This window comes from Diceros bicornis, chromosome 13, assembly GCF_020826845.1.
Source record: "Diceros bicornis minor isolate mBicDic1 chromosome 13, mDicBic1.mat.cur, whole genome shotgun sequence".
NCBI classification, from domain to species: Eukaryota; Metazoa; Chordata; class Mammalia; order Perissodactyla; family Rhinocerotidae; genus Diceros; species Diceros bicornis.
Window position 1 is genome coordinate 6,465,895 of NC_080752.1, and position 547,124 is coordinate 7,013,018.

The 547,124-nt window shown below is 47.9% G+C and overlaps 10 protein-coding genes and 1 pseudogene across 33 annotated transcripts; 9 read left to right on the forward strand and 2 right to left on the reverse strand.

Moving 5' to 3' along the window:
• Positions 1 to 410: 410 nt before the first annotated feature.
• On the forward strand, positions 411 to 79,134 carry PTPRF (protein tyrosine phosphatase receptor type F). Of its 2 annotated transcripts, XM_058552160.1 has the most exons (33): positions 411 to 488; positions 7,273 to 7,408; positions 15,584 to 15,729; positions 15,891 to 16,032; positions 27,617 to 27,805; positions 36,649 to 36,759; positions 46,484 to 46,753; positions 48,541 to 49,122; positions 49,378 to 49,514; positions 50,002 to 50,146; positions 53,966 to 54,271; positions 54,925 to 55,118; positions 58,288 to 58,314; positions 59,647 to 59,764; positions 59,843 to 60,421; positions 61,082 to 61,179; positions 61,359 to 61,612; positions 61,697 to 61,790; positions 62,346 to 62,561; positions 62,869 to 63,023; positions 65,629 to 65,744; positions 70,291 to 70,388; positions 73,291 to 73,414; positions 73,583 to 73,758; positions 74,440 to 74,559; positions 74,862 to 75,016; positions 75,110 to 75,395; positions 75,498 to 75,676; positions 75,889 to 76,015; positions 76,243 to 76,368; positions 76,633 to 76,787; positions 76,876 to 77,011; positions 77,443 to 79,134. In XM_058552160.1, the coding sequence occupies exons 2-33, from the start codon at positions 7,318 to 7,320 to the stop codon at positions 77,509 to 77,511; spliced, it is 5,721 nt and encodes a 1,906-aa protein (XP_058408143.1). In that variant the 5' UTR covers positions 411 to 488; positions 7,273 to 7,317; the 3' UTR covers positions 77,512 to 79,134. The 2 variants fall into 2 exon arrangements, with proteins under 2 accessions (XP_058408143.1, XP_058408145.1); XM_058552162.1 differs by lacking the exon at positions 58,288 to 58,314.
• Positions 79,135 to 101,597: 22,463 nt separating this feature from the next.
• Positions 101,598 to 143,820, forward strand: KDM4A (lysine demethylase 4A). Of its 3 annotated transcripts, none has more exons than XM_058552164.1 (22): positions 101,598 to 101,689; positions 103,984 to 104,159; positions 105,124 to 105,299; positions 108,070 to 108,184; positions 109,410 to 109,603; positions 111,963 to 112,012; positions 112,760 to 112,863; positions 113,263 to 113,400; positions 114,352 to 114,596; positions 115,349 to 115,548; positions 116,630 to 117,003; positions 125,157 to 125,277; positions 129,671 to 129,852; positions 131,708 to 131,912; positions 132,387 to 132,463; positions 133,181 to 133,236; positions 134,941 to 135,049; positions 135,389 to 135,574; positions 138,782 to 138,952; positions 142,605 to 142,724; positions 143,003 to 143,095; positions 143,226 to 143,820. In XM_058552164.1, the coding sequence occupies exons 2-22, from the start codon at positions 104,022 to 104,024 to the stop codon at positions 143,364 to 143,366; spliced, it is 3,195 nt and encodes a 1,064-aa protein (XP_058408147.1). In that variant the 5' UTR covers positions 101,598 to 101,689; positions 103,984 to 104,021; the 3' UTR covers positions 143,367 to 143,820. The 3 variants fall into 3 exon arrangements, with proteins under 3 accessions (XP_058408147.1, XP_058408146.1, XP_058408148.1); XM_058552163.1 differs by having other exon boundaries at positions 101,640 to 101,720; XM_058552165.1 differs by lacking the exon at positions 101,598 to 101,689 and adding an exon at positions 101,962 to 101,984.
• Positions 143,821 to 146,736: 2,916 nt separating this feature from the next.
• ST3GAL3 (ST3 beta-galactoside alpha-2,3-sialyltransferase 3) lies at positions 146,737 to 370,375 on the forward strand. Of its 4 annotated transcripts, XM_058552166.1 has the most exons (13): positions 146,737 to 146,812; positions 177,818 to 177,962; positions 235,147 to 235,194; positions 254,851 to 254,893; positions 291,548 to 291,640; positions 341,093 to 341,187; positions 344,691 to 344,754; positions 345,650 to 345,745; positions 346,011 to 346,197; positions 359,913 to 359,963; positions 363,602 to 363,748; positions 363,947 to 364,093; positions 369,301 to 370,375. In XM_058552166.1, the coding sequence occupies exons 2-13, from the start codon at positions 177,848 to 177,850 to the stop codon at positions 369,388 to 369,390; spliced, it is 1,176 nt and encodes a 391-aa protein (XP_058408149.1). In that variant the 5' UTR covers positions 146,737 to 146,812; positions 177,818 to 177,847; the 3' UTR covers positions 369,391 to 370,375. The 4 variants fall into 4 exon arrangements, with proteins under 4 accessions (XP_058408149.1, XP_058408150.1, XP_058408152.1 ...); XM_058552167.1 differs by lacking the exon at positions 235,147 to 235,194; XM_058552168.1 differs by lacking the exon at positions 359,913 to 359,963 and having other exon boundaries at positions 146,739 to 146,812.
• Positions 370,376 to 373,177: 2,802 nt separating this feature from the next.
• ARTN (artemin) lies at positions 373,178 to 376,811 on the forward strand. 4 transcript variants are annotated; one of them, XM_058552172.1, is made up of 5 exons: positions 373,178 to 373,566; positions 373,681 to 373,930; positions 375,096 to 375,339; positions 375,683 to 375,821; positions 375,898 to 376,811. In XM_058552172.1, exons 3-5 carry the CDS (start codon positions 375,280 to 375,282, stop codon positions 376,365 to 376,367), a joined length of 669 nt encoding a protein of 222 aa, XP_058408155.1. In that variant the 5' UTR covers positions 373,178 to 373,566; positions 373,681 to 373,930; positions 375,096 to 375,279; the 3' UTR covers positions 376,368 to 376,811. The 4 variants fall into 4 exon arrangements, with proteins under 4 accessions (XP_058408155.1, XP_058408153.1, XP_058408156.1 ...); XM_058552170.1 differs by lacking the exon at positions 373,178 to 373,566 and having other exon boundaries at positions 373,582 to 373,930; XM_058552173.1 differs by lacking the exon at positions 373,178 to 373,566 and having other exon boundaries at positions 373,582 to 373,930; positions 375,272 to 375,339.
• Positions 376,812 to 386,303: 9,492 nt separating this feature from the next.
• IPO13 (importin 13) lies at positions 386,304 to 406,598 on the forward strand. Its single transcript, XM_058552175.1, has 20 exons — positions 386,304 to 387,181; positions 388,904 to 389,640; positions 394,957 to 395,097; positions 395,207 to 395,348; positions 395,457 to 395,623; positions 395,832 to 395,952; positions 396,039 to 396,186; positions 396,630 to 396,811; positions 396,895 to 396,921; positions 397,106 to 397,240; positions 397,430 to 397,573; positions 398,894 to 398,974; positions 399,743 to 399,880; positions 400,075 to 400,171; positions 403,144 to 403,196; positions 405,429 to 405,495; positions 405,584 to 405,642; positions 405,796 to 405,885; positions 406,160 to 406,341; positions 406,433 to 406,598. Exons 1-20 carry the CDS (start codon positions 387,098 to 387,100, stop codon positions 406,527 to 406,529), a joined length of 2,892 nt encoding a protein of 963 aa, XP_058408158.1. The 5' UTR covers positions 386,304 to 387,097; the 3' UTR covers positions 406,530 to 406,598.
• A 2,321-nt stretch (positions 406,599 to 408,919) lies between these two features.
• Positions 408,920 to 412,891, forward strand: DPH2 (diphthamide biosynthesis 2). Its single transcript, XM_058552176.1, has 6 exons — positions 408,920 to 409,270; positions 409,486 to 409,598; positions 409,853 to 410,076; positions 410,276 to 410,959; positions 411,044 to 411,220; positions 411,302 to 412,891. Exons 1-6 carry the CDS (start codon positions 409,124 to 409,126, stop codon positions 411,424 to 411,426), a joined length of 1,470 nt encoding a protein of 489 aa, XP_058408159.1. The 5' UTR covers positions 408,920 to 409,123; the 3' UTR covers positions 411,427 to 412,891.
• Positions 412,892 to 413,933: 1,042 nt separating this feature from the next.
• ATP6V0B (ATPase H+ transporting V0 subunit b) lies at positions 413,934 to 417,539 on the forward strand. Its single transcript, XM_058552177.1, has 8 exons — positions 413,934 to 414,072; positions 415,052 to 415,100; positions 415,351 to 415,434; positions 415,564 to 415,641; positions 415,847 to 415,916; positions 416,047 to 416,098; positions 416,310 to 416,500; positions 417,234 to 417,539. Exons 1-8 carry the CDS (start codon positions 414,006 to 414,008, stop codon positions 417,258 to 417,260), a joined length of 618 nt encoding a protein of 205 aa, XP_058408160.1. The 5' UTR covers positions 413,934 to 414,005; the 3' UTR covers positions 417,261 to 417,539.
• Positions 417,540 to 418,603: 1,064 nt separating this feature from the next.
• B4GALT2 (beta-1,4-galactosyltransferase 2) lies at positions 418,604 to 428,811 on the forward strand. Of its 5 annotated transcripts, none has more exons than XM_058552181.1 (8): positions 418,604 to 418,751; positions 419,580 to 419,891; positions 420,434 to 420,789; positions 421,006 to 421,241; positions 424,233 to 424,423; positions 424,614 to 424,736; positions 424,850 to 424,954; positions 427,559 to 428,811. In XM_058552181.1, exons 3-8 carry the CDS (start codon positions 420,486 to 420,488, stop codon positions 427,707 to 427,709), a joined length of 1,110 nt encoding a protein of 369 aa, XP_058408164.1. In that variant the 5' UTR covers positions 418,604 to 418,751; positions 419,580 to 419,891; positions 420,434 to 420,485; the 3' UTR covers positions 427,710 to 428,811. The 5 variants fall into 5 exon arrangements, with proteins under 5 accessions (XP_058408164.1, XP_058408165.1, XP_058408166.1 ...); XM_058552183.1 differs by lacking the exons at positions 418,604 to 418,751; positions 419,580 to 419,891 and adding exons at positions 418,763 to 418,856; positions 420,284 to 420,320; XM_058552179.1 differs by lacking the exon at positions 418,604 to 418,751 and adding an exon at positions 420,284 to 420,320 and having other exon boundaries at positions 418,864 to 419,891.
• Positions 428,812 to 429,174: 363 nt separating this feature from the next.
• On the forward strand, positions 429,175 to 432,751 carry CCDC24 (coiled-coil domain containing 24). Of its 5 annotated transcripts, none has more exons than XM_058552193.1 (8): positions 429,175 to 429,334; positions 429,561 to 429,736; positions 429,877 to 429,993; positions 430,706 to 430,783; positions 431,324 to 431,378; positions 431,856 to 431,925; positions 432,022 to 432,100; positions 432,182 to 432,751. In XM_058552193.1, the coding sequence occupies exons 1-8, from the start codon at positions 429,209 to 429,211 to the stop codon at positions 432,417 to 432,419; spliced, it is 939 nt and encodes a 312-aa protein (XP_058408176.1). In that variant the 5' UTR covers positions 429,175 to 429,208; the 3' UTR covers positions 432,420 to 432,751. The 5 variants fall into 5 exon arrangements, with proteins under 5 accessions (XP_058408176.1, XP_058408177.1, XP_058408174.1 ...); XM_058552194.1 differs by having other exon boundaries at positions 430,709 to 430,783; XM_058552191.1 differs by having other exon boundaries at positions 431,856 to 432,100.
• A 33-nt stretch (positions 432,752 to 432,784) lies between these two features.
• On the reverse strand, positions 432,785 to 465,147 carry SLC6A9 (solute carrier family 6 member 9). 7 transcript variants are annotated; one of them, XM_058552189.1, is made up of 14 exons: positions 465,090 to 465,147; positions 459,240 to 459,355; positions 446,651 to 446,807; positions 445,937 to 446,068; positions 445,330 to 445,600; positions 438,737 to 438,869; positions 438,387 to 438,521; positions 438,190 to 438,293; positions 437,605 to 437,842; positions 437,382 to 437,516; positions 437,174 to 437,273; positions 436,983 to 437,083; positions 434,073 to 434,243; positions 432,785 to 433,963 (listed from the first exon to the last, which is right to left on the reverse strand). In XM_058552189.1, exons 2-14 carry the CDS (start codon positions 459,267 to 459,269, stop codon positions 433,769 to 433,771), a joined length of 1,902 nt encoding a protein of 633 aa, XP_058408172.1. In that variant the 5' UTR covers positions 459,270 to 459,355; positions 465,090 to 465,147; the 3' UTR covers positions 432,785 to 433,768. The 7 variants fall into 7 exon arrangements, with proteins under 7 accessions (XP_058408172.1, XP_058408173.1, XP_058408167.1 ...); XM_058552190.1 differs by lacking the exon at positions 465,090 to 465,147 and adding an exon at positions 464,883 to 465,062; XM_058552186.1 differs by lacking the exons at positions 432,785 to 433,963; positions 465,090 to 465,147 and adding an exon at positions 434,520 to 434,566 and having other exon boundaries at positions 434,159 to 434,243; positions 459,240 to 459,335.
• On the reverse strand, positions 442,120 to 442,219 carry LOC131413262 (U6 spliceosomal RNA; annotated as a pseudogene).
• Positions 465,148 to 547,124: the final 81,977 nt, after the last annotated feature.

Consider the following 547,124-nt stretch of genomic DNA (forward strand, 5'->3'; position numbering starts at 1 on the left):
GGCTATATGCTGGGTGTCTGGAAGAAAGCCCGGCACATAGTAGGTACTCAGGAGTACCAGTGAGTGAGTGAGGGAAGAGATGGGCGGCTCTTCAAGAAGTGAAGTGGCTCTTACACCAGGCTCTGTCTGCTTTTCCATTCACCGTGTTTCTGTAGAAAAGACTGTTCCTGTCGACTGTAGGTTGTGATAGAAGGAGCAAGGTACCCACAGGATCTGGGGTACATCCCTCGTCTCTTTGAGGTCCACTTCTCCTCCTTTCTTTCTTTCTTTTTACTAAATGGAGATCATCCTGCGTGAACAGTTCTGTAACGTGCTTTTTTTGTCCTGCATAAACAGCATATTTTGAATGTCTTTCTGTGTCAGTACATACTCTGCTGTGACGAAATTCTTGGTGTTTTCCTCTCTCTCCAGGAAGGAGCAGAGGCCCTGGTGCCCAGCCCTCAGTGCTGGTTGTCCAAGAGTGACTGGTGTGAGCAAGCAAAGACCTGGTGAGTGTGCCCCAAAGTGTGCTAGGGGCAGGGGTGCAGAGGGGTCCCGTGGGCCAAGCTGAGCAGCTTGTATTTTGACCCCGGCTGGTGGAGAGCCATGGGAGGCTTGTCACTAGGGGCATGACGTGATCCTGTGTGCATGCAGCTGAGAGATGATGGAGGCCTAGACCAGGAAGGTGGTGATGGAGGTGGAGAGAAGGGATTCGAGTGCTATTTAGGGAGGTGGAGTAGACAGGACACGGTGAAGGATTGAATGTGGGGCGTGAGGGAGGGGAGGTGTCAAGGATGGTGCCTGGGTTTCTGGCCGGAATGGATGATGGCGGTGGGTGGGGAATGATATCTAGCTCGTCAGCTGCTGTAGGTGTGAAATAGGCTTCCGGGTGACATCCTGGGACTTACACCAGGATCTGTCTGCTTTTCCATTCACCGTGTTTCTGTAGAAAAGACTTCCCATCAACTGTAGGTTGTGGTAGAAGGAGCAGGGTACCCACAGGATCTAGGGCACATCCATCCTTGTCTCTTTGAGGTCCACTTCTCCTTTCTTTCTTTCTGCTAGAAGCACAAGCGAGTAGGTTGGAGTTGCAGGGAACGAGGTTGGAGAGTTAGGCTGGAATCAGAGCATGATGGGCCTTGGATGTCAGGCTGAAGACTCTAGACTTTTTCCTGAGGGTGATATGGAGGCATTGAAGGTGCTTAAACAGAGGAGCAACATCCATGTGTTCACATATCCATTTGCCCATCCATTCATCTATTCAGGAAACATTATCTTCATGTCCACTGTGGAATAGGTAGCAAACAAAGTGTGCTTGAGGGACGTGATCAAATTTGCCTTTTTGTAGCTAAACGGGGGCATTGGTTTGTGTGTAGAATGGATTGGAGGGAGGGACCAGAGGCAAGAAGCCCACTAAAGAGGTGGGTGTGATGAAGTCTTACTAACATGGTGGTGGTTGGGACGGAAGAGACAGGGCAGATTCAGACTTACTGACCAGTTGGGTGTGTGGGATGAGGAAAAGGGAGAATTTGAGGAGGACTGGTTGGCGTGGGTGACCAGGTCGATGGTGGTGCTGTCACTGAGATGGGGACCTGGAGGAGGGGCAGCACTGGGGTGGATGAGTTCTGGTTGGGCCATCCTCTGAAGGATCCCTGAGGGCAGAGCCCATGACCGTCTTGTTCATCGCCTTGCCTCCTGGCTCAGGGCCCAGGAGGGCTCACTGAACAGTTCTGCACGGACAGCTGAATGGAGAGGGCCGTGGAAGAGATGGGTCTGGCCTAGGCAGGTGAAGGAAATACGCATATATTGGGTATCTGCTAGTGGCCAGACCCCGTGCGTGGTGAGGTGGGCATTGGCGTTATTTAGAAGGTGCAGCAGGAAGGGCCGTGTCACAGGTTGGAAAGGTCAGATGGGGCGAGTGGGTGTGGGAATACCATGTGTCCCTTCACCTGTCCATCCTCAGAGGATGGGTCTGACCTACCTGGGAGCCCAGTCTCACCAGAAAAGGTGTCTGAAAGTGGAGCCCTCTGTCCTCTGGAGAGGCCACTTGCTGATGGTGTGTCTCACGGGGTGGGGTGAGCTGTGCCGTGAAGCCCAGCTTCTGGAGGCAAGGCGGACTTGGACGGGGAGGGGAAGATGCTCTGAGATCCCGAGGCCCAGGGACAGCCAGGCTGAGGCCTCCTTGGGGACAGGGCTCAGGGTGCTCATAGGGGACTGGGTGCTGGGGCAGGGGCCAGGGCAGGCCCTAGGTCACATCAGCAAAAGATCTTGCTGTCTGCCTCAGGGTTTCTCAACCTCAGTCCTGTTGACATTTTGTAGCAGATGATCCTTTTTTGTGGGGGGCTGGCCTGTTATTATAGCATGTCTGGCAGCGTCACTTGTTTCTTCCCAGTAGAGGCCACTAGCACCTGCCCCTGCCCCTGCCCTTGATAAATGTCTCCAGACATTTCCTAATGTCCCACGGGGGGAAGAATCACCCTGGATTGAGACCCACTGCTCTACACCACCTCTTGCTGCCTTCACTATGCTATGCAAATCTGGAAAACTGGGGAGGGTCACTCAGAGAAGGTTCATAGTGATGGCCCACTGTGCTGAGTTCTGAGGAGCAAGCAGGTGGCTGGGGGTGGGAGAAAGGCACTCTTCCCAACAGAGAAGAGCAAGTACAGAGGTCTGGGTCAGCCACGCTGGTGAGCATTAACCCGAGGGAGGAAGGAGGCTGGAGGGCTGGGGGCAGAGGGGTTCCAGCTGTGGGAAGGTGTCACCGCTGGTCCCCTTGGTCTTCTGCCCCTGGAGCTATGCCTCTGCTGGACCTTGTGCCACCCCCAGAGACTCTGGGACGCTCCTCCTAATCTCCCCCTCCACTCCCAGGGGAGACTGAGAAGCTGAGGGCTGTGAGAGGGCGGGGGCCCAGCAGCGGGAGGGCAGGCGGCTCCCAGACTCTGGCCCATGGGCTGGGAGAGGGAAGGCAGCGGCTGCCGGCCACCTCCCGGGGCTGGGGTCACGGCTGAGCCTCTGATTTATTCCTGTCATAATCTGGCGGTTGGTTTGGTGAGAGTTGGAAACATGTTGGTTTTCCCTTCCCAAGTGTAACAAGGCCTCTTTCCGCCTCCGCGGCTGCTGCTGCAGTGCCACGCGGTGAACTGTCCAGGACGTGACAAAAGGGCTCGGTTAGCCGCTCACCGGTTAGAAGAGGAATGGCTCCTGCTCTCCTTGCCCTCGGGCTCCTCTTGCCCAAGCGCTGGCCTCTCCTCTTGGCCAGTCGCTCCGTGGGGCCCTGGATACCCCTCTTTCTGCTGATGTCCATTCTGGGACCCCAGCCTCCTGGGAGCCAGGGTCCTGGCCTGGGGAGAAGAGGGAGAGGAGGCTGTAGGAACAGGTGGTATTTGGAGACTAATTAATATTTATGAATAATGACACGTGCCCAAGGGAAACAAATTAATCTGTGTTTGCATATTCATGAGGAGGACTCAGAACGATCCCAGCTGTTCTTCAGCCGGGGATACCCCCCATCTCTGGCGTCACACCGTCTCTCCAGGCCCCCCACTGAGGCTGGCAGGGGTGGTGAGGTTTGGGCCGCATGGAGGTGACATGGCCTCTGTGTAACATGCATTTCCATGACGTTTGTGTTTGAATCCTGGGGCTTGGTGTGGTTTCTGCTCCTTCCTTTTCCCTCAAAGTGGTGATTCTCAGGCTCTTTGATTTCACAAACCAGTACAATTTCCAAAAGTACTTGGGGGCCAGACATGGCTTGGCAATTTTTTATTTTGCCAAGTAAGGACATTATAAAAAATAACTGCTATCTGCTATCACTATCATTTCATACAAGAAAGGACATTTTAACACCAAGGACAAAATCTGAGAATAAAGGACAGCTCTTCCCAAGAAAGGGCAGTTGGCAGCTTTACACTGATATAGCAAAGAAAAAGATATATTAAAACCATTCTGAATGTAGAAAAATTGCGTCTGATTATATTCTACAATATCATACAGTATGGAATTGTTTTCCTGCCCAAGTATGTCAGTTTGGTAGAAGCGATGGTCCACAGTGCAATTCAGAGACGAGCTTGAGTGTGCAAGTGTTCAGGCCTTGTTTTCATCTCAGTTGTTGAAAGCCTGTACTCACCCAGCCATGCTGGCGGAAGTGGACGCTCTGCTCTTGGCACTGTGGCGCTAGATTCAGAAGGTTCTTGGCGATACCAGCAAGGCTGGTCGTTCCTCCCTGTTCCTCTCCCACCTTCTCCCACAGGTGACTGAGCACTCTGGGGTGGGGGTGAGGCCAAGGTCTAGATCAGGCCAGGCCAGGGGATCCAGGACTTGGACGAGGGGGCCCTTAAGCTAGGAGTGGCCTGTACTGCTTGACACTGGGGTGGGGTTTGTGCCCCGAGTCTGGGGCAGGAGGTGGCTTGCTCATGCCAGGAGCTGGTGAGGGACAGGCTCTGGCTCAGACAGCTGTGTGGTTGCCGGAGTAGTTCCCTGAGAATGTGTCCGTGTGTGTGTCCCTTGAGTCTCTGCGTTCCTCTGGGTAGCTATGTCCCTGTGTCCATGGACTGCTGGGAAAAGCTCTCTGGGGAGGGAATGTCTTTGTTTTCAACTTCTCCACCTTTGTCTGTCCTACTTTCTGCTTCTGAACATTGTCCTGAGCACCCTAGACCTGATACACAGGGGTCCTGGGAGTCCCCAAATAAAGGCCACTAGTTTTTGTCACATTGGGGGTGGGGTTACCAGAGGCCCAGGTCTCTGACACCCACAGCCAGAATCTCATCCAAGATTGTACCCCATGATGTCTGTTCTGGAGTTATGCCCCCATGGTGGCTGTACCAGGGCCTCACACCCCTTTAATGTCAGTACCAGAGACTGATGCCTCATGATGTCTGTAACAGGGGGTTACACCTCTGTGCCAGTGTCCAGGGTAGCTAACCCCTATAATGTCTGTCAGGCAGCTGCATCCCCATGACGTCTGTCCCCTCTGTCTACACTCACACGAGGTCTGAACCAGATGGCTACACCTCCATGCTGTCTCCACCTGGCAGTTACACTGCTATGATGACTGTACCCAGGCCGCTACAGGGGAGTCGGCCTCTGTGATAATTGTCCTGGGGAGTTCCATCCCGTGATGACTGTGTGCTGTACCTCCGTAATGCCTCTTGTGTATAGCTTCATCCCCTGTATGTCCGTACCAGGGACATGTTGCCCCCGTGATGTGTGTTCCTGAGGGTTGTGCCCCGATGATGTCTGCACTGGGGATTCACACCCAAAATGCTTGTACCTGGGAGTGAAACTTGTATGAATGTTGTATTATTGCCTGTCCTAGGCCCCTCTCGCCCTGTGCTTTGGTGCAGCACACCACCGAGCTATAAACCTGTGATACCTGTACCAGGGGCCACAGGATGGTTGTATCAGGGGACGCTCCCTCTGTGACAGCCGGCCAGGCAGTTCCCCACCCGATGACTGCTGGGAGGTTGAATTCTGTTGGTTGCTCTGCTGCACCACAGCGCCATGATGACCAAGCCCAGATGGGGCCTGAATGATATGTGACCTCCTTCTCAAATTGGTCATACAAGGCAGCATTGTGGGAACTCCCTCTCTCCTGGTCTCACCACCTGACTTCCGTGATCCCTGGGCGGAACCCCAGGCGTGTGTAAATGGGGCTGGATGCTCAGAATGCCCCTGTGTCTTTCTTGCTTTTGCTGCTCAGCTCCTGTCTCAGACTTTGGGCAAGATCTTGGGATGAGGGACACCTCCCACCCTTTTCCCTTTATGTTCAGTCCCCGCCCCTCTTCACAGTCCTGCCTGCTTTGTCCCAGCACCTTTTCTCACCTACTGCCCTCTGATCTTATGACCTTTGACAGTTGAGACTAGGGTTCAAGTTCCAGGAAGGAGCAGAGCCATCTTTGAGCCCTGCCCCTTCGTGTTCACCAGCCCTGTCACCTCCTTGCAAATTCTCTTACCATTGTGGGTCAGCTGGCACCTGGGTCTGATCACGACTCTCCCACCAGAGTCCATGGGTGCCACTGCGGGGCCCTATGGTGTGTTCACCGTCACTCACTCCCCTCCATGCCCTGTTGTGTTTTCAGAGCATTAATGAGGGACTTATGTGCCACCTTCCTGCCCAGAACAAGGTGTGAACAGAGCTGGTAGGCACTGGTGCAGATCCCCTCGGTGGGGGGACATGGAAGAGAGACTCTCAGGAGCTCACCATCAGGGGGCTGGGAGTGATGGCAGTGTATCTGTACTATATGGTGTGGCCCTGCTGAAGGCTCCACACAGGTGCCTGGCAGAGTGGGGAGGGCACACCTGGCTGAGGAGCCTGTGAACAAAGGCCTGGAGGCATTCAGCCAATCCTGAACACGGTCTTCCCCATGCATGTGTTCCTGTCTCAGCCCGGACGCTGGTTTTGAGCACGTAGCTCCCTGAAGTTTGCCCCCCCTCCCACCCTTGATCTGCACTGGGCTGCTGGGACAGGGGCAGAGGAGGTGTGGGGTAGAATCTTAGGATCCAGCACCTCATTCCTGGCCATAGGGCCATAGGGCCTCCCTGTGGTTTCCCTTGGGAGCGGGAAGGTGCCATGGGAATTGGGTAGGATGAGGGTGGCCAGGTGAGGCAGCTGCAGCTTGTCAAGAGTGCATCCTGGCGAGCCCGGACAGGTTGTGGCTTTGGCTTCAAGCCTCCGCTACCTGCACATCCTGTCTGCCGCTAACAAGTCTGCTCTGGGGCCTGTGCTCAGCATGCGGGGTCTGGCCCCCTGCCTCCTCCCTCCGTGCTGGGGAGAGGAGGGATGGCAGGATGCTCCAGGGACTCTGGAGTCCCTGGCCTGCGTGGATTTGTTAGCTTGTCTCTGCTCACCATCTCTGTCTTGTTTTGTTTGGTCTCTCTGTCTGCACCTGTCTCTGTCTTCTCTGTGTCTCTCTGACCCTCGCCCCTTATGGAGGCGAGTTGGAAACTCAAGGTCTGGGATAGAACATCCCCGTACATCCTCTGGTCTCGGTAGCCCCCTGCCCCCCTACTCAGGTTTAGAGAACGACCTGAAGGCCTGTTGTACTCTCTCTCCACAGTATGACTGTTGGGTTATCCTTGGGGTCACTAGGGGATCAGTGAGGAGCCTGGGTGGTCACAGGCATCGGAAGGTCTGGGTGGTCATTGCATAGTCCAAGGGTGGGGGTCTGTTGAGCTAGGCTAGATGGTCACTGAGGATGAGCACGGGTCTGGGTGGTAAGGGCCAGGAGGTGGCATGGGTGGGCAATAGGGACACTGGTGCATACTAGCTAACTGGCTCTGCCCTTCTGTCTCTCACAGGTTAATTGTCCTGGGCTGTGGCTGGCTGTGGTGCTGGAGCCCTGGATGGCCCCCGAGCCAGCCCCAGGGAGGACGATGGTGCCCCTTGTGCCCACACTTGTGATGCTTGGCTTGGTGGCAGGCGCCCATGGCGACAGTAAGTTTGACCCCTCGAGATGCAGGATCTCCCAGGTCAAAAGGTGGCTAGGACTCTGGGACAGGACAGGACCAGCTACTAGGAGAGACAGGATGGCTAGATACCCCTCCAGACCTTCTTCTGTCTTAGAGAGACGCCCCCCAATTGGAGAGCCCCCTAACAAGCAGTACCCCAGCCTCACACCACCTTAAGGCACTGCAGAGTGGGCCATGTCTAAGCGTGACCCTGTTTTATGGGGCAGAGGCGAGACATGTCTGGGATTCATGTGGTCATGGATGATGGGCTCAGGTGTGTGCCGTGTCTGCCACTGCAGATCTGGGCAGAAGGCACAGTGTGAGCCACGTTGAAGGCTGGTGTGGGAATGCGGGGAGGCACACAGGAATGTGTATGGACATGTGAATGGGATGCTAGATGTGTCCACAGGTCCGGGGAGGGCTCAGAAGTGGGATCCACCATAGCCCTTCCCCTGGGCTATACCCTCAGATCCAGGTGTGGGGACACTGGGGGCACCCCCTCCCCCAGCCTGGGGAACCGTGGAAGATTGCACTTGGCCAGGAGGAAGCCAGGCTCCAGCGTCCCTCTGTGTGTTTTGGGGGGAGGTGGGATTGTTCCCTGCCCAGATCCAACTCCGAACTTTGGTCCCTTTCCTGCTGCCCTTCCCCCTGCCTGGCACTAGGAGACTGGCCGCAGCCGCCCTGTCGCCATGGTTACCACTGCTTGGTTACTGGCGGGAGGCGGGGCACAGGGCAGATTCAGCCAATCTGCACGCTGAGGGGGAGGGGTGAGGTCGGAGCCAAGGTCTCGGGGGAAGGGGCCGTTCCCAGCCTGTCCGGAGCCCAGAGGTGGCCAAGAGCCAACCCAGGGGTCAGCCTGCGGGTCAGCAGGCCATAGGGCTTCCCCCACCCCGCTCTCCAAGTCTCTGGATGCAATTCTCTCTCCTCGCCCCACCCAGGCCCTTTCCCCTAATGGCTCATTAATTATTCAGGACTAGATCCTGGAGGGGGTGGGACTGGAGCGCCCCGCCCTTTGTCCTCCGAGGCTGAGCCCTGGTGGGGGCTAGTAGGGTGAGGGGATGGGGAGGGCATTCCTCCGGGGGCGGGGCGTAGGGGTGAGGGGTATTGCGAGCATGGAGGTGCCGGCTTGAGAGGGCTGGGCAAGCAGGAGCCGGGTGGGGTTAGGGGTGGGGGTGATCCCCAGGCCTGGTTGGGGCTGCTGGGAGAGCGTGAGCCTGCAGGAGCAGGTTGAGGTAGCAGTCCTCTGGTGTGACTCTGGCCTCCGCAGGGAGGCGAAGGCTTGTCGGGAGTCAGATGTGGTCACTAGCCCTTGGACACTGAAGTACTACTCTTGCTCCCCACCTTCACCCCAGACATTCTCAGGGCCTTCAGACAGGAGCTTGAGGGCAGAGGGAGGACTGCCCGCCTGCGCTTTAGGACAACACACCCTCGGAGAATAACTGCCTTCCCCTCCTACTTCAGACCCAACATGCCCTGACCCGCACCCTCACTCTCATCCCGCCAGACCTGCTCCTCTTCCTGTGCTGTCTCTCCTGGTGAATGGCATTACCAGCCACCCAGCCACCCAACTCAGAAACTTGGGCTTCTCCCAGGCTCTTCCCACTCTCATACCCCACATCTAATCCATCACAAGTTCTGTTGCTTCTACCTTTTAAATGTCTTTGGAGTGCATCCGCTTATCTTTCCACTGCCTCGCCTAAGCCGCCCTCAGCGCTGTTTGTGCAGCAGCCCCTGATGGCTTCCCTGCCTCCAGTCTCTTCCCTCATAACCCAGTCTCCATTCCAGAGTAAGTCATGTTGCAGAATGAAGGCCTGATCATGTCACCCCCCAATTTAAAATCCCTCACTCTCCTCCTGTGTTGCCTTCAGGATCAAGCCAAGGGGCCTCAGCCCTTCTCCAGGCCCTGCATTATCAAGCCTCTGCCAGCCTCATCCTGCACTCTGCCCCCCACCCCACACCCCCGCCATGCTGCTTTCTCTCAGTTGCTCACATGCTCCCCAGGCCTCTGTTCCTTCTGTTTCCTCTGCTTGGAACACTCTTCCCCGTCCCCTTCACCTGAGCAGTTCCTTCAGGAGCCTGGGTCATGTGCTGCTCCTCTGTGCTCCATTCCTACTGCATGGTTGTGACTGTCTGCTTGGGGTCTGTCTGTCCCTTCAGACTGGGAGTGCTGAGGGGTCAGAACGTTGTCCAGCGCGGGGCCTGGAGTATGGTAGATGAGTGGGTGGAGGGGTAGAGTCAGACGTGGACCCCCAGTAGGACTTGGGGGGCAGGGTGGAACAGTTTTTAGAGCACAGTCCAGGAATCTCCATGCTGGTCCATTAAGGACCAGAGCCCATAGACCAGGGTCTTGAAGATGGGAACTAGCTGGAGACGCCCAAATAGGTGAGTTGGGCTCTGCTCCCAGGCAGAGCGCTGTGGTGGAGGGGTCTGGGGGGCGCGCTGTGGCGACCTGGCCCTGGGAGGCAGGGTCTGTCTTACAGGCCTGCCTTATGCTGCACACGCTTGTTTGGATCCGTCCCCTCCAGTGGCCAGGCTTGGGCTGAGCATGGGAGACTTCTAGCTGGGGCGAGCGGCCAGACATGGACAGAGCTGCTGCAAAAGGTAGAGCAGGCGCTCCAGAGAATTGACGACCAGAGTGGTGAAGCGCGGAGCGGACAAACGTGTTTCTGTAGGCCTCTTAACGAGACAAGTGAATGGGGCCCTGGCCTCTGAGGGGAGTGGAGGGAAGTGGGTGGAGAAGCCGCTGGCGAGAGTTAGCCCAGAGGCCCCGGAGTCCATGCCGAGTCAGCTCTCTGGTGACCTGGGCATGTGGGGTTTCAGGTGGCTCCCCCAGCCCAGGGCTTTGTGGCTTCTCAGGGGGGAGGCTTGTGGGGCCAGAGGTGGCCCTGAGCAGGAACAGGTCTCTGCTGATCTAATGTGCCTGTCAGGTGCTAAGTGGGAAGAATCCACACAGGCCCACCTTCAGAACCTGCAGTGTGGGTTACTACAGTGTGTGCTGTGTTGGGGACAGCACAGAGATAGTGACCTAAGCATCTTGGGAAGAGGCTTGGGAGGCTTCCTGGAAAAGGGGAGCCCTGAAGTATGAGTGAGCATTTGTTAATGGGGGGTGTTGCATAATGAGATGAGATTGTGGAGAAGCAGCAGGAACAAGCTGGCCTTTTCCATGGAGCTCATAGGAGAGCCACAGAGAGAACCATCCCCCGTTTGTCCCCAGACAGCATGGGACAGAGGCCAGGATGCAGGACCAGGTGACCAGCTGTGAGTGGGGCCCTGGTTATGGCCCAGTTACTTGGAGTCATAGAAGCCCAGAGCAGGATGCCTGACGGCTGGAGGGGTAGGGGTAGGATGGGAGCTCCAGATACTGGGGCGGGGGCAAGGGCATGAGGGGCTGAGGATGTGTCTGTCGTATCATCCCCCCAGCCCCCGTGGAGCTGCACACAGTTCCCTCCCCCTCATCCTTACAGGTAGACAGGACGGGTGATCGGTCTGGACTCTGCCCTCTGGGAACTCTGGCAGGTTGCTTTTTCTCTCCAGGCCTGTTTCGCTATTGCACAATGAGGGCAGTCACTCCTACCTGGAAGGGTTAACTGAGGTCACGTGTTCAAGGCACCTGGCACCTAGTATGTGCTCCCCCTATCCGAGGCCGTGACCTGGGGCTCCCCGTGTGTCCCCTGGGAGTCCAGCGTTGTCTCTGAGGGGGTTCCCCTCTCGGGGGCACCAGGAGCAGTCACAGGAGCCAATGAGTCCCCAGCTTATTAGGCAGTTCAGGGCCTGGGAAAGCCGCCTCTCCAGGAGCTCCCTCCCCTGCCTCACCGTCCCTAGCTGCTGGCGTCTGCTCTCTGCTTCCGTGTGCTGCCTGTGTACCTGTGTAAGTGCACTCTGCAGGGAAGGCACAAAATAGCGGGCATTCTACCCGTGGAGGAGCCTCCGAGGTGGCCCAGTTTGGCTGTCCCCTGGGCTGGACCCTGGGAGGTGTGTGCATGCCCCCCAGAGGCCAGTCACTTGTTTCCTTTCTTGGCCCACTCCTTCCCACTTTGCAGTGGCTCAGCAGCCTGTGCGGCTGGAGAGTGTCCCAGGGCGCTGCTGCCCAAAGGACTGTGTGGCCATGCCCTCCGTGGTGTGGGGGAGGGGGCAGGCGGGGAGAGGAAGTGGAGCCACATTCTGGTGGCACAGAAGGCCCCTTCTGGCACACGGTCTCGGAAGTTCTGTTCAAACCCTCACTGAACACCAGCTCTGGGTCAGCCCCGGGCAGAGTGGTCAAGTCGCCTGGTTTTGTCTACCTGCCTGGGGATGTGATCAGTGCTGGGATGGGAAACCCAAGGGCTGCAGGATGAAGAGCATGCTTCCCCAAGCTGGGGGTGGGGCACATGAGGGGCATGTGCACGAGCAGGGAGGTGCCGAGGGGTCTGGCCTATGGAGCAGGTGTGAGGGCACCGGGGCCCCAGCTGTGTTCCAGCACAGTGCGTGGCCCAGGGCAGGCACCTGCTCTTGTTTGAAAGAGTCAAGAAAGGGGAGCCTGGACAGGTTAGCAGGAGCGGGTGTGGGGAGGGGAGCGTGGAGACAGACGTCAGTACAGGGTTTGTAGCTGGGGAGAGACGTGGCCAGATTCACGCTCCTCAGAGGTCCTCCTGGTGAACAAAAGGGGCGAGGGCTTGGGACGAGGAGGAGCGGGGATTTTGGCTCCGGTGCCCTGCGAGGTGCCCTCGGGTACGGGAGGGGGAGGGTTGAGGGAAGTAGAGGGCGAGGCCTGGCTGAGGGAGGGCTGCCCCCGGGCTGCACCGGCTTGGGCAGCGCTGCCAGTCTTACCAGTGTCTGGAGGGCAGGCGGGCAGGGCGCTGGCCCCGCTCCAGCCTCCACACGGTGCCCAGCCCTTTCCCCTTCTCGCCGCCCTCTCTGACCGGTGCCCAGCCCTTTCCCCTTCTCGCCGCCCTCTCTGACCGGTGCCCAGCCCTTTCCCCTTCTCGCCGCCCTCTCTGACCGCCCTCTCTGACCGGTACCTGGCTCCCCCCAGCTTCTGGGTCTTTGTTTGGTGCGGAAGCCCCGCCCCCAGGCGCTCTGCCGGCCATTCCGGTTCAGCAGGTTCCAGCCCCTGGTTTGGTTTCTGCTGCAGACACGTTGAGGCAGGAGCCCGAGGAGGGTTTCTGCCCCAGGCCTCCCTGGGTGTGTGAGGGGCCGCAGTCTCCGTCCTCCTCAGGCGTTCCGTTGTCGGGTCACTCCTTCGCTCGTTCGGCACCCGTGTGCAGGAACTGGGTCAGCCCTGGGATGGGGCAGGAAGCAAGGCAGCCATGGCGTCTGCCCAGCCCGGCGTTATCGTTCTAGGTAGGGCAGCAGCTACAAGTCAAATACTCCCCAATGTGGAAAAAGTCATAACCTCACACATGTACATAACAAACTGTGAGCAGTGCTGTGAGAGAGGGGAGGGAGTTACCCGAGAGCTTCAAACCAGGAACTGGGCCAGTGGACGTGGGGACAACAACAGGGGGACCAAGGAAGGCTTTCTGAGGAAGTGATGTTTAAATTGAGATCAGAAAGGTAAATAGGACTTAGTGGGTAAAGAAGTCGGCTAAGAAAAGGTTCCTGGCAGAAGGAACAGCTTATGCAAAGGCCCTGAGGCCTCAGGGAACATTGCTTATCCAGAGGATGGGAAGTCAGGGCTCTGGTGGGGAAAGTGGCTGGAGTCAGACCTAGCAGGGCTCTGTCCACTACAATAGCAGTTTAAATTTTGCTTTGAGAGCAGTGGGAGGCCTTTGGAGGGTTTTGATCAGGGGAGAGGGATTGTCAGTTCACTCTGGCTGCTGAATAAAGAATAGACTGGAGGGAGCAAGACAAGGCAGGTGGAGTGTCCAATCAAGGGAAGGTGGTATCTGGACTAAGGTGGTGGCAATGCAGGAGGAGAGCAGGAGCTGCTGCCTGGAGGTCCTCAGATTTGGGGGAGGGGTGCACAGTGTGGGGGGGGATGGGCAGGAGATGCCCCCAGAGGAGCCTGAGTGGACAGAGTCCTCTGAGAGGACCTGTCTGAAAGGACCAGCAACCAGGGAGAGGGTCTGCAGAGAGCTGCAGCCTGCGAGAGTCCAGAGCCTCCTTCAGAGGCGGGCAGAGGAAGGGTGAGGCAAACTGAGGCTTCCAGAACCTTTGTGTTGTCCCCCTGCCACTCTGGCCCCCACCGTGTTTGCGTGTTTCCCCACCAAAGCTGCCCCCGGCTCCTCTGAGCTAGTGGCCCTGCCCTCTAAGAGCAGTCAGGTGGGTCCCCGAGTTTCCCTCTATGACTTGTCCGTTATTTAACCTCTGAGCCTCCATTTCCCCATCTCTAAAATGGGGATGATAAGACTGCCTCCCTCATGGGATTGTTTTAAGACTGATAGTGCAAATGAGGGTGATGGTCACCCTCACGCAAGGCTCGCCACCTGTCGAGCCTGTGCACGCGGTTTACAGACATCATCACATTTCGTCTGCACAGACCCCTGAGTCACTAGCACCATTTTGCAGATGAGAAAACAGAGGCTCAGAGATGGTGAGTGACTTGCTTAATAATTACACAAAACCTCCAGAGCCTCCTGGGCCCTGAGGTGCTTGGTAAGCTGGTTCCCTCCCTGCAAGCCTTAGCCCTCCAACTCTCTGTACCTGCAGCTGTCACTCCTGACCCTGGTGGTCCCCCTGGACCCTCCCCTCCTTGTGGACTCTGCCATCTGCTGTCCCTCCTCTCTACACTGGATCGGCACCCTCTCTGCTGGCTCCTTCCCATCAGCATTTAAACATTGTTTTTCATCATAGAAAAAAAATGTGAAAACCTCCCTCCAACCTTCATCCCCTCTAGGTCCCTCTTTTCTGTATCTTCCCCTTCAGAGCCAGTCTTCTGTAAATAGTCACTGTACTTTTCTCTCCACTTCTTCGCGTCCCACTCGCTCCTTGACCTTCTGTGGTCTGGCTTTGGCCTCTGCCACAGCACTGACCCTGCTCTTGACAAGGCCCCAACAGTACTGTGTGATCTGTTTTGTACTAGCTGTTTTGGAGTCAAACAGGCTTGAATTCAAGTCTCATTGGCTGTGTGACTTTGGGCAAGTGACTTGACCTCTCTGAGCCTGTAAACCAGGGATAATAATGATGAAAGACTAAATGAGATAAAGTACCTGGTGCAGAGTGGCTTAGCGAAGGATTGTTGTCACTGCACACACACGTTTCTATGCCAGGGACCAGGTCGGGCCTAGGCTCATCGGCGCCAAGCAGGTGGTCTGAAAGGTCATTTCTCACAGTATCAGCCTTCCTGGAGCTGTTTGTTGGCCTGATTAATAGGAAATAGATCCGCTGTCAGGATTAACGACGCGGTGCTGCGTCTTAATGGAAGCAGGTTTCTCTGGTCTTGTGACCCTGGTTGGTGGGATTCGTAGGGACAGGTACTCCAGGTTGGCCCTGGTGTGTGTATCAGGGTGTCGTGGGCGTGGCATTGCAGTGTCAGAGCCCCCTCCTTCCTCCCCCTCCTCCACTTCTCTGTGGGCACCTTGGGGAGACGTCCAGGCCGTCAGAGGCAATAACCAAGTCAGTGGGGGTGGGGTGGGGGCAGATTTACAGGAAAGCGTTCACCTGGGAAGATGTCCAGAGACGCTTAGGAGGTGGAATGTCTACGCCTTTGGGACTGCTGGTATGTGGGGCCGGGGGAGAGCAGGAGTCAGGGTTTCTGGCTTGAGCCTTGGGGTCGATGGCGGTCCCATCACCAGATGGAGAGCAGTGGGGGAGGGACAAGTCTGGGGGAGAAGCTGGGGCTCTTCCCAGCAGCTCTCAGCCTGCCTTTGTCCCAGAGCTTGGAACTGATGGGGGGATGGGAGACAGAAGAGGGTAGCGGTTGAAGCAGGGACTCCAGACTCAGAATGCCTGGGTTCAAATCCCGGCTCTGCCACTAGCCAGCTATGTCATGTTGGGCAAATCCCTTGACCTCTCTGAGCCTTGATTATCTTCTCTGTAAGCAGAGGTAATTACAGCCTTGCCTCATATGCTTACAGCTCATTGAATAGTGCCAGGCCTATGGCAAGCACTATATAAGGGTAGGCGTTGCTATTATTGTTTTCTCTAGAGTTCTTTCTTGCCCCTGCCCCGTGACTGCCACCTGTAGTGTTGGCCATGTCTGTAGTGACCATGCCATCGTGACTTGCTGTCTCCATCTCTCCAGGCAAACCTGTCTTCATTAAGGTCCCTGAGGACCAGACTGGGCTGTCAGGAGGGGTGGCCTCCTTTGTGTGCCAAGCCACAGGAGAGCCCAAGCCACGCATCACATGGATGAAGAAGGGGAAGAAAGTCAGCTCCCAGCGCTTCGAGGTACGTCCTTGGGTAGGAAGGGGCAGGCAGGGTTCAGGGGCTGCCTACTCCAGGGTCTGGTCCTACATCCTCTCCCCTGTGTCTCCTCCTGGGGGGCCTTTTGGAGGTGGGAGGAGGGCTGACCCCAAGCAGGCTGTGACCACCTGTCTGTCCTCTGGCAGGTGATTGAGTTTGACGACGGGGCAGGGTCAGTGCTGCGGATCCAGCCATTGCGGGTGCAGCGGGACGAAGCCATCTATGAGTGCACGGCCACCAACAGTCTGGGAGAGATCAACACTAGTGCCAAGCTCTCAGTGCTCGAAGGTACGTGCCAGGGAGGGACACAACACGGTGGGTAGACTGATGTGTGGGAAGAGCCAGCCAGCCCTGTTCCTGCCATGGGCTGGTGTGTGTTTGGCAGAAAGGAGACTTGGTCATCCTGGGGTCAGCAAAGGTCAGTGGTGGACAGGGATGGTCACTGGATCTGGCCTGGATGGTTTGGCTTGTGCTGAGGCCAGCTGTGTGCCTGGTGTCTCTGTATTCTGCTGAGCTCGGGTCGGGTCTGGGGTCTGACTTTAGGCGTGGGGCTGCAGCTGTGTGTTGTTTGGGTTACGTGGCTTGTGGAGCTGATTTTCATGTGGAACCTGGCAGTAGGCTTCAGAGAGGTGTGTTCCTTGTTGCCCTGAAGAGCAAGGGCCCTAGGCTGGGGGCTGGGGCTCTGTGTGGATTTCAGTGTCTTCTCACTTGATGGCTCTTCCATTCAAGTCCAGAGGGTCATCTGACCTGGGCCCTGTGCTGGAGACCTCAGCCGAGGGTTTTGGGGGGCTCAGAGGAGAAGGGAGCTGTGGTCTGAGTCCTGAGGACAAGCAGGAGTTGGGATGGGGGCTTCAGCAGAACAAACAGCATTAGCGTGTGCCAAGGCCCAAAGGCAGGAGAGAAGGGAGCTTTCAGGGAACTCAAGTAGTTGAGTTTGGTGTTGGGGGCGGGCGGAGCTGGAGGGCACAGAAAGAAGACGGGAAGAACCAGTCAGCATGAGCCTGGAGAGGCTGGAGGGCAGATCACACAGGACCAGGCAGGGAAAGGAGCACTTTGCTGGGGACATAGGAAGCCAGAAAGGGGTGGGGGTGATGATGGATTCATCAGTCTGAATGTGTCTGTGTGTATTTTCAAAATAGAACGTTGATTGTTGCTTTTTTTTTAATTGCGGTAACTATACCTATTCACTGTTGAAAATTTGATAAGTATAAAATAGCATATAGGGAAAAAATAAAAGTCATCTGTTATCTCTACTATTAGTATTTGGTTTTTTCCTCGTATTCCGTTTACTGTGCATGCATTATATATGTAACAAAAGTAGGATCACATTCTGCCTAACAATTTGTACACTGCTTTTTAAAAAAAACATATCGTGAACATCTTCCTCGCCATTAACTATTCTTCTGCGTCATTATTTTTAATGGCTGTGGGTAGGTGTCACGTGGAAGTGCCCTAATTTATTTAGCCATTCCCTTATTGTTGGACACATATGTTGTTCCCAGTTTTTTGCTTTTATAAATAAAGTGCTGTACACATCCTTGCAGATAAGATGGGTTTACCTTCCTGATGATTTCCTTATTCTAGATTCATGAAAGTGGAGTTGCTGGATCAAAGGGCACGTGCATTTTTAAGCCTTTCACTATTTCCAGAAGACTGTGTCAGTTTACACTCCTGCCAAGCAGGGCATAAGAGGGCCTCTTGTCTGCACATCCTCACCAGCAGTGGGAATTATCATTGAAAAAATATCTTTGCCAAGTTAATAAGCAAAAAATGACATCTCAATTTAATTTGCATTTCTTTGATTACAAAAGCAGTTGAACATCTTTTCACATTGGCTGTTTTTACACCGTGGCTTTATGTGTTCACACATGCATCCGTTCAGGAACTCCTTTTTTTTTTTTTTTAATAATTTCATTTATTTATTTTTTCCTCCCAAAGCCCCAGTAGATAGTTGTATGTCATAGCTGCACATCCTTCTAGTTGCTGTATGTGGGACGTGGCCTCAGCATGGCTGGAGAAGCGGTGCGTCGGTGCGCGCCTGGGATCCGAACCCGGGCCGCCAGCCGCGGAGCGCACGCGCTTAACCGCTAAGCCACGGGGCCGGCCCGTTCAGGAACTCCTTTGCATCTTTGTGTCTCCTGTGAGACAGGGGTGGCGGGCTCCAGCGTGGAGGGCCAGTGGAGGGCAGTAATTAAAAGCAAAGGCTCTGGACCATTATTCTCTCACCTTGTGACCTTGGGCCAGAGACCGTGCCTCTGAGCCTCATTTGCTTCATCTGTAAGCAGAGATGTAATACCTACAGCCCAAGCTGATTTGGAGGATTAGATGTAATGTGGTTAAGCACTTCGCAGGATTCCAGTGTGAATGGGAGCTGCTGTCGGGCTGGAAGCTGCATTTCCTGAGGCGCAGGCGTGAATGTGAGTTGGCAGTACACGGCTTCCGTGCTGCCTGGCATCATCTGGGTGGTGCGTTCTACTCGTGGTCCCACTCCCATGGGGGAAAGGACTTACCTGTGGAGTGGGAGCCCAGAGGACAGGCCCTGGGCCAGGATCACTGATTGCTGAGTGCTCTCGGGCTCCTCCTTGCCACCCCTGACCTCAGTTTCCCCACTTATGACCTGGGAACAAGTATTTCAGCTCTGCCCGCCCCCCCCGCCCCGTTGATATCTGCCCCAGCAGGGAGCCATCTGCCCTGCCCTGGCATTTGAGAGGTGACTGAAGGGCCAGACTGTGGCTTCTGTCCCAGAGGGCATCTTCTCGGGCTCTCAGATTGGGGAAAGAGGGCCTCCTTGTTAGTGTTGAAAGAGAAGTACCACCAAAGCCCCTGTGGTCCAGCCCTGGCACTCTCTCCATGTCCTCTGTGGGCACTCTCCTACCCCCTCCACTGCCCTGGGAAGCTTGTCTTTTAAAGGATTGAGGAGGATGAGGATGGTCTTTCAGGGCCTGAGGTGAGGAGGATTCAGACTTGCAGGGGTCTCCACCTGGAGGGGCCTTCTTGGATGAGGGATTCTCTAGCAGGGGTCTGGGGTGTGTTTGTGCTTCTGGGGTGTGGGAGGTGTCTGATGAGGTTGGAGAGAGTGTGGGGCAGGTCCCTGCCCTGCTCATGCTCGCTGCCCGGTTGAGGTGGAGCTGTGGGCCTGAACGAGCCCCTCCCCCGCTGAAGCGGTGCCCGGAAAACAAAATGCTGACTTACCGTGTTGCTCCGTGTAACCTTGACAGGCTCTGGGCTTGGCAAAAAGGAGTGGAGGGGGAGCCTCAAAGGTGCCAGGGGGCGGGGCCAGAGGAAGGCAACCCAGACTGTGCCCATCCCCGCCCTGCCCTCCTGTGCTGGCCAGGAAAGCTGGGTGTGTAAGGTCTGGGTGGAAGGATGGTTGGACTGGAGCTGTGGGCTGGGGCCGGAGGAGAGCCAGGGCCATTCCTGGGGGGCCATCATGGGGTCTCAGGAGGGCTGGGGAGAGGATGGAGCTGGTTTGGGGGCTGGGAACAGGAGTTGAGTCCCGTACCCCTGTCGCACACTGCACATATGCCGCAATGCACAGGTGCACGCCCAGGCTCACCGCGGGCTGGGCTCTTCAGGGGAGTGCTGAGGACTGCCTGGGCACCCTCTTCAGGTGAGGGTCGGTGTACCCCCAAAAGGAAGCCCAGGCCTGCAAGTCCCAGCCCATGCCCCCTGCCCTCCTTTGTTCCACCACGCCCAGCCTGTCTCTCACTCAGCTCCCACTGCAGCCTCTGGGAGCACCCAATGCTGCTCCTTCATCATGGCCTTTGCACCCAGCTCTCTGGGCAGGACTGCCACTCCCGGCGAGCCCCAGCTACCCTGTGATAGCCAGCCTTCTGCCTCACTGCCTCTCCCCGCCCCAGGCTGGATACAGGATGAGGGTGCCCAGCACAAGCTAGCTGGGGGTGAGCCCATCATGGGCTCTGCTGAGAGAGGAGCGCAGGGCCCGCCGCCCAGCGTTCCTGTCTGAGTGGTAATTGAAGCCATTAGCGCGCCAGCCTCTCCCTCGCCGGGTAATGGCAGGAAAAGCTCTTCTCGCTCTGCACTCTTGAGGCGGCGGCGGAATCACTCCCCCTCCAACCCGCCGCTGCCACCACTGAGACGGGGAATCTGACATTTTCCCTCGGAGGGAGGGGAGGGGCGGGGTGGGAAACAGGCCTTGCTTCTTGGCCTTTCCCTCCAGGAGGTGGGGGGAGTGGGGGTCTTGGAGCTCAGTCTGGAGCTCATGGCTTCACCTGGGCCACTGGGTTCCAGACCAGGCAGGACAGTGGTCAGGAAAGCCCCGGAGGAGGCCAGACAGCAGAGGTGTGGGCAGGGCCCTGGTGACTTGGACAGGCTCTGGAAGGGCCGAGGAGGAGGAGGGAGAGGAAGAGGAGGAAAAAGGCTGAGGAGCCGGGATGAGCTGTTTCTGACTTTGTCCTGAGAGACTAGCTCTGAGGGCTCCAAGTGCAGTCGGCAGCGTTTGCCTGTGGTCATGGACACAGCAGATGATGTGCACCCTGTGTGTGGTGTGGGTGCCCTGTACTCTGTGTGAAGTGTGGTGCGGTGTGTACAGCGGGTGTGTGCCTTACGGGCTGTGTATGCAGCAGGGGTGTGCAGCAGACTCTGTGTGTGCGTGCAGCAGGCAGTGGGGGGGGTGTACAGAGCAGGTGGTGTACGTCAGGCAGTGTGTGTATGTGTGCATTAGAGAGTGTGTATGTGGGTGTGGTGTGTACAGCAGGTGGTGGGCACCTTATGGGCTGTGTGTACAGCACGGTGGTGTGCGGCAAGCAGCCTGAGCTAGCGTGTGGGGTCAGTCTGGTGCTGTGGGAGGTCAGAGATACTGTGTCTGAGCTCTTTGTCTCTGGGACCCCACAGGATCCCTGCTCAGAGCTGTTGGTCAGCGGGACAACTGGACAGAGATGAACGTGGGACAGAGTAGTCTCTTATCAGTGCCTATGATGGCCCCTCAGCTGTTCCTCTGCAGCCAGGCCAGGAGGGTGGGTGCACCAGATAGGGATCCTGCCCAGACCTTGGGACCCTTCCCCTCCCTCCCCTCCCCCCACCAAGCCCAGGCTCTTTTCACCTGTTCCCACCCGGCCTCGATGTCTGCTGACGGACAAGAGGTGGCAGTGGCCGAAACCCAGGCAGTGGACAGGGGAGGAAGGGAGAATGGGTTACAAGCAGTTTAGAAAGAGTGGAGGCCTGCCTGGCTATCTGTGGGACTGGGGAGGCCGGAGACTTGGGGTTACTGGCTCTGGGGCAGGTAGATGGTGGTACTGTTTTCTAAGATTCAGGTATGGGAGGAGGACCAGGTAAGGGGCAAGATGAAGAGCCCAGTTCGAAATCTGCTGTACCAGGTGTGTGCGTGCATCCAGGGGAGGTGTCGGGGCCTTGTTCAGATCGCCTGGCACTCCAAGGGACCTGTGGAGGTAGAGTCTCAAAGGTCAAGAAATTGCACATCTGGGCCCAGGGCCAAGAGGGGAGGAAGAGGGGCTGGATGGAGCCCAGTCGCTGACTCGTGTTAGGCGGGGAGATTGCATAGGAACCTGGTCAGGAGGTGCCTGAGAGGGAGGAGGGAAGCCGGGAGTTGGGAGCGAGGCCGTGGCATTCCCGTGGAAGTCAAGAGACGAGCGTGTGGGGGCCGGCCCTGTGGCTTAGCGGTTAAGTGTGCGCGCTCCGCTACTGGTGGCCCGGGTTCGGATCCCGGGCGCGCACCCACCGCTTCTCCGGCCATGCTGAGGCCACGTCCCACATACAGCAACTAGAAGGATGTGCAACTATGACGTACAACTATCTACTGGGGCTTTGGGGGAAAAAAAGGAGGAGGATTGGCAATAGATGTTAGCTCAGAGCCGGTCTTCCTCACAAAAAAAAAAAAGAAGAAGAGCGTGTGAAGGAGGAGGGAGTGGCCGTCAGGGTGGGGTGCTGTCGAGGGGTCAGGCAGATGAGCGCTGGGAAGTGTCCTTTGGATTTAGCTCCTTGGAGTCATGGTCGACCTTGGTGAGCACTGGCAGGAAGCAGTGGGGGTGGCAGCTGGGCTAGAGGGGGGCCTGAGCAGTAAGTGTGAGGCTGTCAGCAGTCTGGAGTGACTGGGCCTGAACCTAGGGGGTAAATGCATCAGAAGAATCTTCCTGGAGTAAGACTGAAGTGAGGGAACCCCAGGAGGAGAGTCCAGCATGGGCCAGGGTCTGGAAGCTGGAGTGTGTGTAGGGTGTGCGCCCCGGTGGCCCCCAGCCTCACCAACCCGGTTGAGTAGTGCGGTGTGAGGCGCCAGGGAAGCCCTGGGCGGTGGGGCCGGTGGGGGGGCACCGAGAGAGTGGGAGGCCAGGGCCTGCTCTCCGCTCTCGCTGCTGCTCTCACTGCCGCCAAGCCCCAAACAGCTCAGATTCAAAAACAAAACAGGCTTTTAAGATGCCAAGTTTGATGAAATCAGAGTGCTGGAAGAGGTGGGAGTTTTCTCTTAGAAAAAGCTGAAAATCGAGACCGAGAGCTGTGAAGGGAGATGGGCCCAAGGCTCCCCAGGCCTCCCTTACTGCCTGGAAGCCTGGGGGCGGGGCGGGGCTCTCTGGGAGAGTGTGGGAGCCTGCAGGTGTGGGGAGGCCTTCTGACTTGCCAAGGGGTGTCTGGCCCCTGGCTCCTGGCTCCTGAGGATGGAGCTGCCTCAGGTACAGGGCCTGCGGTGGCCTTGGTCTCCTTAGAGTGCTCGAGGGCTGGGGGAATGGCAGCCCCGCCGCCCGCAAGGTTCCTTCATGTGTCTACACGTCTTTGTGTTTCCCTGTCTCTGTCCCTGCATGTGTCTCCAGGTGCACGTGTCTCATATGTGTATCTCTGACTGCATGTCTCCACACGTGTGTTCCCGCGTCTCTGCGTGCACCGCCTCTGGATCTGCCCGCATGAGTGTTTCCACAGGTGCTTGTCGCTGCAGGTGCCCGTCCACATGCACATGTAGGTTTCTATGTTTGCGCCTGTCTCCTTCTCCATATCTGTCTCTGTGGGTCCCTGGCTGTGCATGTTTCTAGGTGTCTGTGTGTTCAGAGACAGGGTGAGACCAGGCCCAACACTCACGCACAGGGGAGGGGGTCAGGCTTACCTACGGGGCTGCCCCGGGGAGCCTGTGTATGTGCGTGCTGGTGTGTGCCTGCACGTGCAGAGACGCTGTGAAGCTGGGTGAACATGGGTGAGAAGGTCGTGCTGACAGACGGTGCTGCCCACCCCAGACCCCGCAAGGCGTCTCCATCTGTTGGCTTCCCTGGCGCAGCCCCCTCCCTCTGGCCCAGACTCCGCCTCAGGCATCCCGGGCTGAGCTGGACAGAGAGACCTGTGTGTGCTTTGTAGGGGCTGTCAGCAGCCTTCCTCCCCCAGTCGTTGCAGCCAGCCTAAGCCGATCCCCTGTCCACCCCTACCCTAGCCTTATCTATCAGGACCCCAACATTTGCCTTAGCTCCAACCAGATTCACCTTCCTGCTGTCCCTCCACCCTCCCACAGCCTTTACCCAGGGAGTCCCTCCCCCTCCTAGAAAGCTCCCCTGCCTCCCATGCTCAAGTGTTTCCTACTCTTGCATCTCTCTCCTCCTCCAGGAAGCCACCAAGATAGCAGATGAGCTGTGGAGTTGAACCGATCCAGCTCTACTGCTGCTGTGGGACCTCAGCCAAACTCCTGCCCCTCTCTGAGCCTTAGGTTCCCAACCCAAACCGCCCTCTCTCCCCACACACACCCTGTCATTTTCCTCTGCCCAGTGGGGACAGCAGGGAATGGTTCGCGTCTCCCCGCTGCAGTATCTCAAGACTGGTGCAGTTTGGTGTAGGAGCCATTCACGCGCATGTGCGCACCCACCACAGGTACAGAGATCTGTGCAGGCGACCCTCGGGAATATGTGTGACCCTACATGTCCATGCAGGCTCAGTCCACAAACAGCTGTACAAACTCGGGCTCCCTGGCACCTCTGAAGCCCCCAAAGCCCCCATGGGCTTTTCTTCCCTTCCTGGGGACGCTCTTATCAGAGGATGGAGGAGCCTCCGCCCTATGGGGACAGACACTACGGATGTCTGGCGCTGAGGCTGCGAGGCAGGTGTGGGGGCACCTCCCCGCCCTGTGCTCAGCACGCTGGGGACCCCCCAGCTACGCGTCGGTTGAGCGGGAAGGAAGCCTAAGACGGAGGGTTCCTTGGAGCTGAGGGTCCTGGGACGGGGGGCGGCGGCTCCACCCAGGCGGGGGTGGGGCGGCCGCGCTCGGACAGCGGATGCGCGCCTCATGGACACGGGGATGGGGACGCGCAGCCCTTCCGCCACGGCGCCGCCTCTCCGCCATTGCCATGGTTACCGGGTGGGCTGGGGGGGAGGGGCCCTTTCTCCCCTCGCGCCGCAGCCCCTCAGCCGGCAGGACAGGTGTTGAGGGACCTCGGCCTGACCAGCCCATTTGGATGTTGCAGCGTGGGTGCGTGCCCGCGGCTGGCCACGTGTGGTGGAGAGTCGGTTCATTTTGCAATAAATAAAAACGCTGCGGCTGTGTGCAGGGGTCTGCGGCGGAGGGCGTGGCGTGGGGGCGGGATGGTGGCCCTGCTCCCCCAAGGCCGCCCCTCACATCCGCCCGCCCCGCCCATGCTTCCATAGCGGAGCCCGGGCCCAACCCTGCCGGGCGTGGGGTCCCACCACCTGGTCTTATCCCAGCCCCCCTTGTGGTGTAGCTGTGTGACCTTGGGCAGATGTCGAGATCTCTCTAAGCCCCTATTTGCTCATACACCTCAGGGTTTTGGTAAAGATTAAATTATTTGGGGCCGGCCCCGTGGCTTAGCGGTTAAGTGCTCGCGCTCTGCTGCTGGCGGCCCGCGTTCGGTCCCGGGCGCGCACCAACGCACCGCTTCTCCGGCCATGCTGAGGCCGTGTCCCACATACAGCAACTAGAAGGATGTGCAGCTATGACATACAGCTATCTACTGGGGCTTTGGGGGGGAAAAATAAATAAATAAAATTATAAAAAAAAAAAGATTAAATCATTTGGTGAAGCATTTTAGCTCAGTAGCTGGAACGTAGTAAATGCTCCATAAATGTAATCTTTTATCCCTCGTATCTGGACCTCTCTTTTCTGATTGTTGATGGTTTTGAGTGATCATGTGACGCCAGCCTGAGGAATTTGCCCTGGTCTTCAGGCTGAGTGGTTCAGGCTGTAGTGGACCTGGACCCAGCTCCTGCAGGTACTGGGGAGGGGGTGAAGGGGATAAACGCACTGGTCTGGAATCAGTGTACACCAGCATGCCCAGTGCTCAGCTGGGCCAGGCACACGGCGGCAGCAGTAAGTGGCTGCTGTCCTTGGCTCCATTTGAATGTGCTGGGGGCCCCCGAGTGAGCACAGAAGGCCGAGAGAGCAGCAGGTCACTCCTAAGGGCTGGAGTCCTCCTGTGAGACACGCTTCTCCTCCCAAGGTGCAGGACTGCAGCCTTCGGAGTTCTGCCTGGAAGCCTCGTTGGCACAAGGGACTGGCTTTTGGGTCCCGCTGTTTTATGGACAGCTCTTCACACGCCAGTTTTAGGCTCTGGCGGCGATGCCTGAGGGATGATCTGAGCCAAGGATGGAGCCATTGAGGGTACAATAATTGAGGGAGGAAAATTAATTGTCCTTAATTTGGCGTAAATCCCAAAGACCTTCCCCGTGTTAGGAATTCAGAGTAGATTCCCAGGACCCAGGGCTGCAGATGTCTGTGTGTCTTCCCTTCTGCTTGATCAGTGCCTTATGGGCAGAGATCAGGGCCTGCTGACTCCTGGGCCCTAACTCTGGCAGGCCCTGCCCCCTGCCCCCTCCATTGCCCAGGAGGGCTGAGCAGGTAGGGTTGAGGTCTGGGAAGAACTAGACTGGTGCCCTGGTGGGCTGAGACGGTCCTAGTGGTCCTGAGTGTCCCCCAGCTGTTGGGGAGAGCAGTGAGGGTGGACGGGGAGCCCTGCCTGGGCTCCTGTGAAAGCAAGTGGCAGCAGAGCCAAGGGAAGCTGTTTCCCTGCCTCGTGCATCCCCAGCCCTGCTTCATTTCCATCCTCCCTGTTCTCACCACCATTTAACATTTTCCTGATTTAAGAATCAGAGCTGAAAGTCAGGATGCTGTGGGATCGTATTTGCAGCCAAGGAGATGCTGGGTTCACATCTGGAATTGATAGGGCTGCACGTGGGGACGCTACTACCGGGAGAGGCTGATGAGGCGAGGTGGTGCCAGGAGTCCTACTGTCCCCCAGCCCAAGACCCCCTCTTCTGATGGGCCACAGTCCCTTTGGGCTGCTTCTGGCAGCTGGAGCCTTGGCAGAGCCCCCCCAGGATCTAGCAGCAGATAGAGGGATATCTTGTCCTTGCCTGTTGGGGCTCCCCCAGCTTCCTCTCCTGCTCCCTGCTGCCCAGTCAGTCCCCCTGGGTCTCTCAGAGTCTCCGGGGAGGGCAGCCCTGCCAGCTTTTACTTTCTTTTCTTCTGAGGATGCCACACGCCTTTCCCTGGCATAGGAGCCTGACCACAGCGAATGTCCGCACAAACTCATTTTCTGCTGGGTCTGTGGGAGGGTGGTCGAAGCAGTGCTCGTCTCCAGGTCTCCCTCACCATGGAGCCCCGCGCCCCTGGCAGGAGACTGACAAGGGACAGTGTTCCCCTTCCCCCATGGGGTGCGCCTGGCATCCACACTGGTGGAGAGGCTCTGCCAAGTTCTCAAACACTGCAGTTTGCTCCTGAGAGGAAAGTCTCGCGCTAGCTCAGGACAGGAAAGGGGGTCCCAGGACCTAGTCTTGGTACCCGTCTACCCCAGTAGCTTGGCCCTTGCTGGTTTATGATAATAACATCAGCTCGTATTCATTGGTGTGGGTTCTTTATTAGATGCTCCCCAGCACCTCACGTGCATTAGCAGAGATAGTCCTCACGGTGGCTGTACAAGGTGGGCACTTGAACCCTGTTTGCAGATAAACACGGAGACTCGGAGAGGGTTAGTAATGCACCCAGGTCACAGAGCTAGTTAGTGGAGGTGGGAGCCCCACAAGGTCTGCACACTGCCTGTGCTCCAGGGTGGGGAGTGGGCTGTCCCAGCTGTTCAGGGCTGACACAGGTGTCCGAGTGCAGTGGGGGTGGGGTGTGCTGTGATGGCTGTTCTTGTTGTTCCCATGGAAGTGACTCCTCCGTGAGCTGGGAGAAGGCAGCCAGGGAGGAGTTTTGCCTCCCCTCATCAACTTTTGGTGTCCGCATAGAGCATTTTTGTCTCCTTAGCCTCCGCATGCTCAAACACGGTCCCCAGACCTGACCGTGGCCTCCAGGGTCAGGGCTGCAGTAGAGTATGGGTCAGGGTCAGGGCTGGAGATGAAGGTGTGTCATTGGTAGGGCAGGAGGTGCCCAGAGTCCCGGCTGGAACCCAGGCTGTGACGTGGGCGCTGCCATGCGGTGGAGCTGAAGGCTGGACGCAGGCAGTGGAGGGGACACTGCACGTGCAGACAAGGGAGTGGAGGCTGGACGGCGTGGGGAGCCTTCGAGCTGAGCGGTGGCTGTTGATACCGCCACATGAGCTGTCGCCCCCATGGCCCAGCATCCGTGTGGCACTTTGTGCTGTGAACAGCAGGGCATCGATTCTCATTTTCCCAGCCAGATAAGTGCTGACGTCTTCAGTTTGAGGCATTGCTTCTCAGACCTTGATGCTCCTTGATGGAGCAGGGTGGGCCCCACTGCAGCCCCCCGGTCTTGTGAAGGGCAGGCCTGGGCAGTGGGCCTCAGGACTCTGGCTCCTCACATCAGGGCAGGCTTCATGCTTAGAAGTCAGGGATCGAGGAGAGAAGTCTTGAGGCTCCCAGCCATCCTTTGAGTCAGGGGAAGCTGCCTGCAGCAGGGGGTCCTAGCGGGCAGGCAGTGCTGGCCCTAATGTGCACATTTGTTCTTTGTCTGCAGAGGAACAGCTGCCCCCTGGGTTCCCCTCCATCGACATGGGGCCACAGCTGAAGGTGGTGGAGAAGGCACGCACGGCCACCATGTTGTGTGCAGCAGGCGGGAATCCAGACCCGGAGATCTCTTGGTTCAAGGACTTCCTCCCTGTGGACCCTGCCACAAGCAACGGACGCATTAAGCAGCTGCGTTCAGGTGAGCAGAGGGCAAAGGTCAGGGGGCCACGCAGACTTCAGGAAGGGTGTCCGGCCAGCCCCCAGCACAGCCTTCCCATTTGGGCCTGGGTGCCTAGGAGCCACAGAGGCCTCAGCCTGGGGCTGACCCTCCAGGGCTGAGCAGAGGGCACCCAGTGGGTGGGCTGGATCTTGCTATAGGCCCACCTGGCCCGAGAGGTAGAGAGCTTGGCAGTGAGCGCTAGTCATTGGGGATTCTTTTACCTTCCCGGATTGTTGGAGTCCAGACTTTGGGCCAGCCCTGTTCCTTGCAGCATCAGTGTCATGCCCAGCCTGGTGTTGGGCTCTGTGGAGTTACTCTGTGGTGTTCATCCCTGTAGCCTGGGCTGAGAGGGGGCCTGGATGATGCTTCTCTTTGCTTCTCCGGACAGCAGGGAAAGAGACTCAAGATGCCTGATTCATCAGGCTTCAAAAGGCTGGACCTCAAAGGCTTGGAGCTAGGGGGACTTGTTATTGTCCCTTGGCCACCAGGGCCACCTGTCTCCTCTGGATGTCTCAGTCGAGCCAGCTTGGAGCCCTGGGAGCAAGGATGCCGTCATGACCAGGCGGGAGGTGTCGCCCTCTTGATCGATCTGCCTGTGAGACCCCCGCCAGGATAATTGATTCAGTTTTTGCGGGACCAGAGCAGGTGGGAAAGGAGGCTCAGAATCATCTTAGCCGCATTCTGCATCTGCCGCTAGCATGGGCAGGACCTATAGACCTTGGTCCAGAAGCCCTTCTGCTAGCTGTGGGATGGTGGGCTTGGGCAGAATGGCCAGTGCCGTCCAGGGCCCCTGCTGCCCATCAGCCGTGATGTCAGCACCGAAAAGGAGGACATGACTCTGCCCCTTTCAGGGCACTGCAGGCTTCAGAGGCACCTCTGCCACTCCCTGGGGTACCAGCCCCTCCCCACCAACTCCTGCCTGGTGGATGCCGCATGGTGCTCAGGGGAGGAGGGAGAGATGAGCCGCCCAGCAGGGGCAGGATTCTGGCCCCAACCACAGCCGCCTGAGACAGCCTACAAAGTGTTAGCTCATTTAATTTAATTAAAACTCAACAAGATGGAGGCAGCTGTAGCGCAGTTAATTAAAACAGCCATAATCAAGGCAGGAAACGGTCCGGGAGCGTTTGTGGCGCTGCCCAGTGGCCAGCACAGTTCGGCTCCTCTGCGTTTCCCACAGTCCCCCAGGCAGGCTCCTCGAGCCGCCAGATGGTCACCCCCTGAACGGCACTGACTGTCCGTGGGGCAGTTCTGGGAAGCACACTGTCTTGTGTATTCATGCATCAAGTATTGATGTAGTGCTTGCTGTGTGCCAGACCCTGTGCTGCCCGTCCACTGCCCCGTGGGTCAGCTCCCACCCAGTGCTCCACTGGTACTGCTTGGGCCTTGCCCCCTGGTCCTCTCAGCAGCAGCTGACACCCTCCCACCTTTTCCACCGCTCCCTCCCACGTCTCCCTGGCTTCCCTCTTACGTCTGTCTGCCCTCAGCCTCTTCTTCCTCAGCTCATCCCTCCAGCTGGGGAGCCTGTGAGCCCTGCCCTTGTCTCGTGCCCTTGTCCCATGGACGGAGCCTTTCTCCAGGCCAGCTCACCCACTCTGACAACTTGAGGTACCATCTCCACACCTGCAACTCCCAGTCCTGTCTCTCCAAACCAAACATCTCACCTGAGCTCTAGACTAAGAAATGTTTCTGCCTTCTGGGTGTCACTCTGACCGTGATGAGTGGTGATCTCCTTCCCAAACAGCTGTGCCCTTCTGCTGACCCTCTCTCTGTGAGCGGCAGCGCCCCCAACCTGAAAACTGGGACACACCCCAATCCTCCTCCAATAAGGAAGCACCAGGACCTCTTGATTTGTCACCACATGGCTCTCAGGTTGGTCCCCTTCTCTCCTTGCACTGCCTCGGCTGTATCCCAGTCACCAAAGTCTGCTCTTCCTGCTCCCGGGTTCTCCCTTGAATCCATGCGCCAGCAGCTGTTGTGTCCCTCTGTGCTCTGACAACCTCACTGCCTGCACAGTCAGGCGTGTGCTCCTGAACGCGGCTCACAGAACCCTCTCAATCTTCCCCTGCTCATGCCTCCAGCTTTATCTCGTCGGGTCCCGGCCGCACCACTTACTGGCTCAGCGGGCTTGGTTAAGTTATTTAACTTCTTTGAGCTGCAGTTTTGTTCTCTTTAAAGAGGAGCGACAATAAGAAGCAAGTGAGACAATGGCAGGCAGAGCTTTAGTTTACGGCCTGGCTGTGGCGAGGGCTCTGTGAACAGGGCTCTTGTTCCCTCTGGTTGCTCCCCACTTGCCTGGAGCCCCTGTGACCCCTCGTGGCCCTCCGCTCACATCCACATACACTGGAATGTGGAACCTCCCCTTTCTCTGTCTCAGCAAGGCCTCCTCCTACAGGACTCCTCCCACTTCACCTTGTCACCGTCTGGCTCCAGCTCTGCTCACTTGGGTTGAACACTCCTTGCAGGGAGGGCCTCGGTCTGACTCTCCTGTGCTGCACCCCCCCCCACCCCGTGCCCAGCCCAAGCCCAGCTACAGGACAGGTGTCTCTGTGCCTTTGTTGATGAATGATTTCCAGAATGTGACCTTTGGGCCCTGTCCCTGCAGGCTGATGTCCACTCGTCCTGCTTCCCAGGTCCAAGGAAGACCTCCCTGTTTGACCTTTCCTGCCCCCTGGAAGCTGTGACCTGAGGGTGGTGGGCACAGGGTCCAGCACCTGGGATGGAGCCAGATGGCACCTGAAGGGCCTTAATCGTCCCACCTCTGCAGTAACAGACAGAACTCCCTCCCTGTCACTGCCTGACCCTGGCCTCTGACCCTTGACCCCAGTGGCTGCTGCCCCTATGCTGTTACTACTTAGAAGGTTGCTGGGGCTGCTCCATGCACGCTTGACAGGGACACCCCTGATGGAGTGGAATCAGGCCCCGAGCACTTGGCTGTTTATGAGGACTTCCCGGTTTCCACATTACCACCAGTTTACAAAGTGCTCTCCTGCCTCTGGTTGCACTTGATTCTCCTGCAACCCTGAGAAGTTGGACAGGCTGTGATGATCATGCCCACTTACAGCTGAGCTAAGGGGGTTACCTGGGGGTCACACGTGGAGATCCAGGGCTGGGGAGCTCCCCTCTGAGGTCACCCCGGGGCCTTCTAGGATCACATGTGCTCAGCCTGGGGCCAGGGGAACAGCTGGACCCTGCGAGGGCTCCAGGGCTCCACAGTTGCGTCCTCTCCAGACCTCAGGACCTCCCTGACTGGTATCCAGAACTCCTCAGGCACCTGTGGCCCGAGCCACAGCGCATGTCACCAGGGCCTGGCCCTGGGCCAGGAGCTGAATGGGAGGGCAGCTGGGGCGTGTGCTGCCGAGGCATGAGCTCTTCTCCGCAGGCACTTTCCTCGCTCAAGTGACATGACCTGCTGCCACGGCAGGAGCCTCCTGGAGAGTTTGAGCTTGAGACCCAGAGTGGGCCCTAGAGGAATAGGGACAAGCTTGGAGAGAGTGGAAGTCGAGTCAGGAGCAGGCCCCACCCCTGGAGCAGCGAGAGGGGACTGACCTGCAAGGGGGCGCTCAGAGCCACTGCTGGGCCTGGGAGGCGCTGTTGTTCACCTGCTCTGCCAAGCCTGGACAGGGCGCATGGGAGACTGCCCGCGCTCAGCTCAGCTCTGTGGCCCGAGTTTGCGAGCTGCCGTCCCTGTCACCATTGAGGACAACCTAACACACCATGTCCACGTGCTCACCCAGAGCGTGGTCTCCTTCTACACCCCCGACACCTGAGCCAAATGAGCCAAGACCGCGGGGCCTCGAGCAGAGGTGCTGGAGGAGGCCTGCTGGCCCTAGCCGATGGGACCCGGAGGGAAGTGCAGAGCAGTCTCCAAGGTGGGCCTGAGGCCTGCAGCCCCCCAGTCTGCTGGCTGGCCCCAGCTCCAACTAGAAGAGCCTGTCGCCCCCACTGTGCGCCCCGCATCAGCCAGGCCTGCCAGGAGGGCATGCTGTCGGTGCATGGTCACAGTTTCCCTTTGGCCTGAGCAGACAGGCACCTCTCAGGGGCAGTGCTGCCTCCCGGGTCCCCTCCAGCCTCCCGCGCCCGCCTGTGGAGTGGGAAGGCAGATTCCTCCATCAGTCTGTTGGGGAGGTGGCTGTTCCGAGAGATCAGGGACTTATCATCCAGCAGATTAGGTTTTGGAAGAGCTGAAGCCAGAAGCTAGGAGTCTCAGACCTGGACCATTGACATTGCCATCCCCTCCCAGGTCAGGCCTGGGTTGTAGGAGTAAATCAGCGCTTGTCACCTTTTTGGTCTCAGGACCTCTGATTGTAAATATCAGAGGACCTCAAAGAGCTTCTGTTCACGTGGGGTTTATCTATCAGTATTTACTGAATTAGATATGAAGTCTGAGAAGATTTTAAGTATTTATTAATCCACTTTAAAATAATTTAAAAACCTATTACACGTTAACATAAATGACATTTTTTTAATGAAAAATAATTATATTTTCTAAAACAAAAACATTCAGTGAGAAGAGTGACATTGTTTTACGCTTTTACACGTCTCTTTAATTTTGGGTTTAATAGGAGACAGCTAGAATTTCATATCGGCTTCTGTTCCACGATATAGAGCCTCTGGAAAACTCCACTGTGTATTCATGAGAGAAAGAGTGAAAAGGGCAAATAACTTCTTACTCTTATGAAAATAGTTTTGACCTTGTGGACCCCCTGAAAGGGTCTCAGTGACGCTACAGGTCCCTGGACCGTGCTTGGAGGGTCACTGTGAGGACGGTTCTTCCCAGGCGTCTCTGCGCACCCCTCCTACACACAGCCCAGGGCCAGCATCTGCCTTTGCCTCCTGTCCAGCCTCTGTGTCTGCAGGAGGCAGCCTAGTCCAGAGGGAAGGCTGTGAGCCAGACCTGGGTAGTTCCTGCTACCGCACTTACAAGCTATGACCTTGGACTTTGGGCAAGTCACTTAATGTTCCTCAGCCTCTGTTTCCTTGTTCTTACATGGAGATGGATAATTCCTTCTAGGCAGCTGTCGTCAGGTTCAATGTGATAGTGATCAGGGTTTGTGTCTTGGCACACTTCCCTCCTCCAGCAGTGGGCAGGCAGTGCTGGGCCTGGGTGTGCCTACAGGCTCCTCCCTCCTCTGCAGGAGGCAGTGGTGGAAGATGGGGCCTGAGCACGGCCTCAGAGGAGGCACCTGACGGGAAGGGAGCCTTTTCAGGCCTCATAATAGCCCTGCACCAGGCATTTGGAGGATGAGCATCTGGCCCTCTCTGCTACTCATCCTCAGGGTCACAGAGCACTGAACAGGCAAGGGGTGGGCACTGGCCTCTGGCTTTTGCCAGTCAGGTTGGGGGGAAGCTCAGTAGTCACCTAGGTTTTAGCAGGGTTGAGCGGGCTTTACAGGGAGTCTGTCACTGGGTTATGAGTTCACCCCGTTCCCACAGTGGGGCTGGACTGGTGTGTTTGTTCGAGGGAGACCTGGTCTGGTGGTAGCCCATGGCAAGCCCTCTCTTTAGCCCTTTCTTCTGTCTGCTTACCCACCCTGGTTTGTTTTGGTAAGTGTTTTGTTTTGAAATGCTACCCTGCTGTGGAATTTGGGTAGCCCTGTGGGATGGGGTTGCCCCCTCTCTTGTTCACCTCTCCGCTGCATTGGCCCCAGGCACCTGGGTCTGTAGGAACCCTGACTCCACCTTGTTGATTCCCGGCACCCCCAGCCGTGCTGACCCCACCCCACTCTCCTCCTCAGAGCAGTGCCAGTGACCTGGGGGACACAGCTTCACCCACACTCAGCCTGGCACTTGCACACACATCACCTACGTAGGCCTAACTCTGTGTATTTAAGGCCCTTTCTCGTGTTTTATCTTATCTGATTTGGCTTTTTGTGGCTTTCCTTCCTTTTGTACTAATGCTTCTCTCTGATCTTATTTGCATTCACATTACCTCGCCAGGTGGTTCACCAATCAGAGGTAAGAATGCTGTCCGTGCATCTCGCCACGCCACGCCACTTGCCGCCACCACCACTTCATCCCGTCCAGTCCGTCACCTCCCCCATCCCCATCTTGACCTCTCCAGCTCCTCATCTCCAGCTCCGGTCCCCTCGACTCCACTGGCCACTACACACATCCAGTCTTGGTCATTCCCTCCTGTGGACTCATCCATTGCAAGTCTGGATTGTGGAGATACTCGCCAGCCCTACTGCCCACGCCTTCTAGGCCAGCCCCACAGAAGGGACCTTGTCGGCTCCCACAGTGAAGCCACGCCCTGGTTCCCAAGGTTGGCCACAGATGGAGTCTTCCCATGAGGTGGGGGAGCATGACCAAGCCCTGCCTTTCCTCTGGAGCCCCTCCTTTGTCTTGGGGCCCTCAAGTATTATTGGTCTTCCCTTTAACATCCTAACACAATGGTAGAATGAGAATCACCCCGTAAATTCCTCGGCCCAGCAGATACTCAGAGGGACATGCAGTTAAGACTTTAGCGTAGATGCTGGGGTGACAACAGAGACGAGCAAGATCCTGCGTAACTAGGTCACCTGACCTGTCAGCCCCCGGCGGAGTTCACGCAGCACGGCCTGCGGCCTTGGGGCTCAGAGCCCAGACTCTGGACTCAGACACCCGGGTTCAGGTGTGACCACCTGCATGACCTTCAGGAAATCCATCATCTCTCAGAAGTCTGTTTCCTCTTTAAATTGGGGCCAGGGCACCACCTCATGGGGCCATGAGAACTAGAGGAGAGGATGAGGATGTGGGCAGTGTCTGGCACAGAGCAGATACCCTGTAAAATGGTTGCTTCTGTAGTTTTTATTTGCATCTTTTTTGTGTGTACATTTTAGTTACATTTTTCTCTCCACCTCTCTCAGTGTTCTTGGGCATGTCTAGACCCTCAGAGGCCAGGGCCAGGGTGGTCTCAGGACAGAAGTTGGGGCTGGGAGGAGCAGCTGCCTCCCTGTGGGGCGTCCTGTCCATCACCCCTTGAGGGCAGGACTCGCTGTCCGGATTCCCCTGCCCCTCCTCCCAGCCCACAGTGGTTCTTGATGCCCTGGCTGCTGGGTCTTGGTGTTGCTTCTCCATTTGGGGGTTTCTGTGTGCACATAGGCTCAGGGTCTGTGCTGGGTCCCCTGGCTAGTCCTAGCTCTCAGCACAGGGGAGCCTCGTCCCCCAGCAGGGGTCTCACCCAAGCCCTACTTCCTGTTCGCCCTGTGGCACTAGCCATCAGGTCTCCCCTTACCCCCCAGCTGAGCTGACCTTAGAGCAGCCCCCGCCCAGCCAGGGGCCTGATGCCCCAGCTTCAGTGCACATTTTCTGTAACAACGTTCATCCATCCCATAAGCATGACCCGTTGGGTGCCTTTCGGGGCTGTTCTCTCAGGATTTGAGTATTTGGCATGTGCCCAGGCCCTCACGCTCCCTGGTGCCCGGTGGGGAGGGCCGAGGCCAGGGCCACAGAGCAGGCCAGCCCTTTGTCCTTCTGCACTGGGGCCAAGCCTGGGCAGCCCTTTCCCCCACCTCCAGCTCCCAGGCCCCTGGGTCTTCACAGCTGCTCTGGGTTTGGGTGGTGGAAGAGGGATGTCAGGCTGTGAGGGGGCTGCAGCTCAGACTGGTAGTGGTCCTACCCCGGGGCCTGGGCCATGAGAAAGCAGCTTGGAACTCTTCCTGTGGTTCCTGTCCCATCTAGTCCAGTGGGGTCTAGCAGGTTCTGTCTGTGTCCTGTGTGGGGGTGACCGTCAGCCAGCCTGTACCCTGGGGGCGGTGGGGGCTGTTAGGGTCACTCCCGCTGTTCTGTGCAGACAGTGGTTTTCTGTCAGGTTGTGTCCTGTGGGGATATTAACTGTCCGTTGGACCGTCCTGTGTGGGTGTGATCATCTGTCAGCTTGTTCCAGGGAGGGCCTGTTGCCTGTGCCTCGGGGTATTCTTGTCACAGACAGCTTGCCCAGTGTGTTCTCACCAGCAGTGTTTTCAAGTGTTTATTGCCAGGGCTGGGGGGTGGCCAAGTAGAGTGGTTTCACCCCCACCCCCACCCCGGCCCCATCTTGGGCTCCCCCACCCGGACATGCCAGGACTGGCCCCCAGCCCAAGTTTCCTCCACCTTCTATGAGGGTCCTTTTCAGCTGCCCACCCAATCCTGGCTCCTGTCTGTCTGTGGCCAGAGCAGCTCCTCATTGCGCTGGCCCGAGTGGGAGCTACAGCCTCCATTAGCTTCCTGAATTATGCAGGAGCCACGGTGGGTCGAAGCACTTTAGCAGGCCCAGGCTGAGGAGAGGAGCTGGAATGGGTGGGGCTGGCGGGGTGGGGGTGGGGGAAGGGATGATGGCTGCTGTGAGCCGAGGCTGCTGGGCACCAGGGCCCCAGAGCAAGCCCCTTCCCTCCTCTGGGGTTCTGGTGGGCAGCAGATTCTCAGGCTCTTGTCAGATGAGGGCATGGTATGCTTGCGAATCCCAGGCCAGCAGGTCTGCAGGCTGCTCCCGCCCACGCCTGGCTCTGCTCTGCCCTGCAGGGCCAGTAGGGCCGGGAGCACTCATGGGAATGCTCATTGGCAGACAGGCTCCAGTACTCGCCAGAGCAAGATGGCCACTCAGTGGAGTCTGAGGGTGGTGTAGAGCCCCTGGCCAAGCCGACAAGCCCAGCAGGACTGCAAGTTGGGGTGGGCTTGTGCTCCAGAGTTTGACCCTTGGTTCCAGCCAGGAGGCCACTGGGCTTTTCAGGGGGAGCTTCCTGGAAGCAGCACTGCTGCTGGGGTGTGGCCCCAGTGTCTGCACCATCTGATCAACACAAGCCACAAACGCTGTCGAGACCCCTCCCCGTGTTCCAGGCCTGACCTCTGTCTTTGTGTCCCCTCAGGTGCCTTGCAGATTGAGAGCAGCGAGGAGTCGGACCAAGGGAAGTATGAGTGTGTGGCGACCAACTCTGCAGGCACACGCTACTCGGCTCCCGCCAACCTGTATGTGCGAGGTAAGGACTCGGGCAGTGCCCAGCCCTGTCTCTACGGAGCTGAGCTGCCCCTGCTGGGCATGCTGCCTGGAGCCCTTGGTGTGGACACATGAGGGGCTGCTATGGGCCCAGTCTCTCTTCCTTCTTGCTCTTTCTGCAGCAGCCATAGTGGCAGCAACAGCTCCCACTGGGCAGGTTCCTAACGTCCGCCACTACTTTGCTTTCCTCCTCGCAGGCCCTTTGGGAAGCAGCCACCCTTGGGAGCATTTGTATCTCTTATAGGTCCTGCCACGTGGGCCCAGAGCCGCATAGGAGTCTAGAGCAGACTTCTCATTGTATATCTATGTGTGTTTGTGCACGAGCAGGCACATGCTTTTGTGTAGATGTGTGCATACCTGCCTGGCCTTCCTTGAGTCTATCCTGCCTACTCCAGCAAGCTGGGCTCCAGGTCAGGCGAGGCTCCCTCTGGCCAGGTCTACTTGGGGCCTTCCTGGAGGAGGAGCCAGTCAGTACCCTTGTAGAGAGGGTCTGTGCTCTGTCACCAGCCAGGACTCTTGTGTAGAGGGTCAGGCTGAGGCCGCTGTGAGCAGGCACTGGTGAGCAGCTACCGTGTTTCAGGTGTTTCTTGCTGGGACGAAGTGGATTGTGCACTTTCACAAGTCCAGGTACCCAGCAGAGAGGGCCCAGGGACTGTTTTGGAGTGTCCAGTTTCTGCTATGCCCACAGCCCAGGGGTGACCGAAGCTGGCACCCTGTCTCTTCCTGAGAATATGCTAGGTCTGGTGTGCATGGTGCCCAGGAGTGGCCTTGGAGCCCCTGCTAGCCCCTACCGTCCCCTCACTTAGCCCTCTTGTACAGATGGGTGTCATTAAAAGTGAAACCGTCTCCACTTGGGGGATTTGTAAAGGAAAGTGGATGTGGCTTCCTTACAGCAATGATTTCATCACGCTGAATGCTTTGTGCAGCTTTGCGAGGGGTGTCGTCCACCTGTCTGCCCAAGGCCAAACACGAGGTGGGGCTATGTCAGGGGCCTGTCGCACTCTTTGGGTCCACTTGATCAGAGAGGGTTAGGCAGAGAGAATTAGGCCATCAACCATGTACTTATTGAGGGGCTGCTCTGTGTCAGGGCACAGGTTCCCAAGAGGCCGCGGGCTGCCAGCCCGTTTTGTGATAGGCAAATTGTGTTTCAGAGACAGTGGACAGTGCTTCTTTGGAGTTGGGGGCATGGGATGGGAGGTCCCCACTGGCCCCCTTGTCAGGTGTCCTGCTCGTCGAGGCTCACCTGAGTGGACCCGGGGCCTGTCTTAAAGAACAGCACCTTGGGGCCGGCCCCGTGGCTTAGCGGTTAAGTGCGCGAGCTCCGCTACTGGCAGCCCGGGTTCAGAACCCCCGGGCGTGCACTGACGCACCGCTTCTCCAGCCATGCTGAGGCATGTCCCACATACAGCAACTAGAAGGATGTGCAGCTATGACATACAACTATCTACTGGGGCTTTGGGGAGAAAAAGGAGGAGGATTGGCAATAGATGTTAGCTCAGGGCCGGTCTTCCTCAGCAAAAAGAGGAGGATTGGCATGGATGTTAGCTCAGGGCTGATCTTCCTCACCAAAAAAAAAAAACAAAAGAACAGCATCTGGACAGGGAGGCCCAGGAGCCCGAGAGCCACCCAAATGGCCAAGATGAGTGGAGCTGTCAACTGCACAGCCTTCCCCTCACGCTGCTGCAGGCAGAGCTTCTGACAGGCGCACAGGGGCCTGACGCGTCCTCTCTGAGAGAAGAACGGCTGGAATGACCCTTCTCAAGGACCTGCCTCTGGACCGTTCCAAATGCTGTGCGGTGTTGACCAACACTTCTTCCAGAAGATCATAGGGTCGAGAGAGCGGAGGTCCTGGGCCTCAGCAGAAAAGGCATTGGCTGTGTGTTTCTGTACCCAGGAGAGGAGAGGCCCCGCAAGCCACTGTGAACTCCATGCAAGCAGCACAGGCATGGTCATGTGGGCACATTTCCTGGGGCAGAGCTGCAGGAGGCGCACTGAAGCAGGAGAAAGCCCAGACCCAAGGGGGATGGACCCTGCATTGTCATCTTGGCTGGGCAGTGTTCTCCGAAGTCACCATGCTGGCCTCAGACCTGAGGCAGGGCAGTGGGTCTTTGGAGCTGAGCTGAGCTCAGCTGCTGTAGCAGGCAGCTCGGGCACTGACTAGGAAGCTCTTACCTCCAGCCCCTTGGAGCCCTCCTGTCTGGGGGGCCCCCTCTGTCCACACATGACCCTGACTGGCTCCTGCCATGGCCCATCCCCCACTCCCACTAGGTCTTCCTGAATCGCCTTCCTGGCTCATTCCCACAGACCTTTTGGGCAGGGAATGTGGGGTTTTCTTTAGTTCTAGCCCCACTTGCCAGGGACCCTAAAACAGGCTGTTCCAACCAGGCTTCAGTGGTCTCTCCCTCTCTCTGTCACACACACATGTTCCTGTGGACCCTGGTGTCTAAGGGCCAATCCTGAGTCTCTGTCCCCCGGCCCGACCTGAACCTGCACCTGCCCTGCTTTGCCGAGAGCGACTTGCCCTAAAGCCACAGGGCAGGCCCTACTGTCTGGACTTGCAGACACCTGGAAAGCCCTGCTCCTAGGACCCTTGCCTCTGATGTCCCCACCCGTCTTCATCTCAGTCCTGGCAAAGCCCTTGCCTTCTGCCCCCAGCAGTGCTGAGGGTCCATCAGCCCAGCTCCTCTGGGACAGCCTCTGCTGTGCTGGCCACCAGCTCTGTGTCTAGAACCCTGCTTGTAGGTGGGCTGCCCAGGGAGAAACCCCCAGTGCTGGCTTGCCTGCTGGCCTATGTTCACCTGTCTTCCAGCAGAGCAAGGCTTCCTTCCGGAGCAGGTGCCTGTGACCCTCCAGGCCGGTGGAAGGCCCCCACTGGGCTCCAGCTCAGGACCTAAGCCTCAGCCTCCTGGTCGTGTGGACCCTAGCCCAGGGTTTCTCAACCTATAGACATTTGGGGTCAAATAACTCTTAGTTGTGTGGGGCTGTCCTGTGCATTGCAGGATGTTTAGCAGCACCCCTGGCCCACTAGATGCCAGTAGCACCCCCTCGTCACGACAACCCAAAATGTCTCCAGACGTTGCCCAGTGTCACCTGGGGGAATGCCCCCAGTTGAGAACCGTTACTCTGGATGGACGGCCTCCCACTGGCATCCATCTCCATCCATCTCGGACTCTCTTCTCCTACCGTGTCTGCTGAGCCCAAGGCCATGTCTCCTTTGCGGATTTGGCTTCGGTGTCGACCTCACATCGTCCTCTTTCCCCAGACTCTCAGGGCTCCCACTGTCTCTCTGAGGCCCTGCAGTTGCTACATTTAATGGGTAGTGTGTATAAAGCTCCTGGCAGGGCCCTGTGCATGCAGGAAGTGCTTGGGCGTCAGTAGCCACTGCCACTGTCAGGAGTGCTGTTGGGGAATGCATCATCCAGTTACGTCTGACGTTGCTCACACTTGCCCGCAGCTCCACCCACAGTCCAGCAGGCCCAGGCATGCTGGGTGGACCAGCCTCTCTCCGTCACCCTCAGACTCCCTCCCTGAGTGACTCACTCTCTCCTTCTGTCCACAGTGTCTCTCTCCTCCAGCTCTCAGGATGCACAGCTGCCAGGGCCAGGGTGGGGCCACGCCCTCCATGGAGCCCAGCGTACCTGCCGCCAACCTTCCCCCTTCTCTACAGGGAGCTGGCCGCTGGGCCACAGCTTCTAAATGGGGCAGTGTCTCCACGACCTTTCTCCCCACAGGTGCCCCTACCAGCTCTTCACCCTGCAGCGCTATGCAGTGTGGGGCTTCCTCAAGGTGGCGGGATTCTAGCAGCTTTGTGTGCCTGGTGGGTTTGTGGGCTGGGTGGGCCCTGACCCCAGAGCCTAACTCACTGGGTCTGTCCGAGCTGTGGGGTGAGCGTGAGGCATGGGGGCCTGCCTGTGCCCCACTTCCACCCCTTCCTGTCCCGCCCTTGGCATCCCGGCACCTGCCGACGGGATCCAGCCCTGTCCACCGTGTCCTCCATGAGTCCTGAGTCTTCTGTAGCGGCGTGGTCCGCGCGCACCTGCGTGCACGTGCGTGTGCGTGGGGCACAGGAGTCTTGTCTCGTTTCCATGCTGTGTGGGCAGGTGAAGGTTGGCCTGTTTTTACTCTCTCTGTGTTTCTCCTTGTCTTTTTTTTATTCCCTCCTCATCCTCATCGCACTCTGCCATCAACCCAAACTCTCATCTCTCAGATCAGCGAGAAGGTTGGTCCTTTTCACTTCTTACCCATCTACAGTCCGCCCACCGATGCGATGCTCCTGTCAGTAGGGACCAGCGGGCTCGGTCAGCTCCCTCGGGCTCACTCCGCCAGGCCTGCCCGCCAGTCGGGCACTGCTCCTAATTGTTTGGGCCGGCAGGCGGGCAGGACCGGGGGTGGGTGGGCAGGCCCCCTCCCCTGCATGTTTCTGCTGCTTGGGGCCCTAATGCACCACGTGTTTGCATGTCCTCTTAGATGAGCTCCTCTGCTCGGGTGGTCGGGTGGGCATGGTGCATGGCATGACACCGTGCCCCACCTTTGTACCAGGCCAGGCCAGCTGTCTGTTCCAGGTGGAGCGCAGGAGTGGTTGGCGGGGCTGTAAGAGCTGTAGTTCTTCATGCGCATCAGTGGGGCCTTCCACAACCCCCCACTCACCTAAACTCCACGTTCGCCCAAGCTCGGCTGAAACCACTGGGAATACAGACAGAAAAGATGAATCTAGAATGAGCCTCTCCCTCAAGATTCCACAGCGTAGGACAAAGTCCTGCAGGGTCTGCCCTGACCTTGAGGATCCCACCAAGACTCGACAGGGCAGTCAGCCCGGGTCTGCTTCACAGAGCTTGGTGTTCATGGCACAGATGGATGGCATCGTCTTGGCTCACTGAGAAAGTCTCTTATGCTCTTGTCTTTTCCCTCTTGGCCAGATCCAAATGAAGGTCTTCCCGCCTGCCCCAGGTGCCTCTGCCCGAGCCTCCCCGCCGTCTCCCGTTTGCTCAGCCCTGTGCTGGGTTCCGGGCATTCAGACCCGAGGAGCTCACACCTGACTGAAAAGTCAACTGCAACTTATTGAGGCCCCCACCCAGCCACAGGTGGAGAAGGGCTTCCTGGAGACTCTGCTGCAGCCCATTCCAGAGCAGTAGCACAAGGGGCTCAGCCCTGCCCTCAGGCCAGACTCCTACCTGCAGTCCTCCGGCCAGCAGCAGGGGCTAGCAGTCATTCTTATGTCACATGGTCTGTGTGGTCGAGGAGACTCACCTATCCACTGGGCTTTGGTCTGAGCCCCAGGGAGCAGACCCAGGCCACCTGTCCCCTCTGCATCATCTCTGTGGCTTGAGTTTCCTCCACGAGGGAGAGGGAGCCAGTCAGGAGGAGCGCTGTGGCCTCAGCTCAGATGTCAGCCCCGAGCATCCCTCCATGTGCACTCGTGAGCTCTGGGGCATTTCACTGACACCATTTCGCTGACCGGACGGATCTGCAGGGGCATTCAGAAAACAGCCATCAGCAGAGACAGCCCAGCCCCTGCACCTCCTCCCCCACCCTTCTGGTCCCTTGTCCCTTCTCTTTCTCCCCCTCCGTGGTCCCACCAAAAATAAGCATGTACACAAATATTTAACGGGAAGGCAGAAATGAGTTTCTAAATATTCTTGGGGGATTTGCTGGGCTGGTAATTTGTTTGGCACTGATAATTACATCTTACGTTTTTCCAGCTTTACTTAAAACTGTGTGCTGAGTGCGCTGGTATTTAATTACTGCTCTGTGGCAGCCAGAAGGTTATTTATTAAAGAGTTATTTTATCTTGATACAGTGGATCCTGCCCCTTATCCCCTCCTTAATGTTGTGTTATTTTCATCAGAGAAATTTCCTCAAGTGAATGCAGATTGCGGGGCTGCCTCCCCCTGCGATTAGGCTGTCACTCCTCTGAATGCTGATGCCTCCGGGCGCTGCGCCGCCCTATTATAGGGGGTTGTCAGTGCAAATAATTAGACTTAAAAGTTACAGCTGAAATGTAATCCAGAAATGGCAAAGCCCTGTTTTGGAAATTGTCTATAAAACATCAGCGCTGAGGATGCACAGGCAACGGTAATAGACCGGCATTGTTGGAGCCCAAGATTAGACCCTAAGTGCATTTTCCCGGCTCTGGTTTTTCCTTCCCTGCTGTTGCTTCTGTCAATAGACCGAGTCCAGGGCGAGTCCTGCCCCTTTTGGAGGCCTTGTGTCTGACAGCGGGAGGAACGACAGTGGGGCTGCTGCAGTGAGGCACCAGCCACTCCTGGTTGTTGGGATGGGGGTCGCCATCCGTGCAGGTCCATGAGGCCGAGTCCACTGGCTGTCTCTCCCCTCTCTTGCCCCCACCCTCCCTCTAGGCATGCCCTAACCTCCTGCACACTGCAGGAGGAGGAGTCTGAGCTGCAGGAAACCACTTTCCAGGACTCCTTGGGCGTGACTGGTGCCCCGTGTTCTTGTGAAAGCATCATGGGTGGTATACACAGGAGTCTCTGGGCTTGAGGACCTTGCCTGGTGCTAGCGATGACCCTGAGTGTCACATCTGGCCTCAAACTAATCCTTAGCCCCTGGAGTTCTCCATTCCACTCACGTCTAGGTGGGGAAAAATAAAAACAGAACTACTCTCAGTGTTAGTTCCTGAAGGCCCCCCATTTCCTGACAGTGGAATAGAAGACCTTGTCTTCCAGGGGCTCTTTGGGGTGAAGACCAGTCAACACTCTGCACGGCCTAGGTTGAGACCCAGGGTTTACTGGCCAAGGATGTACTTCCTTTTCCTGGGGCTCTTTGTTCTCCTGTCCAGGGACCTGATCAGGCCCCAAGATTCCACCACTGAACAGGGTTGAGCTTGCATCCGTGACCTCTCTCCTGGCACAGGCTCCCCAAATCCCATGCTTATGCCGACTAGAGAATATCTTCTGCCAGCCTCGGCTAACCCAGAAGCCAAGAAGCTCCACAAGCTTCTCCCTAGAGCCTCATGGGTCTCTTTTCTCAGCCTTGTTAGCCAGGGCTCAGAAGAGCGTGAGCTTGTCATCACACAGACCTACTCCAAGTACATATATAAACTCAGGCGTGTTGCATACAGTATCAGTCTAAGTAAGCTCCCTTGTCTGTGGTTGGGAGGTGATAGCATCTGTAGCATGGAAACCTTCAGCACACAGTAGGTGCGCGAGTGATTTTCCTTCCTCAAACTCATTTTGATGCCCATGAACAGGGAGGAGGTGGGGCAGCTGCTGGCTGAGCGGAGAGGCGAGGAGAGACTTGGTCAGTTAAGGCTGCTCCTCTGTGCCTTTCTGCTCGAGCCGGGGCTGTGCTAGACTCTCTCTTCCTCGGCAGGCCTGGGCCTGGTCCGCAAACAGACCTGCATGCCTGTACCTCTCCTTCCACGGTCCAGCTCTCAGGCCCAGCTCTGGAGCCCAGGGAGTACCAGCACCACCAGGCTGGGCAACACTTCTGTCCGTGCCTCCTGGCCTCCTTGAGCCATTTGGGGCAAGTGCTCAAAGGGGGCTGTTTGTCGTGGCTGCCTCTTGCCAACCATGCCCCAGGATCCACCTGTTCTCTGCCACACACAATTGCTTTATCTATGATGTGCTGTTGTCATTTGGTGTGAAGTCCCAGCTTTCAGACGTCACAGAAACCCACTTATATCAGCTTAAACAAAACAAGGAAACTCGTGTCTTACCAAACTAAAAAATGTAGAAGTAGATTTGGTGTCGGGCAGGGCTGGATCCAGAATTTGAACAGTTTGTTCAGGCATTTATCTGTTTCTTAGCTCTGCTCTCCTCAGTTGACTTCTTTGTTCTCAAGCAGATTCTCTCATGTGTTGTGAAAGGTGGTCCCCAGTCCCCCTAAGGCTAGCCACTGCAGTAGGGAAAATCACTGTTGTAGTAGTTTTTGCAAGAGTCCAAAGCCTATATGTCTCATTAGCCAGGTCTGGGTCCTGGCCCATGTAGCAGGAATGGGAGGAGGCGTGGTTCCCCTAAAGAAAATGAGGATGCCAGTTCTAGAAGGCAGAACACTGAATGTCCATGAGGCACACTGAGACCCCAGGTGAGCCTGGGGACGCAGAGGGAGGTAGACCCAGCCCGTGATGCTATCACGCCTGCTTGCTCTTGGGACTGCCCGTGTTTTGGTTCTGTCTGGAGTGAGGCGGTGAGGATGGAGTTGAAGCAGTAAGGTGGGGTCCTGCGGTCTGGGCTGGGGAACCATGCAGGAGTTTTCACAGGGAAGCATTGTGAGCAGATTTGTGCCAGCTGTTTGTGGAGGGCCAGTCATGGGAGCTGGGGCCCAGAGGACAAGGCAGGAGGGACAGTGAAGAACCCGAGGCAACAATCTGAGGAAAGACGCTGGTGGCTTAGACTTTGGTGGTGGATTTAGAGAGAAATTAGTGGGTTTGAAGGATATTTTAGGCAGTGCGTTGACAGGACCTGGTGATTTGCTAGATGTCTGGTCTCAGCTGCAGCTTGACCCCCGTGTAGTGAAGTCAGATGTTGGACTGGGTGGTCTCTGCAGTTGCTTCCAGCTCAGATTCTGTGGTTTTGGACCATGCGAGCAGCAGAGTCTAGAACGTATAGTGGAGGGGCTCTGATGTGGCACTACGGTCCTTTGCATGCCCGGGCTTCCTGGCAAGGGTCCTCGGAGACCCGCGCTCTTGGTGGTACCCTCTGGTCACTTAGCCTCACTGCCTGCCTTCTACAGCTCACAAAGGACACCCCCCAGCCCACCAGCTGCATGACCTGTCTGCATGCCACGCATGCCTGCCCATGGCTAGGTCTTGCCTCCTTCCATCCCTTTGCATGTTCTGAATATCTGTGCCAAGCTTGCAACTTTTGGGGGTGGGTTCCAGGCTGCACCTTGGACTGAGAAGCTCAGAACAGCTCCTGACCTGGGCGGCCCCAGGCTGGAGGTCGTGGCCAGGCACAGCCACCCTCCCTGTTGAGACCCTTGTTCATTGGCACGGAAAGCCATCTGTTTGGCGCCTTCATCATGTTAACTGCCATCGTCATGCCCATCCTGCCCGCGGACCACGTCCCTGGCCTGCCCCAGCCCTTTGCCCCTGCCCAGCCCATCCTAAGAGGCGGCCCCTCCTCTTGGGTTCCCAGGCTGTGCCTTGAGCATGGCTGAGGTCCCGGCAGGTGGTCATGCCACTGCCCTCATCTCTCACCCTCCAGTCATGGCCTAGAGGTGGAGGCAGTGACTCCAGAGAAGGTGGCCGTGTCACTCCCGGACTGACCTTCTGCCCTGCCCCAGCCATGCTCTGAGGACCCTCCACCCTGGGGTGCCTGGGCTTCTGGTGCCCCAGCTGACCCCTCTGGAGACCGTTGGGGGTGGGGGGGACAGGCACTGGAAGGCGACCTGGGACGTTGCCCTTACGAGGCCTGGAGCGTAGACAGTGTAGACGTGAGGCCTGGACCTTGCACTGAGTCCCTCTCTGACCCTGGGCAAACAGGGCTTCTCTGGGCCTCAGTTTCCTAGGCTGTAAAATGTGAGCTTGGTTGCGGATCTCTCGTGTTCCGGTCCCTGAGTGTGGGGCTACTTCTAGCCCAGAAGTGGGGTGGGAGGTGGTAAACTGGGGCCCAGGGACTCCGTCCTTCCTGTCTCTGAGGGGGGTTTGGCTCTGAGAAGATGGGGCTTCCTGGATGAGGGGCCCCTGCCCTTCCATCCTCCCGTGTGCACTGCCCGGCCTGTGAGTGCCTCTCTCCCTCCTCCCACAGTGCGCCGTGTGGCCCCTCGTTTCTCCATCCCTCCCAGCAGCCAGGAGGTGATGCCGGGCGGCAGTGTGAACCTGACGTGCGTCGCAGTGGGCGCACCCATGCCCTACGTGAAGTGGATGATGGGGGCTGAGGAGCTCACCAAGGAAGACGAGATGCCAGTCGGCCGCAACGTGCTGGAGCTCAGCAATGTCGTGCGCTCCGCCAACTACACCTGCGTGGCCATCTCCTCACTGGGCATGATTGAGGCCACTGCCCAGGTCACAGTGAAAGGTGAGTGCCACAGGCGTGCCTGCCATGGCCTGTGGCCTGCCCTGGCGCCTGCGGCTGGTGAACAGGGATACTGTGAGGACAGGCAAGGCCTAGGGGGAGTTGCTCTCTCCTGGGTGCCCAGGCCCTCAGTGGGGGAGGGAGGGGTTTCTGTCGTTAATAGTGTTACTATAATAGCTGATAGGTACTGAGTTCCTGGGGGCAGACCCCGTGCTGGTAAGCACAGACGACTTTGTTCAGTCTCGGTGTTAACCTGGGAGGTAGATGCTCTTGTCATCCCCATTTTATGAGTGAGGAAACTGAGGTGCGGGGTCACACAGAAGAAAATGACAGTGCAGGGACTTACGCGCCCCCGAGGCACTACATAGCAGTAGACCCTCGGGTTTACCAGCCTCCCCGCTAGAAGGATGTAATGAGATAGTAGCCATAGGGGTCATGAGTTCTCTACCGGAGCCTCGGGACAGGCACAGGTACATAGACTCCTCTGGGCTCCCCACTTCCCCTCTCACCTCCTCCGGTCAGTCCTCTGTCCTGCAACTTGAATGATCTTTTTAAAATGTCAAGCAGGATCATGTCACTCTCTTTTAAGAAAGGGAGAAACGCCTTCCGGTGGCTTCCCATTGCTTTTAGGGCCCTCACTGAGGCCTCCCTCACTCCCCATGCACCAGCTACACGGATACTTCTGTTTTGCGCTGCCCACCCAGCCCTTGCCATCACTGGCTCCATCTCACTATCCAGGTCTCAGCTCTGAGGACTTCCCTGATCACCCAGCCAAGGAGATTCCCTGGATTTTTCCCCATCTCAGCACCCTGCTTTTTGCTGTCCTTGCACAGACCAGAATCATGTTTATCGACTCATTGCTTCTCTCTCACACTGGAATGTAAACTCCATGAGAGCAGGGGTGTGACTGTCTGTGTGACATTGTGTTCTCAGCCCTGGCATAGAGCTAGCGCTTGGTAGGCACTCAATAATTATTTGATGAATGATTGGCTGTGGACCTAGGACTTCTCCACCTTCGATTTGAGCCAAGCCACAGGGTCCGTGGGGCCAGCAGCCCCATCACTCTTTCTAAAATCCAGGGGCCTAGGGCCGGCCCCGTGGCGTAGCGGTTAAGTGCGCGCCCTTCGCTGCTGGTGGCCCGGGTTCGGATCCTGGGTGCGCACCAGTGCACCGCTTGTCAGGCCATGCTGTGGTGGTGTCCCATATAAAGTAGAGGAAGATGGGCACGGATGTTAGCCCAGGGCCAGTCTTCCTCAGCAAACAGAGGAGGGTTGGCATGGATGTTAGCTCAGAGCTGATCTTCCTCACAAATACATACATACATAAATAAATAAATAAATAGAATAAAGTAAAAAGTAAAGTAAAATAAAATAAAATCCAGGGACCTTCCCTTAGAAAATACCAATCCCTTCCTGCTCCCATCACACATACTCGCCAGCATGGGGGCGCAGACACCTGCAGAGGCAGATCTCTGCTACCCAGCCTGTGTGCTTTCCGTCTGCATGGGGCCTGGGCAGGCCATGGCACCTCTGGGTCTGTTGCTAGTGAGGATCCAGTGAGTTCTAGAAGTGACGTGGGTAGACACTAGGTGACCCAAGGCCCTTGGGGGCACCAACAGGCCTGGTCACCATCCCCCACTAGGTTCCCTCAGAGGTCACCGTGAGCTTTCCAGCCTGTTCTTCAAGGTGGGCTGTGGGGTCAACCACGTTCTGGTTGGATGACCCCAAGGGCAGGGTTGTCTCCTGGAGTCGTGACCTCGGACAGCCCTGAGCCTTCCACTTTGTCCCCAGCTCTGCCAAAGCCTCCGATTGACCTTGTGGTGACAGAGACAACTGCCACCAGTGTCACCCTGACATGGGACTCTGGGAACTCGGAGCCTGTGTCCTACTACGGCATCCAGTACCGTGCAGCGGGTTTGGAGGGCCCCTTCCAGGAGGTGGACGGCGTGGCCACCACCCGCTACAGCATTGGTGGCCTCAGTCCTTTCTCGGAGTACGCCTTCCGCGTGCTGGCGGTGAACAGCATCGGGCGAGGGCCGCCCAGTGAGGCAGTGCGGGCGCGCACCGGGGAGCAGGCGCCCTCCAGCCCACCACGCCGCGTGCAGGCACGCATGCTGAGCGCCAGCACCATGCTGGTGCAGTGGGAGCCTCCTGAGGAGCCCAATGGCCTGGTGCGGGGCTACCGAGTCTACTATACTCCTGACTCCCGCCGCCCTCTGAGCGCCTGGCACAAGCATAACACAGACGCGGGGCTCCTCACCACCGTGGGCAGCCTGCTGCCCGGCATCACCTACAGTCTGCGCGTACTGGCCTTCACCGCCGTGGGTGACGGCCCACCCAGCCCCACCATCCAGGTCAAGACGCAGCAGGGAGGTAGGTGCAGGTGGCATGCTGGCTGGACAGCCGCGGCAGGGCTGGGGCGGGCCAGGCTGTGGCAGTGCCTCCCCCTCAGGCCGTGAGCTTGGGAGCGCTGGGAGGATGAAGGCCTGTCTTCCACAGACATGTAGTCACTTGGGATGCAGGACAAAGGTGTGGGGGTGAGGATCTGCCGTCCCCTGCCGCCTCTCCCCGGGTGCCTCTGGCCTCTAGAGGGTCTGGTGAGGCTGACGGCACCTGGGGCTGTTGCAGTGCCTGCCCAGCCCGCGGACTTCCAGGCCGAGGCAGAGTCAGACACCAGGATCCAGCTCTCATGGCTGCTGCCCCCGCAGGAGCGGATCATCAAGTATGAGCTGGTGTACTGGGCTGCAGAGGACGAAGGCCAGCAGGTGAGTGCCCAGCAGGGACGGAAGGGAGGAGGGCTTGTCCTGATGCCTAAGGGTCTGTGGTGGGCTCACCCAGGCAGGCTTTTCTACATTTGTGTGGTCGTGTGGGCACAGCCCCTAGGGTTCTTCTTGGCTTTGCAGCTCACATGGCCTGTATGGTTCTGTAGGCTTTGTCACCTCTGTGCCAGGGGCAGAGTCCGTAGGTGTATCCTTGGGTGTCCCAGGCCCTGTGGTTTATGTGGCAGCAGCAGAACCCTAAAGTTCCCCTGGGACCCTGTATCCCAGATGTTCCATGGCCCTGTGGTCTGTGAGGCACCTGTGGCAAAGGTTGGGCCATGCGTCTCTTGTGTGGTCCAGGTGGCCATGTGGCATGGATCCAGCTCTGGAGCCACAGTGGGTCTAGAGGGGTCAGTTGCAGCCCCTGTTGGGGAATAGCCTCTGAGTGACCTTTCAGGTCAGAGCAGTCAGTGAGTGCTCCCTGCTTTTCCAGCACAAGGTGACCTTCGACCCCACCTCCTCCTACACCCTAGAGGACCTGAAGCCTGACACACTATACCGCTTCCAGCTGGCTGCCCGCTCCGAGATGGGGGTGGGTGTCTTCACCGCCACCATTGAGGCCCGCACGGCACAGTCCAGTAAGTATCTCCTGAGGCCACTGCCTGCTACAGCTGGGCTGGGACACAGACACACACACCTTTCCTCCTTGACCAGGCAGCTGGTCAGGTCTGCTGGGCCCTAGACTGGATTCTAGTCTGGGCTCTCGGTCTGGACTCCAAGAGAGGGACAGGTAAGTGCCCACTAGTCTGTGTCCAGACAGCTGCTGCCCTCACTGCTCCCTGCCCGACTCCTGCCCCTCCCCCACGCACCCCCCTCCCCCATCCAGGTAAGTGCTGTGTCTGTCACTCATCTCCTTCTTCCCTCCCACCCTGTGCTGGTCACAATTGCTGACTGGGCCGTCTTCAGTGGTGGAACCACCATGCTCGCCATGTCCCACACCTGCTTTGGTGGCCGTCCTTCCTACTGTATCCCCACTTCTCATCTCCCATATCACGCATATTCCCTGCCTCCTGCCCCCCACCATGAGAAGTATGTGTGGGCCGTGTAATCACACTGAGCCAACTGCACATGGGGACACGTCTGTGAGAGTGACACTCTGTGACTGAGCATGTCCACGTGCCTGCATTGGGACTACACGGCCATCCGTGTGTGGGACCATCTGCGAAGCCATCTGTGTGACACCTTTGTGGCGTTGTGTGTTACTGAATTTCTGCATGTGAGTCTCTGATGCTGTGAGCGTGTGTATGCCCACGTCTGACCGCCTGGCCCTGCAGCACCTGTACATGTGTGCAGTGAGTGTCTCGTGTGCCCCTGTGATTGGATCTGTAAGGCTGTTCTTAGGATTGGGACTCAGTGAGTGTGTCTCTGGGTGAGTGACCTGTGACCCAGTCTCTGGGCCTCTGTAGCAGCTCTCCCGATGACAGACCCTGAGACCACAGGGTGTCTGGTCACACAGCCACAGCAGGCCACTGTCCATGAGGTTCTATGTGATAACAGGGCTGTGGGTATGTGGCTGGATGGGATCTTGGCATCGAGACAATGAGCACATGTGATGACCTTAAATACAGCAGAGTCTGTGAGGCAGTCCCTGTGACATGGGCCATTGTCCTCATGCCCTAGCATATGCCAGTGACATCAGGAGGCCTGTCTGTGTGTGCCCCTGATGTTCATAGACTCATTCTACAACCATCTACTGTGCTCTTGCTGGGTGCCAGGCCCCGTGCACAGTGCAGGGCGGGCATCACAACCCTGACGTGCCCTCAGCTTGTGGGGATCCTAGTCTAGTGGGGCAGACAGCCATTAAACCCACAATTATCCAAATGAGCTTTTAATTACATTTGTGTAAAGTGCTGGGGAGGAGGCAAACAGTGGAGAGATGATGGGACAGGAGCCATATCTGGTCTGAGGGATTGAGGAGGGCCTCTTTGGGTGACACGGAGGCCTCAGGCAGAGGTCAGCTTGTGCAAAGGCCCTGGAGTGGGAAGGCAGTTGGTTGTGGGCAGGGGCGAACAGCGGGCCAGAGTGCCTGGAGCAGTTGCCAGATCCCTGCAGTCAGGGCCTCCGGGCCAGAGGACAGGCAGGAGGGCTGACAGGCTGCTGTGTGAGGATGCGCAGGGCAGCCCTACGGGACGCCAGAGACCAGATAGGAGGATTTGCAGCAGTCCAGGCAAAGATGGTGGCTCAGATGAGATGGCAGTGGTGGATTTGAGAGCTGTCTGGGAGGCCGACTAGCCAGGACTTGGTGACAGATGAGGTGTGGGGGGCTGAGGGAGAGGGAAGCAGCAGGTGAATCTTGTTTCTGGTGTGTAGACCTGGGAGGAAGGCGGTGCCGCTCCCTAGAGTATGACAGGAAACAGAGGCGGGCACCCAGGCTCGGGACGCTGTGTGCCATCCCGATGGTGACACCTGGCAGGCTGCCGGAGTCCAGGGCCTGAGCTGGAGGTGGAGGACCCTGAGAATGATGCCCACGGATGGGAGGAAACCCAGGAGAGGGGAGTGTCTTGGAGGTTGGAAGAAGAGAGTTTCAAGCAGACCAGATGCTGCTGCTGAGTGGTGAGGGCCCGAGGAACGCAAGAGTGTCGTTGGATCTAGTAACGTGGACGAGTGGACCTGGACAGGAGTTTTGAGACTGAAGTTGATTGGATTTCACGAGGCGCGTGTGGAAGGTGAGGAAGTGGAGACAGAGGACTCAGAGGCTAGGAGTTTTGCTGGGAGGGAGGGGACCACTGTGGCTGGGATGGGGGTGCTGGGGACAGGATCTGTCTTTTCTGATGGGAAAATCTTGAGTATGTTTAAATGCAATTGGGAACGAGTCAGTAGGGAGAAGCAGAAAACATGGAGAAAAGAAGGATAATTCGAGGCTCAGGAGGTGCGGGAAGAAGGCAGAGCACAGTGGTGGGAGAGATTGGCCTTGGACAGGAGGGCACATCTCTCTGTTCTTGGAGAGGAAGGAGAGAATCAATGCAAATAGGTTGGTTGGTGAGTTGGGTAGCAAGAGGTGGAGGGAGCTGCTGTTGGGAGTCTTCGGTTTTCTCTGCAAAGCAGGAGACAGGATCATGTGCTGAGAGGAAGGGAGGCGACGGGAGCTGGAGGTTTGAGGAGCAGGGAGGAGGTTGAAGGCATTCTGTGTAACGTGGCCGAGCGAGCTAGGCAGAGAAAGAGACCAGCAGGCAACATGGAGGGCCCAGGTGAGGCCATGGGGGGTGTTCAGAGGGTGGTAGCCTGCCTGGCCAGGTGACTGGTCTCTACCTGCCCCAGTGCTGCCTTGGAGCAGGCGGAGAGTTGGGTCCGCTCAGAGCTTGGTGCAAGCTGGGCAACAGCGTGAATGAGGCGGCGGCGAGGGAGTTGGGGATATTGGTAAGAGTGGTGAGATGGTGGACTTTGGTGTCTGAGCTGAACATGGAGGGCCGTAAGGATGGTAGGTCGGTGGTTGGAGGTCCCCAGGGGGTGAAGAGCAGGCGCAGTGCTGGGGGCCTTGAGCAGCTGAGCTGGGACAAGGGTGAGGGTCTGTGAGGGGATGTTGGAGGCCAGTTTGGGAGGTAGGGCCGTCCCCACTGGTGGCATTATCTAGGCATGATCATAGCAGTGCAGGGGAGGAGAAAGCCTTGGAGGTGAGGGGCTCAGGGGCCACTGGGTTGAGGGGGCTGCTGGTCACCCAGGCGGGGGTGGCAGCAGAACTCAAGATGGTGAGGAAGCCCATGGAATGGCAGCAGAATCCTCAGCAGGAATAGGGGGACCTGGGAACGAGGGGGACACAGACCTGCCTCCTAACCCCGAAGGAACCTGTTGAGTGAGAGCACCTCTCCCGGGTACTTTTCTCCAAGCTATCCCGGGGCCAGTGGCCTCCAGTCTGGTTCCCTGAGGCTCAGGCCCAGATACCCCATCCAGGCAGGCAGAGGCCAAGGCAGCCTTGCACCAGAAGAGCCAGTGGGGCCACTTGTCCTGAGAAGAGAAGAGCTGTGGGCACAGCAGCTGGAGAATTTCTCCTTGTGTGATCATGTGTGTGACTGGGGGGTGGCAGTGGGGGTGACATGGTGCCGTGCTTGTGTGTATCTGATCCCACGTGTGTTTTGTGCAAGACAGCATATGTCTTGTGTGTGTGAGGCACTGTGTCAGGGCCCCGTATATGTCAGAGATACCGTATGTGTGTGGGAGACTGTGTGTGTGTGTGTGTGTGTGTGTGTGTGTGTGTGTGTGTGTGTGTGTGTGTGTGTGTTCCAGAGGGAGCGGGCTGTGGCGGCAGCGGCGGTAGCCTGCCTGGATGGCCCTGGGATAGCCCTTCTGAGCCCTTCTGTACTTGGGGAGCAGCCTGCCTGGGTGAGTGTCCCGTCCTCTGTGACTGGTCGCTGAGCTTGTGACCCCTCCATCTGCCTGCTTCCCCCATTTGTCTTCCCCAGCCCCCTCCGCCCCTCCCCAGAAGGTGACGTGCGTGAGCGTGGGCTCCACCACAGTCCGGGTAAGTTGGGTCCCGCCGCCAGCTGACAGCCGCAACGGCGTCATCACCCAGTACTCGGTGGCCTACGAGGCGGTGGACGGCGAGGACCTCGGGCGGCATGTGGTGGACGGCATCAGCCGCGAGCACTCCAGCTGGGACCTGGTGGGCCTGGAGAAGTGGACGGAGTACCGGGTGTGGGTGCGGGCGCACACAGACGTGGGCCCCGGCCCCGAGAGCAGCCCGGTGCTGGTGCGCACCGATGAGGACGGTAGGCGGCAGCGCCAAGGGGAGGAGTGGGAGGGGAGTCACCCCACTCAGACACCACCTGCCTCGCACTCCAGGGCCTTTGCCTCCCGTAAGCCCAGAGGGACTCGTCTTCCTCGTGTAGGCTTAATGGCCCAGACTGGGGAGATCTAGCTGTGGGACAGTCTGTGCCTAAATCCCAGCCTTTGAGAGTGTCTCCAAGGCAGCTGGAGCCTTAAGAGGCTAAGGCAGAAGCAGCAGCCCCACCTAAGATTTGGGAGGTCGAGACTGGGAAGAGTGGTGCAAGAGACACTCAAAACAGAATCAGTGAGACTCTGCCTTGGCTAGACTTGGGCATGATCTGGGGGCCTAGGAGGAGACAGGACAGGTTGTGCTGACTTTAGGGTGGTTGAAGGCCTGGTGCCCCACCTCTCCCCTCCGTACCAAGTGAGGTAGCTCTGGGCCAGAGGGGTCAGCAGTGCCGGTCCTGGGCTCTTCCCTCTGCCAGGCAGAGGGAACCTTCCATGTTCCTTTCCAGGGACAGACAGTCTAAGGAAACCACATCAGGGCCTTTCCTGGGGCAGTGGGGGGCAAAAGCAAGGCCCTGGAGCGTGCTGTGCCCACCTGAGCCGGGCTTCACACCACCAGGCCTAACTTCCTCCTCTCCCTGGCCCCCAGTGCCCAGCGGGCCACCGCGGAAGGTGGAGGTGGAGCCGCTGAACTCCACTGCTGTGCGTGTCTCCTGGAAGCTGCCCGTCTCCAGCAAGCAGCACGGCCAGATCCGCGGCTACCAGGTCACCTATGTGCGGCTGGAGAATGGCGAGCCCCGTGGGCCCCCCATCATCCAAGATGTCATGCTGGCCGAGGCCCAGGTTCGCCACTGGGAGGTGGAGGGGTGGGACGGTGGGTGAGACCAGCACACCCTGCTTCCTCCTTGGAGCCCAGGTTTGCTCCCCTTCCCTGCCTGCCCTCAGAGGGACTGTCACACGGAGACATCCTGCTGCGTCGGGCTTGGGAGGCACTGAGACCGAAGTTAGGGCCAGGTTCCAGGAATACTCCCTCCTCTGTCTTGGGTCTGCCTGAGCTGTGCCAAGCCAGGCCCTGCCAGCAACATCTGCCCTGGTGACAGTCCCAGTGTGGCAGTCACCTCTGTGGTTCAGCCGCCAGCACTACCAGTGAGGAGCTCTGTCTGCGCAGACCCAGGCCTCCATTGTCACCCCCTGCCCAGGCTTCAGTACCCCAAGCCCTCCTTTGTGGTTTGCAGGAAACACATTCACTGTCAGTTAGGCTGTGCCTCCTCAACAGAGCTGGGCTGCACAGCCACTCCTCCCACAGCCAGGGCAAGGAGAGACTCCTGGGCTGTTGCCTGCCCCCACTTGGCTCTTGGCAGTTGCAGAGTTCTGTGAAGGGCCAAGCTGGGGTGTTGCTCTGCGCCTGCCCCCCAGGAGGATGGCTCAGCCCCTGATGTTACTTTCAAGGTCTGGGCCAGCCAACCTTAAATCTCCCTCTGTGTGCTTCTGTCCTCCAAGGACGGTGATTCTGCCTGTGAGCTTGGGGTGAGGTCCCTGGGGTTTGAGCACTGGTTTGCTATTCAGATGAAGAACCTGGGATACTGGGAGGTTATGTGAGTGCTCCAGAATTTTCCAGTAAGTGGATATCTGAGCTTAGATAAGAAGCCAAGTCTCTGGACTCCTGGGCAGGGGCTATAATTGCTATTGCGAATTCTTCCCAAAATATTCTGCTGATAAATCATGATACCTGGTGTGGTCTGCTCTGAAGGTCTCCCTATCCAGAATCAGGGCCTTGGGGGGATCCATAGGAGGTAGCACTGAGCCAGCCCTAGGAGGAGCCCAGATTCCCTCCAGAACCCACACACCCTCCCCATCCAGCTTTTCACCCCTACCTGGGCTGGGATCTGAGGTACAAGCACGTACCCCATGTTCTGCATGCTGTGCTTAGGGGTGGACTCAGCCACACAAAGGCAGGGCCTTTGTGCCTCTGGCTGGGCTCAGCACTCTGAAGCAAAATTCCTTTCTGCCCAGAGGTTCCATCTTCCTCCTCTCAGCCTGCCCAGTGCTGAAAAAATGGGGTGGAGGAGGTGGGTGTACCCGCCTGCATTCCTGGGCCAGGTCGAGGGCTCCTCGTGGGGGCTCAGCAGACACACCCACCCAGAAACATCCCAGGAATGGGCTCCCTACTGCCCCCCTCATCCTAGGGGGCAGCAGCACAGCTGCAGCCAGGGGAGTTCCAGAGGAACCACTTAGGGTGCCCCCTTCTGGTCCCGGGTGGTTTGAAGAGAGCTGGGCCAATAGGATGAGGGACACGGCCCTCTTGGCCTCAGACATCCTGTGATGGGGGGTAAACACGAGCCCAGGCTCCAGGGAAGCTGATTGCAGATGGAGGGCCTGCCCGTGCAGCCCCTTGGGACTGGGTCATTCTGCTCCAGGGTGGCAGGAGAGCAGATGGGGCCTGGTCCCCAGCCTGGCCACAGGGCCCAGCTGTCCCCTGAGCGCCCTGTCAAGGACACCACAGCCTGTCCTTCTTCACCAGCAGCACCATCTGCTCAGCCCAGGGCCCACATCAGCTCTGACAGGACCGTGGGGTACGTGCCCCCGACGTGTGTAGCCAGACCTGTCTCCTGTTAAGTGTGTCTCCTTAGGTTTGCCTCCCTCACAGCCTCTGACTGCATCTCCCCCTGTTCTGCCCCTGTCTCGTTGTCTCTGTTCCTCCTTCCTCTCTGTGTTCCTGTCTCTCCCTCCACTGATGGTGTTTTCATCTGTCTCATTCTCTCCTCTCCTCTCTCCTTTGCTCTGCTGCCTTCCATCCTCTCCCTCCATTTTGTTTCACCCACTTTGTCTTTCTCTTCTCCTCTCTCACTCTGCCTGCGACACAGGAGAGGTGCCCTGTGAGGACCTCTGTGCCCGGGCCTGGCTTGGGCAGCACGGGTCTCCCCCCTGGCAAGGAACCTAGAGCAGAGGTGGGTCCAGCCCCACTCTAGAAAGTGGCCTTGGCTGGTAGGGATCTGTCGATGGGCTCCTCCCATATTCAGTCCCATGGTCCTTGCAAGGACTTTCCAACAGAGCTTCCCAGAACAGGAGGACCTGAGGCCGGTAGACAGAGACCAGACCAGCACTATAAGGGTGGTTGGGCCAGAGGACCCCCTGGTGCCTCTATCTTGGAGGTGTCGTGGACCATCTCCCTGTTCTGTCGGGGACACTGGCCAACCCCCAGCCCTCCAGTGCCACAGGACCACAGAATGGAGACCTCATTCGCTGCACATGTCCAACTAGTACACCTGCATGCACTATGGCCTAAAGAATGGTGTACCAAGAAGTAGTCACACTGTCAGCCCTGAAACAGACCTTCCTACCTTGAGGAGATCTCTGGCACCCCAGGAAGGACACGGGGTCTGAGTGCTTCCCCTGAGCCTGTGGGGCAGGACCCAGGCTCCAAGCGTGGCACTCACACCTTCACCTTGCTGGCCAGCCTGCCCGCCCGGCACCCCCCGCCCCCCCCCTGCCATGCAGCTCTTGCTGTTCCTGGGACACCACGCCTTCCTGGGGAACTGTATAATCTGTCATCCCAACCGGGATACTTTTGAGAGTGAAAGGCGACATCATGGATAATCATACCCTGACAGCCAGCAGAGGCCAGCACTGTCCAGGCAAACCAGGGTGTACAGTCAACCCCTTTACCCCTCAGTGTCTACCCTCTGCCTGAACTGTCAAGCCCACCCCCCATATCTGGTGGTCTCTCCCTCCAAGCACCTCCAGGTGGTGCGCTCTGATCCCTCAGTGTCAGGGAGCCCTCCCCCGTCGGGCTGTCTGCCCCCCAGGTCTCCCTCCCCTCAGCCCTGCCACACACATCTGGGCTCCGAGAGGCAGGGGCTGGGATCTTCGGATGGGGAGTGGTGCTGGAGTGCTCCCCACATGGGCACTTCAGCGGCCCACCCCCTTCACCTGCCCCCTGCTCCAGCCAGGCCCCCTCTGGGCCAGAGTCCTTCACATCCTGTCTCCCTTTCTCTCCCTCTCCTGCGGTCAGTGGCGGCCAGAGGAGTCCGAGGACTATGTAAGTAGCAGGTGTGCGAGCGCGGGCAAGACGTGGTTGGGCTGGGCTCGTGGGACACGCCCCTCCCCTGCCTTTCCTCTCAGCCTGAGCCACCAAGATCCACAGGGCACCAGCCGCATCCAGAGAAAATTGGCGTTTAGATGCGAGCACGGAGCTGAGCCGCAATTGGCACTTCCTCTAATCCTTCCTTCTCGCCTGTCGAGTAGCAATTTTAGGCTACCGTTTGGAATCGACCAGGGCCTGGCCCCTGCTCTGGCCAGACAGGGATGGAGTTAAATCCAATCCTGATCGTTAGGCCTTATTGATCCCTGCTGTGAAAAATCACCTGCTTCTGGGCCCAGGCTGGGTGAGGAATCTGGGGAGCCGGGTTCTAGTATTGGTGCATTCTGGAGCCCCAACCCTGGGAGACCTTCCAGCTGGGGCAGGAGGGGGCCTCTGAGGGGTTGGTGGCAGCTGCAGTGGCCCCACCTGAGGCTCAGAGCTGGAGGGACACCAGGGTTGGTGGTGACAGCTCTGTTCCCACTGGACAGTGGTCCCCTCCCTTCTTCTCACTCTTCCCTCTGTGTTGCGTGGCTTGGCCTCCCGTGGTGTTTCTCCGCATGTCCGGAAATGATGCCTTGGCTAGAGATCGGTGCGTGGGCAGGGCCTGCCAAGGCTGGGGGACACTGCCCTGGCTGACTTATCAGATATCACCGGGGACAGTGGAGAAGTGCATTCCCCAGAGTGGGGCTTCCCTGTCCTCCTGTCTCTCCTCCCTGTCTCAGGAGGTATTGCAGAACATAAGGTGTTCACACAGCCAGTACCTAGATGGGGGTCAGGTGGGGTCCTGCTGGGTAGCACTTTGGCCCACCCCTCCACCCCCCTCTGGGTGCGTGTGTGCACACACGTGCCTTAGTACCTGCAGGTGGCCCTCCATCTGTTTACACAGGAGGAGCTGTGGGCTTCATGCATGTGCGTGCCAAGAGCTGTGCAAGGTGCTCCATGCATGCGAGCTCTGTGCCCTCTGTGTTGTGTGTACACAGACCTCACAAGGTGTCATTCATAGTACAATGGAGTGAAGGAACAGCGTGGCCCTTTGTTCTTGTCTGAAAGGAAGAATGAGCTGTCTCCCCCAGACGTGTGGCTCCTGGGACGGGCGAGCTCCTCCTGGGCGCATGTCCCACCTGCCTGCCCTGCCTCCAGCAGAGTCCAGTATTGCACAGCCACCATCCCAGGACCGCTGGCCTTGTGTGCCCTGGGGACCTTCCCCCGACTAAGGTCCTGAGGTGGCTGGCATGGTCTGGCCTCTCCTTGCTCTCCTGTGATGGGAATGGGTCTCTCCTCCTCCCTTAGGAAACCGTCATCAGTGGCCTAACCCCAGAGACCACCTACTCCATTACTGTTGCCGCCTACACCACCAAGGGGGATGGGGCCCGCAGCAAACCCAAAATTGTCACGACGACCGGGGCAGGTGAGTGAGGGGTCAGGACAGAGCCGAGGGTGGGGCAGAAAGGAGGGCAGTGCCAGAGCCCGGTGCGTGGTTGTTCAGTCCCAGGCCGGCCCGCCATGATGGTCAGCACCACGGCCATGCACACCGCTCTGCTCCAGTGGCACCCGCCCAAGGAGCTGCCTGGCGAGCTCCTGGGCTACCGGCTGCAGTACCGCCGGGCCGATGAGGCAAGACCCAACACCATAGACTTTGGCAAGGACGACCAGCACTTTACGGTCACCGGCCTGCACAAGGGTGCCACCTACATCTTCCGGCTTGCTGCCAAGAACCGGGCCGGCATAGGTGAGGAGTTCGAGAAGGAGATCACAACCCCTGAGGATGCGCCCAGCGGCTTCCCCCAAAACCTGCGTGTGCTGGGGCTGACCTCCTCCACCACGGAGCTGACCTGGGACCCCCCAGTGCTGGCGGAGAGGAACGGGCGCATCACCAGCTACACTGTGGTGTACCGCGACATCAACAGCCAGCAGGAGCTGCAGAACGTCACTGCCGACACCTGCCTTGCACTCTCCGGCCTGAAGCCGGACACCACTTACGACGTCAGGGTCCGCGCACGCACCAGCAAAGGCGCCGGCCCACTCAGCCCCAGCATCCAGGCCCGGACCATGCCTGTGGAGCAAGGTGTGTGCTGTGGGCACGTGGCTGCGCCTGGGGAGCTCTGCTCTCCCTGACCCACTGACCGACGGCAACTGTGCTCCACCAGCCGCTGCTGTGTGACCCTCCAGTCTCATGACTGTGACCACTAACCTCTAGCAAACGGGTGCCACGTTCTCCGTGTGCGACCCCTGACCTCTGCTGTCCTTGACCTGATTTCTGCCGTGTGACTCTTCAATCTCCTGTGACCTTGACCTACTGATCTCTTTTGACTGCCTCACTTTTCTCGGGTGTGCGACGCTAATCTCTTGGGGCCACGACCTACTGACCTCTAGTGAACATGTTCCACTACGCTCTGGCGTGCAGCCACATGCCTCTCATGACCGGGTCCCACTGACCTCTGGGCACTCTGACCTGGTGTCTCTGAGCTCCAGCACTTCCGGAGATCCTGACCAGGGGTCCTGTGGCAGCTGCTCTGGCCCGGTGCTCACCGTGACAACGAGCTTGGGCTGAGAGCTGAACGTGTGCGATTTGAAGAGGGGTGGGAGTGGGGCTACCTGGTTCTCTGCAGCCATTCCTAACCCCCGACCCCTGACCAGTGTCTCTTCCTGGCACAGAAGCCCCTCAGGCCCGTTCACCCCACCCCAGTTATGTGGCCAGAGGTGACTCCCTCCTTATGTTCTGCAGTGTTCGCCAAGAACTTCCGTGTGGCAGCCGCAATGAAGACATCTGTGCTGCTCAGCTGGGAGGTCCCTGACTCCTACAAGTCAGCTGTGCCCTTCAAGGTGGGTGAGGGCACGGCCGGCAGAGCCCAGCACACATGCAGGCCTGCTGCGGGCATCATTCCAGTCCCGTTTGTGGGTGTTTGTGACACAGGATCCTGGTTAGATGTGTGTGCATGCTCGTGGGAGGCCTGTGATGGGGAGCCTCACCCAAGTGCACTCCCTGCCCCCGTCCCCTGCAGATTCTGTACAATGGGCAGAGCGTGGAGGTGGACGGGCACTCGATGCGGAAGCTGATCGCAGACCTACAGCCAAACACGGAGTACTCGTTCGTGCTGATGAACCGTGGCAGCAGCGCAGGGGGCCTGCAGCACCTCGTGTCTATCCGCACAGCCCCTGACCTTCTACCACACAAGCCGCTGCCTGCCTCTGCCTACATGGAGGACGGCCGCTTCACCCTCTCCATGCCCCACGTGCAGGACCTCTCACTCGTCAGGTGTGCAGACGAGGCCTCGGGAGGTGGGCAGGGCTGGCGACACGAGCATGGTGATGACAGCTGATTCCCGCTCTGCCCGCCCAGGTGGTTCTACATCGTGGTGGTGCCCATCGACCGTGTGGGCGGGAGCATGCTGGCCCCGAGATGGAACACACCCGAGGAGCTGGAGCTGGACGAGGTGTCTGGGGCAGGACAGGGTGGCACTAATGACAGCCCCTTACTGGTTGGCTGTGGCCCCAGTGACTCTCCCACAGTAGCATCACTCTGGCTGCTCTGGCTAGCAGCCTGCCCCTCTCTGAGGAGAGGGAGTCTGGGATGGCTCTCTGGGAGTTTCCAGAGAACTCCTGAGGGCTTACAGAGGATCTCCTGGGGTGGGAAGAAGCAGAGTTGTCTAGAGGCTCCTGAGCCGTGTAGACTTTGGAGAGTCTTGAGGTCTAGAGGCCACAGAGGGCCTGAGTGGCACCCCCAGGGCCTTTGGCATCCCGAGTCCTCTTCTCTCAGCGGTGTGGAACCAGGCCCATCTGATTGGGGTGAAAGGCAGGTACCCAGAGGTGGGTACCTGTTCTTACTGGGCTGGCAGGGAGGAAGCAAGGCTGTGTCTGGGGTCTGGCATCATTCTGCGGGTACAGTGGGCCAAGCCCAGCTCGGGCCCCTGACAGGGAAGGTGAGCCTCCTCTCAGCCCAGGGGTGTGTGCTCCGAGGCTGCTGTGACTCCTGTGCTTTGCTCTGTCAGCTCCTGGAGGCCATCGAGCAGGGCGGTGGGGAGCGGCGGCGACGGCGGCAGGCAGAGCGGCTGAAGCCGTATGTGGCTGCACAGGTGGAGATGCTCCCCGAGACCTTCACCCTGGGAGACAAGAAGAGCTACCGGGGCTTCTACAACCGGCCCCTGTCTCCAGACCTGAGCTACCAGTGCTTTGTGCTCGCCGCCCTGAAGGAGCCCGTGGACCAGGTCTGCCTGAGCCCCCTGGGCTCTCAGCACCCCAGGCCTGACCCGAGACCAGGCCAGTTTCAAACACCAGATCTTAGGCCAGGGGCAGCCCCAGAGATCCCAGACCTGCATTAGGGATCTTAAGACACCAGCCCCTACGACCCAGTCAGCTGACCAGGCTCAGGTCAGTCTCTTAGGGTCTGGGAGACCAGGCCCACCCAGCCCAGCATAACCCGGCCCCAGAGCCCTTTTTCCAGGTTTGCTGGGCGGAGGGTGGGGGATCTCACGCTGAGCTCACTGTCCCTGCTCTTCCTTCACTGGGCCGCAGAAGCGCTATGCCTCCAGCCCCTACTCCGACGAGATCGTGGTCCAGGTGACACCCGCCCAGCAGCAGGAGGAGCCAGAGATGCTGTGGGTGACGGGTCCCGTCCTGGCAGTCATCCTCATCATCCTCATTGTCATCGCCATTCTCCTGTTCAAGAGGTGAGTTCTGCGTTCAGGGCTCCAGAGGACGGCCACCTGCCCCTGGACTCTCAGGCCCTCCCTGGGCGTGGTGCATGCGTGCATGGGGCAGCCACACTGGCCTGCACCCCGGGCCCAGTGGGAAGCCAGGAAAAGCAGAGGCAGTATGTGTGCACGTGTGTGTGTTAGCCTAGGTGTCATGAGCAGCTAAAGCTTCACAGAGAGCTGGTTCACGTGCTTCCCCGGCGTGTCTGTCTATCTGTCTCTGTGTTTCGATGGATGTGAACATGTCTGTCTCTCAGCTTCAAGAGACCACCCTCTCCTGGTCTCCTGTCTTCAGCACTTCCTCTGCCACCATTCCTAGATGACTCCCCAGGCTCGCTCTCCTGCCTAGGCCTAGAGAGGTCCACCCCCAGCTGCAGGCCCACATGCGCACAGACCTTCACCTGGCAGATGTTCATCGAGCCCCTGCTGTGACTGGAGCATCCACAGCTGCCCCAGACTCAGTGTGTCTTGAACCCTCCCTGCAGCCCTCCTCCTCATGGTCCCTATCACAAGGGTCTGGCCCATCCACCCTCTTTACCAACCGAAAACCTGGGTGTCACCGTCACCCTTCCTCCTCCCTTGCTCTTCACGGTCTCCCGTGAGTCCTATTGTGAATGTCGCTGGATCTGCTCCTCCTCTCTCTCTCGGTGGGCTCCCCAAAGATAGTGCATGTGCAGGCGTAGCTGGGGCCCTGGCACACAGCACCCCTCAGTTCTCTCTCGGGTAGTTGCAACCACCTGCTCTTGGAGTCTCCCCTTCCTGTCCATCCATCTCCCAGCCTGGGAGCTATTTCCAAAGACTTTACTTTGTCACCCTCAGTATAAAACTTTTTAGTGGCTCCCAAGGTAAAGCCGGACTTCTGTAACCTGACAATCAGATGCCTGGCTGGCCTGGCCCCTGGCTCACTCCCGACGTCGTCACGCTGAACTAGTGCAAGTCCCCGGCCGGCTCTAGCAGTGCCCTCCACTCTGCAGTTTTCCTGCTCCCTGCCCACCCAGCAGCTGCCGTCTCTTCCTTCAAGGCTACTTTCCAGGCTCTGGTGCCCACAAGGCTCTCTCGGCCCCCACCTCTTCCCCACACCGTCCCCCAACTGCCCCAGTGATGCTTCATTGGGCACATCGCTGGGCCTGCGTTTCCAGCACCCAGCACAAGGCTGAGCCCACAAGGCATCAGTGAACGCCTGTCAGTGAGCGCGTGCTGGTCCGTATGTCTGAACACATCGCCACGTATGAGTTCCTGTGCCCCATCTCTCCCCAGGCCCCACCCCTGACCCCTGAGCTGGATGCAGTGCCTCCTTCCTCCCAGGGTGAATAGAGTCAGGCTCGCTGGTCCAGGCCATGGAGACCTGTGGGTGGGGAACGTGAGGAGTGTCCCACACACCCACTCATCCTCCTTCCCACTCTTGTGTGGGGCCTGGTGTCTGCAGGAGAGGTTTCCCTCCCTGTAAGTGCCATGTGGGTACCATAGATAGTTCCCCCCTGTCACCAGAGGACCTGAGTGCTTGGTGGAAACAGTGACCATTCCTTTCTTCTATCCTTGCCTGTCTTTCGGGACCTAGTAAACAAGAAAGGTAGGAGTCCTTCCTTCTCTCTTCACACACCTCCCCCTTCACTTCTTATCCCTGTACACAGTTCTGGCCCAGCAGGGAGGGGCAGTGCTTCGACCGGAAGCCTCCTGGTGTGTGGCTGTCCCGTCGGCTCAGCAGGCCCCGAGGTGGGCTCTGTCACTCTCTGGACTTGTACCTGCACAGGGGATGCCTGCTCCAGGGCGCAGGCATAGCGCAAACTTCCAGTACTTCCCCTGCGTGCACAGACTGACTCTGAGCTCGCCAGAGCCTTCCACCAGGCTCCCAGTTCTGAGATTACCTGCGTGCTGCAGGGGACAGAGTCTTGTGTTTGTGCAAAGAGCACTGGCTGCTGGGCAGTGGGGAAGTGTGTGCTGCTACACACTCATGCACACTCACACTAGTTCTTCCTCTCCAAACACACCCATGTCCACCAAGCAGAAGTGGCCCCTGGATGCTTATCAGCAGCTGGACCCCATAGTCTGTCTCTGACCCTGTCCTTGTAGACAGGGGAGCTAAGGCCAGCGAGGGGGGACTCTGCCTGGCTCGGGTGATACCTTCCTTGTCCCTCCCCTGCCGCGGGGGGCATTGACCGTGACACCCAGAGCCTGACGCCTGGGGCCCAGCTCTTTGTGATGTTGGCGTGTCTTATGTGTCGTTTGCATGTTTATTCCTGATGGCTCCTGCTGCCTCAGCTGTGGCGGCCTTGGGGACAGCAGCCACTCCCCGGGAGTGCCCTCTGTCAGAAGGAGCCACCAGCCTCCGCAACCCCCTTCCTCCCTGGCTGCACTGGCCCTCTGTCCACTCCCCACTCCTGCTGTCTCCCCCCCACACCCATGTTTTCCATGTTGAAGCTGCTCTGTCCCTGGCTTCTCCATGCTCAGAGACCCCAAGAGGGGGTGGGGCGGTGGGGGGGACAGAGCTGTGGACTCAGGAGCTCTGTGGCAGCTAGCCATACCGTGCGTCCTTGTCTTCCATCTGGACCTCGGGTTCTTACCAACCGTCCTGCCTCTTCAGGAAAAGGACCCACTCCCCGTCGTCTAAGGATGAGCAGTCAATTGGGCTGAAGGACTCCTTGCTGGCCCACTCCTCCGATCCCGTGGAGATGCGGAGGCTCAACTACCAGACCCCAGGTAGGGCTGCTCCCCCAGCCCAGCACTGCAGGTCCCTGGGGTCTCCTCCAAGGGGCCCTGGCCTTGTGCCCCCATTTCCTGTTCCTGGTCCTCCTCTTTGCCCTCCTCCCTGTACCCGTCCACTTTGCTGAAGTGACTGAGGAGCTCCTATATCCAGCAGCTGGACAGGCGCCCCAGGGCCCAGGAGCCTCTCAGAGGAGGCCCAGCTGCTTAGCCTCTGCCTCGTCTTTGGTCAAGGCTTCTGGATATGGGCTAAAGACCCTCACAGAGCCCACGTCCCAGGTATGGGTGGCTAGCATCTGTGCCTGCACCATGGTCCCTCCACATGACACAGGGGTGTGTTGGTGGGAAACGCCGCATCAGACACTTGTGGTGGGATGGGGCACCCACATCTGACCCTTCCTGGAGGCTAGCCCCAGACTTACCTTGCGAGCACAGGGACCCCACACAGGGCTTGGTGCCTGCCCTTCCTTCTCCAGCCACTCTCACGTGGCTGTCTGGCTAGCCGTCCCTTCTACCTGAAGTGTCACTTACTCCCCATGCCCCAGCCGACACAGCTCAGACCTCTCCCCTGGGTAAAGCCTCCCAGCCCTCTCCAGCCCCTACACAGGCCTAGTTGTTCCTTCTCAGCTCCTGGAAGCTCTCTGCTTCTTCCATCATGACACCTGTTATTTTGGGCTAGAAGTGCATTGATGTAGTCTGAGCTCTGTGGAGCCAGGAACTTTGTCTTGTTCATCTGCCATCTCTTGGATTGTACACATGGTGGATTCTTATCGAATGCCTGGGAAATAAACACACAGTGGAATGAATGAGTGAACTAACACATGCACACAGGGTTTGTGTATATATGAGCTAGTTATTACTGCATATTAAATTACCCCAAAATCAAATGGCTTAAAACAGTAGTTAATGTATTATCGCTCACAGTTTTTGTGAGTCAGAAATTCAGACAGGAGCACAGCAGGAACAGCTTGTCTGTTCCAGAATGTCTGGGCCCTCAGATGGAAGACTTGAAGGCTGGGAGCTAGAATCATTTAAAGCAAATGGGTCGGCAAACTATGGCCCGTGGCCAGATGCAGCCACCACCTGTTTTTTCACATAGAGTTTTATTGGGACACAGCCATGCTCATTCATTTGTGTATTGTCTCTGGCTATTTTCATAGTACCAGGGCAGAGTTAACTAGATACAATAGATACCATATGTCCACAAAGCAAAAAATATTTACTTTCTGGCCTTTTATGGAAACGTTTGCCAACCCCTGAATTCTGAAGATTGATTCATTAACGTCTAGGAGTTGATGCTAGAGTCAGCTATGAGCCCACCTGGGGTTGTCAGCTGTGACTACCACATGAGGCCTCTTCATGTGGCCTGGGCTCCCTCACAACATGGTGACTAAGTTCCAAGAGTACGTGTCCTGAGAGAGAGAGCCAGGCAGACCTAGCAGGCTGTTGCAACCTGGCATGATCATATCTGTGAGGAAGCAAAGCACCAGGGTGCTGGGGGCCTGGAGGGCCAAGAAGCCTCCTCCAAGAAGGGATGCCGAGCCCCTCTGGACTAATTCCAGAGCATTCGTTAGTTGAACAAAGAGGGGGTGGGAGGTAGCTCCTTTCGGTGGAAGTAGCACCTGCAGAGGTGGCTCAGGGGCGTTGAGTGTTGTGCGCCATTGGAGTTGGGGTATTGAGAGCCCCAAGACAAGACCAGAGGGTTAGGCGGGGATCCAGTCACAGAGGAACCTGAGTGCCAGGGGTTTCACTTCACCTTGAGGGCACCAGGAAGGCACTAAAGGTTTTCAGCAGGGGAGCAGCACGGTCAGAATTGTGCTGTAGAAATACCGCTCTGGCTGCTGTGTGGAGGACAGATTGGAGAGGGAGAAACTGGGGAAGGAGACTGCTTAGAAGGCCACGGAGTAAGTGAAGGATGCTGAGGACCTGGACGTGGGGGGTGGCCGTGGGGGTGGAGGGAAGGGCAGACTCAAGAAGCATGGAGGGGGCACGGACAGCCGGGCTTGGGCTTGCTTCCACATGGGTGAGGAAGCTGGGGGCCACGGGGGGTGCAGGCAGCAGTCAGGTCTGTGGGTTTGGACCTCCATGCCAAAACCACAGGCGTGGAAGGTGCCGAGGAGCATGCAGTGGTCCCAGCCCAAGAACAGGTGGGCTCTCCCAGTAGACAGGAAGAAGAGAGGGGCGGAAGAACAGCCAGGGAAGAAGGTGAAATGTTGAGGAAAGATGAGTGCAGGGTAGCCAAAAGGGTTAGGAAGGAGCAGCGCGTGCGCACAATAGAGAGAGAGAGAGAACAGGAGTGTAGCGAGCTCGGCCGAGAGGGCTGCGTGCCAGGGGGATTCGGGGATTTAGAGGAGCAGGAAGACCATTGGATTCAGTAGTTGGCACCTTGGAGAGAGCGTGGTGGCTGAGTTTTAGTGGGTTGAGGAGCAGTGAGTGGGGAATGAGCAAGTGGAGAAAGCCTTTCAGAGACCAGGTGTGAAGGATCAGATGGACAGGACCACAGCGAGAGAGGAGAGAGACGTGTGGGATCGAAAAAGGATTTTTCTTTCTTCCAACATGGAAATTGTTTATGGACAGTAGTCGTTTGCACGAGCATTTGAGATGCAGGGGTGGGGGTGCTGACCTGCTAGACAAGAACACTTAGCCTGGGGACAGGGTGTGAGGACGCCTCTCTGAGCTCTAGGCCAGGAGACAATGGGAGGCAGGTGAAGTCGGTGTAACACGTTGCTGGAGTTCTCAGCTAAAGACCGGTTTTCTCCAGGATGAGAAGTGTTGAGAGCAAGGTCATGAGAGAAGCTGTGGCATGGCTGTGGGTGCAGAACAGGTGGGCCCGGGAGGATTGCTGAGCAGCGTGAGGGCCCAGGAATGGCTCCAAAATCTCTGTGGCTGCAGGGACCCCAGGGAAATGGCAGGGATCTGAGAGGACCCTGGGAGGGATGAAGAATAGGAAGTCTGCTGTGGAGAAGCACGGGGCGCAGGAGGCTGTAGCCCAGGTCAGGCCGTTGGAAGTGGCCCCGTGAGGATCACCAGAGGTGTGGAGACGGAGGAACCGAGGCTACTGGCAGGGAGAGGCTTCCCTGTGGACACGGGTGGGCGGTCCCCAGGGTGCTGGCAGCACTCGGTGTGTTGAGTGAACCAGGGACGAGAAGGGACAACAGGAGGGTCAGCAGGGGTGGCGGCACTCTCCACGGCTGAGGGTTTCCTTCGTATTTTTTTAGTTCAGTAAACATTTTTTTTCTCCTGTTGATTTAATTTTTATTCTGAAAATTTTTCAAACCCACAGAAAAGCTGGAGGAGTCATACAGTCCTCATCTGCATATTCTCTTGCACTTTTGTTTCTTGCCGTACGCACCTCCTCTCTCCGTACAAAAGCGTGCTTTCCTTTTTCCAAATCATCCAAAAATAGCCAAGGTCAATTTTGATACCAGAGGGGGTTGATTTGGACTTAGAATTTAGTCATGAAAAGAGGCCCACCGAGGGCCCCAGGGGTCGGAAGCACTGGGCTCTGGGTGGGAGCCGTGGGGGGACTTGCCCCACAGCCCAAGGCCCCTCACTGCCCCGTCGGCCCCCGCGCCCCAGCCCCCTCAGCCCCTCACCGTGTCTGACAGCGAGGTACCCAGAGAAGGTTAACAGGCCTTCCTCTGCTGCCCTGTTGTTTTTTGTCTGTTTTCTCTGCAGGTTCCAGTGTCCCCAGTTGCCCGAATATCTCAAGTTAGTTTTCCAAGTTCCCATGTTTGGGGGCTACTCTGGCTTCTGTGTCTGTTTCCTCTACTTTCTCTCACCTCTTCGCCTCCCTTCTTTCTTGGATTCTTCCCTCCCCTTTCCTCTTTCTTCTCCTCATGTTTTTCCTCCTCCATCCTCCCCTCTCCCCAACTTGCCTCTGTCCTGCTTTCCCTCCCGCTGGCCCCATCTCTCTCTCTCTGTCTCTCTCGCCCCCAGTCTCAGTCTGGCCCCGCTCTGGGTGCCCTTCCCATCTCCTTGTCTCCACATCTCCCCCCTCGTGTCTGCTGCTCTCTCCGTGTTCTTCCACGTCACTCTGCCACGTCTCCGTGCTTCGTGACCACCCCATCCACACGCTCCGTGCAGGGCCTATGATGTCACTGAGTCTCCCATGGTGACTGGCGCCAGTGAGGGGCAGGAGGGCTGTCCACAGGCAGGGCCCTTGGGCGGGTGTGAAGGCTGAAGAAACCCACAGCCCCATCCTGTCAGCCGTCCCCGACCTGGGCTTCCAGCCCCAGCCAGGGAGAAAGGAAGCCTCTTGTCCCTCTTGAGAACCCACCAGGGAGGGCCCTGGTGCCCCTGCTCAGCGCCGTGTCACACAGACATGCTCACGGCACACACACTTTCCTCTCTGTCCTCTCCCCCCTCCAGCCGCTGTGTGCTCTGCCATCCCTGTCGCCGCATGTGCCGCTGTCTCCATGCCAACAGTGCCAAGTGCTCCATGGTCACACGTGTTCACATACGTGCGTTGGGGTTGTCTTCACCACCCTGCTCAGGCCTCATGCTAACTCTGCCTCTGTGTGCTGTGTGCCCCCTCCCCCAGGCATGCGAGACCACCCGCCCATCCCCATCACTGACCTGGCGGACAACATCGAGCGCCTCAGAGCCAACGATGGCCTCAAGTTCTCTCAGGAGTATGAGGTGAGGCGCCTGCCCACCACCATGTGCCTGGCCTGAGCCTAGCCCCATGCCAGCTCCCATCCCGCCTCAGGGCCCAACTGTGTGTGTGGGGGTGGGGGTGCTCCAGGCTTCCCTGGAACACAGGTGGGAGGGGTCAGCATGGCGCCTGACCAAGGCCCTTTCACGCATCCCGGGTCTGGACACGCAGACACCTGCCCAGATGCTAACAGAGGCAGACAGCAGGTCACGTACACACACAGAGATCAATAATAACAGCTGACATTTTCAAGATCTTACTGCAGGCCGGCACCGGGCTAGGCACTTGGCATGCATCGTCTCCTTCAGTCTTCCCCCTGTGCAATGGGTACTGTTACCATCCCATGTTCTAGATGAGGAAGCTGAGGCTCAGAGAGGGGAAGTGACTTGACCAAGGTCACACAGCTGATGAGTAGTGGAGCCAGGATTCAAACCCAGGCCTCCTGACAGCCGGTGCTCTGCACATGCGGGTGCTCCCAGCTGTGCTCAGAGCACACAGATCACAGAGACGGGGAGTCGGGGACTCGGGGCTTGCTGCTCAGGCTGCACACACCCCTGCTCAGGGTCCCCCATGTGCTCACTTCACTCTGCCCTTGACTCCTGCATGCCGGGGGCTCAGACTTCAGAGCACTGCTCCCTTGGCCTGGGGTCTGAGGGCTTCCAGCCCTCCCAGCTGGGGAGAGGCTTTGCTGAAGAAGGAGGTGATAAAGGAGAGCCCCACTCACTCTAAGGAGCACAGACGGAGGAGTGCCTCGGCCCCTGCTCTTTGCCCAGCTCCCGGTGGAGGGCTGGCACAGGATTCACCCTTGATCAGTGGTGGATGATAGCTGATGGACGGACTGGCTCAGCCCAACCTGGGAGTTTGCTCCACTTCTGGTCAGATGTCCGCCCTTAGCTGTGCGTGGCATCCTAGGGTACCAAGACCCCCCTCCCAGGGGCTGTGGGTCAGGTTTCTGCAGAGGAGGTTGAGCTTGGCAGGCAAATTGATGAACACGTCTGCTGCAGGGAGGGTGTGCTGCCTCTCCCTGTAGAGCATCCCCCGGGGCCCTGCTTTGCATAAGGCTGAGCTGTGAGGGTAGCAAAGTGGGTGAGTTGGGCTCCTTGCCTTCAGTCGTCTATCTGGCAGGGAAGGCCATCCATGGTCTTCTGCCCACACTCATCCAGTCCCGTGTCCCACACCTGCCCTTCCTACTGACGAGGCTCTGCACCTCACTGTCTGGGCTCACAGCGTTCTCCCTTCCACCTTCTTCCCGCTTCTCTCCTCCAGTCTGAGCTTTCCTTATAAGACCCTCCTCCTCCAGGAAGCCTTCTCTGGCCACCCCAGCCTGCCGTGGGCTTTCCCTCAGCCAGGATCCCATAGCTGTGTTACCTTTAACGGTCAGTCATTCATTCATTGCGCATTGTTGAGCACTTACCATGTGTCAGTCCCTGTGCAGGGTGCCGGAGGTATGGAGACAGACGACCTCAGGGAGCTCAGTCAGTGAGGAGCCAGGTGCAGTCAGGTGATCACCAGTGGATATGACAGTTGCCCTAGTGTGAAGTAGGACACACGTGGGGAGAAGGTAGGCCGACAGCACCAAAGTAGGCTGATGGGTGGGGTGTGCTGAGGGGTCTCACGGAAGCAGCACGTGCTGTCCTGTGGTAAGTCACAGACTGGCGACAAAACACGGAGGCCGTCGTGTGCTCCGCTGAGAACTCAAGGCTGTATCCGTCCATAAGAGGAGGGTATGACAGGACCTGTTTCACCGGAGGATTAGATGAGGGAACACGTGCAGATGCTTAGAACAGTGCCGGGCACATGTTCTCACCGAGACTCAGCTGTTGTTCTTATCATCTGAGGCGGTGAGAGCCATGGAAGGTGTTGAATCAGGAAGTCGATAATCAGATCTGCATTTCATAAGGATTGTTCTGGCTGCAGGACACAGTGCGTCAGAGTGGGGCAAAAGCGAAGAGGCAGGGAGATGCCCACGTCTGAGTTGGGGTGGCTTGGCTGAGGCCAGTGGCAGCAAGTTGGAGAGAGCCAGGGTGGGGGCGCACCAGGACGTGGTGACTGCTGGGATGGGGCACAGAGGAGTTGTGAGGATGCCTTGTGAGTTCTGGCTGGGGTTTTGGGTAAACGGGTGATAGTGCCTTTCACCGAGATGGAGTCGCAGCAGCAGAGCTAGTTTTGGAGGGGAAGCTGAGGAACTCAGCTTGGCCAGGGTTGGGATTGAAGGACCTATGAGGCCTCCAGGTGGGGATGTCAGGAGTCTGCTGGCTCTACAGATGGGAGCGCAGGGGAGACCCTGGGCTGCAGCTGGGGTTATGGGCAGTTCCAGCATGCGGATGGAAGATCCTGCAAGCAAATGAGGGCCCCCAGGAAACGGTTGTAGAGTGCCAAGAGGGCCCAGAATGAACCCTGAGAGAGCACTGTGTCCTGCCCATGGGAAGGGCAGGCGGAAGGAGAGGAGACAGAGAAGGAGCAGCCAGAGAGGTAGAAGAGAGCTGGACAAGGTGGGGCGGCGGGTGTCCAGAGCCCTCAGCAGTGTCGGGTACCACACAGCTGGCTGCCATCGCTTCGTCCTGCTTTCCACTCATTTCGTTAGTTGGGAACAGGGCTTCAGGGACTTACCCCACCCTCACCCTATCCCTGGCCACTCTGCTGGGCAAAGGGGGTTTGGTACCATGGTCAGAGGTGTCTTTGGTCCATCACCTTCCTGACATCACCTCAGTGGTGGCCTCTGAGCTCCATGCTGGGGGAGCTGGTGCCCACCATAGGATACAGGGGCTGGCTGTGGCATAGGGCAAAGGCAGGATGTGGGTACCACCTGGAAGTCTGAGTCCCCCTGAGGACAGTAGGTGGACCTCAGCTCTTACCCCACCCCCCTGCCCTCTCCATTCCCTGCAGTCCATCGACCCTGGTCAGCAGTTCACATGGGAGAATTCAAACCTGGAGGTGAACAAGCCCAAGAACCGCTACGCAAATGTCATCGCCTACGACCACTCTCGAGTCATCCTCACCTCCATCGATGGTGAGGCGGGGGGCCCCCCTCCCAACCCCTTGCTTTCCTCCTCCTTGCTGCTGGGGTGACATTTCATCCTACAGAAGAGGCCCACGCATCCCAGGGGTGCACCAAGGAACGGTGGGCTGGGCTGGGGGCCCTGGGGTAATGTTCTCCCGTGTCCCTTCCTGTCCATAGGTGTCCCAGGGAGCGACTACATCAATGCCAACTACATCGATGGCTACCGCAAGCAGAATGCCTACATTGCCACACAAGGCCCGCTACCCGAGACCATGGGCGATTTCTGGCGGATGGTGTGGGAACAGCGCACAGCCTCTGTGGTCATGATGACGCGGCTGGAGGAGAAGTCCCGGGTAGGACTGTGCAGGGCCCTGCTAGGAGGTGGGGTGGGAAATACTCAGCCACCAGGTGACTGCAGGCATCTTTTTCTGTCCCTGTGGGAAGAAACTTCTCAAGGGATCCCCAAGTGCTGTTGTTGTCCTGGAGTGTTATCATGTTCCCCAGCTGCTGGGTGTTCCTGGATGTGGCCTGTTCCCCAGATGCTAGTGAGTTCTTAGGATGTTAATATGTTGCACCAGATACTGTCATTTTCCAGGAATGTTAATGTGTTTCCTAGTTGCCTGCATGTTTCTGGGATGTTCACATGTTCTCCAGATGCTGGAGTGTTCCTGGGCCTTAACACATCTCCTAAGTTAATTAGTGAAAAGAGCTGCTGTTATCTGCTTTTATACCACAAAGCATTGACTGGAACATAAAATTTACAGAGCTTGAAAATGGTGCATAAACATTATGGGTAAATTTGGTAGAAAATGTGCCTGGTGCAATCTGGCCATGAATAAATAATTTTCAGTTCTGGTCCGAGAACCCACTGTGGCTGGTGAGGGTGGCATGATGGATCTGAGAGTCCGGGGCTGGGGGCTTGCAGCCAGGTAGGCTAGACCTTCCACTCTGCTTCTGCCCTGGGGCCCGTGCCCATCTGAACCTTTGGGCACCTCCAGACACCCTTGTACCCTGCCCTGCTTATCCCTCTGCAGGTGAAGTGTGATCAGTACTGGCCAGCCCGTGGCACTGAGACCTATGGCCTTATTCAGGTGACCCTACTGGACACAGTGGAGCTGGCCACTTATACTGTGCGCACCTTTGCGCTCCACAGGGTATGACCCTGCCCCAGTGCTTGTCCCCACCCCGGTCCCTGTAAGGACAGTGGTGTGAGCATGGTGTGCTGTCGGGTGCAGGGGGGAGCAGGAACTCACTGTGGGGGTCAGGGTCTCGCAGGTGTGTGAATGCTTTTTGACGGCTGGTGGCATGAGTGGAGTGAATGGGAACAGCATGGTGAGCTCCTCCAGGCTGCCCCTTGTGGCTTAGGAGTTCTGTGCGAGAGCGATGGGTGTGGCCCCAGTGGCGGGTCACCCTGCCCTGAGGCTGTCACACTGTCTCTCCCCGCTTTCCTCCCCAGAGTGGCTCCAGTGAGAAGCGGGAACTGCGCCAGTTCCAGTTCATGGCCTGGCCAGACCATGGGGTTCCCGAGTACCCAACCCCCACCCTGGCCTTCCTGCGGCGGGTCAAGGCCTGCAACCCGCTAGATGCAGGGCCCATGGTGGTGCACTGCAGGTGAGGGGCTGGAGCGCCACCACAGGGGTGGGGTGGGAGGTGGGGTGGGAGGTGGGGTGGGCCTCTGCCCCGAGCTGAGCCCGTGTCCTGCAGCGCGGGCGTGGGCCGCACGGGCTGCTTCATCGTCATTGATGCCATGCTGGAGCGGATGAAGCATGAGAAGACAGTCGACATCTACGGCCACGTGACATGCATGCGATCACAGCGGAACTACATGGTGCAGACAGAAGACCAGTATGTGTTCATCCACGAGGCGCTGCTCGAGGCCGCCACGTGTGGACACACAGAGGTGCCCGCCCGCAACCTCTATGCCCACATCCAGAAGCTGGGCCAAGTGCCTCCTGGGGAGAGTGTTACCGCCATGGAGCTCGAGTTCAAGGTGGGCTCAGGGGTAGGCCTGCCAGGCTCCAGGGGCCTGGATGGGGTCATGGGGATGATCTCCCCAGGAAGCCAGGCTTGACCAGCCCCTCCCTCTTGCTAGTTGCTGGCCAGCTCTAAGGCCCACACATCCCGCTTCATCAGCGCCAACCTGCCCTGCAACAAGTTTAAGAACCGCCTGGTGAACATCATGCCCTATGAATTGACCCGAGTGTGTCTGCAGCCCATCCGTGGCGTAGAGGGCTCTGACTACATCAATGCCAGCTTCCTGGATGGCTATAGGTCAGCACACTTGTGACTGCCCACCACGCTTGCGGGTACCTGGGCCTACACCTGGCTGGTTGGGGCGCAACAGATTAGGGCCAACCCAGAAGACCAGAGTGGGCTTCCTGGAGGAAGGGTGATCTGAGCAATGCCCCAAGGGACTCGGCAGTCTTGGGGAGACTCTGGGGACAGCAGCATCTCCAACATGGCCAGTCTTATGTCCACCCCAGACAACAGAAAGCCTACATAGCCACACAAGGGCCTCTGGCAGAGAGCACCGAGGACTTCTGGCGCATGCTGTGGGAGCACAACTCCACAATCATCGTCATGCTGACCAGGCTTCGGGAGATGGGCAGGGTGAGGCGCGCCCCCCTGCCCCCCCCCGCCAGGGCCCTTCTCATACCTGGAGCACCCCAGCCACCCCTTCACTGCTCACTCCTTTCACACCCAGCCTCCCGTCAGCATAGCCTCAGACCCCCATTATCACCACCTGAGGCAGCCTGCCCCAGAACCCTCTGAAACCTGGAGCTCGCATGCCCCATTCCTCCCCACCTGATCATGGGGGCCGGGCTGTTTGTCCACAGGAGAAATGCCACCAGTACTGGCCAGCAGAGCGCTCTGCTCGCTACCAGTACTTTGTTGTTGACCCGATGGCTGAGTATAACATGCCCCAGTATATCCTGCGTGAGTTCAAGGTCACAGACGCCCGGGTGAGTGGGGACAGGGGAGTGTGTTTGCAGGAAGCGTGTCTGTAACACTGCCTGAGCACACGTGGGGTGGGGGCTGCCCTGGCTCAAGCTATAGGAATCTGAGGTGGGGGTGTGGGTGTGGGGGAGTGAGCATATCTCCCAGGGTGGCTTTGGGGGCGATGACTCCACGGGTGCTTACCTGTGTCATTGTACTACCCGCCTGCCCTGCTGGGGCTGCACCCTGAGGCACACACACTCACCCTGTCACCTGCCCGCCTCTCCTAGGATGGGCAGTCGAGGACAATCCGGCAGTTCCAGTTCACAGACTGGCCGGAGCAGGGCGTGCCCAAGACGGGTGAGGGCTTCATCGACTTCATTGGGCAGGTGCACAAGACCAAGGAGCAGTTCGGACAGGACGGGCCCATCACGGTGCACTGCAGGTGGGGCTGACCCCATGGAGGGCTGGGGCGGGTGGGGGTCTGCAGGCCTGGTGGGCAGGACCCCTGACCCAGTGCTGTCCCTGAGCAGTGCTGGCGTGGGCCGCACCGGGGTGTTCATCACTCTGAGCATCGTCCTGGAGCGGATGCGCTACGAGGGCGTGGTGGACATGTTCCAGACCGTGAAGACGCTGCGCACACAGCGCCCGGCCATGGTGCAGACGGAGGTACGCGGGCCGGCTGGCTGGTGCACAGGCTGGTTCCTCACAGACCCGTGCCGCCACCATTTACCGTTGCCTGCTGTGCCTGAGGTGCTGGGGTAGGATGAGCAGGGTGTGCTCCTCCCTCGGCAGCTCTGCACTGAGCACCAGTGGTGTGCCTGGCTCCCGGCTCGGGTGGGACGTGGCAGTTCTTACGGGGTGCGCAGGCTGGGGCGTGCTGGGGGGGAGGCAGGTAGATGTGGGTGGTGGGGAAGGGGGAGAGATGAGCCTTCAGAGGTTCTTTCAGGCTCTCTGGACACTGCCTGGGACTGATGTCAGGGTCTAGCACCTGCTCCTGGCCAGCAGAGGCTAACCCCATGGCTGCAGTGTGATGCCCTCGGCAATGTGTTGGGGGTGTCTGCTGGCACCACCCACCCTGACCAGCCGCTGTCCCACAGGACCAGTACCAGCTGTGCTACCGCGCGGCCCTGGAGTACCTCGGCAGCTTTGACCACTATGCAACGTAACTACCGTTCCCCTCTCCTCTGCCGCCCCCATCTGGGGGCTCCGGAGGGGACCCAGCTCCTCTGAGCCATACCGGCCATCGTCCAGCCCTCCTGCACAGATGCGGTTGCTAGCAGAGCACAGCCCACTGGGATCACAGCGTTTCAGGAACATTGCCACACCAGACAGAGAGGCCAGAACGCCCCTGGGCGAGGAGGTGGCGCCGGCAGGCAGGCGCGTGGCCATCTTTGTCCACCAGGCCCCCTCGGAGCCCCTTCGAGCTCTGTGTCCTGCTGCCGCATTTCTCATGCTTCTTCTCATGGGGTGGGGGTGGGGCAAAGCCTCCTTTTTTATACATTAAGTGGGGTAGATGGAGAGATTTGAGCTTCTTCCCTCTGATATTTCTTTTTCGCAAATTCTTAACTGCAGAATGGCCCTCTGTGGGGGTTGGGATGTGGTTTTCTTTTTTGAGTTCACTCTGGATCCTTTTTTTGTATGACTTACGCTGAAGGATGGAACATGCCTCCCTTGTGTGTGTGGCGCTGGGGCCACCAGCTTGCACGGAGGCATTGCTGATCCGGCTGCTCTTCCAGCCCTTCAGACAAGATCCTGTTTCAGCCAAATGCAGGGAAACACAATTTTTTTTTCTAAGTTTTGTTTTGTTTTTCCTGAAGAGCCTTATTTTCAGCCCCACAGACAGTGGTGGGCGGGGGGAGCAGGGACACACTCATCCCCGGGCGTCTGTTCCCTGTGTTCAGCACTCACAGCCCAGAACCACAGGCGTGTCTGGTGGAGCCTGGCAAGGCGTTCCTCATCACCATCGTGTTTGCAAAGGTTAAAAAAAGCAAAGACAAAAAACAAAAACAAACAAAAAAATCAAAAAAAAAAATACCACAAGAAAAAAAAAAAGAGTCATCCCCTGGCCTCTGCTTCAACCCCTGAGAGGGGAGGTGGCTCCATGCGCCCATGGTCCCCGGGAGCCGCAGGGCGTCACTTCTGCCCCCAGCGTTGTGGTATGGCGGGTGTTGGTAGGCTGTGGGTCTGGCCACGTGGCCAAGGTGGTTGGCACAGGGCAGGTTGTATGCCACACCCCGCACTCCTCAGGGCCAGGCAGGGGCGCCCTAGCCTTCCAGGCCCAGGCCACTGGGCCTGGGAGCATGTGTCTGTCCTCAGAGCAGGGGCCAGGTGATTTCCCTCCCTGGTTTGCAGCTGTTTTCAAAGCCCCTGAGCATCGCTCTGTTCCACTCCTTTAAGATGCCCTCGTAAACCAATGTGGCAAGACTACTGGACTTCTCTCAATGGTACTATAATCAATTCTTATTATCTTGGCTTGCTGAGGGGCAGGGAGAGGGCCTCTTCCTCTGGGCAACACTATCTAGGTAGGTAAGTGGGGGCGGGGAAGGGTGCATAGCAGTTTTAGCCAAGGGACGTGAAGCCCACGTCCCCAGATCTAGCTAGGCTCAGTGAGGATCAACAATCCAGGGTTGGTAACGTTGGATGAGACATTCATTTTTACCTTGTGGATGCTAGTGCTGTAGAGTTCACTGTTGTACACAGTCTGTTTTCTATTTGTTAAGAAAACTACAGCATCATTGCATAATTCTTGATGGTAATAAATTTGAATAATCAGATTTCTTACAAACTGGGCCTCTGTCTCAGCTCTTTCTGGAACTAGAGTCTGGGCTCTGTAAGTTAGTATCCAGGGGTAGGTTCTGAGATTTGCTGCTCCTGAGGAGACAGTGAGGTTGTCCTGAGTATTTGTGAAAGACGGGCTCCCGGCATGGTGCCCACTTTCAGAAAGAAGCAGTTAGTTACAAACTCTGAAGGCTGAGCCACCAGGGGCCAGGCCTGAGCCACCAGTGTGTGTAAAGAGCACCTCACATGGGTGCTCCCTGGGCTGGGAGCATACCCTTTGCCCCTCCTCACCCTTAGGATGTTCTGGGTCGCCACATCAGGGGGTACTGGGACTCCCCTGTCCGGGAGCCATACTCCCCCTCTCCCATCACCTCCCCCTCTCCCATCACCTCCTCCTCCTCCCCTGCTATGAGGAGAGGGGTGGCACTGTGGCAGTGGAGGCCATGACAGTATAGAAGTTGGTTAGTGAGGACTTTTGTAATTCTTGCAGTGTGGATACTGGACACTTTGGTCATCTGGCCAGACTGTAGAGTGTCTTGACAAGCCCAACACAGAGGTGCTGTGGGTGCACCAATGCAGCACCTCCTGACCCCACAGAGGGGTCAGGGAAGGCTTCTTGGAGGAGGTGACATAAGCTGGATTCTGAGTGTTTCATAGGATTGGTAGTGGTTAGTTTAAAAAGGTGGGAAAAGCATTTCTTACGGATAGAGCAACTTGTAGAAAGGCTGGGAAGCATGAACCAGACCAACAAATGTGAGAAACTACAAGGAGCGTAGCATGACTGGGATAGTGAGACATTGGGGTAGGAAGGCGGTGGAAGCAGGAAGGGGTCTGATTTGGTTGTGAAAGGGATGCAGGTGTCCCTGGCAGGTGAAGTGTGTCTGTCACATCCTGTGCCACTTCCATCTCGGTCCTCACCGTACCCCAGTGTGGGCATTGTCTCCTCAGGGCTGTGAGGGACCAGGGCCTGGGACCATGGGTCTTCTTGGTTTCCCAGCACCTGGTTCAGTGCGTGGCATGTCTATTTGCTCAGGAAAACAACACCTTCATTGCGTTGTTCTTTTTTTTTTTTTTTTTTTTGTTGAGGAAGATCAGCCCTGAGCTAACATCTGCCAATCCTCCTCTTTGTGCTGAGGAAGACTGGCCCTGGGCTAACATCTGTGCCCATCTTCCTCCACTTTATATGGGATGCAGCCACAGCATGGCCTGACAAGCGGTGCATTGGTGTGCGCCCGGGATCCGAACCTGGGCTGTCGCAGCAGAGCACGCACACTTAACCGCTTGTGCCACTGGGCTGGCCCCATATTGCATTATTCTTGATGGTATTAAATTTGAATGATTGTTTGCTAGATAAAAGAATGAGCCTTGAAACATTTTCAAGTGAGGGGTAAATATCAGATTGTCACTTGAGGAACAAGAGCATAAGAACTGCCCCAGCTGCTCTGCACAGTGCTTTATGGACGTGATCCCTAGGCCTTGGAATACCCCACAGAGCAGATCCTCTTCCCTCCACTTCAGAGAAGACTGAGGCTGACGTGGATTAACTTGTCAAAAGACCACAGGGCAGGTAAACCAGCCAGAGCTGGGACCCACACCCGGTCCTGTTTGCTGCAGAGTCCCTGCCCTTTCTATCGCCTGTTGTCAGCCCCCCGCCCCACCTCCAAACCCACTCCTCCTCCAGGGCCTGCCATCCACCCGGTTTCCCAATCAGGCAGCTCTTCCTCGCCCCCACGTGGAACTAATCTCCCAACTCTGCCCATTTGGCCTCCTCCCTCTCACCTGTTGGATTCTCTGCATGTCCGCAGCTTGTCCTAGGCTGCCCTCTCCTGCCTGGACTGCTGCCGTGCCTTCTACCTGCTCTCCCTGCCCCAGCCAACCCATTCTCAGCACAGCAGCCAGAGTGGGGCAGTCGTGACCATGTCACTGTCCTGACAAGACCTGCCACGCCCTCATAGCCCCAACTCCACAGTTTCCGAGGCTGCGGGGCCTAGCCTCTACTGCCTCATCTTTCCTCCTCGCCCCTGGCCCCTGTTCTCCAGCCATGACGCAGTCTGCTAAGTTTTGTGCCTACCTCATCATTCTCTCAGCTCCATACCTTCCCACCAGCTATTCTGGAGCATTGTCTCCTACCTCTCTAGTTGGCTAACTCCTGCTCATTTGGTCTCTGCTAAAATATTTCCTTCCAAAGCCATCCTTAATCATCCTAAATGAGCTTAGGTGATCCTGCTGTGCAAGTAATTTGAAATCTATTTTTTCATATAATCCTCACAACAGTGTATGGGGTGGGTCCTATTATGCTCATTTTCTAGATGAGAAAATTAGGTCTCATCCACTTATTCAACAAATACTTGAAGTTATTCATCAAATACTTGAAGAGCATTTGCTATGTGTTAGGCACATCAATGAACTGAGCAAAGACTTCCACCCTTATGGTGTTTATGCTCTAGTAGTAGAAAATGATGCATATGAAAAATAAACAATGTCTAGTTGGTTAGAAAGTGATAAGTGCCATGAGGGAGGGGAGTTAGAATAGGAGGGATCAGGCACAATTATTAATTAGGGTGGTCAGAGGAGATCTCATTGAAAAGATGGGATTTGAGGAAAGACTTGAAGCTGGTGAGGGATTTTGCCTAAACATCTTCAAGATGAGCATCTGGGCAGAGGGAGCACCTGAAGCAAAGGCCTGGGGTGGGAATGTGCCTGATGTGTTGACGCTGGTGTCGCCGTGACACCATGAGCAAGGGGTGAGAGTAGTGGGCGATAGGTTAGAGAGGAATTGGGGGCCAGCTCCTCGGCCATTGGGAGGACTTTGGCAGAAATTTAGGGGTGGTGAGAAGTGGCCAGGTATTGGTTATATCTTGGAGGCGGAACTACGAGGATTTGCTTATTTACTGGGCGAGAGAAAGGGGAGTCAAGGGCGACCCCACAGTTGTGGTCTGAGCAACTGGAAGGATCAAGTTGCGTTGATTGAGACCAGAGAAGGCTGTACATAAGGGCTGAATAACCTGTTCGAGGCTCCCAATTGGAAGTTGGTGGAGCTGATGTCACTCCCAGGCCTGCCTGACTCCAGGCCCTTGCCACACTGCTCCCTGCCTATAGCTAGCAACAGTCAGATGCATCGAGAAGAAAATATTTGGAAGGAAATAACACCAAGAGTTGTGAGCTTGGGTGATTTTATTCTTTGTAATTTTCCAAATTTTCTGTAAAGAATTAATATTACTTTAACTTTTAAAAACACAAACTTTTAAAATTGTATGACTAATACTTTTTTATTTTTAAAAACAAAATCTTCCAAATAGGATAGAAATGTAAAATGGTCAAGTCCCCATTCTTCTATCCCTGCCCCCCAACTCCCTGGGGGGAGTCTGTCTCCTTCTGGGCATTTTCTATGAATATACAGACATGTATATAAATTTTTTTATACAACTAGAATCATATTATTCATATCTTTCTGCCAGTTTCCCTTTTCATTTAAGTATACTGTGGACTTCTTTCCTTGTCAGCACCTCATTTTTTTAAACTGCTACATACTCTTCTGTTACAGATGCGCCATGACTTTTTAAATGGTTATCAACATTTTTATTAAAGAAAAAATGGGTGCACATGATAAAATAGTTAAAAATAATTCAAACAGTCTAGAAGGATACAAAACAAAAGATGAGCTTTCTTCCCTCCCCTCCCCAACTCCAGCATTATTCCCCAGAGCTTCTGATCTTAGTTCTTCGGGTGGTGAGCATCCTATCTTCACATTCTAAGTTGTGAGGCTGGCCCTGTGGTGTAGTGGCTGAGTTTGGTGCGTTCTGCTTCAGCGGCCCGGGGTTCATGTGTTCGGATCTTGGGCACAGACCTACACCACTTGTCAGCCATACTGTGGCAGCAACCCACATATAAAACAGAGGAAGATTGTCACAGATGTTAGCTCAGGGCTGATCTTCCTCAGCAAAAAAACGAGGAAGACTAGAACAGATGTTAGCATAGGGTTAATCTTCCTCAGCAAAAAAAAAAAGAGATGCGTCTTTAGTAGACAGCACCTGGTGACTCCTCACTACACGAGGGATTTAGTCAATTTCTGTGACCTCCCACCTGGTCCTCCTGATTTTATTAGATATATTATTACTTTTACTTCTTTTGAGGCCCTCATGACTTTAAACAATATATTTAAACATCTATTTCTTGATTTCTCACCTCAGGCAATGTGTACTGATTACCGTCTCTGAAGAATGAGGAAATTAGCTCACTTTCCTTGATTTCTCCTCCTTCCTCCCCCAACTACCATTTTTTGTTATTTCACGTTGTCAAGGTTTATACTATTTTCTGTTCTATTAGTATAATTCTTTAATTCTAAAAACTGGAAACTAATAAACAGCATTTTAATTGTACGTTTATGAAAAATCTTTCCAGCATCAATTTCAAATAAGTCTTTTTCTGATTTTTGTCTTAGTTTCCTTCATATCTGGATCACACTCGATGGCCGCTGTTCCTTCCTCAGCCTGTTAGTCTTTTTCCTTACTTGGGTGGAGTACTCCCTTGTGAAATTTTTTCACATAGGGTTATAAATTTTCTGATTCTTGTATGTCTGAAAATATCCTTATTTTACACTCACTCTCAGTTTTAACTTTGCCTGGTATGGGCTTCTTTATAAAGAAACTTTTCCCCAGAAACTCCAAGATCCTGTGTCCAGTCCTGTATTAACCAGTTGTTGACAGAGGAGGTATGGCAATTGTTGAGGCTCTGCTAACAGGTCTCTCTGTCAGATTACCCTGACATCTGCCCCGTCATCCACTGATTTTTTATGTGTAGACTCTGAGCTTAAAACCTGTCCAGGTTTCTCTTGGGGAGAATGACCCCTGACTCAGGACTTGGGCTGTGGTTTTCCTCAGCTCTGATTTCTCCATCAGTTGGATTCCATCTGCTTACTATCTCTTGGAATTCTTATTTTTAAAAATACTCGGGTGTATGGTTAATGTGAGTATCTAAATTGGGTTTTTTTCGGCCAAATAATTACTTGTTAGACCACCTTTCTCCCTGCACTGATTTGCAGTGCCTCCTTTTTATCACATATGAAGTTACTATACTAAGTACAGAGTCTACTTCTGGGCCTTGAGTCTGTTTCATTCGTCTGTCTGGCTAGTCTAAGCCAAAACTACTCCTTTAACTTTTGTGGCTTTGTTTTATTACCTGACACAGCTGGTCGCCCATCATCTTTTTATTTTTTTTTGTGCTGTTCCCTGTTTTTCTTCCAACTGGACATTAGATGATTTCTGGAAAATTTCCCTCCCTTGATTTTGGTTGCAGATTTTATTGTACTTCAGTAGAACTGACAACAACGTATCTCAAGACTGTGTGTTAACATAAAAGAAAGAAAAGCTGGTTGAACTCTAAATGAAGCCTAAAATTTGGGATCAAAGGAAAGCTGTGCTCATCAAAAGTAAGCTGAAACGGAGGAAACGTTTTCTGCCGTATGCAGCCATCCCGGTGTCCAGAGTGAGAACTGTAATGTGACTCAAGGATGCTGCATGCAGCCTCTCAGCATCCCCACTGTCGCCAGCCTGGCACCTTAGACCTGTCATGCTCTTCTTCAACACTCGGCTCATCTCTCCTTGAACTCTTTACCCCAGACTTATTTAAACACTTGTAGTTTCTTAAGCACACCACGCTAAACATCTGTAACAATCAAAGGGTTAAATCCAAAGCTTGTTTCAAATCAATAGGAACAGAAATAAACACCCTAATTGGAAAATGGGCATGACAGGCAATTTACAAAAGAAGAGACACAAATTCCAATAAAAATAAGGAAGATAGCTTCACGATTAATCAAAGAAATGAAAATTGAAACAACAATGAGGTACTAAGGTTTGACTATCAAATTGGCAAAAGTTACGTGTTACTACGCTGTGGGGAGCGGGCACTCATATCGTAGTGGGGATGTAAGCTGGCTCTGCCTTTTGGAGGAATATTTGCAATACGTATTAAAAGCCTTAAAATATGCTTTACCTTTGACTCAGCAACACACATTTAGGAATTTATATAAAGGAAACACAAATATTTTTTAAATCTTTGGGCAAAGATTCACTGCAGCATCATTCATAATACTGAAATGTTGGAAACAACCCAAAATACACACACCGTCTACAAGCATGCTCACATGAATTTGGAGACCACCAGCATCTGCATCACCTGGGAGCATTTTAGAAACAGAACCTCAGGCCCCACCCCAGACCTACGGAATCAGAATTTGTATTTTGCCAGTTCCTTAGGAATTGGATGAGCATTAAAGGGTGGTGCTCCCTATTTTAAATGCATTTTCTAGTTTTTCTACCTCTGACATGCACTTTTTTCATAAGAATGTGTCAGTGGAAGAAACACACCTGCTGTGGTTGCACCCGCCCAGATGTCCTTCGTGGCACACCTCATCCAAGACCAGGCCCTCTAGGAATCCTGCCTCAGTCCCTCCTCCCCTACCCTCAACCAGACAGCCTCACAGCCAGCCAGCTGTGTGGTGGGTCCAGTAACCATAGCACTGGGCTGAAATTCTTGCTTCTTCAGCTGTTAACAGACTAAAATAAGAAAAAAATACCAAAGAAATTCTCCCGGCTGCAGTGCGGAAATGAAATGCAAATTGACATTATAGTTATGGTTTGTTTCATATCTCTCCACTGGACTGTGAACTTTTTTTTTTATAATTTTATTTATTTACTTTTCCCCCCCAAAAGCACCAGGAGATGTCATAGCTGCACATCCTTCTAGTTGCTGTATGTGGGACGTGGCCTCAGCATGGCCGCAGAAGCGGTGGGTGCGTGCCCGGGATCCGAACCCAGGCCGCCAGCAGCGGAGCGCGTGCACTTAACCGCTAAGCCACGGGGCCGGCCCCTGAGCTGTGAACTTCTTGAAGGCAAGGACTATGTCTCACTTACCTCCCAGTTTAGGCTGGCCCAAAGTAGGGACTCAGTGAATGCTTGCTAAGTGGATGAAAGAGGAGGTGTTTGACCTGGCCCTGAGGCAAGAAGTAAATCTGATTGTCAGGAGGAATTATGGTTGCGGCTGCCTAAACTCTACTCCTCAAAATCACCACTCCTAGCTCCTCTGAGGAGGCTTTTCCCTTTGCTCCCACCCTGAGCACACACCCTAGTCAGCTCCAAGAGGGACTTCCCATCCCCCACCCACCTCAACTAAGAAGGGCCCTGCATCCCCCACACCAATGGTAGGAAGGGCTCAAAGGGAGATTTACCAGCAACAATATTTTTGAAATAAATAAGGGTCACCCTGGACCTGGACTGGACTCTGACCTGGGGGAAGGTTTTTGGCCCCCAGAACTGTGGTACTCCTCAGTCTCCCCCCAAAGACCCTGTGTGCCAGACCCCTTTCCAGGGATGGCCCTTTCCAGCCTCCTCTCTGGCACATTTTCAGGGCATTCTCTGCAGTTACTCCTGTCTGAGCTCCTATGTGGTCCTAAAGATTTAAATCCAACAAACACCGTACACACCTATTACATGCTATCAAAATACCTGTTAGCATTACTAAGCACTTCAATGTGCCAAGCACTTTACCTGCATTGTTAAAATGTAATTCCCCCAACAGCTCTGTATAATAGCTTCTGTTATCTCCTTTTGCAGCTGAAGACTAAGATTCAGAGAGGTCAAGCAAGTCACCCTAAGTCAGACAGCTAGAAAGGGAACAGAACCTAGATTTGAACCTGGATCTGTGTGACCCCAGAGCCTGAATGCTTAACTACCATACAAACTGCAATCCACGTGGCTTCATTTATCCATTCTTTCCACAAATAGTATTCCAGGAATGTTTATTGAGCGCTTACAATGAACCAGGCATTGTACAAGGTGATGGGATTCAATGGCAGAAAAACAAAGTCCCTCCTCTTAGAGGCTTAGTCTGGTGGGAAGCAGACATCAGTCACAGAAATCTCACACGCATGTATAATTACCAACTCTCTGGATGCTCTCTGGGAAAAGCGCCTGACGCAGTGAGAGCAGCATAGGACAGCAGGACCCAGACTCACGTGGGAGTCAGAGGGGCTCCTGCAGGAAGTGGTCTTTCATAAAGGCCCTGTGGCAGGAGGCAGCACAGCTCCTTAGGGAGTGTTTTAGAAAAACAGAACAAAGGCCAGCATGGCCAGAGCCCAGCAAGCAAGGGAAGAGTGGTGCAGGATGGGGTGGAGAGTAGATGGCCCACATCAGTCAGGGCCTAGTAGGCCAGGGCAAGGGACTCGGGGTTCACAGTGAGGGCACAGGAAGCTTTTTAAGGGTTTTCAGTAGAGCGCTGAATTCAGATTTGCTTTTTAGAAAGATCACCCTGGCTGCTGTTTGGAGACCAGACTGGAAGAGGCAATGGGTGCCGCGGTCCAGGTGAAAGGTGATGTGGCTTGAGTGGGATGGTAGCAACAGGAGGGAAGGAGCACAGGATTCAGGATACAGTTCCAAAAGCAAGGCCAAAAGATTGGATGTGGGCTGCAAGAGAGAAGAGTGGAGAGTGCTGCGGACCCCGGGATGAGTGCTAGTGCCTCCGCTGCGATGGGAGCACTGCGGAAGGAGGACGTTAGCGGAGAATCAAGAGTTTGCTGTTGTTGAGTTTGAGGTGCTGTGATCATCCAAGTGGAGGGAGAGAGCTGTCCTCATCTCTATATCCCCAGAGTCAGCACAAAATAGATGCTTATTAAAAAATCTTTAAATAAAAGCATGCACAGATGGGTAGAGTTTGAGTCAAGTCTGAAAGAATGGATGCGATTTGGCCTTAAGATGAAGACATTTTGGTGCCTAAGCTCAAAACAAAACAAAAACCAAACAGAACAGTTGGAGGAAGCAAGGAGAAAGGAGTGACTGATGCAGCAGTGGCCAGGGGGCGCCTGTTGCGGCTGCTCACCAAGGCCTTTTGCGCCTCTGCCTGTAACACTGAGCCATCCTCTGCAGAGCGGGAGAATAAATCAGAGCTAGAAAGAAAAATATTTTTGTTAAGAGGAGGAATCCAGGGTGTATTTGTGAGTATGTGTGTGTCTGCCTCTAAGTATTTCGATACTGAGATATTTCATAGGCTAGAAGGCCCTGGTCTTTCCAACTGACCTTGTCTGCAGGGCTGCATTAAGGTGCAATTCTCTTTCTATTGACATGGATGGAACTGCTGCAGAAGCCTCCGCAGTGAACCGGGCTGAGCAGGGCAGGCTGTGTCAGCGTGCTCCCGGTGCTTATGGATCATGGCTGCTTTTCTGGGCAGCTGGTGTCAGGCCCTTTGCCCAGAGGCCCCCCAAAGCTCCAGAGAAAACTGTTCCCATTCAGCAGCCAGTGCCCACAGGCAGGGGTGGAACGTGACTGCCCCAGAGGTGAAGGCCAAAGGCATCTTGAATACACAGACAGTCCCTCCTGGTTGTTGACTCATTCCGTTCATCGTTCCTTCCTTTATTCAGCAAATATCCTGAGGTCCATTGTGCTTTTCAAGTTACTCAATCACCCTACATCCAGTTTCCTCAGCTATAAAACGGGGACAGTAAGAAGCCTTCTTCAAAAGTTCATTGTGAGGACAAAATGAAGGAATATCATTTGTTCACTCAACAAATGTTTAGTGAGCACGTAAAAAATGTCAGGGCTGTCCTAAGTGCTGAGGATGCTGGTGAATAAAACACAGATCCCTGCCCTCAGGGAACAGACATTATAATGAGGAGAGTTAAACTGTAGAAAGATAAATAAAGGAGTCAGGGGTGGTCAGGGAAGGCTTCACTGAGGAGGTGACATGGCAGCAAGGTCCTGAAGGAGGTGAGGGAGCAAGCCATCAGATGTGGGGGAATAGGGAACTGGAGGGGTGAGCTAGGGGAGGAGTTCCACCAGGATAGCGGTGGGGGAAGACTGTAGGCCATTATAAAGACCTGGCTTCTCTCCAGAATGAGATGGAAGTCATTTGATGGTTTTAAGAGGAGGAGTAACATGATCTGGCTTCTAGTGTTAAAGAGTCACTGTCTGCTGTGTTGAGGAGATTGCAGGGTATAAGGGCAGAAGCAGAGAGAATGATCCTGATCAGGCTGCAGACAATGGTGGCTTGGGTCAGGGTGGTGGCAGTGGTGGTGGAGGAAGTGCTGGACTCTGGATATATTTTGGAGGCAGAGCAGAACTATATAAATGTTAATGTCAATGCTTTAAAAGCACAATTCATAAAAGAAAAACATTGATAAATCAGACTTCATCAAAATTAAAAACTCTTGCACTTCAAAAGACATTATTAAAATGAAAAGACAAGCCACAGAATGAGAAAATATTTACAAAGCCTATATCTGATAAAGGACTTGTATCTAGAATATATAAAGAACTCTGACAACTCAATATTAAGACAAACAACTCAATTAAAAAATTGACAGGGAGGAGAGTGACGTCAGCATCATGGCGGAGTGAGCTTTCCCGTGAATTCTTCCCCCACAAAATACAACAAAAGTAACAGCCACAGACCAACAACGGAATCCCAGACAGTCAAAAGCTGGAGCAGAGGGATCCACACTGCCGCACATCTGAGAGCGGAACGTGCTGGGCCCCCGGAGGAAGTGGGGAGAGGTAAGGAGAACTCCGCTCCCTCCCCATCAGATCAGCGATCCGGTCCGCGCGGCTCCCAGAGAGGGGGGAGGGGCGGCCCTCGGCGGGGAAACTGTAGCTCTTCGGGCTCTCTCAGCCAGTGGGAAACTCCCGCACAGAGGGCTCAGAGAAGCCACAGGGCTACCATCAACATCTGAGCAACCCAGAGAGCGGATAAAGAGGGGCAAACGAGAAGCCTCCCACGTCAGGGACCCAGAGGGCAAAAGAGAGAGCTCCCCCCTCCCCGCAACCCGGAGTCTGCAGCTCGACCAGATCTAGCGGTCCGAGGCAGACCTGAATAAACTGGACTGGACCCGTGGATCGCAGTGGGGAAAAGAAACAAAACAAAACAAAACAAAACTGCGGATCGCAGCAGAAAAACTGGGGCAGAGCGCAGGGGGCTTAGACTACACAGCCCTTTACCACCACACAGTGGCGGCAGGTGGAAATTGCAACCAGAGACTTCCAGGATGAGGAAAATCAAAACCAACACAGGAACCACAATGCAAAAATATATGAAATCACCAGACCAGAAACAAAATGACAAGCACCCAGAAATCAACCCCGAAGACACAGAAATCCATAAACTAAATGACAGAGATTTCAAAATAGCTATCATAAAAACACTCAACGAAATACGAGACAACACAGACAAACAATTAAATGAGATTAGGAGTTTCTTCACAAAAGAGATTGAAATCATAAAGAAAAACCTATCAGGGCTGATGGAGATGAAGAACACAATGGAGGAGATAAAGGAGAATCTGGAATCTTTAAAGAACAGAGCTGAAAATATGGAGGAAAGAATTAGTACTTTAGAGGATAGGAATACAGATATACTCCAGATGGAAGAAGAGAGAGAACTAAGACTAAAAAGAAATGAAGAAAGACTCCGAGAAATATCGGACTCTATCAGAAAATGTAACATAAGAATTATAGGTATTCCTGAGGGAGAGGAGAGGGAAAGAAGAACAGAGAGCCTATTCAAGGAAATAATAGCTGAAAATTTCCCAAATCTGGGGAAGGAGCAGGAAATACCAGTAAGTGAAGCCAACAGGACGCCTATATATATTAACAGACAAAGGCCTTCACCACGACACCTAGTGGTAAGGCTAGCCAGGGTCAACGACAAAGAAACAATACTAAGGGCAGCTAGACAAAAACAAAAAATAACGTACAAAGGAACTCCCATCAGGCTCTCAGCGGATTTCTCAACAGAAACTTTTCAGGCTAGAAGAGACTGGAATGATATATTCAAAATACTAAAAGACAAAAACTTTCAGCCAAGAATACTCTATCCAGCAAAAATATCCTTCAAATATGATGGAGAAATAGTAACTCTCCCAGATAAACAAAAGCTAAGGGAGTTCATGGCCACGAGACCGCCACTACAAGAAATACTCAAGAAGGCCCTCAGGCCTGAAAACAAGAAGAGAAAGGGAACACAAAGCTTGGAGTAAGGAGAAAAGTAGGTAGACAAAATCAGAGAAATAGTAGATCTTTACCGGAATAGGTTAGCAACCACTTAAATACTAAACTCAAAGATCAAAGGAAGAAATTCACCAAAAATAAATTTAACCTCATCACTGTAAACACACAGCCACAACACAAGATAGAATAAGGTATAACAAGAGCAACTTAGAAGGGGAAGAGGAAAGTGACTGAATTGACTTAGTATAAGGAAATAGGAGGCTATCAGATAATGGACTATCTCATACAGAAGATTTTTCGCCCAAACCTCAAGGTAACCACTAAACAAATAATCAAATTAAAACCACATATGATAAACAAAGAGAAAACTAGGAGAATCATAAGACAGAACAACCAAACTGAATTGGCAGTCCAAAACAAATGGGACAAGAAACAAAGGAAATGCAAAAGAACCAGAAAATAAGTGACAAAACAGCAACATTCAACCCTCATATTTCAATAATTACCCTAAATGTAAATGGATTGAACTCTCCAATCAAAAGATACAGAGTGGCAGGATGGATTAAAAAGCAAGACCCAACAATATGCTGCCTTCAGGAAACACATCTTAGCACTAAAGACAAGCACAGGCTCAGAGTGAAAGGATGGAAGACAATACTCCAAGCTAATGGCAAACAAAAGAAAGCAGGTGTTGCCATACTCATATCAGACAAAGTAGACTTCAAGATAAAACAGGTTAAGAAAGACAAAGAAGGGAAATATATAATGATAAAAGGGACACTCCATCAAGAAGACATATCACTTATAAATATATATGCACCCAACATAGGAGCACCAATGTACATAAAACAACTATTAACAAACCTAAAAGGAGAAATCAACAACAACACAATAATAGTAGGGGATCTTAACACCCCACTTACAGCAATGGATAGATCATCCAGACAAAAAGTTAATAAAGAAATATTAGACTTAAATGAAAAACTGGGCGAGATGGACCTAGTAGACATATACAGAGCACTCCACCCAAAAACAGCTGACTACACATTCTTCTCAAGTGCGCATGGAACATTCTCTAGGATAGACCATATGTTGGGAAACAAAGCAAGCCTCAATAAATTTAAGAAGATTGAAATCATAACAAGCATCTTTTCAGACCATAAGGCTATGAAACTGGAAATGAACCAGGAAAAAAAAACTGGGAAAATGACAAAAATGTGGAGATTAAACAACATGCTACTGAACAACCAATGGATCATTGATGAAATTAAAGGAGAAATCAAAAACTATCTGGAAACAAACGAAAATGATAACATGCCATATCAAACCATATGGGACGCAGCAAAAGCGGTCCTGAGAGGGAAACTCATAGCGATATAAGCCCACCTTAACAAACAAGAAAAAGCCCTAATAGGCAACCTTAAATTACACCTAACAGAACTAGAAAAAGAAGAACAAACAAAGCCCAAAGCCAGCAGAAGGAGAGAAATAATAAAAATCAGAGCAGAAATAAATGATATTGAGACCAAAAAAACAGTAGAAAGGATTAATGAAACAAAGAGTTGGTTCTTCGAGAAGATAAACAAAATAGACAAACCCTTAGCCAGGCTAACTAAGAAAAAAAGAGAAAAGGCTCAAGTAAATAAAATTAGAAATGAAAGAGGAGAAATTACAACGGATACCATGGAAATACAGAGGATTATAAGAGAATACTATGAGAAATTATATGCCAACAAATTGGACAATCTAGAAGAAACGGATAAATTCTTAGACTTATACAACCTCCCAAAATTGAACCAAGAAGAAATGGAGAATCTGAATAGACCAATCACAAGTAAAGAGATTGAAATAGTAATCAAAAACCTCCCAAAAAATAAAAGTCCAGGACCAGATGGCTTCTCCAGTGAATTTTACCAAACATTCAAAGAAGATTTAATACCCATCCTCCTCAAACTATTCCAAAAAATAGAGGAAGATGGAACACTTCCTGAATCATTCTATGAGGCCAACATCACCCTGATACCGAAACCAGACAAAGACAATACAAAGAAAGAAAATTACAGGCCAATATCGCTGATGAACATTGATGCAAAAATCCTCAACAAAATATTGGCAAACTGAATACAGCAATACATTAAAAAGATCATACACCATGATCAAGTGGGATTTATACCAGAGACGCAGGGATGGTTCAACATCCGCAAATCAATCAACGTGATACATCACATCAACAAAACAAAGAATAAAAACCACATGATCATCTCAATAGACGCAGAGAAGGCATTTGACAAGATACAACATCCATTTATGATAAAAACTCTCAATAAAATGGGAATAGAAGGAAAGTACCTCAACATAATAAAGGCCATATATGACAAACCCACAGCTAACATCATACTCAACGGGGAAAGACTGAAAGCCATTCCTCTGAGAACAGGAACGAGGCAGGGCTGCCCACTCTCACCACTCCTGTTCAACATAGTACTGGAGGTTTTGGCCAGAGCAATTAGGCAAGAAAAAGGAATAAAAGGAATCCAAATAGGTAACGAAGAAGTGAAACTCTCACTATTTGCAGATGACATGATTGTATATATAGAAAACCCTAAAGAATCTGTTGGAAAACTGTTAGAAACAATCAACAACTACAGCAAAGTTGCAGGGTACAAAATCAATCTACAAAAATCAGTTGCATTTCTATATGCTAATAATGAACTAACAGAAAGAGAGCTCAAAAAGATAATACCATTTACAATTGCATCAAAAAGAATAAAATACCTAGGAATAAATCTTACCAAGGAGGTGAAGGACCTATACAATGAGAACTACAAGACATTATTGAGGGAAATCTACGATGACATAAAGAAATGGAAAGATATCCCATGCACGTGGATTGGAAGAATAAACATAGTTAAAATGTCTATATTACCTAAAGCAATCTACAGATTCAATGCAATCCCAATCAGAATCCCAATGACATTCTTCACAGAAATAGAAAAAAGAATACTAAAATTTATATGGGGCAACAAAAGACCCCGAATAGCTAAAGAAATCCTAAAGAAAAAGAACAAAGCAGGAGGCATCACAATTCCTGACTTCAAAACATACTACAAAGCAATAGTAATCAAAACAGCATGGTACTGGTACAAAAACAGACACACAGATCAATGGAACAGAATTGAAAGCCCAGAAATAAAACCACACATATACGGACAGCTAATTTTCGACAAAGGTGCTAAGGACATGCAATGGAGAAAGGAAAGTCTCTTCAATAAATGGTGTTGGGAAAACTGGACATCCACATGCAAAAGAATGAAAGTGGACCATGTGCTATCGCCATTCACAAAAATTAACTCAAAATGGATCAAAGACCTGAAGGTGAGACCTGAAACTATAAAACTCATAGAAGAAAATATAGGCAACACACTATTTGACATTGGGTTTAAAGGAATCTTTTCGGATGACATGCCTACCCAGACTAGGGAAACTAAAGAAAAAATAAACAAGTGGGACTTTATCAGACTAAAGAGCTTTTATAAGACAAATGAAATCAGAATCAAGATGAACAAACAACCAACCAGCTGGGAGAGAATATTTGCAAAACATACATCTGACAAGGGGTTGATCTCCATAATATATAAAGAACTCACACAATTGAACAACAAAAAAACAAACAACCCGATCAAAAAATGGGCAGAGGAAATGAACAGACACTTCTCCAAGGAAGATATACAGATGGCCAATAGGCACATGAAAAGATGCTCAACATCACTAATCATCAGGGAAATGCAAATCAAAACAACACTAAGATACCACCTCACGCCCGTTAGAATGGCTATAATCACCAAGACAAAAAACAACAAATGTTGGAGAGGATGTGGAGAAACAGGAACCCTCATACACAGCTGGTGGGAATGCAAATTGGTGCAGCCTCTATGGAAAACGGTATGGAGATTCCTCAAAGAATTAAAAATAGAGATGCCCTCTGATCCAGCCATCCCACTACTGGGAATCTATCCAACGCACCTGAAATCAACAATCTAAAGAGGCTTATGCACCCCTATGTTCATTGCAGCATTATTCACCATAGCCAAGAAGTGGAAGCAACCTAAGTGTCCCTCGACTGACGATTGGATTAAGAAAATGTGGTATATATATACAATGGAATACTACTCAGCCATAAAAAAAGACAAAATCGTCCCATTTGCAACAACATGGATGGGCCTGGAGCGTATTATGTTAAGTGAAATAAGCCAGAAAGAGAAAGACAAACACTGTATGATCTCACTCATATGTGGAATATAAACCAACACATGGACAGAGAAAACTGGACTGTGGTTACCCGGGAAGTGGGGGTGGGGGGTGGGCACAAGGGGTGAAGGGAGTCATATATGGGGTGATGGACAAACAAAAATGTACAACCCAAAATTTCACAATGTTAGAAACCATTAAAATATCAATAAAAATCAAAAAAAAAAAAAAAAATTGACAGGGCCGGCCCCGTGGCTTAGCGGTTAAGTGCGCGCGCTCCGCTGCTGGCGGCCCGGGTTCGGATCCCGGGCGCGCACGGACACACCGCTTCTCCGGCCATGCTGAGGCCGTGTCCCACATACAGCAACTAGAAGGATGTGCAGCTATGACATACAACTATCTACTGGGGCTTTGGGGGAAATAAATAAATAAAAATCTTTAAAAAAAAAATTTCACAAAAGATTTGAATAGATATTTCACCAAAGAGGATATATGAACAGCTAATAAGCATATAAAAAGATGCTCAACATCATTAGTCATTAGAGAAATGCAAGTTAAAACCTCAATGAGATACCACTTCACACCCACTAGAATGGCTATAATCAGAAAGATAGACAATAACAAATGTTGGCAAGGATGTGGAGAAAATGGGAACCCTCATATATTGTTGATGGGAATGTAAAATGGTACAGCCACTTTGGAAAACAGTTTGGCAGTTTCTTACAAAGATAAACATAAATTGACGACATGACACAGAAATTCCTCTCCTAATTATCTACCCAAGAGAAATGAAAACATACATTCACACAAAGACTTGCACATAAATGTTGATAGAAGCTCTATTCTTGGGCCGGCCCCGTGGCTTAGCGGTTAAGTGCGCGCGCTCCGCTGCTGGCGGCCCGGGTTCGGATCCCAGGCGCGCACCGACACACCGCTTCTCCGGCCATGCTGAGGCCGCGTCCCACATACAGCAACTAGAAGGATGTGCAACTATGACATACAACTATCTACTGGGGCTTTGGGGGGAAAAATAAATAAATAAATAAATTGTTAAAAAAAAAAAGAAGCCCTACTCATAATAGCCAAAAAGTGGAAACAACCCAAATGTCAATCAATACTACAAAGAGATACTATTCAACATTAAAAAGGAAGAAATACTGATGCATGCTACAACATGGATGAATCTCAAACAAAACAAAACAAAAAAAACATGCTAAGTGACAAAAGCCAGACACAAAAGACCACATATTGTATGGTTCTATTTATATGAAATGTCCAGAAAAGGCAGATCTGTGTAGACAGAAAGTAGATCAACAGTTGCCTGGGGCTGGGAGTGGGGACAGAGAGATTGTAACTGGGCACAAGCGATCTTATTGAGGGGGTAGATTTTATTGAGGTGATGGAAATGTTCTAAAACCGGATTGGGTGATGGTTGCCTGACTTGGTCAATTTTTAAATAATCTTTTTTTTTTTTTTTTTTTTTGTGAGGAAGATCAGCCCTGAGCTAACATCCATGCCAATCCTCCTCTTTTTGCTGAGGAAGACTGGCCCTGAGCTAACCTCTATTGCTGATCCTCCTCCTTTTTCTCCCCAAAGCCCCAGTAGATAGTTGTATGTCATAGCTGCACATCCTTCTAGTTGCTGTATGTGGGATGCGGCCTCAGCATAGCTGGAGAAGCGGTGCGTTGGTGTGCGCCCGGGATCCCAACCCGGGCCGCCAGTAGTGGACCACACGCACTTAATCGCTAAGCCACGGGGCTGGCCTCTAAAAATATCATTAAATTATACCCTTGAAATAGGCAGATTATATGGTATGCAAATTATATCTCAATAAAGTTGTTTTTATAAAAAGAAAAATGTTGATGACAACGTCAACAATCTTTGTGTATATAAAGCACTTAGCATAGTGTTTGGACATCGTAAGTGCTCAAATATAGTTAACTTTTTAAGCTAATAATATTGCCATTATTATTAGTGATGTAATGCTTACTATGTGCTAGGCGTTGTGCTGGGAGCTGGATAAAGGGAAGCTCCAGGGAAGAATCCTTGAGGTAGGACCATGGCAGGAACTGGATGCCATGATGACAGAGTTTCACGTCCAAATCCTACCGCCATTGCTAGCAAGTCCCTCTAAAAGGTGGGCAGATTCTGGGAGACGTTTTGCTGAGTCTGATACGAGGAACAGATGCTGCTGATACTGTCCCTTTTCTCCTCATCCCTGTGAATGTGGGCATGATGTCTGGGGCTGCAGCATTCACCTTACAACCGTGAGGTGCACATGTGAGGGCCAAACCCAGGTTGTGCGGCATGATGGAAAAAGATGGAAGGAGCCTGTGTCTTTGGTGCCTTTGTTGAGCACTGACCCAATGCCAATAAATGTCCCCCTTCAGACTTCTTATTACATGAGAAAAATAAGCTTATATTTGTTTCAGCCACTGTTGCTAGGGTTTTCTATCTCTGGCAATGGAACACATTCCTAAATACTACCGATAAGACCTAAGTGATACTCTTAAGAGACTTTTGCCTAGTGGAGGAAGATGCATATGTAATCAAACCTATGCACTTGTAAAACACTTACCTTGTGGAACTCCGTCTGGGGTGAGGTAATGGACCGCATCAAGGAGTCCGTAGTTGCATACTGGTTTCTGGCTTAGGTGACTGGGTGGATGCTGTCTCAATAATTGAGATAGGAAAAACCTAGAAGGTGGAGTTCACATGTGGGGCAAAAAGATTAGTTCTTTACTGGGCATGTGGGTTTTAGGTACTTTGGAGGACATGAAGGGGGAGGGATCCAGAGATAGGAGGATTTATAGATCCAACTCCGGGGAGAAGATTGTGCTGGAGTATAGAATGGATGTCATCAGTGTGTGCATATGAATGAAGTTTAAGAGTGAAAGTATATTGAGCTCTCATTTCAGGCTTTATGCGAAGTGCTTTGTATCAGTACCATCATCATCACCATCATCACCCTCCATCAACACAGCTAACAGTTACTGACCACTCATTACATGTCAATTCAACTTTTAAGTGCTTTACCTGCATTATCTCATTCAGTTCTTACAACCAAAACAGGGAAGTACTATTCCAATTTTAGTTATGAGATAACTGCGGATTAGAGAAATTAATTGCCCTCAAGTCATACTGCTAGTGGGTTGTGAAACCTGAAACACCTAAGGAGAGTTTGTAGAATGAAAGAAGAGGGCAAAGGACAGAGAGCCATGAGGACATCAACATGTTTTTTTTTCCTTTTTTTTTTTTAATTAAAATTAGGGGGCGGGCCCAGTGTCATAATGGTTAAGTTTATACGCTCCGCTTTGGCGTTCTGGGGTTCACCAGTTCAGGTCCCAGGTGCGGACCTATGCACCACTTATCAAGCTATGCTGTGGCAGCATCCCACATATAAAGTAGAGGAAGAAGAAGGGGCGGGCCTGGTGGCCAGCGGTTAAGTGAGCGTGCTCCACTTTGGCAGCCCGGCCAGGGTTCCCAGGTTCGTATCCCAGGCACGCACTGACGCACAGCAGCGACGCACCGCTCGTCACGCCAGACCGTGGCGGCGTCCCATATAAAGTAGAGGAAGATGGGCACAGATGTTAGCCCAGGGCCAATCTTCCTCAGCAAAAAAAGAGGAGGATTGGCAACACATGTTAGCTCAGGGCTGATCTTCCTCACCAAAAAAAACCCAAAAAAACCCCAAAAACCCAGAAACAAAGTAGAGGAAGATGGGCACGGATGTCAGCCCAGGGCCAATCTTCCTCAGCAAAAAGAGGAGGAGTAGCAACAGATGTTAGCTCAGGGCTAATCTTCCTCAGCAAAAAATAAAAATAAATTAATTCGTAATTTAATTTTAAACATACAATAAATATTATGCACAACTTACATGCTCATTGAATTTTTTTTTTTTTTTTTTTTTGGTAAGGAAGATCAGCCCTCAGCTAACATCCATGCCAATCCCCTCTTTTTGCTGAGGAAGACTGGCCCTGGGCTAACATCTGTGCCCATCTTCCTCCACTTTATATGGGATGCCGCTACAGCATGGCCTGACAAGCGGTGCACTGGTGCGCGCCTGGGATCTGAACCCGGGCCGCCAGCAGCAGAGTGCGTGCACTTAACTGCTACGCCACGGGGCCGGCCCCTCAATGAATTTTTACAATGTGAACACACCAGTGTAATAGCTACCATCCAGATTAAGAAACAGAACACTACCAACACCCCAGAAGCAGTCCTTATGCTGCCTCTGCCTCCCATCATTCCCTGTCCCCTACCCAAAGGTAACCACAACTTTGACCTCTTTCACCATAGATTAGTTTTGTTTTCAACATCAACATTTAAAGGGTGGGAAAGGAAAGATGAGCTTAAAAAGGTGACTGAGATAAACTGGTCAGAGAAATGGGAGGACATCAAGAGAACTTGACCTAGGCTCCACTATCACATGTACACATTAATTGGAAGCCAGTGATACAAAGTAGCAGCTATCTGGGAAAATCCTCTTTGGCAGCAATGGGAAATGTAGCAAGATCACATTCCTGGAGTAGTTGGTACTGACAGCAGTGCTGGTAACTGTATCCACGTCCAGGCAGTGAAGTCGTGAGGCGAGCTGCAGCATCTTGTGCTTGGCGGCAGCAGCAAGGACAGTGGTGGATGAATTCTATGGCATGATTTGGCATGGTTTTCCTCATTACATATCCTGCAAGTTGAATTCTTCAGACTCATAGCAATTTTGTGAGCCACTCAATATAAGCTATTATCTAATATATTACCTTACTAAAGGTCAAGAGAGAAAAACCTTATAATTATTGCGAAAGACTATGGTTGTCTACCCAACGGTCATTCCCTTGTCTTTTCTGAAACAGAAATCTGCTGGGTTTTGGGGGATGGGGTGGGGGGAGCATGTGCCCATCCCCAGGGGATAAATCCTGATTGGTCTACGTCCATACCATTCTATGTAACACCATCCTTTTTGCCAACACATATTAACTCTCATGTTCAAAACACTCCTGCAAGGCAAGTATTATTTTTTCCATTTTACTGATGGGAAAACCTAGGCTCAGAGGAGCGACTGGTGTTGAAGACATCTGACTCCATAACTCTTTCCAGTGCACTACACCATTACTCACTTATGGGTAATTTTGTACACTTTTTTTTTATTTTTTCCCCCAAAGCCCCAGTAGATAGTTGTATGACATAGCTGCACATCCTTCTAGTTGCTGTATGTGGGACGTGGCCTCAGCATGGCCGGAGAAGCGGCGCGTCGGTGCGCACCCGGGATCCGAACCCCGGCCGCCAGCAGCGGAGCGCGCGCACTTAACTGCTAGGCCACAGGCCGGCCCTGTACACTTTTTATGACTGGTTGTGGGTAGTCTACTTTTCTATTTGACCTATCAGTGTCCTGTATGCCTCCTTCCCCATCACCCTTGATAATCCAAGAGTTCCTTAAGGTGACTCACTACCTCTCAGGAACCGCTCCTAATGACTTCTAGGAACCCCCTCACCCTCTAGAAGTGGGTCTAATGACTCCCCGGATCTCCTCTCCCCGCCCCAAGAGCTGCTCCTAATGACCCCTAAATCCCCGCTCACTGAGGAACTGCTGTTTAACGACCCTAAGGACATCCCCCCTTAGGACCCGTCCTAATGACCCTCAGAGCTCCTTCCCCTTCAGGAACAGCTCCTTTCAAGAAATGTCCCGGTTTGCTGGCGAGTGAGGGGGTTCCCAGAACACAGGACTTTTAGTTTTAAAAACCGAAACAGTCCCGGGCAAACCGTGACAAGTTGGTCAGCTTATCAGGAACTCTTGACCGGGGAAGCTGCCCCTAAGGGCCCCCAGCGCACTTCCACCTTAGGCCAGGGCCCTACTCACCCCAAAAAGACTGTGCCCCAGCCTTTCGTCAGAAACCTCGTACAATAACCTCATCGCCCTTACCCTCGCCGGCCATCCCATTTCCAGGCACTCGCCTCTTTCAATCCTGATTAGCTATGGGCAGCCAGAAGCCCGCTTATGATTGGCCACTTCCGTGATTCAGCCGAGATGCTCAGTGGCCGCGGTCCCGAGTGGTACAGCATTTCCTCCTGGCAACAGCCCGAGCCGGCGCTCATAGGCTGAGAAGATTGATGTGCCCGGACTTCGGGGCGGTTTTAGCGCGTGCTCATTGGCTGTTGGAGGCTGATAGCGGCCCTCGGATTGGTTGAGTCTGTGGGCGCTATGCGGCTGCGCAGAGGCCGACTTGCGAGGAGGCGGGGCTTCGCCCTTAGCCGGGTGGAAAAGCAGTAGGATCGGCTAGTGGTGACAGCAGAAGCCGGGCCTTAGCCTTGCCGGGGCGGTGGGGTTTAGGTGAGAACCATAGAGTTTTGGAATCCTTTAGGTTTGTTGCTGCTATGGCCGTGACCGTGAGCTCCGGTGGGGGAGGGGCAGATGGGAGGAGCCTTCGGCGTGAGTGATAGGCATGGCCCTCAGCCAACGGGAGCAGGAGGTTCTAAAATGGGTCCTGACATTGGTCCTTTCCAATCTCTTATGGCCAATGGACGTCGGGAAGGGGGGCGGGTGTACTGGACCTTATTTTCTTCTTCCTGCGGCCGGGACCCACTCGCCTAGGCGGCGGGGCCGGGAGGAGCCCCGTGTGTCTGCGGTGAGGTTCGGGGGCCTTGGGAGTGGGGGGCTACCTTGGGAGCGATACCCGCGGGAGCGGCTGCGAGGGGCGGGGGTGGGAGCTCGAAGGGGCTGTTAGCAATAGCTACATTTATTGAGTGGTTAAGCACCGGGCCTAGTGCTTAGCGTTTCGCTTGCATCATCTGAGTTAATCACAGCAACCCTGCAGGGCAGGGAGGTCGGGATCCCCATATCACAGGTGGGGAAACTGAGACTCGGGCAATTCACACAGCCAAGGTCACACAGCTAATAAATGGCAGAGACCGGGTATGTATTCAGAGTTGTTTTGACTCCGGAGCCCGTGGTCTTAAACCACTAGGCTTTGTTGCTGGATGGGGGAAGGAAGGTGTCCGGGAACAGGAGGTTTCCCCAGGGAGTAGATTGGGGGAAGGGAATCCTAGGGTTGAAGAAAGGGAATGAGCAACCGAGGTGAGGACGAGGAAATCAGTTACTCACCAGTTACTGAGTGCCTACTTTGTGCCAGGCATTGTTCTAGGTTCTAGGCATACAAAAATGAATAAGGCCAGAGGCGAATGAAGCCCAATTAGGGGCTTCCAAGGCCCAGGTGAACACTCCCACTGTGTTCATCTGATTATATGTTTTTGTAAAATTTAGAAAAATAAGATATTTTGTATTCTTTTTTTTAAAAAAGAGGGTACTCAAAATTGAATAAGCTTCCAATTCCCTCACGCTTGAGTCTGCCCTTCCAAAGGATTTAGTCTAGGTGGAGATTATGATGTCGGCAGCGTAGTGTAATGGAAGGAGCACTAGTAGTGCATTACACGACTGTGGGCAAATTTCCTGGTATGTAAAGCAGAGATAACAGTATACCTGCCATGCAAAGTTTTGGCAAGGTGCATGAAAAGCGCGTGGCCAGGAACATGCTATTTTCGGTGAAGTGGAAGCCTGAGAGATGCGGATAGTGGTGCTGTTTTCTTTCCTACCTTATACAGTTTTGCTCCATGCTGCCTTCCCAGTCTGCTACTAGATTGCTGGTAGGTTGGAGGCAGTTTTCTCTTTTCTGAGCTCTCCAGCTCTCAAGGGGACTCTTGGAGGTGAACTGGCCTGGCTTTGGGGCCCAGATTGGGGGAATTCAGTAGAGGAAAGGACATACGGTTTTTGCTTCTAAACTGGCTCCTTTTAGCTGGTATGCTTGGTTCTTATTCAGTTGAAATAGTCTATTGTGTTACCAGACAATGGGGATGCACCCATTTAGCTGAAGGCCTCTTCTAAAAACAAAGTGTTTATACTTCACCCTCTCCAGTCAGTCAGGAAGTTTGCCCTGGATTGCCAGTTTATTGCCTGTTTCAGTTTTCTCCTTGGAGTTCTGGGTACAGTGCCATTGAATTAGTCTGTAGCTTGACTTCATGAGGTACTGCTGAGACTGCCTTTTGGTTTAGCCGTGAGAACAATTTCGCTTGAGGGTTTTAAAAATCATGGCTCATGCTACTAATATCAGAGTACTTATTAACCCTTAAACTGTGTAATCTTGTAGCCAAGTAACTTTTCTTAGGGAGTCTAGAATCCTGTTTTAAAGCTGTGCCCTAGAAGGGAGTCCGTAGGTTGCTTTGTAAAATCTGGTTGTAGTATATTATGTTTAATACTCTGAGAAGCAATTAGCAAGGTGTGAATAGGGAGCAACTTGAAAAGATAAGGGTAAAATATGGGCAGGGCAGCTGTATTGTTAGATAGGGCCAACAACCAAATAATTAGTTTCCCTTTGTTAGCTGAAACAGTGTCTCCAATTAAATGAGATATGAATACATGAAATTTTGGTACATCAGGTTCTTTTGAACAGAGCCTTTCCTATCTGTATTTCTTGTTCATTTAAATAACTTATCTAGAGGCAGATTCCAGGTATGAGGATTTAATGCTGCTTCAGAACTTCTACATCATCTACTATTTTCAGCACTGACATTCCCAGCATTTAGCTTTAGTTACATTTTATATAATTTTATGTTCTTAATGTGTTTCTTCAGATTGCTCTCTGACCAAGTGACCTCAAAAAAGAGGGAAAATGGCTTCTGAATCTGAAACCCTGAATCCTAGTGCTCGAATAATGACTTTTTATCCAACCATGGAGGAGTTCCGGAATTTCAGCCGATACATTGCCTACATTGAATCTCAAGGAGCTCATCGGGCTGGGCTTGCCAAGGTGAGGGGTGGGACCATTCAGCAGGGCTGTTGTGACAGAGGGTAGCAGTAAGACTTTTCCTAAATGAAGGGTGGAAGCACTGAACCTTACTGAAAGCCAGGCAGGGTGATCAGTTAAGTGTATGCTGTCCTATTTGCAAGTTAATTCCTTTCGTTAACATCTGAAGCATCTCTCTTTTAGGTGGGAGGAGAACTGCTTGGGATCTTGAAAAGGAAGGTGAAGAGCCAGTGTCTCAGGGTCAGCTGCTGTGGTGCTTCCATCCTCGTGGTGGGGATGGAGGCTGTAGTGTTTTGTTTTGTTTTTTAAATCTTTTACACATGTTGATTTTTTTTTTTTACTATTTGTACAAGAGTTGTGATTTTATTCTCTTTTTATTTTCTTATTTTTCTTTTTGCTGAGGAAGACTGGCCCTGGGCTAACATCCGTGCCCATCTTCCTCTACTTTATATGGGACGCCGCCACAGCATGGCCTGACAAGCAGAGCGTCAGTGCGCTCCCAGGATCCGAACCTGCGAACCCTGAGCCACAGAAGCAGAGCCCGCGCACTTAACCGCTCCGCCACCGGGCCTGCCCGGCTTTAGTATTTTCATCTGTGACCAAGTGCTTATGCCATCCAGCTTCTCTTGTTTTCCTTTCGGTCTCAGCCAGCACTCTGATAGTAATTTGGCTTCCCATGTGGACTTTCTGTTAGATTGCGAGAGAATCATCTCTTCAGCCTCCTCTCTTGATGCCCAGATAAGATACGAGGCTGAGAACAAGTCTTACTCACCTGAGGTCATTGCAACTAGGCAGCTAGTCGGTGGCAGAACTGGATCAGTGTGACTTGCTGAGTCTGGGTGAACGTGGTTCAATCAAGTAACTTGGGTAAAATTGACTGTGAGGTTGGATAGCAGCCTACACGCTTCTGCACGCTGCCTGGCTTGCCGTTTCTGATCTGTCTCTTTGTTTCTTGTGTTTCTTACAGGTTGTTCCTCCAAAGGAGTGGAAGCCACGAGTGTCCTATGATGATATTGATGATCTGGTCATTCCTGCTCCCATCCAACAGCTGGTGACTGGGCAGTCTGGCCTCTTTACTCAGTACAACATACAGAAGAAAGCCATGACTGTTCGAGAGTTCCGCAAGATAGCCAACAGTGATAAGTGAGTGGAAACACGTTTCTTCCTTTTACCTGTCACAGCGTCTAGTACCTAACGTCTCGTCCTCACAGCTGTCTCCAAAACCACACTGTCCTACTGAAGAACAGTTTCCCACCTCTATCTTCTGTCTCCCTTTCTGACCTTTCTATTTTCATTTCCTCCTCTCAGTACTGTGTCACAGTCTAAATTTGTCCATATTCTTACGTAAAGTAATCCCATTGTTTTTCCATCAAAAGTAGAATCATTTTCTGACTCTGATAAGTTGCAAAGGAGAAGGTTGGAGTTGGTTCAAAAGGAGCTTTCGCCAGATGTATTGATACCACTTGCTTCTCAGAAAGTGGCCTTAGCAGTTTACATTAATCTCTTCCTTCTGTCTTTAATCATCCTCAGACTCCTCACTACCCATCAAGCTGCTATCTCGTTTCCTTTTTGACATTAACAAAGTGTGGATAAACTACCAAGCTGGTTGCTGTTCTCTATCACTCCATTCTTCCTCATCTGTACCTGCTTGTCTCTGTTAGAAGTGTCTTTTGTTTAGGCCTGCTGTTTTCAGTTGTCTTTCTCTGCTGTTTTTAATACTCAGCTCTCATTTGACTTCAGGTTTACAGAGCGTGAATTTCATGTTTCCCTCATCGGCTCTGACTGCTCCTTCTTAATCCTCTTCCTTGGATCTTCTCCCTTGCCATGTTACTCCTTAATTCTGAGTTTCCACAAGGGATTCCTCCCTTTTCCCTTGCTGTTTTTTCTGAGCCGTTTTGATCTACACACGTCTTGATTTCAGCCAGTCAGACATGCTGTGTCTTCCCTGTGAATGAGCCCGGAGCTGGATCTTGAGCTTGTCAGTCTTCACTTTTGGGGGCGTGACTTCATGCACTTTATCATCTCTTGCTCTCACGTCAGATCTCACTCTTTATTTCTATGCTTTGCCTTCTTTTCCTTTGACTTATCACAATTCTAAATGTAGTTTTCCAGTTTTATCGACAGCTGTTAAAACATCTATAGTGCTGGCCAACCTGCTGCCTGATGAGAGAATTTATGTAAAAGCATGTTGAAGAAGTGTGACTTGCTCTGCAGCTGAAAGGCTGTGTCGGCTTTTATGTCTGGTTTCTAGCTATGCACTGGGCCAACTACACCTGCTTGCTGTTTCACATGGGGTTCCACCAGGGGCCTCAGCCTCCTGCGTCAGTCTTCTCTTCTTGTCAGCAGATGGTAGGCCTTTTCTTTTTTCAGGGTACTTCATTTCCTTTTAAATTAACCAGTCATATGTCTTAGCCTTTCATCTGAAATACAACAAATTCTTACGCTTGATTTCTGTCTGCATGGTCACCAGCTTTAAGAAAACTCAGTAGGTAAAAATCTAAATTTATAAAGCAGACCAGTTGGAGGTAGAAGTGTTATATTTATCTTTCAAGGGGAACTCGAGAGTTCTAAACTATATTATTCATTAAGTTGACATTAAAATGTAAGGCAGTATTTAAAGTAAGATTTTTTTACTCATCCTATTATCTCCACACAATTTCATTTTGGTCTTCGCTTCCACTCTTTATCCATTCATAATATTCTTTGCCATTTTACTTACAGGTATCCATTAGTTTTTCCGCTTAATATATGTTTTCAAATACCTATACACATTACTCTTTTTAAATTGCTGCCTAATAATTTTTACACATTACTCTTTTTAAATTGCTGCCTAATAATTTTTAAGTGGTTTGAATTTTTTTAAAGTTTTTCTTTTTTTTGGAGTAAGTTCTCAGTATGTGATTATTGAGCTAAAGAGTATAGGTGTTTTTAATGGCTTTATATATTGATATGATAGACATAGTATATGCATGTGTATATATATGTATATACATACATATATGTATATATTGCCCTAAATAGAATGTTTGATGTGCAAAAATCTATTTTTATATTTTTAAGAATATATTTTTAGGCACGATTATTTGTTGAGTGTTGCCCACTGTATAGGGTGCTGGGAATGGAGCAGTGACAATACAGATGAGTCCTCCTGTTGCTGCTTCCTTGACACTAGTGCAGGGAAGTGAATGCTATTCCAGGGCCTCAGCTTTTCTTTCTTTTTTTTTTTTTTTTCGTGAGGAAGATCAGCCCTGAGCTAACATCCATGCTAATCCTCCTCTTTTTGCTGAGGAAGACCGGCTCTGAGCTAACATCTATTGCCAATCCTCCTCCTTTTTTTTCCCCCCAAAGCCCCAGTAGATAGTTGTATGTCATAGTTGGACATCCTTCTAGTTGCTGTATGTGGGACGCAGCCTCAGCATGGCCAGAGAAGCGTTGCGTCGGTGCGCACCCGGGATCCGAACCTGGGCCGCCAGTAGCGGAGTGCGTGCACTTAACCGCTAAGCCATGGGGTCGGCCCCCTCAGCTTTTCATATACTGGCGAGTTTGGGTTGTCTGGGGATATACAAGGATTTGTGGTTCTTGGTTCTCACAAGTTTCTCCCTGGGTGGCCAGGCCACTCCTGACTCCAGCAGGGTATAGATTTAGTAGCGTCTCTTGAAAGAGTTGAGGAAATCATGCTTCTTAAGGAAAATGGGCTGACATCTGCATGTACATTACCTTCCTGGGGCCCTGAGCTTATGGAAGGGATATTGAGGGTATTCCTTTGTATTGGAGCTTTGAAGGCCAGGGTTAGTCCCTGTTCATTTGAAATGTCTTGCCTTCCCTGGAACAGGGGGTTGTGTCCTGTGCTGTTGATAATGCCTGAGGAATTTAGTCCCTTGTAAGCAGTTAACACTTTTTTTCCTTTTGAAAGGTACTGTACCCCACGCTATAGTGAGTTTGAAGAGCTGGAGCGGAAGTACTGGAAAAACCTCACATTCAATCCCCCAATCTATGGTGCCGATGTGAACGGCACTCTCTATGAAAAGGTGAGACTCACTGAGAACGCTAACATTTTTGTAATTTTGTAATGTCATACCGTTGTTATATGCCCTGCACTTAGTCGGCGCCTACAGCTGCTTGCTGAATGGGTGGATGAATGGAGGAGTGACCCACCACCAGCTGATGTGCAGTGCTCACCTGATTGTGGGTGTTTTTACGTGTGACTGCATTTTGTTTCTCCCCCTCTCCATGTGAATTGGGTGATGTGGTGTTCTTTGCAAGGGCTGTCAGAATAGTCTGTGGGTGGTAACTGATGAGTTCGTAAAAGGGTCGGATCACAGTAAATGAAATGGTGGCGAGAGGCAGTATAGTTTCTGCAGAAAAAGATCACTGACTCATCTAATGAAAGGGGCATATGTCTAAGAGGAGAAATGTATTGAGAGTTTCAGAACCTTCAGACAAGATTATGTAGCAAAAGCTGTTTTAACAAATTGCATCAGCTTGGGATGTAGTGCTTTTTGGCATAAAGAACTGCTTTAGATATGGTACAAGGAAGGACTATTTGGGACTGTTTTTGAATGATTAAAAAATCTGGAGCCGGCCCCGTGGCGTAGCAGTTAAGTGCGCACTCCACTGCTGGCAGCCTGGGTTCGGATCCCACCGAGGCACCGCTTGTCAGGCCATGCTGTGGCAGCGTCCCATATAAGAGTGGAGGAAGGTGGGCACGGATGTTAGCCCAGGGCCAGTCTTCCTCAGCAAAAAGAGGAGGATTGGCATGGATGTTAGCTCAGGGCTGATCTTCCTCACAAAAAAAAAAATTCTGTAGGGCGTTTGCAGAATTAATCACTCAGCTTAAATTTAATGTTTTTTTAAATTGTTAGAAGGAGTTGAAAAAGTGGATTCCAAGTTTGTTGATGATGGTTTTTTTGGGTGGTCAGAAGTGAAGCTTATAGACATGAATGGCAGGAAGATATTCTAAGGGTCTGGGATGAGGAGGTACAAAAACAGGGCATAATAATCCAGAATGTGCTTATAGGAGGCGGGCTCCTAGCTGATCATTACAACTCAGGGAAAGGATTTGGGTGACTTTTGTAGACTTTTTACTAAAGAAAAGACTTTTTACTGCCCAGTGGAAATTGGGGCTAGTTTTGACAATATTCCACATCTTTGTTAGAGATGACAGCTCACTTGTGACCTCCTCAGTGGTTTGTAGGTTCAGAGCCTCAGTTGACATTCAGTGTAACTTGCCCTGGACTGTCATTTCCTTTGTAGCATGTTGATGAGTGGAATATTGGCCGGCTGAAAACAATCCTGGACTTGGTGGAAAAGGAGAGTGGGATCACCATTGAGGGTGTGAACACCCCATACCTGTACTTCGGCATGTGGAAGACGTCCTTTGCCTGGCACACCGAAGACATGGACCTATACAGCATCAATTACCTGCATTTCGGAGAACCTAAGTCCTGGTAAAGTCAGCCTGCGGTTGGCACTGGGGCTTCTCATACAGAGCAGGGCTTCTCAGCTTTGATGGAAATGCCTTGGGGTCTTGTTAAAATGCAGGTTCTGGTTTGGTAGGCTTGGGGTGGGACTGGCATTTTACATTTTAAACAGACTTTGAAGTGATGACACGCTGGGGGAAGCTCTGGTGCTCAGACTACGTTTTGAGGAGCAAGGTTATAGAGGGGAGGGCAGTTCGTTCCATTGTATGAAGCATGAGTTGGTTGAGATACTGAGAACCATGGAGGCTCTTCCAGGCTACCCCACTGCTTTCTAATTTCTTTTTTTTTTAAAGAAGGAGCTACCTCTTTTTTTTTTTTTTTTAAACTTTATTTATTTATTTCCCCCCCCAAAGCCCCCGTAGATAGTTGTACGTCTTAGTTGCACATCCTTCTAGTTGCTGTATGTGGGACGCGGCCTCAGCATGGCTGGAGAAGCGGTGCGTCGGTGCGCGCCAGGGATCCGAGCCCTGGCCACCAGTAGCAGAGGGCACGCACTCAACTGCTAAGCCACGGGGCTGGCCCTCTAATTTCTTTTTCTGAACAGGCCTGAGGCATTTCTTAGAGGCAGACTTCCAAGAGTGGAGTCACTCCTTCAGATGGTAGAAAGTTTTCTTTTCCCCATGGAAAAAATATTTGGTGAGCAGCAGTGTCTGCTTAACCCAAGAGGGGATGCAAGGCTGCTCCACAGATCTTCTTGCTCTCTAGGAGGCTCTGTCTCACTGGGGAGACAGATTTATTCTCCCTTCTCTCTCTGTGCTGATCCATCTCTCAGTCTCCGCATTTTAGTGAAGGTGCTATATTCAACAACAGTGACTAAGACAGATGAGGTACCTACCCTCACACAGATAGGAGACTGGTCAGGAGATAGAAAGTAGAAAGTGTGAGAAAATAATACAATGTGAGAAAAGCTCTGATGGAGACTGTAGGTCTACATGGGAAAGAGTACATGAGGGGTGGGGCGGGGATTAGAGAAGGCTTCCTTGGAAGAGGTGACAACTAAGCTGAGGCCTGACAAATGGGTGGGCTGATGGTGGGTTCAGGGGAGGGAGACTGATTGACGTGTCCAGGTGGTGGGAACAACATGTGCAAAGATCCTAAATTAAGAGAGATCATGAGGTCTTTAGTTACTAAAGGAAGTCCATTGTGGTTTGGGTGCTGTGCACAAGGATGGAAGTGAGTGAGAAGGCCAGAGGGGACACCGTGGGCTGGGTCGTGGGGAGTTGTGGAAACTGTATCCATCTTCATTTCCTTTTCCAGCATCTTCAGCCGCATCCTTTCTCAGGGGTTTTCCTTTCTTCTTTCAAATGCTTTCTAGTTTCTAATCTTATGGGGAACAACCTTTTGAGCCTGTGATTACCCCTTAGCTACTGTCCCATTTCCTTCTTTAGATGGCTAGACTTCTAGAATCTGTAAATGTAGCTTTGGTGTCTTTGCTATGTTTACTCCAAAGTTCTCTGAAATTGGGTTTCCCTTCTCATGTCAAAAGAAGGTTTTCTGGTTATTACATACACTCTTGAGGTCATCTGAAGTGGGACCTCCAGAGACGACTGTGCAAGGTTGCCTGATGGATCCCAAAATCCTTTAGGTGACAAACGTTTTCCTCAACTCGTCTGTTTTGTTTCGTAATGAAGCTGTTTGGGATGGGAAGTTTTTGTTGTGGGATAATCTTTAGAATTGATTAGAAAGGTTAAATAGGCTTACTGTGAGTTTCAGAATATAAAGTTTTGCAAAAGTTATAAACAGTCTTACGTGTTTTTCTTTTTTCTTTCATTTTTATGAAGAGCAATTCCTGTGGTGTCTAGATACTCTACCAGGTGGAGCAGTAGTTATTGGGTAATCAGTGTCGCTGTTAAGGAGATGAAGGGAAAGTGGGCTTATCAGTAGATATGGAGTCAGCTCTCTAAGTGTCTAATCCGTTTTCATCTTGTTTTCCATTCTTTCTCTGTCCTATTCTGCTTAGGCCTTTCAGGCTCTGCCAGGAGCACTTTAAAGCTATCTTCCTCCTTTTTTTTGTTTTATTTTATTGCATGAACGACATTATAAAGGAGAGTAACATTGAGTGCATACTATAAATCCTGACTCATGGTAAATATTCAGTAAATGTTAAATGAATGAATATGAAAGAAAAATTCATTCTTACTTCTATGTGGGCGCCCCACCTCTCTGCCCAAACAGCCTAGTATTTCATTTCTCCAGATTCCTTTCTAGTCTTTGTGGTTGAGAAGTTGAAAAATCTGATATTTCAAGCTGTTTTGAGAGTGGACACGAGCCCCGTAGCCCCTGTGCTGTCCTCTGCTCAGCGTGCAATGCTTTCATGTGATTGCAGGTACTCCGTTCCCCCCGAGCACGGAAAGCGGTTGGAGCGCCTCGCCAAAGGTACTGTGTGTCTCCCACGGCTGGGTCAGACCCTCCTACGAGCCGCACTCATCGCTCTGTAATGTCTGTTCTCTGTGCTCAGATTCTTACGTGCCCTTTCTCAGGCCTGCAGGTGGGGGGTGAGCCAGCCTACCAGATCGGTTATCCTAGCAGAGCAACTAAAATCAGAGCCTCTCCCCACTGTGTCCCGGGAAGGGACTTAATAATTCCTCTGAGACTGTCTTTGCCTCAGTTTTATCAAGCATGGGTTTTATTTGACCAGGGATAGTATACCAGTCATAGTAGGTCTGGTTCTTCTGTCAAAAACCCAAATATTAAAGTCCAAATTAAATTATTTTATGCTTTGGTTCTTTAAGTGGACTTCGATAGATTTATACCTCTGTTGAGCTTATTTCAAGGGAGCTCGAGTAGTCTGTGCTGTAGATGTGTTAAAACGTTGAGGATGCAGCTGAAGGGAGAAAGATCCTCAATGGTTTCAAAGCTCTTTATGAGAACAAGAGGCAGCTTGGGGGATCTCAGTTCCCCGAACAGAATTTGATTACCCATGCAACAGCCTACCCGAGAGAGAGCCCAGAGGCTCACTGTAGAGTCTTAGAATTGGGCTGAAGCTAGAAGGATCCGTGGAGATCATCTAGGTGATTCATCGTCCCTATTGTCCAGATGAGAGGCACATGTGCGAAGTGACGCTGGGGTTACAGAGCTCGTCTGGAGCAGGATGTTAACCAGTGCCTATTTTCAATTAAACAGGCTTTTTCCCAGGGAGTGCTCAAAGCTGCGAGGCTTTTCTGCGCCATAAGATGACTTTGATTTCCCCTTTGATGCTGAAGAAGTATGGAATTCCCTTTGACAAGGTGAGCTGATGTTACATACGGAAGCCATTAGGCTTACCCGGAAACCACCCTTTCTGGTCAGTTGCACAGGAGCTTTATTCTAGTTCATCCCTCTGTACCAGGTGAGGTCCAGAGCTAACCCGTGTAACCCTTTGATCCAAGGGTATTACAGGTGGGGTTACTGTATCTTCCTGATACCAGAGGAGAGTCAAATCTCCATGAGAGGTATTAACTTGGGAGAATGGTTAATTATATTCATGGCGTCTGATATGTTAGGGCTTTGCATTTTACAGAAGACACTCAGACCCCAGTGGTTTTATGACTTGTCGTTGGTTGCTCAGCTGTGGCAGAGGGCGCTGAGTCCCAGTGCTGTAGACTTCTCCCTCTCGATGCAGCTGCTTCAAGTCTGCTCTTGTTCAGGTGACTCAGGAGGCTGGAGAATTCATGATCACTTTCCCTTATGGTTACCATGCCGGCTTTAATCACGGTTTCAACTGTGCGGAGTCTACCAACTTTGCTACCCGGCGGTGGATAGAGTATGGCAAACAGGCCGTGCTGGTGAGTCAGCCTGATTTCTCTCTGTAACACCACGACTGAAAATGTCTGAGCAAGTTCTTGTTAGATACACTGGCTGGCAGTTAGAACATTTTTTTGAAGTGCTGGAATTCAGAAACAGTGCTTGGGAATGTGCAATAGTGCCAACATCTTGTGTTCATAAAGAATGTTTAAAAATTTGTTCAGGGGCCGGGCCGGTGGCGTAGCAGTTAAGTTCACGTGTCCCGCTTTGGTGGCCTGGGGTTCACCTATTTGGATCCTGGGTGTGGACTTACCGCTCATCAAGCCGTGCTGAGGCGGGGTCCCACGTAGGAGAGCTACAACTCTACCACTATGATACACAACTATGTGCTGGGGCTTTAGGGAGAAAAAAGAAAGAAAAAGAGGAAGATTGGCAATAGATGTTAGCGCAGGGCCGATCTTCCTCAAAAAAAATTTTTCTCAGATTTGGGACATATAAAGTGAAGTTTCCATGCTTAAGTCTATTAGGCATTAAAACCATACCCATACACATTGATATTTCTTGCTTTAGCCACTCGGGATTTCTCTGTTGAGAAGTTCTTAGGGGCTTACTTTTACTTCAGGGAAGCAGCAGGGCTGGCCCTTTGAGCAGGAGTAGACTTGCGTGTATGGCCATGGCTTGGATAGACATCAAAGGGAAGGTGGGCGTTCCCCATGCAGGTCTAGGCGCAGGGCTGCGTCTCCTAGGGTGCTCCATGCCCTGGTTAGTGCCCGGGTGACTCACCCCACCATGCGTTCTCTGCCCTTTTTTCCCTGCTTCCCTCCATGTTTGAAGGCTCTGCAAGGGCACTGTGCCTTCGGCCTGTGAACCCAAACAGTGGGGCTTTAACCTGTCTGTGTCTTTTTCCACTTAGAGGGAGGAGATGAGGTGTGGGGGTCAGGCGGAGGCAGTTAACGTGTGCTCACCTGGAGCTCTTCGGTTCCTTGTGACAGTGCTCCTGTAGAAAGGACATGGTGAAGATCTCCATGGACGTGTTTGTGAGGAAGTTCCAGCCAGAAAGGTACAAACTTTGGAAAGCTGGGAAGGACAGCACAGTTATCGACCACACACTGCCCACGCCAGAAGCCGCCGAGTTTCTTGAGAGTGAACTGCCCCCAAGAGCCATGAACGAGGAAGAATGTCCAGAGGAGGACATGGAAGAGGTCGAGGATGGAGAGGAGGGTGCCCTGAAAAGAAGGTGACCCAGCAGCCTCTGGACCCAGCTGTTGGAGGGAGGGATGTGTGGGCAGCTCCCCATTACCTGCTGAGAGGCTGTTTCTAAGTGGGGTGTTTGAGCCACAGCTGGGGGAATTTTCTTCTTGGTAAAACTCCAGGATCTCTGAGTAAGGGCAGTGAGGCCCTTCCTTGTGGCTCTTACCCAGGAACAATAGCACCTCTCAGTGGGCCTGTAGTCTGTTGGAGTGAGGGTCACGTATGTGTGAGGGCATGGCTCCCTCTGAGCCAGAGAAGTCACATTTTCTCATTGTCTTATGAGAGATTTCCCTTTAAAAGTAGGGTGTGGTGGCGGGAAGGAGACTCCCAAGGGCAGGGGAGGGTGTGACGGAAGCTGGCCAGTGTCGTCGGCGTCTGAGCCAGAGGGTCTGTCCTCTGAGGAGAGTGTATCCTGGGCCGTGTGGGGAAGAAAGGAGGACATGTAGGGGGTACCTGCTGTGTGCCAGGTGCTCTGCCAGGCACTCTGCACACCTGTTCTTCAGCCTCACATCAGATCTGTGAGGGGGGTGGTGATGCCTCTTATTTTCCATTTGATGGAATGGGGTCCAAGAGCTGAAGTCCCTTGTCTCAGGGCCCACAAATAAGAGGTGGCACTGAGTGTGACCAGGCCTGACAGGCTCTGGCCACTCGTTTTGGGGTGTGTGTGGTGTGTGTGGATGTGTTGGTGTAAGTGGATGTATTTGTGGGCTCTTAAAAGGTTTGCCCTCGTCCTTGCAGCCTAGCCAAGCACCGTATAGGGACGAAGAGGCACCGTGTTTGTCTTGAAATACCACAGGAGGTGAGTCAGAGCGAGCTCTTCCCCAAGGAGGAGCTGAGTTCTGGACAGTACGACCTGACGGAGTGCCAGGCTGCCCTCGCCCCCGTGAGGCCCACCCATAGCTCTGTGCGGCAAGTCGAGGATGGTCTCACCTTCCCAGGTTAGTTGGTTATGGCATTTTTTCCCACGACCGTAACTAATACTATTCTGTGTTAGATGCCGTGTTGAGTGCAGGGTCACAGATACAAAAAAGGGGAGAGACAGATCTTTGAGCAGATAGCGTCATTGGACTGTGAGAAGGGCTTTGGTTAGGGACCCACAGGGCAGACGAGGGACGTAAGGGAAGGTCCCCTCTGCCTGGTGAGGGGTCAGGGAAACACGAAGGTTTTGGTGAAGTGACGATAAATCAGCTCTTATAAGACAGGTAGGAATTTTCCAGGCAGACAGAGAGAGTTGGGGGACATAGAAAGGGCATCCCTGAGGGGAGTAGCAGGGCAAAGACATGGCGGTGGGAAATGACACGAGCTATTTAAGTGGGAGTGATTTCCTGTAATTTGAATGTAGGGTGGGAAGGGTAGGAGACAGGCATGTGACCAGGAGATGAGGCTAGAGAAGTGGGCGCGAGGTGATCTGGGGCCTGCTGGCCATCTTCGAGTTTGCTCACTTGGAGGCTGAGGAGCCACTTATATTTTAGAAAGGGAGTGGTGTGGTCAGATACCGAGTTAGAGCCGTTCACTCGGATGGTTGTTGAGGGTGGGTTTGTTGGGGAGGGACTGTATCAGTCTTGAAGAATCTCTGCATGGACAGTACCTTGGCATGTCTGCTGAGAGCCAGCACTGTGGACTTGGACCCTGGGGCCGGGCTGCCTTCTGTCTAGCAGATTTTCTAGCCTGGGGTCACCAGGTCTCTGCTCAGCTCAGGCCTTCATTTCCTGCAGGAGACTTCTGAGGAAGTGGCAGCTGCCACTTACTGAGTGTCTGCTCTGTGCCACTCTATACTCCCATCATATACACAGCAATCATATTTAAGAACCCTGGAGAATTACAGAGGATGAAACTGGAGGCCCAGAGAGGCTAAGCAGTTAGCCCCAGGTCACACAGTGAGCCTGTAGGTGACAGAGCCAGAATCTGAAGCCAGGCCTCACTTGCTGCCCACGTTTTTTGTGCTTTGCTACTCTGCCTTCACCAGGTTCAGATGTGCAGGAAGAGGTTGGCTCCATCCAGTGTGTGTGTGTATTTCAGATTATTCTGACTCCAGTGAAGTCAAATTTGAAGAGCTTAAAAATGTCAAACTAGAAGAGGAAGATGAAGAGGATGAGGAGGAACCAGAAGCAGCTGCCTTGGACCTTTCTGTGAATCCTGCTTCTATAGGGGGACACCTTGTCTTCGGTCCCAAAAAGAAATCATCTTCCAGCCTGGGCTCCAGTTCTTCACAGGATTCTATATCTTCCGATTCAGAAACCAGTGAGCCTCTGTCCTGCCGAGCCCAAGGGCAAACGGGAGTTCTCACCGTGCACAGCTATGCCAGAGGGGATGGCAGGGTTGCCGTGGGAGAGCTGTGCATGAGGAAGAAAGGGAGCGCCCTAAGAGGTGTGAGCGAGCAGGAGCTGGCAGAGGTATGGGCTCTGGGCAGTGACCGGGGGCAGGAGCGGCCCTGGAAGGGATCCTATGGAGGGGAAGTGGTTCTGGAGGGTGGGGTGCTGCGGGGTCCAGGATGGCGCGAGAGACCCTCGGGATGGGCCTCCCATCTGCAGTTGTGTCAAGCAGAAAGCCAGGTGACATTGGCCTTCTTCCAGCTTGTTCTTTGCTGGGAGTTCTTTTGTCTCTGTGTGACTCTTGATCTGAAAAATAGTAGCCTTAGTGACAGTGGCGGGTCTTCAGCCAAGCTGGATGCATCCTCTGACCCTCCTTGCCTTACAGGCATGAGGGTTAAAGTTCGCGGTGGTTGCAGCCCAGATGGTTGAGGGTTGGGATGAGAAGGCCTTTCTAACCTAAAATTCAAGGGTGTTTTTGACTGCCCTGTAGACTCCCATGAGAATTCTCCCCCCGCCCCCCACCCCCAAACATTCTTCATCTTCTGGTCTAACACTGTTGATTGAGCATCCTTTTGGAGACCAGGATGAATTCCCAGGATGTTTATTCAGGCTTCTCCCTAGAACATATGCCATCACCAAAGGCTATGTTTCTGTTTGTTTTCTGTAAAAGGCTCTTGGTGAGTCTGTATCTGGGGTATAGCAGAGCCCTGGTGGATGCAGCCAGACCCACGCCTGCCCAGTGACCTGCTCTTACCCCCAGCCTCACGGCTTTTGTGGGTCAAGTTACATCCTGGGGTGGGGATGGCGTGGCATCACCTGCAGATCAAGTTGGTACAGAAAGTCCTCCTTGTTCCCATTCCCTTACCGTTCCTTAGAAAGACTTATCTTTTAAAAGATTTCATTATGAAAAATCTCTGAAGTATGTATATACAGAGTACTCTGGTGAGCCCCCGGTGGAGACTCGTCATTTCTGTGTAATTATGAACATGGGCACATTGGCTTTATTTTTTTCTTTGGCTGAAGTGGTAACACTTAGTCCATGTTAAAATTCCTCTAGTTTTCCCAGTAGGACCTTTCTATGGTTGGTTTGTCCCCTTGTCTTTTATACCTGTGTGACCTTCCTCTCTGCCTTCTCTGAATCTGGGGGCTCAGCTTCTGCAGGCTCCTCTTCCGTGTGACTGTCGCTCCCGCCGTCTCGCGGGGGTGCAGGCTCAGGCGCTGGCGTCCTGGATGTTTTCTTCTGGTTGCCCCTGAGGGCTGCTCTGCCCGCCCTCTAATGGCGGCTTCTACAAGAAAGGGTTTTTCAGCTTGGAAACCAGAATCCCTTATAACTCTCCGCATTGCCACATGGGAGCCGTTCTTCCTTTATGAAGCTCTTGTGTCCTCTCGTTCATCCTGCTGTCACGCTGCAGGTCACACTGTCCTCTTGCAGTGTCCTCCTGACTTTCTTTCCTCCAGTTGCGGTCACAACCACAGAAGCAGCTAATAATAGCAAGGACTTACTATATACTAAATACTTGGTATGCATTGTTCAAACTATATAACACTGCTAAATTCTTACCACACAGTCACGTTTTTTGTGGGGGTTTTTTTTGGTGGGAGGAGCCAATAAATGACACCCATCTTTTTTCCTCCCACATTAGGAACCAGTTAAGTAATAGATACTGGAGTCAGGTGGAGCTCAGAATGTCGCTTTATTACCAGTGAAAATGGTTGAAGAGAGTGGCTTTTGACCTGTGGCCAAACGGCCCTGCCTGCTCATTTACCCTCAGACAGATGACCTAGCTGGTCGTCACGGGCAGTCCTGGGCGACACAGGCCCCTGTGGCAGCAGAGCGTTTCCCACTCTCCTTCCACGTGGTGTGGACGCAGACCAGAGTGCACGCCCTCTGCAAAAGGCGGATCCCAGCTGAGTGAAGCTCACTGGCATCCGAGAATTGGGGAGAAAAGCCAGGAATCCCTCCAAGTGGAAATGTGCTGAGAGACGAGAAGGAGGCTTCTTTCTAACATGCCTCTCCCATCCAGTCCCCTGCTTAAAAACTCTTGAGTCCTCTCTGTCTCCTTTTTATTTCTGTATGGACTTCTCAGCTGCAGCCTGATGGTAATACCCTTCTCCACTCATCACCAACCAGCTCTCCCCGACCCCGGCCATTGACTTACTCAAGACACCGTGTCAGTTGGTCTTGAGGTTGTCCAGGGAAGGGTGTTTTAAGCTCTGCACTGATGTTTTAGAAGACCGCTTTGGAAGCAGTATAAGAAGGAGGCAAAATTAGAAACAGCAGAGGTTCTCTTGAAGGTGGAATTATGGATGATTTTTACTTCCTACATTTATATATTGTTTGAATCGTTTTCATGATTAACATGTTATTTTTATAATCAAATACTGCTACTTCAGGAAAGGAGGGAGAAAAGATTGGCAACAGAGAAATCAATTTGGAACCTGTTCCTGTAGTCTGAAAGAGAGGTCGTGAGGCCCTGAGCTGCGTGGTGGTGATAGGGATGGGGAGCAGGAGGTGGACTTGAGAGCTGCCTAGAAGGTAGGAGCACAGGACAGGGAGACTGGCTGTGGGGTGAGTAAGAGGACAGTGCAGGAGTTGACTTGGGATTCTGCCTTGAGTTATTGGATGGATGGGACTGCGTCCGTGGAGGATGGAGGTTACAAGAGAAGTGAAGGGTGTTTGAGTGCGGCTCAGGAGGTGAGTTCAGTTTGGGGCATGCTGAGTGTGACCTGCTTGTGACGTAGGCTACGGAGATGTGTGTACACAGACCTGAAGCTCAGGAGGGGTCTGTAGGTGTGGGAATCACCAGGATATGGGTGGGCTCACTTGTGGAGTGGGAAGAACAGTTTTCACTGTGTGGGTGGAGGTAGAGGGCCTAGGAAAGAGGAGGAGGATGGGAAGAGCAGCCAGAGGTTTTGGGGAACTAGGAGAGGGTAGTGTGTCCGGAGTCAGGGGAGTAGAAGGATTGAAGGCAGTGGGAACCGTGGCCGCCTGTGCCTGGGTTGGAGGACAGGAGCCTACGCAGTGAGGGAGGCTGGAGATGGTGAGGGCAAGGGGAGTGACTGGATCCTGGAGGTCTGAGCAGGAGGGAGGGAGTGGGGACTCCAGCACAGGTGGGCACAGGGAGGGGATGGCTGCAGATGAGTTTGTTTTTAATTGTAAAATATACATGACATAAAATGTATCATTTTGGGGCCGGCCCCGTGGCTTGGCGGTTAAGTGCGCACGCTCCGCTGCTGGCGGCCGGGGTTCGGATCCCGGGCGCGCACCAACGCACCGCTTCTCCGGCCATGCTGAGGCCGCATCCCACATACAGCAACTAGAAGGATGTGCAACTATGACATACAACTATCTACTGGGGCTTTGGGGGGAAAAAAAATAAAAAAAAATCTATCATTTTAACCATTTTTAGTGTATAGTTCAGTGGCCTGAAGTGCACGTACGTTGTGTAGCCGTCACCAGGCTGCAGACGGTTTTGAGGTGGGAGGAGACATGGAGTTGTCTCCACTGGTCTCCTGGAGCAGTCAGATACCTACCTCTGCTTGTTGGAGCCCAGCTCTTTGCCAAAGCCATTCCTGGAAACCGTTCATTGCTTCCCGTCTACCTCCCTTTCTCCTTTGAAACCCTACAATGGTTTGCTCCTTTTTTTAAATTTATTTATTTATTGATTGATTGATTGATTGATTGTGAGGAAGATAGCTCTGAGCTAACCTCCGTGCTAATCCTCCTCTTTTTTTTTTGCTGAGGAAGACCGGCCCTGAGCTAACATCTGTTGCCAATCCTCCTCCTTTTTTTCGCTTTTTCTCCCCAAAGCCCCAGTAGATAGTTGTATGTCATAGTTGCACATCCTTCTAGTTGCTGTATGTGGGATGCGGCCTCAGCACTGCCGGAGAAGCCGTGCGTCGGTGCGCACTGGGATCCAAACCCGGGCCGCCAGTAGCGGAGTGTGCGCACTTAACCGCTAAGCCACAGGGCCGGCCCTGGTTTGCTTCTTTTTTGTGACGCTCTGTCTTGGTCTCAGTGCAGTTGTCATAGGCTGATGAGGAAGATAAACTTTTAGAAGCCAGGCCCTGTGCCACATTCCGCCTTGCTTCTTGAGGCACCAGTTTGCTCCCCAGGGCCTGGGCCATGAGCCTTCTATAAAGGAGTGAATGGAAGTGTAGTTGGAGTAGGAAGCTGACCTCAGGATTAATTGACAGGGTGCAGTGGAGGACTGACAGTCAAGGCTTGGGGCAGAAGCTGAACCACTTTGCTTGTCCCGAGAGAGGTCTAATAGCATTGTGTCTATGTTTGGAAACAGCTGGGTTTCTAAGAGCACTCTTGTGTCCCCCGTGCCCCTGCCTCCCACTTGAAACATCCCCCAGGGTGTAATTTGGGCCTCCTGCTATTCAGTTTATGTGCCACTGTCTTATGTCAAGAGCCTTGGTAAATTGCCCTGGTTGACTGACTGCTGAAGCACCAGAGCCGTAGAGTTTTCGTTTAGACTGAGGCTGCAGACTGAACCACAACCATGTGTCTGCTGCAGAAGTTCTTGTTAGTTTAAGTGGCTTTGAAAAAGTGAGTTCTCAAAATAAGAAGAGAGAACAATTGGTTGTTCTTTGTATAGAACAAGCCCCATCGGGAACATTGACCTTGACCCTGGGTCCCCAAAGTTAGAAGGGGGAACAGAGAACTTGGGAGCCATGAGCTCCAGTTGCGGGCAGGGGCCTGGGAGACGTTATATGCTCTCTCACCCCATCCTCACACAGAGCCCTCGGGGAGCAGCACTCATTACCCCATTTTGCTAGTGGACTGCTACATGCCTGGCCTCACACAGCCCATTGGTTGAACTGAGGTTTGAACGCAGCCCTCTGTGTTATGTACTGAGGGAATTTAGAAATTGGGGCACATTGCAGGGAAAGGCAGCACCGTGAGGAAGGGTGTGGATGCCCTGTAGCAGGAGGAGCATTTAGCCAGAAGGTGAGAAAATGTGGAAGGATATTCAAATATTTGTGGAGAGCTAACTGCTTTGGTCAGGGGCAGCATGACGGTAGTGGGGAGGGCACAGACTTCAGGCTCGGACTTATCTCCCTCTGGCTGCATCCTTGAGGTTAGAGACCGTGTGGCACCTGTCTACATTGCCACAGGGCCAAGCATGGATACTGGATGCGTATGTGGGCGTGTGGGAGGCCCTCTGAATAAGCAGATGACGATGAAGGCGCCCTCCTCCTTTCCCAGGGCCGCGTCCTGGCCTTCTTGATCATGACCCGTCTGGTTCCTCCAGTCCTTGGACCTATACAGTGATCTCTCGGCGGCTCCTACCCCAAATTCATTTTCTATTTCTGCTTTAACAAGTTATCACAAACTTAGAGACTTAATACAAATTTCTTATCTTCCAGTTCTTCAGTTCAGAAGTCTGAACTGGGCCTCACTGGGCTAAAGTCAAAGTGTCTGCAAGGCTGGGGACCTTCCTGGAGGCTCTAGGGAGAGTCCATTTCCTTGTCCTTTCCGGCTTCTGTAGGCCGCCCACGTTCTGTGGCCTGTGGCCCTTTTCTTCCATCTGCAAAGGCAGCAACATCCAGCCAAGTCTTTCTCGCCTCGCGTCACTTTGACACTGACTCTTCTCCCTCTTCCATTATTAGGCACTGTTAGATTACGAGGCCTGCCCAGATAATCCAGGATAATCTAGCTATTTTAAGGTCATCTGATTAGCAATCTTGGTAATCCTTTGTCATGTTAACATAACGTATTCACAGGGATTAGGACTGGACATCTTTGGGGGACCATTATTCTGTCTACCACACATGCTAATATCCTCCTTTCACAACTTTCTTTCCTCTCTGCCTATGAAACCATACTCACATAGGCCCTGTCCTAAAATACACTTGGAGGAGATTTCCTTCTCAAGCTGTGATCTCATTCCTTCCCTTAATCTTCTCAAAAACAGTCTCTGTGATGTATTCACTCCTTAGCTCTTTACTCTCTGTCTACTGGAACTTAACTCTAAAAAACAGTCCTGACTCCTCCCAGTTGCTGAGTCTGTTGGCCACTTCCTGCTCAGCTCTCTGTGATCTTTGGCCCTGTACATTTCCCCCTCCTTGTAGCCCTCCCCTCCTTGCATTCTATACTCCTCTTACCTCTGCTTCCAAATCTCCTTTTCTCTCTTCCTCCTGTCCTGGAAGGCTTGGTCTCCAGTCAATTTATCTTCCACCGATAATCTCATCCACTTCCGCGATTTTAATTCTGAACCCCATGCAGAGGATTCTCAGATCTACAGCTCTTGCTCTGACCTCTCTTCTGAATGCCCAGGCTGAATTTCTTATTGCTTCCCTGGGGCAAACGAAGGACCCACAGATACGATACAGGTTGTGTGAACCGCACACAGTATGTTTAAGTTGGCTTACTACCCCCCACTTTATCCACACGAGTCCTCTTAAATCCTTCTCCTGTTGGTGATCCAGGCTAGAAATCACCACCAGCTCTGATTCCTTTACTTTGGGAGCCTTCCTAGTCAGCCACATCGCAGGTTTAGGCCTGTTGTCTAGGTGGTCTTCAAAGTGGGGGAGTCAAGAAGATGATTGGGGTGTAGGAATAAAATAATGGAACTTGATTTTTATCTTAATCCTTTTACAGTCTATTTTTGTTTTAAAATGTGCATAAGTATATTAGTGTATGTAATGCATTAGTAAGTATACTTATGTTGGGCTGCATGTTCCTAAATGTTTATTTCCATGATAACGCTATCAAAAAATTTGATGAGTATGGGTTTTCCATTTTGTCTTAGCGAAAGAACCCTTTCTTTAAGTGAAATCTTACTCATTTAAAAAATGTAAATCTGTTTGGGTTGGAATGGGTGGGAGCCTAGAACCCTGCTGCTCACTCGAATGAGGCTCTTGAGGGGCCTTCTTGATGTACGATTTGGAAAACACTGATTTAGACTATTGGTGTGGTTCAGATCTGATGAAAAGTCAGTGATTGTGGAAGTGTTCATGAGCATCAGAGATCAAAGGTCCCTGACATCCTCACTCCCCCACCAGGTTCGTGCATGCTGCGGTCCACATCCCTCACTCTGGTAGGCAGGGATCACAGCCGTTCATCCATTTCTCCGCACCTTCTTCCTCTTCTGGGCAGGCCTTTGCACTCAGTAGAGTCTCAGTAGATGTTTGTTGAGTGGGTGGGCAGGTGGACACTGAAACTTGTGGGTTAAATTTACGTTTGGAAGAACAGGCTCTTTTCTGCCTGGACATGGCCTGCTCGGGATTTGGTTTTTCTTGACGTCCCGAGTGTCGTCCTTCAGTTCTGGGGCCCTGTGTAGTTGCGTGAGGAGTCTCCAGGCCTGGTGTTCCTTCTCTGAAGTGGCACTGCAGTGCTGCCTCTTCACTGAAGCACCTGAAGGGGTTGGGTTTTGTCACAATTGCAAAGTGGCCCCTTTCCAGGCCTCCTTTCCTCGCTTAATGGGTTTTGCTAATGTGATGTCTCTTAATGTCAGTATAACCAACTTGTAAGTATGTTGATTAGAAAGAAACTCTTAGGTAGCGTTACTCATTCAATCCTGTACGTCTTAAACCTAATTACGTTTGCTCTGACATTATGTAAATGCAGCGTTAAATCAGCCTTTCCCTTAGCAGCTCGGCCAGAGTTTTGGATGTGCTCTCTGTCCTGGCTAATGTTCTCCCCTGGGAAGAGGAAACGATCTGAGGAAGGAATGGTATCAGCTAGAGCTGAGGTCTCGACAGTGCATGCGGAGAAGTTGGCCTGTTTTCCTTTTAAAGGGTCAGCTACTCCTCACCCCTTTGGATGTCCTCTAGCCTTTCCAACGTGATGGCCCAGTTGCCTGGCACTTTGTAACAGGTGTTGCTGGCCTTCTGGTCCAAGGAGAAGGACACCTGGGCTTCTCTCCGGCTCTCAGATGCAGTTTCATGACTGAGCTTAAGGGAGGGGGCCTGGCTCTGCTTTAGAGCTGGAGTAAGTTTACTTTTAGTACATTTGTTTCAGGCTGCTTCTGAGAAGGCCAGGGCCCATGCTTACTAGGCACAAACTTTGCCTTAAAATGTTTACATAATCCTAGTTTAGACTATTTTGCATGGCACTGTCACTTTGGCTTTTTTTTGAGACAGGTGTTTTCTGTGTTTGCTTTTATATTTCTTTGTGTCTTTCTGTGCCCGCCCTTTCCCTTGGTTTTCATTGTAAGACTGACCTCTGCTGTGTCCCTAAATGGAGGGAAGACCAATCTGATTTCCTCTGATGGTTTGCCCAGGTTGCAGATGAGTACGTGTTTTCCCTGGAGGAGAGTAAGAAGTCCAAGGGCCGCCGTCAGCCCTTAAGCAAGCTGCCCCGCCATCACCCGCTCGTGCTGCAGGATTGCGTCAGCGATGATGGTGAGTGTTGTCTTCTCTCCTCCCCGGGAGCCAAGTAGCTCACCACATTAGGACTTGCTCTGGCAGGGCATTGGAAGGCCAGGCTGTGGGCCAGGGGTAGGCCTGTGGCTTAGCTGTTGTCCCAGATGCTCCATGAAGAGGGCAGGATTTCATTTGCTATCTAATTTATAATCAGATTTCATTATATGTTTGAGTATCTTGGACTGAACCTAATACAGGATAATTGCATGCAGGTTCTTTCCTTTCTTCTAGAAGGTACAACGCTGATTTTTCAGGATAGCCAATTCTGTCAATGGTGCCAAGGCCTGTGCTGAATGTGTGGCTGCAAAGATAATTAAGATATGTGTGTGCCCTCGAGAAGCTCCCGGGTTAGTGGGGCAAGCTGACAGATCTAAAGAAAGGAGATGCTAATCCAGGCAGAAGGAACAGCTTGTATAACCTTGGAGAAGAGAAACAGGAAGATATATTCAGAGGAACCAGCTCAGTGTGGCTGGAGTTAAGAGGCCAGGGCACAGGGAGTGATGGGTGGGGTAGGAGAAGTGAGGTGGTTGTGAGGACTTTTTCTCTTAGGCATTCAAGAGCCTTTGAAGTGTTTTAAGCAGAGGAGTGACCTGGTCACATTTACATTAGAAAGATCGCTCCTAGTGATTGTGTCTTGGGAAAGGCTTTGAGAGGAGTAGATGACCTTTTGTCATGGTCTCCATGAGATAGGAGGGTCTGAACTAGGGTGGTGGTGGTAGAGATGGGGTGGGGATGTAGTGGAGATGTTGGGAAGATAAAGTTAGCTGGATGTGGCAATTGGGTGTGGAGCTGGGAGGGTGGTAGGGAAGGGAGAAGCGTGAGCTGAGTGCCTCGCTGGTTTCTAGCTTCCATTGGGTTTTGGAACCTGTGTTCAGTGTCTATGGAGGATGTAGACTTGGGGTTGTGTGCAGGTGGTATTTGATATCTTTATTGGAGTAAATGAGGCCACTTGGGGAGAGAGTGCAGTGGGGAGTGAGCAGAGGCTGGGGTTAGGAGGACAGAGGAAGAAGAGGAGCCTGGGAAGGAGACAGAAGGAGTAGGCAGGGATGTGGAGGAGAAGGAGGAAAGTGTCATTGAAGCTCAGGGAGTGATTGCCACCAGCAGAGCATGGTCTCCTGTGCTGCCTGGAGCCCAGAGATGCAGTAAGATTAGCCAGATGAACCTCTGTAGTGACCAGGTCCTTGTTACTCTTGACTGATGCCAGGCCTTGTCCTCTCCTGTGCTATCCTTCCTGGCGCTGATGGCCGGATGGGAAGGTCCAGGGTCTCATCAGCCTTTCTTCTGCTCCACAAGCCCCACATTCCCTTTCTGATCTCGTGTCAGTGCCCATCTCGACTGTTTTCTGTGGTAGAAGGGTCGTGATAAGCTGACTGGAGAAAGTCTCTTGAGATCCTGTAGTCAGAAGTAGACCAGTCCCTGAGTCAGAGTCTTAGGAAGTCCTCTGTGGTCTTCCTCTAGCCCAAGAAGGGGCTTCAGCTTCTCTGGGTAGCAGCAGCCCCACTTCATGATTTCCCCCAATGCTCTAAAGCAACAGAGGTTGTAGAAAACTGGAAAAGCAGAAGAAGTTATAAAGACGACAACAAAATTACCCTGCAGAGGTGACCACTGTGAACATTTTAATGTGTTAATCTTCCTGACTTTTCTAGTCAGATGTTAAATTGTGTCCATGTATGTCTTTTTGTAATAATGTATTTGAGTTTATAATATACAGCCCCCAATTTTTTATGATAAAAAAACTTCAAATGTTGAAAAGTTGAAAGAACAAAACTGCGCACACTGCCTGCATTCAAGAGCTGTTAGCACTTTGCCGTACTTGCTTTCTATCTCTCCAGACATGTTGTTCGTACATACTGCAAACATATTTGCTGAAAGTCAGTTGTAGTCATCAAGTCACTGCACTTCGAGTACACCGATAGGCATCTCCTAGGAAGGACTGTCTCCTGTATAAACACTACACACCTAGGAAAAAAGCAGTAATTCCGTAATACCCTCTAATTTTCGGCTCATATTCATTTTTCCCTGCTTATCCCAAAAATGTGTTTTATAGTTTTTTTCTTTGAAACCAGTATAAACGAAACTAGGGTCACACATTTGAAAGTTTGTTTCTTCAGTATCTTTTAGTCTAGTGTGCCCCTCCTGCCACTTAAAAGTGTTTTTTCAATTAAGGCATAACATTCAGTGAAATGAACACATCTTAACTGTACAGCTCAATGAAGCTTTACATATGTAAATTATAAAAGTTTGATTCCTGCAGTTTTCACTTAACATAGTGAACATTTTTCCTCGTCATTCCATATTTGCAATGGAATGATTTTGGCCACTTAGGATTTTGTGAATGGAACAGATGTCGGTGTGTGAATTTTTCTGTTGTGATTGTGAGGCTGTCTGTTTCTGTTTCTTCTGTCCTATCCTGGTCACTCTTGTTTTGGCCAAGAGGCAGAAAATATCTGTGCTTTGGCTCTGGCACTGTGGTTCCTGGCTGGGCCTGATCAGTGGAGCCCGTAGAGGTTGATATTAATTATCTGCATTGGCGTCATTACACTACAGTACCTTTCACCGAGGTCACACGCATGGCAGCTGCCAGATGCGTTTTGATTAAACATGACCATGGGGCCGGCCCCGTGGCTTGGCGGTTAAGTGCGCGCGTTCTGCTGCTGGTGGCCCGGGTTCGGATCCCGGGCGTGCACCGAGGCACCGCTTCTCCGGCCATGCTGAGGCCGAGTCCCACATACAGCAACTAGAAGGCTGTGCAGCTATGACATACAACTATCTACTGGGGCTTTGGGGGGAAAAAATTAAATAAATAAAATCTTTTTAAAAAAAAAATAAATAAATAAACATGACCATGAAGGTGGGGTAGATAACTATTTATCTGCACTGAGCACTGAGCTGGAGTTGCTAGAAATGAACAGATAGATGGGCACCTAGTGCAAGTACATACCAGAGCGCTCCTTAGGCTCCTCTGCATAGATCTCCAGGGCCTCTTGGAAAGCACTTCTGTCTGGGAACACGCAAGAAGATCATTGATTGCTGAGGCCCACTTGTAGCTAGATGCGGTGATCCCATGAGATGCCTCATGTGGTGGGCTTGGCACAGAGCCAGCCTCCTGTCGAATGCTCCATTCTTGGGCTTTTGGACACACTTGACAAAGAAGGACATCCCAATGGTAACTTCTCATGCTTCCCTCACGTGGGGGAGCATCTGGAGAAACACTTCAGACATCAGTTTATTTTGATGTTTGCTGCTACTTGTACCAAAGATTGCCCTCATTCACCCATAATCTTAGAGTGACGGGGGTTCCCTTACCTCCTGGATCTTGTTTCTGCTGGGACTAGTGGGCTACGCCCCTCTCTCCCTGCATTAGGGGGAACTGGAAAGTGCACGCCTTTATCACTTCCATCGTGTTTTGTGAGGAATTTTTGTTTTCCATTCAGTAATGTCTCCCTTTCTTTCAAGAAGGTGCACCCAGAGGGGATTTTCCTTCCCCAAGCAGTGCTGAGGCCTGGTAAATTACATGCTTTGCTCTCTAGAGTAACGAAGAGATACAAAAGGAAATAAAAAGACACCAGGGGTCTGTGAAGGACCAGATAATATGTATTTCAGGCTTCATAGGCCTTATGTCTCTGTCACATATTCTTCATATGTCCCTAGCCCTTTAAAAATGTAAAAACAATTCTTAGCTTCCTGAGCTGCCTGGATGTGGCCCGTGGGCTGCTGTGTGCCAGCCTCTGTCTGGACTCCAGGTGTTAACATCCTGTAGCCGGAAGAGGGTTCATCTTGGACACACTCTGCCTTCCTCTGAGCCAGAGCCAGGATGGTCAGTGAGCCCTGTCCAGAAAAGGCAGATAGCCCACTTACCTTTCCAGAGACAGCTGGAAAATTCTGACTAAGGGCCATGGTGTAAAAACCTTTAAGCCTTGCCATTTCTGTTATTTTTCTTCCTGTTTCCCTTGAGTGCAACTAAAGAGAAAACTCTAAAAGGTAAGGACTCAACATGCTGACATACTGGGGGCAGCAAGTAACGTGGTTTCTGGCGAGATGGTGTTTCACTCTGCTGCCCTTGGGCAGAGGGGTTGAATGCTGGCAGCTGTTAGGGGAGAGGAGAGCAGGCTGAACTCCTGGTCAAGAAGGAAGAGTAGAGACCATGAATCAGTCTGGCCGGAGAAAGGGCTGCTGGCAGGACTGCCCACAACATCATCCAAGTATTGAAGGAGTCTACTGAAGATCCCTCCTACCCTTCGCCTTTATTACTTGTCGGGCCTTGGGCTTAGTCCAAACCTGGGACCAACAGTGCAGCCAAGCTCATCACTCTCCAGGCAGAGCCACACATGTGCAGGGCTGGCACTGACTCGCCTGCTGCTTCCTTCTCTAGAGACGTCTGAACAGCTGACCACCGAGGAGGAGGCTGAGGAGACAGAGGCCTGGGCCAAGCCCCTGAGCCAGCTGTGGCAGAACCGACCCCCGAACTTTGAGGCCGAAAAGGAATTCAATGAGACCATGGCCCAGCAGGCTCCTCACTGTGCCGTCTGTATGATCTTTCAGACTTACCATCAGGTGAGCCTGCTCCATCCCCTCTGTTACCCAGGACCAGCAGTCAGAGGGAAGCTGGGTTTAACTGTGGGCACACAGCTTGTCACAGTGTGTACCGTGGCTACACTGTCTTGGGAAAGGCATGTTTTTCTAATGTTCTCTGCCCTGTCCATGTACTGGTCAGGCTTTGCCAGGCAGATGACTGAGCAGTGTGAGTTTGCACTTGAGAGTGCTTTGGAGAAGAGCCGAGGCTGTGCCTTAGGCTCTGGGGGATTCCCTCCTCCCCTTGGCACTCGGGGTTTGCAGAGGAATCTGCTCTTTTGTTACCGTTCTAGTCAGTAGTTATTCCTTCCAGGTGGTTTATAGTCCTGGCCAGTCAGTCTGGAAGACTGTGAATTTCTTTACTACAGTCTGAACTTCAGATGAAAAGCCAGATCCACCAGTGTTATCTCTTTCCTTCCTCACAGTGGGTATTGGCAGCAGTCAGAGGAACTAGGGTGGGGTAGGAGCTGAGGGCCTGAGGGAGGGAGGGGGTGGGAAAGTATGGGAGCTGAGCTCAGCTGTGCCCCTCCCGCTCCTAGGGCATTTGATGGCCTCACCATCATGGTCTGGCTCCAGCTCTAGGAGGCCAGGAAGGCATCCACAGCAGCATGTGCCAGATGACCACCTCAGTCTCAGCTGGGACCTGCCCAAGGTGGCAGTAGATAACCAGTCCCCTGTGGTGGTTTAAGTGGCATGGCTGCTGCTGATCCTGGCAGGGCCCCAGCTTCGTGCCTGCCAAAGAATGGAACCTCAGACCAACGCAGTTTGGATTAGTAACTCATTACTTCTTTTCCATTGATAAAAAGCAAAACTAAAGCACTATAGGGCCGGCCCCGTGGCTTGGCAGTTAAGTGCACGCGCTCCGCTGTTGGCGGCCCGGGTTCGGATCCCGGGTGCACACCGACACCGCCTCTCTGGCCATGCTGAGGCCGCGTCCCACATACAGCAACTAGAAGGATGTGCAACTATGACATACAACTATCTACTGGGGCTTTGGGGGGATAAAAAAGGAGGATTGGCAATATATGTTAGCTCAGAGCTGGTCTTCCTCAGCAAAAAAGAGGAGGATTAGCACGGATGTTAGCTCAGGGCTGATCTTCCTCACAAAAAAAAAAAAAAAGAACTATATGTGCCCTTGCCTGTGAGGGCAGCAAATGGCCTGGTTGTCCTGCCAGCAGATCTGCTGAGTGGGGCTCAGTTTCATGAGTGACATAGTCTTGGGGACTGACATGTTTCTGGACCCATCCTTGGAGTGGGGGTGATGGTGTCATCCAGCAGTAGAGCCAGCAGATGTTTGCAGTCAGGATATTTGCCAAGGAAAGTATGTGGACGTAATGTTTCTCCTGAAGGGGCCCCAAGCCAGGGATCGCAGGAGGGGCTCCAGCCATGTGACAGTGCTTGCAGTTCCAGTGACCTGCTGACATGGACCACAAGAGGATATCAGTGCTGGCCCTTTAGGAGCACCTGCTCTGGGTGCTCTCCCTGGGTGGGGCCACCATGCTGTGCAGCCCAGAGGGGACCCCACATGGCAGCCTTGCTAATGTCTTGGTGCATTTTATTACCACTTGGCTTGGGAAGATTGAAATCCCAGTTGCCTCTTACCTTGCTCCCTCTTCTCAGTTGTCCCCTCGGGGCCTTTGGTGCTGCTGTGAGAAATTGAATTGGAGTCATTAGAGGTAACTTCAGTTAGCAGCTCTGCAATAATGGCTGTGCACCTGGGAGGGAGCTGGAGCCATAGTCCTATCAGTAAGAGAGCCAGCTTTCCGCTGATGGAGCAGGTGGAAAGCTGAGAACACAGGCACATGTTCACTGAGGTGTGCCCTTGCTCTCTCTGTAGGTTGAGTTTGGAGGCCTTAGTCAGAACTGTGGAGATGCTCCAGATTTGGCCCCCCAGAAGCAGAGGACCAAGCCATTGATTCCAGAAATGTGCTTCACCTCGACTGGCTGCAGCACAGACATCAACTTGTCCACCCCTTACCTTGAGGAGGATGGCACCAGCATTCTAGTGTCCTGCAAGAAGTGCAGCGTCCGGGTCCACGCCAGTGAGTGCCTTCCACTGTCCTCTGCATCCTGTCCCGGGGGCCTGGGCCTTCTCACTGCAACTCCTTGCCCCTGTTGGCCTCCCTCCCACCTCCTAGAGGCCTCCTCAGTCTCCCAATGTGAAGACTGCTTCTCTGTTCTTGGGGGTTGTTGCTGATTGAGTCTGAGTCTCCTGTGACTCCAGGGTCCACCCTTGCACAGTCAACTCTGTGCTGGCCTCTTGGTTGCAGATACCAGGAAGGGGATGAGTCCCTGCTACCCACTAGGTGTTTGTACCAGTGAATCTATGGTTTCTGACTTTTTGGGACTTTGGGCCATACTGTATGGCTGCACCCTGAGGGCCCTGACTCTAGAATTCAGGGGTTTCTGTAAGATTTGGTTGTAGCTTTGGGACGTAGCACATGGAAAAGAGTTGCAAATCTACATTCTGACTCTGGCTTCTGGGTTTAATTTGCTCCTCTCGGTGTCCCTGTTAGGTTGCTATGGGGTCCCCCCTGCAAAGGCTTCTGAAGACTGGATGTGTTCTCGGTGTTCAGCCAATGCCCTGGAGGAGGTGAGTATGTCCACACCGTTACTGTCTTCCCGGTGAGACTTGGAGTTCGCTCAGGGCCAGACTGTCTCATGCGGACTTTATGCCCCAGTAGTCCGATAGGGCCTGGTAGCAGTGACACCAGAGTGCGCACTCTCAGGATAAATCCCCATGGATCTCAGAATAAACCCCCATGGCAGTGAGAGTGGTTGCTGCCCACCTGTGGCGGGGCGTGAATAGAGTCTGGAAGCTGTTTTTGTTCCATTGTGTCTGGACCAAGTAGAGGTCCTCCTGTGGACAAACCATAACCCCCTTTAAAGAGCTTAGCCGTTGGGTTGGAGCATCAGAATGGGGCTCAGATGGTTCATCTTACAGCTTTCTCTTCATCTCCCCTGCCTCCTGAATCTGGCTGTCCTCCACATAGGGAGCAGTCAGAGTTCTGTAATGCCTCTAGTTTGAGCAGAGTATCATTCATGACTTTGCTTACAGTTATTATTAACAGTAACAGCGAAGAGGATTGTGTTAAGTCAAGCGAGTGCTTGGTGCACTTTGGTGCCGAGTGGCTTCCCCGTTTTCCTACAGGGCAGTCCTGGTTACAGGAGCTGCGTAGGCAAAGCCCCACATGCCATTAGGCTGCTTTCTTATGTGGAGGCTACAATTGCCCAAAGGAAGTTGAGGGAATAGAAGATTGGATGTTAATGACTTGGTGGTAACCACTTTCCTCCCCTCCGTTCTTGGCAGGACTGCTGTTTGTGCTCATTACGAGGAGGAGCCCTACAGAGAGCCAATGATGACAGGTGAGTGTTCTGGGCAGTGCCTCAGCACTCTCAGTTCAGAAGCAGCGTGCAGAGGCACTGCGAGGGCTGTGGCTGTTCATCAAAATGACTGATGAGGATTTGGGAAGCACATTGTTTGGAGCTGGGATAGCCTCTCCAAGACGAATTAAAAAATGGGATGCCAAGGGGAGCCAAGGAGTCCCAGACCTTCCTAACTCCACCTTTCTCTCTGAGGCAGAGATGTAAGTATCGTCCTCCTTTTGGAGGCGCTCAGATGGACTCACGAGGGTATGAAGATCCTGTGCAGATGATGCAGGGGCTTTGTGGGCAGGAAGTGAGGACACTTGCCTTGTTACAGCTGGGGCTGGTGCAGAAGAGGCCATGGCCATGGGCTAGCGAGCACTTTTCCACAGGCAGACTCTCCCTGGCTCAGACATCCTCAAGGAGGCAAGTTGGACAGCTTCCTTGAGGAGAGCCCAGCCAAGTCTACCCACTGTTGAATCAAATTGACAGAAGTTTTGGGCATCTTAGCCCAGAGCTGTACTTCTCAGCTGTCAGGCAGCTCATTTTTACCAAGCTGAATCTCTGTGCTTCGTCTTGTGCTTACTCAGTCTGAGGTAGAAATGTCAGGTGAATAAGGTTTTTGCCCTGGAAGAGCTGGCTGTCTAGGAGATAGTGTGCACAGGTCAGTGGGCAACCAGTGATCAATGTCCTGCTTCTGGCTAAAATCCTGTGGGAACTTGGAGCACACATACTGTCCCGCCGCCTGCCTCGTGGGAATCCCCTTCCTGCTGTTCCAGGTAGATGTCTGTTCTGCTTGCTGCGTCCACTCTTTTAAAGGCATTTGCTGCCATTACTTGAGGTCATTGTGTTCCTCACAACTGTGAGATAGCGCTGTTAAGGTTCTTCCTTATTTGGAGTGGAAATGGCTCTGCTTGAGCCTCCCACCTTTACCTTATAATCCTTGTTCTGCCCTGCAGGGCCATGTAAAACAAATCTGTTCCCACTCTCCTGGAACAGTCCCACCAGTACTGCAGACGGCTTCCCTGGAGCCCCAACACTCTTTATTGTAGGTTTTCACCTGGGCTAGTTTTAAGAGCATTCGCCATCTTAGTTGTTCCCATCTTGGTGCATGTCAGTTTCCCCAAATGCCCAGAGCTTACTTTAACTCTCCAAGGATGTCTGTTGATCAGACCTGTCAGAGTAAATGGGGTTGGGTCCAGACCTTAAAGAGTGAGCCTGCTGTGGGTGAAGGGAGCAGAAGGGAGAGGTCATTTCAGCCCAAGGGAAAGGTTGGGGCAAAGGCCCAGCGGGGCGAGCTGTGATTACTGGCAGATTGGGGCACAGTTGGAGATATTTTAGGAAGCACCCAGGTCCTGTGGTGAAAGAGGGCTGTATAGAGCTCTGCAGCTTATTCTCGCTCCCTGGAATCTGCCACACTCAATTAGCTGTGGCTCTGCTCATTTTGCAACAGATTGTGAGTGAGTTAGTGTTGTAAGAAGCGCAACCCTGTGCTGACCCAGGGCAGTGTGGTGGGGACATGTTTCCACATACTCAGTGCGGAGACACTTCTGGTTCTTACCTCGCCGGGTCCCAGGAACTTGTGGTGGAAGTCAGTGGTCATGTTGGGTAAGGGAGGAAGCACTGTCGGCAGGCCCATGTTAGATGAGAAGGCCTCAGGGCCTTGGAGCCAGAGGTGATTGAGTTGTCTTTGCCTTTTGGCAGGTGGGTCCACGTCTCATGTGCTGTGGCAATTCTGGAAGCCAGGTTTGTCAACATTGCGGAAAGAAGTCCAGTGGATGTGAGCAAAATTCCCCTGCCCCGCTTCAAACTGGTAAGGAAGAAGAGATGGGCTTGTAGACTCTGCATCATCACCCGGTTTATAGGTCTCTGGGTGGAGAAGAACACAGCATTTCTGGGGGCACTCTCTGCCTGGCCCAGAGGCCATCCTGTACTGCTAGGTTTTGGTCAGAGTTTGTGATTCTCACCCTGCAATTACAACTACTTAATGAGGAGGACACCTGTAATCAGACAAGAGATTAAAAGAGGGTGTGTGCCCTCGTGTTTTGGGAAGGGCGTTAGTTCTTGCTGGTTTGGCATTTGGGTGGGGAACTGTAGAATAGACTGTACTATTAGTTCCTGGAATCATTGGCTTGCTTCCCCTGTGTTATAGAAATGTGTCTTCTGTAAGAAGCGGAGGAAAAGAACTGCTGGCTGCTGTGTGCAGTGTTCTCATGGCCGTTGCCCAACTGCCTTCCATGTGAGCTGTGCCCAGGCTGCAGGAGTGATGATGCAGCCAGACGACTGGCCTTTTGTCGTCTTCATTACCTGCTTTCGGCATAAGATTCCTAATTTGGAGGTGAGGGAGGGTGCCATTCTAGAATTCTCTTGACAGTTTCCAGGGTCATTTTCTCTGCAGGCTGTCCATTTGTTATGTTAGCAAATATTTCCTCAAGCATGATGTTTTATGGAGAGAGCTAATGAGGAAGGGATTAAGAGATGACCCTTGTCCATCTCTACTTCCTGCCTTGTACTCCTAATCCAGTGACCAGACTGCTTGTGGTTGATTCCTTTTGATTATCTGTTTACTTCTTTACCTTTCCTCAAGGATAACCTCCTTGAGGGTCCATATCTTATTAATCTGAGTGTCCCTATTACTTACCACAGTGTCAGGGATGTAGCGGAAGCTCTGTAAATGCGAGCTGATGGGGAGAGCTCCCAACAGTTAGCCGTGAAGTGCCACACAGGGAGGTTTTTGTACTTCTCTAAATGGTGAAGCTCAGCGAAAGATACATGTGATTTTAGCTAGAGGAGTCGTGAAAGGGTTTGAGTAGAAGGTGACATTTGAAGTGGGTCTTAATAAGTAGGAATTGTGACAGGAGGGCATTCGAAGCTTCAGAAACAGAATGAGCAAGTCTCAGAAGAGTGAACATGTACAACAAGTTCTGGGAACGTGGTGGGGGATGATATTTCAAAGGCAAGTGGTGCCAGCTGGTGAAGGCCCTGGACTGCCATAGTTAGGAGTTTGACTTCTCTTCCATCAGATAAGGAGAACTTTTCCAATGTTATGATTTTGAGCTATACTTTTCAATAGTTACTCTGGTGGTTATTTGAAGAAAGGATTGAAGGAATAAGAATTTGAGGCAGGCCGTGGCTTAGTGGTTAAGTGCCCGCGCTCTGCTGCTGGCAGCCCGGGCTCGGATCCCGGGCGCGCACCGACACGCCGCTTCTCCGGCCATGCTGAGGCCGCGTCCCACATACAGCAACTAGAAGGATGTGCAGCTATGTCATACAACTATCTACTGGGGCTTTGGGGAAAAAAAAGGAGGAGGATTGGCAATAGGTGTTAGCTCAGAGCCGGTCTTCCTCAGCAAAAAGAGGAGGATTGGCATGGATGTTAGCTCAGGGCTGATCTTCCTCACAAAAAAAAAAAAAAAAGAATTTGAGGCAGGGAGACCAGTTAGCCTAGGAGAGAAGTGAGGTCTGACATGGGAACACATGGGCAGAGCCTTAGGGTCACATCCAACTCTGGAACCCTACAATGGGTGGAGTTGACAGAGTTTGTTGACCGCCATGGGGAGAGGGGATGGAGAGAGAAGGAGAGGAGGAGGAAGGGTCGAGGGAGTATGAATTTAAGATGACTCACGTTACTCCTGTGGAAGATGGAAAGGATGCTAATATGATGATATTAACTGTGATCAGGAACTGAGATGGAGCAGGGCTGTTCTGCAGGGGAAAGGAGGAGAGTGAAAAAGAGGAAAGGACGCGTGGACTCTGAGGTTGCTGGAGAATTCTGACTGAGTCACCAGCAGACAGCTGGATTAACTATAAGGGTAAAGATTGGGATATTATCAGCATTTAACAGAATAGTTAAATCCAATTCCCATTAGGAACTGGACTCTGGAGATTCCGAATATAAGGAGCAAGGTGGCAGAGCATGAGCCAGTGAAAGCAGCTGAGAAAGTGGAGAGAGAAGTAGGACACGACAGTCCAGCAAGTGCAGGGCCTCAAGAGGGCCACATGCGATAGGGGAGGGAGGTCTGGTGTAATGGGCATTGGGTACCCCAAACTGGGGAGTGTCCATGGAGTAGCCAGGTTGGAAGCCAGACTGTTGGGGGAGACTGCTGTCAGTGAGTTACAGTCTAATAGAAGAGAAGGTGCTAAAGGCTTGTCAACAGCGTGGTAAATACAGTAATAAAAGGAAGCACACGACAGAGCACCAGTCCAGAGGACAAACTTTTCTACTCTGCCATTTGAGATCATGGTAAAGGCCTTGTTGGCTGACTGGATTCTCTTTTTTCCTGAGCATGAGAGGCATCGAGGGTAGGTTAGGAGTTTAGGAAGATGGGAGAAAAGTCAATGTGAGAAGGAGACTCTGGAGGAGTAAAAGCTTGAGGTAGGAGAGTCCCGGCTCTTGACAGGGAAATAGGAGTTTTGTTACGAAACAGGAGAGTGATTCTGTGGTTATCATTAGCACTCCACATCCTAAATTGGCAGCTGTAGACTGCCAATGCTATGAGGAAATGGGGGTACTGTTGAGTATTTCTTTCACTAAGTCATTCTTCACATATTTTGGGGGCATCTGCTACATGTCAGGCACAGGTTAGGTGCTGGAGTAGACCAGTGAACAAGACCAATCGGTCCCTGCCCTCCTGCTGCTGATAGCGTAGTTGAAAGATACATAGGAAACAAGTAAACACACAGTATGTCAGATGGGAGAAGCATGGCGGATAAAAAGAAAGCAGGATAAGGAAACGGAAGAGGAGGCAGTAAGGAATGGTGTCAGTGAGTTGACACTGGATGTGAAAGAGCTGGCATGCAGATAACTGGGGAACAGCAATTCAGGTAGAGGGAACAACAGTGCATAGACACTGAGGTGGGAACATGCTTGGCACGCATGCTCAGAACAGCAAGGAGGCCAGCATGCTGGAGCGCAGTGCTGGGGCAGTTTAGGGAGAGTAGTTGGACGTGAGGCCACCAGGTGCTCTGTGGTCCCGTTTGCGTCAAGGGCAGTTCAGAATGAGAAGAAGGGTGAGGTGAGGGCCCCTGTAATGGGGAGCCAATATCGTATGCAGCTGAGGACATCCAGGGAACCTCGGTCTTTGTGCCCTAGCCCTGAGGGTAGAGCTAGTGCCAAGACCTGTGTGGAGCATTGTCTGGGGGCCCTGGGCCTCAGATCACCTGTTGAGTGTATATTTTGATGTGTGTCTAAGCTGTGTGCACTAGTAGATGCTATTTGGTCGGTTCTTGGCAGCAATCGGGAAGTCACAAGAGTCTGTTTTGGGATTTCAGGGTAAGACAGTATGGCCTGAGGACCAGTTGTGGACTGGGAACTAGGGAGCAGCTTCATTTATGGAGGAAAATATGACAGTGGGTTCTTCCAGTGTCCTGGCTAGGGTGTGGATATCTGGAAAGTCCTGTTTCAACTCCCATCTCTTATTCCTTTTTCACTTTTCCATTCTCATGCTTATCTTTCCCTGGTAAAGAGGAACCAGTTGGTTCTGGTCCCCATTTGCCAGGCCTGTCAACTCAGTGTGGGAGTAACCCAAGCCTCTGTTTCTTCCAGCGTGCCAAGGGAGCCTTGCAGAGCATCACTGCGGGCCAGAAGGTCATTAGCAAGCACAAGAATGGGCGCTTCTATCAGTGTGAGGTGGTCAGGCTCACCACTGAGACCTTCTATGAAGTCAACTTTGATGACGGCTCCTTCAGTGACAATCTCTACCCTGAGGACATAGTGGTAACATCTGTAGGGAGCTTCTGGGGCAGTTTGGGATAGGGGTATTTCTAGGTCTGGCTGCAGACTGGCTGTGGGCCTGCTGCCTTTTCTAGGCAGGCCCACGGTCCCATCAGTCAGTCCCCAAACAGAAAGAAGCATTTGTACTGGTCTTTCTGTGCAAAGAAAATTGTGTGCTGCTAGGGTACCCTGCTTCCTCTAGAAGCTCTTAGGAATCGGGGTTTTTTGCAGTTCTTTGAAACATGCTTTTATTTCGGTCTCAACTACCCTCGAAGGCATTCTACTGCATTGGAGGAGCCCGGCTTTGGAATCAGGCCAATGTGCTAGTACCAGCTCCACTGCTTAGTAGCTATGTGATTTTGGGAGTATTATCCAACTCTCTTTTCTACCATGCCCTCTTAGTAGATATATGGACTTAGTAGATATATGTGATTCTTTACAGTTGAAGGCTTTGGGGCTGAGTAGCAACTGCTTGGACACCCCTGGCCTGCTTATGTGATCAACACCTGAGATGCTGGAGGCCCTGCCTACACCCAATCCTAGGTTTTCTGGCCCAGTACTCAGGACTTAGTTCAGGTTTCCCCTTCCCCGCCCCCCACCGGCTTTTCACATGTTAGACTAAGCACCAAGGTAGTAGCATGAAGCTACTTCATCCGCTAACAAATCAAATCAGGTATTTCCCATGTTTGTACCACATTAGCAACATAGTTGCTAAAAGCACATTCATTAGTTGTAAGGTAGACTTAGATCGCAGTAAAGATGATGTCAGTAGTATTCATGGCAGTAGAATAGCTATGATTTATTAAGCTCTTCCAGTATAGCAGGCACCATGCTAAGTGCTTAACGTCAGGTATCTCTGTCACTTCTCTTACTAACTCTGAGAAGTAGGGGGTATTATCTCTAACTTATTTCTAGAACAATGATCTCAAGACTCTTCTAGAAGTTACTGAGGACCCCAAAGAGCTTGTGTTTTTGTGGGTTATGTCTGTCAATATTTACTCTATTAGAAATTTAAGGCCGGCCCCGTGGCTTAGCGGTTAAGTGCGCGCGCTCCGCTACTGGCGGCCTGGGTTTGGATCCCAGGCGCGCACCGACGCACGGCTTCTCCGGCCATGCTGAGGAGGCGTCCCACATACAGCAACTAGAAGGATGTGCAGCTATGACATACAACTATCTACTGGGGCTTTGGGGAGAAAAAGGGGGAAAAAAAGGAGGAGGATTGGCAATAGATGTTAGCTCAGGGCCAGTCTTCCTCAGCAAAAAGAGGAGGATTGGCATGGATGTTAGCTCAGGGCTTCCTCGCAAAAAAAAAAAAAATTTCAGTTTAAATTTCTTTTTTTTTATTTGAAATAATCCATTTTTTTATGGAAAAAACTTTTCATTTTAAATTTTATTTATTTTCCCCCCAAAGCCCCAGTAGATAGTTGTATGTCATAGCTGCACATGCTTCTAGTTGCTGTATGTGGGACGCAGCCCCAGCATGGCCGGAGAAGCGGTGGGTCGGTGCGCGCCTGGGATCCGAACCCGGGCCGCCAGCAGCGGAGCGCGCGCACTTAACCACTAAGCCACAGGGCGGGCCCCCACTTTTCATTTTAAAACAAAAAATATTAGTGGGAAGAATGCCATTTTTCTACGATTTCCAAGTCTCTTTAATGGTACATACTCATTCAGTCTGTTGCAATATATTGTTTGGTTAAAGTATATGAAGAAAATTCAGCCTCACACAGATATGTGATTAGAAAAGGGAGGAGTATTTTAATAGCCTTTCAGATAATTGTGGTTTTTCTTATTTGATACTACACCAAAAGTCAACAAGTGATATTTTCTTAAAAGTTAGTTGCGGTGTAGAATCTGAAAGCAGATCAGTCAACTTTGCATACTCTGTTACGTTAAAATCTACTGGTCTGTCTTGCATTGAGAATGGATCGTCCACCTGTGCATGATTTTGTAACATCATACATATTGGTGCAATGGGCTATGCAGATCTTCCAAATGTTGTTAAATTTTATTATATAATATCAAAAAATTACATTCATTCATATCACTAATCTCAGATTAAATTTTGGGAAGCTTCAAGCTCATAGTGGTGATATAACTTTGCTGAAATGCTAATTTTATCTTGAAAGCTTAGATTTTATTATTGGCAGTACTGTCAGTTATTTCCCTTGAAGTGACAGGGTCACTTCATTCCTTTTCAAGATGTCGGCCAGTACCCAAGTTTAAATAACCATAGTTTGTCTGTCAGTCATTTTTTCAAATAAAGCTGGTATTCCATGAAAAAAGCAGCTACTTCAGCTCACAACTCAAACATTGACACGGTGCTTTTCCTCTAGACAACCACCATACTTCAGTATGCAGCAAAAGTGTCTTTTGAGTACTTACATATGTTCTCAAGGATGAAGGTTTAACAAAATTAATAATTTTTCCTGCATCAAAGGGCATTGTTATGTGAAACCAGGTTTTTTTTCTTTTTTCTTTTTCCCCCTAAATTATGAATGCACAGTGGTGAAGAATGCTATAACAACTAGTAGAGCTTACGGCCACTGCCTTGATTAGTGCTGAGGTGTCAGCAGCTTCACCTGTTATAGGTTTTACACCATCACTGCAAATGTCAACACAGTGAAAGAGGCTCGTCACGTTTTAATATTACTATGAAAATAGTCACAGCCTCACATGCTCCCTACCAGCGACTCGGGAACTCCCCTGAAGTTTACGGACCACACTTTGAGAACCACTGTTAGAGGAGGTGAAATTGAATCTCAGAAATTAAGTGATTTATCAAGGATCGCATGTTTGGTTAGTTACAGCTTCCACCTCGGATTTTTTTTTGGCTGTACTGTCTGCTTAATTGTTGAGTTCCTGCACAATATAGTTATTGAGTACCTACTCAATAATGGATTGGCAACATGGTATAGAACCATTTTAATCAGTCAGTGAATTGACAGTATGGAACCCTTCTAACTCTTGTCATTAGTGGGATTATAAGAGCAGTTGTGAATATCCACATCCTTTTTTGCCCCTGCCCTACCTCATGTGTACTTTTTAGGCCATGTCCCCAAGGACCTTCTCCCAGGTCTGCCCATCAGACCTTCCAGCCAACATGCTCATACACCGACCCCCCCCCCCCCCCCCACTTACCCAAGCCCTCTGCTGGGAATGCAGTGAGGACTCCACTTACCCTTAGGGTAACCCCTTCTGGAAGGAGTAAAAGTTCTCAAGTTTCTTGCCAAGTCCCATGGTAGGTGATCTTTTCTTTTCTTACCTTTCCTGTTAAGAATACATTCTTAAAATAGATGAGGACAGTTCTAGTATTTCTTCATGGCAGAGCCCTGTCCCCTGTCCTTAGACAGACAGTTAAAGGAATGTGAGAAGGACTCTTGACCCTGGCACTTGTCTTCTCTGTTTATTTAGTTTACTAAGTTTACCATGGCTACTCTTTTCTGTCACCTAGAAGCAGCAGGAGGCAGAGATGTGGGGTAGACTTTGACTTAGCAGGCAGGTCTTTAACTATGGTGTCTTTCAGCCCAGGGAGAGCCTGCCTTGCTTGGATGTCTGAGCAGGAATTTGTCCTGGTTCATTCTTCCTTGAGGTAAATGGTGGTTACCACTCTGCTTAGGTGGACCTTCCTTTCACTTCTCTCTTACTGTTCCCTCAGAGTCAGGACTGTCTCCAGTTGGGTCCTCCTGCTGAAGGGGAAGTGGTCCAAGTGAGATGGACAGACGGCCAAGTCTATGGAGCCAAGTTCGTGGCCTCCCACCCCATCCAGATGTATCAGGTAGCCAAAGGTTTTTGCTGGGGCTTGGGGTACTAGACGAATTCAGTGTTTCCTCTTGGGTCCCAGGCAAGTCTTTTCTTGGGAGAGCTACGGGGTCAGTAACCCTTTCAGAGCTAGGGGCTGCCCTGTGTCCAGTCTTCTGGGTATGGCCTCAGACATGGCAGTCCTTACTTCAGTGTTCTAATCCTTCCTGTGACTGCAGTAAATTGCCACTGTGTGTGGTGGACAAGGGAGAGAGTCAGGGATATCTTAGCCAAAGGCCTTTATTTCCTTGGTAGGTGGAGTTTGAGGATGGCTCACAGCTTGTGGTTAAGAGGGATGATGTGTACACGCTGGATGAAGAGCTTCCCAAGAGAGTCAAGTCTAGACTGGTGAGTGTGTTTTCTGTGTGCCCTGGCTTCCTGTCTGGGAGGGAGGAACAAGGCTGGGATGTGTCCCTTTGGTTTTTTCTGGGGGTGGTTGGCCACACAGTGCTCACTTGGCTTGCCTATTCTTCTGTAGTCGGTAGCCTCAGACATGCGCTTCAACGAGATTTTCACGGAGAAAGAAGTTAAGCAGGAAAAGAAACGGCAGCGAGTTATCAACTCAAGATACCGGGAAGATTACATCGAGCCTGCACTATACCGGGCCATCATGGAGTAGGTGCTTCCAGGGACCAAGAGATTCCTAGCCACCAAGGCGAGAGCACTCTGGGGTTCCACAGCACAGCAGACACTTGGAACTCTGAAGTCTCTGAAAATGAAGTTGTAAAATGAACGAGAATGAAATAGCCAACCCCGTCATCTTCTCACCCCACCCTCATCGCATTCCGCTGTAGTGAAAGGACAAGCCGTTCTTGGACACAAGGCAGCACCGCTGATCTCCCTGCTGAGGGGCTGAGCACTGGAATGCTGTGGCTGCATTGGCCCCAGTTCATAATGGGGTCGCCTGTGCTGGCTGGGCTGGTGGCCCTGTTCCTGGCCTAGGACTTAGCGTCCTAACGATCACCTGCACCAACTAGGCAGAGGTGCTGGTGCTTTCCCTCTCCCCCCTTTTGTATTTATGTGTGTGCGTGTGCGTGTGCGTATGTATGTTTGGTCTGGACCAGCTTCTGCCAGCCCCTGGCCTTTACTCTCTTCTTTGCCTGTCCGGAAAAGAAAATGTGAAATTCTGCCCTCAGCTGAGCTGAGTAAGGGCCCCTGGGGGTTGGCTGGAGATGGGTGTGGCATCTGTCTGTCCCTGGAACTGCCTCAAGGGAGTGCTGGCAAAGCTGCAGTATTGAGATGCTAAGGAGTGAGTTCTGTCCTCTCTTGAGGGGGAACATGGGTGTGTGCCCATATCACTCTAGGCACAGAGCCCCTGTGGCCCAGTGTTAGAGGGTGTGAGTGGGGAATATGCCGAGGGGGATCTTAATCATGGAAGCAGGCAGGGCCTGGTGGGTGATTCTGTCAACAGAAAATTACAATCATGCAGGGGCTGGGAGGGTTAAGATGAACTGGGGCCACTGAAGGCCAGGGGCAGGTTTAAAGATGCACCTGGTCTGGGGATGGGAGGGAGCTGATTTGGGAGGGAGGGTGGGACTGGAGGGCAACACTGAAGGGGTTAAACAGGTTTTTGCTCCTCTTGAATTTGTTTGCCTGGGCCCAGGATTGGAGGGCTTCACACCTATACCCTGTGTATACAAGAATCAGATTTCTAATACTTGCCCGTTTTTTGTTACATATGAACGCTATAAACCAAATTATTTTGAAAACCGGTGCATCACCTTGTCCTTAGCAATAAAAAGTGTTGAGCAGAGGATTGGCTGTGTCTGCCCCCAGGAGCCCGAGTGGCCCAGGGTCAGGCCGAGGGCATATCTTGAGCCGTAGGCTCTGGAGCAGGGCCATGTATTTTAAGAAGACTCAGTAAGGCAAGATCTAGGAAGCCATCCTAAAGAGATGGGTTCCTTGTCCAGTTCTCGTCCTGTGGCTCTGTATTAGGCCAAGCATGCGGGGGTATGGGGGGCAGAGGCACCTCTGGCCACAAGCACCTCTTTTTGCTTTCCCTGCCTTAGCGATGGGAAGGAGGAGGTACTAGAGGAAGGAGCAGACCACTTGAGCGCCTGTAGAGCTGAGTTTGATCTCACTCCTGTCCCACTTGATTGTTGGCACTGGAGTGGTCTGAGTTCATGCCACCATCTGTGTTCCATATAAATTGTGGAACCAGCTTGAAAGGAGGGAATACATTTTAGGTGCTTGAAGAGCAAGGGACTTGACCCCCAGTGATATCCCAGTCCTGAAGCTGCTCTAGGCTGCCCGTGTTGGTGAGAAGCTCCCCAGGAGGAAGACCCAGTCCCTTTCCTGGTGGGTTCCTGAGGTCCAGATGGACAAGGATAGAGCAGCAGCAGGGCAGGAGGGGCCAGTGAATAGGTGCAGGACTTGGGCACAGCAGAGCTGCTCCAGCTGGCCCTTGGACGGCCAGGCACTTGGTTTCTTGGCCCTCTCTAAGGTTTGGGTCAGCTCAGCAACTCAGTTCTTTGTGTCCTGGGACTTGGGAGGTGGCTGCTACCTGGCGTCTGATTGAGGGGGAAGGGAGGAGCAGCATGTTTCAAAGATATTTTCTATGCCAGCTCCCTCCTGGGGCCAAGAACAGGAGCTTGACTTGTTTGTCCAGCACCCACGGATTCCCAGGGGAGACTGGGCGAGCCTGGCCTAATGGACTCGTGAGCCCTGGAAGCACACATCTTTGGAGGGAAGGAACACTTCCCCAGACCTCCCTACCTCTCACTGACCCCACCTGCTGAAGGACCTGCAGGGCTGGGGTTCCTGGTCCAACCCCAGCAGAGTTCTCACTCAACAGCTGACTGTTTTGCTAGAAACTCCGCACTTTTTATTTTGGTCAATATAACCCTAGGGAAACACAAGTTTAAAGAGGTGATGACACTTTCTCAAATCACGCAGAACAGGCCGTTCTCCCTCCCTGCCTGCCAGTGCAGTCAGGCCCAGGCCTCTGAGGACTGACTCCGGGGAAGCCCGCCAGCCTGTCTGATGCAGGCTCCTCCCACAAGCCTTCCGGCCCGGGCACACTGCCCTCCTTGAGTTAGGAGGCGTCTTCAGGTTGGCAACCAAGGCTCGCAGCCTGGCAGTTACTCCTCCCTTCCGTTAATCTCATAGGAGGAATTCCGTTTTAAATTGTGCCGCAGGCGAATGCCCGGGCCCGGCTGCGGAAATGAGGGAGTAGGGAAGAAGAGAGCTGGGACCTCCGGAGCTGCAAAGACGGGACGCGGAGGAGTGGTCCCGTGCCAGGACTAAGCATTTTCTGCGAGGCTCTGGAGTTGGTAATACAGAAGAGCAGCCAGGGACTCCCGTCTCCCCTTACCCTACAGGATTGGGCAGGGTCGCCCAGCCCGTGGCGGTTCCAAGCCTTGGGACTCGGGGCGGACTGGCGGCGCTCAGCCTGGCTCCGGGCGGATGCCTGCGTCCCTGGCGTGGAATGACCGTGGCCACCCCGCCCCCCGCCCGGGCGAGGAAACAGGCTCTGGAGGGGCTGGGTCATCCCGGCGGACCGCAAGCCCTGTGGCCGTCAGACGTCGAGTTTCCCAACGTGCGCCCTCGGGCATGAGGCTGGGGGAAGATGCCTCCAGGCAGCAGACGCGCTCCGGAGAGCCGAGGCGAGGACACTGCGCCGAACCTACAGGCCCGACCCGCTCGATCGGCGACCAGCCCCGCACCGTCCGCAGCTCCAGAGCTCGCGGGCGGGCCGGGAAACTCGGGGTGCCCGTGCCTATTGGGCCGCTCTGGGCTTGCGCCCGCCCGCTGCCTGCAGCGCCGCTCTGCACTGGTCGGCCCGGCGCCCCGCCCGGCTTCCGCGCGCCGATTGGCCGCGGGGGCCTGATCCCCCGCGAGGGCGCCGAGGCGGAGCTCCGGATTGGTGGTCCCGCCGTTCCCGGGTCGCGCCGCGCGCTCCGCCCGCCGCTGCGTCCCCACTATGGCGGCGCCCATGCAGCCCACCGCGTTGTGGGCGCCCGCCGGGGTACCCCGCGGCTGCCGCCGTCACCTGCGCCGTCGCCTCCGCCTTGCCGCCCGCGTGGGGCTGGGCGCCGCTGCCCCGCTGCCGCCCTCTCCGCTGCGGTAAGGGCCCGTCCTGCGCGCGTCGGGGCGCGGCCACCTCCGCGGCTAACGGCGGCCGCGCCGCGCCGCCCCTCCCCTCCCTTCCCCCGCCGCTGCGGTCCCCGGGTCCGGGCGGGGCGCGGAGCCCGCGCGCTCGTGCTGGGGAAGCTTCCTTAGCGTCGGGGCACGGCCCAGCCGTCTCCGAGTGATGAAGTCCGACTCGGACTGGGGGCTCGGGATGGGAGCCCGGCCCCTGGACGACCTCGTCTGGGCAGGAGCTGCCCGGCTTGGGGGAGAGGACGGCTGTGCCTGGCCGAGCGGTCTGAGGTCACCTGCGTGCGAGAGCCCGCAGCGCTGCGCACCTTGGCGCAGAGGAAGGATGTGGTCAGGCGGGCCTCCGCTGTGGGAAGGGGAAGGAAAAGTCAGGCAAAGCCTGAGCGGGAATCAGCAGCGTTCGGGTAGCGGTTGTCATTGCTTACTGCCCTACCCGCAGCCAGATGTTCCGGGGGCCCGAGTCAGTTTGATTGACAAAGTACGCTTCTCCTGCTGCTTTTCCTTCTGGCTCGTCTCCCCGTTGTTTACTCGGTGAACTTGCTTGCAAGAGGAGGTGTCTTAGTGATGAGAGCAGGTTTGGTTAGGATGGTGTCCCACGAATATTTTGGATTCCTTTTCACAGCGGTGCCCATTTTTATGATTCCTCAATCAACCTCATTTCTGTTTGTGTTCTCTCGCATGTGAAGAAGGAGTGAAACGTGTGAACTGAATCACTGTAATTAATTGAGAGAAGGACCAATGATGGCAACTGTTATTTTGTAAGAAAATACATGGTTCTCTGTGGGTATAGTTTGAATTATCTATACTATAGCTAGCTGAACGTGAAGGTGGGAAAAAGCACTTACGATGTTCCTAGAAGTAAAATAGTCCTTATGGAAAATTAGGTTATTTCCAAGTCAGAGTCACCTTGGAGTGATGATCATTGAACTATTTGTTATACCTTCAAGTTTTTTGTTGTTAGTTCATGGACTTGTACAGCAGAGCGGAACCCTGCCCGGTCTTCTTACCCCATCCTCTCGTCTTCCCCCAGTGTGTCAGACAATGCTCTGCTGCTGTTCGCAGGGTTTTCATGGCCAATTTTTTCAGAAGTGGGTGGCCAGGTCCTTCTTCCTCGTCTCTCTTAGTCTGGAAGCTCCACTAAAACCTGTCCACCATGGGTGACCCCGCTGGTATTTGAAATACCGGTGGCATAGCTTTCAGTAGCACAGCAACGTGCAGCCGCCACAGTACGACAACCGACAGACAGGTTGTGTGGTTCCCTGACTGGGAAAGGAACCCCAGCCCACAGCAGTGAAAGCACCAAATCTTAACCACTGGACCACCAGGGCTGGCTATACCTTCAAGTCAAAAGAATTAAAAGGAAGCTGGCACAAAAATTTATGAGCAAATGATATTTTCAAGTAATCTCTTAAGGCAGTGCAGCTCCTAAGATTAAAGATTCTTAACTCAGGAATATTTTGAAGTATTAAGTGATGAGTCTCCCCATTTCACATGTCTAAATGTCTAATAAGAGTAAATTATTACTGAGGAAATAAGATGTGCATATTTTTAGAGACTGATTGACTTCGGATTGTCAATAAAGTATCTATTGAGTACATATTGTGTGCAAGGCTGTGTGACTATAGGGAACTCAAGACCCGTGATGTATGCGACTTGTTGTGATGGGCCTGTGAGAGAGTTGTGGGAAGAACGGGCACGCAGGGAAATAACTAACGATGTGGTCTCTAGAATTCCAAGACAGTAGATACTATGAGAATTGGGGCAGAAGAGAAGTGCTTGTGTTTGAGGAGGGTTTCACAGGGGAGCTGAGGCTTGAGTTGAGCCCTGAATGGGCAGGCCTGGTGGATGAAGAGGCTGAGGAGTGAGGAAATGAGGAAGCAAGGATGGCAGACGCGCGCTTTCCAGGACACTCGCCCTGGAACCTCGGGGTGGCTCCAGGGGTTCTTGTTGGAAAAAGTGGAGGGAAGGTTGTACAAAGAGGTAGGTCGATGGCATCAAATCAAGAAGTCACTTCGTCCCAGGTGGAGCAAAGGATAAGTAAGTAATAGTATCTGCTTCAGATGGAGCTGGAGCTAGCCCGTAGAAGAATACACAGTAACACTTGGTTTACCCTTGTCCCTTTTCTGATTAACCTCGGCTGTTTGGAATAACAGTCTTCTCAGCTACCAGGATCTCACCTCAAGATTCATTCTTGCCTTCTGTCTTTCCTCTCCCTGTGTTCAGTGGGTTGCCAGGTCTTGTCAACACTATCTCCACACTACTTCTGGCATCTGCTTCTTTCCGTTTCTACTGTCACCACACTGATTTGGGGCCATTGATACCATTCCCTTGAATTACTACAGAAATCCCCCAACAATTTTTTCTTTCCTCCCATCTACCCTGTGTACTGCCATCACTTCCAGGTATCTCACTTCCCCAGCCAAGACTTTTTTTTTTTGTGGTGAGCAAGATTAGCCCTGAGCTAACATCTGTTGCCAGTCCTCCTCGTCTGGCTGAGGAAGATTGGCCCTGAGCTAACATCTGTGCCCATCTGCCTCTATCTTATGTGGGATGCTGCCACAGCATGGCTTGACAAATGGTCTGTGCCTAGTATCCGAACCTGCGAACCGCGGGCTGCCAAAGCAGAGCACATGAACTTAACCACTACGCCACCGGGCCGGGCCCCCCCAACCCCAAGCCAAGACTTTTGATGGCTCCTCACTGAATTAAGTACAGACCAGCCTGGCTGGGGCAGTATGGGTAAACTCATTTCTTGCCATTCCCTTAGATTTTATCGTATTTTTCAGGTCAGTGGAACTATTTGCTCTTTGTGCTTTGCTGTTTGTGCTCCATATCTTTGCTCATAGTGCTTTTTCTATCTTAAATAACCCCCTTGAATCTCTAATTGTTGGTTCTTAGCCATGTTCTGTTTCATATGGAACTTCCTTCGTGAAACTTCTCTGCACTTTCCTCCCTATCTAGATGGGATTTGTCTCTCCTTTAAACCATTATAACACTAGAGTCTGCCTTTTTGCCACAATACCCAACTTGAGACTGAAGCTTTTTCAAGACGTGGACTGTCTTCTTCATCATCTAGCACAGTGTTTTGCACGTACTAGATATAAGGCAAATATATTTTATATTGAACATAGCTTTGAACCAGGATGGATGCCAAGAAAATTCTTTGTGCAACCAAAATGTTCATCAGAAAATCTGTAAATAAAGTTACTTACATGAGAGAATTCCTTACTGAGAGGTCTGGTATGTTGGTCTGGATAGCTCGGATTAGGCTACATTAACAAAAGCCCTCAAGGCTTCAGTAGCTTAACAGAACACAAGTTGACTTCTCATTCATGCCATGTGTCCAGCATGAGTATACAGGGAACTCTCCTCCTCACAGTGACTCAGGGACTCAGGCTGATGGAAAGTCCATCTTAACATAGTGTTTCCATGATCATTTTGATCAAGTGAAAGACATTGGTCAAGGGACACTGGCTGTTAAAGTTTCTGTCCCAAAGTGGCACATGTCATTCTCACTCAACATTTCGTTGGCTAAAGCAGGTCACATGGCTATGCCTAACTTTAAAGAAGGGCAGGGAATTGCCATGTTAGCATGTGCCTGGAAAGCAGAGAGGCAGAAATAATTGGTTGCCAGCACTGATGACTCCTACATCTTCTGTGAGTGTCACCGCCCATAGAGGATTAGAGGTAGCCAAATCAGACGGGCTGCTAGAGACAGGCATATTGACAGTAGCAAGAAATAATAGCTCTGACTCTGCCTCGGATGGGGGTGGATTGGAAAGTCAGAACTCCATTACAAGCAGTGTAATAGCTCACATGCCAAGGCTGCTGATACCAGAGCAATCTGTTATATCCTGGTTGTAGCACAGTCATTCCTAAGGGCATCACTGTTTTACAGCACCCTCAGTAAGGAACACAGGAATGGTCCTGAGGCATCCCCCAAAAAGTTAAATTATATTCAAAATGTTCAATTTAAGAAGCCAGGAAGCGTTTAATAACTTGAGGTACATTTTCACTCAAATGGTTAAAATAAAAAGGAATCTTAGTTCAACCTTATTGGTTTAATTGAGGTTATCAAACTTTGGTATTTGGGGAGGAGATTTCACTTTATACCAAGAATAGAAACATCAGGTGCTGGTTGGAGCCCTGGTTCAGGGGACAGAAGATCGGAGTTTACATCTTGGCTTTGCCACTAACGAATTGTCTGCCGTTGAGCAAGTGTCTTATTCTTGAGCCTGGGTTTCCTCATCGGTGAAATGCACAGGGCAGTTATGAGGGTTAAATGAGTTAGTTTATGTAAAGTGCTTTGCACAGTACCTGGTTCATAGTGAGCACTCATGATCGTGATCAGCAGCAGCAGCAGGATTTGAAGAAACATTGAGAAATCAGGTAAGGAAACCCTAAGGATGTAGGTAGAAGGATTCCCCCAGATTTTCCTACGTTTTTTCCCTTTCCTGGATAGCATTCCTGCCACACCTTTCTTATCTTCACATTTATCGTATTTTATTTTACTTAAATATGTACAGTCTGTGTCTCCCACTAGACGAGGTGCTCTAGTCATCCCATGAGTATTTACTGACCATGAGCTCTGTGCCAGGCTCTGTGCCAGGTCATGGCATTATAAATATGAAAGGTATGTCCCTGGCCTCAAAGAGCCTGCAGTCTGCTAGGACCAGAAGCCAGTAAACCCGCAGTTAGAATACATTATGACAAGGGCTGTGTTTGAGGGTCTTGTGAGATCTCCTAAAAGGGGACCTGATGTCACACTGAGAATATAAATAGTGGTTTTCCAGAAGAGTTCACACCTAATTTAAGTATTGAAGAATCACTAGTTATTAGCTGGATGGATGTGGGTTTAAAAGGCTTTTCAAACAGGAAACAATATGTGCAGTGGCCTAGAAACACGAGAGAGTGTGGCTATATCCTGAAGACGCTTGAATGGCAGGAGAAGAGGGTATGTTTGGGGAGTGCGTGGAGGCTGCAAAAGTCAGATTGTGAAGGCTTTGTGAGTTCAGGAGTTAAAGCTTTATCCTGCAGATGGGTAGGAGCCACTGAAGGATTCAAAGGTGGGAAATGACTTTCTCAGCTTTGCCTTTTAGGAGGATGACTGCGTGTGGAAGAGGCAGAGTAGCGAATATCCTATTTCCCTGACATGGGAAGTTCTGAGGTTTGCAGCCATAGTACCGTGCCGGCTATACCGGAGTCACAAAACATTTATGTCTGAGGAGAGATGAGAATGAGATGAGACTGGAGGGAAGGATACCGGTTAGGCTGTTGTAGTAACATGAGGGACATGTCCATGTCCTTCCTCGGGGTAGAGGAGAGGACCATACACAAGAGCAGACCAGGATTTCAGTTGTGGCTTCACCAGTTTCTGCCGTGTGACCTTGGGAAGGCTTCAGAACCTCTTGTGTCTTCTTGGTTTTCAAATTTGTAAAATGGGGGTAAAAGTCCCTAGCTTGCAAGGTTGCTTTGAGGATTCGAGCAAATAGACGTAGAAGGCCTGGTCCTATGCTATTAGCTACATAAAGGACCTCTTAAAATAAAAATAATAGTTTTAGGATTCCTAATGTTTCGTATATTACCTGATTCATGGTAGGTGATCATTAGCCTTAAATCCCATAACCTAGAGATAACCACTGCCAACATTGTGGTTTTGTTTATAGTCTTAAGTGATTGGCGATGCTGGTCTGGGAGTGTGAGGCGTGAAGGAATTAGTCTAAGATCAAGACAGGAGAGTTGATATGAGTATCATACCAACTTGAAACATTCTTTAAATGCCAACAAATTATATATGGCTATTCAGCTGTTCTCAGCCCTCACTCCGCAGTGACACACGCACGTGTGCATACACGCTTGCCGCTGATACTGTTACAATGTGCTCAAGGCGCAGGCTGCTAAAATGTATGTGCTTTTCCTTCACTCTGTCATCGCTGTTGTTGACTGCTTCCCCCTGAAATTTTGCTCCTCCTCAGTCTTCTGAACATGTTTTTAAAGATGATAATGGGGGTTTAATTCAAATTTGTTCTCTATGGTTCCTCCGTGATTATCCTGGCTGGCAGGAGTTCCTCCCCTCTGAACTCCTGTACGACTTAATTTGTGTTATTCTGATTAAATGTCATCTATGCCCTTGTCTTATTGTCTATATGTCAGTAAATTTCCCTTTTCTTTGATGTCAGTTTTTCTTACAAAATAATGGAAAGATGGCATGTTTGTGTATTTTTAACATGACATAAAAACCCATTGAAACTTTTTGTTTGAAATATGTCAGACAGGCGCTGGCCCGGTGGCGTAGTGGTTAAGTTTGTGCACTCTGCTTAGGCGGCCCAGGGTTCACAGATTCGGATCCCAGGTGCGGACCGACGCACCGCTCATCAAGGCATACTGTGGTAGCATCCCACATAGAAAATAGAGGCGGATGGGCACAGATCCTTAGCTGAAGGCCACTCTTCCTCAGCAAGAAGAGGAATATTGGCAACAGACCTTAGCTCAGGGCCAGTCTTCCTCACTAACAAAAAAAAAAAAAGAAAGAAATATGTCAGGTTAGAAAATTCTGTTACTAATTTTTTAAAGTATATAGCAGTGGGCCGGCCCCGTGGCTTAGCGGTTAAGTGCGCGCGCTCCGCTGCTGGCGGCCCGGGTTCGGATCCCGGGCGCGCACCGACGCACTGCTTCTCCAGCAATGCTGAGGCCGCGTCCCACACACAGCAACTAGAAGGATGTGCAGCTATGACGTACAACTATCTACTGGGGCTTTGGGGGAAAAAATAAAATTAAAAAAAAAAAATTTAGGGCCGGCCCCGTGGCTCAGCGGTTAAGTGCACGTGCTCCGCTGCTGGCGGCCTGGGTTCGGATCCCGGGCGCACACGGACGCACAGCTTCTCTGGCCATGCTGAGGCCGCGTCCCACATACAGCAACTAGAAGGATGTGCAGCTATGACATACAACAATCTGCTGGGGCTTTGGGGGGAAAAATAAATAAATAAAATCTTTAAAAAAAAAAATTTAAAGTATATAGCAGTGATTCTCAGACTTTTTGGTCTCAGGGCCCCTTTATAAGTTTGAAAATTAGTGAAGATCCCAAAGAACTTCCATCTTGGTGAGTTTTGTCTGTTGATATTTAACATATTAAAAATTACTGAGAAAATTTTAAATCACAAGACGCACATTCCATTAGCCTTGAGGACGATGGTGTCATCACATGTCATCATATGTTGTACAGCCTCTGGAAAACTGCTGGACCCTTGTGAGAGAATGAGAGTGAACAAGGCAAATAATGTCTGAGAGTTATTGTGAAAATGGTTTTAAACTCATGGATCCACTGAAAGGGTCTTGGAGACCCCTAAGGGTCCTTGGACCACAGTTTGAGAACTGCTGCATACAGATATGAGAGTTTTTGTAAGTGACACTTTCAAATATTTTTGACAACAAAATAAGGATGGAAACACTGCCAAACGTCTGTTTTCCAAATGCACTCAACAGTTTCTTTTACAAAAGAACTAGTTTCCAGCTTTCAAGACATCTCCTTTACCTTGAAAGGACAGATGTGCATATTTTTGGAATATCTGCTAGATACCTACTGCTAACAGACATTTGTCATAAAAAAAAGGTCAGCAAACTTGAGACACTAGTATTTTTGTGAAAGAAAAATATACAAGTTCTAGAAATCTTATACATACTTGGCCAGATGATAACCAGAGAACTTTGAAGTATGAGAGTTTCATGGTTACTCACCATCTGATTGTCAAGTTTAGTTATGATCCTGTTTAAAAGATCCAATTTTTCTGAGGTTAACTCCATTGATGTTATTTTGTAATGCATAATTTGCAGTGCATCACTAAGTGAATGAATAAGTGATAACACCACTGCTCCCCCATGCTGTGGAACTTGCACACTTCTGGAGGATTCTTCCTGAACTTCGTGTGCCACAAGACATCTGACATAGGGATTGAATGAGAAGACCAGTGTCAGTTGAAATTATCAGAAAAGTTTACAAATAGGAGTTGTGGTATTTTTTTTTTTTTGATACTTTGGTGAATCATTTTGAATACCATTTGAGATGTACATCTTCTTTTTGAAGGGAAATGGCCTGGGCTCTTACATTAGCCTCTTCTTGTTCTTGGCCTAGCCTTCTCCAGGCTGTCCTCCATATTGCTGTACAGGTGATCTTTCTAAAATACAGATCTGACTATGTCATTTCTCTACTTAATCCCTTCAGTAGTTCTCCGTTGCCAATGTGATAAACTTCAGACTCTTTAGCATGGCATCTAAGGCCTCTCCTATCCTTTTACTGTTTCAACTTCTTCACTGAAGCTTTTCCTGTATCTCGTAGACAGTTATTAATTTCCACCATCTCATGATATCTGTACCTGTTTATACTTGCCCTGCGTGCATCACATTGCTCTTGAGTGCAGGGGCCACACTGTGGTCCTCCTGCTTTTACTCGGGTGTGTAATAATTGCTTATGCCTGGACTGATAAGATGGCATAGCTTCCAGTATAGTCCAGCATAGTTATTCTGGGATATTATATTTCTTTCCTTGCTTATTTTTTTTAGATACGGGCAGATAAACAATGTGGAACTACTACATAGGCCTCAGACATTTAAAGTCTCAGAGAAATAATAGCAGTGAAAAGGAACATTTATCTCATATTTTCTAATGACATATTTTACTCATAGAAGAACAGAACAATATGATGATACCCATCGCTAAATCTTAATATGCCATATTGCTTCAGTTTTTGTTTTTGTTTTTTCAAAGAAATAGACCATTACGTTTCCCACAAATGCCTCCTATGTATTTTTCCCATCTCCTCCCTCTTTCACCAGAGAAAACAGTATCTTGAATTTAAAGTCTTTTTATTCCCATACATGTTTTATACTTCTGCTGCCTATTGTGTGTCCATATACCATACGTAGCAGGGGTCGGCAGACTGGCCAGCTGGTTTTATTGGAACACAGCCACGCCCATGTTTAAGTATTATTATTGACCGCTCTCATGCTCCAGTTTTCTGTTTCCAGTTTTCTAGATGTATTGCCATCTCCCAGCTACCTTCCTTGTATCTCAGTTGGCCCAGGTGAAGGAAGTTCATCTTATCAAACATTCCAGTTGAATTTTCTCAAGACTGATTGCATTCAGCATTTTTAATCTTCCACATAGAAGTAACCTTTTCCAAATAAAAAATTATGTTTGGAACCTTGTCCTCCAAACACCATTAGAACAAATAAGCAAAATCCCAATAAAACCAAACCTTAATAGCTCCTATTCAGAAAGGTTTTTCTTTTTCTGATAGAAACAAAGATGAACTAAAACATACAAAACTGCAAGTTTTGTTCCCTTGGATTTTTACCCCCGTCCCCTAGGCTTTTTCTCAGCCAGTTCTTTTTTTTTTTTTAATTAATTTATTTATTTATCTATTTTTCCCCCAAAGCCCCAGTAGATAGTTGTATGTCACAGTTGCACATCCTTCTAGTTGCTGTATGTAGGACACGGCCTCAGCATGGCCAGAGAAGCGGTGCACCAGTGCGCGCCCGGGATCCGAACCCGGGCCGCCAGCAGCGGAGCGCGTGCACTTAACCTCTAAGCCACAGGGCCGGCTCTTCTCAGCTACTTCTAAAGGAGGCATCTGACCAGGGACAAAATACTTTTCAGCTTTCCTCTTCTGTCTTCTCTTTTTAAAACCTTGGCAGATATCTTTTTTTTTTTTTTTTTTATGTGAGGAACATCAGCCCTGAGCTAACATCCGTGCCAATCTTCCTCCACTTTATGTGGGACGCCGCCACAGCATGGCCTGACAAGCAGTGTGTCGGTGTGCGCCCAGGATCCAAACCCGGGCCGCCAGCAGCGGAGTGCGTGCACTTAACCACTATGCCACGGGGCTGGCCCAAACCTTGGTAGATATCTAATTTCTACTTTGAAAGTCACTAACTGCCACGTTACAGGAGTCTGGGTCCAGTCAGGAGAGAGAAACCGCGTGGTACTTTGTGCAGGTAAAGTTTAATGTAAGAATTATTAACTGTAACAGGGAATTAGAATAACATGAGATTAGCTAATAAGAGGTAAAGAAATAAGCATGTGGAAAGATGCTCAACATCATTAGCCATTGGGGGAATGCAAAGCAAAACCACGAGATACTTGCCTTGAGCCCAGCTCTCTCTAATTCTCCATTTTTGCATATCTTTTTTGTTCCATTTGCTCAGTTCATATCCAGTAGGATGACTTTAATCAAAAAGACAGATAGGGCCGGCCCTGTGGCTTAGCAGTTAAGTGCGCGCGCTCCACTACTGGCGGCCTGGGTTCGGATCCTGGGCGCGCACCGATGCACTGCTTCTCCGGCCGTGCTGAGGTGCATCCCACATACAGCAACTAGAAGGATGTGCAGCTATGACATACAGCTATCTACTGGGGCTTTGGGGAAGAGAAAAAGGAGGAGGATTGGCAATAGATGTTAGCTCAGAGCCGGTCTTCCTCAGCAAAAAGAGGATTAGCACGGATGTTAGCTCAGGGGTAAAAAAAAAAAAAAGATAATAACAAGTGATGGCACAGGTGTGGAGAAATCAGAACTCACATACAGTGCTGGTGGGAATGTAAAGTAGTACAGCTGCTTTGGAAGATAGTCTGGTGTTTCCTCAAACAGTTAAACATAGAGTTACCATATGACACAGGTATATTTCACTCCTAGGTATACACCCAAGTCCATTCCTAGATATATACCCAAAAGAAATTAAAACTTATGTCCATAAAAAACTTGTACATGAATGTTCAGAGCAGCATTATTCAGACCAAATGTGGAAAAAACCCAACGTCCATCAACTGACAAATAGATAAATAAAATGTGGTGTGTTCATATAATGGAATGTTATTTGGCAATAAAAAGAAATGAAGAATGCTACAACATGCTTGGACCTTGAAAATATTATGCTAAGTGAAAGAAGCCTGTTACGAAGGACCACGTTGTATGATTCCGTTTATATGAAATGTCTATAGACATTTGCCTCTTCTATAGAATGGAAAGTAGATTAGTGATTGCTTAGGGCTAGGAGAATGGGAGGTTTGAGGGAGGGTGACAGATGTGGAGTGTTAGGTATCGTTTGGGGGTAATGGAAATGTTCTAAAATTGATTGTGGTGATGTTTGCACAACTCTGTGAAAATGCTAAAAGCCACTGAAATGTATACTTTGGGTGAATTGTATGGTATGTGAATGATATCTCAATAAAGCTGTTAAAACGAAGTAAAGAGGGGAAGTGATGTCAGCATCATAGTGGAATGAGTTGTTCCCTTTGTCTCTCCCCTCTAAGTGATAACCAGTAGGACATCCACTGACCAACAAAGGACTCTCTGCACAGCACAGCAGAACTCCTGAGAGATCCATACATCTATACATCTGAAGGTGGGTGGACTGGACCTCCTGGAGACAGTGGAACCAGGGGAGCAGTGGTGGCAGCTGCCAACACCAGAGGTTTCAGGATCTGCAGCCGTGCCTGTGACCAGAGGCCCCAGGAACTGTGATGACACCTGCAAATGGAGGCCCCAGGAACCCAGGCAGCCCATGCTCCTAGAGGCGTCGGGAACCACTGCCAGGCCCGTGACCAGAGGCTCTGGGAACTGCGCCGATACCTGTGACCCCACCCCTTCCCTGTCCCCTGGTGGCGGAGCCTTAGACCCCAGCGCTCCCAGCAGCGGGGGGCTGCATCCAAGACACCAGTATCCCCGGCAGCAGTAGCAGTGCCCATGACCTGAGGTTCCAGGAATTGAGCTGGCACCCTAGACCAGAGGCTGCAGGAACTGCAGCGGTCTAGCGAGTCAGCCCCTCCCCCTCCCCCAGCACTGATGGGTGCCACCCACAACCTGAGGCTGCAGGAACTGCAGCGGTGCCCACAACCCAGCCCTCTTCCTCTCCCTAGTGGTGATGCCTTTGATACTGGAGCTTCCAGCAGCGGGGGCTGCATACGAGACCCCGGGCCCCGGGCAGTGGCAGCGGTGCCCGTGACCTGAGGTAACAGGAACCACACCAGTGCCTGAGGCCAGAGGCTTCACAGGAGCCCTGGCAGGACTCATGACCCGGGTACCCCTCCCCTGTGGTTGTGGTGGTGTTGCCCATGACCTTGGCCCATCTGGCAGTGGCGGTGACACCAGTGAACCCAGCACCTCTGGCAGCGGCAGTGCCAACACCCCCAGAAAAACCAGGAACAGCAGCGCAGGAGGCACATGTGGCAGGAGTGCCTGAGCCCATGGAGAGCCCACAGAGAGCCAGGTATCAGTGACAGCAGAGCCCACGACCCCAGTCCCCCCCAGCTACAGTAGCACCCACAACTTTGGCCCCCCACCTGTAGCAGTGGCACCTGCAGACCCAGCAAACCTGGATGTGGCAGAGGTGCCCATGACCCCAGCTCCCACTCCCCACAGTGGGGGAGCCAGGTGACCACGGAAGTAACAGAGGTGCTCCCCAGCCCTGTGACTGGTGGTGACACCTGTGACTGCAGTGACTTCATAAGCAGCAAGGCGCCAGCAGCCTTGGAGGCACAAATAGCACAGGAAGGGCACTGATGACACCTCTAGCAGAGGCAGTGGAGGGTGGAAAGTACAGGCTCTTAAATACAACCAGAAGCTGCTCAGAATCAAAGTAAGCAAAGCTTTATCCAAATAAGAAAAGTGTTTGCTACCACAAATGCACTGGCAGAGGAACAACTCATTAAGTGCCATGAAGAACCAAAGTAAAACAGTAGCACAGAAAGAAAGTGACAATTCTCCAGAAACCAAACTTGAAGTCACAGAAGATTGTGATCCAACTGACAAAGAATTCAAAATAGCTGTCATAAAGAAACTCATTGAGTTAACAAGAAACGCAGAAAGACAGTTCAATGAACTCAGGAATAAAATTAATGAACAGGAGTTCTTCACCAAGGACATTGAAACCCTAAAAAAAAAACAAACAGAAATTCTGGAGCTGAAGAACACAATAAATGAGATGAAGCATAAAGTAGAAAGCATTGGAAATAGAGCAGACGATCTGAAAGACAGAATTAGTGAACTTGAAGATAGAAATCTGGAAATGATTCAGGTAGAAGAGGAGAGAAAACTAAGATTTAAAAAAAATGAAGTAGCTCTATGAGAACTATCTGACTCCATTAGAAAAGGAAACAAAAGGATAATGGGTATCCGAGAAGGAAAAGAGAGGGAGAAGGGAGCAGAGAGCTTATTTAGAGAAATAATAGCTGAGAACTTCCCAAACCTGAGGAAGGAACTGGATATACAAGTACATGAAGCTAATAGAACTCCTAATTATTTCACTGCAAAAAGACCTTATCCAAGGCACATTATATTAAAACTGTCAAAAGTCAATGGCCAAGAAAGAATATTAAGGGCAGCCAGAGAGCAGAAAATGATAACCTACAAAAGAACCCCCATTAGGCTATCAGCGAATTTCTCAACAGAAGCTCTACAGGCTAGAGAAGGATGTATTCAAAATATTGAAAGATAAAAACTATCAGCCAAGAATACTCTATCCAGCAAAGTTATCTTTCAAATGTGAAGGAGAAATAAAGGCTTTCCCAGACAAACAAAAGCTGAAGGGGTTCATTACCGCTAGACCTGCCTTATAGGACATCTTGAAAAGAGCTCTCCTACCTGAAACAAAAAGACAAAGGTATACAAAGCTTTACAAAGGTGATTGACAGATAGAATCAGAAAATTGCAACTCTATACCAGAATGGGTTGGTAAACACTTAATTATAACATAAAGGATAAAGGGAAAGAAACATTAAAAGTAACTATAACTACTTCAGTTTGGTAACAAACTCACAGTACAAAAAGCCATAATTTATAACGAAAAAAACATAGAAGGGGAAGAGGAAAAGGACGGAACCTGCATAGGCTAATTAAGATGCTATCCGCAGAAAAACGACTGTCTTATCTATGAGATCTTTTATACAAACCTCATGGTAACCACAAAACAAAAATTCAGCAGTCACAAAACATAAAAAAAAGAGGAAACTGAGAAAGACATCACAGGAAACCACCAAACTAAAATGGCAGGCAGAAACACAAGGAAAAAGAAACAATGGAAATATAGAACAACCAGAAAACAAAAGATAAAATGGAAATATTAAGCTCTCAAATATCAATAATCACCCTAAATGTAAAGGGATTGAATTCACCAATCAAAAGACACAGAGTGGCTGGATGGATTAAAAAACAAGACCCAACAATATGCTGCCTCCAGGAGACTTGTCTCAGCTTGGCTCAGAGTGAAGGGATGGAAGATGATACTGCAAGCAAATGGCAGTCAAAAGAAAGTGAATATAGCCATACTTATATCAGACAATAGATTTCAAGCCAAAAAAAGATAACAAGACAAAGATGGACATTATATAATGATAAAGGGGACAGTCCACCAAGAAGACATAACATTTATTAATATATATGCACCTAACAAAGGAGCATCAAAGTATATAAAGCAACTATTAACAGACCTAAAGGGACAAATTGACAGCAACACAATAATAGTAGGGGACTTGAACACCCCACTTACATCAATGGATATATCATCCAGACAGAGTCAACAAGGAAACAGTGGCCTTAAATGAAACACTAGACCAGATGGACTTAATGGATTTATAGAGAACATTCCATCCAAAAGCAGCAGAATACACATTCTTCTCAAGTGCACATGGAACATTCTCAAAGATAGACCATACGTTGGGAAACAGACAAGTCTCAATAAATTTAAGAAGATTTAAATCAAATTCGGGCTGGCCCGGTGGTGCAGCGGTTAAGTGCGTGCACTCCACTTCAGCGGCCCGGGGTTTGCAGGTTCGGATCACGGGCACGCATTGACACACCGCTTGTCAAGCCAAGCTGTGGCTTGGACGCTGTGGCGGCATCCCATGTAAAGTAGAGGAAGATGGGCACGGATGTTAGCCCAGGGCCAGTCTGCCTCAGCAAAAAAGAGGAGGATTGGCATTGAATATTAGCTCAGGGATTATCTTTCTCACCAAAAAAAAAAAAAAGACGAAATCAAATCAAGCATCGTTTCTGACTACAATGGTATGAAACCAGAAATCAACTACAAGAAGAAAGCTGGAAAAGTCGCAAATAGGTGGACACTAAACAACGAACTACTGAAAAACTATTGGATCAATGAAGAAATCAAAGGAGAAATAAAATAATACCTGGAGACAAATGAAAATGAAAACACAACATACCAAAATCTATGGGGCAAAGCAAAAGTGGTACTAAGAAGGAAGTTCATAGCACTACAGGCCTACCTTGAGAAACAAAAAAATCTTAAATAATCTAACACTACACCAAAAAAACTAGAAAAAGAAGAACAAACCAAGCCCAAAGTCAGTAGAAGGAAGGAAATAATAAAAATAAGAGTGGAAATAAAATAGAGACTGAAAAGATCAATTAAACTAAGGGCTGGGTCTTTGAAAAGATCAATTAAACTAAGGGCTGGGTCTTTGAAAAGATAAAATTGACAAACCCTTAGCCAGACTCACTAAAAAAAAAGATAGAGAAGGCTCGAATAAATAAAATCAGAAATGAAAGAGGAGAAATCACAATGGATACCACAGAAATACAAAGGATTATAGGAGAATACTATGAAAAGCTGCACGCCAACAAATTGGATAACCTAGAGGAAATGGATAAATTGTCAGAATCATACAACCTCCCAAAACTAAATCAAGAAGAAATAGAGAATCAGAATAGACCAGTCACTAGTAAAGAGATTGAAACAGTAATTAAAAACCTCCGCCAAAATAGAAGTCCAAACCAGACGGCTTCTCTGGTGAATTCTACCAAACATTCAAATATTTAATACCTGTCCTTTTCAAACTTCCAAAAAATTGAAGACGAGAGGACGCTTCCCAACTCATTTTACAAGACCAACATCACTCTGATACGAAACCAGACAAGGACACCACAAAAAAGGAAAAATTACAGGCTAATATCGCTGATGAACATAGATGCAAAAATCCTCAACAAAATATTAGCAATTGGTTACAACAATACATTAAAAGGAACACACACCACGATCAAGTGGGATTTATTGCAGGGATGCAGGGATAGTTCAACATCTACAACTCAATCACTGTGATAACACCACATTAACAAAATGAGGAATAAAAATCACGTGGTCATCTCTGTAGATACAGAGAAAGCATTTGACAAGATTCAACATCCATTTATGATAAAAACTCAATAAAATGGGTATAGAAGGAAAGTACCTCAACATGATAAAGCCATATATGATAAACCCACAGCTAACATTGTACTCAACAGGGAAAAACTGAAAGCCATTCCTCTGAGAACAGGAACAAGACAAGGGTGCCCACTCTCACCACTCTCATTCAACATAGTATTGGAAGTCCTAGCCAGAGTGATTAGGCAAGAAAAAGAAATAAATGGTATCCAAATTGGAAAGGAAGAAGTAAAACTGTTACTATTTGCAGATGACATGATTTTATATATAGAAAACCCCAAAGAATCTACCAAAAAAAAAACCTATTAGAAATAATTAACAAATACAGTAAAGTTGCAGGGTACAAAATCAACAGAAAAATCAGTTGCATTTCTGTGCTCCAAGAACAAACTAGCAGAAAGAGATATCAAGAATACAATTCCATTTACAATTGCAACAAAATGAATAAAATGCCTAGGAATAAATTTAACCAAGGAGGTGAAAGATATGTACAGTGAAAACTATAAGACATTATTGGAAGAAATTGAAGAAGATATGAAGATGTGGAAAGATATTCTGTACTCACGGATTGGAAGAATAGACGTAGTTAAAATGTCCATATTACCTAAAGCAGTCTACAGATTCAGTGCAATCTCTATCAGAATCCCAATGACATTTTTCATGGAAATAGAACAAAGAATCCTAAAATTTACATGGAACAACAGAAGACTCCGAATAGCCAAAGCAATGTTGCGAAAAAAGAACAAAGCTGCAGGCATCACACTCCCTGACTTCAAAATATACTACAAAGCTATAGTAATCAAAACAGCATGGTATTGGCCGAAAAACAGACACGCAGATCAATGGAACAGAATTGAGAGCCCAGAAATAAACCCACACATCTATGGACTGCTAATTTTCAACATAGGAGCTAAGAACATAGAATGGAGAAAAGAAAGTCTCTTCAATAAATGATACTGGGAAAACTGGACAGCCACATATAAAAGAATGAAAGTAGATCATTATCTTATACCATACACAAAAATTAACTCAAAATGGATTAAAGACTGGAATGTAAGATCTGAAACCATAAAATTCTTAGAAGAAAACATAGGTAGTGTGCTCTATGACGTCAGTCTTAGTAGTACCTTTTGAATATCATGTCTCCTCAGGCAAGGGAAACAAAAGAAAAAATAAACAAATGAGACTACATCAGACAAAAGCTTCTGCACAGCAAAGGTGAAACCATCAACAAAATAAAAAGACAACCTACCAACTGGGAGAAGATATTTGCAAATCATATATCTGATAAGGGGTTAATATCCAAAATATATGAAGAACTCATACATCTCAGCAACGACAAAAAACAAACAACCTAATGAAAAGATGGGCAGAGGATCTGAACAGACATTTTTCCAAAGAAGATGTACAGATGGCCATTAGGCACATGAAAAGATATTCATCATCACTAATTAATAGGGAAATGCAAATCAAAATACAAATGAGATATCATCTCACACTATCAGCATGGCTATTAAAAAGGCAAGAAATAATGAGTGTTGGAGAGGATGTGGAGGAAAGGGAACCCTCATACACTGCTGTTGGGAATGTAAATTGATGCAACTGCTATGGAAAACAGTATAGAGATTCCTCAAAAAATTAAAAATAGAACACCATGTGATCCAGCTATTCCACTTCTGGGTGTTTATCCAAAGAACGTGAAAACACTAATTCAAAAAGATGTGTGCACCCCTATGTTCACTGCAGCATTATTCACAATAGCCAAGACTTGGAAGCAATCTAAGTTCCCGTCAACAAATGAATGGATAAAGATGATGTGGTACACACACAGACACACACACACACACACACACACACACAATGGAATACTAAGCCATCAAAAAAGATGAAATATTGCCATTTGTGACAATGTGGATGGACCCTGAGGATATTATGCTAAGCAAAATACATCAGACAGAGAAAGACAGTTATTGCATGATTTTACTCATATGTGGAAGATAAACACACAAACACACACATTGATACAGAGAACAGATTGGTGGTTACCGGAAGGGAAGGGTGTGGGGAGGGCAAGAAGGGTTGGCACGTGTGTGTGGTGCTAGACGGTAACTAGACTTTTGGTGATGAACACAAGACAGTCTATACAGAAGCTGAAATGTAATGATGTACACCTGAAATTTATATAATGTTATAAACCAATGTTACCTGAATAAAAAAATCTTTTTTAAAAGGAGTAAAGAGAACTCTAAAGAATATAGAAATAGCAGATATAAGGAGTAGCTGCTACCCCAGGGCTGAGATGGAGTGCTCATTGAAGGGCTCCCCCAACCTATCCCACTCCTGCCACAGGCTGAGATCCAGACTGTGGTGTAGTGGACATGACCATGGCTCACTGGATTGCAGATGAGTCACTGTGATGCTGCATGGTAGAATTTGCTGGAAACCTGCCCTCTAGGGTGCTGGAGGAAGCTGTTTACAGAGGTGTCTCGCCAGAAGCACTCTACTCCAAAACTGCCCAAGAGAGGTGCTCAGGGAAGCTGTTGGCTGCTGCTCATTGCTGACTGCTGGGCACTGCAAAAACCATGTGTACTACAGAAGCCTACGAGGAGGATGACACTGGAGCACTCTGGAATCCAGAAGCAAACCCCTTTCCTCCTGCAGTGGCTCTCCAGCACCTTCTACTGACAAAGCTTGACATCTTGCCAACTGGCAAAAGAAAAATATTTAAAGGGCCCAGATCTGTTTTCACAGAGCAAGCAAATGGGATGAATTTGGAGCTGAGAGGCCATAAATCTATAACTCACGCAGTGGGTAATCTGGACCTGAGCATGCCCTTAGCTTTTTAAATCCCTTTGGAGATCTTCAGGTTATCCTTGCCACTTTGGCTGTTGTGGTCTGGAGAAGCCAGGACACTGTATCTTTGGGTCAACTTGCCCTCAGCCCAGCTCTCTCTAATTATCCATTTTTGCATATCTCTTTTTTGTTCCATTTGCTTGGTTGTCTTTTGCAGACATCAGTTATGCTTATGCTGGATCTCCTGTGACTGCTATTGCTAAGTGTTCTTGTTTTGTTGTCTGGGTTTGTTTTGGTAATCCTTTTAAACTTTTTGTTCTTTCTTATTTTATCTTGCTCATTTTTTATCAGTCATGGCCTTCATGACTTTTATTGTATTTTCAGCAGTGTCCACTTTGTTCTCTTTCATTGAGACTTTTGATTTTGTGATGGTGTTATTTTTCTTTCACTTAGTTTCTGAGTGCTAATTTTATTTTATTTAAAAATTTTTGTTTTACTGTTTTTTTCCCTGAGTGCTCCCTTTAATTTTTGCTCTTAGTTAGCTCTTGTTTTATAGAGCCATTTGGGAGAGGGTGGTGTGGGAAGAATCTTTGTTAATGATCTTTATCTGTTCTGTGGCAAAATTTTTTCTGTTGTGTGGTCTTCACTTCCACATGCTTCCCCCACCCTGCCCCGTTTCTTTCTTTCGCTTTTGTTGCGGTATCTTTGTTTAGATCCTGTGCTGGTTCCTTTTTATTATTGTTCTGATATACTGTGTTGCCTCTTCACGTGAAAAAAGTTATATGACTGAAGCCAGATCATTTGGATTTGAATCTTGGCTCTGCTGTTTACTAGCTCTATGATCTTAAACAAGATAATTTAATCTCTCTGTGCCTCAGTTTCTTCTCTATGTAATGGGAATGATAACCTCATGGGATTACAGTTATGCACCAGATAACGACATTTCAGTCAAGGACAGACTGCATATATGACGGTGGTCCCATAAGATTAGTACCATATAACCTAGGCTATACCTCTAGGTTTGTGCAAGTGCACTCTGTGATGCTTGCACAACAACAGAATCACCTAACGACGCGTTTCTCAGAACATATCCCCTGTTAAGTGATGCATGACTGTACTGAGAAGATCAGTGAGTTCAATTGTACAAAGCTCTTAGAACTATGGTTGCTCCACAGTAAGTGCTGTATGAATATTAGCAATATTAATTATTTTCTCCCTCACTTGCAATTAGAAAATGCACAATTCTTCTGCATAGAATAATTGAATATATTGCATATTAATTAACTTACTTAAATCTGCTTAGTCATGCATAAAGTCTGACTAGGAGGTGTGCATTCAGCAAAAAATATCTTGAAAAGTTGGTGAGCTTTTCAGTAACTTGTTTGAGAAGCTGGATAATAAATAGTACATAATGACTTCTAATTAGCTAGGCTCAAAAGTATTCACAGGAGACATGCTCTAGAAATACTTTCTGGGTTTTGTTGTGAGTAATTTTGTCACAATTGAGTTCATATCCATTATGGCTAATATTTGAAGATCAGCAAAATTCTGACATTTCAGACAAAATTGTTGCAAGGTATAGTTCAGAAAATAACTTTTGTAGGATATTTTAGAAATGACAGGAGTTTGGTGCAGTTTGTTTCCGTGAGTTCAGTTTTTATATAATCTTCTTTTTATGGCTAATTAAAATAACCTAGCTTTATGTACCTTATATACCTTTTGTACTTTTTTTTGAGCTTGCTATAACTGACTGAATATTGGGTCAGTGAACAGATAGTTTTTGAGTACCTACCGGGGATACAGTGGTGAACAAAATAGACATGTTCCCTGCCTAGATCAGCCAGAATATAAATGTTAAACAAATTACTGTGAATACTCATAAGATCATAAGTGCACTATGTAATGGGACGGGGATATACAGGTGCCATGGGAATTTACAATAAGGAGCCCTAACCGAAAGTGTGGAGACAAGATAAGACTTCCCTGTGGAATTAACTGTTCAGCTGAGACTTTAGGATGAGTGGGAGTTGGCTGGATGAAGAGAGCAGGTCAAGAAGCCTTCAGTCTGGTGTTGGGAGAGAACATAGTGAGTTCAGAACACTGAAAGACATTCACTGTTGCAGACACAGGTGGGGTGGTGAGAGATCTGGGAGGAGAGATGGGCAATGGCCAGGTCATGCAGGGTCTTACAGGCCTTGTACGGGATTTGGGACTTGACCCTAAGGATAGTGGGAAGTTTACAGAATTTAAGCCTGGGAGTGAAATAAGTTCACACTGGCTGCTATGTGGAGAAGGAATTGGAGAGGATCAAGAACGGATATGGGAGGCCTTTTAGGAGGCTGTTGTAGTAGTCCAAGGAAAAGATTATAGTGACTTGAAATAGGATGATGGCAGTGAAGATGGAGGAATGGATGAATTCAAGAAATATTTAAGAGTAAAATTCTTGGGACTTGATGATCGAAGTGGAGGGTGAGTGAGAAGGAGGGCAGTGTCGGGGATAATTCCCAGGTTTCTGCTAAGAACACTTGTGAAAGTGTTGCCTTTTATTGAGGCAGTGAACACTGGAGAAAGAGGAAGTTTATAGGGAAGTCTGAGGCATCTGAAGCATCTAGAAGATGATATAGAGTGGGAAGTTAAATACATAGACATGGAACTTAAGAGGTGTCTAGACAGAATATGGAAAGTTGGGGATAGTGAGCATACTGTTGGTAAATGAAGTCACAGAAGTGGATGAGAGTGCCTTAGGGATATTTGTGGAATGAGAGTATAAGAAAGCCTCAGACAGTATCCCAAGCTTCCCTCCACATACATTATGCCTATGCGTGTATATATATATATGTATATATATACACACACACACAAGTTATTATATCTTTAGTATATATTTTTGGAATGTGTACAAATTATATTAATTTTGTGTAGAGTTAGGGCATGTAAGTAGAAATATGTTTATTTAATCTTTAAACAAACACTTCCTGAGTGTTGCTAGGAACTAGGTGCTATGCTGTTAAATGCTGACAATTCATAGACCTAAGTTATAGATTCTGCTTTCAAATTACATGCTGATTCTTTGCAGAGACAGAAAAATAGACAAGATGTTTTATAAATGCTGTGATAGAAGTAAGCATGGGATATTAGACAGACAGCCATAGTGTAGGGCTATGATTAAGGAAAGCTTCCTGAAGGAGGTAAGACTTGAACAGGGTCCTAAAAGATGAGTTGGCATTGCTAGGCAAATGAGGCAGAGAAAGGGCTCTTACCACCAGGCTGTACTACCTCTCATAGTTTTAGATGCTGTAGAAAGGTTAAGTATGATTAAGGAAAGCTTCCTGAAGGAGGTAAGACTTGAACAGGGTCCTAAAAGATGAGTTGGCATTGCTAGGCAAAGGAGGCAGAGAAAGGGCTCTTACCACCAGGCTGTACCACCTCTCATAGTTTTAGATGCTGTAGAAAGGTTAAGTCATGGGAGGATTGTAGTGTCCGGTGAATTTGGCAGGTAAGAGGTCACAACTTATTGACTGACAGGTAGGATTGGGAGCCATATCAGATTGTGGTAGTTTGAAGAATGAGTGGGGAGTGAGAAGTCAGACGAACTCCTCTAGGGCAAAGTCTGAGTTTGATTGTCTTAATGTCCCCTGTGCCTCGCATAATCCCTGGCACTTCCTGTTTGTTGCATTAGCTTTGGACAGAAGAGAGACACCTCCTTCTCTGAGATCAGGTGAATGCAGGAGGGAGGATGAGTCCAGATGGCTGCACTCCCTCTGCATGCCGAAGGGAGCTCACTGCGAGCATCGGCAGCTCTTGATCTGCGTGCTTTTTTGTGGCTGCACAGGGAGTGTGCTCTCACAGCCGGAAACCTCTCAGCATTAATCTACTGTTAGTGATTTATGTTTTACACTCGTTTTTCTTATTTTTTTTTATAGTTGAGTATACGATGTTTGTATCTTAACTTTTTTCATTCGATACTGTATCATAAGCATTTCCCTGTGTCATTAAAATTTTTTCATAAACAGCATTTTAAGTGGCTGCATAATCTCCTTTGGATATTTATTTGAACATTTATTTGAGCATTTAGTTTAAAGATCTTTCTTTTTTAAGTTTTCATTTTGAAATAATTTCAGACTTAAAGTTGCAAAAATATTACAAAGAACTCCCACGTATCCTTCAGCTAGCTTATGGTGGTGTGGTGTCTACCACATTTCTCCTTTGTAAAGGTACTCTTTTCCCCTCTGTAATCAATAAGAATCTTATGGGGAGATACTTTAAGCTATATAATATCCCATTTCTCAGAACTTTTACCCATTAATTTTGGCATCCTTTGATGTTTCTTAGCTGAATTATTACTAAAATGGTTGCTAACTGGTGATTTTCCTTTTTTTTTAAGTTTGAGCAACATTAAATTTTTATTAAGATGTAATTGACATACAACATTATGTTAGATTCAGGTGTACAATGTAATGATTCGATATTTGTATGTGTTGTGACATGATCACCACAATAAGTCTAGTTGACATCCATCACCATGTGTAGTTACAGAATATTTTTTTCTTGTGATGAGAACTTTTAAGATTTACTCTCTTAGTAATTTTCAAATATGCAATACAGTATTTTAACTATAGTTACCGTGCTGTACATTACATCCCTAGGACTTATTTATTTTATAACTGGAAGTTTATACCTTTTGACCCTCTTCACACATTTTGCCCACCCTCCACCCACCGCCTCTGGCAACCACCAGTCTGTTCTCTGTATCTGAGAGCTCATATTTGTCTTTCTCTGTCTGACTTATTTCACTTAGCATAATGCCCTCAAGGTCCATCCATACTGTCGCAAATGGCAAGATTTCCTTCTTTTTTATGGCTGAATAATATTCCATATATATTTATACCAAATCTTCTTTATCCATTCATCTGTTGATGCACACTTAGGTTGTTTCCATACCTTGGCTGTTGTAAATAATCTGTAATGAACATGGGGTGCATGTATCTTTTCCAGTTAGTGTTTTCATTTTCTTTAGATAAATACCGAGAAGTGGGATTGCTGGATCACGTGGTAGTTCTATTTTTAATATTTTTGAGGAACTTCCATACTGTTTTCCATAATGGCTGCACCAGTTTACAATCCCACCAACAGTGCACAAGGGTTCCCTTTTCTCCACATCCTCACCAGCGCTTATCTCTTATCTTGTTGATAACAGCCATTCTAACAGGTATGAGGTGATGTCTCACTGTGGTTTTGATTTGCACTATCCCGGATTAGATGGCCATTTTCTCATTACATTGTTCTTTCTCCATTCATCAGTTGACATTCCACTTTAAGGGAGAGTTTTCCCCTCTCCTCATTTATTAGATTCTTATATAATGGGTTATAATCTGTTATTATCATCTTTATCTTGATGCTGAGTTTTTCCAGGTCTGGCCAATAGGAGCCCCTCAAGCTAGCTGCTTTTTCCTTTTGGTGTGTCCTCAGTCTTGAAGTGTTTTCCTGCTGTCAGGCACAGCAGGATGGCACAGGCTTATTTTGTCTGTTCCCTGCCCCAGTCTGGAGTCAGCCGCTCTTCCAGGGATCCCTTGTTCCTGCTGTTGGTGGACGACATTTAAAGATAAAGGTCTAGGTGCAAGGTGTACTCATTGCTATTGGAGTATGCTGCCAGGCCCTGCCACTAGACAGAGCTAGGGAGTATATGCATATGTACACACAAAGGCACTTGCACACTGTCCACATTGGTATTTTTGTGTCTTTATATATGGAAAACCATCAGTTCACACCGATAGCTTCAATTCCAGTACAACCGAAAAGATTTATTTGAGTTTTTCCCTTTCCATATTTGCAACTCTCTTCTCCATCATTGAGACATCTGCCTCCCATTAGCCTTAATATGGATACTTAGACCTGGCACGATGGCCTGATGCCCCTCTCCATCTCTGCACTCCAGGTATATAAGCCTACCTTGATTGGCCTCTAAAGCCTAATGGCTTTTAGATTAAATTGTTCAGAAAGGAAGAGAGGGAGAGAGCTCATTTCTTTTTATGTCTGCGTAATCCTCCATTTTGTGGATATACCATAGTTTATTGTCGCTGTCGAAGGACATTGGGAATACTTTCAGGCCTAGTCTCTTATAATACCAATAGTGCTGCACTAAATAGCCATGTGTATAAGTCTTCTGGTAATTTTTTCAGTGTATCTAGTTTCTTAGAAGTGAGGTTATTGGGTTAAATGTAAAAGCATGTGTGATTTTGTCAGATATTGCCACATCCCTCCCACCACCAGCAGTGTGTGAGTGCCTGTTTTTTCCCCACAGCTCACCACTGAATGTGTTGTCCAGCTTTTGTTCTACCGGGGAGTTTGAAATTTCATCTCTTTCAGAATCTTGAGGTGTTCTCCTTGTCTTGGAGGTTTGGCTTATTGTCAGTTCTTCTTTGCTTCTTTGCGCGTCATCACTTTTGGAAGTCACTTTCCTGTGGGGTGTCTGTTCTGCCTCTTCATTAGAGGACCCTTTTCCTTAATGGAAAAGACAAATGCAAGAGGCGGCCAGTTCAGCCTTCTCGCTGCCGCGTTTGTTGACTGACTGCCGTTGTGTGTCTGCCAGAGCCGTAGGTTGTAGTCACTGTGTGGCTGTGGCAGTTCAGATGTCATATCTGCATTCAGGACAGAAAGAAGGAGGAGGGGCTGGGGCCAGCCACTGCAGCCCCCTCCTAAAAGGAAAGGAAAAGCTTTCCCAGAACCGCCTACCTTTTGTAGGCAGGCTGCTTATACCTTAAATTTTCCGTTGGTTTCAGTGGGAGCATTGGACAGGATACATAGTCCTGTGTGCTGCTAGAAATGCAAGTCTCCAATTTCTAATTTACTGTGAAAACTTGGTACATTTATTACTTGCATAAATATAAAAATTAAAAATAAATAGATTGTGAAAAACATTCCCTCCAAACCCACTTTTCAGAGATAACTATTGTCAACAGCTTGGTGCATATTCTTTTAAGTATATACTTAATACTTAACATTAATTTTAAACATTGCTATCGTCCTTGTTTATCACCAATATGTGGCCGTGGTTACGTACATATAGGTTACTATTCTACCACTAGATTTTTTTCACTTAGCAGTACATTCTAGATATTTTTCCATATCAAGATATGCAGATGTGCCTCTAACTGTACATCATTTACAGTTAGAACATGTACATCATGTTCTATGCTTGTTATTCTCCTGCCCTGGTCGATCTGTTATCCACCTTCTTTCCTCTGTGTGCTAATGGCCGACCTCTGCAAACTGCATCTTCTGGGCTTCCTTGCCCTCTGGCTTCCAGTTGGGATCAGCTGATAAGAGGCATGACGGGGATCAGAGGGCGAGTGGTGAGAGAAGTCAGAGTATTTATTATCCCCCTCTGCCCCTTGCCATGGCTCTAGTAGCCACTGTGTTCCTCTGTGGCTGCTGCTCCTGTTGGCTGGCCTCCAGTAGCAGCCTTCTGTCTCTTTGCCCCTTTAGCCCCAGGGTAGGAGTAGCCTCCGGCTACTCACACAGGTACAAAAAATCCTTTGTGTGTGCTGTCTGTTTCCTGCCAAGACCCCAACTGATACAGATGTCCTTGTGTAGACGTACCATAATTTATTTGTCTGGTTCCCTATTGATGGATATTTGAATTGTTTCTAGTATTTTGCACCATAATTTATTTGTCTGGTTCCCTATTGATGGATATTTGAATTGTTTCTAGTATTTTGCTCTTCTAATCAGTGTTGCTAATAAAAATTCATGTACATATCTTTTAAAATATTTGTTGGAGTGTTGCTTTAGGAAAAAGTCATAGAAATAGAAATGTTGGGTCAAGGTGTATGAATGTTATAAATTTCAATAGATACTTCCAAAATGTTCCTGTTAGAGTCTACCAATTTACATTTCTACAATGTATTTGTTGATTTTTTTTTTTTTTTAACTTGAACAACCTCTCATTTTCTGTGAGGTCATTTTTTTTGTGTGTGAGGAAGATCAGCTCTGAGCTAACATCCGTGCTAATCCTCCTCTTTTTGCTGAGGAAGACCGGCTCTGAGCTAGCATCTATTGCCAGTCTTCCTCCTTTTTTTCCCCAAAGCCCCAGTAGATAGTTGTGTCATAGTTGCACATCCTTCTAATTGTTGTATGTGAGACGCGGCCTCAGCATGGCCGGAGAAGTGGTGCGTCGGTGGGCGCCCGGGATCCGAATCCGGGCTGCCAGCAGTGGAGCGCGTGTCCTTAACCACTAAGCCACGGGGCTGGCCCCCCTGGTTTTTTTAATATTAAAAAATTATAGAGGCAATACTTATGACTTTTAACAAATAAACTTAATTCAGAAGTGTATAAAGGGGAAAGTTCTCATCATTCCATCCTATTTCCTAGAGGTAACCACATCAACAGTTAGCTATGTATCCTATCATACCTTTTTTCTTTTTAAATTTGTACACTTAGGGGCTGGCCCGGTGGTGCAAGCGGTTAAGTGTGCGCGCTCCTCTGTGGCGGCCCGGGGTTTGCTGGTTTGGATCCCGGGTGCACACCGACGCACTGCTTGGCAAGCCATGCTGTGGCGGCGTCCCATATAAAGTGGAGGAAGATAGGCACAGATGTTAGCCCAGGGCCAGTCTTCCTCAGCAAAAAAAAAAAAAAAAAAAAAAAGAGCAGGATTGGCAGATGTTAGCACAGGGCTGATTTCACACACAAAAAAAAATTTGTACACTTATCAGAGTAAATTCGTATATATATACGTAAATAAGTAAATTCATTCATACATATGTGTGCGTGTCTGTCTATTGAGAAAGCTCATTTCTAGACTCTTTTCTTTCCATTGATCTATTTGTCTTTTCCTGTGCCAGTACGCATCTACCTCAATAATTCTAGCTTTGAGTTGGTTTTGATATCTGGCAAATCCTCATCTCATTTTTTTTTCATTTAAAAAAATTTTTGGTTCTTCTTGGACATGAAGTCTTCAGATTAACTTTAGATCCACGTTCAAAAACATGGGGGCCGGCCTGTGGCTTAGTGGTTAAGTGTGCACGTTCCGCTACTGGCGGCCCTGGTTCGGACCGCAGGCGCGCACCAACGCAGCACTTCTCTGGCCATGTTGAGGCCATGTCCCACATACAGCAACTAGAAGGATATGCAACTATGACATACAACTATCTACTGGGGCTTTGGGGGGAAAAAAAAAGAAAAAAAGGAGGAGGATTGGCAATAGATGTTAGCTCAGAGCCGGTCTTCCTCAGCAAAAAGAGGAGGATTAGCACGGATGTTAGCTCAGGGCTGATCTTCCTCACAAAAAAAAAAAATAATAAATAAAATAAAATAAATAAAACCTATTAAAAAAAAAGTAACATGATGAGTTTTGCCTGGAGTTAGACTGACTTTACAGAGAACAGAGATTTCAGGAGGACTGACACATTTCCAGTGTTGGATCTTGCTATGTCTCTTTATTTATTTGGATCTTTTATGTCCTTTGGTGAAAATCTTGCCCATTTCTTCCTAAGTTTATTTTTACATATTTTATAGATTTTGTTACCATCATCAATGGAATTTTTCCCCTTACGTTTTCTAATTGGTTATTGCTGATATAGTTTTTAAGAAGCTTTTGATTTTTGTAAATTAATCTTTTAATCACCTACTTTATTAACTTCCTAGTAGTTCTAATGGTTTTTCATTTAATTTCTCTTGGTTTTTCTAGATGGACAATTATATTTTCTGCAAACAATAACTTTTTATCACTTCATTTGTAATATTTATACATAATTTCTTTCTCTTAAGTTATTTTGTGGCTAACATACCTGAGTGGAGGTGGGGAGGGGTGATCCTGGGACGTCGTCTTGGCTGTTATGTTCAAGGTGGGTATCAAAGAATGTGCAGCAGGTAAAATAGCAAGGTGATGGAGACTGTATTCCAGCCAGGTCATGAGGGGAGAAGCAACAAGGCAATGTCCAGTGGTGGGAAGAAGAATGGCTAGAGTATAGGACACAGACGAGGCTGGGAGAAGCAAGAGATGGGTTGGAGAGTCAACAGGGGCACAATCAAAAGCTGCTGGGCTTCAGGGAGCAATTACTTTATTCTCAAGCAATTGAGAATTTAATGAAAGGTGTTTTAAGTGGAATGGCCCCCTAAAGATGCCCACATCCTAATCCCTGAAATCTGTAAATGTGTTACCTGACATGGGAAAAGGGACTATGCAAATGAAATTAAGATTATGGACCTTAAAACAGGGAGATTATCACAGCCACTATGGAGAAGAGTATGGAGGTTCCTCAAAAAATTAAAACCTGAACTACCATATGATTCAACAATTCTACTTCTGGGTATGTATCCAAAGGAAACGAAAACGCTAACTCAGAAAGGTATCTGCACCCCCATGTTCATTGCAGCATTATTTACAATAGCCAAGACATGGAAACAACTCAAGTATTCACCAACAAGTGAATGGATAAAGAAAATGTGAATATATATATATGTTCACAGTGCAATACAATTCAGCCGTAAAAGAGAAGAAAATCCTGCCATTTGCAACAACATAGATGGACCTAGAAGGCATTATGCTAAGTGAAATAAATTAGACAGAGAAAGACAAATACTGTATGATCTCACTTATATGTGGAATCTAAAAAAAATCGTCCTCATAGATAGAACACATTGGTGATTGCCAGAGGCAGGGGCTGTGGAGTGGGTGAAATGGATGAAATGCTCGAAAGATACAGACTTCCAGTTATAAAATAAATAAGTCATAGGGATATAATGTACAGCATTATGTACAGCAGTGTAATGTAATTGCAGTAATATAGTGTAATGGTGACTATAGTTACTAATACTGTATGCTATATTTGAAAGTTGCTAAGAGAGTAGATCTTGGAAGTTCTCATCAAAACAAAATTTGTAACTCTGATGATGGATATTGACTAGATTTGTTTTCGTGATTATTTTGTAATATATACATATATTGAATCATTGTATTGTACACCTGAAACTAGTGTAATGTTATATGTCAATTATACCTCAATACAAAAAAATAGGTAGATTATCCTTGATTATTCAGGTCGGCCCAATCTAATCATATGAACCTAAAAAGCAAAGTTTCTGTGGCTGGAAGCAGAAGTAAGAATTGGTAGAAGGGGAGGTTGGGGAGATTCAAAGAGTGAGAGGGACTTAACCCACAATGGCTAAGGGGGGCCACATGGAAAGTGTGAGAAGGAATACAGGAGCAAAGATTGTCTGATAACCACCAAGGAAAGGAGACCTCAGCCTGACAGCTTCAAGGAACTGAGTTAGGCCAACAGCCTGAAGGACCTTGGAGCAGATTCATCTCCAGAGTCTAGAAAGGAGTACAGCCCTGCTCAGCCCTTGGTGTTGGCCTTGTGAGACCCAACGCCGAGTACCCAGCTGAGCACACTGTTCCTGGACTGTGGCCTACAGAGCTCTGAAATAATAAATTTCAGTTGTTTTAAGCTGCTAAGTTTGTGGCACTTTGTTACAGCAGCAGTAGAAAACTAATACACAGGGGTTTAAGCAGGGAAGTCATGGCAGATTTTGTGTTATTAACAGACTACTCACTGTGCTGTGCAGAAAATGGATTTGGGAGAGTGCAAATTTTGAGGCAAGGAAACTTGTTTGTGGGAATACAGTGGTGGCATGGACTAGAGTAGTAATGGTTGGACGGAGATTTGATTTGGGATTTATTGGGGAGGTTGGAATTGCCAGAATTTGGTCGTTGATTGGATGTCGAGAATGAGAGAGAGGAAGGACACAAGGATGACTGCTGATTTCTGTCTTGGATGCTGAGTGACTGGTGAAGCTGTTCTCTTGAGACAGATGAGCAGGTTGGAGGACACTGTGTCATGAACTCAGCGGTAATTCTAGGTTGTTCTTCATTTGGAAATTCTCTCTATAAATACGTATTATTTTAAGATAGAGTATATCAATAAGATGATTGCTTTATCTTTTAAGACCTAAATTTTTTCTTTTTTTTTTTAGGTCATGTAGGAAATCATAAATCATGTGAAGATGGGACTCTTGGTATTTGTACGCAATCTGCTACTAGCCCTCTGCCTTTTTCTGGTACTGGGATTTTTGTACTACTCTGCGTGGAAGCTACATTTCCTCCAGTGGGAGGACTCCAGTAAGTACAGTCACTTCAGCCTAGCCCAGGAAAAGCCTGTTGCAGATCAGTTCTTGGGTCTTCATGTGGCTGTAGTGCTCTCCTATTCTTCAGAGATGGGCAGTGAGAGTAAACTGAACATTTCTGAGGCCTGGGCTTAGAAATTGCCTACCACTTCTGTTGCTGTAGGTTGAGAACGCTGATGTTTTTTAAAAACTGCATGCCATGGCAAATCCTTTTATGAATGCAGTGAAAATGTGCAGTTCTTCAATAAAACCCCAAACTATACCAGTACTTTCAGTTCTTGAATGTTGTCTTTTTAATTACTGTAGTGTATTGCTGCTCCCATTTGCTATTTGTCGCCATAGGGCTTGGAATTGAAGTTGGTTTTCTTCTGCCCTTAAAACATTCATCTTTATTTTTTCCTTGAATTTCAATGTAATATTGCCATTGTTTTGTTTTCCCTAAAGGAACTTTGTCTACTTAGTCTTTTTAGCCCTTGCTGCTACTGAACTTGTAGTCTTTTTCGCCCTTGCTGCTACTGAACTTGTACCTGAATAGAACATGGCTTTTTTCTGCTAGCAGTAACTCCTGATGGCTTTCTTCCATTGGTACCTTAGGTCTCCTGTGTTACGTGTGTTCTCCACATGGCCGCCTGAGCCCCTCTGACTTGGTTTCGATTTACCCAGTGTTGCCTGAGTTTTGGTTTAGGCTTGCAGTTGAGGGCTTGCATTGAGTGGCACCAGCTTTATGCATTCTCTTCTTGGCTGTAGCTTGAAGTATCACACAGTGAGCATAAGTAGTTTTCTTTTTGATTCTTTGGTCTAATGGCTATTGGAGATTGGTACAGGAAATATTGGGTGGTCTCCCCTGATTCCCAGTGAGCATGTCTTCTCTAAAGTAGTTTTATTTTTATGAACATCTACTGGATACCAATGAGGAATTCACTTGAGAGTAGACTCAGTCTCTAGGTGTGAGGTTAAAATGAGTTAGAATGAGTTGAAAGAGGCAACTGGTCTACTGTTGTATTGAGACCTTAACATGGGACCTGTTTTTCATGTGGCCCAAACTACTGAAGCAGTTTCAAGCCAATTTTTAAAATACAGTATTCAAAAAGAGGAGGATTGGCGTGGGTGTTAGCTCAGGGCTGATCTTCCTCACACACATACAAAAAAATAAATAAAATAAAATATAGTATTATATCTTTAATTTGTTGTTTTATATGGAACATTTAAGTGCCTCTTAAATTCTTAGCTTATAATTATCACTAATTACTTTGTGTTTCTGGAATTTACTTAAATTTCTCTGTACCAATTTACTTTTAAAATCAAGGAGACTACCTAGGATAAAGAGTGTTTATGTCAGTGCAATGCAGAGTTCTGTAGTTAGAGGCATTGTCTGTATCCATAATGGGTAGATTCATCTGTATCCATACAATAGATGGAAATATGTGTAAGGGTTGGGGTCTCTTTTTCTGTTAAGAGCTGTAGAAGACGCAACCAAGGGTTAGATAATATTTTTCTAGAGAAGTTGAGGAGGACATTAACTTTATGGAAGACTTATTGTGTGTCAGGTTTTAGGCTAGACAATTTACAACTTTAATTTAATTTAATTCTTAACTACAACCATGTGAAGATGCTATTATTATCATCCCCATTTTCCAGTTGAACAAACCGAACTGTTTAGTTTTTAAATTTTGTTTGTTTATTGCAGTAACATTGGTTTATAACATTGTATAAATTTCAGGTGTAGATCATTATACTTCTATTTCTGCATAGCTTACATCATATTCTCCACCCAAAGACTAATTATAATCCATCACCACACACATGTGCCTAATCATCCCTTTTGCCTTCCTCCCTCCTTCAAGTACCATATGATCTCACTCATAAGTGGAAGAGAACAACAACAACAAACAAACACATAGAGATGGAGATTGGATTGGTGGTTACCAGAGAGGAAGGGGGGAGGGTGAAATGTTTAGTTTAATTAATTTACCAAAGTTACACAGTACAAGGAATGGGAGGTGGGTAAATGGAATTTTACTGTTGTAAGGTTATTACATTTTGAAAAGGAAATAAGAAGTGGGAAGAAGGAATACTGTGTATAAAGTGAGGGAAAGGTTAAGTAATAAATATGCAATGTCAGAAGTGAAGAGGTATTATAATGATTCTGAATAGACTCTGATAAGTTCAGGATGTGTATTCCCTAGTAGAACTCCTTAGTAGAATAACTACTAAGAAAAGTAACAAAAAGAAGTATATATCTAAGAAGCCAATAGAAGAAATAAAATGGAACACTAAAAAAGTATTCAGTTAATCCCAAAGAAAGCAGGAAAACAGCAATATAAGAACAAAAGAGAAGGGGGAAATGGAAAACAAATGGTAAGATATATTATAATTATATTTAAATGTGCATAGATTAAAACTCCAATTAAAGGCAGAAATTGTCAGAATGGTTATAAAAATCATGATCTAACTGTGTCCTCATATAAGAGACATATATTTTAAATTTAAAGACAGATTCAAAGTAGAAGGATGGAAAATATATCTTATGTAAACAATAGGCATAAGAAAGCTTGCATAGCTGTATTAATTTCAGCAAATTATACTTCAAAACAGAGTATTACAAGAGATTAGAGAGGGTCATTACATAATGATGAAAAGAGAAATTCACCAGGAAGACAGATATAAATGGGTATTTACCTAATAAGAGAGTATCAAACTTTATTAAGCAAAAACTGATAAAACTAAAGGGAGAAAGAGACAAATTCACAATTATATTCAAATATATTAATACCCCTCTCTCAGTAATTAATAAAACAAGTTAAAAATCTTCAAGGATGTAGATCTAAGCAACACTTAACTACCTTCACCTAATTGACATTTATAGAACACTATACCCAATAACGGCAGAAAGCACATTCTTTTCCAGTGTACACATAATGTTCATTGAGACTGATCCTGGGCCATAAAATGTCTCAATTTAAAAAGGTTGAAATCTTACAGAATATATTCTACGACTATGATGGAATTAAATTTGAAATCAATCACAATAAGACGATGAGAACTGGAGTAGGCAGACTGGCTTGTAGGCCAAATCCAGCCTGCTGCCTATTTTTGTAAATAAAGTTTTATCAGAACACAACCATGTCTGTTATTTACATATTGTTTATTGCTGCTTTTATGCTACAGTGGCAACATTGAATAGTTGCGACAGAGACTGTCTGGCCTACAAAGCCTAAAATATTTATTATCTGGCCTTTACAGAAAGAGTTTGCTGACTCCTCAAAGATTTGAGTATTAAACAACAAGCTCTTAACTAACCCACAGATTAAAGGAGAAACCACAAGAGAAAATAGAAAATATTTCAAGCTGGGTGACAGTGAAAATACTATATCTTAAAATTTGTTGTGTGCAGCAAGAACAATGCTTAGAGTAAAATTTATAGCTTTAAATGACTACATCAGAAAAGAATGTCTTAAAAACAGTGATCTAGGGGCCAGCCCGGTGGCGCAAGCAGTTAAGTGTGCGCGCTCCGCTGTGGCGGCCCGGGGTTCACCGGTTCGGATCCCGGGCACGCACCGATGCCCTGCTTGTCAGGCCATGCTGTGGCAGCGTCCCATATAAAGTGGAGGAAGATGGGCATGGATGTTAGCCCATGGCCAATCTTCCTCAGCAAAAAGAGGAGGATTGGCAGATGTTAATTCAGGGCTGATCTTCCTCACACACACACAAAAAAAACAGTGATCTATGTTTCCACCTTAAAAGGCTAAAAAAAGAAGGTCAAATTTAACCCAGAGTAAGTAGAAGAAATGATAGAGGTGAACAGAAATCAATGAAATGGAAAACAAACAATAGAGAAAATTAACAAAACCAATATTGGGTTCTTTGAAAAAGTTAATTGATAAATGCCTACCAAGAATAATCATGGATGATACCAAAAGCGCAGGTAACAAAAGAAAAAATAGACAAATTCTGATTCATCAAAACTAAAACTTTTGTGCATGAAAGGACACTATCAACAGAGTGAAAAGGCAACCTACAGAAGGGGAGAAAATACTTGCAAATCATATCTGGTAAAGGATTAATATCCAAAATATGTAAAGAACTCCTGTAACTCAACAACAACAAAAAACCTGATTCAAAAATTGGCAAAGGACTTGCATAGACACTTCTCCAAAGGAGATATACAAATGGCCAAAAAACACGTGAAAAGATGCTCAACATCACTAATAGGGCAATGCAAATCCAATCCATAGTGACACACCACTTCACACCCATTAGGATGGCTGTTATCACAAAACAGAAAATAACAAGTGTTGGCAGGGAGTAGAGAGATTGGAACTCTCATTCATTGCTGTTGGAAACGTAAAATTGTGCAACTGCTGTGGAAAATGGTATGGTGATTTCTCAAAAAATTAAAAATAGAATTACCATGTGATCCAACAAGGAGTGAAAGCAGGGACTTAAACAAATATTTGTACACCCATACTCATAGCAATATTACCAAGTGTCCATCAGTGGATGAACAGATAAACAAAATGGGTATATACATACAATGGAATATTATTCAGCCTTAAAAAGGAAATAAATTTTGATGCAGGCTACATGGATGCTAAATGAAGTAAGCCAATCACTAAAAGACAAATATTGTGTGATTCCATTTATATGATGTTCCTAGAGTAGTAAAATTCATAGAGACAGAAAGTAGAATGGTGGTTGCCAGGGACTAGAGGAAATGGGGAGTCAGCTTTTAATGGGTACAGAGTTTTAGTTGGGAAAGACGAAAGTTCTGGAGATGGACAGTGATGGATTCATAGCAGTGTGAATATACTTAATATCATAGAACTGTACACTTAAAATGGTTAAAATGGTTAGTTTTATGTTATGTATATTTTACTACAATAAATAAATATTTTTAATAAAGAAATAAGAGGAAACACAATGTATCGGTATTAGGAAGAGAAATGGCAATATTACTACAGATCCTACACACGTTAAAAGGGTAATAAGGGAATATTATGACCAATTTTATGCTATTAAAATTGACAGTTTAAGTGAAATGGACAAATTCCTTGGAAAACACAACTTACCAAAACTGACTCAAGAGGAAATAGAAAATCTGAGTAGCCTCGTATCTTTAAAGAACTTGACTTTGGGCCGGCGCCATGGCTTAGTGGTTAAGTGCGCGCACTCCGCTGCTGGTGGCCCGGGTTCGGATTCTGGGTGCGCACCAACGCACTGCTTCTCCGGCCATGCTGAGGCCGCGTCCCACATACAGCAACTAGAAGGATGTGCAGCTATGACGTACAACTATCTACTGGGGCTTTGGGGGAAAAAATAAATAAATTAAATTATAAAAAATAAATAAATAAATAAAGAACTTGACTTCATAATCAGAAAGCTTCAGGCCCAGATGATTTCACTGGTGAATTCTAAAAACATTCAAGTAAGGATTTAATACCAGTTTTATACAAACTCTCTCTGAAAATAGAGGAAGAAATACTTCTCAACTCATTTTATGAGAACAGCTCAATCTAAACGAAAACATGACACATACATTACCAAAAGATAAGATTACAGATCAGTATCCCTCATGAGCATGCAAAAGTTCTCATGCAAAAATCCTCAGCAAAGTATTAGCAAATTAATTCTGGCAATATATGATAAGGATAATACAAGATGACTGAGGACTTCAAGATTGGTTCATCGTTTGAAAATCAATCAGTGTAATCACCAAATTAGCAGAATAAGAATTCACACTGCTATGCATCCATCACCAGCATCCATCTCTAGAACTTTTCATCTTTCCCAACTAAAACTCTGTACCCATTAAAAGTTGACTCCCCGTTCCCCATTTCCTCTAGTCTCTGGCAACCACCATTCTCCTTTCTGTCTTACATATCTTAATCATTGCAGAAAAAACATTTGACAAAATTCAAAACCCACTCATATAAAAACTTTCAGCAAACTAGGAACAGAAAGAAACTTCAATCTGATAAAGGCTATCTGAAAAGTTTACAGCTAGCATCATATGTAATGGAGAAAGACATGTTTTCCCCCTAAGATTGGGGGAAAAAGGAAGGATGTCCACTCTCATCACTTTTATTCATTATTTTACCAGAGGTCCTATTCAGTGAAATAAGGCAAGTAAAGGAAATAAAAGAGAGACTGATGAGGAAGAAGTAAAACTGTATGTGTACAAAAATCCTAATGAATCCACCAAAAGGAAAAACAAAAACAAGCCAAAACAGCTCTTGTAACTAAGTGATCTCACAAGGTTACAGAATACAGGGTCAATATATAAAATTCAGTTGTATTTCTATATACTAGAAGCACACAATTGGAAAATAAAGTGAAACCATGTTATTTGTAGTAGCATCAAAAATAAAATACTTAGGAAAAAATCTGAACATGGGCAAGACCTCTGTGGCAAAAACACTGCTGAGAGAAATTAAAGAAGATCTAAATAAATGGAGAGATTTCCCATGTATTCAGAGACTCAGTGTTGTTAAGATGCCCATGTTTTCAAAATTGATGTAGAGATTCAATGCAATCCTAATTAAACCCCCTGCAGGCTCTTTTATTTCTCTTGTGGAAATCAACAGCTGATTCTAAAATTTATGCAAAGGATCTAGACTGGCCAAAATTATTTTGGAAAATAAAAATTGGAGGACTTACACTACCTCATTTCTAGTCTTAGTTCAGGAGAATGTGATGTTGGCTAAAGATCAGTGGAATAGAATAGAGTCCAGAAATAGACCTATGTCTATGTAGTCAAGTGAATTTTGATAAAAGTGACAACAAAGTTCAACAGGGTAAGGATAGTCTATTTGTTAAATGATTCTAAAATAACTAGATATTCATGTAGAAAAAAGAGCCATAATCACTCACACCATATACCATAATCAATTTGAAGTAGATCATAGACCTAAATGTAAAAGCTAAAACTGTAAAACTTCTAGAAGTAAACATAGGAGAAAATCATCATACTATTGGGACTAGGCAGAAGAGTTTTAGACAGGACACAAAAAGCGTTAACCATAAAAGAAATATCGATAAATTGGACTCATCAAACATAAAACCTTCTGCTCTTCAAATTGCTTCATCACAACAATGAAAAAGCAAACCACAGACTGGGAAAAATATTCACAACAATATTTTGGACAAAGGACTTGGATCCAGAATATATAAAGATCTCTTAAAACTTAACAATAAGAAAGCAAACAACTTAGTTAAGAAATTGGCAAAAGACTTGACAGACATTTCACAAAAAAAATACAAATGACCAATAAGCATCTCACAAGATAGTCATCATTAGGCATGAGGTAAATGCAAATTAAAATGTCAGTGAGATGCCACCTCACACCCAATTAGAATGACTAAAATTAAAGAGATTGGCAGTTCCTAGTGTTGGCAAAGACGTGGAGCAACACCTTTGTTGTTAGATGGAAGGTAAAATAGTGCAGTTACTGTGGAAAAACAGTTTGGCAGTTGCTTATAAAGTTAAGCATACATTTAGTCCATGACTCAGCAACTCTACTCATAGATATTTACTCAAGAGAAATAAAATTTATGTCTAGAAAAAGACTTGTAAACAAATGTTCATGGCAGCTTTATTAATAATAGCCAAGTACTGGGAACAGCCCAGATGTTCCTCAGTAGGAGAATGGGTAAACAAAAGGAGGTATAGTCGTACTGTGGGACATTGCTTAGCAATAGAAGGGAAACAAACTGCTGACTTGTGTGACAACATGGATCAATCCTGCAGACATGCTGCGTGAAAGAAGCCAGATAACAAAAGAGTAAATACATATTGTACGCCATGCTGTGGCAGGCGTCCCACATATAAGAAGTAGAGGAAGACAGGCACGGATGTTAGCCCAGGGCCCATCTTCCTCAGCAAAAAGAGGACGATTGGCAGCAGATGTTAGCTCAGGGCTAATCTTCCTCAAAAAAAAAAAAAAAAGATTTGTACAGTTAAATATGTGAATTTTATTTTTATGTAAATTATTACCTCACTGATGTCAAATAAAGGAAAAAAAGTAAAGAAATGGAGGATTTACCCTACCAGGTATTAAAATTTGTTATAAAGCTACAGTAATTAAAGCTATCATACTAGCATAGGAAGCAATCAATAGATCTGTTATGTTGAGTACAGGAACATATATATGTATGTGGAAGTTAAGTATTGATAAATGTGATATTTCAGATCTAAGGGGAAAGGATGAGCTGTTTTATTTAGTTTTGAGACTATTACCTATTTTATTTAGAAAAATTTGTTAGGTCGCTTTCACATACCTTACACGAAAATAAATTCCAGATAGATTAAAGATTTAATTGTAAAAAACTAAAATACTAGAAGAAAATAAAGAATATAACGTTGGGGTTGAGAAGGATTTTATTAGCATGACAGCAAGGTCAGAAGCCACACAATAAAAAATTTAAACTTTTATTATCTTTCATGTAAAACTTTTGTATGGAGAAAAAAATTTTAAGCAAAGTTAAAAGACAACAAATCATGAAAAATATTTTCAGTAAAGATGATAGCTAAAGAGATGATATTCTTAATATATATAAAGAGCTCATATAAGTTGTTTGAAAAAAATGAACACTTCACTTGAAAAATTGATGAAATGCATTAACAGATAGTTGCACAGAAGGGAAATTATAAATTGCTAGAGACCATATTTTAAATATTTATTCTCACTAATATTTAAAGAAGTGCAAAGTATAAAATAACAATTACATTACTGTTACCTTCCGTATTGGCAAAGATTTTAAAATGATAATGCCCTAAAAGATCTGAACAGACGTATTTCCAAAGAAGATATACAGATGGCCAACAGGCACATGAAAAGATGTTTAACATCATTAACTATCAGGGAAATGCAAATCAAAACTACAATGAGAGATCACCTCACGCCCGTCAGAATGGCTATAATTAACAAGACAAGAAATAACAAGTATTGCAGAGGAGGTGGAGAAACGAGAACTCTCATACACTGCTGGTGAAAGTGCAAACTGGTGCAGCCACTGTGGAAAACAGTATGGAGATTCCTCAAAAAATTAAGAATAGAACTACCATATGATCCAGCTATTCCACTCCTGGATATCTATCCAAAGAACATGAAAACACAAATGCATAAAGATATATGCACGCCTATGTTCATTGCAGCATTATACACAATAGCCAAGACTTGGAAGCAACCTAAGTGCCCACCAGGGGACGAATGGATAAAGAAGATGTGGTATATATACACAATGGAATACTACTCAGCCATAAAAAAAGATGAAATTTTGCCGTTTGCAACAACACGGACGGACCTTGAGAGTATTATGCTAAGCAAAATAAATCAGAGGGAGAAAGTCAAATACCCTATGATCTCACTCATAAATAGAAGATAAAAACAACAAACAAACACATAGAGACAGAGATTGGATTGGTGGTTACCAGAGGGTGAAGAGGGGAGGGAGGAGGGCAAAAGGGGTAATTAGGCACATGTGTGTGGTGATGGATTGTAATTAGTATTTGGGTGGTGAACATGATGTAATCTACACAGAAATAGAATTAGAATGATGTACACCTGAAATTTATATAATGTTATAAACCAGTTACCTCAGTAAAAATAAAAAAATTAAATAAAACATACTCTTACTATACAATCCAGCAGTTGCACCCGTTGGTATTTACCCAAATAAGCTGAAAAATGTTCACACAAAAACCTGCATCCAGATGTTTATAGCAGCTTTATTAATAATTGCCAAAACTTGGAAGCAACCAAGATGTCCTTCAGTAAGTGAATGGATAAATAAACTGAGGTACATCCAGACAATGGAATGTTATTCAGTGCTAAAAAGAAATGAGCTATCAAGCCATGAAAAGATATGGAGGGGGGCTGCCTGGTGGCATAGCGGTTAAGTTTGCGCGCTCTGCTTTGGCAGCCCGGGGTTCACAGGTTCCGATCCCAGGCGTGGACCTACACACCACTTGTCAAGCCATGCTGTGGCAGCATCCCGTATAAAGTAGAGGAAGATGGGCACGGATGTTAGGCTAGGGCCACTCTTCCTCAGCAAAAAGAGGAGGATTGGCAATGGATGTTAGCTCAGGGCTAATCTTCCTCACAAAAAAACAAAACAAAAAAACTATGATGACAATAAAAAATCAGTGATGTCACAGTGATGTCAGCGTCATGGCAGAGTGAGCTGTCCCGTAAACTCTTCCCCCGATAGGATACAATGCAAGGAACAGTCACACACCAACAACAGACTCCTAGATAGCGAAAAGCAAGATCGGAAAGATCCACACTGCCACACATCTGAGCGTGGAACGTGCTGGGCCCCTGGAGGAAGTGGGGAGAGTTAAGGAGAACTCCTCTTCCTCCCCATCAGATCAGCGATCCCGGTCCTTGCAGCTCCCAGAGAGCGGGGAGGGGCGGCCCTCTGCGGGGAAACCATAGCTCTTTGGGCTCTCTCAGCCAGTGGGAAACTCCCACACAGAGGACTCAGAACTGCTACGGGGTACCATCAACATCTGAGCACCCCAGGAGAGCGGATAACAAGGGGTGAATGAGAAGCCCCACACGCCAGGGACCCAGCAGGCAAAAGAGAGAGCCCCCCACCTCCCCGCAAGCCGGACGTTGCAACTCAGCTGACCAGACCAGACCAAGCAGCCGGAGGATCACAGTGAACAGCTGGGGCAGAGCGCAGGGGCTTCAGATTTCACAGCCCTTTACCCCCACACAGTGGCGGCGGGTGGAAATTGCAACCAGATATTTCCAGGATGAGGAAAAACAAAGCCAGTATAGGAACCACAGTGCAAAGGTACATGAAATCACCAGACCAGAAGGAAAATGACAAGCACCCAGAAACCACCCCTGAAGACACAGAAATCCATAACCTAAACGACAGAGATTTCAAAATAACTATCATAAAAAAACTCAACGAAATATGAGCTAACACAGACAAACAATTCAATGAGATTAGGAGTTTCTTCACAAAAGAGATTGAAATCATAAAGAAAAACCAATCAGTGCTGATGGAGATGAAGAACACAATGAAGGAGATAAAGAAGAATCTGGAATCTTTAAAGAACAGAGCTGACAATATGGAGGAAAGAATTAGCATTATAGAGGATAGGAATACAGATATGCTCCAGATGGAAGAGGAGAGAGAACTAAGACTAAAGAGAAATGAAGAAAGTCTCTGAGAAATATCTGACTCTATTAGGAAATGTAACAAGAATTATAGGTATTCCTGAGGGAGAAGAGAGAGAAAGAGGAACAGAGGGCCCATTCAAGGAAATAATAACTGAGAACTTCCCAAATCTGGGGAAGGAGCAGGAAATACCAGTAAGTGAAGCCAATAGGTCGCTTGAATATGTCAACAGGCAAAGGCCCACTCCACGACATGTAGTGGTAAGGCTGGCTAAAGTCAATGACAAAGAAACAATATTAAGGGCAGCTAGACAAAAACAAAAAAATAACGTACAAAGGAACCCCCATCAGGCTCTCAGCGGATTTCTCAACAGAAACTTTACAGGCTAGGAGAGACTGGTATGATATATTCATAATTTTTATTTATTTATTTATTTATTTTTTTCCCCCAAAGCCCCAGTAGATAGTCGTATCACATCCTTCTAGTTGCTGTACGTGGGACGTGGCCTCAGCATGGCTGGAGAAGCGGTGCATTGGTGCACGCCCGGGATCCGAACCCAGGCCGCCAGCAGCGGAGTGCATGCACTTAACCACTAAGCCACGGGGCTGGCCCTGATATATTCAAAATACTGAAAGGCAAATACTTTCAGCCAAGAATACTCTATCCAGAAAAAATATCCTTCAAATATGATGGAGAAATAGTAACTTTCCCAGATAAACAAAAGCTAAGGGAGTTCATGGCCACAAGACCTCCACTACAAGAAATACTCAAGAAGGCCCTCAGGCCTGAAAAAAAGAAAAGAAAGGGAATACAAAGCTTGGATCAAGGAGAAAAATAGTAAGACAAAATCAGAAAAATAGTAGATCTTTACCGGAATAGGTTATCAACCACTTAAATACCAAAATCAAAGATCAAAGGAAGAAATTCACGGAAAATAAAAATAACCTCATCACTGTAAACACACACCCACAACAATAAGCTATAACAAGAACGACTTAGAAGGGGAAGGGGAAAGTGATTGAATTGACTTAGTGTAAGGAAATAAGAGGCCATCAGATAATGGACTATCTCATACACAAGTTTTTTTATACAAACCTAAAGGTAACCACTAAACAAATAATCAAAACAAGATCACATATGATAAACAAAAAGAAAACTAGAAGAGTCATAAGACAGAACAACCAAACTGAATTGGCAGTCCGAAACAAATGGGACAAGAAATAAAGGAAATGCAAAAAAAACAGAAAATAAGTGACAAAACAGCAACATTAAGCCCTCATATATCAATAATTACCCTAAATGTAAATGGATTGAACTCTCCAATCAAAAGATACCAAGTGGCAGGATGGATTACAAAGCAAGACCCAACAATATGCTGCCTCCAGGAAACATATCTCAGCTCTAAAGACAAGCACAGGCTCAGAGTGAAAGGATGGAAGACAATACTCCAAGCTAATGGCAAACAAAAGAAAGCAGGTAGTGCCATACTTATATCAGACAAAGTAGACTTCAAGATAAAACAGGTTAAGAGAAACAAAGAAGGGAAATATATAATAATAAAAGGGACACTCCATCAAGAAGACATATCACTTATAAATTTATGTGCACCCAACCTAGCAGCACCAAAGTACATAAAGCAACTATTAACAAACCTAAAAGGAAACATTAACAACAACACAATAATAGTAGGGGATCTTAATACCCCACTTAGATCAATGGATAGATCATCCAGACAAAAAGTCAATAATGGTGGGCCGGCCCTGTGGCTTAGTGGTTAAGTGTGCGCGCTCTGCTACTGGCGGCCCGGGTTCGGATCCCCGGCGTGCACCGACGCACCGCTTCTCTGGCCATGCTGAGGCCGCGTCCCACATACAGCAACTAGAAAGATGTGCAGCTATGACATACAACTATCTCCTGGGGCTTTGGGGGGAAAAAAAGGAGGAGGATTGGCAATAGATGTTAGCTCAGAGCCGGTCTTCCTCAGCAAAAAGAGGAGGGTTAGCATGGATGTTAGCTCAGGGCTGATCCTCCTCACACAAAAATCATTAAAAAAAATAATAAATAAAATAAAATAAAACAAAATGAAATAAAATAAAAAGAAAGAAATAGTGGACTTAAATGAAAAACTGGACGAGATGTACTTAGTAGACATATACAGAGCACTCCATCCAAAAACAGCTGACTACACATTCTTCTCAAGTGCGCGTGGAATATTCTCAAGGATAGACCATATGTTGGGAAACAAAACAAGCCTCAATAAATTTAAGAAAATTGAAATCCTAACAAGCATCTTTTCAGACCATAATGCTATGAAACTGAGAATCAACCACAAAAAAATACTGGGAAAGTGACAAAAATGTGGAGATTAAACAACATGCTACTGAACAACCAATGGATCATTGATGAAACTAAAGGAGAAATCAAAAACTATCTGGAAACAAACAAAAATGAAAATATGCCATACCAAATCATATGGGATACAGCAAAAGCGGTCCTGAGAGGGAAACTCATAGCAATACAAGCCCACCTTAACAAACAAGAAAAAGCCCAAATAAGCGACTTTAAATTACACCTAACAGAACTAGAAAAAGAAGAACAAACAAAGCCCAAAGTCAGCAGAAGGAGAGAAATAATAAAAATCAGAACAGAAATAAGTGAAATTGAGACCAAAAAAACAGTAGAAAGGATTAATGAAACAAACAGTTGGTTCTTTGAGAAGATAAACAAAATTGACAAACCCTTAGCCAGACTTACTAAGAAAAAAAGAGAAAAGGCTCAAGTAAATAAAATTAGAAATCAAAGAGGAGAAATCACATCGGATACCACGGAAATACAAAGGATTATAAGAGAATACTATGAGAAATTATATGCCAACAAATTGGACAATCTAGAAGAAATGGATAAATTCTTAGACTCATACAACCTCCCAAAACTGAACCAAGAAGAAATGGAGAATCTGAATAGACCAATCACAAGTAAAGAGATTGAAATAGTAATCAAAAACCTCCCAAAAAATAAAAGTCCAGGACCAGATGGCTTCTCCAGTGAATTTTACCAAACATTCAAAGAAGATTTAATATCCATCCTTCTCAAACTATTCCAAAAAACAGAGGAAGATGGAACACTTCCTAACTCATTCTACAAGGCCAACATCACCCTGATCCCAAAGCCAGACAAAGACAATACAAAGAAAGAAAATTACAGGCCAATTTCGCTGATGAACATAGGTGCAAAAATCCTCAACAAAATATTGGCAAACTGAATACAGCAATACATTAAAAAGATCATACACCATGATCAAGTGGGATTTATACCAGGGACGCAGGAATGGTTCAACATCTGCAAATCAATCAACGTGATACACCACATCAACAAAACAAAGAATAAAAAACACGTGGTCATCTCAATAGCTGCAGAGAAGGCATTTGACAAGATACAACATCATTTATGATAAAAACTCTCAATAAAATGGGCATAGAAGGAAAGTACCTCAACATAATAAAGGCTATTTATGACAAACCCACAGCCAACATCATACTCAATGGGGAAAGACTGAAAGCCATTCCTCTGAGAACAGGAACGAGGCAGGGCTGCCCACTCTCACCACTCCTATTCAACATAGTACTGGAGGTTTTGGCCAGGGCAATTAGGCAAGAAAAAGGAATAAAACGAATCCAAATAGGCAACGAAGAAGTGAAACTCTCACTATTTGCAGATGACATGATTTTATATATAGAAAACCCTAAAGAATCTGTTGGAAAACTATTAGACATAATCAACAACTATAGCACAGTCGCAGGGTCCAAAATCAATCTACAAAAATCATTTCCATTTCTGTATGCTAATAATGAACTAACCAGAAAGAGAGCTCAAAAAGATAATACCATTTACAATTGCATCAAATAGAATAAAATATCTAGGAATAAATCTTACCAAGGAGGTGAAAGACCTATACAATGACAACTACAAGACATTATTGAAAGAAATCGATGATGACATAAAGAAATGGAAAGACATCTCATGCATATGGATTGTAAGAATAGACATAAGTTAAAATGTCTATATTACCTAAAGCAATCTACGGATTCAGTGCAATCCCAATCAGAATCCCAATGACATTCTTCATGGAAATAGAAAAAATAATACTAAAATTCATATGGGACAACAAAAGACCCTAAATAGCTAAAGCAATCCTGAGAAAAAAGATCAAAGCTGGAGGCATCACAATGTCTGACGTCAAAACATACTACAAAGCAATAGTAATCAAAACAGATGGTACTGGTACAAAAACAGACACAGAGATCAATGGAACAGAATTGAAAGCCCAGAAATAAAAGCACACATATTCGGACAGCTAATTTTTGACAAAGGAGCTAAGAACATACAATGGAGAAAGGAAAGTCTCTTCAATAAATGGTGTTGGGAAAACTGGACAGCCACATGCAAAAGAACGAAAGTGGACCATCTGCTAGCGCCGTTCACAAAAATTATCTCAAAATGGATCAAAGACCTGAAGGTGAGACTTGAAAGTATAAAACTCATAGAAGAAAATATAGGCAACACACTATTTGACATTGGTCATAAATGAATCTTTTCAGATGACAGGCCTACCCAGGCTAGGGAAACTAAAGAAAAAATAAGCAAGTGGGACTTTATCAGATTAAAGAGCTTCTACAAGACAAACGAAATCAGAATCAAGATGAACAGACAACACACCAGCTGGGAGAGAATATTTGCAAAACATACATCTGACAAGGGGTTAATCTCCGTAGTATATGAAGAACTCATACAACTGAACACCAAAAAAACCAAACAACGCGATCAAAAAATGGGCAGAGGAAATGAACAGACACTTCTCCAAAGAAGATAAACAGATGGCCAATAGGCACGTGAAAAGATGTTCAACATCACTAATCATCAGGAAAATGCAAATCAAAACAACACTAAGATATCACCTCATGCCTGTTAGAATGGCTATAATCACAAGACGAAAAACAACAAATGTTGGAGAGGATGTGGAGAAACAGGAACCCTCATACACAGCTGGTGGGAATGCAAACTGGTGCAGCCTCTATGGAAAACGGTATGGAGATTCCTCAAAGAATTAAAAATAGAAATACCCTATGATCCAGCTATCCCACTACTGGGAATCTATCCAACGAACCTGAAATCAACAATCCAGAGAGGCTTATGCACCCCTATGGTCACTGCAGCATTATTCACTATAGCCAAGAAGTGGAAGCAACCTAAGTGTCCCTCGACTGACGATTGGATCAAGAAGATGTGGTATATATATACAATGGAATACTACTCAGCCATAAAAAAAGACAAAATCGTGCCATTTGCAACAACGTGGATGGGCCTAGAGGGTATTATGTTAAGTGAAATAAGGCCGAAAGAGAAAGACAAACACTGTATGATCTCACTCATATGTGGAATATAAACCAACGCCTGGACAGAGAAAACTGTATTGTGGTTACAAGGGGCAATGGGGGTGGGGGGTGAGGGGTGGGCACAAGGGGTTAAGGGAGTCATATATATGGTGATGGACAAACAAAAATGTACAACCCAAAATTTCACAATGTTAAAAACTATTAAAACATCAATAAAGAAAATCAGTGATGTCAGAGGTTAGGAGGGAGGGAGAGATGAATAGGTGGAGCACAGAGGATTTTTCGGACAGTGAAATTATTCTATAATGTAGATAGTGTAATGGTAGATATATGTCATTATACTTTCGTCAAAACCCATAGAATGTAGAACACCAAGAGTGAACCCTACTGTAAACTATGGACTTTGGGTGATGATGTGTCCATATAGGTTCACAATGTGAGATGTTGATAGTGAGGTAGGCTGTACAGGTGTGTGGCGAAGAGATATCTGGGAACTCTCTGTACCTTCCAGTCAATTAGCTGTGAACCTCAAACTGTTCTGAAAGATAAAGTCTATTAAAATATATATACCATTATTTAAAAAAAAATGGTAATGCCCTGCACAGAGGTGAATAATCCATTATTTTTATACACTATAAGTGGGTTTCTGGAAGGCAATATAATAATATATGTTCAAAAGTTCAGATATGCACAGCTTTTGATCAGCAGTTTTACCTCCTACGTAATACAGAATGAGCATGCGAAGACCTGTGTATAGCGCGCACCTTGCAGCACTGTTTATTAGGAAAGAATGGAAGCTAGCTGAATAGCTAGTAGAGGGTTGAGTCAATAAATCATGGTATGCGCATCAGTGGATACCGTATAGCAATTGAAATGGCTAAGGTAGATCTTTATGTCCTGACATGGAAAGTATATAAAGATGATCCTTTTCACTTATACACACACACATACATACACACACACTCAGATGCACACATACATACGGGTCCATCTCAGGCTTCATTTGCAGGAAGCTCAAAATTGACAGCAATAAAACGTTGATGAGCAGTTAGACTGTGCCTGGCACCATGTCAAGTCTTTGGGATAGAAGGAGGAATATGGTGCTGTGCTGCTGTCATGGTGCTTATAATCTAGCAACACTGTAAGGCTGTAATAGGTAACATTTTTTGAACCCTTAAGTATATGCTTGGAGCTTGCACTGTTCTAAAGTGCTTTGCATGCATCATCTTATTTAATCCCCTACTAGGTATGTTTGGTACTGTTTCCACATTTTACAGGTGAGACTATTAAGGCTCAGCAGGTTCATGCCTTGTTTGAGATCACACAGATGGAATAGAGTCTGGACTATTATTGTCCCATTTTGCAGATGGGAAAACAGAATTTTGAGTGAATTGGTCACTAGTGGAGACAGGGATTGAACTAAGGGTTTCCTATCTTCAAGTTTGTGTTCTTAGTAGCAATACTTGATATTTGAAGGCTCTATTCCCCCCACCTGCTTCATATGTTAAGCCTTTTTTCCTGGGATCTTCTTCCTCAGTTATTCCCTTACAAACTTTTTTGACCATAACAAACTTAAGGCAAGAGACCTCTTGGTCCTCTTATTCCACATATTTTTACTTTTCAGTGGAAAAGAACTGAGACTAAATGATTATGAGTGGAATATCTCTCTACAAGAAAATTCTGGGAGATTATGTGTAAATCTACTTTAAGGTATTATTCATATTTGAACAGTAACTCACATATGCCTTCAGGTCTTGTTACTGGAAAACTGGCAGAAATATTATTGATATAAATATGCATCGATACTCATTGTAGAGTTAATAACTAAATTCACAACAAACTGAACTAATGGCTTAACTAATACAAGTTTATAATTTAAAAGTAAGAATAACAGCAATTGCATGCCATGTCCAATTCAAGACAGCACTGATGACACACTGATAAAAGAGTGTATTTCAGAGAGCTATAGGAATTCTGTCTACATGTGGGCGTGAACGGTAATAGCTGTGCAGTGTAGTTGAATACTGCCCGGTATCCAGACTTCATAATGGAATGCTCATTTGCAATTCACAGTAAACGCCAGTAAAATGCTAATTTTGGTTTTGCTTATACTGTACTTTTGTAACTCAGTAATTTACTTTGTGAGTTTCTAGTAATTAGGTAAGGCCTGATTGTAAATAAAAATGAAAGTTTGTGAAATTCTCTGTGTCACGAAGAAAGGACTGCATTTTTGGATCAGTTTGTAGACCATCAGAAGAACCTGTTAGTAGGCTATGGACCGTACTTTGAGAATCACCTCTTTCTCTAAGAGTATAAGTGATGGTAGAAAGGATGCAAATAGCTCTCTATCCCCTCTCTTCTTATGTCTACTACTTTGGCCCTCCTTGCTGATCTCATGCTCTAAACTTCGTGTTAGAGCGAGTCTCCTCTAGATCGCTGACCTTTCTCCATGTCTTTCTCCCTCTTTGGCTTGATGAAAGCTCTTCCTACTTCTAATGAGCTGCTCTTTCTGAAAGGATTCTCCCAGCTGGGCCTCTGGTAACCCAGTTCTTTCCTTTATAACACAGTCTTCTGAGAATTCACAAGTGCCCCGGGTTAGGAAGGCTGCAGCTGGGTTGGAGGATGCTCAGGCACGGCCTCGTGCTGTACCGGAAAGCACTGCATCCCCTCACACCCAGACTCTGTGTGTGTGTGTGTGTGTGTGTGTGTGTGTGTGTGTGTGTGTGTGTCTGTCTGTCTCTCTAGTCCAGCCACTTTCAGGGAAGCACAGTTGATGAGAGAAATCTGGACCTGTATACACCCCAATTATGGGCTAGCTTGATTTCTCTCTGTAAAGAGGAGGAGGGACTTGCCCTCCCAGATGTTAAGACATTCTTAAAGCCATGTTATTAAAAATAGTAGTGTTGATGCTAGAACAGAAAAAGTGACCAGTTAAAAAAATAGAGAGCTCAGAGACAAAACCCACGTCTGTAGGAATTTAATAGAGCATAAAAGTGGTACCACAAATCAAAGCAGAAAGGACATACTGGCTCACTAGATAGAGCTGAAGAATGCTGGTCCTTACCAACTCCATGTACAGATGTAGATGTTAGATGAACTAAAGATTTAAATGAGAATGGTAAAATTAGAAAGTTAATAGAAAAAAATAAAAGATTATGTTTGGTGGCTTAGGTGTTTAGGGAAGGACTAAACAAAACCTTAAAAGCACAACTTATAAAGCAAAAAAATTGATGAATTTGTTTAACTCAAATTTAAGGATTTTTGTGCTGTTAAGGACTACATAGATAAAGTATAATATACAGATAATATACTGAGAAAAGAAATTTTCAATATTTAAAATTTGCAAGTATTGATGTCTAGAATATATAAGGAACTCCTGCAAAGCAAGAAGAAAAAGACAGCAATCCAGTAGAAAATGAGCAAAGAATTGGAACAAGGAATTTACAGAATAAGAAAACCATAAAGCTAAGCATATGAAGAGATATTCAAACTCATGGGCTATGAGAAGTATTAAGATTAAAACAAGATATCACTTTATACCTCTTAGACTGACAAAAATTTAGAAAGCTGGATAATGTCAAGTGTTGGCAGGAATGTGAGACTATAGTAACTAGTATCCTTTGCTGGTGGGAAAGTGGACTGGTACAGCCATTCTAGAGCACAATCTAGCAATATTTAATCAACTTAAGCATATGCATATCCTTTAGCTCAGCACATCTGCTCCTTTATATATATTCCATGGAACTTATCAGAGACATGCATTATTTGTAGGCCCAGGGAGTTGGAGGATGAATGAGTTTCCATCCAAGGAGTGGAAGTGAATAGGCAAAAAGTAGGATATTGTAGGGTATTTATATCATGAAATGATATGCAGCTGTTAGAAGTAGCAGATCATAAATACACAAAATAACATGGATGGAACTTAAAAAACATAGTTTGAGTCAAAAATGAGACAGAATAACACAATTCCATTTATATAAATTAAAAAGACAGGCATACAAGATTTCTTAGGATACAAAAAGCATGAACCATAAAATTAAAATTTAATAAATTAAACTTCACCAAAATTAAAAATATTTGCTCTTTAAAAGACACTTTTGGGGCCAGTCTGGTGGCGTAGCGGTTAAGTTTGCATGCTCTGCTTCAGCGGCCTGGGGTTCGCCAGTTCGGATCCTGGGCACAGACCTATGCATCGCTCATCAAGCTATGCTGAGGTGGCGTCCCACATAGAGCATCTAGAAGGATGTACAATATGACATACAACTATCTACTGAGGCTTTGGGGAGAAAAAAGGCGAAAGATTAGCAACAGATGTTTGCTCAGGGCCAATCTTCCTCAAAAAAAAATAAAAAAGACACTGTTAAGAAAATAGGGTCCGGCCCAGTGGTGTAGTGGTTAAGTTCGCATGCTCTGCTTCAGTGGCCTGGGGTTCGTGGGTTCAGATCCCAGGCGCGGACCTACACACTGCCCATCAAGCCATGCTGTGACAGGCGTCCCACATAAAAAATGGGGGAAGATTGGCACAGGTGTTAGCTGGCCAATCTTCCTCACCAAAAAAATAAAAAATTAAAAAAATAAAAAGGCAAGCCACAGGATGGGAAAGAATATTCAATACTTGTATATACAATATTCAATTATGAAATATTCAATACTTGTATATATTTGTATCCAAAGTATATAAATAATTCTTATAAGTTAATAATAAGAAGGTAAACATCCTAATCAAAAATCAGCAGGGCCCAGCCCCATCACCAAGTGGTTCAAGTTCCATGCGCTCTATTTTGGCGGCCTGGGTTCACAGGTTCAGATCCCTGGTGCGGACCTACTCCACTCACCAGCCATGCTGTGGTCATGTCCCACGTATAAAGTAGAGGAAGACTGGCACAGATGTTAGTTAGCTCAGGGCTAATCTTCCTTGGGGGGGAAAAATGGGCAGAAGATTTGAAGCGACATTTTATAAAAGAAGATTTATGAATGGCCAATAAGTACATGAAAAGATTCTCAACATTGCTATTCACCATGGAAATACAAATTAAAACCACAGTGAGATAATACTACATACCATTAGAGTGGCTCGAGTTTAAAAACAATGATAACATAGTGTTGGCAAGAATATGAAGCAAATAGAACTCTCGTACATTGCTGCTGTGAATGTAAAATGGTGCAACCACTTTGGAAACCAGTTTGGTAGTTGCTTAAAAAGTTATATATACACCTGCCAGGTGACAGTCCTTCTACTCTTAAGTATTTACCCAAGAAAAATAAAAGCATGTCCACATAAAGACCTGTACATAAAAGCTCATAGCAGCTTTATTCCCTGGAGCCCCAAATGGAAACAACCCAAATGTCTATCAGCAGATGAATGGACAAACAAAACGTGGTATATCCACACAATGAAGTACTCTTCAGCAATGAAGAGGAACAAACTTGATACAAGCAACATCATGGATGAATATCAAACTCATTATTCTGAGCAAAAGAAACCAGACACAAAAGAGTACATTTTGTATGGTTATATAAAAAGCAAACTAATCATTAGTAACTAAAAGCAGATCAGTGGTTACCTGGGGTGAAAAGTGAAGGGAGGAGTGGATTGCAAAAAGGGCACAGGAATTTTTTGAGACTGACAGAAATCTTGTATCTTGATTGTGATGGTGGTTTCATGAATATATACAACTGTCACAACTCTTCAAATTGTATACTTTAAATTGGAGTAATTTATTTTATGTAAATTATTCCTAGATAAAGTCAAAAGAAGTGGGGGATAAAAATGGACATTTAGATCCATGCAATAGAAAACAGAATCCAGAAATCGACCCATAAATATATGGCCAGTTAATTTTTGATAAAGATGCCGAGCCAATTCAATGGAGAAGGTTTACTCTTTTCAGTAAATGGTAGCAAACAAACAGACAGAACCTGGGCTCTTATTTCTCACCGTATATAAAAGTGACTTGAAATGTGTCCTACGTCTCAACGGAAGTGCTAAAACTATAAAACTCATGCAACAAAATATAGGAGAGAATCTTAGTGACCTTGAGTTTGGCAAAGATTTCTTAAATAGGGCACCAAAGCATGATAAATATTAACAAATTGGACTTCATCAAAGGTGAAAATATTTGCTCTTCAGAAAACGTTACAGAAATTTAAAGGCAAGCCACAGACTGGGAGAAAATTTTGTGAAACACATATACAACAAAGAGCTTGTATTTTGAATATACTAAGAACTCTTAGAACTTAGTAATAAGAAGACAGAGCCAGTTAAAAGTGGGAAGAGATAGGAACAGACACTTCATCAGCGTAGATATACAGATGGCAAGTAAGCACATGAAAAGATGCTCCACATCATTAGTCATTAGGAGAAAATGGAAATTAAAACCACAATAAGATACTACTCTCAATTCTTTAGAATGGATAAAATTAAAAATACTGTCAGGTGTTGTCGAGGATGCGGAAGAATCCTAACGCTTATACACTGTGTGTGTTATACACATCACACATAACACTTATACACTTATATGTTTATACACTTGGGAATGTAAAATGGTACAACCACTTTGAAAAGCAGTTTGGAAGTTGTTTAAAAAATTAAACATTCACCTAACATACCTTCAGCCACATTCCACTCCAAGAGAGGTGAAAGCACATGTCCATACAAAGACTTGTACACGAACATTCATAGTGGCTTTATTTGTAATAGTCAAAAACTAGAAACAACTCTAAGATCCATCAACAGGTAAATGGATAAACAAATTGTGGTTTATCTATACAGTGGAATGCTACTCAGTATTAAAAAGAAATGAACTAATTTTTTTTCAGTTTTATTGAGATAAAATTGACATAATATTGTTTTGTAGGTGTACAACACAATGATTTGATGTACAGTCATGCGCCACATAATGACGTTTCGGTCATTGAACAACAGACTGCATATACAACGGTGGTCTCATAAGAATATGGAGCTGAAAAATTTCTATAGCCTAGTAATGTTATGGCCATCGTACCAGCATAGTGCAATGCATTACTCATATGTTTGTGGTGATGCTGGTGTAAATAAACCTGCACTGCCAGTCGTATAAAAGTATAGCACATACAATTATGTACAGTATGTAATACTTGATAATGATGATAAATGACTATGTTACTGGTTTATGTGTTTACTATGCTATACTTTTTATCATTATTTTAGAGTATACCTATAAAAAAAAGTTTATCATAAAACAGTATGCCATGTGACGCCAGCAGCAGCCTCATACATCTCGTGTTTACTGCATGTCTTGATTACATCATTTCTCTTGTGCTTGATTTAATCTTGTGTTTTGTTCATCATGGCCCCTAAACATACAAAATCTACTACCAGTGTTGCCAGTAAGAGGCCACATCGAGTGATTGACCTGGAAACGAAATTAAAAGTGATTAAGGACTATGAAGGTGAAAAATCAGTGATGATTATTGCTTGCCAGTAGTATGTCCTATCCCACCATAGCTGTGATCTTGAAGAACAATAACAAAGTGACAGAAGCTGTTAAAGGATCTGCTTCATTGAAGGCAATGAGACTAACGTAAATTTGAGAAGAGCCTGTATCAGACATGGAGAAACTTCTAATGACCTGGATTGAAGACCGGACACAGAAGCGTATTCCTCTCAGCACCATGACAATCATGGCCAAAGCAAAAAGTTTGTTTGCAATGTTGAAAGAAAAGGCTGGACCCAACTATGATGTTGAATTGATTACTAGCTCTCGGTGGTTTAAACGATTCAAGAATCATTCTGCATTACATAATGTGAAAGTGAGTGGTGGTCTGAGTACTGATGTGAAGGCATCAGTATTTTGGAATACTCTGTTTTTTTTGAAACTCTAGATAAGTTGATTGTGGAGGAAAATTACTTGTCAGAGCAAAATATTCAATATGGACGAAACCTCCCTATTCTGGAAATGGATGCCTAAAAGGACTTTCATCCATAAGGAGGCCAGATGAGTGCCAGGTTTCAAGGATTTTAAGGACAGGATAACAGTCTTGCTTGGGGCTTTATTTGTAATAGTCAAACGTTGCAGGTTACAAATGGAAACCCTTTGTGATCTGGCACAGTGAGAACCCCAGGGCCTTTAAGCATATCAGTTAGCACATACAGCCAGTATACTACAGGAGCAATAAAAAGTCATGGATGAAGGGGCCAGCCCGGTGGTGTAGTGGTTCATTTCGTGCACTCTGCTTGGGTGGCCTGGGGTTCGCGGGTTTGGATCCCAGGTGCGGACCTATGCACTGCTCATCAAGCCATGCTGTGGTGGCATCCCACATACGAAATAGAGGAAGATGGGCACAGATGTTAGCTCCGAGCTAATCTTCCTCAGCAAAAAGAGAAAGATTGGCAACGGATGTTGCTCAGGGGCCAATCGTCCTCACCCAAAAAAAAAAAAAAAGTCATGGATGAAGCTCCTCTTCCAAGACGCGCTCCTGAATTGCTGTGTCAGCGAAGTAGAGAAGTACTGATTGGAGAATAACATACCTTTCAAGATTTTGCTTATAGTTGATAATGCTCCTGGACATCCTTCTTTTATTAGTGATTTCATCCCAATATCAAAGTGGTGTTTCTCCTTCCAAACACCATCTTTTTGATCCAACCAGTGGATCAAGCAGTTACAGCAGCTTTTAAGGCCTACTGCCTGAGGAGGACCTTGCCCAGGCTCTGGCTGCAACTGAGGAAAACACTGAGAGGACACTGATGCAATTCTGGAAGGATTACAACTTCTATGACTGCATCCAAAACCTTTCTTGGGCTTGGGCTGATGTCAAGAAGACACTCAAGGGGTTTGTCCGTGACTTTGAAGGATTTGCCAAGGATGAGCAGGTGGCAAAAATCAACAAGGCTGTGGTTGAGATGGCAAACAACTATAACCTGGGTGTGGGTGAGAGTGACATTGAGGAGCTCCTCGAGGTGGTTCGTGAGGAATTGACTAATGAGAAGTCATTGGAACTGGAACAAGAAGGCATAGCTGAAGAAGAGGCAAGAGAAAAGGAAACTTAAGGAAAAGAAAACTCCCAAGAAAATTCACAGTGAAGAATTTAGCAGAAGCTTTTGCAGACCTAAACAAGCTCCTAAAAAGTTTGAAAACCTAAACCCCAACAGGGAAAGGTTTTCATTAATAGAGAGGACTGTCCATGGTGCATTATCTGCTTACAAGCAAATTTATGATGAAAAAAAGAAACAAACCAAGCAAACCACCATGGACACATTTCTGAAAAGAGCGACACCTCCTCAAGAACAGCCTCAGGCAGGTCCTGCAGGAGGTGTTCCAGAAGAAGGCATTGTGATCATAGGAGATGACAGCTCCATGCGTGTTATTGCCCCTGAAGACCTTCCAGTGGGACAAGATGTGGAGGTGGTGGACGGTGCTATTGATGATCCTGACCCCCTGTAGGCCTAGGTTAATGTGTGTCTGTCTTAGTTTTTAACAAAAAAGTTTTAAAAAAAATAAAAAATTTTAAAAATAGAAAAAAGCTTATAGAGTAAGCACGTAAAGAAAAAAATTTTTGTACAGCTATGCAATGTGTTTGTGTTTTAAACTAATTATTATTACAAAAGAGTCACAAAGTTAAAAAAATTAAAAAGTTTATAAAGTAAAAAAGTTACAGTAAACAAAGGTTTATTATTGAAGAAAGAAAAATAGTTTTTTATAAATTTAATATAGTCTAAGTATACAGTGTTTATAGTCTACAGAAGTGAACAGTGATGTCCTAGGCCTTCACATTCACACCCCCCTCACTCACTGACTCACCCAGAGCAGCTTCCAATCTTGCAGGCTCCATTCATGGTAAGTGCCCTATACACGTGTACCGTTTTTTGTCTTTTATATCGTACTTTTACTGTACCTTTTTTATGTTTAGGTATGTTTAGATACATGAATACTTACCATTGTGTTACAGTTGCCTACAGTATTCAGTACAGTAACATGCTGTACAGGTTTGCAGCCTAGGAGCAATAGGCTATACCATATAGCCTAGGTATGTAGTAGGCTATACCATCTAGGTTTGTTTAAGTACACTCTGATGTTCACACAACAATGAAATCACCTAACGACACATTTCTCAGAATGTATCCCTGGCATTAAGCACTGCGTAACTGTCTGTATATATTGTAAAATGATTACCACAAAGAGTTTAGTTAATATCCATCAACTCACATAGTTACAAAAAAGGAATGAACTAATGATACACAAATAACATGGATGAATCTCAGAATAATTATGGTGAGCGAAAGAAGCCAGACACAAATGAGTACGTAAAATAGGATTCCATTTATAAAAGGCAAACTTATTTATAGTGACAAAAAGCAGATCAGGGGTAGCATGTGAATGGGGTAAGGCAAGGGGTGGATTTAGATGGGCAGGAGAAAACTTTTGGGGTTGATATATTCATTATCTTAGTTGTGATGATAGTTTCATAGATATATGTCAAAATTCATCAAGTTATATACTTTATTTATATGGACAGTTTATGTTAATTATACCTCAATAATACTGTTTTCAAAAAATAGCCAGAGAAAAAAGGCTGATTATCTGCAGAGGAACAACAGACTGATAGTTGACTTCTCAAGAGTAGCAATAAAAGCCAGAAGACAGTGAACTGTTTTATTGTGTTTAAAGAAAACAACTGTCCTCCTAGAACCTGTATATGCAGTGAAACTATCTTCCAAGAATGAGACAAACACTGAAGAAAGTTCCCTACCAATAGATACTCAGTAAAGGCACTTACGAAGTATAAACCTCAGAAAAAAGAAAATGATTGCAGAAGGAAGGTGCAGGAAGGAATGGTGAGCAAAGAAATGGTAAACATGTGGGTAAATCTAAGTAAACATTGGCTATATATTTAAAAAATGGAAATATTGTCCAATATTTGGCATTATAAAAACAAAGGGATGGAACTATACTGCTAGTCAGTAATAGCATATAAATGGAGAGAAGATGTTAAGAGTGAAAGTATTTTTCTTGTGTTGTTTGGAAAGAGAGTTAAATATATTGATAAACTTAGACTTTAAGTTAAATATGCAGGTAAGATTTCTAGGTTAACCACGACGCAAATAGAAAGAGTGGGTAAGGTGCGTAACTTCAAAACTAGCAGAAGGAAGAATGTAATGAGGAAAAAAAAAGGCGGCAGGAAAGTCAAACAAAAAAATATAACTTTGAAAGAAGAAGCCAACACTTAATAGCTGAAACAAGAAGTGGAATGTATTGGTAGTTTAAGCAAGGAGAGCTGTGCTTGTAAGACATAGCCTCTCTGAACAAAGCAGAGAGCTGTCTTTTGTAGCAATGGTTTTCAAAGTTGAGTCAATATTATTAATATAATATTATTATATTAATAATAAGATATTGGTGGCCTGTTGCACTGTGTTGACATTTGCACTAATGCTACAAAGCGGTGGTGGATAAAACTGCTCACACCTTAGCACAAATCAAAGCAGTGGCACCAAACTGAACTAGCAGTCATATTTTTCACTGCTTATCCCCTTAAAACTGCTTCAATTAGGGGTACAAGTGTTACCATTTATATAGAAAGGGGAGGCAGTCTTGTACATGTATGTTCATATTTATACATACACAGGTATATATATTACATATAGATTTGCATACATATGCATAAAATAACTCTGGAAGCATAAAACCCAGAAATAATAACTGGGTTATTATTATATATTATCATTATATAATATATTATAATAACTTAATTTCAAGGAAGAAAACTGATAGCTGGGGGAGGAGATAGACTCAAAGAGGACCAAGGATCAAATCCTACAGGAACTAACAACTAAGGGGTGAGCAGCAGGTAATCACCCCTTATAAAATCCCCCTGAATAAAGTGGTTCTTAACTTTTAAGAAAGCGTGAGAAGAAACCTGAGCAGCTGGAGAAGTAGGAGGGAAAGTCAGAGGAAGAAGAGTTTCAAAAAGGAAGTCCTGCGAAGGCATGTGTGTGCCCTTTAACCCAGCATTTCCACTTCTAGGAATTCGTCTACAGATATTCTTACACACTTGCAAAATGCTCTAGGTACAAGATTATCCACTGCAGCATTTTTGTATCATTGTTTTTAACAGCAAAAGTAAAATTGGAAGCAACTTAAGTGTTCACCAGCAGGGGCCACGTTCACCCATCCAGTAGGGGCTCTACACCTGAAGATACACCTGAAGAATGAGGAGTCTCTGTATATGCTGATATGAAGAGATTTCTAAAATGTGTTCTGATGTGTGAAGAGCGAGGATCAGGAGTTTTGTTTGGGCCTTAGAATGTTTTAGACTTGCATTATTGTTCTGAATGGATGTAGCTGGTTATCATATTCCTTATTATCACTGCAAAATACTGAATGTTTTTGTTTTTCTCTAAGCTCTAGTATTCTGTTATTCTTATTATGAGCTTTCTTATTACAATCAATAGTTGGCAGAATCAGATTTTTGAGTTATTAAATCTGCTCCATTTTGAGCCAGTCACATTTGCCTCCTGCTGTTTTGTGTCTGACTGCTAAGTGCCTTTATATGGTATTTTAGCTTTTTAATGGAGCTTTGATATGTAGCAGTCTCTTCGAGCCACAAGAGGGCAGAAGAACCTTTTGATTGCCACAAGACAGGCTTGTGCTGGGTATCTTCCTTCTGGCAAAATTGTGCCTGGAACCCTTCTTTCACTAGACTGTGTGCCTAGAAGGCAGGGCTTGTGCCTGTCATCAGTGGAGGCAGTAGAGGGATGAGAGGAGACAACATAGATTTTGGAATCACATTTACCTGCCCTTTGCTCTCCTTCTCCCTTTGCAAATTACTTAGTGAACTAGTTACAGTACTTAACCTCTCTCAGAGCTTGAATATGCAAGACGTATATGCACTATGCAAGAATTTGCAAGACATACTAGAGACGTGAGGCTTCGGAGTAAGCTGGACCTGACTTTGAGTCCCAGCTCTGCTTCTTTGTGTGATTTATTTGCTCTGTGTGAACCTAAGTTCTATAGCCTGCAGAGCTGGTTAGGATTCAGTGCACTTGAAGCTCTTAGCACTGTGTTGTGGCGAGCACTGAAGAATTAACTGCCAATTATAACACCAGGGGCTGGCCCGGTGGGGTGGCGTAGTGGTTAAGTCTGCGCTCTCTGCTTCGGTGGCCCGGGGTTCACAGGTTCGGATCGCAGGCGTGCACTGACACGCAGCTCATCAAGCCATGCTGTGGTGGCATCCCATATACAAAATGGAGAAAGATGGGCCCAGGTGTTAGCTCAGGGCTAATATTCCTCAGCAAAAAGAGAAGGATTGGCAACAGACCTTAGCTCAGGGCCAGTCTTCCTCATCAAAAAAAAAAATAATATATAAAAAATAATAATAATGATGATACCAGATACCAGCACAGGTAGATAATATATCCTCAATAATTTTTTGGGGCTCTGTGTTATATATTTAATCATTTCTTTATTTGATGCCAAGCAAGGTGTTAATATTTTCTTTAGGGCAGTTTCAAAGCTCCTTTTCTTAGAGGAGCTCTCAAAATGTTTGTGATCTCTTTTATTTATTTTCTTGCAAAGAATTAGTCCTTTAATAGTACAATACATTCTGAATTTTTGTGGAGAGTCTCAATTTTAAAGTTTCCCTCCCGTTGTGATTTTGCATATTTTCATTTTTGATTGGAAAATATGGTATATGTGCCATTTATTGAGGCACAGTTGGGCAACATGATATTGCATCAAGGATATAGTGCCTGTCTCAGCTTGGGATCATGGAAACGTGACTACGAGATAAAGATTAGTATGTGAAAAGCTTATTAGGGAGTAGATTTGGGATCAACACTCTTGAAAGGAAAAGAGCGGAGAGAGAAGAGAAGGAAGCAGGATTGTACAGAGGGAGAAGTGGGGCTGTGATTCAGTCCCAGGAAAGGCCTCAGCCGACCTCACAGGGACTGTGAAGTTGGGATGGTCCTTCTGAGTTAGAGGACAGGGCTGTGTCTTTACAGCTCCTCCTTGACTAGGCATTGGATGAGGCCATCCCAGGTGGGCCGCTGCCTGGTCCCCTCCTCAGCACACAAGCAGCAGCTGGCCGGCTGGGACAGACTGCAGACTGGGCTGGGGGCAGGAGTGTGAAGGCCTCAGCCGACCTCACAGGGACTGTGAAGTTGGGATGGTCCTTCTGAGTTACAGGACAGGGCTGTGTCTTTACAGCTCCTTGACTAGGCATTGGATGAGGCCATCCAGGCAGGGGCATGATCCCGGGCAAGGCAGCTCTCTTTAACCAAGGCACTTCGTGAAGAGGGCTTGACGGCTGAGGGCTTTCTGCCCACCATGATCCCAGCAGCTGGGGACTAGTCCTTCATTCCTTGAGGGGGGATCTGAGGGGCACACTACAGCTTCCTCTGGTGCCCAAGTTGCCTGAAAGGGAAAATAGTAATATGGCTAGTGCAGTGTGACAAAAGATAGCCTTAGACAGAGTTGCTTGTAGGTGATGTGTAGGAATAATTGTTATTTTTAACTTTAAGAATTGATAATATCATTTTAGTCAGAGTAGACTCTTGGTACAAACTATCCCAAAATTTCAATGGCCTGACACAATGAAGGTTTATTTCTCTCCTGTCACAATCTAGTGCAAGTCTATGGGGGTTGGGGGAAGAGTTCCCTTCCACTTAATTTCCATCACGGACACAGACTTCTTCCATCTAGTGACCCTGCCAGCCCCTAGGGCCTTGGGGTCCTCCACGGGGCCCTCTGATCCAGCTCACAGAGAAGTAGGCGAGAACATAGGGAATGTGCTGCAGGTCTCTGTGGTGCAGGCCTGGAGGTGATGTGCTTCTGCAACCCGCATCCCACTGACCAGACCCCAGCCCCTGATCCCGTCCACTGAGGGGGCCTCCAGAGTAGTCGTGTGCCCAGGAAGAAGAGGAAGGACTGCAGCTCACTGCTGCAGTATTATATGGCTTATACCCTCGTGGTGACTGGATTTCATCACTATTGGTGAATCAAAGACACTTCAAAACTGCATGTTTTTAATTTCCCAGAGTTACGTATTTAAATTGCCACCTCATAATATGGTTTTATTTATCTGGGGGTATTTTAAAAGGCTTGGGAAAGCAAAATTTTACCAGAGAGAAGGGATAGAACAGGGTAATACGGAGCCTGAGGGTTTCAGAATTCTTTGCTCTGGAAAGGCAAAAAGAGGCAAAGTAACTTCAGGTGTGTGTATGTGTGTTTATTTTTAGTGGTACAGAAGAAAACTGAAAAGCCTCTGATCCTGCCGTACAGCTGTGAGAAGAAGCTCTTCTCCTTTCCTTGGCTATAGCAGGGATATCTTCCGCATGTAACACGGAGGTGGTTGGGAGATATAGGGTTACAAGGGAATATTCATGCAAATTGTACTGATAGCCCCTTGCAGGGATTCATGTGGATACCGCCCAAGCAGACCTTGAGTTGGAGGGAGAGAAGCCAAGGTGGAGACATCATGACTTCTGCTTTCAGTCAGCAAGTCTCCCTGCTGAGTGACAGTTGGTTCCTTACTCCCTTTTGTTCTAGGCAGTGTGGGGTACACAGGAAGAGAGGCACTGAGGCCTGGAAAGTCTGCAGACTGAAAGCTGAGGCTCACAGAAAGGAACCAAGGATAAGACAGGGCCAGGTTAAGTGTTTGAGAGATGAGAAAGAAGAAGCGAAATCCAGAAAGGCTCTGAGAAAGAGAGGGGCTCTGAATCAGGGACCTGATGTGTGGGGTAGGACATCTGGGGACCTGGGGAAAGTACTCCAGACAGGTAGAACATTAGCAGTGTTTCTGAAGCAGCAGTGATGGCTGACACGTGAAGAATGGGGAGCGAGGAGTAGTGAGACGGAAGATTGGAGAGAGAGGGCAGAATCAGATTATAGAGGGCCTTAATGTCAGATATGCGAGTTTAGATTTGATGCAACAGGGCCATTAAGGGTTCCTAACACTTAATAGAAATACCTGGTGGAAACGTGGTGTTCTGGACTTCTGTGTGAAGGAGAATTAACAGAACACAGAGGTTTCTTCTGGAATTTCTATTTGAGTACCTAGAATTTAAAATTGTCTTCCTTTCTTCCCTCAGCAAAGTTCATTCTACAGCCATTTAATTGTACTTATTAAGCTAGTTATACCGTCTCTAAAGATCAAAATGAAATAAACCCTGTCCCTACTTTTAAGGAAACTGTAGTCTGATTAGGTAACACATACTTTAAAAAAGTAAGTGCGCTAGGTGTCACATATGCTGAGGTGGAGGGATGTGCAGCTGTGCTTGCAGTGCTTACCAGCCTTTTAAAAAGCCCACACTGTCCTGTGAAGACATTGAAATCTCAGTCTCCCTTAATTGATATTTAAAAATAAAGTAAATGCCATAATTAAAAATTAAGGGAAATTCTTCTGCCCCCACAACTCCCCTTGATTATTACCATTATGTAGGGAGTGGTTAATTTGACCTAGAAGTGCAGTGTTAGGGGAGGCGTGTAGGAAAGGCTGCGTGGAGGAAGTGACCCTCAAGCCTGGACTTGAAAGATGAGTGAATAAGGTGAGAAGTGCATTTTAGGAAGAGAGAATAGTAGGAATAAAGGTGTAGGGCCCTGGAAGAGGGCTAGGAGAGAGTATTGTGTGGAATGCTGAGTTTGGACTCTGTTAGAGGCAAGCCACTGATAAAAGGATTTTAAGCAGGAGAGAAATGTGGTTGGATTTACCTGTTAGGAAAAACTGGCAGTAGTGATGTGGAGGATAGATTGAGACAGAAAGATGGGAGATAGGGATACCAACTGCCACAGCACTTCCCCAGCTGGAGAAGTTCAGGGATAGGGAGAATGCCTGGAAAGGCTGCACAGTGGAGGAGATATCTGAGCTGAATAGAGAAGGATAAGGAGGAGCAGAGAATAGCAGTGGGGGCATTTCTGGCAAAGGGAAGATTATGGGCAAAAGCAGAAAGCGTGAAAGAGCACGGCGTGTTTGGGAAACTACGAGAAGTCTAGTGTGGCTGGGGTATAGGGTATAAATGGGAGGATGGTACTCACTGGGTGGGTAGGTAATGATTCAGGTCCCATTCAAGGGTTTAGACTTTATCAGGTAAATGAAGAGGAAGCCACAGACCATACATAAAGCAAGTCTCAACAAGTTTCCAAGGATTGATTGCATACAGAATAAACTCTTTGACCATAGTGGAATAAACTAGAAACTAATAACAGAGAGATAACTAGAAAATCCCTGTATGCTTAGAAATTAAGAAATAAACTTGTAAATAATTGTTGGGTCAAAGAAAAAAATCATAATGGAAATTGGAAAATATTTTGAACTAAATTATATTGAAAATACTACATGTCAGAACATGAGTAATGCTACAAAAACCAAGCTTAGGGGAAATTTATAGACCTAAATGCATATATTAGAAAAACAGGGGCCCCCCTAGTGGTGTAGTGGTTAAGTTCGCGCGTTCTGCTTTGGCGCCCTGGGGTTTGCTGGTTCAGATCCTGGGCACAGACCTACACACCGCTCATCAAGCCATACAGAGGAGGCATCCCGCGTAGGAGAGCCACAACTCTACAACTATGATACACAACTATGTACTGGGGTTTTGGGGAGGAAAAAAGAGAAAAAGGAAGATTGGCAACAGATGTTAGCTCAGGGCCACTCTTCCTCAAAAAAAAGAAAGAAAGAAAAGAAAAACAAAAAAAACAAAGGCTGAAAATCCATGATCTAAAGATCTATTTTAAGAAGTTAGAAAATATACAGCAAATTAAACCCAAAGAAAGAAAACAGAAAATAGTAAAGAACAGAGTTTGATGAAAAGAAAACTCTTACAATATAGAGTATTAACCAAGTCAAAGGTTTGTTTTTCAAAGACTAATAAAATTGACACCCTCTGGCAAGGCTGATCATGGAGGAGTTGAGGAGAGAGAGGGAGTGCCAGTGCCAGACGAGCAGCACCAGGAATAAGGAAGGGACAACACAAGAGAAGCTACAGACGTAAAAAGATAAAAAGAGGGTATTATGAGCAGTTGTATACCAAAAGTGTTGAGAATTTTGTGAAAATGGATCAATTTCTAGAATAATATAACTGACTAAAGAAGTAAGGGAAAACTTTAAAATCCTATAAACCTCAAGCCAATGAAATCAATAATCAAAAATCTTCCCACAAAGAAAACTCCAAGCTCGGATGGCTTCACTGGAGATTTCTTCAAAAGAATAAATAATTCCAGCCTCATACAAACTCTCCTAGAGAACAGAAAAAAAGGCACACTCTGTATTCATTTTTTTGAGACTAGCACATCCTTGATACCAAAACCCAACAAAGATAACTCAAGAAAGGAAAATTATAGGGCAAGCTATTAAAAATATGGATGTAAAAATCCTGAACAAAATTTTAGCAAATCCCACAATATGTGAAAAAGATAAACACATCATGATCTAGTTGGGCTTATCCTAAGACTATACATGGTTGATTTAACATTAGAGAAAACCATCAATGTAATTAATCACATTAATAAGTTAAATAGATTTTAATAGGTTAAATAGATTTTAATAAATTAAAAAGAAAAATATTTCAGTAGATACAGAAAAAACATTTAATAAAATTCAATATTCACTCATGCTAGGACTGCTTAGCAAACTAGGACTAGTAGAGAACTTTAATCTGAAAAAGAGTATTCATAAAAACTCTACATAAAACATCTTGTTTAATAGTGAAATATTTAAAGTTTTCCTTTGAAGATCAGAAACAAGAGAAGGACCAAACGTGACTTTTTTTCAATATTGAGTTCAGATGCAGTCAGACAAGAAAAAAATGATGAAAATCTGACCCAAGGAAGTAACAGGATGGAGGTGAGGGTGTGAGTTTGAGAGAAATTTAGGAAGCCTTGCCATGCCTTGGGTTCATGTATTCATTGCTTTTGTTGATTAAATACATTGTCTGGTAATGGGAAAATAGGAAGGAGTTGACGCCCACGAAAGGGGCCTGACGTTCATTCAGTTCCTACTCTGAGAATGCTCTGGACTAGATGTTTTCACATATTTTAATTTAATTCATATGTATTCTCTTTACTATCTTGAAAACTCATGCACTTGATGATTAGGAAAACCACATGAGGAAAAGGAAATATATTTGCATAAATTCATTCCCATTGTTAAATACTAGTTTAAGCTCATGTTTAGATACTGAGTATGTTGTACTTGATGTGTTTTTTCATTCATTTTTATCAATAGAGCAGGCCTTGGAGGTAGAATAAAGTCTAGCAAATGGTCTTTTCCTAATTTTATAGATGAAGAAGGAAATATAAAATTATATTGATTAACTCAGTGTCAATATGGGACCAAGACTTTAGTCTTTCAGTCCAGGGAGCACATAAACTGTAACTTGAAAGAACAAAATCAAAAGATTTTGAAATGGTAATATGTTGGGGTCCTGGAAGCATGGTTTGGGTAATCACACAGAATATCCTGTAGTTAAGAGTCTGAGTAGGACTGCCAGAAACAGGGAGGAGAGAGGGAGAGGACGTCCTCTGCCCCAGTGACAGGCCTTGAGTCCTCAGCTGGTGCAAAGATTCACTAACACAGAGCAGATTTTAAAAGTGTTGACACAAGGAGGGAGGTGTACCCTCATTAGGACTTGCTGAGGTAGAACTGGTGACAAAACCATAATGAAAGGGAATGTCCTGTTCAAAGACCACATTTATGGGAGAAAAAGAAGCTATCCTGGAAGTGAGATAGGGGTGAAAATTACTTGGACAGTTATTGACCGACTGTTAATACCAAAAACAAAACATCTCATAGAATCTTGCCTTGCTTCTCATTGCTTGGAAGGGAGAAGAAATTATTCAATTTAGCAAACATTTCTCAATTCTTGCTGCCTACCAGGTACTTTGCCGAGTGCCTGGGATGTGAAATCAAATGAAGTTCCATCTCTGAGCTGGAAGGAAGCTCTGAGCCCTGATCTCTAGCAGGAAGCGTCCCAAACTTCCTCACGTGGTATACAAAGCCCTTTGCGATCTGATCTCCAACTGTCTTTGCAGCCTCATCTGCCACGATAACAAAGATAGCTACCATCTATTGCGTTTCCGTGCTGACATCCTTATCTATCTTAATCGGATCTTCACGCTTCCCGTTATTTCCAGTTGCCGTGTCCAGTGGAATTCTGTTGTCCCTCATCAGTTGTCTCTTACCATCAGTTCTCCTCCCTCTCACATTTCTGTCCTGCACTTTTTCCCTTTGGGCAGTAAGCATACTCACTTATTTACATATACATAAAAATTGTGAATATATTTTATATCCAAAATGAGTGCCTGAGCCTGTCTGCAATAAATAGATTGATTGGTTTTAAAAAACATGAACTAGAGACTTCTTTTCCAGGTACCATGAAATAGATTCTTGGAAATCATTACTTATATTTCAGTAAGTGAGACTATTGGGTGACATCTTTTTGGAAATCACTTTTGACTCAATGATCTAAGAATTAGATCAGAACTTTATTATAGTTTTTAATAAAATTTTGTGTATTTGAGCCATTATAAAATAAGGCTCATTTTAGAATAAACACAGTTCTATCATTCAGAGGCAGTGGTAGTTTTTGGTTTATTTTCTCTTGAACTTTTTCCTGTGTCTAGTTTTTTTTCTTGTATATAATTAATCACATTGGTGTATAGATATCATATTTTTTGAAGTTTTTTGTTTTTTTGTTTTTGGTGAGGAAGATCAGCCCTGAGCTAACATCTGCTGCCAGTTTTCCTCTTTTTGCTGAGGAAGATTAGCCCTGAGCTAACATCTGTGCCCATCTTCCTCTGTTTTGTATGTGGGATGCCACCACAGCATGGCTTGATGAGCAGTGCGTAGGTCCGTGCCTGGGATCTGAACCTGCAAACCCCAGGCGGCTGAAGCAGAGCGTGCACACTTAACCCCACTACGCTACCAGGCCAACCCCTGTTTTTTGAAGTTTTTAATTGTGTAACTTATATGTTACAGCATTTATGGTCTGAAGATCACAGGGCCTAATATAATTAAATTAGTCATACATGTTAAACATGCTCATTTAGATAACTTCAATAAACAAGTGTAGAGTAAAAAGTGAAAGTTTTCCATCACATAATCCCATTCTTAAGGGTTTGGTTTGTATCTTTCTGGGACATTTTTCCTGGATGTGTGTTTTGTGTATGTGTGTGCAGTATTTGTGCCATCCAGGCTATGGTGGTTATAGTTGTGATGATTATACCGTTAATTTCAGGAGAATAACTCTCTTAGACAAATGGACATTCCTCCTTGTTTTACAGAAGATTGTCTGTTTCAAAGGTGTGTGCTCTTAGATTTGGGACATCATTTTTCTCTCCTCCAGGAGTGTGGAAGTTAAAAGAAAAAATAAGAAAAGGAATATTAGAGGTCTGTTGACTTAAAACTGAACATATCCAGCAGAGGCGGTCCAATTTTTTTATCCTATGTATGTATGTGCTTTTTCTAATGATATACAGAGTTCCTGAAATCCAGAGCTCTTGTGACAGCACTGACCTTCCTTTATGAACTCATTGCTTAAGTCTTATTCTTTTCCTCTACATTCTCTGTGCCCTTTCCTAATCCCACATGATTTTTTTAAAGAAAGTTTTATTTTCATTTAGTACAGTTCAATAAATTGAGTAAAATGGGGAAATATTTTTTCTCTTTTGGCTAATGCTGCCTTTGTTTTCAAATCTTTCTTGAAAAATCACTATATTAATGAATTTCTTAGGTTCTGAATGCTCTCCTTAGTAGGAAAAGGAAAGTGAGAAAGGAGGAAGATGTGAAGGGTTTGAGTGTAGTAACTGTAGGTTAATCCTTCTCAGTTACCTCACTCTGTGGGTTCACATCTAACCTGACTCTGGTGGCTACATTTTTGGCTCCTGATTGACATCTGACTTGTGATGTTTTTTCTTTTCCCCCAGGGGGTGGAGAGATGCTGGCTCGAGCCTTCTCTGGCATCTGTGTTGTCCCATGGAGGTTACTGCGTCCTCTGGTCCCACAGCTTCAGTTCTGACCCGTCGTTCATCCTTTTTATTTATTTGTTTCACCTCACTCAGCTTTTCACTTCGGGCAAATTACAAACCAGTGGAAGAGTTGAAAGAACAGTACAGTGAGCATCAGGATCCTTTCAACTAGATCCTCCAGTTAACATTTTAATGTTTTGCCACATTTGTTCTATCTCTGTAGCTAGCTAGATAGATAGACAGAGACACTTTTTTCAGTACTATTTGAAAATAAGTTGCAGACTTTTTATTTTTAAGCCTTTATTTTTTAGGGGCTGGCCCGGTGGCGCAGCAGTTAAGTGCGTGTGCTCTACTGCGGGGGCCCGTGGTTCGCTGGTTCAGATCCCAGGTGCACACCGACACACCACTTGTTAAGCCATGCTGTGGCAGTGTCCCATATAAAGTAGAGGAAGATGGGCATGGATGTTAGCCCAGGGCCAGTCTTCCTTGGCAAAAAGAGGAGGATTGGCATCGGCTGTTAGCTCAGGGCTGATCTTCCTCACACGCACAAAAAAAATAAAAAAAAATAAAATAAACTTTATTTTTTAGGGCAGTTTTAGGTTCACAGCAAAATTGAGGGGAAACTACAGAGATTTCCCATAAACTCTCTGCCTTCACACATGTGCAGCCTCCCCCATTATCAACATTCCCACCAGAGTGGTACATTTATTACAGTTGATGAACCTACATTGACACATCATTATCACCCAAAGTCCATATTTTGCTGTAGGGTTCACTCTTGGTCTTATACAGTCTGTGGCTTTGGATAAATGTATAATGACGTGTATCTGCCATTATAGTATCATACAGAATAACTTCACTGCCCTAAAAATCCTCTGTGCTCCACCTTTTCATCCCTTCCCACTCCCTAATCCCTGGCAACCGTTGATCTTTTTACTGTCTCCAGCTTTGCCTCTTCCAGAATGTCGTCTAGTCTGAACATACAGTACATAGCCTTTTCATCTTGACTTCTTTCACAGAGCAGTGTGCATTGAAGGCTCCTCCATGTCTTTTCATGACTTGATAGCTCATTTCTTTTTAGCGCCGAGTGATATTCTGTTATCTGGATGTACCACAGTTTGTTTATTCATTTAACTACTGAAGGACATCTTGGTTGCTTCCAAGTTTTGGCAATTGTGAATAAAGCTGTTATAAAATCCATGTGCAGGTTTTTGTGTGGACATAAGTTTTCAACCCCTTTGGATAAATACCAAAGAATGTGATGGCTGGATTGTATAGTAAGAGTATGTTTCCTTTTGTAGGAAACTATCAAACTGTCTTCCAAAGTGGCTGTACCATTTTGCATTCCCACCAGCAGTGAATGAGAGTTCCTGTTACTCCACATCCTCATCAGCATTTGGTGTTTTCAGTGTTTGGGGGATTTTGGCCATTCTAATAGGTGTGTAGTGGTATCTGATTGTTGTTTTATTTAAATTTCCCTGTTGACATATGATGTGGAACATCTTTTCATATGCTTATTTGCCATCTGCATATCTTGTTCGGTGAGGTGTCTGTTAAGGTCTTTGGCTCATTTTTTAATTGGGTGTCTGTTCTTATTGTTGAGTTTTAAGAGTTCTTTGTGTATTTTGGAAAACAATCCTTTATCAGATGTGTCTTTTACAAATATTTTCTCCCAAACTGTGGCTTGTCTTTTCATTCTCTTCACAGAGCAGAAATTTTAAATTTTAATGAAGGCCTTCTTGTCAGTTCTTTCTTTCATGGTTCATGCCTTTGGTATTGTATCTAAAAAGTCACTGCCAAATCCAAGGTCATCTAGGTTTTCTCCTCTGTCTTCTAAAAGTTTTATAGTTTTGTGTTTTTCGTTTAGGTCTCTGATCCACTTTTGAGTTAATTTTTGTGCAGAGAGTAAGGTCTGTGCCTGGGTTCATTTTTTTGTATGTGGATATCCAGTTGTTCCAACACCACTTGTTGAAAAAACTGTCTCTGCTCCGTTGTATTGCCTTTGCTCTTTTGTCAAAGATCAGTTGATTATATCGATGTGGGTCTATTTCTGAACTCTATCCTGTTCCATTGATCTGTTTGTCTGTTCTTTTGCCAATACCACACTGTCTTGATTATTCTAGCTTTATACTTAAGTCTTAAAGTAGGGTAATGCCAGCCTTCCAGCTTTGTTCTTCTTCTACAATATTGTGTTGCCTATTCTGGGTCTTTTGCCTCTCCATATAAACTTTAAAGATTTTATTTATTTATTTTTCCCCCCCAAAGCCCCAGTAGATAGTTGTATGTCATAGCTGCACATCCCTCCAGTTGCTGTACGCGGGATGCGGCCTCAGCATGGTGGGAGAAGCGGTGCATCGGTGCGCGCCCAGGATCCGAACCCAGGCCGCCAGCAGCGGAGCGCGCGCACTTAACCGCTAAGCCACGGGGCCGGCCCTCCATATAAACTTTCGAATTAGTTTGTCAATATCCACAGAATAACTTGCTGAGATTTTGATTGGGATTGCCTTGAATCTATAGATCAAGTTGGGAAGAAGTAACAACTTGACAATATTGAGTCTTCCTATGAAACATGGCATAGCTCTCCATTTATTTAGTTTTTCTTTGATTTCATTCATCAGAGTTTTGCAGTTTTCCTCATATAGATCTTATATATATTTTGTAAGATTTATACCTAAGTATTTCATTTTGGGGGGTAGTAATGTAAATGATATTGTGTTTTAAATTTGAGATTCCACTTGTTCAATGCTAGTTGATAAGAAAGTGATTGGCTTGTGTATGTTAACCTTGTATCCTGCAACCTTGCTATAATTGCTTATTAGTTCCAGGAGTTTTTTGTTACTTCTTTTGTATTTTCTACATAGACAATCATGTCATCTGCAAACAAAGACAGTTTTATTTCTTACTTCCCTATCAGTGTACCTTTTATTTCCTTTTCTTGTCTTATTGCATTAGCTAGGACTTCCAGTACAATGTTGAAAGGAGTCGTGAGAGGGGACTTCCTTGCCTTGTTCCTCATCTTAGTGGGAAAGCTTCTAGCTTCTCACCATTAAGTGATGTTAGCAGTAGGTTTTTTGTAGATATTCTTTATCAAGTCAAGGAAGTTCTGTTCTCTTCTTAGTTTACTGATAGTTTTTATGATATTTGGGTATTGGGTTATGTCAAATGGTTTTTCTGCATCTATTGATATGATGATGTGATTTTCCTTCTTCAGCTTGTTGATGTGATGTATTACATTAATTGATTTTCAAATTGAACCAGCCTTGCATACGTGGGATAAATCCCACTTGGTTGTGGTTAATAATTCTTTTAATACATTGCTGGATTTGATTTGTTAATATTTTGTTGAGGATTTTTGCATCTATGTTCATGAGAGAGATTGATCTGTAGTTTTCTTTTCTTGTAATGCCTTTGTCTAGTTTTGGTATTAGGGTAATGCTGGCCTCTTAGAATGAGTTAGGAAGCATTCCAACTGCTTCTATCTTCTGAAAGATATAGTGGAGAATTGGTTTAATTTTTTCCTTAAAGGTTTGGTAGAATTCACTAGTGAACCCATCTAGGCCTGGTGCTTTCTGTTTTGGAAGGTTATTAATTATTGATTGAATTTCTTTAATGGATATAGGCCTATTCAGATTGTCGATTTCTTCTTGTGTGAGTTTTGGCATATTGTATCTTCAAGAAATTGGTCCATCTCATCTAGGTTATCAAATTTGTGGGCATAGAGTTATTCATAATATTCCTTTATTTGAAAGTAAGTTGCAGAGTTTTTGACAGTTTCTCTTAAATATCTTAGTTTGCATCTCCTAGAAACAAGAATATTCTCTTATATAGCTGTAGTACCATTATCACACCAAGAAAATTGACTTATTAATTCTCATATTAATTCCTTAATAATTAACTTGCTAATCGCAACAGAAAAAATGTTCTTAGGGTCAACACCTTAACCAAATGATCAAATTTAACATCACCAATATGATAGTCTAATATTATATGCCTTCTAGTGTGATGCAATAAGAAATACACATCATCTACAGTGTGTTCGCACCAAAAACGTTTAACCTTAATCTGATCGTGAGGCAATAATCAGACAAATCCAACATGTAGGACATACTACAAGCCAGCTGACCTGGAGTCTTCGAAAGAAAAAATCAGTGACATGAGGAAACAGAAGTGGAAGAGGTGGGTTGTTCCTAATAAAAAGAGGCTAAGGAGACAAAATAGCCAAATGTAGCAGGTGAACTTTGATTGGAACCCAGATACGAGGGGAAAATGATGATATTGAATCCTTGTTATTCTTATATAAAACAATGTTAGTAGTTGTGTGGTGCTTCCAGTTCTAACTTGGTTTTTTTCTTTTAATATTTTTATTCTTGACTCACTGAGAGAATGGGACTGTATACTTTATACTATATTTTAATAAAAATCAAAGCTGTTTTCTGTCCCATTCCCTTGTGGAGAGTTTTGCAGTGAATGTTTCCAGAAGGCGCACCTTGCTATATGTGCAGGTGTGTGGGCCACTGAGCGGGCTACTCTCTCTGGCAGACTCAGGAGCTTTGCGCTGCTGATCATGAACTGCATTTTTTGGGATAGGGGCCAGAGAGAGGACTCGTGCAGTAAAGGCTAAGTATGGGAAAGACTTGTATGAAGGAATAAATTACTCATCTCTTTGAGGGAGGTGGAACCAAGCATCCTGTGGATCTTCTAAAGTAGAGACTTCTAAAAAGCTGTAGTAACTCTATACAGAATTCATCCTTTCTTTTACAGTGAAAAAGGGCGTGGTAGGATTTTTATTTCCTAAAGATTACCTGTTTCCAGATCCCTTTCCACATCATTTGTTCACTCATTCATTAATTTATCATTCAACAGATATTTATGGAGTGTCTGCTGTGTGTCAGGTACTGTGCTAAGTGTAGAGTAGTATTGTGAAAAAGACAGTATGTGTCACCTAGAGTTTTTAATCTAGGTGGGGGAATCAACATTAAACAGAAGTAAATACTCAGTTATATCTGTGGTAAGTACTCCAAATAAAAGACAGAGGTGCTGTGAGACGGAGCAATAGGAAGGCTGTCCCCACCTGAGATGTCACCTAAAGTGTAGCTCTAGAGATGTGTACCCCGACATCTCCATCCTCTGCCTCCAATTGTGCTCAGTCCCTGTCTGCCTGATTCTTTTACATTCTCTTCCCTAGTTTTAGAGTGAGAATCAGCTAACTTATTCCTTGAGTACTTTGGATATCAATTTATAGAGATAATTTGTTACCCTTGCTGAATAAAAGAAGCACTCTTCTCTGTTGCCAGAATCTGCCTATTTTTCAAGAGAAGCTAGAAATCTACATTTTTATGTGAAATCTCTTGACTTATATATGTTAACAAATTCAGAATTTTCATACACTTTGTGGGCTAAACCAACACATCTCTGCGCCTCCAGTTTGCAACATCTGCTTGAGGGGACACAGAAATATAGGTATAGGAGAATTCTAAGTCAAAGATGAGGTGAAACTCTCTTCTTCTTGTCTAGCCCTAAATTAAATTAAAAAAATAATAAGTTACTCAATAAAAGATTCAGAATACTAAGGATAGAACCAAAAGGGATTTTTTTAAACCAAGTCCTTTTTATTTTCTCCTCAATATAATATTAAGTAAAAAGTAATTATTACCTTCACTGATTTCTTAGCCCTCTGCTGATCAGGTTTCTTTCTTGCTTTCATTTTTAAAAAATCCAAACAGTAAAGTTCTCTCTCTTTTACAAGGGACAGACAATGGAGATTTGTCCGCGGTCAGCCTCCACGACTGCAGGGGTCCGTGTTTCCCTAGAGGTGAGGTGACCTGCCTTCCTCTCCTTTTTTCTTTTCTTTCTTTCTTTCTTGTTTTTTTTAAGGTAACAGTTTTCTTGAAATATAATTTACATACCATACAATTCACCCATTGAAAGTATACAATTCAGTGGTTTTTAGTATATTCACAGAGTGTACAAACATCACCACAGTTAATTTTAGAACATTTTCCTTACCCTGGAAAGAAACCCTGTGCCCACTGGCAGTCATGCTCCATTTCCCCCCAACTACCCGTAGCCCTGGGCAGCCACTAATCTACTTTCTATCGCTATAGATTGGCCTATCCTGGACATTTCATATTAATGAAATCATACAGTACATGGTTTTGCGTGACTGGCTTCTTTCACTTTACATAATGTTTCAGGATTCATCCATGTTGAAAGATATATCCGTGCTTCATTTGTTTTTATGGTGAAATAATATTCCGTTGTATGGATATACCACATTTTATTTATCCATTCATCAGTTGATGGACATTTGGGTTGCTTCTGCTTTTTTGGCTATTATGAATAATGTTGCTGTAAACATTCGTGTTCAAGTTTTTGTGTGGACATAAAATCTTCCTTTCTCTTGGGTATATATATACCCAGCAGTAGAATTGCTGAGTCACTGGTAACTCTATATTTAACCTATTGAGGAACTCCCAGACTTTTCCAAAGCTGCGTGATGTATTCCATTTCTTTCCGCACCTTCCACTCCTAATACTTAAGATGAATGACAGTGATGACAACCACTTACAACATTTCATTTCTCAATTGGGGGTACTGAGAGATACATATCCTCTCTTTTAAATAGAAATATTACAAGGTAATAGTTGTATAAGATTTCTCATGACAAAATATAAAAACTTTGTTGAACACCTTTTCATTTTATTCCCACCCATTGCTTTAACTATGTTATCTCTTGAGAATAGAGTGGTACCATGCTCTTTTAATGACAGCCTATCAAGTACATCTTTTTTCCAGATGAAGGAAAGAATGTCATATGGCTAATGACTAGAGTCTCATCCTGTCCAAAGGTCTCTGGCACATGTGAATAATGCAAGCCCTGCTCTCATAGGGATTCATATCTTATATTATTATTTGGATTTTTGAACTTATATTGAATTTTAAAGCAAATCTCAGACATCATGTCATTTCACCCATAAATACTTCAGTATGCATCCCTAACAGATAAGAACTTTTTATTTTTTTTGAGGAAGATTGTCCCTGCACTAACATCTGTTGCCAATCTTCCTCTTTTCTTTTTTCTCCCCCAAGCCCCAGTAGATAGTTGTATATCATAGTTGTAGAGTTGTAGCTCTTCTGTGTGGGACACCACCTCAGCATGGCTTGACAAGCAGTGACTAGGTCCGTGCCCAGGATCTGAACCAGTGAACCCTCGGCAACTGAAGCGGAATGCGAAAACTTAACTGCCACACCACCGAGCTGGCCCCAGATAAGAACTTTTTAAAATATAGCTATCATGTTATTATCTCACATTAACTATAATTCCGTAATATCTTCTAATACCCAATCTATATTCAAATATCCCTAATTATCTTAAATATGACTTTTCACAGTAGATTTTTTTAAATCTGAGTCCAAACAAGGTCCATACATTTGGTTGTTTTGTCTTTTAGTTATCTTTATTCTAGACTAATTTTTTTTGTGTGTGTGTGAGGAAGATCAGCCCTGAGCTAACATCCATGCCAATCCTCCTCTTTTTGCTGAGGAAGACTGGCCCTGGGCTAACATCTGTGCCTATCTTCCTCCACTTTATATGGGATGCCGCCACAGCGTGGCCTGACAAGTGGTGCATCAGTGTGTGCCCGGATGTGAACCCAGGCTGCCAGCAGCCGAGCGCACGTGCTTAACCACTATGCCACAGGGCCGGCCCTGAGACTAATTATTTTTGATAGATCGTATTTAGATAGGTAAAACAATCACAAAATAATGTAAGACAGTATTTAGTAAGGCATGAAGTAGGATATGATCAAACGTGAGGCATCTAGCTTTCTCATAGACTCTTTATTGGGCCTATTGGTGGATATATGATACACAGATTAGAGAACCAGACCAATGAGATTTGAAGCCCCAGCCCTACCACTGCAGGCTTGTAATCTTGTGCATGTTAATTTAGTGCTTGTTTTATTAAAGTTATACATGTGCATAGTTCAAAAAGACAACTCTACAAGTTTGTAACCAACAAAAACGAACAACAAAAAAAAGCACTCCCCCATTGCCACCACTACCTGCTTTCCTACCTCCAGGAGACATCCATTTTCAACTCCTTTAACTGATTTGTTTGGTATTCACTTCCAAATCTCTAAATAACATATTTATATGGCCAGTTCTTGATATTTCTATTTTGAGTATAATCTACTGACTTTCTACAATAGAAGGTGAAGATTTAGTACTCTATCACACTCACTGCTTCTCCACCACAGATGTGAAGTCTGTCTTCCCATTCTCCTAATATAGTTAGAACAACATTCAGTCTATAATGTCCATGAGAATGGTATTCATAGATACCATGATTACTGTTTTTTCACTGCACATTTTGTTTTTCCTGTAGTCAATGTTTTACTTTTGATTTTGCTTAGTTTTCTATGTTTATCACTAATTCAATCCTAAACTCTTCCCTGCTTGTATCAATCTGCTCTCTATATGTTCAAACACATTAGGTAGTCTGTCTTTCATTTTCTTGAAGAAATCTCTCTAGGAGCCTTCTGACGTGCACTGCTCTGAACTCTGCTCTCTGTCCCTGCTGCCTGGCTGTGTTCTTGAAGTCTCCCTTTTGCCATCATCCTGTTTTGGTATATCTCATTTCCTGAATCATATAGTGTTTTCTTTTTTGTCTTCATTTAGTGGAACACATCCTCTAATAATTTCCTGAGAAAGGATGCAGGAGAGGTAAATTTTTGAGACCTTGCCTGTATGAAAATGTCTTTATTCTAATCTCACACTTAATTGATAGTCTGGCTGGGTATAGAATTCTTGGTTGGAAATTATTTTCCCTCAGTGTTTTGAAGATATTGCCCCACTGTATTCTAAGCTTTCAGTGTTCTTGTTGAGGGGTTTTATGCCATTCTGATTTTTTATGGTTTGTATAAAACCTGTTTGTTGTTGTTCTCTCTGGAAGTTTGAGTGTTCTTAAATTTCATGATGATGTGCCTTGGTGGAGGGATATGTATTTTTGTATTGTGTATTTTGTATGGTATACTCAAAGTGCCCTTTCAAGCTCAAGAAACTCAAGTTTTTAGTTATGGGGAAATTTTATTGAATGGTTTCTTTGAATATTTTCTCATTTCCATTTTTTTCTTATTTTCTCTTCCTAGAACTCCCATATTCAGTCATGTCTCCTAGACTGGTCCTTTAATTTTTTTTTTTAAATCTTTTCTCTCTCATTTTCCATCTCTATCTTTTTTTTTTCTTTTGAGGAAGATTAGCCCTGAGCTAATATCTGTTGCCAATCCTGCTCTCTCTATTTTTTTTTTGCTGAGGAAGCTTGTCCCTGGGCTAACATTCATGCCCATCTTCCTCCACTTTATGTGGGACATTGCCACAGCATGGCTTGATAAGCAGTGCGTAGGACTAAACCTGAGATCCAAACCTGTGAACCCTGAGCCACCAAAGTGGAGCACGCAAACTTAACTGCTATGCCACCAGGCCGGCCCCACCGTCTCTATATTCTGAGAGATTTCCTCAACTTGTTTTTCAATCCTTTTTATTTCTGTTATCATGTTTTTATTGATTTATTTATTTTGTGAGGAAGATTAGCCCTGAGCCAACATCTGTTGCCAATCCACCTCTTTTTCTTGAGGAAACTGGCCCTGGCCTAACATCTGTGCCCATCTTCCCTCTACTTTATATGTGGGATGCCTGCCACAGCATGGCTTGATGAGCAGTGCATAGGTTGTTGCCAAGGATCCGAACCTGTGAACCCCGGGCTGCCAAAGCGGAACATGTGAACTTCAGCGCTATGCCACTGGGCCAGCCCCTGCTATCATGTCTTTAATTTTCGAGAGTTATTTTTTCTTCTTATTCACTAAATGTAGCTTTTTTAAAAAAGACATCTTCTACCTGTTTCATGAATAAAATATCTTGTCTCTGAGGATTTTAATGATTTTTTTTCTAAGTTTTCACCTTCATATGTATTTTCTATTTTTCCACATTGCATTTATTTTCATTTGTTTTGGTCTCTGTCTTTATATTAGATACTTTCCTCTAATGCCTTGTGATCTTGGCTGTCAGCCTACACTTAGCAGTGTGGTCTCTCGTTTTTAGTATTGTCTTCTCTCTCACCTCCAGGGGTGCCTCGTGCTGCCAGTGATTGAGCCTTTGGGGAGTTCAGTGGTGTATTTCGGGTCATGTTTCAGCTTTCCCGACTGCTGGTATAGGATTCAGCTTTCTTGGGTTTGCTGAGTCCGTCACACTTGTTTACCTGCTTTCCAGCTTCGACACTTTGTTGTTGCTGTCTCCTCTGCGGTTTCTTTGTCCTTGTGTACTTCTGCTTTACAGCATACAATCCTTTCTGTCATTTTGACAGGTTTGGAAAGGTGCGGAGGTGTGTACGTAGTCTAAATCAGGCTTCAGCAAACTATGGTTCCTGCCAAATCCAGCCCTGCCCTATTTCTAGGGCACCAGGACTAAAACTTGCCCGTGCCCCTGAAGTTCCAAACCTCACCCTGCCACCTCACTCTCAGTTTCAGCACATGCCTAGTTCCATTTTCATTCCAGCTGCTGCTTGTGCACACACAGGTGTTTGTAAGCAGTGCCTCCCGTCTTCCCTTCCCCCACCCCCCTAGCGGGCAGTGGGTAGTAGAATTCCAGCTACTCCCAGACTTCCTGGTCTCCCTGTGGGTGCTGATGCCCCAGGGATGTCCTGCCCCTGATCCTCAGCCAAGTGCCTTTTGTCTCCTGGACGCTATCACAGTTTCTTTCTCAATTTCATGGTGAGTTACTTTTTAAAAATAGTCTTTGATGTGCCAAAGCCTTTTTTTAAAGTCTAAACAGATTGTATTAACTACTTCCCTTTTAGTCATGTGCATTATTACCTCCTGAAAGAAACTCTGCTATATTAATTAGGTATGATTTTACCTTCCTGAAGCCACACACCCCTCACTTTCCAGGCTTCACTGCTTCTCCTTAGCTGTTCCCACCCTTCCAGCACGGCTTGTCCTGTACAGTCATCTCGTACCAGCTCCAATGGTATCTCCTCCATGTCTTCCCAGGTTCTCCCAGCAAAACTTCTCCCTCTTGCATCTGAATTCCTATAGCAACTTCTCTAGAGGCTTGTGATACAGATACTTGTATCTCTGTACTATCCTCCTGACAGTTCATAAACTCTTTCATGTCAGGGAGCATGTCAAATCTTTTCATACAGTCTCTTGAGCTTCGTAAGAACTCTGTATGTGTTTGGTAAGTTAAATTAATGAAATAAATCCAAGGAGAAACTTCTTTAAATAAGTCTACTTAAACAGCCTCCACTTACTCATTCACAGCAGTCTTTGCAATCAGATCATTGTACAGAAATTGTTCTCACTAAAGTTACAGATGCCCTCCTGATGAATGATTCTGTGGCATCATTTTTTGTGTGTGTGTGAGGAAGACCGGCCCTGAGCTAACATCTATTGCCAATCCTTCTCCTTTTTTTTTTCCTTTCCGTTTTTCTCCCCAAAGCCCCAGTAGATAGTTGTGTCATAGCTGCACATCCTTCTAGTTGCTGTATGTGGGACGCGGCCTCAGCATGGCCGGAGAAGCGGTGCGTCGGTGCGCGCCCGGGATCCGAACCCCGGGCCGCCAGCAGCGGAGCGCGAGCACTTAACTGCTAAGCCACGGGGCCGGCCCTGTGACATCTTTTTATCCATCAGCTTGTTCCACCTCTTTGCCACATTTGGGTATTCCTTCTTATAACCATTTATCTCCTCCTCTGGCTTCCTCTGTCCTGCTACGCCTATCTCTTTGATTATTTCACTAATTTCTCTTTCTTATACCACATTCCCCTAAATTAATGGTTGTGTTTTATTGTCTGTCTTTAGACTTTTTCTCTGTGTATCTTCAGGAATCTTATTTACTCAGGTTTTGTTTGTTTGGGATTGGGGTTAGGAGGGAAGAAATTGAGGGGCTAAGACGAGGGGTTAGATCCCCCAGGTTCTAAGCAATGGAGAAACTAGGACAAGAAACAGGTAGCCATGTGGCCATTAAAGTATCAGTTCTGCTCAAGAATCAATAAACCCCCAAAGTTGAAGGCTCTTTCATAAAGTAGATTGGAGAACACAGCGTAGACCCAAGGTCCACATGGGGCCTTCTACTTCTTCTGAGATTCACACCCTCTGGGGGAAGTTGTGCTTGGAGCAGGTCCAGCCTGGTGTCAGCTCTGGCTCTTACACCCAGTCGTCAGGGAGGCAGAGAGTACTCCAGGGTATTAAAGAGTAAGGACTGGAAGGCAGAGGACGTGAGCCTACTCAGACTATAGACTGCTCCAAGATAGCAAGAGAGATGAAAAGAAGAATCTCAATTATAGGCCAAGCCCCAAGGGAACTGAAGGAAAGCTAAACCTTAAGGTATCCTGGAAAGATGATCCATGGTATAGCTGGCTGCCACAGAGACTGGCACTGGAAGAACATTCTGGATCTAAGGCAGCTCTTTAAAGTGTCCTGTTGCTCTCAACTGCAGGGTTGTAGCTCTTCACTCAGATGCTCTGCCACTAATGTGGGTCCAGGGCCCAGCACCCAGCACCAAGTCTGGCGCATAGCATCTGCTCTTTGTTTGTTTGCTTGTGTCTCCTACCAATGGCCCAACTCTCTACTTCCCAATTCAGGTCTCCAAAAGGCAGAACCTATCTGCCTCATAGAAGGATGATCAGTCTATGGATTGCCTTCCCTTGGGTCATGTACCTACCCGTGGTCCAATCGTCAGTGGCCAGAGGAGAGGCAGGGTCATGTGGTTTAGATGAAGGCCACTCCCAGTCAAGCAACAGTAATATCTATTTGCCCAAGCCCAAAATGTAGATATAATCCTCCTTCTTCCTCATCTCTCACTCGTGTCCCACCAGTCACTAGTCCTGTAAATTTTCCCTTTTAAGCATTTTTAGCATCTGTCTTTTTTTCTCTGTCTTTATTGCCACTGCGTTGGTTCAGGCCACCATCACTTTTCACCTAGAATGTTACATTCTCCTGCTTATCAATCTCCCTGCCTTCAGTCTGTCTCCTTTAATCTAGTTTTTACTCTGTTGCCAGAATAGTCAATTTAGTTCCCACATAGCAGTCAAAGTTTATATTTAAAAATATAAATCAGATCCTGTTACTCCCCTGGTTTTAAGCAGGGACTCTCACTGCTATTGAAACACAATGCGGACGTCTTTCTGAGGCCTCCTCCGTGAGGCCTCCTGCGGCTCTGCTTCCTGTCTTCCTTTCTGACCTCATTTCCCGCCCTCTTTGTGTTTCCCATGCTCTGTGTTCCAGCAACACTGGCCTTCTCTCTGTTCCTTAAATGTACTGAGATTGCTGTACTTGCTTTTCCTTTTGCCTGGAACTCTTTTTTTCCCTTGATCTTTTCTTGGCTGGCTCCTGTCTTCAGGTCTCAGCCCATGTGTCACTTCCTCAAGGGAGCCTTCCCAAAACACCCTGTCTGGTGTTGCCTGTGCTTCCACCGTGGTCACTGTTACATTGCTGAATATTCTTCGTACCACTTATTACTGTCAAAAATTATTTTGTTCATTTATTTGTTTACTTGTTTTTTTAATCTCCCTTACCAAAATAGAAATTTCTTGAGAGTAGGAACAGTCTTATTCTTACTTACTGTTGTATCCCTAGGTCTGGTGTGTGGTAGTTGCTTAACAAATATGTTAAATTAATGAACAGTGAAATAGCACCCTCATTACTCTTATTTCTATCCCTTTATATTGTACTTAGCTTCCCCCTCAGCTTTATTAAGATATAATTGACAAATAACACTGTGTAAGTTTAAGGTGTACAACATGATGATTTGATACATGTATATCTTGTGAAATTATGACCACAATAAGCTTAGTTAGCACATCTGTCATCTCACATAGTTACCTTTTTGTGTATATGTGTGTGGTGAGAACATTTAATATCTACTGTGTGAGCAGATTTCAAGTATACAATACAGTATTGTGAACTATGGAATGCTTAGCTGTGTTTTTATTTTACCTGTTAGGTTGCAAGCTACTTGAGGGAACAGTTTTTTTTTATTCATTTTTTTCATCTCTAGGGCTTACACATGGTGGCTAGCAGAATATATGTGTCGAATGCGTACCACGACAGCTAGTCCGTGAAAATGTAGCTCGTTCACTGCATAATTTGAGCTTTGGAAGCCTCTCCAATGACTGGAAATCCTGAGCCCTGTTCTCCACACTCCCTTTATATTACTTTTATCCGCTTCAGAAACCAGACACAGGAAACATCTGACCATAATAAAAGATTTCCACTAAATTCTAGGTTTCGTCATTGAACAAAGTCATGTGCAGCCATGCTCTGTTGTACTTGGGTCTGGAATTCTGTTTGGTCACTTGTATAGCACAGCACATGGCTGCCTCTGGCCTGGGAGCCGGGAACAGCTGGAGCCCGGGCTGCTTGAAATAAAAATGACATGTTTGTTAGCCTGAGAGGGAGAAGTCTGGTTATTCTTGCTCTGTTTCTTGAAAAACAAATTTCTCAATTGGTTGAAGACTGAATTTTCCCTTTAGCTGTCAAAGTGGTTTATAACTAAAATGATCTTACATCATTTAGAATAAACACAAATAATGAATGGCCAAACCGATTCTCAAGTCTGTGCCTTTAATGCTCAAAGCAACATCCATCAAAACTTAGAGAAAACATGAACATGTCACTAACTTCCTCCTGAAATTTCTCCCCTCTCCGTTGCATCTTCTGTAGTGAGACATATGCTCTTGGGAGCATTCCACTACCACTGAAAATAATATTTGTAAAAACTATGACTTTTTCTTTCCAGTAAGACTGTCATCTGTTTGCTGCTTACCCCTTGCATACCCTTATTACACTTTATTTTTACTTTAAGTGCTTATTAACTTGTCTGTCTTCCTTGGCTAGTAGGCAAAGACTCTTATTTGGCTCCAAGTCTCTAGTATCTGACGCAGGACCTGGCACGTAATAGACGCTTGGTAATATTTGTGGGAAGGAGGGAAGCAGAAAAGAATTAAAAAAAAAAATCCTAGTCTATTTAGGAATCGACGTAGCTGAAGTATATTTAAGTGGCATGAAATGTAAGGATGACCTCAGTAACTAGGAGGAAAAGCTGAACATCATGTTAGCATAAACAGTGATTAATGAAGGCAGTCCAGAACCTTCCATCTTTTTGCATTGGTACCAGTGAGTTAGAGGTTAAAATCCTAGGGCCGGATTAGAGAGTTATTTTTTTAACTTTTTTTTTCCTGATGATACAAGTAGTACATGTTCACTATAGAAATTTTGCAAAAACACAGAGAATAAACATCACCTATAATTCTTTTACCCAGAGACAAACCACTGTTAACATTTAGTCTTTTTCCTTTTAGTCTTAGTTAAGTTCTAGTCTTTTAGTTAACTTTTAGCCTTTTTTCTTTATATTTAGATTGAAAAGTTTAGAAGATTATTTCAGGACTGCCTGTGAGTACAAAGAAGGAAAATTGCAATTGGAAAAATACGTGTTAATGGCAATAAAAATTTCAGATGCTGTTTTTATTGTTGCTCATCTGGGCAGTCAGCATGTCAGAAAGCCGTTCCTAATCTTCTCCAGGTGAGTGTATTCTCTCACCCAGAAAGCTCCCAGGGCACTTTTCTCCCCCCTGTGCTGATTTGTGGAAATGCTTTTATCTTCCTAGGAGGCCAGGCTTGAACCTCTGAAGCTTTAAGGTACGAGGACCGTTCAAGGTTGACTTGAATTGAATGAGAATCTATATGTAGAATGGATTTGTTCCCCCCAACTTGTGAAATATCACTCAGATAGCATCACCTTTGAAAGAAAGCAAGGGCATTTACTAGCTTATTCCTTTGTTTAATAAACATATTGACCACTTTCTGTGGGTCAGTCACTGTGCTAGGCATTGAAGCCTCAAAATGAATAGACAGTTCTTGTCCTCAAGGAACTTACATTTTAATGAGAGAAAAAGAGAAAGAAACAAGGATTATAATGCAGTATAATAAATGCCATAGCAGCACAGTGATGGCCTAGAGAAGAGAGTGGGCAGAATTGATCAGAGAAGCTTCAAGAAGGGGGGATGATTGAGTTGGGTCTTAATGGAAAAGTGGGCATTTTTTTAACACAAACAAGCGGAGAGAAGAGTATGTCCGATGTCTGAAGAAGTGAAGGCACATTTCACTTTGGAAAATAGAAGTAGGCGTATCTGGAACATGAGGGATATTGGAGGTGGCAAATGAGGCAAAATGGTCAAGACGTGAATGTCAGAGCTTGGACTTTACCTTACAGGCTGCAGGAAGCCACTGAAGCGTTTTAATCAAGAGCAAAGACACAGTCAGGTATACCTTGTAGAAAAATCATGCAGCAGCATAAAGGGTGATGGAAGTGGTGGGGTAAGTTGGAGGTAGGGGTGTGGTTAGGGGGCTATCAAAACAGTCCCAGCAAAAACGGATAGGCAGATGTCCAGAAAAGGCAAATCTATAGAGATGGAAAGTAGTAGATTAGTGGTTGCCCAAGGCTGGGGGCGAGAACAGGCTATGACTATAAATGGGCACAAGGGATCTTTTTAGGGTGATGGAAATGGTCTAAAACTACACGTGGTGACAGTTGCACAACTCTGTAAATTTTCTAAAAATCATTGACTCTTACACTTAAAATGAATGAATTTTATACAATGTGAATTACACCTCAATAAAGCTCTTTTAAAGAGAGGAGTAGGGGCTTCTCTTCTGAAAAGGCAGTAGCATTGAGAGGAGACAGATGTGAGAAATGTTGATAAAAAAGTAGAATTTGCAAGAGTTAGACATTGATTGTATCTCATAGGATGGTCACCTTTCTGTTCAGCCGAGTGTCCTAATTGTGTTTCTCCATTTTTGTGAAAAGATGTCAACTCCACCTTTTCCTTGGTAGGTTTCAAAGCATGTGGATCTGCCCTTAACTGGCAGCACAGAATGTCTGCCTCTGGATCCTTATCCAATCTGTATCCTCCAGCTCTCTGCCACCTAGTTCTTAGTAAACACTTGGTTGTGAGAAAAAAATATTTATGAAGGATTGCCTGAGGGATTTGTAGTTCATTCATTTCTCTAGGCACTGTTATTCAGCAAGTAGTTAGTTGAGTGCCTGGTGTTAAGCTGGTGACGTAGCAGTGACTAAAGCAGATACAGTGTCTGCCTGTATGGAGCTTACAGTCTAGCAGTGGGGACAGATGTTATTTACAGTTGTGATGACAATTGTGTCAGATTTCCATGTGCAGTAAGAAAAAATGACATATAAACTGAGGTCTGCAGGATAATGCTGGGGTGGGGTGTGGCTGTAGACGCTGGTCCTGGATGCTTCCAGCTGGTATTCCTGCGTAGTGAGTGAGCCTTTTGAATGTGATCCCGTTTGAGTGTGGGGTCTCTGGTGTTATTTTGGGCCTTAGATTAGTAACTTGGTGTCCCTTATAATTGCTTTTATTGATCTGTACCTTGGCTTTCTGCCAGCATTTTGTATTGGCTAATATTGTAAGAAACAGCCATACAAGGTTCACAATTACGTATTATAGAAATGTTGTAGAAGATACAGTCTTCAGTGTCATATGGTATCCCCCTTTATTAAGACCCACAAGAGAAATTTCTTTCTGATCGCTGTGGTATATTTGCTTTTATATTTTGGTCTTTTAGTTACTCTGCAGCACCCTCTTCCATCTTGCTTCAGTTCTCCACTCGTGGCATTCTCTCAGCCTGGAATGCCCTTTCCATTCTTGTTAGGTTTAACCCATACTTATCCTTCAGCTAGTAATTCAAATGTCACTTCTTCGGGGAAGCCTTCCCTAACCAACGCCCACTCCCCTTCCAAACTAGATCCGGTTCCTAATAGAAAGTGTCACAGTACTCTTTTCTTTTCTTTTTTACTTAATCCATTTTTAATTGGATAATTTGTTGTTTGGTAACTTTTTTTCTCTCTTAGACTGATGGCAGGGAGATCCATGAGGGTAGAGACCATGCTTATTTTGTTTACTGCTGTACCTCAAAGTCATAGTATAGTGTCTTGCACATAGTAGATGCCCGATAAATATTTACTGAACGATGGAATGAAGGACTGAATGAATGAATGCATTGTGGGCACTGAATCTTGTAACTATTTATTTTCTCCTTTTCTTTGGCTGTTTGGGAGCCCAGGCCTTCTTGATTCTACCTGTAGCATTTGCATAGGTCCTAATGGCATGCATTTTGTGCACTAACATTCCCCTGACTATATAATATTTTTCCTTTCTTTGACTTCTTCGTTTTTTAAATTCCAGTGTGTACTGTAAATTCCTGTAGGCCACTTTAAGCCTTTTTGGGAAAGAAATAATAAACAATTGGGTATATGCGTAGGAAAAGAAAGAGAGAAGTCAAAGGGAAATGTTAGTGCCTTTAACCAGATGCAGGAATAAAGTTTTCTTTTGCTTTGTTTTAATTTTATTTTCACAATGAGGAGGAAAAAGAAGTAAATTTGTTCCCTGATTTGGCAGGAAATACCTCTGAAGGATTTGGGGCCTGTCTCTGCCCTGCGATGTTCCTAGCAGTGGCAGGAGGCTAGGGGTGGGGCTCCGCAGGGTCCTGGCCCAATGCCAGGTGGCCATGGGCCCGTGGAGGCTGTTGGTGCAGCTGAGTTCCATACCAGTTGACTTTCCCCTGGAGGAGGGTTGGGGCAGAGCTGGTGGGATCTTGCTTTTTCTGCTATAAGAAGGAGAAAGAAATGAACTTGTCCTCTTGTGTTGCAGATTCAGTGGTTCTTTCCTTTGACTCCGCTGGACAAACGCTAGGCTCAGGTACCAGTTCCTCCCCTCTATCATCCTTTCAGTACTCAGCACTGGCCACCTTTGAAGTGGAGCCTGATGAGGTGGGGGGTGTCCGGGGAGGGCAATGGAGTATCTCAGAATTGTGGGAAAGTCTCAAGAAGCCTTTCTAGGGACTCCTGGTCTAGGAAGCAGCAGTGGGATGTAACATCCAGAAGACTTTGCTGGTTGCTTTAAAAGTGTGCACTGAGGAGTTTGCAGTAGGTGCTCCTTCCTCATTCAGAGTGATCCAGGTTCATATACAAGGTATCTGTTTTCTGTGCACATATCCTGTCTCAGAGAGTGGGGCAGAGGGTGTTGAGGAGACGCTGGAGTAGCTAACCATCAGAGCTCTCCAGCAGAATGCCAGGCTGGTGAGAGTATCACAGCTTCCCAAGGACACACATCCCATTGCACATTTATACACACACCCCATATACTCAAATACACACCTCCTCCAGGAGGTGCACTTCATTGCCAAAACACGTGCAGGATGACATATTCCTGCTCTTGCCTGTGTCTACAGTGCAGGACACACAAGTGGGCACACCTGCTCCTTTGACACAAAATCACCCAGGCTCAGTGGAGCTTGGCTCTTCCAGGTCTGAGGCGGTCTACCTGCTTCACACCACTGTGCAGTTGGCAGTGAGCAGAAAGAGAGGTTACGTTGATTCTTCAACTTGCTGCCATTGTGTCCTTGTGGGAGCCCTGGAATGACTTTGTGAGAAGAGCATTTCTATACATGACGCCTTCATTTTTAGTTGAAGATGGTGGTCCTTGTACTGTGGGTGCTGCCTGTGAATAAGAGGGAGACTTTGCTGGCCTGTCGAGGGCAATTAATCCATTTTGCTGTCCTTGAATGCAATAGATTGGTGTTTTACAAAGCAGCCGTGAGGTTCAGGCAGTTGTGGAAATGTGGACAAAGGGAAACATATTCAGAGAATGTGATCACAGCAACCATTGTTTATTAAGGGCCTGCTAGCTGCCAACACAATGCTAAGTCTACACATCTCACAAAGTAGATAGTATATCTTTAATTATAGATACAGAAACTAATGCTCAAAGAGGTGAGGTAACCCATCCAGGGCCACTCATCTCTGTCTAGCTCCAGAGCCCATACTCTCCCTTGCCATCTTGCTGTCTCATACCTCGTATGCTTGAGGCGTCCCCCACCAACATGCTGAGACAGGAGAGGTCACTTTAAGACAGAGCGGATAGATAGAAAGAATTTTTAAATAGACACAAAAGTTGTGTCTATTCATATAGGAAAAGATTGATCAATTTTATTACATTAAAGTTAAGAACTTCTGTTACTCGAAAGACACCATTCAGAGAGTGAAAAGCCAATCCAGAATGAAAATGAAAAAAGATATTTACAACACAGATAACCAACAAAGGGCTTGTTTCTAGAATAAAGAACTACAGAAATCAATAGGAATAAAGAAACAACCCAGTATAGAAACAAGCAAAAGACCCAAATAGACGCTTCACAGAAGAGGAAATCCAAATGGGCAGTAAACCTGTGGCATGGTGTCTGATTGCATTGGTACCTGGGGAAATGCAAATTAGAATTACAGTGAGGTACCACTACATATCTACCAAAATAGCAGGACTTGAAAAGCTTGATATTCCAGTGTTGGCAAGGGTATGGGGCGGTGGAAACTCTGGGTCTCTACTACTCACAGGGTGAAGTGGTTACAACCAGTTTGGAAAAGACTATGGTAGTATCTAGCTAATTTGAATATACACATACCCCATGACGTGGCATTTCCTCCCCTAGGTATATTCCCTGCATAAATGGATATATATATATATATATATATATATATATATATATACACACACACACACACACACACACACACACACACACACACACACACCAGGATATATGTACAAGATACATGTATAAGAATCTATCTCTGTCATTGGATGCAGCTAAAGGCCTGGACAGAATGCATTTAGCAGCTATTTGAGGACTCTGAAATACTTATAAATAGTAGCAGACAGATTGGGAGAAAAGACTAGAATTAAAAGTACTACCACACTGGTAGTGAATTCCTCATTTTTCCTCTGGTATCCCATGTCCTGGGCTCGAGGCAGTCCAAAACCTAGCAGTGGACAACAGAGAGAATTCCAGAAGACCTCTAGTTATGGCTGTGAGGCAGGAGAGGGCTCTAAGGCTCAGACAGAGGGGGAAATCCAAGGGGTTGTTTTTTTCTTTGTTCTCTCGCATACTAGTCCCCAGGCAGTCCCACAGTAGTGGTGGTAGTGCCAGTGGCAGCAGTGGGGCCCTCAAGCCCCTAAAACTGGGGAAGGGAAACCTCTCTGATCAGAGGAACTGTAATCTCAAGAGGGTGGGGTGAAATCCAGTTGCTTTTCTCTCTCTCTGCTTTCCTGCTCCTTGGCCCCAGATTTGGGTACAGTTCAGGAAAAGCCTGATTGAATGTGGTAACTAAAACCCCAGCTTTCTGGCCAGGGTACTGAGAAGGGAGGCCTAATGAACTGGGAAATACAAGGAGAAGACAGAAGGAGGAGGTCAGAGAAGCAACTCCATAAAGTTGTTTATGAACTTCTGGACTAACCCCTGAGTTGTGCGTGTGTGCATCTGATTCTAACCAACATACCAAAGACTTTGAGAACTGAACTCAGGGACAGACCAAAGCCTGAGTCCCAGACTGGACACTGGGTGGCATACACAGAGGACACACCTGAATAGGCTTTGAGAATGGAACTGGCATTGAAACCACAACACACAGAAGGCTGGTGAGAACTTGCCACCAAATGCAACCTGGTTGATTATCTGGTAAAACAGAAATATCAACATTCTCCACTGGATTTAAACAAGACCAAAAGTTTCATAACATAATGTTTAAAATATCCAGGATAGAATCCAAAATTAATCATCATATGAAGAACCAGGAAAATCTCAACTTGCATGGGAAAGGTAATCAATAGATGCTAATGCTGAGATGACACAGACGTTGGAATAAAATGCTCCCAAAAGTAAGGGCAAACACTGTTGAAATGAATGGAAAGATAGAAGTGTTAGCAAAAAAAAAGAGAAAAAAGATTTTAAGAAGAACCAGCTGGAGATATAAGAAAAAGTACAATAACTGAAATTTTAAAAATTCAGCTGAGTGGTCTCAATAACAAAGTGGAGATGACAGAGGAAAGAATCAGTGAACTTGAAAATAAAGCAATAGAAACTATCCAATCTGAAGAATAGACAAAAAAAGATTTAAAAAGTTGAATGGAGCCTCAGCCACTTGTGGGACAACACCAGAAGGTTTACCCATCAGTGTTGTTGGAGTCCCAGAAGAAGAGAAGGAGTGCAGTACAGAAGAAATATTCAAGGAAATAATGGCTAAAACTTCCCAAATTTGGTGCCCAAGTGGAGTTTATCCTGGGAATGGAAGGCTGGTTGACCATTCAAAAATCAGTCAATGTAATCCACCATATTAACTGTCGAAAGAAGAAAAACTACATGGTCATGTCAGTTGATGAAGAAAAAACATCTGACAAAGTTAAACATCTACTCATGATAAAAACTCGCAGCAAACTTAGAAGGGAACTTCTTTAACCTGATATAGGGCATCTACAAAAAACCTACAGCAGACATCATACTTAATCGTAAAAGACTGCTGTCCTCCTAACATCAGGAACCTATCCTGATAGTCCTAGCCAGTGCAGTAAGGCAAGAAAAAGAAATAAAAAGAATACAGATTGGAAAGAAAGAAAGAAAACCAACCCTGCTCATAGGTGAAATGATTGCCTATATAGAAAATCCCAAGGAATCTACAAAAAAACTCCTAGGGGGGCTGGCCCCGTGGCCTACTGATTAAGTTCAGCGCACTCCACTTCGGTGGCCTGGGTTCGGTTTCCCAGCATGGACCTACACGACTCATCAGTGGCCATGCTGTGGCAGTGACCCACGTACAAAATTGGAGAAGATTAGCAAGATGTTAGCTCAGGGCAAATCTTCCTCAGTGAAAAACCCCCAAAAAACTCCTAGAACTAATAACTGAGTTTAGCAAGATGACAGGATACAAGATCAAACACAAAAAATTAATTGTATTTCTATATACTAGCAATGAACAATTGAAAATTAAAAAAAAAAATTTATAGTAGTCACCCAAACCAAAATACTTATGTATAAATCTAATGAAACATGTGGGATCTATGTGCTGAAACTTGTTCCTCCCCCATTTTTTCCTCCCCATCTACCCAGCTGTTCAAGCTGCAAACCTAAGAATCACTTTTATTGTTCCTCTTCCTCACCCTTTCTCCAGTTTTTCTGTCTTCATAGTGTGTCATTATCCAGATGCTTCTTTCTAGCACACTGTCCAAGGTACCATCTTCCCTCCTCTAGACAAGTAAACATCTCCCCGCTGGTCTCTCTGTGCTCATCTGTCACCTCCCAGCAGTCCATTCTCCACTTCGTAGCCAGAGTGGTCTTTTAAAAACGTCAGTCAGATCATATCTTATTCCCACTGAAATCTCTCTAGTGACTTCATGATGCACTTAAAAGCCAAACTCCGTGACCTACAGGGCCCGACTTGCTGTCTCCCACTCTAATTTCTAATTGTCTCAACACTTGGACTTTAGTCCATTTGCCCCTCACTGCCCTCGAGCCACATTGGCATTCCTGCTCTTCTGTGAATCTGCCAGTACCCTTCCCACCTCACGGCCTTTGTACTCACTGTTTCCTCTACCTAGAATGCTCTTACCTCCTGCTTTGCATGACCATCTCAGTCTGTTCAAATGTCATCTCTGCAGGAAGGCCTTCCCACTTTGCCTAAAGTAGTCTGCTCTCTTGACACCCAGTCCTTCTCTAAGAAAGTATGTCTTTATTCCTTCTTAGCACTCATCCTTCCTTCAAACTATCCACTTACTTACTTGCATACTGTCAGTCTCCCCCACTAGAATGTAGGCTTCATTTGGCCGGGGACCTTGCCTTTCTTTTCATTACTGTGTCCCTGGTACTTAGAATAGTACCTGGTACGTAATAGGTGCTCAGTAAATACTTGTTGAATGAAGAGTAGAAAAACAGAAGCAATAATGTCCATCACTTAATGGATACTTAAGGATTACATAAGTAATGACACATCCATACAGTGAAATACTGTGCAGCCATTAAAAATGATGACACAATTTTATTTTTATTGACACAGAAGATGTCAAGGATATTGTTGAGTGAACAAAACAGGAGTAAATATCATGTATATTGAGGCCACATATAAATAAAATTGTGTATGCACAGTCACACATATATTTATGGAAAGAGAGATTTCTGAGAAAATATTCACCAAAATGTTTGCAGCAATTAACTTCAGATCATGGGAGTTTCAAATGGTCCTTACTTCATTCTTTATAAGTCTTTTACATTTGGATTTATACAGTAAGCATGTGTGATTCCTACAACTGGGAAAAAAATAAAATTATTTTTGTTTGGAGAGAGGGACTCTTTTATTTTATGTAATAACTGCCTGGTGATTACTTGTACTTATCCTACTGACTAGGTGGTAAAGGTAAATCTTAAACTCCATGAAGTTTAAGATACACACTGCAGAGTGACCCATTTTTTTCTCTATCCTGTTCCAGCTGCTCTTGTGATATGCTGTCCCTCATAATCTTCCTGCATCTTAGCACAAGATGCCCTGGCATGGTCTGGACACACTTGATAGCATGAATAGAGTTGAATTCACTGCGTGCCCGGCTCTAGACATCTGCTGTTTTCCCAGGACGGAGTGGAATGAGGCGTAACCTCTCTGCCTGCAGTGGGGTGGGGCCTCCATTCTCCACTGGCCCGCAGTCGCGTCACGGTGGAGAACAGCTGCACTGTGCTCAGATGGGGCTGAGAGTCACAGGGACCCTGTCTTATCAAGAGCTTCTTGCTAGGCCTGTCTCCTCCCCACCCCAACATGTACCCGTTCAAGATTGGATTTCAATTTGTGAACTTCTAAGTTATTTTACTGGGTCAGTTAATTTAGTATAGGTCAGTGAATTTTTCTGTGTTTATTTTATAAAACTGTTTTTCCTATTTTAGTTTGTCTTTGATTAATTGATCCCACATTATGATTTATTTCCCTGACTTGAGATGATGTGAGAGCGGTTTGCACTTTCCCCAGCCCCTCTCAGGCCTCTGTTGTCTCCCATGATTCATGGGTGGGCCTGGCTCAGGCCTTCTGACAGTGCCCTGGGGTGGGGGCTGGGAGGTAATAGTAGATAATTACTCTCATGGCAGCTGCTCTCCTAATGGAGGGTCTGCTTCTCTTGTTTCCTCTGAGAGTCAGGGTGGCATAATGTAAAGAAAAGAAGCTTCAGAGTCAGACCTCGGTTAGCTCAGCAACATCCCAGCTAGTCCAGTTCTTGGTTGGGGATCTCGAACATATTGTTTCCCCTCTCCAAGCCTTTGTTTCCTCATCTGTAAAATGGAAGTAATTCCTACCTCACAGGGTTGTAAGGATTAAAGTGAGAGTGTAGGTGAAAGTACTCAGAGCAGCATGAATACACAGTAGATGCTCGATAAATAGTAGTTCCCTCAGTTGTTCCCTTCATGTGGCATGTCTGGCACTCCATTTGGAACTGTTGCCCACTTCCTCCTCCACCCAAGGCATGACATACATTACTTATGTTTAATATAGCCCATGACTTTAATGGAGACTGTACGATGCCATTGCTTCAGAAATGAGGGACCTATTTTGGTTAGGATAGGTCCACATTCCATTTACCCCTATGCCCTTTGCACTCGGCAATTCATCATAGCTCAGAGATTGGAGCCAAAGACCCCTTTCAGGAAGATCCGGCAGCAGAGCTTCTTCTCTTATGTGATTGGAGTTTTCTTGCCTAATGGCCTTTCCTGCCTTTCTGGCTTTTGTACATTCTAACATGAAGCTCTGCAATTTTCTGATAGAACAAAGTCCATATTTTTATCCTACAAAATACTAAACTTTATATTCCTCAATAATGCTCCTCAAATTGGTCTTCATGGGAAATATTTGTTGTCATTAGCAGCACTTATTTAAGAAGCATCTGCTTGATGCAGAGCTCAGTGACAGCTGATGGGAATTTGTGGTGGTTCTTTAGAATGAAAAAAGGAACTGGATCACTGGAGATCAAAAATGCCGGTAGCACACGAGGTTCCAATGTGTACCCATATTCCCTGAAATTCCATTCTGGGGCTCACTGGCCTGAAGGTGAGGACACTTGGCTTGGGGAACTTGCAGGGAGGAATCCTCTTGTCCTAGAATAGGATCTCACCGTGTAGTACAGTGCTCCCAGCTGTTTACACATCAGAGCGTAGGTAGAAATGATGACATTTGCACGCCATGCTAAGAAAACAGGAGGGGACTTAGGGTTATCTAAATAGGGCATTGTGAAAGCATTGATAATTTTTTTTACATTTTAGAATTATGAGCAAAATGAAATACGAAGTGGTAAGGAATATATTAAATGTTGAATTGCTATAAAACATAAAAATAAATATTTTCAAGTTTTAAATTAAAAACTTGAGCTTGTTTCAATGTCCATAAATTTTTATAGCAGGGTTTATGACTGAGAAGGTGTCATGTAACTACAATCAAGACTTTTTAGTGATGCTCTCTTAAAAAATACTCAGTTGTCATCATGGAAGAGAAATTCTGTCCACACAAGTAACTGATAAAAAATGTAAAACCATTCTTACACTCATTCAAAAGTTTACAGTAGTTGAAACTATATTTAAAGAATCTAATGGCTTTTACTTTTCTCTTATCAAAATTGCTATGTTGAAATTTTTTGATAGAACAAATGGATTTCAAATCCAATCTCACTTTTTTATATCAAGTATTTCAAAATAGTTCGAAGGTCTGTTGCAGAACGTACACAAATTCTTAGAGCAGTCACCCTACAGGCTGCGTGAAGACCCTAAAGAGCTGCGTTAGCTGCGAATATAGAGATCTTGGGTATATGTGAAGATGGGTGTTCCGGCCTCCACCTGGAGCTGTGCCCCTCTGGGCGTCCTCCTCTGGCCTGCCTGCCCCTGCTCAGCAGCATCTTGGACGGCACTCGCTTCGTGAGCACTGGGAACACATACTCTTCCCTGCAGCCTCACAGGCTCCTATGTCCATGGGCGGTGGGTGCTTAAGTGGATGTCATCCACCCACTGCTTCTGGGGACCAGAGGGCATCCCTGCTCTGCCGGAGCTTCCCTCATTAGAGCCCTAGACAAAGCTGTTCAGCCAGAGGCGCTGGCCCCCAGGCCTTGTCAGGCCACCCCAGGGCTGAGGGGATGAGTACACAGGCAGTAAACGTGACTGTACGGACCAGTGTATAGGCCAGTGTACAGGCCAGTACCCAGTCCAATACGAGGCCAGTACAAAGATCAGCACGCAGAATAGTACACAACCTGTACACGTTTGGGAAGCTTTGGTGTCACATGAGATGAGGATTGATTGTAGATCAGTTCTGTCTAGAAGGTGAGGAAATGACCTTCCTTGACTCTGCCGTGGGTTCACTCTCCTTGTCGTCAGGAAGCCTGCAGCTACTCATGGGACAGGCATTGCTCTGATGGTGGTGAGAACCAGGCCTCTCCCCAGGATAGAGTGTCAGTCTTCACTGAAACAGAAGTTAAGCTTTAAAAAGGCTGTGGTCTGTGGACCCCTGAGGGTCCCCACAACCATTCCAGGGGGTCTATGAGGTCAAAGCTATTTTCATGATACTACCAAGATGACCCTTGCCTTTTTTCACTGGTGGTTCCAAAGCAAGAATGGGTAGAATGTCTCGTGCTTTAGCATGAGTAAAAACAACACACTAAATTCTACTAGTAGTCATGTTACATTCTTGACGGCCACACACAGCTTTTTTTAAAAAAATGACCAATTTTAGGGGCCGGCCTCGTGGCGTAAGTGGTTAAGTTTGCATGCTCCACTTCAGTGGCCTAGAGTTCGCAGGTTCGGATCCTGGGGTGTGGACCTATGCACCACTCATCAAGCCTGCTGTGGCAGGCTTCCTCTATAAAATAGAGGAAGATGGGCATGGATGTTAGCTCAGGGCCAATCTTCCTCACCAAAAAAAAAAAAGACCAGTTTTACTTTAAGATGTCCTTGATGAAGCAGTAACAATTATAAAATTTATTAAATTTCTTCCCTCGAGTACACCTCTTTTTAATATTGTGTATGATGAAATGAGACGCATGTATAAAACGTTTGCTGATCCTGAAGTATAGTGGCTGTCTTGAGGAAAAGCACTTGTGCAATTGTGTTGCAAGCTGAACTAGCCACATTTTTCATGGAATAACATTTTTATTTGAAAGAACAACTGACAGACAAACTATGGTTTTTCAGACTTTGGAATTTGGCAGACATTTCCTTGATAATGAAGTGAGCCTGTCACTTCGAGGGAAGTAATGAGTATCTTGTTGTCAGTGATAAAATGAGAGCATTCAAGTGAAAATTAGTATTTTGGAAAACTTGTTTCCACTTGATAGCTTCCCAATACTTAAATTTTTAATTAAGCAGGGAGAGGGGGCTATAACCCTATTTTGTGGCCTCATAGGTCATCAGTTTTCATAAATGTTCTATATATGCTTAAACAGAATTTGCATTCTACACTTGTTGGTGTAAGGTGCTCTTATGTTAGTTATTTCAAATTTATTAATTGTTCTGTTCAAATCTTCTGAATCCTCACTGATATGGGGAGCCTGATTTTTCAGTGGTGTGTGTGTTTCCTATTCTGATGATGGGAAACCCATTGTTTATTTCTCCTTGTAATTCTGTTAACTTTGCTTTGTATGGAGAGAGGTTTCACTATTAGGTGCATACACACTACACACTTTGGTGCATGGCCTCCTTTTGTTTATGTCCAGTTTCTGAAACTTATAGAAATTGATGAGTTCAGAACACTGACTTATCCTTTTGAAATGGCAATGGAGGAGTTAATGGTTAGTTTCAAAGACTTTAGGCTTCTGAAAAAGCATTTCAGGTCTGACTTGGTGCAGGTGCAGGAGGAGAAGAGCAGAGATTTGCATCACCCGTGCCACTTCCCCTTGGAGCCAGGCAGCGAACACACATGTGCTCTTTGGTCAGGGGTCTTTGTAATCCTGGGCTTTCCAGCCTGGCTGAGGCAGGAAGTCTAAACCACCAGACTAAACATCTCTCCTTCACTGTGCAGCTGTGAGCTTGCTGCTTTGACACCTGGAGGGGAGAGTACCTTCAGGTGCTGGGAGAGCTGTATATGCTTATCAGTGCACATTGTGCCTGGCTGACTTTGGAGTCCCGGAGTTTTTTGTTCTTATTACAGATTTAGGATCAGTGAACTGCTGGGAAGACCTAGGTTTTACTGCCAGCTTCCCTAGAGGTGAATTGTCCCTGAAGGGTTGGTATACTCAAAATAGCATTTCCATTATATAAGGTGAACTCACATGCAACTTCAAGAGCACATTTGTATACAGTGAGATGCTCTGGGATCTGCAGCCTTGCCCAAACCCAACAGTAAGAAGCTCTGCTCCTGTATTCCCAGCGCTTTTTTTTTTTTTTTTTTGTGAGGAAGATCAGCCCTGAGCTAACATCCATGCCAATCCTCCTCTTTTTGCTGAGGAAGACTGGCCCTGGGCTAACATCTGTGCCCATCTTCCTCTACTTTACATGGGACACTGCCACAGCATGGCTTGACAAGTGGTGTATCGGTGCGTGCCCGGGATCCAAACCCAGGCCGTCAGCAGCGGAGCACACGCACTTAACCGCTACACCATGGGGCCGGCCCCTTCTGGGGGATTTTGCCTATGCCTTCCTGATTGCTTTCTATTTTAGTTTACATTTCCTAAAGATTATACTTAAGCTGTCCTGCTAATCAGGGAACTCCAAGGAACTGTGCACAGATTAAACCATCAGTAACAGCTTATGAATATGTGGCATATTCAGTAACAGCTTATGAAAATGAGAGTAGAATGCTTGTCAGGTGGGATCCCTGGCTGGGTTGGAAATGGGGAAGTCACAGGTTATTCAGGAGCCTCAAGAAGTCCTTCTGGAAAAGGTTAAATTTTAGGCTCTTATAAATGACAGGAGGGAATTACCTTGGCAAATATGGAGTCATCAAAAGGGAACCCCAAAGTAAAAGCAAGAAATTGAAATGAGGGAAGAGTGCCCAAGAAGAGCCAGTGCAGGCTCTCCGCAGCCCGTGACTGCGATGTAATCAGCTGGATAGGCTGGGAGCCAAGAATGGCCAGAGCAAGGGAAGCGCTACTGTAAAAGGTGGTTGGGCTAGGGACTGGGAGAGGCAGCTACTGCTGCCACCATTGCTGCCACCATTAACATTGCCCCCTCACAGCAAGGAGTGAAGGAAGACAAAGAATCCAGGTCCTAGGGCTACTCATTGGCTTCATTGGTCATTTGGCCACTCCGTTCACTCTTCCATTCATTCAGCACGTTTATGGAGCACCAACTCGGTGCCAGACCTGTATTAGGTGCTAGAGATATAGATACACATAGTTAGGATTGTTTAATTGTAAGCAACAGAACCTGACTGTGGCTAATTTAAAAAGGAATTTACTGGAAGGACATGGATACCCCCAGAATCAAATTAAAAGCTAAAAGGCCCTAAGAAAGGGCATGAAGGGCAGTGCCAGGAACCTAGATTGCAATAAATGGTCCATCTCATCAGCACACTGTTTCTCCCTGGTGTCACTCAGCTTAAGAGAGAAAGAGTCCAACCAACATAGCTTTTGTCAAGTCCCTATGCTTTGGATAGGCAAATCCCGCTGACAGTCTCACCCTTGCCTGCAATGGGAGAAGAGTAATTCCCTGAAAGAAATTCAAGGGGCTTGTTGCTAAAAGAGGACAGAAAACAACAGATGTGCACTGCAGACTCATGAGCAACTAATGGCAGAAATGCATAAAGTTCTGTAAGTTTGATGGAGAGCACAGAAAGGAGGCTCCAAAGCTAACAGTTTAGAGCAGAGAAGGTGTCGTTCATTGATCAGTCATTAACATGCCAAGTACAGCATTAGGTGATGAAGCCTTGGTAGAATTTCTAGTCTAGTGGAGGAGAGACACCAGTCAAATAGTCTGTTAATGTATAATTACAAACTGGAAAAGTGCTATGAGGACAAGTAAGTACACTTGTGTTAAAGGAGCATGTAAGAGGTACACAATCTAGACAGGAGGGTCAAGGAATGCTCTCTTCTAAAAGAGGGTACATTTGAACTAAGGTCTAAAGGATGAGCAGGAATTAACCAAATAAAGAGGTGAGGACACACTTCAGGCAGGATAAACTGCTTCTGAGAAAAAGTCCTATGTTGAGAGAGCTCATGGCTTATTCAAGGAACGGAAGGAAGGCCAGAACGGCCCGAGCGGAGAGCACAGGGGAGAAGATAGTGCAAGAGAGAGCTAGAAAGGTAGGCAAAGGCCGAATCATGAAGGTCCTGGTGGCACTACAGAAATGTCTATTAGATTTAGCTTTGGTTACAGCTGTATCTTGAAGGATGAGTGGAAGGTGAGTGAGGGCATTACAGGTCGTGGAAATGTCTGCAATAGCTCTCAGGCATAAAGGCTGCCTAGAGAGGAGTGGCGAAGGTGAGGCTAGGAAGACAGGCAGAGACAGATTAAGAGGTAGCTCCATGGTCTAAGCAACAGTGAAGACTCCAGCAAAAGCACTGGCCATGGTATAGGGAGGAGGATCTGTGTTTAGAAATGGGAGAGAGTACACCAAAAATTTCCTTGGAGGACTGAATGGTAATGCCATTACCAAGCAAACAAACAAAACAAAACAAAAAACAGGGCTGGGGACAGGTGAAGATGAGTGATTTACAGCGTTTTGAATTTGAGGTGACTGTGGGTCATTTAGGAACAGTGTGTAGGAAATAAGCAGTGTGAAAACGGGTTGGGAATAATATTCTAAGCGAAGGATAAAGCATGTACAAAGGCCTGGGGGTGATAAAGATACTGTGGAGGAAAATAAAGTAGTTCAGTCTGGCTGGAGCAGGGGCGGGGCAGGGGCAATGCAAGGACTCAAAAAGTGGACTTGGAATGGTCACTATAGACCAGATCATGAAGGACCTTGTAAACCAAGAGACTGGGATTCATTCTGAGAACAACAGAGGCCATTCAAAGGTTTTAAGCAGAGTTATGACATAACCATATTTGTCCTATAGAAGGACAGCTCTGGTTACATTATGGAGAATCTATTAGAGAGGGACAAAAGAGGAGGCAGGGAAACCTGGTAGGAGGCTGCTACAGTAATCTGGGTGAGACGTGAAGCTGGCTTCTTAGTCAAGGATAGTAGAAATGGAGAAAAGTAAGTGGATTTGAGATCCATTGAGAAGATGAAATTAGAAGCACCTGGTAATTAATTAAATAAAATAAGAGGAGCAGGAATCAAGGAATTCTCTCAGGTTTCATGCTTGGGCAGCTGGGTGAATAGTGGTACCATTCATTAAGGTAGGGCACACAGGAGGAGAACCAGGTTGTGCCTGTGTGAGGGTGGTGAAAATGAACTCTCTGTGAGGCAGCCTGAGTTTTAGGTGTCTGTAGAAATTGGACGTGTCCAGGAGACAGCTAGATATACAAGTCTGGAGCTCAGGAGAGAGGGTTGAGCAAGAATGAGAGATTTGGTTTGGGCGCAATGGAAAGATCGTTGGGCAGGCTAAACTGGATAGTTGAGCAAGGTGAAGTCTAGACTGGATAAGGAAAAAGTGAAGAAACAAGAAGAAACCACTAAAAAACAGACAAAATATATGAAAAAAGTTTTTTCAGACATTGAACAATAGGTAGCACAGAATGCCGATCTCTGAAAGAAAGGAAACAAGTGAGGTTAGCCCCATAGTTGCCCAACCTAGTGGCCTGGATGGTTTCCAGACCACAGGGAAGGAGAACCCAGGAGTCTTCCTAAGAGGAAACAGTTGAGAATTTGAGGAGACCAAGGCAGCCAGAATTCACAGGCAGAGTACCAGAGTGGAGAGAGCTGCACACACAGAGAGCTCTGGAGATCTGTTGAAGGTCCCCTTGACTCCTTAGCTGATCAGTGCATGTGTGTGAGGAAAGGACTGGAAGCCAGGGAAGAACCACTGGAAAAGAGCAGGCAGAATAATCCCTCACATAGCACTGGGAATAGTGAGAAAACGTCATAATAGATGGGGCATCACATAGCGTACCCAGAAGGGTTTCGCCGTAGTAGTGGGGCAAAATTAGTAGTGGGGCAAAATTAGTAATGGTGCCAAATTAACCCGAGACTAAAGTCCACTTTTGCCTCTAACCCTAACTCTACAAAGCTTAAAAGAAAGTCTTGAAAGGGTCAAACTGTTTCCAAGTAATTTAACTGCACCTCAAAAATACTTAAAGAATGCACAGATATCTGTACCCAACAAGATAAAATTCACATGGCTGGCATCCAATGAAGAATGACCAGACAATTCAGAGAAGCATGAAAATACAACCCATAATGAGGAGAAAAACCAATCAATAGAAACAGGCCTAGAGATAACACAAATGAGAGAATTAGTAGGCAAAGCCTTTAAAACATACTCCATGTCTTCAAGAAGGTAAAAGAAAGCATAAGAATGTTAAGGAAAGACATGTAAGAGATAAAGAAGAATCCTAATACTGAATGGATACACAACAAATTAGACACTCCAGATGAAAAGAGTGGTGAACAAGAAGATATATCAGTAGAAACTATCCAAAATGAAATACAGAGTGAAAAATTACTGGGGAAAAAAATGAACTGAGTATCAGTGAGTGGTGGGACTTCAAGCAGGTTAATACATATGTAATCAGAGCCCCCAAAAGAGAGGGGAGGGGAAAAAATTTTTGAAGAAATAATGGCTGAAAAATTTTCAAATTTGATTAAAACAATAAACTCGTAGACCCAAGAAGTTCAGTGAATCCCAAACACAAGAAAAATGATGAAAACTATACCATGGCACATCATAAGCACTCCCTCCTCACTACCCACACATTCGAGAGAAAAAGCAGCCTCCCTTGAGAGCTGCAGGAAAAGCCAGGCCTCACAGGGCAGAGCCAGGCTTCAGGTCTGCCAGGAGGCGGAGGAAGGTAAGCCAGTTGGTTGGCATAGGGAGTCCAGAGGGCATTATGAGAAAGATTTAGAAAGGAGATTGGTCAGGGAAGAAAGAACCCACAGCGAAATGAGGATGAGAGAAAAAACGTCCTGGCCCATTATAACAGTGATTATACCTATTATACCTGGGAGATTTAGCTGGCTCTAAGTTTTCCAGAGACTTCCTACTCTTCCTGAGAGCCTGCATTTGTTCAGGACAGCACATTCCTTCAGTGAGTGCTCCTTCTAACCGTGTGTTTCATGTGGGAATCCTAGTTATTACAGACTCCATCTCCTTGATCACTGTGCTTAGAACAGGCGTGAGGAGCTGACGCAAGCTAGACCACTCCTGACCCTTCCTGGGAGTTTTGCCATTAGGAGCAGAGAGCAGAGTCGAATTCCCTTTTCAGTGGCAAAGCTGAAGACGTGCACCTGAAAGTTGCTGGTGGCCGTTTTCCTAACTTAGCAGGAAAGGTAGTCAGGGGAGAGGACAGCTAACTGAGGGGGGCCTGATGGCATCCAGTCACTTTCAGTTGTCCCTGAAGCCCTCTGCACCCTGGCCCTCTCCACACTTTGGTTATGTGAACCGTTAAATTGCCCTATTTGCCTAAGTTAGTGCAACCAGCGTATTGAACGTGCAGGAAACATCAGGAGATAATCATGGCCACCTTCATTTTGTCTCCTCCTGTCCCCTTCAGTGTGGGAGGTCTAGAGAATTTTTTGATACCTCTGAGGTAATGAAAGTCCCATGGTCACATTGAGTCACCAATTCCAGAATTAGAGCCTTCAGCCTTATGTAATAGTCATAGCTTTTAATTCACCCAAAGCTACAGTGACTTCCCTCTCTGCATTAGGGCTGAGGACCAGCAGGCGCCTGGCCCAGGGCAGGGGAGGTGCCCTGCTTGTCTCTCCTTCCACTCCTGCCCCATTGCTGGCTGCTATTTCTGACCTCTCTGAAACTGATGGGGAAGGAAGAGAGAATATAAGCAGAAAAGACATAGATAGTGTTGGCACTCTCTGAACTGGCAAGTGTTGAAAGCTGACTCTTGGGGAGTGCTCTTGTTGGCGTTTTGGAGACCCCCTCCAACTGAGGACCTTCCTCTGCAGTTCCTCTGATGTGGGTAATGCACTCACCAAAGCCTTGTCACTCACTCCTTCTGCAGCTCCTGGGATTCCCAATGTCTGCCCCCGCTTCTGTCTGCTGAGGACTTGCCAACCCTCTGGGCAATCTTTTGGAAAGGACCTGAGACAACCCCACACTAGCTCATTCATGCATCCTTTTCTGCAACAAATTCTGGGAATGTAGGCCAGGTCCAGTGCAGCTCTCTCCTTGGCAGCCAGCCCATCTCGTGTCCTTTAGGCTCCTCAGGTACAGGTCAGGCACCTGACAGTCCGCTGTTTGCCCCATTCCTTAAGGGTCACGTGTCAAGCTTCCCTCGCCAGGCTTGAGTGAGAAACAAGTACTACCCATTCTGCCCCTTAAAGGAGATGGGGTTCATAACACTGCTCTCTCCAAAAAAATTCTACAAATCCTCTCTCCCTTAATCTCTCATAACCAGTTACTTTTATATTTGATGTAGGGAGGGCCTTTAGAATTATGTAACGGGTTTTCAGATATTTCCTTTGAAAATTTGCGTCTTAGTCTAGTACATCACTTTAGTGTCTGAAATTTATCATCCTAGAGGCTAGGCTGAAACTTTCTTTTTAGCATCCTGTTAGACTGATTTGATTTGGATTTATGACCATGGTGACTAAATAATTCTGATAATAACAGTTAGCAAATATTTATTGAGCATCTACTGTGTGCAGCCACAAAAGAGTAATGCTTCCAGCCCTCATGAGCTGCCAGTCTAGGACTGGCATAAACTTGACAGTTTATGACCTGTTAGCCTGCTGGCTGGATCCTGCCCATGGGCATATTTTGGTTGATCCTCATAATCTTTAAATTTTCTTGAATCTTTTGCCAATATTTACAAATTGAGAAATTTTACCTTAAAAGATCCAGATTCTTGGCTTTAAAAAACTCAGATGTTGCAATGCTGGGCCTGCATTGCTGCCTGGCATAGTTAGCTAGAGCTGGTGGAGGCTGCCCACTTTGACAGAGCGTGGAGTCTCCAGATGGACCCCATTCCCTCTTGGCTCTGTGACCTGAAACCAATACCAGTTGCCATTTATAATCATTGGGCTCACACAGTTACCTTTTCTTAAAATAAAAAGTAAAGTGAAAACTTTCTGGTATTCATCTCTCTTAACAAAAGAGAAAACAACAGATAGTCCAAGAGAGCCATGGAAGGGACATAATTTCTTTAGAAATGCAAAGTGTTCTTACATGTTTAATATGCAATTAGTGTGCGTGTGTGCAAAAAAAACACTTAAGATGCTGTTGGAAAATAACCCATAGACATAATTATGCTCACTATACAAAAATATATGGTGGAAAAAAGACATTTCAACAGGATTTGTTTTTTGTTTTGTGAGGAAGATCAGCCCTGAGCTAACATCCGTGCTAATCTTCCTCTTTTTGCTGAGGAAGACCAGCTCTGAGCTAACATCTATTGCCAATCCTCCTCCTTTTTGACCCCAAAGCCCCAGTAGATAGTTGTATGTCATAGTTGCACATCCTTCTAGTTGTTGTATGTGGGACGCGGCCTCAGCGTGGCCAGAGAAGCGGTGCGTCGGTGCGCGCCTGGGATCCGAACCCGGGCCGCCAGTAGCGGAGTGTGCACTTAACCGCTAAGCCACGGGGCTGGCCCCAACAACAGGATTTGCTTTTAATGCAACTAAAGTAAGTGGTATGAGCTGCTGCAAGAGGGTATCACTTTTTCCCACTTCCCTTGTTGATGTTATGTTCTTGCTTGGCCCCTGACATTTGAATTTGCAACAAAGGGAGAACATTCTCTAACCTCTCTGGAAGGAATCAGCCGAAGCATGGACTCGGTGTACGTCCGAGGGAGTCTTTGCTGCGGTCTGAGGAGCAGGAGCAGGATAGTTGCCCCAAGGTTATGACCATATGGGGGAAAGCAACAGGTGTTGGCAAGTTCATGAGGTTTTCTTTTTCATGGAATAATAGAATAGGATTGTTGAAAGAGTATTACGCTTTGAAACTAACTCTTTCTGCAAACTTTGTTTTCAGTTTATTTTTTAAATTGAAACCTTTGTTTTTCTTACTGATTTTTGCAAGTTTCTGATATATTAAGCAAAGTCTCTCATCCATTCATCTAAGTTAGAGCAAAACCAGAATTATTTTGAGGAAAGGCTTTCACTTGCCCAAGCGTATTCTCTTGGGAAGCAAGCCTTCTGTTGAGTTGTGTGTCCTAGTTGGTATCTTCAGTTTTAAGAAGAGGACTTGTTCTCTCACCACAGCTCAGCTGGGCTTATGAAAGCGCACGTCTGGCCTTAATTGGCCTTGCAGAATGGCTCCTGTGAGGTACTTGTCAGTGTGTGTAACTTCCCTCTCTTGGCCATTCATTGCTTAGTAAAGACTGAGTTCCTCGAAAGCTTTGCTGCATGGCCTTTTCCGTCCAGTTGTTTGGTCTTGGTATTCTGTTTTATCCTCAGATTAAGCCAGGCCAGCTGAGAACTGCATTCGTAGACCATCTTACTTTGATGTAGCCACTCTACACACACACACACACACACTCTTTGCAATCGTTGAACAAAACTATAAGAAACAATCTTATGACGCTTCCTATCATTTTCCATGTACAAATATTTTTGAGGACACAGAGGAAACTTCCTTCAAGTCTTAGTGTCAGGAATAGCTGTGATTCTCCTGGTTTATTTTGTGGACACTGTAAGCGATTGTATCAGTGCTTTGCATTTAGTTTTAGCTGTGAAAAATCTCGGGGATAGATCTGTAATTTCCTCCTCTGGCAAGCGTACAGGATCTTAGGACACACACTTTTGGTTTTCTTATCCTGGCTGCATTTCATTATTTTTCCTGTGCTTATTTCCCCTCTGGCCCCCAGATTTCTTCTTTTTTAAAATCTTGTACTTCAAACAATTTTGTAAAACTGCTTCAACTTCATTTTAGAATGAGGCTAGACAGAAAGAACTTAAATAAAATATTAATGATTTATCATTTGTTACAAACATCTTAACCAATTTGTTTTTAGATTTCATTTTGAATGTCCTATTCTTTATGTGGTCAGATCTACCAGTTCTTTGTGATTGTCATGAGGAGGATTGTTGCCATGAATTTGAGGACCCCCTTGGCTGCCACATCTTTACCCTTAGTTAATATGGCTGATTCAGTGAGAACTGTGCTTAGAGCTTAGAGGAAGCAGAGATTGCTTCTGACTCTTACTTTTCCAGGGGTCCAGTTTTGTGGTTTACTAAATTTCGGTTTTAAGTATCACATTTAAACAGGAAGGCAATTATATATTAGCATAGGGCTACTTGGCCTAGAAGGCCTGGGAAATACCTGGTGTTGAACCTGGTCCTTCACAGACAGGTGTTCAGCAAGAGTTTTGTGACTTAAATTTAGTTGTGGCTTATGTATTTGGATCTGTTCTTTGAAGCAATTGTCTGTCCCCATGGTCTAGGTCTGGGGAATGCTATCTGTTAGTGTCAGCAGTGGCTTGACTTCAGTGACATTTTCTACTTTTCTTTTCTTTTTCAGAGTATGATCGGTTGGGCTTCCTCCTGAAGCTGGACTCTAAACTGTGAGTAGAATGAGAAAGTTCCTTGACTCTGTGGTAGAGAGATCTGTAAGAGCTGGGGTCCAACCTTGAAGGGTCAGCTCTCATCACCCCTTAGGTTGTTGGAGGATTCCCTGGGGCCTCTGTCCTCAGTGTGTCAGCAGAATCTTGGAGCATATTACAGTCTGCAGAGGCCTGGAGAGGATGGAATTGTGGGCGCAAACATAAGGCCTTAGCTTTGGCTGGCACAGGCAGCTCATTACAGAAGGAGCCACTGTCAGGAGTTTGAGGGACAGAGAGGCCCCTGGAAAGGCCTCTGCTACAGAGTGGAGGATGGTTGAGTCACAGCAGGAGGCAGTGGCCTCTCAATGATGCTCTGCAGCCTGACATGCAAAGCCTTCTGTGATCGGGCCCCTGGCTTCGTCTCCTGCTTTAACTCCTGTCCTTCTCCCACAGGTAAACCCTCTACCTTTGCATGTGCTTGTTATCCGTGCCTGAAATTCCCTTTCCTTGCTTGTCCACGAGGAAAGCTCAGAGACCACTTCCTCTCTGCACAAAATTCTCTCTTCCTCTATGCTTCCTCTGAATTTTCTACCTCTGTCACCTATTATCTCGTTATACTATATAATTAACTGTAATCATTATTAACTTATTAAGAGCACAGGCTCAGAGCCAGGCCAAGCTTGGTTCAAATCCCAGATTGCCATTTACTCTTCTTGTGATTTGGGGCAAGCTACTTAACCACTCTGAGCCTCGTTTCATCTGTAAGATAAGGACAATATACCTACTTCACAGTGTTGTTGTAAGGATTTAATTGAAATGCTTAATTCATTAGGGATTTTCAAGTAAATAGTATCTAATCCTTCCAGAATCCTTTCCTCTTCTGGCCTTCTTAGTCTCCCTTGCTCCTAGACAGTACTGGCATATACTTGTGACGTGCTCAGTAAACATTAAACACGTGGCTGCATGGATGGCTACATGGACTCATGGACGGATGATAGGTGGATGACTATGCACTTTCCCTGTTAGACCAGGATGCCTTGAGATTGGGCTCTATCCACTCTGTGCTCATGCCCTGCACAGGACCTGTCACATGGTTGATGTGCAATCCCATGGTTGCAAAACTGCCTGTGGCTCCTTTCTATTGTTAGTCATCTTTGTACACCTGTGTCCCCTGTCCTGCACCAGACAGACATGAAAGATCAGAATTGTGTCTCCTGCCTTTCCTCTCTTGCATGAAGCCTGGATCACAGCTGCTTCTAATGGTGATGGCTGCACATACATACAAGACATCAAATCTGGGGTATTTGGCTTTCCCACTGAATTGTCTGGCAGCCCCTTTTCCTGGCATCTGGCTTCTTAGCTCTGTGAAACTCAAAACTATGAGTTCAGGCATTGTAATTCTCCCAGCTTTTACATATCATAGAGGTAGCTACAAGGGAAGAATGGTCTGCTCTTTATACCAAGCTAGTAGAGAGATGTCAGCCACATGTTAACATCTGGGGAATGAGGCTTGATTATGCTAGAAAACCATAGGCTTCACTCTTAGAAAAGTCTTAATTTAGTGCTCTGGGCAAAAAACAAATCAAGTATAAGCTATAAGCAAGTGAAATGCCACCAAAACGGAAGAGATGTAGTAATTACCAAGTTGAATCACGTTGATGAACAAAAGACATGTTATCTAGGACATGTTAACTACTGTATTTAATTGTCTTCAACAGTGTAAGGAGGGGAATTAGGAGGACATCCTGCCCTCCTGACCTGACCGTTGGGTAGTACACAGTAGGCTGTTGCGTAGCTTTCTGTTGTGTACCAGGCTGGTTCCATGAACCATTTGAGTCAACTTGGTCTTTAGTCCAGGGAATTGCCTTGGCCTCATTTGATTTAACTCACAATTTAACGTACAAGCTAGAACTTTCCTGCTTCTTCCTGCAAACGCTTTTCCCATCCAATGTTGTCTTCAGAAGAAAGCACAGATATGTGGGAAGGTTTTTATGTGATTCTAGGGAGAAGTTTCCAAGTAAAGGATTCTGTTTTGGGGGAGATAATTCCTTAGCAATGTTCAGATCCCCCTTGTGAAGTCTTTCTCTGCTGTGCTGTGTTCTATTTCTAATGTATAGGAGAGGATCTGACCCTGGAGCAGAAGAACTGGATTTGAATTCTGCCTCTGCTGCTTAGAATTACATGACCTTAGATAATCATTTTAGCTCTCTGAATCCCAGTTTTCTCTTATGAAAAAATGTAGATAATAATACCCACTTGCTAAGGTTTTATGAAGAATAAAAGAAAGAGTCCTATAAAGTATGAATAAGTATATAAATTTAAGAATTTAGTCTCATTTATTTTGATTGGATTCATTTTAGCTTCTTGAGTATAAGAATTCATATGTTCTGGAAAATTTTCAGCCATTATCTCTTTAAATATTGCCTCTTCCCCACTCTCTCTCTACTCCTCTTCTGAAACTCTGATTAAATGTTAGATCTTCTCATTCTAGCCTCTAGTTCTATTAACTTCTCTTCCATATTTTCCATCTTTGATCTTTTCCACATTAAACTGGAACCCCAAAGGACTCAGCATAAGGATAAACTAGAACTAAACCTGCGCACCCAAACCAGGACTGCAGGAGAGGTTGCTAGAGCTCTGAGTGGATCAGGGCAATAAGTTAATAAAACAGAAACACTTGATATTCACAGCCAGAGTTCTCATCACTCAGGTGACCCATGAACTCAGTTTAAGGTATTCCAGACTGGCACTTTCTCCAAGCTCCTGGCAGAAGCAAATGCAAATCCTCTCTGGAGAAAGACATATGAATTCTTCACAAATAACTTTTCAAGGAAATGAGCAGCTCACAGTAAAAAATAGCTAAGCACACAAGGAAACAAAGCTCCATTAGTGAGAACCATGAAAAACAGACAACAGAGAATGACCCATAAAGACTTCTGAAATTGGAGTTACCAGACACAGTTTATAAAGCAGTTATATATACTGTATTTAAGGAAATCAAAGACAAGGTTTAACTATGTACATAGAATAGGGAACTATAAAAAGTTAAATATTAGATTTGGAAAACAAAGAACTTCTAGAATTAAAAAATACAGTGACCAAAATTAAAAACTCAGTAGAAGGATTTAGTAGCAGATTAGATACAGCTGAAGACAGAGTTAGTGAACTGGAAGATACGTCAGAAGAAATTATCTATAACAGGAGTTGGCCAACTTTTTCTGTAAAGGGCCAAATGGTCGATATTTTAGGGTTTGGGGGACCTTATTGTCTCTGTCACAACTACTCAATTCTGCTGCTACAACATGCAAGCAGCCATAGACAGCACATAGACAAATGAGCATGGCTGTATTCCAATAAAACTTTATTTATGGACACTGAAATTTTAATTTCATATAATTTTTATGTGTCAGGAAATATTATTCTTCTGAATTTTTCTCCCAACCATTAAAAATGTAAAAGACATTCTTAACTCATGGGCCATACACAAAACAGTCAGTCAGAGTTGGCCCATGAATCAGTTGGCTGACCCTTAATTGAGAATGCAGCACAGATCTATCTGCATGAGAATTGTCTCCCTACCTCAGATGTTTTCTATTCTTGAAATCCTATTGTACAGAAATACTCTTAAGATAGCTCTATATTCAATGATACTCCAAAAATCTGGAAATAGATGTTTTGGACGTTTTTGTCTTCTCTATATTCTTTTAATTATTTCTTTGTGGAATAAATAGTTTTCTATTTCCTTTGGGAATTCCTTGCTGCTACATGACAAAAATCAACTTGTCAGCGCTATGAAAATTATTTAGAATACTTATATGCAGCGAGCTGTACAAAACCTTGTCTTTTAACTGCAGTCTCTGTTATTCAGGAGGGCAGTGGTTTTTGGAGGTTAAAAATGTGGGCTATTGAGGGGCCGGCCCCGTGGCTTAGTGGTTAAGTGTGTGCGCTCCGCTACTGGCAGCCCGGGTTCGGATCCCGGGCTCGCACCGATGCACCGTTTCTCCAGCCATGCTGAGGCCGCGTCCCACATACAACAACTAGAAGGATGTGCAACTGTGACGTACAACTATCTACTGGGGCTTTGGGGAAAAAAAAAAAAAAAAGGAGAAGGATTGGCATGGATGTTAGCTCAGGGCTGGCTCTTCCTTGGAAAAAAAAAAAGTTGTGGGCTGTTGATCAGACATGGATTTTTAAAGCCCAGTTCCGTGTCTTACTAGCTGTAATCTTGAGTGAGTTATTTAACTGCTAAGCATCAGTTTCCCACTATAAAATGGGGACAATAGTCATCACCCAAGGATGAGATTCAGCCTATCCTGTACCTTATCAGTGCCTGGTAATGAGACTGGGACCTCAGTTTGCCTCCTGCTCTGTGGCCCAGATTTCATTTCTTCACTCATTCACTTAGCAAATATTTCTTGAGTACCAACCATGTGCTTTGTAACTGGGATAAAACTGTGAAAATTCTAAGCCATGTGAACAGCCTTATAAGCTGGATTGGAAAGAATGTTTTGTTAGCTAAAGTCTTAATGAATGGGAGAGAGTAAATGAGAACAGCAAGGGAGAGTAGGAGGTAGTATTTCAGGATAGCATGAGCAATGAACAGGTTTTTGTTTGTTGTTTTTTAAAATAAGGATGACATACTGGTAGTTTGGAAGCATAAATGGACTACAAAGAGATAGGAGAGATCCTCAGGTGCATGGGGTATAGAAGAAAGAGCAGCTTCCATTGCACAGGGATGTACGGGAAATGGTGTTTTCAGGAGAGATCAGGATTCTATGAAAGCAGAAGATGGAAAGAGCATTCACTGAAGAAGTTGAGGATATAAAGGAACAACACTTCATGGAACACAGTGGAAAGTTAGAGTATGGTACAAGGGGAGAGAAGGGGCCAAGAAGAAGAAGCAGAGAGCAGTGACTTGAGCATGAGATAACTGACAAGCAGATAGTTGAGTAAACAAGAATAGCCAGGATGTGAGCTCGTGAGTTGGGTTTTGCTGGCCTCAAGGTTGCCCAAGAATTAATCTTGTGTTCCCCTGGGGGTGAGCACTCAGGCTCCTCAGTGCACTCAGCTACACCCTGACTAGATGATACCCCAGGGGGTTGAGGTCTGGGCCCCGGGAAGGCGCTAGGTTCTCTGAAAGGAGTCTGCTGTTCAAAGTTGAGGGTCCTGGGGAAAGGCTCAGGGCTGCAGGCTGCTGCCCCAGCGTTGAGGTAAGCACTTCTCCTTCATTCAACAAAATTCTTGAGCAATTACTGTGTGTCAGGCAGTATTCTGTGTTCTGAGGATATACCAGCAAACAAGATGGTCGATAAACAAAAAGTGTAATAAATAGGTAAAGTTTTCAGTATCTTGGAAGGTGATAAGGAAGAAAATAGGGCTGGACACAAGAATGCTGGAGAAGAGATTGCAAGTTTAAATGGGATAATCAGGGTAGGCTTCATTGAGAAGATGACATTTGAGCAAAGACTCAAAGGAAGAGAGAGGGTGACCCCTGCCAGTATCTGGAGGCAGAGCATTCCAGACAGAACCCTAAGGAAATCTCAGTCTCAGTTATAAGAAATATGACACCAGGAGTCAGGAATGTGCCCATTAGTCCAGCGGAGAGAGCAGCTATCTGGAGCCTTGGAGGAGCCAGACCTTGGTGTCCAGGTGTGTGTTTCCTGAGCTGATGTCAGCCTTCTGGGAGCTGATTTAATTAAATGAAGGTTTCATCTGTTTCAGCTGAGTGTGGGTAGGTACTCTGTGCTCTGGGAAAGTTCCTGTCTGCAGTGTGGTGTTTCATAGTCACCATGTGGGCGAGAGCGTGGGGACTTTAATGCTCAGTCTTATTTCATAAGGAATTCCACGTGAAGACACAAAGATATGAAAGCCAAAACCAAGAACTTTTATCCCCCAAAGGCTTGTGAAAACCAAGCCAGTTGTGGAAGGCCTGTAAACATGGGACAGTCTAAAATATACCCTGAGGCATGGTTTACTATTGCCAGAACAGCCTGACAAGTTCCCTGTGGCTGCAAGGGGAAATTGTTTATTGAACACCTCCTGTATGCCCAGTGCTGCACTAGGTACTTTCTGTTACTTATTGCTCACGACAACCTCTTAGGTGATCTCATCCAGTCTCATGGCTTTAAATAGCATCTATATGCTGATGACTCCCAAATTCATGGTTCAAGCCCACTCCTCTTTCCCTATACTCCAGACTAATTTGTCCAATTGCCTCCTTTACTTGGATGTGGATTACGCTTAGCATATCCAGAACCTAACTCCTGACTCACACGTGCCTCCCGGAATCTCCCCTACCCCAGGATATGGCAACTTCATCCTTCCAATTGCTCACGTCAAAAACCTTACCATCACATCTTTGACACCAAACTAATCATCAGCAAACCCTAGTGGCCTTACCTTAAATATCTCCAGATCCAACCACTTCTCCCTGCCTCCACCACTGTCACTCTGTCCAGGCAGCCATTATTGCACTCTTCACTGCTCTCCTTGCTTTCACACTTGCTTCCCTGTGTCTGCTCCCACATTGAAGCCACAGTGATCCTGTTAAAATGCAAGACAGATCTGGTGACTCTTCTGATCAGAACTCTTCAGTGGCTTCCCATTTCTCTTAGAATAAGAGCCAGAGTTTTTACCACACTCGACCAAGACCCTACACGGTCTAGACCCCTGTTTCCTTACTGCGCTTCTAGTTTATTATTCCATATTGGGCTCCTTGCTGTGCCTTAAATACTCCAGGCCCATTCCTGCCTCAGACTCTTGGCATTTGTTCATTCGTTTGTTTGGGACACCCTTCCCCAGATACCTGCAGAGATTGCTCACTCCCTGACCTTTTCAGACCTTAGCTCAAATGTTCCCTTCTTAGTGAAGTCTTCCCTGCCCGTCCCATTAAAAATTATAACCCCTCCCCCTTGGCATTCCCTGTTCCCTTACTGTGTCATTTTTCTCCAGAGTGTTTGTCACTGTGGGATATCCATGTTTTACTTGTTGATTGTCTCTTCCCACTGGAGGGAGGGCCGGAGGTGAGGGGGGGCCGTCTATTTTGTTCGCTAGTGTTTCCTAGCACCTAAAACAGTGCCTAGCACTTAGTGATTGCTCAATAAATATTTGTTGAGTGAATGAATGAATTGGTGGACAACTCTATGAAGTAGGTGGTATTTGAATGCATTTTAACAAATGAGAAAGTAACTGTAGAAGTAGTTTACCTGTGTTCACAGAGCTAGGTGTGATCAAGCCTTCTCTGCCTGGCTCCAGACTTTCTACTTGTCCCATAGAAATAGAAATAGCTTTCTGTTTTTCCAAATTCACACTGTCAGTTTGATCCTAAAGTTGAACAACTACATTGTAAGGTTTTGTAAGGGCAAGAACTATGAAAATCCTGCTCACAGATGTATTCCTAGTGCCTAGTATAGTATTTCTGGTGCATAGTAAATATTCAATAAATGTTTGTTAAATCAATTAAAGACAGAGGAAGAGGCTATAAGAAAGAGTAGTGCTGTCTTTAATAACAAAACCCAGATCCCCCAAGTATCAATATTGGAAGGTTTGGGGGGAATGGGAAGTGCAGTGATGAGGACTGCCGAGCGGCCCTGCCTTTAACCCTGAGTTTCACCATCTCCTGGAGGGTCTCTCACTTCAAGAACTGCTGCCACCATCATGGTGACTCCAGAGAGCACAGGTTGTCTTTAATGCTTTAAAAGAGAGAGAGAAAAATGACGACAAAAAACAAACCTTTCTTTTTGTTCCTCTAAGCAAAGCTAAAAATATTTCACTAAAGATTGAAGAGGACAACAGGGAAATAAACCCTGAGAGTATAAGAAACCTAAAGAAGTAGTCTGGTTTGCAAAATACAGAGTTCTGTCTCTTCTGTAGATAGCTCAAGCCAGAGCTGTACTTAGTTCACAATAGGAGAGCACAGCATAGCAGGATTTGACTGGGTTCTTTGCTTCATAACTTCTAACCTGTTTCACAACTCACTGTTCAAAGACTTCCTTCTAGACATCTTGACGTCTATGTGATTAAGACCCAAAGAGCCAAATTCCCACCTACAGCCCTTAACACAATGGTTCTTTTTTTTTTCTTTTTTGTGAGGAAGATCAGCCCTGAGCTAACATCCATGCTAATCCTCCTCTTTTTACTGAAGAAGACCGGCTCTGAGCTAACATCTATTGCCAATCCTCCTCCTTTTTTTTTTTTTACCCCCCAAAGCCCCAGTAGATAGTTGTATGTCATAGCTGCACATCCTTCTAGTTGCTGTATGTGGGACGCGGCCTCAGCATGGCCAGAGAAGCGGCGCGTCAGTGCGCGCCTGGGATCTGAACCTGGGCTGCCAGCAGTGGAGCATGCGCACTTAACCGCTAAGCCATGGGGCTGGCCCAACATAATGGTTCTTAACTTTAACTGCATATTGGAATCACTTGGGGAGCTTAAAAAATTACTGATGGCTGCATCCTACCCTCTAGAGATTCTGAAGTCATTGGTTGAGGTATAGCCCGGGCATTGGGATATTTAAAGCTTCCCGAGTGAGTCTAATATGTAACCAAGTTGAGAACCACTGCTCTACAAGATTCCGTTTCCTGTCTGAGGAACTCTCACTTTCCCAGGTAATTGATACCAAGAATAAAATCACCTTTGAGGTGCGGCCCCTGCCTATACATAGGAGTATGGATATACGGTGTTTCTCAATCCAGGACCTCACCACCCAGAGATTCTGATTTAGTTGATCAGGAATCGGGCTCAGGTTCCTTAATGTGTAAAAGTTCTCCCGTGGGTCTGGCCCCGTGGCGTAGTGCTTAAGGTCAGCATGTTGCGCTTCAGCAGCCTGGGTTCGTGGGTTCGGATCCCAGGTGTGGACCTACACCACTCATCAGCCATGCTGTCACGGCAACCCACATATAACGTAGAGGAAGATTGACACAGATGTTAGCTCAGGGCAGATCTTCTTCAAGCAAAAAATGAGAAAGATTGGCAACAGATGTTAGCTCAGGGCTACTCTTCCTCAGCCAAATAATTAATTAATAAATAAATAAAATAAACATTTATGTATAAACTTAACATCTGTCTTTTCTGTGCTGTCAAAGCTCCAAGAGGTCAGAGAGTGAGACATGATAAGTCTGGAGAAATAGGCAGACCAAATCATGCAGGACTGTAGAGATAACAGTAAGAAATTTGGGCTTCATCTTGAGAGCAAAAGATGCCATTGGAGTATTTTAAGCAGGTGAAAAACATAATCAGTTTTGACCCATAGGAAGATGACTTTGGCTGCCAGAAGGTAGGTGGATTGGAGAGGAACAGAAGTGGAAAGGGAGGTAGTACTTAGGAGGCTGTCATAGAAATAAAGAGCAGAAGTCAGTAGAGAAAATCAACAAAATGAAAAACTGAGTTTTTGAAAATGTTAATAAAATTGGTAAACCTCTAGCCAGGCTCACCAAAAAAAAAAAAAAAAAACGAAGACACAAATTACTAATATCAGAAATGAAAGAGGGGCCATCACTACTGATCCCATGGATATCAAAAGGATAATAAAGGAATATTATTAACAACTTTGTGCCCACAAATTGGTAACTTAGATGCAATGGACCAGTTCCTTGGAAGACACAAACTACCAAAATTCACACAGTAAGAAATAAATCATCTGAATAGGCCTATATCTCCTAAAGAAATTGAATCAATAATTAATAACCTTCTGAAAGAGAAAACACCAGGCTTGGATGGTTTCATTGGTGATTTCTATCAGACATTTAAGGAAAAGATGATACCAGTTCTCTACAATCTCTTCCAGAAAAATACAAGCAGAGGGAACACTTCCTAACTTGTTCTGTGAAGCCAGCATTACCCTAAAATCAAAACCAGATAAAGACATCCATAAGAAAGGAAAACTGCAGACCAATATCTCTCATGAACATAATGCAAAATCTTCAAAAAAATACTAGCATATTGAATCCAACAATATATAAAAAGAATCACACACCGCAAGTCCAGGTATACAAGGCTGGTTCAACATTAGAAAATCAGTTACTGTATTCCATCACATCAATAGGTTAAAGAAGAAAAATTATATGATCATATCTATAAGATGCAGAAAAAGCATTTGACACACTCTAACATCCAATCATGATTTTAGAAAAAGATCTCAGCAAACTAGGAATAGAGAAAAACTTTCTCAATTTGACAAAGAACATCTACAAAAACCTACAGCTAACATCATACTTAGTGATGAGAAAGTAGATGTTTTCCCCCTAAGACTGGGAAAAGGCAAGAATGTCCCCTTTCACCACTCCTATTCAACATTATACTGAAAGCTCTAGCTAATTTAATAAGAAAAGAAAAGGAAATAAAAGGCATAGAGATTGGAAAGGAAGAAATAAAACTGTCTTCGTTCACAGATGATATGATTATCTCTGTAGAAAATCCCAGAGAACCAGCAAAAAACTCCTGGGACTAATTAGGAATTATAGCAAGGTTGCAGGATACAAGGTTAATATACAAAAGTCAATTACTTTCCTATATACAAACAATGAACAATTGGAATTTGAAATTAAAAACAATATCATTTACATTAGCACACACACAAAAAGAAATACTTAGGTATAAATCTAATAAAATACATACATACACACACACACACACATATATATAATATATGGAAAACTACAAAACTGATTAAAGAAATCAAGATAAATGGAGAGATAGTCCATGTTCATGGATAGAAAGACTCAATATTGTTTGTTTATTTTATCTTATTTTTAATTTTTTGTTTATTGCAGTAACATTAGTTTATAACATTGTATAAATTTCAGGTGTACATTATTATACTTCTATTTCTGCATAGATTATATCATGTTCACCACCCAAATACTAATTACAGCCCATCACCACACACATGTGCCAAATTATCCCTTTCGCCCTCCTCCCTCCCCCCTTCCCCTCTGGTAACCACCAATCCAATCTCTGTCTCCTTGTGTTTGTTTATTGTTGTTATTATCTACTACTTAATGAAGGAAATCATACGGTATTTGACCTTCTCCCTCTGACTTATTTCACTTTGCATAATACCCTCAGTGTCCATCCATGTTGTCACAAATGGCTGGATTTCATCGTTTCCTATGGCTGAGTAGTATTCCATTGTGTATATATACCACGTCTTCTTTATACATTCGTCCCTTGATGGGCGCTTAGGTTGCTTCCAAGTCTTGGCTATTGTGAATAACGCTGCAATGAACACAGGGGTGCATGTATCTTTACGCATTGGTGTTTTCAAGTTCTTTGGATAAATACCCAGCAGTGGAATAGCTGGATCATATGGTAGTTCTATCCTTGATTTTTTTAGGAATCTCTATACTGTTTTCCATAGTGGCTGCACCAGTTTGCACTCCCACCAGCAGTGTATGCGAGTTCCCTTCTCTCCACATCCTCTCCAACACATGTTGTTTCCTGTCTTGTTAATTATAGACATTCTGATGGGCGTGAGGTAATATCTCATTGTAGTTTTGATTTGCATTTCCCTGATAGTTAATGATTTTGAACATCTTTTCATGTGCCTGTTGGCCATCTGTATATCTTCTGTGGAGAAATGTCTGTTCAGGTCTTTTGCCCATTTGTTAATTGGGTTGTTAGTTTTTTTCTTGTTGAGATGCATGAATTCTTTATATATTTTGGAGATTAAGCCCTTATCAGATGTATGGTTTGCAAATATCTTCTCCCAATTGTTAGGTTGTCTTTTCATTTTGTTGATGGTTTCCTTTGCTGTGCAGAAGCTTTTTAGTTTGATGTAGTCCCATTTGTTTATTTTTTCTATTGTTTCTCTGCCCGGTCAGACATGGTGCTTGAAAATATGTTGCTAAGACCGATATCAAAGAGCGTACTGCCTATGTTTTCTTCTAGAAGTTTCATAGTTTCAGGTCTTACATTCAAGTCCTTAATCCATTTGGAGTTAATTTTTGTGTATCGTATAAAGTAATGGTCTACTTTCATTTTTTTGCATGTGGCTGTCCAGTTTTCCCAACACCATTTGTTGAAGAGACTTTCTTTTCTCCATTGTATGTTCTTGGCTCCTTTGTCAAAGATTAGCTGTCCATAGAGGTGTGGGTTTATTGCTGGGTTTTCGATTCTATTCCATTGATCTGTGTGTCTGTTTTTGTGCCAGTACCATGCTGTTTTGGGTTACTATAGCTTTGTAGTATATTTTGAAATCAGGGAGTGTGATACCTCCAGCTTTGTTCTTTTTTCTCAGGATTCCTTTACCTATTCGGGGTCTTTTGTTGTTCCATATAAATTTTAGGATTCTTTGTTCTATTTCTGTGAAAAATGTTGTTGGAACTTTGATAGGGATTGCATTGAATCTATAGATGGCTTTAGGAAGTATGGACATCTTAACTATGTTAAATCTTCCAATCCAAGAGCACGGAATATCTTTCCATTTCTTTGTGTCTTCTTCAATTTCTTTCAGCAATGTTTTATAGTTTTCGGTGTACAGATCTTTCACCTCTTTGGTTAAGTTTATTCCTAGGTATTTTATTCTTTTTGTTGCAATTGTAAATGGGATGGTATTCTTAATTTCTCTTTCTGCTACTTCGTTGTTAGTGTAAAGAAATGCAACTGATTTTCGTACGTTGATTTTGTATCCTGCAACTTCACCATATTCGTTTATTACTTCTAAAAGTTTTCTGGTGGATTCTTTAGGGTTTTCTATATATAAAATCATGTCATCTGCAAATAGTGACAGTTTCACTTCTTCCTTTCCAATTTGGATCCCTTTTATTTCTGTCTCTTGCCTGGTTGCTCTGGCTAGGACTTCCAGTACTATGTTAAATAGGAGTGGTGACAATGGGCATCCTTGTCTGGTTCCTGTTCTTAGAGGGATAGCTTTCAGTTTTTCAGCATTGAGGATGATATTAGCTGTGCGTTTCTCATATATGGTCTTTATTATGTTGAGGTACTTTCCTTCTATACCCATTTTATTCAGAGTTTTTATCATAAATGGATGCTGTATCTTGGCAAATGCTTTCTATTGAGATTATCATGTAATTTTTATTCTTCATTTTATTAATGTGGTGTATCACGTTGATTGATTTGCGAATGTTGAACCATCCCTGCATACCTGGAATAAATCCCACTTGATCATGGTGTATAATCTTTTTAACATATTGTTGTATGCGATTTGCTAGTATTTTGTTGAGGATGTTTGCAGCGATGTTCATCAGTGATATTGGCCTGTAATTTTCTTTTTTTGTGTTGTCCTTGTCTGGTTTTGGTATCAGGGTAATGTTGGCTTTGTAGAATGAGTTAGGGAGCTTCCCCCCCTCCTCAATTTTTTGGAAGAATTTGAGAAGGATAGGTATTAAGTCTTCTTTGAATGTTTGGTAGAATTCACCAGGGAAGCCGTCTGGTCCTGGACTTTTATTTTTGGGGAGGTTTGTGGTTACTGTTTCTATCTCCTTACTGGTGATTGGTCTATTCAAATTCTCTACTTCTTCTTGATCCAGTTTTGGAAGGTTGTATGATTCTAAGAATTTATCCCTTTCTTCCAGATTGTCGAATTGGTTGGCATATAGCTTTTCATAGTATTCTCTTATAATCTTTTGTATTTCTGAGGTGTCTGTTGTAATTTCTCCTCTTTCATTTCTGATTTTACTTATTTGTGCCTTCTCTCTTTTTTTCTTGGTGAGTCTAGCTAAAGGTTTGTCAATTTTGTTGATCTTGTCAAAGAACCAGCTCTTGGTTTTATTAATTTTTTCTATTGTTTTTTTAGTCTCCATTTCATTTATTTCTGCTCTGATTTTTATTATTTCCCTTCTTCTACTGATTTTGGGCTTTGTTTGTTCTTCTTTTTCCAGTTCCTTTAGGTGCATTGTTAGAATGTTTATTTGAGATTTTTCTTGTTTGTTGAGATAGGCCTGTATTGCTATAAACTTCCCTCTTAGAACAGCTTTTGCTGTATCCCATAAATTCTGGCATGTCGTATTTTCATTTTCATTTGTCTCTAGGTATTTTTTGATTTCTTCTTTGATTTCTTCGTTGACCCAGTAGTTGTTCAGTAGCATTTTGTTTAATCTCCACGTATTGGTGTCTTTTCTGATTTTCTTCCTATAGTTGATTTCTAGTTTCATACCGTTGTGGTCAGAAAAGATGCTTGGTATTATTTCGATCTTCTTAAATTTATGGAGACTTGTTTTGTGGCCGAATATGTGATCAATCCTGGAGAATGTTCCATGTGCGTTTGAAAAGAATGTGTATTCTTCGGTTTTTGGATGGAATGCTCTGTATATATCTACTAGGTCCATCTGTTCTAGTGTATCATTTAAGGCCAATGTTTCCTTATTGATCTTCTGTTTGGATGATCTATCTGTTGGTGTAAGTAGAGTGTTAAAGTCCCCTACTATTATTGTGTTACTGTCTATTTCTGTTTTCATGTCTGTTAATAATTGCTTTATATATTTAGGTGCACCTACATTGGATGCGTAGATGTTTACAAGTGTTATATCCTCTTGTTGGATTGTTCCCTTGATCATTATATCATGCCCTTCTTTGTCTCTTTGTACAGTTTTTTTTTAAAGTCTATTTTGTCTGATATGAGTACTGCTACCCCAGCTTTCTTTTCATTGCCATTTGCATGGAGTATCTTTTTCCATCCCTTCACTTTCAGTTTGTGAGTGTCTTTAGGTCTGAAGTGTGTCTCTTGTATGCAGCATATATATGGGTCTTGTTTTTTTATCCAATCAGCCACCCTATGCCTTTTAATTGGAGCATTTAGTCCATTGACGTTTAAAGTAGCTATTGATAAGTATGTACTTACTGCCATTTTTTAACTTTTTTTCCTCAATGTTTACTAGTCCTTCTCTGTTCCTTTCTTCTTCTATACAGAATTGATGGTCTCTTTAGTTTGACCTCTGTCTGAAAGCTCTGCTCTTTAACTCCCCTCCTCCCTCCTTTTATGTTTTTGATATCATATCTAAGCTCTTTTTTCTGCATTTGTATCCATTACCCTCTTATGATGGAAATAGATAATTTTTCCTATTTGTGGTCTTCTCTTTTCCCCTTAAGTCAGTCCCTTTAACATTTCTTGTAGCACTGGTTTCTTGGTGACAAACTCCTTTAATTTTTGCTTGTCTGGGAAATTTTTGATCTCTCCTTCCATTTTGAATGATAACCTTGCTGGGTAGAGTATTCTTGGCTGTAAGTTTTTTCCTCTTAGCGCTTTAAATATATCATGCCATTCTCTTCTCGCCTGTAAGGTTTCTGCTGAGAAGTCAGCTGATAGCCTTATGGGGTTTCCTTTGTATGTAACTTGACATTCTCTTGCGGCTTTTAGGATTCTCTCTTTATCTTTAATTCTGGACATTTTGATTATGATGTGTCTTGGTGTGGGCCTCTTTGGGTTTATCTTGTTTGGGGCTCTCTGTGCTTCCTGTACCTGGATGTCTGTGTCCTTCCTTAGGTTAGGGAAGTTTTCATCTATTATTTCTTGAAATAGATTCTCTGCCCCTTTGTCTCGCTCTTCTCCTTCTGGGACACCTATAACACGGATGTTAGTGTGCTTGATGTTGTCCCAGAGGTCCCTTAGACTGTCCTCACTCTTTTTAATTCTTTTCTCTTTTACCTGTTCGGCTTGGGTAATTTCTTCTAGTCTTTCGTCCAGCTCACAGATCCGTTCTTCTGTATCCTCTACTCTGCTTTTGTGTCCCTCTAGTGAATTTTTCATTTCCAGTATTGTATTCTTCATTTCTGATTGGTTCTTTTTTATATCTCCCATTTCTTTGTTGATATTCTCACTGAGTTTATCTATTCTTCTCCCCAGATCAGTGAGCATCCTTAACACTCTTTGTTAGAACTCTCTGTCAGGTAGGTTGCTCATTTCTGTTTCACTTAGTTCCTTTTCTGGGGTTTTGTCCTGTTCCCTTACTTGGAATGTATTCCTTTGCCTCCTCATTTTGCCTCTTTCCCTGTGCTTGTGTCTACGTATTAGGTAGGTCCGCTACGTCTCCTGCTCTTGGATAGGTGACCTTATGTAAGTGATGGCTTAGGAGGCCTACAGTGTGCTTCCCTCAGTTCTCAATGTTCCAGGTGTGACCCCTATGTGGGCTATGTGTGTCCTTCTGTTGTGGCCTGTTTGCTCTCCCTGTAGGCGCCCAGGGAGGCCGAGTTATGCTCCTGGCCAGCTGTTGTAATGCTCAGCTGCTTGTAGTTGTTGTGGGCCCTTCAGTCTCTTTATCAGGTGTGGGGAGCCCCAGTACAGTTGGCTACAAGTTCTAATACCACATTTGTGTTGCAGTATTTCTTTTAAGTGAGTAGGCCCCCAGCGTGGCAGGTTGTTAGGCTCAGGGCCTTACAATTGCTATAAGCCTCCAGCTTTTAGGTCTCTTGACAGCTCTCTGAGGATTGCAGCTGGGTGGGGCTGGCCTCAGGCACGGGAGCACCCAATTGTTTCAGGCTTTGGAAGGTGGGGCAAACCCCCTATGTGGGTCTTTGAGAAGCACAAGAGTTCTGCAGCTGACAAGCCCTGCTGCCCACACGTCCACACACACAGTCAACACAGTCCTGCCCCGTGTGCGTGCCCCGACCTCCCAAAGCAGACCCAGTCTCTCCACGGCGGGAGCCCCACACACTCCACCACGGCCCCACACTCTCCACCTGCTCCTTGTACATGCCTTGCCCCACTGAAGTGGGCTCAGTCGCCAGGCTGCAGAGAATCCAGTCACCAATCTATGCAGGCCCACAAGTTGCCTGAGGGCTTGTTGTTGGGTGGGCCAGTCCCTAGGGTGGGCTGCCTGCCCTGGTTGAGCTGGATTAAATCGGTGCTCTAGTGGGTGGGGCAGACCCTGGGCTAGCAGGCCCCAGGGAGAACTCCAATGGCGTCTGTGTCAGCACGCCCACACCAGGGCACAACAATGGCCACCACCAATGTCCCAGTCCCTGGAGAGGTCTCACCTCTCACAGAGATGCACTCAGGGCCTATCAGGTGAGTCTTTTTTCACCAAAGCACTGTGCATCTTTCTTTCTGGTGATTTTAGGTTGCTTTCTGAAACAGGTGAGTTTGCGCATGGGCTCTTTAAGAGCTGGTTTTAATTTCTTTGTAAACCAGCCTTTCTGGGAGTATTCCCCAATGTTTTAGTAGCAGGCAAAGTCAGATATTATGCCACTTGCCTCGATCGTGTGGGATCCACAAAATGCCCACAGCGGGGCTGCTCCCCGGCTCAGGGCCCCACTCCTCCAGGGAGGCTGTGTACCTGTGGGCTGCTCCCCAGCAGCCGTGAGGCGCTGCGGCTTGTGAAGGTGGCGTTTTTCTCTCCAGAAGGGAGTTTCTGCCTCTTCCACCTCAGTTAGGATTGTCCGTTGTTGCAGGAGTTCCTCTTATCCAGTTTTCACTTCTGTCTCGGGTAATTTTTCCACGAGTAGTTGTAAATTGGCTGTGTCCATGGGAGGAGGTGAGTTCAGAGTCTGCCTACGCCACCATCTTGACCTAGAGTCCCTCAATATTGTTTAAATGTCAGTTCTTCCCAACTTGATCTATAGATTTAGCGTAATCTCAACTAAAATCCCAGCAGGTTATTTTGTGGATATCAACAAACTTGTTTTAAAGTTTGTATGGAAAGGCAGAAGACCCACGATGGCCCACATAACACTGATGAAGAAGAACAAAGTTGAAGTACTTAAACTACATAACTTCGGACTTACAATAAAGCTACAGTAATCAAGACACCATGGTAGTGGTAAAAGAATGGACAAACAGACCAATGGAACAGAATAGAGAGCCCAGAAACAGACATTCACAAATATAGTCAATTTCTCTTTGACAAAGGAGCAAAGGCAATTCAGTGGACAAAAGGATGGTCTTCTCAACAAATGGTGCTGGAACAACTGGACATCCGTATGCAGAAATTGAATCTTTCACCTTACACTTTTCACAAAAGTTACCTCAAAATGGAACCTAAATAGACCTGTGTGTAAAACACAAAACTATAAAACTTTTAGAAGGTAACATAGGAGAAAATCTATGTGACCTTCAGTTTGACAATGAGTTTTTAGATAAAAACCAAAAGTACAATCCATGAAAGAAAAAATCAATAACTTTATTAAAATTTAAAACTTTTTATCTGTGACAGACATGGTTAAAAGAATGAAAAAACAAACCACAAACTGTAAAAAGAAATACTTGCAAAACACATGTTTGAGAAAGCACTTGTATCCAAAATATACAAAGAACTCTTAAAACTCAACAATAAGAAAACAACCAACCCAGTTAAAAATGGGCTGAAGACCTTAACAGACACCTCACCAAAGAAGATAGACAGATGGCAAATAAGCATATGAAAAGATACTCATGTCATATGTCATTAGGGGAATGCAAATTAAAACAAGAGTGAAATACCACCACACACCTATTAGAATGGCTAAAATCCAAAACACTAACAACACCAGATGCTACTGGCAAGGCTGTGGAGCAACAGGAAGTCTCATTCATTGCTGATGGCAAGGCAGAGTGGTTCAGCCACTTTGGAAGACAATTTGGCACTTTCTTATTGTGGTAAATATAGTCTAACTATATGATTTAATAATCACTCTTCTAGGTATTTACCCAGTTGAATTGAAAACTTATGTCTATACAAAAACTGCACGCGAATACTGCAATATTGCACAAATGTTGTGCATTACTCTCATTTATACAATAATAAAGACCTTTTTGTTTAACTACCTTTAAAAATTTTATAATTGCCAAAAACTGGAAGCAACCAAGATGTCCTTCATTGGGTGAATGGATAAACAAACTGTGATACATCCAGACAATGGAGTATTATTCAGTGCTGAAAAGAAATGAGTTGCCAAGCCATGAAAAGACATAGGGGAAACTTAAATGCATATTGCTAAGTGAAAGAAGCCAATCTGAAAAGGCTATGTACTGTATGCTTTCAACTATATGACATTCTGGCAAAGGAAAAATTATGGAGACAATAAAGAGGTCAGTGGTTGTTCAGGGAGAAGGGGAAAAGGGATGAATAGGTGAAGCACAGAGAATTTTTAGGGAAGCGAAACTATTCACCATGATACCGTAATGGTGGATATATGGAGACAGTAAAAAGATCAGTGGTTGCCAGGTGGAAGGAGGAAGGGGAAAGCGGATGAATAGGTGCATTATGCATTTGTCAAAATCCATAGTTCTAAGGGGTGACGTCAGCAACATGGCAGAGTGAGCTGTTCCCTTTGTCTCTCCCCATTCAAACTACAACTAAATGGACATTAATTGATCAGCAGAGAATACCCACACAGCACATCAGGACACCTGAGAGACCTGCGCAGCTATACATCTGAAGGTGGATGGACTACCCCCAAGGAGGTGGTGGAGATAGGTGAGCACGCTTTGGCCCCCAAGCAGCCCAGCACACACGTGCCACTACTTTCCTGGCTGGAGCGCTCATAGCACTGCTGCAGCCCCAAGGATGGGAGTGCGCCTTGGTGGAAACAGGTGATGGCATCCCTGAGACTCCAGGTGATTGCTTCCCCGCCCTGTGGGAGAGTCCTCAGGGCTGCGTGGCCCATAGAGAGTGGCTCAGGCTCGGACCCAGTGGGGAAGCCACGCCCACCCAGCACAAAGGCTGGTGTGATTTAGGATTAGAGGGTGGCTGAGCTGTGGCCCAGGCATACAAGCTCCCAGCTACTGTGAACACCCATAGCACTCCCACAGCCCCGAAGGGGAGAAGCACGATGCAGCAGGACTGTGGGAGTAGGCGGCAGCAGCCCTGAGCCCCCATGGGATCACTCTGTCGTCCAGTGGGAGAGTCCACAATCCCACTGCGGTCCCAGGGAGTGGCTCCGGTTTGGTCCCAGAGGGGAGGTCCCGCCCACCAAGCACAACAGCTTGTGCGACCTAGGAGCAGATGGTAGCTGAGATCCGAGTCTGGACAAACCAAACAAGCTCCCAGCTGCCGTGAGCACCCATAGTACTGGTGCAGCCCCGAAGCCGGGGAGCGCAACTTGGCAGGACTGTGGGAGTAGGTGGCAGCAGCCCTGAGCCCCTGTGTGACTGCTTTCCCATTTGGTGAGAGGTGCCACATGGCCGCTGCAAACCCAAGGAGTGGCCCAGGCTCAGACAGGCACAGCTGACAGGGATCTCAGCAGCGGGCTCAGATTACATAGCTCCTGCACTCCCCCCACCAAGTGGTGGCAGGTGGAACCTGGGGCCAGATACTGTCGCTATCTGCCAGCACAAATCCACTCCATCAAAGGTATAAAGAAATATATTAATACTCCAGACCAGAAGGAAAAAGGCAAACACCCAGAAATCAATCTTGAAGGCACAGAAATCTACAATCTAAATGACAGAGAATTCAAAACAGCTATCATAAAAAACATTCAAGTTACAAGAGAATTCTGAAAGACAATTCAATGAAATCAGGAACCAAATTACTGAACAGAGGGAATTCTTCATAAAAGAGATCGAAACTATAAAGAAAAACCAATCAGAATTGGTAGAGAAGAAAAATACAATGAATGAGATAAAGAAAAATCTGGAGTCCCTAAATAACATAGCTGACAATATGGAGGATAGAATTAGCAATCTAGAGGATAGGAACACAGAAGTGCTTCTATGGAGGAGGAGAGAGAACTTAGACTAAAAAGTAATGAAGAAATTCTCCGAGGGCCGGCCCCATGGCTTAGTGGTTAAGTGCACACGCTCCACTACTGGTGGCCCAGGTTTGGATCACGGGTGCACACCGATGCACCGCTTCTCCGGCCATGCTGAGGCTGCGTCCCACATACAGCAACTAGAAGGATGTGCAACTATGACATACAACTATCTACTGGGACTTTGGGGGAAAAAAAAAAGGAGGAGGATTGGCAATAGATGTTAGCTGAGAGCTGGTCTTCCTCAGCAAAAAATAGGAGAATGAGCACGGATGTTAGCTCAGGGCTGATCTTCCTCACAAAAAAATAAATAAATGAAAGAAATTCTCTGAGAAATATCCGACTGAATTAGGAAATGCAACATAAGGATTATAGGTATTCCAGAGGGAGAAGAGAAGGAAAAAGGAGCAGAGAGCTTGTTCAAAGAAATAATAGCTGAGAATTTCCCAAGCCTGCAGAAGGAACTGCAGTTACATGTAAAAGAAGCCAACAGAACTCCTAATTACATCAATGTAAAAAGACCTTCTCCAAGGCATATATTAGTAAAGCTGGCAAAAGTCAATGACAAAAAAAAATATTAAGGGCAGCAAGGCAGAAGAAAATAACCTACAAAGGAACCCCTATCAGGCTTTTGGCAGATTTCTCAGCCAAAACCTTACAGGCTAGGAGAGAGTGGAATGATATATTCAAAATTCTGAAAGACAAAAACTTTCAGCCAAGAATGCTATAGCCAGTGAAAATATCCTCCAGATATGATGGAGAAATAAAAACTTTCCCAGATAAACAAAAGCTGAGGGAGTTCATTGCCACAAGACTCCCCCTACAGGATTGGATCGAGATGGCCCTCATACCTGAAAAATAAAAAGAAGAAAGGGTTTACAGAGCCTTGAGCAAGGAGATAAATAGGGGACAAAATCAGAAAATTGCAACTCTCCATCAGAACAGATTAGCAAACACTTAATTATAACTCTAAAGATAAAGGGAAGGAAAACATCAAAAATAAATATAATCACTTCATTTTAACCACAGATTCACAACACGTAATGGAATAAGTTGTGGCAACAACTTAGAAAGGGAAGAGGAAAGGGATGAAACCTGCCTAGACTAAGGGAACAAGAGGCTATTAGGCAATGGACTATCTCATCTACGAGATCTTTTATACAAACCTCATGGTAACCACTAAACAAAAAATCAGAACAAAGACACAAATGATACATAAAGAGAAAACTGAGAAAACCATCATAGAGAGCCACCAAACTGAATTGGCAGTCTGAAGTGCACAGGACAAGAAACAAGGGAAATACAGAACAACTGGAAAACAAGTGATAAAATGGCAGCATTAAGCCCTTATATATCAATAGTCACTCTAAATGTAAATAGACTGAATTCCCCAATCGAAAGACACAGAGCGGCTGGATGGATTAAAAACAAAGAGCCAACAATTTGCTGCCTCCAGGAAACACATCTCAGCTCTAAAGACGAACACAGGCTTGGAGTGAAGGGATGGAAGATGGTACTCCAAGCTAATGGCAAACAAAAGAAGGCAAGTGTTGCCATACTTGTATCAGACAAAGGAGACTTCAAGATAAAAAAAAAAAAACGATGAGAGACAGAGAGGGGCACTATATAATGATAAAAGGGACACTCCACCAAGAGGACATAACACTTATAAATATATATTCACCTAAGACAGGAACACCAAAGTACATAAAGCAACTTTCTTTTTTTTGTAAGATCAGCCCTGAGCTAACATCCATGCCAGTCCTCCTCTTTTTGCTGAGGAAGACCAGCCCTCAGCTAACATCTATTGCCAGTCCTCCTCCTTTTTTCCCCTTTTTTCTCCCCAAAGCCCCAGTAGATAGTTGTATGTCATAGTTGCACATCCTTCTAGTTACTTTATGTGGGATGCTGCCTCAGCATGGCCAGACAAGTAGTGTGTCGGTGTGTGGCCAGGATCCAAACTCGGGCCGCCAGTAGCGGAGCACGCACGCTTAACTGCTAAGCCACAGGGCCGGCCCACCATAAAGCAACTATTAATTGACCTAAAAGGAGACATTAACAGCAACACAATAATAGTAGGGGACCTTAACACCCCACTGTCATCAATGGATAGATCAACTAGACAGAAAGTCTGCAAGGAAATAGTGGAACTAAATGAAAAACTAGACCACATGGACTTAATAGATATATATAGAATACTCCATCCAAAATCAGCAGAATCCACATTCTTCTCGAGTGCACGTGGAACATTCTCAAAGATAGACCATATGTTGGGAAACAAGGCAAGTTTCAATAAATTTAAGATTTAAATCACAACAAGCATCTTTCCCAACCATAATGCTGTGAAAGTAGAATTCAACTACAAGAAAAAAGCTGAGAAAACGACAAACATGTGGAGACTAAACAGCATGCTGCTGAACAACCAATGGATCACTTAAGAAATTAAAGGAGACATCAAAGCATATCTGGAGACAAATGAAAATGAAAATTCACCATACCAACTCATATGACATGCAGCAAAAGCGGTCCTAAGAGGGAAAGTCATAGCAATACAGGCCCACGTTAGCAAATAAGAAAAATCTCAAAATAAGCAATCTTAAACTACACCTAACAGGAACTAGAAAAAGAAGAACAAACAAAGCCCAAAGTAAGCAGAAGGAGGGAAATAATAAAAATTAGAGCAGAAATAAATGAAATTGAAACCAAAAAACAGTAGAAAGAATCAGTGAAACTAAGAGCTGGTTCTTTGAGAAGATAAACAAAATTGACAAACTCTTTGCGAGACTCACTAAGAAAAAAAGAGAGAAGGTTCAAATAAATAAAATTAGAAATGAAAGAGGAGAAATTACAGCAGATGCCACAGAAATACAAAGGATTATAAGAGAATACTATGAAAAACTATATGCCAACAAATTGGACAATCTAGAAGAAATGGATAAGATCTTAGACTCCTACAACCTCCCAAAACTGAAGCAAGAAGAAACAGAGAACCTGAATAGACCAATCACAAGTAAAGAGATTGAAACAGTAATCAAAAACCTCCCCCAAAATGAAAGTCCAGGACAGATGGCTTCTCTGGAGAATTCTACCAAACATTCAAAGAAGATTTAATACCTCTCTTCCTCAAACTATTCCGAAAAATTGAAGAAGACGGAACACTTTCTAAGACATCTTACGAGGGCAACATCACCCTCATACCAAAGCCAGACAAGGACAACACAAAGAAGGAAAACTATAGGCCAGTATCGCTGATGAACATAGATGCAAAAGTCCTCAACAAAATATTGGCAAACCAAATACAGCAACATATCAAAAGGATCATACACCATGATCAAGTGGGATTTATACCAGGGACACAGGATGGTTCAACATCTGCAAATGAATCAGTGTGATACACCACATTAATAAAATGACGAATGAAAACCACATGATCATCTCAATAGATGCTGAAAAAGCATTTGACAAGATCCAGCATCCATTTATGATAAAAATTCTTAATAAAATGGCTGTAGAAGGAAAGTACCTTAACATAGTAAAGGCCATATATGACAAACCCACAGCCAACATCATCTTCAACGGGGAAAAACTGAAAGCCATCCCTCTGAGTTCAGGAACAAGACAAGGGTGCCCACTCTCGCCACTCTTACTCAGCATAGTACTAGAGGTTTTGGCCAGAGCAATTAGGCAAGAAAAAGAAATGAAAGATATCCAAATAGGCAAGGAGGAAGTGAAACTCTCACTGTTTCTAGACAATATGATTTTATGTATAGAAAGCCCTAAAGAATCCATCGGAAAACTATTAGAAATAATCAACAGTTACAGCAAAGTTGCAGGGTACAAAGTCAACTTAAAATATCAGTTGCATTTCTATAGTCAAATAACAAACTAACAGAAAGAGAACTCACGAATACAGTCCCATTTACAATTGCAACAAAAAGAATAAAATATCTAGGAATAAATTTAACCAAAGAGTTGAAAGTCCTATTCAATGAAAACTATAAGACATTATTGAAAGAAATCGATGATGACATAAAGAAATGGAGAGATGTTCCATGCACCTGGATTGGAAGAATAAACATAGTTAAAATGTCCATACTACCTAAAGCAGTCTACAGATTGAGTGCAATCCCAATCAAACTCCCAATGACATTCTTCATGAAAATAGAACAAAGAATCCTAAAATTCACATGGGGCAGCAGAAGACCCCAAATAGCTAAAGCAATCCTGAGAAAAAGGAACAAAGCTGGAGGCATCATAATCCCTGACCTCAAAATATACTACAAAGCTATAGCAATGAAAACAGCATGGTCCTGGTACAAAAACAGACACACATGGGGTCGGCCCAGTGGCGCAAGCGGTTAAGCCTGCACACTATGCTGCAGCAACCCGGGGTTCGCTGGTTCGGATCCCGGGTGCGCAGCGACGCACCACTTGTCAAGCCATGCTGTGGCAGCGTCCCGTATAAAGTGGAGGAAGATGGGCGTGGATGTTAGCCCAGGGCCAGTCTTCCTCAGCAAAAAGAGGAGGATTGGCAGATGTTAGCTCAGGGCCGGTCTTCCTCACACACACACACACAAAAAAACAGACACACAGATCAATGGAACGGAATTGAAAGCCCAGAAATAAAACCATACATATACAGATAGCTAATCTTCAACAAAGGAGCTAAGAACATAGAATGGAAAAAAGAAATTCTCTTCAATAAATGGTGTTGGGAAAACTGGATAGCCACATGCAAAAGAATGAAGGTAGACCATTATCTTATGCCATACACAAAAATTAACTCAAAATGGATTAAAGACTTGAAGATAAGACGTGAAACCATAAAACTCCTAGAATAAAATATAGGCAGTACACTCTTTGACATTGGTCTTAGAAGGAACTTTCAAATGCCATATCTACTCAGACAAAGGAACCAAAAGAAGAAATAAACAAATGGGACTTCAGCAAGCTAAAGAGTTTCTGCAAGGCAAAGGAAACTATGAACAAAATGAAAAGACAATCCACCAACTGGGAAAAAATATTTGTAAATCATATATCCAACAAGGGGTTAATCTCCAAAATATATAAGGAACTCATACAACTCAACAACAAAAAAACAAACAACTCGATCAAAAAATGTGCAGAGGATATGAACAGACATTTTTCCAAAAAAGATATACAGTTGGCCAACAGGCACATGAAAAGATGTTCAACATCACTAATCATCAGGGAAATGCAAATCAAAACTACAATGAAATATCACCTTACACGTGTTGGAATGGCTATAATTACGAGGGCAAAAAACAACAAATATTGGAGAGGATGTGGAGAAAAAGGAACCCTCATACACTGTTGGTGGGAATGCAAACTAGTACAGCCACTGTGGAAAACAGTATGGAGATTTCTCAAAAAATTAAAAATCGAAATACCATATGACTCAGCTATACCACTACTGGGTGTTTATCCAAAGAACTTGAAATCAACAATTCAAAGAGACTTATGCACCCCTATGTTCAATGCAGCATAGTTCATAATAGCCAAGACGTGGAAGCAATCCAAGTGCCCATCGACTGATGAATGGATAAAGAAGATGTGGTATGTATATAGAATGGAATACTATTCAGCCATAAAAAAAGGCAAAATTGTCCGATTCACAACAACATGGATGGAACTTGAGGGTATTAAGTGAAATAAGCCAGACAGAGAAAGACAAACACCATATGATTTCACTCATATGTGAGAGATAAACAAATACATGGACAAAGAGAACAGATTAGTGGCTACCAGAGGGGAAGCGGGTTGGGAGTGGGCATAAGGGGTAAAGGGGCACATATATATGGTGACTGACAAATAATAATGTACAACTGAAATTTTGCAATGTTATAAACTGTTATGACATCAGTAAAAAAAGTGTATAAAATCCCCAAAAAAAAAATCCATAGTACCTTATAACACAAAGAGTGAACCTTAACGTACTTTAGTTAATAATAGTGTATCAATATTGGTTCATTAAATGTCACAAATGTACCACACTAATGCAAGATGTTAATAATAGAAGAAACTGTGGGGAGGGGCAAGGAGTATACGGGAACTCTATACTATCTGCACAATGTTTCTGTAAATCTAAAACTTGTAAAAAATAAAGTGTATTAAGTAACAACCAATAAAAAACAACGAACAACCTAGGGCTTTGAAATCAGAAAGCTCATCTTCAAATATTCTACCTGCTGCTTACCAGTTTTTTTTCTTGTTCAAAAAATGGGGGTAATAATAACTATCATACTAAGTTGTTTGAGGATTAAAAATAGTGTTAAAAAATAAAATAAAACAAAAACCCTGATATTGTTCAATAATCACTAGTTACATTCTTCCACTTTCTATTATTTTGTTTCCCCAGTCTCTCTTACAAGCTTCCTTCCTTTCCATGTCCGCTATCACTCCTCCCTCCAGGCCTCTTCATTTGTCTCTAGGACTAGTGCACGTCATTCCTCTGCATAAAAATCCTTCAGTGACTCCTCATTGCCTACAGCAGGAAGTCCAGACTCCTTGTCCTGGCAGCAAGACCATGATCTGATCTCACACCCTTTGTTCCATCAGTACCAAAGTATCTGCCGTTCCCCAAATACGCCAGGCCCTCTTTGGGCCTTTGCATGTATTGAATCCTCTGCTGAGAATGCCTTTCCACCCCCTTTTCCTAACATCACCACCTCAAGAAGCCTGCCTAATCTCCCAGGCCACTTTAATTGTCTCATCTCTGTACTCCCACACCCTGTGCATAACTCTGTGGTTGTTCTTATATTTGAAGGTAATGTTTTATTTACTTACCTATCTTGCTTACTGGAATGCAAGCACCTTGAAGGCAGGAACCAAGATAGAAAACTTAGATTCCCTTCTGAAACTTTTCCCCCAGATACCCTTAATGGCAGAAGATAATGAGCATACACCATATAGCAACCCACTGCAAACATAAAAATTCTTTAAATTCTTTCATTTTATTTTTAAAAAGTGTTTTGTGTTCTACACCATCATGCCCATGTGTTGTTTTAATACATTCTTCCCCATATCTTCAACTAATTTGATGCTCCAGGAAGATACACTGTGTTTGTGTTGTGGCTTTGAGTACCCCTGCCCTTTATTTTAACCCTGGACTGTGACTCAGTTTGAGAAGCTTGGACTTAGTGGATTTAGGGAGAGTGTTATCTGGAAATCATAATAATGACCTATATCTTGCACTGAGGGCCAATAGAAAAATTGGACACAGGTTTTCACTATGATTTCACTACAGACCTGGTGAGATTTAGCCCTTCCACTGGGCTCAGAGGAGCATGAGGAAAGTCCCTGTCTATGAGGTGTTGGCCTCATTGCAGTAGTCTCCTGACCTCCTTGCCCACCAGGCAGAAGTTTGGAGACAGCCAAGTGAGTTGGAGAGAATAATCCAAGGAAGAAAAATAAAAGGAACAGTTTTTTTTTCCTCGTTAAATTAGTGAAACAATAATAATTCAGGTAATCCAAAGTAGTAAAGGCAGAAGCCAAACATTAAAGCAGTAGGACATTTGTGTAACCTTTCAAAGAATTGTTGCAGGAAATCATTTGATCTTCCCATCAGTCCTGTGAAATGTATATTATTATAGCTATTTTAAGAGTTAAGGGAACCAATTATCTATTACCTGAGGTTACACAACTAGTAAGTAGTTGCTTAAACTCCAGTCTTTTCACCTTCAAGCCCATTGCTCTTTCTGCAAAGAAAGCAAGGGCTTTGGTGAGCACAGAGTGTGGGTTTTAGAATCAGTTTCTCTTGTCAAAAATGAGAATAATACTTACCTTAGAGTAGGTCTGCTCCAAGGGTGTGCAGAGCCCTGGCTAAATCTTTGTTGTAAGGCCTCTACTGTATAAACCAGTTTGTGGGTCCATGTGAGATATAATGATTTATTGATGAGGATTTAGAACCAATGGGGAAAGATGAGATATTTGTGTATTTGTTTATCATCCAATCAGTGCACATGAAGGTTCTTTGTAGTATCCAGACACCATCTCTTTCTGTTCAGGTTCAGAAACCATCTCTTCATGTTTTTTATTGTCAAATGCATCATTCTTGGCTAATTTCACATCTCCCACCACAAGAAAAAGGTAGCAATATTACCATTACTTCAGTGTCATGGCTCTCTGGAACCTGCTTTATAGAAACAGTATAGATCTTCTTGTCTCTTCAGTTCTGTAGTATCATTTATTTTACGCTGATTACATCATTACTCATGATGCCACATTATCCTTATCCTTCATGCTGCCCATGAGTACTGGCTTCCAGTGACTCTCAAAAGTTGTGACTGCTTTGTTGATGATGACCACAAATGCAAGTCTTACCCAGAGTATGCCAGGAAAATGTGAATTGTAATTAGTTTTCTGGTCATATTAAATTTATCATTTGAACCTACCAAGACTGAATCATGAAGAAATAGAAAAATCTGAACAGACCGATTACTCATAAGGAGATTGAATTAGTAATCAAAAGCCTCCCAACAAACAAAAGTCCAGGACCAGATGGCTTCACTGGTGAATTCTACCAAACACTTAAAGAAGAATTAATACCAACTTTCTCAAACTTTTCCAAAGAATAGAAGAGGAGGGAACACTTCCAAAGTCACTACAAGCCTAGCATTACCCTGATACCGAAACTAGACAAAGACATTATAAGAGGAGAAAATTAACAGGCCAATATCCCAGGTGAACATAGATGCAAAAATCCTCAATAAAATTTTAGCAAACCAAATTTAACAATACATTAAAAGGATCATACACCGTGATCAAGTGGGATTTATTCCAGTGATGCAAGGATGGTTTGCCATTCACAAATCAATCAATACAATACACTATATTAACAAAATGAAGGATAAAAATCATGTGATTATCTAAATAGATGCAGAAAAAGCTTTTGACAAAATTCAACATCCATCCATAATAAAAACTCTCAACAAAGTGGGTAGAGAGGGAATGTACCTCAACATAATAAAGGTCATATACGACAAGCCCATAGCTAACATAATACTCAATGGTGAAAAGCTGCAAGTTTTTCCTCTAAATCAGGAACAAGACAAGGATGCCCACTCTTACCAGTTTTATTCATCATAATACTAGAAGTCCTAGCCAAAGCAATTAGGCAAGAGAAAGAAATAAAAGGCATTCAAATTGGAAAGGAAGAAGTAAAACTGTCTGTATTTGCAGATGACATGATATTATATAGAGAAAACCTTGAAGACTCCACCAAAGAACTGTTAGAACTATTAAATTCAGTAAAGTATAGGATACAAAATCAATATACAAAAATCAGTTGCATTTCTATACACTAATAACAAACTATCAGAAAGAGAAATAAAGAAAACAGTTTCATTTACAAGTGCATCAAAAAGAATAAAATATCTAGGAATAAATTTAACCAAGGAGGTGAAAGACCTGTACATTGAAAATTATAAGACATTGATGAAAGAAATTGAAGAGGACACAAATAAATGGAAAGATATTCCGTGCTCATGGATTGGAAGAATTAAGATTGTTAAAATGTCCATACTCCCCAAAACTTAATCTACAGATTCAAAGCAATCCCCATCAAAATTTATCGTTTAAAATTTTACAGCATAAACATAGAACAGTTCGTCTTTCAACCATGTCTTCTCTTGGACTCTTTCAGCCCCGCGTGCCTGGGTCTAGGGGGCTGTAATGCCTTAGAGGATTACTTTAAAGCTAAGTTAGATAATTAGATCAACTGTCTGGCACATGGTTTATGCTACGTAAATGTTAATTCCCTTGTTCTTTTCACTACCACCCACAAAGAAGATGTGTTTTTTATTTCTAAAGAAATAAAATGTAGAAACAAAGTTGAATTGGAGCAGTTGCAACAGATCCCTGATGGAGAGTCTCTGTGAGAATTGCCTATACAGCTCAGGCTAAAGCTTTTGCAAGAACTTACTGGAGAACATCCTTCTAGTCAAAATGCAGCATATTACAAGGCCCTGGAGATGAAGATAAGCCCCAGTAAAGTCAGCTCCAGAATCACTAATCAAACAGCAGAGTGGCCAGGTTTGTTGAAAAGGTATTGCCGTGCCCAGTAGCAAGAGCTGAAAGGCAGGGCCTCCAGAGCTGAGAAATACCACAAATTCCAGATGACTCAGATCAAGCAGTCCCTCTTCTCTTAAAGTGATGGAAGAGACGTGAGACAGTGCTGCCAAGTGTATCATAGATCGCTGTAAGTGGGGCGAAAACTATATAGAAGCCCAGGCCTGCTGTGGAGTTCACAAAGAGCAAAGGGTCAGTGATGCCCAGGGCGGGATGGATTGGCAACACCCCAAATGTGGGTGATTGAAAAGACTGATGATAATGCAAGAGCCAGCTGACCTGTAGTGACGGGGTTGGAGAGGAGAGGCAGTCAGAGGAAATAAAAATCGCCCTTAAGTAGAAAAATTTCCATCTTATAGTTTAAAAGCATCTATGGCATTATTAAGTAACCTTTCTTACATAAAAGCTATTTCAGAAAAAAATTAAAATGAAAATGTTTAATGCCAGAATAGGCTTACTAAAGCTAACCTAAGCGGCTTCTGCCATTTCCCAAGTCATGTCAGTGTGTAAGAAACAACCCTCCAGTAATTGGAGAAGTGCATCTTCATCAGGAAGCTTAGAGAGGACAGAATTGAAGAAGCAGTGGTGGGGTGAGCTCCATGGAGTGTTTTTATCTGTGTGTTCATGGAAATCCTCCCAGCACAATAATATTGGCTAGCTTTGATCAAGTTGCTATATTTGCTTGAAAGGAAACTATTATTCATTAACTATTATTTGTCAGACAGTGTGTTACGTGTTACAAACATGGTCTTATTTTATTCTCACAACCAGTTTCTTGAACTCTACATCACTAAACTAGCACATGGAATGAAGAAGGGGGCCTGGTAGGGGGCCAATCTGAGTTCAGTCCTCTCTCAGAGGACTCTAGAAATTAGACCATTTGTCACAAGATGCCCTTCACTGATCTATTGAGTCCTCAGGAATAACCCTCAAAATCCCTTGTCCGCTTTCCTCAGCCATCACCACCTCTCCCTGACACTGCCTGTCAATTAACTTTTCAAGTCAAGGTATCCAGTTGAGTTCAGTCCAACAATCATTTTGTTGGGTACTTAGATACTCTTTGTCATGCATGATACTCTGTGCTATGCTCAATTTTCATAGTTTAGGAGAGAAAGGTATTTAAATGGACAGTTATTCTTCGGTGTAACTAGTGCTGGGCCATAACTATATGTAGTCATCATTGTGTCCCTAATCTCAGGCCAGTGTCTGGCTCATAAGAAGATTCTTACAGTTAGCATGTATTGAGAGATAACTATGTGCCAGGCATTGTACTAAGCACTTTATCCTCAACAAAGTCCTCACAACAGTTTTATGAAGTACTAGTATAATCCCAGTTTTAAAGATGTGGAAATTAAGGCACAGAGCAATTAAATAACATGCCCAAAGTTACACAGCTGGTAAAGGATAGAGCCAGGATACAAATCCAAGCAGAGTGACACTGGTGCCTCTAAGTGTTTGTTGAATGAATGAATGAGTGAATCAGAGGAAAGAAGGGAAGGAGGTGGGAGAGAAAGAGAGTGTGGGAACAAGTGAGCAAGCTAAAGTGCGAGTCAGTTCTAGGTAGAATGGGGTCCACAGGCAAGATAGCTTGGTTCTATTTGGGAGGGGAAGCAATCATGAATAGCTTCATAAAGGTGCTAAAACTGATCGTTGCAAGATGAATAGGTCGTCACTGGCCAGGCCAGGGCAGGGTAGCAGAGCTAAGGCCAATGCTTCTCCTTTTGTATTAGATCCTTTCCCCTCTCACCTACTCAAGGGCGTTTCTCCCACAGCTGTCCCATCTCTACTGCATCAGCAGTTCTTCTCTTATTCTAATCAGCTTATAAACATGCTCAAGTATTTCCTGACCTCAAAAAACTTTGTTCCCTGTGTCTTGCCACCAGCTATTGCCCCATTTCTCTGTCTCCCTTTATAGCAAACTCCTAAAAATAGTAGTCTAGGAATATCCATGACTGTAGTTCTCTGTTTTGTATTAAACCCAGTGAAATCAGCATTTCACCCCCACCCTCCAGTGAAACAGCCCTTTCAAGGTCAGGAGTAACCTCCATGTTGCCAAATCCAGCTCTCAATCCTACGGCCACACCTTACCAGGCCTACTGCAGTGTTTCAGGCAGTCCGTCCCTGCGTCCTTCTTGAGACACTTCCTTCCCTTGGCACTGTGTTCAATTTTCATCACACTCTCTCCTGATTATTTTCCTATCTCATGGACTACTCCTTTCAGCCTCTTGCAGTGCTGCTCCTCGCCTCCCAAATGTTGATCCTTAACATGCTCACCTTGATCAGGGCACTCTCCCACTAGAAGTCATTCAGCGACTGTCCCCTATGACAGAATCCAAGCTTGAGCTGAGTGTTCAAAGCCTCCACCATCTGACTGCCTGCCTCTGCCACCCCATCTTTCATGTAACATTTGTGTGGTGCTCTAGAGCACAGCCAGCCCTTCCAGATGTGCTTTCTCACCACATCCCCCCAAGATCCCTGGGAATCGAGTGGTTCGGTTTGCATATGAGGAAGCTGGGAATCAAATTTTCCATCACTGCCCCAAGGTCACACAGCTTGCCACTGTCCTCTGTGAGACTTTCTGATCCCACACCCTACGCTCTTCCCATTTACAGCCCATTGCTCGGCCTGATTCCTTAGACTGATGCTTCTGAGTGAAGCAGGGGAGTGCAAGTCTGCTTCCTTCCTTTGGGTTCCCGTCTCTCCATCTGGTTTTCCTCTTGAGAGTACAGTGGTTTACACTCTTCGCCCCAGGGGTTTGGTAGTCACGTTTGCAAGACAATGGGTGCTCTTACTGGTTGAAATGCTAAATATCCTAAAATGAAAGGCCAGCTGCAGAGTAGGAAGAGAACAAGGGCTGAGTGATTTGATCAGACATCTGTGGGGGCCTCCTGGCATTTGGAGTGTGAGTGCCTTAGAGAAACTAACTATTCTGGCCCAAGGGAGTTGGCGACTGTTAATCTTGGTGGTTTTGACCGCTAACTGCCCCAGAGGTCCCAGCCTGCTGTATGACTCAGAATCCCCAACACTCCCCCTATTCTTCTCTCACTGGGATAGTCAGGAGGCCATTTCTAAGGCATTTTAATTTGGTAATAACTTGACATGGCCCACTGTACCCGGGGCTGTAGTTTTAGAAGTTACTGTTGCTTTCTAAGTGCAGGATTGAGATGGGGAGCTGCTCATCCTTGATATCTGACTACCTTGCAGTGCCCTGAGAAGAGACTTCCCTGCCGGGTTCTGGCTTCCCTGTGCTCCAGCTTGCCAGTGGTTCCTCTTCTCCATTATAGGTTACCTGAGTCTCTGGACCCTGGACTGTCCCGTAGCCCTTTCTTGAAGCACCTTGCCAAAAGTGGGTGGTGTAAACTAGAGAGAGGAAAGATATGGCCAAAGTTTTGTCTGTTGTACATGCCATCCAAGTTTCATCTTCTTTGTGAAACTTTTTGGAATTTAGAAAGACCACAGGAACCCACAGTACAAGGTGGGCAAGCAAATAATAGGGGATTGGGAGACAAGGATATTAGGGACTCATAATGCCTTGCTGGTTGTATACACACTTGCAAAGAGCTGTGCGAGGCCTTCTTGATCCTTTTCTCTACCCCATCTCCATCTGCACTGATCGCTGGTGCTATCCTTGGACTCTGTGCTTCCCTCTGTCATGACACTTACTGTGATCCACATAGTGCCCTGTTAAGAGCTCCTGCACTGGTGTTAGAGAGAAACGGGTTCAAATCCAGTATCTACTGCTTACTAGCTATATGATCTTGGATAAGTCTCTTTATCTTTCTGAGCTTGTGTGTAAATTAATAATTAATAGCACCTACTCACATAGCTATTGAGAGGAGTAATTGAAAAAATCTGTAATGTTTTATTGTATTTTATTTTATTTTTTATTATTTTTTTTGTGAGGAAGATCAGCCCTGAGCTAACATCCATGCTAATCCTCCTTTTTGCTGAGGAAGACCGGCTCTGAGCTAACATCTATTGCCAATCCTCCTCCCTTTTATTTTTTTTTCCCCAAAGCCCCAGTAGACAGTTGTATGTCATAGTTGCACATCCTTCCAGCTGCCGCATGTGGGATGCGGCCTCAGCATGGCCGGGGAAGTGGTGCGTTGGTGCGTGCCCGGGATCCGAACCCGGGCCGCCAGTAGCAGAGCACGCGTGCCTAACCGCTAAGCCACGGGGCCGGCCCTATAATGTTTTAATCACTATGCCTAGTCTAGAAGCTTCCAGTAAGTTCAGTAATTGCACTGAAGTTTATATTTTGTTTCTGAAATACAGTTGTTTACATAAGAAAATATTGTTATGTAAATTATGTTGTTAAACCTTTGACTTTCTTTTGCTTACCAAATAAAGTCCCAACTCTGGCTTGTCAGTCAGTATTTGCATTTGCATTTCAGACTTTAAGTTTCATTGGGCGAGAAGGCTAAGAGAATGTAGATTTCTAGAAGAAATTGCACATGGATACAGATGAGTTTGTCTAAATTCAATGAGTAATTACTCTGTGCAAGGCCCTGGGCTAGGCCCATAGGAGCACATGAGTGAATCACACAGGCCACACGGGAGGCAGTGGGGTCATCGTTTGTGGCTATCCAGTACAGGCACCAGCCCCCTGACCCCTATACCCACCCCACCCAGTCCCTGCGGAAGGCAGTCCTGAGGGAATTGCCACAGCGCCCCAGCACGGTAGAGCAGCTGGGCATCAGAGTGTTGGCAGCAGGCCCAAGGGTGGAGGCGGGGGAGGTTGGGACCAGGCACTGGCCACCAGCCAGAGCTCCCTCAGGTGCCCCAGCACGCAGGGCCTCCAGCCCCAGCAGTCACTGAATGTGTCCTGTTCTTCCGTTGTGGTTTTCTCTAGACTGTAGTGGGCAGAGTTTTTGGTGGCCAGGCAGTGACTCCAGCCCCACCTTGAACACATAAGGACATTGAAGCCCAAAGATGTGAGGTGATTTGACTGCAATCACACAGCAACAAAGCCAGAGCTGGAACACCCAAGTCTGCTGAAAAATATTCAGCAATCTCTGTCTTGTGGATTCCTGAGACTGTCTTGTTTCCAGTCCAAGTGCAGTGAGACTGTCAGGGTCATTTTACTCCTTTAGAAAATTATAGGGGTCTTCTGTGTTCCCATCTCTGCGTAAGGCACTGGGGGTGCAGGGTTAAATCAGACTCTGACCTCAGGAACTTACAGTATAATGAGGGAGACATACTACTAACAGTTAAAATACAGTATGTCAGGTGCTGATGGGGGTGAGCACGTAATGTGGGTGGCAGGGGGAGGGACTCTGGGATCACAGAGGAGGCACTTAGCCCAATCTAGGGGGTAGGGAATTCCTCCCAGTGAAGCTGTCATCTGAGCTTAGTTGTGAAGGACCAGTAGGCGTAGCCAGATGGAGGAGGACAAGGAAGAACATTCCAGGCAGAGAGAATAGGAGAGCAGGAGAGCATCCTCAACTAAACGTCTAAGGTTACAGTAATAGCCCAACTTACATTTGATCTATATTCAGCGTACTGAGTGGTTCCCACTGGCTGGGTCGCAGCATGTGTGGAGAGAATAGAGGCAGGTGAGGTTGGACGTGTAGGAACATACAAGGAAGGTTGAAAGGGCAGTGCCTGTGACTGTCCAAGCCTGAGCAGCTCTTTCCTTAGGTCTCCAGGCTCCACTCTCCCCGTCTGGGAGCCTGCATGGGGTTCCTGATTTCCTTGGTACAGGCTTACTGCTAAGAATCTGTGCAAAACCCAGTGAGTTCCATTTACCAAATTCCTTTGAGGGAACTTTCTTATTTATCTACCTATTGCTTTAGGGTTTTTTGGTTTCTTTTTCCTCTGAAGTCTTGGTGTGGAAAAGGGGCTGAAGTGCTGATTATAGGGAATGAAGCTTTATTCAAGGTTTAAATGCTTACAGCCCTTCATGAACTAATAACCCGCTGACTGTTCAGTGCCTGACAAGCTGTGGCTTTGCTTCTCTTCCCATAGGCCTGCTGAGTTAGCCACCAAGTACGCAAACTTTTCAGAGGGAGTTTGCAAGCCTGGATATGCTTCAGCCTTGATGACTGCTATCTTCCCCCGGTAAGTGCTCCCGTTTCTTCCCATCACCTAGACAGCCTGGTCCATGGCCCAGCAGTCAGAAACTCTGCCCTCATGGCAAGTGATATGCTCTTGAGAAAAGGAGATTCTGTTGTGAGTTCCCTCCTGTGTCCTCGAGTCTGTGAGGGCCTGGAAAGGATTTTACTTCTAGTTGGTTCCTACCCCAATCCCACACTATGCCCTTGCTACACCTTGCCCACTGTTCTGCTTCTTGGAGCTTGCACCTGCCAGCAGAGCTTGTATCTGTGGAGGGGAGGGAGGAGGTGGAACCCACGTGGTTGCCACTTGGAAGCCAGGTATCCAGAGGCAGCCAGACAAGGCTACCCAGCACAGAAGCTCCTGTCGTACTGTCAGTGGCCAAACTTTTTTGGAAGCTAGGACCAACTTCCTGGCTTCAGGGAGGTATATCCAAATAAAGCAGGAAACAAAGAGGAGTTTCTGAGGCTGGCTGTTTTGACTCCTTCCTTCTTTGTCTATTTTGCTTTCTGGAGTTCCTGATTTCCTTGATATCAGGTTTGCTGAAAGAGGCTGTGCCAAACCCTGGGAGTTCCTTTTACCAAATTCTGCTAAGGGGCCTCACTTACTTATCTGCCTTTTCCTTTCGGGTTTTCTTTCCCTGCAGCCTGAGTGTGGAGAAGGGCCTGACGTGCTGAGACTGTCTTGTCTGCCATCTGGAGTGTAGAGAGACTGTCAGGGTCATTTTGTTCCTTCAGAAAGTTATAGGAGTGTCTGACGTGGAGGGGCTGGAGGAGTGGCTGCTCAGGACCCTCTGGGAGTCGGGATGTACCGCTTGGACCACCAGAGGAGCCATAGAGGTGGCCTCTTGGGTTGGGCTATTCATGGGGGAAGGACTTACACCCTATCCCTTAGAAGGCTAAGGTTAGGGCACACAGTGTGCTTGCAGAGGAATGCTGAGAAACAGCTTGCCCAAAAGGAAATCCAGGATATTTGGTTTTTATGCTCCTTTTCTTTTTCTGATGTGAGCGGTCCAAGCTTAGCTCCTGTGTAAAGCAGACTCTGCAGCTGAATGTCTGGTGGTCAGATAGAGATCTCTTTGTCCAGGGTCTGCCTTCTGAATTGATTCCAAATATTCTGCTTCCCCCAACTATTTATTGAGTGCCTCTTAAGTGTCTGGCTCCATGTTCCATGTTCTTACACATGTTTTGTCAGTCCTACATGACTCAGTCCCCTGGGCCAGACACCTGTGAACTTTCCTTGACCTGTATATAGGTTTCTTTTACTTTTGCTAATTGAAAGTAATACAATCATGTGGTTAAAAAAAAATAAATAACTCAAACAGTACAAAAGAGTGTATACTCCCACTCCAGACCCTTTCCCCAGAGACAGCCAATATTACCATAAATGGGAACATACTGTATTTATTGTCTTGTATCTTGCTTTTTACTCCTAACAACATGTGTTAGAAATTATCCCATTACCAGCATATATAGTAATCTTATTTGTTAAATGATTGCCTAATATACAATTGTGTGGATATATCATAATTTTATTAAAAGTAAGACTTACTGAAGCTTAATCTACATACAGTAAAATTTACATTTTAGTGTAGTTGTATGAGTGTTGATAAATGCATGCCTTTGAGTAACCACCACAGCAATCGATAGAACATTTCCATCACCACCCCCAAAAGCTCTCTCATGCTCCTTTGCAGTTAACCACTCCCCTGACCCCCAGCCCCTGACAACCACTGATTGCTTTTCTGTGCCTGCAGTATTTCCAGAATGTCATGTACGTGGAGTCATATAGTGTGTAGCCTTTTGAGCCTGCCTCTTTCATTTAATATAATGCATTTGAGAGGCATACATGTGTTGTATGTATCAGCTGTTTGTTCCTTTTTATTACAGAAGAGTATGCCATTGTATGGATATAACACAGTCTGTTTATCTCCTCAACAGTCAAAAGACATTTGGGTTAATTCTAGTTTTTGGTCATTATAAAAAAAGCCACTATAAACATTTGTGTACAGGATATATGTTTAACTTTATAAGAAATTGCCAAACTGTTTTCCAAATCAACTGTACTATTTTGCTTTCCTGCCAGCAATTACGCAAGTTCCAGTTGCTCTACGTCTCTGCCATCAGTGTGTGTGTGTGTGTGTGTGTGTGTGTGTGTGTGTGTGTGTGTGTGAGAGAGAGAGAGAGAAAGAGAGAGAGAGAGAGAGAGGAAGATCAGCCCTGAGCTAACACCCGTGCTAATCCTCCTCTTTTTGCTGAGGAAGACCGGCTCTGAGCTAACATCTATTGCCAATCCTCCTCCTTTTTTCTCCCCCAAAGCCCCAGTAGATAGTTGTATGTCATAGTTGCACATCCTTCTAGTTGCTGTATGTGGGACGCAGCCTCAGCATGGCCAGAGAAGCAATGCGTTGGTGCGCGCCCAGGATCCGAACCCAGGCTGCTGGCAGGGGAGCATGCTCACTTAACCACTAAGCCACGGGGCCGGCCCATGCCATCGGTCTTTTTAATTTTAGCTATTCTAGTAGGTTTATAGTGATATCTCACTGTGGTTTTAATTTGCATTTTACTAATGACTAATCATGTTGAGTATCATTTTCATGTGCTTATTTGGCATTCTTTTATCTTTGAGGAACTGTCCAAATCTGTTGCCTTTTTTTTTTTTTTTTGGTGAGGAAGATTAGCCTTGAGCTAACATCTGTTGCCAATCCTCCTCTTTTTGCTGAGGAAGATTTGCCCTGGGCTAACGTTCATGCCCATCTTCCTCTACTTTATATGTGGGACGCCTCCCACAGCCTGGCTTGATAAGCGGTGCATTGGTCCATGCCCAGGATCTGAACCTGCAAACCCCAGGCTGCTGAAGCTGAGCATGCAAACTTAACCACTATGCCACCAGGCCAGCCCCTGTTGCCATTTTTTAATTGGTTGTCTTCTTATTGAATTGTAAGACAACCTTACGTATTCTGGATAGAAACCCTTTGCCATATAGGTGGTTTGCAAATATTTTCTTCCAGTCTGTGGCTTGTCTTTTCATTCTCTTAACAATGTCTTTCACAGAGCAGTTTTTAATCTTGATGAAGTCCAATTTATCAACTTTTTCTTTTATGGATTTTGCTCTTGGTGTTTTATCTAAGAAATCTTTCCCTAATCCAAGGTCAAAAGTTTTTTTCCTGTGTTTTCTTCTATCATTTATAGGGTTAGCTCTTACATTTAGGTCTATGACTCTTTTAAATAATTTTTGTATCTAGTGAAATGTTAGAGTTGAGGTTCATTTTTCGCATATGTGTGTTCAATTGTTCCAGAACCATTTGTTGAAGACTATTCTTTCTCCGTTGAATTGCTCTGGCATGTTTGTTGAAAATCAGTTAAACATATATGAAGATATATATGGGTCTGTTTCTGGATACCCTGTTCTATTCCATTGATCTTTATGTTTATCCTTGCACCAATATCATACATACATAGACAATTATGTCTTCTGTTAATAAAGACAGTTTTATTTCATCCTTTCCCATCTGGATGTTTCCTATTCCTTTTTCTTGCTTCATTGCACTGGCTGGACTCTAGTACAATGCTAAATAGATGAGGTGAGAGTGAATATCCTTGTCTTGTTGCCAGTCTTAGGAGGAAAGTAGTCTTTCAACATTATGGTGTTAGCTGTAGGTTTTTCATAGATACCCTTTTTCAGATAGAGGAAGTTGTCTTCTATTTCTAGTTTGTTGAGAATTTTTATAATGAATAATATTGAATCTTATCAAATGCTGTTTCTGCATTTTTTGAGATGACCGTATATGGCTTTTCTTTCTTAATCTATTAATATGGTGAATTACATTGATTTTTTTTTTCATTGATTGATTTTTGAATGTTAAACCAGCCTTTCATTTTTGGAATAAACTTCATTTGGTCCTGATGTATTGTTCTTTTTATATATTGCAGATTTATATATTAGCAGATTGGAATCAATCTGCTAATGTTTTGTTAAGGATTTTTTTTTAATTTTTTTGGTGAGGGTTAGCCCTAAGCTAACATCTGTCGCCAATCCTCCTCTTTTTGCTGAGGAAGACTGGCCCTGGGCTAACATCCGTGCCCATCTTCCTCCACTTTATGTGGGACGCCACCACAGCGTGGCTTGACAAGCGGTGCGTCAGTGCACGCCTGGGATCCGGACCAGCGAACCCAGGGCCGTCGTAGCAGAGGGCGCGCACTTAACCGCTACGCCACCAGGCCAGCCCCTTGTTAAGGACTTTTGTTTCTCTGTCCATTGGTCTTTTTTGTAATGTCTTTAGTTTTGGTTTCAGGGCAGTGCTGAAATCATAGAGTAAGTGGGAATATATTCCTTCATCTGCAGTTTTCTGAAAGTTTTGTGTATAATTGATAATATTTTTCCTTAAATGTTTGATAGAATTCACCAGCAAAGACATCTAGGCCTGCAGTTTTCTTTATGGGAAGGTTTTTTTTTAATTAAGAATCGAATTTCTTTAATAGATCTAGGGCTTTCCTATTTCTATCTGGATTTTCCTATTTCTTCTTTGGTAGTTTCTGTCTTTCAAGGAATTTATGCATTTCATCTAAGTTGTTGAATTTATTGGCATAAAATTGTTCATAATATCTTCTTACTATTCTTTTAATGTCTAGGATCTCAAAAGTGGTCCTTTCTTTTATGCCTGACATTGGTAATTTGTATTTTTTTCTCTTTTTCCTAATCTGCCTAGTTAGAGGTTTATCATTTGTGTGTGTGTGTGTGTGAGGAAGACCAGCCCTGAGCTAACATCCATGCCAATCCTCCTCTTTTTGCTAAAGAAGACTGGCCCTGGCCTAATATTCATGCCCATCTTCCTCTACTTTATATGGTACGCCGCCACAGCATGGCCTGACAAGTGGTGCCTCGGTGTGCGCCCGGGATCCGAACCCAGGCCGCCAGCAAGTGGAGCGTGTGCACTTAACCGCTACGCCACGGGGCCAGCCCCAGAGGCTTATCATTTTTATTGAATATCTCAAAGAACTAGATTTTGAGTTCACTGATTTTTCTCTATTGTTTTTTTTCCCCCACTATATTGTTGTTTTCTCTTCTTATCTTTATTTCCTACCTTCCACTTATTTAGGGTTTAATGTGTTCTTTTTTATGTGTTTGTTTCTTTTTTTTTTTTTTTCGTGAGGAAGATCAGCCCTGAGCTAACATCCATGCTAATCCTCCTCTTTTTGCTGGGGAAGACCGGCTCTGAGCTAACATCTATTGCCAATCCTCCTTTTTTTTTCCCCCCAAAGCCCCAGTGGATAGTTGTATGTCATAGCTGCACATCCTTCTAGTTGCTGTATGTGGGACGCGGCCTCAGCATGGCCGGAGAAGCAGTGCGTCGGTGCGCGCCCAGGATCCGAACCCAGGCCGCCGGTAGCGGAGCACGCGCACTTAACCGCTAAGCCACGGTGCCGGCCCTGTTTGTTTCCTAAGGTAGAAGGTTAGACCATTGATTTGATTCCTTTCTAATATAAGAATTAAATGCTATAAATTTCCCTCTATAAACTGTATCAGCTACCTCCCACAAATTTTGATATTGTATTTTTATTTTCATTGAGTTAAAAATTAACATTTTCTAATGTCACTTCTGATTTCTACTTTGACTCATGGGTTCTTTTGAAGTGTTTTGCTTTATTTTGAAATATTTGAGGGTGTTTCAGGGTTTTGTTTTGTTTTTTTTTTTCTTTTTGATCAGAAAGATTAGCCCTGAGCTAACATCTGTTGCCAATCCTCCTCCTTTTTGTTGAGGAAGATTGGCCCTGAGCTAACATCCGTACCCATCTTCCTCTAATTTATATGCGGGATGCCTGTAGCAGCATGGCTTGATAAGCGGTATGTAAGTCCGTGTCCGGGATCCAAACCTGTGAACCCCGGGCCGGCCAAGCAGAGTGTGCAAACTTAACCACTATGCCACAGGGCTGTCCCCAAGATATTTTTGTGTTATAGATATCTGGTCTATTTTTGTTGTGATCAGAGAATATATTTTGTATGATTTTAATAGTTTTAAATTGATTGAGACCTTGGTTTTAGGATAAAATATGGTCTATCTTTATGAATATACAGTGTGCACTTGAAAAAGAAATATTTCTGGTGTTATTGGGTATTCTGTAAATGGCAATTAGATTAGATTGGTTGATAGTGTTTGTCAAGTCTCCTATATCCTTAGTGATTTCCTATCACTTACTAACAGAGGGATGTTGAGTCTCCATTTATCGGTTTTTGCTTCATGTATTTTGAAGCTCTGCCATTTACTGCATGTACATTTAGGATTGTTATATCCCCTTGCAGAATAGATTCCTTCATTATTTTGAAATGACCCTTTTTCCCTGGTAATAATTCTTGTTCTGAAATCTTCCTTTGGTTGATATTAATGTAACCATTCCAGTCTTTTTAAAAAAAATTAGCTTCATTGTGTTATATGTTTTTCCATCCTTTTACTTCTTTTGTGTGTTTGGAGGGGGAGAGTATGTTTGTTTTTTCACTTGAGCCTCAGAGAAGTTGGGTCTCAGGGCTGGTTGGCAGCAGTCCATCATTTTACATCTCACCTGTGTCTTTATAATTAAAATGGATTTCTTGTAGACAGCACATAGTTGAGTCTCGCTTTTTATCCAGTCTGACAATGTCTGCCTTTTATTGTCCGTTTACATTTACATTTAATATAATCATCAGTATGTTTGGGTTTAAATCTACCATCTTGCTATTAGTTTTCTTCTTTTTTCTTTTCTTTTCCTGTCCTGCCTCCTTTTGGATTAATTGACTGTGTTTTATGGCTTCATTTTTACCTCCACTAGTGGCTTAATAGCTATACCTCTTTGTTTTGTTTTTCTTGATTGTTCCAGAGTTTACAATATACGTCTTTAATTTATAATCTATTTTCAAATAATACTATAGCACTTCACTTAAAGAACCTTACAACAGTGTATTTACATTCTCCGTCCCATCCTTTGTGCTATTTTTGTCATACATTTTACATCTATGTATGCTATAAACCTGTACAGCATTGTTCTCATCTGTTTTTGTTTTAAACAGTCAATAATTTAAAGTGATTTAAAAATGAGCAGGAAAAGGCAACCTGCAGAATGGGAAAAGATATTTACAAATCATTTATCTGATGTCAGGTTAATATCTAGAATATATAAAGAACTCCTACAACTCAACAACAACAACAAAACAAACAACTGTTTAAAAATGGGCAAAGGACTTGAATAGACATTTCTCCAAAGAAGATATACAGATGGCCAACAAGCACATGAAAAACTGCTCAATATCACTAATCATTAGGGAAATGCAAATCAAAACCACAGTGGGACACCGCCTCACACCCATTAAGATGACTGCTATCAAAAAACCCCCAGAAAATAACAAGTGTTGACGAGAGTGTGGACAAATTGGAACCCTTGTGCGCTGTTGGTGGGAATTTAAAATGGTGCAGCCACTATGGAAAACAGTATGGCGACGCCTCAAAAAATTGAAAATAAAATTACCGTGTAATCCAGAAATTTCCCTTCTGGGTATATACCCAAAAGAAATGAAAGCAGGGTCCCAAATTGATATTTGTACACCCATCTTCGTAGCAGCATTATTCACAATAGCCAAAGCAACCCAAGTGTCCATCAACAGATGAAAGATAAACAAAATGTGGTATATGCATACAATGGAATATTATTAATTTAAGCCTATTTAATAGTCTTAAAAAGGAAGGAAATTTATGAGGCCAGCCCGGCAGCGTGGTGGTTAAGTGCGTGTGCTCTGCTTCGGGGGCCTGGTGTTCGTGAGGTCGGATCCTGGGCGCTCACCAATGTACCACTTGTCAAGCCATGCTGTGGTGGTGTCCCATATAAAGTAGAGGAAGATGGGCACGGATGTTAGCCCAGGGCCAATCTTCCTCAGCAAAAAGAGGAGGATTGGCATCAGGTGTTAGCTCAGGGCTACTCTTCCTCACAAAAAAAAAAAAAAAGGAAGGAAATTTTGACATGCTACAACATGGATGAACCTTGAGGACATTATGATAAGCGAAATAAGCCAGTTGTAGAAAGACAAACACTGTTTGATTCCACTTATGTGAGGTACCTAGAGTAGTCAAATTCATAGAGACAGAAAATAGAATGGTGGTTGCCAGGGATTGGAGGAGGGGAAAATGGGAAGTTGCTGTTTAATGAATATAGTGTTTCAGTTTTGCAAGATGAAAAGACTTCTGGAGATTGGTTGTGTAATAATGTGAATGTACTTAATACTACTGAATTGTACGCTTAAAAATGTTTAAGATGATAAATTTTATATGTGTATTTTACCACAATTTAAATTTTTTAAAAAATCTTTAATGAAGAGGAAGTCTTTTATAAACTTATTTTTACTGTTGATCTTTCTTCCTTTGTGTAGACACATAGTTCCATATGCCTGAAGAACCTCTACCATTTGTATGAGGCGTGTCTGATGGCAATGAAGTCTTTCAGCTTTGGTTTGTCTGAGGTCTTTATTTTACCTTAAGTTTTGAAGTTTTTTTGTTTTTGTTTTTGTTTTACTGGGTATACAATTCTAGGTTCATGGTTTCTCACACACACACAGTACTTGAAACATACAACTCATTTTGTTTTGGCTTGCATAGTTCCTAATGAAAGTCTTCTGTCATCCTTACCTTTCTTTCCTTGTTATGTAATGTTTCTATTTTCCTCTGGCTGCTTTTTGAGATTTTTCTCTTTATCACTGGTTTGCAGCAATTTGACTACAATTTGACGACAATGTGCCTTGTTGTGGTTTTCTTTAATTTGGCTTGGGGTTTATTTAGCTCTTTGGATCTATGGGTTCATACTTTTAGGTTTTTTTCAATCAAATTTGGACCTTATTTTTCCAAATATTTTTTCTGCCCTACCTCCCTTCCCAGGACTCCAGTTACATGTATGTTATACCATTTGTCCGGCAGGCCACTGATGCTCTCTTTTTGTTTTTTTGTTTTCAGTCTTATTTCTCTCTGTGCTTCATTTTGGATGGTTGATAGTGCTATGTTTTCACATCCAATGATTTTTCTTCTGTAGTGTCCAATCAGCTGTTTATCCCATCTGGTGTATTTTCATTTCAGATATTGTGTGTTTAATCTCTCTAATTCCATTTAGGTCTTTTTGTATGTTCCATTTCATTCCTTATTATGGTTGTGGGTTCTTCTGCCGTCTTGAACGTATGGAACATATTTATAATAGCTGTTTTAACATCCTTGTCTACTAATTCCATCATCTTTGTCATTGCTGGGATGGTTTGTACTGATTGAATTTTCTCCTGGTTATGGCCTGCACTTTTCTGACTTTTTGTATGCCTGCAAAGTAATTTTGTATTAGATTCCAGACAATGCAAATTTTACAATTTCCATGCTAGATTTTGTTGTATTCCTTTAAATACCTCGGGCTCGTAGTTAAGTTACTTGGAATCAGTTGTATCCCTTTGAGGCTTGCTTTTAACATTGTTAGCACAGATGTCCAGCCGCCTTTTGTCTAGGGCTCATTTATCCCCATTCCTAATGCAGTACCTTCTGAGGACTCAACCCAGTGACTCGTGTATTAGGAGGTGTTTCCACTCTGGCTGATTTATTTCCACTGTGGTTTGTGTGAATTCAAACAATTCCCAGCCCTGTATGAACACTGGGAATTATTTGATCTGCTTTCTGGTGGTCTGTCCTGAGCCTCAGAGTTTCCTTTCATGGACACGGATCAGTACTTGGCCAAACTGTTGTTTCATGTATTTTGACTTGTTTTCTAGTTGTTTAAGGTAGGAGAGTAAATTCCATCCCTGTTATTCCATCATGGCTGGAAGTAGAATTTCCTTATTCTTTTTTGCATAGCATTTCAAGGTAAGGATGTACTATACTTTAGTTAATCAATTCCCTATTGATGGACCTTTAGGCAATTTCCAGTCTTTACTATTACAAATATTACTTCAGTGAATAATCTTTTTTTGTACATCATTTTCCACACGTGTGAGGTCATCTAGAACAAAGTGATATTTCTGGGTCACTAGTTACAGGCATTTGTAATTTTGAAAGTTACTGGCAAATTGCCCTCTGTAGCAGTTTTTGAATTTATATCCACACATAGTTTATAAAGGTACCTTCCTCTGCATTTTCTTCTAGTACTTTTATAGCTTTATTATTTATATTTGAATTATTAATCCACCTGGGGTTTTGGGGTTGTTTTTGTTTTGTTTTGTGTTTTGTTTTGGGTGTTAGGAGTGACCCCTGGTTTTGGGCTCTAGGTTTGTTTACTTTTTTTCTTGTGGGTAGCTAGCAGTTCTTGATGTTTTGACCAAATCTATTAAGTAAATTCAGGATTTTTATTTTTATTTTTTGTTATTATTATTATTATTATTTTTGGTGAGGAAGATTGGCCCTGAGCTAACATCTGTTGCCAATCTTCCTCTTTTTGCTGAGGAAGATTGTCGCTGAGCTAACATCTGTGCCAGTCTTCCTCTATTTTTTGTATGTGGGTCGCCACCTCAGCATGGCTTGATGAGCAGTGTGTAGGTCCATGCCCGGGATCCAAACCTGTGAACCCCAGCTGCCAAAGTGGAGCACATGAACTTAACCACTATGGCACCGGGCCGGCCCCAGGATTTTGATTTGTATAGCGTCAATATTTTGACACATAAGGTCTTAATGCAGTTCTTCTGATGTGTTAGTTTTGACACACTCTGATAAAAATAAACCATTAAATCTTTCTTTTTTTAATTACCAAGTGCTGTGTGAAGCATACATTCTCAGGCTGTTCCTAAGCCTCACTCCTCCTTGAGCTCACCCAGTCACTAACTCCCACACCTGGGCACAGATAGGGGAGCAGGCAGTGGTAATGGAAAGGATGCTGATGTCCCGGCCTATCCTGGCTGCAGAGTCCTGCTTCTCTGGGAAGCCAGCCGGTTCCCTCTGACACCTTTGTGCTGGAAAGTCCTTCTTTCCTTCCTCAAGACTCGCCTGCCTGGATACATCTTCCTCTAATGAGAGAGAAGGGGAGGAGGAGGCATAAAGCCCAAAGGAAACTCAAATTTATTGAGCACCAGCTCTGCTCTAAACATTGGCTTAGGGCCTTTCATCTGTTGGTCTCATGGAATGGAAAGTCTTCCCTGACCTCCACCCCCTGCACGCACCCAGTTACTCTTTCCTCAACCAGTGCCGCACACATAGCTCTGTTGTTGTGCTTATAATTAATTATTGACGTTTCTTCTCCCATAGTAGGCTGTGAACTTCTTAGCATAGAGACATGGTCTTGTTCGTGGCTGCCAATGCTTAGCAGACCCTTTAGCACTTAGTAGGCACTTAATATTTGTTTTATGAATGGATATTAATTTCTGCCCTCAGGAGATTGAGAGTCCGAGGGTGTGAGGAATGTTAATGAAAACAATCTTTCAGTGGAGAGAGTGAAGAAAAATAATTATTTTGCTGTAGAAAAATAATTATTTTGACATATACCAATATATGATAGATTGAAAGGAGATGAGATGTGGAGACAGAAAGCTCTTACAGCTTTCTCACTTAACAGACCATGTGATCTTGGAAAAGTCTGAGCATTACTTAACTCATTAGTCGAAAGAATAAAATGAGGTGATGTATCTTGGGGCTATAAATGTTAGATCATTCCAGCAAAATTTAATGTTAGACACTTACTAAGTGAATTCTGTTTTCTCAATGACTTTCAATATGGTCAGATAAGTTTTTTCAGGAAGAAATAAAGAACTCAGAATAGGTCATGGTAAGAATTTAAAATGTAGGTTTAAAGAAAAAATATAACTCATAAAACGTTAATTGACATACCCTATTTTCCTAGCAATGCTTTGCTTATGTATGTTTGAGTGGCTTTTGTGCTTTGGTGAAAGATTGAGTATCATGTCTTTAGATGGTGGCCAGTGGAGCTACTCAGCAATGAGAGCAAGTATGGCATCCATAGGCTAAGCCTATGGCACACAGTTTCAGCAGAAAACAGAACTCGAATCTAGGCTGTGGCCATGCTGCAGAGCAGTAACAGCAGCAACAGTGATAGCTAACAACTACTGATGGATCAATATTGATGTATCAGGTCCTGTGCTAAGACCTTTTCTTTTTTTTTCTGTTTTAATCCTCCCAACAATCATATGTTGTTAATCCAGTTTTAAATATGAGGAGATGGAGCTGTACAGAAGTCAATTTGCCTGAGGTCACACAGATAGGAAGTGATGGAGCCGAGTTTGGAACCCAAGCACCCTGATTGCAGAACCCACACGCTTAACTACCACATTCTACTTCCTCTCACAGCTGCTGTCTCATGGACATGCTGGCTAGTGGCCAAAGTTCAGAGGGCTGCCAGATACCTTGATGGTGGCAAATGAGGTACTGTTGTAGAAATGGCCCTCTCACCCAGCTTTACAGAGGAAAACCTCACTTCTCTTGAGACACACTTTGCTTTAGGAAGGCCAGGGTGCATGGTGTGTATCTGTGATTATGTGTGTCTGTGATTCTCATACTGCTAAGGAATCATTGCCATGGTCCAAGCTGGCTGACTTCCCAAGAGTGCAGGGATGGCCTTTGAAACCTTGCTAAGCTCTCTGAGGCAGGATGTCTGGAGTATTGATAAAGTCCCAGGTGCTTATTTTGGGACCCTTGCATGAGAAGCTACAGGAGGCCTATTGCACTGCCTTGGGGGTTTTGAATGTTTGTGGGCTCCTGGCCAGGGTAGATAGGTATCTCTTATCCCCACATTCCAAAGCCCCTCCCTCTCTGCCCTTGTCAAGAAAGATCCTGAGACGTTTATCCCTACAACACCAGAGAGGGGTAGTAAGATTGAGAGACATCCTTGCTAAGCCTTGTCGCGTACCATAAAAATTACGCGGGAGAGTAGTGTGCCATCCACTTCTGCAGAGTCATTGTCCTTCCAGACTGGGAGCAAGTTGAGTACCACCCCCACCCCCTCCAGGAGTGTGCAGAAGACTCGTTACAGTTGCTTTCTCCGCTTCCTCCTGTCCCTCTAACTCTTAATCTCTGTAGTGTAGCTTCCACTACCCTTCTGCTCCCTGAAATGCCCTTGTCCACATCACCCTAAAGAACTAACTGACAAATCCGATGGGTTGACCTCTTTTTTTTGTTGTGAGGAAGATCAGCCCTGAGCTAACATCCGATGCCAATCCTCCTCTTTTTGCTGAGGAAAATTGGCCCTGGGCTAACATCCATGCTCATCTTCGTCTACTTTATGTGGGATGCCGCCTCAGCATGGCTTGACAAGGGGTGCGTCGGTCCCCACCCGGGATCCGAACCTGCAAACCCTGGGCCGCCGAAGCAGAGCGCACGAACTTAACCATTACGCCACTGGGCCGGCCCCTTGACCTCTTTTTTTGACCTCTCCGAAGCATTTGGCAATATTGGTCTCTTCCTCCATTTTGGAAACTCTCTCTTCTCATTAATTCTTTGTCCAAACTCCCAGTTCTCCTCCTACTTCTCAGTCTCTTTGGCAAGCAGTCTCCTTTTCCTGTGCCCACACTTCACTGTCGATGTCTGCCAGGTTCAGTTATGCCCTCTTCTCTTCTTACTCCACTGCTTCAGCTGATAGATGTGCTGATGACTCTCAAATCTGTTTGGAGCCCAAATCGCTCCTGATCTCTAGACCCAAATGCCCAACTTACTGCTGGACAGCTCCACTTGGATGCCTCTCAAGCATCTCAAATTCAATGTATCCAACTCACTGAATTTCTAATAAATCTAATCAGTCCACGTTGCCTATTTCAGTGAATGACACCACTGTCCACTCTGTCACCTGAGCCAGAAATCTGAGTTATTCTTTCTCCTTCCTTTCTCAACCAAATATCCAATTAGTCATCAAGTCCTGACACTTCTGCTCTCTATAATATCTCTTCTCTGAGGTCAGTCCTTCCCCTTTGCTCTGATTCTCCAGCCTCTCTTGGATCTTCATTCTCTTTACTGACTCCTTCATATTACTATTTAACCGTACTCAAGTTTCTCCCATCCCTTAAAAAGTTACCCCATGGACTCTACTATCCTATAAACCTAATGATAATAGCTACCATTTCATTCATTCAACAAATCTTTATTGAGCCCTTACTGTGTGCCAGACACTTTTCTAGGTGCTAGAGCTTCGGTGTCATATAAGACACATAAAATCTCTCCCCTCAAGGAGCTTACAGTCCATTGGCAGACACAGACGGCCCGTGTGTATAAAACACCACAGTTTTTAGAGCACTTACTGTGTGCCAGCCACTGTGCTAGACCCTGTGTATTCGTTACTGCCGTTAGTCTTTACAACGACCCTGTGGAGTAAGTGTTGTTGTGCCCATTCTACAGATGAAAAAGCTGTACCTTCCCCAGGTCACAGTAGCACAGAGCCAGGAATCAAACCCACCAGCCCCACCAGACGTCCTGAGTTGTGGGTCTGAACCATGAGCCTATAGGGGCCTGCAAATTCCTTGTGATTGGAAAATGTTTTAAATATTTTCAGTAGGTACCCCATGCAGTGAAATCCTTGGGTGTTGGCCTTTCTGGGAAAAGCAGGGTGCTCAATACTTAAAGCTTCTCTGCAGAGTGTCCAAGAGCTGACAGCCCTGCAGAGGCCAGACAGGCTACGTGCCTGTCCTCGACCTGGACTCCGGCTTGAAGCTGGAGGAATTGCCATCTGTGTCCTCTGGGTTTCTCTGCCGTCGATTTTTTTCATGTGTTCCTCCGTGTGAGTTGTTCTGACCTCCTCTGGGAACCAGTCCGTGATCTGCTGTTACATGAGCTCCGCTTCGTGTCTCAGCCTACCCCTGCTGCCTCCCTCAGCCCTCAGCACCTCATGGCCGTACACCCTGTCTCCTTCCTCTTTGCCCTGCGTTCCAACCCTCATAGGTGAGTCTGTAGGAGATAGGTAAAAGGTTTGTTTTCTTTGGGAAAATCTCCTTCCCCAGATGACTAGGGGCCCACACTTCTCTTCACAAGTGACTGTTGCAGACCCACTCATTGGGTTTTTTCTGGTTATAAATTCATCTGCTGCAAGGTGAAGTGCTAGGCCTCAGTCTGATGATGGCAGACTGTGTCTTTTCTCCTGCCCCAGTTCAGGACCTGAGGAGCTCTGTCTCATTCTCTCTCTAACTTCTCCTGAAGGTGAGTGCCTGGCAGAATCCTTGGTAAAATGCCCCAGCAGGGCATCAGTCAGTTGGAAGCCTGTTGTGTGCTATAGGATCAAAAATGACGTTAACTAGTCTGCAACAAGATTTTTGAGAAATTGAGAATAAAGTTTTAGAAATGTCTATAGCAATTAGAGTAAGTTTATGTCAGTTGAATATAATAATTAAAAAATGGAGCTTATATTTTATATGTGTGTTTTAACTTTTCTAGTGATTCATTTTTGTTATACTTTATAAAGTATCACTTTGTGACAGAATTGAAATTTAAAAAGCAGAACAAACCGGTCCTTCTCCACAGATAGTTTGAGAAGCAATGGACTGTAGTAATAAGAGCACAGGATTTGAAAGTGAATAGGTGGGTGGCTTGACCTCTCAAACCTCCCTTTCCTCATCTGCACCCTACTGACCTCAGGGTAAAGGGGCACAGACACATAGCTGGAATGTGTGCTCTGAAAGAGGTGAGGATGGGGCTTATGGAGACACAGAGAAGGCCCGTAAGCAGGGAGGGGTGATGAGAGATTGATGGGGCAGTTCCTGGTGCAGTGATGCCTGAGCTGTGCCTGGAAGGATGGGGCTTCGGTAGCAGGGGCAGACACACTGGTGCAGAGCAGCTTCTTCCCTTGCAGACCCAGCTCCAGGCTCTACCCGGGAGCAGGAACCTAGAGCCGCTTAGAAGCACAGTCCCTGGTGAGAGCCAGCAGGCAGGCCGCATTCCTGTGGTACTGGAAGATTGATCTTGTCAGATTAGCAGCTTTGCTTTTCTTGGTTCAGGTACAAGATCCCCACGTGGGGAGCTCTGCTGCTTGTGAAGAGCAAAAGCTGGGAGAGCGCAGAACATGATCCTGGCCCTTCTCCCAAGCTGTGAGAGGCTCCAGGCCAGGAACTGCCCTGTGCAGCTCCTCACTGAGAGGGAGGGCCCGAGTCTGAGCTCCACCCACACAAGTCCCAGGGCGCAGGCAGATGCTCTGTAGAGGAGGATACTGCCATTTTCAGGACTTTTTCCTGCTCTCCCTACTCTGTCTGTACCCCGGGGGGGTGAGGGTCACTGTGACTCCGGTCCATGCCCGCCTGCTATCATGAGAGCTTTCTACTCTCTGTCTCCATGCCATGCACGGAGTCCAGGCCTAGGCAAATGAAGTAGCCAGAGGGAAGCCATGGCCCCACCCAGGGAGCCTGATTTCAGTGACTTGCTCAGAAGAGAAGTCTGGGTTGGAGGAAAGAGATTAGGGATAATCCATCACAAACCTCAGAGGATGGATGAGATTGTCCAGGGTGATGTGGAGAGTATTGGGCAACATGGCCTCTGCTCTTTGGAGACCCTGCTGGGGGGAGCACAAGTCTGACTGCTGGCAGCATCACAAGGCAGGCCTGTTGACAGCTGGCCCCATGACATCTCTGTTGCCTCTTGGGTTAGGACAAACCCACCCATCCTCCCTCCCTGTGTTCCAAGGGCTTAGTATGGGGAGGTTTACCGTAACAGGACAACTTGAGAACACACAGTTTGAAAACAAATAGTTGGAAAAAACAAAAGGACACCTTGCACACTGTTGCTCAGCCCTCAAGAAAGAGTGTCAGGGCCAGAGGCCAGCTGCAGAGCTTGCCCCAACAAGCACACCCCCAAATGGAGCAAGGCCTGTGCGTGGGGCCTGGGCTTAGAAACCGGCTCTGTAGGGCCTGATTAGGATGGTTCTGTGCCTGCCATCCCCACTGGCCTTGCTCCCATGTGTGCTAGGGGGGCTATGATCAGTGAGGTTCTAGCCAGGTAAAGGGCTATCTCCACCTCGTTCCCCATCTCCCCCATCCACCCTCCTGCACACCCCCAGGACCAGCAAGAGGGATTAAGGGCAAGACTTTGCTCAGCTGTGTGTTTGCCCTTAAGACCTTTTGTACCCTCTGTAAGCCCTATGCTACTATACACCTGTGCCTTTCTGCCCAGAGGCTGCTGCATGCACAGGTGCCCCTGATAGCCAAGTCTCTGCCCCCACCATGGGCGTCTCTCCACTCCTTCCCCACCCCTGAGGGAGGATGCAGTGAGAATGACCACTGGTTTGGATAGGTCTCAAGAGCCCATGTGGTTCCCCTGGTGGAAAGAATCCTTCCTCAGAAGCAATGACCTTTTTTAGTATGGTCAGCAGCTGCCTCAGGTGTAGCCAGTTGTGCCGGTAGCCTGGTCTTCCTGAGGCAGAATGAACAGCAGTGCAGGAGGCAGCAGAGCAGAGCCCCACACACTGTGCCCCAGTGCTGGAGGAAGGACTGCTTGGCCTGCCCTTAAGGGCCCTAGGCCCAGCCTGTCTCCGGCGGGCTCCAACAGTTGCTGACCTGCATGGAGATGCATTCCTTTGCTGCCTCTTAAACATTAGGAGGAAACAAAGAGTGTGGGGCCCACAGTCTGGCCAAGGAGAGCTGTGAGTGCGGGCACAGCTGCATGTGGGGTGCAGGTCACAGAGGGAGCCTGGCTCTGTCTGTCCCTGTACTCGCTCAGGGACTCCACGAAGGAGTGTTGGCTGAAGGAAGAAAGGAAGGACCAGCCATCCTCTGCCCTGCACCCAGATCCCCAAGGCCAAGCTCTGTGAGCAGCAGGTCTCATCCTTTCAGGCAGGGCTTTGGAGCTGGATGCAGAGAGGGCAGAACAGGACGTGGGCTACATGGCTACAGCCACCGTGTTCCCTCTAGCTGGAGGCTGCTCGTTTTCTTCCCAGGCCATGAGTGGGCCTCATTACTGGCTGCATTTCAGCCCTTTTTCTGAGGGGTAGCCTGGATTTCAGGAAGTAGAGAGGTTTGTAGCTGGGACAGAGTGGTCCAGCCACACTCAGACTATCATCACTTGGTCAGGGGAAGTGGGGAGAGGGTGTCTTTGCCACCTGACTTCACCACGGGGTCAGTGATCCCTTGAGGTCGGGGCCTTGCCAGTGCCCATGCCAGGTTCACAGCGTCTCATTCACGCTGTCTTACCAAAGACTGAATGGGGGTGAGGGCTCCCCTTCCTCAGTCTGGGCAACTGAGAGATCTGGGGTTTGGAATCAAGCAAACCTGGGTTTGAATCCCAGCTTTGTCACTTAGCTAGCCATGTGACCTTGGACGAGTTCTTAGTCATACCCGGCTTCAGCTCCCTCATCTGCAAAGTGGGAATAACAGTCCCTACCTCACAGGCAGTTACGAGGATTCCACAAGCTGACGTCCATGAGGCATGTGGCCTGGTGGTGGCCTACCGTGAGTGCTCGGTCAGTGGTGGTAATCGTTGTTGCTGTTCTGCCCTCACACTCTGACTGCCTCGACTCTCATCGAGACCTTCCAGTAGTGTGTCTCTCCTGGGAGCTGTCAGGACTTGTAGGGACTGTGTATACAGACCCAGGTGATTGGCATTTGTTGACGTAGGAATGCCTCCACATATCGGGAAATGGGGCTTTCGACAACTCCAGCCACACAGGATGTAACTGATAGCTTGTAATTTAGTAGATTGGCTTCTGACCACCTGACAGAGCTGTCAGAGCACCAGGAAACGGATGCCTCCTGGCACCCTCCCCCTGGGTGGCCCTACCCTATGAACCATAGTCTTTTACACCTTTGTGCCGTGCACATGCTGTTCTCCCAACCTGGAATGCTCTTCCCCAGATTCTCTGCCTTTAGAACTGCTACTTTTACTTCAGCAAGCAGCCCAAATGTCACCTGGCACAAAGCATAGCAGTCTCTGCTCAAAGAGCTGCTGTGGCAGCTTCTCCCTCTGAGGGGACCTGGACGAGGACACTCAGCCTGGGGGCTGGACCCACGCCTGTGCTGTCTAGAGTGTCCCTCCTCACATTCTCCACCTTTCAAACCCCAGCTCAGCTGTCACCTCCTCTGTGAGGCTCTTCCCTGTGTCCCTGGGCAGAGTTAGCCTGGGGGCTCCCACAGCTCTTTGTGCATCTCTGTCTGTAACACTTCACACACTGCACTGTAGTTCCCTCCTGGGTCCTCCACTAATCCTTGTCTAATTTTCACCTTTAATTTACCCTGTGTCACCTCTTATTGAAAATGAACTGGGGACAGCTCCCATTTCCCTTGCATTTGTCTGTCCTATCAGCACAATTGTCACAGCTAGCTGTGGCGTGGAGAGGGAAATGAAAGTGGGGAATCCTGCTGGCCATCTTGTGCATTCTGCCACGTCTGAGCCCACTGTGCTGCTGGACCCAGCACTCTGGGCTTCCTTCTCAGCAGCCACATCACCAGCATCAACAGTGGGAAGAGTCTAAAATGATTCTAAGAATATGTTCTAGATAATTCTCCCCTCAAAACATTGAGTTTGATGGTCTCCCTTAATTAGCTGAAATGATTGGGAATTGCATATCTGTTTGTTCACTCATTTAATGCATTTTTATTAAGTGCCTGTGTGGGACACTGGGGAAATGGTTTTGAAAAATGTAGGCATAGTACCAGATTACCATCTGGGGGATGTAAGTTGAAGTTGCACCTCAGGGTTCTGGTGACATTCAGGCCAGGTGAAAAGTGAGAGACGGCTGAGAGCCCCTCACCGCTGTGTCCCTGCCCCTGGCCCGGCCACAGCACGTGCTGTTGCTGAGTGAGTGTCACACAATAGCTCTGCGAGCTGTGGCAGGATTGAGAGGATGACAGCTTTGGAGCTGCAAAAAAAACTAGCTTGTGAATGGCTTTCATGGAGCAGGGTTATCGAGAGACAGAAATGACATCTGAAAAGACTCTTCTGAGCAAGTCTTCTTGGCATGTTCATCCAAGTCAAGCCCAAACAGAAGGCTGTTGATGACATTTCTTCTGCACAAGTCACGAAAAGCTTCAGACTAAGAGTGAGCAATTTCTGCTTCTGCAATTCAGATACCGTAAAGAATGAAGAATGGCTTGGGGAAAGCGTAGCTCCGTTGTTAAGCCAGCATGTCCACCCCCTAGAATTGGGCATGTCAGCACAGCATGTGGTCTTAATCCCCCCAGCCCCCTGCAGAAGCTCCAGTGTGGCAGAGTGCCCCTGGGGCATAGGAGACAGCCTGCCACATCCTCCACCTCTGTGGGGGCCAGGACCAGGCCTCACAGATCCCCATCTGGACCCTGCCCATAGTGAATGCTTACCCAACTCCTGAGCCCCAGGGACCCAAGGTAGATTCTGCCCCTTCCCCAGCCCCTAAGCACCCCCTCTCTGCCAAGCCTTTTGTAGAGCTCTAGGGGACCAAAGTAAGTGAAAAACAGTTGCCGCCTCCCAGGAGCTTAAGGTGAGTGGGTGAGAAAGACAAACAGAACAGTGTAGTGACTGCAGGGACAGAGCAAGCCAAGGAGCTGTGCACGCCCAGATTAGGCGTACCTAACCAAACTGGGCAGGCAGGAAAGGCTTCCTAGAGGAGGTGCCACCTGTGCTGACCATTGGAGGACAGTTAGAAACTGGCCAGGTAAAGAATGTAGGAAAGGCACTCGCACTGAAGGAAGGAGACACACTGGCCAGTAATTTGGCCTATCTGGAGTACCGGCCCTGGGGTCGGAAGAGGCCTTGATGCCATGCTGAGGAGTTTGCTCTTTATTATGAGGTCAACAAAGGTTTCAAGGCAGGGAGGGACAGCATCGGATTTGTGCTTTAGAAAAGTCATTACCTGCAATGGGGGGAAAGGATTAGAGGAGGTGAGACTGAGGAGGGAGACTCTTGGGAGGCAGTGACAGGGCAAAGATGGGCTGGTGAGATGTTAGGGGAGGACAGGTGACAGCGTTAGGCGGCTGGTGTAGGAATGAGTGAGAGGGAGGAGTAAAAACGTATCCCCAGACTCTATTTCAGGCGGCTGGGTGACGGTGGCACCGTTCCTAACTCAGAGAACACTGGGGGAAGGACAAGTTTGGGGGCAGCTGTTGAGTTCGTTTGGGGAAATGCCGACCTCGAGGTTTCTGTGGAGCATCTGGTGGAGATGTGGAGCACCAGTGTCCTTTTGGTTTTTCTTTTTTTTCAACTTCTTCCTATTATAAACAACATTGCTATGAACAGTATTCTTATAAATAAGTCTTTATGCAGTTCCTTGACAATTTCCTCATGTCTCTGACATAGTAAAAGAGGTTTTTTCTTGACATTGCACTGATACACTGCATGTATTTATTCCTTTTTATCTGCAGACTTCTCAACTTGAAATTTGTTTGCCTAAACTTCCTTCCCATTCCTTGCCCCATTATTTATCTTATAACCATTTCCATATAATGGGCACCATGCTGGGTATTAAGGATGCAGAGTAATGCATAATCCCTACCCTAGAACTTCAGTCTGGAGGAGGACTCAGAGACAAAAACAGAGTTATAGAGTTTTGACACTATGGGAGATGAAAATATAGGATGCCATGAATACACAGAAAGGAGACACCTAATTAAATCAAGGGGTCAGAGAAGGCTTTTTTTTTCCTAACGTGGATTCCTGGGCTCACTCCTCTTCCACCATTATTATTTATAGTACCTCTTGACCTTCATTCTGATAATTTGCTTCTGGCATTTAAAAGCCAGAGACAGTCCTCTCATTGGTTCGTTGGTAAGTGGTGTCTCACCATCAGTCACTTGTTCATTTCTTTCTTTTTTTTTAATATTTTGCAGGCGGGGGGGTGATACAAGTATCAGTGGATGGACTAGATCATGTCAGTAGCTCATCAAAATACGTGGTCTGTGGACCTGAAATGTTCATAAGCCCCTCAAGGCAACATTCAACAAGAGCCAAAGAGCTGTGCTTTTCCTGGTCACCTGACTGCCTCTGGAGTCACTCACTGTCTATCCCACACCCTCATATTTTCTCAACATTGCCTGTTCTCAAAGACATCCAGGAAGGGACATGTCATAGTTCCCTTCAATATGCCTTGGAAGTTCCTTTTCCTCCGCTACTATAAGCCTGCAGCACTGGGAGGGTGTGTAACAGAGAACATTTGGAGAAACCATCTTTTTGGGGTGAAGTGGTCAGAAAAGGATTTTTGAAGGAAGTGATATTGTATCCAAGTCTTAAAGATTGCTTAAGAATTAGGCAGTTGAAAAATGATAGGGCAGGTATTCTAGACAGAGAGAACGCATAAACTAAGAGCATCAGGTACACAAGGATATTCAGAGAACTGCAAGTGGTTTGACATGTTTGGGGCGTAGTGTTACATCCTAGAATGCTGGAAGACAAGGCTGGAGAAGTCATCCAAGGCCAGATCCTGGGAGACCTTACAAGTCGTTCTAAAAGGATTTTGATTCTATCCTGAAGGACATGGGGAATTATTGACATGTTTTAGACAAGAGAATGACATGATTAGATTTGCTATTTGGAAAGATTGCTCTAACCCAATGTGGAAGATGAGCTGGAGCAGGGACCTTAGAAATATGAAGATCAGTTAGGAGATTTGTAGTAACTGCTGAAGGAAATCCATGGGGATGGAGAATAGAGACTGTTTGAGGAACACAGAGGAAATAGAATCAAAGTGTCCCTCTTCTCCTCCCAGAACGTCTTGTGTGGCACTTCTCCCACCATCTCCACCACCACATCTGATCATGACTTTGCTATCTGTCTCCCCCTCCCGGAGAGGGACTGCCTATCATTTTTCTTTGTGGCCAATCCTAGCACCTAACAGTACCGAGCATGGATTAGGTGCTCAGTAAGTGCTTATTATGCCTACTGAATTGATTTGATGATTAACTGAATATGGAAAGCTAGGAAGAGGGAAGAACTGGAATGACTCCCAAGTTTCTGGCTTCTAAGGTAGGAAAAATTGGGATGCCATTCATTGAGATAGGGAACCTAAGAGGAAGGGTAGTTTCTGGTTTTAGATTTCTGAGGAGAGGAAAGGGCAGAGACCATGAATTTGGCTGTGGACATAACAAGTTTGATATGCCTCTGGGACACTCGGGAGAGGGGGAGCAGTCATCTGCCTGTGTGAGTCTGGAGTGCAAGAGGAGAGATCAGAGCTAGATAGGAGCTATCGGCATAGAGATGAAATTTTGGCAGTGGAGGAGGCGGTGTAGGGCAAGTGTGTAGACTGGGTCCTAAACTGGCCGCTTACAAACTAAATCCCCCTGTAGACGTGCTTTGTAAGCGTGGTATACATACACTGTTAAAAATAACCCCTTGATTGAACAGAAGGCGTGGCACAGTGTTTTCAAATAACATGAATACTTTTAGGCAATGTGTACACTCTAGCTTGCTATAATCCTGCCACTTCTTATTGTCTTACATCTGGCCCAATTCATATATTTACAGTACCTTCTTGACTCTTGTAGGCACTTGAGTTTGTAATTTTTGGAGGAAGAAGAAAACAGAAGGACATAACTTTGGGGAATACCAACACATAAAGGATGAATAGAAGGCAGAATAATGAAGGAGAATGGGAAAGAGTGCCAGAGAGATTGGAGGAAATCATGAGAACAGTATTTTGTTCTTTTGTGTGTGTGTGTGAGGAAGATCGGCCCTGAGCTGACATCTGCCAATCCTCCTCTTTTTTTTTTTTTTTTTTTTTGCTGAGGAAGACTGGCCCTGGGCTAACATCCATGCCCATCTTCCTCTACTTTATATGGGAGGCCGCCACAGCATGGCCTGACAAGCAGTGCGTCGGTGCGCACCCGAGATCTGAACCGGCGAATCCTGGGCTGCCGCAGCGGAGCACACGCACTTAACCGCTTGTGCCACCAGGCCGGCCCCCAGTATTTTGTTCTTTCCAAAATCATGGGAGGCAATGTAGGCATTACATAGTAAAGTATAAAATGTGGATTCCATTTGATTCAGCAATTCTGCTTCTAAATATTTAACATAAGGAAATAATCATATCTGTGCATGCAAGTTATTGTAATATGATGCTTTTTGCAGCGTGTTTATAATAGCAAAAAAATAGAAACAACATAAATATCTCTTAGTTGAGAATGATTAAGTAAATATAGTGTGTCCATATGGTGAAATAATATGTAGTCATAAAAAATGATGGTGTCACACTATATTTACTGACATGACCCCACAATTTATTGTTAAGTTTTTTCAAAAGCAAGTTATGGAATAGTACGTAGAAGATAATTCCACTTATGTTAAATGTCTACCTATAGAAGGAAAAGTCTGGAAGCCTTCACACACAAATCACAAGAACCTCCCAATAGCTAAATTTAGTAGACCTTTCTCTGGCTTCTGTGTCTTTGACCTCTCTGTGGCCTCTGACATTGTTAGCCTTTCTTGGCTGCTGCTCCTTGACCTCTTTCCCTGACCTTTGTCTCATAGGCTGGCAATCAGGACTAAAAAAATGGCAGACTCAATCCTGGGAGAACCCTTCGAAACTGGCAGCTTGTTTACATCCTAAGCACACCCAAAGCAGGGCACTTGCTGGGCAATTCTCTGGAAAGAAGCACTTAGGGACAGTATTTCCCTTGTCCTTGGTCCCTTTAAGTCTACATAACTCTTCTGGAATAAAACCCTTCCCAGGGTGTCTGGATATAAGTTTCCTCTCCTTACCCACCTCCCCCACCCTTTAGTAAAATTGCCTGGCTATTCCCTCTCTCCCACGCCTTCTGTTCAATCAAGGGGTTATTTTTAACAGTGTATGTATACCGTGCTTAAATCCTGGCAAAACACCAGAGCTTTGGAATAGACACCCGAGATGGAAATAGTCTCCCATAACCTCCCCCTTTCTAAAGTTTTTCCTTTTAAAGAGAGAAATCAAGTTATCCAAACTGTAGACAGCCCTACCAAGGAAGTCCCTAGACACTTAGCACTGAGTGACTGAACTCATAGCCTCAGCCACGAGGTTGAACTAGAGGCTGGACCTACTGCCACTTTGGGTCTAACTTCAGCCCAGAGAGAAGATGGTTCCTGCCATTTTCCTGGGCCTGGTGGGTCTAGAACCCCTGTGTCTCAGAACCATGGAGATTACCTAGTCCATCCCTCATTCCCAATAGCCAGAGGCTCTTAACACTCCGGAAACAGCCCATCCATTTCAAGACACTCGGTAACTAGAGAGTTTTAACTAAGAAAAGCCAAAATCTGCCTTTCTGTAACTTCTACCTGTGAGCCTAGTTCTGCCTGCCAGAGCAACACACAACAAGTCTAATCCATCTTCTCTGTCAGATGTTCAGAGATTTGAACCTGGTGATCATGTGCCCTCAAGTCATCTCTAGCCAGACATCTCTGCTCTCATGAGATATCATAAGGCCCTTCCCTATCGTATAGGTTCTCTTCTCTGGGTCTTTCCCCTTTGTTACTGTTCCTTCTAGGTGGCACCCAGAGTGGAACTCGGGCTTGCTCAGAGGTGGCCTGACAGGCAGAGAGGATACCAGGATAAGCATCTCCCCATTTTTGATGCCCCTCATAGTGACTGACACCCCAGAGACAGATCTTTAGTGGTCATGGCACATTGACCTGTTCTCGACATGCTCCTGGCAAGTCCCCACCCCCTTCCTACTCTGCATGTATGATGGAGTTTACAGGCCCAGACTCGGCCTGTCAATTGTAGCTGCCTGTCTGGAGTGCTTTGGATCCTCCTTGGACCTCCAACATAAGCTGTTTCTTTCCTTTCTTTTTTTCCTCCATAGATTTGATGGTTAAGCCATTCTATCCTTGTCCAAATAGTCTGTATAAAAAGTGACCGAGAGGTCGGCCCTGTGGCCTAGTGGTTAAGTTCAGCATGCTCCACTTCAGTTCCCAGGTTCTGATCCCAGGTACGGACCTACACCACTCGTTGGCGACCGTGCTGTTGTGGTGACCCATGTACAAAATAAAGGAAGATTGGCACAGATGTTAGCTCAGGGCAAATCTTCCTCAAGCAAAAAAAGAGAAAGATTGGCAACAGATGTTAGCTCAGGGCGACTCTTCCTCAGCAAACAAAACAACAAGATAAGGGCCAGCCCCATGGCTTAGTGGTTAAGTGCGCGCGCTCCGCTGCTGGCAGCCCAGGTTCGGCTCCCGGGATCGCACGACGCGCCGCTTCTCGGGCCACGCTGAGGCCGCGTCCCACATGCAGCAACTAGAAGGATGTGCAGCTATGACAGACAACTATCTACTGGGGCGTTGGGGGAAAAATAAATAAATAAAATCTTTAAAAAAAAAAAAAACAACAACAAGATAAGCCTAAAAACAGAATCTTGCCACTGACCTGGTAGGCGCAAGCAGAACTGTTCACTAGCTACCAAAGTCACGAACATCCTGCCACCCGGCTCACGTTGCTCTCCATCTCTCATACCTCGCGGAACCCACCTGAGAGGATATTTGCCACATGTTCTTCTGGGACGTTGTCACAGTCCACCTGTGGTGTCTGAGAGCTCCATGCACAGGACTCATCCTTTAAATAAGCACTGCAGAGTTCTAGAAGGTGCACTGACTTTGAAATCAGAAATCCCGGATTTCGAACCTGGCTCAGCACGTTCTCACCTTGGACAAATCACTTAAACTCTTTGAACCTCAGTTTCTTCATCTACAAATTAGGGGAAATGTCTACCCTGCTTACTTCAAATGGCTTTTGTGAGGATAAAAGGATTATAGTAGAATGAAAACTAGTAGGTAAGAGTAAGGTGATGATAATTATTTCATAAACATTTGTTGAAAACCTACCGATATGTAAGCCCTGTGAGTGACACAAATAGGAACTACACAAGCCCTGCTGAATTTTGATCCAGCAGGAGGTTTGGATATGCCACCAGCCCATAGCAATCACACACCATGCCAGGAGCAAGGGAGTCAGAACCTGGGGTCAGGAGAAGTCAGCGCTCAAGGACCCGGGACAAGGCAGAGTAAAGACTTCCCAGGAAGGTCTGAAATCAGGCTGAGAACGGTCAGCCTTTGCTAGTCTGGTCTGGTGTCAGGACACGTATTTCGAGACTATGAGGCTTAAAACCTGTGGAAGGCAAGGCAGGAATGGGACCTCAGAGGTTGGGACGAGAGACGGAGTCCTTGGTGAGAGCTGTCTCTGGAGTGGTGGGGTGGAAGCTAGCTGACAGCAAGCTGCAGCGTGAGGCAAGGCCCTGTGGTCCGTGCGTGTGGACCCTTCCTGGGAGAGCGTGCCTGGAAGGGAGGAGAAAGACGGGCTTGAAGCTGGGGAGGGTGTGGCCGTGAGGGTGAAGAGTGTGTCTTGAAGAATTCTGTACACAGAGAGGGAAGGTGGAATTACAGAAAAGAATGGGGGGATTCGTGGTTCAACAAGGTTCCTCAGGACAGTGAGGGGAGGAACCGGCCTTTGGTCTCAAGAGGAATACTTTTTCCATTCTACAACCAGGAGAGGGGTGGTAGATGGGCTTGTAAGTGCAGTACAGAGGTGAAGGGAGTCCCTTCTGGTGGCTTTTATTTTCTCTAGGAAGCAGATGGGACCATGGGCTGAACATGAAGGGCAGGATGCTAGGACAGAAGTTTGAGTGGAGAATGTCTGCAAGGCCGCTGTGGAGAACAGAAGAGACTGCTTACTAGGGCAACCCACAGACTGTCAAGCCGCAGAGCAGACCAGGGGGAGCGCCTGTATCTGCAGTGGCACCAGTTTGTGCACTCTTGTGGGTTTTCTCCAGCAGGCTTGGTCGTCCAAGTAGAGGGGCAGGGATTCTCAAAAAAGTAACCCCAGACCAGAAGTCTTGGCCCAGATTGACTGTACTTCCTGGAGGATTCATCTGTAGGAAGCAGCCTCTGTTCCTAAGTGAGGAGAAAGGTGCTGGGAGATGGGCTAGGGGCAGGACTCAGGCCACTTGAGAAGGGGGCAGCCATTGCCAGAATGGGTTGTGCCAGGGGAGCAACTGGCCAAGGATGGTTAGCTCCCAGGCCCCTCCCTGTGTGCAGGGACAGCAGAAGTCTCTGGTGGATAGAGCACTGCAGCCTCCCTGGAATGAGGTGGCCAAAGTCCTAGGCAGGCTGTACCCAGAAGAGCCCTAGTAGAGAACTCTGGAGAAGGGGGCGAGAGGATCAGCGAAGCAGTGTTGCTGCACAAACCTGCGAGTCTAAGGCGTTAGCCATGGGTGAGGGCTGGCAGGGGTTGACAAGGGTGTGTGTGGGAGGCTGGGGTATGAGGAACAACAGGCCCTGGGCCTTTGATAAAAAGTTCTGGTCTGAGGATAGGACTTCTGAAAGCTTCACTCAGTCATTCTAAAGCCTTCAGCTTCCTGAGTTGGAGCAAGGTGGCTCACATCTAACCTGAGAAATCGATGTCTGGAGCAGGGCCGAGCCTGGCCCAGGGTGGAGAGAATCCTGGAGGGGCTATCCGGTGGCTACTGGTGAGGCAGGCACTGCCATCACCCTGCCTCTGACCTGGCACTCCCTGAGGGAGCAGAGGGCATGGCGGACGCCAGCACTGCGAGGGGAGGGAGGGAGTGAACTGACAGCTGTTGAGCAACATGCGGTGCCACGATCTTGGCATGCCTTATCTCATTTCATCTTCACGGTAATCTGTGAGGCCAAGGTTTATTAGCCCCGTTTTACATTCATTCATTCAACAAATATTTATCAAGTGCCTGCTAAGCGTCAGATGCTGCTCTGAGTGCTGGAGATACAGCAGTGAGCACAACAGACCAACATCCCTGCCTTTGTGCAGCTCATGTTCTAGTGGAGAAGCAGGCAAAAACACAGATACATAAATAAAATGTAGAGTGTATTAAATAGTGGGGAGTGCTAGAGAAAAATAAAGCAGGAATGGGGAATAGAAAGTAGAGAGTGGTTGCCATTTTAGATAGGGTGACTGGGAAAGGTGAAAGAAGGTAGGGAGGGGCCATGCTGACATCTGCAGGAAGAGCCTCCAGCCAGAGGAAACAGCCGGTGCAAAAGCTCTGAGGTGGGATCTGGAAACAGGAAAGAAGCCTACGTTGCTGGAGTGGGAAATAAATAAGAGATGAAGTCAGACCATTAAGAGAAGTCTAAAGCAGGGGACATTGTAAGTCACTGTCCTACAGTGTCCTAGGATGGAGGATATTTTTTTCTTTTTCTTGGTGAGGAAGATTGGCCCTGAGCTAACATCTGTTGCCAATCTTCCTCTTTTTTTGCTTGAGGAAGATTGTCATTGAGCTAACATCTGTGCCAATCTTCCTTTTTTTTTTACATGTGAGATGCTGCCACAGCATGGTTTGATGAGTGGTGTGTAGGTCCGCACCCAGGATCCAAACCCGCGAACCCCAGGCTGCTGAAGCAGAGCATGCAAACTTAACCACTATGCCACCAGGCCGGCCCCAAGGATGGAGGATTTTGAGCAGAGGAGTAACGTAGGTGTTAAGGATCACTGTGGCTGCCTTGGTGAATAGAGACTGTTGTCAGGCAGGGAGTCTGATGAGGAGGCTATTGTAGTAATCCCCAGGAGAGATGATGGTGACTCAGACCGCAGTGGAGGCAGGGGAGGTGGTAAGAAATTGTCGCCGTCAGGATGTATGCTGAAGGTGGAGCTGACAGGTTTGCTGACAGCTCAGATGTGGTTATGACAGGAAGTGAAGGACCTAGGCTGACTTCAGCTGTTTAGCCTGAGCAACTGGAAGAGTAAAGAAGGCGCCACTTGCCAGGATGGAGAAATGATTGCAAGAAGAGCAGGTTTTAGGGGGAGTATTAGGAACTCAAGTTTAAACATGTAAAGTTTGAGATGCCTCTTAGACATCCAGGTGGAGATATGGAGAAAGCAGCAGAATGTACAAGTCTGGCATTCAGGAGAGAGGTCTAGGCTATGAAAATGGAAGAGATCGCCAAATAAGTGAATGTAGATGGAGAAGAGAAGGAAGGACTGACCCCGAGGGTAAACCACCATTTAGTGGTGCAGGAGATGAGGAAGAAACTGCAAAGAAGAAAGAAAAAGAGGAATGCCCAGTGTGATAGTAGAAAACCAGGAAAGTATGGTATTCTGGGACCCAAAGTAAGAAAGTATTTCAAGAGGAATGATTAACTGTGTAATATGTTGCTAGTAGGTAGGGTGATCATATAAGTTATTGTCCAAACTAGGACACTTTTGAGAGTGAAAGTGGATGTTATTAATCATTATTCCGGGATAAGACACACAAACCAAGATCATCCCAGGAAAATCACAGTGTTGTATGGTCACTCTACTGATAGGTCAATAAGAATTGACCATTGGATTTAGCAATGTGAAAGTAACTGGTGGCATTGAATGATCAGTTTTGGAGTCATTAGAATGGATTCAGGAGAAATGGGAGGAGAGAGATTGGAGATGGCAAGTGTAGGTAACTCTTTCAAGGTGTGTTTCTGTAAAGAGAAAGAAAGAAATGCATGGTAGCTGAATCGAGGTGGTAGGTATATAGGTGATCATTGTGTTATTCTTTCAATTTTCCTGTGTGTTTGAATTTTTTTCAATGATACAGAATTGAAAACATGAAAGCGTTCAGGCTTTAAAGAAAGAGAGGCAGAGTTTAGTGTGGGAAAAATAACATATTTGTATGCTAATGGGAATAATCCAGAAATAAGATGATGCTCATGAAATAAGCAAGTGAAGACTTCCTGGAGCAACGTCCCTTAGTAAATGGGAACGGATAAGGTCTAGGGAACAAAAGTTCGCCTTAGTTATGAGTATTGACAGTTGAAATAGATAAGAAAGTGGAGCATGTAGGTCCAAATGCAGGCAAGTGGTGGTGTGGAGCTTGTAGAAGTTCTCTTCTGACTGTTTCAGATATTTAAGTGTGATGGTGAGTAAGGTCATCTGTTGACAATAAGAATGAGGGAGGAGGTGTGGGAAATGTGAAGAGAAAGGAGAAAGTACAAATAGTTATCTAGGAGAACGGAAGAGTGGCTGGGCTAGTACCACAGTATGGTTGCTAGGCAGTGTAAGCATTAAATTCACTTGAGTTGAAGGTGAGACGAACCAGCATGCGTTTGTGTCTGGCCAGCTACCTTCCTCTCTGCAGGTACATGCCCAGAGTAGGAGGAAGTTGAATTTAACCACTGTTAAATTTAGCTGAGTGAGAGAGGAACAAAGAAGTTGAGGATGGCTGGAGTTCAGATTTTCCTACCCTGGCACTGGTTCCTGAGGGGTTTGAGCTCAGGAGTTTCTGCTCCGAACCCGCTTGATTGCCAGTGAGATGGATTCCTGCTACTCCACGTGAAAGCTGTTCAAGTCTCTGCCTCAGGGAAGGCGGCCTGCTGTGGGATGGTGCACGTTATTACCTTTCCACTTCTGTGTAGACTGCATCGTGTTCACCCCGAAGGCTAGTTTCCATCCGTCAAGGTACGCATGGGCCCTTTACCCCTTTTGTCCCCCCCACCCCTTCTCCTCTGATAACTACCAATTTGCTCTCCATATCTATGAGTTTGTTTATCTTCCACATGTGGGTGAAATCACACGGTATTTGTCTTTCTCCATCTGACTTATTTGTTTAGTTACTCTCCCCTGGTGATCTATCACTATAGATTCATTTGTTGTCTTAGCTTATATAGATTGTATCATGCAACAGGTGTCTGATTTCTTTTGCTCAAAAGTTTTAGGAATACTGAAAAAGGGCCGGCCCCATGGCTTAGCGGTTAAGTGCTCGCGCTCCGCTGCTGGCAGCCCCGGTTCGATCCTGGGCGCGTACCAACACACCGCTTCTCCGGCCATGCTGAGGCCGCATCCCACATACAGCAACTAGAAGGATGCGCAGCTATGACATACAACTATCTACTGGGGCTTTGGGGGGAAAAAAATAAATAAATAAAATTATAAAAAAGAAAAAAAAGAATACTGAAAAAGAGTTTTTCAAAATGGTTGTACGAATTTTTACTCTCATCAGGAATGTATGAGATTTTAAATTGGTCTGCATCTTTCATAACACCAGTATTTTCTGCCTTTTTGATTTTAGACATTCTGGTGGGGGAAGTGCAGTAGAATAGCATTGTGATTGTAATTTTATTATCCTTGGTAACTAATGATGTCAAGTATGTTTCACTGATTGGACATTTAAATATTCTGGGTTTTGTTTGTTTTTTGTTTTTACTTTTACTAATACTTCTTAAATTTTTTGAAAAATAAGTTGAGGATGAATGCAAGGAAGTGATTATAATGATTGATTTGGAATTTAAGATGGGTGAGAATTGCAGTAAGAACATAAGGAGTTGAAGGACTGTAAAAAGATGATAGAACCAATGGCTTGAAGATCCCAGTGTGTTGGAGGATGTTGGAGTTTAGCTACAAGAGTAGGAGAGCTATAGATATTTAGATAGGTGGAGGTGGTCAGAGAGTGAGAGCTGGAGACTGAGATTAGAGAGGGCTTTAGTTATTACTAATGACCCAGTCTAGGATATAATTTAGAAATAAATAGCTGAGGTGGGGTAGAGAATAAGATCACTGGAGGAGGAGCGGTCAAGGCAGCCCTGTCTTGGAGTTTACTAGTTTATAGGTTTAGAAGGAAGCTCATCTCTCCTGTTCCTTGCTTTTTGAGGAAGGAATATGTGAAAAATATTAAGACTGATGATAATTGCTTTAGAGTTTTTCTTCCTCACTTTATTTTTGACTGAGCCTGCAGTTGAGGGGAGAGAGACATGCCTGCTAAGGAAGGTGGTGCTAGATTTTACCAAATGCAGGGATCCGTCTATGGCCATAGTCAAGGCTGGCAGAGATCAGAAAGATAGCTAAGGTCATAGAGCAGAGCCTGGGGAAGAGAGCCAGTGAAGCATCAGAATTGAGGGTCTTGGCTGTCAGGTATAAGAGATTAAGTCACAGAGGCCATCATAAGGTACCACTAGGTAAGGTTAGGGATTTGAGCCTAAGTAAATAAGATCAATAATATGGAGCTTCTGAAGGTCTTCTAAGAGAGGGACAAGATAGACTGGGGCTTGCTTGTCTCCAGGACGCTTTACTCTACCAGGCATTAGCAATACCGTGTCTTGGGAAGGTGCATGGAATGACCTACAGCAAGTCTCTTGTCCTCCTTCTTGGTGGTTGGCTGGATGGCCATGGGGTGCTGAGTGCACCAGGAAGTAGAGGAGCTCAGCGTGGGTGGTATGAGAGAGGAAATTGAATGTTGTAGCTCAGTGATTTTTGGCTGTGGCAGATCCCTGCCCCATGTGCAGGGCCCATTGTTGTGGCTGGTTGTTGATTACCTACAATATGCTAGGTGCTGTTCTAAGTATTAGGGATGTGGTGGTAAAGATAAGACAGTGATAAGACAGTCTGTCTCTCAGAGACCCTCTCAGCTTGTCATGAGTTCAGATGTCGTACCCCTTGGGTGTGCAGGGCCAGGACATCTATGTGGAGGTGAGACATGGCGGAGGTAGTGGGAGCAGCACCTGTGTTTGTCCATGGGCTGGAATTCTTATCGTAGGACAGTTCTGCCTGTGCATCTCGACAGCAGGACTGTGACAAATGGGGTTCCCGTCTCTCACTAGCTTGACCCATTCCATTTGGCAATTATCTGGTGTGTGGGGAGGGAGAGTTCTGTCCCTGCAGCCTCCCCCATGGTTTCCAAAGGCGGGAACAATGTTGGAGCCCCTGGACTAAAGAAGGCAGCTAGAGTACTTTCCTATAAGAACAGAGTCCCCAGCTGAGGCCAGGAGGGACCTACGTGGGAAATTCCAAGAGCATTCTGCATTAATGGGGCAGTGAAGGATGTGTGACATAATCTGGCCACATGGGTTCAGACTTCCTGGCCAGCACAGGTGGCACGCTGTTTTTACTTCCCTGCAGAGAAAGGCAAGTAGGCCGCACTCAGGCCCCAGAGGCAGTGAACAGCAGATAGGTTACCCCTTAGTCTGTCACTTGGGTGTTCTTCATTGAAAAAAAGAGAGGAGGGGGGCCAGCCCCGTGGCCTAGTGGTTAAGTTCATGCACTCTGCTTCAACGGCCCAGGTTCGTGGGTTCAGATCCCAGGCGCGGACCCACACCACTTGTCAGCTATGCTGTGGCAGCAACCCACATACAAAATAGAGGAAGACTGGCACAGATGTTAGCTCAGGGCGAATCTTCCTCAGCAAAAAAAAAAAAAAGACGAGGAGGAGGTTTAGGGGAACGTAAGGGACTCCTTTTTAAAAACATGTTGAGCCCGAGTGCCAGTGGGATATCTTGGGCAAGATGCTCCAGAGGCAGTTGGACATGTAAGGCTTGAGCTCAGGGTATTGGTCTAAGTTTGAGGTGGAGATTTAGCAGCCAGCAGTTGGGCATAGGTGTCTGGATGTTTGGAACTTGAACACTCCTGAAACAGTCACAGTTTCCAGCCTTTTCTTTCCAATCCTTCCAAGGCTGTAGGCAGTGATGGGATGCAGAGTAGATGGTGGTCAGCAACGACTGCCTTTGGGCCCCTCGCCTGGGCTGCCTTCCCTCACTCCCTCCTCTGAAGGCAGAAGGTCTCATCCAACAGGTCAGCTTCTGCTCATTCACTGTCACGTTGTCTCGTTCCTGAGCAGAGGAAAAAGATCGCTGAACCCTTCTTCTGGGAATCCCATTTACCTATGGGGCTCAGAAAATAATGTACCCGTATTAGTTTCCTGTAGCTGCTGTAACAAATTATTTGCTCAGAATTCTAGAAGCCAAAAGTCCGAAATCAGTGTCCCTGGGCTGAAGTCAAGGTGTCAAAGAGCAGGGCCGCAATCCCTCCGGATGCTCTGGGAGACTGTCTGTTCCTTGTCGCTTCCACCTTCTGACTGCTGGCCTTCCTCAGCTTGTGGCTGCATCACTTCAGTCTCTGCCCCTGTGCTCACATTGCTTTCTCTTCTGTATGTGGCAAAATCTCGCCCTGCCTCTCTCTTCTAAGGACACTTGTGAATACATTTAGGGCCCATTTGGATAATCCAGGATAATCTCCTCATCTCACAATCCTGTCTTTATGAAGCTTATATTCTAGCAGGAGAACACAGACAATAGCAACTAATAAGTAAATTATTTAGTAAATTAGAGCAAGAAAAACACTGTTGGGGAAAAAAGAAAAAGAGAATGGCAAGGTGACAGGCGCAGGCTGCATGTTAAATAGGATGGTCAGAGTTCACCTCATGGGAAAGGTAAGATAAAGACTGAATAAAGACTGGAAGGAGGCCAGGGAGTAAGCCAAAGGAATATCTGGAGGAAGAACATTCCGGGCAGAGGAAACAGCTTGAATCAAGGCCCTAAGACAGCAAGGAGGATGGCTGTGGTACAGTGAGCAGGGGAGAGTAGTAGGAGGTAGAATCAGAGAGGAAATGGGGGAGGGGGTCGGGGCTCATGGATGGCTCATAGGCCATTGTAGGGACCTCACTTTTACTCTCACGGAGACAGAAAGACATTGCACATGTGGAGAGGTTGATCTTTGGTAGAAGAATGGACACTTGCTCGGTTTTATCAAGAAGAAAGGAACTGGAGCAGACGCAGGTGGTTTTGTTGATCTGGTGGGAGACAGATCTCTCATCTCACTTAGCAAATATTTATTCAGCACCTACTATGCCAGGCACAATTCTAGATGCTGAGGGATATGGCAGTGCACAGAACAGGTCGATCCCTGTTCACACAGTGCTCACATTCTACGTGATGATAAACTAGTCCACATCAGAGAGAATAAGCAAATGAACAGCATCATTTTAAATAGTGCTAAATGTTTATGAAGAAAATACAATGAGATGAGCGACAGTGACAGGAGGAGGAAACCCACTTTCGACACAGGAATCGAAGAAGTCCTCTCTGAGGAGGTGACATTTGAACAGAGATCTGAAAGAAAATGAAGAACCAGCCTTGGGAAGATCCAGGGGTGTTCTGGAAAGGTCCAGGCGCAGAAAAAAGTTTGTTGTGTTCAAGGACTGGACAGAAGGCCCATGTCCTGTGAGAGGGGGAGTAAGGAGGAGGGCCCGATAGGAGGCGAGAGGTAGGTGAGGATTAGGCCTTGCTGCCTGGGTGTGGTTTTATTCAGAGCACAGTGGGAAGGTCTGAAGCAGAGGAATGGCACGACATGGTTGATGATTTAGGAGCATCATTCTGGCCTTTGTAGAGAATGGATAGAGGGGCAAGAGGGGAGGCTGGTCTCTGCCACCAACCATTACAGTAGTCAAGAGGGGAAACTTTGGGCCTGGGTGGCAGCAGTGGAGACAGAGATAAGTGGATGGATTTAGAATATGCTCAGTCGGGGCTGGCCCCGTGGCTTAGCGGTTAAGTGCGCGCACTCCGATGCTGGCGGCCCGGGGTTCGGATCCCAGGCGTGCACCGACGCACCGCTTCTCTCTGGCCATGCTGAGGCCGCGTCCCACATACAGCAACTAGAAGGATGTGCAACTATGACATACAACTATCTACTGGGGCTTTGGGGGAAAAATAAATAAAATTATAAAAAAAAAAAAAGAATATGCTCAGAGATTAACAGAATTTGCTGATAAATTGGATGAAAGGCAGCCAAGAGAAAGAGATGAGTCAAGAATGACTCCGAGGGATACCACTCAGTTGGCAAGATAGAGGTTTGTTTGTAAAATAGGTGTTCCTCTTTGTAGAATGTGATGATCCTGGGCAAATGGGACTAAAAAGGAAAAACAGCGACTCCTACGTTTTGCTTGATCAGCTACATTAGCCTGGCCTTGCCTTCCTCACCATCAAAGCCAGAACCCCCACCCCTACACCATGGTCCTATGCATCCTTGCTATTCTCACCATTTCTTTGAGTTCTGTCACACTTCTGTCCTTCTAACTAACCTGATACAGCAATGCCCAAACTTGATTGAATCCATCCAACCACCTTTTCTGCTTCTGGTCTGGGCCACTGAACTGCTAATTGAGAACACAAACACAGGCATCAACCCTACTGGTCTCTAGCCCTGCTGAGTGCTCAGCACTGCTTAGCAATCCTTGTCCCTGGTTGACTTACCGTGGTGACTGTTCTCTTTTTTTTTGTGAGGAAGATCAGCCCTGAGCTAACATCCATGCCAGTCCTCCTCTTTTTGATGAGGAAGACCAGCCCTGAGCTAACATCTATTGCCAGTCCTCCTCCTTTTTCTCCCCAAAGCCCCAGTAGATAGCTGTATGTCATAGCTGCACATCCTTCTAGTTATCGTATGTGGGACGCGGCCTCAGCATGGCCAGACAAGCGGTATGTTGGTGCGCGCCCGGGATCCGAACCCGGGCTGCCAGTAGTGGAGGGCACGCACTTAACCGCTAAGCCACGGGGCCGGCCCCCATAGTGACTGTTCTAAACCTTTACCGTTCATAAGTTACTACAGTCCACACCTTCTCACCCACACTCCCCGAGATCTTCAACCCCAGAGATTTCCCAGAGAAAGTCTGTCTGGTGAGCATTCATCTCTAAACACACCTATTGGAGTAGCTATCTTCACATCCTCCCCCCTTTTTCCAGAGAAAAGGTATCCTGCCCTCTGTGTTGCCTTTCCCTCCATGGGCCTCACTTTGCCGTTACCCCCCCGTCTCTTGCACCCCCTGCCTCCTCTTCTCTGCTTGTCTCCTTCCCGCCCGAATACAGACATGCTCAATTCTTTTCCCTCCCACTTCACTCTGCAGCTACCATGCCATCTCTGTCCTCTCCTTCACTACCAAGTTTCTTTAGAAATTGTCTGAACTCTCTTGAACACATCCTCACTTCTCTCCCTCCTCAATGCCCTGCAGTCTGGTTCTGTCCTCTCTCCATCCCTGATAGTATGGGAATGAAGCTACCAGTGACTTTCATGTATCTCCGAAGGCAATGTGATAAATAAAGTATGGATGTAAATGGTGCTGATCCATGAGGTTATTGTGAGGATGAAATAAGATAATGTGCATAGAGCACTTAGAGCGGTGTCTAGAACATAGAAAGTGCTTAATAACTGTAAATTGCTGTCATTACTATTGTTATTATTGGGGCATTTGTCAGATAGTTCACAGTTGCCTCTGTCTGTAGTTGGCTGCTTCACCCATTATCCACGAAGGCAGGGACTCTGAGCTGTTTATTGTCCTATTCCCAGTGACTAGGACAGTGCCTGGGATAAGCTCGGACTTTGCACATATTGGAGAGATGGGTGGTGGGCACTGAGGACAGATGGGACCGTGCCCTTGAACTCTGGTTGTGTGGCCTCTGTAGACAGTCTGGCCATCATCTGTGCTCTCACTGGGGGAGGGGCACTTGCCTCTCGTAGCAGCTTCTCAGCTCACAGTTCTCTACTTCACCTCCCCATACTCCCCTCCCCTTACTAGGAAGTTCAGGCCCCTTCCCTCCCTCCTTTGTCCACACTAGTACAGCTGTCAGCAGGGTCAGTGGGAGCCCTGTCAGCAGGAACCCAGGCACTGCCCCCTTGAGGGCCTCTGGCTCAGCTTTTCCTCTCCTCCTTCAGCACAGGCCTCCCTGCCTGTCATACATGTCATGCGTGTGGCTCCAGCCTGTCTGGACACAGATGTGACCACAGTCCCTAAGCAGACAGAGGGGCAGTAGCTGGCCCTGGGAGGGGTTTGCTGTGAAACAGCAGAGACATCAGTGGAAGCCTGGCCCTTTGGAGCGGGGAGATCCAAGTGTCCATGAGGAGCCACACAAAGGCAGCCCCAAACCTCCACAGATGAGCAGAAATTTGGCTTGGATTGGCCCAGGAAGATGCACACTGTGGAGCCTGTCACCCCACACTGCTCCTCCCTTTTCCAGCCAACAGACATTTGCTGAGCACCTGCTGTGTGCTTGGCTGTGAGCTGGGGTGCCACACAGTCCAGTGGGGAAACAGGCGATCACATTAACGTGTGGTAAGTGCCATGAGGACGGAGTGCACAGAGAACAGTGGAGACCAGCGGAGGCTCGATCAGCCCTGTGTGGCTCAGGGAAGACTCCTACCTGTGGAGAGGTAGAGACGCTGGAGTTGGGTTGAAGAATGAGCAGAAATTCAGTGTGTGAATGAGAAGGGGAGGAGGATTCCAGGCAAAGGGAACAGCGAGTGTAAAAGCTTGGAGGCATTAAAGAGCCTGGTGGGTTCTAGAAACTATGAGTAGTTGGATATGGCTAGAGCTTAGGGAAAGGGAGGAGAAGAGAGGGAGTCTCTGAGACAGGAGCCAGAACACAGGGACTTTGTAAACGAGACTAAAGAGCTTAAACGTTATCCTCTAGGTGGTGGCTGCCGTGGGCAGAAACCCATATCAAACTAATTCAAGCGAAAAGGAAATGTACTGGTTTATATAACTGTTAAGTTCAGGGCTGAACTGTCTTCAGGCCCATCTGAATCTATGACTCAAACAGTGTCTTTCTCCCCGTATCCTGCCTCCACTTTCCTCTGGGTGACTGTCCTATAGACAGTTTGCTCTGTGGAGCCACAGAAGATGGCTCCAGCAGTTTTAGGCCCAGGGTCGGCCAACTTTTTCTTAAAGGTCCAGATAGATGTTTTTGGCTTTGTGGGCCATAAACTACTGTCACAGCTACTCAGCTCTGCTGTTATGGCGTGAAAGCAGCCGTAGACATTAAGTAAATGAATGAGCGTGGCTGTGTCTTAATAAAACTTTGTTTGTAGAAACAGGCAGCTGGCCTATGGGCCATAGTTTGCACAAGCCCTGTTGTAGGCTTACATGGTCATTACAGCTCACTCTCTCAGAACAAAGGAGAGACTCCCACATCCCGTTTAATGTCCAAATATTAAATCTCAGAGATGAATTTGATTCGTCCCACTTGGGTGAGGTGCCCATTGTTGAGCCAATTACTGTGGTTCTGAGGAGTGAAGTATCTTGATTGGCCAGCCTGGGGCGTGTACCCATCCCGGTAGCAGTGGTTGGGTCGGCCCAACTAGGACCATATTGGAATGCAAACTAGGATGCGCTTACAGAAGAAGGGGGAAGGAATGCAAGGTGCCAACAAGAGAGAGCATGAACTGAGTGCCTAAAGTTGCCAGTGAAGATCCAGCTTGCAATTGGTCCTGACACAGCCTCAGGGCGCCAGGCCGACTCTGGCAGTGCTGATGCATGCCCTGCCCTTTTCCCTCTGTGCAGAGTTTGCACCTCAGCTGCTTTATTTACACCCAGTCAGAATGCACTTGCCCACTCATTCCTCCCTCACACATTGCTCTACCTGGCTGGGTGGGACTAGAGGGCAGAGTCACTGGGAGGGGCTACCAGGCTGAAGCTCCTCTGCCCTTAGGGGACGCTGCTTCACTCTGTCCAGCTTCAGCACTGTCTCTCCGGGTCTTGAAGGGAAGGTTCTCTTCTCTCCTGTTTCCTTTGCCTACACTACCCTTCTCCTCAAATACCCTTCCCAACATTCTCCACCAGGCTCACATTTACTTGTCTTTCAAGGCTCAGCTCAGTTTTATCATCATCTCCTTCAAGAAGATTTCCCTATCTCCCTAAGTTGGTCTAAGACCTTTGTACCCCTACCTATTCCAAAACACAGGATGTGCAGACGTATTTTCTTATGATTATTTGTTTACCTGTGTCTGCCATTAGTTCCATAGGGAACGACCAGGGATAATTTACCTTTAGGTCCCCAGCCAGCACTCAGCACAGGACCTGGCACTGAGTAGGCAGGTAATTGTTGGATGGGTCTATATTTTCCAGCTCCATCTAGGCCCATGCAGGATATGGAGGCAGGATCTTCATGCTCATACCTGGAGCAGTACTTGTTGGTTGGTACCTGCTGTTTGTCTTCTCTACCTCTGGGCTGCTTCTTCCTGGACATGTGCCCACCTGCCCTATAGATTTATCATCCTTTCTCCTCAGACTGCTGCTCTCCCATGGGATCCATTCAGGTGGTCAGCAAGAGAAATGGCAGCAAGACGTAAACTTGCCAGGGCATTCAGAAAGTGCTCATCTTTCTTGCTTGGACATTTACCAAGGTCTTACTGTGCAGGGCCATTTATGGTGGGGCTACTGCAGTGAGATCCCAAACAAGACCAAGTAGATTCTAGAAAACCTGGGTCCCTCTGCTTTGTTCACCCCACCACTTCCCAGAGCAGGTTTGAGGAAGGTGGATCTCTGGGTTTGGCTTTCACCCCATTGGATGACAATCTCACTTTTTTTGAACCAAGGCCTATGACTGAATCTCACAGACCGACATGCTGTGGCCCCTGGTCTCAGGACCCACTACTGGGCTCTGCCTTCCCTTTGTCTCCTGGGCTGCTTGGGCTGCTCACACTTACTGGGAAAAGTGACTAGAAGGCTGGCCACCCAACCAACAGGCACAGATGAAGAGCTGAAGCTGCGTGTCACCCTAATCCAGCAAACCCACATCTGGAGGCACCTCTTTCAGTTGGGTTGGTGGGAATTAGGAGGAAGACCCTACTCTGGGTCTGCTGGTGCCCACACACAGCTACTCCCCACCCCCTAATAAGACCCAGTCAGCTTTCCTGCTGGTCTTTGGGTTCTGGGCTGATGTTCGGGGCCTTAGGAAATGGTTTAGGTTGATGAGCTAGAGTTGGGGACATTCACCTTCTACACCACACCTCAGCCATACCACTGGGCATTATATGAACTGGAAGATCCCTTTGGAGGGTCCCAGCTTGCCCTTCCTGGCCAATCAGAGTCTATGGGTGTGTGGGCAGGGTAGCCACACACGGGTCCTGGGGTCCCAGCCTTGCTATGTGAGGCACAGGGGTCAGACCCACCTCAGCATGTGCCCTCCTACAGTCCCCAGTCCCAACTACTATGCTCTAGGATCTAAGGAGAAAAGAAGATCCTAGTATAGCCTCCCGCCGCCTCCTTCCCCTGTTCCTTCTCACGCACTCACACACACCCTACTGAAACCTGATCCTGAGGCGGCCTCGCGTGCTGGGGCTCTCGGCAGGGCTGGCAGGGCTGGCGGGCTGGGGCCTGTCTGCTGGAACCTGCCGCACCCTCTACCCGCTAGTCCAGGGCAAGCAGGTCAGGCGTCCCACACCCCCTAGTCTGACCAGTCATTCTGCACCTTAAGGGCCACCTCCACCCTAGACAGGCCCCCAAACTGGCACACTGGTCTCTGGACAAAAACTCCTGGACTGTATTCCAGATGTAGCATGAGGCTCTGCCCAGGCCATCTGCAGAATTAACACAAACACACATCCTTATGCCACCTCTACCATCACCACACCCCATTTCCTGTTGTTCATGGCCCCCGGCTCAGCTTCCAAGGCCTCTGCAGGCACTGAGCCACCTCATGGGGGCTGAGCAAAGTGCAGTGGAAACACTGAAAGAAGAGCACAAGTCTACTGGGGGGAATTGGGTGGGCTGTCCAGAGGAAGGAGCATTTGAACTTGAATAAGAAGGGAAGGGCTGATCCGATGGCCCATGCCGTTAAGTGCGCATGCTTTGCTGCGGCGGCCCAGGGTTCGCTGGTTCGGATCCCGGGCGTGCACCGACACACTGCATGGCAAGCCATGCTGTGGCAGCGTCTCATATAAAGTGGAGGAAGAGGGGCCGGCCCCGTGCCTTAGCGGTTAAGTGCGCGCGCTCCGCTACTGGCAGCCCAGGTTCGGATCCCGGGCGCGCACCAACGCACCGCTTCTCTGGCCGTGCTAAGGCTGCGTCCCACATACAGCAACTAGAAGGATGTGCAACTATGACATACAACTATCTACTGGGGCTTTGGGGAAAAAAAAGGAGGAGGATTGGCAATAGATGTTAGCTCAGAGCTGGTTGTCCTCAGCAAAAAGAGGAGGATTAGCATGGATGTTAGCTCAGGGCTGATCTTCCTCACACAAAAAAATAAATAAATAAAATACAATAAAAACGTAAAGTGGAGGAAGATGGGCATGAATGTTAGCCCAGGGCCAGTCTTCCTCAGGAAAAAAAAAGAGGAGGATTGGCAGATGTCAGGAGGAGGGCTGATCTCAGAAAAAAAAAAAAAAAGAATAAGAAGGGATTTTCCAGGCAAATAGAGAGGGAAGGGGTTGGGAAATAGAGCAGGAGTTGGGAGAATGACGTTTCAGGCAGAAAGACTGCACGTGTAAATGCATGAAGACCAGCATGTTCAGGGAGCTACAAATAGTGCACGATTGGTGGAACATAATGGTAGTCGCAGAGTAGTAGATCCAAATTGTATTAGACCGAGGAGTGAATAGGAGATGAGGAAATTGAGACAGAATATCCACTGCTCTTTCTAGAAGTTTTGCCAAGAACAGATAGAGAGAGATTGGTAGCTAAAGGGGGTACATGGTCAGGAAAGTTTGTTTTTTGGTTTTCACATAGGAGAGACTTGAGCTTGACTGTATGCTTAGAGGGAAACAAACAGGAATGGGATCCATAACGTGATGGAGAGATGAGCTTTGGTGGGCATAGGGGTCAGATGAGGAAGCCAGAAGCTGAAGGAGTTCCTATCTGACCGTCTTGGTTTTGTCTGTGAAGTGTGAGAAGAGATATCTGCTAGAGATAATTGGAAGGGATAGAGAGTTTATGGAGAGTGGAGGAAGTTTGGAATAGGTAATGAGCAAAGTTGAGGGTCCAACTAAGATTCAAGTCCATGAATTTATAGCGGTATCAGTCCACGTTGAGTGTGTGTGTGTCTGTGTGTGTGTGTTCTAGCAGCACTTCACGTATAAAAAGTACAAAAGTGTAGGATTACATTAATCTCTGGTTGAATTCTGCCTAATGGGTGGGACAAAAAGACAATGGAACAAGGGGATACAGGGTCCTGGCAAGAGAGAGATTGAAGAGATGGATGGGATTCTAGCCAGGAAAGAGAGAGAACCTGAGAACGAAGAAAACTTTTCTAAGACTGAAAATCCAGAAGCAATAAGGGGAAAGATTGATAAATTTGACTACATTTTTAAAAAAATCTATTGCAAAAAGAGGAGGGAAAAAAGCAAGAAAAGAAAACACTATATGCCAACTAAATAAATAAACCAACAAACTGGGAAAAATGTTTGTAATTGTATCTCAGAGGGTTTATGTATTTAGTATATAAAGAGCTTCAAATAAAGAGAAGATTCTTAGCTAATACTATGGTGGTAACCATATTGCAGTATATAAGTGTATCAAATAATTACGTTGTATACCTTAATACAATGTTATATGTCAATTATATCTCAAAAAAGCTAGGGAGAAGAAAGAGAAGAAAAAGACCAATAACCCTATAGAAAAATGGGCAAGAGATAGGAACAAAGTTCACAGAAAAAGAACTGCAAATGGCCCTTCCATATATAAAACAATGTTCAATTCCACTTGTAATAAAAGAAATGCAAATTAAAATAACACTGAGATACTATTTCTCTCCTATCAGACTGGCAAAATTGAAATGTTTGACAGTGTACTCCATTTGTGAGGCTGCGGGGGAAATGGCACTGTCATATGTCAGTGGTGGGTATTGCAAAATGGTACAATCCACGTGGAGAGGAATTTGGCAATATGGAGCAAAATTACATATATACATTTTCCCTTTGACCCAGCAAACCCACTTCTAGGAATGTATTCCAAAGATATATCAGCAAATGGAAAAGACATATACGTGAAGTTATTCATTGTAACCACTATTGGTGGAACCTGCTTTACAAAAGACTGGAAAACCCAGGGGACTGATTGAATAATATATGGAACATAACCATAATGGGCTATTATCAAGTATATAACTCTCATCCTACTATGGAGTGATCGCCACCATATATTATATAGTGGAAAAAACTATAGGCGAAATGGTGTATTCAGTATGTGGCCTTTTTATTGAATAAAGAAGGGAATAGAAATACATACACGTATTAAGTATTTGCTACATCAAAAATATAACAAAGGAAGGATAAAATAAAAACTATTAAAAATGAATACTATATATGAATAGAAGTAACAGGAATCAGACACAGAGTTGAAAGTTAGACTCCTCTGAATATATCTTGTTTTGTGAATTTAATTTTGGAACTATGTAAAGTTTTATATCATCATAAAGTTTAATTAAAATGAGAGATAAGCAACCACTAAAAAGCAAAAGCAAACTGAAACAAATGAACTTAACTATGTATCATTGATGAATTAAACTCAGCTGAATTATTTCAAGTGGCAAAAGCAAAGTAATTTGTCTGTACTTCTCTAGTGGGGTATACCCTAAGGCAAAAAGAACTACAAAGAAACTTTAAATTGTTCTTAGTAAAGAACTACAAAGAAACTTTAAAAAAAAAAAAAAAATTTTTTTTAAGATTTTATTTATTCATTTTTTCCCCCCAAAGCCCCAGTAGATAGTTGTATGTCATAGGTTCACATCCTTCTAGTCGCTGTACGTGGGACTCGGCCTCGGGTTGGACGGAGAAGTGGTGCCCTGGGGCGTGCCCGGGATCCGAACCCGGGCCGCCAGCATCAGAGCGCGCGCACCCAACCGCTAAGCCACGGAGCCGGCCCACAAAGAAACTTTAAATTGTTCTTAGTAATGATCATATTAGCAATGTTATTCTGAAACTATTACGTGTTTTCTGTATGTATGTGTATGTATCTATATGTATATATTAGGATAAAGCAAATAAGTAATTGTGTTAATATCGCTATGAACAAAGATGTCTGCTTAAGAGAAAAGAGATACAAATATCAAGTCAAAGAAGGTAAGTAAATAGATGACTTTTATGTGAATTATATCTCAATAAAACTATTTATTGAAAAAGAAAAAGAAGGTAAGTACAAATCTTGTAATCCTAAATTTGAATTAGGAGTACCAGTATAAATACATGATGTATTTTCTCTTTAAAAAATTATTTCCTAGCTTTGTCCCCCTGCAAAGGCCTGGAAACAATGACTAACCCATAGTGACTTGAACATCCCAAGCTACCCAGATGATGGTCTCTAAATACCGTTTCCAATTAGAAGGAACCAAGGCTCCTTGAGAAAATGACTGATTCCAGGTGGAGGCAAGAAATGTACAAGATGAGCCTGAAACATCTTTACACAGTAGAAAGCAAGGGCAGTATTTGAGATTACTGGAGTGTGTCAAAAGGATTCAGGAGCCAAGATGAAAACGCCAAAGGGGAAAAACAGAGAGGAGGAAACCTATGTCTTTAAAGAGACATAGAAGTCAGCCAGATTCAACGTGTGGACCATGCTTTCCTTCTGATTGAAATAAACCAACTGTTACAATAAACAACAACAACAAACATTAGTGAGAAGATAGGAGAAATCTGGAAACTAACTAACTATTTGTTGCTATTAAGAAATAATAGTTTTTTAGGTGTGATGATGGCTTGAAGAGGAGTTGTTGAGGTGTGGTTATGTTTTTTAAGGTGTCCTTATCTTTTAGAAATTAATGCTGAAATATTTTATGGATGAAATAGCATGATTTCTGGGATTTTCCAAAATAATACAAGAAGAAAGTAGATGGGGTATAAAAGAAACAAAATTGACCATGATTGATAATTGCTGAATCTGGGTAATGAGTCCATGGGGGGCTTACTGTACTGTTTTTTTTTCCTGACTTTTGCACATGTTTTAAATTTCCCATAATAAAAAGTTTTAAAAATATCTGCACAGGGCGCTGGCCCGGTGGCACAGTGGTTAAGTGCACACTCTTTGCTTTGGTGGCCCAGGGTTCACAGGTTCGGATCCTGGGCTCTCATTGAGGCACCACTTGTCAAGCCATGCTGTGGCGGCGTCCCATATAAAATTGAGGAAGATGGGCACGGACGTTAGCCCAGGGCCAATCTTCCTCAGCAAAAAGAGGAGGATTGGCAACAGATGTTAGCTCAGGGCTAATCTTCCTCACAAAAAAAAAGAAGAAGAAGAAAGAAAAGAAAAAATCAAAAAAAGAAAATATATGCACAGGAGGGAAAAAGAGTACCCTCTGCACAAAAGTGCACCCAATAGCAGAAAGAAATTCTAGAGAAGGGCTGGCTCAGTCTTTCAAGGAATATAAAGAGGGCCTCTAAAATGAGCATCTAAAACATGAAGGCCCAGTAAAAGAATGAGGTGAAATGGAAAAAGTTTGAAAACAGATAATAAAAACAAGAAATAAATAGGTTATAAACTAGAGGCAAAGATTTTTATTAAACCCTTATCAGGTAGGTCCATTTAATGCTTTTTGCCATGATCTCGCCCATGAATTTCTTTTTGCCCATTACTTATTGTCTTAGTCAGCTCTGGCTGCTATAACAAAATACCGTTAAGTTGGGTGGCTTATAAACAACAAGAATTTATTTCTCACTGTTCTGGAGGCTGGAAGTCCAAGACCATGGTAACAGCATGGTCGGGTCCTGGTGAGAGCCCTTTTCCGGGTTGCAGGTGGCTGACTTCTCCTGTATCCTCCAATGGCAGAAAGAGAGCTATTTAGCTCACTGGCCTCTTCCTATAAGGACACTAATCCCATCATGAAGGCTCCACCCTCATGATCTAATCACCTCCCAAAGGCCTCACCTCCAAATACCATCATAATGGGGATTAAATTTCAACATGAATTTTGAGGGGACACAGACATTCAGTTCATAACACTAATATTCCAACTCCTACTTTTTCAGTCATATTTTCGTTTGTGTATCCTTCTACATTCTATTTTTGGGGGGTCAATTTGTGTCAGGTTAGCAGCAGCTTATGGTTTTTGTTGTTTGACCCAATGTCTGTGTATTAAGAGAAGTTGTGTCCATTTGCATAGCCATGTTTTCATAATATTATAAAGTGAATAAAATAGTCTACAGAGCAGTCTAAAAAATAAGATGGGAAAAGGAAGATCAGTACAGGTATATAACAAAAAATTAATTGTTTCTGTGTTATAGGATTATAGGTATTTTTTATTTATTTGTGTGTGTGTGCACCTGTCTGTATTTTTTCCAAAATTAACACACATTACAAGTGACACCAAAATAAGGTTTTTTTAAAAAGTAAAAATTAACATAATGAACTTTCTAATCAGCTGAAAAAAGGGAGGAAGGGAGAGGAAAAGGAAAAAATATGTTGAGACTATTTGGCTAGATCTTAGGAGATTTTATTAGCGTGTGACATCCAATACATATTGGGAAGCAGATAAAATCCTGTCCAAGCCTGACTGAGAAGCTTTGCAAACATTTTATGAGCTCAGTCCTGACACAGAAGGAGAGGCTCTTGGTGCAGGCTCATCCAGGGACCTTGTGTCCTTTGCTGTTACACAAAGACTGTGGCCGGGATCCTCGGTGCCTCTGCCACAACAGCAGATGTATGAATTCACTTAAGATTTTGTATACTAGGTATGAGAAACATGCATGACCCTTGTGCTCAGAAGGGGGAAGTGTGCTAACTCAGAAGTCCAAAGGAAAGCCCTATGCAGGAGTGGCCTTTCTGTGCTATCAAGTGTTGACTGCTTCTTCCTAGTAGCAAGTAATGGAGCAGGGAGCGGTATTGAAGGTTTTCTGCCTCTTTCAAGTTCCCTTCAAAATCTCTAATAATATTAGACCTCCGGGTAATTACTGATATTATTCCTCTTGGGTATGGTGATTGTAATGGTGTTATTGATGATGAGAATGAGAGATGTATGCTGGAGTTAGAGTACATTAGGAGGGGTAAGTCCTAGCTTTGGGGCTGGGAGGGCCTCTCCTCCAGTCTTCAGTTGTTCAGTGGCTGATTCAGGTTGAGTTAGAGATAAAGAGACGGAGCCACGAAGGCCTAGGCCTCCACGCATTCATTCTTGGCCAGGAAAGCCCTAAGCAGGTCCCATAGCAAGACTCAGCACACAGCAAGGGACCAGGCGCTGGCCATTTTCCGGGCTGCCAGGTGCCCTGAAAAAGGTCTCAAAACCAGGGTGCTAGGTTCCATGTGAAGTCATGTTGTCCAAGCATTTCTGAAGAGCTTGGTTCCTCCTGTACCTTTTCACCTGTCTTCACTCCCTTCTGCATCCCTTCTGACTTTGTCCCATCCTCCCCAAGCCTGCACCCTGTCCTACCCGCTCCTCAGCTTTCCCCCAAAAAGTGAAACTTGCCTTTTCCCTTCTCCTCAACTCAGCATCACCTCACCCTTCCTTCTCTCCCCTTTTCCCTCCCATCTTTCCTGCAAGCCAAAGTACCCCCTCCCCTTAAGCTCTTTACCCTCCCCCAGCTCCTGAGGAGCTTTTCCCTCTGTCCTTCTCTCTGCCAACAAATGTGCTCAGGCTTCTAATTGTCTGAGCCCCCTCAGCCCTGCCTCCCAGCCGCAGGATGCTGCGATTTTTCTCTTCTCTCTCAACTCTGTATCTCCTGTGGCGTTTCACCTGCTTTGCCATCTCATCATGAATTCTCCTTCCTCCTCACCCTGGGTGGTCCACCTCCCAGCATTCTCTCCAAAATTCTGTCTTCCTGCACTGGCTGTATTTTGGGGTATTTCTCTGCTCAACTGGACAGTGTCTCATCTCCGTGTTCCCAGATTGCGGGATAGTGTAGACAGTCGTAACTGTTTGATGGATGCATGTGTGGATAACCTGCCAGAGGGCTTCCAGCTCTGAGATTTTGATCCCTGCTGAGCAGATCTTGTCTTTCCACTCCTACAGCTGGCCACGTAAGGACTGGCCAGGCCTGCTCCTTCAAACTCAGGCGCCACTAAACACGATCTGTCAGACCCCGCACAGCAGCTACCCAATGAACAGGCTGGAGTAGGGAGGGTGTGCTGGAATGTCGAGGGTCGCTTCCGGCAGATCCAGAGCGAAGGCAGTTGTACAGGAGAGCCAACCAGTACTCCAGCCTGTTGCATTTTGGGATCTTCAACAGTCCCGTTGTATTCCAGGTTCTCCAAGCCAGCACCCATGTTCCTGGATGACTCCTTCCGCAAATGGGCTAGGATCCGGGAATTTGTGCCGCCCTTTGGGATCAAAGGTCAAGGTATGCTGGGAACCCCGATCCACTCTATGTTAACATCTCATCCCCCAAACTGTCTCCCTACTCTTTAGGACAGGGCTGGACCGTCAGAAGTCCCCATGCTGGGGATCCACCCCCTCTCAACAATGTCCTTTCTTCTCTCCCTCTTTCCCTTCCTTCCTTTTTTCTTACTTCTTGAGTGGAATATCTACTCAGCCCCCCACTTTGCCAGGGCTAGGCATACCATGGTGGAGTAGACAGATGCGGTCCATCTCCTCAAAAAGCGCCAGTCTGGTGGAGACACAGACACTTAGGGTGCAGGACAGTGAGGACTCTGATGAGGGAAGAACACGGTGCTGTGAGATCGCAGAAAGGGGGTCCAGAGACATCAGCACTAAAGGACCAGGCATGAGAGGGAAAATCCCAGAGAAAATAGAGGCCAGCCCCCACGACTGCCCCCAGGCTCCCCCATTATCCCCTCCTGATGTTTTTCCCCTTAACCTAGTCTCCCCTCCAGTGCTTTCTTATCCTGTCCAAGGCTAAGCTTTCCCCTGTACTCTCAGAACTGTCCCCTTCCATTGCCTTGGGGACCTCACCCATGCAGTTCCCTCCTCACTTAAGACTTTCCTGCCCCTGACAGTTTAACAGTTCTGTTCTCTTGTCAAGTTCCTGCACTATGTCGTGGCATGGTAGAGTTTGGGCTTTAGGGTCAGACATAGAAGGATCAGATCCCAGTACTACCTCTTTACTAGCTGTCACCTTGGACAAGATACTTAACCTGTCTGCGCTTTAGTTTCTTCATTGGTTAAATGGAGAGAACAATACCATTGAATTAGGTTGTGGTCAGAATTAAATAAGACAACTGTTAAAGGGGTGATATCATTTGATCGGGGGACTCAAGAATACCTGCACCCTCTACTCAGCCAGTCCACCCCTCCCTGAAAGGAAGACAGTGGCCAGCAAAAGGACAGTCTTGAACTGGAGCTGTGACCTCACACCTCTAAGGACAAATCTAATGGGTTGGCTTGAACCATATGAAGAACTCCTTTTTCCTGGGTGCAGGTAGCCAAGCAGCCCACTCTTTTCTCCTAAATCCTCACTTGAGACTCTGATCCTACTAAGCTGCGAAGGCCAGGAGAGGCCGATACAGAGCCCATCGGCCAGTGACAAGAGAGCATCTGATAGTTTATGCCCTTTCTGCTAAGGTTCCCCTCCTAGAAAACAAAAACCAAATCCATAGCCTTGACCTTGGCCAATTAGGGCAATATGCTTTTCCTTAGAGGTGAAACTGGAGGTAGGAAAGGGAGGGGATCTGTGGCCTTCCCTGAAGCCCACCGTGAGGTATATCTGAAGGCACTTAGTTTTTATTTATTTATTTTTTCCCCCAAAGCCCCAGTAGATAGTTGTATGTCATAGCTGCACATCCTTCTAGTTGCTGTATGTGGGACGAGGCCTCAGCATGGCCGGAGAAGCGGTGCATTGGTGCTCACTCAGGATCCGAACCCGGGCCGCCAGTAGCAGAGCGCACGCACTTAACTGCTGAGCCACAGGGCCGGGCCCTGAAGGTACTTAGTACAGAACATTCCTTAAAGGTTTCTTTCCTTACGCCTTTCTCATTCCACCTCTGGAAGGATGAGCTGTGCCCTGTCTCCTCTTTCTCACCATTTACTCCTGAAGAATATCCTCTCCCCCCACCATCCCAGTGAAACTGCTCAGTGCCCCGTGACATCCATAGGATACTTTTCAGTCCCTAACTTGACCTCTCAGCTGCATCTGACAGTGTTGTCCAACCCTATCTTTTAAAAAATTATGAGGTTATTATTTTTAATCTTAGAGGAATCCTTCCTTTGCATGAAATTGTTCGGCATATAAAAAAGCATAAAGACGAATATAATGAGTACCCAGGTACTCTCTACCCAGCTTAAGAAATAAAACATGAGATATAATTAAAGCTTTCTGTAGCCCTTCCCACTTTATTTCCCTCCTTCCCCAGGACACCATTATCCTGGTTTTGGTGTTATTCCATACCTGTTTATATATTTCTATGACATATTTATATATCCATTAAAAATATGGTATTGTTTTTGCATGTTTGGAACTTTACAAATGATCTTATGTGTGTGTGTGTGTGTGTGTGTGTGTGTGTGTGTGTGTGTGTGTGTGTTTCAAATTGAGTTTTTGCTTATGCTTTTCAGATTTATCTGTATTGGTACATGTGACTCTAGGTGATTGATTTTGTGACTGCGGTGTAATACTCCATGTGCCACATTTAATCTGTTTTCCTTTGGTAGACATTTAGGTTGCCTCTAGCAGTGTGCTATTACAGACAGTCCTGCAAGAACATACTTGTACAAGTCTCCTTAAGCAAATGTGTGAATTTTTCAATGCTCTCCATCTAGGAGTAGAGTTGCGAGAGCTTAGTCTCTGCACAGCTGCATCCTTACTTGATATTATTAAAATGCTCTTCACTGTGTTTGTACCAGTTTACTTACTTTATCTTTAAGTCTTTATGTACATTATCTTTCTGTCTTCCTAACAACTCTGCACAGTAAGAATTACCATCTTCATTTGAAAGGTGAAGAGGGCCGTCCCCGTGGCTTAGCTGTTAAGTGCGCGTGCTCCACTGAAAGGTGAAGAAACTAAAGCTCAAAGAAGTTACTTATCTGAGGTCACAGAGCTCGTAGGTAGCAGAGCCAGGATTTGACTCCAAAGCCAATATCATTATACACTATATTATAATGCTCTCATTATGCCCGAGTCTGAAAGGAGAGCAATCATCATTGCCCAAGCCAGAGAGGGGCCGAGAAGAATGAGGTCTGAATAGTGGTCACGGGATCTGAGAGTACAGAGGTTATGGGGCCCTTGCTGAGGGCAACCTGAATGGAGTGCAGTTGGGCAGATGCCAGGCCACAGGGCTCGAAGAGGTAAGAGGGTCAGGAGGTAGAGACAGCCTAGCAAGAACAAGATTAGAGGTCAGCAGCGTTAGAGGGAGGAAGTGAGGGGAGGACGGGCTCAGAAAATGAGGCAGAGTGGTCTGAGTTGGGAAGGCAGCTGGGCGCACTCCAGCTCTTCAATGTTTGTGTCTCCTCATGTGCTTCCTGATGTCTGCTCAGTGGAGGTGCAGAAGTGAGCACAAGCTGGTCTCTGTCTCTGAGCACGTGCTCCCATGCTGGGGGAGACTGATATGCCACGGCTCCCAAGCAAGTGCCACCTGGGGCTGCATGCCCTGGGGCTGACTGCAGAGCCTCCAAAAGTCTGATGAGGCTCCCAGGGAAGAGCTGGGGAAGCCGTGGGGAAAACTGGCTCTGGCAGAGCTGTGCATGCCTGCCTGTTCTCCTGCCTCCATCTCCTTTCTCACAGAGAAAGTTAGGCAGTGTCCCAGCCCAGCCATGTGTCCAGAGCTCCCTCCTCCCACGTCTGCCTCCACCCTAGCCCCAGGAGCGTGTGCCTTCAGATCTGCTGGTTGGTGAACATTTCATAGGAACTTAAGTGATCCTCTAACAGAAACCTCCGTCCTCTGTCCACAGACAATCTGATCAAAGCCATCTTGTCAGTCACCAAAGAGTACCGCCTGACCCCTGCCTTGGACAGGTGAGCCACTCGCGGCCCAGCCTCCTGCCCCTCAGCTGCCTGCATGTGCAGAGGTGTTGAGGCCCAGCAGCCTTTCCTGGACGTGAGCAGATTCTCCACCATATGCACATGCACACACACAGTACACCTGCTGGGGTGGGTGAGCAAATAAGTGGGGCCATCCAGCTGGGCTTGCACCTCGTGGCTATAAGCACTTGGCAAGACATCTCAGTCCTCAGACATCAGAGGTCTGAGGGTAAAAACTGAAGACACTGAGCTGGGATCAGCCAAGCATTGGGACTGAGGGACTGGGTGGTGGGGGCAGCTAAAGGGACCAGGGCTTAAATCCAGGAGGCAGTGACAGCTCTGAAGCCAACAGACCCTGGATGGGGGAAGCACCAGGGTCAGGGGTGGGAGACGCAAAATGAGTAAGGTTCACTGGTGACTCCTGGGAGCATGGGGGCTTCTGAGTCGAAGATAAGCCAAGCCTTGAGTCCTCAAGCCTCCAGGCCCATTCCTCTGTTCTTGCTTTTCTGGCATAGCCCTCAAGCTCAGCCCACTTTTCCCTCTCTCCTGAAAGCTGCCTGAACCCCACCAACCCTTGGGGAATCTTTCACCCAGAATGCTATCTTACCAGAGCCTCCTTCCTCCCACCCCAGAGCGAGTGCCCAAGCCCTTTCCGCACCCACGCTTCCCTGGGGAGTGTCAGGGAGTAGGGAGGTCTAAGAGCCCCACGGGGCCCCGCTCCTCAGTATGATTCTGGCTTCCCCTCAGAACTGCTGGTGGAAGCCCACTGGTCCTCTTCCTCTGTTCCGGCCTGCGCCTGGCCAAGGGACTGAGGTCAAGGGCCAAAGGGGTAGGGGAGAAGGAGACCCAGTGGACAGCTCTCCAGAGGTCTCTGCCTCTCTCCCCTCAGCCTCAGCTGCCGCCGCTGCATCATCGTAGGCAATGGAGGTGTCCTTGCCAACAAGTCTCTGGGGTCACGAATTGATGACTATGACATTGTGGTCAGGTGAGTTCCCCAAAGCAGTGCCTTGGGCACCTGTGTGTCCTGGCCCAAACCCTGGTCCCTGAGCCCATTCAGAACTGTCTGTCCATCTGGCCAGTAGGGCTGGAGGTCAGCAGAGGCCTCAGGAAGAACCCTGGGTTGGAGGGCTTTGGAACAGAAAGCTAGGTGGCACCAGGTAACCTGGGGTATTCTGGGGTCATGGTGCCTCCCCAAACAGACCACATGCAGTGAGCCCAAGGCAGGCTCTGACTGGGCCTGCTCTCTGTAGACTGAACTCAGCACCAGTGAAAGGCTTTGAGAAGGACGTGGGCAGCAAAACAACCCTGCGCATCACCTACCCCGAGGGCGCCATGCAGCGGCCTGAGCAGTACGAACGAGATTCTCTCTTTGTCCTCGCTGGCTTCAAGTGGCAGGACTTCAAGTGGCTGAAGTACATCGTCTACAAGGAGAGAGTGGTGAGCTCCCTGTGCACCAGCTCCTTGCCCTCTTGGCCTGGCCCTGCCCAGCTTCTGAGTCAGCCCCTTCCTTTGAACTCAGCAAAGAACAAGTAGGAACTTTTCAAAAGAAGCATTAATGACCCAAAGCTGAAAGATACCCCAACACAACCAAGGGGCAGAGAGGCCAGGAGATGCCAAGGTCAGTGGCCCGGACTCCTGGGGCTGATATGCCTGATATCTGCTGCCTGCCTCCGCATAGCCAGGCTGCAGGTCCTTTCTCAGCCTTCTCTAGCCAGACGCCAAGTCCCTTCTCAGGAGCCCCTTCCCTGGCCTTGGATCCCTGGTAAGGAAAGCTCTTATCTGGCTCACCCCAGCATTGCTCCTGATCTCCATACTTCCTGGCCTTGTCGTGGCCTCTCCAAGCCCCTCTTACCCTCTGTGAGGTCTCTCTGACTCTGGTCATGTGGGTCTATCCTCAGTCCCAGCCAGGGGAGGAAGGCCTTATTGGGCCCTGGGGCCACTCTGCAGGGACAACTGACCCCTCAACTTGAGGGGGCCAGTTCCCAAATCATAAGACCTGACTTCTGTCCACTTTGTACTTTTGCCACTGACCTTCAGTTAGGTCCCCAACCTGCCATTGAGTCTGGTTCCACTCTGGGAATGATCAGATTCTGTACTCATTGTTCTAGGCAGGCAAGGCTCTGGGCCTATTTCTTTAGGGTCTTAGGTGGCCGAGTAGGGTCAGACTGCTCCTTAGTGGACCCTCCACTGAGTCCCCTCCTGAGTCCTCTATTTCTCAGCTCTGGGCCTACAGGGACACCTGCCAACTTGTCCAGGACCATTCCCCCTCTCTCTTCAACCAGCTATCATCAGCCACCCCAGGGGAGGGCCCCTGCAAAGTTCAGGCCATTCATCTTCCAATACCCAAGCCTCCCAGCAGAGGAGAACGATGACAGACGGCCCTCCGCCTACAGTAAGAAGCTAGTTCTTTCTGGAGCTTTAGAGGAGAGTTGGGGGGCAGGAACAGCTTAACCTCCCTGTGGAGGTCTCAGTGCAATTTGGTTTAACTCCACAGGCCTTTCCCAAGCAAGGCCAAGTGCAGGCAGTGTCAAGTAGGTAGCAAGCAAGATAGAAGACAGAAGTCAGGTCCAGAAATTCAGGTAGGTGGGGACGGTGGGGAAGGGAGCCCACCTCAGAGCCGGGCTGAATGAGGCAGCCAGGCTCCACTGGGTCCAGCGTAGCTCCCCAGAGGAGAGGAAGGGATTTGGCTTCAGCCAGCCCCAGCTGCAAGCCGGCCCACTGCCCATGCAAACCACAGGGACTAGGGGCTGAGGGAGCAGTCCTCTGTTTTTAGAACCCTAGGGCCTAAGATACTGGTGTCCTCAGAGCCTTTCTCTTTGCCTTGAAGGCAATGGAACTGGGATCACAGGTAGGCACTTTTAAGGAAGAAATGAGAGGAAATTGGGTCTGCCTTGGTGATCCTAGGGAGCCTGTGGGGTCTGCTTTGTCACCCTGGCCTTCTGCCCATCTTCCCACCCCCTCTTGGTATATCCCCTCCTCTGCTCATGGACACCTGTCAAAGGAGCTCCCAGAGGGCAGGGCCCTGATCCCATTTGCTTCTTTACCCCTCAGTGCTCAGTCACCATAAATGATCTGGAATTGGCTCAGACACCAGATCCTGCTTCCTGCTGGGCAGACTAGGATAGGTGTTCCCTTCAAGAACACCAAGGTCAGGGCCGGCCCCGTGGCTTAGCGGTTAAGTGCGTGCGCTCCGCTACTGGCGGCCCGGGTTCAGATCCCAGGCACGCACCGACGCACCGCTTCTCCGGCCGTGCTGAGGCCGCGTCCCACATACAGCAACTAGAAGGATGTGCAACTATGACATACAACTATCCACTGGGGCTTTGGGGACAAAAAGGAGGAGGATTGGCAATAGATGTTAGCTCAGAGCCAGCCTTCCTCAGCAAAAAAAAGAGGAGGATTAGCACGGATGTTAGCTCAGGGCTGATCTTCCTCACCAAAAAAAAAAAAAAAGAACACCAAGGTCAGTAATTCAAGGCTCTTAGAATTCATCCAAGGGAGTAAGGAAAGAAAGAAGAAAAGAAAGGAAGCCAGCTAGGGTCGGAAGACCCACTGTACATGGGTCACTCAGGTTGCGGACAGCAGGGCCTCACTTTTCCCTGGAAGAGTCAGAGAGCTTGTAGCCTGGCCTGGCCTGGCCTTGGTGGCTGGCTGATCAAAGGAAGGGGGATGAGGATGGGGATGAGGAAGTGTGGGCTGTGCTCAGGCACACACTCACCCATGCTGATGTCTCTGGCCTGGCCCTGCTGTGCCCGGGGATCTAGGACCAACCCTCTGTTGGTGAGCACTCCTTCACAGGGTTGGTGGGGGTGAGTGGGAAGGAGAGAGAGGAGATGGGAAGCAGTCCTCTGAAGTTCCATGATCCTTCCCTGGCTCCAAAGTCAAAGATAATTTGGGCCTTTAGAGAAGGCTGCCAGAGGAAAGCCAGTGGTGCCCATGGCCTCACTAATCCTAGCACCCAGTGTGGGCCTGCCGACCTCTCCCAGCACCTAGAGTGGGCTTGTCAAGGCCCTTTTGGCTATGCAGGTAGCCTCTTCTTTAGTGCCCTTCTCCTCCTCAAGCCCAGGACTAATGCCTTCGCAGGACCTGTCCCATGCTCTGCTTCTCCAGGACCCCTGCTGCCTGGTGCCCAGCCATAGGCTTGTCTTGCTCCTGCAGTGCTGTTTCTAACCATGCAGCCTCTGGGCTGCTGGAGAGCTCTCTGCACCTGTCTGAAGCCCCACCTGTAGAATTCTGGCAGGAGCAGCTCTCTGTTCGGGAGCCAAGGCCTGGCTGGGCAGGGCTGGAACAAGCAGTAGGCCTCAGTCATGGCTGCTGCCTGCCGCTTGCTATGTGAGCAGTTGCTCATTGCGTGTAACTCTCTGATGGCCAGGAGTCCGGAATGGGATATGGGAAGGGGAAAGATGTGGGAAAGGAAGACTGAACCACCCAAGAAACAGTCTGTGCTAAAGGTGAGCATGCTTTCTACATCCATAGGGGAGCACAGATAACTCCAAACAAGTTACCAAAGGCCCTTATTTCCCAGATCCCGAGAGCCCTGACCAAACCAGCAAGCAGGTGGAGGGGTTCCTAGCAGGCCTGTGTGTGCAGGGCAGCTCAGAGGACACCAGTGGACTATTGAGTGGGGAAGCTGAGGTCAGGAGGGAGGATGGAACCGGGGACATGGAGGTGTAGGTGTGTAAGTCCATGGTCGGGGGTTGGGGGAGCAGCCTCCAGCTCTCGTGAAATTCTTCTCAGAGGCACGTCTGGCTCCATTCCTCCACACACTCACTCGTCTGCCCGGCATCACTGAGGTGTGCTCTGTGCTGGCACTGTGTTGCTCCCTGGGAACACAGAGACCAATTAAACACTGTTCCTGACCCAAAGCCACTCAGTCTAGTGGGAGAGACAATCCCGAGACTAGAGTTATAGTGCATTGTGGTCGGTGCTTTGGCCTGAGCATCTTCCTCCTGATGTTTGATGAAGGCTGGAGACACCCTATCCATTGTCCTGAGGAAAGAGCCCTGGGACCTGGAGAAGTGGGGGCAGGAGAGCTTCCCATGCAGTTACTCAGGCTCTGTTCCTCCTGCCTCTGCCAGCCTCCCCCCATGCCCCAGGAGGCCTGGTAACCCAGGGCTTCAGAGGGCCTGGGAGCTGCCTTCCCAATACCCTCAGCTGGTCTGCCACTGCAGCCACCACCACCGCTGCCGCCGCCCTCCCCCGCCTCCCCTCCCCCGTCCTCCCCCACTTCCCCTCCCCCCTCCTCCTCACTCCTGAAATGGGAAGGCTGGCCTCCTTGCTGAGCAGCCTCTGACTGGTGGTCAATTCATCAGCCCTGAGGCCTGGGCTGGGTTGGTGTGGGTGTGGTCCCAACCCAGCAGGGAGAGGGGTGAGGACAAGGGCTAGGGGTTGGCCCATGGACAGCTTTGACACAGGCCTGACCTTCCAGCTGTAGTTCAGTCCTTGGGGAAGGAGGGAGGAATCTCGGAGGCCGGTCAGGGCCACACATTCATGCACAGGAGGACTGGGTCCCTGAATTTGGAAGAGACATGGTTTAAGAGGGGAAGGCAGCTTAGGCCTTGGAGTCATATAGACTTGGCCTTAAATTTAGAGTCTGTCACTTATTAGCTAGGTCACTTTAGATTTAGTCTCCTCTATAAAACAGAGTAGTACTACCCATCTTTTAGGGTGGTTTTAAAAATTAAACCAGATGAAATCTAGAAGCTCCCAGCATAGTGCTTGACACTTAGTAAGTGCTGCCTATGGCAATTATTAATGCTACTTCTTATTTTATTATTATTATTGGTAATGCTGCTGTTAGAAAAGCCTGGTTGCACTACGGAGTGAAGCATTTGTCTGTCTAGGCTGCAGGGCCTGACTGGTGGTGACCTAAAAGCAGGGGTCAGAGGTCAGGCCTAGAGGAGGGAGAGACTCGGGGCCTCCTGGGAAAGGCAGCAGGGGTGGGCTAACAGTCTGGGAAATCCACAGGGCTAACAGGGCCACCAGGTCCCCATATATGAGGCCTTATTGGCCCAGGCCCAAAATGGGGATTGAATGTCCATCTGCACCTAAACCTATATTCTGTTCCAGGCCTGAGAGGGACGCAGAGCCTGTCCTAAGGCTCTGCCCAGAAGGAGCTCAGTGTGGACACCGTCTCCCTCAGGGGAGACTCAGTGCAGTGCACCTGGAAAGGGTGGTGGGTCTGGCACACACCATGGCCCCCTGCGCTTGATGAGGCCTCTGCTAAGCCAGCATCCATGGTCACCTCCCACAGTCTGCTTTCCAAACCTTTGAGACAAGCTTTCCTGGATACTGTTTCCTTTGCAGCCACCTCCAGTGGACACAGCTCTCTCACACATGCCTCTTATCTCCTGAGGGCCAGGAAGATTCTCGTTCACTCCCCTTACCACAGCCCAACCATTGCTCCTCCACTCCCAGATAAACATCCTCAGGAACTGGGGCTCATGTCATCACCAGCCTCTGCTCCTCTTCATCACTGCCATCTCTGAGCGCTTGGTCACTGCCTCATGATCGGCTCCTACCTACCATGGCCTGTGAGAATGGAAAGAGCTGCCGTTTACTGAGCTCTTCCACATGCCAGGCCCTCTGCTACTTAACTCACACACACTGGCTCAGCCAGCCGCCCCAGCCACCCTAGGAGGCCGGTACTGTGAGTGGTAGTAAGTGGTGGAGCAGCATTTTGGACCAAACGTGTCTCACCTTAACCGTCACACTATAACACCTCTCTTTTATTCATTGATTCATTCATTCAGCAAATCCAAATAAATCACCAAAATCGCATGGAACCCTGTGCTTCAAATACTGTCTCTCTCACTTGACAACTCCCTCTCCCCTTGACTTTCTCCACATCCGTCCAGTCCAGTACCAGGGAGTCACCCATGGAGAGGGAAGCTGCAGCTGAGATGGTAACACCTGGTGGTGTTACCTTACTAGCATCTTGATGCTGCTTATCACTCCTGTGTCATTGTTCTCGGAACCTACCCTCACCATCATCTTCAATTCTGCTATACCTCCATCCTTATTCTAAGCAGAAATCTCATATCCAGCTCTGCAGGGAAAATAAAGGTTGTCATCAGTCAAGAACTCTCGGTTTCCCAGCCTCCAGTCTACAGACTTAACCTGCATCCCCATCCATCCTGCTTCCCTCCTCCACCATCCTTTCTGTACCTCCCGTTCAGGGTCACTTTTCTCCTGTGCTCTGGATATCATCTCCTCCCACTTTTCAGGAACTGCCTTCTTTCATTTATCTCTTTTCTCATCTCTTTACTGGATCCTCCTCTCACATCTATAAATTTGTTCAGGTCCATCTCCCCTTAAAAATAAGAACCCTCTCTTTAACTTGTGTTCACCCTCTCGCCTCTTCTTTTTCAAGTTTCTGGAAAGAGTCATCACCTGTTGATGATGCATCTCCATGTTTTCCCCTTCTATTTCTCAACCCTCTCCAGTCTAGCTTCCAAACCTGTCTCTCTACTGGCAGTGATCTTCTGATTCTAAATCCAGTGGACTCAACCTCTGCCTCCCTTTAAGGGAACCACTTGTCAGCAAATATCCAGTGAGCATTTCCTGTGCACCGGGCACAGCGCTAAGTTCTAGGGATTGTTCTGATTCTTACAAGCTCATGGCCAAGATCCTGGGAAGCACGCTTGACTCCTCCCTCTCCTGTTCCTTCTGTATTCATTCAGTCTCCAAATTGGTGATTCTCCCTTTTAAAAATGTCTTGCTTGGATCATTTCAGCAGCTTCCTATCTCCTTGCCTCAAGTTAGGTCTCTCTCCAATCCATTCTCCACATCTGTATCCAAAAGGATCATCCTGAAGTGTCCATCTGGTTGGTTCATTCTCCTGCTTAATGGTTCCCCACGGGGTACATGCAGCAGTTCTCAAAGTGCCTTTTCACACCAGTAGCATCAGTACCACCTGGAAACTTGTCAGAAATGCATTTTGGGGCCCCACCTTAGACCTTCTGAATGGGCAACTCTGAGGGTGGGTCCAGCAGTCTGTTTTTATGAGCCCTCTGATGTAATGTGGATACAGGCTCACTGGCCTGCAGGATAGAATCCAGACTCCGCAGCATGGCGTTCCATGACCTGGCCCCTTCCAGCCCCCTCCTTGTCCTTGCCACTCTTTCTCGCGCCCAGCATGTAATTCCCACTCTGGCTATACCAAAATATAGATCCTATCTCGCACCTCCACGTCTTAGCCTGCTCCCTTTCCTGAGGCTGTATTAGACACTCCTCTTCTGAGTCCCCACCATACACTCATCACCCTGTTCTACTTGAGGGTTTACTTATCTGGCAAGTCTTATAAGCCCCTGGAGGGCAGGAACTGTCCTGTTTGTCTATGTGAGGCCATCACCTCTGGCAGTGGTTGAGATACAGGTGGTGTACATAAATGAACAGATAAATGTGGAGGCTGAGGCCCAGGGTAAGGCAGCAACTTGTGGCAGAGGCAGGAATCCAACCCAAATCTTCCGACTTTCAGTCTGGGCTCTTGCCTCTCAACCAGGCCTCCTCCTCCTTCCATTGCGCTAGGAGAACATTCCTCAGATTCAGACCCTCGCATCCTTTTGCTCTCCTCTTGCTTCTCCTGGGCCTCTCTTTCCTCTTAGCCGTGTTCGATTTTCGGCAGTTCCTAGATCATTCTCCTTGATAAAGCAATGAAAACTAAACAGCCCCTGGCGCCCTGCCTCTTTCAGTTGTCTGTCAGCATCGCACAGCTGGCCCCAAGCCGACTCATCTTTTTGTTCATTGCATTTTCCAAATATAGCTTTCAAAAAGGTCTTTTGACCCTCTCCTCATAGCATACATCAAAATAAATTCCAAATGGACTAAGAAGTAAAAGATAAAAATACAACCAAAGGAAATGTTGACGAAAATAGGATAGAAATCAGATCCCTGGAGGGAAAAGGACTTTCCAGGGATGGAACTGCTAGAAGAAATGAAATCTGATAATATATGGAAATTTAAACTAAATTGACAACAAAAGAAGACTGGATACCACAAAAGTTTGGAAAGTATATTTAGGAAATATGACAGACAAATGGTTATCATGAAAGTTGACAAGAAAACCGCTAGGACCCCAGCACATAATGGGCAGGAGACTGAACAGGTTACACAGAGAGAAATATAACTAGGAAACAACAGAAATATATGTACCCTTCCTAGCAGAGAAATTCATGTGAAGACAACAGGATGCCATTTATCACCCATCACATCTTTAAAGAATGTGTTTAACTTATAAAACTGATTCTGGCAGGAGTACAGTGACAGGTGCTCTCAAAGGCTACTGGTCGGAGTGTAAATGGGGACAAGCTTTTTGGAAAGGAAATGGCACTTGGCCTCCAGAGCCATCACCCAAAGGAAGGAAAATTCTGCACACAAAGATTTTTATTAGATTAGTGATTTATAATGGCCAGACGCAAATATAACTTAAGGGGTTCATTATGTACAGTATGGTTCACCTATTTGACGGAGTATACCACAGCCGTTCAGCCACCCTGCAGGGGGCGTGGGCACGTGGACCAGCCATCACAGCTTCTCTCGCCTGGGCTCCTTCCATGTGGCTATGGTTGGTGAAGCAGCACGGGACTTAGTATTGGGAACAGAAGCCAGTGAGACTCATTTTCCTCTTCTGTGCAGCGGGGATAGTAAAAGCCCTGCATGGCTCCCTGTTCCACTGCTATGAGGCATGAGTGAGGCAGCGCACATGACAACACTTGACTCATTGTGCTCATGTGGGGAGATGATCACCTAAGAAGCGAGATTCAGCAAGGCAAGCATTGACGGCCCACTGGGCAGAATGCCCAGGCACAGGGCCCAGGAGTGGGTATGTCAGAGAGCCGCAACAGCCTGGGCACGGGGCAACAAATGGCACCCTGGTCATGGAGGTCTGGCCATCCCATTTCTTGGCCTCCAGGACACTTATATGAGCCCTGGGCCCTAACCGAGCTGTTTGCTCCAGCCTCTTGTAGAAGTTGGCCAGATGAAGTTTGGGGTACAGAGAAAAGCGTTGGCAATGAGTGTGGTATATTTAATGAATTAAAAATAATTCATTATATCTGGTGTGTGGCATGGGTGCAGTACTATTGGGCTCTATTCTGGCTTTCCTCCAGCCACACCCTTTGCCATGGAGTGAAGAAGGATATTCAGAGTCAAGAGGGAAATCCCCACCCCAGGTCCATCCTCCCTTGCTAGACCATTACCAGGTACCGGAGACCTCAGACTTTCTTGCCCTGTCGTGCCAAGTCTGCTTTCATCCTCCTGGGGCAGAATACATTTCACTGTGCATATCCCCAAGCCAAAGCAGGGCTGTTTGCAGAGGCTGTGAGCAGAACTTGGGGGCTGGGGGCATCCACACACGTGTGCACAGTGCTTCTCACGGTGTAAGATGGGACCAGAGTGGAAAGAGAAGGGAGGCAGGCTGTGGCTAGCTCTTCCTACACCACCATGGTCCAACACAGACCTCCAGGAGTCAGAATTCTAAATTCAAACCTGGCCTTCCAGGTCGTTTTTCAAGGGAGGATAGAATATATTTTATTTAACAGCTTAATACCTTGATTTATAACTGTCAAATATTAGAATCTAAAATTTAGACATGTGATACTTGGACATCCATTGGTAATTTTGTCCCTGGCCCCACGAATGTTAGGTATGAGGCTAAATGGATGTGGGGGCAATGACTGAAGATGAGGCTGGGTGGGCGGGGGACAGACGATGAAGGGACTTGTAAGCCAAAGTCACATCAAGGAGCTTGGACTTTATCCTGAGGGCTAATAATAGCAGAAGCTAATGAGCTGACCTTGTATCACTTGTGCATGACTTAATTGTCATAGCAAAAAACACTATGAAGTAGGACCTTCTTATTTCCAATATTTTATAGATGAGGGTAATGAGACTTAGAAGGGGTAAAGAACGTGCCGAGGGACACAAAGTTAGCAGTTAGGGTGTCAGGGTTCCAAAACAGACCTATGGAATTATTGGGGCAGCCCAATCTGTAAGCAAGGGTGGGCTGATAAAGAGCATGAAGGTGGGAAGGATCAGTTGTGTGATGGATCTGTGCAGAAGCCACAGATCTGGTGGTTACTTGGTTCCTGGGAATGAGGGAGAGGGAATGGTCAAGGCATATTGAGGATACAAGTCTCAGTTGTTGGAGATGAACAGTGATGGCTGGATCCCTCAGAAAGTAGATTGGATAAGAAAACAAACCTCTTGAGGCCTTGGCTCCTTTAGGAGGGGACTGGACCAGATGTTCTTAAAGGTCTCTTTGTTTTGAGGGTCGTTGGTTGTCTGTGCTATTATAGAATATATTTGTACAAAGAGTAGATGACATATATAATAGGCACTCATGTATGTATTTGCTGATTGGTTGATCTGGATTAATCATTAGCTCTGAAACATTTACATCTATAAATGGCCTTCTTTTCAAGCTCTTCATTTTACTTACGGTTCTCTTAGTGTGTCACCTTGTTCTTCCTCCCATTTTATGAACTGTGCATGTGAACCTTTTTTGGCTATGTCTTCTATGTGTATATTTTAAATAAGATAGCAGATATTTTAAACCTCTTTTTGGCTCTTTCTCACATCATCATAATTATGCCATGTATTGAGATGTTTGTACACAGTCCTGTCTTTTCCACTGGATTATAGACTCCCTTTGGGTGAGGAAAACAAAACCCAGACCCGTGCTCTTAATTGTCCTGAAAAGCTGTCTGAGTGGCAGTGGAAAGCCACTGAAGATTTTAGCCCTGAGAGTGTCAGATCAGATTTGTGCAGAGAAGTGAATGAATTGAAGGAAGGCAAGATGGAGGCAGGGAGACCTGGTGGCTATTAGAGTGACCCCAGTGAGAGCTGGTGACCTGTCCTAAGGCAGTAGCAGCAGGGAGCAGAAGGAGTGAAACATCTGCCCTGCTCTTGGCTGCACAAAGCCAGTCCATGGTCAGTCTCTCTACCCCCAGACCTCTCATCCTGGCACGTAGACTGCTTCTCTGCTGACAGAGAGGGAGGAGGAGGCTGCCGGGGGAAAACCCTGCGAGGGTGCAGGGAAACACTCCAGGAGCCCAGCTGGGAAGGCGCCTTCTTCCCAGGTGCTTTTCCCCATTGCTCCTGGCTGTTCTGACAAGAGCAGAACAAGTTGCATCAACAGGACCCTAGTGGCTCCCACAGATGAGCTGGGTCCAGACTTGACTGAGGCCAGAACGTTCCTGGAAGAGGAGGGATTCAACAAAGAATGCAGCCCACAGCTGGCCTGGAGGAGAGGTTTGACCATTCTAGGGACAGCGTCACTGGCTGGCTTTTATAAGCCTTTGTGTTGTGTCCTATCGGTCAAGGAAATGAAATTTGAGGGGCCTTCTGGGACAGGGCCATGTTCTGGTGGCAGGCTTGGCAGTGTCACCTAGCAGCAGGAAGGCCTCCAGCGTCCATAGCCCTCCTACAGGGAACCAGAGGGAAAAGCTGGCTCCCCATTTAAATGTCTGTCTGTCTATGCACTCGTCTTGCTGTGGCATCTGCCATCACTGACCGCACCCTCTGCTTCACTGTCATGGCTGCTGTGATGCTCACTCATCATAGACAAGACTGATTGGGCTCTTGCTGTGTGCCAAACACGGTGCCAGCTGCTGTAAAATGCCCAGCATCTCATTTAATCCTCACACTCTTTGGGAAGTAGGTCTTGTCATCCCTGTTATGCATTAGGAACTGGAGGCTTGAATAGATGACGTGACGTGCCCCAGCTCACACAGGTGTGGATCAGGATGTGAGCCTGGGGTTTCCAGACTCCAAGGCCCATCCTCTACATCACACTCTCCCTAGGTCTTCCCCTCTGTTACTGTGCTTTCTCAGTCTCCTCCACGGGCTCCTCTGTTTCCACCTACCTTAAATGCTGGTGTTTACAGGATTCTGTTCTGGGTTCTCATCTCTTCTCACCGCATACCAGAGATTCTTAATCTGAAGTCAACAAATCCCCTTGACTTCAGGGATTCTGCGACCTTCTTCAACAGTATGCAAAATGTTATGTGTGTGTGCCTGGGTCTGTTTTTCTGAGAAGAGGAGCCATAGCTTTTATTTTAGGAGACAGGCTGAAGTGTTGTTGGTTCTTGGTATTTTTATGGCTGGGGAAACATGGCAATGCCCAAATCATATCTTGGTCTTATTGTTCCTCCTTTCCCTAAAGTTCCTGAGGAGGCTCTGCATCAGGACAATGACAGATGGGGAAACAATAAAATAGCAGCACTGAATTGTTCATTGTGCTGGTCCCCAGTGCTCTAAAGCTGGGCTCTCCGGGACCTGAGACCCAAGCACAAGGCTCCTTCCCCCAGAGCCCCAGCGTGACTCGCCACTGCTGCTGGCTGTGGGCCCTAAGGCAGAGCTGCAGAGCTCTTAGCACGCCAGGAGAGGCCGAGACCAGGAGGCAGGCTCTGCCTCAGCATCCCCGCTGCTGCATAGGAGCAGGGTGTCAAAAAGAGCTGCGTGCGTGCGTGCGTGTGTGTGTGAGACTTCATCTCATACTGGTAAGTGACACACGTATCCTCAAATCTAAGCAGTCAGATCAGTCATTTCTCCTCCCAGGAAAGAGTAAAGGTGGGAAGAGAGGCAGAAGCTTCCCCCTCCCCACTGGAGCTTTTGTCAGATTCTCAAAGGGGGTTTGAGATAATAAGCTAATTTCCTACAGTTTCACATAGTCGTTACATATGGGACTTCTACAGCCGAGAGACGTTGTTTCAGAGAGGGCATCTCATGTGATAGAAAGAACGAGGTTCTGAAGTTGGATTCGGCTCAGATTCTCCCAGCTGCCTATGTATCTCAGGCACTTCCCCTCACCTCTCTGAGCCTCAGTCCCCTCTGTGAAGCAGGGTGCCGGGCACCAACCAGAGTGACCCCCAACTCACCTTAGAGCTCCTGGAGGGCAGAAAGGAGGTCTCATTCACCCTTGACCCCAGGCCCCCAGACTTCCTGAGGGAGAACAGTAATGATGATAATACATGGTGTAGCAGAAAGAATACCCATCTTGGAGTGACAACGCTCAGGTTTGAGTCTTGGCACAGCCACTTACGTGATCTTGAGCATTGCTTCATCTTGGGTCCCATACCTGTGAAGTGGGTGAAAGTTGAAGAGATGTAAATAAAGTCATGTCTGTGAAAACCAGCCTGGAGCCCGCGCACACCCCCAGCTGTGCCTGTCCCTGGCTCTCCTCACCCCTCGCAGGTAGCCCCTCCACTTTCTCCTCTTTAGGTGTGTGTGGGGCAGGCATGAGCAGGAACCCTGGGTGGAGAACTGTTGGGGCCTGCCAGCCTCTGGAGAAGGGACAGGGCTGTGTTTCGTTTGGCACAGGCTGGCACCTGCCATTCCTTTCAGTCCACATCTGGCCCTCCCGGGAGGGGCCCCTCTCTAGTTCTGCCTAAGATCTTGGCCATTTCCCCACCCTTCCTGTTCCTCCTGGGTCCTGTTATCTCTCCCTTTACCTCCCTTACACACATACTTCTTCTGGGCACAGAGAGGGAGACACAAGAGGAAGGTGGTATGGGGTCTGCTCTCTCGGTCTCCCTGGGGCTGAGACTTGTTTGCCCCAGGAGCCTATCCTTTGAGCTGACCCTTGGAGGACAGATAGAATTTGCCAGAGAAAGAGATGTTGCCACAGAGGTGGGGAGACATGAGGAGGGAGTGGCTGGAGCAGAGACAGTCCATTGAAGGCAGCAGAAGACGAGCCTGAAGAGGTACTGACAGTGGGGAGCTCTTTGCTGCTGCTGAGGGCAGTGGAGGAGCCGTGGGTGGATTTCATGTCTCCTTTAACATACACTGTCAGGTGCTGAGCTGGGCACAGAAGTGAGTCTGATGTGAGCCCCTAGCCTGTGGGGCGGAGGGTCATAACACACCACCAATGTTGATGATGGTAACAGCTGACCGGTGACTGTGAGCTAGGCAGTCAGCCTGAATTATCTCATTTAATTCTCACAACAGCCCGTAAGATAAATACTGTTAGTATCCCTAGTTTATTCATTAGGAAACGGTAAGTTCCTTGCCCAAGGTCTCCACACAGTTGAGTGACCAGAACTGAAGTTGGATCCAGGCCCAAGGATCTTCTGTCTTAGTCAGCTTGTATTGCTATAGCAAAATACCACAAACTGGGTGGCGTATAAACAACAGAAATTTATTTCTTACAGTTCTGGAAGCTGAGAAGTCCAGGATCATGGCGCTGGCAGATGTGGTGTTTGGTGAGGGCTTCCTGGTTCATAGACGGCCTTCTTTTCGTTATGTCCTCACTTGGTAGAAGAGGCAAGGGATCTCTCTTGGGCCTCTTTCAGAAGGGCATAAATCCCATCATGAGGGCTCCACCCTCATGACCTAATCACCTCCCAAAGGCCCCCACCTCCTAATACCATCACCTTGGGCATTAGGTGTTCAACATATGAATTTGGGGGGAACACAAACATTCAAACCATAGCAGATCTTAATTCTGTATCACCTCCCAAATGTTACTTTGGGATGAAGGGGGTCAGGAAAGACATGAGGGAGGAGGGGATGCTGAGTCTTAAAAAACGAGTAGGGATGGATCAGGTGGATAGAGATGGGAAGGCGGTTAGAAGGAGAGCATCAGCAAAAGAATGGAGCCATGAATTAGCAGGTGGGGACTTCAGATGGGCTGAAATGGAAACTGGAGCGGCAGGCAGGCCTTAGTGGCTAAAAAGCTCAGATCTCCTGTGGGCAGTGGTGATGTGATCTGGCTTCTATATAGAAAGATCATTGTGGCAGAGAATGGAAAGTGGTTTGGGAGGCAGCAGTGGCCCATTCTAGGCACTCGTTACATGTTTGTTGAGTAAATGAATGGAATGCAACAATTATTATCTACCATTTATGTTCCAGTCACTCTACTGGCCTCTAGGGTATTTAGCAGTCGACAAGACAGGCACTGTGAAGGGCCAGTCATCATGATAATCCGATTGAAAGACGATGAGACCTGAACATCAGGTGGTGCAGTGAGTTTGGGACGAAGGGATGGATCTGTGGGATTCTGAGAAGATAGAATCAAAAGAATCAGCTGGCCAGTAGGACAGGATGGACTGGAGAGGTGAAGAAGAATGTAAAGTCAATTGCCAGGTTTCTGGTTTGGAAGACTAGATGGACAGTAGAGGATAGGGAACACAGGCAGAGGAGCAGGTCTGGGGAAACTGGACACAGTTTCCATGTCCAACCACAGAGGATTGGTTATGTAGATTGTGGTATATCCCTGTGACAAAATTCTTAGAAAACATAATTTTGATGTCTGTGACATTCAGTATGTAGATATATCATTTAACCAAACCTCTATTGTAAACCTTTGGATTTTTTTTTCTCATTTTTCACTTTTATAAGTAACACTGTAATAAACAGCTTTTTACAAAGTTCTTCACCATTCTGATTACTTTTGGAAGAGAAATGTTGCAGTCACGAGGTATAAACAGTGGTGAGGTTTTTGACACATGTTGTCACGTTACTTTTTAGAAAGGCTGTACCACACTTGACTCCTATGGCAGTGTAGGAGACTTCTACCTCAGCGTACACCACAAGCACTAAGATCTATGCATAGATGCACAGACACACATACATATTGTAGAGGATTAAAAATAGTATCTTGTTATTTTAATTTGCATTTCTTTGTCACTATAAAGTTTTTTCATGCTTATTAACCTTATTTTTTGTTCTTTTCCCATTTCAGGGGTGTTGTTGATTTTTCATGAGTTTTTAAAAGATGTATTATTTGTGACAAAATTTTTCCCACTTTTTTTTTTCAGTCTTAATTTTGCTTATTATATTTTTGATGTACCAAAACACTTAAAATTGTTTACAAAGTCAAAATCTGTTTATCTTTTTGTTTCTAACATTTCATTAATAGTTAGGAAGTTTAATGATAAAATATACATCTAAATTTTCTTTTAGTTTTGCTTTTTTAGCATTTACTTATTTTGTTTATGGTATGAGGAAAGGAAGTAAACGGATATTTTTTCTAAATAGCAAATTTTATATATCACTTGCTGAGAAAACCATTTTTCCCACTGATGGTGAAGCTTCCTTTATCATAACCTAAGCTTATATATATATGTACAGTCATGCACCCCGTAACATTTCAGTCAAGAATGGACCGCATATACGACGTGGTCCCACAACATTAGCATAATACAGCCTAGATGTGTGGTAGGCTGTTCCACAGGTTTGTGTAAGTACACTCTATGATGTTCTCACAATGACAAAATTGCCTAATGACGCGTTTTTCAGAACGTGTCCCCATGGTTAAGCGACGCATGACTATATGGATCTGCTTCTGGGCTCTCGTTTCATTTATCTTTGTGTTGATTCTTATCTGGCTGTCACTTGTAATCATTGAAAATTCATAGTATACTCTAATATCTAGTTAAATTTGGGGGCTGTTTTTACCTGTTAAATCTTTTGGATGAGTTTTTGGAATCTTTTTGGTAAATTTTTTTTAAAAAGTCCTACTGGGATTTTTTTCTTAGAATTATATTAAGCCTACACTAATCTGGGAGGAATTGGCATTGTGTTAATATTCAGCCTTCCCATCCAAGGATATGGTTTGTCTCTCCCATTTTTTTCAAGTCATATTTTTATACCTCTCAATAAAGGACTGTAGGGTTTTTTTACTGTAGGTTCCACATATTTAAGTTTATTGTTTAGCATTTGATATTTTTTGTAGGATTGCAAATGGGATCTCTTTTTTATTCTATCTGGTGACTATTTCCTATTGAAGTACAGATCCCATTACTAAATTATTTTATCCATTCTAAGTTTTGTTGATTCTTTTAGGTTTTCTAGGCTAATAACAAACTCCCTGGAAATAATAGGTTGGAGTCCATGGTTTGGTAATGCCTCCAGGTTGCAGGGTTGGTTTGTGACTTTCTCCAGCAGTACTCAGGAGCCTGGTCGTAAGGGTGGACAAGGTGGATGAATGGGTTGATCCCAAGTTCACGGTTTCCCTGGGCTAGGGCAGTAGAAGGGCAAGGGGCAGGGGACTGAGGGAGCTCACGAGAGAGTAGCTGAAGTGACATACTTCAGGGACTAGACCAGGAGGGGCTCATGGACTGAGCAGAGGCAGGTCTGGGGACTAAAGGGAGGGAGAGGGTCGGAAGAAGAGAAAGTTGTGGCCCTGGAATGGACGCCAGGATGTCATGTTTCAGAGCTCATGCCTTTCCAGTCCAGTTCTGAGGTCTCTGTGGGAAGAATGATCCTATTTTGCAGTTGAAGAAGCTGTAGCTCAGAGAGCTTGTCACTTGCCCAGAGTCATCCAACTATAGTCAGCGGCAGAACTGGGATGTGAGTGTTGTTCTGCTATGCCATCCTAGCTCACATTCTGTCTTTATTTTTCAGGTTCACATTAGAACAGTTGACTGAGAGCAAGGAGACAGAAGGGAAAGGAGGCAAGCCCAGCAGAGCAGATAGGAGAGGGCAGGCTTCTCCAGGGCCCCTGAGTAGCTGTGAAGGGGAGGGGGGACAGCTAGGCCCGTGGGTCTGCCTATTGGCCCGAGAACCCCCTGAGGCCAGAGCAGCACACCCCAGCGTCCCACACCCTGTGCCCCGCCCTGCAGCTTGTTTTGTGTCCATTATACACTGTGACCCCAGCACATGCTCGCTGTTCTCCATCACATACCCTTGTCGCTGTCACACATTCCCGTGTCCCCACCACACACCAAGCCCTCCCTCTACCAGCTGTGTTTATTCCACATGCCCCAGGCTCCCCAGGATACACCTCATGCCCCCACCTTGTTTCTCATTTGCCTGTACACACTTTGGGTCCCTGCCACTCACCAGTCCCATGGCAAGCTGTGTGCCCAGCTCATGCCTACTTATGCTGTGTCTGCAGAGTGCGTCGGACGGCTTCTGGAAATCTGTGGCCACTCGAGTGCCCAAGGAGCCCCCTGAGATTCGCATTCTCAACCCATATTTCATCCAGGAGGCCGCCTTCACCCTCATCGGACTGCCCTTCAACAATGGCCTCATGGGCCGTGGGGTGAGATAGCTGGGCCCTAGGAGAGGGAGGGGGAGAACTGGGCCTGAGGTGCCTTGGGAAGGAAGGACTGGGTGGCAGGGCGGGGACAGAGGGCTCAGTCCTCAGGAATGGAGCTTAGCTCTGGGGAGCTTAGCTCAGGATCTTGGCCTCACTCAGCCCTCTAGCTGAACTCTGCACCTTCTCTCTTCCCTCCTCCAGAACATCCCAACACTTGGCAGTGTGGCAGTGACCATGGCACTACATGGCTGTGACGAGGTGGCAGTTGCAGGCTTTGGCTACGACATGAGCACGCCCAACGCACCCCTGCACTACTACGAGACTGTGCGCATGGCAGCCATCAAAGAGGTGTGGAGCTGGATGTGGGGCAGTCTGGGTGGGGCTGAGGCGGGGCACTTCCAGCACAGAGGACAGGCTCTGACAGTGTGTGCACAAACCAATGATAAAGGGATGAGCCAGCGGCTGGTCCAGCTGCCCAGAGCTCCCAGGAAGGCCCTGCCCCACCCTCAGCTAAATTGGGTCACCAGAGGTCCATCCCTGCCTGCGGGCCTCTAACCACCAAGCACCCTCTGTGCCCCTCTCCCCAGTCTCCCTGTGAACCCAGAGCCCCCTCCCCCAGCCTCCTCCCTGAACTTGCCCTCCCTGGCCCTCTCCACACTTGTTCCCCAGCTGTCATATGCTCATCTTGGCACCAGCTCAGAGCCATTCTCCTGACCACAGTGCCTCCCTTCCTGTAGAGGACTTCTTTGCCCCCTCAAACAACCCACAGGTATTGCCTCTCAGTCCCAGGATGCCCCCTGTACCTCCTCCCTTCCCCATGGCCAAGCCCTAAAGCTCTTTATCACCCAGAATTGCTTCCCAGGTGAACCATATGTTCAGGTACCTTAAAGTTCAAGAAGCATTGAAGTTCTCCCAGCCTGTCAGTCAGCCTCTCCTGGCATCTCTCCCTTCACAGCAAGAGCCCATGTGGAAAATCTGAACCCCTCTTACAACACCGTTCACTTCCACCACTAGCCTTCCACTGATCCCAGCCTGTAACCTGGACGTCTTGGGCTAGCACTCTGGGCAGCTTCTCTCCTCCTCCATCTGGGTGGTGGGGGTTGTTGGAGGAAATGTCCCATCTGTGCAGACTCATGGTTCTATAAATGTAGGAGTTCTGATCTCAGCTAGCCCTCATCCCTGCTCAGCAGTCTTTTTCCTTGCCCTTCTCCAACCTCCACCACACTGTTCCAGAACCTTATGCTCCCTGAAAGTTCCCACCCACCCTTCCTCCTCCAGTGAGGAATCTGAAGCCACAGTGGGGACTCTGTCCCCTGTGCACTCCTCACTGCTGCCTGGCCCGTTGCCCCTTGCAGCCTGGCTTCCCCCTTTACCTGACATGACTCCCACCAAGATCACCAGTGACTTATCTCAAGGCTACTATGTCCAGTGGACACATAGAAGTCTCATCTTTCCTGATCTCTCAGAATCACTTTTTATGTTGACCACTCCTTCCTCTTTGAAACTCTCTCCTGCTCAAACTTCTGAGTCAGTAATTTCTAGTGTTCCTCTCATCTCACTTGCCAGTCTCTCTCATTCTCTTTCTTGGTGTCATTGATTTCAGTCCACCCCTTAAGAATCAGCATTAGTGAGGGCTCCGTCCTAGACAATCTTCTCTTCTCACTCACATGTTCTCCAGGAGATTTACATCCCCATCCATGGCTTCAGTTACCATCTCTCTTGTTTCAGGCTTTTCTGGTTCATTCAGGCTACCTCAAGTAATGGGGCGTTATTTCACGGCTATAAGAGAGACTTGGGAATCTTATGGGAAACCAGAAACAGCCTTATGGCTGGGCCTCCTGTTGCCTGGAATGGGGTTCAGGAGTAGGAAGCTCATCCTGGATCCAGGACAGCTCCAGGACTGTCTTATCCCCTTCAGCAGAGGCTCTGGCCCTGCCTCATTATTACCATGACTCTGTGGGTCTTTCATTTCCACCTCTCTTCACACACCCACTCCAAACTGCTCTCACAGCCTTTACCTGCCTCCTGGCTTCTGTTTACTTAGATCCTTGGTCTCTTACCTAGTCCTTTTATGTAAACCTTATGTAAAAGTTTGAGGCAGAAGGTGAAAGGCCATAGACATAGGAGGGAGGCATGGAAGAATTTTAGGCTGTGGATTAGCATGGAGGAGGGTCACTGCAGCCGCAGCATGAAGTAGAAGAGTGCAAGGCAGCAGTGGAAACTAGCTGGGCGGCTGTCACAGCAGGCTAGGCACGAGCTGAAGACTCCTGAACTGAGCTGCTCAGTGACGACGAGGAGAGAGAGGTAAGAAACAGGATTTTAAATCAGCAGGGCCTGGAGACTGCCTCAATGCAGGAGTGAGGCAGAAGGCCACCACCTTCTCTGAAGCCCTCTGTTGGAGGCTGTTCCCTGTCTTCCACCTGCCATGTCTCAGTTTTCAGGCCGTCGCCTCCCGATCCTGCAGAGCCGTCTGGCTCCGAGGCTCGCGGCCTCTGCTGCACCACTTCCACGCAGTGTGCTGAGGAGCGCAGGCTCTGAAATCAAAGGCTGGGCTCAGAGCCCAGCTCTGTGCCTTCCTGTCTTTATCAATAAAAGGGGTAAGGAGAGCACCTACCTCCTAGGTTTGGGAAAGATTAGATGTGATAATGTGTGAAAAAGGCCTGGCACCTAGTAAGCACTCATAAATGTTAGCCATTATTATTAATGTTAATGTGTTTACCCCTGCTTATCACTGTTGCCTCCCATCCTCCTGGATGAGGATTCACTGAAGATGCTGGTGTCTGGGTTTGGGATCCCTGCTGTCACCTGGGGTGTCTTCAGTAGTCAAGTGAACCATTCAGTGCCCTGGCCTCACCATTGCTTCACCTCCACTCGACTGATGAGCCCATTCTCCAGGCCCAGTGGGAGTGTGTGGAATGTGAAGACACGTGGAGCAAGGATGGAGTGCTGGGGGATATGTAAGGGATATCAAAGGAATTCATAAAGGAGACAGAAAGTAGAGGAGAATTAGGAAGATGCAGGGTCACGGAGACCAAAGGAGCAGCGTTTCAAAGAGAGAGTGTCTACACTGTCCGGTGCTGCAGAGAAGTCCAGTAAGATGAGTACTGGGAAATGGTCATCGGACATACCAGTCAGGAGGTCCCCACTGACTGCAGTGAGAGCAGTTTCAAAGGAGTGGTGGTGCAGGAGCCCAATTGCAGTAGCTGAACAGTAAGTAAAGGCAAGATAAAGCACAAAGGTGGCACATCGGTAGTGCTCTTTGGGGGAGCCTCAGATGAGAAGGGGAGCAGAGGGACTGAGCAGTAGCTGGCGGATGAAATGGGTTCATACAGGAGTCGGCCGCAGCAGAGGAGTCTGGGCAGGAAATGGAGACTGAGTTGTCAGCACACCCACTTGCTCAGATACAGGGCAGGCAAGGAAGAGATTTCCCAGGGGGACGACAGAGTAGGAAGCGCAGATGGTCAGCGGAACCCTAGGAGCCCCAATGTTTCATGACGGGGTGAGGGAAGAGGAGCCAGAGATAAAGACGGAAGAGTTGCTGTGAGGAGGAAGGCTCTTCCGAGCGTGTGGACTGTGAAGGGATGGACATGTGCATCCAGACTCAGGGCTCCTGGTGAGGCAGAGACCCGGGACTACGCAAGTCCCGCCCCAGCCCACAGCCAGTGTAGACAGCGGCGTGCAGAGAGCTCCACAGAAGGAGCAATCAGGAAGAGAGCAGCTGAGCAGTGACCGCCTGGTCCAAGAGAACTACACCCACGGCAGACTTTCTGTGTACTCTTTCATAATGAACATTGTCAAACATATTCCTAAGTGTAGAGAATAATAAAATGAACTCCACGTAGCTGTCTCCACCTCCCGCTGCTGTCAGCACACAGCCAGTGTTGTTTCATCTCCTCTTCCTCTTGTGCTCCCTCCCCACTGATTACTTGGAAACAAGCCTCAGATACCGTCTCTTTCTAACCGCAAATATTTTCATTAAAGTTTCTCTAAAAGATAAGGACTATTTTTTTATCATCACAATACCATTATCACACCTAAAAAATTTAACAATAATTCCTTAATATCATCAAGTATCCAGTCCTTTGCTGACCTTTCAACCCTCAGTGGCTCCCAGTGGGTGTTGTTGAAACTGAGCTGACTGCTTGGTTACTTCTTCCTGGGGGTGATGCGGGGTGGGATAAGCAAAGCGCTGCGTGAGTTTCTACATTTGCTTGGATCCTGGCCGTACCATTCCTCCATTTCTCTGTTTTCTTACCTATAAAATCTCACTTCATTGCACACGTTGATTGAGCACCTATTCTGGGCCAGACAGTCCCTGCCTTCAAAGAGTGACAGCGAGCCAGATGCTTGAGTCTTCAAGGAATGAGGGTGAATCCCCCAGGGGTCTGCAGTGAGGAGGAGCAGTTGGCAGACAGCAGAGTATAAGGGCAGTGGCCTCCAAGGAGCCGGAGGTCTGAGCGGGTACAGAGGGACACCTGTGTAGACGCAGCCGTGAAGAGTGAGGAGGGCCCTGCCCACCCCGAGGCGCTGTGGGTGTGGATGTGGGGGAGGAGTCCCCACTGGGAGTGTGTCTGGGGGACACTGTCCTTCGGGGCAGCAGGTTTGTGATTAGCACAAGAAGTTGGAGGGAATGGTCAGAGGAGAGTAATATAGGGAGTTTTGCCTGAGTTTCAGACTGAAAAGGTTTGGAAGGTTGGAGAAGGTTGACTGGATCACAGTAAGGACCAGAGAGCGCTATAAGTTCTTACACTGGTAAATAGTGGCTGTTAATATTGCTCTGTGAGGCTCAGTGCTGACAGATGCAACAGAGCAGTCAGTTGGGTACAAACTATGAGAAGGCTGTTTGCTTTCATTCATTCATTCGTTCAATCCTTTTTCATTCTTTGAGAGACTTAGTGATTAAAGCTTCCTGGTGAGAATACTGGGGATAGGAAAGAACCTGAGCCTGGGTGCAATCTTCCTCCAGGAAAGCCCTGGAAGGCAGCATCTTCCCTGGAATTTCCACATTAACAGTAAGATGAGCCTCTTGTCCTCTGGCCCCCTGGCTCCTCTGACCTGAGAGGCAGGATTTCATCAGCTGCCCCCAGGGCTGGAGAACGGATTGCATCAGACCAGAGAATGACTAAGCCACCCACGTGGTTCTCTTTCCAGCTGGGTCCACCCCCCAGGCCTGGACCGGGCCTAAGTGACTCACAATGCCTGTCCTCAAGGTGCCTAGGACCTAGGTGCCCCGGACGTGCTGCCAGACAAGGAGAGGTTGAAGTCCATGGGAACAAGGTTGGAAAGCGTACATCTCCTAAGGCTTGGAGGAAGAAGTTAAGAGGCATAGTTCTCCTGGGATGGGGAAAGGGGTTAGAAGGTTATTTTCTCCAAGTCCCAGGAAGGGAGAGGATAAGCTGTGGCACTTCTAGAGCAGATTTCCTACGGTCACAGAACATCAGAGGGTGGTAGTCAGAAGAGGGCACTGAGCCCTGGAAGGCACGTTCTAGCCGGGCCATGTCCCAGCAGCCACCTGGGCTGCCCAACTGATCGCTTCTCCATCTCTTTCCTTCCAGTCCTGGACACACAATATTCAGCGAGAGAAAGAGTTTCTGCGGAAGCTAGTGAAAGCACGTGTCATCACTGATCTAACCAGTGGCATCTGAGGTGGGCCCAGCACATGGCCACAGAGGTCCACGCACCACCAAGAGCAAGCAGCAGTCACCATCACCTGCCCACTTCACTGGCCTCAGTCTGGCTCTGCCTGAGAGGCACAGGAGTCTTCAGACCCAGAGAAGGACAGCGCTAAGTGGCCCCAAGGCTGGCGAGGCCTTGGCGGGGCAGCCAGAGCTGTGTCTGCTCAGAGGCCAGCCTCAGAGACCAGCACTCAGCCTCACTCTCAGCCTGGGTCCTTAAAGCCAGAGGGCCAGGAGGCCACTGGCCATGCCTAGCGGGCCCAGCATGCGGGAGGTGGACATTAGGCAGCAAGGCTGCTGCCAGAATCATTTCTCCAATCAGTGTTTGGTGTATTATCATTTTGTGAATTTGGGTGGTGGGAGGGTAGGGATAATTTATTTTTAAATAAGGTTGGAGATGTCAGTTTGGTCCACTTGCTGTACGAAAAGAGGCCCAGTAGAGAGCCCATCAGGCAGTGGTACCAGTGGGCTCCCTGTAGAGTAGGAGAGTCGGGACTATCCTGTACCCTGCACTGGGCTACAGGGAAGTAGGCAGGATCTCATGCCAGCCCCCTCCAGCTCATGACACTGTTTGGCCTTTCTTGGGGAGAAGATGGGGTATTCCCATTCACCAGCCCCTAGCTGTCCCACAGGGAAACCTTGGAGCCATCCTTTAAACCAACAAGACAGCCTCAGGCTAGAGCAGAGAGAACTTCCAAGCCCAGGAGGCGAGGCGAGGCCCAGGCTGGTGGAAATGGCACTACCACCCCCCCACCACTGCAACTGACCCATAGGACGGTGCGCCAGGCCTGGACTGACTGACTGGGCAGCTGTTCTGGGTTTTAGCAATGAGACTGCCAGGTCCTTGGGTTCGCCTTTAGCCTGGACCAGAGGGAAGTGAGGCTCAAGGACCTTACCCAGACTGTGGCAGTCGTCCTGGGCAGCCATCATGGAAGCAATAAAGCTCTTCCCTGAACCTGGCCTCCTCTTGCTTTCTCTGACTTTCCTGGAAGAAACAGGAACCTGGAGCCTCAGCAACTGTGCTAAACCCAAGGGCCATCTCTCCAGGCTACAGATTGCTGGGTCCCTTTCAATTCTTACGTCAACTGCAGGCCCTGGGTAGCCACCTAGAAGTCTTCTGGAGCCTCTCCTGTCCCACACAGTCCTGCACCATCTTTGCCTTAAGAGAGGCAGACCATGAGCATCAGAGCATGCCCCAGAGTCTACCCTGGTGCCTCCTGAAGCAGCCAGAGGGCAGGGGATTGAAGCCACAGTCATAGGACAGTGCTTCTGTTACTGTCATGTGGGTTCTTGTTGTCCCCCAGGCTGGAAATCAAGAGAGACGACAAACGGGAATAGGAAAGTAAAAGTTTATTAGCTGGTGGTAAGAGAGGCACAGGGGAGCCGGTGCAGAAAGGAAAGGGGCAAGTGACCGGCTCGTTAGGGAGCGGGACTGTGGGCTTTTATTAGGCAAAGGCTGGGGAGGAGCCTTGTCATGGTGTAGAGGTGGGGTTGTGCTTGCGCCTGCGCTGTCGTGTAGCACACTACTACATGGGACGCATGTATCATTGCATGCTAGCTCTCCGCCCCGGGTGTGATTTTTACTATGCTAATGGGGCTAGGGTCACATTCAGCGGACTCCTAGGTGCGAGGGCGCATGCGTAAACCAGGGAAAGTCCGGAGGCTGCGGAATGTGGATCTTGGTGGCCTCTGATTCTCTTAGCTTGCCGATTGGTTACGGGCCTTATCTTGTAAGGCCAGGGCCCTTGCAGATGGCCCTGTCTCACTTCTGGGTCACCACAGCCTCAACTCTACAGGGACAGAGGTTCCCGCAAGCACAGGAAAGATTCACTGCTGAGCCCCCGACACAGAGAGGCCCACAGACCTAACCCACTCCTGGCACCCCCAGCTGAGCCCTGGAAAGGACATGCTCCACCCCACCCTTAGCACACAGGCACACCATCTCCCCCAGCCCCCTCTTCCAGCACAGGACAGGAGGGCACAGCCAGCTCTAGGCACCTTCTGGTGAACATGAGAAAGGACATCCCCCCACACCTTACCCCCTTAGAACCCTGGAATATAACCCCTCCCTTCCCCGGCATCCCCAGGCAGGCCTGAGAGTAGCTCAAACACATGCCTACACCTGAGGCCATGGAGCGAGCTTCCTGCCGGAGCTGCCACTGTGGCAGTAGGTGGGGCTGGCTGGCCCCTTGCCCCTCACCTGCCATCCCAGTCCAAGAGTCCTGGCCATCCCAAGGACCACCGACTGCCCACATGCCCCCTACTGCTGTGGTTTGTCCTCAGGCAGGAGCCTCCTCAGCTGAGGGGAAAGCAAGGCCCTGACTGAGGGACAGGCAAACCCAGGGAAGCCACCCCATCTGGGCAGCGCTTGTGGGAGGCAGCAGAGAGCGGAGCTGTTCACTGCTTGGCCTCCTGTCCCTCGGGGGTCCTATCAAGCCTGTGGAGCGCCCACCACCACCACCAGCAGTTCTCTGCAGGTTGGCTTATCCCCACCACTGCACAGAAACTGCTCTCACAAAAGCTGTGGTTCTCAGCCCTGGCCGCGTACTCCAGAGTCACCTGGGCAGGTTTGGAAAACTGCACACGCCCACCCCGAGATTCTGATTCAGGTCTGGGGCCTGGATGTGAGGAGTTGTCAAAGGTCCACAGGTGGTTCTGATGCACAGCCAGGGTATAGCTGGTCCACACACATTCCCTGAGCACTTCCATTCCCACCCACGGCTTCCAGTCGTCAGCTGGTTGACAATTCCCAAGTTGCCATCTGAAGCCCAGCTCTCTCCATTTCACTCCAGGCTACAAATTCAGCTGCTTCCTGACCATTTCCACTAGGATAATCCATAGGTCCTTCCAACTCAACAGGTCCAACCTGAAGTCACGAGCTCCTGCCCCCAGCCTGCTCCACCTCCAGGGAGCCCCAGCTGCCAGGATGCGTCCCCTCCACCTGGTCACCCAGGCCAAAGGCATGCCTACCTGTCCTAGCCCTCACGCCATCCAATCAGGCACAACTGAGTTTTCAAAAAGGTGTGGTCCTGGAAGAGGCCGGGTAGCCCCACACTCTCCCCACAGCTCTGCTTCAGACTCCTCTGTCCCCCAGCAGCCTCCTGACGTAGCATCCGTCTATACCATGCCAAACCACCCTCCCCTCTGCAGCCAGCCAGTCACTGAAACGCGTGTCTGCTCACACCATTCTCCTGCCTGAAACCCTTCAGTGGTCCCCAGAGTCGCTGGGATCAAGTCCAGACTCCCCAGGATGACACACAGGATCTGGCCTTTCCTTACCTCTATCCATGTTACTCACTCAACCTCCACCCCACCTGCCAAAGTGCCCTCATGAGGCATCTGAATACCACCCTCCAGCTCCTACCTCAACCTCAGCGCAAATGTCCCTCCTCCGTGACCTCCCCTTCTTCAGCCCTGGGCACCGTCTCGGACCAGTGCTGCCCCGCTGTGCCGGGTGAGAGCGGTGTCTGCTCCCAGCTCCGGGCCAGCGGGAGGGGCGCGGTGGGCGCGGTGGAGCAGCAGCAGCAGGGGCAGACCTTGAGAGCCCCGGGGCGCTGCCTCGCCGACCCAGCGCGTTCCGTGGGTCTGCTGAGAAGAAACTCCGGGTGGGCCAGAAAGCGGAGAGCACTCGTCGCAGGGCGGCCACCGGGACCCGGAGACAGCGCGAACCCGAGGGCCAGTGGCCCAAGGCAGGGACCGGCCTGTCCCCTCCCTCCCCACCCTCGCTGTCCCTCTCCCGCCCTCAGCCCGGCCTCCCAACTCCCTACTTCGCACGTCTGCACACTGTGAACGCCCAGTGTCTGCGCCTCTCCGCCACCGGGTTCTCCACTCTGTCCGGGTCCCTTCCCAGCGTCTCCTCCTTCCACCACAGGGGACCTCGCAGAGCCAGGCGGGGACAGACGGATCCTGGCGGGTGGAGCAGCCAGGTGAGTCCTGAAAGGTGGGGCGGGGCGGGGGCGCTCCGGGCCCCACCCCAGGATCCGGTGACGCCGGGGCTGGAATTTGACACCGGATGGCAGCGGGCAAGAGACTGCTGAGGGATGGAGTTGGGCCCGGCCCCCAAACACAGCCCGCGGGCTCCACCAGCAGCAGGTCCCTCGGGCCCCAGCCCTCCCTGCGGCCCCCGCCCAGAGCCCTGCACTCGCGGTAAGCTGACCTGTTTGCCCACCCCTGTCCCAGCCCTGGGTTTAGGGGGAGCGGGCAGGATAATCCCCCTCCGCTCCTTTCTCACATCCTCCCTCTCCTGGGCCCAATGCACAGCTCTCCGCCCCTCCCAGCCCCTTCAGTCCCTCTTGTCGCTCGTCGGACTGTGGTCGCCCTGCCCACCAGCTGTAATGTGAGGCTCTTGCTGCCGCTACAGAGTGCAGACTGGCTGCCAAGCCTACGCTTTTGGCTAAAAGAGGCACTGCCAGGTGCATAGCCCTGGGCATGAGCCTTTTGAGCTTCGGGGGAAAGCCCAGCACTAGGCCCAGTACAGGTGCCTAGAAGAGCACGGCACAGCACTCCCGTGGTGAGTATCGGGCTGGCGGATGGGCAGGCAGGGCTGGAGGACCAAGTGGCCTCAGACGGCCAGGAGGGAGAGAGGGCCTGAGCTGCCCTCAAGAGACCTGCTCCTGGGCTCCCCCTAGCGCAGGGGGCCCTTAAGGCTGTCTTGCCAGGCTTTACCTCTGTCGGTGAGAGGCCAGCCCCTCAGGGCCGGATTTCAGTTAGCTGATCACACCTGGCCCTGAAGGACCACCCCAGGGAGGCCCAAGGAGGTCTGGCCCACAGGTATGCAGACATTCTTTGTGCTGCAGGCTGTGGGTGGAGGTGATGGCTGGGACATGAGCAGGCCAGTTAGTGAGGGCTCATGAGGGCTCTGGGGCCCCAAAGGAGTTGGGACTGCCAGCCAGTGTGGGTTCATGAAGGCTGGTGGGGCTCAGAAAGGCTGGCTGGGCTCAGGAAGGATGGTTGAGGGGGAAAACTTCTAGGAGCAGGGCCAGGCTGCCAGATCCACAGAAAGGTGGAATGGGGCAGACCTGGCCCAGCTCTCAGAGACCAGGCTGGTATGGAGGCCTGGCTGGCCCTCCTGGGAGTTGCTCAGGCCTGAGTCTGGCTGAGTTGGGAAGAGCCCACCCTCCTTTGAGTCTGCAGGTTTGGCAGATGCTGCCCCCTGGTGGCCACAGGAAGCCACCGCCCAGGCCCCATATTCTTAGAGGGCCCATCAGCCCCCACCATCTGCTGGCTCTTGAGGGACATCTGGGATCAGAAGAGACAACTCAGGCAGCTCTGGGTCCAGATAGAGATCACAGAGCGAGGTGCAGCAGGCTGGGTGGGCAGCACAGGCTGAGGCCTGGGCCTCACGATCTTCAGACAGCGCTCAGGTCAACCAGCAAGCACCCTAATTCTTCTCCAGGCCACAGCTTCCTCCTCTGCAGCCTGGAGAGAAGACTCTGTAGGACAAGGATGTCCAACTACCCAGTCCTGCCAGCTCCAGCCCTGCAGCACAGAGCAGGAAGGTCCTGGGAAAAGACTGCCCATGTGGGTCGTGCCTTGTGACCTTAGACAATAGCTGAGCTTCTCTGAGCCTAGTTTGCTCATCTGGAAAATGGGGATTACACCCTTTACCTCCTGGAGTTGTGCGGACTGAAAGAGGGCTCAGGTACAAAGCGCCAACACGTAGTTTCTCAATGCAGCGACCTCTCCTCCTCCTGCGTTGAGTCTAGCTCTCCAAGCCCCTTGTTCCTCAGCTGGGGAGACTGAAGTGGAGGGATGAGCTGCTCAAAGGATAACTCATCTCTCAATGTTCGAAGCTGCCTCAAGAGGAGGGTGGGGGAACAGGTCAACTGCGGCTGATGGGAGCTCTTGGTAGTGACAGAGATGGAGCCTGGACCTGGAGGCCCTTCAGAGCTGCCCCACTGGCCGCGGCGTAGGCGGCAGGTGAGTGATTCTCCCAGTGACTCCCACCTGGTCTTGAGGAAAGGTGGCTTGACTGGGGAGGGAGAGCAGGCCTTGGCCTGGGCAGGCACCAGAAGTGGGAGGGGAAATGGCCAGGAAGGGACCAGGAGTGTGAAGGAAGGTCAATGCCCTCCGGTGATTTCTCCCCTGGGCTCCCCAAGTCAGCTGACCCGTAATCCTCCAACCTCAGCTCTTCCCGAGCTCCCCCCACCCAACCAGGAGCCCATCCTCTCCTCGGCCCCAGCCCCTCCCTGAGCTCCCTCCACCCTGAGCCCACCAGGATGTCCTCTTCTTCCCTGAGGCCCCACTTTGTCTCTCCGGGCAGCCTGCCCTGTGGCCAACCCTGGCCGCTCTGGCCCTGCTGAGCAGCGTTGCCGAGGCTTCCCTGGGCCCCGCGCCCCGCAGCCCGGCTACCCGCGAAGGCCCCGCGCCCGCCGCGGCGCCCCCCACCGGCCACCTGCCGGGTAGGTGAGAGGGCGAGGGGGCGGGCGCGGGCAGGGGCTGGCCCGGGACCCCGCGCGTGACTCCGTCTCATTCCAGGGGGCCGCGCGGCCCGTGTGTGCGGCGGAAGAGCCCCGCGGCCGCCGCCCCAGCCGCCCCGGCCCGCGCCCCCGCCGCCCGCGCCCTGCCGCGGGGACCGAGCAGTGCGTGCCGGGGCCCGGGGCGGCCACGGGAGCCGGGGAAGCCGCGCGCGGGCCGCGGGGGCGCGGGGCTGCCGCCTGCGCTCGCAGCTGGTGCCGGTGCGCGCGCTCGGCCTGGGCCACCGCTCCGACGAGCTGGTGCGGTTCCGCTTCTGCAGCGGCTCCTGCCGCCGCGCGCGCTCCCCGCACGACCTCAGCCTGGCCAGCCTGCTGGGCGCCGGGGCCCTCCGGCCGCCCCCGGGCTCCCGGCCCGTCAGCCAGCCCTGCTGCCGACCCACGCGCTACGAGGCAGTCTCCTTCATGGACGTCAACAGCACCTGGAGGACCGTGGAGCGCCTCTCAGCCACTGCCTGCGGCTGCCTGGGCTGAGGGCTCTCTCCAGGGGTTTGCAGACTGCACCCTTACCCCTGGATCTTCCTGCCTGGGCCCTCCCGCAGGGTCCCGCCAGCCAGGGGCCTGAGCCAGAGATGGAGGCCTCAGCAGGTGACTGATGGACATCAACCCTGGAGAGATGGACGGACGACTGACCAGCGGCTCCGGGTCCTCACCCTGCGAGTCCCAGCCCTATAGACACAGAGACCTCACCATGGAGACCTTAGGACCCACTTCTCACGGACTCTGGCATTGACCAGGCGACGGACCCAGGACTCCTCCTCTGGAGAACCCAGCAGTGTCTGAGGGCTCAGCCTCAGCCCAGGCCCTGGGGGAACAAAATTTGGAGGAACACATTGTACTTGCATTGCTGAAGTGCCTTGTACTCACTGGTGGGAGCTGGACCCCTATTTATTTTTTCTAAGTTATTTATTTACTTCTGTGGTTTGTCAGCTCCTTTCCTGGGCAGTGGGGGCTGGATGGTAGAAGAAGCTGGGTAGAGGTCAGCCCTCTCCAGTCCACTCACAACTTCAGGCTGACTCAGCAATCACAGCCCTGGCCTAGATCTCCAACTGCTTGTCCCCACCCAGCAGCTCTGGGACATGGGGGTCATGGAACACAGGCAGAGTAGGGGCAAATGTGTGTTCACCAGTCTGGGCAGGCCAGCTCACCACCCCTACACAGCCCCCAGCACTTGGAACCTGGGGTTACCAGTGGGGAAAGCACTACCCTTGTGACCTCAGGCATTCTGGGAGCTTTGCTTAATGGGTCAAGACAGGCAGAACCACACATTGCCCCACCCCACTCTCATTGATCAGTATCCCACCCTCGGGGCACTCTGACAGGTGCATACACTGCCTCTGCTTGCAGATGGTCCAACATGGGGAGCTCACTACCCACATTCCATGAAGCAGCCCAGAGCAAGAGAGCATCTGAAAAGGTTGAGGGTGGGGAAGAGGGTGCAGTGGGTGGCTAGTTTGTGGGGGATGAAGCACAGAGCATCATGGGAATAAGAAGGCAGGAAAGGACTGAGGGTCCCCAGAGCGACCTGCATCTTGGGTGATCAACAAGGATATTCAGTTTTTCATTCAACAAATATTAAGTACATATTATATATCCGATGCTGGGTAGATACCAGGGATACAAAAGTGAAAGGGACAAGATCTCTGCCCTTAAGCTTAAACTAGGACAGACAATAAATAAACAATTACATATATCATTTAAATTCACTTTGACAAACAGTATGAAAAAGGACAAGAAGCTAAGAGGTACACACCTTCATCTGGAAGGAAGGAGGGTTTAGTGCCCACCCTGGCCTTCCACACTGTCCCCGAGTCATCTCCAAAAAGTCAGTGCAATCCCTCGGAGCTTTTCTGCATGTCCTGTGAAACCTTGTTTCCTGGGCCCTATGAATTTGTCCTATATTTTCTTCTTTGGAAATAAGATGGGACATGTGTTTGGAAAGGATGCTGAGGCTGAGGAACCATGGGACACCCAGAGGGGCTGTCGGGAGGCAGTGGGATATGCTAGCCTGGAGCCAAGGAGGGAGGTCTGGGCTGGAGGTGGATTTGGCAGCTGTAAGCACAAAGGCAGGAGCTGCAGCCAGGGTGCATGAGGGCACCATGGGGTGAGACAAGCACAGGGGGAATCCCTCGGGCACTGGACACTATTGACTGAAATTCCTTCCAAACTGCCTAGGGGCCTGCCTGCTCTGGCACAAGTGCCACCTTCACCCACGCGAGGGTGAGGAGCTGGCAAGAGCTGTCTGAGGGCCGTGTGCATTCTGGGTCAAGGAGGAGCAACGAGCCTGTGCTCCCAGTCTTCTGTGTTCACTGCCCCAATTCTGGGTGCTCCCAAAACTTTGGTGCTCTCATGCTGCCCTCAAACACCCCCTCACCCCTCTCTCTGCCTCCAAACTGATACAGGATCCTCAGTCTCCACCCCCACCCCAAGAAAATGGCACCAGTGCCACACAGTTTGCAGACACCTCACAAAGACCTGATCCCTGGCCCTTGTTGAGGGTAGAAGGGGACATCCTGTCAGTTCCAGGGTCACTGGGACCAGGGAGCCCCTGCTGGAAAGACTTGAAAGCCTGGCCTAGTCCCCAAACCCTCCAGGGCCTGCCCCTTCGTGGACATCTCTGCTCTCAGAGCCACTTAAAGGAGACGGATTAAAGCCCTCTCTGATGATGCTTACTGCCAGGGGGCCAGGTCAGAACCCGAGCCAGAGGTGCTGGCTCTCGACACTCCCCAAATTGCCTGGCCTGGAGGGAGTAGGGTCCGCCCCCAACTCAAGGCTGCATTCTGGGCCCCAGAGACATTGTGCCCAACATCTCACCAAGTCCCAGATGAAAAGCAACTTCTCCAAGAGAAACACATTTCCACAAGAACTGATCTCAGTTGGCGGCTCACAACAAACCAAATCCCTCTTTTTAAAATTATATAAGTGAGATCTTTTCCCCAAAGGAAACAAGCTGCGAAGCGGTACATCTCTGCCTCCGGTTTAGCAGAGGTCACCAGGCGTGACCTCACCAGGCAGAGACCTTTAGCCCCTAGGGCCACAGGCTGCTGTGGTATCTCCATTTTTGACTGTAGTCTTTGTTTCACATTCACAAAACTACATTGCCCTGGGCCGGCCCCGTAGCTTAGCGGTTAAGTGCGTGAGCTCCGCTGCTGGCGGCCCAGGTTCAGATCCCTGGCCTGCACTGATGCACCGCTCCTCTGGCCATGCTGAGGCCGTGTCCCACATACAGCAACTAGAAGGATGTGCAGCTATGACATACAACTATCTACTGGGGCTTTGGGGGGAAAATAAATAAATAAATAATTAATTAATTAAAAAAAAAAAACTACATTGCCCGTTTGAGTGGTCTCCCTGGAACTACAGTACTGTCTCTCCCAAAGACAGTACTGTCTCCTACCTCTGGCAAGACAGAAAACTACAGGCAGCTTTGAAATGACAGTTTGCCCAGCTTCGGGGAGCACCTAAAACTTCCCTCTAGATTCATGTCAGGGAGGAATCAAGGTTCGGGGTTCCATGTGCTCCCCCTGCCCTTGCCACTGACCTTCCGCCCCTCCTGTCCAGGGACTGCCGTATTCCCATGGCCACAGGTCCCGGTGACACAGTGTATGAAGGCCGGCTGACTAGCTAAGGTCTCATCTTGAAAAGGAGAGGTTGGGTAGAAAGCCGAGAGATCAGAGAAAAGATCTAGAATTTGTGCCATATGAGATCACCTTTCTTGTTCAAAGGAGTGTTCTTAACCTGTTTCAGAGTTTGAGAGTCTTTAGAGAATATGATGAAAGCCAAGAGTCTTCTCCCCGACAAAATGCTAAGCAAACCACCAATGTGTAAATCTGGCAAACAATGTTAGGAGGGCCACAGACTTTCTGAAGCTCATTCAGAGATTCCTTAGGAGTCAGTGGCCCTCGAGGTATGATGGCCTATTCTAGATACTATTATTAATGTCCTCCTGTAGCTACATTAATTCCTCCATCTGTACTTAGGACCCAGTATCAGCACTCTCTGTCTCAATTATTTACAAGCCTCCCCATTTTTCAACCTTTTTCTATTGAATTCCTCCTTTCCCTCTGCATTTAAACTTGCTCAAATATATCACAGATTTAAAAAAATTGACACTGATTACAAATATGTATATTATCTGCTTCCACCTCTCCTCTGCTAAAAGAACTCTTGCCACGTCACCAGTGGCCTCGTTATTACTAAACCCAAAGGCCACTGCTCAGCCTTTGGTCCTCCGAACTCTCAGAAGCACTCAACTTTGTCAACCCTCCTTGAAAATCTGTCTTCTTTCTCGATCCCACACTCTCCTGGTTTTTCTTCCACCCCTCCAGCTGCTCATTCTCAGACTACTTTGGGGGTCCTTTTCCTCTCTCTGCCTCTTAAGTGTTCCTCAGGGCTCTGATACAGGCCTTCTTCTCTTCCCATTCTGCTCTCTACCCGAGCAACGTTGTCTCCTCCTGTGATTTCGGTTACCACCTCCATGCCGATGATGCTCACGTTGTATCTTCAGCCTTTCTCCTGAGCACCAAGTCTGTATTTCCAGTACTTCTATCTGCACATCCTCAGAAACCTCAAACCTAATGTATCTGTCCTGAATACCTTCTGTTCACTCCTTCAGATCCACTCCCCGCCCTGCTCTCCCCTGCTCTGAGCCTCACATCAGTGAGCTACCCTGCTCTCCAGCTTCTAAACCTCCTCCAGGGTTCCATCCTCAGTGAATGGCAGCAACCTCCATCCAGTGACACAAACCAGAGACTTGGGCAACATGGTACACTCCTTGAGCTCAGTCACTTCCCATACCCACTGGTCCTCAGATCCTTAGATCTGCAAGTCCATCCCAATGTCTCTATTCCCAATGCTATTCTGTTGAAGCCTGCATGATTTTTGGAATGGTTTATTGCTCATCCTCCTAACTGGTCTCTTTGTCTTCAGTCTCAACTCCCTCTAGTCATTCTCAACCCTGAAGCCAGAGAAGTCACCATTCTCTTAACATTAATTGAGCACTAACTGTCACAAAATGGGCTAGTTATGGGGCTTCAGAGGTCAGCCAGAAACATATTATGCCATCAGGGAGACCACAGTTGGAGGTGGAGGTGGGGGAAGGGTTGCTAGGTTTAGCAAATAAAAATACAGGGCATCCAGTTATATTTGAATTTCAGATAATAAATGCTTTTTTCAGTATGTCTCATGCAATAATTGGAACATACTTATATAAAAAATTTTTTGTTGTTTATCTGATATTTAAATTTAACTGGGTGTCCTGTATTTTTTCTGGCAACCCTAGATTGGGGGTAAACAAGGAAACAAAAGAATGCAATCAGCCATCATAAGTCCCCCCACAGAAGTGTGACTGGGGTACAGTAATGTATGTCAGGGCAGGGGAGGATTCTACACTTACAAAGGGACAGGAATCAGTTCTACCTGGATGGAAAGGGAAGAGGAGCTAGGAAAGTCTTTGTGGAGGAGGTGGCACTTGACCTGAGCCTTGACAAATGGAATATTTGCACAAGGTGGATGAGGGGCACTGGGCCTGTACTGGTTGTCTTTTATCGCCTTCACTGCCTCTCAGCTCCAAATTCACCCTTTTCACAGCACATGCCTTCTCCAGCAACGTCTGGGCCTCTTCCTTGGGCTCGGTCTCTCTCAGCCCAAGGACTCTGCTACTCCTATATTCTTTAGAGCTCTCTTCACTTCTTACTAGCCAGTCCCTCATCACCTCAATCCCCTGTTACAGTTCAAAATTCTTATATTCACCTGTCCCTGTGTGCTCACTGTGTGCTTTCTCCTGACTGGCTCCAGCCTGACACAGAGCCTTCTCAGCGAAGGCAGTTGCATGAACAAAGGCAGGGAAGTGGGAACAGCCTGGTGTGTTCCCAGGATAGCCAGCAATTTCATATAGAATTGGGGGAGGGTCCTCATCAAGACAAAAGGCTGGAGAGATCATAAAGGGCCTTGAATGCCATCCCAAGAAGCTCGGACTTTGTCCTGAGGGGGAGCCACTGAAGGGTTTGAAGTGGGATTCGCTAGAGATGTGCTTCTGATGGATCACGGGCTGCTGTATCTAGATGGACTCAAAGGAGAAAGGCAGTCAGAGCTGTTCAGGCAAGTGCCGGCACCTTGACCTAGGGCAGAAGCAGTGTGGGAGCAAAGAAGTGAGGAACAACAAGCGGGACTTGGTGAGGAACTGGTTGTGACGGCTCGATGAAAGGGAGAGTTTCCAGGTGTCTGGCTTGGAAGACTGGTAGGGAACATAGGGGATGTAGTATTTTCAGCGTGTGAGGGGGGTAAGGTGTGGGGGAGGTCATGAGTTCAGTTTTAGATGTGTTCCCCTTGAGGTGCCTATGACATCTTGAGAGGGCAAGCACCCGGCAACTGCTGGCTCTGAGGGTCTGGAACTCAGGAGAGTCTGGGCCAGAGAGATTGGGGAGTCACAGCTCAAAGCCAAGGGAGTGGCGAGATACTGAGGGGGAAGAGGAGAAGCAGAGGCTAAGGCAGCAGAACCAACATTTAAGGAACGGGGAGAGGAAGAGGGACCAGCCTGTGAAGGAGACCAAAAGGGAGTGGTGAGAGTGGCAGAGAAAACCAAAACAGGACAAGGGGGGGAGTGGTCAGCATGGCCAACTGCAGCAGAAGAATCAGGTTGCTGAGGACTGGAACTGCCCTTGGGTTTCTTACAGCGTGGTGGCCTAAGGACTCGGGCTGCCTTCTTGCTGAAAACAACTAAAAATATTAAACAAAATATATATTTTAAAAAACATATATTTTTTAAATATATAAATATTTTTTTAAATATATATTTTAAAAAAACAACAAATGCTGGAGAGGCTGTGGAGAAAAGGGAACCCTCATTCACTGCTGGTGGGAATGCAAACTGGCACAGCCTCTATGGAAAACAGTACAGAGATTCCTCAAAAAATTAAAAATAGAAATACCTTATGATCCAGCTATCCCACTACTGGGTATCTACCCAACGAACCTGAAATCAACAATCCAAAGAGGCTTATGCACCCCTATGTTCATCGCAGCATTATTCACTATAGCCAAGACATGGAAGCAACCCCAGTCTCCCTCGACTGATGACTGGATCAAGAACATGAGGTATATGTCCACAATGGAATACTACTCAACCATAAAAAAGACAAAATCATCCCATTTGCAAAAACATGGATGGACCTGGAGGGTATTATGTTAAGTGAAATAAGCCAGAATGAGAAAGACAAACACCACATGATTTCACTCACAAGTGGAAGATAAACCAACACAGGGACAGAGAGAACTGTTTGGTGGTTACCAGGGGCAAGGTGGGGGGTGGGCACAAGGGTGAAGGGATGCATTTATATGGTGACTGACAAACAATGGTGTACAACAAAAATTTCACAATAAAGAAAAAATTAAAAAATTAAATAAATAAAGGGGCCGGCCTGGTGGCGCAAGCGGTTAAGTGCGCGCGCTCCGCTGCGGCGGCCCGGGGTTCGCTGGTTCGGATCCCGGGCGCGCACCGAAGTACTGCTTGGTAAGCCATGCTGTGGCGGCGTCCCATATAAAGTGGAGGAAGATAGGCACCGATGTTAGCCCAGGGCCATCTTCCTCAGCAAAAAAAGAGGAGGATTGGCGGATGTTAGCTCAGGGCTGATCTCCTCACAAAAAAAAAAAAAAAAAAATTAAATAAATAAAAAAGAAAATTTACAGAAAAAAAAATTAAATGCATCTATGAGCTGGCAAACGCAAGAAATATTCATCCCAAAAATATAAGTGAAGGCAGGAAGCTAAAAGGTAAGCAACGCTCTGTAGTTGGCTTTCACCTTGAGAGCAGTTTCCTTACTCGATGAACCTGAACACTGGTTCCCTGAGCTTATGGTAGAAAGTCTACTCAGAAACTTCTCCATCAGGCCAGAATCCCAAAGGGCTATGCCCACACTTAAGGGTGAACTGGAAATAAACCTGCCCCTCCTCTACCTAACCTCTCTCCACAGGACTCCAAAGAAGTTTGCCTGCATTTAACCTCAGTGCTAAGTGGAAGAGTAGAAAATCTCCCCTGAGAACTCTCAACTACAAGCAGGCCCTCATCTGGTTTTGCAGACCAAATTCACACTCTTTTGGAAGGCTGAAAAACCTCAAACTGAGAAGTTAATGTCAAGGACATAGGCTGCTGGTGGTTCCAAGTGACCCACAGACGCTCCTTCTCCTCCTCTCCTGGGCTTTGGAATGCTCTCTCCTGAATCTGGAGACCCCTCCCAGGGTTGTCACAGGTTCTGGCCCCTATATGTCCTATTCTTGTCCCTCAGAGAGAAGAACCTGTCTGGAACTAGCTCCCAAAGATTCATTCCCCACTTGGCTCTAAGCTATCCTGGATTGCCATCCACATCTCCTGGAAGTCTTCTTTGGTCTGGCACCCTGAAATGCCCCAACCCTCCCCAGGGCCTACTTCAACCCATCTGTCCCAGGTAATGTTTGTGAAGCATGTTCAGGAGCATTGTTGGTGAGACTTGGCTTCTTCCTCTGGCAGGGGAACCCCCAGGCTCAAGAAGAAGCCCTGGATTGGAGGCAGGAAGAAAACTCCCATTGACCAAGTTGTGGCCTCTGGGTGGAGCCCTATTCATGTACCATCTCAATTTGTCCTTTGCTGGAAGAATTACTGTTCTCATTTGTGTGTGTGTGTGTGTGTGTATGAGGAAGATCAGCCCTGAGCTAACATCTATGCCAATCCTCCTCTTTTTGCTGAGGAAGACCGGCTCTGAGCTAACATCCGTGCGGAACTTCCTCCACTTTATATGGGACGCGGCCACAGCATGGCCTGACAAGCGGTGTGCCCAGGATCCGAACCCAGGCCACCAGCAGCGAAGCGCGTGCACTTGACCACTACGCCACGGGCCAGGCCCCAGTTCTTATTTGTTTGAAGTGAGTTTCAGAAGAATTCGTGGTCTTATGGCCAGAAAGAGTCAGAGAAAGGTTTTGAACACAGGCCTAAGTCCAGAATTTGTGCTCTCAACCCTCCCCTCCCCCTTCCACAGTGACATCTCCAGTAGGCATCAGGGCCAGGGCATTTCATACCCCTAGGCACAGACCTGGAGTCAGTTCATTTTGGCTTCCTGTTTCCTCCTTCCAAATTTGCCCTGCCTCTCCTTCTTCAATTTCTCCTACATACTACAGATAGATTTTTCTACAATGCAAATCCAATCACCACTGCCCATTTGAAACCCCATCATGGTTTCATATTGCACTTAGGATAAAGTCCAAACTCCTTGGAGAGCCTACCGCTCCCAACTTGTCTTTCCAACCTCACCTCTGTTACTCATCCCTTCCCCCTTCCTCACCCCACATATATTCCCTTAAACTGAACACAAATTACTAGCTGTACTTCAAAGACTCTTGATAAAGATTTGAATGACTAGATTCCCACTGGACTTTGCTTATCAGCTAATTGAGCCCCCTCCTCCCCAATCTCTATTCTTCAAGCTCAGATCAAGTTTCTTCTCCTCAGGGAAGCCTTTGTCCACCTTCTCAGGCCTCGGGGGCAATTGCCAATGCCAGCTTCCTCCACTGAACACAAGTACAGAGGTCCTTTCCCTTTTGATATTTTTTTCCCTGCTGGGATAGCTGGCGAGAGTTAATAAAAGGACAAGTGGAGAGGTAGGGGTAGGGATGATTGGTCTCTGCTACCCTAGCTGTGTGTCCAGGGACAAGATAAGTTCAACTTGCCCCAACTTCGGTTTGATCTCTGAAAATGGTGAATAAAAAGACCCACCTCAGAGTCGTTGAGAGAACTGGACCTAAAGTGTGCAAAGTACTGTTCCTAGCACTTAGATGTGAACTAGTCTTATTCTAATTACTCATACAGACAAGTTGCTTCCAAGAACTTGATGAAATTCTCCGGGCACTGTCCATGGTATGTGGTCTCCCAGTTGCTCATTGGGTGGTCCTGAGAGCCGTCTTTTCTAACTCGTGAGGCATGCCAAGCCCCCCTGCTCTTCTCAGGGCCGTGCTGATGCCTTCTTCCCAGACAGCCCCTTTCCTGGGCCCCAGGATGCGCGCGCAGTGGAGCACCAGAGTGACTTGTCCCCCGATCCCCAGCCCCCAACACACACATCTTATTCTCCAGCCTGGGCTCCCACCTCCAACCACTGGCACCTTGAGTCACATCCTCCTAGGGAGCTGCCCCGCACCGCCTCCTGCCGGTCTGACTGGGAGTGCCCGTCAGCCGCGGTGGGCCCGGGGTTGACCGGCACAGCGGATCCCAGCCCACCTGCTCCAGGCCTCCGCCGCAAGGCGCCGCCCTCCCGCTAGGGCCATAAGGACTACATTTCCCAGGGTGCACAGCGGCGGGGCCTTGGCTCGGTGGGGACCTCGAGAGGGGCGCCGCTCCGTCGCCTGCTCGGGGGCGCGCGGGCTGGCGCGAGGACAGGATCCGGAATGAGTTTCCGCGCAGTTCCGCTGGGTCGGGCCGTGCCGGGCCAAGGCAGGCGCAGGTGGGGTACGGCGCTTGAGTCGGCGGTGCCAGAGACAGGCGCTCGGGGCAGCCCGCGCCTCGCTGAGGTCCCCGCCTCGTCCCGGCCGGGCCGGCTCGCTTGTCAGTCACTGGGGCGGAGGCAGCGGCAGTAGCGGGGCCGGAGCGGGCTGTGAGAAGAGCGCGGGCCAGGCCGAGCGGAGGGGGTCTGCCACAGCCCCTCAACTCTACGGACTCTTCGCCCCAGACTTGCGAAGCTGCAGCCCCGCGCTTCGCTGGACTCCTCCTTAACCCGTGAAGGGCTCTCTCCTCCGTCACCCCCCCATCCCCGTGACCTCCTCATGGGACCCGAGAGCTCACTCAGATAAGGGTGTTGTGGGTACAGGCCCTCGACCCTGTCACCCCTCACCGGCCCGGAGCTCGGTTTCCCCCACGGGCCTCTCTCCCCTGTGACTCCCTCCTCACAGATTCTGGGGACAGAGCCGTGACCTACCACTAGACCCCCGCCTGGGAACTCCTCACTGACGGCTCCCTCCTCGGGGCCCCCTCTGGGTCTCCTCCTAAGAGCACCACTTTTGGTCTCTGGCAAGCCCCCCACCCCCAAGCGAGGTGGGGAGGCCTCGGCAGCCATGCCGGCCCTGGGCCCCCTGTCACCCCGCCACTCCCTGGGCACCCGAGCCGGGGTCTAGCAGGGGGCCAGCAGCCGAGGGGCTGGGGCAGGAGACAGGTCAGGGTCCACCTCTCTGCTGAGGAGGGAGCAAAGATGGAGCGGCGGGAGGAGCAGCCGGGGGCTGCAGGGGCTGGAGCAGCACCAGCCTTGGACTTCACTGTGGAGAACGTGGAGAAGGTATGAGGGCCCTGGGGTGGGCACTCCAGTGACAGAGCAGAAGTTCTGGGGATTGACACTAATGCCAGAGCCCAGGCCTGGGCTGGGCGCCCGCTGGGATGGTGCCCCCAGAGCACCTGGCATTTGCTGTTCCTCTGGGCAGGCAGGATGGCAGTGTTACAGTGTCCTAATGGGCTATTTTTGGCCTTCCTTAGACTAGAGTCCTTTGTGGATAGATACTCTAGGGTCTTGGGATGCTGCGGGGTGCTGATGGCTTAGACCTCTAGCCAGACTGGCTGTTCTCCAGCCCCATGGGAACTGCATGAGCAGTGCAGTATGAAATCAGGAACCCAGGAGACCTGCAGCTCAGTGCCCAGGAACTATACTGATGCTGAGCCATCCTGGACCTGTTTTGTTGAGCCAGAGGCTCAGAAAATAATCTGGAATTAAAACAACCTGGGTTATGTTTTCACTCTTCCTTGGAGAAGGGTCCTTCCTTTATTGGGTGGAGACCAGACCAGTCCTGGGCAGGCAGGAGAAGGGCTGGCCCGCTTTGTTTTGTGCTGGGTCCAAGGGGTCTGGTCCTGCTGGCAGCCTCAGAGTCCTTCCCTATTCACATGCCCATATAGCTTCCTGCCGTGGCCCTCCCAGTCCGTCTCTTTGAACTGCTTCTCTGGTTCTTCTCTGGGTTCTGTCCCCAGAGGCCTGGGATGAGTGGGGAGATGGGGCTACCTTGCTAGAATGCAGGGAATGGTTGTAGATATTCTTTTGTTATTCTCGAGCCCTGTTTGCTGTAGTAGTGAGGATGATCCCTTCTGCTTCTGTTCTCTGCCTGCCTCAGCATCCCTGAGGGGCCAAAGAAGGGACAGTGGCCATAACTGGCTGTCAGAAGTACAGATAGGGCTAGGCCTCCTTGGATGGAGCCTGCTTAAGGGGTCAGAGTCCTGGCCTCACCCTTCCATCCCCTGGGGCTGGGCGGTGTTGGCATGGTGGTGCACTGTTCCATGTGCAACCAGGGAGATAAACCACTGTTTTCTTACTGTGTGAAGTCTCAGTGGAATTGGGACCTAGGGGGTTTGGCTGCTTAGAGCTCCAGCCTAGGCATTTGCCAGGGCTGTAGGCCAAGCCTTCTCTGGACCAGCTTTCTGGACCCTCATGTGTGCTCCCTGAGGGGTGTTCTCACCCTCCCCTGCAGTATGTCTCTGCCCTAGGGCTGCCTGGCAAAGTCTTAGTCCTGCTCAGATTTCACACTGGCTTTGGTGCCAGCATGTGGAGTGACCTAGGGATGATCCTGGGGGAGCTGAATGGAGCTGTTGGAGTTGATGGGAGCAGCTGTGCCTGGGAGGGTCCGGGCCCCTCAGGCTGTTCCGTGCTCTTCTCAGGCTTAGCTTCATCCCCATGGAGCCATTCGTTCCACCTGGGCCTTGCCCTTTACCTCAGGTGCCTGCCCTTTGGGAGAGCTCAGCCTCCTCCTTTTCTGCTTTCCCGTGGAGGTTCACTGTCTGAATCCATGTTTTGCCATAGGAAGAGGCTATGATAAGGCATGGGCAAGGTTCAGGCTCTCAGGGTATCAGCAGGACCCCAGGCCCAGGAAACACTGCAGAGCCCTGAGCTGTCCCTTCCTGCTCAGCCCTGCAGTCAGAAAGAGAGAGCAGTCTTGCAGGACCAAGTCACGCCCTCTGATCTGGGCTCTGGCAGGATCCAGAGTGGCCAGCACCTGCTCAGTCCTGTGCTGTCTTGCAGGCGCTGCACCAGCTCTACTACGACCCCAACATTGAGAACAAGAACCTGGCTCAGAAGTGGCTGATGCAGGCCCAGGTCTCCCCACAGGCCTGGCACTTCAGCTGGCAGCTACTGCAGCATGACAAGGTGCCTGAGATCCAGTACTTTGGGGCCAGCGCCCTGCACATCAAGATCTCTCGCTACTGGAGTGACATCCCCACTGACCAGTATGAAAGTCTAAAGGCACAGCTCTTCACCCAGATCACCCGCTTTGCCAGTGGCTCCAAGATTGTGCTGACTCGACTATGCGTGGCACTGGCCTCCCTGGCTCTCAGCATGATGCCTGATGCTTGGCCATGTGCCGTGGCAGATATGGTACGGCTCTTTCAGGCTGAGGACTCACCGGTGGATGGCCAGGGCCGCTGCCTGGCCCTGCTAGAGCTGCTGACAGTGCTGCCTGAGGAGTTCCAGACCAGCCGCCTGCCCCAGTATCGCAAAGGCCTGGTGCGGGCCAGCCTGGCAGTGGAGTGTGGGGCTGTCTTCCCGTTGCTGGAGCAGCTGCTACAGCAGCCCAGCTCACCCAGCTGTGTGCGTCAGAAGGTGCTCAAGTGCTTCTCCAGCTGGGTGCAGCTGGAGGTGCCACTGCAGGACTGCGAGGCTCTCATTCAGGCTGCCTTCGTGGCTCTGCAGGACTCCGAGCTCTTTGACAGCAGTGTGGAGGCCATTGTCAATGCCATCTCACAGCCCGACGCCCAGAGGTGAGTCAGTCCCCACCTTCCCAGAAAGGGACAGTCTGCTGGGCCAGCCACATATCCATCCATCCATCTGTTCAGTAAACACTAATTGAGTGCCTACTGCATGCCTGGTTCTATGCTGGAGATACAGCAGGGAACCAAACAAGACATGATACCTGTCCTTATGGTTCAGAGTGGGAAACAGACGTTAAACGACTAATCATCCAAAGATTTATTCAATTAAAATATTTCACTCTGTCTTCTCTTTCTCTCAACCAATCAGTCACCAAGCCCTGGCTGTTCTGCTCCTGACCAGATTGCAAATCTGTTTTATCGATTTCCACTGCCACCGTCCTAGACCAAGCTGTCATCATCTCTCTCCCCAGATTACTGCCGAGTAATCTTACCAGTCCCCTGGTTTTTACGCTTATACCCATCATTGTCCACCAGAAGCCAGAGTGATCTTTTGAAAATGAGGAACTAATCTTCGCTTTCTGCTCAGAACCCTTCTGTGGCTTCTCACTGCTCTTAAGATCAAGTTCAGAATCCTTAATGTGATTCACAAAGGTGCTGCACAGTATGGCATTTCCGACCTCATCTCATGCCATGCTCTTGGCTTTCTTTACTCACACACAGCCTTTCAGTTCCTTGAATGTCCTATGCTCCTTCCAGCCTCTGAATCATTGCCTCTGCCTCAGCTTAAGTTTCACTTCCTTATGGAAGTCCTCAATGATTTTTAAGACTAAGTTTGGTCTTCTCTATTATTTTATTTCAGAGCTCCCAGTGTTTTTCCTTCTTAGCCCAAAACACGGTTTCATTATAAATTAATGTATGTCTCCCCTTTAGTCTCTCAGCTCTGTGAGGACAGGCACTCTGTCATTTTATTTTGTCACATTGTGCCTGGCAGCACTTGGTAGCATTCACTATTTTTTGAACGGATGAAAAGTAGGAGTTTCCTGAGTGGTGAGGGGTGGGAGTGGGGGTGGAGAAAACTGGGGGAGGAGGAAGTGTTCCAGGCTTCAGAAATTACAGCAGGTGCAAAGGCCTGTGGTGGGCAGCACCATGGGACATTCAAGACCCAAAAAAAGGTGACTGTAGTGAAGTATTTGTTCAGCACATGTTTGTTGAGTGCCTGTTTGTCTATTGGGCCCTGTGCTGAGCACAGGGAGCATAAAGGTGAATGGGTTGACGTCTGAGACTCAGGAGCTCACAATCTGGTAGACACATGCATGGGTAAGTACAATCAACGTGATGAATGCTCTAATGGAGAAAGCAGGGGGCTGTAAGAGCCCAGAGGAGGCATTTAACCCAGTTGGAAGATTGTGAAAGGCTTCCCAGAGGAGGTGACAACCACGCTGTGTTTTGAAGGCTATGTAAGAGTTAGTCAAATGGAGGTGATGGGTATGGGGAGGACATTCCAGACAGATGAAAGACCCCGAGCAAGGGAAGGGTGTGAGAGAGCGTGTTGCGTGGGTGTGATTAGACAGCAGGGTTTAAGGGCCGTTTATAAGAGATTGGGCCCAGATCATGCAGGACCTTGTTGGCTAGGCTTAAGATTTGGTCTTCGTCCTGAGGATGATGTAAAGATATTAAAATATTTTAAAGAGAGAAAATGGCATGAGATTTTTGGTATAAGTTGGAGTGGCCAGGGCAAGACTGGAGGGCTGACACTAACATTTCAGAAATAGGGCTTTGGGAACCTTCGGCAGAGTTGGAGGGGGAAAAAACTATTGACAGAGATGGCATGGGGGAGTGGTTAATGGTGCTAGCCGTGGTATTAGTCACATCTGAGTTTGAATCCCAGATGGTCCACTTACTAGGTCTGAGACCTTGGATAAGCCTGTTTTAAGCCTCAGTTGCCTCATCGGTAAAATGGGTGTGATCATATCGACTTCACAGAGTTGTAAAGGTTTAAATAGGATAATGTGCATGGGGCCTGCCCTGGTATTCTATAAAGAATATTTTGGTATGAGGATTAAATAAGAGAAAGTCAGTGAAAGGTTTAGCATGGTTCCTGTGCCTCTGTAAACAGCAGTTGCTATTGTTTGGTCTCATTATTGCCTTGGCAGTGCGTATGATCCCTTTCCCCGGTTTCCCAGGTTTTCCAACTTAAGGTGGGTACTAAGCCCCAGGTCAAGGCCTTTCTTGGCATCCTGAAGCTCAAGTGCTGGCTGGACTCAGACAGTTGATGGCTGAAGGGAATTGGCTAGGGCCAGTGTGTGAGTGATGTGTGGTGTCCTTGGATATACCCAGGTTTCCCCACCCAGCCAGTCTTGAGGGCTTTGGCAGGTAATTGATGCCTCTTCTCCTCTGAGCGAATGAGCGAGCAAGGAGCCAGTGAGGGAACCCACAGCCTCCTGAGCGCCCATTGGCTGCAGTCCCCTTGGTTGCTTAGCAACTCTCCCCATTTTCTCAGCTCTGCTCCCAGAGCTCTAATTGCAGGTCTGGGCTGAGCTTGGTGTGAGTGGCAGCCGAGGAGTCCCAGCAGCCCTCCCCTGGCAGCTCCAGCTGACCAACGGGAGCCAGGCCTCTTGAACCCAGTCTCAGCCATGGCCCTAAAGACATCCTCTCTATCCCCCTCCTCCAAACCTAGAAACCTCTGGAGGCCTCAGGCTTGTTCTGTCTACTCACAGGTCTCAGGCACAGGTGCCCAGGTGGTAGGAAATCTATGCAAGAGTTTCCCCCATGGGTGGGCTGTACCAGCCTGGAGTCAGAGTTTGGGCCTTGCTCTGTCTACTCTAGTTTCCTAGCTTGGGCTTGAGAAAGTCACCTGCAGTGGCTTTGACTCCTGGGTCATCCAGCCACTGCTGTTGCCCAGTGTCCTGACACTAGCCCTCCCCTTGGCTGAGCTTGCACTCAGGTCACCCTTTCTTCATTCTTCCACAGCTGCTGCCTGCCTGGCTCTCTCTCCTTCGAAATGTTTGTTTATTTGTTTTTCTGAAGTATGTTCTTAATCCTGGAAAAGCTTTTCACTGGGGTCTGGAGGAGGGGGAGGGTGAATTAGACAGGCTCTTGGGGGCTCCCATCAGTTAGGGCTTGAGATATGGGCTGAGATCTGCATAGATTCTTTGGGAAAATTCAGTTTGGGCCCTGAAAGAGAAGCAGACCTGTAGCAGTATAAGGGGCTGTCTCAGCCTAGAATCTGTCTCTAAGTTGCTGTATGACCTTGGGTAGTACTCTGAGCCCTTCTGGGCTATATTGTCCTTGATTTAGCCTGTTATGAGGCTTAGATAAGACAAATTAAGAACCCTCACTGAGTACCTATTATGTACATGAACTTTGGCAGGTGTGAGGGAGCCTTGGCATACAGTGGGGATGCTGTGGGGGTAGGATACTACCTCCTGCTCCCGTCTCAGCTGCTGGGGAGCTCACAGGCCGTGGCCTTGGCTCTGCTCACGCTCTTTGTGCCAGAGTCTGGCCTGAAGGTGCCCATTGTCTGATGGTGCAGCCCGTGTCAGGGTCATGAGACTGAAGCTATCCCAGCTGTCTCCAAGCAGCAGCCTCTGGGGTTGTCTCTGGGCTGTGAGTATCTTGGTATGGACGCCTTGTCCTGCCAGAATGGGGATATGGAGAAGAAGGCCAACATCCTGGGCTGGTTGCCTCTTGTCCTTCTTATCCTCCTGCTAAGGTTATGAGGCTACCTGCCTAGCAACCTGCTTGGGGCAAGTCCAGATCGAACTCCTTCTGAACCCTCAGTCCCTACCTCTCTCCATAGATTGCTATGGTGACACTATGATTGACAGCAGAGGGGTCCCACGCATCTGATCCCCCTGAGAGCATCACTTCCTCTGCTTAGTCTGATCTCCACAGAGCAGGCTGCTGGGGGGGGATCAGTGGGATGGAGCTAGCCTTCTCTCATTCTCCTTTCTGTACTGTGCTTCCTCTGCTCCTTCTTTAGGGATCATTGTACTTCAGGGCTTTAACCTGGACCATCTTGTTTTCTCTCATTCAACACTTTCTTCCTGGGCAGTTCTCATCTACTCCCATAGCTTTAATTACCAGCTGTTCATTGATGACTCCAAAATCTATGTCTCTTGCACTAACCTCTCCATTGGGCTTCAGGTTTTTATATCCAATTCTCTGGATACTTCTACTTCTTCTACACTGGACCTTCTATATCTCACCAGGTACCTCTGATTCAACATGCCTAACACTGAACTTATCACCTTCCAGACTCTCATTAAATTTGTTACTGACCCCCTCCATCCACCCCTCCAGGTCTCAATAAAGAGCTGTGTTTACTTACTTGTTTAGCCAGTACCCTGAGAGTTGTCCTTGACTCTTCCCCATCCTCATATCCAGTCAGCCATCAAGTCCTGTCCATTTTGCTTCTTAGCTCTCTCTGAGTTCATCATCTACTCTCCCTTCCTACTGCCACCAGAGATCGTAGGAGTTAGGATTTGGTGGTAGAGGGTGGAGTGGGAGGTGGGGATTGGTGCTCTCAGGAGCTGTTGCTGCCTTCTAAGGTCTTTAGCAGGGCTCCTGAGCCTTGTGTTAACTCTTGTGTCTCCCATCCTTGTTCAGTCTCCCCTAATACTGTTTGTAGTAGTTTCCTAGAGTTGCTGTAATCAAGTATCTTACACTGGGTAGCTTTAAACAACAGAAATTTATTATCTACAGTTGTGGAGGCTAGAGGTCCAAAATCAAGGTGTCAGCTCCCCCTGAAACCTGGAGGAAAATCCTCCCTTACCTCTTCGTAACTTCTGGTGGTTTGCGAGCAGTCTCCGGCGTTCCTTGGCTTGCAGATGCGTAATTCCAGTCTCTGCCTTTGTTGTCCCATGTCAATCTCCCTGTAGGCCTCTGTCTTCACATGGATGTCTTCTTATAAGGACACCAGTCATATTGTATTAGGGCCACCCCCCTACTCTATGACCTCATCTGCAATGCCCCTATTTCCAAATAAGGTCATTCTGAGGTACTGGAGGTGAGGACTTCAACATATCTTTTTTAGGGGGACACAATTCAACCCATAACAGTCTGCCCTCTGACCCCCCCGCAAATTTGTGTCCCTCCTACATGCAAAATACATACCTCATCCCAACCTCCCCTAAAGTCTTAAACCATTCCAATGTCAACTCTAAATCCAATTGGAAGACTGAAAGCCCATAATACTGACCTTCTCATATTTCCTTCCCAGAGATCCCCTGGAGGTCTCTGTTCTAAGGTTCTTCCCAACATGGGCAGCATGAAAGCTGCCATGTAGGCCCTGACCTCTTTTTGGCTTTGGATTTGATGTGAGGAGAGGGTTTTGATGGAAGACAGGGAGAATATGCCTTTCTCTCAAAGCTGGTGGGGTATGGGCAGACAGCTCTGATGGGTCTCCTCATCTCATGCCTCCAGGTATGTGAACACACTCCTGAAACTCATCCCACTGGTGCTGGGACTGCAGGATCAACTGCGACAGGCAGTGCAGAATGGGGACATGGAGACCTCTCATGGCATCTGTCGTATTGCTGTGGCCCTGGGCGAGAACCACTCCCGGTGAGGAGTGGGGCAGCTGGGGGTGGGATAGCAGGGCCCTCTAAGAGGTGGGGTTATAGAGCTCTCCTGGGAGAGGTGGAATCACCTTACTGTATCTTCTTCCTCCCAGGGCCTTGCTGGACCAAGTGGAGCACTGGCAGAGCTTCCTGGCCCTTGTCAACATGATCATGTTCTGCACGGGCATCCCTGGCCACTATCCTGTCAATGAGACCACCAGCTCCTTGACTCTTACCTTCTGGTACACGCTACAGGTGTGTCTACATGACCTCCAGTAGGACGGGGCCATGATGGAAGAAGGTGGATCATGGGCTTCTGTGCCTGCTGGTGAAGTGGCTAACTCTCTTCCTTGGCTCTCTCAGGATGACATTCTGTCCTTTGAGGCAGAGAAACAGGCTGTGTACCAGCAGGTGTACCGGCCAGTCTACTTCCAGCTGGTGGATGTGCTTCTGCACAAGGCACAGTTCCCTTCTGATGAGGAATATGGATTCTGGTCCTCAGATGAGAAGGAGCAGTTTCGAATTTACAGGTGATGGTAGCAGGCGAATCCTAACTCTAAATAGAGTCTTGAAATAATGAAGGCAATAAGGGAAGGGCCCAAGGCCAGGCTTCCTGAATCCTGGGGCTCCTTTCTCTATTCTCTAGGCACTTTTGCAGGGTTCTGAGGGTACTGGGGTGGGCTTCTGGGCTTGGGGGAAGGATCCAGGCAGTGTATAAGGCCTTCATCTGCTTCTTAGGGTGGACATCTCAGACACGCTCATGTATGTCTATGAGATGCTGGGGGCCGAGCTGCTCAGCAACCTCTATGAAAAGCTGGGCCGTTTGCTCACCAGCTCAGAGGAACCCTACTCCTGGCAGGTACCTCCCAAGCCTGATTCCCTCAGCCCTCCCAGACCTATCACATCCTCCTCCTCAGCCAAGCCAGTGGCACCCTCTTTCCCCAGCACACAGAGGCCCTGCTCTATGGCTTCCAATCCATCGCAGAGACCATCGACGTCAACTATTCTGATGTGGTGCCCGGGCTCATTGGCCTCATCCCACGGATCAGCATCAGCAATGTGCAGCTGGCGGATACTGTCATGTTCACCATTGGTGAGACCTGGCACACACTCACAAGCACATTCCCAGAGCCACAGGCACCCATCTCCAGCCACAGCCAGCTTGCTGGGTCATATCCAAGATGGGAGAGAGACACATGCCCACACACACAATCAGCATTGCAGCCAACTGAGTGTCCTGGCACCTCTAGGGGTCCTTCCTACAGTGTTTTGAGCTGCAATTCAGTGAGGCTAGTTCACTGGCAATGGAATAGCAGTGCTGGGCCTCTGCTGAGTAACTCCTTCCTGCTTCTCAGCTGTGAGGCTCATGTTTGAGCATGTGCATGCATATTTGCCCATTCACTCCTCTGAATGAGCAGTGTTCTGAACTGGGGCTGCAACTTGACCCTGCCAGGAGCTCTGCCTGCCTCTCAGGGACATGGTACAAAGCCAGCCTGGCCTGCCTCAGATATCCTCCCCTCTCCCTTCTTCCTCCAGGAGCTCTGTCTGAATGGCTGGCTGACCACCCTGTCATGATCAACAGCGTTCTGCCCCTTGTACTGCATGCCCTAGGCAATCCTGAGCTCTCTGTGTCTTCTGTGTCCACCCTCAAGAAGATCTGCCGAGAATGCAAATACGACCTGCCGCCCTATGCTGCCAACATCGTGGCTGTCTCCCAGGTATACAGGGGCCCTTGGTGGAGCTGAGCCCCAGGGCATACTCTGCACTGCGCCGATAACATATTCCTTCTTTTTATCCTCAGGATGTGCTGATGAAACAGATCCACAAGGTGAGCTCAAAAGTTTCTAGGAGGCTCCTTGGGGGTAGTGTGGGAATCTGTGGAAATCCTATCTTCTGCTTTTTCTTACCCCTTGTCCCTTAACCTGTGTTCTTGGAACCTTCCCCAAGAGGTTCATTCTTCCCACTCACAACCAGATGTATACAGGACTGACTCTCCGTGTTCTGCCCCACAGACGAGCCAGTGTATGTGGCTGATGCAGGCTCTGGGCTTCCTGCTGTCAGCCCTGCAAGTGGAGGAGATCCTTAAGAACCTGCACTCGCTCATCTCACCCTATATCCAGCAGCTGGAGAAGCTGGCAGAAGAGATAGTGAGTGAGCTGGTGGATATGTGTGTGTGTGTGTGTGTGTGTGTGTGTGTGTGTGTATGGCCAGAGAGCGGGGGCTTCCCTTTGTGTGGGCTGTGGCTGCTGAGGGGGTTGGAGCTGGCAATCAGGGCTGGGGCCGGGGTATCAAGCTGGGGCTGGGAGATCCAGAGCTTGCTTCACTTCTGCCCATAGCCTAATCCCTCCAACAAGCTGGCCATTGTCCACATCTTGGGGCTTCTCTCCAACCTCTTCACCACGCTGGATGTCAGTCATCATGAGGATGATCATGAAGGCTCTGAGCTCCGGAAGCTGCCAGTGCCACAGGGACCCAACCCCGTGGGTGATGTTGTCATTGCCATTGGCCCCCCCAACCCTGTGAGAATGTCATTGTCACCCCTCTAACTCTATGGGTAATATTGTCATTGTTAACCTATTCCCATGGGGCATGATGCATTTGGTCTTCTGACCCTGTGAATGACTTTATCATTGCCCTCCACTCTAGGGAGTGATGTCATTGTCTCACTCAGCCCTGTGGGTGATGTTGTCTTTTTCCCCAGCTCAACTTGGGTGATGTCATTGTGGTTCCTCCACCCCATGGGGGACACTGACATTATCCTTCAACCGCTAAGTGATATAATTATGGGCCCCTGTTTAACCCCTAACTCGGTGAGGCCTTCTACTCCAGCATTCACTGTCGCCTGTGGGCACTGAGGATACTTAGATGCTCCACATGTAATAGTTCTTGCGTTTGTGTTGCTCCCAGTCTAGAGGAAATACACGTAAACAGATTGTCACAAAGCAGTGTGATAAATACTGTGTTAAGCTCGGGCACAGGGGATTGGGGTGACCACTTACAAGCTGTTTGATCTGGGGCAAGCCTCAGCTTCCCATTCAAAACTGAGAACATCAGAATATCTGTCTTTCTTATCTCATAGAACTGCTGGATAGCAGATATGGTCTTGAGTGAAAGTACTTTGCATACTATAAAGTTCTGTACAAACTTGAGGGACTGCTTTGGTCATTGTTCCCAGTAACCCCTCCAGGGTTTCTCCTGGAGGAAAGGAAACCACAGTATCCTGACCCCTCTACTCAACTCCCCACCCCAGTTTCAGTTACCCTTTTGGCTTCATATCAGACATGGGCTGTGATCCTCCCACAGAGCCCCCTCTCCTTCTGTGGTAGTCATCATCTTCTCTTCCCTCACCTCCCAAGACTTCAGTCGGCTCTTTGCTCCTCCATAAGCTTTCTGTATCTATGCATCTCTTGGGGCTCTCTACCCTAATCCTACCCAGCATCTCCACTTCTTCAGGAGCTAGCCCATAGGCTGTTGGTACTAAAAGTGTTTTGCTGAGCAGAAATAGATAGGGAATGATTTTGAAAAAAGGTTACAACGTTTTAATAATCTTCTGAAGCACTCATGATATCCCTGCTTTGCTGTTTGAGGCTTCCTTTAAGATGATCCCTAGAATTCAGGATATCCTCTGTCATTCATGGGGGGTTCAGCAAACCATGCCCCCCCCCCAGGGTTTCATGCACTGAGTCTTCAATGTGCAGTCTGGGGTAGTAGGTTTGAACTCTTGGCCTACTTCCTAGTACCAGGTCCTCGGGTGGGTGAGAGTGGTGGTGGGGGCACCTCACTTCTTCCTGTGTCTTCAGGTTGTGGTGGTGCTGCAGCAGGTCTTCCAGCTTATCCAGAAGGTGCTGAGCAAATGGCTGAATGATGCCCAGGTGGTGGAGGTGAGTCCTGACCCTTGCTTTCTGCCCCCATGATGACTTTGCTCAGAGGTGGAGCAGGAGGAAGGTGTTCCTTCCTCACCTCAGCTTGCAATGGACTGGAGGAAATACAGGAGGTAAATCCTGCCCCGTAGACACAAGAAATCTTTTGGGAAGACATTCAGAACTTCCCAGTGTCATAAGAAGTGCTCGACCAAAGGACTGTGATGTTAGGACTGAGTGACAGTCAGGGATCCACTTTAGCATCAGAGACCTGCCTTGGGTCCCTTTTCAATTCAGAATTTTGTGGCTGTTGCTGCTCCCTGAGAGGAAATGGTGGAGATCTAAGTAGCAAGAGTTGAGTTACAAAGTTCCATCCTGTGCTCCTCCGAGAAGGCTTTTTGCCTCCTGCCTTTCAGGGTGAGGGTCAGACTTGTTTATCTTCCTTGGTTCACAGGGCCAGGCAAGGCTAATAGGTAAGGCCCCTTCTTAGGCCTTCTCTGTGCAGGGTCTCAGTTCTGTTCCAGCCAATTGTGACCTGCTGGCCAAGGCTGCTTTGCTTGCCTTTTTTTTTAATTGAAATATATTTGATATATAACATTGTGTAAATTTAAGGTGTACAACATGTTGATTTGACACATATAATGTGATTGCCATTATAGCAATCATATCACATAATTATCATTTCTTTTTAGTTGTTGGAATAATTTTAAGATCTAGTCTCTTAGCAGGTTTGAGATTATAATACAATACTGCTGTCTGTTTCATGGGCCCCTTTGCTTTTTTCCCAAGGCGGTGTGCGCTATCTTCGAGAAGTCTGTTAAGACACTGCTGGATGACTTTGCCCCCATGGTGCCACAGCTGTGTGAGATGCTGGGTCGGATGTACAGCACCATCCCCCAGGCCTCTGCTCTTGACCTCACTCGACAGGTGGGCCTTCTGGTTGGGGGAGTAGTGTTCTAGATTTCATCCTAGTCAGAGATCTGACCCAGAGATGGGGTAGTGGGTGGGTCGAGTGTGGTGGATGGCTGCCCTGGCAGGGGCCCTCACCTGCATTCCAGGGGTACTGGCCTGTCCTGGTGAAACAGGGCCTCAGCTGACCATCACTCCCTGCTTTGTTGTAGCTGGTCCACATCTTTGCTCATGAGCCTGCCCACTTTCCCCCCGTCGAGGCTCTCTTCCTGCTCGTCACCTCCATCACCCTCACTCTCTTCCAGCAAGGTAGGTCCCGACCAGGGTCTCTGCTGCTGCCGCCACTGCCATTGCCTCTGCTTCCCCGATTGGGGAGCCAAAGCTGCCCACTTTGTTCTCCTCTGTCCCCTGAGTTGCACATGGGACTTGGTGGGAAACTTATGGGGTCAAGCACAGCACAATTGTCACCCTACAAAGAGTTGACACCTTAGGTTGAAGCGGTAAGAGAATGAATGATGTCTTCTACTGGCCTGCTGGGCTCAGGGCCAGTCTGGATGTGAGAGAGGGTGGGGCCAGAAGCTCTGAGGGACTTGGGGCACCAGGCTGGCTCCTTTTTGGGGGATGTAATGAAAAGTGGAAAGAGCATGGGCTTTGAAGTCAGATATACCTAGATTCTAAGCTCATCACCACCAACTAGTTGTGTGACCTTGGGCAAGTCATTTATCTTTTCAGAGCCTTCATTTCCGTATCTGTGAAATGGAGACTTCATATACTTGATAGGATTGTTACAGGTATTAAAGTAGCATCTTTTGGGCCCCTGGCTTGGGGTTTTTGCACACATAGTACTCAGTGAGTGCTGGTTCCTTTTCCTGCATCGAAGCTTATTCCTTTCTAGGCCAAAAACCTTTGGCTGTGGTCCCAGCCCCCTGTTCGCTGTGGCCCTCTGCCAGAGAGAGGTGGGAGCAAGGGGCTCCAGGCTTCCCCTGCAGTCTAACCCAGGTCTCTAACTTGGAAAAGAAACGGCGCTGCTCCACCAGCCTCATGAGTCTTGCCTGGATTCATGGTCACAGGTCTGAGGCTCACCAGGGGTCTCGGCTAGAGGCAGAGTGCTCTCTGCTTATGTCCTCAGTGTCTAGTCCCATGATGCTGGCCTCTGCTCCAGTGCTGGCCATGGGTGGGTCCAAAGTGAGGAGAAACCTGAGCCAGAAACCCAGGTGTGGTCATCCTCCACTCCACCTCTCCCACTCTTCGTATCCAGTCTGGGACAAGTCCTGGCTCCCCATTATTCCTCAGTCTGCCCACTTTCCTCCCCCTCCATGGCTGCTGCCTCAGTATAGGCTGTCACCTGGATTACCTCAACAATCTTGTAATTGGTTTCCTGGACACCTGCCCTTCTCTCCAATCCATTCTGTACCCTGCAGCTATAATGTTCTTAATAAAACACAAATCTGAGCATTTTCCCTCCCTGGCTTAAAACTCTTTTGTTTTTCCCTGTTACCCTCAGGTTATCATCCTACTCCCACCCACATAGCGTAGCACCTGCGTAGTTCTCACTGTCCATTCCTGTCAGCGTCCCCATGACTCCCAGCAGTGCAGCCACACTGACTTTTCCCTTACCGCGTACCATTTGATCGCTGTGCCTTGCTCCTCTGACTGGAATGCCCTATGCCCTTTGCTGGATGAGCTCTCCCTCCGTCATGCCTGACCCATGCCTCAGTCCCCAGCAGCTTCTCTGAGGCAGAAATGGGTGCTTCTCACTTTGTGCTGTACCTGCTTCATGCACACACTGCTAATACAGCACCCGTCACACTCAGTAATCAGCTTTCATGTCTGTGTCTCTCCTCACACTAGCCCCTCAAGGGCAGGCTTGGGTCTCTTCTCTCTGCATCCCCAGCGCCCAGAACAAGGCCAGCACAGAGCCAGGTATCAGATGCGGTTGAGGAGAGGAGAGTGAGGGCTCCCTGCCCTCAGAACCTTTCTTTCTCGGTGTCTGGCCCACTGCTAGCAGGGCAGCTGCAGACTAGCGAACCTGCTGTCTGCAGTGGGACCCAGGCGTGGGGCACATTGGGCCTCACTTTCCAGGACTCGAGTAACTCAAGGTTCAGATGTGAAAGGGATGGGCTGTATCAGTGGTTCCTCATAGCCTGGAGAAGGAAGCAGGGAAGAGATGATTATCTACTTTACAGTCGGGGAAACTAACTGTGGCTTGCGCAAGGTCACACAGCTTCTTAGTGGTGTCTCGGGCAGATGTTCCCGCAGCACCTCCTCCTGAGAGCGGAGCAGCCCGGGCAGGAGCTCCAGGCGGTGCATACCTTGTCCTTGCCACAGGCATTATCAGAACTGGAGGCAGAATAGTGTCCAACATCATATTTGTTGGGCTCGTTGGTTGTCTTGCTAGACAGGATGGCCCCCTTACCTGTTACACTGTCCTGGTCTTGCCATCCCTTCCTCAGGCTCTGCCCTCCCAGCGCACCATGGGATGACACACTGACTGGTTTCCCTCTCTCTTCGTGTGTCCACATGGTGGGAGCTGGTCCTCAGCCATGAGCCTGGCTCTCTGTTGAGTCCGTGTCCACATGGTGGGGCTTTGCTGGGTGGAGCTCTCATTTTTGGCCTCATGCTGCAGTTTCCTCCCCTAGGCCCTGCCAGTGGCTTGCCCAGCCATTCTCACAGCATACTGGGCACTGCCCTACCCAAAAAGGAGTCCTCTGATTTAAGTGGACCCAATAGCTTCCTTTCCTTGGCTAGTCCAGGAGCCCTAAGGCCATCGAAGTGAGGGGGCACCTACTCAGGCCCTGATACCCTGGCCTTTCCAGGGCCTTCAGCCAGGCCTCCAAAGGAGGTACCAAGGACTGACCTCCACACCTGCCCTCCTCTTCAATGGCTAGTGATGGGGTGGTATGTTCTAGGAAACAGTGTAGGGTACCCCAGCCTGCGAGAGGCCGCAGCACAAGTGTGGGGGCTATTTCTTCAGCTACATGGAGTCCAGCGTTGCTCGGGCACCAAAGGATCACTTGGGGGACTGGCCTGAGGAGGAGTGGGGAGTAGGTGAAGGCCCCTTGGGAGGGAGCTGGGGCAGGCCCGTCCTTCACTTTGCCGTCTCTTTCTGTTGGGCTTCTCCCAGTTCATGGTTTTTGTATGTTTTGTTTCTTTATCTTGCTTCCTGCTGCTCATGTGCCCCCACGCTGTCTCCCTGCAGGCTCTCAGTCCCACATAACTATATGAGGTTGAGTTGCTGTTTGTATAATTTTTTCTTAAGTTCCATCTTTATTATATTTTAGGGCCCAGGGATCATCCTGATATTGTTGATTCATTTATGCAACTCCTGGCACAGGTGTGTTTTAGTTTTATTCATTCACGTTCTGTTCTCTCTCTTTCTCTTTCTCTTATGTTGAAATTCAATTTAAGCCTATTTTTAGCTTTCTGTTGACAAATTTTTTTTCTGTTCAGTTGAAGAGTTTCTTCATCTGTTTCCGTGGAAGTTGACAACCCAACATCCTCCTTTAGTGTCCCTTTGCCTCAACTAGCTCAGTCTTCTACAAAGACCAGAGAAAGGCTGATCCCGAAGGGAGGGAGCTGGGCTGGCCTGGGGGCGGTCAGGGCGGGGGTGGTAACTGTGCCCAGCAGCTCCTGTGCGGCTGAGGTGCCCCAGAAGTTCAGGGGTAGGACTGGAATTGAAGGGCCTGGGGTTCATTGTCCCCGTGCTCCTGCCGGGAACTGCCCGCCTCAGTGCCCCCAGCCTGCTCTTGAGAGGTAGGCTGGGAGGAGCTCCGAAGGGAGGGGCTGAGATGAATGTGCTGCAGTGGAGCCCAGAGTTGGGCTGTTGGACAGGTTGTGCCGCTGCTGGGAGGTGGGGTGCTGGCTCCATTGTGAGACCGTGTTAGGATGTGTTTGTGTTTGGTGTGTGTTGAAGTGTCTTGGACCTTACTTTGTATGTTTTGAGTTCGGTTTGGGAAGGAAACAGAAATCACGTAACTGCTGTAAGTAGCATGTGTATTGTGTCGGGACAAATGTATACTTGAAGTGTGGGCATATGCATTGATGCGTATTGTATGTTGATATGTGTTAGGCATTGAAGGGTTTTGAATGTTGATATGTGTTGGAGGTGTTTGTGTGTTGGGCTGTGGGAGTGTGTATTATGGAGGATAGGAGTATATATTGTGGTATCGGTATTTGAGTATGTACATTTTGGAAGATATATGTGTTGGGCTGTGGGAATGTGGGGTTAGTGTGATGGGGTTTCTGTGTGTTAGGGGGTTCCTGTGGGTTGAGGGGTCCTGTGGGTTGGGGTAAATGACATATTTCTTTGCTTAATCATTCCACAAATACTTATTGAACGTGTAATATATGCTTGGTACTTTGCTAGGTGTGAGGATATAATGATGAGAAAAAGCAGGCACAGTTCTTACTCTGTTGGAACTCATAGTCTGTGGCGGCAGGGCACAGGAGAAGTGGGGAATGGGGAGTGTGTTCTGAGCCTGGATGGACTTGTGTGGGTGTATCTTTGGGAGTGAGGGTGTTTGAGTGTGTATTTGTGGATGGGTGTGTTGGGAGAGTACATGTGCTGGAGGACTGGGTAGTTTGAGGGTGTGGGTGTGCGGACATGGTTAGGGGATGTGGGGAGTTTGGGTGTGAATATGTAGTGAGGATATGTTGCAAATGTGAGAGAGTGTGTGTATAAGGGATATGATAGAGGTGTGTTTGAGGCTAAGTTTCAAGTGACAGTGCACGTGGGAGTGTTTGCACATGAGTGAACATGAGGGAGTGGAAGATATGTGAGGGGCTGGAGGTTAGGGCTCTGTGTGGTGTGTGTTGGGGGGTGCTGCTGGGGAACAGCAGTGTTTGATGACTGCTGGAGCTGTGCAGAGCATCTCCTGTGATCTGAGGATGTGTCCGTTGTGTCCTGGTACCACTTGGGGTGGGCTCTCTGCCCCCTGTACTCCATCTGTTCCCCCGACATGGCAGCATTGGCTCCTGGGCTGGGCATGGCTGAGAAGGGCCTGGACGTAGGGTATCCTGGGTGAAAGATGGGGCCGTGGCTCCAGCGCTCCTACCCTGCTTTTCCTCTTCCTGAGCTGGAGGATGTCTGAGGAATATAGGCAGGACATGGGAAGGGGGCAGTTGGACTAGACTCCATGTCCAGCTGCCATCTCTTCTTCCTGCTGCCCTGTTAACAAATCCAGGGGACCTTGACTGCCTCTTTGAATCAAAGCGAAGTCACTGCTGGCTACCTGGAGCCTGCAGGAGGTCTGGCCCTGATGGAGGGAGAGGGGGAGATGTTTGCTCAGAGAGTGACTTGGGACCCAAGCTTTCTGCATTATGACCCCCACCTCTCTCACATACACCTGTACATTCATGTACACATACATGTACATAGCATCCCTTGGCTGCTCCTCTCCTGACCTACTGAACTCTAGGGTGGTCTGGGTCTCCCAGTGATGGCTGGGTGGCTGGTTTTGGCAGCCTCTACCTGTGGTGTGTGAAGTTGGGCCTAGGGTGGCAGGTGAGTGGGGGGATGGTCCTTGGAGCTGGCTGGGGCTGGGCTTACCAGCTCCACCTCCTGCAGGCTCTGAAGCGGAAGCCAGATTTGTTCCTGTGTGAACGATTGGACATCAAAGCTGTGTTCCAGTGTGGTAAGTGGGGACAGGTGGAGAGGTGGGCCTGGGGCCCCTTTGGGAGGATCCTTAGGCCCCATCTGATCTGCCTCTGCCTCTCCCACAGCTGTGCTGGCCCTCAAGTTCCCCGAGGCACCTACTGTCAAGGCTTCCTGTGGCTTCTTTGTGAGTCCCATGCTGACCCCTGACCCCCTGCCATCCCTATATACCCAGCCCTGCCCTGCCCAGGACTCAGAGGGTAGGGGTATGGTGTGCAGGTCTTGACTCCTGGGAAGCGAGGAAGGAGCTGGTGTTGACGGGCCTCTCCATCCTCTGTAGACAGAGCTGCTGCCGCGGTGTGGGGAAGTAGAGCCTGTGGGAAAGGTGGTACAGGAGGATGGCCGTATGCTGCTCATAGCAGTGCTGGAGGTGAGATGAAGCAAGTGGGGGTTTGATGGGGTGGGGTGGGCCTCACTGCTGAGGCAGCTGCCCTTTTGGGAAGCTTGAGCCTTTGGTTTCCTAAGCTTCTGATTCTGTTCCTTCCTCAATGGCTGAAAGTTGTTAGGGTTGCTGTGAGGATCAGCTAGCTCTCAAAAAGCAGTGCTCGCTTGTCATGGTTTGGTTAAGGAACTGTCCTGGAGGGTGTGGGATGTGGCTGCAGAAGGGGCAACGTCCTGGTGTGCTGAGAATCCGTTTCCCTCAGGCCATTGGGGGCCAGGCCTCCCGCAGCCTCATGGACTGCTTTGCTGACATCCTGTTTGCCCTGAACAAACACTGCTTCAGCCTCCTGAGCATGTGGATCAAGGAGGCACTGCAGCCACCTGGTTTTCCCTCTGCCCGCCTCAGCCCTGAACAGAAGGACACCTTCAGCCAGCAGATCCTTCGGTGAGCAGAGCTGGTGGGTCCTGGGCTTGGGTCAGGAGGAGGCGGCGGTGGTGGTGGATGGTGCTAACCTGATTTTTTTTCCCTCCTTCAGCGAGCGAGTGAACAAGAGGCGGGTGAAGGAGATGGTGAAGGAGTTCACACTGCTGTGCCGGGGGCTGCATGGCACAGATTACACAGCTGACTACTGAGGGGCGCTCCGTCCCACCCACACCTCCTCCTCACCCCTCCCCAAAGAGTAAACCTGGACTTCCACCGCACTGCTGTCTCGGCTTCCTTTCTGCTGCCACCACCACCTAATTGGGTGACCCCAGTTGGCCTGGGGAAGGCTGGGAGGATACTTGGACCCAGGCCTTGGCAGGGAGTGGTAGGGATAACCTCCAGTCCCTAGGGTGGAAGGGGCACTGCTATAGCCAAGCCACCTGGCTGGAGCCTTTCAGAAAACTGCCATTGCCTTTGGCATGGGATGGAGACTGCAGTAGTACCAGCAACCTCCCTGCCCCCGTTAAATTAGTCCCAGTGTGCATGCATGCATAAAAATTTTTAATCAACAATGCTGAGTACTAGGTCCTAGTTCTGCCTTGCCTTGTTCTGTCTGAACAAAGGCTGATCTAGTCCATAATTACCATGCTAAGCTGGGAGAATGGGACCAGTGAGGGAATGCTGCATGGAAGAGGTTTCATTTCTTTGTTTTTTTTTTTTTTTTTTGGTGAGGAAGATCAGCCCTGAGCTAACATCTGCCAATCCTCCTCCTTTTGCTTTGAGGAAGACTGGCCCTGGGCTAACATCCATGCCCATCTTCCTCCATTTTACATGGGATGCCGCCGCCGCCACAGCATGGCTTGACAAGTGGTGCATTGGTGCACGCCCGGGATCCGAACCGGTGAACCCCGGGCCACCGCAGCAGAGCGCGCGCACTTAACTGCTTGCGCCACCGGGCAGGGCCCAGAGGTTTCATTTCTAATGGGAAGGGGAGGCTTTCTAGGTAGAAGACTTGCGGCCTTGGGCTGGAAGTGAGGTGGGGCTGGATCCAGCTGGGAGGGAAGAAATGGAGTGTGGCTTTGAATTCCTGGATGGGTTTCTGGTGTGGTTATGGAGACACCCAAGCTTGCACATGGTTGAGGAGAGGCATAGAAAGGGGCCGAGCGTGTGTGTGGGGATGAATCACAGCCCCCAGAGGAAGAGGAAGGCAGGACCCAGTGTTGTACCCATAGCTCCCCACCTCTGTGGTACCTGCCCAGCACTCGCTGGTCAGGGCTTGGTCAGGACCAGGGACAGCTCCAGGGCTGCGGTCACTCTCCTACCTTAGCACGGTTCCCTCCCTTTCTGGCTCCTCAGCCATGGTTCCACCCGGGGTTCCTCTGAGGCACCCCAGTCTTCTCAGTAAGATCTGACAAGCAGGACGGGGTTCTCCCCCGTCCCATCCGTGAGCCTTGAGTCTCCTTGGAGGTGATAGGAGAACTGGTTACTCTCCCACATTCGGCTCGCTCCTCCTGGTTCTTTTGCCTACCTTTGCACAAATTCTGAGTCCTCCATTCTTCATCCTCATTTAGTCTCTTCCCACACAGTCAGCATCAGTCCTCCCATCTGCCATCCCCTGAGGCCACTCTGTCCCGCTTCCCCTTCCCCTCCTTAGTCCCATTCTCACCTTGCTCTTGATGTCTCACTTCTCCTGGGGTATGTGATGTTTCACATACTTTTAGTCTTTATTCTCCTACTACGTGGCATCCGGGTGTCCTCTTCCTCCTCCTTCCCCCATGGCCCAATATAGCACGTCTAAGTTAGGAGGATGAGGGCTCTAAAACCAGGCTTCTGAAATCTGACCTGGGTTTGATAGTGATTATGCCACTGATTAGGCAGGTCCTAGTTAGCCTCTTAGAACCTCAGTGTCCTCATCTGTAAAATGGGACAATTCTTACTCCAAAAGACTGTAAACTCTAAGAATGTAGTCCCTGATGAACAGTAAGCCTTCAGTGTTTGCCGGATTGACAGACTGCTGTGAGGCTAACAGCGAAAGCTTTCAGTCCACGGGGTATGCAAAGGACTACTTTGTAAAGTTTTATATCTAAATTAATTTGACCCAACAATCCTGACAGGAGTACTACTGTTACAACCCCCATTCTGCAGATGAGGAAACAGCCATAGAGACGTTGAGTAACTTTCCTAAGATCCTCAGTAAGTAGCAAGTGGCAGAGCACAATATTCAAACCCAGGCAGTTTGGCACCTGAATTAAAAATTATGCAGTGCTACCTCCCAGATGATAGTGTGCATTAAGTGCTTAAGAGTGTGTGGCGGATAGGAGCTGCTCAGACTGGACTAGTTATTTTCAGGGAGCCGGTATTTCTGAGGGCGGGCGGCCGGCTGACTCCGAAAACTCCCAGAGCGTGGAGAGGAGGGCGGGGAACTCCAACTCCCACGAGGCTCCGCGCCTCCCTCCGGGGCACTTCCGGTTGGCCGAGGGCTCTGAGGCCGGCTATTGGTTCTCTGAGGGGGGCCTGGCGAGGATTGGAGGGTGGGGGCCGTGCTGGTTCAAGATTGGTAAGCTTGCTGTCAGCCCCGCCTCAGGAGCCCGGAAGTAGTCTCCCAGGTAGGGCCCGGTGTAGCGGAGAAACGCGAGTTTGGGTGGGCGCGGGGCTGGTCTGGGGCTGCCGACGGACTCTGACTGCCCAGTGCCCTGCCCCCCAGCGAGCGTCTCCGAGCCAGTGAGGGCCGCCTTTGAGGACTTGGGGCCTGAGGCTGACCGAGGGGAGTCCCCGCCGCATCCCGCCATCCGGGCTGTGCCACATGGAGTCTACGTTCAGCAGCCCCGCGGAGGCGGCGCTGCAGCGGGAGGCGGGCGCCGCGGGGCCGCTCACTCCTCTCGCGGACCTGGACCGAGTGTACGAACTGGAGCGAATCGGTGGATTTGTCCGCGACCTGGGGTGTCAACGGGTGAGGGCAAGTTAGGGAGGAGTGGCTCACCTCCCTGGGGATGGGTCGCCCAGAGGATGAGGAGCTTTGGGAAATTTGGGAGGATAGGGTTGGGGGGAGGTGCCCCTCTGGGACTAGGGGCTTTGAAGGTTAGGTAGGGACTGCCGGAAGGTTCTCCTTGAAGAGGCCCTCGGTGGAGGAGAGACTGTTCCTGACTGCATGGGTTATGCTTACAGGTGGCCTTGCAGTTCCCTGACCAGCTGTTGGGAGATGCTGGGGCTGTGGCTGCACGACTGGAGGAGACCACGGGGTCGAAGATGTTCATTATAGGGGACACGGCTTATGGCAGGTGTGAACCTGAGTCTAAGGATTGAAGGTGGGGTAAGCCTAGGGATCCAGGGCTCCTGGTGTTTCCCCTCTGTGACCGTGTCTGCCCCAATGGCTGTGTTTCTCCTCAGTGACGATGACTCCTCTCCTGATAAACTAGCTTCCCTCAATGACAGTGTCTTTTCATGACATCATTTTCTTCACTGACCACATTTCCCATTGATGACAGCAACTCTCCTGATAAGAACCCCCCTCACTAACATCTCTCTCCTGCAGCTGCTGTGTGGATGTGCTGGGTGCTGAGCAAGCTGGAGCTCAGGCCCTTGTACATTTTGGCCCTGCCTGCTTAAGCCCTCCAGCCCGCTCACTGCCCGTGGCCTTCGTCCTTGGTCAACGTTCTGTGGCCTTGGAGGTCTGCGTCAAAGCCTTTGAGGCCCAGAACCCAGACCCCACAGCGCCTGTGGTGCTGCTGAGTGAGCCGGCCTGCGCCCATGCCCTGGGTGAGGGGTTTTGCCCGTGCATGCAGGAAGGGTGGGCCACCTACTTTGTGCCTTAACTTCCCCATTTCACTACACTCCCACAGAGCTCTCAATATGGGCTTGACCCCAGCCTTTGCTTTTGGGTCACATTCAGTCTCCTGGGGATGAGGGGGCTCCTGCTTTGCCAGGCCCCAACCCTGACACCACCTCCTTCTTCCAGAGACCTTGGCCACTCTCCTGCGCCCGAGGTACTTGGACCTGCTTGTCTCCAGCCCAGCTTTTCCCCTGCCTGTGGGCTCCCTCAATCCAGATCCTGAGCCCCTGGAGCGTTTTGGGCGCCGCTTCCCCCTGGCTCCAGGAAGGCGTCTAGAAGAGTATGGTGCCTTCTATCTGGGGGGCTCTGAGGCCATCCCTGACCCTGACCTCAACCCAGACCTGAGCCGGCTGCTCTTGGGCTGGGCACCAGGGCGGCCCTTCTTCTCTTGCTGCCCGGACACAGGGTGGACTCAGGATGAAGGTGCCCGGGCTAGGCGGCTAAGAGCACGTAGGCGCTATCTGGTAGAGAGGGCCAGAGATGCCCGCGTGGTAGGGCTGCTGGCGGGCACATTGGGTGTGGCCCGATATTGTGAGGCACTGGCACACTTGCGGAACCTGACTCAGGCTGCCGGCAAACGTAGCTATGTGTTGGCTCTGGGGCGGCCCACGCCTGCCAAGCTTGCCAACTTCCCTGAGGTGGACGTCTTTGTGCTGTTGGCCTGTCCTTTGGGTGCCCTAGCCCCCCAGCCTTCTGGCAGCTTCTTCCGGCCTGTATTGTCACCGTGTGAGCTGGAGGCTGCCTGCAACCCCGCCTGGCCACCTCCAGGCCTGGCTCCCCACCTCACACATTATGCGGACTTATTGCCTGGTAAGTGGTGGGGCACTGCCTGAGCTGGAAACGCTTGGGGAATGGAGTTAGGGGGCCAGTATGGATCCTCTCTCTCTCTTCCAGGCTCTCCTTTCCATGTGCCCCTCCCGCCACCTGACTCGGAGCTGTGGGACACCCCAGACGTGTCACTCATTACTGGGGAGCTCCGACCCCCACCTGCCTGGAAGCCATCAAATGATCCTGGATGCTCGGCCCTAACTCCGCGGCCCCAGCTGGAGCTGGCAGAGAGCAGCCCTGCAGGTAATTGTGGCAAGTCTCCACTCCCAGCTGAACTCTTCCCCCAGGTTCAGCTCACTTACCCTCAACTCTCTCCCTCTGCAGCCTCCTTCCTTAGCTCCCGGAGTTGGCAGGGGCTGCAGCCCCGCCTGGGTCAGACACCAGTGACAGGAGCTGTGAGCGGAAGACGAGGGATTGCCATCGCCTATGAGGACGAGGGAAGCAGCTGATACCACCAGAGACACGGGTGGACTTAAGAATCAACCTTAGACCTTAAATGCTCCCTGCACAACCTCACCTCTCTGCCAGGATCATTGAAGGAGCCTGGAAAGAGGGAGGGCAGGCAGCTCCTCACTAAGGATAAGATCCAGCTCTGTCCTGTCCCGGCACTGGCACAAGGCTTAGCACATATTGGCTTAGTAAATGCCTGTTGTTTGACTGATGGGGGGAACAGCTTTGGGTCTTCCCTGAAGCCTTCTGGGCCCATCTGTTCTCTTGGGAGCAGCCCAGGACCTCTTGCCAATCCCAGTTCCTGCCGTGCAGTTGAGGGTCTGCCCTTGTCAAAGGCATGCGCTAGATGGTCTAGACCAGGGTTTCTCAACCTTGGCACTAGTGACATTTGGGGCCAGATAATTCTTTGTTGAGAGGGGTTGTCCTGTGCGTTGTAGGATGTTTAGCATCATCTCTGGATTCTGCCCACTAGATGCCAGTAGCATGCCCCTCCCCAACAGTGATAATCAAAAATGTCTGCAGACATTGACATGTCTCCTGTGAGGGCAAAACTGCTCCTAGTTGAGAACCACTGGTCTACACCTATGCTATCCTGTACAGTAGCCATTAGACACATGGCGCTATTTAAACATAAATTTGAATTAATCAAGATTAAAAACTCAGTTTTTCATTCACACTCGTCACATTTCAGTGCTCGAATAGCCACAGGAGAGGACAGCGCAGCTTAGGACATTTCCGTCTTTGCAGAAAGTTCTGCTGGACAGTGCTGGTCTACACTGACTCCAGTTTGTTTCTCAGGGAGATCACAGAAACTTGAATAAACCAGATGCTTTTTCTCTCGTTTCCTGTTATTCATCAAGCACTGCAGGTCCTGCACAGGCCCTGGGGTGGAGATCTGAACTGTATGTGATTGGATTCTTGTCCTCACAGCGTGGGTGGGAACACACGCAGTTAAGTCCACAATTACCACACGGTGAACAGTCCTCTGTGAGGAGGGAAGCCCCCACGGGCAGTAGGAGCCCAGAGAGGCTTCCCAGAGAGAGTGATACCTAAGCTGGATCTCATAGAGAAAAAAATAATCATCGAGAAAAAAGGACGTTTGGGCAAAGGGTGCACCATGCTTAAACACACAAGTATGGACCAGCATGGTGGGTTCTTCAAGAAAAGTGGAGTTGCTGAATCCTAAAGGTTCGGAAGGGTGGAGTGAAACGACTCATGTCTTCATTCCCCACATTTGCTGAGAATCTGGGCATACTGGCATTGTCCAGGGTGTTGAAGAAGTGGGTGAACAGGGAGATGTGGTCCCTGCCCTCTGGGAGTACAGTCTACTGATACAGGCAGATCTATAAACCGGTCATGGTAATCAGGACAAGGTGGGCACCATCATGTATTCTACAAATATGCATTGAGCACCCACTGTGTGCCAGGCGCTGGAAATACAGCAGTGAGCTCAAGAGAAATCCTTTCATGGTGCTTACATTCTTGTGTGTGTGTGTCGGGGGGGATGGAAAAACAGAACACTTCGTATGCCAAATGGTGATAGGTAAGTGCTGTGGAGAAATATAAAGCTGGGAAGGAGTGTAAGGGAGAAGGGATCCCAATATTAAACAGGATGGTTGGTCAAGGAAGGCCTTTTGAAGAAGGTGAGCAAAGACTGAAAGGAAAGTACGGAAGGAGCCACACGGAAAATTAGGAGAAGCAGAGGGAACAGGTGCAAGGGCACTGTGGTAGGGGTATGGTTCGTACGTTCAAGGAACACCACGGAGGCCAGTGCAGCCAGAGGAGACAGTGAGAGAGTATTAGGAGATGAATTGGGGTAAGGGCCATGGGCAGCGGCATTGGCAGGGGCCTAGTAGGCCATTGTAAAGGTCTATGGCTTTTATTCCGTGTGAAATGGGGTCCACTGAGGCATTTTAAAGAGAGTGACATGATCTTGTGAAGTTTCCTAAGGATCACTAGGGCAGTGGGGAAGCCCAGAGCAGGCGCACCGCCCTGCCTCTGGGTTAGGGAAGGCTTCCTAGACGAATGATTTCTGAGGCCCAGTAGGTGTTAGCCCGGCAGTGGGGTGAACACGAAGAAGCGCGCGTCAGGCAGAAGAAACAGCATGAGCAAAGTGAGGACGAGAGCAGACACCCTGGCGGAACTGGGTAGGACGGCAAGGCAGGAGGCCCACGGGATCAGGCCAGGCTTGGGGGCTAAGCTAGGCAGGCCCGGGTGTGAAGCAGGGCTGGTGGGCCGACGCAGGGCGGAGTGTCGGGGCTGAGGAGGAGCAGGCTTGCAGGAACGCGAGAGGGACCGGCCAGAGGTGGACGGACTTGGAAGGGCGCCGGAGCCGCTCCCGAGGCGCGAGACTACAACCACCGTGAGCCTAAGCGCCTACAGTTCCGGCGTCCCCAGGGTCTAGACCGGCAGCGACGCAGCGCAGGGCCCGGCGTGTGGTCACGTGGTGCCGGCGCGGCACGTGGGCGAGTCAGGTGACGCTGCGGGGCGGGCGGACAGTCTGCGGGGCGCAGGGTGGACGGAGGGACGCGGTTTTGGCTGTGGCGCCGCCGACCCGCGCTCCACCGCCGTTGCCGCCATGACGGGGCTAGCGCTGCTCTACTCCGGGGTCTTTGTGGCCTTCTGGGCCTGCATGGTCGTCGTGGGTGAGGCCGGGCCCTGCGGGCGGGGCCGGCGTCTGGGCCGAGCTAGCCGGGCTGGAGCCCCGCGGCGGACGTGGGGTCCCGGGAATCCTGGGCCCCAGTGCAGGCTCTGTCCCCAGGGCCCCGGGACTTGCGTCACGCCTGTCGGGGCCTCTGACCGCCACCGGGGAGGCCCGGATTTCGAGCTGCTAGAGGAGGGGCGCGGGCGGGGGATGGTGGGGGCCGCGAGAGCAGCCCTGGTCCCCTTCTGTCACTAGCGCTCCCCTCCCCGGCCTCACTGCTGTCGTCCCTGGCTTGCTCCTGGGCGGCCTGCTTGGGTCACGAGCCGGCTGCTCCAGTTCCTCTTTCCGCGGGCGTTTAGGCCTCTCCCCCAACCGCAGCTTGTTGGGTAAACAGCGGCTCGGACTGGGCTGGCGGGTTCTGGTGTGGGGTCTGGCCAGAGCTCTTGTTCCCTCCCTTCCTCCGGGTGTTCAGGCCTGCTGGGGGCTGCCCCCGTGGAGGGTCTTGGTCTGGGAGGTGATGTCGCTGAGGGAGATAAGTGACTGAGGGAGTGGCAGAAAACCGAGGCCTGAGCAGAGGAATCTATAGATAGCTGTGCTTTCCCGTGGAGGCCAGCCTGGGGACACTCGTTTTTCTTTTTCTTTTTTTGTGAGGAAGATCAGCGGTGAGCTAACATCTGCCAATCCTTTTCTTTTTGCTGAGGAAGACTGGCCCTGGGCTAACATCTGTGCCCATCTTCCTCCACTTTATATGGGACGCCGCCACAGCATGGCCTGACAAGCCGTGCACCTGTGCGTGCCTGGGGTTCGGAACCGGCGAATCCCGCTTGCCCCACTGGGCCGGCCCAAGGACACTCTCTTGACTTAGGTGTAGGCAGACTTTTGGGGAGGTGGCTCGTCAGCTGGGCAGCAACTTCTTGTCTAAGTTGGGGAGCTTCTCTCTGGGGAGCGACCCCTAACCTTTTTTTTTCTCCTTGCTGCAGGGATCTGCTACACCATTTTTGACCTGGGCTTCCGCTTTGATGTGGCATGGTAAGGGAGGGCAGAGAGAGGAATCCTCCAGGAGCTGCTTCTCTGCAGCCTTCCCTCTGGGCCCCTTCTTCTTTGATCCGAACTCATACCCCACCCCACCCCCAGCTGCCTGGGATGTGGACGGTTGGGAGATACCAAGTGTTTTGTCTCAGCATCCAGGAGTGGTTGGAGTTGCGGGAGGCGGGGAGAGGGATTTTGTGCTCAGTTCTCCACCAGGGCTGAATTGCTTTCCTCCTTGTCTGGGCACCAGGTTCCTGACCGAGACATCCCCCTTCATGTGGTCGAACCTGGGCATTGGCCTAGCTATCTCCCTGTCTGTGGTTGGGGCAGCATGGTGAGTGTTGGGGTGGTGGGACCGAGGGGAGGGGCTGAGTCATAGCAGGGGGTGTCATTGGGTCCTTAGTCATCCTGGGGGCAGTGACAAGCTTGGGCTCTGCTCATGAGTTTCTTATCCTTCCACCAGGGGCATCTATATTACTGGCTCTTCCATCATTGGGGGAGGGGTGAAGGCCCCCAGGATCAAGACCAAGAACCTGGTCAGGTAAGTATAGGACCCTTGGAAGGTTGTCAGAATCAGCTGCATTGGGAGCTGCCGGTGTGGACTGACATGCTGTTCCTGACCAGTCTCCTAATGTGGTGGGATGTCGGGCGGGGAAAGGTGGCTAGGGACTCTCTGGGGAGGAGGTTGGTTTCTTTCTCATCTCTTTCTCCTCTTCCCCTGCTATGCCCACCACTACCACTACCAGCATCATCTTCTGTGAGGCTGTGGCCATCTATGGCATCATCATGGCAATTGTCATCAGCAACATGGCTGAGGTACGGAGGACCAGGGTGGTGAGGGCATCTATTCCAACATGTTCTATACATTGTTTAGTGATGGTACGGGAGGAGGAGGTGGGGGAGTAGTCTAGGGAATGGTTTCTGATTACTTCTCTGCCTCCCTCAGCCTTTCAGTGCCACTGACCCCCAGGCCATTGGCCATCGAAACTACCATGCAGGTAGGTGGATGTGTGAAGGCAAAAAGCAGGGGCAACCATGCTTCCCCCTCCTACACCCCAGCTTAGACTCCTCATTTTGATATTTTCTCATCTACTCTGGCCTGCTTTGCAGAATTGGAGTGGTGATTGGCCCTATTAGTCCGTGTTGGGCCCTCGTCCTCATCTCCCCTTGTGCCTGGCTTGGCCTCAGTGCTCCCTTTCTATCCCCCAGGCTACTCCATGTTTGGGGCTGGCCTCACAGTGGGCCTGTCTAACCTCTTCTGTGGAGTCTGTGTGGGCATCGTGGGCAGTGGAGCCGCCCTGGCCGATGCGCAGAACCCCAGCCTCTTTGTGAAGATTCTCATCGTGGAGATCTTTGGCAGCGCCATTGGTCTCTTTGGGGTCATCGTTGCAATCCTACAGGTGCTGAATCCCCCTGGGGAGCCTCTGTCCTTGTCCCTAATTCAGCCTTACTCTCCTTCCAGAGGAGCCGCAGTGCTCCCTTCTCTACCTATAACCATAGACCCCTGAATAGCTTCCCCCACCTCCTGCTCATCTTCTGGTTTTCCCCTCTTGAAGCTTTCCATTTATGTTTGTTTGCAATCTGGTATCACTGACAGCTGTGCTGTTTTTTCATTGTTTTGTGTCTGTATGTCTTTCATTTAGTCTCTCTCTCTCTCTGTTTTTGTGTTATTTTGTTTCCTTATTTGTAGTCTAGACCAGGTTGGGATCCTGTCTGTCTGTATCAGTCTGTCTTGGTGTGGCCGTGTTTCTCAGGGCCTCTGTGTCTGTGCAGTTGTGGGGACGGCATGTCTGAGGTGTGTGTTTCTTGTCTGTCTGACAGTGTGCGAGTGTGGCTAAGGGTCACCCTAAGGGTCTGAGTGTGACTGTGGGTGCTAACTGGGTTGACCCTGGGTGACTGGCACTATCCATACGTCGCTTCTCTCCATCTGTCTGTCCCACGGCCTCACTCAGTGGTTGTCTGACTGTCCCTGTTCATCTGTGTTTGGCTGTCATAGCACGTCCATCCTGGTCCAGTCATCCATCTTTGTGGTCTGTCCATCCCACCATGAGTTTGCTAGGTCTGATTTGTCATTTGTCACTGTCTTATCTATTCCTCTGTTCCTGCCTGATTTCTCCTGTTCTTCTTTTGCAGACTTCCAGAGTGAAGATGGGTGACTAGATGATCTGCTGGGTGGGGCTGTGCCCCACTGTTATTTATTTGTGGTTTTCCCAGGACAGCTGGAGCTGTGCCTCTTAGCCTTTCAGGGGGTTTGGTGTTCAGGGCCCTCCCTGCACTCACTTCTTGCTGCCTGTCGACTTGGAGGCGCTGCCTGGCTGGATCCTCAGTGTGGGGAGTGGGCCACCGATGACTGTGTGCAGCTGTGCACCCGTGTCCCACCTCCACCCCCAACCCATCTTCCCAGTGTTAGTGAAATAAACATGGTATTTGTCTGGGTCAGTGCTGCTTCTGTTGCCCTCTTTCACCACCTCCTTTCAAGAGGAAGGGTAAACAGGCCTATAGGCCTCAACTTCGTGCCAGCCTCTTGCCAGCTTTCTGACTCGTGAGCACTGTCTCTGCTCCCGACAGATCTGGCTCCTGGGTGGGGAGGTAAGGGTGCTGGGCTGAGGACTCTAGCCCTGAAAATCTTTCTTGAAGGCAACTAGGGAGTCTGGAGATGTGGGTCCAGGTGTAAACACCCAAAAGGTGGGAGGGAGGGGTCCTCCCAGCTGCACATCCTCAGGGCTCTGTCTGCTAAGCCCAAATTGGCCACATCTAGTCACCTGCCTCTACCCTCAGGCATCCATCACCCCCACCCGTGTGGGGCTTGGAGCCTTCATTTGCCTTCTCCTGTATCAGCACCATCCCCTCCTAATAACTGATTTGATCCCTTGTTCCCAGGGCCCTCCTCCCACTCCTGTGCAATCTCTTACCCTAGAGACCCTGCCACACGCTTCTGTCCACACCTTTACGGGTCCTGCCCGACTAGCAGCCCCTCCGCGGGCTGGCTGCCCTTTAATCATGCTCCCGTCAATAAAGTGACAAATCCCTAACCTCCCTGCCAGAGTCGGCCTAACTTCAGGCCTCCTCTGGCTGAGTTCACGCTCCATCCCAGACGCCACTCCTCCCTAATGGTTTGACCACACACACCGTCTCCGGTCGGACCTGGAATCCAATCCCTTGGACGAGCCAGACCGGTTTCCTCCGCCTTCCCTGGTCCCGTGCCAACCTCCGTCCCCTCGCCCCGCCGCTCTTGGCTGCCGGCAGGGGCGGGCGTCGGAGGCGCGCGGCGGGTGCGGGCGCGCGCGCGCTGGAGGCGGGGGCCGCGGGGGCGCGCGCGCGGGCGCGCCGGTCGGGCCAGCCCCTCCGAGGCGCCGTAGAGCGGGAGGGAGGCGGCAGCGCCGAGGTCTGCCGGTCCGCGGGTCCGTGGGTCTGCCCGGCCCCGCCCTGCCCCCTGGGGCGGCTCCGCTCCATGGCCCGCGGCGGCGGCGGCGGCGGCGGCGGCGGCGGCGGCGGCGGCGGCGGCGGCGGCGGGAGGGGGCCCGGGGGCCGCTGACCGGCCGGCGGGAGGCGGCGGGGCCGGGCCATGGGGGACGGAGCTGTCCGCAGCCGCCGGAGCCGGGAACCCAGCCCGAGCCGGAGCGGCGCCCCCTGCTGAGCCCCGAGCACCGGGTGAGAGGGGGGCGCGCGCGGCCCCAGCCCAGGCCCCCGAGATTCCAGCCCCGGCCCCGCAAGGGGCGCCCCCGGCGCGGCCCCGAGATCCCCGCCCAGGACCCGGTGAGAGGCGCAGGCGGCCGGACCCCGGCCTGGCGTTACCCCACCCCACCCCCATCCCTAGGCTCCCCCAGGGCTCCTCCGCCTGCCTCCAGCTAGCCTCCCTTATTGTCCTCGCTCGCCCCAGCCTCGTGGCGCGGGGGGGCGCTCCACTCACGTTTCCCCTTGGCCTGGGCCCCCGCCCCTCATGCACTCCCCCGGTCCATGCCCCCCTACCCCCGCCCCAGGCTCCACACCCACCCGGTCTTTGCTGCCTCCCCCGTCCCGGGTGCCACGTGTTCAGGCCGCTCAGCCTCCTGCCCCGCCCCAACGCACCTCGCAGCCTGGCCGGCAGCCTGACCCAGAACCCCTGCCCCGGAGGGAGGGGTGGGAATGTTTGCACGTGGGTCCGGGTGTTGTGAGCTGCCCGGGAGCCTGTATGTATGGCTGTGTAAGTCCAGGAGCAGCGGCTTTGTTTGTGAGTGTGTGACTCTGTGCATTACTGTTACTGTCGCCCGGGTGTGTCTGTGACTGTATGTAGTTCTCTGTGTGTCTGAGTGTGGGTGACAATAGCTGGGGCCAAGGGTGTCTGTGTGGTTGTGTGACACTGTGTATCTGTGAGGGAGACTCACCCTGCTCCCTGAAGCACGACCAGAAGTGCTTCCAGAAGTGTTGCTGCTCTCTTGGAAGCACAGCTGGAGCTGTGGCCCCAGCGAGACCCTTTCTTGCCTTGCTGATGCTGCGCAGGTCTCCAGGGCCCAAGTGTTCCCACCTCTGGGAATCAGAACCAGCAGTGCCGGGCAGGCCCAGGGAGCTCATCTCAGTCCTTAGGGTCCTAGGGAGTGGTGTCCCCTGCCCCACCCTGTATTTTGACCTCTGGCTCCGGAGGGAAGGGATCCCATAAACATCTTGTCCATATTGGGCCGTCTGGATGCTGAGGGCCACTTCCCTGCCTGCTGGCTTGGCCTGTTTGCCATTGGGACCTGTCTGACCAAACCACTGCCCAGCATGCTCCTGGGAGGACTAAGTGAAGTCATGAGTACAAAGCACTCTTGCATGGTAGGTACCCAGTAAATAGTCTCTCTTCCCCAGACCACGAGTCCTGGGTTGAAGACGCTGCCCTGTGGGGTGTCTGTTCTCTGGGGCACAGGTACACACCTGGGTCTGTAGGTAAACGTGTTTCCGTGTTTAGGCATGAACCAGTGTGATCAGAGACCATGTGTTCGTGGTCCTGGGAATACATGGGGGTGTTTGTGTGGAGTCGTGCAGTAAAAGCATGTACCTGAGTGTGAGGTTGCATGAGGCTGTGCTTGTGTGTGTGTGTGTGTGTGTGTCAGTGAGGATGAGGAATGTAAGCACATGTGGGTTACTAATCAGGCGTATGAAGATATATGAAGTACTCAGGTGTATGAAGAAGTTGCCAGGGACTGTGTCTGTGTGTCTGTTTGCAGGTAGAATGAGTCCATGAGTGTCAAAGAGTGTGAGCAGGTAAGTGTGAGGATGTGGGTCCGTGAGTGTGAGCAGTGGGCAGGAGGTGGGTGGGTAGCCTTGCCCATCCGGCCCTGACCTGCTGGCTCTCTTTCTCTCCTACCTCTGCTCAGGCCAGCAGCCGGATGCCCGGGCCCACTGTGCGGGCCAGCGGCCGCCTGCGGGATGAGCAGACTGCTGGGGGGGACGCTGGAGCGCGTCTGCAAGGCTGTGCTCCTTCTCTGCCTGCTGCACTTCCTCGTGGCCGTCATCCTCTACTTTGACGTCTACGCCCAGCACCTGGCCTTCTTCAGCCGCTTCAGTGCCCGCGGCCCTGCCCGGGCCTTCCACCCAGCTGCCAGCAGCACCACCAACTGCTCTAGGCCCAACGCCACTGGCCCCAGCTCCGGGCTCCCTGAGGCCCCCAGTGCCCGGCCTGGCCCCACGGCTCCCGGCCTGCCACCCTGTCCTGACTCGCCGCCTGGTCTCGGTGAGCCTGCGGGGCAGGGCCTGCCTCTAGGGGTGGGCAGAGGGCCTTACCAGTTCGACTCAGGGAATGGAGTCTTGACTCACGAGGGTGTCAGGGGTCCAGGTCTGTTGTAAGAGGGCTATTCCTGGGGTTCCCTTGCTCACCCCCTGGCTGAGGGAGAGGGCTGGTGTCCCTGAATTCGACAAAGGCCTGATTCCTGCACCACCCTGCCTGCAGTGGGCCGGCTGCTGATCGAGTTCACCTCCTCCATGCCGCTGGAGCGGGTGCAGAGGGAGAATCCAGGCGTGCTCTTGGGCGGCCGCTACACGCCGCCCGACTGCACCCCAGCCCAGACGGTGGCTGTCATCATCCCCTTTCGACACCGGGAGCACCACCTACGCTACTGGCTCCACTATCTGCACCCCATCCTGAGGCGACAGCGGCTGCGCTACGGCATCTATGTCATCAACCAGGTGCGCTGCCTGTGGCCCCCAGGCTGGGCCCTAGCCACCAGCAAACCCACTAGCACCTGTGGGCGTGGGGGCCCGTGTGCTTGTTGGTGCATACGTGGGGTTGGGGCATTTGCCTCTGGTGGTGTGGTTATGTGAACGTGTGTGCAGTGGCACGATGTCAGTGCACACATAGGTTTGTGTGTGCGTGAAGGAGAATGTGTGTGTGGATGTTGGCATGCACACTGGCAGGTGTGTGCATAGCCTCAATGGGGAGGAGCCCCATTGTCTACACTTGGCAGGCCCCTGCCCCTGAGTGTTGGAGGCCTAGGGCACGCTCGTTATGAGGAGAGCAAGAGTTGGACCCTGAAAGAGGGATGAAGTCTGCCTTAGGCCCAGGTGCCTCACAGCTGAGGCCCAGGAGCTTAGCTCGGGCTCTCAGCCCTGCTGTGGGCCTGGCTAGGGCTGGCTGCTGGGGCCCGGAGAGGATCTGACCCAGACCCTCCTTCCCACAGAGAGCTCCCAGGGGGGGACATGGATCCCTGTAGACTCCGGGACGATGGTGTGTGACTGGAGTGGGAGCAGGGGGCGCTGGGAGCACAGAGGAGCTGGTCCAGCCCTGGAGTCAGGAAGCTACGGTTGAGATGAGTCTTGAGGGAGGAACAGGCATCAGCTGGCGGAAGGACTGGAGGAGGCAGGGCCCAGTACGAGAACTGGTCTCATGTGTTCAGGAACTGTTGCTGGGAATGTGGGGTCTAACATGTAGGATGGGTAGCAAAGATGAGGCTGGAGGAGCTGGCAGGGGCCAAATCCAGAAGGGTCTTAGGAGGCGTGTTCAATAGTTGACTTCCTGCCTGAAGGTGCTGGGGCACCCTTGTAAGGCTTTAAGTGAGGAGTAATGTGTACATTTCCTTATCAGAAAGGTCACTTTGATTGCGTGTGGTGAATGGGAGCGAAAGGGGAGACTAGAGGCAGGGTGGCCAGTTGGGAAGAGGCCATGATGTCCAGGAAAGCGATGGTGAACACGCATGAGTCAGGCAGTAGTTGTGGGGACGAAGGGAGAGATGTGACACAAAGTGGGGAGGAAGGAAAGGGAGATGCGAGGACACCCCGAGGTGGTCTGTCTTGGCTGTTTGCCATGTGGATGGCTGCGCCTGTGTGCAAGATGGGAACACAGGAGCTGGGCCCGGTCTGGGGGAGTGTGTGACTCTGAATTCCTTTTGCCTATGACGAGTCTGAGCGCCTGGGGGAAGTATGGGAGGAATGTTTAGCGGGCAGTTGGACAGATGAGTCGACCCAGGAGTGAGGTCCAACGGGGAGAGAGGGATGTGTGAGCCACCAGAATGTCGATGGTCCCTAAAACCCACAAGGTCCATCCTGCCCAGGGAATGTGGGACCTGAAAGGAGAAAACCAGCACGTAAGGGACGCAGCGGGGGGAGAAAGAGGGACCGTCACATAGGCTGCAAAGGTCGGTCAGTAAAGTTCCAGGAGACCTAGGAGAGTGTGGTGTCCCGGGAGCCCAGGAGTAAGTGTATGAAGGAGGCATGGCAGCTGCGTGAGCACTGCCGGGGGAGTAAGGAAGGATGTGGACCAAGAAGCGTCCAGTGGATTTAGCAACAAGGTGGGCCCAGCGAGAGCCGTTTCGGGGGCATGGTGGGGGCGGAAGCAGATTGCAGTGGGTTGAAGAAGGATTCAGATTTGACAAAATGGAAATAGCCAACTGGAGACAACTCGTTAAAAAAAAACCTCTGCCCAGAAGAGAAGGCAAAAGGTAGGGCGGTGGCTAGAGGGAGGTGGCTTTTTGTCAGATGGGAGGGAACTGAGCGTGTGTATGAGCCGTGTGGGAGAAACCTAGGACTTCTGGCTGGCTGGCGAGAGAGGTAGAAAGGAGTGCTGATGGGCAGGGGAAAATGGACAGTCACTCCAAGGGCTGGTGGGAGAGAAGGCACAGGGGAAGGAGGAGGGAGAACGAGTGGGCTGGGCAGTTCAGGGTTCCTGGGGGCAGCTCCCACTGCATCAGGCCCAGGCTGGCTGGTTCCAGAAGGGCCCACTCACACCCCCTGCTCCAGGAGCCTCTGTGGCTCCAGCCTGCAGATTGTGGGTTGGGACAGGGGAGTCCGTGGAATCCTCCCTGCTCTGGCCAGCAGTTGGAGCTTGTGCTTGCCTGGCCAGGCTCCTGGCCTCAAGGAGACCTGGCCCTGCAGCCCCATTTCTCAGGGGACCCCAGGCTCACTGGGCTGTGAGTGCCTGTGGACCCTGCGCTTGTCATTTTGTTAGGGAGATAAGTGAATGTAGCCGGGTCCTGTCCTGGTCTCAGAGGCCTGGGGAGTTGGCTGTGGATCCAAATGAGACAAGGGGACAGGTGGCTGAGGCTCGGTGGCTCAGTCCCCGTGGTTTCTGCCTCTTAGACACTGGTCACTTGGGGCATTCATTGCTCATCTCACTGTGTGACTGCATGCTCAGTAGGGACACCATGTGCTCGGGGCTGCTCATTTCTAGGATCCCCACTGGCACAAAGACGACGCCTGGAACAAAGGAGAGGGCCACAGGGTGTGTTCGAACGAGTGAATGCAATAAGAGCTTTAAGTCACCGTTTAAACAGACGTTGGCATCAGTGAGGCACACAGGAAGGAACGAATAATTATACCGCGTGGGAGGTTTGGTCAGGGAGGCCTCTCCAGACATGAGTTTGACGAGCAGAGAAGGGGAGCATTCCAGGCAAGGGGGAACTGCCAACACCAAGGCCTCAAGGCAAGAAAGAGTCTAGCATGTTCTGGGTGCGCTGAGGAATATAACATAGCTGGGCCTTGAGGAGTGAGGGCAGGGACCAAAGAGGAGACTAGAGCCAAATCATGCGAGTCTGGAAGGCCAGGTCCAGGGTAAGGAGCTGGACTTCATCCTGAGAGTCTGAGGGAGCCCCATGGAGGTGGGCATGGAGTGGGCCCAGGGGGTCCACTTTGGACAGCGGTAAAGTCACAGGCCCAGAGCTGACCTGTCCCCTCCACCAACCCCAGCATGGTGAGGACACCTTCAACCGGGCCAAGCTGCTCAACGTGGGCTTTCTAGAGGCGCTGAAGGAGGACGCCACCTACGACTGCTTCATCTTCAGTGATGTGGACCTGGTCCCCATGGATGACCGCAACCTGTACCGCTGTGGCGACCAGCCACGCCACTTTGCCATTGCCATGGACAAGTTTGGCTTCCGGTGCGGCCTCCCTTCTCAGCTGGACCCAGATCTCCCCACCCGCACCGTCCCCACCTCCCCCACCAGACGCAGGCCCTCGCTCCCAGCCCTGGGCCCCCTTGCTGAGCACACTCTCCCCCCACCCCATCCCTGGTCCTCCATCTGGAATCACCTTGGGCCCCTCACTGATGCCTGCTCTCCCATGCCATAGGCTGCCCTATGCTGGCTACTTTGGAGGCGTGTCGGGCCTGAGTAAAGCCCAGTTCCTGAGAATCAACGGCTTCCCCAACGAGTACTGGGGCTGGGGTGGTGAGGATGACGACATCTTTAACCGGTGAGGAGGGATGGGCGGGGAGTAGCCTGGGTGCGCGAGAGGGTGGGCGCAGTCTGGGCGGGGCTCCTTTCCCTTCCTGGTGCTTGCTCCAGTCCATCTGTCCCCGTCCCCAGGATCTCCCTGACTGGGATGAAGATCTCGCGCCCAGACATCCGCATAGGCCGATACCGCATGATCAAGCACGACCGGGACAAGCATAACGAGCCCAACCCTCAGAGGTGACCCCCAGCACCCCTGACCCCAAGTGCCCCCACCCCTTACTCCCTAGAGGTGACCCCAAGACCCCTGACTCCTAGAGGTGACTCCCAGTACCCTTGATCCCTATTGCCCAACGCCCAGCTCAGCCTCCCCCAGAAGTGTCTCACCCCTGGCCTGATCCCTGGAGGTGACTCAGATTTACAGGCAGGGCTCACATCGTCATTGAGTGGACTGCATTCCCATTGGGGCCCTCACAGACCTCACTTGTGCCGGAGCAGATAGGATGAGAGCTAGCAGGCAGTGGGCACAGCTCCTGGGCTTGGGGACTGCCAAAGGTGGCCTGAGCAGTGTGGGACGGGGAGTGGAAAGACACTGCTGACCCTTCTGAGACTGGAGTAGGCGGCCCCGTCTCTGAGGATGCAGCAACATTTGGAGCCTGGTGCTGGCTGGGAGAAGGGCCCGAGGGCATGTGGAACGTAGACAGGGCTTCCTGACACTGCTCTGGGACTGTCCGGTGCCAAGCCTTGCGGGGGAGGGGGCCTGGAGCAGTCGTAGCCAGTCCCTGCTGGATATACCACGTAAAGTTCATGCTAGGGAGGGAGACAGGCAGTTCCAGCACAGGGTGATCGGGGCAAGGTGCTGTCCTGGCAGAAGAGGAAGTGATGGTGGGAGGCTTCCTGGAGGAGTGATGGTAAACTGGAGTTTGAAAGGAGTTGTTCATTTAACAAACATTTGTCATTGCCTTGGGTACAGCGCTGTATTCACTAGCCTAATGGAGGAGGCCAGTTATGATAAAAGGGAAGGTATTTGTAGGAGCCTGGAATGTGAACGTGCATAGTACATACTGAGAGCCTCTGAAGGCTGGGGGTGACAGCAGAGGGGGTCAGTGCTGAGTGTTCGAGGTCTGAAATCCCAGGTTGAGAGTTTCTCTTTTGTCACAGGGGCACTGGGTAGTCATGGAAGGGCTTTAAGCAGGGAAGGGGCAGGACCAGATTTGGGTTTGGAAGGATCACCCTCTGAGTTGGAAGAAGGCGAAGGGCTGGCGGAGCTGCTGGGAGGAGCAGGAGGGAAGCTGACCAGGCCTGAAGGAATCGACGGGGCTCGGGGGTGTGCTGGGTGTGAGCAGTAGGAACAGTAGGGTGGTTCTGCTGTGAACCCAGGGTGTAAGAGTGGAGAGGTTGGTGGCAGCACTGATGTAGGGTTGATGTTTGGCAGAATCATGAAGCACCGGACGTCCAGGGAGCTGATTAAAAAGCAGTTCAGATAAAAACCATGGTGAGCAGGGAAGGGATGACAGACCGTGAGGAGAGGGCCTTCAGGGCATCTGAGGGAAGGTGCTCAGGTCAGGAGAGGAATCTGAGCTGACCTCGGACTGGGAGGATCAAAACAGATGGGATGAGGGTGGGAGTGGAGCTCTAGAAGCACGTGCCGGGAGTCTTGTCCTGTTTCAGGAATAGCTCGTCTGGGTGCCATCATCAATTAGTGATGTCTGCCTTGAGTGGGGAAGGGGCAAGATAGCCAGACATTTCTGGCTTAAGGAACTCTGTGGGTGATGGTTCCATCTACCTAGTTGCTTTTGCCTCAAAGCTAGGAGTTCTGGATTCTTCTTTCCCTCCCCCTACATGTCCAAGCCATCAGCACGTCATGTCAGTGCTACCCCAAAACATACCTGAGCCCATCACTTGCCCTTTCCTCCTCTGCCTAGTGCAGCCTCTGTCCTCCTGCCTGGACTACTGCAGTGGCCTCTCACTGGTTTCCCTGCATCACCCTTGCTCTTCTATAGTTCATGTCCCCTGTCCTGGCCCTCTCTCCCCCAAACTGGACTAAAAAGCCCTCAGTGTCTTCTCACTCACAGAGGAAAAAACCTGCTTCCTCTGATTTACAGAGCCCTGCCCATACATGCTCTAACCTCCAAGCTAATCCTACACTTTTCCCCTTGGCCCATTAAGCCCTAGCCACTCAGCTGTGCGAGTTCTCATTCCCGGTTTAGGGTCAGTGTGTGCTGTGACCTCTTACTGGAATGCTCTCCCCTGCTGTCGGCTCGATGTCACAGCCTTACCCCTTCCAAGGCAGTCATCTTGGTTTCCCCCTCCTATCTCTCTTAGCACTCTGATGTGTTCCCTGTCTGTTACCTGTCCACCCTAGTGGAATAGACTGCCATGAGAGGAAGGACCGTGCTGTCCAGTTCATGGCTGTGTCCCTGGTGCTTAGAGCAGAGCTTGGCACATGAGACTGCTCAATAAATAGATGGAGAAGGAGTGACTAAACGATGAGGAACAGAGAAGATGGCACAGAAATGATGGGTTTGGGGAGAAAGGATGATGCATCTGATACAGGACACATTGCATCTGAGGTGCCTGTGGGATGCCCCATGTCTGGGTCTGAGGCTTAGAAGGAAGGCCTGAGATGAAAAAGATTTGTGAGGGTGTCACAATTCTGGACTCAAGGGGGTGAGATCTCTGTTTTAAGGGCAGATGGCTCCAGGCAGGTGGAGGGTGGAGGAGGTGGCAAGGAGAACTGAGTCACCCCTGGAAGAAGCCAAGATGGCTTGAGCCTTGGCCCCAGAGATCCCATATTGGAGTTACTGGTTAGCCCTGATCTGGACCCACTTTCATCCTGTCTAGGTTTACCAAGATTCAAAACACGAAGCTGACCATGAAGCGGGACGGCATTGGATCAGTGCGGTACCAGGTCTTGGAAGTGTCTCGGCAACCGCTCTTCACCAATATCACAGTGGACATTGGGCGGCCTCCATCATGGCCCCCTCGGGGCTGACACTAATGGAAAAAGGCTCCCAGTGCCAAAGATTGCCTGCCAGAGGACTGACTGACAGCCTGGCTGGCGGCGGCTCTGTGAGGGATCCCCCAGGACTGAGACTGTGGGATCTGTTTTCTGAGGGTCTTCAGTAGGCCCCCCAGCTGCACCTGGAAGTTTCAGAACCTACTTTGTGGGGGCTTCCATCCTGGGCCGGCCCCTCAAGTGTAGTCCTCTCTGGGGTCAACCCTCCTTCCTGCCCCTCCGTCCCCAGCCCAACCCCCTCACTGTCAGGTTCGGGCCAGCCCCTGCACTGCCTCGCTGAGTGGCCTGGGCTAGGTCACTCTACCTCTCTGTGCCTCAGTTTCCCCCCCTTGAGTCTCCTAGGGCCTGGAAGAGTGGGAGGTATGACTAGGGGGCAGTGTCACTTCCAGGGGGAATTCTCAGATCTGGGGATCCCCCATGCTCCCAGGGGAGGGGAAACCTTTTTCATTCAACATTGTAGGGGCAAACTCTGGGGCGCCCCGTGCTGAGGAGCAGCCCCAGGAGGGGACCAGAGGGCGTGCTGTGTCGCTGCCTGGGATCTTGGGGCTGGGCTTCGAATGGGGGTGGGTGGGGCTTGGGTCAGTCTGGTTCCCGCCTCCCTGTCTCGCAGAGAAGGCAGTAGCCCCAGGGCCGGCTCGTGTTTGTACGTTGCACAGAAACTTGTGTGGGTGCTTTAGTAAAAAATGTGAATGGAGCAGCCCCTTTGTCTGTTTGGGGATGGGGATCTGGGTCCCTGACCCGGACTCTGAGTGGGTTGTGGAAGGGCGCCTAGCCCAACTTATCAGTGTGATCCAGGTTGTCCTGGTTACCCCCCCGCCCCGTCCCGGCCCCTCCAAGGGCAGCCACTCCTTAAGCTTTGCCCGCCCAAAGGGGAAAGGTTTACCCTGCCGCTGCCTCCGGGCCAGAAGAGGCAACGGAGTAATAAACCCAGTGGGCTCAGATTTCTCGGTCCTTTCACCTGCCCCGAAGCCGAAAGGCGCCCAGAGATGAGCCGAAGGTGCTTGGGGTCAGGGCTCTGTGGGTTCGGACTGTAAAACCGCCTACCTCGGCCGTGGGTCGGACTCCCGGCGGGCAGGCGCCGCCTTCCAGACCCGGACTGGGCAGGGGCGGGGCCTGGGTGGCGGCACCGTTTCCCGGGTGACGGCCGCGCGGAAGAGGCGGGGCTAGGGCTCTGGCCCCCACTGCCCGGCTCCTGGGGGCTGTGACCCGGATCCGTGGCCCCTGAGAGTCAGCCAGGAGCGGGGCAGGAGAGACAGCGCCGGAGACCGGCGGCTCTGGACCGGGTAATTCCAGTCGGGACTGGCGGGAGAACAAGGGTGGGGCTTGGGCGCGGCTGGGGGCGTGGCCTCGAGGCCGGGGCGGGGCGGGCGTGGCCCAGCCCTGGCGACCGCGTCTCCCTGTCACCCCGCGCTCTGCTTGCCGTCCGGCTGGTCCGAGCCTCGGGCCGCGCGTCGGGGCGGCGGCGCGGGCAGGCCATGCCCCGGAACTCCCCGTCGCTGTGGGAGCTGGTGGAGGAACACGTTCCGCTCCCGGAGCGGCCCGAAGTGAAGAGGATTCTGGGGGAGACCACAGTGGACCTGAGCCTGGAGCTGCGGACGGAGGTGAGGAGTGGGAAAGTGGGCCACACCCACGCCTGTCCCACGACTCGGGTGATTTCCCCACCTTCTCCGGGCCCCTGTCCCTGCCTGGTAACTTGCGAGATCTTGTTGGATCTCACTGTCCACACAGCACTCTTCCGTTTGACTCCTCCCTGCCCCTCGCTCCCCTGGACCCCGCACTCCCGTCACTTCCCTCCCCAGTCTCAAGGTGTCCCAGCTCTCCTTGCAGGTGATGATGCTACGGTCACTGCTCCGAGAGGCTCGATCCTCCCAAGCCCCTGGCTCCTGCCGCACCCCTGACCCCTCCTCCCTGCTGGCACCGCCGCCCCTGCTAAGAGACCTTGTGCGTCAGGAGCTGCGGCAGCTGCTCCAGGGCCTCCGCCAGAAAGCCAGCTTCGAGGGCAGGTAGGAGCCTCAGACCTGGGGCTGGGCCCCATCCCCAGAGCTCAGATGGGCTAGCCTCGCACCTGACAAGGGGCCAGCGTCGCCTTTACTGTGGTTCCCTGGAAGGGCCTCTGAGATTCTTTCGTGTGCTCCTTCTGCAGGGACCAGACTCAGGCTTGGGTCCAGTATAGCCCCAGGGTCCTGCGCTTTGCCTTGGAGGAGCCCAGGTGTGATTTACCAGAACAGGAGATGTTCCAGATGAGAGCTGGTGAACCCAGGTACAGCGGTGGTGGGAGAGGAGGGATCTGTCCCTGCTTGGCAGAAGACCACAACCAGCTGCTGGGTCCCCCTTGGCTCCATGGAGGAGCTCTAGTCTGGAGCTAGACACTTCTACAGCCACTTGTGGTAGGGATCAGCACATGAGGGCTACAGAAGTCCAGGAGACACCTGCCAAGCCTGGGGGCAGGCAAGGCTTCCTGAAGAAAGTGACTGGTTGGATCTGGTCTTGGCGTATGAGGAACAGATTTCCAGGCAGATGAAAGGGAGAAGAGCTTTGCAAGAAGAGGGAGCACTATATGCAAACATGGATGGGAGGAAAGGAGGCCGTGTCCAGTGGTCAGTTGTTGCTCAGGCTTGGAGAATAGGAGTGAGGGCTGGGGACTGAAGGAGATAACGTGAGCAGGAGAGTGTTCATAATGAATGACAGCAGCTTATTTCTAATTGTCACACAATGCTATGATGGGGTGATGTCCCCGTTTTGCAGATGAGGAAACTAAAGCTCAGAAAGGATAATCGGTTTGCCTAAGATCACACGGAGCAAAGGGTGGCAGAGCCCTTTGCAAGCCCAGCCTCCAGCACTCCTCCTCTTTGCACTGTATTGTGTTCCCTTTGTGAGAAAAGACATAGAATTGTCTAGGAGAAGTGGTATTTGGGTCCTGAAGGCCTGGGGTGAGGCAACATGGGGAGAGTGACGTTGGCTTCATCTGCTAGCAGCAGTCCCAGGGACCTCAGCATCATCAGGGACCAACTGGACGCGTCCAACATTGATCAGGCGGCCGGACACCTGCGGTGAGGGCCCTGAGTGTGTGGAGTGGGGGTGGAGACGGGGAGGAAGGGGCTGCGGGTGGGTCTTGAAGTTCTGGGACGGTGAGAGAGGACAAGGGAGGCAGCACAGCTGGTGGGGAGACCGTGAGAGTAAGGCTGAGAGGCGGAAAGCGCAGGTTGCTGTGGGGTTGGCAAGGTTGCTACCGGGAAGTCGCCAGGTACGGATGCCAGCGGGGGCCATGACCCGAGGATTTTTATCCTGAGGTGGGGGAACCACAGAAGAGTTTTCAGAACCAGAAGCAGAGGAAGGGCTGTGATATGGGAGAGAATGGAGGCAGGAGGAGTCGCAGGCCCAGTGTAGTGGTGCAGAAGAGAGAGTGGTGTCTGCCAGGGGTGTGTGTGCTGTGAGGAAGGAAATCTGGAGCAGCAGAGGCCAAGGTGGGCTGAGAAAGGAGGGCCTGGAGGGGGCTTTTGGGGAGGCTGGAGGTTGGGGCTGGGTGGAAGGCTCAGCTGAGCCCCGATCCCGTGGCACTGGTCTGGCTGCCACACTCCCACGTGTCCCAGGGGCCTCCTGGAGGAGGAGTGTCGCACCTTGGAGAGGGAGCTCCCCATCCTGCAGGTGAGCTGCAGCCCTGCCCCCCCAGCCTTTTTGCTGGGTGTAGACACACCCGCCTCTCGCCTGGTGTATGAGACCTGTGTCCATGTGTGTCTGTGTGCGCATGTGCATGTAAGGTTTGTGAGTCCTGTGTCCATCTCTCATATGTGTACGCTTCTTGTGCATGTGAATCCAGAAGCCCAAGATGCTGGTCGAGCCCTTAAGTCCAAGGGTAGCACTTTTAGATTAACCTGCTGGATTTGCCCCTGGTCTTTTGCCTCCTTCCCCTCCCTAAGTCTGAGTCCAGGTCAGCCACCACGTTGCCAAGCTCAGCTTTCAGGGTGGCTGGTGTGCCCCCTGGGGCTGCCCTAGGTGCTTGGGATGAGGAGCTGCACGGGTTAGTTCCTGGGCCCTGCCCTGGGGATCTTGGCCTCTGCATTCTGCCCTGCCCCACCCCACTCCTGCCGTGAGGCTGGGGCCCTGAGCCAGCTCTCCTTGCAGCACTGCCTGGAAGAGGAGTATATGGGAGCACCCCAGCCCTCCGAGGCAACCCTAGAGCCCACGCTGGCAGGTGAGGCCCCAGAGCACCCAGCCTCCTGCTGCCCGCCCACACTTGTGCCCACCCTGGAAGAGCTGGGTGCTATGTCTTGGATATACCTCCCTTCAGAGCTAAAGGAGCAGAAGGCAGCCATGCAACAGGAGCTGCAGGCACCTCTGAGGCCCTGCTGTGTCTCCCCCAGCCACAGGTAAACCAGGGCAGGTGGACAGCTGGACAGGGTGGGCTAAGGGTCAGGCCACACCCCTCACAGCTCTTCCTTCCTGCTCAGGCAGCAGCCCCTGAGGTCCTCCAGTCAGGGCCTCAGACCCTTGCCTTGCCTCCGTGGGGCCGCCGGAGTTTGGGGCCGGCCTCTCCAGTGCTGCCTGCCTGCTCCTCCTCTGGAGCGCTGCGCTTGCCCGCGGGGCCTGGCCGCCAGCTGCCGCTGGGGACGGAAGCTTCGGTGCAGCCTCAGGGGAAGGCCAGCTTCTACTCCAGTGTCCAGTGCAGTGCCCCAGGCCCCAGCCTGAGGACTGGTCATGAAGTAGGCTTCGGCTTCTGCTGGAACTCGCGCTGTCTGCTGCTGCCACCTCTCAGCTGCTGTGGCCCCGCCGCTTCAGATCCTGTCTTGGATGGGCCTCCGCCAAGACCCTAAGGCTGTCCATCTGTCTGTCTGGCCCTTACCCCGCCCCATTACCAGGTCCCTCGTATCTGGTCCCGACCATCACAGCCTTTGGCCTTTCTCCTCCCAGGCCTCCACAAAGGCCTGCAGGCAGAGGTGTCATCCCAGCTCTGACTCTGGCCCCGGAGGACCCAGACAAAGCACAGCAGCAGCGCAGAGACAGGAATAGAAATTTCATTAAAATCCTAGTGGTGCATGGATGGGCAGGGGTGGGCGGTGCACCGTTATTGCTACAGAGGATTAGAGGCGGCTCTTCGGGGGCTGTCACTGCACAGAGGGCACAGAGGACGGACAGTTGGACACTCCAGGGCTTGAGGGAAGGAGCTGTGGCTCCGGGGGGTGAGGCATGGGGGCTGGGGCCATTTGGCACATGAACGAGGGCAGCCCTGGTGGAGGGAGAGCGGGGGGGTATTGTGTAGGGTCCCCTTGCCCAGGGCTCTGGGCTCAAACCTCCTGCTGAACAGCACCCCACCCCTGCCCCCAGAAACTAGTGCTTCGGGCAGGCTGCTGGGTCAGCGGCCTCTGCTGGCTGGGCCTGACAGCCGGGCTGGAATGAGGTGCAGAGACCCCAGAGGGGCCGAGGGAGGTGCAGGCAGGCCTGGAAGACAGATTGGGCCTAAGGCTAGGAGCAAGGGAGTGTCAACCACAGATAATACAATTTTTACAAAAATAATCACACAGACAAACAGGGCTGGGTGGCACCGCCTTACAAGTAACACTGCACAGTCCCCTAGCCCCTCACTCTGTCCCCAGGTAGGAAGATCCAAATTTGCCTGGGCAGAGGCTGGGGTCTGCTCTGAGGGCAGGAACACTGATCAGGAGGCTGGGGGCCCAAGGAGGGGGACAGTTAGGGGGCCCACCCAGAACCTCAGCTCAGGGCAGAGTATGGGGGCATCAGAGGCTGCGTAAGGCCCCACAGGCCTCTGGGGACCTGGCCCGAGACCCTTCCAATGTGCTTTGGGCACCCCCGGCAACCCTCCCATCACCCACACCCCCCAGCTGCCATCTTGGCATCCAAAGGACCTGTAAACACTGGGGACACGAGCACAAATGACTGGCTAGCAGTGGTAGCCAAGGTGACAGCAGCTGCCCTGGCCAGGGCGTGGCGGGGGGAGACAGAGATGCTGGTCCACTGCCTCCCCAGTCTCTGTGGTGGGAGCACGGGGCAGGGGCAGGGCCCTCCCCCGGCAGCTGTGCTCATATCCGGGAGTCCTGCAGACGGCTGGAGCCATTACTGCCCACCGTGGGGATCTGGGCCTTGTCTGGGTGCAGCGGCTGGACCTCAAGCCCGTCTTCAGGAGAGGGCGGTATGGTGGGGGCATAGCGCCCAGTCCGGTGCTCCAGGAGGGCGGGGCCCCAGTCTCTGCTTGGCTTTGTGGCATTTTTCAAACGCTGCAGGAGAGGTAGGCGTGGGGGGGCAGGGTGTGTCAGAAGGGAGCCCTTAAGCCCCATCCATCCAGCCCTGTCCGTTTCACGGGCTGCCCCCGCCCCCACCCCTCACCTGGAGGAGGGTGTCCCCATCTGTGCGGCAGAGCTGGGACAGGGCGTAGAGTGGGATGCAAATGACGGAGGACAGAGCCATGAGGAAGCCGATGGCCACTGCCCAGCCTGGATACTGGTAGTGGTTGTAGGTGATCGGCCGGTACTGGATCACCGTGAAGATGAGAATGAACTGCAAAGGGGCGGGGGTGAGGGGAGAGGGCGTGAGGCTGGCCTTCCCCACCCAGGCCTCAGGCCTCCGGTCAGCACCCCCTCCCTTTCTCTCTGGTTTCCCAAACTAGAAAGAGGCATTTTGGGGAGGCAGGGGCCCTGTCAATGTGTGGGTTGTGGAAGAAGCAGATGGAACCAGGGGTCCAGGGCATGGTGGGCAGGTAGGCACCATGGAAGGGGAGAGATCTGTCCTCGCCATCATCCTGGACCAGCCAGGGAAGAACTAAGCTGCTGTCACCTTTGGAAGTCAGTTCTGCTCAAAGACACGCAATGGCTCCCTTTTGCCTGTTGAAGCAAGGCCAAATCCTTTCACCACCTCTCCCCGAGACAGCTTATCTTTCTGGCCACGTTACCCTTGTCTCAATGTCTCGGATGCACCCAGCTTTTCCACCTTCTTCATTTATTCTGGAGAATCCTCCTCTGCATCTTCCTCTGTCAAACCCTATGTAAATGCAACCTCCTTCAAGAAGCCTCTCCAGATTTCCTGTCTCCTGCTGAAAGGGCTCTCAATGACATTTTCCATCTGCTAAGCATTGTTTAATGTCTCCAGAGACCTGGGAGCTCCTGGGACTGCATCAGTGCTGGGTCTCCAGTGCACAGCACTGTGCCTGGACCTCTAATCATTCGCTGATTTGAACTGGCTTGTGCAGGGAGGTGGGAGCCATGGGGGAGAGGGGAGGGCGAAGCCCTGCCTGTCTGTGGCTGTGGAGACAGTGACAGATAGCCTGGGGAGGCTCCAGAGGCCACAAATGGTAAGTGTCAGGCGGCAGATGCTCTTGGGAGCTGGGGCACTCTGGAAAGAGATGAGTGAGATGGGAAATAAAGCCTGGGGCCACAGCAGCAAAACAACTAAAGGAAGCAGAAAGATGGGCTGGTGGTCATGGGCCTGCGGGTGTGTGCCACTTGCCAAGGGGGCTCAGCGTCTACCTCCTGAGCCCCCACCTACGTCCTGGAGCTCTGGCTCCTCCAGCTCTGCCGGTGATCAAGTTCTGGAGGGCAAGACCCACATCCATCGGGGCCCCTCCTGGGACAAGCTCATAACAAGTTTCCTGAATGGCACTAGATCCTGATCTCAGCGTAGACAAATCCCTTATTTGAGCTAACAGAAGGAGGGAGTTTGTCAAAAAGAGCTTTTCAGAAATATAAAGAAGTAAAGCCCCCAAAGAAAACGTGACAGCCCAGAAACTTGTGTCCACAAATCCTGAAGCCTCACCTTAAGGTAACTCCAGCCTGGCTTTCTGAGTGCAAAGGACACTGCCCACTTTGCCTCAGTCTCGTGGAGACATCGGACCCAGGCTGAGGCTGCCTCTACGGAACCTTCTGGTGCCTATCTCCTTCCTGCCTCCTGCCCTGTCTGGGCCAGAGCCCCAGGTCGCTCCCCAGGGTGGCAGCCTCCTCAGGGCTGTGAGGATGAGCCTGGGCCTCAGCCACAACCCCCAGAGGGCACGGCGCCTGGGATGGTGCCTGCCCTCCCCGGCCTCCCACCACTTACGAGAGACTTCCGCTCCTCCTGTTTCAAAGCTGGGCTGGTGGCCAGAGCTGGTGCCTGTGCCAGGCTCGGGGCAGATCTCACACCCTGTTTGGTAGAGGCCTTAGCCCTCAAGGGCCTTTTTTTCAGAAACATGAGCCAAAGGGGAAATCCAGTGCTGAGCTTCCTGTGGCACAGAGGAGCTGGGCATGACTCTGAACACTGCCCTTGCCACTGGACTGATCCCTCTGTCACTCAGAGCTGGCCCTGCCTCTTCTCTGTGGGGTGACCGTTACACTAGCAAACCCCTTGTGCCCTCCCGTCCCACCCTGAACATAAAGGAGCAAAATCAGATGGTTTTTAGCCTAGGGACCAATCCTCCTTCCTGTAGCTGTTTCTAGTGTAGCAGTGGCCCAGCATGCAGGCTCCAGATTGGACTATCTGCTTCGAATGGTGGCTCTGCCTCTTACTCGCTTGTAGTCTTGAGGCAATTACTTAACATCTCTGTTCCTCAGTTTCCTCATCTGTAAAGTGGGGATAGCATTGGAGAGTTGCATTACATGAGTTAATATATGAACAGCATGCAGAAGGTGCCTGGTGTCTGGCCATGGTGGGAGTTCGCGCCACCAATTCGGCTCCTTGAAGGGAGTTTCCCAGATGTTGAATATTGGTGGAAACCAAGGACTCCCTCTCCCAAGCCAGCCCCCTCCAGTGCCTGGAAGGTTTACAGTGCAGCCCCTGATCCTGAGCCGACACCTGAGTTGTACAACCTGCTTCTGGAACACTGATGCATTCACACCACGGACCCAGAGCACCCTGAGCCTCGGCTATGAGGGATTGCAGACAGGAGCTCAGTGAGGCTGACACCAATATCAGTCATGGTTCCTGAGGCCCCCCTGGGCTGCCAGGCAGGAACGCCAGGGAGGGAGAGAGGGCCGACTCTCAGCTGCTGCCAGCCTGCTTCCCCCTTCTGAGGCTGGGCAATGTCTTCAGTCACACACAAGGCTCTGTGCTCCCTTCCTGACCCGAGACCAGGGTGGTTCTGAGTCTCCACACCCCTGTCTGACTCCATGCAATCCCCTCAGGCTCCCGTAGCCAGAACTGTGGGTGTGGAACCCTTACTGGGAGCTCTGGCCAAATGGATGGGCTTCTGCTCCCCCTCCACTGGGTTCCCGAGAGAAGGACACATGCCAAGGGGCAGCGGGGGAGGGAGGGGCCCGCCGAGGAACTTACAAAGATGATAGCGGGAGAGACGAAGCGCCAGCAGATCTGGAAGAAGAGGGGCGGCGGGAAGCCCAGCATCATGTGGATGTCCTGGAAGTAGTTCCGGTGCCCTGGACAGAAGAGGGGTCAGCGAGCCCACAGGACAGCAGGGCAAGGCCAGGGGCTGGGGCACGGGAGGCCAAAGAAGCCGGGGCACTCACCATAGATGTACATGATGGACACACACATGATGCAGGAGATGATGACCAGGGAGAAGCTGGCTGCATAGTTGTCCATCAGCAGCAGCCAGTAGATGCCTGCCTACGGGCCAGTGGGTAGCTGAGTCGGGGGTGCTGGGGCTAGGCTGCCCCACACACTACCCACCCAATACCCTGACAACTCCGGCCCAGCCCTTCCCTCGGTTCTTACCTGGCTGGTGAGGGGGATGCCCAGCAGGAAGCCAGCCACAGCCACGCCCAAGGTCACATAGGTCTTTTTCTTCAGGATCCACTCATTCCCCACCTCATCCACAATGGCCGTGACCAGCGTCTCTAGGAGGCAGAACTGTGGAATATGGCCATCAGAGCGGGGGCCTGACCTCTGCCCCGCCTCCTCCCTCCCCAAGCCCCTGGCCTCATCCTGCACCTCATACCTGAGTGCCCAGTCCCAGCAAGATGAGCATGAAGAAGAAAAGCAGGGACCAGAGCGGGGAGATGGGCAGCAACGTGAGGGCCTCAGGGTAAGCCACAAAGGCCAGGCCAGGGCCATGGTCTGCCACGCGGGACACATCCACACCCAGGTGATTGGCCATGAAGCCCAGGATGGAGAAGATGACAAAGCCAGCATAGACACTGGTGGCACAGTTAGTGATGCTGATGATGATGCTGTCCCTGGCAGGGAGGAAAACAGGGAGAGTTCAGGACATGGGCCAAGAGAAGACTTGGAGACAGGGAGTTCTAGGAACAGAGGTGTCGCCAACCTCTTTTCTGGTCTGCTCTGGGCCTTTTCAAGTGGGCTTGAGGCTCTTGAGTCCTCACAGACCCCTGGGGCATCCCTGTCCCCACCTCTCTTCTCTCTCTGCTCTCCAGTGACTCTCTCCACACCCAGGTTCCCATGAGCTCAAGGCAGTGAGCGGAAGGGAGGGCCCTGGTGGGCCAGGAGGCTGCACTGGCTCTGGGGGCTCTGCAGAGAGGGCAGGGAACAGGGGCAGCCCCCGGGCTGGCGTGGGGTGTCTCACCGGTAGCAGTTGTTGTGGAACTTGTTGTAGGAAGCCATGGTGATGAGGCCACCCCACGCGCAGCCCAGCGAGTAGAAGATCTGGGAGGCGGCGTCCCCCCACACCTGCGGAGGGAGGGGGGCCGGGAGGAGCTGTGGTCAGAGGCAGGAGCCTCTATGCCCCTCCCCGTCCCTTCCAGGTCACCCACCACATCCCACCTTGGCCTCCAGGATCTTGTCCCACTGCGGGGTCAGGTAGTACATGATGCCCGTGAAGGCGCCCTCCAGGCTCACGCCGCGGACGAACAGGATGGTCAGCACCACATAGGGAAACGTGGCCGTGAAGTACACCACCTGGGTGCAAGGCAGGCTCCACTGTGTTCCTCTGGGCTCTTCCTGCTCTGGGGGCTGCCTCCCTGGCCCCCAACTACCACTGGCCCTCTGGTCCCTTGTCCCTCCCTTGTCCCTTCATCACCCTCCCATCCCCAACACACACACACACACTTCCCAGGTAGGGAGGCAGGATCTTTCTGGGTGGGCACAGATCCCACCAAGGGAGGGGTACTTACTTTCCCCGAAGACTTGACCCCTCGGATGAGGCAGAGAAAGACGACCACCCACGAGACACAGAGGCAGCCGAGGAGGGGCAGTCGTACCTCCCCGAAGTTCCCGATGTCGTCTGACAGCCTCAGTACATAGCGCCTGGAGAGGCAGAGGCCCTGTCACTGAGGGTCAGCTCCGGCCGACCAGCAACAAATTCCCAAGGCCCAGGGCCCAGGGCCCAGCCTCCTTTCTCAGGAGGTCCCAGCAGCCCACTCTGTGAGACGGGCGCCACTGTGGGGCCCCAGACGCAGCTCCAGCAGACCCTGTCCCCTCTGCCTGCTGCCCCCAACACCAGGAGTCCACTGCTTGCAGCCTCTCCCAGGACCCTCAAGGGTGCCCAGAGGCCAAACTCCAAGCCTGGGCCAGCCTTCTCAGCCCTGGGGTGTGGCGGTCTCCCTGTCCCTGCTCAGGCCCTTGCTTGTGCGTTCCTCCCTTCCGGAATGCCCTCCCCTCCAGACTGGACACATTCTATCAGTTGTCACCTCCTCCAGGAAGCGTTCTGTGAGCTTTTCACCCAGACTAGTCTCCTGCATCTCTGAGGAACTGGGGGAGGCCGCAGAGTGCTGAGAAAAGCTTGGAGGCTCTGGAGCACGCAGGCCTGGGCTCAAACTCCACTTCCACCCCGATGTGTGCACAGCTTTATCTGCACCCTATGCTATGCCAGCTGTGCCCTTGCAGTCATTTATGTGCCAGGCCCCATGCTAGGTGCCGGCCACACAGACCTGGGTCAGGCATTGTCCCGGCCCTCAGGGAAGGGGGTGGAGGAGAGCAAGCAGGACTGCTCCGGGGGAAAGCACTAGAGCAGAGCTGAGTACAAGGTGCTGTGGGCACCGCCAGGAGGGGTGTCCCAACCCTTTGGAGAGGGGCGTGCTGGAAGGCTTCCCACCAAAGATGGAGCTTGAGCTAAAGTTCGAAGAATGAGGAGGAGGTGGGGGAAGAGGAGGGAAGCAAGTGTCAGACTGGGAAAGAGCAGCAGCAACACAGGGCTCGTGAAGCAGGGCCAGCCTGGGCATGTGGGTGGCTCAGGAAGGCTGGAGGAGCAGGTGAAGGCTGAGGGACAGAAAGAGACCAGATCATAAGAAACCACACAGTCACGGCAGAGACGTGTGAATTTTATCCTGAGGGCCATAGCAAGCTTCTGCATGGTTTTTATAAGAGCACTCTCAGGGTCTCCCCTTGGCTCAAAACCTTGCAGCGGTTCCCATCTCTTGCCATGGAAAAGCCAAAGGCCTTACAGCAACTACATGACCCATTGCCTCTGCCTGCCAGCTTTCTGATCTCCTCTCCTCCTCCTCTCCCCACTGCTCACTGCTCCACCTGTACTGGGCTTCTTGCTGTTCCTTAAACATACAAGGCATGCCCCTGCCTCAGTGCCTTTGCACATGCTATTCCCTGTCTGGAGTGTTCTTTCCCCAAATATCCATATGTACACATGACTGGGAGACCTGTGAAGTCCCGTAGGACCCCACACTTAGAAGGGCTTTGTGTTTGGTTTAATGCTGTGCCGTTGCCATCTTGAAATTCTTGATACATTTGAACACGGGGCCCCATATTTTTATTTTGCACTGGGCCCCACAAATTATGCAGCTGGGCATGTCAACATGGCTCCCTCTCTCCTCATTTCCTTCAGGTCCGTACTCTTCTAAAGGGGCCTTCTCTGGCTACCCTGCTTAAAATTGCAGCCCTGGCCCCAGCCCAGTATTCCTTACCCTCTTCTCTGCTATATTTTCCTCCACAGCACGTCTCCTTCTATCACACTGTAAATCTTACCTATTTATTCTGTGTGTCATCTGTCTGCCTGGAAGGCAGGGGTTTTTATCCATTTTGTCTACTGCTGTATCCCCAGTGCCTGGCACTGTGCATGGCACAGAGCAGTGCTCAACAAATATTTGTTGAATGAATGAATGAATGAACGTTGTGGTCAATGGATTGGGAGGTAAAAAGAGGAGAACCTGGAGGGAGACCAGTCTGGTTTGCTGTTGTCCAGGCTAGAAGTGATGAGCAAGAGACAAGCTCTTGAGCCTCAGTTTCCTCATCTGTAAAAATGGGCATAATTAACACCAACCAAGGATAATTTGTAGATAGATTTAGGTAAACACAGGCTCCTTTCTTTCCCCTCTTATATATAGGACTTCTCAGCATAGATCATAAGCTGTCCTCTATCATTCTTAGCTATTTTCACATTTTTTTCCCCAAAATCAGTTCTTAAACCTCTCGGCAATATTTTTAATACCTTGTGAAGGGAGGTTACTCTGGGCCTTCACGGGACAATGTTGCCAGGCCTAGACCATGCTTGGCCAGCCTGCCTCACTGTTAGACTTGCAAGCACCTGGGCCTACCTCCTCCCAGCCTCAGATCTTCCCCTGAGGCCGCCCTTCACACAGTGACCTGCAGAGGGCGCTGTCCAACACACCCCTCTCCCGCCCAACTACTGCACTGCCACGGTTCATTCAACAGGCATGGGAGCCAGGCCTGGGCCAGACCCACTCCAGGCTCTGAGTCCATGCGAGAGCCAAAGACAAACGCATGGGAGGAGTTCAGGAGCTGGGAGACCACCAAGGAGAGGCTCCTGGTTCCCTTCAGCAGCGCTTTCCAATTTTTTTCCCTTCATGGCACACAGAAAAACATATTTTTGGCCCATTGGGGTAAACAGACAAGGCTACTCACAGCTGAAGGCAACTGGGCTGGGGGCTCCAGCTGCCCAGGCCCTGCCTGACAGGGCGCGCCTATTCCTGGCACATGTGTGTGGGGAAGCCCTGCCCTCCAGAATAGCCACAGGGTCCTTCTGCTGAACTCAGAGCCACTTTACTTCAACATCAAGCACCAGCATCCAAAGTAAAGAAACAATTTCTTATTCAAAAGATTTTTTTTAACTTTGTCTAATTATATATGTTACACTGGTAGTGTTTTATATATTTTTTTAACTATTTTTTTAATTTTTTATTGCAGTAACATTGGTTTATAACGTTATATAAATTTCAGGTGTACATCATATTTCAATTTCTGTGTAGACTACATCATGTTCACCACGCAAAGACTAATTACCATCCGTCACTGTAAACATGTGCCCTTTTACTCCTTTAAAAATATGGAACGGGAGCCGGCCCCGTGGCTTAGCGGTTAAGTGCGCGCGCTACGCTACTGGCGGCCCGGGGTTGGGATCCTGGGCGCGCACCAATGCACCGCTTTCCGGCCATGCTGAGGGGGGGCGTCCCACGTACAGCAACTAGAAGGATGTGCAGCTATGACATACACCTATCTACTGGGGCTTTGGGGAGAAAAAGGGAAAAAAAGGACGAGGACTGGCAATAGATGTTAGCTCAGGGCTGATCTTCCTCACACACACACAAAAAATATGGAACGTTTCAAGAATTTGCGTGTCATCCTCACGCAGGGGCCAAGCTAATCTCTGTATCGTTCCAATTTTAGTATATATGCTGCTGGAGTAAGTGCTATTTTATTTTTTATTGCAAGAGTACAGCATTACAATACTAGAGATTAAAGAGTTTACAAGGCTAGCCTGGGAACAAATAATGAATTCTACCTTTCTTTTTATAGCACTATAGTTAGTTGTTTTTTTGGACCATGTGCTTTTGAGATCAATTAACCTAAAAACTTTTGGAACCCAACATAGTTACCAGTTGGCTCTTGATGCATAACATCTCTGGAATTATGCTGCATTATTTTTCTAATTTCCCCACCCAGATGGTACACGCCTTGAGAGCAGGACGCACTCATCTGTCTCTGCGTCTCCGGCAGTGGCTGTCACCGTGCTCGCTGAGCGCGGTCACTGTCCTCAGCGCTCTCCGCTGCACTGGCTCACTCCATCTTCGCAATGACAAGGCAGGGGGCGTGACCACCTCCATTTATCGGAGGAACAGCTGAGACTCCGGGAGCTTTGACGACCTCCCAAGGCCACACAGCTGGTAAGTGGCCGAGCCAGGACTTGAGTGAGCTCTGTGTGACTCCAGAGCTGCCGTGAAGACACGGGGAGAGGTTGCTGGGATCCGAGTCCCACTGGGTGTCGGGTGCTGTGCTGGGCACCACAGGGGCCGTGGAGGTGAGAAGGGCATGGGGGTGACCGTAGGGCCTCCTAGCAGGAATCAGCCCAGCACACAGAGGACTGCACAAGATTGTGAAGGGTGGTGGGGAGGGGAGGACTGTGGGCCAGAAGCAGGAGCAAGAGGCAGACCTGGGCTCAGAAATGTGTCCCCTGAGGTTCTCTTGCTTTAGAGGAGTCACTTAAACTTTCTTTTGACTTGCGTTCCTCATTTGTAAAATGGGAATATTTCATAATACCTGCATAAGCTACCTAACAGGGTTGCTGTGGGGCTCAAATGAGATCATGCAGCTTTCCAAAGGGGCGCTGCGGAGTGTGGACCGAGAACACCTGCAGAGGTCATCGGCCTCATTCACACCAGGCACCAGGCACAGCGGAGCACACACATCCTGACACAGCATTCCTGCCTAGGTCCTTAACCTCTGAATGTCAGTCTCTGAATCTGAAAAATAGGGATAATATTAGACGAGATAACATGCCTGGCACGTAGTCGGTGCCCAAGAAATGGGGGTGCTTGCTCTCACTTTCTTGCTGAAGTCAGCCAGGGCAGCCCTCTCAAGGGTCATTTTCCCAAGCTCTCCAGGAGAGGGCAGCAGGGAGCCATCCTGCGGGGAAGGAGTCTTGCCTGGGACAGCGTCTGGTTAGGCAGGCCTGGCGCCAGCCCCCCCTGAGCAGTAGAGTTCAACTGGCCACCCAGTGGGCCCCCACCCATGACCAGTTTTCTTTGAGGGCCATTCCCTTCGGGTTGCCCTGGATAAAATCTCCAGAGCTTTGCCCTGGGTGGCCCCACCTTGGAGAATCCTTGGCAGACAGCCTTGGGGGCGCGTGCTTCTGGAGCATCTCCCGGGAGTCTGAGTGGGGGTGGCGTGGGCGGGGCTTTGTGCTTCTAGGAGCTTCCAGGAAGGTTCATCCCCAGTCTAGACCAAGTAGCCCAGTCCCCACCACACCTCAAATGTGGTAGAATACCCGTCTGGGCAGTTATTTGCTTAGTTCTTCCATCAGCTGTGAGCTCCATGAGGGCAGTGTCTGTGTGTCTTGACTCCCCGCTCTGTCTCCCCCTGAGTACAGGGCCTGGTACCTAGTAGGTGCGCAAGAAATGACCTGTCTAGTGTCTGAGTCTGCCCGGAGGGAACTGCCCTCCCCTCATTGGGAAGCAGGAGCTCTGTTGTCTACACTATGAGCCCCCATGGGGAGTGACCACAGCTTAGCCGTCTTTGAATGTCTATAGCCCAGCACGGAAGCTAAGCCCTGCAGGGTCTGAGCACTGGAACCTGGCTTAGAGGATGTGGACCTGCTCGGACTTCAAGTATCCCAGGGCCGTGGCCATTTCACCTACGGCTCTCCATCACATAATGGAGAAAGCCCCAACCCCTTTGCCTGGCCTGGGAAGCCCTGCGCTTTATGATGCCTCTGGTCTCTTTGGACTTAATACTCAGTTTCCCACCTGTCCCTGACCCCAGCTCCAGTTTGCCACCTCCTGGCCTCGGCTCACCTGCTCACATCTCTCCCCATCCCTTCCTCCCTCTCTCCCTCCTCTGGGAAGCCTTCTTGGCCATCTCCTCTTGCCCCCATCCCCTTAGAACTGCCACCCCACCCCTGCACCGAGGCACCTGCCCCTAATGTGATTAGTTAACTGTCTCCCCACCAGACTGTGAATTCCTCAGGGCAGGGGCTCCAGGCCACTCATACCCCATGGGCACACAGAGCCTGGCAGCACAGATGCTGTAAATGTTTGTGGAATGAATGAACGAGGCCTACCCACCGGCCCCCAAAGCCCTCTTCCCATGGGTTCCCCAACAGGACATGGGGAATTTCCTCCAGGATGTCCTGCTGTGCCCTCACACCATCTAGCTGCGACCAGGTGTTCCAGAATCTCCAGCAGCAGCTTCCCTTCAGCCAGCCCTGACACTCCAGTCTCTGTCACCACAGAGCACGGTGGTGCCAGGCTGTCTCTCCCAAGCACGGCTTGATGATGACAGCCGTGGGCTCAGAGAACTTCCAAGCCTCCTTTTGTTCTGCAGAATTAAGTCTAAGCTTAATTCTTGTAAGTTCTCCAATAAGGCTGTTGTCCTCTCCTAGGCTACCTCATGGCCCATGAGTTCTCCACACACCTGTTACTCTCATCAGAACAGGTTCCCTCAGTCTCAGCACCAGCCTCTGCTCATCTGAGACCCAGAGCCTTTGCTCATGCTGTTCTTTTCACCAGGAAGCCATCCCCCTTTCCTCTGACTCTCCTCTGCAGACTTGCCTGACTGCAGGAGCCCTCCCTCACTGCTACTTTGTAAAGATGCCCCAACTCAACATCCCACCTTCCAGCACTCTCTGGAGTGTCAGCCTCTTCTCCTGGACCAGGTGTGAACTCCTTAGACTTCTCCATGCATCCCTGCCCTGCTTGGTGCCCAGCCCTACCTAGTCTGCATATGGTTGCCTGATGGCGAGAGGGAGGGCTGGGGGTTGGCATAGGTGTCCCTCCCAGCCCAGGTCCAGTGGGGGCCTCACCTCCAGTACTCCTCGCTGGGGCTGGTCCTCTGGAGGGTGTGGTTGAGCAGGTGGGAGAGGTTGCTGGGCAGGGGGGCGGGCCGGGAGCCGTTGGTAAGGTTGGAGGCATCCAGCACGCTGGCGCAGTCGGGCGTGTTCCAGGGGTTGTTGCAGTGGGCCCAGGGCAGCACGTGCGTCATGGATGAGAAGAAGTAGTAGAAGGCGATGCAGATGACCACGTTGTAGTAGATGCCGATGTATGTAGACACCACCATCATGCCGTAGCCCACGCCTGGGGGGGGGGAGCAGCTCACACATCTAGCTGAAGGAGGCAAGGTTAACTTCGAAGGGCCCAAGGGGCAGGCTTTCATGGAGGGCCACAGAAGGGCCGGGTCAAGGCCTTGGCAGCGGCAAGCAGGGGGCAAAGGGGTTTTGTGTATCCACGTGGTAGGAGAGGAGGGTGGAGGCCACGTAAACATGGATCCCAGCATGCGTCCACGGCCTTGGCCACTGATGTGGGGCGCGGGGTCAGCACCAGGCTCCACAGGAGCTGGCAGTGTTTGTACAGATGGGTGAGTTGGCATGGCCCCCGAGGCCCGCGTGTGTGTGTGCCCCACCCAGGCCTCACCTTTGAACATGGGGCTGATCCTCCAGACCCCCAGGCAGCCCTGACTTGCAAACTGGCCGAAGGAGAGCTCCATGAAGAAGAGAGGGATCCCGCAGAATATCAGCATGATGAAGTAGGGGAACATGAAGGCGCCTGGCAGGCAGGGAGATGGCTGGCTCAGGGTAGGCTCGGGGGATCCCACCCTCTTCCTGTTCAGAACCCAACAGCAAAACCTTTGCGGTTGGCTAGGACCCAAGGAGGGTGTGCTGTGCATTGAGCAGATCCTGGGTCTGAGGCACGCTATCCACAGCCCGACTTTGAACTTGACAGAGCCTTCCAGGAAGTCTGCTCTGAGCAGAACCCAGGCCCCAGAGCCACCATGTTTTTCACAAATAAGTCACTGGGATCCTCAAATGTCTCTGAACCATTCAGGGGGGCTGTTAAAACATGGGGGGCATAAGACAGGGAACACTGGGAGATTGGGGTGCTTTTCTCTACATCTCTTCACCTCAAGGGAGCAGGCTGGCAGGATCAGGCCCAAGCAGCAGACTGCCAGGGTCAGGGGGTAGTCTGTCCCTTACGTAAAGATATCTAAGCCAGGGATGGGGGCGAAGGAGACCAGAGCCAGAGGCCAGCCTGTCTGGAGTGGGGTCTATGCCAGGGAGGGGGTGGCCTGGGCCCTGGTGGGTATGCTCTATCCAAGTGGGTTGTCCCTGCCCTGTGCCCACTGGGTACCTCCCCCGTTGCGATAGCAGAGGTATGGGAAGCGCCAGACATTGCCCAGGCCCACGGCATAGCCCACGCTCGTCAGTACAAACTCGATCTGGTTGCCCCAGTTGCCCCGTTTGAGGTTCTGGTCCCTCTTGGTGGCCTCGCTGGGCACAGCACCATTCTGTGGGGACAGGAGAAAAGCCACCATCAGCAAGGCATTTGTGTTCCCATGCTTAACCCTCTGGGCCTCCTCCAGCGGGGACACCATGGACCCTCCAAGCCCTCACCTCCCCGCTGGGCTTCCCCTCGGCTGGCAGGAGCTGCAGGCAGGCCTGGCAGAGGAGGGGAGAAGGCAGGAGTGGCAGCCAGAGGGTGCCAAGTGGGGCCTCCCTCACCAGCTTCCCGGCCCCCCGTGCCAGGGGCACCAGCCCACCTGAGGAGCTGCAGCCAACATCTGAGAGGTGGGACACTGAGAGGGAGCTAGAGCCAAAAGCCCCCAACCCAGCCCCTCCAAGACCTCCCCTCTGCCCTCTGGGTGAGGATCTGGGAGCAGCTGAGCCTCAGAGCAAGCAGCCAAGTCGGCCTGGGCACAAAGGGGCCTGTGTCCAGACAACCCCCCTCCCCCGCTGCCACCACATCTCCAGGCTGAGCACGCTGCCCACCGCAGGCGGCTGTGGGGGAGGGGATGCTGGACCCGGGGCTTCTTCCTGGGGGCACATGGTGGGCAGAGCTGTGGGGTGGGGGAAGGGGGAGCAACTGAGCTGGGCCAGACCTGGGGAGCGCATTCTGAGACTCAGGATGGGAGGGCCCAGGGAGCCATCTATATTGCCCTTGGCTGGGGTAGGGGCGCTGGGGAAGCTGACCTGGGCTGGGTGGTGCTGGCCATGAGTTGGGGAAGGAGACCAGAGTTGTAGGCACCACGCCAGACCTGGAGGACAGACTCTGGCAGGGGAAACAGAGGGACGGACTCCAGAAAAGGGTCCCTGAGCTGAGGGGGTGGGCTGCTGAGGTCGGGGCTGGTCAGCAGGGCCTGATGGGGGCACTGGGGGAAGGATGCTGGGCCTGCCTGGGGGAGCTGCAGGGCTGAGTACGTGGCCTGAGGCTCCACCGAGGGCAGCCCCGTTGGACCCCAACCCCACAGTTGGCACTGGCTCAGTTCGTCCCTTTAAAATTTTTTATTTATTTATTTTTTTCCCCCAAAGCCCCAGTGGATAGTTGTATGTCATAGATGCACATCCTTCAAGTTGCTGTATGTGGGACTTGGCCTCAGCATGGCCGGAGAAGCGGTGCGTCGGTGCGCGCCCGGGATGCGAACCCGGGCCGCCAGCAGCGGGGTGCGCGCACCCAACCGCTAAGCCACAGGGCCGGCCTCAGCTCGTCCCTTTATAAGTGTGAATGTGCACTTCCAGCCCCTGCCCGGGTGCGCAGGAGATCAAGCCACCCTGAACCAGAGCCTTAGGGGTCAGAGAGGTCTCACTACGAGTCATAGGGACCCCAAGAGTCACCAACAGAGAAGCACAGGCAGAGTCCTCGAGTGACAGAGACAGCCTCCCAGAGATGGGCTGCTCTCCTGAACGAAACGGGAGGAGTCCCTGGAGAGCACCCAGAATCAGAGGCGGAGCAGGATGGCCTCTGAGGAACGTCGCTGCAGTGACTGACCCCCAGCTTGAAGGAGACACAGTCAAGGACAAGAGTCACGCTGGCCGATAAACAAAGAGGCCTGGTGCTTTGAAATGCTCGGACCCTGAGACTGACCAACAAACAGGGGGCAGGAACAGTCTCAGCAGGACCGCGCCTTCCGGAAAGGCCCATTTGGGGAATGCAGACACAGGAGGCCCCAGCGCCCCGTGGAAGCCCCGCGGTGCATCCCGTGCTCCCACGGTGGACACATTTTGGTCCCTCTGGGCTTGCACGTCGTGGGCACCACAGCACAGACACCCTGGTGGAGCGACCCTCCTGCACACCCAATCCAGAACTACCCCCAGGGGACGCACTGACCCTCACACTTTCCCAGAAGGTTTGGGGACACAGCACCAGGCACCGTGGGGTCCCCTTCAAGGAGCACCCAGAGCAATTTGGCAGGCTGGAAGAGCCTGCGTACGTCATTCATGCAACCATGGAGATTTACTAACACCTACTGTGTGGCAGGCCCTCAGCAGGCACTGGGAATTCAGCATGAACAAAACAGACACCCCTACCCCCTCAGAGCTAGAAGACATGAATGAAATAAATATATAATTTTTTTTCTTTCTTTCTTTTTTTTTGGTGAGGAAGATTAGTCCTGAGCTAATCTATTGCCAATCATCCTCTTTTTGCTGAGGAAGATTGGCCCTGGGCTAACATCCATGCCCATCTTCCTCTACTTTATATGGGACGCTGCCACAGTACGGCTTGACAAGCGGTGCGTCGGTGCACACCTGGGATCCGAACCCCAGGCCGCCGCGGTGGAGCACGTGCACTTAACTGCTATGCCACCGGGCCGATCCCACAAATATATAATTTTTATATGCAACTTCAAAGTGACCACAAAGGGGAATTTCTCAAGTCACAAGAGTACGGAAGGAGGACAGGGGGTGGCGGTGGGGCAGGGTGAGGTCAGGAAGGCCTCCCTGGTGAAGGGGCTTGAAGGCCAGCTTGGCTCTGGGACAGGGTGGCTCCCAGCCCAAGTGTGCCCTTGGTGACAGGCCACTACAGAATCTGGCATAAGCCTGTCACCACCTCCTACGGCCTTCTTCGGGACAGGCCTAGCAATACCGCAGGGTCAGGAGGGCATATTTTTGGAGAGCGTGAGGCCTGCTTGGAGTGGTTTATCCTTTCCCAAACAAATCCCAGCCAAATAGGGCTCCTATATGTTGACCCTACAATAACAGTTCTATTCTGTCCAAGGCTTGTTTACTTAGGGGCACAATGGGGGATTGTGGCAGCTGCAGAGTATGTGGGTGGGGTCACAGAGCAGCGATTACAGCTGTAAAAGGGACAACTGAGGGTCCAGGATGGCCTCATGGGCAGGGCAAAGGCGAAGCCCTTTGCAGAGACTGAGGTCCCCAAGGCTTGAAGATTGAGGCCTCTCTCTTGGCCCCAGCCTCCTAACCAAGTCAGCGGAACCAGACTCTGAGGTCTGTTCCTTCCCTGGCACGGAGGGGAATGGGGTGGGGGGGTGATGCCTCCAGCCACGTGCCCCGGGCAGCCACTTGAGCCCTCAAGAGCTGCTCTGTTAATGAGCAGCACACCACCGAGCCTGGCGCGAACCAGTTCAGCTGTGTTGGCTGCAACAGGAGGCCAGAGCCCCCAGGACAGGGGCCTGGGACTGGGAGTTGAGGACCAGCTCTAGCAGGAAGTTACCGACAACACTAGTGGTCTGCCATGCAGAAGGAGCCGGAGGTCAGTGAAATGGCGCTCTGCAAGTGGTGTGAGAAGCTTCCAGGTGAAGTGGCACCCATCTTCTGCTCCCTGGCCCTGAATCTCAGCACTGGGGGACCCGACTGCCAGGCTGTGGATGGGGGTGATGCCGTGGGAGCCTCGCTCACGGCTAGGCCTCTGACTTCAATTCCAGCACGAGCCACGTTCAGGAATGGACAGAGGAGGACAGAGCTCTCAGCAGAGGACAGAGCAAGCCTACCTTTCTCAGGCACACTGCAGGGAAGGATCGCCAAAATGCTCTGTGGGGGGCACTGGGGGCTTCAGTCCCCTTTCTTCTCCAGCCCTCCTCTGGGGACTCCCTCCACTTCCTTCCTGGGCAGCGAGGCCCAGGGCTGACGAGCATTTTTCAATGCTGCACAGCTTTTTTTCTCTTTGCATGTTCTTCCCTATTCTAAGCCTCTCATTTTCTTGATCTGCTGGGTGGACAGCTGTGTCACTGATATTAACTGTCCCTGCAGTGGTCGTTAGCTCTGAGGTGCCCACGAAAGAAGCCCATTGTGCTCGCAGTTTGACCCTGACTGGCGGCCCGTCTGCCTAACTGCCGACTGGCCTGGCTCCAGGCTTCTCCTGCCCATCACCCATCTCTCGCTGTCTACCCCTTACTGTTCTCTCTCCATCTCTTGCTCACACCTCAGTGGTAAATTAAACCATAGTGACCTAGTGCCCCTCTGGGTCAGTCCCTCCTCCCTAGACTCCCTGGATAGCCCCCATCCTTACCACATGGGCCTGGTGGGTGGTCTCCAGGAGGGGCACTGCCCTGCCCTGTGCCCAGGCTCCCATAGGCTGGGCAGAATGCAGATTTTGGGGCTCTCCTTCTACTGCTGAGTGGGGTGAGCTGGCTGATCATCCTCCATGACGCCCACCATACATAGACACACACGTAAGACCCTCAGATGCCTCTTCCCCGTAGAAGCAGCCATGAGGCAGCAGTGTCCACCCCCACACAAGGACCTGTGACCTGCCTTGGGTTTAACCACCCCCAACCCCTGTCCCTGCTTAGCTGAGCCACACTGAGCAGTCACTTACATAAATAAGTCCTTTACACAGCTCTCTGCTCAGCTTACTCACTGCTCTGGATGAGCTCCTGGAATTAAGGCTGTTCAGCTCTGAGGGCAGAATCCGGATCTGCCACTGTGCCCTGGGCCTGGCAGGGCAGGACACAGTGCTAGGGGTTAGGACCATGGCGTTTTGGAGTCTGCTCGCCCAAGCAGACAAGTCATTTTTGCTCTGGCCATCTCAGCATCCTCACGTGTGAAATCAGGAGATAGACTAGATCACCTCAGCAGAACTAACAGACTGATAGAACAGACAACCTCAACAGATCTAGCAGATGAACAGACTAGACAGCCTCAATGGATCTACAATATTCTATAGGTCTTCCTTGCCTGCATTTTGCTACTCCGGACTCTCCTTTGTATTTGCCATTAGTTCCCACTAGCTTTCTAGACTACTTTCTAAAAATGTTATTATTGCTTTCTTTCTGATTATAAAAGCCTTATAAGCTCATCACAAAAAAATTGCAAACTACAGCAAAGTGTAAAGAAGCTACAAAGCCCACTCCCAGAAGGAACCCCACTACCACAGAAGGGACCTCTCCTTGCTTCACGCACGACCTCAGAGGGAGCCCAGATTTCTACCCTGGGCGACGACTCTGCTCTGCCTCCTGACTCCCGCCCTTCTGGGTGAGCGTCCACTGGATATTTTTGTGAATTGTGAGCTCCCTCCTCCTGCTCTCGCTGGACATTGAGGAATCCTGGAGCTCCCTGGTGGGCGGGCCCCACTGGGACCCAGTAGGCTCCTTGTTCGAGACTCCGCAGCCCCACAGTTTGCTCATGGGAGGAAGTCCCATCCAAGACAAACTTTATGGAGGAGAACAGGCAAGACCCCACATCCCAGACTGACCTTGAGCCAAATCCAGATCACTGGCAACTTTCTCGGAGCCCCAGTGGGGAATTCAGACAGAACAGCCATCACAGCAAATTGTGGCTGCCTCAGAAGACCCCACGACCCCCTCGCACCCCTCGGTTCTTGTTTCCCCAAGTTCTCTCCCATCGCTCCAGGGGCCAGGCTGGCCCTTAGCTAGCACCTGCCCTGCAATGACAGAGTCTTCGTCCTTCACCTGGTCTCCTTTATCTGGACATGGGAAAGAGTCAGGGACCAGGGCTGGAGGAGCAGGACCATGCGAAAATCTACCCCAAGCCTGAGCAGTACACACGGGCTATTCGTGCTTCCTGCCTCAAGGAAAACCTCAGAGCAATCTCTGGGTACCTGTTAGGAGTCCAGGCCCTCACACAGCAGGTGAGAGACGCAAGGACACGCCCTGTGCTGTTTCATCGCCGAGCCCTGATCAGCAGAGTGGCCGCCAATATTGTGGACAGCAGACAGAAGATGCACCCCCGGGAATGCCAGGCTCTGCTCCAGGCGCTGCAGAGCAGTGATGGGGAACGCTGGGTGGGCACTACTTCCGCTCTGGAGAAGCCCAGCAGTTCTGCCCCATGCTGCGGCAGCCATGGGCAGTCTCTACCCCAGTTGGCTGGCAGCAGGCTGGCACTCTGGGAAGTGGCTTTGGTTTTTGACCCTGGCAGTCCTGAGGTTTGAGGGCAGCCCTGCATAATGCTTCACCCAAACCTAACCCAAGTCTCCCCAGAGGACATTCCTTCTCTTGCCTTCTGAAGGTCAAGTCAGGATGCCCTACAGGGGAGGAGGGTGGCTTTCCCGGTCCCCTCACCCTGGATGCCATCAGTGCCACTGTGCCTGACCTCCCTGCCCATCCGCAACTTCCAGGGATGAGGGCACATGGGCAGCCTCCCCACCCGGGCACTTGCCCTGGATACTGGCGAAGATTCCGTGGGGGTCTCTCTTCTCCCAGCTGAGACTCTATCCCATCCCCTTCCCCCGTCCTCACCACTGAGTCCATGTAGTACATCCCCCAGCCCCTGCACCCACTCTCCCCATAGGAGTAACTGCAGTGGCACAGACAATGGGGCTGTACTGATTAGTACAATTCCTGGGCACCTCCGGCCCGTCTCCCCGGGAGCTAGGACAATGCAGCTTTGATACACAGGGCAGATTCTCAGCAGGTCCTTGGGCTGGGGGAGCCCTCACACTCCCACTCTCCTCCCCCATGCCCCCACCACACAGCTAACTCTTCCTGCACTCCTTTGCACGGTTGCAACTTTCTGGGTCACTTTTGCTGGTGTCTGTCTCGTTGACTGGCTGTGCCTACCCCTCCCTGGCACAGACCATTCAGCCCCTCTCCCTAGCCCCAGCCCAGCCTCCCAGCCTGCCTGGCACCAGGGAGGAGGCTCAGCTTTCTGGACGGTGACTGACCTGTTCTGGGGAGGAGGGGGCCACAGGTCCACGAGCCACAGCCATCCCGGGGTGAGCACTCGGAGCAGAGCAGAGCGCGCTTGTCGCTGCCGCTCATTCACACCTCTGCCAGCTCCAGGCGACACTGACGCATCCCCTGCCTCTCCCACTGCCGGCTGGGCAGCGTCAATTACTTTCACCTCATCTCCTCCCGAAGCTCTGCCTACCCCTCCCCTGGCCCTCCCCCTCCGGCCTTTCCCCATGCAGCCCAGCGCGGGTGCTCCAGAGCTAGAGCGAGACGTGGGGTTTGTTGTGTTTTCCCTTGTTCCCAGCAAGTTACTGGAACAAAAAACACACACACACTCACAAGTATGGAGTGAGGCAGAGCGAGTGCGGGAGAGAGTGAGAGGGCGCCTCCCCTCTCAGAGCTAGGTGTCGGGGCCCAGATGCTCCTGACCCCATAGGCCTGGCTCTTGGTGGGCTCCTGGTAGGGTAATTGGGCGCTATTGGCTACTAGAGATGGTGAAGGGGCAGGAAGAAGGGGGGGTATGCCCACAGGGCACTACCAAACCATCTCAGACTTCTTAGAGTGGTACGGCTGGAGGATGATGGGTCCTGGAGCTGTCTCTCCCCTGATGGGGACCCCCAAACAGCAAAGGTGATGGGGTATCCTCATAGGAGAATGTGACTGATCGTGCAAGAAAGCTCTGGCCTAGTGGACTGTGCTGTCACCTGTCTGAAGAAAGATGGCGTTAGCCAAGAGGGTGGTCACCACAGAGTCCAGTCAAAGGGAGGTCACAGAATAAGGACCCTTGGGGATTCAAACTGCGTTGCCTAGAACCTGAGGTGTTTGCTCTGGGAGTGTGAGCTGCGTGGGCTGAGTACAGTCCAGTAGGTGTCACCAGGACTGGGTGGGATGTCACTAAGACCCATCCAATCCCTATTCTCTGAGGCCACACTCACTGGTCAGCCTCCAGCTGATGCTGAGACACCACAAACCAGGGGCCAGGAAGGTGGGCATGAGCATTCTGGTCCTGGGAAGGCGTGGCTCTCTTTGGAAACTGATAGGCCAGGAGAGGGCCTGATAAATGGTAGGATCTTAGTAAACATCCATCAAATAGAAGAATGCATGAATTCTGATGTAAATGACAGCTTTGGTAAGTGTGGTGACCCCAAAGGGAACATGACAGGATGACATTTTTTAAAAAAAGGGCACAGGCTTTAGAGTCAGACAGGCCTGAGTTCAAACCCCAGCTCTGCCAGTTTCTCACCATACAGAACCTTAGGCAAGTCACTTAACATGTCTGGTCTCAGTTTTTCATCTCTAAAATGGGGATAATATCCATCCATTATTGAATCTAGTGAGCGTTAGTAACAATAATCATAGATAATACATACACATGCTTTACCGTGAGCCAGACACTGTCCTAAACGCTGTGTATACATTAACTCATTTATTCCTCCCAAGAGCCCCTTGAGTGAGGTACATTATTATCCCCATTTTTGGGGGGAAGATGGGGACTGGCCTCGGCTCAAGCAAGTCTCCTAAGAATGGCCTCCGACTCCACTGATTCGGCCGCTCACTGGACCAGCCTCATGCAGCCGGGTCCCCAGACACGCTCTGCTGACTTCCTGAGGGCACAGTCTGAGGGCCAAGGCCCTGGCTGGGCTAGTGGCTCTTGGAAGGCTCAGTCACCCATGATGCCCAAATGTTCACTTCCACCCAGGGTGGGCTCTGGGCTCTGGCTGCCCTGGCCTGGGCCGGGTGCCCAGAACAGGCAGCCCTGGCTGGACGGCTTTCTCCGGCTCTGGCCACAGGGACAGGAGGCAGCAGCAGCCCAGCTGGTCCCTGGCCGTAATGAGGCCTCATTAGTGGGATCCAGCTGATCTAGCCCCACTTAGGGAGCTGACTCCCCCAGCACCCCCTCTGACTTTTCTTAATAAGAGTGGGCATGCTTCCAGAAGGGCAAGAAGTCTAGGGGCTTTGTTATGCCCTGTGACTCTGAGGGAGGGTCCTGCCAAGCTAGGACTGGGGTAGGGGGAAGGCTGCAGGGAAGCTGTGTGAGGGAAGGCGAGGGCACAAGACTCAGTGGGTGGGCTCCAGGGAGGGTGGGAAGGGAAAGGAGACCAAGACAAAGGGAAAGCAGGGTCCTAGGCCCAGAGAGGAAGCCCAAGGAAGGTTGGGCCTTTCCCTCTGGATCTAGATATTGTCCATTTCACTGGGGAGGGGGTAGTTGTACATCTAAGATCACCTGGGATCATCTAACGGATCATCTAGGTCATTGCTCAGGCTGTCCTGGCTAGAAGAGCACCTCCTCTGTGCTAGGCCTTGTATAAGGAGAGTGCCCACTGTGTGCCAGTGCCTGAGCTAGGAGAATACCTACTGTGTGTCAACCCTGTGCTAGGAAAGCACCCACTGTGTGCCAGGACTTGTGTTTGAAAAGCACCCACTGTGTGCCAGGACCTGTGTTAGCAGAGTGCCCACTGTGCACCAAGTCCAATGCTGGAAGAATACACAGTGTGGCAGGTCTGTGCTAGGAGAGGACCCACTGTGTGCCAGGACCTGTTTGGAGAGAGTACACACTGTGTGCTGAGTCCAATGCTGAGAGAGCTCCCACTGTGTGCACTGCTCTGTGTTAAGAGAGCCCCTGTGGGGTGCTAGGTCCTGCACTAGGTGAGTGTCCCGTGTATGCCAAATTCTGTGCCAGGCAAAGACCCAATATATGCCCAGCCCTGAGCAGGGTGAGCACCCACTGTGTGCCTGGCACTGTGCTAGATGAGTTCCCACTGTGTGCCAGGCTCTGTACTAAGGGATTGCCCAATATGTGTGCCCAGTCTGTACTAGCTGAGCACTTGCCGCATGCTGGGACTTGTGCTAGGTGAGTGAGTGCCTAATAAGCGACAGGACCTCTCCCAAGGGAGTGCCCGATGTGTGCCAAGCCCTGTGCTTGGTGAGCTCCCAATATGTGCCAAGCCTATGCTAGTTAAGCACTCGCCACATGCCAGGACTTGGGCTGGGTGAGCACCCACTGTGTGCCAGGCCCTGTGATGGATGCTGTAGACAAGAGGTGTCTAAATCCTCAGGTCAAAGCAAAACAGAACAGGTCAGGGTGGGGCAGCCCCAGGCAGCCTGCGGTGTTTGCAAAGCCTTCTGGGATGATTTAGATCTGGCACCCAGAGTCCTGGCCCAGGTGACTCGGTTCTTATTCATCATGAGGTTTTCCAGTGGCAGAAGAAACCAGTGCACTCAAAGACATGGGGAGAGGCCAATGAGGCTCAGCAAGGCTTCTGCTGCCCAAGATGGCATACGAGTGGGGAGTGGGCATGGGAGAGGGGACTGAGTGAGCCAGCTTGTGAACCTGGTGTTAGGCCAGGGGGTTACAGCTGACCCATAGGGCTCTCCTGTCCTGGGCTCCTCTTCTCCAACTCCCTGCCCTAGAAGGACCACCCCACCCACCCCCTGGTGCCCCCAAGCATCCCAGCTGCTCCCAGCCTTGGAGGCACCCTGGCCAGCTGGGTTCTCACACGGCCCTGTCCTAAGAGCTGCTGAGGCGTGAGGGAGGCAGCTGAGCTGGCCTGGCAGAGACCATCTGGGCTGGGAGTGGGGGGGAGGGACACGTGCAGCAGGCATGTGGGCCTGGGCACGTGCTGGGAAGTGGCTTACTCCTCCACGGGACACCTGCTGCCTGAAGAGCCCTGCAGAAGCCCCAAGCATGACATGAGGTGTCTGTTGACACTGAAGAGACCCCGGGGGACCCATGTCCTCACACTCATACCTGGGGCAAAGGGGGATGGAAGTGAGGACTCCATGGCAGGGGCCAGCTGCCCCCTCCCAGGGCACAAATGGCAACAGAAGCCACAGACCTGGGACGGTCCACGTGCCACTGGCTTACATGCATGGCCCTCAACACCCTCTGTTCTGCCCCACCATGGCATCCAGAGAAGAGGCACGTCTGAAAGGAGTACCCTCTGCTATTTGTCCTTAGAGGGCCATAAGCACCTAATAAAGTGCCAGCCAGCTGCCTAGGTTAGCTAGGAGAGACGGCTAGAGGTTAGCTAGGAGAGACGGCTAGAGGTTAGCTAGGAGAGACGGTGCTCCTCAGAGGCTGCATCCTGGAGACAAACACTGAATGGAGGCGGCTTCAGTTTCAAACTGGGGCCCGAGAACAGAGTAGCCCAAGGTCATCAGCAGAACTGAGAAAGAGGCAGGAATAGAATCTCCAGCAACCGCTGGGGGTGCCCAGGGGACAGATGCTATGAGCCTCAAACACAGCAGCGGCGGGCAGAAGCCAAAGGGCAGAGGGCATGGAGGAAAGCAAGCTCCAGCTATCTTTAGGCACATCCTGGTGCTGGGAACGGGTGTCCCAAAGCAGCATTCCCTTCCACAGACGGGCTGGCCCAGCTGGCCGGCAGAGCCCAGGGTCCAGGAAGCTCAGCTCCAGCAGGATTCTCGGACATTGTGATTCATGCTCCCTCCACTGCCCACGTGGCTCCCTCATCTATCCTGCCTGTCCGCCCCCATCCTTCCAGGGTCACTCCAGAGAGAGAAGACTACTCAGTGGATTTCTCAAGTTTCATGGGGCTCAGAGTCTCCAGGTAGGAAGGGGCAGAGCCACACCCCACTTCCTATGACAGGCCCAGAGTTCCAAGGCTTCTCCAGGATAGGGAAGGCCGTGGCCACTTTTGGTTCCATCACAGTATCCACCCCTAGCACGTGTTCAGGTCATAAGCCCTCCATCTCTACCTGTCTCTGAGCACCCAGAGTTCAGGTTTGCTTAGGAATACCTTGAGAAGCTTGTTGCTTCAGACTTATTCCAACTCGCAGGGGGCCCACCAGAGCAGGCCTGAGGGGCTGGATGCTGGAAGTTCAGATGGGGCAGGATAGAGGTCCTGAGCCAGGAGCAGAACAGCCCCGCTCCCCACCAGACCACTCCTATGGACCAAGTCCTTTGAGTCCCATTAATCTTTGGTGAGAGGCAGGGCTTGTTTGGGGAGGATTCAGCAGAGACCCCAGGCCCATCAATCCTTCCCTGAAGGAGAAAAGCAACAGAGGAGTTGATGCGGGGAAGCGAGGAGGCAAGGGAGGGCCATGCTCAGCCACGGCCTCCCCTGACAGCTGCCCAGTTTAGCTTGTGCCTGAGGCAAGATCCCCAGAGAAAAACCACAACCACTGCCCTCGGGGTGGGATCTGGCATCTTTTCTCTAGTTTCTGCCTCCAGTGCCCACCTGCTCCATCCATCAATGAGTCATCCTCCTTCGAGCCCTGCTCTTGCCCTCTGCTTCTCAGACACCTCCCACCACCTTTCCTGGGCTCTGAGGTGGCAAAGGCAGGGCCACGGCTTGGGGAAGGGAAGAGGGAGACTTTCTGAGGGGCCTCAGAAGAGGATTCAAATGAAATGTTCTTTGTTACTTTTCTGAGTGGAAGCAGAGAAAAACCAGACAGGGTCTGAGGACCCTTGATCAGCACACACTGAACACTCCCTCTGGCAGGCGAGCACTGGGTGAGGGTGGCAGTGCCAAGGGGGACAGCCCTGGGTCTCCTGCCATCCTCCAAGCTGGACCAGCTGCAGCCTTCTCTCCAGGGTATCTCTTGTGACAAGGATATAGAGTGACCCTCCTGCCTCCTGGCATGCCTTTGTGGGCTCTGTGGCAGAATACACCCTGCTATGGGCTCGGAGCCATGGCACCATCTAACCCGCTGGATGAGGAGCTCACCTGCCCAGGCCTAGGACAGCCCTAGCACTCAGGAGCCCTGGCAGTGCCAGACTTGGGGCCCATGGAGCCTCCTAGGCCCTCCTGTCAAGGCAAGCAGCTGGCAGAAGGCCCCAGAGGGGGCAGCACACATGATCCCCCTTCCTCCCTGAAGACTGGTCCCTGTACTCACCAGCATCCCTTTGGCACCTTTTCCTACCATGGTGGCAGTGGGTTGGGGGTTCTGGAGTCCTGGGCCACAGTCACAGACTCTGCTTCCAGCACCTTTCAGACCACAGACCTCAAGAGCTGTGGAGAGAGCAGAGACGGAGGTCAGGACCCAGCTTGGGGAGGCAGGGGCAGGATGCGGGTGGCCCTTAGGGCTCTCCAGAACAGGCAGTGCAGGGCCCAAACCACCAGCTGGCAGGCCATTTTCCCATCTTGAACCTTTCTGGATGACCCTTGATCCAGCTCCTTCCTAGCTCTTCTCCCAACCCTTCCCCTGGATCCCTTGGTCTCCTGGATTTCTGTCCCAGTGGGCAAAGGTCTATTTTTGACGCTCCAGATGCCCAATTCTAAAAAAGATAAAAAATGAACACAGAACTGGGCCAGGGTCCAATTCCTTCATCATCTGTGTGAATGGCTTCAACCTTTCCCCTGAAGGTGAGTCAGCTTGGATCAGCACATACTCCCCCAACCTCACCCCAGCCAGGTGGCCAGGACGGTCCTTCCTCATTCTGGTGCCACCCAGCTTGGGCTCTGGGGCAGCTGGGCTTGTTGTTATTTCACTAACTTGGACCACAAGCTCTGGGCATGCCAAATACACCGTGTATGGGCACCCTTCCCTGCCCTTGCTCAGGCTGTCCCCTGCCTGCACATCTTCCCTCCTATTCACCAGGTGAAAGTCTACAAATGCTTTAGGACAGTGCTTAAATGCCACCTCCTCTCCGCACCCTTTCCTGGAATGAACAAATTGCTTCCTCCTTTCTGTTTTGTGCACACTTCTACAAGTGTCCTTATCAACTCATTTTAGACTTATTTGCTTATGAGTCTGTCAGCCATGAGTTGCTGAGCTCCTGAGGGCTTGGGTGTGTGTTCCATTTGCCTCTCTGAGCCCTGCACCTAGCACAGTGCTCAGCTTGCAGGAAGTGTTGGTTGAGTTGAATGGAAGGAAAATGGGTAAGGCGGAGGCACTGGAAGGAGGATCCAGGTCAGCCGGAGATCTAGTAGGAAGCATCTGAAAGGCAAAGTGGGGCTGGTGTGCTGGAGGGGGCAGCAGTCAGATTGAAGAAGTGGCCACACGGCCAGGTTGGTGTATACAGGTCTAATGTCAGATGCAGATGGTAGAGAAGATTGTTTGTTTGTTTGTTTTATGAGGAAGATCAGCCCTGGGCTAACATCTGATGCCAATCCTCCCCTTTTTGCTGAGGAAGACTGGCCCTGGGCTAACATCCATGCCCATCTTCCTCCACTTTATATGGGATGCCACCACAGCATGTCTTGACAAGCGGTGCGACGGTGCGCGCCTGGCATCCGAACCGGCGAACCCTGGGCCACCGCAGCGGAGCCCGCGCACTTAACCGCTTGTGCCACTGGGCCGGCCCCAAGAGGATAGTTTTTGACAGGCCGCAGGAGAGGAATCACCCTTCGGGGAGCCTCAAAGAATTCACTCATCAGAGGAAAACCCTGCGTCAGATGGACAAGGACGTTCAACCTCCATAGGGCCTGCCCAGGAAGGATGGGGCTCTGCCTCTGGGGCCTTCCCTACCTTTCCAGGGAGCAGACTCTACTCCAAAGTCTGTTCTGTGCCACTCTGCCTCACCCACAGCCACCTGTCAAGGGCCGCCTCTCACCCACAGGCCCAGGACGTCACTGGAAGGCTAGAAGAGATGAGGAAGCAGCTCTTTGCCAATGCAAATCAGCCTGTGGCTTCCTTAGGCCTTTGCCCTGGTCACTAGGTCTCCTGCAGAGCCTTCTCCCCAGGGCAAGGGCAGGCAGGGATGTGACTTGTAACCATTTCCCTTTTGTCAGTCACCCAGGCTGGCCTCTCTGCCTCTCAAAGGGTCCTCCTAAAGAGGTCCCTGCTCATGGCTTTGGTCTTCTGGGGGCAGTCAGGAGAAGAGGGGGTGTGTTCCTTTAGAAGATCAAACCCTCATTCTCCTTCCTCACTGCCCCCTCCCTCCAAGCTGTAAACTCTAGCTATGACTGCCCTAAAGCTGTGTCTCTTCAGCTAATAATAAAGACAATGATGACAGTAGTAATAGCAGATGGCCAATTAAGAGGCAATTCCTACGCCTTCTGGTCCAGTGACTAAACTGAGGACTCTCTGCCCTGGAACTTAGGCTACAGAGCTCTCCCCCAGGCCATCCCTGAGCGCCAGCTGCAAATACAGTCCTTCAGCTCAGGGTGCTGACAGACGAATGGAGGAAAGACTACTTGGTGGATGCTTCCAGGAAAATGAGTTGGAGGTAAAGCTTTGCTGCTTTTCTTGTCTCTGCCATTTCTGTTAAATGCCCCCATCCATCCACTCAAAAAGTACCAACAGAATGACCATGCTATGCCAGGCCCTCTTCTAGGTGTTAGGGATCCACATTACCTGGACACAGACCTGCCCCTAACCTGGGTATGGGCCACCATTGACACGCAGTAGGTCAGAGTCCATTTATCATGTGATGAAAAGCTTGGGCTCTAGAACCTGGTAGGTCTGGGCTGGAATTCTGGCTCTGCCACTCACTAGGTATGTGACTTCAAGCAAATTACCTAACCTCTCTGAGCCTCTGTTTTCTCAATCTGGAAGATGGGGCTAATAATACTTCCTTTATAAGTTCTAAAGTTTCTGCTTTATTTTTGACTCTACTGCAAGTCCTCCACATTTCCTCCCCTCCAATCCATTAATCTTCCCAAAACCCTAAAGCCCTGATTTCCTCCAATAGTTCTCCACAGCAACAGGATATGGCCTAAATTGTTTAGCAGGCATTTAAGGCTGGCCACAAGTCAATTCATTTATTCCACAAATATTTATTTCAGGCTTGCTCTGCGCCAGACCTGTGCGAGGCACCAGGAACTCATCAGTCTAGAGTTTACAGCTGGGAGGGAGGGGTGTGGCGAGTGAGGACAAGGAATAGGGGACTAGCGAAACTGGTGACTCTAATGTGTGTAACTAAAGTCAGAGATAAAGGGCGTGGAGGGGAAAGGTCCTTCTGTGAGAGACACGGAGGGCTTCCCTGAGGAAGTGATGTTTAAGGGTCAGAGGGAGTTAATTAGGCAAAGCGGCAACAGTGAGAAAGAGAGATTCAAGCAAATGAAATAATATGTGGAAAGACCCTGAGGCTGGGGCAAGATAGCCAGGGAGAAAGTGGCCAAAGATGAAGGTGGACAGATAGAGTCAGGGCCTTTGGGGTCTTTATCCCGAGGGCGATGGCAGCTATTGAAGGCTTTAAAGTAGAATTGTGACTGCAAGGAGGAGCTATTGGTGGAGTGCACATTTTGAACACACCATCCCAGATACAGCGCGGAGAAAGGCCTGGAGGAGGGGAGAGAGGAAGAATGGAAATCAATTAGGAATAGGCCAGGCCAGAGGTGAGGGGGTGTGGAGCAGGAAGGTGATAATGGGTTGGGGAGAGGTGCACAGATTTGAGAAAAATATAGAAAGTAATCTTAGTAGGATGTGGTGATGAGTCGGACTTGACAGGTGAGAGAGAAGGAGGGGTCTCTGGCTTCTGCTGGTGCAGTGGAAAGAAGCCAGTGCCAGTCCCAGAGACAGGACTGCTGGGGACGCTGTGGGTCTGGAGTAGGGAGGGAGGAGCTGGGTTGGGTGAGCTGGGTTTGAGCTGCCTGTAAGCCACCCAAGGGCGGATGTTGAGAGGGTAGTTACAGGACCCGGCCCACCTTTACAGTCTCATTGCTCAGTCTTTCCTCACCCCTAAACAGGACTGTCAGGTCAATCAATTTTAAGGGTCCATCTGGGCCAAGTCCTGGAGTCCTTGCTGGGGCTGGAAAGGAGACAGGCTCTTTCCCTGCCTTCAAGGACCTCATAGTTTAGGAGAAAGATAGAGGAGGAAGCATAACCTCCATTCACTGTGATGGAGTGAGCAGAGGGGCTGTGGGAGAAGGGAAGGGCCCTTAGTTTTGCCTGGAGCCCAGGTGGGCCACCTGCAGCCACTTGCCGCCATGTGGGACTATTCAGCATTCCCAGAGGGTTCTTGCCTCCATGCCCTTGCTCAGGCGGTTCCCTCTTCCTTGAGCATCGTTGTCCCCATTTCCATCTATATATATCCTACCCATCTTCAAAACCTGTCCCAGTACCTTTCCTTTCAACCTTTGCACTGTACCCCCAAAGCACACTGTATACGTCTGATTAACACGCTCTTCACACGGCGTTGCGGCATGGTTACTTGTGTCCAAATCTGGCTCCCCCACCAGGTGGAGAGATCTTCCAGGGCAGAGGTGTGATTCTTCTGTGTCTCCAGGGCTGGGCATGGAGCGGGTACCGCCGCGCGCAGTCGCAGTGTAGGCCGAGTTAGGGGGCGTTTTCTCTGCGGTCCTTGGAAAAACTTGGGCATGCTCAGTGTCGCCCATTAGTCCCTTCCTGGAACCAGTCCCCTCACCCACTACTCTCCAACCTTCTGATGCTCCCTCACTTTGGGGGTCTTCAACCTCTCAGGCCCTTCTCTCCTCCACTCCTCGCTCCCAGCCTTTATCTTCTAGCGGCCGCAGCATCAGACTTGTTTCAGCAAAGAAACAGACCAGGCTTTGTGCGGGAGCTGTCAGAGAGCCGGGAACGCGGCTCCTTTAAGGGTGGTCAGCGAGGGGGCGTGGCCTGCGGAGAGCAGCCGCAAGGCGCGGCGGCTCCGTTAAGAAGCGGCCGGCAGCCGGCGAGGAGGCCCGGGGTCGGTAGGCAGGCAGGGGCGCGGTCGCCTGCGGAGCGGCGGCGCCGCCCGCAGCGCCCGATTCCTCGAAGCGGGGCGCGTCCGCTTTAATCGCGGTGCGAGGTGTAGGGGGCGGGCGTTACATCAGCCGCCACGTGTGGGCCTCTCGGCTGGCGTGGAGGCGGCGGCCCCGCCCCCGGTCCCTGCCGTGGAAAAGTACCGGGGCAGCCGGGTCCCCGCCTCCGGCCCCGCCCCCGGGCCGGCTCTGGCCCCTCCCGGCCCTCCGGGCAAGCCCCCTCCCGGCCGGCCGCGGCCCCGCCGCCCTCTCCCGCCCGGCCGTGGCTGCGGGGTGCGGGGCGCCGGCTGGGGGTGGGCGCCCCGGGCTGGAGGCCCCTGCCCTCACCTGCGGCCGCCCGGGCCCGCCCTGCGCGCACCGGGAATGAAGGTTGCGGTGAGCAGGGCGCGGACTCTTCCCGGGGTAGCAGCCCCCAAAGAACTCCGCGGCCGTAGCCCCTTTCCAAAGCCGTGGCCGGGAGCCGCGGAGAAAGAGAGCCCGAGGGCGCCGGGGCTCCCTGGCGCGGCTTCCCGGGACCAGGGGGCGCGCGGGAACCCGCACGCGGCCGGCGGGTGGGCGGCCAGATAGGGAGCCAGGCCGGCTGGAGGGGCCAGATAGGCAGCCAAGCCGGCCTGCGGGGCGAGGAGATGGGGCCGGAGCCCGCACGCGGGGCGCAGACGCGGCCCGCCGGTTCCTGGCCCCGCAGCCCCCCGGCACGCAGACCCGCTGGCGCCCCAGTCGGACGGTGACACGCTCTGGTTCCGGCGCAACCCGCACAGCCCCGCGCCCGCCGCCCCCCACCGAGCCGGCGCCGGCACGCAGCGGGCCCCTCCGGGAGCGCCACCTCCCCCCGCAGTTCCCGCCCGCTTCAGCTCCTTGGTGACAGCAGTGACACCCAGACGCGCGCACCTACCCCGACCTTTGCGGCGAGACAGACATGCCCATGCGTGTACCCACACTCTTACCCACAGATGCCCGCATGCATGCGCGATCACACACACACACACACGCATGCACGCTGGTCCTGGGGCTCAGCCCCGCGGAGCCACCAAACACCCAGACCGACGGCAGGACAGACAGAGGCGCGGGCTGCAGCGGCCCCTTCCCGCATCCCCCTTACCATGCTGCAGCCCCCGGCCCAGGCGTGCCGGGTTCGCACCGCGGTGCGCCCAGGTGGCTTTCTTAAAGGGAAAGTTGCATCAGCCTCTCAAGGCTCAGTGCCGCCGCGAGTCCTCCTGCCCCGCCGCGCTGCTCGCGGCTCCTCCAGAGCTTGTTGTGTTTTGGTTTCGGGGAGGCGGGGGCCAAGAGTTTGGTGAAAGTTTGGAGAGTGGAGAAGGCTTGAGAAACCTAGCCAAGTCCCTCCTCTCCCTGAACAGCTCCCCTGGCTGCCCTCCCCCCTCCCTTCCCCGTCTCATCCCCACCCCGCTGGACGACTTCTCATGCTCCTCCTCCCAGGGAATAAAATTACATGTCGCTCCAGCTCTCAGATGATTGATCCCCAGGAACCCCTGGGAGTGGGCTCCACTAAGGAGCCCCCTTCTCCGCGCCTGCCTCGCTGCCCTCCAGCGAGGCCCCTGTTGGAAGCAGATGTCGTCCCCTTCGGGCTAGGCTGGCATGAAGCCAGAAAGCCTGGGGCACTTTGGGGGGCTGGGGCGGGAGTTAGCCTGCCAGGCCCCCGGCCTTCTGCGCCTGCGTTCCCCCTAGAGAGAAGTCAGAGCAAATTCCATTCCCTTTGGAGCAGCAGGGCCGCTAGGGACTTTGGGCACAGCTGGGTAAGGCCTGGGTCCTCCTCCTTAGAACTGGAGGTCTGGGGGTAATCCTTTCTCCAGGGATCCTCCTTGGAGCACTAGCTGGATCAGCCCTACGCTGGCAGTGTTACAGGGGCTGCAGACACCAACCAGGGCCCTCTCTTCCCTCCCTGGGGAGACAGACCTGGGTTCTAATACCAGCTAAAGGAGACTTTGCCAAAAGGAGCTTTGCTGAGCCTCAGTTTCCTCCCCTGCAAAATGGAGAGGATGAGCTAAGGTAATGCATATACTTATATATAAAATACATTGCTCCAGGCTGCCTCTGGGGAGTGACACTTTGCAGTTGGTGGAAGGGGGCTCCCACGTTTGCTTACCTTGTAAGAGCCACCAACTTTCAGGGAGAAGGTCCAGTTAGTAGTGACTTTCAGAGGAACTGTTGTTGCCCCAGCCTGAATGGGGCATCTACTGGGAAAGTGGCCCAGCCTGGAGAGATAGTCTCCCCTCTGCACCCTGAGTCCATTCCTCACCATTGTCTGGCCTGGAAACCAGTTTTATTTTTCCCTGGGGACAAGCAGCCTCCTAGAAGCTGAGGCATAGGTGCCAGACTCACACAAGATCATTGACGAGTGAGATTCTGCTTTATTGACTTACAATCAGAGGCACTGAGCAAGTGAACAGGTATCAGACACAGACACTTCCTGCTGACTGGAGTGCTCTCAGGCCACACACAGTCCTTTCCACAAACCTTCCCCAGGGCGCTACCATCTCAGAACCTACAACCTATTCGTGTTGGAGACTTGATCAGATCTGGGAAGACATGTTGGTCTCGTCAGCAAGATGATTTTCATTTTTACTTTATCCCAAACCTCACAGGTATAACATGTTATGTTTGAGATTTATATTCTCCTTTGAATGAATTGCAGGTGTCTTGTGTGTGTGCACGCTTCTCTACCTGAGCAGTCTGCTGTGTCTGTGCCTCCCGACCCTGTGGATTTGTGTAGGTGGATCTGTGTTTGTGGAAGACTGTGTGTGCACTGCAGCAGCTCTGTATAGTGGTGTGTGTGTGTGTGTGTCCAGCTCTGGGGCCGGGGCAGGTCTGATCCAAGCCCTCCTTGCCTCTCCTGCCAGTATATAAATTCTGTTTTTGGTCTCTCCCTCCCTCCTTCCCTCGTGAGGCTTGTCAAAAAGGGCCACCACACAGGGAAGGCAGGCTGGAGGCTGTTGGAAGAGGCCCCCCCGTAGTGGAGTGGGGACAAGGAAGAGTATGAGAGGGTGGAACAATGGCCTCCTTCCCCCTTAAAGCAGTAGACTGGGGGTGGGCGTGGGTCGAGAAGAGGGCATTGAGTGTGTCAGCGCAAGTTCTGAGAACTGTCGTGGCCCAGGGAAAGTGAGGCTTCCCACCTCACCCTAAAGACTCAGTATGAAGGGAGGCATGTTCAGGATGCTCAGAGCCAGACCCCCAGGAGGCCTGGGCTGGGCCGGGGTGGGGGGGTGAGGTGTCAGGGTTCAGCCCTCTGAGGCCCCATCAAGAAGAGAGAGAGTTTGGGATTAATCTGGGGACAGGGAGGCAGCCTAGCACCCTAGCCCATGGGGTGGGGAAAGAGAAGGTTTTCCTTATGGTGTTTGGGGAATTAGGAGATGTTGCCCATGAGGGTTTTGCTACACAAACAGATGACATAACACAAAGTATATTTGTGTACATATAGAGAAATTTATGGATGGATGTATTTTATCCACCTTGATCCAGAAAGGGCTTCATTCAGGCAGCCACACAGTGAGTTCAGTCCTGAGGAGAAGCTTGTGAGAAAAGATTCTGGTTTGAAAAGCCTTCTCCACGAGACAGGGACTGGAGGCGCTGTTTTTTTCCAACCAGCACGAGGCCCCGAGGGAGGCAGGTCTGGGCCGAGCCCAGGTCAGAGCTGGGATGGCCTTCGTCCCTGGCTATGAGCTCCTGGCCCTGGGCAGCTGGCTCGCAGGGTGGGAAGGGCACAGCCAGCCTGGGCCACTGTGGGGAGAATAGGGGGTCAGGCCTGAAGACAGACAGGAGGACAGATGGGGTCAGACATCCTGCTGGCCTGCTTCTTCCTGGGGCAGGGCAGCGAGAGGACAGGCAGCCGCTGCGCCCCACCCACTGAGAGCAAGAGCCGCCCCAGGGCCCCACCCACTGCAGGCTAACGTGTGTCTCAGGAGCCTCGAGGCACAGTGCTGTTTCCAGGGAGGGCTGGGCCCAGTGTCAGATACCCCAGCGCTGGCTGGTTCCTCATTTGTCATCATCGGCCAGTAGGATTAAGGCCTCTGTTGGGACGCACAGACTCAGCCTGGGTGTGTGTCTGGAGGGAACAGGGATAAGACCAGACGTGGGCCACTTCTGGAGGGGCTGGAGGAGCTGGCAGCGTTGGGCACCGTGCTGGAGGCGTGCTGAGAGGGGCCCTGCTGAGAAGTTGGGGGAGAGTGGACGTTGCATTGAGTTGCAGGCTGGTCTGACCAGTGGTCTCCAGCTCCTTAGAGCCCTGGCCTCAGGAGCTGGGAAGCATTATTGGGAGTAACTCACCTGGGCTCTGCAGTCAGATTCTTCTTCCCTGGAACTTGAAGTGCAGTGGTCACCGCCTGGCACTTCCCTGCCCTGTGCCAAGGCACAGGAGTGGGTTAGATTGGTTCTAGACCCAAGAGCTGTCTCTGGGGCTCCATGTGCCCATCAGGCCATTATCTTGTGCTTTTTCCTGCCCTGGTCCGTGGGGCAGCATGAGCCAATCGTGGAGCTCAGAGCAGGGTTCCAGGCTGGACCTCAGCAGCTCCAGGTAAAATTAGGTATACAGTTTGGAAACATTGACTTTGACCCTGTTTGAGGGGCAGCCCAGATGTCCAGAGCGTTCAATGCCCAGACTCCTAAATACCGTAGAGCTCCCAAAGTCCAGAATTCTCAATGCCAAGGGTGCCAGGGCTCTCAACACCGTAGAGAACCCCAAACCCAGAGCGCCCAGTGACCAACACCGAGGGGGCCTAATGCCCAAGGTGCCCAACATCTAGACCACCTAATGTTCCCAACATCCAACTTTCAAAGTGCCAATGTCCCAATTCACTGGGAAAGAACGGGAGGGAAGGGAGCGCACAGTGCTCCTGCATGACCGAGGTGCATTCAGTGACTGGTATCATCTGAGGAGTGTCTGTTACCCAAGTTGGGGCTGGGGGTGGTGCTGGAAGCAGCGGCAATGCTTCCTTGATACTCCCATCCTGGTCTGGAGAGGCCAAGAGGGCCGCAGGAGCGATGGCTTTTCCTCCAGCCTCATCCCCGCTCCGGTCACAGGACCTACGTAACTGAATGTCCGTTTCCTCACACACATGAATGTCCATCTTCTGTGTGCTGGGAATTGTGCTAATCTCTAGGAATACAGCCCTGAGAGAAAAGGGGTTTCTGCTCTCCCGTAAGGGTTGTGTGACCCAAGATGTGCCCAATATGTGCGACCAGTGTGCGTGTGCCGGTGTGCATCAGCACGTCGCCGTCTCTGGCCTGTGTGCGGCCAGTGGCTGTGAGAATGAATGGCTGTTACTGAGTGATGGTGTTGGTGTGAGTCTGTGAGCACAGACTGTGTCTGCAAGTTGACATGTGTGACCGTCAGAGTGGGTCTGACTATGTCCACCTCTCTGGCCATCCTTCTGATCCCTCCCTGCATCACTGCTTTTCCAGGGATGGGAGTACAGGCCCCTCTTCCCGCAGAGCATCAGATTCTGAGGCTCAGGCCTCCCCGGGGAGCAGGGGGGCTGGTTCAGAGCTATAGGCTGACCCCAGAACTGCCCGGCAGTGGGCCTGGAGATTCCTTCCACTGCCCCTGCCCCCATTGGACCCGGAGCCTCTTTGGATTGGGAAGACAGGAAGAGGGGTGGCTGTAGTGGAGCAGCCAACACCAAAAATAGCCATCGCCCTGGGGAGGATCCTGTGACACCATCCCCTCTTCCCAGTCCAGCCCAACACAGCCTGCGGACCTAGAGCCTGGGTAGAGCTCCTCTGTGACTCTACTTCCCCAACGCCCTTCTGACTAACCCCTTCAGACTTGAAGGAGGGACAGAGCAATGATGTCACTACAAATTATGACATCATAGGGAGCTATGACATCACGGAGAGTGACACCAGGCTCTGGGTATGGGTGGTGTATGGCTGCCTGGGTGGGTGGGGCTCCATCTGCTGGCAGCTCCCCACAACTCCTAGCAGTGTGGGATGGTGGGGCTGGATAAGGGTGTGCTGGGGGGGGGTTGCCTTATCTGTCCCCCCCAGACGCCTGATATGCCTCTTACCGTGGGCTGGCCCAGGGAACAGGCAGGGAGCAGGCTGGAAGAGGGGAAAGGGTCAGCTGGGTCTGGCTGAGCTCCAGGGCAGAGAGCCGGGATCAGAGAGTCCTGGCAGAGCCCCAGGAAGGGGGAGAGAAGGGGTCCCTGGGAGAGCCATGTAGAATGGTGGGTAGGAATATGGATTCTGAAGCCAGGCTGCCTGCATCTGTATCCCAGGTCTACCACTTAATAGCTGGGTAAACTAGGACCTCAGTTTCCTCAATATTTCTCAACAGGAACACTATTAGTAGTGACTATCAATCACAGCATTGTTGTGAGGATTAAGTATGTGTGAAGCAGGCATAGAAGAGGGCCTGGTATACAGTAAGTACTCATCCTCCTTCCCAGGTGAGCTCAGGATGCTCCCAGGAGGTGCCCACCTCACCCAGCAGTACATCCGGGTGGCCTGGGCCCCGCTGCTGTTTCCAGAGCCTGCTCAGCCCCATACACACCCCACATCTTTCCAGTCTGCACCCACCTCAGGAATCCTTCCCAGGAATCCTGGCCTTTCTGGCATGGTTTGTTCCAGCAACCCCCACAGACACCTTGGAGCCCTGGTGCCCTCTGGTGACAAAAGCCATACATGGTAGGTACAGCTGGATCCCCAGGGCATGTCTGGCCAGACAAGGTGCTGTCATTTGTCTGGTTATTTTATGTCATCCTCACATCAAGTTTACACGGTAGGCATCATCTCCATTTTCTAGAATGAAGGCTGAGGCAGGTTAAATAATTTGCCCAAGGTTACAGAACTAGTGAGTGGTAGAACTTGAACTTGAGCCCAGGTTGGCCTGTCTTCAAAACCTCTGCTCTCACCTTGTGAATAGTATGCACACATTGCCGCATGGCGACCCAGTCGATGTTTTCTGTGCCACAGAGAATTGGAGTGCGACTATGATTGAGTGTATGGCCATTGAAATTCTCCAACTGTAAATATAAAATAGTGTGAACTGGTTTTGAGGACAATAAGGTTGGGTGTTTGACTATTGGGACGTTCTCTGTGGCTTTGGTGGCTGTATGACTGTATTTTGTGAGTATAACCATGGTTGGGCTCATCATTAGTGTTGTGTGAAATTAGCCAGGGCAAAGTGTGTGGCTCGTCTGCCTGTGTGTGTGTGCGTGTGTGCGTGCATGTTGTGGAGGGGCCTGTGGCTAGTGGGGCTGTGGGGAAGGTGACAGAGGGCCCTGAGTTCTCAGCACCACTAGCCTTTGCAGTCCCAGGACTGTGTCTGCTCTCCATGACACACATGATGGACGACTTCACATGCCTGAGGCACTCCCGCGGGCCTACCCAGTTCTTCTGCCTTCCCTTGTTTTGGAGGGAGTAAAGCAAAGAGTACCACAGATGGAGTTGGTTTTCATTTTTTCCGTGGGATGTTTGTGAGAGCATTTTACAAAACTTTGAGTGACATCTCAAAAAAATAATCCTTTAAAAAGTAAAGTGAATATGGCTGTTCTAATTCTTTCACTTGAATGTGAGCATCGGTTCTCATCCATTCTCAAGGAGTTGTTCACAGACCCCTGGGGGTCTCCAAGAACCGTACAGGGGATCCACAAGGCAAAAACGATTTTCATAATAATACTGAATTATTATTCAACATTTTCACTTCATTGATATCTGCACAGATGGTGCGAGAGCAGCAGCGGGTAAAACTGCTGGTGCCCCTGTAGGAATAAAGGCTTTGCCCGCGACTGTGTTAGCTGTCTTTGTATTTCTCTCTGCCACTGTGCACGCACAGTAAAAAAAAAAAAAAAAAAAAAAGGAGGGGGCCAGTTAAAAATGTCCTTGATGAAACAGGAAAATTATTAATTTTTTTAACTTTCATCCCCTGAGTACATGTCTTTTTAATATTTTGTGTGACAAATGGGAAGCATGTATAAAGTCTGGCTGCTCCATACGAAGCATGATAGCTACCTCAAGGAAAAGCACTTTCACGATTGAGTTGTAAGCCAAAAGTCACCTTTCTCACAGAACACTAGTTTTACTTAAAAGAACAAATGAAAAAAAGGAGTTATTCAGACTTGGGTATTTGGCATACATTTTCTCGAAAGTGGATAAAGTGAGCCTGTCATGTCAAGGGGATAAACTATTAATGTTTGTTGCCAATGATAAAATTAGAGCTTTTAAATGAAAATTAGAATTTGGAAAAATTCTATCTGCTACTATGAGTTTGAAAGCTTCTCAATTTTGATAAGATTGGTAATGATGTTATTGAAAGTGTGGGGTTTTGTTGGTTGGGTGGTTGGTATCATGTAATGAACTGTGTCAACATTTGGAAGATCTGCATAACTCAGTGAACACATATTTTCCAAATGACCAGTACATGATGTTCAAAAGTCAGGCATGGATAAAAGATCCATTCAAAGTGCAAGACAGACCAATGGGTTTTGATGTAATGGAGTGGGAAAAGTTCATTGATATAGTTTCAGGTTCCACCCTGCAACTAGCCTTTGAGAGACTCTACCTGTCAAGTTTTGGTGTAGTATCAAAGAATATCCACACGAACTGAAAAGACTGCTAAAATATTTCTCCCTTTTCCAACTATATACATCGTGAGTTTGAGTTTCCTTCAAATATTGCAACCAAGCCACATATTGCAACAGGTTGAATGCAGAAGCAGATACAAGGATCTGGCCGTCTTCTATCAACACAGACATTCAAGAGATTTGCAAAAATATAAAACAATGCCACTGTCCTCACTAGAGTTTTTGTTTTGGAAAATGCATAGCTATTTTTCATAGACGTATGTTTTTTTCAGTTAACGCATAGTACATTTATATTGTTATTTTGAATTAATACATATTTTACATTTCTCTCAGTTTTAATTTCTAATACAATGAATATCAATAGATAAAACCCACTTAAACAAAACTCTTTGGATCCTCAATTATTTTTAAAAGTGTAAAGGGGTCCTCAGACCAAAAAGTTTGAGAACCACTAAATTGGAGTTTTACTTTAAAAAAAAATAGAGCCTTTATTTTTTTTGCCTTAGACCTTTGTTATTATTAATATTCCATTAGAGAATAAGCTTATTTTACTGCTTACGTTACAATGCATGTAAGCTACAGATTTTCAGCATGTTCTCAGTGTGGTTAGCAGCGTTCTCTCTCCCTTGTGGAATGTGCCTGTTGTCACCTTCTCCCCATGCAGCCTGGTCTTCCTTAATGAGAAGAAAAATTGATCCCTTAATAGCTCCTGAAAAGTTGATCCCTCAATAGACCGATAACATCAGCTGGCTGGCTGGGCCCTGCTCAATCACTAGTGTTCTTGCTCCATTCTGTGTCTTTTCTTTTCTTTTTTTTTGGTGAAGAAGATAGGCCCTGAGCTAACATCTGCCAATCCTCCTCTTTTTGCTGAGGAAGACTGGCCCTGGGCCAACATCCGTGCCCATCTTCCTCCACTTTCTATGGGACGCCGCCACAGCATGGCTTGCCAAGTGGTGCGTCGGGTGCGCGCCTGGGATCCGAACTGGCAAACCCCAGGCCCTGGCAGTGGAGCACCCCCACCCAACCGCTTGCATCACCGGGCTGGCCCTGTCTCTTATGTTTCTACGCACTGTTTTTTTTTTTTTAATTTTATGTTTAATTTATTTTTAATTTTATTTTTGTGAGGAAGACTAGCCTTGAGCTAACATTCGATGCCAATCCTCTTCTTTTTGCTGAGGAAGACTGGCCCTGGGCTAACATCCGTGCCCATCTTCCTGCACTTTATATGGGACGCCACCACAGCATGGCCTGACAAGTGGTGCATTGCTGCACGCCCAGGATCCGAACCAGCGAACCCTGGGCTGCTGAAGTGGAGCGTGCGCACTTAACCACTGCACCACCGGGCTGGCCGCCGTTTTTTGTTTTTTTTTTAAGCTATTATTTGTTGAGAACTTTCTGTGTTAAGAACTTTACATTCATTTTGTCATTTAATCCTCACAATGACTCTATAAGCTGGATACTATTATTGTTGTTCCCATTTCATAGATAAGAAAACTCAATCTCAGAGAGGTTAGGAGAAACCTCTAGGAATGTAACTGAACTTAAATTCCTTTGAATTTATACATTAAAAAAGTGATTCATCTAAAGATTAGAACTTGAACAATTTTTCTTAGTAGCAAGTTACCACTACAGGGGAAGGCCAGCACAGACCCTCACTTGGGCCCCACCTGAGCCCTCACATTTGGGTCCTTGCCCCCGAACCCCCACCAAAGCCCAGGTCATGTTTAGGGCATGTCTGCACCAAACCTGAACCCTTGCACCGATATCTTGCCTGGATTTGTTTCCCGGAACCTTTATGCCGAGCCTTCACACCCATCCTCCCCACTGGAGCCTCTCTGAGCCCTTACCTGGGGCAACATGCTCGCACCCCTCACCTGAGCCTACATACCTGAGCCCACTGAACAGCCCTCACACTAGAACCCTGCGCCTGAGCGTTGAAATACAGGTGGATTCAGACTCTGAGACAGCTGCCTCGGGGAGCAGCAGAGGAATCAGAGGCTGGAGGGTGTGGGGAGGGTGAGGATGGCGCAGGAGCTGAGAGAAGCAGGAGCGGAGACTGTCCGTGGGCTCTCAGCCCTCAGCCACGGTCAGGAATGTTCTCACACAGCACTGACCTCTCACCCCAACCTGCCTCAGCTTGAGGATCCACTGCCCCCACCACCCCCACTTCAAGGACCAGCAGCCGCCTCTGGAGCAACTGGGGCATCACCATAGCAACCAGACCAGGCCAGCGTGGGAGTGGGGGGGGGGCTGCTTTAAAGTCTTTTATTGCCCAAAGACATAAGCTTGAGTCTCTCATCTTGGCAATGCTCAGGGGCCCTGTGGAGTGGGGGGCCCAGGAGAGCAAAGACCATCCGCTCCCCAGCATGTCTCTCAACTCAGAGGAAAATGTTTCTCTGGTCTCAGCCGGATCCTTCCTGAGACAATCTAGTGGGAAACTCAAGCTGTCTGTCGAGGGACACCACCCCCCCAGCCCCCACCAACACTCTGGATGCTGGTGAATGTCTCTAGCCTCCTCCTGGCATTCTGGTGGCAGGGCTAGAGGGGAAACTGGGAGGGTCTGCCCTCTTGCCTCTGCCCACCCCGGCTGTGATGTGTTAGGGATGAGATCTTGTCAATCGAATATCTGATGGGAGGAATAGCGGAGTGACTGTGGGGGTGGGGGCTGCTCAGGGCTTGGTGACCTAGACAGAGGCCTTGTGTGGGCGATTAGCTGTCACGTTGGGTGTAAGCTCCTTACCCTCAGAATCGAGCATCCCCACCCCCAGATCTAATCCAGAGGTAGGGGGAGGGGCCTGAAGGTACCAGGCCAGGCTTAGGGCCTTGGTGGGTCCCCAGTGACCCATTTAGCATAACCAGCTGTGGCCTTGGGAAGTTGGGCCTCTCTCTGTCTGTGTGAGTCTCTCTGCTTCTGTGGGTTTCTCTGCCCCTCCCTGCCTTTGTGTTATGTGTCTGGGTTTCTGTCTCCCTGTCTCGGTGTGGATTTTGTCTCTGTGAAGAGCTCTGTGACCCTGACTCCATGAAACTGTGGTTGGTGACAGAGGGCATGGACACCACTGGGTAATGGGTTACACAGATCTCAATGACAGGACTGTGGATGATAGGAAGTCTTGAGGACACAGAGTGGTAGGTGACATGGGGTTTTAGACAACGCAGGGTCTAGGTGGCAATGCGTTGTGGGCGACCCAGGGTTTGAGGGACCTTGAGCTGTTTGTATTTGACACACAGATTGGGTGAGCCTGAGTTGTGGCTAACACAGGATCTGGTTGACTCAATGATTAGCAATTCAAAAAGAATTTGGGAGGCAATAGAGTGGCAGCAGGGGTTTCAATTTTGCCCCTCACTCCCCCGGGGGACATCTGACCATGTCTGGAGGCATTTTTGTTGTCACAACTGGGAGGAAGGTGTGCTACTAGCAACCAGTGGGTAGAGGCCAAGGATGCTGCTCAACATCCCACAATGCACAGGACAGTCCCTCACAACAGAGAATTATCCAGCCCAGATGCAGCATGCTGACTCCGAAGCCGGACTGCCCAGGTGGAAATCTCAGCTCTTGCACCCTGCTACCTTGGGCAAATTTTCTCATCTCTAACATGGAGTACTCAACTAGTACTCTTCTAAGGTTATTGGGATTACTGAGCTGATACTTGTAAAGTGTTTAAAATAGTGCCTGGCACATGGTAACTGCTCTTTATTGACTCACACCTGGAGGGAACAAGAGTGGATCTAGATTCAGGGACTCAAGCATTCTCTCCTTTCTCATCAGAGCTTGTGCTTTCAGATGGGCTTCTTCTATTCCAGGCAACTGCAGGGCCCAAACAGCTCCAGTCTCACATCATGCCAGCTTAGTGAGGTCAGAGGAAAAGAGATAAGACTTCCCTTGCTTCAGCACTTATAAATCCTGAAGAATAGCTCTGATTGGCTCAGCATGGGTTATGTGATCCCCCATAGTTTTGCTGGGTGCCGTGAGATCAGAACCACCTGATTGAGGAGGGAAAGTTGTTTTCTGTAGGAGGGTGGATGCTGTTACCAAGGAGGGAGGGGCAGCTGAGCAGGCCAAGACAATAGATGCCCCATGCCAGGGCTTGTGGGTGAACCTTGGTTGGCACAGCGTCTGATCCATAAGGGTTATGGGTGGCACCATGGTGCACAATGGCTTCTATGAGCTAATCTGTCTCAACCTCTTTCTTTCTTTCTTTCTTTTTTTGTGAGGAAGATCAACCCTGAGCTAACATCCATGCTCATCCTCCTCTTTTTGCTGAGGCAGACCGGCTCTGAGCTAACATCTATTGCCAATCCTCCTCCTTTTCTTTTTCTCCCCAAAGCCCCAGTAGATAGTTGTGTGTCATAGCTGCACATCCTTCTAGTTGCTGTATGTGGGACGCGGCCTCAGCATGGCGGGAGAAGCGGTGCATCGGTGCGCGCCCGGGATCAGAACCCGGACCGCCAGTAGCGGAGTGTGCGCACTTAACCGCTAAGCCATGAGGCCGGCCCTTAACCTCTTTCTTATAACACTCTTTTCTCCAGTTTTGTTGACAACAGAGTCTCTTGATTTTCCTCCTTCCCCTCTGGCAGCAACTTTTCAGTCTCCTTTGTTGGTTTCTTCTCTTCTACCAAGCCTAAAAATGTTGGTGGTGCTCAAAGCTCAATTCTAGACTCTTTTCTCTTGCTCAGCCCTTCCTAAGCGGCTTATCACGACGTCTCGTTGGTAGCGTGAAATTGCCACGATGGGAGTGTTTATACTGCAGAATATGAAAATGCTGCAAATCAGAGTTTCTTGTTTTTCCTGGAAAGATAATAAATAGTTATCAGCACACCACTGCCCAACGCAATTGTCATGAAAACTTGGTTTTATCCAGACCTTGTCTTACCCACAACCCAGGTCACTCAAATCCTTTCTCAACTATAACCCAGTTTCACACACAACCCAGTGTTATCCTAAAACTGTTTAAATCCCGGTTTAATTAATCCTGAACCCATTTTCATCCAGACTGTGTATCTCCCACAGTCATTTACCATCCAGTATTCTCCAGACACTGTCATCAATAACACAGAATCACTCTTACTAAGCTGTGCATAACCCAATGTCATCACTAGCTAGTGTGACACAGATTTGTGCCATCCAGACACTCCTTACATAATTTATTGTTATCCAGTCTTGTTATATGTAGAGAAGTTATTAATATTCCATTTAGGATGAACTTACCTTGGAATATAAGAAAAATAAAACAGATGTCAGCCTGAGTATAAGGAATTTTCCACCTGATTCGGCAAAGGAAAATAATAGCCAACATTTACTGAGTACTTACTAGTACCGGATCTGTTCTAAGCACTTTATACAGTAACTCATCATATAAATATATATCAACTCTTCTAATCTTCACAACAAACTTATGGAGTAGATACTCTTACTTTCCTCTTTTAACAGCTAAGGAAACTCATGCACAGATGTTAAGCAACTTGCCCAAGACCACATGGCTAGTAAATAGCAAACCCAGGATTTGATCCAAGGCAGTCTGGCTTAAAAACATGCACTCTCAACAGCCATCATCTCGAATATATTGGTGTTTAGATATGTCAGTTTTGATTTCAAAATGCACCATAAGAAGTAATGTTGTGTTAGTTAGCAAGGCTTGGTCATAGAAATGTTTTCATTATGAAAGGTTGCTCACTTGTGTTTTTCTGAGATAAAGCAGTTGTGCTAAAAGGATTAAGCCCCAGTGCTCTGAGTGGGCTAATGAGAGATGTCATGAATTTTGGTACAATAACCTCGGGGGGAGAAAACAATAAGAGCTGGTCTTAGGGTGAAAGCTGGGAGGAGGGGGGAAGAGGAGATGAAGAGGTGGTGGGGACCAGGAGAACTAGGTCTAGACAGGACCCAGCCTGGTCAGGAGATGGGCTGCCATGAGTGACAAAGCCTTTAGGTTTGGATGATGACCCAAGATCCAACTCAACCCTTTGACTTTTCCTGGAGCATTGACAGGGATCCAGCACAGTCAAATCAACTTCACTGATAACACATCTGTCATCTGTCACACACATCTTGAAGGAAAGGATGCCTGGATAGTGAGAGTATCCCGCCCTGGGGCCAGGGACGCGAGAAAAGGGGGATGCATAGGCGTGCTCCTTCCTTCCTTATTCACGTCACCTATTTCTTTCTTAGGTGCTTAGTATAAGAAATAATCGTATAGAAACATGTGGATGGGTTAGACAGGAAGAGGAAGTTTCCCCTGGGAATTCACAGAAGCCATTCTGCAACAAATTGGTGTCAGAGGTGGGGTTATAATGCCCTCTAATGGACACCTTAGGAATTTACACAGTATCGGATTTTGGATGTGGCAGATTAAGGTGGGCTAAATCCACCAAAGACAAGATTATATACCAGGAGGTTGGCCTCCAAAGTGTTTGGAAAACAGGCCCATAAGAGAACACAGTGTGTGTGTGTGTGTGTGTGTGTGTGTGTGTGTGTGTGTTGGGAGCTGTGTGGCTTCTCCTAACTTGCAGAAGTCAGGAAATGGTTACAAAGGCAAAATGTGGGAGTAGCTGATGGCAATGGTCCAAAGATTTTACTGAAAAATATGAGAAAACCAAAGGCTGTGGAGATAGGAACTTTTCCCCTCTCTTGAAGTGGACTAAGGAAGGTGATTAAATAAGAAAAGAAGGCACAGCCAGTAACTTTCCAAGCAGAACTGGATGCAGGCCTGGGGTGATTCTGGATGTCAGTTAAACTGAGAAATACTCTGATTCCACTGATTCCCTTGATTCACCCGGAACAGACGGAGGACTAAGAGGTGTCATAACCACAGTGAACAAAGGGAAGTTTTTGTCAGAATAGGAAAATAGAAGGGTTTGGGGGGAAGAGCAGATAAGAGCAGATGGGTTAGACGTTGCTTCTTAATGGTGAATGTTTTTGTCTTTCAATGTGTGTTCAACTTTTTCTCCTTCTGAGAAGTTACCACTCTCTTAGAGCTGGTTGGTTAAAAATTATTTTGGGAGATTTAGAAAACATTCTTTTTGCTTGAATGGCTTCTCTTAAGTATGTAAATGAATTGCTTTGTTATGAACCTAAATTTCTCTTGGTGAAATTGTCTTTATGTGTTTAACTGGTCAAAACATAATTCACTTAATTTATGAACACAGTAAGATTTATCTATGGATTAGAGATGTTGAAAACTTGATTTATTCTGATAATGATGTTAAGGTTTTTGGTTTTGGGTGTGCAAATAATATATGAATACATTAGTTTAATAAACTTTTAATTGAAATTACTTACATGGGCCGGCCCCATGGCATAGCGGTTAAGTGCTCGTGCTCCGCTGCTGGTGGCCTGGGTTCAGATCCTGGGCGCGCACCAATGCACCGCTTGTCATGCCATGCTGTGGAGGCATCCCAGATCAAGTGGAGGAAGATGGGCACAGATGTTAGCCCAGGGTCAGTGTTCCTCAGCAAAAAGAGGAGGATTGGCATGGATGTTAGCTCAGGGCTGATCTTCCTCACCAAAAAAAAAAAAAAAAAGAAATCACTTACAAAGAAAAATTTATAAATTGTAAATATATAGCTTAAGGCATCATTACAACTTGAACACATTTGTGTAAATGTAACTGTTTTAGTCTGCCTGGGCTGCTATAAAAAAATACCAGAGACTGAGTGGCTCAAACTCTAGACCTTTATTTTTCGGTTCTGGAGCCCAGGAAGTCCAAGATCAAGGTGCCAGCAGATTCGGTTCTTGCTGAGAGCCCTCTTCCTGACTCGCAGAAGGTCATCTTCTCGCTGTGTCTTCACATGGTGGAGAGAGAGAGAAAGAGAGATAGCTCTCTGGTGTCTTCTTATAAGGGCACTAATCTGGGGCCAGCCCGGTGGCGTAGTGGTTAAGTTCACATGCTCCGCTTTGACAGCCTGGGGTTCATGGGTTTGGATCCCGGGTGTGGACCTACACACCACTTATCAAGCCATGTTGTGACAGGTATCCCACATATAAAGTAGAGGAAGATGGGCACGGATGTTAGCCCAGGGCCAGTCTTCCTCAGCAAAAGGAGGAGGATCAGCAACAGATGTTAGCTCAGGGCTGATCTTCCTGACCAAAAAAAAAAAGACACTAATCCCACTATGGGGACCCTGCCCTCATCACATCATCTAAACCTAACTACCTCCCAAAGGCCCTATCTCCAAATACCATCACATTAGGAGTTAGGGCATCAACATGTGAACTTTGGGGGACACAAGCATTCAGTCCATACAATAACCATCCAGTAAAGATGCTTCCCATCACTGCCTTCCCTATTCTTCCCAAGGTAACCACGATCCTGACTTCTGGCCACCTAGAATAGTTTTGCCTGACATCTCTTATTTTATACACACATATACTCCTCAGATTTAAAAATGATAACATTACTTTTCAGTCCTTTAAAATCATATATCTTAGTGTCAAAGATGAGGAAGAAGCGGGACAATCTTATATTGTTGGTGAGAGTGTAAAATGGTATAACCACTTTGGAAAACTTTCACAGTATTTACTAAAGCTAAACATACGTACACCCCAGGACCAGCAATTCTGCTCCTGGTTATATACCCAACAGAAACGAGTGCTCCTGGCTACTAGAAGGCATGGACAAGAATGTTTATAGCAGCTTTATCCATGACAACCCACACTGGAAACAACCCAAACGTCCATCAACAACAGAATGGGTAAACACACTGCAATGTATTCATATGATGGAATATTACACAGCAGTGCAAAAGAACGAAGTATGGCTAATGCACCAACGTGTCTGAGCATCATGTAATTTTGACTGAAAGAAGTCAGACACAAGAGGGTCCATACTGTATCATTACACTTATATGAAGTTCAAAACCAGCACAGCTAATCAACAGTGGTACACACCAGGTAGAGGTTACCCATGGGAGTGGTACTAACTTGCAGAAGACATGAGAGAGTCTTCTGGAAGGCTGGACTTATTCTATTCTTGATCTGGGTGGTGATTACATGGGGGTATATGTATTTAAAATTGATTTGTACACATTACCGTATCTAAATTATATGAAGATAAAATTGAAAAAAATCATATAGCTGCCTATTATTAAGAGTGATGCTACTGAGTCAGATCCTTATGCCAGGTGCAGCCTAAGTTGTTTTCTATATTTAGCTGACATTGCAATGTAACATGAAAATACCACTTTTCACAGGCATATTGTAAGAAAAGGAAGAACCGAGCTGTTTATTTGGTAATATTTGGGAGTGTTCTTCACTTTGGCTGCTCCAGAAATCATTAATCATAAGATTTGGCAGCTGCCACCTGATTTTTTTTTTTTCCCCAGAAATCATCACTTGCATGTATCCTGACTCTTTGCTTATGGCGTTTAGACACAGCTTGAGAATAATAACACTTTGCTTTCTTTTTTTTTAAAGATTCCTCCCTGGCCCTTTTTTTTTTTTTTTGCAGAGAAGGATTCGCTCTGAGCGATCATCTGTCACCAATCTTCCTCTTTTTTTTCCCTCCCCAAAGCCCCAGTGCATGGTTGTATATCCTAGTTGTAGGTCCTTCTGTGTGAGCCACCGCCACAGCATGGCAACTGACAGACAGGTGGCGAGGTTCCGCAACCAAGAAACAAACCCAGGCCGCCGAAGCAGTAAGAGCACCGAACTGTACCTACTAGGCCGTCAGGGCTGGCTCAATAACACTCTGCTTTTAATTTGCAATTTTCAGGCCAGCCCCGTGGCTTAGTGGTTAAGTGCTCCGCTGCTGGCGGCCCGGGTTCAGATCCCGGGCGCGCACCGATGCACCGCTTCTCCAGCCATGCTGAGGCCGCGTCCCACATACAGCAACTAGAAGGATGTGCAACTATGACATACAACCATCTACTGGGGCTTTGAGGGGGAAAAAAGGAGGAGGATTGGCAATAGATGTTAGCTCAGAGCGGGTCTTCCTCAGCAAAAAGAGGAGGATTAGCATGGATGTTAGCTCAGGGCTGATCTTCCTCACAGAAAAATAAAAATAAATAAATAAATAAATAGTTTGCAATTTTCTTTTCTTCGGCCATAGATTCATGAGGAATGAGTTTGCGTAGTACGTCAAAATTGACCAGCAAAAGACCACCAGGAACACAGCTGTAGTTAATCCAAGTTAGGTGTGTTTGGTTTGCTGCAGCAGGAAGAATACACCTTAAAGGAATCTGGGGGCCATCTCGGTTAGGGAGACTTGGGTTTGGGCTTGTGCTGAGAAGCAATTAGGGAAGCAGGGGCCAGTTCTACATTGGCTGCTATTAGGAAGCAGGGACAATTGATGCAATTCCAAAAGATCAGCCTCCCGGGGGCACAGAGCAGGGTGGAACAAGGTAGAGAGTGGACCAGAAGGGGCAAATGCTGCCTATGTATCCCATCTAAAGTAACTATTAGAGAAGTACTTCAGCCAAATGAAGAATGAATGAGAAAAGTTAGCTGAGAAACAGGGAAGGCATAATATGATGAACACAACAATGACCAACAAAACCACTGTCATCTGCTGTTAAGTGTAAGTAATTATTGATATTGGGACGGTGGCAAGATTCTTAAATAAATTCTCATAGAAAGACATATGCTTGTCATAGAAACTAATACAGAAAATACTAAAAAAGGTTTTTAACTGCCCCAAATACCACTACCTCTAAACGATCATCTTCAGCATATGTTGGTCATCATTCTAAACACTTTCAATGCAAATATATAGAGAAGGCTAGATATAAATAATTTTATGATGTATATTGTGAAATAATTTCATGTTAGGAATGTGCCAAAGTTTTGCTGTGAGCTTGGTATTTAGCTGACGTCTGCTATTCAGCTGTGGCTTTGGCCTCAGCCCTTAGGAAGTTGAAAAGCCAAATGTCTACTTCATTTCTGATATCTCTGAACTTGCGTGTGATCCATGATCAGATTGTGGAGATTTCCATCTCGTCTCATCAACATAGCAATGTCAATAAATTAAGCAAGCCATGTTGTTTGGATTTATTGTTAATATCTGAATATTCACTTTCCAATAGAGGTAACCCGTTCAAGATGTAACTCAGTGAAAATGCCCTTTGCTTTATATGCTGAAATTCTATCAATCAGTTGAAGTATAAATGTATATTTAACATTTCATGAGTAAAATGCTGCAATAATTAACAATGATTTGAAAGCTGCTAATTGTGTGTACAAAAACAATGACTAAAAACTTTCAAATATTTAAATATGGAAATATATGGACAGATAATGCAATTTTTAAAAGAAAGCATATTAACTAGGTATCTTTAGGAAGAACTTCATGTTGTTTTAAAGCCAAGAACTGTTTATAATAACTGCAATAATACAAATCAGAATACTAGTGATCAGATTTTATCATAATTCTAATTTTGGAGAATTGTTTGGTGTGATGGTATTCATGACATTAATTAAAATAATCTTTAATAGATGTATTACTTCTGTTTATTCAAAGACACCTCAGAAGCAATAAAAATATAAGCCCCAAGCAAAGGAGAAGATATTTGTAACACATATAACTGTCAAAGGATTAATGTCTTTATAAATAACTATTATAAAATAATAAGAAAAAGAGAGGCAATTCAGTAGAAAAATTGACAAAAGGCATTCTCAGAAAAGGAAATATGTATGGTTAATAAATTGATGAAAAATGCTTAACTTTACTAATAATCAGGGAAATGTAAATCAAGACCAGAATGAGGTACTATTTTCATACATTCAGTTGGCAAAAATTAAGAAGCATGACAATACTTTCTGAAGAGAACACTGATCATGAGATCTCTTATACATGAATGGTGGGTATGCAAATTGAACAACTAATTTGGAAAACAATTCGGCATTATCTTATGCTATTGAATAATCATATACCTAGAAGTTCGACTCTTTGGTATATACCCAAGAGAAATTTTTGCCGTGCACATCAGAAGACATGTGACAAGAATGTTGCCAGTAGTGCTATCTGTAAGAGCAAAAACATGGAAAAATTCAAATGCCCACTGACCACAGACTGGATAGATTGCGGTATACTCACATATGGAATACTACACAGCAGGAAAAATGAATCGTATTCCTTTACATGCCACAACATGGATAAATCTTAGTAACACAGTTTTGAGTGAAAAAACAAATCTCAAAAGACTACTCTTTTCATAAAGATCAAAAACAAATATGGAGCTGGCCCAGTGGCGTAGTGGTTGAGTTCGGCATGCTCTGCTTGGGCAGCCCAGGTTTGCAGGTTTGGATCCTGGGCGCAGACCTACACTACTCATCAAGCCATGCTGTGGCAGCGTCCCATATACAAAATAGAGGAAGACTGGCACAGATGTTAGCTCAGACTAATCTTCGTCAAGCAAAAAAAGAGGAAGATTGGCAACAGATGTTAGCTCGGAGCAAATCTTCTTTACACAGACACAAAAACAAATAAAACAAAATATCTTATTTAGGCATCCACATATGTGGTGACCTCTTAGGGGAAGCATGTGTACTGGATAGGAGAGGAGCACATGGGTGGACTTAAATTATTGATAGTATTTTACCTCTTGGGATGAGTGTTGGACTCATGAGTGTTCGTTATATTATTAAAAAAATAAAAACAAGGATGCCGGCCCAGCGGCATAGTTGTTAAATGTGCACGCTCCACTGTGGTGGCCCGGGGTTCACGGGTTCGGATCCCGGGTGCGGACCAATGCACTGCTTGTCAAGCCATGCTGTGGTGGCGTCCCATATAAAGTAGAGGAAGATGGGCACAGATGTTAGCCCAGGGCCAATCTTCCTCAGCAAAAAGAGGAGGATTGGCAATGGATGCTAGGTCAGCGCTGATCTTCCTCACAAAAAAAAAAAAAAAACAAGAAATAAATCAATAGTCTTCACTATCTCATCCTCTAATACTAATAGGATCTTCATTGCCTTCAAACCCAGCCATATCAGATGGCCAATCTCATTCCTAGGTGAGACTCCCGCTCCCTTGAGGGTTAGTTCCTGCAACCACAACTGGAGTGAATCACTGTATTGGTCAAGGTTCTTAGTTGCAGACCACAGAATCTGCAATACTCAGTTTAAACAGAAAGGGATTTATTTCCAGGTATTAGGTACCACGTAAAGCTGAATTCTTGAGAGACCATGGATTGTGGCTGACATGGGGTCTTGGATGATGCTGGTTATGAGTGACACAAGGTTTTCACAGGTCAGGGTCCCTGGGGATAGGACAGAGAAAGAAAGTCAGGCAAAGATGAGGATGCGGTCTCATCTGGAGACTGTCCTCAGCCTGGTTCTGAGGGGAGCATCTGAGCATGAATTGTATCATAGAATTGGTTCCTGTTTTAGGTGAGTGGAATAAGATAGCTCTTTGTACCCCAGGGGAGTTGATTCTCATGTGGCTGAGGGATATTATTCAGAGAAGGAGCAACTAGCTCTCACAGTGACAGGGGTTGGGCGTCCTGACCAGGCCAGAGCACAGACAGTGACTCAATACCAGCCTGATCTCACTGGGAACGGTGGGGGCGCTGTGGGAGCAGATCAGGATTAGGTGGGCAGGATGGAGGAGGGCGACAGGGGCTGGGAAGCATCCAGGAGGCTGTCTCTGCACCCCGGAAGCACAAACCTGGGTTCCTTGAGACCCTGGGGACTTAGCATCATGCAGCAATGACCTCTCTTCCCCTCTGGACACGGGAAGGACAGGCCAAGCCATCCTCTTAGCTCCTCATTCCAGTGAATGCCAAGATGTCATCACCCCACCCCCAGTCATCAGGGTCACCCTCCTTGTTCCTTAGGCAGAGAGAACTGAGGCTTCTCTCTTAGCAACCTGCTCCCCTCCTCCATCACTGCCCCCTCCCCGCCCTGCCCCGGCCTCGGCCTTGATCTCAGGCTCTGAGGGAGCTCGATTCCATGTGGTGTCTGATTCATGGGGTGATGGGTGGTTTTTTTCCCAAGCTGCCTGCCTCAGCCTGGAGTGGAACATTCTGGCCTCGTAGGAGGTCAGACCAGGGGGCATTAACTCCTGCTTGGCCAGCATGATTCTCCAGGGCCAGTACCCAGAGTTCTGGAGGTTGCTTTCTCCAGGGTGGCATCAAAGGGAGCCTTGTGAGGGCTGTAGACACTCCACACACTTCCTCATTCTCCCCAGGCCATCCGGGAAACACTTCATCCGAGTAAACAGTGTGTCCCCTGGCCCACCCCACTGCCAACACAATTGCCACGCTCTGCCCTTCTAGCTGGACTGTCTGGGGTCACCACTGTGTCATCACTAACCAAGTGGCTCATCTATGCCTTCTACACACATTTCCCCTTCCCCAGCAGCATGCCCCCCTCTCAGGGCCCAGTGCCCACTCTAGCAGAAATCTGTATCTTGATGAGCACCCGCACAGGAAGTCAGAGCCAGCACACCCTCGTGCAGAGATTCAGAGGCTGAGACAGGCCTGGGTGGGAGGCATGTGGATGTTCCAGCTCTTCCTGCCTTCCAGCTGATGCACAGCGGGCATCTTGGTGAGGTGGGGTTGGGGGCCTCAGCAGGGAGCGAGAGCTTCTCCTGGGAGGGGGCTGGGCTGGAAGAGGCTCAGCCCCGGGCTGGAAGTCTCTCCTTCTCCCCTTAGCCCTCACTTTGGGGAATGCTGAGGGAAAGGCTGTGTCTATTTCCCCTGGCTGCTTGGGGCGTTAGGGCACCATGTTCCAACCCAAAAGGCGCCAACTTCCCCCTTTCTCTTTCGCTGATCTTGCCTAGCCTTAGCTGCTGCCCCGGCCTCCCTGCCTCGTGCCCCACCATCCCTCACAGCTATGGCCACTGCGATCAGGGGCACCTCTGCCTTGGCACCTCATGGGTGGGGACTCCATATCCTCAGCTGTCCCTCCTGTGCTCTGGATCCCCCCACCTTTGACCCTCTTGTTCTATTGATTCATCCTTCTTCTTCTTCTTCTTTTTTTGCTGAGGAAGATTAGCCCTGAGCTAACATCTGTGCCACTCTTCCTCTACCTTATATGTGGGTCTTCACCACAGCATGGCTGACGAGTGGTGTAGGTCTGTGCCCCGGAATCAGAACCCGCAAACCTGAGCCAGCGAAGCTGAATGGGAGTGCTGAATTTAACCACTATGCCAGGGGCGAGTCCCAGTTGATTCGTCCTTCTTGCTTGCATTTTTAGCTTCCAAGTCTATGAGTTTCTATCTATAGCCTATAAACATGCAAAAGCCTCCCCCATTAAAAAAAAAACTTCCAAATCTCCCTCCACCATAAGTCCCGCTCCAGAATCTCTCTTCTCCCTGTTCCCTGGTTTCCATCAGAGCTAACGCCTGCTGGATTACCCAAGGGACAGAGCAAGATATGCACAATAAACAAGTAGTGCAATAGGAACAGGGAAAGTCATTTTCAGTGAAAAGTGGCAATAAATTACCTTTGCACTTAAAATAATTTAGAAAAGCCTTATTTGAATTTTAGCATACATTTAAGTTTTATGTTATTTCGTATCATAGATAGGAGGGACAGGAACTCTAGTCTTTTAAAGGTGTTAATTCGGCCCTGTAGCCAAACCTCTTCCTCACCTCTCCCTCCTCAGCTCTTTGTGGCTTCAGACACTATCGAGCTACTAACTGCTCCTGCCAAGGTCACCAATGACCTTCACATTGATAAATCTGATGGACATGTTCCAGGCTCTGCTGTGACCCCATCAGCAGAAGTCATCTCTAGCCTTGAGAAGCTCTCCCATGGTTTCTGCCGCAGCCGCTCTCACCTCTTTTTTTTTTTTTTTTTTGTGAGGAAGATCAGCCCTGAGCTAACATCCATGCAATCCTCCTCTTTTTGCCGAGGAAGACCGGCCCTGAGCCAACATCTATTGCCAATCCTCCTCCTTTTTTTTCCTTTTTTCTCCCCAAAGCCCCAGTAGATAGTTGTATGTCATAGCTGCACATCCTTCTAGTTGCTGTATGTGGGATGCGGCCTCAGCATGGCCGGAGAAGCAGTGCGTCCATGCGCGCCTGGGATCCGAACCTGGGCCGCCAGTAGCGGAGTGCGCGCACTTAACTGCTAAGCCACAGGGCTGGCCCCTGAACTTGATTTCTCATCTCTCCCCCGAAATCTTCTTTGTCTAGCATTCCCCATCTCAGTGAACAGCATTATTATCCATTCAGTCCCCAAGTTCAAAATCTTTCTCTACCACATCCCCACCTACAATCAACTAACAGGTCTGTCCCGTTGATTCCATCTCTTAAATATCTTGAATTTGTCTATTTCTCTTTATTTTCTGACTGCCGCCCCTTATCTCTCACTTACAGAGCTGCAATAGCCTCTGAATTGCTCTCTTCAGTCTCTACTTGCTCAATCCATTTTCCATGCTGAAGCCAGTCTGTTGAGGTTTCAATGATTCCTCATTGGCTCAGGATAAACCCAAGCTCCTTAGGGTGGCATTCCAGACTTTCCACCTTCTGGCTCCTGACCCCACCTCAGCATTAGCTTTCCCTACTATTTGCCACGCACTCTCTGCTCCAATGATATTTCACTACCTGGAGCTTCCCCTCTGCCCCATCACACTGTTTCTCCTCTCTGCTGCCTTGACTGCCCTTCTCTCCCTCTCCCTCCTCCTCTGACTATTCCTCTTTGGGACAATAATAGCCAGATGAGAGATATTGGTGACTTGGACTTAGATGGTGATCATGGATGTGGTAAGAATTGGAAGGATTCTGGACATACTTTGAAGGCAGATATAACAGGACTGTGAGTGAGCATAAGTGAGGCCATCTTGTTACACTAAATGGCCCCAGCCCCTCCTCCGTGTGACTACTCTCTGCGCTGCACGTACTCCAAAAAAATTCACATGCTCTCCTGACTTATGGCCTCCGCTTGCCTATGTACTCCCCAATGGCTTGATAAATTAAAAACTTTGTTCTAGGAGTGTCTCTCCAGGAACAGGCTGACCACAGGCGGGAAACATACCTACAAGGTATCCATCACAGCTGACAGAAAAATAGAACAGTGTGATGCCTGGAGCCCATCATCCCTGGACCCCTCCTCACTGCCAATTTTCCCTATATAACTGCCTCAAGATTCAGTAATCTTTGAAGATGGGTCTTTGAGACATTAATCCCCTGTCTTCCGATTTGCCGGCTAATCTAATTAAACTTTGTTTCTTGATCTCTAAGTTGTTGTGATTAATTGACTCACATTGAGGCAAGCACAGCGAGCCCATTGCTTGGCATCAGGACTTGATGGATTTGGAAGGTGGGGAGAGAAAAAGAAAGGAGTCCAGGATAACACTCTAGGTTTTTTTTTTTTTCTTTCTTGAATAACTAGAAAAAAATGAGTTCTACCAATAGAGATGGGAATATAGTGGAAAGAGTGGGTTTGGATGGGAAGATAAGGAGTTCTGTTTTGGATGTGTTAATGGAAATGCCTATTAGAAACCCAGTTAGGTACATGAATTTGGATTCAGGGGACTGATCTGAGCTGGAGCTAAAAATTTCTGAGTCATCAGTGTGGAGGTGGGATTTAAAGCCACAAGACTGGTTGAGAGAGGGTATAAGGTAGAAAATGGAAGAGATCCATGTGCCTCCAACATTAAGGGTTGGAGAGATGAATAACCAATAACCATTCTACAGATAAGAGAAATAAGGTGAGTTTACTTGAGCCAGAGTGAAGATTACCTGGGAAGGCCTTAGAAAGCCTTAAAAAGTTCCGGAGAAGCGTGGTTCTTTTTAGAACAAAGAACGTACGTTAAACACTCTCAGGATACATTTTCATCAAAATTTCAAAGAGGTATTCAATTGCAAATTAGCAGGTCAACGTGACGGTGATGTCAGGAAAGGGACTGATCTGGGTGTTACCAATAGGGCGTAGGAGGGGAAGTATGCTCTCTCATCTTAAGAGAGTGTATTCTTTACTTTAATGGTTAAGCGGATGTATAATGTGTGTTTGATAGGCCATAAGTCAGGCTTTTTAGTTCAAGCCGAAACAGTTTTGAACCCAAATAGTTACCCTAGATACCTCAATATAACAAGAATCTCTTGTCAGAAGGAAAAGATAATGATGTAGGAGGAAAAGCAGGAAAATATAGCATCCTGAAAGCCTAGTGGAAAAGAGATTTGATGGAGGAGGAAGCAGTCAACTGTGTCAAAGATCAAGTAAGCAGAGGCCTGAGAATTGACCGCTAGATTTAATAACAGGAAGGTCATTGAGGATGCTGACAAGAGCAGTTCAGGAAACAGTGTGGGCAAAAGCTTTTGGGAATATGTCCAAGAAAGAAAGGACAGAGAGGGGCTGGAGTTAGGTGGATAGACAATTCTTTCAAGGAATTTTTCTGTAAAAAGATACAGTAGGGCCAGCCCCATGGCTTAGCGGTTGGGTGCGCGCGCTCCGCTACTGGCGGCCCGGGTTCAGATCCGGGTGCGCACCGACGCACCGCTTCTCCGGCCATGCTGAGGCCGCGTCCCACGTACAGCAACTAGAAGGACGTGCAGCTATGACATACAACTATCTACTGGGGCTTTGGGGGAAAAATAAATAAATAAATAAAATTAAAAAGATACAGTAAAGTGGGTGAGGTAGGGTCATGAGAGTTTTTTTTAAGATGGGATAAATAACAGCCTATTATTTCTGTATATATATGGGATGGATCCAGTAGAGAGGAAAAGGTTGATGAAGCAAGAGAGAAGAAATAGGGGCCAGCCCCGTGGCTTAGCAGTTAAGTGCGCATGCTCCGATACTGGCTGCCTGGGTTCCCACCGGGCGCACACCGATGCACCGCTTGTCCGGCCATGCTGAGGCGGCGTCCCACATACAGCAACTAGAAGGATGTGCAACTATGACATACAACTATCTACTGGGGCTTTGGGGAGAAAAAGGGGAAAAAAAAAAGGAGGAGGATTGGCAATAGATGTTAGCTCAGGGCCAGTCGTCCTTGGCAAAAAGAGGAGGATTGCATGGATGTTAGCTCAGGGCTGATCTTCCTCACAAAAAAAAAAAAAAGAGAGAGAGAGAAGAAATATTTGACAAACAGAATCCTTGAGAGATTGAGTGGAAGTGACCTCCTCCCCAAGCAAGGAGGTTGGCCTTACACAAGAGCTCTTCTGAGCCGTTAGTTGGCCTCCTCTCCCCTTTGCTCCACCCGTGTCTGCTCTTTGGAGGCGTCTTCCTGATCACCCTTCTAGAATGGTGCTACCCATGACTCTCTATCCTTTTATTCTGCTTTACTTTCACTTCTTATAATATTATATAACACAGTTGCTTATTTGATGTCTTCCTCATTAGAATATAAGTCCTGTGTAGGAAGAGACTTGGTCTTGTTTACCATTGTATCCCCAGCACCCAGAATACTGCCTCACTCAGTAGCTGCCCAATAAATATTTGGGAATGAAGGAACAAGGGAGTCTTTCCCCCATGTCCACTCCAGCACACTCAATTCTCATTCCTTATTTATATTCCATTCTTCTATAACCCACATCTCTTCCCATTTTCCTTCCCCATTCACACAAGGAAATATTCAGTCCCATCTCCATTGGCATCACCATCATTCCCATACCATCCTCCCCCCATACTATCCTCATCCTATGTGTATCCATCCTCATCTCATCTATGTCTTATCTCCTTCATTCCCCATCTTAATTCCCCTTCTAACTCCAGTCTCAGCTCTATTCCCACTCACATCTCATCTCCTCGTCCCGATCCCATCACTATGCCTAGCCTCATCCTGTTTCCGTTGCAAATATCATCTTTGTTTCACCTCTATCCTATTCCATTCTCTTGCCATCAACATACAGTCTCCACCTCTATCATCATCACTTCTCCATTCCCTTCTGCCATCACCACCCAATTTGCCTCATCACACTGGGGAAGATACATAGCTTTGCGTCATGTATTGGTTAGAAACTACCAGGACCGTGGTTAATACAAGCAGCTGCAGGAAGAAAGACAGATAGACCTGCTTCTTCTCGGAGTGACTTAGATAAATATTAACAAGCATATTTTATGAACTAGCACTATTCCCTACAATAAACATGATAAATGACTTTTTTTTTTAAATTGACAATGTTCTTTTATTTATTTATTTATTTTTAATTTTTTTACCCCAAAGCCCCAGTAGATAGTTGTATGTCATAGCTGCACATCCTTCTAGTTGCTGTATGTGGGACGCGGCCTCAGCATGGCCGGAGAAGTGCTGCGTCGGTGCATGCCCGGGATCTGAACCCGGGCTGCCAGTAGTGGAGCGGGCACACTTAACCGCTAAACCACACGGCCGGCCCAATAAATGACTTTCTGAAATTTTCTAAAATATGTTTTACAAATATTGGCATTATTATAAGCCTTGGGACTAGGGGTTCCAAGCCTGAGAGATTAAGAGTTTCAGCGGTAAAAACAAACCGTCTTCTCAGAAGACCCTTTTCTTCTTAATTTCCAAGCACTAGGAGAGTGTCTGTAGGTTATGATAAGAAACAGAGCAATTCAAATTGAATCTCACTTGGGGCTTCAGTCTCTGCCCCAGACTGACTAGGCTGACAAGGCTTTTTGCTTGCTCACTCGGCTATATCACTGTATCCTCTTCAACTTATCTTCAAGAGAAATTATCAGCCCAGGACCTGAATAAATAAAATATTTTCAGCTTCTTGAGATTTTTGTCCTCTCTTTGTAAGTTTTTTCCCCCATACCAATTTGTGACCTAGAAATCCCCTCTAGTCAAGGCTGGGCAAGAATATGTATATATTCCAATTAATGAATTAATTAATTATACTATATAGAGATATTATAATAACTATATATTAATATAATTAATTAACATATAACTAGTTCCTGTCACATATTAACAAAACTGTTATTCCCAATATAATTATAATTCCTTATGTAATTTTATTCCTAGTTCTCTTAGTAGGTTACCAACTCAAGATCATAGGTCTCAATTCTCAATCTGGTGTTTGATACTTTTCCTTTGGAATTTTCTGGAATGTATAGTAATCTTCTTTACCAATGAGGGTACAAAATCCTTTTTTCTTGGTTAAGATAGAGTCAAGAGACATGATCTTGTAAAAATTATGGTTGAATTTGCTATCATTACTGTTGTATATAAATTTGACTTAAAATAATGTTTATTTGAATCAGGATCTAATAGATGTATCTAAAGTAGGGATACACTGTCATTGAGATCAAGTATACCGAGTCTTTGGGACAAATCACTTTCTCCGCTACCCAATGTTTGGTTAAGCATCACCAATTTAGCAATCACCTCTGAGAATCCTATTTTGTTCAAGGTCAGTACTAACCAAGACCTTTCAGAGTGACACATTTTTTTCTATTTTCTTATATATTATGAAACAATTTTTTTTTGCATCCCAAAGATTAATATAACAAATAACAATTTAGGGAATGATAATGCATAAAGACTATATGAAACTTTACACATAAATGGCGTAAATGAACACCAGTGTACCCATCATTCAGCTTGGGAAGTAAAGTCTCACCAATAGTTTTGAAACCTTTTGGAAGACCCTTCCCAATTGCATTCCCCTCCCTCCTCTGCAAGGATAATGACTATTCTAAATTTTGTGAGTGTAATCTTTTTGCTTTTTGTTGTCACTTTATCACAGATTATGTACATGACCCTGAAAATATATCATTCAATTTTGTGTATCTTTGAGTATATCTTTGAGCGTCATAAGGTATGTATATTTCAGTGATTTGCTTTTTAAAATTAACATTTAGTTCTTGAATCTATCCATATGGATACGTGTAATTGTAGTTTGTTCATTTGCAGTGTGTACAGTATAACACAGTAAGAACAAACAATAACTTATTTGCTCATTCTCCTGTTGATGGGCATTTCGGTTACTTCCAGCTTTTGACTACTACAACTAATGCTGCCACGCACATTTTTGTCCCTGTGATCTGGTTCACATGTGCACAGATTTCTAGAAGGTATGAACATAGGAGTAGAACTGCTAGGTTGCAGGGTATGCCCATCTTCAACTTTCCCAGCTATGCCAAACTTCTTCCTGCAGTGGTCGAACCAATCCAGGGTCCCATCAGCGGTGGATGTGAATGTCCACAATGTTTATTGTGACACAAATCTCATATGTTTTCTCAGAGTCCCTCAGCCACCTTGCTTTCTTTCTCTTTCTGAGCAGGCGAACCACAGCAGGTCACTCGGCCACTTCCAGATTTGGATGAAATCCATACAGTGGAGATGCGCCAACGGGCCATGGGAAGCAGCGTGGAAGTACAGGGGAGTAGCTCCATGTGAGGTAAGCCTTGACTGCTGGAAACAGGAAAAGAGAATGAGCCAGGAGCCTCCTTTCTCTCTCCTGAGCGAGGCTTCTCCTTGCAACTACCCCACATGAAGAATGGCCACATTCAATGAGCAACTTGCTGTGTTTCTTTGAAGCCTGTTACAAAGCAATAATCAGCACAGCAACACGTCACATTGCCTTCTATCTTTCCTTGCCTCACTTCTCTTCCTCCCTCCCTGTCACTGCCCTCAGCTGACACATCCCAAGTAAAGCATTAGCATCTTTTTCTTTTTAATTTTTTGTTTATTGCAGTAACATTGGTTTATAGCATTGTATACATTTCAGGTGTACATCATTATACTTCTATTTCTGCATAGATTACATCATGTTCACCACCCAAATACTAATTACAACCCATCACCACACACATGTGCCAAATTATCCCTTTCGCCCTCCTCCCTCCCCACCCCTTCCCCTCTGGTAACCACCAATCCAATCTCTGTCTCTCTGTGTTTGTTTATTGTTGTTATTATCCACTACTTAATGAAGGAAATCATACGGTATTTGACCTTCTCCCTCTGACTTATTCCACTTTGCATAATACCCTCAATGTCCATCCATGTTGTCACAAATGGCTGGATTTCATCGTTTCTTATGGCTGAGTAGTATTCCATTGTGTCTATATACCACATCTTTATCCATTCGTCCCTTGATGGGCACTTAGGTTGCTTCTAAGTCTTGGCTATGGTGAATAACGCTGCAATGAACACAGGGGTGCGTGTATCTTTATGCATTGGTGTTTTCAAGTTCTTTGGATAAATACCCAGCAGCGGAATAGCTGGATCATATGGTAGTTCTATCCTTGATTTTTTGAGGAATCTCCATACTGTTTTCCATAGTGGCTGCACCAGTTTGCACTCCCACCAGCAGTGTAGGAGAGTTCCCTTCTCTCCACATCCTCTCCAACACATGTTGTTTCCTGTCTTGTTAATTATAGCCATTCTGACGGGCGTGAGGTGATATCTCATTGTAGTTTTGATTTGCATTTCCCTGATAGTTAATGATTTTGAACATCTTTTCATGTGCCTGTTGGCCATCTGTATATCTTCTTTGGAGAAATGTCTGTTCAGGTCTTTTGCCCATTTTTGAATTGGGTTGGTAGTTTTTTTGTTGTTGAGATGCATGAGTTCTTTATATATTTTGGAGATTAACCCCTTATCAGATGTATGGTTTGCAAATATCTTCTCCCAATTGTTAGGTTGTCTTTTCGTTTTGTTGATGGTTTCCTTTGCTGTGCAGAAGCTTTTTAGTTTGATGTAGTCCCATTTGTTTATTTTTTCTATTGTTTCTCTTGCCCGGTCAGACATGGTGCTTGAAAATATGTTGCTAAAACCGATGTGAAGAGCATACTGCCTATGTTTTCTTCTAGAAGTTTCATTGTTTCAGGTCTTACATTCAAGTCTTTAATCCATTTGGAGTTAATTTTTGTGTATGGTGCAAGGTAAGGGTCTACTTTCATTTTTTTGCATGTGGCTATCCAGTTTTCCCAACACCATTTGTTGAAGAGACTTTCTTTTCTCCACTGTATGTTCTTGGCTCCTTTGTCAAAGATTAGCTGTCCATAGATGTGTGGGTTTATTTCTGGGCTTTCGATTCTATTCCATTGATCTGTGTGTCTGTTTTTGTGCCAGTACCATGCTGTTTTGGTTACTATAGGTTTGTAGTCTATTTTGAAATCAGGGAGTGTGATACCTCCAGCTTTGTTCTTTCTTCTCAGGATTCCTTTAGCTATTCGGGGTCTTTTGTTGTTCCATATAAATTTTAGGATTCTTTGTTTTATTTCTGTGAAAAATGTTGTTGGAACTTTGATAGGGATTGCATTGAATCTATAGATGGCTTTAGGAAGTATGGACATCTTAACTATGTTAATTCTTCCAATCCAAGAGCACGGAATATCTTTCCATTTCTTTGTGTCTTCTTCAATTTCTTTCAGCAATGTTTTATAGTTTTCCGTGTACAGCTCTTTCACCTCTTTGGTTAAGTTTATTCCTAGGTATTTTATTCTTTTTGTTGCAATTGTAAATGGGATGGTATTCTTAATTTCTCTTTCTGCTACTTTGTTGTTAGTGTATAGAAATGCAATTGATTTTTGTATGTTGATTTTGTATCCTGCAACTTTACCATATTCGTTTATTACTTCTAAAAGTTTTCTGGTGGATTCTTTAGGGTTTTCTATGTATAAAATCATGTCATCTACAAATAGTGACAGTTTCACTTCTTCCTTTCCAATTTGGATCCCTTTTCTTTCTTTCTCTTGCCTGATTGCTCTGGCTAGGACTTCCAGTACTATGTTAAATAGGAGTGGTGAGAGTGGGCATCCTTGTCTGGTTCCTGTTCTTAGGGGGATAGCTTTCAGTTTTTCACCATTGAGGATGATATTAGCTGTGGGTTTCTCATATATGGTCTTTATTATGTTGAGGTACTTTCCTTCTATACCCATTTTATTCAGAGTTTTTATCATAAATGGATGCTGTCTCTTGTCAAATGCTGTCTCTGCATCTATTGAGATGATCATGTGATTTTTATTCTTCATTTTATTAATGTGGTGTATCAAGTTGATTGATTTGCGAATGTTAAACCATCCCTGCACACCTGGAATAAATTCCATTTGATCACGGTGTATAATCTTTTTAACGTATTGTTGTATGCGATTTGCTAGTATTTTGTTGAGGATTTTTGCATCGATGTTCATCAGTGATATTGGCCTGTAATTTTCTTATTTTGTGTTGTCCTTGTCTGGTTTTGGTATCAGGGTAATGTCGGCTTCATAGAATGAATTAGGGAGCTTCCCCCCCTCCTCAATTTTTTGGAAGAATTTGAGAAGGATAGGTATTAAGTCTTCTTTGAATGTTTGGTAGAATTCACCAGGGAAGCCGTCTGGTCTTGGACTTTTATTTTTGGGGAGGTTTTTGATTACTGTTTCGATCTCCTTACTGGTGATTGGTCTATTCAAATTCTCTACTTCTTCTTGATCCAGTTTTGGAAGGTTGTGTGATTCTAAGAATTTATCCATTTCTTCCAGATGTCGAATTGGTTGGCATATAGCTTTTCATAGTATTCTCTTATAATCTTTTGTATTTCTGAGGTGTCTGTTGTAATTTCTCCTCTTTCATTTCTGATTTTACTTATTTGTGCCTTCTCTCTTTTTTTCTTGGTGAGTCTAGCTAAAGTTTTGTCAATTTTGTTGATCTTTTCAAAGAACCAGCTCTTGGTTTTATTAATTTTTTCTATTTTTTTTAAGTCTCTATTTCATTTATTTCTTCTCTGATTTTTATTTTTTCCCTTCTTCTACTGATTTTGGGCTCTGTTTGTTCTTCTTTTTCCAGTTCCTTTAGGTGCATTGTTAGATTGTTTATTTGAGATTTTTCTTGTTTGTTGAGATAGGCCTGTATTGCTATAAACTTCCCTCTTAGAATCGCTTTTGCTGTATCCCATAAATTCTGGCATGTCGTATTTTCATTTTCATTTGTCTCCAGGTATTTTTTGATTTCTTCTTTGATTTCTTCATTGACCCAGTCGTTGTTCAGTAGCCTTTTGTTTAATCTCCACGTATTTGTGGCTTTTCTGATTTTCTTCCTATAGTTGATAGCATTAGCATCTTGATCCTTGTCTCAGGCTCTGCTGTCTAGAGCATCCAGGCTAAAAAATTTCCCATTACTCCACTTCTTGTCAACTCTTGAATTTTTAAATTTTGCCATTCTGTTGGATGTATCTCATTGTGGTTTTAATTTGCATTTTCCTGATTATTAATCAGGTTGACCAACTTTTCATGTTTTTTGGCCATTGGATTTCCTCATTTGTGAAGTGTCTGCTTAATTTTTTTAATTCGATTTACTATTGGATTGCCTGTCTTTTTTCTTTTTATTGACTTGTAAGATGTTCCAGTTAACTACTGCTCCATAACAAATCACTCCAAACTTTAGTGGCAGAAAACAACCATTTTACAATGCTCATGGATTCAGAAAGGACACAGCAGGTATGGCTTGTGTCTGCTCTGTGATGTCTGGGGGCTTCAGCTGGGAAGACTCGAAGTCTGGGGGTGACTCAATGACTGGGGGATCCAGTTATCTGGAGGTAATTTTCTCTTACACGTCTGGTGGTTGATGCTGGCTGTGGGCTGGGCCTCCTAGCTGGGGCACTTGGCTGGAACACCTTCATGGGACCTCTCCATATGACCTGTGCTTCTTCAAGCACGGGCCTCAAGATAGTCAGAATTCTTATGTCAGCTCAGGGCTCCAATGATGAGTTTCCCAAGCAAACCAGGCAGACGCTGAATGGCCTTGGGAGTTACGCAGCTTCATTTCTGTTACATTCTGTTGGTCACAGGGCAACCTCTAAAGAGGAGGGGACATAGACCTTAGCTCTCAATGGAGGAGTACAAAATCGGATTGTACAGGAGCATACAGGATGGGTGATATTGATGCAGTCTTCCAAAAATATATCTGCCACACACAGGCGTTCTTTACATTTTCTGGATGTTAGTCCTTCATTGGTTACACACGCTGCAAATATTTTCTGCCACTCTGAAGATTAGTTTTTCACCATCTTGATGATATCGTTTGTTGAATAGAAGTTTATTTTAATTGAGTCAAATGATCAATCTCTTCCCTTATGGTCAGTGCTGCGGATGTCTTAGGAACACCGAGGCCATGAAGCTATTTTTTTAATAGTATCTTCTAGAAGCTTTATGGTTTTACCTTTCACACTTAGGTACTTGTGTAAGTATCAATTTATTACTGTTCAGCTCCAAATCCAGCCTTCTTTGCCCCGCTTTGTTCTACTGGAGCTGGACCTTATAAACCATCCTCCTTTGTCAACTGACACAATGTGAGTTCTCGCCAGAAGAGGGTGCTGGGGAGACACTGCAAGAAGAGGGTCCTTTCGTGCTTCTGATGCTTTTCCTTCTTGTTCCAGCGGTGTGGCTGCCAGTAAGTGGCTTCTTTGCCATCAGGTAGTTTCCTGGAGACTTTTGCTAGACGCTGACAGGTGGTTCCCTAGCAAGTTTCAGTGCGTCCCAGTGGGCAGTTTCCTGCCTGCCAGCCCTGGTCTGTGGCACAACGAGATCTGCATCTCAGCCTTGGGTGGGCCTCTTCCCAGTTAGCTCCTTTCTTGGGAACTCTGCCTTAGCCACAGAGGTGGTGGCTGCTCCCTACATCTGCTATGCTTGGATCATGTGGCGTTCTCTACTTCTCTAAGTAGTTAATCCCCTTGTAACTAGTTAGTAATTCTTTATAGTAAAATTTCCTGTTCAACTAACTTGTGCAGTTTCTTTTGTCTGACTGGACCCTGACTGACGAAGCATTTAATCTATCTGGAAACGATTTTGCGTATGGCATGAAATAGGAGTCCAACTTCCCTTTTACCACAGATAGCCAATTGTCTCTGCACCATTTAGTGAGAAGAGCATCTTCCCCCGTTGCTCTTCAGTGACAGCTCTGCCATTTATCAACAGTCCATATGTGCCTGAGTCTGTTTCTAGAATGCATATTTCATCCCATTTTCCTATTTATCTGTGCCTGCACTAATGCCTTCATCTCTTAATTATCATATTTTATAATAAATCTCTGTATCTAGTAAAGCATATCCTTCCAACATTTTCATCTTCATCAAAATTATTTTGGATTTTTATCAAATGCTTTTTTCTACTTTTAATGAGATGATCTTATACTTTCTTTAATCTATGGTGAATCACATTTACTTCTTTTTAAATGTTAACTAAATCTGTTTTGTTATTGCTGTTTCTGCTGACTATCTCGTGGTGGTTTATTTCCTCATGTGGTAGATTTCCTTTTTTATTGTTTGTTCATATTTGGCCAAACTTAATCTTTAGGTTAAGATAATGTAAATTTGAACCCCAGACTCATGAGTGGTCAGGTTCCTGGTTAAAATTTCTCTGGGGAGGCTATTATTATTTTTATTGTCACTCAACGTCACAACAAAGACAGGCAGGTTTTTCTTATATAGGCTCAAGACTTGCTCCCATTTCCCGTAATGTCTGTGTACCCCCTGAAGCTCTCAGTCCCTGGTATAGGCATTTTCCCCGTGGTAGCTGAGCTTCCATGTTGGCAGATTACTAATTCCATCTCTTCGTGTTTATTTTAAGCCCCTGGAGATTTTCCACAGTGTCGTGAGGTTCTAGCAAAGTATATAAATATATATTTGTTGAAATTTATCCTGTATCAATATGTTTTTAAGCAAGAGGGCTTTTCAAAATACCTAGTGAGCCATACTGCTGCTGGCAGAAGTCTTTTTGTTATAATATCTTCTAGAGTGTTATTATATGTAATGTCACCAACTTGTTCTCAAATGTTAGATAATTTTTCTTTCTTTTTTTAAAATATTTTTATTTATTTATTTATTTTTGTGAGGAAGATCAGCCCTGAGCTAACATCCGATGCCAATCCTCCTCTGTTTGCTGAGGAAGACTGGCCCTGGGCTAACATCCGTGCCCATCTGCCTCTACTTTATATGGGACGCTGCCACAGCATGGCTTGACAAGTGGTGCATAGGTCCGGGTCCGGGATCTGAACCTGCAAACCCGGGGCCGTCGCAGCAGAGCGCAGAGTGCACTTAACCGCTATGCCATCAGACCAGCCCCTAGATAATTTTTGTTAATGGACCTGGCAACACCATATATTGGGAAAATTAATGTCCAGAGCCTTTTCATTTTAGATATTTCTCCGAGATTCTATAATTTTGCTTAGAGGAGAGACTAAAAATGGTGCATAACCAGAATGATATCTCCGTAATCACATATGCCAGACCTATTCCTTGGGTGACAAAAGTAAGCTCAAGTACCACAGATGAGGGCCGGCCCCATGGCTTAGTGGTTAAGCGCGCGCTCCGCTGCTGGCGGCCCAGGTTCGGATCCCGGGTGCGTACCGATGCACCGCTTCTCCGGCCATGCTGAGGCCGCGTCCCACATACAGCAACTAGAAGGATGTGCAGCTATGACATACAACTATCTACTGGGGCTTTGGGGAAAAAATAAATAAATAAATTGAAAAAAAAAAAAAGTACCACAGATGAAATAAGTCCCAATAAATGATCACCAACAGTCTAAGTGGGCAGTTGAGAAACTGAACAGCAGAAGATTAAGATACAGTGAAGTGTTGAATTCAGGGAAATATCACAAGGATTGATACAACATTCATTATAATTACATTGGCTACTTGCCACAGGAACTAATCCATTTTGGATGACACATTAAAACCCTTTAATGGTGATGGCTATTTGTGGAAAGAGTATAGGAAATTACACTGGGAACAGGGTGCATTTGCAGGGTTTTGTTGGTCCTATGCGAGCAGCAATCAGAAACAACATTTTGCTTCCCTAGGCTTCAAAAGTCTTCCTAGAGGCGGGACACTGGGATATGGGTGGCCCATGAGAACTGATCCAACTTTTGGAGATATGAAAGTTCTTCATGAACAGAAGGAATAGTTTAGGGGGCTGGCCTGGTGGCATAGTGGTTAAGTTCGCGCACTCCACTTCGGCTGCCCAGGGTTCGCAGGTTCAGATCTCAGGCGTGGACCTATGCACCACTCATCAAGTCATACTGTGGCAGGCGTCCCACATACAAAGTAGAGGAAGATGGGCACGAATGTTAGCCCAGGGCCAATCTTCCTCAGCAAAAAGAGGAGGATTGGCAACAGATGTTAGCTCAGGGCTAAGCTTCCTCACGAAAAAAAAAGAAGAAGGAATAGTTTAAGGAAAGTGTTATATTTTTATCCCTGGATTTTTGATACACAAAAGCCTTACAACAGTAATCAGACAGACAGCAATCAGTAATCAGACAAACTTCCATCAATCATTTTGGAATTAAAAAAATCTTTTTGTAGTCCTTTCTCTCTGGAGTAGAAGACCCTTTCCACTTTGGAATGGCACATTTTCTATACCTCAGAAGCAAGACCCGAAACTACACCGGTGCATTCAGAAGGGACAGAGGGACCACTGAGGTGTGACTGCCTGCTGGAGCTGACCCCATCATTGGGTCTCTTCATCAGAGGAGAGGGGACCAGCACACCTATGGTGTCTTCAAATTTTTGAGGTAAGAATTGAGCAAGGCCTTTTTTTGTCCAGTGAAAAAAATTGCTAATTTGCTTGAGCTTTTTTCCTTGCAGAGGAGAGGTTAGTGACAGAATTACTCTCTTTAAAGTTGTAACTTCTTACGCTGCTCAAAAACTGGCCTACTCCCAGCCTCTTCGTTACGATAAGTATCAGTTGGCGCCCAGAGAGCAAATAGAAAGCCAATATAAAACAGCCACCAAGTTGTTCTTAAGGTTAAAAGTCCATGAAATAGGTAGAAGAAGCTGCCATGGCCCTGGGGCAGATGGCTTCTTAAGGTGGGAAGCCTGGACCAGGGTATGTGGGTGGTAAGTACAAGCTGGGATGGTCCCCTCCAGTGAAGTCCAAGTGATGCTTCTTTCCTCTGATGAAGCTTAATGTATATTCAATCTTCAGTTTGTCGATCATAGCTAAGTTTCACCAGGGTGATTGTTTAGGCTTCTTGTTCCTGTGAGTAGAAAGTTTTGACATACTGCAGTAATGCTTGTAATAATGTAGGAAAATGCCGTTCAATACATAAATGTTTTCCAAGCAGATGGCCACTGGAAGTGTAACAGGAAGTTTCATGAGCCTACCTGGTCTTTCTGTTGGCTACAGACCTCATGATCTTGAGAATTATGGGCAAGACAGCTAACCATTTCGGCCAATTAACTTTTTGAAATCTCATTTTTGCTTTCTAGCATCCTGAGCTAATTGTGGGTGGTGTGAGCAGTGAAAGTATTAGTGTCAGTAAGGCTTTACACACTTCCTTTACAGTTGGATCTGCAAACTGAGGGCCTTGATCACTGTTGAAGGATAAAGTTGCCTAAACCTGGGAGAAGCTCTTTAGAAGTCCTTGATCAATGGTGACTGTGTAAGGCTTTGCTCATTGCTGAGTCTCTTTCTGTTCTATACATATACATGCATTACCAAGACATAATCAAATGAACAACATTTCTTTGCCTGGCTAGAAATAACCTAAATATATACAAATGTCGTTGTGGTAGAGGATGAGCTACTTGTATTTAGGGGCAAGTCGGCATTACGGTTCATTCATTCAATGAATATTTCTTGAGCACCTGCTGTATACTAGGCTCTGTTCTAGGTGCTGGGGATAAAGTGGTCAATAAAGAAGGCAAAAATTCCTCTCCTCATGGAGCTCACATTCTAATGGGAAGACAGGAAACCAACAAGGAACAGAAGTAAAATATATATTATGTTAGGTAGTACTCAGGGCTAATGAGAAAAATAAAGCAATGACCGGGGATAGAAAGTGTGTGTGTGGCAGGTGGGAGAGGACTGCAGTTTTAGATGGGGGGCTGGGCAAGACTTCACTGGGAAGAGGGCCTTTGAATAAAGCCAGAAGGAAGTAAGGAAGCCTTGTGGCTATCTGAGGGACGAGCATTCCAAGATTATGAATTATAAATTCTATACACTTAAGTTCCATTAAAAAAGACAGAAATAATCTGGTGCATTTCTGTCACGAGAGTTCTTGGAGATGAGGAGGAACCAGTAAAAGTTTTACTGAGGTAGGAAGATAAACAGGAGATTATGTAGTTCTGGAAACCAAGTAAAGAAAATGTGTTCAAGGAGGAGAGAGTGACCAACTCTGTCAAATGCTGCTGGTGTTGAGTAAGGGGAGGGCAGAGAGCGGGCCAGTTCTGGAGGAGCGACAGGAGTGAAGACCTGCCGTAAGTGGCTTCAGGGGAGGGAGACTGGAGATGGTGAGCACAGACCATTATTTTGAGAGATTTTGCTTTAAAGAGGAGCAGAGAAACAGGACAATGGCTGGAAGAGGGAATAAGGTAAAGAGAAGTCTTTGCCTTTTTGTTTTCTGGTTTCTTCATTGGGAGGTAATGCAGCATCTGTGAATGCTGATGGCAGTTACCCACTGGAGAATGAATATCAACGCTTTAGGAGAGTTAGAGAAATCGCAGGAGCAGAGAGAGGGCACAGACAGCCCCGGAGACAAGGCAGAGTGCTTGTGGATAGATGCTGGGAGATGGGTGGATTTGATAGCGGGAGCTGTGGAAATTTTCTCCTGCTGACTTCTATTCATGAAATAAGAGGCAAGGTCATCAGCAGGGAGTTAGGGTGGAACCTGTATGAAGAGGGAGGAAAGGATGTGAGATAATTAACCAAGAGAGTAGGAGAGTTAATGGACTAGAAAAATGTAGAATAATTGCTGGGCAGTTAAGTGCCCACTGGAGGTAAGTGGTCATGAATTTAAAGCAGTTAGTCAACAGAATTGCTTTTAGTCATATTTGGCAGCATTGTCGCAGACGTAGAGTAGCCGGCAGAATTAGATTTCGCCAAAGTTTGGGTTTTGCCAAACAAGTCATACAAATTGAGATCTGGCCAAGGGAGTTGAGGGCATTTGCAATGGTTGTTTGTGATTGATCATGGAATTTATTTATTTTTATTTATTTATTGTTTTGTGAGGAAGATCAGCCCTGAGCTAACATCTGTCACCAATCCTCCTCTTTTTTTTTTTTTTTTTAAGATTTTATTTATTTATTTTCCCCCAAAGCCCCAGTAGATAGTTGTATGTCATAGCTGCACATCCTTCTAGTTGCTGTATGTGGGACGTGGCCTCAGCATGGCCGGACAAGCGGTGCGTCGGTGCGCGCCTGGGATCCAAACCCCGGCCGCCAGCAGTGGAGCGTGCGCACCTAACCGCTAAGCCACAGCGCCGGCCCCCAATCCTCCTCTTTTTGCTGAGGAAGACTGGCCCTGGGCTAACATCTGTGCCCATCTTCCTCCACTTTATATGGGACGCTGCCTCAGCATGGCCTGACAAGCGGTGCCTCGGTGCGCGCCCGGGATCCGAACCTGGGCTGCCACAGTGGAGCACGCGCACTTAACTGCTACCCCACCGGGCCGGCCCGATCATAGAATTTAAACTGGGTAAAGAAGTGTATTAGTCAGCTCCAGCTGCCATAACAAGATACCACAGATTGGGTGGCTTAAACAACAGACATTTATTTTCTCACAGTTCTGGAGGCTGGAAGTCCAAGATCAGGGTGCTGGCAGGGTTGGTTTTTGGTGAAGCCTCTCTTTCTGGCTTGCAAACAGTTGCCTTCTTGCTGTGTCCTAACATATCTTTTCCTATGTGCATGGGCAGAGAGAGAGATCTCTGCTGTCTCTTCCTCTTCTTATAAGGACACCAGTCCTATCAGATTAGAGCCCCACTCTTATACCTCATTTAATCTTTTTTTTTTGTTTTGCTGAGGAAGATTCGTCCTGAGCTAACATCTGTTGCCAATCTTCCTCTTTTTTTGCTTGAGGAAGATTAGCCCTGGATGGATGAAAAGACCCTTGGAGGAGAAGATGCCAAGGAACTGAGAGGCCAAGGCATTAGAAGGAACATCTCTATGCATACTGAAATTACCAGGAAGTATCACAGGAGTAGTGATGCAGAGAGTGACAGTGAGCCAGGTGTTAAATCTTCAAAGGAGGGAGAATAGCCTAGGGTAAATAGATGATAGCAGTAAGGTGGGACTATATCGGGGAAAATTGTAGCATAACCAATCACAAGTCATAGAGGAAGATATTTGCAATCTGTATAACCAACAAAGATGTCACAGATTGAATTTTCCAGAAGCAGATGCTGAGATGGAATTTGAGGTACAAGAAGTTTACTAGGGATCAACACTTGTGAAAGGAAGGAGGAGGAAGCAGGACTAGGCAGAGGAGGAACTTGAACTGTGATGCAAGTCCTACAAAGCCAGCAGGGAGCTCTGGAGCAAGTATTGCACATCAAAGTGTTTGATGTTAGGCCAAAATAGCTGGATCTTTAGATCGCACAGCCCCACTCAGTCACCAGATGCAGATTGCACTGGGAAGTGTCTGACCTTGGGCAGGCAGCTCTCTGCAGATGTGGTAGATCCTGAAACAGCTGACAGCTGGAGGCTGTTTGCCTAATGCACTCCCCGCAGCTGGAAAACAAGTTCTTCTTGAAGGGGCATCTGGGTGGTGCCTCTCTGTGTCTACCACAAAGAGACTCATATTTTATTTTGCACATATAAAGAACCTCTACAGAGGCCGGCCCGGTGGCATAGTGGTTAAGTTTGCGAGCTCTGCTTTGGCGGCCTGGGGTTCACAGGTTCTGATCCCAGGAGTGGACCGATGCACTGCTTGTCAAGCCATGCTGTGGCGGTGTCCTATATAAAGTAGAGGAAGATGGGCATGGATGTTAGCCCAGGGCCAGTCTTCCTCAGCAAAAAAAAAAAAAGAGGAGGATTGGCAATGGATGTTAGCTCAGGGCTAACCTTCCTCACACACACACACACACACACAAAGAACCCCTACAAATCAATATGAACTTCTGAGTTGCTAAGGATAATAGTGGCTGCCTAAATCTGAATCTCTTCACATTTGAAACAATATAGAAGAGGGGTCAGCAAATGTCCTATGCGCTGGGCGACTGTTTTTGTAAATAGGGATTTACTGGAACAGAGCTATACGCATTCGTGTAAGCATTGTCTCTATGGCTGCTGTCATGCTGCAATGCCAGGCTTGAGTAGTTACAACAGAGATAGTATGGCTTGCAAGCCTAAAATATTTACTATCTGGCCCTTTAAGAAAAAAATTGTTGCCTCTTGATATAGAACAAGAAAAAAATAAGACAAAACCTACACTCTCAGCATAAGTAGATGACAGAGAATGCCCAAACTTCAAATTACCTGTAAGTAGAAAAATAAACACCAAATCCCAGTGAGAGCTTTCACGATCTTATTGCAAATCTTTGTGGAGAACAAGGGCAGCCCTGGAAAAACTGTAGAAGAGAAGAGGAGGCAGATAACAGCAGGTCAAAGATTGATCTAATATCACTGCTAAGTGAAAAAACCCTGAAAAAGAATCCTGGTAGATCAGAGCACTGACCACGGGAAGGGATGTAAAAAGGCCTTGCACGACTAGGGAGGCAATCTCAGAAAAGTAATGCTTCCAGGAGAATAGAATGTGAAAAAGGAAGGGAGAGGCACCTTCTGGAGATTAGATGGTGAAGAGGAAAATAGTCAAAAGAGAAAGATGTAGGGCCATGCAAGGCAAAACAGAATGAAAAAATTGCAGGATAAAAAACTCCCATCACACACACACACACACACACACACACACACACACACACACATATACACAGAGCCATCCATCAAAGTACTTTTCAAACTTTTTGGTCTCAGGGCTTTGTTACACTCTTAAAATTTGAGTACCCTGAAGACTTTTTGTATTTATGTGTTATATCTACCAATATTTACTATATTTGATATTAAAACTAAGAATTTAAAAAATATTTTGAAAATTAATTTAAAAGAAACAATAATAAACCTATAGCATGTTAACACAACTAATATTTTTATGAAAAACAACTATATTTTCCAAAACAAAAAATTTCAAGAGCAGAGTGGCATTATTTTATGTTAAAAAAAAATCTCTTTAATGTCTGGCTTAAGAGAAGACAACTGGATTCTTATATCTGTACCTCTGCATTCAGTCTATTGCCATATTACCTCATGTAGCTTCTGGAAGACTCCACACACTTGTGAGAGAATCAGAGTGAAAAAGGCAAATAACATATTTGTACTGGGCCCACCCTGTGGCTTAGTGGTTAAGTGTGCGTGCTCCACTACTGGCGGCCCAGGTTCGGATCCCAGGTGCACACTGATGCACCACTTGTCCGGCTACGCTGAGGCCGCGTCCCACATATAGCAACTAGAAGGATGTGCAACTATGACATACAACTATCTACTGGGGCTTGGGGAGAAAAAGGGAAAAAAAAGGAGGAGGATTGGCAATAGATGTTAGCTCAGGGCAGGTCTTCCTCAGCAAAAAGAGGAGGATTGGCATGGATGTTAGCTCAGGGCTGATCTTCCTCACAAAAACAAAAAAAAACAAGGCAACAATAAAGCAGAATTTTCAAACTCAAGGAAATAAATTATGAAGCAAGAATTTCCTTCCTCATTGTGTTAATATTTTCCTTTAAATCCTTGAACATCTTCATAATGTTTATAATACCTCTTTTTAAAGTCTTTATTAATTTAATCATTTCTGCCATATCTAGATTTATTTCTATTGACTGATTTTTCTCCTGGTTATGAGCCACATTTTTCTGCTTCTTCATATGCCTAAATTTGATTCGTATGGATTTCACATTGTTGAGTAACTGAATTTTGTTATATTCCTTTAAAGAGGCAATTTTTTCTGGCAAGTAAAAAAATGATCTGAGAATCACCACAATTTTTCTGAGGCTTATTTTAAGCTATTTTAGGATGGGTCTCGAGTAGACTTTATTCTAGGGCATACATTCTCAACCGGAGTAAGATTGCCCCCAAAGGGGAAAAAATTGGTTTAGGAGGGAATGAAAAAAGCTTACTCTTTTTATGCATAAAGGGCAGATATACATGCAGTACATAGCAGATATACAGCATATCTGTGGTATTAAAATTTCATGGGTGGTGCCGGCCCGGTGGCGCAGAGGCTAAGTTCACATGCTCCGCTTCAGCGGCCCAAGGTTTGCAGGTTCGGATCCTGGGCGCATACCAACACACTGCTTGTCAAGCCGTGCTGTAACCATAAACATTTCCACATCTCTCCCCCTTACCATATAAAGTAGAGGAAGATGAGCACAGATGTTAGCCCAGGGCCTGTCTTCCTCGGCAAAAAGAGGAGGATTGGCAGATGTTAGCTCAGGGCTGATCTTCCTCACACACACACAAAAATATAAAATAAAATAAAATAAAATAAAATTTCATGGGGGGAACAATTAGGAAAAATGTCTCCTTCATTAGGACAACTAGGGAAAAGGCTCTTTTGGTGGGGGTGGAAGATGATAATAATAATTAAAAAAGAAGCACTCCTCTAGAGCTTTCTGAGAAGCTCTCTCCTCTTCAGTACTTTGTCCCATAAATTTCACCTGCCTCAATCTTTTTTTCTTCTCAATTCAGCAAGACCATCATGCTTTGCTTGGTTTTGCCCTCCTTACATGTAGAAAGCTGGAAGAGGGGCCAGCCCAGTGGCATAATGGTTATGTGCGTGTGCTCTGCTGCAGTGGCCCAGGGTTCGGATCCCGGGTGCGCACCGATGCACTGCTTGTCAGGCCATGCTGTGGCGGCGTCCCACATAAAGTGGAGGAAGATGGGCACGGATGTTAGCCCAGGGTCAGTCTTCCTCAGCAAAAAGAGGAGGATTGGCAGGGATGTTAGCTCAGGGCTGATCTTCCTCACAAAAGAAAAAAGAAAAAAAAAAGAAAAAACACATTTACCATAGCAACAAAGAAGATAAGACACTTAGAAATGAACTTAACAAGAAATGTGCAAAGTCTATAGGAGGAAAACTTGAAAACTCTCCTGAAACATACAAAAGTAGACATAAGCTAATGAAAAGATGTCCCTTGTTTTTTGGATGGATGATTCAACATAATAAAATGTCAGTTCTCCCTAAATTAGTTTATAAATTTAATTGTGATCCCTCCAAAATGTCTACAGGTTGATACGAAAGTTCATATGGAAAAATAAACATGGAAAAACAGACTGGAAAACACTAAAACAGAAAAGATATGAAGAGGCACTACCTCTATCAGTAGTTAAAACATACTCTAAAACCTCTCTAATTAAATAGTGCTGGATTACTTTTGCAGGCAATGAGTAATTTTTTTCAGAGCTTGGTACTTATTTATTATTTTTTAGTTGAGATAATTGAGGTATTACTTTGTGTAAGTTTAAGGTAATCAACATGTTGGTTCGATACATTTATAAATTGCAATATGATTACTACAGTAGTTAGTTAACACCTTTATCATGCCACATATTTATCATCTCTTATTTGTGTTGTGAACAGTTGACATTTAGTCTCTTAGTAACTTTGAAGTTTATAGTCCAGTGTTGTTGACTATAATCACTATTTTGTATATTAGATCTCCAGAACTTATTTATCTACTAATTGTAAGTTTGTACCTTTAAACAACATCTCCTTAATTTCCCTACCCCCCAACCCCTGGTAACCACCATTCTGCTCTCTGTTTTTACAAGTTCAGTTTTTTGAGATTTCACATATAAGTGAGATCACACAGTATATGTCTTTCTCTGTCCAACTTATTTCATTTAGAATAATGCCTTTGGGCTGGCCCCGTGGCTTAGCAGTTAAGTGCGTGCGCTCCGCTGCTGGCGGCCGGGGTTCGGATCCCGGGCGCACACTGACACACCGCTTCTCCGGCCATGCTGAGGCCGCGTCCCACATACAGCAACTAGAAGGATGTGCAGCTATGACATACAACTACTGGGGCTTTGGGGGGAAAAATAAATAAATAAAATCTTTAAAAAATAAATAAATAAAAATAAAGGAATACTGTGAACAAGTGTGTACACACGAAAAAAAGTTTGACAATTTATAAGAAATGGACCAATTTCTCAAAAAAAAAAAAAAAAAAAGAATAATGCCTTCAAGTCCATCCATGTTGTCACAAGTGGGAAGATTTCCTTCTTTCTCATGGCTGAATAATATTCCACTGTGCATGTGTATATGTATATATCACATTTTCTTTATCCATTCATCTGCTGACAGACACTTAGGTTGTTTCCAGGTCTTGGCTATTGTGAATAATGCTGCAGTGAACATGGATGTGTAGTATCCCTTCAAGATACTGATTTCAATTCCTTTAGATATCTACCCAGGAGTGGGATTGCTGAATCATATGGTAGTTCAATTTTTAATTTTTTGAGAAACCTCCATACTGTTTTCCATAATGTCTATACCAATTTACATTCCCACCAGCAATGTATAAGGGTTCCCTTGTCTTCACATCCTCACCAATATTTCTTTTGTCTTTTTGATAAAAACCTTCCTAATAGGTGGGAGGTGATATCTCATTGTGGTTTTGATTTGCATTTCCCTGATGATTAGTGATGTTGAGCACCTTTTCGTGTACCTCTTGGCCATTTGTATGTCTTCTTTGGAAAAATGTCTATTCAGATCCTTTGCCCATTTTTTAATTGGATTATTTTCTTTTTTTGCTATTGAGTTGTATGAGTTCTTTTTTTTTTTGTGTGAGGAGGACTAACCTTGAGCTAACATCCGATGCCAATCCTCCCCTTTTTTTCTTGAGGAAGACTGGCCCTGGGCTAACCTCCATGCCCACCTTCCTCTACTTTATATGGGACGCCGCCACAGCATGGCTTAACAAGCGGTGCGTCTGTGTGTGCCTGGGATCCGAACCTGCGAACCCCGGGCCGCTGCAGCAGAGCACGCGCACTTAACTGCTGCGCCACCAGGCGGCCCCATGTATGAGTTCTTTGTACATTTTGGATATTAGTCCCTTATCAGATCAACGGTTTGTGAATATTTTCTCCCCTTCTGTAGGTTGTCTTTTCAATTTTTGATGGTTTCCTTTGCTGTGCAGAAGCTCTAGTTTAATGTAGTCCCACCTGTTTATTTCGGTTTTTGTTGCCTGTGCTTTGGGTGACTTATCCAAGAAATCAGCAATGAGTAATTTTTAAAATCAATTATGTATATAATTCTTTGATTTATTCTGTACCTGTCTTTCCTATTAATATTCCTGAGGTTTCAAAATGTGGCTTTGAGAACTTGACAAGATAGCTTTAGCTTATGTATTTTATTTGCTTGAGCAAATCATTTCTGTATTTTAGTTGTGATACATAAACCAGAGTTTTAAGTGGAAATTTGTAGCATCTGGTGGTATCGAAGTACCACATATAGATGGAAATTAATGCAGAGCAACTCCAGTAGATTTAGGGATTGAGGTAGTCACAGTTTTAACCTGTGTGTGCCAAGAATGTCTTTAAAAGAACAAACAAAAATCATATTATCAAAATTTCCAGTTGCCTTGGTAGTCTGGTACAAGTACTTACATTATATCATTTGTAGTATCCTTTGCCAAAATATTGGAACATTTAAAAACTTTACACCATGGTGTCACTACCCTGCCCGTGATTGACAGCAGAGTTGGCAGAGGGCACTCACAATATTGGGAGAATTTAGCAAGTCGGGTTGTAAAGAAGACACAAAAGACATTGGCAAATGGGGTTGGTTAAGTCTACAGATTTTCTTTTGAAGTCGTTTTTTTTTTTTGTGAGGAAGACCAGCCCTGAGCTAACACCCGATGCCAATCCTCCTCTTTTTGCTGAGGAAGGTCGGCCCTGGGCTAACATCCATGCCCATCTTCCTCTACTTTACATGGGACATCGCCTCAGCATGGCTTGACAAGCAGTGTGTCAGTGGCGCCTGGGATCTAAACCTGTGAACCCCTGGCCGTCGAAGGCGAGCGCGTGCACTTAACCACTGAGCCTCCAGGCCGGCCCCTCTGTTGAAGTCTTTTGCAATCAAAATAAAGAATAGAAAATTGCTGTTAAGGCAGTGTTTGTGTGTGTGTGTGTGTGTGTGTGTGTGTGGTTTTCTTTTTTTTATTTTGTTTTTAACGTTTCTCTCTCTCTAGTACATAAATTAGATATGCTATTATTTGAAGGAATAAGTCATTCTACAGTTTGCTCTAAAGAACTTTTTCACTGCACAGAATGAGTTTGTCAGTGATCACCTTTCCAAACGTTTTTCCCCAACCATTTAAAAATGGTTTTTTGGTAAGAAAATATTTGATAGACTTAAGTTGGAAATAGCTATTTTAACTTTAAAAGAACAATTTGCTAAATTCGAAATTTTATATACATTTTCATCTAAATTAAATGAAGATAAATCAAAGAAGAAATATTGGTTTAAGTGATAGCCATTATTAACATCTTTTAAAGAAGTATATGCATTTTTTTCTGAAAAATAATTGAAAGAAATAAGACCCAAACCTGTTAGAAATATGAGCAAAAGACACAAATAAACAATTCACAAGAAAGGTATAAAAATGGCCTTAAACATATGAAAAGATGTTCAACTTCACTCATAATAAGAGAAAATGCAAAGTAAATCCACTCTGAGATGCCGTTTTTTACCCAACAGATTGGCAAAAATTAAAAATCATGACACATTCTGTTGGTGAGGCTGTGGGGAAACATATTCTTATACATACGCTGCTGGTGGGAATGCAAAGTGGTACAATCCTTATGGAGGGGAATTTAGCAATATTTATCAAAACTACATACGCATTTATCTCTTGATCCATCTATCATACTTCTAGAAGCTATGCCTCCAAGAAATACAAAAATACTTATGGACAAGTTTATTCATTGCAGCATTGTTTGTAATTGCAAAATATTGGAAGCAACCTAAATGCCATACTTAGGAAAGTGATTGAACAAATAATGATGGTATATCCACACAAATGAGTACTATGCAACTCTAAGAAAGAATCTATTGCGAACACTTACAGAATGATTGCCGGTATATTCTAAGCGAGAAAAAGCAAAGTGCCAAAGAGTGTCTACAGCATGCCACTTTTTGTGTAAGAAAGAAGAGAAAATAAGAAAATATGCATGTACCTGTTCACTTGTGCCAAAGAAAAACAGAAAGATCAGAAATAAACGAGACGGGTGGCCCACACTGACTGGGTAGGATGGGGTTGAAAGAATGTGGGGATGGAGGTGGGGTACAGACAATGGGAAAGGAGAGAGATGCTTTGCTGAGTAGACCTTTTTGTCAGTTCTAAGTTTAGAATCAGATATACTAAAAACAAACGCAAACAGAAAACAAAGAGTGGGGGAAACCTACAAAGGAGTACAAAGAAACAAATGAAACTAAACGTATTTCAAATGGAAAACAACAGACCAAAGGGGGAAAAAAAGAGCTACTTCAAATAACTTTTGAAGACGGAATTTTGAGTACACACTCTCCAGTCAAAGAAACAGAGAAATATTGAAATCTGCTTAATATTGTGATCTGTTTTTTTTTTTTTTTTTTTTTTACAGTGGCATAGGCTAGAGATTTTGAAACTTTTTTCTGTGTATTCCAGGATTGAATATACAAGCCAGGTTTCTCACTGTTGGAGAAAGAAGTACAAATATAGAAAGAGGAAAGGCTAAAACGGACCTTGTGGAATTGGATTAGAGTTGGAGTATTAATATGAACTCGTGGTTTGTGCGAGTGTGTGTGTGTGTATGTATATACATATTTCCCAGCTTGGTCCACTGAGAAGGTATAAAACAATAAGACCTCAGTAGCAATGGGCAAATCTAGTGCCTAGATCTTGGTTTTAAATCCACATTAAAAGAAACCAGAGCTCAAATGCTGGGATTAGGAAAGTACACATGAGCTTGATCTTGTTGTGACAGAAATTAAAGAAGTACTCAAAGAATCACAGTGACATGTCAAAAGGACACTGAAGCTAGGTTTTTTTTTTTTTTTTTGGTGAGGAAGATTAGCCCTGAGCTAACATCTGTTGCCGATCCTCCTCTTTTTTGCTGAGGAAGATTGGCCCTGGGCTAACATCCATGCCCATCTCCCTCTACTTTATATGTGGGACACTTGCCACAGCATGACTTGATGAGCAGTGCATAGGTCCACACCCAGGATCTGAACCTGTGAACCCCGTGCTGCCAAAGCTAGATGGAAGTGGCTCCCTCTGGCCAAACCTGGAACAATTTGAACATCAAAATAAATAATGAGAATATGGATTATAATCCACTGAGTAAAATAGGAACCCCTGTGTCTACACTGTTATACATAAATAAATAAACGAGAGAAGTAAAAGTTCTCCCTTACAGTAGAATGCCAACTAATAAATGCAGAAGGATATTATAGTTAGGAAATTACTATCTGCCAACCATAAAAGTAATAATTGATTGAGGCAAGAATCATCAATGGATACTAAAACTGGCAGATGAAATTAACATAGTCTCAAGTATTCTCCCCACAAAATACCGATTGATTGTGAAAGGAAAAATAGTAACTTTAATCTCCAAGTATTTGGGCATTTTCCAGCTTTCTGTTATTGATTTCTGGTTTAATTCCATTGTTGTCTGAGAGCAGATATCGTATAATTTCTAGTCTCTTAAATATATTAAGGTGTGTTTTATGGCCCAGGACGTGGTCTATCTTGTTCCATGTGAACTTGAGAAGAATGAGTTTTCTGTTATTGTTGGATGAAATAGTCTATAGATGTCAATTATATGCAGTTGATTGATGGTGCTGTTGAGTTCAACTATGTCCTTACTGATTTGCTTGCTGGATCTGTCCATTTATAATAGAGGAGTATTGAAGTCTCCAACTATAAGAGTGGATTCATTTATTTGTCACTGCGGTTCTATCAGTTTTTGCCTCACATATTTTGATGCTCTGTTGTTAGATACATACACATTAAGGATTGTTATGTCTTCTTGGAGAACTGACCCTTTTATCATTGTGTAATGGTCCTCTTTATGCCTGATAGTTTTCCTTCCTCTGAAGTCTGCTTTGTCTGAAATTAATATAGCTACTCCAGCTCTCTTTTGATGAGTGTTAGCCTGGTATATCTTTCTCTATCCCTTTTCTTTTAATCTATATGTGTTTTTATATTTAAAGTGAGTTTCTTAATCCCCTCTAGTTGGGGCAAATCAAGTTAGAGTATGAAACATAACTTCTGTTCTCCTTCAAAAGTTTCCATACTCCTTCTCTCTTGCTAAAATGAAAGTATTATATACCAAGAAATATTAAAGTGGATTTCTTGTTGAAATATAGTTAGGTCTTGTTTTTTTTTAATCCACTCTGACAATCTCTGTCTTTAAATTGGTGTATTTAGACCATTGACATTTAAAGTGATTATTGATATAGTTGGGTTAATATCTACCATATTTCTTACTGTTTTCTATTTGCTGCCCTTGTTCTTTGTTCCTATTTATGTCTTCCACTCTTTTTCTGTCTTTTGTGGTTTTACTGAGCATTCTATGATTTCATTTTTTCTCCTTTCTTAGCATAGCAATAAAATTATATTTTTATTTTTAACTTTATAGTGGAGAAATTTGTGATCAAAATTAACATCATCAGTAAAAAGACAACAGATGTCATGTGTCTTCCGATATGATGCACTGAGAAGAACACAACATCACTTATCTGATATTCCTGCCAAAAAACATGCATAACCTTAATTAATCATGAGGAAACATCAAACTCAAATTAAAGGATATTCCACAAAGCAACTTGGTTGTACTCTTCAAAAATGTCAAGATCAGGGGCTGGCCCCGTGGCTTAGCGGTTAAGTGCGTGCGCTCTGCTGCTGGCGGCCGGGGTTCGGATCCCGGGCTCGCACCGACGCACCGCTTCTCTGGCCATGCTGAGGCCGCTTCCCACATACAGCAACTAGAAGGATGTGCAGCTATGACATACAACTATCTACTGGGGCTTTGGGGAAAAAAAAAAGGAGGAGGATTGGCAATAGATGTTAGCTCAGAGCCGGTCTTCCTCAGCAAAAAGGGGAGGATTAGCATGGACGTTAGCTCAGGGCTGATCTTCCTCACAAAAAAAGAAAAAGAAACAGTCTTAAAAAAAAAAATGTCAAGGTCATAGAGGATAAGGAAAGACTGAGGAATTGTTCCAGAATAAAGAAGACTTGAGAGGGCCGGCCCCCTCAAGTGCACGCGCTCCACTGTTGGTGGCCCGGGTTTGGATCCCGGGCGTGCACCAAGGCACCGCTTCTCCGGCCATGCTGAGGCCACGTCCCACATACACCAACTAGAAGGATGTGCAGCTATGACATACAGCTATCTACTGAGGCTTTGGGGGAAAAATAAATAAATAAAAATTATAAAAATAAAATAAAATAAAGATGACATTAAAAAAAAGAAGAAGACTTGAGATATGACAACTGAATGTAACACGTGGTCCTAGATTTTCTTTGCTTATAGTGGATATTATTAAGACAATTGGCAAAATTTAAATATGGCCATTTAGTATCATATCAGTATTAATTTCCTGATTATGATATTTATTGTGGTTATGGAAAAGTGTCCTTGTTTTTAGGAAATATACACTAAAGTATTTAGGGATAGATATATAAAGCAAATGTGATAAAATGTTAACATTTGAGGAATCTGAGTAAAGGTTATATAAGATTCTTTGTACTATTTTTGCAACTTTTCTGTAAATCTGAAATTTTTTCAAAATAAAAAGTTAAAAAATTACTATGGTATTTAGATTATTAGTATTTAGATGGTATTAGAGAAGAGTGTTATAATAGTTTTATTTTAAAATGTCAATGTTTGTAGTACTCAAGAAATTAAATCCTTGCAACTATTCAACTTACAATGAAAATTTTAGACAACTGAAAAATGTGTGACAATTTTTAGGACAGTGAAACTGTTCTTCTACTATAATGGTGGAAACATGTCATTGTGCATTTGTGGAACCCCGTGGACAGTGCAATGGCAGGAGTGAGCCCTGATGTGAACTGTGAACTCTGGGTGATAAAGACGTATCAGTGTAGGTTCAGCAACTGGAACAAATGCTCCACTCTGATGGGGATGTTGACAGTGGGGGAGGTTGTGCGAGTGTAGGGGGAGGGAGTATATGGGAACTATCTGTACTTTCTGCTCAGTTTTGCTGTGAACCTAAAACTACTCTAAAAAATAAAGTCTATTAGGGTCGGCCCCGTGGCTTAGCGGTTAAGTGCACGCGCTCCGCTGCTGGCGGCCCGGGTTCGGATCCCGGGTGCGCACCGCTTCTCTGGCCATGCTGGGGCCGCGTCCCACATACAGCAACTGGAGGGATGTGCAGCTATGACATACAACAATCTACTGGGGCTTTGGGGGGAAAAATAAATAAATAAAATCTTAAAAAAAAAAAAAAAAAGTCTATTAGGGGCCGGCCCGGTGGCACAGCAGTTAAGTGCACGTGCTCTGCTGCGGCAGCCCGGGGTTCGCCGCTTCGGATCCCGGGTGCGCACCAACGCACCACTTGTTAAGCCATGCTGTGGCGGCGTCCCACATAAAGTAGAGAAAGATGGGCACAGATGTTAGCCCAGGGCCAGTCTTCCTCAGAAAAAAGAGGAGGATTGGCATCGGATGTTAACTCAGGGCTAGTCTTCCTCACACACACAAAAATAATAAAAAAATTAAGTCTGTTAAAAAAATGTGTGAGAGAATACATACTTTTTCCAAGTCTTTTAGAGGTAAGTGAGCAAAATGATTTGAGATCACTTCCCTAGAGCATTTATGCACACGTTCACCAGAATATTTGCAGAAAACCAATCATAGCAGCGTTTTTACTATAATCTCATCAACCCTATTGTCCAATAACAGAAGAAGAGATAAACACATTGTAACATATTCATAGGATGGAAAATTATTCAGCAATGAAAATTAATAAACTACAATACTACAAATGAATCTTACAAATCTAGTGCATGAACCAAGATACAAATGATTCTATTTATAAAGTTCAAAAAACAAGCCAAACTAAACTACCTTGTTTAGAGACATATACATATGTGGTAAAACTAAAAAAGAAAAACAAACGGATAATTAACATAAAATTCAGGATCATAGTTACTTCTAGGGATAGAAAGGGCCATGTATTCTGGAAAGAAGTCTTGTATGGGTGAAAGGCTGCTTTTGAGGTGCTGTTAAGTTCTATTTTTTGATCTGAGTGGTAGTTAAATGGATGTTCACATTAGAATTAGTCATTGTACTTTACATTTATATTTTATCTACTTTTATATATGTGTGTTATATTTCACAATAAAAGAGTTTTTAAAATAAATAGTGCTTATATGGATTTTTTTTTAAACACAAAGCACAATCTCAGTTTTTCATGACGCCAGTCTCCTGGGGTCCTTTCCTGAATTTGGCAGGCAGGACCGCCAGAGGAAATGCATTGATGGGGGAGGACAAAAGCAGCAGTGTGGCCTGGGAAAGGTACATGGCATCAGCAAGAGCAGCGCTTCTTTTTTTTTTTTCTGTGAGGAGGATCAGCCCTGAGCTAACATCCATGCCAATCCTCCTCTTTTTGCCAAGGAAGACTGGCCCTGAGCTAACATCCGTGCCCATCTTCCTCCACTTTATGTGGGACACAGCCACAGCATGGCCTGACAAGCGGTGCGTTGGTGCGCGCCCTGGAGCTGAACCTGGGCCACCAGCAGCGGAGCGCGCACACTTAACCGCTACGCCACGGGGCCGGCCCCCAAGAGCAGTGCTTCTTAAATTTTAGGTGCCCACAGACCTCCTGGAGATCTTGCTAAAATGCAGATTCTGATTCCCAGGTTTGGGGAGGGGCCAGGTATTCTGCATTTCTAACAAGCTCCTGGGTAATGCACGCGCTGCTGGTTCACAAACCACACTTTGAGTAGCAAAGAGCTAGAGTATTTCCATGTGGAAAGTCAGTCTAAGATTTTTGAAGAATAATACACATTTTTTGCACAGCTACAGCACTAGGTGAGGCATGTAACAGAGTATAAGGACCCTTAGAAATGTTACTCCTCCAGAGGTGAAAAATTCCCATTTTTCTACAATGGTCTACAATTACGCATCACTCCAGGTAGAACAAGGAATAAATACAAATCATAGCAGATTTACAAGCAGCAAAGGAATAAGCTGGAGCAAGTTCAACCTCTTGTGCAGTGTGTGAAAGGCAGAGGGAACCTCTTCACAACCTCCTGCTGAAACCAAAATTTCCTACGTGGAACTTTCCTTGAGAATGTCACTGACCCGTCAAGATTGGTATTTTGGGAAGAGTTAACACTAAATGTTATTAGGTTGATGATAACTGAAAAGCTATCTTGAGCTTCTCTCTTTGTTGGAATTGGAAATAGGCTGGATTTTAACAAGGGCAATTATTAGGATCATATGACTAGAAGAAGTAATATTTCATATCTGATTTGCTGGGTGTTAGAGAATGTCACTGTTATCAGCAGGAGTGCTATCACAGGAAGTGAAAGAGCCACTGTAGCAGGAAGCCTCTGTCAGTGCAGCTACTGAGCCTACCTAACAGAAGCAAGATGGCAGGTGGACTGCCACTAGTGAGTTCCACCAACATTGAAGGAAGACACATTTCCAATCTTATCCAAATGTCTTCAGAGAACTAATGAAAAGAGAACACTTTCCACATCATTTTATGATGCCAGCATAACCTTGTTACCAAAACCTGACAAGGACACTTAGAGGAAGGAAAATTATAGGCCAATCTCGCCCATAAACACAGATACAAAAATCTTAAACACAGCACTAGTACGCTATATCATTGCTTTCAATTATTTGTTGCCCCATCCTATGAAAGAATTATACTTCTACTCTCTATGGGCATCAGACTTAGTCAAAAGACTTGCTTTAGTCAATAAAATATGAGTAAAAGTGACATGTGCCATTGTCGAGCAGAAGCTTTAGGAGCCATTGTGTGGTTCTGCCATTGATCCTTCTATGACAGGAGTAGGGTGTTCTAGATAGGGGCTGCTTTACCTCTCTGTGTTTCAGAATGAAGAAAATGTGAATACTGCAGCCAAAAATTTAACATGAGCAAGAATAAACCCTGTTGCTCCAAACCACTAAGATCTGGGAGTTGTTTGTGACTGCAGAACTATGGAAAGTGTAGGGGGAAGATCAGCTGCTCAGCCTGGTGGTTGTTGGTCTGGTTGATCGTGTCACTGATGGACCATTTGCTTCTTCTGGGTAATGGAAACAAAAGAACTATGCATAGGTATGAACAGCAGTCTAAAAAGGCAAATCTTTGTTCATATCCGCACAGTCTCAGATGACACTGGCAAAGACAGGGAAAAGGAAGTAATGATGGATATTGGGATGACGAAGGAGGAAACCACATTATTACACTCGTGGACACTCCAGGCCATAAGGATTTCACCCCAAGTATAATCAGAAGAGCTTTCCAGGCTGAGGTGGCTGTCTGAGACGTGGATGCCAGCAGGAAAGGAGTGTGAAGATGCCTCATGCCCATCTGCTTCATTCCTCAGAGAAATACAGCTGCAACTGCCCCAAAGGTTGTTGAAGCTTCCACTCAGCTCAGAGCTCAAATCCTCACCTTTAGTAGTGCAACTCTCACCGCTGAGGGGTTTCTTGTGCTGTTATACCCCTAAGCTGTAAGTGCAGCTGTCATTATTTAAAGATTGATTAGCGTCTTTAAAAAAATACTGATGATGCCACAAAGGGAAAAAACAGCCCCAGACACCTGGTTTGTTAACTAACAGCCAGATGCACTGATACAGCGACACACTCTAAGTTTTTTATTTTTTTATTTTTAATTGTGGTAAAACATACATAACATAAAATTTACCATCTTAACCATTTTTAAGTGTCAGTTCAGTAGTGTTAAGTATATTCACATTGTTATGCAACCAATCTCTGGAACTTTCTTATCTTGCAAATCTGAAACTTTACAGTAATTAAACAACAACTCTCCATTTTCCCCTCCCACTAGCCCATGACATTTAAAAACCGCCATTTTACTTCCTGTCTCTGTGAATTTCACTATCTAGATACCTTATAGAAGTGGAATCATAAAGTATTTTTCTTTTTGTGACTGGCTTATTTCACTTGGCATAATGTCCTCAAGGTACACCCATGTTATAGCATGTATCAGACTTTCCTTCCTTTTTTAACCTAATTCTTTTTAGTTTGAGATATAATTGACATACAACACTGTATAAGTTTAAGGTATACAGCATAGTGACTTGACATGTATATATTGTGAAATGATTATCACAATAAGTTTAGTTAACATCCATCATCTCACATAGTCACCAAAAAAATTTTTTTTTCTTCTGATGAGAATTTTTAGGATCTACTCTCTTAGCAACTTTCAAATATACCATACAGCAGTGTTAACTACAGTCATCATGTTGTGCATTACAACCCAAGGACTCGTTTGTAAGTAGAAGTTTGTATGTTTGACCACCTTCATCCAATTCCCCACTCCCCTTTCCTTCCTTTTTAAGGCTGAATAATAGTTCATTGTATGCATTGTATGTATGTACCACATTTTGTTGATCCCTTCACAGACTCAAAGCTTTTGAAATATACAAAGTCTTTAAAGAGCTGGAGAGATTCAGGCTGTTTCAGTGGCTCTGGAATAGCTGGGTGTGGTTGCTGGATAAAAGAATAAGAGGTCAGGATTTCTGCCAATTCACCTAAGAAGCCGGATGGTTAATCTCTATTTTCAAAAAATCTGTTTACTTACTAAAGAAACAATATGCACTTCAGATTTTTTTAAATGAGGGGAGAGAAAAGCTATGGGAGTTGCCAGAAATTATTAATAATCATTCTTTTAAAAAATTGCAAAGTGCCATCCAATAAAGAAACCTAAGATGACCTTTTAGCTCAAAAACTGGATTTCCCCATGAAATTTTAGTGAGTGGAATTAGCTTGCTGAGATTTACGGAAACTTTGCCAAATATGTATTAGAAGATATTGAAACAAGGTGAAATAAGCTCTACTTCTGACCAAACTATAACTGGTTCCCGTTTTCTCTTTTGATTTACGATTTTATGGCCTACTTTTATTATTTATTTGTTTATTTATTTTGTGTGTGAGGAAGATCGGCCCTGAGCTAACATTTGCCAATCCTCCTCTTTTTTTTTTTTTTTTTTGCTGAGGAAGACTGGCCCTGAGCTAACATCCATGCCCATCTTCCTCTACTTTATATGAGATGCTGCCACAGCATGGCCTGACAAGTGGTGAGTCAGTGCACTCCCAGGATCCGAACTGGCGAACCCCGGGCCGCTGCAGCAGAGTGCGCGCACTTGACTGCTTGAGCCACCAGGCTGGCCTCTATGGTCTACTTTTAAAGTAAATAACTAAAGTGGATTGTGAAAGTAGTGGAGCATTAATCTGTACACCTCTTTTCAGGTAACTGTAGGAAAAGATTGGCTGAAGGTTTCAGTAAAGAGATTTGGTGTTGAGTATAAAAGAGTCCCTCCTCTAACATGTACATTTAAAAAAATTTAATCTGAAATTTGTGGAAGCTGTTCCAATAGTAACTAAGATAGAATTTCAGATGTGTAAATCCAACTAATAAAATACCTTTAGTTTAAGCATTAAAAAATATCAATCAATTTGATCCACCACATTCATAAATTAAGTGAAAAATCATATGACCATTTCAATAGATATAGAAAAAGCATTTGATGAAATTTAATATCTATTCATGAAAACTCCTAGCAAACTAAGAATAGAATGACATTTCCTTAATCTTATAAAAGCTATTTACAAAAACCCCGTAGCAAGCAACAAAGCTTTCCTTTTGAGATTGGAACAAGATGTGGATGCCTGAAATCATCACTTCTATTCAACCTTGTCCTTGAAGTCATGCCGGCAATGTATAAAAAGGAAAACATTAAATAAAAGGTAAAGGAGGGCCAGCCCCGTGGCTTAGCGGTTAAGTGCGTGCGCTCCGCTGCTGGCGGCCTGGGTTCGGAACCCGGGTGCGTGCCAACGCACCGCTTCTCCGGCCATGCTGAGGCCGTGTCCCACATACAGCAACTAGAAGGATGTGCAACTATGACATACAACTATCTACTGGGGCTTTGGGGGAAAAAAATAAATAAGTAAAATTTAAAAAAATAAAATAAAATAAAAGGTAAAGGATCGGAAAGGAAGAAACAAGACTGGCATTATTTGCAGATGCTATGATTATATGTATTTAAAAACCTTAAATAAGGCCGGCCCCGTGGCTTAGCGGTTAAGTGCGCGCTACGCTACTGGCGGCCTGGGTTTGGATCCCGGGCGTGCACTGATGCACCGCTTCTCCAGCCATGCTGAGGCTGTGTCCCACATGCAGCAGCTGAAGGGATGTGCAACTATGACATACGGCTATCTACTGGGGCTTTGGGGAAAAAAAAGGAGAAGGATTGGCAATAGATGTTAGCTCAGAGTCGGTCTTCCTCAGCAAAAAAAAAACAGGAGGATTAGCACGGATGTTAGCTCAGGGCTGATCTTCCTCAAAAAAAAAAAAAAAACCTTAAATAATTATAATTTAGCACAGTTGCTAGATATAAAATCAGCATAAAAAAGAAATTTTATTTCTACATTCCTGTAAGAAACCAAAATTGAAATTACAAAAATTCACAATAGCATTAAAAAAATGAAATCCTAGGTATAAGCCTACCAAAATATGTGCAAGACCTCTTCAGGGAAATTTATAAAACTTTAATGAGAGACATTACAGAAGATCCAATAGATGGAAAGATATAATATGTTTATGGATTAGAAGAGTCAATATTTTATTTATTTATTTAACAGTTTTATTTATTCATTTATTTTTTTGTGAGGAAGATCAGCCCTGAGCTAACATCCATGCTAATCCTCCTCTTTTTGCTGAGGAAGACCGGCTCTGAGCTAACATCTATTGCCAATCCTCCTCCTTTTTTTTTTCCCCAAAGCCCCAGTAGATAGTTGTATGTCATAGTTGCACAGCCTTCTAGTTGCTGTATGTGGGACGCAGCCTCAGCATGGCCGGAGAAGCGGTGCATCGGTGCACGCCTGGGATCCGAACCCGGGCCACCAGTAGCGGAGCGCGCGCACTTAACTGCTAAGCCATGGGGCCAGCCCAGAAGAGTCAATGTTTTAAATGTATCAAGTTTCTCCAAATGGATTTATAGAGTCAATGCAATTCCAAAGAAAATCTCAACATGGCAAGAATATTGTAAAATATTTGTGGATATGTAAAGGGCTAAGAATTACCAATTTTCCTGAGGAATAAAAAGCAGTAGGACCTACACTACCAGGGAGTAGTATTTATTATAAATCTATTGTAATTAAGACTGTGGTATTAGTTTAGGGACTGGCCAGTGGAAAAGTATGGGTCTAGACAAAGGAAGCCCATACCTACCCACTGTCCAAGAGGACTAGCCAGCCCTGGGTGCCTCCTCACATAGACCACTATCTTCCTTGGAAGTGTTATTCTCTAAAGTCTGGAGTCAGAGTTGCCTTCAAGAGGTGTAGCAAGAGCTGATGAAGCACCCCTAGTGAGAGCTAGGAGACTGCCTCTGGCTACAAGCATTTGGGCACATCCTCCCAGGAGGTTTTATAACTCAGTTTATGCAAAGAGCACACTGAAATTGAGTCAATATAGACCCTTCACCATCCACGACTGTACCTCATGAGAGCACACCTTGTTCTTTTGAATTCTCAGCTCATACTGGGAAAAAACACTGACATTTGTACCTGGAGGAGGGAACGACTTCTCAGCTAAATCTGGTCTGACTGTTACTGCACAAAAAGGGAGTTCTCTCCTCAATGCACATAAAAAACCAATAATTACACCACTGGCTTTTGAGGAAAAAAAAAAAAAAGGCTTTATTGTGAGATCGACCAGCAAGGTGATAGGAGGCAAAGCTCTCAAATCTGTCTTCCAGATCCAGGGCATGGGGCAAAATTTAAGAGGTTGGCAGAACAGGCTGGTGTGCAGAAGCACTGGCAGGGCAGGTTTTGATTGGAGGGCTTTAAACTTTTATCGTAAGGTGTGGAAGAGATTTTATCACTGGATCTTCCCAGACAACAGAACCCTCGCTTCTGATGAGAGCTCGACTTTTAACTTCCCGGCTTGTCCCAGTCCTTTGGTGCTGTCAAGGGGCAGAATCTTTGGTTCAGATGTTATTTCAGGTCAAGATTTTCTCTCTGCGTGTGCTCTGGCTTTGTGACTTGCATTTCTTTTTGGCTTGTCCCTGAAAAACAACTTTAACCTTCTGTTGATAAGATGGGGTCAGTTTGAACTGGTCCTAGAGAGCTCATGGTACATGACCATCTCTTAGCCTGATCAATTCAATGACAATAGTTATAACAGGATGTCAAAAGGGACTTTTCCTCTTATTCCACAGGGTCCATTAGGACCAAAGCTGAGGACAAAGCAGCATCAGGTACTCAAGATTCTAAAGAAACCTGCAAATATTTAAGGGCTAACCACGCTTTTGGAGACTTAAGAGGAGAGACCAACAAGCTCTGCTACCCCTAACCATTCACCCCCAACCTTCCTCTCCATGGAAGCAGAAGAAAAGTGTGGAAGAAGAGAAGAAAAGAGTGGAGCTTGAGACATGACACTTTGGTCTAGGGAGAAGAGCTATTGCTTTTCTTTCCCTTTCATGTGGGGAAGGAGGAGGATATTTCATATTGATACTGAACCAAGTGGGCTCGCCTCCTGGTGAATTAAATAAGACTCTACACCAGTGGAAGTTGTCTCACAAAGTAAAGTGTATTTGCAGCAAACAGGAGGCTATCATTTCCAAAGTCATGGCATCCCCGAACAAAGGGAAGCAGGAGCTTTTATTTCATTTGGGGAATGACTATTGAAAAGGGAGAGGTGGGTATTCGTTTGTGTTGGCTCAGTTGGAAAACATGCTTCCACACAATGAGGCCTAAGCTCCTCCTGGAGAGATCTTTGTATTAAAATTAAGGCAAGGTCATGGCTGTAGCTCTTGTAAGGAGGCTTGGTTAGCTTCAGGGTGGTTGCTGGTTGTGTCTCCTTGACATAAAAACAGTTAAATGCTTCCAAACCCACCCTTGAGTTCCTTGGGGCGCTAGTTGGTGACAATATCCCTTCCAAAGAGGGGATGGTCCAAGAGAACCATTTGTAGAGATGTGGGAGGTAATCACAAAGGGACTGGCATCTCATGCCCATACTGGATGTGCAGTGGACTTCGTCTGCCTTCTGTGACTGGTTGAGGAGGAAAGGAATTTGGAGAGAGATGGCAGGGTAACAAGAGGGTGCTACCACAGAGCAGCCTGTACTCCTGTGATTTGGAGTTGCCTGTAGGCCAGCTGGCCACCATGGAAGATAGTTGAGCTTAAGTGACCTTGCTAGTTCTGTACTGTGACATTGTGATTTATAATAAGAAATATATATTTGGTCTTCTGGCACAGAGCTCCTAAAACTCTTGGAATTTCCTAAGGGATGAGAGCACAAAGGTGTCTTTTGTTCTAATAATGAGGTGACTTTTGGACTCCACCTAAGGATGGGGGCTGGGTGCTAGGAGAACCAACCGTGTGATTAGAGAGTTGGAACTTTTGGTCTCACTCCCCTGATTTCCTGGGCAGGGAGAGGGGTAGAGGTTAAATCAATTACCAATGATTTAATTAATCATGCCTACGTGGTAAAGCCTCCATAAAAACTGAAAAGGATGGGGTTCAGGGGGCTTCCAGGTTGGTGAACACCTGGAGATGCAGGGAGAGTGGTGACTTGGAGAGGACATGGGAGCTCTGTGCCCTTTCCCCACATAGCTTGCTCGAGGCATCTTTTTCACCTGGCTGCTCTTGAGTTACATCCATTTATGATAAACCAGTAATCTAGTAAGTAAAATGTTTCTCTGAGGTCTGTGAGCCACTGTAGCAAATTCATCAGACTCAAGGAGGGGGTCATTGCAAACAAATTCATCAAACTCAAGGAGGGGGTCATTGGAAACAAATTCATCAAACTCAAAGAGGGGGTCATCTGATCTTTAGCTGGTTGGTCAGAAGCACAGGTGATAACCTGGGCTTTGCTACTGGCTTCTGAAGTGAGGAGGGGCAATCTTGTCGGACTGAGCCCTCAATTTGCAGAATCTGATGCAATCTCTGTGTAGATAGTGTTAAAGAACAAAAATTCAATTGAATAAATTTGAAGATCTAATTGGTTTTATTTGTGAAGGGTATGGGATGAATGAGAAGCATCCCATCCAGCAAATAGAAAGGAGCTCCAAGGGATTGTACAGCATGGAAGGTTTTTATAGACAGAAAGAGAGTGGGACAAAGAAGTTAAAAGAATGGATTATTTCAGGCAAGGTCACTTTCCCTTAGGGGAAGGCAGGGGGTCTTATCGGGCAGATTACCTCATCAGTGTTGGTCAGGAAATTCTAGACCGATTGGTTTAAAATTCCACTCCCAGAAGAGGCTGAAACCACAATTAGGTTAGCTATTAAGTCTTGGTGGGGCTTAGCATAAGTGACTCTATTTTGGGCCTGTTGTTTCCTTTTAACAATAGTGTCAGAACTGAGTCGAATTGTAGGACATCAAGCTGGTGTTGAAGAATTGCTCCCTGGTGGTGTGGGGAACACCCCCCCCCACACACACACGCACACATTGGAATTGGTGATCAGAACCATTTTGCTTACTCAAGAGTGTTGGCTGATGGGTGAGGAGACACCATCAGCTGGAAGCTATGGAGTGCACTGGTGCCATCCTGACTTCATGTGAATCGTCATCTCCAACCTGATGCCGCATGTTTCATGGTTCCATTCTAGTCCCGTTTCCACTGCCATTCCATCTCCAATCCTGCCCCATCTTTATGCTCCTATTTCCATCTCCATTCCCCTACCCTACAGATCCACCTTCCCATCTTCATTCCCATTACCACATGTCTCTTTCCCCATCCCTGTCTCTATCCTCAGATTCCATCTCATCCTCATTCCCATCACCATCCCCAGCTGGTCCCCATTCTATCCACATCTCCATCTTCATCTCTGTCTCCACTCCCATCCGTCTTTATCACTAGCTCCTTCTTCCCCCTGTGTTCATTTCTATCCCATCCCGATCCCCACCCCCTGTTGAATCTGTCTCCATTGCTCTCTCCATCCTACCCCCCATGCACCTCATCCCTATCCCTATATATTTCCTTTCCACTCTCTCTTCCTCCGGGGTGAAAATAGAGGAAGATTCATGAAGAAGCCTGAAAGTTTGGGGAGATGTTGGGGACTATCAAGGTTGATGTTCCCTCCGTACAAAACTTCCTCCCCAGATTTCAAGTGAGAAACTTCCAAAGAAATCACTAGGTTAGATTTCAGATAGAACTTCTCCACTGTCCCCGGTGAGTGTGGGGAGGGCTGGGACTGGGATAGGAAGTGGGAGGGAGTAGAAGGGAGGTAAGGCAAAGATAAGAGGACAAAGGCACAAAGAGAGAAGCTAAGGAGAAGTCAGAGACCAGAAAAGGCACAAGAGAAATGTGTGGAGTAACAGATCTCAAGTCCAGTTTAATCTGGACTACCCGTTCCCTCCCCATCTCCCCTACAGGCCAAGCTGTGACACCATGAATTTAGAGAAGGGAAAAGATGCAATCTTCCCTGTCATTCAATCCTTTATCTGTTCAGTATTGCTTTTTTATTCAAATGGAGCAGAAGAAAGGAGTCAGAAATGGACACTTACCTCTGATTTACCTGGCTGCAGAGATGATCCTCTTTAGGATGGAAAGGGAGAAGGAGGTGGGAGATGGAGATGAGAATAGAGTTGGAAGTGTAATGATGACGGAGATGGGTTGATGAATATGAGACTGGAGACTTAAATTATACTGAATGACTGGAAGACTAATGAGCCTGTCCAAGATATTGTTAAGGCACTGGAAAGGGAAATGTGACAAAACTGAGTTGAAACCAGTGATTAGAGAACAATAAAACAGTTTCATGTTCACACCCAACTGAGTTTCAGACCATTCAACAGGCCAATCGCCTGCTGTGTAAAGCCTCTTCCTTTCTCCAAGATCTTGCATGTGTTCTCCTGACCTTAATTAATGGTGAGCTTGGAGGTTTCAAGAGATGGATAAAGCCTTGGTTAGAGATTCTGAGAGATTTCTTCCCTTATGTCGGTGCTGGGAATTCAGCAGTGGAAACTCTGTCAGTTTGCCTTCTGTTAGGACTGTCAGTAGACCCTCATGGGTTGTTTAAGCCTAGCCGTGTTTTTTCCTGGAGTGAATCCCAAGAGGCATTGGAATTTTACTTTTGCTGATTCTGTTTCTCCTTTTTTCCTTTTGATTTTTTTCTTTTTGTTTCTGGTTGTTGGCCAGGCCTGTTTGTCTGTGACTTGTCTAACTTGTCTTGTGAGCTGTGTCTCTTTCCATAGCTGGTCCATGAATAGAGATGTGAGATAATGGAAAATATATCTTGGTCTCTGTCCATGGTTCTTGGCAGAGAACTCTTGAAACTTTTTAAATTTCCTAAGTGATAAGAGCACTAGGATCATCTTTTGTTCTAATATTTAGTCTTTGACCCTGGTTCCCGACACAGAGTTCCTGAAACCCTAGTAATTGCCTGGGTGATAGGAGAAGCCTTTGTTCTAATGAGGTGATTCTGGGTGGGCTCCTGGGTGGGGGCTGGTCACTGGAAAGAGCAAGTTATGATTAGAAGCATAGAATTTTCATCCCACCCCCAATTTCTTTTTTTCTTTTTTCTTTTTTTTTGGTGAGGAAGATTGGCCCTGGGCTAACATCCATGCCCATCTTCCTCTGCTTTACATGGGATGATGCCAAGGCATGGCTTGATAAGTAGTGTGTAGGTCCGTCCCTGGGATCCAAACCTGAGAACCCCGGGCTGCTGAAGCAGAGCATGTGAACTCAACCACTGTGCCACCAGGCCGGCCCCGCCCCCAATTTCTTGAGAAGGGAGAAGGGCTGAAAATGAAATTAGTGATCAATCATGCCTATGTGATAAAACCTCCATAAAATCCCAAAAGTACAGAGTTTAGAGAGCTTCCGGGTTGGTGAACATGTGGAGGTGCTGGGAGAGGGCATGACCAAAGAGGGTATGGAAGCTCTGCGCCCTTCCCACATACCTTGCCCTATGTATCTCTTCCATCTGGATGTTCATCTGTATCCTTTATCATATCCCTTTATAATAAACTGGTAAATTTGAGTTCTGTGAGCCGTTTCTAGCAAATTAATTGAATCCAAAGAGAGAGGAGGTCATGGGAACCTCTGATTTGTAGCCAAGTGAGACAGAAGTTGTGGGTAACTTGGGGACCTACAACCTGCTATTGGCATCTGAAGCGGGAGGAGCAGTCTCATGGGACCCAGCCCTTAACCTGTGGCATCTGATACTCTCTCCAGGTAGACAGTGTGAGAATTGAGTTAAATTGTAGGACACCCAGCTGGTGTCGGAGAATTGCTTGGTGGGGGAAAAACTGCCACACATTTGGCAACCAGAAGTGAAGCATTCTGTGTAAAAGTAAAGGAGACACACAGGGAAGAAAGACATAATAGGGAAGAAGTGGGTTTTCCCTACTCTGGAGGCGGAAAATGGAGGCTTTTCCTTTACAAGAGGGTATCAGACCAGCAGGCCAGGCTGGACTGCATTGCTGAGAGAGCAGTCTGCGTATACAAGAGTCTAATTTGTGCAGCGGTGACGAGTTTTCCCCACGGCCAGCAGAAATGGTCAGGAATCTCGTTTTATGGTTTGACCATTGGTGATCTCTGCTGGGTGGACGATGAGATCTCTCTGCCGGGTGAGTGATGACAGAGATTCTGGCTTGTTAGTTCTTTTTGTTTGTCTGATTGTCAATTTGTGAGACCAAATCATTTAAAATATTTTGTGCCCAGTGGAAGAGAGAAGAGCCCTTTGAGATCTGGACTGGTGAGTTTTTGTGGTTCTGTGTCTACTCTGATTAGTGACTGAAGTTGTAAAACTGATGCTGCAAACTCCAGGCATCTGTAGGTCCATAAATGAGAAAAGCATTAAATCTCATTGTGCAAGTGTGGAATATTATCCTACCTCTGAAGGGTATTAACAAATTAGATTATAAGACTCAAATTAAAGGAGATTTCTTCTGATTGGTTTATAGAGACTAACAAGAGCTTACGCAAATCCAATATTGCCCCAACTGCCAGGAAACAAAGAAGCTGAACTTCTAATACATTAAACGGGTTAAACAAAACAAAACATTTCTCCTAGAAACTGCTAGCTCAGAAGCAATTTTATACAAAATCCAAGTTCATGCATTCAAGCAAGGCTTAATCCTTGGACAAGTCAGACTGAAATTTTGCCTTAAAAACAAATATGTCTTTTTCCTGATTTTACCAGTGTGGAGCATAATACAAACATACATTTTAATTTATTTGATTTTTAAGATTTGCTTGTTTTCTCATGGAGAAAATAGTTGATATAAACATTCTAATACACAATATACTCCTCTGCCACTGTTGCCTCAATCACCTTTATTATAACTTTTACCAAAGTAACTAGGTTCCGCTTCAGAGAGAGAACGGGGAGATAGGACATTGAGAACCATCTATCATGTACAAACATTTTATCAAACTCTTTTAGCTTCCTGGACCCAATTCCAACGTAAGTGTGTGTGCAGGCTCCCCCACACCAACAAGCTATTCTCAGACATCAGCAGGGGGTCCTACAATTCAACTCAATTCTGATACTACCTACCCAGAGATAGGGTCAGATTCTACAGGTTGAGGGTTCAGTCCTACAAGACTGCCTACCTCCCACTTCAGATGCCAGTCGCAAGCTGTGCTTCTCATCAACTGGCTACAGATTGGAGGTTCTCATGACCCCCTCCTTCCTTGGGTTCAATTAATTTGCTAGAGTGGCTCTCAGAACTCAGGGAAACACTTACTTACATTTACCAGTTTATTAAAGGATATAGTAAAGGGTACAGATGAACATCCAGATGGAAGAGACGCGTAGGGAAAGGCATAGGGTAAGGGTGCAGAGCTTCCACGCCCTCTCTAGGCCACTACTCTCCCAGCACCTCCACATATTCACCAACCCAGAAGCTCTCTGAACCCTGTCCTTTCTGGTTTTTATGGAGGCCTCATTACACAGGCACGATTGATTAAACCATTGGCCATTGGCAATTGATTCAACTTCCAGCCCCTCTCCCCTCTCTGGAGGCCGGGGGGAGGGACTGAAAGTTCCAACCTTCTAATCACCAATCATGGTTGGTTCCTCTGGTGACCAGCTCCCATCCTTAGGTGATCTAGGGCCATTCCAAAAGTCACCTCAGGGCCGGCCCCGCAGCTTAGCGGTTAAGTGCGCAGGCTCCGCTACTGGCGGCCCGGGGTTCAGATCCGGGGCGCAAACCGACACACCGCTTCTCCAGCCATGCTGAGGCCGCATCCCACATACAGCAACTAGAAGGATGTGCAACTATGACAGTGCAACTATCTGCTGGGGCTTTGGGGGAAAAAAAATAAATAAATAAAATTATACAAAAGTCACCTCATTAACATAACTAAAGACACCTTTATCACTCTCATCATTTAGGAATTCCAAGAGTTTTAGGAGTTCTGTGCCAGAAATGGAAGGAAGACCAAATATATATTTCTTATTATAAATCACAATATCACAAAAACCAACAGAGTTTACAGGAACACATGAAATAACCCCCACTGCTATACACATCCCTTTCACACCTTCTTAAAATGGCAATTTAAATGACCCAAAGGTCTAACTACTCCATAACATATAAATATAAGAAGCAAAACTAGATATAAACTATACTTGGTGACCAATGTTTGAGTATTTTATCTCAGAAATTATCCAGATATCCACAAATTATTACTTAATATATATTCTAAGTTTTAAAGTTAACTAAGGATCTTGGGTGTTATATTTAAGCTGACATAGTGATACCAGTTCAACACAAGGTTGACATGAGGGAAGCCGTATTGTAGAAAAGAAACCCTATTGTACCCTTGAATGACCTCTGATTAACTAACCCAGACATGCTTTATAGATCTTATGGCCCCTCCCAGCTGCTATAAGTTGATAACTTTGTTCTCTTGAGTTCCTTAGGAATGTGATGACCCCTGGGCAGATTCTGTGCTGATAGCCATCATCAAGAACAACTAAAAGATCAGGGTATAGGGTGTTGCTCTGGTCTCTGCTGCATATCCAGTAAAACAATGACTATCAGGAGCTAAGACCAGATGTCTGCCCCCACCTGGAGACCAGCTGCCTCCCCCACCCAGAGACCAGCCCCCTATATAAGCTGGCCTGTAGTCTTTGTTCTGTAAAGATGGGTTTTTTTTCCAGACATTAGTTGGCCATCTTCCCTCTTGGTAGCAAGCTGTAATAAAAAGTCCTTTCTGTCCTACCTCCTTGCCTCTTGACTATTGGCATATCTTGCCGCGAGCAGAAGACTGCCCTTGGGCAGTAACAATTGTACAGAACCTAGTTACTGTTAATATAAAAAAGTTTGTCAGAATTATACTTCAGTTTAGTTAAACACATAATTTTACATTTTTCTTAACCTTTTTAAAAAAACAGTTTTGTTGATACTACACAACTCACCAATTTAAGGTGTATGATTCAATGGTTTTGGTATATTACATTATTAATTTTTAAAAATTGGTTAAAATATATGTAACAAAAATCACCATTTTAACCATTTTTAAGTGTAGGATTCAGTGGCATCAATTGCATTCACAAAGTTGTTCCGTCATGAGCACTATTTACAAAATTTCTTGTCATCGCAAATAAAAACTCTGCAATCACTAAGGAATAATTCCCCATGCCCTGCCCCCAAGCCCCAGGTAACCTCTAGTCTACTTTCTGTCTGTATCAATTTGCCTATTCTAGATATCTCATATAAATAGACCCATATACTTGTCCTTTTGTATCTGATTTCTTTCACTTATCATGACTTTCTCAAGGTTCATTCATGTTGTAGCATGTATCAGAACTTCATTCCTTTTTATGGCTGAATAATATTCCATTGTATGATTACCACATTGTTTATCCATTCATCTGTTGGTGGACACTTGGGTTGGTTCCACCTTTTGGCTATTGTGAATAATGCTGCTGTGAATATCGGTGTGCAAGTATCTGCCTGAATTCTGTTTTTCTTTTACTGGGCCAGCCCCTGAATTCTGTTTTTCTTCATCTTAAACATTATATGGAAATGATGTTAGCATGGGTTCAATAAGTATCTGTCCTCCTTTTTACCAGCATTGGAAAAATCTATTGTGTAGCCATGCCCATCCCTGGGATAACACACCTGAGAATAAATCTCACTCTGTTGGGCAAACCTGATTAAGGAGCAAGGGTTTCATTTCATATGTGGATTCAAATCCCACAAAGCCCTCCCAGGAACCTGAAGTGGCATCTTACCTGTGCTATGGTTTATAGCATCGCAGCCTTTCAGGTAGTAAGGAAGGTCACTTCCTGGCACGCCAAATCTCAGCCGATTTGGGGAAACTTGAGGATTTAACACATTTATAGCTACTCTAGGTGAAACATGGTGGAAATAAATTCGGGGGGGTTTCCTAGCCATGGGATTGAAGAGAAAATAATAAAAGTCTTTAAAAGATTAATGCTAGATTCCTTATGAAATCTCTGAATCAGAAACACTTTCTGATTCCAAAGATTACTTTTCTGGCCTTAGTAGTTGCTGCTCAACATCGTGTCACCCTAGATCTGTTGACCAGGCTACAAGAAGACTTACTGCTGCTCAGTGTAAAAGAAAGACTGAGGCCAGCCTTTCTTCATGATCAAGAATATTCTTTGAAGAATATTTATGAACACAGTGGGAGACTATTAAGATAAATTATATAAAATTGACGATAAGGCAAAAAGATGACTACCTGTCCTTTTTTTGAAGTTTTTTTTTAAACTTCTTATTTTGAAATAATTTTTAACTTTCAGAAGATTTTTGATGACAGTACAGAGTGTTCCTGTATACCTGTTACCCAGCATCTCACAATGTTAACATCTTATGTAACCATGTACATTTTTCTTTTTAGTCTTTCAAAGTTAATATTTTATTCATTAAAGTTATAATGGTAGGGGCCAGCCCAGTGGCGCAGTGGTTAAGTGTCTGTGCTCTGCTTCGCCGGCCCGGGGTTCACAGGTTCGGATCCCAGGAGCACACCGATTTACCGCTTGTCAAGCCATGCTGTGGTGGCGTCCCATATAAAAAGTAGAGGAAAATGGGCACGGGTGTTAGCCCAGGGCCAATCTTCCTCAGCCAAAAGAGGAGGATTGGCATTGGATGTTAGCTCAGGGCTGATCTTCCTCACACACACGCACAAAAAAGATAAAGTTATAATGGTAAAAAGCCCAATTCTTCCTTAAGGTTTTATTTTTATATACTAATCATATTATTCATTAAAAAATAATTTCTATTTTTTCATATTCATATAATTTCATATCAATTTTCATATAAATTCATATAATTCTAATATTTAATATTATTCTGTTTATGAATCCAGAAAATTTTATTAATTACTTTAAGGTAGTTTTTACAATTCTGTTACATTTCCTTAAGTTTTAACTTCCTGTATAAATTAACATATTCAGTTACCTTTTCTTGATTGGTCTCTCTAAGGGTTTATCAATTTTATTAATCATTTCAAAACATCTATTTGGGCTTGTTACTTTTCTTTACTTTATACTTATTTTCTGTTTCATCATTTCTGCCTTTATCATTATTTCCTTTCTTCTACTTTCTTTTTTGTTTTTTCCAGCTTTATTGAGACACAATTGACATATAACATTGTGTAAGTTTAAGGTGAATGCATAATGTGATGATTTGATACACATATATATCATGAAATGATTGCCAAAATAAGGTTAGTTAACACCTCCATGACTTCATATAATTATCTTTTGTGTGTGTGTGTGTGGTGAAAATGTTAAGATTTACTCTCTCAGCAACTTTCAAGTATATAATACAGCATTGTTAACTATAGTCACCATGCTGTGCATTAGATCCCCAAGACTTATTTAACTGAAACTTTGTACTTTTTGACCAACGACTCTCCATTTTTCCCCACCGCCAACCCCTGGTAACCACTATTCTACTCTCTGTTTCTATGAGTTTGGCTTTTTCAGATTCCACGTATAAGTGAGATCATACAGTATTTGTCTTTCTCTGTCTGACATTTCATTTAGCATAATACCCTCATAACAGGTCCATTCATGTTGTTGCAAATGGCAGGATTTCCTTCTTTTTATGGCTGAATAATATTCCATTGTGTATGTGTATACGTATACACACACACACACACACACTCATCTATTCATCCATTGGTGGACACTCAGGTTGCTTCCATGTCATGGCTATTGTGAATAATACTGCAATGAACATGAGAGTGCAGATATCTCTTCAAGATGCTAATTTCATTTCCTTTGGATATCTACCCAGAAGTGGGATTGCTGGATCATATGGTAGTTCTATTTTTAATTTTTTGAGAGCCTCCAATTCTGTTTTCATAGTGGCTATACCTTTACATTCCCACCAATGGTGTACAAGAGTTCGTCTTCACATCTTCATCAAAACTTGTTCTCTCTTGTCTTCTTGACGATAGCCATGCTAGCAAGTGTGAGGTGATATCTCATTGTGGTTTTGATTTGCATTTCCCTGATGATTAGTGATGTTGAGCACCTTTTCATGTACCTGTTGGTCATCTATACTTCTTCTTTGGAAAAATGTCTATTCAGGTCCTCTGCCCATTTTTTCAATCGGGTTATTTATTTTCTTGCTATTTAGTTGTATGATTTCCTTATATATTTAGACATCAACCCCTTATCAGATAGATAGTTTGCAAATATTTTATCTCCTTCCACAGGTTGCTTTTTCACTTTGTTGTTTCCTTTGCTGTGCAACTTTTAAGTCTGAAATAGTCTCACTTGTTTAGTTTTGCTTTTGTTGCTTGTACTTTTGCTGTCATATCCAAAAAAATGTTGCCTAGACCAATCTTAAGGAGCTTTTCCCCTCTGTGTCCTTGTAGGTGTTTTACGATTTCAAGTCTTACATTTAAGTCTTTAATCCATTTCAAGTTAATTTTTGTGAGTGGTGTGAGATAGGGGTCCAGTTTCATTCTTTGGCATGTGGATATCCAGTTTTCCCACAACCCTTTATTGAAGAGACTATTCTTTCCTCATTGTGTGTTCTTGGTTCCTTGTCAAAGATTGGTTGACCTGTATGCATGGGTTTATTTCTAGGCTCTCAACTCAGGTCTACATGTCCATTTTTATGCCAGTACTGTACTGTTTTGATTACTATAGCTTTGAAATATAGTTCGAAATCAGGAAGCCTCCATCTTTGTTCTTTCTCAGGATTGCTTTGGCTATTGGGGGTCTTTTGCAGTTTCACACAAATTTTAGGGTTGTTTGTTGTATTTCTGTGAAAAATGCCACTGGAATTTTGATAGGGATTGCATTGAATCTGTAGATCGCTTTGGGTAGTATGAACGTTTTAACAATATTAATTCTTCCAACCCATAAACATGAAGTATCTTTCTGTTTATTTGTGTCTTCTTCAATTTCTTTCATCAATGTCTTATAGTTTTCAGTGTACAGGTCTTTCACCTCCTTGGTTAAGTTTATTCTTAAGTATCTTATTGTGTTAGATGCTATTGTATGTGGATTGTTTTCTTAATTTCTCCTTCTGATGTTTGTTGTTAATGTATATAAACACAACTGATTTTTGTATGTTGATTTTGTATCCTGCAACTTTACTGAATTTGTCTGTTAGTGCTAACAGTTTTTTGGTGGAGTCTTTAGGATTTTTCTATATATAATATCTTATCATCTGCAAACAGAGACAATATTACTTCTTCCTTTCTGATTTTGATGCCATTTATTTCTTTTTCTTGCCTAACTGCTCTGACTAAGACTTCCAGTACCATGATAAATAGGAGTGATAAGAATGGGCACCAGTGTCTTGTTCTTGATCTTAGAGAAAAATCTTTCAACCATTTCACCATTTAGTATGATGTTAGCTTGTCGTATATGGCCTTTATTACATAGAGGTACGTTCCTTCTTTACCCAATTCGTTCAGGATGTTGAATTTTGTCAAATGTTTTTTCTGCATCTATTAAGATGATCATATGATTTTTATCTTTCATTCTATTAATGCATTGTATCACATTTATTAATTTGCATAAGTTGAATCACCCTTGCATCCCAGGGATAAATTCCACTTGATCATGGTGTATGGCATTAATTCTTCTTTAAATGTTTGGTAGAATTCACCAGTGAAACCGTTTGGTCCTGGGTTTTCTTTGTTGGGAGGTTTTTGATTACTGTTTCAATCTCCTTACTTGTTATGGGTCTGTTCAGGTTTTCTATTTCTTCATGATTCAGTCTTGGTAGGTTGTATCTTTCTAGGAATTTATGCATTTCTTCTAGGTTATCCAATTTGTTGGCATACATTGTTCATTATAGTCTCTTATGATCTTTTGCACTTCTGTGGTATGAATGTACTGTCTCTTCTTTAATTTCTGATTTAAATAAAATTTATAATTTTATTTATTTATTTATTTTTCTCCCAAAGCCCCAGTAGATAGTTGTATGTCATAGTTGCACATTCTTCTAGCTGCTGTATGTGGAACGCGGCCTCAGCATGGCTGGAGAAGCAGTGCGTCTGTGCGTGCCTGCGATCTGAACCCCGGGCCACCTGCATCGGCGCGCACGCACTTAACCGCTAAGCCACGGGGCCGGCCCTGATTTAAATAAAATTTAAATAAACAATTTGAGTCTTCTATCTTGGTTTTCTTAGTCTAGCGAAAGGTTTGTCAACTTTGTCTATCCTTAAAAAGATCAGTTCTTCATTTTGTTAATCTTTCTATTGTTTTTCTGGTCTCTATTTCATTTATTTTTGCTTTGATCTTTGTTATTTCCTTTCTCCTGCTAACTTTGGGCTTTGTTTGTTCTTCTTTTTCTAGTTCTTTGAGGTGTAAAGGTAGGTTGTTTATTTGATGTCTTTCTTTTTTCTTAATGTAGGCATTTATTGCTATAAACTTACCTCTTAGAGCTGCATCCTGTAATTTTGGTATGTTGTATTTCCATTTTTGTTTGTCTCAAGATATTTTTTTTATTTCTCTTTTGATTTCTTCTTTGACCCATTGATTGTTCAGGAGTGTGTTGTTTAATTTCCACATATTTGTGAATTTTTTAGTTTTCCTCTTGTTCTTGATTTCTAGTTTCATACCATTGTGGTTGGAAAAGATACTTGGTATGATTTCAACCGTTTTAAATTTGCTAAGACTTGTTTGTGACCTAAAATATGATCCATTTTGGAGAAGGTTCCATGGGTGCTTGAGAAGAATGTGTATTCTGCTCTGTTGGATGGAATATTCTGTATATGTCTATTACCTCCATTTCATCTAAAGTGTAGGTTAAGTCCAGTGTTTCCTGATTGATTTTGTATCTGGATGATCTATTCACTGTTGAAAGGGGACTACTGAAGTCTCCTAATATTATTTTGTTGTTGCCTATTTCTCCCTTCAGATCTGTTAGTATTTGCTTAATATAGTTAGATGCTCCAAAGTTGAGTGCATATATTTTTTACAATTGTTATATCTTATTTATTAATTGACCCCTTATTGTTATATAATGACCTTCTTTGTCTCTTCTTACAGCTTTTGACCTAAAGTTTACTTTGTCTGATGTAGTATACTTACCCCTGCTGTCTTTTGATTTCCATTTGCATGAAATATATTTTTCCATCCCTTCATTTTGAGCGTATGTATGTCCTTAAATCTGAAGTGAGTCTCTCTTTTTTTTTTTTTGAGGAAGATCAGCCCTGTGCTAACATCTGCCAGTCCTCTTCTTTTTTTGCTGAGGAAGACTGGCTCTGGGCTAACATCCGTGCCCATCTTCCTCCACTTTATATGGGATGCCGCCACAGCATGGCTTGCCAAGCAGTACATCGGTGCATGCCCGGGATCCGAACTGGCAAACCCTGGGCTGCCACAGCAGAGCGTGCGCACTTAACTGCTGGTGCCACCAGGTTGGCCCCTGAAGTGAGTCTCTTGAAGGCAGCATATAGTTGGGTCTTGTTTTCTTTTTATTTTTTTAAATTGATGTCATAATAGTTTATAACATTGTGAAATTTCAACTGTATGTTATTATTTGTCAGTCACCATATAAGTGCGCCCCCTCACCCCTTGTGCCCACCCCCACCCCCCTTCCCCTTCATAATCACCAAACTGTTCTTTTTGTCTGTGTGTTAGTTTATCTTCCACATATGAGTGAAATCATATGGTGTTTGTCTTTCTCTGTCTGGCTTATTTTGCTTAACATAATACCCTCCAGGTGCATCCATATCGTTGCAAATGGGACAATTTTGTCTTTTTTATGGCTGAGTAGTATTCCATTGTATATATATACCACATCTTCTTTATCCAATCCTCTGTCAATGGACACTTGGGTTGCTTCCATTTCTTGGGTATAGTGAATAATGCTGCAATGAATATAGGGGTGCATGAGCCTCTTTGGATTGTTGATTTCAAGTTCTTTGGATAAATATATATAGCTGGGTTTTGTTTTTTTATCCATTCAACCACTCTATGTCTTTTGATTGGAAAAATCAATCCATTTACATGTAAAGTAATTAGTTTGTTGGTTGGTTTGTTGCCTTTTTTTTGAGGAAGATTGGCCCTGTGCTGGGGTTGACCTGGTGGCGCAAGCGGTTAAGTGCACACACTCTGCCGCGGCAGTCTGGGGTTCGCCGGTTCGGATCCCGGGCGCGCACTGACGCACTGCTTGGCAAGCCATGCTGTGGCGACGTCCCATATAAAGTGGAGGAAGATGGGCATGGATGTTAGCCCAGGGCCAGTCTTCCTCAGCACCAAAAAAAAAAGAGGAGGATTGGCAGATGTTAGCACAGGGCTGATCTCCTCACACACACAAAAAAAAGATTGGCCCTGTGCTAACAGCTGTTGCCAATCTTCCTCTTTTTCTTTTGTTTTTTTTCTCCCCAAAGCCCCAGTACACAGTTGTGTATCATAGCTGTAGAGTTGTAGCTCTTCTATATGGGACACTACCTCAGCATGGCTTGATGAGCAGTGAGTATGTACCCCCAGGATCTGCACCGGCAAACCCCAGGCTGCCAAAGTGTAATGCACGAACCCAACCTCTATGCCACCAGGCTGGCCCCTAAAGTAACTATTGATAGGTAAGAACTTAATAATGCCATCTTATTAATTGTTTATTCGCTGTTTTTTAGTTCTCTTGTTCCTTTCTTCCTCTCTTGCTGTCTTCCTTTGTGGGTTGATGATTTTTTCTGTAGTGGTATGTTTTGATTCCCCTCTCTTTTGTGTATCTATGGTAGGCTTTTGTTTTTTGGTTACCATGAGGCTTACATAAAACGTCTTATAGGTATAACAATCTATTTTACACTGATAACAACTTAAATTTGATTGCATAAAAAACTCTACTCCTTACTCCCCCACTACATTTTATGTTTTTGATGTCACAATTTACCTCTTTTCATATTGTGTATATATTAACAAATTATTGTAGCTATAGTTATTCTTATTTTTATTTTTCTGTGAGGAAGATCAGCCCTGAGCTAACATCTGTGCTAATCCTCCTCTTTTTGCTGAAGAAGACCAGTTTTGAGCTAACATCTATTGCCAATCCGCCTCCTTTTTCTCCCCAAAGCCCCAGTAGATAGTTGTGTGTCATGGTTGCACATCCTTCTAGTTGCTGTATGTGGGACGCAGCCTCAGCACGGCCGGAGAAGTGGTGCGTCGGTGCGTGCCCGGGATCTGAACCCGGGCTGCCAGTAGCGGAGCACGTGCACTTAACTGCTAAGCCGTGGGGCCAGCTCTATAGTTATTTTTAATACTTTTGTCCTTTAACCTTTACACCAGAGTTAAGTGATTGACATACCACCATATTAAAGTATTAGAGTATTCTGAATTTGACTATATAAATATATTTACCTTTACCGGTGAGTTTATATTTTCAGATGCTTTCATGTTACTAATTAGTGTCCTTTCATTTCAGCTTGATGAGCTCCCTTTAGCAATTCATGTAAGGCAGGTCTTGTGGTAATGAACTCTCTCAGCTTTTGTTTGTCTGGGAAAGTCTTTCTCTCTCCTTCATTTCTAAAGGAAAGCTTTGCCAGGTAAAGTATTCTTGATTGGCAGTTTCTTTTTCTTTCAGCACTTTGAATATATCATCCCACTCTCTCCTTGCCTGCAAGGTTTCCGCTGAGAAATCCACTGATAGCCTTATGAGGGTTCCTTTGCATGAGTTTTTTCCCCTCTTTTTGCTTTCAAAATTCTCTCTTTGTCTTTGTTTTTTTGACAGTCTTATTATAATGTATCTCAGTGAACTCTTCTTTGGGCTGGATCTGAATGGGGGCCTATGAGCTTCACATACTTGCATGTTCATATCTCTTCCTAGATTTGGGAAGTTTTCAGCCATTATTTCTTTAAATAAGTTTTCCATCCCTTTCTCTCAATTCTCCTTCTGGGACTCTCATAATGTGAATATTGTTTGCTTGATGGTGTCACATGATTCACATAGGCTTTCCTCATTCTTTTTCATTCAATAGGAATGTTCAAACAATGTTCTTTTTTCTCCTCTGACTGGATATTTTCAAAGATTCTGTCCTCTACTTCACAGATCCTTTCTTTTGCTTTATCCAGTCTGCTGTTGATGCTCTCTAGTGATTTTTCATTTCATTCATTGTATTCTTCAGCTCCAGAATTTCTGTTTGGTTCTTTTTTATTATCCTGTCTCTCCGTTAAACTTCTCATTTTGTTCATGTATTGTTTTCCTGATTTCATTGAATTGTTTTTCTGTGTTTTCTTGTAACTCATTGAGCTTCCTTAAAACAGCTATTTTGAATTCCTTTGGGCAAATTGCAGATCTCCATTTCTTTGGGATTGGTTATTGGATAATTATTTTGTTCTTTTTGTGGTGTCATGTTTCCTTGATTTTCTTTTATGTTTATTGAAGCCTTGCATTGCTATCTTCCCATTTGAAGAAGCAGTCATCTCCTCCAGTCTTTACTGACTAGCTTTGGGAGAAAAATACCTTCTGTCTCCCCTGCTAGGGATTCTGAGGCTTTCTCAGACCTTTCCTAAGGGTACACTGCCCCACACTTCTTGTTCCCTCTTGTAGCAGAATTCTTTTTTTTTTTTTGAGGAGATCGGCCCTGAGCTAACATCTGCCAATCCTCCTCTTTTTTTTTTGCTGAGGAAGACTGGCCCTGGGCTAACATCCATGCCTATCTTCCTCCACTTTATATGGGAGGCCGCCACAACATGGCTTGACAAGCGGTGCATCGGTGTGCACCCAAGATCCAAACGGGCGAACCCTGGGCCACTGCAGCAGACAGAGCACACTTAACCGCTTGTGCCACCGAGCTGGCCCCTGTAGCAGAATTCTTAAGCTTGCGTGCCTTCTCTCGATCCTGCAAAGCCACACTGATTGCTGACAGCCTCCCTTTTGCTTACCCTGTGACGGTGCTGAATGCTCAAGTTTGTGATTTCTCCCAGGCCCACAGAGTTGGGCTGGCTTTCTCTGTGTACTCATTAGCCATCTGCAAAGGCTTGCTCTCACCACCATTGGGAGCATACACAGGGAGCTGGCCATGAGGTGGAGGTATGTATGGGTGAGGTGCATGGAGTACTGGAGGTGCTGTGGGTCAGTTGGGGGGATTTGCAGGTGCGGTGTCCCTAGTGGCTCATGGGCAGGCATCCTGATGGAATCCATGACACAGTTAGTAGGATCTGTGTTGCTTTGATGCTCTATGAGGGCTCTATCTGCCACTCTGCCAACCACTCCCCACCTTCCTGTTGTGTAGCACACTTCAGTATTCTGGAAGGAGTGAGAAAGAGGTGGGTCTCTTTGGCAATGGCCTGTACAACTGAGAGGATGCTGGGTGCTCCCTCACATGCCCACTTTCCCCCATGGAAGAAATCATGAGCCAAGAAAGTCTCTCTTGGCACTGAGCTGAGCCTTGTTAGGGGAGGAGTGATGCAGGTTAAGTGAAACTGTTCCTCTTACCCTCTTTAATTTGTCCAAACTCAACTTGTCTAAGTTGGTACTCTTCGGGGGGAAGATGGTAGAAAGCTTTTATTCCACCATGATTATGACATCACTCTCCTGACAACATGTCATTTTAATGTTATAGTGGAGGATGGTCCAACAAGCTTTATTACTTAATTCTCTAGGGAGTGTTCCTTTGTTTGACTTGTTATTACTGCTAGTTAGGGCCTAGATTCCCTGAAGCTACACGTTGACTTGTAGGTTTTTGCCTAGTACAGATGTAAATGATTTCTATCCAGTAGAGAAGATAACTCCAAAGTTTAGAGTTTTAATGCTCTGTATACATTGACTGGTTCCATCTCTTGGTTGTTTGGACTGCTATAACAAAGTACCGTAGACGGGGCAGCTTATAAACAACAGAAATTTATTTCTCACAGTTCTGAAGGCTGGAAGTCTGAGATCATGGCGCCAGCACGGTCAGGTTCTGGTGAAAGCCCTCTTCTGTGTTGCAGACTGCTATCTTCTCACTGCATCCTTACATGGCAGAAAGAGTGAGAGAGCTCTTTGGAGTCCCTTTTATAAGTGTGCTAATCCCATTCATGAGAGTTCCAGCCTCAAGACCTAATTAGCTCCCAAAGGTTCCAATTCCTAATACCATCACATTTCAACATATGAATTTGTAGGGACACAAACATTCAGTCTATGAGTTTCTAATTTAGCAAACCTATTTATGCATTCCCTTCCTACGTAATTATGTACATCTCTGTTCCTTAAATGCCCTTTGAATCAGCTTTCCCAATTTTCTGATTAATGAGTTAACTTTTTAAAAATTCTACTTTGACAAAGTTAGCATGAACCTGGAGTTGAGGGTTGAGATGACATTACTGAAAAATTAGAATATGCTCTAAAGTTATATAACTGACAATTCAGAAAGTCCTTACAGTCTTTTTTCCTTTTTTGAAAAAAAATTTAAACATAGAATAATATATACTAATTAACACCAAAGTACTCATCTCCTAGGTTTGTCAGATCTTAGCATTTACAATATTTGCCCCAGATTCCTTTAAATAGAAAGAAACAGTACATTTATTTTTGAAACTCCCTAACTATTTCTCTTGGATCTGCTTCCTTACCCTCCTCCCTCCTGCCCATCAAAACCACTATCTTAAATTAGGTATTTATTATTCCCATGAATATTTTTTTATGTATATGTCCATAAACAATACCTAGTATTATTTTGTATCTTTTAAAACTATAAATGCTATCATTTTGCATGAATTCCTTTTTTCTTTGAGCTTACATTTTTATAAAAAACTTACTTTTTCTTTGAGCTTACATTTTTATAAATAAACTGTTTATTTGGAAATAATGTTAGATCTATACAAGAGTTACAAAGGTAGTACAGAGAGTTACTGTACACCCTTCACTCAGCTTCCCATAATGTTACCCTCATACATAACTGTGGTATATTTGTCAAAACTAAGAAACAAATACCGGTATAATAGTACTAACTACACTACAGACTTTATTTAGATTTCACCAGTTTTTCCACTAATGTCCTTTTCCTGTTTTAGGATCCAACCCAGGATACCACATTACATTTAGCAGATTGCATTTTTGAGATTTATGATGATACATAGCATTCTTATTTATTCAGTCTGATTGCTGTTAGAATTCCACTGCTTGACACTAACACAATGTATATCTTCTCCTGTTGGTAGATATTTAAGTTGTTTCCAAATTTCTTTTACTATTATGAACTGGTGCAATGCTTGTACCTTTTTCCTTATCTCCTTTACACTGTCAGGAAACAGAGAGAGAGCATCTGTCTGTAATTTATGATGAAGTCCAAGCTTATACCTTCAAAATCAGGCTCTGACTTTCTTTTCTAGCTCCTCTTCACCCCCAGCCAGCCCTCCCAGTTCACCACTGGCTTCTCCAGCTCTCCAGTGATTTCTAATTCTGCTCAGTGCTGTCCTGTTTCCCAGACTTGCCTTTTCTGATCATCTTCCTCACCCCACTGCCAGCC

Coding starts and splice junctions, on each gene's coding strand:
- PTPRF (XM_058552160.1), top strand. CDS start 7,318: ATGGCCCCCGAGCCAGCCCCAGGGAGGACGATGGTGCCCCTTGTGCCC. Junction 27,806..36,648: donor CATTAAGCAGCTGCGTTCAG/GTGAGCAGAGGG, acceptor GTGTCCCCTCAG/GTGCCTTGCAGATTGAGAGC. Junction 61,613..61,696: donor CAGGACCTCTCACTCGTCAG/GTGTGCAGACGA, acceptor CTGCCCGCCCAG/GTGGTTCTACATCGTGGTGG.
- KDM4A (XM_058552164.1), top strand. CDS start 104,022: ATGGCTTCTGAATCTGAAACCCTGAATCCTAGTGCTCGAATAATGACT. Junction 112,013..112,759: donor GTTGGAGCGCCTCGCCAAAG/GTACTGTGTGTC, acceptor TCAATTAAACAG/GCTTTTTCCCAGGGAGTGCT. Junction 114,597..115,348: donor GAGGGTGCCCTGAAAAGAAG/GTGACCCAGCAG, acceptor TCGTCCTTGCAG/CCTAGCCAAGCACCGTATAG.
- ST3GAL3 (XM_058552166.1), top strand. CDS start 177,848: ATGGGACTCTTGGTATTTGTACGCAATCTGCTACTAGCCCTCTGCCTT. Junction 346,198..359,912: donor TCGTCTACAAGGAGAGAGTG/GTGAGCTCCCTG, acceptor TATTTCTTACAG/TTCTGGAAGCTGAGAAGTCC. Junction 363,749..363,946: donor ATGGCCTCATGGGCCGTGGG/GTGAGATAGCTG, acceptor TCCCTCCTCCAG/AACATCCCAACACTTGGCAG.
- ARTN (XM_058552174.1), top strand. CDS start 375,280: ATGGAGCCTGGACCTGGAGGCCCTTCAGAGCTGCCCCACTGGCCGCGG. Junction 375,340..375,658: donor GGCCGCGGCGTAGGCGGCAG/GTGAGTGATTCT, acceptor TTCTTCCCTGAG/GCCCCACTTTGTCTCTCCGG. Junction 375,822..375,897: donor CCCCACCGGCCACCTGCCGG/GTAGGTGAGAGG, acceptor GTCTCATTCCAG/GGGGCCGCGCGGCCCGTGTG.
- IPO13 (XM_058552175.1), top strand. CDS start 387,098: ATGGAGCGGCGGGAGGAGCAGCCGGGGGCTGCAGGGGCTGGAGCAGCA. Junction 396,922..397,105: donor TGATGAAACAGATCCACAAG/GTGAGCTCAAAA, acceptor TCTGCCCCACAG/ACGAGCCAGTGTATGTGGCT. Junction 400,172..403,143: donor CCTCACTCTCTTCCAGCAAG/GTAGGTCCCGAC, acceptor ATTATATTTTAG/GGCCCAGGGATCATCCTGAT.
- DPH2 (XM_058552176.1), top strand. CDS start 409,124: ATGGAGTCTACGTTCAGCAGCCCCGCGGAGGCGGCGCTGCAGCGGGAG. Junction 409,271..409,485: donor GCGACCTGGGGTGTCAACGG/GTGAGGGCAAGT, acceptor TTATGCTTACAG/GTGGCCTTGCAGTTCCCTGA. Junction 410,960..411,043: donor TTATGCGGACTTATTGCCTG/GTAAGTGGTGGG, acceptor TCTCTCTTCCAG/GCTCTCCTTTCCATGTGCCC.
- ATP6V0B (XM_058552177.1), top strand. CDS start 414,006: ATGACGGGGCTAGCGCTGCTCTACTCCGGGGTCTTTGTGGCCTTCTGG. Junction 415,101..415,350: donor TTCCGCTTTGATGTGGCATG/GTAAGGGAGGGC, acceptor TCTGGGCACCAG/GTTCCTGACCGAGACATCCC. Junction 416,501..417,233: donor TCATCGTTGCAATCCTACAG/GTGCTGAATCCC, acceptor CTTCTTTTGCAG/ACTTCCAGAGTGAAGATGGG.
- B4GALT2 (XM_058552181.1), top strand. CDS start 420,486: ATGAGCAGACTGCTGGGGGGGACGCTGGAGCGCGTCTGCAAGGCTGTG. Junction 420,790..421,005: donor TGACTCGCCGCCTGGTCTCG/GTGAGCCTGCGG, acceptor CCCTGCCTGCAG/TGGGCCGGCTGCTGATCGAG. Junction 424,424..424,613: donor ATGGACAAGTTTGGCTTCCG/GTGCGGCCTCCC, acceptor CCCATGCCATAG/GCTGCCCTATGCTGGCTACT.
- CCDC24 (XM_058552191.1), top strand. CDS start 429,209: ATGCCCCGGAACTCCCCGTCGCTGTGGGAGCTGGTGGAGGAACACGTT. Junction 429,737..429,876: donor AAAGCCAGCTTCGAGGGCAG/GTAGGAGCCTCA, acceptor CTCCTTCTGCAG/GGACCAGACTCAGGCTTGGG. Junction 429,994..430,705: donor ATGAGAGCTGGTGAACCCAG/GTACAGCGGTGG, acceptor TTCATCTGCTAG/CAGCAGTCCCAGGGACCTCA.
- SLC6A9 (XM_058552190.1), bottom strand. CDS start 464,982: ATGCGTGTGTGTGTGTGTGTGATCGCGCATGCATGCGGGCATCTGTGG. Junction 437,084..437,173: donor GTCCATCATGTACATCTATG/GTGAGTGCCCCG, acceptor TCTTCTGTCCAG/GGCACCGGAACTACTTCCAG. Junction 433,964..434,072: donor ATGGGGACACCCTCCTCCAG/GTGAGGGGTGGG, acceptor CCTCTCCTGCAG/CGTTTGAAAAATGCCACAAA.